The sequence below is a fragment of the Sminthopsis crassicaudata genome, chromosome 3 (genome assembly GCF_048593235.1).
Source record: "Sminthopsis crassicaudata isolate SCR6 chromosome 3, ASM4859323v1, whole genome shotgun sequence".
Taxonomy (NCBI): Eukaryota; Metazoa; Chordata; class Mammalia; order Dasyuromorphia; family Dasyuridae; genus Sminthopsis; species Sminthopsis crassicaudata.
The window spans coordinates 427,343,847-427,840,406 of record NC_133619.1 but is presented as its reverse complement, the minus strand read 5'-3'; the positions used below and the strand labels follow the sequence as shown (position 1 = coordinate 427,840,406).

At 33.3% G+C, this 496,560-nt stretch overlaps 1 protein-coding gene and 1 pseudogene across 11 annotated transcripts; one reads left to right on the top strand and one right to left on the bottom strand.

Moving 5' to 3' along the window:
• Nucleotides 1-25,764: 25,764 nt before the first annotated feature.
• On the bottom strand, nucleotides 25,765-486,965 carry PDE1A (phosphodiesterase 1A). Of its 11 annotated transcripts, none has more exons than XR_012488251.1 (19): nucleotides 166,622-167,035; nucleotides 162,285-162,467; nucleotides 157,234-157,300; nucleotides 154,971-155,087; nucleotides 152,730-152,870; nucleotides 134,196-134,296; nucleotides 125,715-125,840; nucleotides 121,140-121,241; nucleotides 120,871-120,991; nucleotides 92,498-92,579; nucleotides 91,698-91,818; nucleotides 88,200-88,387; nucleotides 59,538-59,786; nucleotides 57,176-57,346; nucleotides 54,402-54,659; nucleotides 49,952-50,120; nucleotides 45,001-45,255; nucleotides 44,155-44,272; nucleotides 40,393-40,856 (listed from the first exon to the last, which is right to left on the bottom strand). XR_012488251.1 is itself a non-coding variant. In XM_074302943.1 (18 exons), the coding sequence occupies exons 2-18, from the start codon at nucleotides 486,525-486,527 to the stop codon at nucleotides 40,477-40,479; spliced, it is 2,622 nt and encodes an 873-aa protein (XP_074159044.1). In that variant the 5' UTR covers nucleotides 486,528-486,537; nucleotides 486,942-486,965; the 3' UTR covers nucleotides 40,393-40,476. The 11 variants fall into 11 exon arrangements, 6 of the variants coding, with proteins under 6 accessions (XP_074159047.1, XP_074159048.1, XP_074159049.1 ...); XR_012488253.1 differs by having other exon boundaries at nucleotides 166,693-167,035; XR_012488250.1 differs by lacking the exon at nucleotides 44,155-44,272 and having other exon boundaries at nucleotides 45,001-45,252; nucleotides 166,622-167,036.
• LOC141562794 (solute carrier family 25 member 32 pseudogene) lies at nucleotides 69,821-71,911 on the top strand (annotated as a pseudogene).
• Nucleotides 486,966-496,560: the final 9,595 nt, after the last annotated feature.

The following is a 496,560-nucleotide window of genomic DNA, read 5'->3' as shown; positions in this document are numbered from 1 at the left end:
AAACTCAGAAAAGTTCTTTTTCTTAGTCTTTTCCCTTCCTGATCAAAACAAAACAGAATGTTTTTTGTTTTTTTATTTTTTTTTTGTTTGTTTTGTTTTTAAGCCTATGGATCTAAAAAAGAAATTTTTTATTTGTTTTACTGAAAATTTATCATCATTGTGCTTATTTATATTATTTCCATTTTCTGAGGAGCATCAATGTTGTTTAAATATTTCTTAATCTTAATATTTTAACAATGCTATTTCCTCCAAGAGACTACTATCCCCACAAACCTATTTATTTCTTTAAAATGGTGTCATCATCTGATAACTACTAATATGGTAAGTAAGCATCCTCCATCCAATTCTAAATGCAGTCTCCATATTATAAAATACTATAAAATCTGTTTTCGGGACCAGCATAGGTGAATCAATATGGTAGTAGTCTTAGTGAAGTTAAGAATTTTATGTATATATTAGGATAAGTAGTTTTCCCAGATAATATTTATTTTTTCTGATTTTCAAAAGTTGGAACTGCTACCATATAAAGAAAATTTGAATTGGAAGAAGAAAAGTATTTTCAATTAGAGCTAATTTAACTATGGAATGATCCATGTTTAAATCATATTTTAGCAATTGACTTGAGAGCACTGTAGTAAGGACTGTGCATATAGAAAGGTAAAAACATAAGATTCCTGTCCTCAAGGAGCTCATACCTTGGGAATGTGTGTGTGTGTGTGTGTGTGTGTGTGTGTGTGTGTGTGTGTGTGTGTGTGTGTATGTGTGTGTGTGTTTGTGAAAAATGGAGACAAATTGACTGAGACAGAGATAGAAACAGAGACACAGAAAGTGAATATGTGCACACTATGGTACATATGTATAACTCTAAGTATAATAAAACTAATTTATGGAGAGAGGAAGACTGATAACTAGGTGATGAGAAAAGGCTTCATATAGTAAATGACAACTAAGTGAACAGTCATTATTTTCACAGGCCATCAGAAACCTCAATATTTTCCTTCACTGCCTACCTTTAAATTAGTGTAAGGTAATGCCAAAGCAAATACCCACAAGCTACAGTGATTGAATCCACTTAATTGCAAAGATTTTCATTGCATAATTTTGAAAAAAAAAAAAAGCTACTCATCTTTTCCTTGATCCACAAGTACAAACAATTCAGGTTAATTGCATACTAGATAATAGAAAATCCAGCCTAATCACATCAAAGGTTTTTTAACCCTGATGCAATCTATTTTATTTTGCTTGCCCTAAGGAAAAACTTGATGTAGGCGTGGGTATGGGTGTGGATAGGGGTACAAAGAATAAGACAGAGAAATTACCAGAAAGAATCCTTATCTTGCTTTCTAAATTCTTGGTTCTAGGAACCCAAATCTCAAAGCTTGAGCTTTTTATAAGAGTAAAAATCCACCCCTGCCATCACAACAAAATTCTACACTTCTCAAACTTGAAAGTTGTCAAGGAACTGTCTCAAAATGCAGCTCATGATAGCAACTATCATAGTTAAAATTAGGATAATGTTACATGGTCTTTTCCATAGGTTATTACATTTTAGATATTACTGATAACACTTTCATAGCGTAAACAATTTTATTTTTCCAAATACATGCAAAGATAGTTTTCAACATTTACCTTTGTAAAATCTTGTATTCTAATTTTTTTTCTTCTCCTCCCTAATCCCCCTTCCCAAAATAGTTAGCAATCCAACATAGGTTAAACATGTGCAGTTCTTTTAACATATTTATTTCCATATTTGCCATGCTGCACAAGAAAAATCAAACCAAAAAAGAAAAAAAGAAAGAAAATAAGAAAGGGAAAAAAAGCAAACAACAGCAATAAAAAGGTGAATATGCTCTGATCCACATTCAGTCTCTGTAGTTTTTTCTTGATGCAAATGGAATTTACTATCCCAAGTCTATTGAAATTGTCCTGAGAATATCTTCAGTATTGAAAAGAGCCAAATCCCTTACCATTGATCATTACATAATCTTGTTGCTATGTACAATGTTCTCTTGGTTCTGCTCACTTCATTTATCAGCCTTTCTGAACCCAGCCTGCTGATCATTTCTTATAGAACAATAATATTCCACTTCATTCATATACCATAACTTATTCAGCTATTCCTCAATTGATGGGCATCCACTCAATTTCCAGTTCCTTGACACTAGAAAAAGGGTCGCCACAAACATTCTGCACATGTGGGTCCTTTTCCCTTTTTTTTTTTTTTTTTTTTTGGCTACATTAATTATTTTAATTTTTTTTTATTTTATTAAAAAAAAAAGAATAGAAAAAAAGAAAAACAAACAAAACATTATCAAGTACCCAGCAAATTATCAGAGGGGATTCAAGATACATAACAATTAATTGCTAGTTCACAAAAGAACATATTTGTAGAAGAAATTATATTCACGAATGTCCATCTTTTTTTTTGCTTCCTTATAGGTTATTCTTTTGTTATCTGCTATGCAATTTTTTTACTTGTTCTTTCCCACCCTCTTTCATCCTCCCCCCTCCCCCAAGCAGATTGTAATTAAGCACTGATATATGTTTATATATATATATATATATATATATATATATATATAAAATAGTTATATACATACATACACATACACCCACACCTAACTACCTTCATCTTGCCCCTACACACACCCACCCATCCTTACACCCACATACATATATCTAGAGGAACATGCATATATACACTCAGATACACATATGTACACACAAATCTACCCACATGCAAACACACATCAAAAACAGCATCAATATGGCTGACATATAATGTAGATTTCACTCTTAATTGAATATGTAAGTTTGATTTATTTCTTCTTTCCAATTTCTGCTAACTCTTCTGCTATAAATCTGCTCTTTAACTTACTTAGCTATTACTTAATCTCCCCTTCCTCATGGATCCCTCCCTTATCTTTTTCCCTCACTCTTTCCTTCCCCCTTCATTGATCCCTCCTCCCTTATTTTTTTTTACTTTTCCTCTTTGAGATCTCTTTGGGATACAGACCCAGTACTGGATCAAAGAGTATGTACATTTTTATAACCTTTTGGGCATAATTCCAAATTGTTCTCCAGAATGGATGGAACATTTTACAACTCCACCAACAATGCATTAATGACCCAGTTTTCTAATATTCCCCTTAGAACATTCATCATTATATTTTCCTGTCTTCTTAGCCAATCTGAGAGATGTGAAAGTGTTTCAGAGTTTCCTTAATTTGCATTTCTCTAATCAATAGCGATTTAGAGTATTTTTTCATATATCTAGTAATAGCTTTAATTTCTTCATCTGAAAATTATGACAACTTTTTAAACAGATTGAAACATCTTAAATTTCAGTTTTCTTCTATCTCTCTAAGACTATGAGGTTCATATCACTGAGACAAACTTAAATTCCACGCAGAGCTTTGCATTGGGGTCACCATCTGCAGAAAATTTCTCAACATTCCCACTGAGAGGTCTGCAAGGACTGCTTAGTTAGTAATTTACACTGAAATCATGAGGTTTCAAATTTCCTCTAAATATTCACTTTATACTCATTATAGAAACCTAGATTTTTTGAAGTAAGATGTGAAGAAAGAGAAAGGAGAAAGAAAGAGATTGGAAGACTCATGAAATTCAAGAGATTAGGAAGTTGGACTGCACAGATGGACTGTGTGTAGATTAAAGCAAAATCAGCAATTTATACAAAATGTTATACTGGAAAAACTGAGGTAAGATAGAGGTTAGAGAGGAAAGATTTACTGGGACCAAATGGATCCATGGTTTGGTCCCAGAGCTGAATGAGACTATTATCTCCAAGAATCCAGCAGCAAATGTCAGAGAGGAGATTATTTTATAGGGTAACAAGAACAATGGCATAATGGGGGGGAATATCTAGATGGGGATGACCTAATGGGAGGAGGTACTGGAGAGGCTTCTGATATTCTAATGATGTCTAAAATGGATAAAGACCTTTATCCTATCAAACATTAAGAAAGAACAATTATAGCCTGAGATAAGATATAAAACCTTTATTTTATCCAACATTTAGAGAGAATGGTTATAACCTGAAGCAGAGTAACTGAGGTAGGACAATTAGGGAAACTGGGTCAGGACATTAAAAGAGAACTGTGGCACAACAAAAAGACTCTTAGAAAATGACAACAATTATTGACTCTTTTCTAAAACCAGTTTCCATATTCACCTCTGTCCCTACTTTATATTATCATCTTCTTGAAAGCAGGGCCAATTTTGTTTTTCCCTAATACAGTGCTCTACACACTGGAGGTAGTTAATAATTGTTTATCTAATTGGATAATCGATTCTTATCCTTGAAATTCAGCTATGAGGCTTTCTCTTTCCCCAACCCTTTCTCTGGCTTGGGTAGTAGAAACAGAGCCTCGTTTCAGTTTGAGCATGCCTTCAAGATGATCTGTCCCAGGTCTATTATATCATGAAAGTATGTATATTTAGAGAGGGAAAGTCTAGTCTGACAATTTCTTTTAAAAAATGAGACCAAGAGAGAGAATAAGGGATTTGTCTGAGGTCTTACAGATGAAATACAACAGAACTCCCTTCACTAATGCAGATCAAAAATTCTCCTGATCATAGAATATTAAAGGGCCAGTAGAATAAAGTGGTTTGCCTAGCTGTTGTGTGTCAGAACTGAAGTTCAAACTCAGATTTCTTGACTCCAAGCCTTGCACTCCATGGATTACAATTGCCATTGAACAGCAGAGAGATAGGATACCTATAGATATGATACCTATATTTTAAGTTACAGGTAGACAAATAAAAAAAAAAATTTAAGTGAAAACACAAAATCCATCTTCTTACCTTTATATGTATCTAATTACATAATTAGGAGGTATTTTGTGATTTTCTGAAGTCTCCAATCTGCACCTGCCAAAGTCAGTACACCAATGGCATTAACCACTATAATAATATGTTGGAAGAGAGGGAAGGAAAAAAATGGGAAAGAAAAAATGAAGGAAGAAAGAAGCAAGAAGAATGCTAATAAAGTCATGTTTCTATAACATTTTAAAGTTTGCCAAGTTCTTTCTACATAAGAAGATATAGAAGAGAAAGAAAGAAATGGGGAGAAAAGGATTACAGAAAAGAATGAAGTAAGAGTTGGTCAGCAAGGGAGGAAGGACATTCTTAAACTTTTTTCTTTTACTATTATTGAAAGATAAAATAAAAAGTTATTGATCTGACAATAAAGCGTGTCATTTGTTTTGATCAATAAAATACTGTTATGGGTATGATATGGTGTACCTTCTAGGGAAATATAGCAGTGGTTTCGGGGACTTCTAACCTTGGAAGACTTCGGTTCTAACAATCATCTATTTGATTCCTCCGTCTTTGCCCCATCTCCCTCCTCCCCTCCACCCCCAGGAATGCTATTGTTCTAACAATTTGCCTGATTCTGGAGACCATTCCTCAATTCATTACTGACTGATAATCTCCTTTCTATCTGTAAGCTATAGAATTAGCATGTCTGCATAGAAAGCTGGATAAATGTGTTCCCTTGCTTTTGTTTTTCTGCTAATTTCTTCTGGAAGTTCTGCCAGCTTTGTAATGGTCTTACAATTATAATAAACTGCTCCTAGACTTGGAATGTGTTTAAGCCTGAGTTCACATCTTGCCTAATGGTGGGAAGGGCATTGTTAATTTTCTGGGAGCATGAATCCAGGTACTCCAGGATGGTAAAGCAATTAAGAGCAATATTTTGATTTATTATTTGTTATTTGTATACTCAGTGCCTAGCATAGAGCTTGGCTAATAACAAATGCTTAGTGAATATTTAATGACTGGACTTGCTGACCTGTAATAAATGTTTATTGACTGATTGACAAAATACTTATTGCCATCTATTATATCCTGATCTCTCTCTGAATCTATTAGAAATATCTAGGTAAAGCAAAGGGGAATTGGTGAGGGACAAGGAACAATCAGGAGTAGAGAAAGAAACTAGTGGGAATATTGAGGATGGGTATCTTATCTCTGGAAGGCTTTTCACTATGAATATGGAGGAAGAAAGAAAAAATTCCCAAAGGCTATCATTCAAAAAGATTAAAGTTCTTTATACAGGGAAGACACTTTCTTTAATTTATATGGCTTTTTTTTTCTTTTATACTTTATGGTTTTGTTTGTGTGTGACTTGTTTTTATTTTGTTTTGTTTTGCGTTTGCAAATTCCTTTTAGAAAAATGCTCCAGGGAATTTTTTTTTTTTTACATTTAAAAATCAATAGATCCTTCAACTTCCAGTAAAAGCTCCATTTTACAACCTTCTAATTGTATAATTTACTCTATTGTGGTTTATGGGCTTTGTAGCTAATTTGCTCAGTATTGCAGATTTTTTTCTTTAGAGAGATTTATTGTGACATGATCAGAAAATTTTTGGAAGTTTTCTACTTCATTATCTAGGTACGAGAATAAGTTACTAATGACTACAAATTGTCTTGTCAGTAGATGTTTTTATTTTGGGGGGAGTATGTTGGGAGGTAATTACAAAAGAAAATACCTACAGCAATACAAAAGGTGCTCAATTGACTTGGCTACTTTGTATACGTATAAAAGCCTATTTTCCAACAATTTTAACCCTGTACTAAATCTGTGTTAAAACGTTTGTACCGTTATTTACAAAATGCTTTTGTAATGCTGGAGAAACTGAGGCAAGAAAAAAATTGGAGAGTTTTTAATATTTTATTAGAGAGGGAGAGATTGTGCTGGGAGTAAAACAGAATCCATATCTATCTATCTATCTATCTATCTATCTATCTATCTATCTATCTATCTATCTATATATGTGTGTGTGTGTGTGTGTGTGTGTGTGTGTGTGTGTATGTGTGTATATATATATTTTTTTTTTTTTTCCCTTTTTCTGAGACTGGGGTTAAGTGACTTGCCCAGGGTCACACAGCTAGGAAGTGTTAAGTGTCTGAGACCAAATTTGAACTTGGGTCCTCCTGAATTCAGGGCTGGTGCTCTATCCACTGTGCCACCTAGCTGCCCCTAAAACAGGATCCATATTGGCCCCAGGGCTGGATTGGACTCATGTCTCATAACATCCAACAATGAGTAATGGATTCTAGGGCTTCTTATGGGGCTCTAGGGAATAAAGCAGGGTGGGGTTAGAGCTCTGGGGAGCAGGAACTTCCAGGAACAGACCACAATTTGGTTCTAGCTCGTTGGGGGAAAGGAAGGATCATAAATCCTGTTAAGTTGAAAGGCTAGGAGCCAGAAGGTTTGGTTCAGAGGTTGCCATCTAGGTATCTAAGATAAGTCATCTGCAATTTATGGCTCTATGGAATGCTAATGGTCAGGCTCCCAGCCCTAGTTTATATCAGTTCTAATGGTCAGGAAGAGGGGTTTCAACCAGGGGGATGGAGGCAGAATTGAGCAAGATAGAGATTAGAGAACAACTTAATAATTTATTAAATGGAGAGATTTACTGGGTCCATGGATCCATGGTTTGGTCCCAGGGCTGAACGAGCAATACAGCATCGAATGTCGGACACAAGATTCTTTTATAAGGTCTTTTATAGGGTTACAAGAACAATGACATAATGGGGGAGGTACCTGGATGGGGATGACCTAATGGGGGGGGGGAGACACCTAGGAGAAGAATGACATAATGGAGGCAGGCATAATGGAGGGAGGTACTGGAGAGGCTCCGGATATTCTAATGTTGTCTAAAATGGATAAAGACCTTTATCCTATCAAATATTAAGAGGGAATTGTTATAACCTGAGGCACAGTAATTGAATAGGATAATTGGGGAACCTGGGTCAAGACATTAAAAGAGAACTGTGGCACAACAGAACAATTCAAGAAACTGAGGTAGAACAATTCAGGGAAACTGAAGTAGAACAATTCAAGGAAACTGAGGCAGAATAATTAAAGGATACTGTGGCATAACACTTTCCCTCAATTTGTCTTTAATTTTTAATAAGCTTCATGGAAAAAGCCATTGTCTAAAATGTTTTCCCTAAAAACCTGTCTTCTACCTTTCCTTAAAACTCATCTCAAGTCCTACCTTTCTTCATAGAACCTTTCCTAATTTCTCTACCCCCTTGTAGTATCTTTTCCTTTACGTTGTTGTTCAGTAGTATCTGACTCTTTGTGACCCCATTTGGGATTTTCTTGACAATGATACTGGAATACTTTGCCATTTCTTTTTTCCAGCTCATTTTACACACAAAGTAAATAGGGTTAAGTCACTTGCCCAGGATCATATAGATTTGAACTCAGGAAGACAAGTTTTCCTAATTCCAGGCCTGGCACTCTATCCACTGCTCTATCTACTGGTCTTTCTGGTGAGATTATCTTCTATCTACCCCTTAGGTATCTTCTTACAAAGTTATTTGTATATTGTCTCCTCTATTAGAATATGAGCTTCTTGAGGTTAGGGACCTTTTTCCCCCCTTCAGAGGGCTTCAGAATCATAGATTCCAAAGCCAGAAGATTTAGAATCACTGACAGATTGTCAGAGCAGAAGCACCCTTTAGGTTCAGGGACCCTTAAAATTATTGCTATCTCCCCTAGAAGCTATATTGCAATTAATGCCATGGGCTTTGGATCAACCTACTATGGCATTCTACCTTTTGGTATCTTTCTCCTTACCTCTCTCTCCATCCCAAGCCACATGGTATCCACCTAACTCCACTATGTTCCCCAACTCCACTTCTCCTTCTTACAGCTAACTCTTTTAGGGTGCCAAGTCCCTCTCAAGATTTAGCCTGCCAGCTAAGAAAATACCCCAACCTCATGGGATGTTCCCTATGTACTGGGTAAGAATGAGTTCCACTGAAGAACTTGTCTTTCATATGCTCTTCCACTCTACTTCATATTCGCCATTCTCAGTATCTATTGTATCACTTCATTTTGTCTGTAACCTGTTCCCTAAATAAATTTATCTTTGGCCAAAGAGAATGGCCATTGTGAATTCTTTACATGAGCAAACCCCAACTTTTGGTGTCTGCCATCATTTGTGCCACATCATAGGCCACATCAAAAAGGATGCTTTTTCTTTCTTTTAAAAATATATATATATATATATATATATATATATATATTTTTATTCTTATTATAGCTTTTTATTTACAAGATATATGCATGGGTAATTTTTCAGTATTGATCCTTGGAAAACCTTCAGGTTCCAACTTTTCCCCTCCTTTCCCCCATACCCTCCCCCAGATAGCAGGTAGACCAATACATATTAAATATGTTAAAGTATATGTTAATTACAATATATCTGTACCTAAGGGATGCTTTTTCTTTTAGCTATCTTCAGCTCACAGATTCAAAGCTACAGACCTAGGATGCCACCTCACTCATCCCCCTTACCTGAGGCCATGTGGGTTAATGTAAAGAGACCTTATTTAGCTTCTGAGACAAATGACCTGGTATAAATTTAACTTTCTTATTTGTGAAAGTTTGGGCAAGTCACTAACTTCTGGACTCCTTTGAGACTTAACCAGGTTAAGTAATCTGTCCAAAATCTCACAGTTAGTGACAACCAGTATTCAAGAGGCCTTCTGACTCCAAAGCCAAGACTGCTGCCATGCTGTTTTCTTATTTCATCTACTGAACAGATTTTCTGAGCCTTGAGAGTCTAAGAAAATAGGAAGGAAAAGAAAGTGAATCTAGGCTTACTTTTCTCTTTGGTTTTTTTTTTTTTTTTTGAGCAATCAGCAATTCAGTGGAACATATAGAAGACTTGTTCAGACTTCAAAACTAGTTACATGAGCATAGACAACCACTGACCCTCAATTTCCTCATTTGTGAAATAGGAATAGTAATATCTCTACTTCCTAATTTGTATGCTGTTGTAACGAAAATTTTTTTAAAACTCTATAAATATGAATTATTGGTAGCATAAAAAAAAAATTTGGTGGGGAGAACGATATATTATTGCCTGCTTAGCCTCTTTAACCCCATTTCCCCACTCTCCATTCTACCTTCCTCACCAGCCAGGCCCTGAGTTTGGCCCTCAACTTCCCCTAGTTGGATTTTTATGTTTTGGCTTTGTCTGTTTCCATAATTATTTACATCTGGGTTCTTTTCTTTCTTCTCCTGTTAAGATGAGGCAGATCTCCACTCTTTTTTGGAAGGACCACCTGACAATCCTTAGATTTTCTGTTGTATTGTGCTGTTTTGAAACTGCTTAGTTCTATAAGGAAACATTTCTAATTTAAGTTGGGTAGAATGCTGCAATTTCCCATTAGATGAATTGAAGTCTTATGGGAAACTTTGGATAGTAGAGAAATTTTTCTCTAAAGTATTCAGTACAAACTTGTCTATATATTGTGTACAGAAGAATTCTTCCTCTAACAACAACAAAGCAACCATATTGTACATAGCCTGTGGGACTTTTTCTGCTCTTCTAATCAATCTTTTAATTCAAGGTTCTTTCCAGCTCTAAATCTATTCTCTATTCCTCTCATTCAAGTCTAGTAAATATATTTTTGTGGAAGTTTTTTCCCTTCATGGACTTAACTCTTAGTTATATTCCCCAAATATAAAGAATGCCTATCCCAAATAGATTTTCTAAAATAAATGATAACCTAAGAAGACTGAATGTAAATCAACACATGCTATGTTCACTCCTTTTTTCTGTTTTTTTTTTTTTTTCTCTCTCCATGGTTTTTCCCTTTTGCTCTGATTTTTCTTTCTAAACATGATTCATAAAGCAATGTGTATCAAAAATAAATAAACTTAGTACATTAAAAAAAAAGAAAGACAAGAAATGGCAATTTTAGTCCTTACCTCCAAACATTTTCTTATCCCCTGGAAGGAAGTTGTATGGCCCTATTGAAAGGAATTTTGCTTTCTCCTTCTGTTTGTAGGACAATTGGCATTTTTGTTTTTACTGTACTTCACTGGGCAATGATGGAATAATTTTTCTAAAGGTACAATGGATATAAATGAGTTACAAATCTAGGATCAAGTAACTAATTTCTTGAAGGCAGGAATTAGTTTTTCATTTTTGTATTTCCTATATCTGATACAATGTCTTGAATATAATAGATTCTTAATGTTTGTTAAGTTGAATAAGAACTCAGATATTCAATTCATTCCCTAAAGATTTGAACTTTGATTTTGTATTAACTATTATATGGAAATCATAAGAGGAAAAAAATAAACTTTGAGATTACTCTACAAAACAGTTGGCCTTATCTTTAATTATGTATGTGTATTTCTGTATGTATGTATATATGTATTATAGACTGTATGGACATGCTATATCTCCATGTATATTCATATACATATACATGTTATATAGTTAATATCCAATCTTTTCAGATAATTTTATTTCTGTATCCTAGAAGCTTTTGGAAAACAAATAGGTTTATTTATGTGAGTATATAAGTGTAGAAGGACAAAGTTTGAGAATAGAAAGTTAAAAAGTTGATAAAAATTCAGTAATGTCTTAATTGTGGTTTCCTTAAAGAAAAAAGGATCAAGTATCTGAATACTGTTATGTTTTTCCAAGTTGGGAGTGGATGAATGACATTTATCCCACACCTTTCTACTTCCTATTACTATCTTGTCAAAGGAAAAGAATGGTAATTTTTATATTACACCCCCAGAAAATAATAATGCAAATAAACATAATTATCTTAGATTTCAAGCGTATGATGTGGAAATATGTTATAAAAATTATGCCAATAAGAAAAACAATATAGTACAAAATGAGAAATAAAGGAGAATCTTGAATCTGGTACCACCAATACCTCAATTAACCTGAGGTAAAATTTTTAATTGGACTTCCAAACTGGTACTTTTCCTCAAAAGCAGCAGAAGTCTAATATGTCTCTTTATCAATCAAATCAATGGCACACTATGAACTTAGGGAAAAATGCAGGGCTTGCAGATGGCTGAACATCACTTTAATAATTAAAGGAGTATATATATATATATATATATATATATATATATATATATATATATATATATATATTTTTTTTTTTTTTTTTTTTTTCTGTTTCTACCCTCTCTTTCTTTCCCCTTTCATTTTCTTTTTAAATACTTTCTGTTTGGGGGACCTTGCAGCAGATTAGTTGGTTTGCTATTACATTTCCCCTGCAGCATGAATCCTGTGGATATGCTTCCCTAATCATGCTAATTATATTGCCATATGTTGCTCCCATCCTTCTTCTTCTTCTTTATTTTTTTTTTTTTTTTGCCCTAATGGGACATAATCTCCTATTTTGGATATGTCATTTGTTTATTACATTTGTCAATTTTTTTTTTTTCTACTTAATGTTCAATGTGTCTTTTAATTGCTTTTTAAAACACTTGAATTGTACTTCAAATTACATGTTCTGATTCAGGTTTTTCATGAAATTGGATATAACTTTAGAATATAGATAAGAAACTAGAAAAAATAAAAATATTTTCAATATAACCTTCCTGAAATAGTGTTCCCTTTTGTATGTATGTACAATAATTAGTATTTGGGGGAAATGATAATTTTATAAAAATTTACAATTACATATTTTATATTTACTTAATACACTTAAATGTGTAAAATACATAAGTACAAAATTTTGTTTGACTCTCGTGACAATCCTGTGAGGTAAGTAATATAGTCATTATTATTATTCTCATTTTAGAAAGGAGGAAACTGAATATGAGGGGGGGTGACTTTCCCGTGGTTAAATAATTAATACACATCAAAGGTAGAATCTGAACACAGATTTTCCTGACCACTCACTATGCCATGTTTTGGTTGGCAAAAGATTTTTCTTCACTGAATAGTGAGGAAGATAGCTCAAATGTGTGTTATTTCTATTTTGCACATATGAAAGCTGAGAATCAAAGAAATATAATGACTTACCTAGGGTCACTCAGCCAAGTCAATAAGCTACTCAGAATAGATTGCAATTCATATCCTTAGCCTACTGAATATCTTGCCTCCAAAAATTAAAATTAAAATGCTGGTTTGCTTTTATAGTCAATTAGGCTACAAGCTTCTCAAAAGTATTATTAAACTGTTTAACATTGGAAGGGGCTCTTGAAAGTAATCTCACCTGGCCCTTTTATTTTAGAGAAGACCCTGATAGATAAATAATTGTCCCAAAATACTAAATTGCAAAACCAGCATTTGAGCCAAGTGTTTCTACCTCCAAATAGTGAAGTATTTCCACTATACCACAAAGAAATTAATGGATTGCTTGTGTCATAAGTTTCTTTTTATTCCTAGCACCTTGCATCATGCCTTTCATTTTAGACCTTTAATAAAGATTTGCTGAGTTTAATTGGAATTTAATTGAATAATATGTCTTGGAAATAAAGAAATAACCTTTGGTTTAGCAAATGAGATTTTTTTTTTTGAGAGGGAAAAAATTTTGAAGACAAAAAACAAGACACAAAAATGAGACAATTCCTGCTTTCAAGTAACTTATATACTACAAGGAAAAAATTCACACATATTGAGATGATGCTGGTGCTAAGGGGTATCAAGGATTGGCATTTTGGTTTGAAGAGTTACTGGAACTGTGAATCTAATTATAAAGTGGTATTGTTATGCTCTTTTCTAGAATCATTGGTACTACTGATTTCACTACTGTTTCTAGAACAAGCGTTTAAAAATGGAGATTTTGTTGCATGGCTGGGCCAATGGCAAGATATCTGAAGTGGGTGACTGTGAATTGGACTCTGACTAGGACTGGTTAAATATAGTGGATTAGAGCATCTGTGCTTTTCTACTTTGTCAGCTTGGTATTACATTATACTTCTTTCCATTATTTAATGCTCCACCTATTAATTTGACTTTTGTATCTTTTTTCTTCTCTTTGATTTTGTTAGAATGCTACATTCACTCCCATTTAGTCTATTAAAATCCTTCAGGAACTACCTCAAATGCCATGATGGCTTCTTTGCTTTCTCTAAATGGGAATGGCTCTTTCCTTGATTTTTGTACTTCTTATGTCTTGCTCTATTTCTGGAGAGTAAGCTCCAAAAATCGTGTCTTTTTTCATCTTTGAATCCCTTAGAACCTAACACAATGATCAGGGTACACAGGGTAGTAGTGTTGCTGCCCTGATCAGTGATTTTGTTGATATAAGGAAACTCACTCAACTAATGTTTTGCACATTTTAAGTGTTTATGATTGCATTTAATTGAATTTCTTCTTCGGGGACTTCATCTCTTCAAGTATTTCCCTGACCCTTCCCCTTCTTTTCCAAATAATGTAGAAAGAACTATTAATCATCTGTAAGTGTTTCTGTTAGAATACTTGATTAACAAGTCTTTAATAATTATAGGCTTAGAAAGTTGCAGATTTTAAGCAAATTTGCTCCAGGTAACTGTCAATATATGTCAGAGGTAAAATTTGAACCAGGTTTTCTTGTTTCAAGCACCTGTCTAGTGTACCACACTGTCTCATATTAATATGTGGTATGTATTAATTGTTTATGATGATTCTATTATTGATCTACTCTTATAGTACCTACATCTGTTATTTTTTAAAAATTCAATCTACATTATTTTACATCATGGGTTTTTTTTTTTTGTTTGTTTTTTGTTTTTTGTGGTGGCCAATTAGATATTCAGAACTGACTGGGGAAAAGGCAGCTATTCATGGTTACAAAATAAATAGTGGTTGCTTATCCTTTTGGTACCACAAACTGTCTCATAATTAAATTTCCCTTAATCTCATTATATTGTAAGAATTATAAGGTGGGTTTGAAAATATCTTTAACTATGATACTTTTAACTAAAGGGCAGTGAGGTGGTGCAGTGGATAGAGTACAAGGCCTGGAGTCAGGAAGACACATCTTCATGAGTTCAAATCTGGCCTCAGTTGCTTATTAGTGGGCAAGTAACTTCATTCTTTTTGCCTCAGTTTCCTCATCTGTAAAATGAGCTGAAGAGGGAAATGGCAAATCACTCCAGTATCTCTGCCAAAATAATGTTAACAAATCTGGCCTCAGACACTTAACACCTCCTAGCTGTGTGACCCTGGCCAAGTCATTTGACCTTATGTTCCTCAACATAAACAAATAAATAAGTAAATTAATGAATGGATAAATAAATAAATGAATGGTGTTTAGGCTACAACTGAAAACACTTAAACATACTTTAACTAGAAGAAAACAAATCTCAATCAAATAATTAAATCAAAAAGCCTTAGACTAAATGTGAAAAGTTTTTAGAAGCCACTGAGTGAAGTGAAATGGGAATAGATAAGACATCTAATCCAAGAGTCTAGGAAATATGGTTAGATATAAGTCTTCAAGTACACACATTTCAAAAGGTGAGGATAGAACAAGGAAAAAAGAAGAAAGAAGGAAGAGAGGACAAAAAGTAGAGAAAGAGGAGAAGAAAAAAGAGGAAGGAGTTAAAGAAGGAGGAGGAAGAGGTAGAAGAGGAGGAAGAGAAAAAGGAGGAAGTATATGAGGAAAAAAAGGTGGAGGAAGAAGAGGAGGTGGTGGAAATGGAACAACAGTTTTGACCAGATTTACTTTCCTCCTTTTTGACCAGAGGAGGACTTTGAAAGTTTTGAAGGGTCCAGAGGATTTTGAAAATCCAGGCTTCCTGTTTAGGATAACAACAATTGTTGTTATCCTAAAACAGTTGTTCTCAGATCATTTGCCAGATGTGTCTATATAATTGGTAGCCAAGGACAGACTAGATTCCTAGATCAAAGAAGGACCTACTAAAGAGACCACATCATTCCCAAGGAACATTTCCTTAATACACTACACTTCTTTGCAATATGTGTTCTCTAACTTTGGGACCACTTTCCCCTTTGGGGGAAGATTTTTATTTTTTTTAACCAAAGACTTTTATTTTGCCATTTTAGTAAACCCTTTCAAAAGACTACTTACAGCTGGCTAACTAAATTCTCAATTGATAAGCTTGGAGGGAAGCATACTAATGGGAGCACAATCCAATGACTTTAGAGAATCATCTCTGATCCTTGGATACTTTAGAACCATGAGGAAGAGATGTAGCAAGTTTACCTCTGGAAATCTGACTGATCAGTGAAAGAAGTAGCTAAGAAAGAGTGCATCATTATAGTGCCACAGTGTAATTTCTTAAACTGTGGATTTAGATACAAATGCCAAATAATTTGCACTACATTTTTTAGTTGTTGAGTATTAAAAAAATGTCTTTATTTCTATATCCTTAGGTCTCCTTTATGACCTCTGAACCCATAAAATATAGATAGTGGAAGCATATGATGGTTAATTCACCTAATTCTGGTTATTTGTCTTCCATTAGGCTAGACAATTGATATCTCCAAAGTTAAACTAGGTTCAGATTATCTATTGCTCAATGACCCAGGAATGCAATAGCATTGAAACAGTAGACATTTAATTAGGATAGAAATTAATAACAAAGCAAGGGAAAATGTGAGTTATATTCCTGAGTACATTTTAGGGTATATATTCAAACATTTTCTTCCAGAGTCATTTGGGATTTATTATGTGTTATGAAGACATGGACCACATTTTTCTTTTGGGCAGCTAGAGGTAGTTTTGAATGTGAGCAACAGAATATAGATTTCCTACTTCTTCATTTCTCTTTTATAGGGCCTGGTCTATAACCTCTTTGTAACATTCTACTTTGTTTTGACTTAGGAACTGAGTCAGCAACACTGAGGTCCTAACAAAATATCCTTTATGCTTCTGCTTCTGCTTATATGGCCCCCCAAAAGTCTCTAGGTGGTTTTGCATCAACACTGCTCATCACTGCTGCTCTTGGTGCCCTTTCATACGTGATTGTGAATGTGGCAGTGACCTTCATTCCTCCTAAGCTGCTTACCAAGGGAAAAACAAATAAAACTTCTCTTCTTTCAGGCAAGAATAGCAAATCTCTCTGAAATAAGGTAGGAGTGAGTTGGAGGAGAAAGGAAAGGGAGGAACCTTAATGCTGGTCACTCCTACCTCTCTCTGTAAAGCTTCCAGTTCTTTCAAACATATTAACATCTGTCAGGATAAGTGTGAGAATAAATAAACCTTAGGTTCTAGTTTTGAAATAGTAATTTAGAAATAATAAACTGGCATATCAAGTAAAGAAAAAAAAAAGTCTTATCTTTCAAAAGTTATAGCCTGAGAAGAATTTACATAGTTCTCCATGCCATTTTCTAGAAAATATGTAAATTATTTTATAGGAAAAGAATTGAGAAAATTGGATTCATTTTGTTTGCATAAAATCTCATTTACTGAATTTTTTTTCAATCTCAGTCACAATTTCTATGCTTCTTTCCTGTTTATTGCTTTATGGAATTTTTTTCATTTGAGTTTGTGCCATCTAGTGGCTATAAGAATTTCTTTTCCTGAAGAGTTTATAGGATTTCTTAATTAATTTTTCTTTCTCATTTTGAAAAAACAAACAAACTTGCCATTATAAGATTTAAGTCTTCTACCCTGTATTTTTATTTGTCCCTTTGGAGTTGGCTCATTGAAGCAATTAGTTCTAAAGAGATGGGGCCATCCATCTGGCCTATACAACAAAAAGGGCAAGGGTGGCTTAATTGGGTCTAGCTCATCTCTAAGTTAGACCTAAGGGGAAAATCCTGTAGTTAGCATAATTCATTATTCAGAATAGGATTTTTGCATCTCCGCAGTGCTGAAAAAGCCTTTTTGAGGATAGAGGGAAGGAAAGGAGATATAACCATATTCTATAAAATAAGGATCTCTGACTAAAACAAAACAAAATAAACCCATAAATGTTTCATTCCGTTATTGCGAGCATTCTTTCAAGGACACTTGTTTCGAGTATATATACTTCACATAATAATTGCAGTTGATTTTCACAACTCTGCAACTTGTGATGATATTATACTTGTTTTACATTTAAGGAAACTGAGTCTCAGAGAATTAAGTAATTTTCAGTCAATAAATGCTAATTAAGCACTTATTACATGCCAGCCACTATACTAAATATTCAATTCTCAGGAGTCACATAGATAGAAATTGTTTGAGTGAGAACTAAACAGAGATCTTTATTACTCCAAATTCAGCATTCTAATGCCTCAAATCTTTCACAAAGATTGCAATGATGGGAGGAGGGATTGAACGAAATGTTTAAATGTCATTGTGGCTTTTTTTATTATGGTGATTTGGGGGTTATTATAAGTTTACATATTCTTTTTTAAAATCTCATTTCAAAAGTATTTTATGGTTTATGTCTGGAGATATCCCATAGTCTAATCTTATAGATCTCACTTAAAAAAAAAAAGAAGTGGGAAGTAGGGAATAATGGAAAAAAGCTAAATTCAAAGCTAGGAAAACTAGGTGCTTCTCATGGTGGTGGCAAGGAATTTAATTATGATTCTCTTATAATAGTCTAAGTAAGAGATTATTAGGACATAAATTAAATCAGAGTTTTCTAAACTGTGGAGAGGTTGTTCCTAATTGGGTGCTGAATTCTTTTGGAAGAATATGAAATAATGGCCAAAATAATTAGATCTGGTAAACTCAGAATTAAACAATCTCTTTGGAAATTGAAATCAACATAATATCTGTCATATTTCTAAATGTCATTCATTTTGCTAAATACAGAAGTTGTTTTCTTCCAGTATTATAACTTTAAAAAATAGAATTTAAAAATTAGAAATAAATAGTCATAATTATTTGAAATTTATAATTCAATTTAGATTTTACTCTTTCAAACTTTTTTTGTCTTCAATTAAAAAAAAAAAACCTGAAATATACCCCTTCATACTAGTTAAAATCACAATAAACTTCAAATGAAAATTCATTGGTTCAGCAACAACTAATACAAAGACAATAGAGAGAGTTTAAGTAATGAACATATAGAAACACAAAGTAAAAATCTCCTATAGGAAGATCCACTCTCATTCCTTGACTTATTTTCAAACTCTACTGGATCATTCCTAACTGCCTATAAACATGCTTGTGTCTGCCATCCTGAAAACAAACAAAAATCTTCCTTGATCCTTCCATACCTGCTAACTCTTGTCCTATTTCTCTTATACCCTTTGTAGCTAAACTTGGAAGTTTCTATCTAGAACAAGTGTCTCTCCTGTCACTGCTTTTACTCTCTTATTAAATCCTTACCAATCTAGCTCCTGATCTTATTGCATCTAAACTGCTCTCTCCAAAGTTAGTGGCCTCTTGGTGGCCATTTTTCCACTCTCTTTGAAGCCTTTGTCACTGTTGATCACTCTCAGAAGTCCTTGATATTCTTTTCTTTTTAGTTTTTTGGATCACTACTGTTTCTTGATTCTCTTCCTACTTATCTGAATCCTTTGCTGGATTCTCATCCAGATCACACCATTTAACTTTAGGTGTCCCTCAGGGTCCTGTCCTAGATCTCCTTTTCTCTTTTCCCTCCATACTACTTTATTTGGTTTCATTAACTCCCATGGATTTAATTACTATCTCTATGCAGATGATCCTCAAATCTCCCTTACCCTGTATTAATCTCTTGGCTGACTTCCAATTTCACATCTCCAACTGCCTTTCAGGCATCTTGAACTGAATATCTACTAGACATCTTGAACTCCATATGTCCCAAACAGATTTCATTATCATTTCCCCTAAAACCTGCAACACCATCTTCTCAGTCCTTCAGGCTCTCAATTTAGGAGTCTTCCTGGATTCCTCACTATCTCTCATCCCCCCCAGCCAGGCTGTTGACAAGATCTGTCACATGTGCAATGTCTCATGAATAGACTCCCTTCTCTCCTGACAGTCACTACTTTTAGTGGAGGCCCTTATCACCTCAGGCCTGTATTGCTACAATATCCTGTTAGTGGGGTAGCCTAACTAGCCTAACCCAAAACTTTCCCTACTCCAATCTATCCTATATTCTCCCATTAAAGTGATTTTCCTAAAGTGCAAGCATAAAAATGTCACCTCCCTACTCAATAAACAGCAGCCAATACAAAATACTCTAGCATTCAAAGACTTTCATAAGCTAGCCCCCTCCTACCTTTCCAGTCTTCTTATACCTTATTCCCCAATAGTTAACTTTTCCATATAGTATCACTGGTCTTCTGGCTGTTTCATGAACAAGACACCCCATCTCTCAGCATTTTCTCTGGTTGTGCTCCGAGAATCTCTTCTTCCTCTTCTGCTCTAACATTCTTGCCTTCCTTTAAATCTCAATTCAAATTTCACCTTTTTTGGAAGCCTTCCCTAATCCCTTTTAATTCCTGTGCTTTTTTTCTTTGAACTAATTTCTATTTATCCTGTATATAACTTGTTTTTATACATTTGTTTGCATATTCTCTCCCTCTTTAGACTGCAAGTTCCTTTGGGAGTTGTGATTGTCTTTTGCTTCTTTTTATCTACAGCATTTAGAACAAATTGCAGATAGCATGAAATCTAGTAAATTGAGAACTTTCAAGTATTTCTGATAAGAAGACCATAGCAGAACTTCAACTTTGACATTCAAACACAGGACTCAAGAGAAGCAAAGAAGATAAATAGGTATGAGAGATCATAAGGGATTTAATAAATATGCACTGGGAGAAGAAGGAAGGGAGAGAATAAATGGGAAAATTTATTTCACAATAAAGAAGCTTTTTATAATGGTGAGATTAATGTGGGGTTGGGAGTGGGCAATATTAAAATCTTATTCTTCTCTGAACTGGCTCAAGGAGGGAAGAATATATGCATATATCTGTGTAGATAAATAAATTTATTTGTCAATCAATAGACACACATACAGCTGTATACACACATAGACTCATTTCATTTTTCTTACTGGCAATTTTATTTTTTTTAATTAAATTAACCAATATCTTAACTATTTTGTTGTTATTTTTATACAAAGTTGCTCTTAATTTTTTTAGTTCATTTTTTTTTTTTTTTGCTTACAATTTGATTAATCTTTCCTTTGACTAATGTCTATTTTGGTGTTTCATTGGGGAATTTAAATGAGTTTTTAAAAAATTATTTTAATTGCATGCATAGTTCATTTATCTGGTCTTTCTGTTTTTTTTTTCTTTTTCTTTTTAGTGAGATAAACACAAATACATATTTTCTTCTAAGAACTACGTTGGCTGTATATCACAAATTTTGGAATGTTGTTTCATTATTGTCATTATTTTTAATGAAAGAAAAGGCATACACTTAGGTATATATTGATTGTAAATTATATTCCACAAAATCTGATTACATATTAGAGCATAAAATCCTCCCAAATATTAACAAAGCTTCACCATCTTTACCAGTCATATAAGTCCACTGGCAAGACAAAAGTCAAGATGAATGGTGATGACTTGGGATGCAATCTTTGGTGTTTTGAATGTTTGATCAAGCTCTAAAGATTCCACAATGCTTGTTCAGCATCTTTTCATGGTCACTGGGACAAATTATTCTTATTTGTCTGTTCCACAAGGGGAAATTTCTACATGCTTGGGGTAGACATCCTCTTAACTTAATGATAGATCTGAGATTTGTTAGTTACTCTCAACCTGGCTTAGCCTGTCTGCTGACTATTGGGCATATGTGCAGTGTGTGCTACAGCTTTTTGGATTCACAGCTGATAGCTGTGAGTGCCAGATAGGCACTAAAAATAAATGAACAGCTCTGAAAAGGCTTGTCAGGTCACTGGTCTGGAATCAGGAAGACATGAGTTCAAATCTGTCCTTAGACATTTACTAGCTGTGTGACCACAGTCAAGTCAATTAACACTTTAGCCTCAGTTTCCTTAACTGTAAAATGGACTAAAGAAGGAAATGGAAAACTTCCATATCTTTGCCAAGAAAATACTAAATGGAGTCAAATATAACTGAACAATAACAAACTCAAAACAAATAAGAAGAAACACTTATTAATTGTAAATTAAAATATTTTGAAGATGTATGTATTGGCAAAATAAGATCTATTTTACTGAAGAAAAATGGAAGCTTTTAATGAATGACATTTTTAATTTTACTACTGAGAGTGCCTAGGTTGCAGAGTGTCTAGGTCATGCCTGAAGTTAGGAATATTCACCTTCCTGAATTCAAATTTAGCCTATGAAATAGCAAAACACTTCACTACCTCTGCCAAGAAAACCCCAAATGACACAAAAAATTGGTTACAATTGAAAAACAGCTGAAGAACAATAACAAAAATTATACTCTGGTGTAATGGACATATACAAAAATGAAACACTCCTGTCATAAGGAATCTTAAACTTCAATATATGCTAAATGCATACAAATGCATTTATTAAGGGCCTTCATCATGAGAAGCACTGCGTATAAAAATAGAAAAAAAAGATAATCTCTTCTTTCAGGGAATTTATATTCTAATATTCTAATCAAAGGGAATAAGATAGAAAAACCTGATTGATAGTTGTTAGGAGTGCAGCAACAGGAGATATGATCACTCATTGTTTCTTGAGATATAGTAGTAGAGAATGTGGTGGTTCTTATTACTGGAAGGAATATGATGATGATGATAATGATAATATGTAGAATTTATATAACACTTTGGTTGCAAAGTGCTTTATAAATATTATCTCATTTGATGATTTCCTGCTAATCAAACAAGTGTAACTCAGTGTATTTCTCCCAACAAAAGGGGCAAAAAGGGATTTTGGGGGAAGTGAGGAGTGGATCTGAAATTTGGAATGGATCTGGTGCTATTTCCTTCCCCTAGAAGATGAAGAGTAAGCATCAGAATTTAGCTGAAAAGGGAAAAGAGGAAGTCAATGTTGACAGTAAAGTTGGTAGAAGAGTAGATTCCAGTGGAATCTGGGCCTCCTTGTAGCCTGTTCCTCTTTATTCTCTGGCATTCACTGGCATAAATAAAACAAATGCCAAGCAATTTGAGGGAGAAGGAAAGGGTGGGGAGTTAGAAATAGAAGGTAGTATTTCAGCTGGGTTTTGAAGGAAAGAAGGAATTCTAAGAGATAAAGAAGAGAAAGTACATTCTAGGTAGTGGGGATATATCACCTGTGTAAAGACAGAGATAAAAGATGAAGTATTGTGTGGAACAGATACCAAGAAGTCTACTCTACATTGCAGATTGCTGAAAGGGGAACAATGTATAACAAAGCTGAAAAGGTAGGTCAAGGGCAGAATGTAAAAGGCTTTAAAAAAAGAGTGCTCATGTTTGATAATAAAGCCAATAGGGAATTTAGAGGTTACTGGGTGATATAGATGGAAACTTTTGGAAAATAGCTCCTAGGAGAGATTTTTTAACAGTAAGCTATTTAGAAGGCTATCACAAGAGTCCAGGCAAGATGAGGACCTGAAATGGAATAGTGGCCAAATGAATGGAGAGGACAAAAGTGAAATAGGTCACAGAGATAAAAATGACCAGATACGGCACTTGATTAGATACATGGAATAAGGAACGGTGAGAAATTGAATATAATAGCAGGGTTGTGAACTTAGACGACCCCTAGTGGGGTCCTTGAAAGAAATAGAGAAATTTAGAAGAGAAATAGATATTTGATTATGATCTGGTAAGTATAAATATAAAATAAATTGAATTCCTTATGCCAAAGTACTTTCAAGGAAGTTGGATCTAAAAGAGGAAATTGCCACTTTTCTTAATAATGATAATGTGAAAGAAATTAATTTTGTAACAAAAAATTGCTATTCAAACTTTGTTCAATATTTTGAAAAAATATAATTAATATAATTAATCAATAAAGAAATAAAGATTTCAAAGTCATACTCTGATTCATAGAGATGAGTATATTTATGAAAAAAGAAATATGGGGAATAAACTTATAAAAACCACATTTTTATTTCTTTCCTAATTTAAAAAGTACCATCTTTGAAAATGATGTAAAAAAAAAATAAAAATGTTTGTGAATCAGTTCACTGGTCTGTGAAACCATCTGTTATTTTTACAGAACCAGATATTTCTAGATATGAATCAATCAGAAACTTATTTGTCTCTGAGAAATATAATACTTTTGCTCATAGTTGATCTAAATAAGAGTAGCTTAAAAAATTTGTCTTCTGAAAATCATTGAAATAAGAAATTGAACTTCAGGATTCTGTTTTGTTATTGTTGAGTAAAGAGCTCTTTGGTTCATCAAAAAAAGTGATATAAACTTTATTACCATTCATAACAGATCCAAAGATGATCCTTAAACTAATCAGCTAGTCAGTCAGCCAATTGATATTCATTAAATGCTTACTAAATGCCAGGACTTATTCTGATTTCTGGGGGAAAAAATAAAACACATTTTCCTAGATTTGCTTTGTCATGCAGTACTAAATATGTACTCTAACTAACTATTTGTCATATTCATTCATTCATTTTTTTTATTTGTTTGTTTAGGTAAGTAAAGAAAGGGAAGTGGCTAAATAGCATATCTTTTAGGACTTTTCTGACCACACATTTCATCTACAACAAAGAATGTTTTAGTGGCCCTGTTGTGCCTATCTCTTTCTTTGGGGGCCTATTGTACCTTGTTCTGTGGTAATAGAGATGCCTCCTGCTTTCCACATTGCCATTGTTTCAAGCTATACTTCCTGGGGGAAAGGCGGAATTGTTGGGATAGGGACAGTTAGATAGCACAAGTTAGATAGTACAGTAGTCCTGGGGAATTTGAAATCTTGTCCTCTGAATGATTTAGTAAAGAGACCTGAATACTGTAGCTTGATTATAAAGATGAAGACAAACTCTATCTTCTCTCAAAAAATGAGATCCTTAGGACTTCTAAACCTATAGCTGAGATCTTTCCACCCTCATAAATTGCTTTCCTATTTATCTCTTGATCTATCTGCTTGAAATCTCCCAGAAAGAGCCTAAAGTCTTTATCACCTACATCAGCCAGCTTTTGGATGTCTCCACCATTCCTGACTCACATGCTTTGGGTCTAAAGGAAGTCTCTGTCTGAGCAATCTCTCATATCTTTCCCCCTCATCCTCTCCTTATGATTTAGCCAACATAGAGATTCCATCTGTGTGATTAAATATTTATACATATATAAATACTTATGCATATGTTGTTGTTTGACCTTTGTTCTTGAAGAGGACCATGCTGTCAGGGAGGGCTGCGCAAGGTCACCTGCCTCACTTTCCTCTCCAGAGCCATCTGGGTTCTGTGTGGCCCAATATAGATCAAGCTGACTGGAGATAGATCTGGATGAAATAGGAAATCTTGACCTTTTTAAGCTAAGATCTTCAACCAGTCTCAGTTTGCCTGGGGTCACACCCATTCAGTGATTAAAGTTAGGTAGCAATTGAGGCAAAGAATCTCCTTTTTCACCTAAACCAAAACAAAATTAAATAAATAAATAATGACTCTGAAGGAGTTTCGACCAAATTGAAATAACTGCTATTTACATTCAATTTGAGTTGATCAGGACCTAAATAATGACCAAATGGGGTTTGGTCTAGGTCTATATATGCATGTACATGCATATAGATATGAAATACACATTATATATTATATAATCACTAGGTTTCACTATGAAGCAGGAGGGTGGCTGGCTGTCAACTAATATTTCACACATAAAAGTAGCAAAGGATGAGATTTTAATTCAAGTGCTTTTTTGTTTTGTTTTGTTTTAACTCCAAATATAGTTCTTTCCACTCCCACCCCCAGCTCTAAACTTGTATCCTCAATTATTTTAAATAACTATAAAATAAAGAGATTCGACTAGCTGACCTCTAATAATTTTCACAGATCCAATGCTTCTCTGAATCTGTGATTATGTGACTTAAGCCAAAATCTATGGGCATTTACTGATTTATATTCCTTACCTTTGCTGATAATAATTTTCTGGAAAACATATATATATGGACAGTTGATTTTTTTTTTTTTGCCAACTTTCCTTTCTAACTATGATCTACAAAAATTAAATTACATTGAACAACAAATGGGTTCACAATGCTTCTCCTCAAATATGATTTATTTAGCAATATCATAATAGGAAATATGGACAAATACAGATAGTAAAAACACAAGTATAGAAGGTTGCCATGATAAAAATTAAATTAAAGAGTTATTCTTTAGATCCCAAAGTACATTATTTTTACAGGAGAGTTCTGTTAAACAGCAAACATTTGAGTCCAAGGTGCAACAGTATGGTGCAGCCAGAATGATGTCTTCTCATAATAAGGTAAAGGGGAATGAGAATGGGGGCAGGTTTCTGCATGACCACTGAGGAGAGGTATAAGGAATAAGTAGTTCTGCTTAGAGGGTAGACTTGGTTGTACTCCCCATTCTTAACTAATGCATTTACAATCTTAGGAGAATCTGAATTGAATGGATCTTTTAAATTGTCTCAAGCAGAAATAGAATTTAAATAATATTTAAAAAAAATGTGTGAAATAGTCCAGAGATGACTCAAGTAAAAAATTTGGAATCACTTTTCTCTGGGGCACTATTTCATGACAGTCTCTTACAGTATTTAGATGGATAAAATGGAAGTAGGGGGTATTTATAATTTCATTTTTTTATGGGCAACTCTTAGGAAAGGAAAATCCTTCTACTAATGAAGGCTGACACTTTCTCTTCCACTGATGGCCTTAGAGAGTTGCTTAAAAAATTAAAAGGTTAAGTACTTAAGGTGACACAGCAAGAGAAGTGACTTGAATCAAAATTTCTAGTTCAGAGGCCAATTTTCTACCTGCTATGCCACACTGTCTCTCAGAAAGATAATATGTGGGTAATTTTGTTTAAAGGCAAGACAGAGGAATTGATGAATTCTGTATAGATGCTTTTATTTTGGTAATGAAATCCAGTAGTGCTTAAATTATTCATAGAGAAAAAAAGTGGTCAAACTCCCTATATTTCAAAATCTGTTTTCTTTTTTTTTTTCCACTCTTCTTATTTTGAGAGGATCTAAAGCTCTATTAAAAGGCCACCGAGAACAACATTGCACATTAGGCTTTACAAATAGTTAAATTCTAAGTTTTAAATGAGTTGATGTGGACATATTCTCTTTCTACCTGACAAATAGCTAGCTTAAAACTAATACCATGAAGTAATCATAATATTTTTTTCTCTTTCTGTACCAGAGAAGAAAAAGAAGGAAAGGAAAAGGGGAGGGGGAGAAGAAAAGGAATGACAAAAAATAGGAACAAATGAAAGGAAAGAAAGAAAAGAGAGACTTTTTTTTTTTAATGAAGCAAAGTGGCCATGATATACATATGGAATTATTCTCTTCAACACTATCAGTATAGATCAATCTTTAGTCTTAAAATAAAAATATTAAGTGCATTGTAACACCTATGATACAGTTTCCTTATATAGCCGTGTTGCGTAAGAGGCTGAGGCTAAATAAAAACGAAGAGCCTCATTCACAAGACATGGAAATGCACTTAGTACACTTCTTATGCAAACATATTTCATACATTAAAATTATGCATACCAAATATGCATATTAGATATGGCTTACACATTAAAAGTAATCTAAGTTGTAAAAGACACAATTCCTCTACCTTTATTTGCAAGCTTAGAGTTTTATCCATTTAAAAAAAATATTGCTTAAACATTGCACAAACCAGAAAGGAAGCAGGCCCAAAGAAAGACAGAGCTTCTTAGTTTTGATGTGACAATTGGCTCATTTCTTAATCTATGGTGATTCTGGTGATATTTTGAACAAATTTTTGTGCTCCAAAACACATGGACATATCAAACACATGAAATTCTTGTCTACCTCAAATTCTCAGTGAAAATTTACAAAATATGATCTAAGCTAATCATTCAGTTCTCAAAGGAAAAAAAAAAAAGGTTCTTCATTTTGGAGTAGCCTGGAAGTTCTTTTACATGCACACAGCATCATAGATTGAGGGAGATGAATAAGAGACGACAAGACTGGAAATTCTTCTCTGATTAGTGCAGTAAGGGAAATGTATATGTATGTGTGTATACATATTTGTCTATACATACATATCTAGATTTCACAAAAAACATTTCAACCAGCACTTGTTGAATATACATTTTCTTTTTATATACATACATCTTTCTTTTATTTTGACTATCAATGATATTCAATATATTTTTTTTCTTTCCTGCCAGGTCCAACACTCCAGCTGGTAAGTTCTCGATTTGGTTCCAAATTTTCCTTTTAGTAATGCCCAAAGACACTTTTTTTTTTTTTTTTTTTTTTTGTTTATTCCTTTTATCTCCTTTATTGCTCAGACACTTCTTTGAGATTGTAACCCTTTGGGAGGTCAGTTTTTATTTGACTCATATTGACATCACCACATCAATGGCACATGCTTTTAAGATTTTGATAAGATAATGTAGACAAAGAGGCTGATGAGCTACAAGTTGATCAGTTAGTTTCAAAGGTTCCACTGACTGTATCAGCAATTCTCAGTCATGGTGAGGTCCAGTATTTTGTAGCCACAATATAATTGTATATTCATTGTTTACTTAAGTGATTTTGTTCCCAAACATTGATAGAAATCTAACAAAGGTGATTTAAATGGTCTGCCATCCAAGATTGAAGAAACTTTTCCCCACAAGTTTTAAAAAAAGAAATTGCCAATTGCAGCAATTTTCATAAAACAGTACATCACAGAATAGTTGAATGAATGAATGAATGCATATTATATTTATAAACGTTTCACAGTCAGCTAAGTTAGGATAGCTTTCAATAATGCAGATTTCAAAAGTAATCCAACTTTTGACTGAAAAGGTTTTTGTGGGGTTTTTTGTTTGTTTGTTTGTTTTTTTCTGGCTTGATTGAAGAAGGCCAAACAGTTCAGGAAACACAATGATGATGATGACATGATGATAGTAACAATAATGAGAAAACTCTACTGAAACCTTGAGAATATCAAAATGGCCTGAGTTACCAGCTCAGGATTCCATGTTTTTAACATTATTTTCTTCCATTATCATCCATTAAAAAGGGCAGAGTGGAAAAATATGCTTAGAGTAGAGCCTCTGGCCATTTGAGGATTAGGAAATATATGTGCTGTTCTGATTTTTCTGAAACAAGATCCAAATAAAAATCAAAGATCATGATTTCATTATTCCAAAAATATCTTTCATTTCTAATTAAGCCAATATCAATTATCACAAAAAGATTTAAGTGTAAGACATCTGTGATTTAGCGTTACAAGTAACCATGAATTAAAACTTCAATAATTTCATTTAATAAAAGAACATTGCAATTGAGAGTGAAATTTTGAGTTTCAGTTTTGGCTCTGTTGTTTACTACCTTTGGAACCTGTGAAAGTTGGTTTGTTTTTCTCAACCTATTTTCTTCTTTTTTTTTTTTTTTAATTAAAGATTTTGTTTAGTATGGCTGGGTCAAAGGGTATGCACATTTTGATAACTTTTTGGGCATAATTCCAGACTGCTCTCCAGAATGATTGGATTCTTTCACAACTCCACCAACAATGCATCAGTGTCCCAGTTTTCCCACAGCCCCTCCAACATTCATCGTTATTTGTTCCTGTCATCTTAGCCAATCTGACAGGTGTGTAATGATATCTCAGAGTTGTCTTAATTTGAATTTCTCTGATCAGTACTGATTTGGAACACTCTTTCATATGAGCAAAAATAGTTTTAATTTCATCATCTGAAAATTATCTGTTCATATTCTTTGACCATTTATCAATTGGAGAATGGCTTGATTTCTTATAAATTAAAGTCAATTCTCTGTATATTTTGGAGATGAGGCCTTTATCAGAACCTTTAACTGTAAAAATGTTTTCCCAATTTGTTACTTCCCTTCTAATCTTGTTTGCATTAGTTTTGTTTGTGCAGAAACTTTTTTAATTTGGTGTAATCAAAATGTTCTATTTTGTGATCAATAATGGTCTCTAGTTCTCCCTTGGACACAAACTCCTTCCTCCTTCACAAGTCTGAGAGGTAAACCATCCCATGTTCCTCCAATTTATTTATGATTTTGTTCTTTATGCCTAAATCTTGGACCCATTTTGATCTAATCTTAGTATGTGGTGTTAAATGTGGGTCCATGCCTAGTCTCTGCCATACTAATTTCCAGTTTTCCCAGCAGTTTTTGTCAAATAATGAATTCTTATCCCAAAATTTGGAATCTTTGGGTTTGTCAAACACTAGATTGCTATTTTTATTCACTATCTTGCCCTGTGAACCTAACCTATGCCACTGATCAACTAGTCTATTTCTTAGCCAATACCAAATGGTTTTGGTGACTGTTGCTTTATAATACAGTTCTAGATCAGGTTCAGCTAGACCACCTTCACTTAATTTTTTTTTCATTACTTCCCTTGAAATTCTCAACCTTTTGTTGTTCCATATGAATTCTGTTGTTATTTTTTCTAGGTTATTAAAATAGTTTCTTGGGAGTCTGATTGGTATAGCACTAAATAAATAGATTAGTTTAGGGAGTATTGTCATCTTGATTATATTCTCTCGGCCTATCCAAGAGCACTGAATGTCTTTCCAATTATTTAAATCTGACTTTATTTTTGTGGCAAGTGTTTTGTAATTTTGCTCATATAATTCCTGACACTCCTTTGGTAGATATATTCCCAAATATTTTATACTATTGCTTGTTATTTTGAATGGAATTTCTCTTTGTATCTCTTGCTGTTGGATTGTGTTGGTAATGTATAAAAATGCTGAGGATTTATGTGGATTTATTTTGTATCCTGAAACTGTGCTAAAATTCTGAATTATTTCTAATAGCTTTTTAGCAGAGTCTTTGGGGTTCTCTAAGTATACCATTATGTCATCTGCAAAAAGTGATAATTTGATTTCCTCATTTCCTACTCTAATTCCTTGAATCTCTTTCTCGGCTCTTATTGCCAAGGCTAGAGTTTCTAGTACTATATTGAAAAGTAATGGTGATAGTGGGCAACCTTGTTTCACTCCTGATCTTACAGGGAAAGGTTCTAGTTTATCGCCATTACATATGATGTTTACTGAAGGTTTTAAACATATGCTCCTTATTATTTTAAGGAATAGTCCATTTATTCCTATACTCTCAAGCATTTTTAGTAGTACTACTGGGCTTATATCCCAAGGAAATACTAAAGAAGGGAAAGGGACCTGTATGTGCCAAAATATTTGTGGCAGCCCTTTTCATAGTGGCTAGAAACTGGAAGATGAATGGATGTCCATCAACTGGAGAATGGTTGGGTAAATTATGGTATATGAATGTTATGGAATACTATTGTTCTGTAAGAAATGACCAACAGGAGAAATACAGAGAGGCTTGGAGAGACTTAACATCAACTGATGCTAAGTGAAACGAGCAGAACCAGAAGATCATTATACACTTCAACAATGATACTGTATGAGGATGTATTCTGATGGAAGTGGATATCTTCAACATAGAGAAGAGCTAATCCAATTCCAGTTGATTAATGATGGACAGAATCAGCTACATCCAGAAAAGGAACACTGGGAAATGAGTGTAAACTGTTATTTTTACCTTCTGAATCCAATTCTTCCTGTGCAACAAGAAAGTCGGCTCTACACACATATATTGTATCTAGAATATATTGTAATATATTTAACATGTATAAGACTGCCTGCCATCTGGTGGAGGGGGTTGGGGGAGGAAGGGAAAAAATCTGAACAGAAGTTAAGTGCAAGGGAAAATGTTGTAAAAAATTACCCATGCATATGTACTGTCAAAAAAAAAAAGTTATAATTATAAAATAAAATTAAAATAAAAAAAAGGTTACAATAAATCAATTATATATTTTTTCAAAAAAAAATAAAGATTTTATTTACAAAACATATGCATAGGTAATTTTTATTGACCCTTGCAAAGCCTTCTGTTCTAAATTATCCCCTCCTTCCTCCCATCCCCCCCTTAGATGGCAGGTAGTCCAATATATGTTAAATATGTTAAAATATATGTTACATCCAATATATGTATACATTTTTATATAGTTATCTTGCTGCACAAGAAAAATCAAATTAAGAAGGAAAAAAATTGGTAAAGAAAACAAAATGCAAGCAAATAACAACAGAAAGAGTAAGAATGGTTAATTATAGTCCACACCCAGCTCCCTCGTCCTCTCTTTGGGTGTGGATGGCTCTCTTCATCACTGAATAATTGGAATTGGTTTGAATCATCTCATTGTTGAAGAGAGCCATGTCCGTCAGAATCGATCATCGTATAGTCTTGTTGTTGCCATGTATAATGTCAGTCTATTTTCTATTGGCAAAATTAGCGAGATGAAAATATATATATATAAGCAAAGGAGTACCTTCATGGCAGTTCTTAGAGTTATTATTGCCAGTTTTTCATGGAGGAAAAGAATAGCTTTTAGCTTTCTACTACTCTCAGGTGGATAGCTTGACAAGGACATGTCCATGTATACTTGAAATGATGGATATAACTATTCCTATAGCAACATTCTTTGAGAGGTTTTTAGTGAATCTAATAAAGTGCTTATGTTGCAATACTTTTATTCAGTGCTTAGAATAGTGCCTAAAACTAAGCAGGTACTTAATTAAAGCATGTGGTAAGTTATATCATTTATCTGTACAATAGTTTGCAAAACTTTTGTCCTCAAAGTCTTAGTCTGATATTTAATAATAATAATAATATAGTCTTCCAATATTTATTTTGCTTTTCATTTAGATTCTAAAATCTTGGCTATTGATTTCAGGTATGAATAAAATTGTTAGTGAGTCAGAGGAGGTATACAGTTATGAATGTTTTATCTTTTATAAAACTGCTAATAAAAGTTAAATAAGAACCTTTAAAGGAGAATACTGTAAAAGAATGTTCAAGTAAAGTAACTCATACAAATGTTATTATAAGCTATATATTCTTTGGGAATTATGTTTTAAGACTATTAAAATGGAATTACCTCTCATTTGTAATACATCAGAAGCCTTTAAGATGTCTCAAACCTACTGGTGGTGAATCATTTCACGTTTTTCTTCTGTGGTATTTATAACCTCTTCTGAGTTCTTGCAAAGCTCAGGCTCACCTGAAGGGAAAAAAAGACAAGTCATTGGGAAGACTAAGTAAGCTTATCAAATTATGCTTATGAGGCTTTGTAGCATAATTCTCCAAAATCATCAGGCATTTAACTTTCATTGAGTAAACTGAAGCTTGAAAAGTTATTGTAATTTTATAATACTTTAAAACCTACAAAAACTAGGAACACAAAGAGGAAAAAGGCAAGGCAAGTTTAAACAACAATTGAATATCACAGATTGTGTCTTGTGTCTTCAGTCCCCTTTCTTTAGGAAAAAAAAAAAAAAAGTTAAAACTGAAAAGACTTAAACAAATCCCAGGATTACTCCTCTTTCTCCATGCTCCATTGAAATTCCTACGGATTTAAGATAAATGAATTTAAGGGATTAGATTGTGTTTAAGGAATAGTGTATCTAGAATACAAAATTGAATGGAATTTATAATCATTCAACTCATGTAATTTTTCAAAGCCATAAAAATTGTTTAGAAGAAGATCTCTAACCTAAAAAAGATAATACAGATCCATGACATGAGATTTCCTCATCTAGTTTTATGAATAAAGGAAAAAGAAAAGAAACAGAATAATAAAGAACAAAATGTGACATTAAAAAAAAATCTCAGTACTATATTATCTCCCCCATAATGTTTTTTTTTAATTACAGAGTTTTTGCTTAGTTATAAACAATTAGTCAATGAAAATCCATTAGCTATGAAATAAGAGGTCTAAAGAATGGATCCTTGTTCTGCTCTTTAATATTAGAATAACCTTGGGTCAGATGCTTAACCTGTATGGGCCTTGGCTTTCTCAGCTATAAAATGAAAGGTATGAATTATATGGTTTATAAGTTTTCTTCTAGTCCCAAACCTATGATTTCATGAGTGATGTATATATTCTATGTCAATTTGTATATTGAGGAAATCAGAGATGCCAAGGATTTTTTCCATGGGAAAAGAAATTAAAATATAAATTATAAGATAAATATAAAATAAAAAAGTACCATCAAGAAGTAGAACATACCATTGGGCTTAGGACAGAAAGTAATCTATCAGAAACAAGGCTTGAGAATTTCTATTCTGTTCAAAAAAGACTTTCAGAGACAGGAGAGGGCATTTCAATGGACTATCCTTTGGCTCCCCTCACATCCCTATGACTTTCCAGATCCAAGATAATTCCTTGGCCATCATTCTCCTAAATATGTTCTCTTTTCTTATCAGAATGTAATCTCCTCGAGGGCAAAGATGCTTCTTCCTTTGTTTCTATTTGTTTCTCTTAGCCTCAGCATAGTACTTGGCACATAATAAGTGCTTATAAATATTTTCATTCAACAAAATTAATTTAAAAAGTGAACCCTTGAGGAAAAGTATTGAGTAATAGAACTGTCTATCTTTAAGGTCCTGCTACACAAATTTACCTTGAGATTTGTTTGGTACTATGAGGTTAGGATGATAAAAAGTAAACAGAAATTCATTTAAAATAATGTTTTAGGACCAATATCAAACAGAGGTCATTTTATGTCTACCTCTCTCTATTTTTGCATTTATATCTCTGTATTTATAAAGCAAAAGGAATATGTAAATTTAAGTATATGTCTATGCCTATGTATTTAACTTAATATCATGCCCAGCTTCCAGCTACATTGCTGGAAGATTTAAGATATGTCATATAATAGTAGTTTTGAGACTATGTGAACTTCCATCATTTTCATCTTCAAGTAAAAATTGCAAATTTAGTGAGATTTTGGAGCCTCCGTTTGGCCAAGAACAAACATCCTTACTTGGTAAACAAGATCTGCATTTGTGGGCCAAGCGCCTATCTTTTAGGTGCTATTGGCTATTGCTACTAAAAGTTGATATCTGTTTGTCTTAGGCACTGTACTATTACATGATAGACTTGTGTAAAAGGGAGGATAGTAGGGAAGAGGGGAAACATATTTCTCCTGCATTTATAAAATACTATTCTGCTCATGGCCTAATTATCTTTCTGGAAATTTGAAGCTGCCTCTGGGGCTAACTACCACTCCCACTCCCACTCTGATGGATGAGCCTTTCTGTCATATTGCCTGAGACCAAGTCACTAACCCTTGTACTTTAGCACAAACCTCTGCACATAGTCAATGCTCAATAAATGCTTATTTAAATCTATTGGTCATCTATTTCTTGGGGAATTTATCTCATTTCATGAGAATGGGAAGAGCAATGAGTTTGGAGTCAGAGGTTCTGGGTTCACATCCTGCCTATGTCACTTGCTAGCTGGATGTCACTAGTCAAATAATCTCTGCTATATAAAGTCATTTTTCTCTCTCTTTTTTTTTCTCTGAAGAACTTTGGAATTGATTGTGTGACATAGGACACACTGGTAAAGGACCATCCAGGATGATATTCCTCTGTCAAAAAAGTCATTTTGCTCCATGAGCAAGGCAGGATTGCAGTAACTCAAAAGAAAGACAAGATACCCAAATTTAGAGACATCTTCACTTCAAATATTTGTGCACCAGCTGTGATAGTGCCTGATTAGCCAAAGTGGAACATACTATATCTTAACCTCCAATATAGTGATGTCATTTTGGTCCTTTTTGACCCACCAACTAACCAACTAACAAAGCTATTATGAAGACCAAATGAGATAATGGATATAATGCCTCTTTAAAATTGCTATGTAAATATTAGCAATCAGTCTCTAATGGCATACAGATGGTCCAAAGCAATAATAGCAGAAGGCACTCTATCTAAAATACCATCAAATATTCATTATGGAAAAAAGAAGGATCATGATCCTTTAGGGATTATTTTAATGATAATAATGTATATATACATATATACATACACATAATTATATTTACATATGTGTTTCATACAGAAAAGCATATTAATACTTTCCAACCTATACCTATGTATCAATTTCTGCATATGTTTATGTATGTGTATATATGTACATATATTTTCATTTGTATATGATGATATATTTATGCATAATTCAATTCATATCATGTAGAATTATATTAGGGTATTTAGGTTGTTTTGTCATGTTTTTCAGAAGGGTACTGTTTTACTACTTCAAATTCATTGATGGGCCATTATAATTTACAAGTGTCTTTCTATAGGTCTTGTATCCGGCCAGACTCCCTATCAGTTCCCTCCCTTGTATTTTTAAACTCTTTTGTCTGAATTCACTCCTTCCCAGAGTTCATAAAAATCAAGCAGTTTAAACCATCACTTCTGTGCTGAATATTTCCATATTAATAGCTTAAATCTTGACTTCCAAACCCATGCTTCCAACTTCTTACCAGACATTTCTATCAGAATATACAGCTATAGACTAGAACTCAGTATATATAAAATCATAATTTCCCCTCCATTCCAAACTCAATCTTTTTCAAATGCAAATTTATTCTATTATCTAGAATTGAAAACTTGGAGTGATCTTGGACTCCCCTGAGTTCTTTACTGCCCATATTCAATCTGTCATCTTATTTTCAGTTTATCTCAGAAAGTCCTTGTATCTATGGTACATTAATCAATCAATAAGCATATACCAAAGACCTACTATGTGCCAAGTAGTGTGTAAATAGAGTGTCAGGCCTAGAGTCAGGAGGACTATTGAGTGAGAGAGATATACAAAGAAAAAGTTGGGAAAATTCTGTATGTATATAAGCAGGCACAAAATATGCCCAGAGTATAAGGTAATTTTACAGTAAAAGGGGGAGGCATTAGCAGCCAGAACAATTAGGGAAGGCTTTACATAGGAGATGGCCTTAGACCTGATCTTTTCTAAGAGTTATAGGTGAAAAAGTGATTTACTCCAGATCTAAGGGACAGTTTATGAAGAGGCACAGGGATGGAAAAAAATAGTTGATACAGCACCAAGCCTGGAGTTAGGAAGATGAGTTCAAAGATCCAGTTTCAGACACTTATTAGCCATGTAACCCTGAGCAAGATACTTAACTCTGTTTACTTCACTTCCTCATCTTTAAAATGAACTGGAAAAATAAAAGTTTTTTTGCCAAGACAACCCCAAATGAAGACATAAGTGGAAAAGCAATTGAGCAACAAAATAAATAACAAACAAGAGGTGATTAGGACCTAAACTAAAATAAGAGCCATGGGGTCATAGCTATGTGAGTAAAGGGGACAGATATGAAAAATGCCAACAAGAATTGACAGCTGAATGAATATTTAGGGTGAAAGAGGATGAGCTGTTGAGCATGACTATGAGGTTATGAAACTGGGTAAATGAAAAGATAGTGGTAGTTTTTATAAAGAAGTACTATTGATTATTATGGCATGATTATGTCACATAAAATTGATAAATAAGATATCTATGCATTTGTTTAAGTTATTTGTAAAAAAGTACAGAAGAAGAAACCAAATCAAGATAGATGCTTAAGGATCCTCATCAAGATCTTAGCTTTCTAAAATGACTTGCTGTTAAGGGCTTTGGGCCTCATAATACTATCAGTTTATAATCTACTTATTGTCCATTGTGTATCTTCAAGTTGTCCACAAGATAGTAAGAATGAGGACATCTAGGTGGTGCAGTGGATAGAGCACCAGCCCTGAAGTCAGGAGGACCTAAGTTCAAATTTGATCTCTGGGCAAGTGTGACCCTGGGCAAGTCATTTAACCCAATTGCCTGGGGGGGGGGGGGGGCGGAAATATATATAGAGAGAGAGTAAAAATGATGAAGTTCAGTGTTTGCTAGATCTTCTTGCTAAGATCTAGGTAAATAATGTCGACCCCATTCCCTCTGTTCCACCAAGTAAAAATTAAGCCAACCCTGCTCTTGAGGAATGCATACTGGCTCTCTGTGATCACTAATTCCTAGTCTAGAAGACCATAATTCGTTATTTATCAATATGTCCTGGAATTTTACCAAGAATTAAATTTTAATTCCTTGGTCTATACTTTTTAAGATAGTTCCTTTTTGCTTATTGACTAAGAGCAATCTTTTACAGGTTTGAAGGTGCCATACGACCTCCCTCCCTATTCCAGCAGAATTGCACAAATTATTCCCAGCTGTCTCCACATTAAATTTCTAAGAGTTGACAGTCTTATGCTTTCAGTGGAATTATTAAAAAAAAAAAACTTATGCACTTTACAAAGACTGGTGTATAAATCATCTTTTTTGTTAGCTAATTTTAAAGAAACCCTTTTCTACACTTATTTGACCAGAGATTATGACAACTTCCTCTAAACATTCTCCTCTGCTGGCTAAACATTGCCTGTTTTTTAAACTGATTTTAGATCTGTGCTCCCTTTCTTACCTTGCCCTAAAATTTGCATTTTCCTCAAAGTCAGTCCAGCTAGGGATAATGATCTTTGATCTTATTTTTGTTGCTATTTTACTTAGAGATTTATAAAAACACTTTCCTCAAATTGTCCCTTTGAAGGAGAGACTACAAATATAATGGTCTCTATTTTATAGAGGAGGTGTAAATGAGAAAGTGAGTCAGAATGGTGTAGGACATGAGGTTTTTAAATCAGGAAGTTTGGGATCATGTCGCTTTTCTGACAACTACTATGAGACTTTGAGTGTTCTAGGTGATTATAAGTTACAAAGAAGGTACTGACCTGCATCAATAGACTATGGTTTCTTCTCTTGTGCATTTCACTTAAAATATAGTTTAAAGGGAGAATTGAGTGATTTTCCAAACAGAATCATGATTTGGACTTAAATTCATTACTTTCTCCTTAAACCAGTTTTAGAATTATGATTAATCAGAATGCTTAAAGAATAAAATGCTGTTATCAACTGAACTTTCTAGTTCTTTCATGATGAAACTGAATATTTGTTCCCACACTTAAAAAATCTTTGTATTGATGTACTGATCCATGGAAACCCTATTGCACATAGAATTTTAATTATATGTTAAGATCTTATATGTCCTGGAGTTTATCATTATCAAAAGCATTCCAGTCCTATATCTATAGATAATAAACATATGAGAAATTAGTTTTGTAAGCTCATAGATTTAGAACTGGAAGGTACTTTATAGATGACCTTTATCTAACTTTCTTATTTGGAAGTGGCCATTGGTAAAATGATTGCCCATAGTCATACAAGAAGTTAATAATATAGTTGGGATCTGAACTCAGGTACTTTCCACGTATACTAATCCCAGGGATTCTGTTTTGAAAATAATAAATCTCTGGTGTCAGTCAGCTTATTTTATTGTTTTTCTTTTCAAAGTCAAGAAAATAATTTAAAGATTTATTATATAACTATTTAACTTAAAGTTCAGTTGTATCTGATTATGACCCCATTTAGAATTTTCTTGGCAGGGATACTATGCCATTTCTTTCTCCATGTCATTATGCAGATAAGAAAACTGAGACAGATAAGGAAACTGAGGCACACATGGCCAAGTGACTTGCCCAGGGTCACATAGCTTATAAGTATCTGAAGTTGGATTTGAACTTCTTCCTGATACCCAACTTTGTGCTCTATCCACTATGCCATTTTATTAATTCACTTACAATTTCTAAGCTTTGATCACATGTATTAAAAAATCTTTGAAGGTACCTTATTTGTTCATAAATTTTAGGACTTAGTCTTTTTTCTACTACCAGGTAGGGATGGGAGAAAGGATAGAATTTTAAAAGTTCAAGTTGGCTTGATTATCTTAAAATGACAGGGAAGAAGATGAAAAGAATGAGAAGGGCAGGGAAGATAGCCAAGAAGTTAAGCAAGGCTCTGGGCATTATCAGAACTTAATAAAGATTTCATTAGATAACTATGGGATGGAAAAATAGCAGGAGGACCCTTTTGATTGCTCAAAGACCTCTGGATGCCATCTCCTCCTCTTCTGCCTTAATAGTACAAAATTTATGAATACCAGGAGGCATTAGTCCTAATATTTAACTATACTAAAAGAACAGTAAGGAACATTTTCAGGAAAAGAAATCTTGTAATAAAATCCATATGATGTAAATAGTCAAATGGGGAGGAGAATGCTACAAAAAAATAAAAAATAAATAAAAAAAACTCCAACATGGCTTTTCTATGATTCAGTTTGGACTTGTGATTTTTAAAAAAAAAGAAATCCCAATGTGGAAATTCCTTCCACCAATTCAGATTGACAACTCATTGTAATTTGTAGTTTAAAATATATATATATATATATATAAAATCCTAGACAGTTAAGTGACTTGTTCATGAATCATATTACTATTAGGTGTCAGAAACATGAGCTCCACTCAGGCCTTCCTGGATTCCATACTGATCTTTTATCTACCAAACCATAATACCATTCTCTCAAGGGTATCATTTCCTGAGTTAAATTACTCTGGGAAAATCTGCCAGAAATAGAACATAGATATGTAGTCTTCATAATCTAAGGAGTCCTCTCTGACTTATTCACTTACATTTGATTATTTTTTGAGGGAATTTTATCTTTTGAACATAATTGTTAATCAAACTCAATGAAATATACATAAAATAAGAGCTCACTTAACTGTTGGAGACAGTTCCCTTACATCTTACTGTAGCATCTAGAAATGATGTGACAAAGGAATTCCGATTTGTATAGGGTATTAACAGAGTAATATACTTCAAAAGGACAGAACTTATTTAACATTGTTGGTGTCTCATATATTACTAATATCAAAAGAAAATATTATTTGAGTTTAATGGTTTTTTATTTGATGAAATTTTAATTTTGTGCAGGTTTCTGTTTCTTTTCTATTTGCTTTCTGTTTTCCTTTTAATTGCCTAGATTGTATAAACCCATTGCCAAAAGATATGAGAGAGCCATGAATAGAGATCCTCGCTTAGATAGTCGGTTACTCAGAAATAAGGATCCTTTTGAGATGTTAGATTTCAGTGGCATCCCAGGCTGCGTTTTTTTCCTTGTCCGAATGACTTTTTTTTGGTATACATCAGACTTAGTGCTTGACTTCCGAATGGACTCTCTACTAGAAGGTCTAGAAGAAATTTGTTTACGGGTAGATCCAGGAGTTGATGCTCTTGAGAAAGACTTGTGACTAATTTTCTGAGAATTTTCACGAGCTGTTTTGGCCCCAGGTGACAGGACCTTTACCTCTGGGTCAACAAATATTTGCCCTTGATGAATGCTCATAATTTCTGTGAAGAGGGAACAAAACATGAAATTTAAAAATTGCTGGAATATGAGATTTATGTCATATCTTTCTTGCTTTTGGGGGGGAAGGAGGGAAGCTAAAACAAACCATGGTTATTTTTTCACAATATTTTATTTATCCAATTATATGGAAAGATAGTTTTCAACATTCATTTTTGTAAGAATGTGAGTTTCTAATTTCTCCCTTCCTCTCTTACCTCCCACTTCTCAAGTTTTGAAATTTTTGTTTTGAAATATATAAATATAGATCAAGGCAATGGGGGTTAAGTGACTTGCCCAGGATTACAAAGCTAGCAAGTGTTAAAAGTCTGAGACTGGATTTGAATTCGGACCCTGACTTATGGGTCAATGCTCTATCCACTGTAACATGTAGTTGTTCCGACTTGCTTTGCTTACTGATAAGGGTACAAAATCATATGTAATTTTATTTCTTCCTTTGTGACTAATTCCTGGAAGATAAGTTACATATCCAGAACCCCCCCAAAAAAAACCAAAGGAACTAAGCAGCTATTACAAACATGTATATATGTGACCCAAACTTTCACTAAAATTCTACTTCATTGCTTCATCATGGTATAGAGGATTTTGTCAGATACTCCCTTTTCCTCTTATCTCATACAACTCAAATATCTTTCCCCATTATTTCTTCCTTTATTCCTATCACATAAAAAATTGGTTTTTCTCCCTTATCCAGGCAAATCCTTCTACCTTCATCCTGGAGCCCACAATCTATCACTCAATATACATATATTAAGAACTTGCTTTGCATCAGGTATTGTGTTAAGTTCTGGGGATACAAAGAATGGTAAAAGCGATTAATCGTTCCTTTCTAGGAGATCATATGGGCTGGAGGAGGTGAGACAACAACATAGTACTACAGAAGGTAGGTGGTAGATTTAAGGAAGAACAGGAAAGGATTCCTGTAGAAAGTGGAATTTTAGCTGGAACTAGAGGGAAGTTAAGGGAGCCAAGAGGCACTATGGGAGGCATAGTGGCCTGGAGATCAGCCAGAACAATGCCTATAGTTTGGAAATAAATTGTCTTGTTCCAGTAACAGCAAGGAAACCAAGGCCCTGTGTGAAGTGAATTGTGTGAGAAGACTTGAAAGGTGCAAAAGGACCAGGAAGGATAAAGAGTTTTGAAGGCCAAACAGAAGATTTTATATTTGCTCCTGGAGGTAATAGGGAGCCACTCACTTACAAGGTGTTCAGAAAAAGGGATACAAGGACACTTTCAATTTCTCTAAAGAACTCTGCAGGGTAATGAACTGAACCAGCTATACCCAGCAAAGGAACTCTGGGAGATGAACTACTACATAGAATTCCCAACCCCTCTATTTTTGTCCGCCTGCATTTTGGATTTCATTTCACAGGCTAATTGTACACTATTTCAAAGTCCGATTCTTTTTGTACAGCAAAACAACTGTTTGGACATGTATATATATATATTGTATTTAATTTATACTTTAACATATTTAACATGTATTGGTCAACCTGCCATCTGGGGGAGGGGGAAGGAGGGGAAAATTAGAACAAAAAGTTTGGCAATTGTCAATGCTGTAAAATTACTCATACATATATCTGGTAAATTAAAACTATTTTAAAAAATGCTTTGCCAAAAGAACCTGGAAAAAAAAAAAAAAAAAAAAAAAGAACTCTGCAGGCCTTCCTAACAGATTGGGTATGGGGGGTAGGAGGATTAAGTAAGTGAGAAGCTGAACATCACAACTTGGTTGCAAGAATGGGTGATTGGAGGGATGGTGGTTCCTTAAAAAGCAACAGGGAAGTTGTGAAGAAGGGTCAGTGTGATGAGAAAGAGTTCAGGCTTGGACATTATGCTTCCTGGTTTTGATACTTAATTGTCCCTTTTGTTCTATTCTCTTCTGTTTTCCCCCATAAACTAATTTGATTGATGTCTTATCAATTTTCAGGGATTCACTGATCATCTCTATGCAGCTGCCTAGACAGATAAGTGGTACAGTAGATGAAATGCTGAGCCTGGAGTGAGGGATATGTGTATTTAAGTCTAGCCTCAGAAATGTATGTGGGTAATTCTGGATGAGTCATTTAACCTCTGGCTACCTCAGTTTCTTCATTTGTAAAAGCAGGATAATAACAGAACTGTCTCCTAGGATTGTTTTGCAAGTCAAATTAAATAATATTCATAAAGCACTTTTTAGACCTTAAACCAGCCAGTCAAATAAGTGCTATTATAGTTATTATATTTACAGATAATTCTCAGATCTATCCAGCTTTAACGTTTTCTGACATCAGTCTCACATCACTGGCATCTTATTGTTCACGTCAAAATGGATGTCCTATAAAGATCTCAAACTCCATAAACCTAAAGCAGAATTCCTTATCTTTATCCTCAAATAAGTCATTTTTTTCTGAAATTCTTTGTTACTGCCCAGGGGAATCATATCTTCCCAGTCAAGTTGGCTCATAACCTCAATGTTACCATTGATTCCTTATCCTGATAGGTTGCAAAGTCCTATCTTCACTACATCTTTTATATATGCCCTCTTCTTGCTACCTACATAGCCCATTCTGGTGCAATTGATTATAACTTCATGCCTTGCCCACTGCAATAGCCTCATCTCTCTTTATTCTAGGTCATCCTCCAGACAGCTGTAAAAGTAATATTCCTAAAGCATAGTTCTGACTTTATCATCTCTATAATTAATAAACTCTAGTAGGTATTACTTACCTTCAAGTAACTAAAATGAAAATTCCATTTAATCTTTACATCTTCACAAATCATTCCTTCCTATTTTTGCACTTTTGCAGTCCTTCCTTACTTTGTTCCCTTCCCTTTATTCTACAGTCTAGCACCCTTGACCTTTTTGCTAATACTCATATATATTACATCTTCTGACTGTGCAGTTTCACTAATCTTTTCTTGTTAAAAATCTCATCTTTGCCTCCTAGCTTCTTTCAGGTCCTAGCTTAAATTCTACCTCACATATCTAAAAGAATGTTGAATTCTATAGTGATCTCATATTGTTGCTGTATTAGTGTGTATATATATATATACATATATATGTATATATATATAAATTATATATGAATATATGGACTATACTAACTTCTATAGATAATTTAACAATATATTTCATATAGTGTAATACATAAATATCTATTACATGTATTATATATTCATATGCATTCTAACTTTTATATAATCTCTACACTGAAGGGACTGTAAAATAAAGATCATAGTATATGGTCCATGGTTGCAGAGGAAAACTGCTTATATTTTGTTAGAAATATGATTCTTAACCTGGAATGTGTGGACTTGCTCTTAAAAAATCTCTTGATAGGTGTACTTTTAGAAGGCCATATATTTCCTTTTATGTATTATTTTTTTTCCATAGTAGGTACTAGACTGTCAAAGGAGTCTGTGACATAAGAAATAAAGAAGAGTTAAGAATTCTTATTCTAAAATATCAGTTTTCTATACTTTCCTTAATATCCAGAAAAGAAAAACAGAAAAATAATAATAAATAAACAATAAATAATGAATAATAAACTAATAACTAAAAAAGCTCCACAATCTCCACAGTCATTTAAGTAATGCTTATCATCTCATATCTATAAGTTGATGAAAAACCTAATGAATTCTACTTCCTAAATATAAAGCAGACTTTCCCCATTGAAATCTCTTCAATCTGCCAAAAACTATTTGAATACCATTTGTTTTACTGTAGTGGGAGTGGGGACTGAATGATCTACAATTTCTACTAGTAGCTGGTTAGTTGATTAAATACAAAGTAATCTCAGCTATACATCAAAGTATGTTAAAAGACAAAGGAAACTCACCTTTACTCCTAAAGTTATAGAAATCATTGAATTTTTAAAAGTAGATCTTTAGGGGAAGGAAGCTTTATTTCTAGACTTGCAAAAGTTGTCTTGAAAAAAGAAACTAGATCTATATATGGTTCCTATGTGTTCTGATCAGACTGTTAGTAGGGACAATGGTTTTTTGCCTTTCATTTTACTCCTAGCACTTAGAATAGTGCCGGGAATATAAGCTCAATAAATGTTTGAGCTGTAAGGTTTATTTGTTGGTTTTTGCAGAGCTAATTGTTGATTTACATGAAAACTAGTTTTAAAATCTAAAAATTACCCTTATACTCTGAAGTCTCCGTATTTTTAGTTTCTCCTGGTTGAGCAGAATCTAAGGAAGATGACTTATAAAAAAAACATCTCATGTCAGTTCCCCTATGTTGAAACAAAGATGAAATAGATGTATTTGACTGAGCAGTGATTCTTCTCATATTGCTTAACTTGGAGGTCAAATTTGTATTCTTCCTTGTAGTATGATCTTGTCTTTTTACAAGTGACTTTTTCTGAAGTTCCTTTTCATTCTTTAATACATCTTCTGAAAAGAAATGAAATGCATAAGTGCTATTTGAATAAAGTTGTTTTTGTAAGTATTGGCTAATATTGATAATTTTGTAGAAGGTACTTTTGCCAAACAAAAAACTCTTCTGTGGCAGGGGTCTTTAACCTTTTTTTGTGCCATGGATCTTGTAGGCAGTCTGGGGAAGGCCTGAATCCCTTTTTATATTAATAGCATTCAATACATAAATAATATAGAAAGGAAAACAACTACATTGAAAAAAAAAAAAGATATAATTCTTTTCCTATTCCAGTTCATTAACCCCCTGAAATTTACCCATGAAACTCAAGTTAAAAACTTTTATTCTGTATTTTCATATTGATATTTTTACATAAAACAACCACCCTAAAAAGTTGGTTATGTCAAAATAATGAATTTTATGTGACTATTTACAATATTATAATGATCTTTATAACAAGGCAACATGAAACAAATATTTTCCTCTTTAGTCTTTTTTAAAGGACTTCTTTTAGAGCTTCCACACATCCCCCCCCTCCTTCTCAGAGAGAAAAAGACTTGTTACCTTTAAAGTTTTACTGGCAATTCTGAAATGATATGATTATGATATAAGCTAATTCCAATGTAGCACAGGTTAAGAGTTTGTTTCCCCACCTCGTCTCCTCTGAACCCACAGCATTCTTCGATCTTTTAAGGATGCATGCTGCTTTAGTGTTCTCAACTCCAAATTATGGTTAAGTTACTCATCCCCTCTCCAGTTTCTTCTTCTCACTGCCTTCCTTTACCATCCCATCTTCTGTTCCTCTGCTGTCTGCTTATCTCTACTATATTGTTTGCCTCCATACCCACTATGGCTAATTAAAATGTCATTGCTGTCCATATGATGCTTCTAGTTGTTGACTATCATGGTGAGTCCCCAAGGAACCAGACATGCTTATCTCCATTTCATAATTTCATAAGATGATTGTCAAAGCAGCACAAAGTACATACTACACTTCCAAGTCAAGAGAGATAGGGAGATCCAATATTAAATTAAAAAAAAATGAACAGATGAATGAATGCACAAATAACAGAATGAATAAATGAATGATTAAAAAGTAAAGATCTTTTTAAAAAGAAAGTAAAAGATTGAATTAGATAGCCTTTAGGGTCCTTTCAAAGTCTTAATCCTATGATCTACATTATTATTAAATTTTAAAAAAGATTTTGGCAAAACCAATCAGCACATATGTGCAATATCTGACCCTTTTAGTGGCTTCATTAAGAAAGGAGAGAGTCTAAGAGAGTATGTTAAAAATGAAAGGACTTTCAGGATTCTGTAGTATTTTTTGCCATAACAATACTAATGTAAATATAATTTTACAGATCAGGTAAGCAAGACTCGTAAGAATTAGTAGCTTTGGTAATACTGCATAGCTAATGAGTATCAGAGCTGGATCACAAACACAAGCTTCTGATCCTTAAGCCTTGTTCACTCTTCTACATTATACATATGTATTCTCACAATGCCTTCCCATCTGTGTCATCCCCTGCAGCTCACTTATACCTCACTATTATGTGAAGCTTCTTCTAATGATCAAGGAAACAAGTTTCCTGCCTTTCTTTAGTCACAGGTAATTTGCTCAGAATCACAGAGCTAATAAGTGTCTTGAGACTACATTTGAACTCAGGTCTTCCTGATTCAGGCCCAGTGTTTTATCCACTGAGCCATATTACTCCTTCCAAAGTCATAGACTGGAATTCAAATCTGGCTTCACCAGCTGTAAAGAGCTGGAGAATTTACCTACACCTCTACTTCTATCTGCACCTGTGAAATTGGGATAATAATACTACCTTTCTCCCTGGGTTGTGAGGATCACATGGTTACGTGTTGAGATCCACAGATACTGAGGAAACTTCGGACAAAGGGAATTCTGCTAATCTACAAACCAGATTGGCTTTTCCATCACCCCTATGGATAGCAGTCTCTTGAGAAGTTGAGACATGAGAAGCTTTTGCTATCTCCTGGATTTACAAGCATCAATTAGAGCCTTGCAATAAAAGAAAGTGCCTTAGTATTAAGTCCTTAGTGTTAGATAACCTCTGCCTATTTCCTAAGGCCAGTATAGGTATATATATCGAAAGTTAGCACAAGGATGTCTGACCATCTGCAGTTTCAGGATGCCCTTGGAGTCATAAATATGACAGAATTCTGTCATATACTATTTGACATAAACCAGAGACTTAAGGTATAGATCCCCATGTGTCCCATTCCCTAGAACAAAGAAATTCATGAGTAACTGATGCATGATATATACTCTGTCTTATCTAACCCTATGGTTTATAAGTGCTTGGTATTGATCAATAAAGTGGACTCCTACCTTCACCTTTCCTCCTGAGTCCCTGCTTCCCTCAATTCTTGTCAGTGACAGAATTCCAGCTAGCTCTGGGGTTCTCCCAACAACCAGAAAGTAACTCAATAAATGGTGCCCAAACAGGGACTTAGAACCAAGAAGCTAACTTGGAACAATATGAGTTTGGTCAGGGAGTCTCTGGCATCCTTGCACCAGGGCAGCAGAATTTAGTGATGACGGATTCAGTCACTTTAGTTTTTAGCCAAATAATGTGGCAGAACTTAACTATAAAGCCTCCCTCTTGAAGGAAGTATGATAAGTGCTTGGTAAAACTTATAAAAAAACAGGGATTGATAGACTCAAATCACAGAATTTTTAGATATCATAGAGTGCATTTCTCCTTGGCTATCTAAAGAGGGAACTTTAGATCTAGAAAAATGGAAAGTGGTAGGAGAATATCATCACACCTATACCAGGTTTTGTTCTATCCCCATTCATTTCCTATGTATAATATAATTAAAATGGATCTTAGGGATTCAATATATTACTAAGAAAATAAAAGTGTTAGTGTGGGCTGCCAGGCTACAGAAGAGAGTAAAAATTAATCAAGAGCTATCCAGCTCCAGGAAAAAGGGATTTCTCTATTTAGCCTTTTACATCTTTCCATGCCACCTTTATTGTATCCGCCTTTACAAATTCAAACAGAATACTTTCCTCCTCCTCCTCCTCCTCCTCTCCCTCTTATGAATATGGAATCAGAAAAGGGAATAGGGAATAAAGCAGAAGAGAACAGGAGAAAAGCAGGCAGGGGAAACTTTACAGTTCTCCAGCTTAGAAGCAGCACTTTTAAAAGCAAAAGAGAGGGGAGAATCAACTCTTGGAATTTCTCTAGCTAGTTTTCCCTTAATTGAGGAGCCAGATCAAATTGGCTTGTCAGGTCAGATGAGGCAATGACATTCTCCTTTTGATTTTAACATAATAAAAGATTTTTTAAAATCGTGTTCTCAATATGGCGCTACATCAAAATACATTGGATAGTTTAGCCAATGAGATATTAACATCTAATGATTGGAAGGGCATAGCTAAAATATGTTTATAGAGCCAGGAAAATTCTTATTATGGCTATCTGAATTTAGCGAGTTATGGAGAGCCCAGGCACAAAGAAATAGGATGTCAGGTGCTCAAGTACAAGCTACATTTGAACAATTAAGTGGAACAGGAATTTTGTTGATACTTTGCAGCAAATTCAGTATCCAATAGGCACTTGCAAAAAAAATCAGTTGCTGCTATTAGAGCATGGAACAGCATGCCTGATCTTCAGAATTTACAGGAATCATGGGGATTCCTGGCACATAAGGTTAGAGATAACAGAATAGCATTGGGCCATCTGTTAGCTGCTGAAGGTGATGTGTGGGTGTGAATTCATCTTGTTTATAAATAAACAAATCACAACAAGTGATTATAAATGTTCATCATCTCCAAGATACATCACAATGGATGGAAGACACTAGATTACAATTGTTTCCCTCATTATCATTATGAGATAAGTGGACATTGTTTATTATTTCATGATTACTTTTTATACTTATATTGTTAGTACTTGCCTGTAGAATTCCTACCATCTTAAAAGTCATACTTTGGCTCTTTCTGGACTGGCACTGAAGTATATTTAGTCCAGTTGCAACAAAAGAAAGGCGTAGATGTTGAGATTTGTGTATAGTGGGAAGACTGCAGACAAAGGGTATAAAAGCCTTGTGGCTGTGGAAATTCTGCTAATCTACAAATGGGACTGGCTTTTCCATAATCCTATGGATGGCAGTCTCTTGAGAAGTTGAGACATAAGAAGTGTTGTTATCTCCTGGATTTACAAGCACCAATTAGAGGCTTGCAATAAAAAAAAAGTGCCTTAGTGTTTAGTCCTTAGTGTTAGATGACTTTTGCCTATTTCCTAAGGCCAGTATAAGCAGATATTATGACAGGATAAGTTTGAAAGTTATCACAAAGATGTCTGACCATCTGCAATTTCAGGATGCCCTTGGAGTCACAAAAATGACAGAATTCTGTCATATACTATTTGACATAAACCAGAGACTTAAGGTATAGATCCCCATGTGTCCCATTCCCTAGAACAAAGAAATTCATGAGTAACTGATGCATGAATGGTATATACTCTGTCTTATCTAACCCTATGGTATATAAGTGCTTGGTATTGATCAATAAAGTGGACTCCTACCTTCACCTTTCCTCCTGAGTCCCTGCTTCCCTCAATTCTTGCCTATGACAATAACAACCATAATAAAGTTATGATTGTAGAGTACCGAGTGCCACACTAGGTACATAATAGTAACTATGTATATGTTAGCTATTCAAAGTGGAATCACTACCCGAAGGTTTAGGAGAAATTTTTTTAAGGGTGGATCCAGGAGATGATGGTCTTGACAAAGGCTGGGCTTTAATTTCCTGAGAATTTTCACCAGTTGTTTCCTGCCTCACATGACAGGACCTTTACGTCTGGATCAACGCATATTTGTCCTTGATGAATGCTGAAAATTTCTGTGAAGAGGGAACAAAATATGGAATTTAAATATATACTGGAATATTAAGATTCATATCATATTTTTCTTGCTTTGAATTTTTTTGGGAGGGAGGATGCTAAAGCAAACCATGTTTATTTTTTTTAAACAACAATATTTTATTTTTCCAATTACATGGAAAGATAGTTTTTAACATTCATTTTTGTAAGAATTCAAGTTTGTAATTTTTTCTCCCTTTCATTCTTTCTTTCTCCTGCCCCAAGATCTTGCTTTGATATATATATATATATATATATATATATATATATATATATATATATATATCTGGCAAGGCAATTGGGCTTAGGTGAATTGTCCAGGATCACACAGTGTGCAAGTGTTAAATATCTGAGACTGGATTAAAACTCAGGTCCTGATTTCCAGGCCAGTGCTCTATCAACTGTATCATCTAGCTGCCCCAACTTGCTTTGCTTATTGATAAGGGTATAAAGTCATATGTAATTTTATTTCTTCTTTGTGACTAATTTCTGACTGATAATGTATCCAGAAAAACTAAAGAACTAAACAGTTATACACAAAAATGTATGTATGTGACCCAAAATTTTCACTAAAATTCTACTTCATTGCTTTATTATGACATGAAAGACATTTCTTCTTATTCATCTCATACAACTCAGATACCTTTCTCTACTATTTCTTCCTTTGTTCCTATATCATAAAGAAATAGTTTTCCTCCTTGTCCAGAAAATTCCTTCTTCCTTCATGCTAGAGCCCACGATCTGTCACTCAATATACATTTACTAAGAACTTGCTTTGTGTCAGGCACTGTGTTAAGTTCTGGGGATACAAAGAATGGTAAAAGCATTCCTCCCTTTCTAGGAGTTCATAGTCGTATGGGCTGGAGGAGGGGAGACAACATATAAAGTACTACAGAAGGTAGGTGCTAGATTTAAGGAAGAACAGGAAAAGATTCCTATAGAAGATGGAATTTTAACTGGAACTAGAGGAAAGTTAAGGGAGCCAGAAGGCCCAGAGGAGGCATGGAGGCATGGAGGCCAGCCAGAACAATGCCTATAGTTTGGAGATAAATTGTCTTGTTCCAGTAACAGCAAGGAGACCAGGGCCCTATGCGAAGTGAATTGTGTGAGAAGACTTGAAAGGTGCAAAAGGACCAGGAAGGATAAAGAGCTTTGAAGGCCAAACAGAAGATTTTATGAGTGGCTCCTGGAGGGAATAGGGAGCCACTCACTCACAAGGTGTTCAGAAAAAGGGATACAAGGACACTTTCAAGATCTATCTTAAGAATTTTAGAATTGACTGTTTGACATGGGAGACACTGGCACAGGACCACCCAGGATGGAGTGCCTTCATCAGAGAAGGTGCTGTGCTCTAGGAAAAGAGAAAAACTAAATTAGCTCAGAACTTGAGATACTCAAAAGTGAGAGAGTCCACCCCAAATACTCATAGAGGCTCTTTGGGTCTGCCCTGCTGCAGAGCATTTGGAATTCTTCCTGCTCTGCTCAGCCACAGTTGGAGTCACTGGAACCCGACACAGTGATATCAGGTTGCTGCTATTCCAGAAGGAAGGACCACCAACACCATTCAGTAAGGTGGGTGACATGGTCAGACCTGCCTTGGAGGAAGATCACTTTGACCACAGAATAGAGGAGGGAGTAGAGCAGGGAGCAATTTGTGGTAGGGACACCCCACAAAAGAGCTAGTGCAATGTTCTAGGAGTGAGGGGACAAGGGTCTGTAGGAGGGCTGTGGCTCTTCACAGGAAAGAAGGCACCTAATCTGAAAGATGTTTCAAAGGTTAACTCTGCAGGCCTTCCTAACAGATTGATTATGGGGGTAGGAGGATTAAGAGAGTGAGAAGCTGAACATCACAACTTGTTGCAAGAATGGGTGACTGGAGGGATGGTGGTACCTTAAAAAAGAACAGGGAAGTTATGAATAGGGGTCAGTGTGACGAGAAAGAGAGAATTCAGATTTGGACATTATTGCTTCTTGTTTTCTATAATAAATTGTCCCTTCTATCCTATCCTCTTCTATTTTCCCCCATACACTAATTTGATTGGTCTTATCAATTCTCAGGGATTCATTGATCATCTCTATGCAGATGCCTAGACAGCTAGATGGTACAGTAGATGAAATGCTGAGCCTGGAGTTAGGAATATGTGTGTTTAAGTCTAGCCTCAGAAATTTATGTGGGTGACTTTGGATGAGTCATTTAACCTCTGGCTACCCCAGTTTCTTCATTTGTAAAAGCAGGATAATAATAAAACTGCCTCTGGGGATTGTTTTGCAAGTCAAATTAAATAATATTCATAAAGCACTTTTCAGACCTTAAACCATCCAAATAAGTGCTATTATAGTTATTACTACAGATATAGATACAGATATAGTTATTACTACAGATAATTCTCAGATCTATCCAGTTTTAACCTCTTTTCTGACATCAGTCTCATATCACTGACATCCTATTGCTCACCTCAAAAATAGATGTCCTACAAAGATCTCAACCTCCACAAAATTAAGACAGAATTCCTTACCTTTATCCTCAAATTAGTCTCTTTTCTGAAATTCTTTGTTACTGCCTAGGGGATCATATCTTCCCCATCACTTTGGCTCATAATCTCAATGTTACCCTTGATTTCTTATCCTGATAGGTTGCAAAGTCCTATCTTCATTATGTCTTTTATATATGTCCTCTTCTTGCTACTCATCCAGTATATCCTGGTGCAAAAGCTTATAACCTTATGCCTTGCCTACTCCAGTAGCCTTGTGGTTAGCTTTCCTGTCTAATCTTTCTTTACTTTAGACCATCCCTTAAAAAGCTGCAGAAGTGGTCTTCCTAAAATCATAGGTCAGACTGTACCATCCCAATACTCAAACTCCAGTACTATCCATTACCTTCAGGCAACTAAAATGAAAATCCCATTCAACTTTTAAACCTTTGCAAACCCTTCCTTCCTATCTTTGCAGTACTCCTATACTTTGTTCCTCTCCCTATATTCTACAATCTAGCATCACTAACTTTATTACTGATTCTCATATATATTATTACATCTTCTGAATCTGTGCAGTTTCACTAGCTGTCTTTTCCTCCTAAAATTCTCTTTTTCCTCTTCTCTACCTCTTGGCTTCTTAACCTTAAAAATCTCTCCCTCATGTCTAAAAAAGAACTTGAATTATATGGTAACCCTAGATATTTTCTGTATTAGTGTGACTATCTAAATGATAATTGAATTTATAGACTATACATATTTTATAGTTTATTTCATACAGCATATCTGACATAATATAATACATAAATATCATCTACATGTATTATATATTCATATGCATTCTAATTTTTATATAGAGTCTCTATACTGGAAGGACTAGAAGATAAAGGTCATATTATATGGTCCATGATTACCGGGCAGAAAACTGATTGTATTTTTTTAGAAAAAGGATTTTTAACTTCGAATGTGTGTACTTGCTTTAAAAAACATCTCTTTATAGCTAGCTATATTCAATATAATTATTTTATAAACATTTGTATTTTATGTAACAATTTTTTTTTCTATGAAAGGTCCACAATATCCACTAGATTGTCAAAGGAATCTGTGACAGAAAATAATTAAGAATCCCTATTCTAAAAAGTCAACTTTCTATCTTTTCCTTAATCTCCAATAAAACAAAAAGAACAGAAAAAAAAAAAAAACAATCAGAAAATCGTCCACAATCTTTAAGTAATGCATTCTAACACCTCATAGCTGTAATTTGATGAAAAATCTAACCAACCCTACTTCTAATATAAAGCAGATCTTCCATTGAAATATCTTCAATCTGCCAAAAATTATTTGAATGCCATTTGTTTTACTGTAATAGAGGTGGGGATTGAATGATCTACATTCACTAGTAGCCAGTGATCTGATTAAGTAGAAAGTAATCTCAGTTACACATCAAAGTATACTCAATAGACAGGAAATTTGCCTTCAGTCCTAAAGTTATATAAAGTACTTGAATTTTTAAAAGTAGATCTTTAGGTGAAGGAAGCTTTATTTCTAGACATGCAAAAATTGTTTTCTGAAGAGAAACTAGCTCTATACATAGTTTCTCTATTGTATTTTCTCTTACAATATAAGTAAGGATCATGTTTTTTGCCTTTCTTTTTATCCCTAGCACTTAAGAATAGTCCCTGGTACATAATAAGGCTCAATAAGTGTTTTGAAGACTCAGGATTGTTAGTTTGTTTTTACTGAAGAAATAGTTGATTTACAATAAAACTAGTCTTAAAATCTAAAAATTACCCTTATTCTCTGAAGTATCCATATTTTTAGATTCTTCTGGCTGAGCAGAATCTAAGGAAGCCGACCTATAAATAAAACATTTAATGTCATCTTCTCTAGGCACAGACACAGAAGAAAAAGTTATGTCTGGAGCACTGATTCCTCCTCTCATATTGCTACACTTGGAAGTCAAATTTGTTTTCTTCCCTGCATTATGATCTTGTCTTCTTAAAAATGGTTTTCTTTTCTGACGTCTCTTTTCATGCTTTAATATATCTTCTGAAAAAAAAAAATGAAATGCATATGTGATATATGTGTCATACTTTATTTGTAGTTAATGGCTAATATTGATAGTTTTGTTGAAGGTATTTTTGTTAAAGAAAGAAATCTTCTCTGGCAGAAGCTCTTAACCTTTTTGTGTACTTTGGATCTCTTAGGCATTCTGGGGAAGCCCTTGAACACCTACTTAGAATAATGGCATTCAACAAATAAATAACATACAAAAGAATACAAAGGAAATCAATATACTATCCCAGATCAGTAATCCTCTGAAATCTACTCATGGACCTCAACTTAAAAACCTCAATTTTGTATTTAATATTAGTATTTTTATATTAAATAATAAGCTTACCAATTTGGTTTTATCAAAATAATGAATTTTATGTGTCTATTTAGATTTTACAATGATGATCGTAACAAGACAACATGAAAAGAACAAAGATATTTTCCTCTTTAGTCTTTTTCTCTCTTCTGGAAGTCTCTCTATAATAGCTAAGGGTATGGATCCTCTAAAAGAAATCCTTTACAAATCTTCAAGCAATGGCAATTTATTTTAATGGCTTTTCTTGTGACATAAATGATCAGGTGTTATACCCATCATAAGAACAATTTTAAATAAATTAATTAATCCACAAAAGTTTTAATCTTTGATATTGAGGAGGCTGAATTGGTGGATTGCTTGAATTTGGTAATTCTGAGCTGTGGTAAATTAAGGAACTGAGTATGCAATTGGTCTGGCAATAATACAATGAACTCCTGCGGGGAAGATACCATTAGTTTCTTTAAGACGGACTGTGCTGGTCCAAGTCAGAGCAATAGGTCAAAGCTTCAGTGCTGGCCCAGAGTAATGTTGGATCTATGTATTAAGATTTTTCTGGCCCTACAATACTCCCCACGCCCACTTCTCTTCATTATAGTAATTTTATAAGAAATTACATATAAACTGTCTTCAAAATAAAAAAAAAGCATAATTTACAATATCACATATTAACTAAAATTCATTTCCTGGCAATCTGTATTAAATCAATGGAAGCCATTCAGGCACTGCTATCAGGGTTTTTTAGTCCTATGATTTACAGTAAGGACTAGCCAGTCACCAAATGGTGCAGAGTGCTTTGAGATGATGTGGCCTGGCTATCTTTAAAGTTTTACAGAGAACTCTATGATGATATGGCTATGTCATGAGCTAACTCCAATGTGGCAAATATAAGAGTCAGTTTCTCTATCTCACTTCTTCCCACCCCTCCACCTTCCATCTTCTAAGGGAGCACATGTTCTAGTGCTCCCAAATCCACTCCTCAGTTTCTTCCTTTCACTGCCTTCCTTCACCATCTCCTGTTCCTATGCTATCTGTTTTTTATCTCTACTATATTGCTTGCTCCCATTCCCCTCTATGGCTGATTAAAATGTTATTGTTACCCATATCATGCTTCCAGTTGTGCTCTATTGTGATGAGTCCCCAAGGAGCCAGATATACCTGCCTCTATTTCCCATTGACTATCAATGCAGCACATGAATAAATGCTACACTTCCAATCCAGGAGAGATAAGGAGATCCAATAGTAAGCAAACACATGAACTAATGAATGGCTGGACCAATGAACAAATGCATAAATAAATAAATAGCTGAATGAACAAGTGAATGATTAAAAAAAAGATTTCTTTTTTTTAAAGTAAAAGATTGAATTAGATAGCCTTTAGCGTACTTTCAAAATCTTAATCCTGTGACCTATGATGCTATTAAACCTTAAAAAAACCATTTTTGGCAAAACTAATCAGCACAGCATGTACAATATCTGACCCTTTCAGTGGATTAATTAAAAAAGGAGAGAGTCTGAGATGGTATGCTAAAGATGAAGGGACTTTCAGGATTCTGCATTATTTTTTGTCGTAACAATACTAGTGTAAATATTATTTAATAGATCAGCTTAAGGAAGACTCTTAAGAGTTACTGGCTTTTGTACCATTGCATGCTGGAACATAAACAAGCTTTCTGATTGCAAAGCTTTGCTCATTCCTCTACAATATATATACATACATATATGCCTTTCCATCTGTGTCACCCTCTGCAGCTTCATTACTATTTGGAGCTTCTTCTAATGATCAGGGAGACTGAACTCCAATTAATGACCAGAGAGGTCTCAGGCCTTTTCTTTTTCAGAGGTAAATTGTACTAGCTGGACTTGAGCAGGGCCACACAGCTGATAAGTGTCTGAAACTATATTTGAACTTAGGTCTTTGTGATTCTAGACCCAATGTTTTATCCACTGAGGCATGTAGCTTCTTCCAGAGTCACAAAGACTGAATTTCAAATCTGGCCTTACCAAGTTATATAGGCCTGGGCAATTCATTTATACCTCTATTTGCCTCAGTTTCTATATCTGTGAAATGGGGATAATTATAATACCTTTCTCCCTGGGTTGTGAGGATTATATGGTTATGATTATAAAGTGCATAATCCAGCACTAGGCACATAATAATTACTATCTAAATGTTAGCTTTTCCAAGTAGACTCACTCCCAGAAGGCCTATGAGAAATTTGTTTAAGGGTGGATCCAGGAGATGATGATCTTGACAAAGGCTGGACATTAATTTCCTGAGAATTTTCACCAGCTCTTCCTGCCTCGCTTGGCAGGACCTTTAATTCTGGATCAATGAATATTTGCCCTTGATGAATGGTAAAAATTTCTGTGGAGAGGGAACAAAATATTGAATTTAAATATATGTTGGAACATTAAGCTTATGTCATATCTTTCTTAGATTGATTTCTTTTTTTGGGGAGAATGAGGGAAGGAAGGTAAAACAAACTATGATTATTTTAATTTTTTCATAATAGTATCTTTTTTTTTTCAATTACAATTACATGGAGTTTTCAACATTCATTTTGGTAAGAATTTGAGTTCCTAAATTTTTTTTCTCCCTACCTCCCTAAGACCTTGCTTTGATAAACACACACACACACACTATACATATATATATATATACATATATATATATATATATATACACACACACACACACACACACACATATACATATAAATATATATATATATATATGCATATATTTATTTAGGCAAGGCTATTGAGTTTAAATGACTTGCCTAGGGTCACACACCTAGCAACTGTTAAATGTCTGAGACTGGATTTGAATCCAGTCTTCAGGGCTAGTGCTCTATCTACTGTGCCAACATCTAGATGCCACAGCTTATTTTGATTGCTAATAAGGGTACAAAATCATACAAAATTTTTCCCCTCCTTTGTGATCAAGGCATGGAAAATAGACAAATTCAGACAACCAGAAAAACAAAGGAACTAAGCTGCTATTACAAACGTGTGTATGTGACCTAAAACTTTCACTAAAATTCTACTTCATTGCCTTACCATAGAATGAAGGACATTGTCAGGAACTTCTTTTTCTTTCTCTTCCTACAATTCAGATACCTTTCCTCACAATTTGTGGTAGGGACACCCCACAAGAAAGCTAGTGCAATGTTCTAGGAGTTAGGGGACAAGGGTCTGTAGGAGGGCTGTGGCTCTGTCACAGGAAAGAAGGCACCTAATCTGAAAGATGTTTCAAAGGTTAACTCTGCAGGCCTTCCTAACAGATTGACTATGGGGGTAGGAGGATTAAGAGAGTGAGAGGCTGAACATCACAACTTGGTTGCAAGAATGAGTGACTGGAGGGATGGTGGTACCTTAAAAAGAAACAAGGAAGCTGTGAATAGGGGTCATTGTAATGAGAAAGAGTTCAGGTTTGGACATTATGTTTCCTGTTTTTTATAATAAATTGTCCCTTCTGTCCTATCCTCTTCTGTTTTCTCCCTATACACTATTCTTGACTGATGGGCCCCATCAGTTTTCAGGGATTCATTGATCATCTCTATACAATTGTCTAGACAGCTAGGTGGTACAGTAAATGAAATGCTGAGTCTGCAGTTAGGAATATGTATATTTAATTCTAGCCTCAGACATTTATATGGGTGACTCTGGATGTGTCATTCAACCTCTGACTGCCTCAGTTTCTTCATTTGTAAAAGCAGGATAATAACAGAAGGGCTTATCTCCTGGGATTGTTTTACAAATCAAATTAAATATTTCATAAAACACTTTTCAGACTTTAAACCAGCCAGTCAAATAAGTGCTATTATGGTGATTGTTACATTTACAGATAATTCTCAGATCTATCCAGCTTTAACCTCTTTTCTGACATCAATCTCACATCATTGACATCCTATTGTTCACCTCAAAAGGGATGTCCTATAAAAACTCAAACTCCACAAACATGAAATAGAATTCATTATATTTATTTTCAAATTTCCTTTTTCTGAAATTTTAGTTACTGACCAGGGGATCACATCTTCCCAGTCACTTTGGCTCATACTCTCAATGTCAGCCTTGACTTCTTATCCTGATAGTTTTCAAAATCCTATCTTCATTTTATCTTTTATATATGTCCTCTTCTTGCTACTCACCTAGTTTACCCTGGTGCAAATGCTTATAACTTCATGCCTTGTCTACTGCTATAGTCTCATCTGTTTTTACGTTAGGCTATCCTCCTAACCACTACAAAAGTGATTTTCCTAAATCATAATTTCTGACTGTACCATCCCTATATTCGATAAACTGCATCCCTTACCTCCAAGCAACTAAATGAAAACCCTATTTAACTTTTAAAGCTTCTGGTTTCCTTCTTATCTTTGCAGTTCTTCCCTATTTAGTTCCTTTTCCTTTATTACATAGTCCTACTTCTAGACTTAAAAGAGTACCTGGCATATAATAAGGGTCAATCAGTGTTTGGGATCTGGGGATTGTTAGTTTATTTTTACTAAGGAAATGGTTGATTTATAATAAAACTAGTCTTGAGGTCTTAAAATTACCCTTATTCTCAGAAGTATCCATATTTTCTCCTGACTGAGTAGGATCTAAGGAGGCTGGCTTATAAACAAAGCATCTAACATCAGCTTCTCTAGGCACAGACACAGAAGCACAAGAGATATTCGGTGAAGCTTTGATTCCTTCCATATTGCTAAACTTGGAGGTCAAATTTGCATTCATTTCTGCATCATGCTCATGTCTTCTTAAAAATGATCTTCTTTTCTGAAGTTCTTTTTCACGCTGTAATAATTCTGCCAAAAGGAATGAAATGCATTAAGTGCTATATGTATAAAGTTGAATTTGTAGCTATTGGCTAATAATATTGGTCGTTTTGTAGAGGATACTTTTGTCAGAGAATGAACTCTTCTGTGGCAGAGGCCTTTAACCTTTTTTGTACCATGGATCTCTTAAACAGTCTGGGGAAACCCCTGAACTTCTTCTCAAAATAATGGCATTCAATGCATAAATAATATACAAAGGAATACAAAGGAAACCAAATATATTAAAAGAAAGATGTGATTCTTTTCCCATACTACTTCATTAAAGCTTTGAAATCTCATTATGGACTTCAAGTTAAAAACCTCTACTCTATTTCATTTTGGATTTTTACATAAAATAATCCTACGAAGTTAGTTGTATCAAAATAATGAATTTTATGTATCTAACATATATTGCCAGAATGAAAAATTTTGGTTACAATACTATCTACTAGTGCTAGGGTATAGGACTCTACCGAAAGGGGGTACAGAAGCCACCTTGACCTTTGGTGCACAATAAGTTTTCTGCCACATTGAAGAAATGCCCTTTTTGAGCAAGGAGCAGTGATTTGTGGCCATGGAAAAGGGTTCGGTCTAAGGGTTACATCGTAATTGCTGGTAAGCAGGGATACCTTGACAAGACTTCTCACTTGTGAGTGAGTTACTGAATTGCTGGATTGGCTCTCCTCCCATTAGCAGATACCATACATAAACAAAGCCCATGAGCTGCTTCTCTAAATGGTGACTGGGGATTGCCTACCGTTCATGTGCTGATCATGCTTGCAAAAATGTATAATAAAGCTGTATGGCATAATAAACTAGAGCTCTTTTCACATCCTATGAGTCTCCCACCTCATTCATGTTGCTTCTGAGATCAAAGGGCTCACATACTTTGAGCTCTTAAGATGGCCACAACATACCATCCTAAGCAGGACTGAGTTTGTCCAAGAATAGGTCAAAACTTTAGTGCTGATCAGTAATAGTGTTGGGTTCATGTGTTAACATTTTTCTGGCCCTTTCCATACTCCCCACCTCTCCTCAGTATAGTAATTTTATAAGAAATCACATATAAACTGTCCTCAAAATCAGAATAGCATTATTTACAAATTGTAACCAAAATTCACATACTGGTAATATGTGTTAAATAAAAAGAAGCCATTTAGGCCCTGCTGTCAGGGCTTTTTGGTCCTATGACATAAATATCAGACAAAATCCAGACCCTCATTGTAAAAACTAGACAATCATCACATGGTTCTGAGAGTTTTAAGATGATGTGGACTTGTTAAAGTTTTAATGGCAACTTTGAAGTGATATACTATGTCATAAGCCAACTCCAATACAGCACAGATAAGAATTATCCTCTGTGGCTAATTAAAATGCCATTGCTGCCCATATCATGCTTCCAATTGTGGTCTGTTCTGGTGAGTCCCCAAGGAGTCAGACATGTCTGCCTCCATTTCATAATTTCATACTTTGATTATCTATGCAGCACATGAGCAAATGCTACACTTTAAAGCCAGGGGAGATAGGGAGATCCAATATTAAATAAATGAATGAATGAAAGAATGGACAGATGAATGAATAAATAGCAGGATGAACAAATGATTAAAAAAAAAAAAGATCTCTTTAAAAAGAAAGTAAAAGTTAAAAAAAATAAAAAAAAAAAAAAGTTAAGAAGTAGCTAGTTGGTGAAGTCAGGAGGACCTGACTTCAAATCTGACCTCAGACACTTAACATTTTCTGGCTGTCACTTAAGCCCAAGTGCCTCAGCAAAGGGGGAAAAAAAAGGAAAAGAAAAGACTGAATTAGGTAGCCTTTAGGATCCTTTAAAAGTCTTAATCCTAAAATCTATGATTCTACTAAACCATTAAAAAAAGATTTTTCGGCATAATCAACCCAGTATCTGCAATATTTAATCCTTTTAGTGACTTTATTAAGAAAGAAAAGAATCAAAATTAGACATTAAAGATGAAGGTACTTTTAGGATTCTGTAGTACTTTTTGCCATAACAATACTGTGTGACACCTGGTGTAAATATTACTTTATATATCAGGTAAGCAAGACTCTTTGCAAATCTTTTTTTTTTTTTCCCCTGAGGCAACTGGGGTTAAGTGACTTGCCCAGGATCACAGGGAATGTTAAGTGTCTGAGATCAGTGTCCTCCTGACTTCAGGACTGGTGCTCTATCCACTGCACTACCTAGCTGCCTCCAGGTAAATAAGACTCTTAAGAGTTAGAGGCATAACTTGGGGAAAATAAGATGGTGAGAAATATATTAGAAATGCACAAGTTTAACATATATTGGTTTATGTGCTCTCTAAGGGAGGAGGGGGGAAATGGGAGGGAAAAATTTGGAATACAAAGTTTTTGCAAGGGTGAATTTTGAAAATTATCTATGCATATATTTTTAAAAGCTTTTTTTTTTTTAAAAAAAGAAAGAATTAGTAGTCGTATACTACTACTAGTAGTAGTAGTAGTATAATGGCACAGCTAATGAGTATCAAAGCTGGAATGCAAGCTTTCTGATCCCAAAACTTTGCTCACTCCTCTACATTATACATATATACCATCTCAATGCTGCAGCTCATTTATATCTCTCTACTATGTGGAACTTCTAGTGATCAAGGAGACAGAACCCCTTTGGCAGCCATGTCTGAAATTATGTATATTTAGCCAGAAGCATAGTGAGGACAAACTAAATGCATCTTCCCTATTCCCCCCACCACCCCCAAAAAAATTATACACTACTCAACAATAGCACTAATCCTTGGGCTTAGCAGAAGCTATACTTCAGGAGAACTTCATTCAAATTTCAAAGCATGAAAGGGCTTTCCAGTAACCAAAAGCTACAAGTTTATTCTTTGATCATATATTTTTTTCTAAGTTTGAGCCTACTCTTTGCAGGGACCTTGTATGTGTATATTCAAGGGAAATGTAACTCTTGGTTTGGAGAGAAATTTCTTCAACTCTGCTTACTATGTCCACTTATTAAAATATCCAAAATCGGGGGCAGCTAGGTGGTGCAATGGATAGGGCACCAGCCTTGAATTCAGGAGGACCCGAATTCAAATCTGATCTCAGACACTTAACACTTCCTAGCTGTGTCACTTAACCCCAGGCTCAGAAAAGAAAAAAAAAAAAAATATCCCAAATCAGTGGATAAAGCATTGGTTTCATAGCCAGGAAGACATAAGTTCAAATTTGAGTTCAAGATACTTATTAGTTGTGTAATCTTAGGCAAGTTCCTTAACCTATTTGACTCCATTTCTTCAACTATAAAATGGGGTTAATACTAACACTCACTTTGCAGGGGTTTTCTAAGAATGAAATGAGTTAATATTTGTAAAATTATGTAGTATACTTTCCATTATACTTTCATAGGAAGAACTATATATTTTTTATTTCCTTTCTCTTCTTTCCAAAAATTATGTCTGGCTAATAATAACAAACACACTGGGGATCATAAGTGACAATAGCAGAAAATTCTACAATTTCTCAAAGTTCCAGGAGAACCTTATACTAGTTACAATGGCAAAATGATTTATATTTGTTAAATGATTGAATCCTCACAAGAAATCTTTAAGGCAGGTGTAATTATTATCTTTAAGTTGTGTATGAAGAAACCACTAGTTTTGATACAGGTTGTGGTCACTTTAAGAAACTAGTCCTTTGGTATATAAATGTCATGGAATATTATTGCTCTGTAAGAAATGACCAGCAGGATGAATACAGAGAGGCTTGGAGAGACTTACATCAACTGATGCTGAGTGAAATGTGCAGAACCAGAAGATCACTAAACACTTCAACAATGATACTGTATGAAGATATATTCTGATTGAAGTGGATATCTTCAACATAAAGAAGATCTAATTCAGTTCCAGTTGATCATTGATGGACAGAAACAGCTACACCCAGAGAAGGAACACTGGGAATTGAGTGTAAAATGTTTGCACTATTGTCTTCCTACCCAGATTATTTATACCTTCGGAATCCAATTCTTACCGTGCAACAAGAAATTTGGTTTTACACACATATATTGTATCTAGGTTATACTTTAACACATTTAACATGTATGGGATTGCCTGTCAGCTAGGGGAGGGAGTAGAGGGAGGGAGGGGGAAATTTGGAAAAGTGAATACAAGGGATAATGTTGTAAAAAAAAAAAAAAATTACCCATGCATATGTACTGTCAAAAAAAATTATAATTATAAAATTTAAAAAAAAAGAAACTAGTCCTTTTAGATTGATTTATTCCTTTCTGATTCCCAATCCCAGCTAGTTGATGCATTATCAATTCAAGAAGCTAGGACTTTTCATTCACAAATCCAAGTCAAAAGCATCCTTTTGAATTCCAACAGGAGATATATCCAGGCTCTCACAACCCCTAAGGGATCTGAGCCAACTTGGGCTGTCCCAGCCCCTATTCTAAAGATCTGCTCAGGTTTCCCAAACCCCACCAAGCAAATTTGAGCCCTCACTGAAACCCAGTGAGGAGCAAACTTGGAATTCCACCCACGGGGCCCTTTAGCTAAATCTCTCATCTAGCCAAGCTAGAGTCCTCTCTTTGCAGAAGTTCCAATCATGCCAGATTTACGCCTGGCATGGCAAGGATCTCTGCCCACTGGAATACTGTTTCTGGTGCCCTCTTCTCTTTATCTACCTTGTACTAACCAGACTTTAACCTTACTTCCAAACTCCATAATAAACCTCTTATCAATCTAGGTTTTTGGGTCTGTAAATTTCTTTACAGTGGATTCTTGCACCACCACTAGACTTCATTTAACTCCATATCCTAGCGCTGAATCCAAAGGGGTTGCAGGGAAACTCCATTTGACTTCCTGTACCCTGAACCTGCCACTAGACCTCAATTAAACCCTAATTTCATTTGGATACCCCCAATTCTAGACCTCATCAGTTTCTTCAAAGAGAGTAAGTGACTTGCCCAGGACCATATAGCTAGAAAGTATTTAACACACAATTTGAATCCATCTTCTTAACTCCCAATCCTTGCTCTATCTGATGGGAATCTGACAAGGGAAACTGAGGCTGGAGACTCCCCCCAAAATAACTTTCCATGTTATAGTGACCTAGAAGCCAGCCCAACCCCACCTCTGTTAAGTACCACTAATTTACCTTTCTATAGAGTTCAGCTGACACCACCCAAGTTTTCTGTAGGGCTGAATTAAAGCTAAGTATCCCTACTTAACTTTCAATAGAACTGAATTCATGTTAAGTACCTCCACTTAAGCTCTATACAATTTGAACAATCACTAATCAAACTTTCTATAGCCTATTCAAACCCAATAGCTCAGTATTGTCTCAAATCATATATACAAGGGTGGGAAGAATGGGCGGGTGGGCAGAACTGACTGAACTCTAATTCCATCAAAGAGTTCTGCTCCATTTGAGATCTCTTGATGATTTATTATAAACTTTTACTTCTACTTTTACTTATAATTTAGTAAATTATTTTACTTTACCCACGCCTGCAATCCCCAACATATCTAAGTAATCTTATAGGGGGCACTACACAGGATTCACAAAACCCTGTTTGCCCCAGTTTTTTCATCTGAAAAATGTGCTGGAAAAGTAAATTGCAAACCATTCCAAAAAAAGATATAAACAACAACCTCCAAACCTAGGAACTGATGCTCACTTAGAGCCAAAGAATTAAGTCTGTGAGTCAAGTCCTCAGGACAGGAAATAATCAGTGCATGCAAGTAGCAGCACAGTATCTAAGTGCGACCAATTTTAACTCCCAAGACATTTGGGGCAGAGATACAGATTGGTGAACTGTGAATTGTCCAAAATGGGAAAAGGTTGGAATGCTTTGAAATCCAGTCCCCAAGAAAACTATAACCACAGAGAAGGGAGTCAGAAATGAGAAACATTGCTGGGGGTGGGGGGTGGGGAAGGAAGAAGAGAAAATGACTGAAAGTACTTTGAAAATAACCAGACAAATCAACAGGAAAACAATATTTTCTTGATAAAATATGCCTTTCAAATCTAATAAATTAGTTCAAACATTTATGAGTAAATACTGCAAAAGAAAGGAAAATGATCCAATATTTGATGAGATTGAAAACGTTTTGGAATTTGAGAAGAACACATAATCATATTTTATTCCTGTGTTGTTTAAAAGAGTAATCAGAATTAGAAGAATAGAATTTATGTTCTTCACAGCAAAACAATGAATAGAATAGAAAAATGAACCTGTAACGGCAAGCCCCACCCAAAAAAAAACCTTATATAAATCCATTTTTGAGATATCTACAATCCTAATATCAGAGAAAAAAAAACAACTATAGACCAATAACAATAAATATTGAATCAAAAGTTTTAACTAAAATATTATCAAATAGATTACAGTAATTTCTCCAAGAAATCATTTATTGTGATCAAATGGTACTTATCCCAAACAATTCTTATATACAAAGATGTTTCTACCTTAGAAAAACAAACAAACTCAGTATATTAAAAACCGTAACCTACAAAATCACATGATCATATTAACAGATACAAAAAATTCTTTTATTAAATGTTAAAAACCCTAAATCCTACAAAGGATATGGTATAGAAGGAGCTTTTCTTTAATATAATAAAAAAACTCTTCCCCCCCCCCCCCCAGGCTGGGATTAAATAACTTGCCCAAGGTCACACAGCTAGGAAGTGTTAAGTGTCTGAGACCAGATTTGAACTCAGGTCCTCCTGAATTCAAGGCTGGTGCTCTATCTACTGCGCCTAGCTGCCCCTATAATAAAAAAAATCTACCTAAAACTAAAAGCAAACTCACTAAAACCTTTTCCAAAAAATTACAGAAGTTAAAGTAAATGTTCTCCCCTGTTATTTCATATAGTTCTGGGTTTTCTAGCAATAGTTGTAAGATGAGGAAGGAATTAAAATAATAAAGATAAGTATAGAAGAGATAAAACTGTTCTTGTTTGCTGAAGCTGTGATGATTTACTTGAAAAAACCCAGGGAACCATTAAAGGTGGTGAAGTGAGACAAGCAATAGCTTCAGTAAAATAGCAGAAAACCCTAAAAATCAACAGCATTTTTACAAAATAATAAAACACAAGAAACTATAATACAAAGGGAAATTCCATTGAAAAGTACATAAAATATCTGCAGATCAATATTCCAAAAGCACACAGAATACTTGTATAGAATCAATTATAAAACTTAAATAAAGAACTGAAGTAGGTGGAAGAATGTTCCATGTTCATGATGAGGCTATATGAATATAATTTTTAAAATATAATTAAAACATAATACTATTCTAATTGATTTTTTACTTTGGTGCTATATCAATCAAATTACCAAGCAGATGCCAAACAGAGCTTGATAAAATAATAATAAAATTTACTTGGGAAAATTATCTAAAATATCAAGGGAAATGAATTTTAAAAGTAAGGACACAAAGAGGGAGTCCTCAAACTAAAGCTCAGAAGTCCAGTTTTCCACTTGTCCCATGAAAAGCGTGTTCAACATAAGAATATTAGAGATCTTAAAATGGCCTTCAGTGAGTTCTACCTCAGTCTTATCCTGCTGCAGAACTATCAGAATCTGAAGTTTACAGGGTTTTGTAAAATCCTTAAAAAGCACGACAAGATCCTGGACACATCTCTTGGAGCAAATTGGAGAGTAGCTCATGTCGAAGTGGCACCATTTTACACATGCAAGAAAATCAACCAGCTTATCTCTGAGACAGAGGCTGTAGTGACCAATGAACTGGAAGATGGAGATAAGACAGAAGGCCATGAAGCATAAACAGAAGCTATCAAAACCATTAATATTGGTTAAAGAATAGAGACAGATTAGTGGAACATACTAGAAAAAAAAAAGGATTCAGAAACAATAAAATTCAATAACCCTATGTTTCATAAAAAGGAAAGCATAAGTTACTGAAGGTCCATATTTGATAAAAAACTTGCTGGGAAAACTGAAGAAATCTGGCAAAAATTAGGCTTAGATCAACTCCACTCCTCACTCCATTCAACAATATATTCTAAATAGATATATGACCTTAATATGAAACAATATTATAAGAAAATTATACTATTAAAAAGAGAAAGAGATCATGTACCTCTCATAGTTTTGGGTAAGATGTATTCTTAACCAAATTAGAGGCAGAGGCAATTACAAAAGTTAGATAGATAACCAATTACCTGAAAGTAAAATGTTTCTAAAAAGACAATTATTAATAAATATAGAATAAGAAAGAAAGTGGTTGAATGGGAAAGGAGTAGAAGTTTTTGTATCTATTTTCCCTGATTAAGGTTTGATATCTAACATATATAAACCATAAATAAATGAGCAACCAAATAAATAAGCATCTATTTGTACACAGGGCATGTGTATGTATGTATGTATGTATACATATATACAAATACACAATATATAAATGGATAACTATTAATAACTAATAATAAATTAATAGTGAGCAACCAAATAAATAAATAAACATCTATTTGTACACAGGGCATGTGTATGGATGCACACATATATGCAAATACACAGTGTATAAATGGATAACTATTAATAACTAATAATAAATTAATAATGAGCAACCAAATAAATAAATAAACATCTATTTGTACACAGGGCATGTGTATGTATGTATGTATGTATACATATATACAAATACACAATATATAAATTGATAACTATTAATAACTAATAATAAATTGTGAGCAACCAAATAAATAAATAAACATCTATTTGTACACAGGGCATGTGTATGTATTTATACATATATGCAAATACACAATATATAAATGGATAACTATTAATAACTAATAATAAATTAATAATGAGCAACCAAATAAATAAACATCTATTTGTACACAGGGCATGTGTATGGATGTATACATACAAATAAATACACACATATATAAATTAATAACTATTTCTCAATTTCCCTGATAAAGGTTTGGTATCTAACATGTATAAACCATAAATAAGTGAGTAACCAAATAAATAAACAAACATCTATTTGTACACAGGGCATGTGTATGGATGTATACATCCATACAAATACACACATATATAAATTAATAACTATTTCTCAATAAGTAAATGTTGGGGATGATATGAACAGTTTTCAGAAGAAGACGGGCAAAGTACTGACAAAAAATCTTCCAAATCATTAATAATAAAAGTAATTTTTAAAATCCTTGTTTCATCTCATGCCTTGCAAATTGGCAAAAATGACACAAAATAACAATGTTGTAGGGATTGTGGAGACATAGTAACATTAATACCTTGTTGATGAAACTGTATCATGGTATCATCATTTTGGAATTAAGCAAATCAAATGATTAAAACGTTCACATCCTTTCAACCAGAGAATCCATTACTGATCTTATACTCCACGAAAGCCAAGGAATAAGGGGAAAAAACCCTCCTATGTACCAGAATCCTTTTAGTACTACTTTTTGTGATAGCTATGACCTGGAAACAAAGTCCATCAGCTGAGGAGTGGCTAAACAACTTGAAGTACATTAATGTAAAGGAATATTAAGACAAAGCCCCCTTAAAAACTTCAAACTATTTGTAGCACAATTTTTGTTGTTGTTGATGGCTATGAGCTGGAATCAAAATAGACGCCCATAAACCGTGGAATGGCTAAACATCTTTGGTAAATGAAAGTAATGGAATATGACTGAGTTGTAAGAAATGTGTGTAATGAACAGAAAAACATGATTCAGAGAAATAAGCAGAGCCAAGGAAACCATATACGAGGTAACTACAACAATTGAAGTAGAAACGGCACATCAAGAAATTAAAAGTAAATAAAGAAATACAGGACCCAGAAGAAGAAAGATGAGCAAATACATTTAAATACTCCTTTGTGGACACGGGAGCTTCACGGGAGTCACCCATCGCGCATGTTTTCGGCTCTCCACGATGTGTCCATCAGGGTCAGTTGTGCGGACTCTTTTTCCTTTATATATATATATTTAAAAAAAAAAAAAAAAAAAAGACCGTCTGCGGTCGCGCCCCCCGCCTCCTCGTGACCCGCGCAGTTCTGCGATCCGATCTTGGCGACGGTCGCTACAATGGCGGCGGAGACGGCGTCTCATCTCAGTCCGGCGGCGCCCAGGCCGCGGTGTCCGTGGTTCCCTACATCATGAAGGCGCAGGGCCAGTCGGGGTGGGGCTCGTCGCCTCTGACCTCCGTGTTCCGCCATGTGCGGTACGAGAACCTGGTGGCGGGCGTGAGCGGCGGCGTCCTCTCCAACCTGGTGCTGCACCCGCTGGACCTCGTGAAGATCCGCTTCGCTGTGAGTGACGGACTGGAGCTGAGACCCAAGTATAACGGGGTCTTGCACTGTTTGACCTCGATTTGGAAGATGGACGGGATACGAGGCCTGTATCAAGGAGTGACTCCCAACGTGTGGGGTGCGGGCTTATCTTGGGGACTCTATTTTTTCTTCTACAATGCCATCAAATCCTACAAGACCGAGGGGAGAACGGAACGGCTCAAGGCCACAGAATACCTGACTTCAGCTGCCCAGGCTGGGGCCATGACTCTGTGTATCACCAACCCATTGTGGGTCACAAAGACGCGACTGATGCTCCAGTATGATGACAGCCCTGCAGAGAGGCGCTACACGGGAATGATAGACACTCTGGTAAAGATATATAAATTTGAAGGGTTTCGTGGATTGTACAAGGGATTTGTGCCTGGCCTGTTGGGCACGTCACATGGGGCCCTTCAGTTCATGGCATATGAAGTGCTCAAAGTGAAGTATAATAAACATATGAATAGATTACCTGATGCACAGTTGAGCACGGTAGAGTATGTTTCTACTGCAGCATTGTCCAAAATATTTGCTGTGTCAGCAACGTACCCTTATCAAGTAGTGAGAGCCCGACTTCAAGATCAACACATTTATTACCAGGGTGTGTTTCATGTGATCAGGAGGACATGGAAAAAAGAAGGCATTCATGGATTTTACAAAGGAATTGTCCCTAATCTGATGACAGTGACACCAGCCTGTTGTATTACTTTTGTAGTTTATGAAAATGTCTCTCAGTTTTTATTTGACCTTGGAGAAAGAAGAAAGTAAATTTAAAGAAGATAATACAAAAATATCCCACTACCCCAGCAACAACATACCCCTTAGCGCTTGAAGTGCCACATGTGGAAGAAATAGTGTACAGCAACCTTACTCATGATTGCAATCAACTTTTAGTTGTTGGAAAAAGTCAAAGAACTGACGAGTCCTCACAAGTTTTCTGCTTTTGCGGTCTCGTTTATCCATGTGACTTGGCTGCCTGTGCCTAGAATAGCTGCCATCAAAATAATATTAAAATTGACATGAAGTGTATAGCTCAGTGAATTTGTCCATTTCATTATTCAAATAGAAGCAGATTTTGCAACATTTTTCTGGTAGATTAGATGGCTTTGCCTCTCTTGCTAAAGTGAATTGTGTAGATTGTTTTTAAAAATCCTTTTTTGTTGTAGCAGTGAGAAATTTGTCTCCTTGTAAGGACACATGATAGCACAGATGTAATAGTTCATTCTAAAAGAACTATTTTAAATTTTAAAAGGTTTGTTGAAGAAAGTGCCCAAACTCAAAGTACAGTATATCAGAATCAGTGGGCAGTGAAACAGGCATTCACTGGTGATATACTTTAATCTTCGGTGGAGAGATTCCATGTATTTCTCAAGATTAGGGAGTTGGTGGAGTGGATATCTCTTGTAATAGAAATTTCCTCCCTTATTTTAAAATTTAATTTCAGATCCAAGTTTTCTTGAGTACTGGCACTTAATAGATCTTTGATTTTGCATACTTCTTTGTTCTCCAGGATTAAGAATGTCTTCAGTCTTCATTTAACTGGATATACCATTTAATAGAAAGGTTTACAAAGTCACTGTGCAGATTCACAAGTATTTGGGTTATTTGGCAGATTGATTTTATATAAACTGGTAAACAGTCTTCCCATTTATGCCTGAAACTGTGGGATATCTGGGTCTGGATCCTATTGATTAAATAGGATTTTTAAATTTGTGTTTAACAAGTTGTATTTATACCCACTATTGTTGATTTTATTTTTATAAGACATTGCAGGAGTTGCTGAAATAAAAGTATCTTTCTCTTTCCCCTAAAATGTTGAAAGAGTAATTATATTCTTATTTATCATAAATACCTATGACTGCTGTTGCATTCCCATCTGTCTCTTGTAAATAAAACATTGCAATTTTCAAAGCTATATTTAGATGGTCCTTTGAAAATGGATCTATTTTTATATTTTGAATAGTACTGTTTTTTTCAAATAAAGATGAAATCATAAATAAAGAAATACTGTCATATGGGATGGTTCTCCCAGAGTAATATAGGGGAAGGGATATATAGGATTACTATGGTAATGTAAGAAACAGAAAACATAAAAATGTAATTGGGAAATATTTTTAAAAATAAAAATAAAACAAAAAATTTGCTTGATTGATCCAGTACTATCCTTATTTTCCAAATGGAAAAAAAAAATTTCTGTGTAGTTATAGTATCCTCAAGTTAAGTCAAAAGAAAGTGTTTTGTTCCAGGCATTGTGCTAAATTCTGGGAAAGCTTTTGACTTTAAGGTGCTTATATTCTAATGAGGAAAAAACATAAAGGGAATTAGAAAAGGAGCACTTGAAGGCAGAGAGTTCTGGGGCATGACAGAAAGGCTGAAGAATCAGTGGTACAGCCTGTAAATGAATATAAACTTGTTTCAAATCATACAGCTACTTAATGAATAAATGAGAGCTTCACAAAATCATATAATTGAGAAAATTAGGAAGATTCATATTCCTGAGTTCAAATTTGGCTATAGGCATTTAGTAGCTGGATGACCCCAGGCAAGTCACTTAACTCTATTTGCCTTAGTTCCTCATTCATAAAATTAGCTAGAAAAGGAAATGGCAAACCAGTACCTTTCCCAAGAAAACCCCAAAAACAATTATAAAAAATAGGACACTAGTAAAACAGCTGAAAAACAAAAAGCAAACATGGAGATCATCTAGTTCAAATCCCTTGATTTTATAGCTGGAGAGATTGAAGCTTTGAGACAGGGGATTAATTACTCAAGTCACAAGATCATTACATGGCTGAACTAGGATTCAAACCCAAGTTCTCTAATGCTAAATCAATGAATCTTACCATGACTATTAGATGTTTTTATGTAACTTAAATATGTAGAGAACATATATATATATACATATATATGTACATATATCTATATAATGCATGATTTTTAAATGATTCTATAATTTACATACATATATAATGATTTTTAAAAAATTTGTGCAAGTGATTCATTTTGGACTTGTTTAATAATAAATCCCATGCTTCTAGACAGTTTTTCACTTATGAATTAAAAGGTACTTTTAAAGTATTAAAAATTAATGAAGATGGGCAAAGGACAGGAGAAAAAAGTAATGATGACCATTTTAAAGACTGCTTTATTGTACAATATCTTTGGCTCAGCAATGTCACTAGTAGGTCCATATGCTATAAAACGGTAAGAGGAAAATAATCTACATGTACACAAATAATGATAGCAGCTCTTTTTGTAGTAGCAAAGGAATGAATTCTTAAGTGGGTGTCTAGTAAAAGAATACTCTTGTGTCATAAGAAATAATGAAAGGAATGATTTTTAGTGAAAACTGAGAAGACCTGTATGATATAATTATGTGAATAGAAGAAGGATTTATCCAATAAGAACAACACTGTTAAATGACTTTGAAAGACTTAGGAATGATGATCAATGACTAGAGAATTTCTGATTGAAGCATGTTACTTCCTGATAGATAGGTGATATTAACGCAGGGTGTAAAATGAGATACATTATTTTAGATGTGACCAATTTGGGAGGGGGTTATTTTGCATGACTATAAGTATATGTTACAAGGATTTTTTTTTTTTTTCAATAGCAAGGAAGGGTAGGAGGGAAAGAAAATTGACTTTTATGCATTTTATGCATTGAAAAAGCATTTTTTAAATATGGATAGGCCAAAGCCAGTTCACTTTTAGTTTTCCTTCTGTGAGGGAAGCAATTTTATTTATGACTTTTACACTGAGAGGAAAAAAAGAAGACAAAGTATGTAAAGATAATTCAGATAAGTGAAGAGAGATTTCACTAGATGGAGTCGCTATGGAAGGAAGATCTGGACTTCCTTGATCCTATGTTTGTTCGCTTTTTAAAATGCAAGGTTAGTAATAAAATGCAAAACTACAGGATGTTGTTTTTGTTTTTTTCCCCCAATGTCTCTAACTTCTCTAGGATTTGGGGCCCCAGGGTTGAAACAGCTATTTCACATGATATATTGCATTGGTATCATGATAAATAATTGATGAGCTTATTTGTGATCACTGTCTGGCGAATTGAACCATTTAAAAGCCCAAAGTAGTGTTAGCATTGATTTGTAAGCTCAGTAATTGTGTCTATTGATCAGATGAGAAAATATGCCATAAATCTTTCTACTGAATTATGCTTGCAGATATAGCCTCCTTATGGGCATAATATGATGATAGGGTGAGGGGGGAGGAACATACATTCAAAAACATGCATACACACACACAAATAACACTAGTTTTGAATATAAATAGCCAGCTTGGAGAATACCTTTTTGGAGGATTTTTTTCCCAAAAATTATTGCTTTAAGTAAAGAGATTTTCCAAGTATGATTGAAAGTTGAAAAGGGATTTTTGAGGTTATTTAGTTCAAGCCCTTCATTTTATTTTTAAAGAAAGTTAAGTCCCAGGAATGAATGATCTATCTGCCCAATATTACCTAGTGGTAGGATTGGGATTTGAACCCTGGTTTGGGGGCTCAATCTATTGGGCTCATCTAGTTTTCCTATTGTATGATCATAGAATTTATTTTTTTAAGTTTTCCAGAGTTTTTAAATTATTAAAGCATATTTTCCCACTAAATATAATTTATTATGCCATTTTATATAATAAAAATCCTGAGTTTCAGGATCAAGTCTATTGTGTATAGTACAGAACAGATTTGTCTATTGTGTTCTGGACTTAACCTGAATTAGTTGAACTTAATTGATTTGGTCATATTTTATTCTTCAGATAATTTTGTTTTGTTGAAGTCATTTACTTCGTTTATGTTTCATATAAAGTTCAATTTTAGTGATAGTCTTTTTTGATCTTTTTATAAAAAGGTCTTTGCTGTTTGATAAACAGTTAACCTGTGTTCCTTAATAAGTTTTTGAAAGGTAAAAATCAATCAAATCATAGAATCATAGAAATTCAGAGTTCAAGTAGGCTGTGGCTTTCAACTAGTCCACCTGTCTTGTTTTAGAAATCAGAAGACCACATACTAGAGAGGGAGAGTTATTTATATAAAGACACACAGCTGGTTAGTGGCAAAGTTGCCACTTTTGTTGCCATTCTAGTGCTACTGTTTCAAAGAAGGGAGTTAAAAAAAAAAACTTTTTAAAAATGAGGATTCTGGGAAAATGGAGGATGAGGTCAGTAATCAAGCTGTCCATTTTTCTCCCATGAATAGAATGAATTTGCACCTCAGGGTGAACACAAACTGATGAAAAATCAAGAAGATTTGGAGCAGAACAGGGGTCCTCCTGGTACTGTCCAAGAAGACCAAAAGAAAGACCCCAGACAGAGATTAATCATTGTGAAGGGCAAACACCTCCTGGTCAGCTCCATAGAAACACCCAGTGGGGATCCTTGGGGGTAGCTGGGTTTGGCTGGAGTCTCAGCAGGAACCACAGACATTTCCACCTCTTGGGGATAGCTTATGGAGTCCTGGTCTGAATCCAAGAAAAGCTGAGTGAATTTGGGCTGACAGGAACACCAGGCCCAGCTGTGCTGCTGAGACCCTGGGTAAGAAGGGAGCAGCACAACTGGTGAGTGCAGAAGCAGCAGGGCAGGCTGCCAGCACTTACAGGAAGCCTTTGGCTTGGGGTTCCAAATCAGAAGAGAGAGCTGAGGTGAAGCGAGAGGCACCATTCTCCCACCCCACAATTAGGGGGGCTTATAGTAATACTTCTCATTAAAAAAAAAAAAATGAACTGGGAAAGAAAAAAGAATCCAACCATAGAAACTTATAATGGGAACAAGGAAGACCAGGGCTCATCTTCCGAGGACACTGAAGTAAAAACAAAACAAAAACTAACAAAACAAAACAAATAAACAAACAAAAAGCTTCTTCTTTCTCAAAGAGTAATTAATGCTAAATGGCTCCCAGTTGGGAGAGAATTTATAGAAAGACTCAAAAAAGAATTTAAAAATCAAAAGAAAGATATTAAGGAAAAAATAAAAATAAATAAATAAAAAACATCCAAGAAAAACAAAAAGACTGTGAAAAAGAAGTTAACCAACTAGAAGAGGAGATATAGACTCTTAATATAATAGTCCTGAAAATTTGAACTGGACAAGAGGAAGCCAGTGAAAATATAAGATTCTAAGAAACAACAAAACAAAATATAAGGAATGAAAAATTAGAATAGAATATGAAATAAAAGAAAAACAACAGATTTGGAGAACACATGTCTCTTATAAGATATATTGTAAAAATAGACTTCTTTTTCAGATAAGAGTTAGTATTTATAGCAAATGAAAACCTTTCTAGTTCTTTATTTTGTTTGTTTTGTTTTTGTTTGCTTTTGACAGGCTTATGACAGGAATGCTGTAGTTTTAGCAAAACTTTCGAATAGGTATATATTCCTAGAGAAGATGGAGAAATTTGATCAGAGAGGTACATGAATATGTGAAAACCCTCATTTGGGGTTCATTTGGACCCCTATTTTATTCTAATCAGTATTCTAATAAATTAGATATTTTACAAAAATCATATAGGGATAATTTAATAAAATAGGTTCTTAGAGTAGGCCTTTAAAATATGTCTCAAAATTTAATTTTAATGTAATGTTCATTACTTGTTTATCAGTTATGAAGCTTACTTGTACAATCACAAGAATGCTGAAAAAGATATCTTCATACTGTTTTACTCAAATTCCATGTCCAAACCTAGCATGGCACAAGTGATTCAATTACTTGGGAAGTTCCCCAATTTATTTTTGTACCTTCAGACCATTTTCTCTTGTTCAACATGAGCAGGTGACTGTCTTATGACCACCTTATGACTACTTAAGTAAGTGTAGATGCCCTTTGCATGGCCCAAACAGAGACACACACCCTTTTCTCCCTGCTGATATACCATTTTTTAGTTGATTTTTCATTTTTGGCTCCTGGAGCAAGGTCTATCAACCAACAGGGTTCTGTATTCTGTTTTGCCTTTCTAGAGTATTCAAGTATTAAATCTGGTATCAAGCCTTATAAAAATAAGGACCTGGAAGAAGGGAATATCTCATATTGTGAAGATTTGATGTCTACTTCATTAGAAGGGATTATGGAGCCTTTAATAAAGTGTCCTTAGTTTAAAGTTCTGCCTTACAGATTGGGCAGTTATAATCCCCCAAATTGAGAACTTGCTTTTTGTACTCCAATAGTTAGCAATTATTCAGTGCCAACATACCAGAAGGTTTCTAGTGAAATATCCAGCAATCATTGATTCACCTTGTATTTGATTTTTTTTTCATCAATTGCTTTAATAAAGGCATAAATAACACACTGATCGAATTGTAAATGACATATTAGACCATATCATCACTATATAATATCTGCATCATATTTGGGCCCCTCAAAAGGTTCTAAAATAGATATGGAGAATTATTTCCACAGCAAAATAACTAATAAAACATGTTAACCATTTCAAGCATCACTACTGTCATTCTCCATTCATATCTGTCCCCTTTTGAAAGGTAGAATAATTTTCATTACAATTTCACTGAGGTAGCAGATTATCAGGATTTCAAGATATTAATTAAACACCAAATTAAAATCCCATAAGTTTGGTCATTATGATAACTGTAAAATGAATTCCTTAGAGTCCTAAAAATATGTCACTAATCCCAGAGTGGGGAAAAATTGGAGTCCCTTAAGTTACAGAATATTGAACTCCTGGGCCATCAATTATATATATAAGACTTGGCCTTTTTTTCTTAAGAGAAAGAATGATTTCATTCAATAAGTTTAATGTTAAGATACTACTGGAACAACTGCCTATGTGGTATGTAAACACATTTCTTAAGGATAAGGGGCCTTTTCAAGAAGGAAAAAAATGCTTCTTTTTTATGTTATTTGCTTTAAATCAACATTCTTTACCATGATCAGAAATGGAAATATCAATGATAGAGCCCTTATATTATCTGCTCATGATAAGTTCATTAACTCAAAACATTTATTGAATATCACCTCTATATAACATGGTCTCTATCTCTATGGGATTTATATCCTCATGGGGTTGTCATTATGTATATGGGTAACTATGAGACAGAATGGGAAAACTTTTTTTAAAAATCAAACCCCTCCCCCCTGCTATGAGAAAGAGAGACAGAGACAAAGACAGAGACAGAGATTCACTTTTGTTTTGGGGGAGAGACCTCTGAATTTCACTTCTACCAACATGGTAACTTTATTGTATATAGTCACTTATTATCTAATTTTCACTAGGTCAGTGTCATTCATTGGTCACTGAGATGATATTTAGTCCACCATCCCACTCTATAAGATTTGATAATAATGTGGGAAGATGGATTAAATCTACAGAGAAGGAAGGATAGTATACTTTTGTGTATCCAGGAAAATGTAGTAACCAAAGCATCAGAATGGGAAAAAAGATTTATACAGGAAACTCATCCAGCATTTCATATTTATGCTATGAGCATTTTGTATTTGTTACATTTGATCCTCTCAGTCCCAAGAGCCATCTAGTAATTTTGCTATTATTTCAAAGTGAACAATTGTTACAAAGTGAGCTAAAGGACTGAGAAGAGCCTGACATACTGAAAGAGTATGTCTCTATGGCATGCCTAAATTGACTACATGGATTCCAATTAGAGTCTGCCAAGAGACCTTAGTCTCAATCCTCACTGGAATTTATCATCCTCTATCTTTCTTCCCTTCCTCAGAGAAATGCCTTGAAAAAGATGCTTGAATTTTGGTTCTTCACCTATCTGTTTGATCACTCCTTTTTTGTCTTATTTGCTAGTATATCATGATCTGACATGGGATGTACCCAAGGCCCTCTTTTTTGCCTTGATGATCTCATTAATTATTGAGGGTTTAATCATCATCTCTTTGAAGATGTCTTCCAAATCTATATATTGATACTAACTTTTCTCCTGAGCTCCAATTCTATAATACTAACTACCTTGTTGGACATTTTGAATTAGGAGGCTCATAGGCATTTCAAACTCAACATGTTCAAGACAGAATTTTAAAAATTCCTCTTTTGAGCTCCCCCATTCTTCTCAAAATTGCAACTGTTTTTCTAATTACTCAGGTTTACAACTTCAGTGTTATCCTCATTTCTATAAACAAACTCACCTAACATATCCAAATGATGGTTAGAATTCTACTTTCATTACATTTCTTGCACTTGCTCTTGTCTTGTCATCCACAAATTCATCACCCCATTGAAGGACATATCACCTTTTACCTGGAGTATTATAGCTTCCTAATTGGTTTATCTGCCTCATTTTTCACTCTAATCCATCCTCAACTATTATGATTCTTACAAGGTACTAAGACAGTGGAATTGATAGAGACAATAATTATCTAATTTAGCATGGTTCAGTATGATTGATCTGATCCTATAAAGAGATGTTATGGGCCAGAACTTGAAATAAGGTACTAAGTGGAATTGAGGAGACAATGATTAAATCTAATTTAGCATTGATTTAATCCTACAACAAATAATGGTTTCCTAGTGATATAATGATTGGAGTATACTCAGTGCACAACATATAAGCAAGAAGCTCTCAGGGCCAGATTCAGAAGCCCACAAGCCCACTCTCAGAGGCACAGACAGATTCATTCCAACTTCCATCTTTGTGCTGTCTGGAAGCTGAAGCTGGCAGAGGCAAAGGACTAGCTGCAAGAGCTCTCTGGAACAAGGAGAGAGATAGGCCTCTAAGAAAGCTAACTGAGCCCCAGGAAGGAGATAAGACTTAAAAGGAAACAATAAAGGATTTGGAATTTAACTTCTGGCTGCATTTGAGGTGATTATTGAACTGAACTGGAAGGAAGGCTGCCTCCAGAAGCCCCCCAAGAAACCTACTCTCAGAGAACAATATATTTTAGAGAAGAGAATATTACACTCAACCAAGTTGCCAAAGTGATTTTTCTAAACAACAGGTCTGACTTTATCATCCCCCTCTAATAAAATCTGATAACTTCCCATCAAGTCTAAGATCAAAAATAAATCTTCTGATTAGCAATTAAAGACTTTTGAAGTCTACCCCCAAGTTACCTTCCCAGCTCACACAAGACTCCTCTTCATGTATTCTAAGATCCAGGCAAAAGAGCCTTCTTGATTTTGCTTATAGTCAACACTATCTTCTCATCCCTATGTTTTTGCTTTATCTATTCTGGATATCAAGAATGTACTACCCTCCTAAACCTCTGTCTTTAAAAATCCTTAGTTTTCTAAGCCTTAACTCAAGCATTACCTTATACATGAATCCTTTTCTAATCCCTTCCCTTTTATTTATTACATACAGACATATTTAATATATACATGTGTATATATATACGTGATTGGGTCCAATTCAGGAAATCCCATATTTTTGAAGTCCATAAGCTTATTAATAAAGCTCTCTGGGAGATAGCATTACATTTACAGAATAGGCACACCAAATCTATGAAGCTGTCTTAAAGTCATTTTGCAGTCATATTAATACAGTATAAACAATGAAGCACCAATTAGAAATTTTAACACTCTATGTAAAGGAGAACAGAGGCTCTCACATCCTAAAGTCAAGATTATTCACTAACAAATCAACTAACAATATATTGCTCACTCTGGCATGAATCCTCAATCAGGTGACATATTTATAGATCACTCTGGTTGGGTGAGATACTATTAGTGCCACATTAGAAGAAATCTCTCTCCACGAGGAGTATGGGAAACTTCATCATGAAATGGTTGTATCCCAGGACAAGAGGGGATGAACTTCTCTCAGATTTCCAAGGAAATTATGTGTGCTTTGTGGCCTTTTTCTAGCCTTAAGCAATATTCATTCTCTTGAAGGGAGGAAGGCCAATTTATTCCCCACTCCATGTAGGTATCCCTGGCCTAGTTGAGTTCATTATGATTCTAATAACTATACCCCATCCTAATGCTGCAAAATTCTGTTGTAATTTTTTTTTTTTTTTGCTAGTTGACCACTTTTGACATAGTTTGTGTGAAAATAATGACCTCTATAATAATAACACTATCCCTTGTAAAAGTGATTCATAGAACCAATTAATAATGTTTAATGGGGGTGGGAGATGACAATGTAGGTCAGCAAATTTCAAACTTTACAGATTTCCCCCACAAACAGAAAAAAATTTCACTTTAATGTGAACAGACTGGTTAAAAACCAAGAAGACTTGGGGCAGAGCAGTGGTCCTCCTGCGACACCCCAAGAAGATTTAAAGAAAGTCCCAAGCCAGAGATTAAGCAGTGGGAAGTGCAAACATCTCCAGGTTAGCTCTGTATGGCTAACTGGGTTTGAAGTGAGCTTCAGCCTGAACTCAGGAACTTAGACCTCCCAGGCAGCTGGAGAAGTCCGTGGTCTTAATCCTGGAAGACTGCATGAACCTTGGCTGATTAGGAATGACAAGCCCAGCTGTGCTGATGAGACTCAGTGCTGGGTGAGAAGGAGCAAGCACACATATGGAATTAAAAGCAGTGGGTATTTGCAGGAGGGGAGAGGTTTTGGTTTGGGGTTCCAGGTCAGAGCAGAGAGCTGAAGTGAAGCTAGTGGCACCAATCCTCCACCCCGGCATTGCTTATACTAGTATATTTCTAATTTTAAAAAAATGAACCAGCAAAGAAGAATGAACTCAATCTATAGAAACTTACTATTGGAATAGGACAGATAACGGTTCATCTTCAGAGGAGGACACTGAAGTAAAAAAAGCTTCTTTTAATCCAAAGAGTAATGTTAAATGGCTCCCTGCCCAGAGAGAATTTACAGAACTCAAAAAAATACTTTAAAAATCAAATGAGAAAGACTGAGGAAAAAACAAACAAACAAACAAAAAAAATCCAAAAAACCCAAGAAGATTATGAAAAAAAAAAAAAAAAAAAAAGCTAACCAGCTGGAAAAGGAGATAGAATTTTAAAGAAGAAAATAATTCTTTGAAAATTCAAACTGGACAAGGGGATTCCAGTGATGCAATAAGAGTCTGAGAAATAACAAAACAAAATATAAAGAATAGAAAAATAGAACAGAATGTGAAATATCTTATTTAAAAAATGGATCCAGAAGAGAAAATATAAAAATAATTGGAAAATTAAAAACTGTTAGCAAAAAAAGAACCTTGACACAATGATGCAAGAAATAATCCAAGAAAATTCAATGATAGAATAGGAGGGGAAAGTAGAAATAGAAAAAAAAATTAATCACCACCTCAAAGAGATACTTTGTGGAAAAGAGATAGGAACATTATTGCAAAATTTCAAAAAACCCAGATCAAAGAGAAAGTTTTGCAAGAAACAAGGGGAAAAAGCAATTCAAATATACTATAGCTTCAATTACAATTGTACAGGACTTAGCAGTCACAGTAAAAGATCAGTGGTCCTAGAATCATATACACTAGCTATCAAAAGAATTGGGTCTGTGGCCAAAATATCATATCCAGCAAAATTATTCATAATATTGAATGAAAAAATGGACATTCAATAAATTTTCAGATTTTCAAGAAATTGCCTCAATCAAGTCTGAACTTAATAGAAAATTTAACATATATGAGCCAATATCAAAGTTTAATTTCAAGGAACTTCACATGGACATATTGCTTATGTTTTTTAACATGGAAATGTATACCACATTTTTAAGATTAACATCAGTTATTGGGCAGTTCAAAAGAAAGATCCAGGCAAAGGTGAATATGATCTGACTCTAAAAAGCAAAATTATTTAAGAAAAGGTAAAAATAGGATTTATAAAAGCAAGTTATAGAGGAAGAACAGACACAGAGGTATTAGAGGGAAGAGGAGGACTCATAGTTCTGAAAACCTATTCATATCAGGAATGTGAGTTAATTAGGCTTAGGCAACACTACATAAATACCATGGAGGGCATAGCACCCTCCACAATCTATAAAGAAATAAGAGGAGAGAAAAGAAGGAGGAGAATAGGATAATGTGAAATATACAAGGATGTAGAAATTTGTGACAGTGGGACAAGGTGTATAGATTAATAGGCATGGGATAAGGGATAAGGTGGGCATTCTTCACAATCCATAAAGAAATAATAGGATAATGTGAAGTATAGAAGAATGTGTAGAGAGAATGGTTGTGGATTCTAGTTATGTATATTAATGGGAAAGGGATAAAGGGTGGGAGGAAAAGATAGCATATGATTATGTGGTCTCCAGAAGGATATTTATATTAATTGGAGTGGGATAAAGGTATATAGATTAATGGGAATGAGATAAAGAGGAAAGAAAAAGGTAGGGGAAGAAGATAAAGGAGGGATACAATCCATAAAGAAATAATAGGATAATGTGAAGTATAGAAGAATGTGTAGAGAGAATGGTTGTGGATTCTAGTTATGTATATTAATGGGAAAGGGATAAAGGGTGGGAGGAAAAGATAGCATATGATTATGTGGTCTCCAGAAGGATATTTATATTAATTGGAGTGGGATAAAGGTATATAGATTAATGGGAATGAGATAAAGAGGAAAGAAAAAGGTAGGGGAAGAAGATAAAGGAGGGATCCATGTGTAGGAGGAGATTAAGTAATAGCAAGGCAAATTAAGAAGCAGAATTAAAGTAGAAGAGTTAAGAGGGATAGGAAATAAAGAGATTTATAGAAAGATTACAACAAGAATCTGAAGTAGAATTTATTAGAAAAAAAGGGTTATTAATCATTAATCTCAGACAAAGTAAAAGTCAACAATTTAATTATAGGACAGTCATACATATTAATATTGTTTTAGCTACATGTTACTTATAGGTAAATGCATACATATATGTGTATATCATAGTATCTGTGGGTATTTATACATGTAAGTCCGTATGCATATGTGTATGGGGCTGTGTATGGCTGTGAATTATATATGTGTGATTTCATATGTATGTATGTATGAATATGTGTATATGTGTATGCATATGTAAATGTTTGTGCTTAACTGTTGCCTGCCTGGAAAGAGGGGAGGGGGAAATAAAGGGGAGAAAAACAATAAAGTAAAAATGCACAGCAGAGAACAAAATAATAACCTACAAGATAGCAAAGAAGAGATGGATATTCATGAATATAATTTTTTTATTATTATTTATGCTTCCTTGAAATAGAAATTTAATGTTATATATTTTGAATCCTCCCTAGTGTTCTGCTGGGCACATGACAATGTTTTCTTTTTAAATTTTCCTTTTCTGTCTTTCTTTTTTCTATTCTGTTTTTCTTATTTTGTATTTAGTTCAATAAATACATTTTAAAAACCAAACAAATAATATTTATTGGAGCATGTTTGTCAATAATCATCACAATATTTAGAAATGTTTAGTCCTTTTTAACAAATTAAGTTCTCATCATTCCTTTACAAATTTAGTTCTTTGGTGCTTCTTGGTAAAGAACATTATAATTTAATATTAAGCAGAATAAAATCATCATTGTATCAGAAAATTTCTCCCTACCCTTGGAAAGCAATTAAGTATTTTCTTATAGCTACCTCCAAATAATGAATTGATAAACAGGTTTCTCTATTATTCACTTTTCAACCTGGTGATGGTTCCTGAAATGCCACCCTTCTCATTGCTGTATGCTCCTAGCAGAATCCCAAAGATCAATCCTTTGAGGAGCTAAAACACTCAGTAAGGTCTCTCTCAATTGGTATTCTTTCCCACTCAAGAGTCTTAATGTCCTGAGGATGGGAGCACACTACATTCGGCCAAATTCAGACCCTTGCCATGCTTCACTCTTCCATCTTCTTGCCTGGCTTTCACTTATGTACCTTGGCAACTTTTCCAGTTTGTCTCCCTTCTCCTTTTTCACTTCTTACTTGAGAATTGTAATCAAATCAATAGTATCATTGTTTCTGATGAGAATTTGTCAATCTGCATTGTCCTATAGTTCTGTCTCTGTGACTTTTCTGACCAAATTATATTTCCCAGCCACAACTTTATTATCTGTGTTTTCTCTTTTAGAATGCAAGCTCTTTAAGGTCAGAGACTATTATCTATATCTATACATACATACATACATACATGCACATGTTTATATATGTGTATCTTTATATATGTATGTGTGTGTAGATGGATATGTGAGAGAAAGAGAGAGAAAGAGACAGAGACAGAGATAAAGAGAGATTTATCCCCAATGATTAGCACAATATTGGCACATAGTAAGCATTTTTTTTTTTTTAAATTCATGAATCTTCATGAGAATGCTCTGAGAGTGCTATAAAAAGATACAACTTAACTTTCTTCCAAGTTATTTTGAATTAGATTCTCTGACTAATCAATGAGAACCTATATTGTTTTGGTTGATACTACAAAAATTTCTAAATAGTGTTTGTTTACTTTCTTGACATATAAGTCAAGTATATTTAAGAGGATTAAATCTTTGGTGCCTTAGAACTGGTAATCTGTGAATTATTATTGAATAAGGAAGTATTTGAGGAGGGATATAATTATCTAGTTATTCTAAAATGAGTAATTAGTTTGTTTCTTTTGGCTTCAACTTTTGATTTCATTTGATCTAAGAAGCTTCTTATATCAATGCTGATAGGTATCTCCTCAGAAACTTGTCTTTTTTTTTTTTTTCCTGAGGCAATTGGGGTTAAGTGACTTGGCCAGGGTTACAAAGCTAGGAAGTGTTAAGTGTCTGAGATCAAATTTGAACTCAGATCCTCCTGACTTCAGGGCTGGTGCTCTATCCACTGTACCACCTAGCTGACCCTGAAACTTGTCTTCTTAAAGCATTACTTGACAGAGAAGTCAAGTCTTGGGACTTGTCCAGTGTCACACAGCCAGTCTGTACTAGGTGTTTTACTGTAGTCATATTAGGATACCTTTTAGCACTTTGTATCCGAGAAAGAACAAAACAAAATTAAATTTATTTCCCTTTTACCAATCTTCAAATTGTGTGTAAAATACTATGCTAGGCCATGGGGCTACAAGGCAAAAAAGGAATACCTGTAGACAAGAAGCTTTCAATCTTCTGGGGGTGGCAGTGGGAAAGAAAATATGAAATAAAAGATGGAAATAGACAAATGCAAATCAATTAGATAAAGGAGAGGACACTAGTGATTAGAAAATGTTTAACGTCAGAACTTTACTAGTGTATTAACTTCTAAATTCTTTATTTTTTAAAAAAAATATGTTTTTAAAATTTTTTATATACTTTTTTTCCCTTTGGAAAAAGAATAAAGCATCATAAATTTTTTGATCATATAAACTTTGTTATTGTCCAGCATTAACTACAATAATAGCTATCAATAGTAATCATTCTTGGTGAAAATATTTCTATTAGAATTAACTGGACCCATGCAAATATCTGGTAAATAAAAACTATTAAAAAAAAATTAACTGGGAAACTGTTCTCCCTCATAGAATACTATGATCTCCTAAGAGTTAAAAAAGTATTGACCCAAAGATCATGGAGAGTTGCATAATTAGTATCACTAAACTATGGCACTGGCTAATCAGGGCTTGAATACAAGTTTCCCATTAGTTCTAGCATCCTCTTGGCTAGTCCTACATAATTTGTCTTAACTACAGTCATATCCATGACATAAATATAAAGAGGTAAAGAACAGCACTTAGGAAGTGTTTGACTGGAGAAACAGATGAGCCATTCCTGTAAAAAGGGGTCAAGGACTAATAAATGGCTACCCTGAGTGAAGCACCTTTTCTAGCAAAAAATTCAGTGAAAGTGAGGAAAGGATTTGGTATATTCAATATTAATAGTTACACTGTGGATCATTTAGGGACCATGCAGGGTAGGAAGAGGAAATGTACTGCTATACTGCTGGAGGGACTAGCCCATCAATGAGATTACACTGCAAACTTGAAGTATAAATGCATGAAAATAGTTTGAGAAAAATTTGTATAAGACATCATGACTTCATTAACCCTATCCCATACATTAAAGTTTCTTAAGCGACAAGTCACAACCCCATATGAAGTCATGAAAAATTTGTCAGTGGTAAAAGAGTTTCTGAATGTAACAACCAAAAATTAAATCAAAATGAAACACATAATGAATCTGAGGTGTTTCTGGCAGCACTTGTGCATCATGAGACTTCACTATAGTTTTGGTTCTGAACACATAGCATGCATACTTCACACTATGAATACAAGAACATTGCCAGAAACACTTGTATTCAACTCAGATTTTAAATGAGGTCACAAAAAAATCTCTCTGGTGAAAAAGGAGTCATGAGTGGAAAAAGTTTAAGAAACCTCCCTTTAGAGCAATTTGGAATAGTAATATGTAACGTGCTGTTGTCTCCAGAAGCTGCCGATTGCTCTCTGGGAGGAGATCTGCTGTCAACTCAAATCTCTTGGACAGATTCTTCTTCCTGTAGAGAGCCGACTTCCCTTCCTGCAGAGAGCTACCTCAAGTCTCGTCCAGACAAAACTCCTCCCAGAGAGCGATCGGCAGCTTCTGGAGACAACAGCACATTACAATAATAAATGCATTACAACAAATATATCACACAACATAGAAGCTAGATTTGTTGCACTATAATTCCCAGAGATGTATTCCCAAACTTAGGAGACAAGTAATTAGCCAAATAGATGATCTGGTTAAAGCAATTAGAAATGCAGCAAACTCTTATGAAATGATACAAGAAATTCTTTTTTCAATGCAAGGAGCAAGCAAATCATAGAAACTGAAAGGAGCCCTTAAATACTTGAATTATATGTAGATAAAGAAATTGAAGGAGATTAAGTGAAATGACAAAAACAAGGCCATTTAGCACATCCTTGCTAGAACCACAACTAAACCCAAGTCTTGACCCATTCTTCTTTCTTCAAGTCATAGTTTTTATTCATGTTGAAAGACTGTTAGAAATGCCTTAAAAGAAGTACAGGTATTATTTGTTCTGTATCAAGAATACTCTTCCTTACACAATCTAGATCTATACAGAGCAACTACTAAACAGAACAATTTTTCACTCATAGAACAGTCAAACTATCCAAATGAGAAAAGGGAGGTGAGAGAGAGACAGGGAGAGAGAAAAAGAGATACAGTGCATTATTTTATACTAAAGAGTATAAACATGCTATAACAGAGATAGTAAAATAGTAGATAATTCAATGTATTGAGGCGAAGCATTGCTATTGGAAAAAATGCAAATGTATTCATGAATACCTTGTGCTGCTAACTCTTTCCACCTTTCTTTGTTCTGTTGAATGATGTCCACCAAGTTATTCTTAAAGCCCTTCAGGTCCACTGTTGCAAGAGAATAGTCTGAGGAATTAGACTTATCAGATATGTTGCTTTTAATAGTCAGTCTTTTTAAAGCATCCCCAATATTTACAGATCCAATGTTAGGTGAGCTACAAAAGAAAAGAAATTTTGTTCAAAAATTTATTTAAATATCTGACAAGACCTTCCTTCCCTTATCTCTCTCCCGCCCATTCCATGTGAAACAAGGGATGTTATATGAAGAAAAAACAGAAATCAAACCCTGAAATTATTATTTGCTGGCAACTAAGTGATGCAGTAGATAGAGTGCCTGGAATCCTTAAGCCTGGAATTATTAAGATTCAGTTTCCTGAGTTTAATTCTACCCCTAGATACTTACCAGCTATGTGACCCCAGGTAAGTCATTGAAAGAAATGTCAAGCTACTCCAATATCATTGCCAAGAAAATCCCCAAAGTGAACAATTATGTGTGTGTGGGTATATGTGTGTATATCTCTATATATTTATATCTATATCTATATCTATCTATATCTAAATCTCTATATACATATACATACATACATACATATATATACACATATACATATGTATGTGTGTGTGTATATATATATATATATATATATATATATATATATATATATATATATAATTTCCTCCAGTAAAAAGTAAGCTCCTTGGGGCAGACTCTCTTTTGTCTATCTCTCTCCTGTACTTAACACAAATGCCTGGTACACAATAAATAATTATTATACTTGTAGATTGAATCAATGAAATTTCCTCAACACAAGGCAGTTTACAGGAAAAATAGGGCCACTATTGTTAGATTCTCCTGCCTTCCTCAAAAGTCAGCTACATATTCCAGGGCTCTCAGGGTCTAACCCTAAGAAGGTAATGACTTTTTAGATGAAATGAAATTTGCCCAGAGCTGAACTCAGTGATGAAAGTCACCAAGGAGATCAGTATCAGTCATATTTGGAAAAAGGAGAGGCCATTATTAAATCCAAATGATGGCCCCATTCATGATCATTGGTTCTCTTATGAAGTTCTATGATTTTGCAAAGCCCACAATTCCATTCAGTAAGCATAATACTATGTGCCAATCCTTATCTGAGATGCTAATGAATACAAAGACAATAAGTAAATCATTGCGAGCTCTCAATGAGCTTGCATTCCACTGGGACTTTATAATAGAAGACAAAATTTCTGAATTAAAAGCTAATATTAAAGTCAACCCAATACCTGAACTGGAAATTTTATTCTATTAAAAGATTGTTAGTTGTTGGGATCTTACATCTCCTTGAATCAATTGATTTCACTTTTGGAGACCTCTAAATATTTTGAATTTTTTCTATAGATTGACTCTAGACAATTTTCACTTACTGTTCCCATTTCTATTTCTTGGTGACAAGGAGTTCAAGTCTATATTTCCACATGACAATATTTGAACAAAGTGATTCATGAGGAATTATGATCACCTGCCATCTCTTCTCTAGGCTAAATGTCTCTGATTTTCCTCAGCTATCTTTCTCTGGACTCATAACAGTTTGTAAATAACCTCTTAAAAATGTGGTTTCCACAAATTGAACATGGATCCCAGATATGATCTGGTCAAAGTAGAAAATTGCAGGATTTGTATGAATAAAGCATTAACCTATTTATGCCATTTAGGGGAATATTGAATGAGTCTGTATGTGAATATTCAAACATTTTAAATGGTTACAATGTACATCAGTGGTCATTTAAGTGATATCCCATTAAAATGAAGTGGGCAGCCAGAAGGTACAGTGAATAAAGTGTCAGACCTGGAGTCAGAAAAACTCTTCTTCCTGAGTTCAAATTTTACCTCAGACAGTAACTAGAATTGTGACACTGGACAAAAATCACTTAACCATGTTTGATTCTTTATAAAGTGATTGGGGAAATAAATGTAAAGTCACTCCAAAAAAACCCAAAATGAAACTCAAAAGGTTCAGAAAAAGATGGACAGGATGAACAACACCATTAAAAATAAGTATGCCAATGGACCATCCATTTGGAATTCTGGAGGAATTCCTAAATGAATTGAACTCATACAACATCTCTACTCCTTACCCATTAGATATAAAACAATGGATAGAAAGCAGGATAACTCAAAACCCTGATGTTACCTTCTATTTGCTTATCTTCACATATCTTATCTTCCTCAGTAGAATGTAGTCATATGTTATCCATCTCTTCCAAAAGTTATCTGACCCAAACAGGTCAGGACTAGATAGTCACCAAACTCCCTGTCAACTTTAAACTTTAGGGGCTATCTTTTCAGAAGAAGTAGGAGAAAATGTGTGTGTGTTTGTGTGTATAAAACTTGTTTTTCAAAAGGCCAGAGTTTTAAGAGCCAGCTAGTATAGTTGATAGAATTTTGAATTTAGTTTGGAAGACCTGAATTTGAATTTTGCCTTAGACATTAACAAGTGGGATAATTCTGATCTAGAACAAATCCTTCATTTTACAAATGAGGAAACTGAGATTTATTGTCTCACTTTTGTCATCTATCCAATGATAATAATAATAACAAAAACAATAATAGTAATCACCATAATAGCACTTTCTTCAGTAGGTTAAATAAGATAACATGTAAACTACTTTGCAAGTTTTAAAATACTAATGCCAGTCATTTTTAAAATACTCTGGATCTTTTTTGGATTTTCAAGAAAAATATATAGACTTATGTTATATCCATTTGTTATTTTTGTTCATGGAAATTCCCTTAGAACAGGTACTTTCTTATATTAGATTATATAGAGAGATCACAGAATACTGAAGATAATGGAAAGTATTTAGTTTTTTAGTATTTATTTATTATATTATTATTAATTGTATATTATATAGTATTATATAATATATAGTATTGTATATATATTGTATAATTATATAGTAATCTAATAAATACTACCAATTATATTTCAGGCTGTATATTTCATGCATTTGGGAAAAACACATTATACTTTTGATATTTAGGAATAACTACCAGATATGTGTTACTAGTATTCTGCACAAAATATATACTTAATCCAAACATTTAAAAAATTCACCAGAGATTATTTCTTTTTTTGTTCATTCCTTATAGAAAAAAAATATGATATAGATGGCATCAGTTTTTATTCATTAACTCTTCAAAAGGCAAAGTCACCTTTCATGTAGGCTTAAATTTCCCCATCTATAAAATGATGGGGTTGTACTATATGACCTTTAAAGTAGTTTTCAAGTCTACAAGCCTGTAACCCTGTTGATTTATGTATGCTAATGGTTTTTGATTAGATGCAGTTGCTGCTTTACTGTGTAGCCACCAGATGGCAATATCACATAACAAGTGACATAAAAGTTTCCTTGTCTTGAAGCAAATTGTCACAAATAATATGCTATGAAAATTTACAACGAAAAGAAAGGGGAAAAAAATCAAACCTGTTTGATGCAAAGGGGGAATTTTCAGTTTTTATGGCTTCCTCTATAAGAGGAGTAACAATTTTCTCTGTTGAGTCCATCAGAAGAGAAAACGTTGGCTCTACTATGAAATCAATGAAACCTAAGAAAAAGAAAAAAAAAAAAAAACTTTTGAGCTTTATGTTTTCCTGGTTGTCAAAGCCAATTTTATCAAAATTTATTCTCTGACTCCTATGATATTGTAAATATTGTTTTAGAAATTCAGGTTACTGTATATAATAACTCTGGGAAGTTAGATTAACTGGCCTTTTATTGTGCTTTTCCTGTTCATTGCACATTGCAAGCAAAGAAATCAAGGATATCATCAGGATCATACACCAAAAGAAGAAAGTGAAGTAAGGGAAAAGTCTTCCCATCAAATATCATCAGCATTTTACTACCTTGTATATAAAGACTCAGCTACCTTTTGGAATAAATATACCTTTCAAAGAATTTTGTTTATAGAGAATTGTTATAGGAAACATATGATAAAAAATCAGGTTCAGCTGACATAAATTAGAAAAAATATTAAGGGCATTCAATATAGCATAAATGTATTGCTAATTACACGCAATATAGATCATAATTCACATTTATGTAGCATTTTAAAAGGTTTAAAATTCCAAAACACACAAGAGAGGAGTGTATTAGAATTTTCTTCAAACTATTTTATCTAGAGTTTTAAAGATTTCTTTATGTAGTTAACTACATTTTACAGAATTGATTTTAAAGGTGAAAATATATCCCCTGCCACTGTCACCCACCACAGTTGTCAACATTACCTATTTGTGACTGGGCCACCAGAGTTGACTTGCGGTCACAAAGTGGAGAAAAGGGAAGGCCTAACTCAGCTTCCTTGTCTCCCTGTGGAAAAGAAATCTCATTAGTACAGAAATATTCAGAAGAAATACTGATATTAAGGATTAAAAGAGAAAGGATGGCCAAAATGCCTGGTTCTGGCTGGTTCTTCCTAATGATTAAACTATATCTGAACGACATACCATTCATTATGATGTTTTAGATAATCAGAACCAAGTGCAGAGCAAAAAGATCAAGCTGGTGCTTTTTTTCATGTTCTTTTAGGGGAAGAAAAAAAAGAAGAAAGACACCTCAATATCTTTAGAATCTTGGCTAATAATGTTACTTTCTGAGATCTTAAGATCTTAACTATCTGGGATTCTTTCAAGTTACCATAAAATATTTCTCTTCACACTACTGAATTTGATGTTCATTTAGTAGTACTGCCCATGAATACTACACTGTGGTTTCTTCTTCCTGTCTACAGTGAATCAATATGCATTTATTAAGCATGCATTATGTGCCATGAGATATAATTACAAAAAATGAAATAATTACTGTTCTCAAAGTACATAAATTGTAAAGAGTAAGAAATGAGGCTGTACACATATACATAAATGCAGACATATATACATACATATACATATATACATCTTATATTTATTCGTAGGCATGTATAATTATATATAAATATATAATAGATATACAATATATAATAGATATTAAGAGAATAACTATAATGTCGTAAGTCTAATAACAAAATGTAAAAACATCCCCTTTTTAATATATTTAACAGACTTCTAGGTAGCAGTTTCACTATGGGATATGATTCAAATATGAATGCCAATAGGATAGAATGAATAGTCAGAAAAAGCTGGGTTCAAGTCCTACTTCCATATTAATTTTGTGGCTATATGCAAATTAATTAATCTCTTAGTCACTCAGACAATCCCCTGAAATGATGAAATATAAATAACATGTTATGGAATCACAGATAGAGGACCCTTTCCAAAAACTGAGTCTTTACTTGACATAAAAATATAGAATAGGCTGATGCCTATATGATTTCCTCAGTACTGGAAGTGTTTCAGTCTTCCCTAATTAAACCAGATAAATATGTCTTCTGCATTAATACAAACATTTACTTATACTTCTTCACAAATATTAAAACCTAAAGTTTCATTGGAAAATCTTTGTTTATTTTACCACTATGATGATTCTGTAAAATGGAAATACTCCTAAGAAGAATAATATTTTCATCTACTTTGCTCTGGGAGTGAATCATTGGAAGGGGTCAAGAAGAATGATGGACACTGGAGAATGGGGCATATGGAAAAGAAAAAAGAATATGTTTAGGAAACAAGAAATGCTAAGGTCCCTGATGTTTTCCAGTAGGCCCAGCTTTAGTATATATTAATATGAAATAAGAGTTCCAAGTCATGGGTTGAATTTTTCTTGCTGCTCATCAAACTGTGTGATTAAGAATTAACTTGAGGCCAAAATGACTTCTCAAAAATGAATTATATGATGTCTCAGTGAAAAAAATTAGAAATATTTTCAGCTCTTCCATCTTTAGAATAAATATGGTTCCATCCAGGTAGTTGCCTAACTACAATTCATTGACCAATTCTTACCTACATTATTCATTCATTATATTAATACTATCCAATAGCATGTGAACCACAATACTATTTTGTATCTGTAAGAGCTGCAATTCTCCAAGAGCTGCTTTGAAGCTCTTTCTAGAGTCTGTATTTTTCTCATTTTTATGACTTTTCAAAGAAGTGCCCTGAGAACAGTGAATGAATGTTAAACTATCTTAACAGAATTTAATATTTGTGTGTGTGTGTGCGCGCGCGAGCGCATGTCTGTGTATGCTTAAAATCTGACACCTGAACAGCAAAACAACAGCTTTGTATAAATGGCAAATAATGAGATGTTGAAGGGAAAAATATTCCTTTAAGAAATTATGACACTTCGACTATCCAGGTCTTAATTTCATCATTAATAAAATGAGAGGGGTAAATTTCTAAAGTTCCTTCCAAATCTAACTATTTTATCACAGCATATTAGCATTTAAAAATTAATAGAGTGAAGGCTTATTTATATGCTTTTTAATGCACTGAGGCAGTATTGGCTTTTCTATCTTACTATACTTTCTCCCTGATCACTCTCTTTCTGTTGAAATTTCACTTTTATTTCATGACTATGAATTACTTTTACCATGAAACCATCTCCAACTATCCATATACTAATACTTTTCATCCTTAAAACAATTTGTCCCAATTCCTTTAATCTGATCATATTTTTTCTTCTAACATATTTATTTGTTTACATATCACATTTCCTATGAATTTATAAGCTCCTAGAGGGACTGTCATTTTCCTTTTTGAACATTTTTTTTTAAACTACATGTCTTGCACACAGTAGGCATTTAATAAACTGTGAAAAAATATGTATGTGTGTGAATAGATATATAAATTCATATAGATAAAGATATACATATGTATGCATATGTACATATTTATGTGTACATTAGTGTATCTACAATTCAACAAACAGATTGCTACCTGGGAATATAAAGATAAAAAACAACATAGTCCCTTTCCTCAAGAAATTTATGATAATAATAATTTGTGTTTATAAAGAACTTTTAGGTTTATGTTATCATTATAAGGACTCTTTGAATTTGGCAATACAAGGATTATTCTATGTATTGCCAATAAAGAAAAGCCCCTAAATAATTTCCTCAGAATTGTGTTAACTAGTAAGCATTAGAGACAAGATTAAATTAAAATCTTTTTAATTCAATAATTTATGCTTTTTTATAAAGCATATAGCATAAAAAGAACTTAAATAATATATACATACATACATATATATATATATATATATATATATATATATATACACACACACACAATTATAGCATTGTTTCAATGGGAAAAGAGAGGCCCATTTAGAATCACTCTGAGATGTAAGTTGTAATCATTTATTATAGATAAAAACAGGGCCTGTAGTTGGATATGTTTAGGTTAAAACAGTTTTTCTTCTGCCTTGTTTTTCCAATTGAGTTAAACTTTAATTTATTAGTGTCAAGCCTGCTTCTAAACAAATCTTTTTGAAGCTTTTCTCTACAGGACACAAAACAGCTGATAGAAAATTGCAAAATATACCCTCTCCATTTGGTCTAAATAGTGCCAAAGAGAATGATATGATAGAAAATTGTTAATAAATTGAAGTTTTTCCCTACTGCATTAACTGAACTGCCTGGTTGTTTCAGAATCTTGTTTGTGTAGTGTGCCCTATCAAGAAGATAAATAGAGACAAATATCTCCTAGCTTTCTTTTCTAGACCATTCTTAGCTTTACTAATGTATTTACTTCGGTATTCTTTGAACTAAACGAAGTCACTGGAATAAGCTACTAGGCCAGAGACAAATGAAATAATCTGGAAGGATCTTTTGACTTTGATACTTTGTACCTAACAGTTAATTTCTTAGTATAGTCAAATGGTGAAGTGAGACCCTCTTAGTTTCTCCATCATCCATTCAAAGTCAGATTCCAAAATGACTGAAATTTTGAATTTTGGAACAAATTTGGAATATCTACAAATCTCCTATTGACTTCAAAGGATGCCTATCAACTATCTGGAGAAAAAGGAAGGCATAAAACTGAAAGTGGTTAATTTAACTGCTAGAAATTCAGTGCTAGTTTCCCCTCTGAAGGGCATTCTTTTATTATGAATTGCAAAACAAAGCCCATCTGATACATAAACTACTCAACAGACTGGATATTGGTTAAAAAAATTAATTGATTTATGAGGATTGGGATTCTCTTCAACTTTGCCCCAATTCTTGCTGGAGGTTATGTTGCTTTGCTCCCAATGAAACTAAATGATATAAAGGCACAGAATAGATTTGTAGCTGTTAGAACTTGCTGCTAAGCTGTCTCTGCCTTGATTTCAGATGCTACCTGCCATATAAGGTCCTTTTTTATTTCAACATACAATGTTCCTCATCTCTTTCTCTTGAAATTATTCTCTCTCTATTTTGTGTTTTCTTATATGAGCACATATTGTAGATTCCATAAGGATCTTGAGTAAGGAACTATTTCTCTATGGCCTTTTGTATCCCTAGAAGGCAGCACAGTTCCTTTTATTTAATTAGTAGGCACTTACATGCTCATTGTCTGGGGCATCTTTAATTTAAACAATAAGCTAATTAAACAAACACCAAGTATAGAATAGCAAGGAAAAGTTGGTGTACAATGTTTTTTGAAAAGGACATTGTGACTGTAAAATGACCACTCTTTCCCTTTAAGTACCGTATAAAGATACTACCCTTAAAGTTTTCATTTTCGCTTATCATTAATCATCAAAACATCAAACAGACATGACATATTTCTTTGTAAGTATTGGCCTATGGTGCTTTTTCCATTAGCTCTTTGTGTCAGGTTTAAAATAGATATGGAGAATTTAAAACATTTAGCCTTTCAAAGTATGCCAAGTATCCAGAAATTAGCCTTCTTTTACCAAGAAGTACAGTTTAGAGACTTGTTTTTATTATGTTAGTTTTTTTTTTTTAATGATTTGGCAGCTGGATGATAAGCACACATAGCATAGAAGATGACAGAACAGTCTTCTTCCAAATTATTTTTATGAACAAATTTTGAGCATTATAAATTATACGCATTAAAGTTCCATGTGAAATACCAAGAGAATGGTTGATCACAAAAATAGTTGACCTTTGAACATCCTATATATTATCTGTCAATTTCCACAATATGCTTGAAGGACATAATTTAAGTATTAAGTATAATTATCTATATTTTTTTATAAATAAGGAAAATGAGGCTCAAGAGATAAAACACTTGCCAAAGTCCCACAGCTTGCAAATATTAGAACCCAAATGAAACCATGCCATCTTGGGGAAGATTCTGGGAAGATGTCTGAGTAGGTCAGAAAATTTCAGATTTCTGTCACAAACAAAACAAAATTCCGGCGCAGGGCAAACATAGACTGGTGTACCACAAATAAGACTTGGGAAAGAACTGGAGTCTCTAATGTTCTGGTTGGTTTTCTGGAGGTCTCTGGACCAGCCTTTGTTTCAGCAGAGTAATCACCAGGAGAACAGTCAGGTATTAAGGCCAAATTCCTTATTGTCTCCTTGCCTTGGGCTCAGCTAGCTTTCTGGAGGCCCTTCAGGCCTGGCCTTGGTCTCAGTGGGGTTAGCAGGAGGACAGGCTAGGCACAATGGTGATGTGAGATTGAGTGAATTTCTCTTCTTGGCTCCAAAAGCTTGAGCTCCCATCTCCAGTCCTCTGTCTTCTCTGAGTCTGACTCTGACTGAGTTTGTCTCAGCTTTATATGCTCTATTTTAATAGGTGTGAATCTTATAGAACTATATTAAGTACTAATACATGTACTGAACTAGAGAACTATTAATCACCATGCCAAACTATCAATTCCACTGACTTAACACCTTGTAAGAATTCTTGTTTCAAGTATAGAATTCTGGCCCATAACAGGAGACCACCCAAGAAGAAAGATCCCAGGCAGGGATTAGCCAATATGAAGTACAAACACCTCCAGGCTAGATCCACAGAAAGACCAAGTGGGACCTCTGGGGTGAGCCACAGCGGGAACCACAGGAACTTTCACCTCCCAGATTGACTGTGGGAGAATTGAAAGGTCTGAGCCCAGGAAGATTGAAGGAGCCTAATGAGGAAGGCCAGGCCCAACTCTGCGGCTGAAACACAGTCCTGGGCAAAAAGGAACCAGTAGTGATGAGTGCAGAGACAGCAATAGATGCACTGGCTGGCTGTGGGCATTTGCAGAAAGGGGCAGTCTTGGTTTGGGGGTCCGGATTAGAGGGGAAAGCTAAGTGGAAGACAGGGCACCATCCTCCACGCCACCATTAGAGGTGTATACACTAATAGTTTTCTTTTTTTTTTTAATAACTTTTTATTGACAGTATATATGCATGGGTAATTTTTTTACATTATCCCTTGCACTCGCTCCTGTTCCTATTTTTCCCTTCCCTCCCTCCGCCTCCACCCCTAGATGGCAAGCAGTCTTCTACATGTTAAATATGTTATAACCTATCCTAGATACAATATATGTGTGTAGAACTGAACAGTTCTTTTGTTGCACAGGAAGAATTGGATTCAGAAGGTAAAAATAACCTGGGAAGAAAAACAAAAATGCAAAGACTTTACACTCATTTCCCAGTGTTCCTTTTCTGGGTGTAGCTGATTCTGTCCATCATTGATCAATTGGAACTGAATTAGCTCTTCTTTATGTTGAAGATATCCACTTCCATCAGAATACATCCTCATACAGTATTGTTGTTGAAATGCATAATGATCTCCTGGTTGTGCTCATTTCACTCAGCATCAGTTCATGTAAGTCTCTTGAAGCCTCTCTGCATTTATCCTGCTGGTCACTTCTTACAGAACAATAATATTCCATAACATTCATATACCATAATTTACCCGACCATTCTCCAATTGATGGACATCCATTCATTTTCCAGTTTCTAGCCACTACAAAAAGGGCTGCCACAAACATTTTGGCACATGCAGGTCCCTTTCCCTTCTTTGGTATCTCTTTGGGATATAAATCTAGTAGTAGCACTGCTGGATCAAAGAGTATGCACAGTTTGATAACTTTTGGGACACAATTCCAGATTGCTCTCCAGAATGGTTGGATTCGTTCACAACTCCAGTAACAATGCATCAGTGTCCCAATTTTCCCTCATCCCCTCCAACATTCATCATTATTTTTTCCTGTCATCTTAGCCAATCTTAGGTTACACCAATAGTTTAGTGTAGCAAAGAAGAAAAAAAAAAAGCAAAGAAGAAAGAACTGAGGAGTGTGTAAGCCAAGATGGCAGAAAGAAGCCAGGATATTGCCTGAGGTCTCCCCAGATTCCCTCAGAATTAATGCTAGATCAAGCCTCTAAATAGATTTTAGTAACAGAACTCACAAACATTCCGAAATTTTCTAGCTTAAAATATCTTGGAAGGACTTCAGGAGAAGCATGTGTTGATTGTGCAGAGAGGAATATGGCCCAGCCCAGGCTCAGTGCAGGATAGACTGGGAGGCCTCTGGGTGCAGGGCAGATTGGCACTGGGAGGCATTAGCTGATGAATCAGCAGGTCTTCTGTGAGAACTCCAATGCAGCCACAGAAGGCAAATTGTAAGCCCCCAAACCCAGCATAATAAGTGGGACTTGGCCTGTTCAATCTAGTGCAGTGAGAAAGCTTAAGTATCTAGGGTCAATTCCCCCTGTATGCTAGGAGCAGAGCTCAGCTTTTAAAAATGAGCAAAAAAAGCAAAAAGGAGCCCTGACCACAGAAAACTAGTATGGAGACAGGGAAGATCAGAACACAAACCCAGAAAAGGACAGCAGTAGCAAAATTCTTATAGGTAAAACCTCAAAGGGGGATGTGAATTGATCTCAAGCTCTTAAGGCTCTCTTGGAAGAGCTCAAAAAGGATCTTAAAAGATAGAAGAAAAATTGGGGAAAAAATGAGAACTATATAGGTAAATCACAAAGTTTTTTGGGGGGAAGAGCCATTAGCTTGGAAAAAGAAGTACAGAAATTGAAGATAACAACTCCTTAAAAATAAATTTGGAAAAATAGGGAAAAAATGTACTGAAGAAAACAACTCCTTAAAAATAGAACTGGTGAAATGGAAAAAGAAAATAACTCCTTAAAAAATACAATTGGCCAAATGCAAAAGGAGGCAAAAAAGCTAACCAAAGAAAGTAATTCATTAAACATTAGCATTGGACAAATGGAAGTAAATTATTCAATAAGATACAAAGAATCAAAGAAAATTTTAAAAAATTTAAAACAAAAGAAAATGTAAAATACCTCACTGAAAAACAACTGACCTGGAAAATAAATTCAGGAGAGAAAACCTAAGAATTATTGGATTACCTGAAAGCCAAGATGAAAAAAAAAAAGGAGCTTGGACAACATCTTTCAAGAAATTGTCAAGGAAAACTGTAATATCCCAGAATTAGAAGATAAAATAGTCATTGAGAGAATTCACTGATCATTTCCTGATAGAGAACCCAAAATGAAAACTTCAAGGAATAATGAAACTAAATTCCAGAATGATCACATCAAGGAGAAAATACTATAAGCAATGAGAAAGAAACAATTCAGATATTGAGGACTCATACATAATCAGAATTACCCAGGACCTAACAGCTCCCATAGTAAAGGAATGGAGAGTCTGGAATATGATATTTCAGAAGGCAAAGCAGCTTGGATTACAACCAAGAATCAATTATCCAGAAAATTTGAGCATTATCTTTTAGGGGAAAGATATTGATATTCAATGGCATTCAATGAAATAAAGGATTTTCAATAACTTCCAATGAGAACACAGGAACTAAAAATTTGAAATTTGATCTTTAGATACAAGAATCAAGAGAATCATAAAAAGGTAAAAAGAAAAGGGAAATAAAACTCTGTTTTTTAAAAGTTAAAATGTTTATATACCTATATAGAGGGATACATGTAATTATTAAGAACTGTATTTTTTTCAGGGTGGTTAGAAGGTGTATACATAGAGAAAAGGTGTGGGTTTAAGGTGACTTTAATATGATGACAAAAAAAAAACAAATTAAGAGATGGAAAAAGCATTATACTGGAAGACAGAAAAAGAGAAGTTAAAATGGAAAAAATTAAATCACAAGAGACACAGAAGACCTATTGAAGTAGAGGGAAAAAGGGAGGGGGATAAGCATTTATAGAACGTTAGTCTCTCTGAATTTGATTCATAGAGAGAATAACATACATATTTAGTTTGGTCTAGAAATGTGCCTCACCCTACAGAGAAGTTGGAGGGGAAAGGGGAAAGGAAAGTGGGAGGCTAATAGAAGGGAGGGAAGTAGTAGAAGGAAAAGCAATAAGAAAGGGGGGTTCTGTTAAAAGGGAGGGAAGACTGAGGGATATGGGGGAGCAGAAGCAAAATAGTCATGAGGAGGAAAAAGATGAAAGGAAAGAGAAAAGTGTAAGTGGGAAAAATAGTCTGGCAGGAAACAAAGAGTTAATCATTTTAAGTGTGAATGTGACTGAGGTGAACTCTCTCATATAACAAAAATAGATAGCAGAGTGGATTAGAAGCCAGAATCCTACAATGTTGACAAGAAACACATTTGAAGCAGAGAGCTATATACAGAGTAAAGATAAAGATATTATGCTTCATCTGAAGTTAAAAAAGAAAAGGCAGGGAAAGCAATCTTAATCTCAGATCAAACAAAAGCAAAAATGAATCTAATTAAAAGAAATAAAGAAACTACATCTTGCTAAATGATGCCATAATGAAGAATTATCAATACCAAACACATATTCAGTAAATAGTACAGTATCCAAATTCTTCGAAGAGAAGTTAAGTGAGTTGCAAGAATAAATAGACAGCAAAACTATACTGGTAGGGGATCTCAACCTCTCTCTCTCAGAATTAGATAAATCTACACACACACACACACACACAAAGAAAGACTTTAAGGAGGTAAATAGAATTTTAGAAAAGGTATTTGGAGAAAAGTGAATGGAGAGAAAAAGGAATTTATCTTTTCAATGGTATATAGCATCTACACAGACACACTCACACACACACACACACACACACACACAAAAGATCACATATTGGGGCATAAACAAACCTACAATCAAATGCAAAAAGGCAGAAATTGCATCCTTTTCAGATCATGATGCAATAAAAATTTATGTGTAATAAAGGAGCATGGATGAGTAGACCAAAAATTCATTGCAAACTAAATAATCTAATCTTAAAATTGAATGGGTCAAACAAGAAATTATAGAAACAATCATTTCATCTAAAAGAATGACAATAATGAAACAATATAGCCAAATTTATGGAATGCAGCCAAAGCAGTTCTTAGGGGAAATTTATATCTCTAGATGCTTACATGAATAAAATGAAGAAAGAGGAGATCAATGAATTGAGCAAGCAAAAACAACAACAAAAATATCTAGAAAAGAACCCCAATTAAAGGCCAAATTAGAAATTCTGAAAATCAAAGTAGAGGTTAATAAAATTGCAAGTAGAAAAACTATTAAATCAATAAGTAAAACTAAGAATTAGTTTTATGAGAAAAACACCCCAACAAAATAAATAATCCATTGGTTAATTTGATTAGAAAAAGTCAAGGAAAAAAAAATTACCAATAACAAAAATAAAAAAGGTGAATTTACCACCAATGAAGAGGAAATTAAGGCAATAATTAGGAGCAATTTTGCCCAACTGTATGCCAATAAATCTGACAATAAAGTGAAATGGATGAATATGTACAAAAATATAAATTATATAGATTAACTGAAGAGGAAATAAAATATTTAAATAGTCCCATGTTAGAAAATGAAATTGAATAAAACATCAATGAATTCCCTAAGAAAAAAATCTCCAAGGCCAGATGAATTTACTAATGAATTCTATCAAACATTTAAAGAAAAATTAATTCCAATACAATATACATGATCTGGAAAAATAGGTGAAGAAGAAATCCTACCAAATTCCTTTCTGACACAGTGCTGATACCTAAACCAAAAAGGGCCAAAACAGAGAAAAAAAATTGTAATTTCCCTTATGAATATTGATGCAAAAATCCCAAATAATTTAAATAATAGCAAAAAGACTAAAGTTAACATTGCTAGGATAATATGATGACCAAGTGGGATTTGTGCCAGGAATGCAGGGTTGGCTCAACAACAGGAAAATTATCAGGATAATTGATTATATCAATAACAAAACTATCAAAAAGCATATGATTATCTCTATATATGTAGAAAAAGCATTTGACAAAATACAACACCCACTTCTAAAAAAAACACTAAAGAACACAGGAATAGCTGGAATTTTTCTTAAAATGATAAGTAGCATCTTTCTAAAAACCATCAGCAAACATTATATGCAATGGGGAAAAACTAGAAGAATTCTGAATATGATCAGGGTGCAATGAGGTTTGTCCTTATCACTACTATTATTCAATATTGTACTAGAAATGGTAGCTTTAACAATAAGAGAAGAAAAACAAACTGAAAAAATTAGAGGAGCTAGGAAAAAAACAAAAATATTCTTTGTAAATTATATGATTTAAAGAATTCTAGATAATCAACTGAAAAACTACTAAAAACAATTAGCAACTTTAGCAAAGTCGCAGGATATAAATAATACCATATAAATCATGATAGAAAAATATTTCTATATGTTATCAATAAAGTGCAGCAGCAAGAGACAGAAAGATAAATCCCATTTAAAATAACTTTAGAGACAGCTAGTTGGTATAGTGGATAGAGCACCAGCCTTAAAGTCAGGAGTACCTACCTGAGTTAAAATCTGGCCTCAGTCATTTAACACTTCCTGGCTATGTGACCCTGGGCAAGTCACTTAATCCCAATTGCCTCAGCAAAACAAATAAATAAATAACTGTAGACAATATGAACTATTTGGGAGTCTACCTACCAGACAAAGCCAGAAACTATATAAACACAATTACAAAATATTTTCCACACAAATAAAGTTAGATCTAAACAATTAAAAAATATCAAATGCTCATAAGTAGGTTGAGCTAATATAATTCAAATGACAATTCTGCCTAAACTAATCTACTCATTCAGAAACAGAAAAACTTATATCCAAGGGTTCTGATAAAGGCGTCATTATCATTTATTTCACATAATTAGAAATAGCTTTAATTTAATTTAATTATGTGGAAAATGCTCTAAATTATTATTGATTATTGATTAGAGAAATGCAAATCAAGACAACTCTAAGGTATTATTTCACATCTCTCAGATTGTCTAAGAAGACAGGAACAGTAATGATAAATGATGAAGGCAATGTGGGAAAACTGGGACATTAATGCATCATTGAAGGAATTGTGAAATGTTTAACCATTCTGAAGAACAGTTTGGAACTCTGGCCAAAGAGCTACAGAATTGTGCAAACTCTTTGATACAATAGTGTCCCTATTGTGTCTAAATCCTAAAGAGATAATAAAAAACTGAAAGGACCCATATATGCCAAAATGTTTGTAACTGCTCTTTTTGTAGTGGAGAGAAGCAGAAATTTAGTGGAATGCCTATCAGTTGGGGAACAGGAGAATAAATTATGGCATATGAAGATAATGGAATTTTATTGTCCTATAAGAAATGAAGAGCAGGTTGATTTTAGACAAGCTTAGAAAGACCTTCATGAACTGATACTATGTAAAGTGAGCAGAACTAATACTGTATATAGTAACAACAAGATTATCTGATGAGTAACTGTGATGAACTTGGCTCTTCTAAACAATGTGATGATTCAAAATAATTCTGACAGACTTGGGAGGGAAAATGCTAATCACATCCAAAGAGAGAATGATGGAGACTGAATGTGGACCAAATTTTCATTTTTTTATTTGTTTTTTGTTTTGTTTTTCCTTTTGGTCTAATTTTTTCTTGCACAAAATGACAAATGTGTAAATATGTTTAAAAGGATATCAAATATTTAACCCATATCAGATTGTTTACTGCCTTGGGGAAAATATAAATGAAGGATTGAGGGAGAGAAAAATTTGAAACACAAAATTTTACAGAACTGAATATTGAAAACTATCTTTATATGTTTTTGGAAAAATAAAATGCTATTGTGAAAAAAGAAAGAAAAAAACAAGCAAGCAAGAAAGAAAGAAAGCATGCAAGTAAGAAAAGAAAGCATGCAAGCAAGAAAGAAAGCAAAAAAGAAAAGGAAGGAAGGAAGGAAGGAAGAAAGGAAGGAAGGAAGGAAGGAAGGAAGGAAGGAAGGAAGGAAGGAAGGAAGGAAGGAGGAAGAAAGAAAGAACTAAGTTATAGAACCTTATTATAGGTATAGGGAAGGCTGGAGTTTATGTTTAGAGAAAGACAGTGAAATAAAAAAAGTCTTTTCTGCCTCCAAAAAGTAATGCCAAATGGCTATCTATGGAGAACACAAAACCTTCAAAAATCAAATGATAGGGAGATTGAGAAAAAACAAACAAACAAAAAGAAGCATCCAGAATTCCCCCCAAAAAAAATTGGGGGGGAGGGAGGGAAGTTAAATAGCTAGAAAAAGATATGTCTTAAAGAAGAAAAATAATTCTTTGAAAATTAGAATTGGGAAAGAGGAAACCCACTGAAGGTATAGGAGACCAAGAAATAATAAAACAAAATGTAAAGAATTAAAAAAAAAATAGAAAAGAATGTGAAACATCATATATATATATAAAACAACCAAAAAAACCTGATCTGGAGAACAGATCAAGAAGAGAAAATATAAGAATAATTGGACTGTTTGAGGGTTTTGGCAAAAGAAAGAACTTTGCAAGAATGCAAAAAATAATCTAAAAAAAATTGTCCTGGAGAGATATAATACAAGAGGAAAGTAGAAATAGAAAAAAAGTCTATCAGTCATGACCTCAAAGAGATCCTACGTGGAAAACACATAGGAATACTATTGTTAAATTTCAAAAATGCAAGATCAAAGAGAAAATTCTACAAGAAACAAATAAAACAAAAAGCAATTCATATTTGTTGGAGCTTTAATTAGAATTATACAACATTTATCAGCAGCTACAATAAAAGACTACAGGTCCTAGAATAATATTTATCAACAATCAAAAGAACTAGACCTGTGGCAAAAATATCATATACAGCAAAATTAACCATAATAATGAATGAAAAAAATGGACATTTACTGAATTTGCAGATTTTCAGGACTTTATATCAACTAAACCTGAACTCAATGGAAAATTTAATATTTGATAATTAACAACAAAAATTAATTTCAAGGGACTCAAGAACAATAAATTGTTTATTTTTTTATATGGAAATGTATACCATATGTTTAAGTCTGACATTAGTAATTAAGTAGCTCAAAAGAAAGATTGGGGCAGAGCTGAGTATAATCTGACTGTAAAAAAGCAAAACTGTCCAGGAAAAGGTAAAAATAGTAATTATGCTATATGAATGAGGAAGAAGACTAGTAATTCTGAAAATCTATTCAGATTGGGAATCAGTTAAATAGGGTATAATACATACATACACACACATATATATGTATGCATACATATATATATATGTGTATATACACATATACATATACTATGAAAAAGAAAAAAAAATGAAGTAAAATGGGCACAGCAGAGAACAAAAGAATAATCTACAAGGAAGCAAAGAAAAGATGTTCTTCATGAATATATCATGCCTATTATTATATATGCTTTCTTGAAATGAAAATTTATTATTCTATATTTTGAATCCTCCGTGATGTTCTGCTGGGTACATGACAATGCTTTGTTTTATTTTCCTTCTCTCTTTTGTTGTTTTCTTATTTTGCATTTAGCTTTAAATAAAGAAAAAAAAAAGAAACCATATCTTCTGTCTCCAAGTCCAAAGAGTATTTCTTTTCCCATCTCATCTGCCATATTTAAATTGCTTCATAAAAGTGTTATCTCAGCTTTCTTGAATCAATAAACAAGCTACCTGTGTTCAGATTATAATAACTACATTTTGTTCTGTGGTTAACAGCCCTGTAGATTTTTTGAACTGATTGGAACAAAGCATAAGAAACTACTTATAGTGATGGGGAAAAAAAGTCCTTCTAATGTGTTATCTCCATGGAAACCTGACAAGTCAACCAAGCTAAGAGTAATAGCAACTTAAATTTGCCATAGTGCACTAGCATTATAGGTTATAAGGAACTTTTATGACTGAAGTTTGTGAAGTGCATTTTTCAGGCATTATTATTCCTATTTTACAGATAAAGAAATTGATGCCCAAAGATTAAGAAATTTGAGTATGTACACCACAGTAAATGACAGAAATATGGTTTTGAGCCAGATATTCTAACCCATAGAACTGTCTACTATACCATGCCACATGACATATGCCATAGTCCTAGAAATCTATAACTAGACACATGACCAATAAGACAATGACCTTTGCTGATATGTAAACAAGTTTTTGTTTCTCAAAGAAACTGGCTGGTTGATTTTCTTCAGAAACTTTCTGGCCAAAGGTATGACACAATTAATTCACCATGATTCTTGAATCTCTGATTCTTTTTTGACAAAAGAGGTTATACTTCGTGAAATTATTAAAGGAAGAAATTTGTTTTTATGTGATTAATGTAGCAATTGAAAATAATATAATTTTAAAAATCTCTAATCTTAGATTATCCTATCTTAATTACATTTATTTTCCTGAAGGTGCTATATAAGCCATTCACTTTTTAAAATTTGTGTTCCTGCTGAACTGTATTATGACATTAGGTTATTATTCTTTTTTTTAAATATTAAGGTCATAGAGCAATTTGTTTATGATCCAATTAAATCTCATAGCTGAAAGGATGAGACAATATCAGTAAAGAATCTATTTCTAGTGTGTTTATTAATAGACTTTATTTGGATATCTTAAAGTTGGCTCTATATTCCTTTATGCTTCTGAGGTTATCCATTTCTGACCTTTTTTGGGCTATACTATTGCTTTCCATTGTTCCTAGAGTTCTTTAAAATTATAATTTCTTTTTATTCTATGTGGTATCATCTTATGAATGCAGAGGACCTGACCTTTCAAGGTCTCATGATGGCAAACCTATTCAAGAATATAACTTTCTATTTTTGGTAAAAGTTTCAGATCTATTATTTGGCATTCTTTAAGGACACAAAAGGTTCTGAGTATACTGTTGAATAGTTACTTCTCTAATTTGTAAATCAAATTTCAGTCTCTGTGTTGTCTGAAGCTGCATGATCATCTCTTTAGAAAATTGGGGACTCAAGTGAAGAACTTTAGAAATACATGGCCTCATTTTATTTAACCAATTGTTTAACAAATTTCCTAATATTTTCTCAAATGTCTTAAGAAGTAATTTTACTTAAAAATTTTAAGTCAGTAAGAATAAAGGATAGCCTAAGCCAGAACAACACAATTAATTATGTAACCTCTTTCCTAATGATCTACTGGCATTTTGGGGGCAGTTAGGTGGTGAAATGTAAAATATTGGACTTAAGAGTAAAAAAGACTTGAGTTCAAACCCTGCCTTAAATGATTACTAACTATGACTCTGGACCAGTCACTTAACTGCTGCTTGTCTCAATTTTCTCATTTGTAAAATAGGGATCATAATTGTACCTATCTCCCAGGATCAAACAAGATAATATTTGTGAATCATTTAGTTGGTCCCTTCTGTATAGTAGCCACTTAATACTTGTTTCCTTCTTCCCTCCCTCCCTCCCTTTCTTCCTCCTACCTTCCTTACTTTTCTCCCTCCTTCTTTTTTCTTCCTTTCTCCCTCCCTTTATTTACTTAGCCCTCAATTTTCTCATATTTGTTTTAATTAGATTTATTTTAGCTTTAACTTTATATGAGTTGTTTGCTATCCTTTTTTTGCATTAGTTGAAACATAACAAATTCTTTTTCAGCTTCCCAAGGTGATTAGAGAAAAAAAGGAAAATAACATTTATATAGCAGCTCCTCTTTGTGGTGGCAAAGGACTGAAAATTGAGAGGTTGCCTATCAATAGGGGAATGGCTTAAATAAATTGTGGTATATTATTGTTATGGAATACTACTGTGTTTGTTAAGAAATGTTGAGCTGGTTGATTTTAGGAACAAAACAAGATTTGCATGAAACAATGAACATAGAAATTATCAAAATGAAGAGAATGTTCTCAATAGTGATTGCAATATTGTTTGAAGAACAACTATGAACGACCAAGTTATTTTCAGTATTATAATTACTCAACTCAACTAGAAAGGACCCAGGAAAGAAGATGTTACCCATCTCCAGAGAAAGAAATATACATAGTATTTTTTATAGATATTTATAAATCTATGTCAACTAGTGGCTTTCTTTAGTAGGGGGATGGGAAAAGAACCTGGAAAACTGTTCAGAACTTATGTAACAAAAATTAATTTTAAAAATGTCTCACATTTAAAATTATGGGTTTAGACTAACTTTTAAGTTCCAAAACTCCACAAAACTGTTATTTTTGGATAAAGACACTGAGAGAATATCTGGCCTAGATGATAAAGAGAGAGAACCTGAGCAGAAGATGTATGATGTAATCCTGCCTGTGACACTGATTAACTGACATACCCACCACACGTATTTGAGCTTCATCTGTAAAATGGAGAAATTAGACTAGATGGTTGCTGAGGTCCTTCCCAGCTCTAGTATTACTTGATTTTCAAACTGTGGATTGAGTATATTCTGGGGATTACCTTTTCCTTTGGACATAAAATGATTTTTCACTTGTGTGATTTTTAGGTTTTACGCACCTACAACAAACTTTTCTGAATGTGGCCTAAATGAATGGTTTCTAGGTAATAACAAATTCACTACATTGATAGAGAAATGCTGTCATTGTAAATTTCCTTGTCAAATTCCCAAGTGACTAGAAAGCTACCAAAAGAGAAAACATTCATTTAACATTGAGAAACAGTAATTGTCAGTGTCCTAAATGCTCAGCAAGGGTGCAACTATTTTTGAACTTCTTTTGAATTTTTAGTGGTTTTATTTGTATTTTGGGTAATGATGGTGGTGGTGGTGGCATGTGTGTGTGTGTGTGTGTGTGTGTGTGTGTGTGTGTGTGTGTATGGAGAGTCAGACAGAGACAGAGGGAGGGAGGGAGAAAGAGACAGAGAGGGGAAAGGGAGAAGGGAGAGGGAGAGAGAGAGAAGGAGGGGGGGGAATTGGAGAGAGGCAGGGAGAAAGGAAGGAAGAGAGAGAGAGTGAGCCTTGCCACTGACACATACTAACTTTGTAGCAGTGAGTATTTTCTCAATACCTCCAGGAAATGTTCTAAAGCTATGCGTTATATTAAGAGTTGCCAATGTGCATTGGCATAGAGGATTTAGACCCTTGGAAATTTCCCAAATATTTGAAATCAGAAATCTGAAATCTCTCTTTTTCCCTAAAAATCAGGCACCCTGATATCTGTAGCTTCTCCAGTTTAAGGTAAGCTGATTCTCTCTTTTTTTTTCATTGTAGTAAGTTTATTTTTAATACACATTGCTTTCTGAATCATATTGGGAAAGAAAAAATCAGAGCAAAAGGGAGAGATAAAAAACAGAAAAAAGAAGCGAACATAGCATGTGTTGAATTACACACTGACTCTTACTATCAATGCTTGGGAGAGTTTGGGGCCCCTGTGTGAGCTCTCTCTGATTCTGGGACCTTAGAGCCTTTATGATTTTGGACTCCAGTATCCAAGTCCTCCTGTTTTGATCCCTAAACTCCTTATTAAGGGGCAAGTTCTCTCTAGATGTGAGACTTTATCCTATCTACATGTGGTGATAGGTGTGGCTTAGGAGAGATCCAAATAGCAGCAAACCCCGTGGCAGGGTCCCCATCCCCCATTTTGAGCCCCAGCCCCCATCTTATTAAGGGTCCCATTGCCCCATCCAGCAAGTTCTTTAGATGGGGTATGCTCTGTTTGAGTACCTTGTGTCTTCTCTGTTGGTCTGAAGACCAATGTGGCTTAAGGAAGATACAGGAACCAGCCATATCAGTCCTCAGCGGGTTCCCTTAAGTCACTGCCTGGTAAAGTCAGGATGTCCCTCTCACCCATTAGTATAGCAGGGTGAGGTAGGGGAATCAGTCAGTTTGTTTTTAGTAGGCCTCCTTCTATGCTTTTTGTTGAAAAATGTATTATGTAGTTAGCCAAGTCTTTTATGAGACAGGCTAGACCCCCATTCCTGCATTTCAACCAGTGCTTTCTACAATAAATTGAATTTATTGAATTTAACTGAATTTAACCCCTTGAATTTAACTGAAACCCACCTCTCAGGGTTGTTCTGGAGGATCATTATAAAAGTGTTTTGCCATGGGGCAAATGCTAGCTTCATACTTGATGACTTTATGGGTTTTTAGATATGATCAACATATATGTTCCCATTATTGAGATAAAATGCTTTTCTGTGTGAAATAATTTTGATTTTTCTAGGTAAGGAAACTTGAAAATTAGATCACCTGTAGTTTGTTGTCATTTTAAAAATTTATGGGATCCAGGAGACTGGTTTTAAGAGTAAGTAAAATTTCAGAATAATGGATTATACTTGGAAATAAAATTGGCATCAAACTCTTTTCCTGGTTCAAAAAAGAGAAAAGGTTCATGTGTATCAGGGAACAACAAATACACATACACTCTTATATTTGAGTGATTGGAATAGCTTATTAAATTTATATTTAATTATTGGGTGTTAAAATTGGAAGTTAAGGTATAGGTAAAAAATCCTAGCTCTGTCAGAAAAAGTTTAAATGGAGAGTTAGCAATTGTCACTGTGTAAGTTTAAAAATATGTATATATTAACTAATGAAAATTCTTTACAAATGCTGAGCATTGGAGTATTACTATTAACAATTATAAATCTTTTCATATTATAATATATTATGTTATAGGCCTGGAGCAAAGTTTTCTCTTTATTAGTACTTTGCTAAATTATACAATCTCACAAGAAAATACAATTTGTTATTTGGCATTAAGAAATGAGCTATTTGTTATTTACCAATAAAAATTTTATTAGTTATGTAGCCCCAAGGAAGTATTTGCTTCAGTTCTATCAATTTTGCTGACTATGTGCTATGTAATCTGAAGCATTGTAATTAAGGATTTAGAAAGTTTTGTAAAATTTCATCCAGAATTATTAACTATCCCTTATGAAAATTATGAGATTAACGATTTTTATGATATATTATCTGCATTTGGGCAGGAGCTGAGAGGGCAACCTTATGCTTTTTTTTAAAAGATGCAATCCTCACTCACTTTGCAAATTATATTCCTTTGAACAGGAATGTTCTTCACCTAATTATTCTTGAGTTTGGCTATGGGGTGGAATTATTACTGCATATGTGATTATCAACTATATTTCTTACTTGAAGTCAAGAAAGTATGCTTTCTATTGCTATAATTGTGCTCCTGCTTTTTCCTCTTATAGCAAATTCCTATATTCAGGCCAAGTAGTCAGTAGAAGCCATGAAAACACATGAGTAAATATGTAAGATCTTGCTGTTTTTGATCTGAGAATGTGAAGTCATTAAGTAAATGACTATTTTCAACCTGAAAATGTATAGTCGTTAGTTAAATGAGTATTTGACTTAGTCATCTATCAGTTATTAAGATATATATCTGAATGAAATAAGGTATTTTAAAGTTTCAAAATGATTGGCCATTGATATTCTTTGTGGGACTAGGTATCATTCTATTTGATTATTTAACCCTAAACCTGAAAATTTTTCAAAGTGATTTGGAGAAGATTTTTCCTAGAGGAGGTAATTTATAGAATACTTTGTTTTACATCACCTTATTTGCTATGTACAGATAAAGCCATGGGAGTTGGGCTTGCTGATGACCCACAAAAGAAGGCTGTTGACTAATCTATTACATCGACCTCCTTACTCCCCCAGCTCCCCAATTCTTATATTCCATCCTATAACAAACCCTTGCAAAAGAGAGGGATATGTTCTTTTCCCTGCTTGATGGTTTTAAACCAGCTTCTAATCTAAGAAGCAAGGCATTGAAAACATCTTAGACCTACACCAAGTTATAAAGAATACACTTGCAAAACCTATTTTCATAGATCACAAACAAGGAGAAATAGATGCTTGCTTCTCTAGGAAAAGACTGGCAGATAGATTTTACTCATATATCTCCTGTAGGGATTTCAAATAGCTTCTGTGTTTTGTTGTCACCTTGACCAATTGTGTAGAGGCCTTTCTTTGCAAGACTGAGAAAGCACAGGAGGTATCAAGATATTTAGTAAAAGAGATTATAATGCCTACCTCTTTACAAAGTGACAATTGTCCGTGCTTCATGCCATAAATACCTCAAACTGTGGTTGAGGCATTTAAAATTAATTATTATTTCCACTCTGCCTGACATCCTCAATCTTCAGGGAAAATAGAGAAGATTGATCATACCTCTCCAGGTCAGTTGCCAAGATGAGCCTTCCCTAAACATTTCTAAAGGTCTTATCAAGAGAAATGTCTCTAAGTGGGGACCTCCCTCCCCCCCTCCTCCGCCAATCAGTCATCCTTTCTACCCAGTCACTGGCATGACACCTTTTCAATGATATGGTCCCTAGCCCCCTGCTTCCTAGATGTTTGTTCTAGGTTTTGGTCAGTTCACTTTCAAATGAAGATCAGCACTAGATATTTTATCAATCAGCTTCAGGGATTTTGATCCTGAGACTTAAAACCGATTGGATTTGTTGTGCCATAGTTCTCTTTTATTATCCTGACCCAGTTTCCCTTATTATCCTGACTCAGTTTCCCAGAATTATTCTGCTTCAGGTCTTAATTGTTCTGGTTAATCCTGCAACAGCACCCCTTCCCTCCTAATTATCAGAATATTTAAGATAAAAGACCTTCTATTTTATACATCCTGACCTCAGCCCTTCCCTACTTATCAGAATATCCGGTGCCTCCCTCTCACCCTGCCAGAGTCCGGTTCCCCTCTCTCAGTACCCTGACTCCACCCCTGTCTCGATCTACCCCCTATGTCTGAGCCATGTGTATATATGTCATTGAGAACTCACATTGTTGGCTGGATTTTTGGAGATGACAGTCTCATCTGGCCCTGGGACCAAACCAAGGATCCATTTGGTCCCAGTAAATCTCTCCCTTTTAAATAAATCATTAAATACTCTTTAATCTCTACCTTGCCTCAGTTTCTCTGGCATTACATTTTGGAGGCTCCCTAGTGAGATGTTAGAAAATGAAAGCAGGATTAGAGATAAAAGACCTTTGGGTCTTCATCTTAGACCTTGGGGCCCCTGGAGATCTGAGTTCTTGGCCGGGAGAGGCTGGCCCTCTGGATTTTTTCCCAGTCTCCAGGGAAGAGAGCAGTTTTCAGTTGCAGCCACGCCCAGCAGTGGACACCTCCATTTCGGCCATGGGAGACATAATCTGATCTATTTTAGGACAAAATCTGATCTGTCTGTCTGTGCTAGCATCTGGATTCTCAGAATTACGGGGCATCGATGGGTGTTAAATTCTGAGTAGTGTCCACTGGACACATTGTGGCACTACATGGGTGTCTCCTAAGACACAACTGACCTGATCTGACTCTGAGCGCCTTTTTTGGGCACTCTCTGGTTATGTGTGTTAAATGTTTTGTTTCATGTTTTAATTGTGCAGTCTATATGATCTGTGTTCTGTGTGACTTATCTGTCTGTTAAGAACTCTATTAAGTTTTAAGAACAATGATTAAGAAATTTGGAAAATGGTTATTTCAATGTTGCAACTGTACTTAGTACAAAAATTGCTTGTGATTTCTAACTCAACCTGTTGCACTGATCTGTAAGAACAGAAAAATTTTGGCTATTTTTAACTGGCTGAGGAGCAGGTTTTCAGAGCCTGCTAGAGTAAAGAGCAATAAAACCTTATCTGATTGAAACTCAGGCAGGAGAAAACATTTGATTAGGAATTCTAAGATGCTTTTAAAATTGTGGGAAATAATTTTATTCTTACTTATGCAGGTTAGATTTGGTTATCTTTGAGTATAAGATCTTAAGAACTTGTTAAAGTGAAGTTCTGTTAACTTGCCTGAAAGGGGTCACGTGCTTCTTATTAGCTAAAGTATGTTACCTTCACTTTGGGTAATTTATTATATAACATTATAACATTATAAGTTATGGTTTAAATCCAGCTGTGCTGGACATATGGGTTTTATGGAATCATTTAGCTATCCACTGTATTGTCAAATTTAATAGTTTTGAAGGCTATTTAGGAGAGACTAGAAGGAAAATTTGCATGTGGAAAAGAAGTTAGGTGGGGTGGGGAGAAACAGGCTTCCCTTCCCTTCTCCCTGGCTCTTTGGAGGTGGAGTAGGGGGAAAGGTGACCATGTGGAATCTCCCCCCACCCCACCCTCCCTCACTAAGTGTGTTCCATCCACTTTCTGCAGAAGCTTGGCTTTGGCAAATAATTTCAAGAGATAGGCCCGCTTTTAAGTTAATTGACTGAATATTTGTCTTTTGATACATAATGATTTCCTTGGTTAAAGAATATGGTCATAAATGTGATCTGTAATTTGGTAGGGTAATTTTAAAAGCTTAATATTTTAAAGAACTTCTTGGATTCTTTTCTGTGGAATTAGGATATTTTGTACAAGTTTTACCTGATTGTATTGATTGTATCCTGAGATTATGCCCATCATTTAAAGGGCTTCTGGAAATAATAGTTTTTCTTTGTCCTTTTGAAAATGTTTCTGTTATGGACAATATGCAATTTGAAATATTTGTCTATGTATTGAGTATTTTTAAAATAAACTGGTTTGTATGTATAATGTTCACTTATGAAGCATCTACTTAGATATGAAAGATAACTTGTGAACTTACTGAGACAAATTTATTTATGTTAAAGAGTCACTGAAAAATAAGTTTTTTTTTTCTTTTTTGTACTTTTGAAAATGTTTCTGTTATGGTCAATATGCAATTTGAAATATTTGTCTATTTATTGGGTATTTTAAAGCAAAATGATTTGTATGTATAATGTTCATTTATGAAACTGTCTACTTAGATATGAAAAAAGTGAACTTACTAAGACATTCTTACTGTTATAAGTATAAGGTTATGGTAAATATCTGTTTAGGATTTATCTGGAACATTGGTTAGTGGTATTTGTTATTGGAAGTAAAATTTCTTGGGCTTATAGTTAATGCTATTTGGGAGTTTTAAAGCTCCATCCTCTGACAATTAGTGGGACAATTAACTGGATTAAAAATGAATTAAAGCTATTTTATCCTGTATGTGCTGAAAGTTGAGTTTTAACTGCTTATATTATGTTATAGTTGTGTTAACTGCTTATATTATGTTATAGTTGTGTCCCTGCATTTTTTCCTCCTCTGAGTGATTTCTATGATCAAAGGAATGGTCAATAGAAACTGTTAATGCAATTCAATTATGTCATACCTTGCTATTTCCAATCTGGTTATATGTCATACCTTGCCATTTCCAACCTGGTGATATGTAATCATTATATCCTAAATACTTGGCAAATAAGTATTTACCCTGGTCATCTCTCTGTTACTGAATATTTGTATCTGTGGATATTCAGGTTTTAAAGGTTTCTAAATAATGAGAGGACAATTAGCACAGTGAGACCTAACTGCTATTTATTTGGAATTATAACTTACAGCCTTTTGCCTATGAGACAAGCATCTCTTCACATAGGAAACTGTTAGCCAATCTATTTTGGCCTCTCCACATCTTGTAGCAGTCCTTGTGGATCAGTCTTTCTATCTCAGACTGTTCTAACCTTTATTTGTTAGATTTGTTTTTTTTTTTTTTTTGTTCTAGATTTTGATGAAATTACAGATATTGACTTGCTTTTGGGACCTAGATCAGCTTTGCCAGCACTCCACACCACACATATCCTCTGCATGGACTGAGAGTCTCTGCCAGTGCCTAGCCTGAAGCAGTTTTGAATGAGGCTTTGTCCCTTACCCCTGATGGACTGATATGGGGAATTTGGGAACCCTGATTGGGTCATCTATTATTGTGTGTTTAAGATTTGGGATGGATTTGTGTAACTGTTGCTGTATGTTTGAGGGATTTTTAGGAAACTTACTGTACTAATCTGTTGTGTATAGGAATTTTGATTCACTCTCGGGATTTATATGTGGTATGGTTATTTGATAATTCCTTTCCATGAAAAAAAAAAGGGGGGGGAGGAAGAGAGGAAATTGGGGAAACTGGTGTGTTTTTCTCAAAATAACTGAAAGAATGGGAACAATCTTATTCACTTTGCCTTAGGCACTTCTGCCCTCCCCCCCCCCCCCCATCTCATTAGTTCAGATTGAATTGGAAATCCTTTAAATAGCCTTTTTCACTTTTACTCCTTGATTAAATTTACTGGACTATGATTTTCTGGTTATGCTTTAACTCTGAAATCCCTTATCCTATTGGAATTGCCCTGACAGATGCAGTTTTGGGGATTATTTTTTAGAAACAACCAGAACTCAGAAACCTCTCTTGGGATGGCATTCTCTCTGATCTGTTTCTCCACTCCTGTAACCCCAGTTCCTTAATTAGTATTTCAGCATTCTCAAAGGACCTTGCAGTTTGATATCAGACCTCTAAAAGTTTGGGGTTTGCCTGCCTTGGTCTAATTGTGCATAATCTGCTCAGAAATCTGGATGCTAGTAGCAGCTTCTTTTCTATCGAGAGAGGAGAGGTGGAGCTCCTCCAGGCCACACTTTTTACCCCTTTTGGAGTCACTTTTGTAGAGACTGGGGATGTCCCTCTTAGAATGGGCAGCAGAACTGTCTTGAGTACTGCTACTCCTTATATAAGCAGAGGCTGGGTTAAGTGCATAAATGACTGCAGACTACCTAACTCACTGTCCATCTCAAACTGGATTCTGGGGCTGAGATGCCCCAGGACTGCAGAGGACCTGACAGCCTAACAACAGGGAGCCTTTGTATTGCTGATTAACTCTGGGATTATCAGGGAAAGACTTGCCCTTGCCATAAGTCCTTGCATTTTTCTAGTTTTATTTTGGTTTATTTGCTTTATGTAGGGTTTGTCGAAATTATGGTGCTAAGACCTATCTAGAGGAGGGTAATCCAATGATTTGAATATTCAGAAGATAGAGAGTGTGGAATGTGTCTCAGTTCTCTTTTATTATCCTGACTCAGTTTTCCTAAATTGTTTTGCCTCGGTTTCCCTGAATTGTTCTGTCTCAGTTCCTAATTGTTCTAGTCAATTCTGCAACACCACCCCTCCCTCCTAATCATGAGAATATTTGATAAGGATAAAAGACCTTCCACCTTACACAATGCCCCAACTCTTCCCTACTTAACAGAATGCCTCTCCCAATCCCAGAATGTCTGGTGCCTCCTCCCCACCCTGTCAAAGTCTCTTTCCTGCTCTCAGCACTCTGACTTCTCCCCTGCCTCTGTCTACCCCTTGTATCTGAGCCATGTATATATATGTTATTGAGAACTCTCATTGTTTGCTGGATTCTTGGAGACCATAGTCTCATTCAGCTCTGTGACCAAACCATGGATCGATCCATTTGGTCCCAGTAAATCTCTCCCTTTCAAATAAATATTAAAAACTCTCTAATCTCTATCTTGCCTTAGTTTCTCTGGCATTACAGATTGAGCTTCAACTAGCCTCTGGCCCCTCAAGCTCAAGAACTCACTGAATGGGACCCTGTTAGACATCCCACAGGAGGTAGCTTTAGCATAAGACCTTATCAACCCATACCCCACAAAAATTATGGGCCCCATTTGTTTGAGGGGGGGAATTGATGGGGTAAATGGACTTAGCAAAATTCTACCCAGTATCTGAGAGGGCCCCATTGAGGAGCAAGCTGACTGTAGAATTATTTTGTACTCAGCCCTGAAGTCAGGAGGACCCGAGTTCAAATCTGGTCTCAGACATTTAATACCTCCTATCTGTGTGACCCTGGGCAAGTCACTTAACCTCAATGCAAAAAAAAAAAAAAAGACAAGATTATTTTGTACTGACATTATCATATATACACAAGAGATAACACTGTTGTACCCAGATGATTAATACCACCTAGTACCCCTACTGTGTCTGTAATACTTCTTCTCCACAGGTACGGCATTTCACTTCTAGCTTCTGGGCACTTTCTTGTTATAATTTTGGATTTAGCCTCTAAAGAATTTCAGAGTGGGACAACCTCCCCCACCTACTTTTTGAAACATTTCTTTAACAATTTAAAGAAATAATTCTTTAATAAAAGAAAGAGAATGGTATGGAACTGAGCTTTTAATTAGTCCCTGGTCAGAACTTTAATCCACCCATTCTGTTTTCATCTCACAAACAGAATTAGGTTAACTTCTGAAACTGTCTTGATTAGCATATTTTAAGACAGATTAATATCTATTCTAGATTACCTACACATGTCTACATGCATTCAAATTTGTTCTCCCCCAGACTCCAACTTGATTCTTCCTCAACTTCTTAATTCTTCCTCACTCCCTAGACCCTCCCCTTACTTCCCTCAGACTTTAAAAGCCCACATCACTCAGTACACGTTTCTTAATCATATATGATTGTCATATTTGGTTTAGCCTGTGAGCCATTTCATATAGTAAATGACATCCTCTTATGGCTGTGATAAATGGCCCTCATGTGAGTTAATCACAGCACTCTTCCAAAATTACTTCTTCAATACCTCCTCAGTACTCTCTGGTCCTGTGTCCCTTCTTCAATCTAATTAGAGAAAGAGGGCAGTGGACATTCAAGAGTTCTTCCAAGATCCTCGTTTTCTAAAGTGCAGCCACTTTATCATTGCCCCTCTAGCTGTAGACTTCATCATCCCCTTAACTGTGCTAAGTAGCTTTCCTCCCTCTGATCCCTTTCTCACTACCACGCTTTTCAGTTTCGTTTTATGTGTTGTCTTCCTCATTAGACTATGAACTAACACATAATAACTGCTCATTAAATATTTATTGACTGATTGGCTAAGATGACAGGAACAAATAATGATGAATGTTGGAGGGGATGTGGGAAAACTGGGACACTGATACATTGTTGGTGGAGTTGTGAAAGAATCCGGCCATTCTGGAGAGCAATCTGGAACTATGCCCAAAAAGTTATCAAACTGTGCATACCCTTTGACCCAGCATTGCTGTTATTGGGCTTATATCCCAAAGAAATACTAAAGAGTGGAAAGGGACCTATATGTGCCAAAATGTTTGTGGCAGCTGTTTTCATAGTGGCTAAAAACTGGAAGATGAATGGATGTCCATCAATTGGAGAATGTTTGAGTAAATTATGGAATATTACTGCTCTGTAAGAAATGACCAACAGGAGGAATACAGAGAGGCTTGGAGAGACTTACATCAACTGATGCTGAGTGAAATGAATAGAACCAGAAGAGCGCTGTACACTTCAATGCTGTATGAGGATGTATTATGATGGAAGTGGAAATCTTCAACATAAAGAAGATCCAACTCACTTCCAGCTGATCAATGATGGACAGAAACAACTACACCCAGAGAAGGAACACTGGGAAGTGAATGTAAATTGTTAGCACTACTGTGTATCTACCCAGGTTACTTATACCTTCAGAATCTAATACTTAATGTGCAACAAGAAAATGGCATTTACACATATATATTGTATCTAGGTTATATTGTAACACATGTAAAATGTATGGGATTGCCTGTCATCGGGAGGAGGGAGTGGAGGGAGCGGGGGATAATTTGGAAAAATGAATACAAGGGATAATGTTATAAAAAATTACTCATGCATATATACATTAAAAAATTCTAAATAAATTTAAAAATATATTTATTGACTGACTGAGATGTTTTCAAATTATTTGAAATAGTTACCTGTCGAAAAAATTCTTCCATCAAAGCCATGGTCCATCGATGATGTAGTTCCCAGGTTTTTGCTGGATGGCTAATGTCTGCGGCATGGAGAATCAAGGACATGGCTTTCGCTTTGTCTATCCTGTGAAATCAAGAACATGGCTTGATTATCAGAACAAAGACACCTTTCAAAAAAAGTGTCTGTCACTCCCAGGACCCCACTTAAAACTGCTTTAAAGAATTTCAGTGTTATCAAGAGGATAAAGATAAGAAGGGAAAAAGAAACTTACCCCTCTGGCTGCTGCAAAGTGCTCCTAATAGTTTTAATTTGCTGGAAATGACCTGACATATCAGTAGATAAAACCATCTCAATAACCAGATTTCGAAGATCCCTGTAAGAAATTCAGAGGTTGATTCATTTGGCATTTTACTCACATGTCATGGAACATTTGTTTCACTAATGTTAATCACATTTTTTTTTTCTTTCTGAAGATAGATGGGCATATAATTGCTATTAATTGTAATTAAAAGGGATATCATCATTGTACTCTTTATAGTTTTGATGGATTTAGGCAATAAAACTATTACTTGGAGAATTAGGTTATTTGACATCAGTCCTAAGAGGAAGGAAATTCTTCACAAGTATCATGATATTTCAAATGAAAACATTTTAAGTCATACTTAAGACAAAAAATTACTATGGGTTCACAAAATCCTTTGAACAAGAAAAGAAGCAATTTATTGGATTTCACATTGTTTTGTAGCGTCCTGGAGAGTATAACCTAAGGATTGACATTCAGAACATAGACGATGGGTTAAAAACTTAAAATTTTGAAATGGTGCCTTCTCAGAAGATGATACACACAAGTAACAAGATAAGGAAGTAGATCAAAAAAGTGCTGGGGTATCATACATAAAGGAGTTATGATTATTTTCAGAGTGGGAAATTTTTCAGCCAAAGAAGATACTTATCTATGACTAAGTAGGTAAGTCCTAGATGATTGTTTTAAGTAAATAATGGTTAAGTGAATTGCCTAGGATCTAACAAAATATCAAAAGCATTATTTTAACCTGGAAATTCTTTAAGCCAAGCATTTTTTCTGCATTTTTATGCTGCATTTATGCCCAAGGTCAAGTAACTAATTAATGCAACTCTAATTATAATTAATAAAATGATTAATTACCCAAAATTATCTCTCAAACTTTTTACTTTCATTAGGAAATTTATTAGAACATTTTCCTCAAGATTTTCATAAAGGGAAGTCATTAAAGAATATTTAATGAAAGAATTTTTAAAAATTATTTTCCAACTTTCACTAGAATTAGTAGCAGATTATATTGCAATAGCAGTTAATAAAAAATCTGTTAAACAAAAAAGTATTATTAAAAATATAAACCATTTTATAAAAAAAGTGTTTCCTTTCAAAGAGAGAGAAAGAGAGAGGGAGGTAGTATGAGAAAGAGAGAGAGAAAGTGTATATGTTTCCATCCCTCCAAAGCAGTGTGATGTAGTAGAAGTAACATTAGAATCTGACACAAGAGGACCATGATACGAATCCCTCATCTGCTACTTGTGAGATATATGACCCTTGATAAGCACTCTTTATGACCTTTGGTTTCCACTACTGTATGATTATGCAAAGAGTACTGTTGTGAAGAAAGTACTTTGTAAATTATGAACCTAAATAAATAATACTATAATGAGAGAAAAGCATGTAAGGAAATATGGCAACAAATTGTCAAATTCTGCTTGCATTAATGGTACAGTGGAAAGAACACTGAATATTGACATAGGTTCATGCTTTAGCACTGCTCTGTATATGATCTAAGAAAGTGATGGAGATTAAATGTAAAAATATGCTAAACATTTTCAAAGAACTTGTTGTCAAACATCTATTAGCATACCATTGATGCAGAGATCCAGTGAGAATATATGGGGGGGGGATCATAGACATGATTAAAGAAGAGGTAAAATCTGACTTCAGAGATTTCAGGAATGCCATAATGAAGAGATATTAGGCATTCTCTCTGGCCTTAGAGGATAGAATAATAGGATTTGAGTGAAAGTTGCAAAGAGGCTAATGTCAGAAATTGATGTCAGGAAAAACAATTAGCAAAAGCAGAAATCCAAAAGCAGAAAGGGATTGGTCAGGAGGTGATGATGATGATGATGAAGATGAAGATGATGATGATGAGAGAAACATTTACTAAGTTCCAGGTATTGCGCTAAGCACTTTATAAATATTAACTCATTTGATCCTTACAATGATCTTATAAGGTAGGTACTATTATCCTCATTTTACAGTTGAGGAAGCTGACGCAAACAGAGGTTAAGGGATTTGCCCAGGGTCATATAGCAAGTAAGTTTCAGAGGCCAGATATGAACTCAGCTCTTCTTGACCCCAGGCTGAGTCACTTGAGTCACCTTATAGTAAAATTTCCCCCTCAATGAAGGTCTTCAAGTAAAGACTAGATAGTCACTTATCTAATATGTTATAGGGGAAATTTTTGTTCAGATACATGTTGGAGTAGATGAACTTTTGAGGGTTCTTTACTTTTGAGATTTTGTGAAACAAAGGTTGAATGATTATGATGGAATCTTTAAAAAAAAATTTACCTCAAAGAAGCCATATCTCATATCTGGTAAAGGCATTATTTGCCTTTATCAGCTAAGACCCAATATACATTGCTTCCATTTACAAGTGAATAGTAAATTAGATCTTCAAATGGTTATTTTGTGCTTAATCCTACAACATCAAAAGTTATAGATTTAGAGCTGAAAGAGAATTTAGAGGCCATATTTTCTAGGTATTCCTTCTCCCCAATTAGATAGATGAGAAAATGGAGATACATGATTAATTTTTTAAAGGTCACATTGATAGTAAGTGTCTAAGGTGGATTTAAGCCCAATTGTTTCTGATACTTAAGCTAACACTCTATGAACTGTGCCATATAAAAATAAACAAATTGATTTGAGGAGTAACTTTTTCAATTGACCACCTTGCCACTCTTACATTGCACAAATCATTAAGATCCCTATAGTCAATGGGAATCACTATTTCAAGCGAAGAAGTTGCTCAAGAGCATCAGTCAATCAACTAAGAAGAGGAGAATGGGAGATTAGGGATAGTCAAAGTATGAGTAACCTTGTCTAGGAAACCACATTAGTTTTAGAGGATCTTTAGTGTTTTCATCTGAAGCACTGTGGTGTCGCTGCTTAGAAGTAAACTTTTATTAGAGAATGAGCCTAGGATCCTGGAAAAGAAAGGATCAGATACTGGGGCATTTCTGGTTTTGGACAAAAATAAGTTCTTGGGGTATTTTAGTCCGCCATGTTTGATATTTTTGAATGGGAAGTAAATATAGAAACAAAGGATAGAATTTTGGTGAACTTTTCTGGACCTAAAGCATGGACCTGGCAACTTTATTATCTTTTCCAACAAATTCCAATGGTTCTTATTGCCTCTAGGTTATAATGTAAATATGTTGCTTTGACATTTAAAACTTTCATCACCTTGTTTCTAGCTTGCATTTACAATGCCATTATTTATTCTTTTTCTTCATGTATTATCTGTCAAGTGAAACTAGTTTCCTTACTGTTCTTCAGATTTCATCTTCTACTCCTGGGCCCACAACTTGAAGATGCTTCCTTGTCACCTTTGCTTCTTGGAATCCCTTCTTTCATTCAAAGCATAGCTCAAACACCATCTCCTACATGAAGCATTTTTGCAGTTTCTGTTGCCTATCTCTAACCTCTTCCCCATCAGGTTTTATTTATTTGTATATATATATTTAAATACACAATATTGTTTTCCATAATTCCTTGAGGGCAAGGACTGTTTTGTTTTTGTCTCTATTCCCCCAAAACAGTATAATGCCTGTAACTTTTTATATACTTAATACATTCTTATTGACTGACAGACATATTAATTTGCTGATATGACCATAATGGTGACAGCAGCGCAATCACTAGCCAGGGTTAAGGGAATAAAAAAGATGGAACTTGGAGCAGTAAATAATGCTGAGTTTTCCAAGAATTCATGATTAGGATTCTTCACATGCTCCTTTGAAGCCTATAACTCTTCCTATAGTTAGAATTTCTTTTCTAAACAGTAAATGAATTTTCCAATAAATCACTATCAATATGCACTGGGAAATTGTTATAATCATGTCTAAGACAGATTTATTTTGTGCTAGTTTAGTCTATGCCTATAGAATGATGAAATGGCAAATTTGTGAGAAAAAAATCAATTAACCACTTATTTTTTATGTCACCAGTTAACTGATCTTTCTTCCAACTGACTAAAGTGACCAGTTATTCTGCCATCATTCAGGAATGGCCTTGATATAATGGATTTTTTTAGTTTTTTGAACATAGTATTGCACATGACTTACATAACTTATGAATATCATTCAGAACATCGAAAACTGATAGAGTGAAGGTAGTTATACTACTATATAACCACCACTACTCTTGCTCATAAATATTTTTTTCTAGAAATAGACTACACTATTTTAAGGGTACTATAGCATAAGAGAATTTCATTTTCAATAATATTCTAGTGATATTATCTATCTATCTATATCTATCTATAAGATTACATTTTTAGTGCCAAACTCTTAAAGAGAAATGTTAAAAACCCCAAAGTAGTGAGAAGATGCTTTCTAGCAAGGTTTTACAGCTTCTAGAATTTGTCAGTTTCTTGAAGTTCTGTGACCTATAGCTTTTAAAATGTGTGAATTCTCTTGACATGCAAAAATATATATTTTTTTCAAACTAGCAAATGTCGTAAGCTCTGCTTAGTGAAGAAGATAGAGAAGCTTGCTTGACTAACTGAACTTCCTTGTTATCCTTTAGGACTTACCTCCAATCATCTTTGGATAAATTTGCCAAAATATTCATTTCATCTTCTTGCATAAGCCTATACACTGCACTCACATGATGATTTTCCAGAACAGAACGATCATTATATAAAATAGCCACATCTGACCTAGGTATAAAAACAAAAAGAGATATTGGAAACTATTTAAAGAATTCAGCATTACAGGTGTCTTTTAATATGACTTTCCCTTTGTAATGAATATATCATTTAATCCTCCAAATGGGGTAGCATTTGAGCTTTTTGCCTATATTCTAGTTAAAAATAAATGTTAAAATGTGTTATTGAATCCCATTTTCAAGCTATAATCAAAAGACTTTTTTGTTTACTACATCTATGATTTCATTGCACAGTGTCTTGAATGGAGAGCTGACCTTTAAGTAGAGAGGCCTGAGTTCAAATCCTATTTCCTATATATGTTAGTTATATGAGAAGGTTGGAGAATTCATTCTCCATGCCTCAGGTGATTCTCCAGGAGTATGTGTTACTTGGAAACTGCCAATCTCCATAAGCAAAAATTATTCATAAGTAGGTCTCTATACCAAAGAAATATTAGGTAGATAAATGTGCTAAAGAAACAAAATATGCTATAAAATTTCTTCATTGTTAATAATTACATGGGCATTCTTCTTGGTATTTCCATCTAGGTTGGACAGATTAGTATCTAGATTTCCTTCCATGGACCAAGGCTTTCAGATGATACTGTAAAAGCATCATATAACATTTGCAATCTAATTTTATTTTTTTCCTGTGAATATGGACATGTTTCAATCTGCAATATATACAACAGGTGACAGCTATATAGCTGTTAAATAAATAAAAACTGTAACATTAAAGTTAATATAAATCCCCAACATCAATTCACATTAAAATTCAGCAACTCAACAACATAAGACTCATATGTGTCTTCATGTCACTTGAGCCACAAGATTAAATCATATAGTATTAAAATCATAAAACCTTAGAATTGGAAGTTGTCTTAGTGATCAGCCAGCATGAACCCTTCATTTTAAAAATGACAGAACTAAAGCCCAGAGATTTCAGCTTAATTTAGGTAATTTTTTTTCCATTCAAGGAAAGGTCATGGAAATCAGTAACATGAGTTTCTAGTAGGTAAGAGGGTAGTTGAGCAATCTTTAGAATATGATGTTATTGCAAATCCTAAAAATGTTGGTTTCACTTATATTTAAGGAAACGTATAAAATCATATTCTTGAGTTAATCTTAAATTATTTTTAGATAACCTAAATCATTATTTATCACTATTCAAATAGATGGTAGAGAAGTGACAGTAGTTCCATTTTTATCCAGAGGTACTTGTCCAATTCTAGGCTATGAAATTAATCCTATTTGGCACATGCTATAGTTTAAACATATTATTTTATGTTATATTATGAAAAGAATATAATATTAGGAATCAGTAGACTTGGGTTCAAATTTCAAGTTTTCTACTGAGATTTTGGGAAAGTTTTAAAAATTCTTTAGACCTAGGTTTCTTCATCTTTAATATGAAAGAGTTTAACTAGAAAACTTCTAACTTCTCTTCTAGACCTACACATACAATGTTTAGCCCCATTATAAAGTACCATTTCAAATCTAATCTTGTGGAAGAAATAATATAATAATCAACATAGGTCCTCCACTTGAGCTTCATGCTAACAGAAATCTATTTTAGGAAAAATCATCACCGAAGGTCAAGCCAATAGTTCCAAAGTAGAGTTCAGGTTTTTCATCTGCATGTGTCTGTTATAGAAATACAGGTACATCACACATAGAAGCACACACATCCTTCACACACATCCTCTTTCCCACAAATAATTTTTCTAAGACAAGCAATTCACAACATATCTGCCAATTCTAAAGAGAAAAGTAGAAATGTGATATCTCCCAGTTAAATGTAGGTATTTTTGGCAATGTAAAATTTTTGTCACATATTTATGATTGATAATTAAAGTTTTCAATAGGAAATGCATGTTCAAAATGAGAAAGTGTTTTATATCTGGGCTCAGGCATTTCCTCTCATGCTTGGAACATTCTTGCTTCAACATTTCTATCTTGGGGAATCTCCTAGCTTCCTCCAAGTACCAGCTTAAATACCACCTTCTACAGGAAGTCTTTCTCAGTTCCTCTTAATTCAAATAATAATAATAGCTAATATTTACATAGTGCTTACTAAATGCTAAGCATGTGCTAAGTACTTTGGAAATATCATCTCATTTGAACCTCACAATAACCTTGGAAAGTAAGTGCTATTATTATCTCCATTTTATAGATGACAAAATGGAAGCATTTAGAGGCTATTAGAGTTAGTATTTGAAGTCAAATTTGAATTCAGGTTTCCTTAACTCTATGGTTAGTGCTCTCTATACACTATGTCACCTAGTCACATTTAGTGCCTTCTTTTGTTAATTATTTCCTATTTATTCTGTATATGGCTTGTTTGTACAAAGCTGTGTATGCGTTATCTTCCCAACTAAATTGTGAGTTCCTCAAAGGAAGCTCAAAGAAACTCTTTTGCCTCTTTTTGTGTCCCCAGGACTTAGCACAAGGCCTATATAGATGTGCTTAATAAATATTTATTGAGTGACATATTAAGTATATCTTCATGATGAGAAAGAGGTTTTATTGTAGAATCTCAAAAAATACTAAAATAATATTTTAAAAATATCTGAATTAAAATCATCTCTACAACTCCCCTAAAAAGTAGTCATGCACCCTTTGCTGGAATACCTCCCAGTGATAATGGCCCCACATTTCCTCAAGTAGCCCATTTTATTTTTGTGATTGTGAGGAAGTTTTTCCTTATCCCAAACCTAAAGTTTCCTCTTTGTAACTTCTACCCATTGCCCTCCTTTGGAGCAAGACAGAACAGGTCCTATGCTCTTTTTATTTCTCTATATCAATTTAGAAATGTAATGTTATAACTAAATACATATTTTGTCACATATCAAAGATTGCTACTTGTCATTAATTACTAATAATAAACCATTTTCCTTCTATATTGTTCAACTGGTTTCAAACTGTACTCACATATTGCCTTCTTTCTGTTAGAATGTAAGCTTCTTGAGGGCAAGGGTTTTCCTTCTTTGTGCTAGTATTCCAAGAAATTAGCACAGTATGTGAAATGCAGGAAGCATTTAATGAACACTTGCTGACTTGACTAAAAAATAAAATCTACCACAAGTTATAAAACCCTTTCTATTAAAACATATAATACAGTCCTTGATATCCGAGTATGTGTGGAGACGAGATAATCTTTTTGCAGAAGACATCCATGCAGAGAGATAAGTCGTAATCCCAGAAGTTTTGGTGCTAAAAGTGATCTTAATGAATATTTAATGCAATTTATCTTGTTACCTTATTATATGTATTAAAAAATGGAAGTTCAGAGAAGTCAGATTAATTTGTTCAAGATCACCCAGATAACTCTTGGCAAAGCTGAGAAGTGAATTAAGTGCCTACACTGATTTCTATTCCAGTATTTTCCTACTACATATCACTGTTTCTCTTGTGGAATGGGATGCATTTAGTCCCATATACCCAAATATCTCTGGGGAGGACTTCCACTCCTCCTCTATGTGAGTACAACAAAGAAATAAAAACCCTTCTTTGGGGTTGGATTTAATGATGGCTTTAAATTTCCAACAGACCATTATGTTTTATTAGCTTTGTAAAAGAGCAATAGCTCCCCCTTACTCCTGATATTTTACCTTAAGAGATCATTTTGTAAGAACAAACAAGGAGGCAAATATTATAGATTAACAGCTAGACTAGAGCTGATAAGAAACAAAAGCCTTGCTGCAGCACAGATTAGTGACAGCTGATTCAAACCATCAAATATTTATTATTATGTGCCAGGGAATATTCTAGGCATTGCAAATACAAAGAAAAGCAAAAAAAAAAAAACAAAAAACAAACAGCTTCTATCTTCAAGGATCTAATGGGGAGATACAACATGCAAACAATTATGTATACACAAGATATAAACAGGATAAATTGAAGAGAATCTCAGAGGGAAGACATTGACATTAAGTGGCAGGAAATAGAGGGACAGAAAAAACTTTGTTGAAGATAGGATAGATTATGTATTTGCTACACTCTTATTTCATCAGATCCTGTTTTTCTTCCACAGAATTACCTCATAATTTTATTATTCTTCTCTTCCTTCTGACCCCTCTCCTCCACATTTCCCAAGGCCTTGCATAGTGGGCAGACTCTTTTCATGGGGTTAGTTGTCCTAATGCCACACTTGATTGAATATACACCAAAAATAAATGAAAAGAAGGCTAAGATCCATCTCCCCCCCCCATTAAAAAAGAAGTGCTTAAAATCTTTTATCTAAACCATAACTGGATTCTCTAGACTTAGTTTCAAGTCTAAAATGAGCTACTTAGACTAAATGTCCTCCTGAGGCCCCGTTTCAGATCTTTCATTTTAAGATTATGTGAGTATTATTGTCAAAAGGATGAATATTTACATTCAGTGCATACCTCTAATATATATTTTCTTTTTGCTCCTTACTATAAGGTTAAAAAAATACTTATTGAAAACCAGAACTGAAAGCTACTATCAAGAAAACTACAAAAGAAAAGCAGATATACAGTGTTTGTTTAAGACAGAATGAAAAAGAGCTGGCTCAAGTAATATATTCCTGTTTATTTCTAGTCTCTCACTGACATCATGGGAAAATCCAAGATTTCCCACACACAAACAATATGCATATAAAATTTCTTTAAATGCAGGCCCTGTTGACCCACATAACTAATCATAGCAGTTTTTGTCAGTGTTATGATGTGACATGACTCTAAATGCCACTATATCTTGCTTTCAGAAAAAAATAGAAAATATTTTAAGTGGCTAGATTTAGTTATGGAGAAGAACTGGGCATTATTGCATCTCATAAATCTAATAGAATCCTGAGAATAAAGTGCCTTTGGTGGTGGTTGGGACTTTAGAGTGTTCTTAACATGCTAAGAAAAGAGCAGGACTCCAAGCAAGACCCAATATGCATAGTGATATATGACTCTCCAGTCTCATCCTGAAAAGAGAATATTACTGCTTCTGCCTTCTTTATATTGCTATAATTTTGCTGTAATTTAAGGACTTCATGATTCATATCCACATTTGATTTCAAAGTCAATTTTTCAATTGGGTTTTCAAGCACTTGACCTTTCATTCATTTATTCTTAATCATGATGGAACTGTGAAGCCTTGAATTGACAATCACAGTTTCATGACATTTCCACACAGGAAATAGTCTAACTCCAAATGTGTAGGCTGAAAACAAAGTACAATTCACTCAACTTTGATTTATCAATGTCAAGAAGGCTGCTTTTTAGGTGGATAGAGGATAGAAACAGAACCTGAAATTTCACTATTATTGGGAATTCATGGATGAAAAGAAAACTCCTACCAACATAGGTTACCATCTTTTCTTCAACTTTGAATGTTAGTCACCTAAAAGACTGTTAAGTGATTGCCCATGGTCAGAGGTATGTTACAGAGGCAGCAGTCAAATCCAGGTCCTCCGGACTCTGAGATGGATATTCTATCTACTACTTTATAGTGTCTCTCAGATTTAACTTCATATTTAGATAGCAATGCATGTGTGTATGTGTGTGTATGTGCTTACGTGTGTGTGTGTGTGTGTGTGTGTGTGTGTGTGTGTGTGTGTGTGTGTGAAGAGTAAGGCAAAAGGAAGGGAAAATAATGCTCTACCCTTGAATTAGTGACAGACATGGGCTCAGGCTTCACGTGATTGTCGGTCTCATATGTGAGGATTAAATGAAGTGTCTAATCTTTCTTGCTAGAAAACTAAGTGATAAGCAATTAAAGATAGTTGAAAACAAAACAAAATACTGTTTTATTTCTCCTCTGATACAGAGTATCTTACCAAAATAATACTAGGGAAAATAACTACTTTATTTTCATTTAAATTGAGCAGGATTTCAATTTAAAACCTTTATCCGATTTTGCATTGGCTATGCTTATTATTTTGTCTCTTTTTCTTTTTAGTTTTTGCACCTCTAGTTTAAATACAACATCCATTTGTCCATTAAATCAATCAACAAACATTTGCTGATTGGCTACAATTCACAAGTTGTTTTGCTAGCTGCTGAGAAGAGACACAAAAAACATATAGGAAAAACTCTGGGAGATTCTTTACTAGGTTCTTAATTCATGCAAGAGAAATAAAAAACCACCAGTATTTTTGTCAAGAAAACCCCAAATGGGGTCATGAAGAGGCACACATATTAAACAACAACAGAAAGGAAGAGAATACATGCTCTCCTATATATAACCCTACATAAAGTGTGACATGAGAGATAGGAAAAGCTATCAGAATGCAGAGAAGTTGGTCATTTTCATCTGGAGAAACTAGATAAAACTTGGAGGAGAGGAGGATATTTGAGTTGAGATAATAGATTTAAAGCTAGAAGGAATCTTAATGATCATTTCGTCCAATCCCCTCATTTTGCAGATGAGGAAACTGAGATCTGGAGAAATCTGCATCCATTGTACAATAGGCTTTGAAGGGGTAGGGATTCAATAGAGTAGGAATTCAACAGCAGAATGTGGCACACAGACCTTAAGCTCAATATTATGAGCTTAAGTAGCTAGGTAAAAGGAGAGCTAGGTGGATCAGGGGATGTCAGGAGGACTTGAGTTCAAATCCAATCTCAGATACCTACTAGTTGTGTGACCCCAGACAAATTACTTAACCTTGGTTGTCTCAAAAACAAAAATAGTTTTGGCCACTCTGATCTCCCTCCCAAAAAAATTAGGTAAGAAAGTATGGAATGTACTTGATAAACAATCAAATATAATGGAACATAGGAGTATATAGCTAAGTAGTGGTTCCTTTTAATATATTTTACTTAATAATATAAAGTGGGCAATACAACAAAAATCACATCTGTTTCTTGCAAGGTTATTATAACAAAAATTCTATTCTAGTTCAGCTTTAGCCACTGGTTGAATTGAAATATAAAGGTAAGACAAGGTAACCTAGGAAAGGAGAAGTGATTTTTTTCAAATTTTACAAAAATGATATTTCATTTTAATCATAACTGGCAAATGAGTGCTTTATATTTTTAAGTGTATTTTAAACATGCATTATCTCATTCGAGGCTCAGAACAATCCTGTGAGACTGTCAAAAGAAGGAATTATTATATTTACTTTATAATTGGGGAAACTGAGGTACAAAGAAACTTGCCCATGATTATATAGCTGTATCGGAGATGAGAATTTGAACTGAAGCTTATCTGATTCCAATTTCAAAGTTTATATGTAATGCCTTATTGTTTCAATAAAGAATGGACTAGGCAGTCACTGAATAAGCATTTATTGAGCACCTTACTATGTGCCAAATACTATCTTAGGCAAGGCAAAAAATATCTCTCATAGATCTCACTAAACATAATGGTATTCATCAACCAAAAAAGATTAGGTTCTGTAATATCAATTTTCAAATGTTTCAAAATCACTCTACTATTCTACTGGCCAGAAAGAGAAGATGGAAATGATCCTTGTCTTAAATTTGTTAAAAAAGGATTTGTATTTTGCTGTTTGACCCCAGAAGAGAAAAAATGAATGTAGAAAGTTAAATAGAAGCAGATGTCAGTTCAATGAAAGAAATAATTTCCTAGTAAATATAACTGTCCAAAAATGAAACATTTATTTTTTGAAGGAGTATATTCTCTGACACAGGAGGTTTTCAAGTGGATACTTGGCAATTACTTATCAAGAATATTAAAAAGGAAAGGAGTTGGTAGGGAAGATAAGAAACTGGAATAGATCACCTCTGAAATCACTTCCACCTCTATAATACTGTGATTCTCTGAAATATAGAATTCAAGAAAAGGAACACTTTAGTGGAACAGGTTTAGCTTTTAGTTTGTGGAATTTTAAGTGATAGCAGGAAAATGGAGTGAAAAGTCTCAGTACATGGCTAGAAATGTGAAATGCAAGCTCAAAAGAAGAACAGGAATAAGCAATCATCCATACAGAGTAGGTGGCTTTCCCTGAGCCTTTGTTTCACCCTTGTTTAGTTCAGCCATTGGTCTATTCTACACCCAAGTGTTAGCATAATTGGAGAAAGCAGAGCTAAAAATCAATTCATGTGCAGCAACCTGAAAGTCTACATAGACAAGAACATAGGTCTGATGAATTAACCTGAGAGAATACCCACATTCAAAGAAGAATAGAAATTAATGAAAAAAAAAAGATTTAAACTAAGTAATAAAAGTGCCATTCAGTTTGACTAAATATACATCTATGACCAGAGAAGTAGTAGCATGGCATGGCTGATAAGAGTTTTATATCTGCCAGAGGCTGGTTGTATGACCCAGAATCAAATTCTGTTGTGAATACAAAGACAAAAATTTAACATTCTCTACTCTTGAGTAGCTTCCACTTTTGTGACTATGAAAAGTGGGGGCACAATTATTACTGTAATAGACTTACCTGGTCTGAATATGAAAGTTGTTGGTAGTCCCCGTATGCTCATAATCATGGATGGCAGCTGCAAAGACCATTGCTAAAATTTCCAGTTCATTGAGCCAGTGCTTGTAAATAAAAGTAACATTCAGTTATCTCTTAGGCAATGAAATAGGCATCAATAACACATGCAAGAACGTATTTTCTTGTAGTATAGAGCACATAGTTATCTATTGATTTTTGTGAACTTTTCTCTCTTCCTATTCTTGGTCAATATTAAAATATTAGATTCTCCAAGTTATCAGATATCACTGAGACAAATGACTAATATTTAACTTGGAAGTCTAAAATTCAGTAACCGTAATTGCACAGCTTTTCTGAAGTGGACCCTGTGTTGCAGCTAAAATATTAAATCTTTTCTGCTTTCTTAATTCAATCATTAGCCACATTTTGAGTTTTTATCAACTACATTTCACTTCATTGACTTCCACACATAAATCAAACTTCAAGATGATAATCACATTTTACTGCAAAATTAACTGAACATTTTACAACAAGGTGGTACAGTTTCTTTGTTCTTTATTTTTTTTTTTAAATCTACTTGGCTCTACCACTAAAATACATTGGGAAGTTTCTCTGGCTTTCAGATAATACTAAAATATGGAAATATATTTTTCTAATTTTTCCAAATAATAGAATAAACAGAAATACAATGTAATGTACAGTCTGACAGTCAATACTAAGACAATTAATAAATATTTTTTAAATGCCCACTATGTGCTAGACCAGGGGTCCTCAAACTATGGCCCGTGGGACGGATGCCGCCTGATGAGGACATTTATGCGGCCTGCTGGGTTATGGCAAAATCAGACCAGAAGTGACGTTTGACCGAAACTCGTGTTAGCAACGTACACTTCCGGCACTGGGCTGAGGCGGCATAGACAGAATGTGAGGCGATACCGAGGTGAGGTGAGTTCCCAGGCCGGGGTGGATGGTGTGGGGAAGGGAGAGAGATGCAGAAGACGGAAAATTGACGGCCCTTGGCCTTGTAAAATAACGGAAGCCACCACAACAGACAGGCGCGAGGGATGTACAGTACATGCTGCGCATGTCACGGCCGCTGCAGGGGGAATATATGGGCTGTGTCTGGTGCGCGGGTATAGTAACAGTTAGTACTACAAGTCCCAGCTTGACTCTATCATTGCCATTATGCTGTAATGACAATGTAATAGATTCCTCTCTAGCACATGTTGCGGTACTGACTGCTATTGTCCCCCAGAGTGAGGCTCCTGGTACCAGGCCGTGGCCCTGTATCCATGGTGACCTCATGTCTGGCTGTTGTGGTCATCAGTTTTATCATTGTGTGTATGTTCTGTAGTTTCATAAAGAGATGGAATATTGCTAACATATGTCATCACCTTATAATCACTGGGGGTCTGACCTTAGTGCCCCCCACTTATCCTGAGTATGAGGGAGTGCAGAGCTGGTGTACTGCTTCATCCCCCTCCAGATTCTTAAGGTCCCCATACACTTGTGCAGCTTCAAGTCACATGATGACCTCCCCCGGAAGCCCCAATGTACGATTTGTCACTGAAGCTCATTCTGCACATACAATATATCGCACAGTTATATAGATATATGCACAGTCTTGCCCGTGATTATGATAAATTACAAATGTAGCACATATGATGATGCAGTGCTGGATCATAAGAACTGATCCGGATTCAGAGGAAGTCAGGGCATTTGGGAGGGCCGCCTGAGCGGTGACTTGTGTGCAGTGAAGGTCTGAAGCAGGAAAGAGAGTGCGGGAAACGGAGGCATCACAGCATAGAGGCAGCTTGGAGGAAGTTGGGCATTGCAGTCTGTATGTCTCTGTGTGGGCAAAGTTATTGCTGGTATAATGTTTTTGTAGCGCTCTGTGTATATATATATATATATATATATATATATATATATATATATATATATATATATATATATGTATGTATTTTACTAATAGCAATTTGGAATCCCTTAGAAAAATGATGTCAAGAAAAAGAAAAATTGACTTGGAGTGTAGATATTCAAAGAATAGTGGACTTATGATTACTTTTTCATGCAGTACAAGGAAAGAGCTGTATGTCTGATATGCCAGAATATAGTGTCTGTGTTCAAAGAATATAATTTGCATCAACTCTATGAAACTCATTATAAAGATAAATATGATTGTTTGGTTGGAGAAGTGAGAAAAGATAAAATATTAAAACTGAAAAGTACATTGACAACTCAGCAAAATATTTTGTGAAGCAGAAGCAGAAGCAGCTAAATATTTCATCACTGCAAGCAAGTTTTCAAGTTGCCAACCTAACAGCACAAACTGGCAGACCATTCGTGGAGGGAGAATTTGTTAAAGAATGCTTTCTTTCTGTGGCCAAAGAGATGTGTCCAGAGAAGACTGATTTATTTAGTACAGTAAGTCTTTCAGGACATACAATTACACGGAGGATTGAAGAAATGGGAGACAATCTGCATCAGCATTTGCAAAACTCCACAAAAAAATTTTATATTTTTCTTTGGCACTTGATGAAAGCAATGATGTTCTTGATTCTGCACAACTGCTGCACTGCAAAGCATCAAAGGAACAACTACAGGAGAGGATATATATGAAAAGGTTTGCTAAACTATGAATGGTTTGGAGCTGGACTGGGCTAAACTAGCCAGCGTGACAACTGATGGTACCCCTAGCATGGTGGGGTCAAAGAAAGGAGTAATTGCTCGCATTAACTAAGAGATGGACAAACATAATCATTCTCATGGACTTCCTCATCCACTAACAAGCCCTGTGTAGTAAATCGCTGATGTGGGACTTTGTCATGAAAATTGTGGTATTTTGTGTTAACTTCATTAGAGCTAATGCAATAAATCACAGACAATTTCAGGAATTTCTGTCTGAGCTAAATGTTGAGTATGAAGATGTTCTATATCACACAGAAGTCCATTGGCTGAATCGAGGGAGAGTTTTGAAACATTTCTATGACTTACTTCCACAGATTACAACTTTCTGCTTTTAAAAAACAAAGAAGTACCAGAGCTCGATGCAGAATGGGAATGGCACCTTGCCTTTCTGACAGATGTAACAGAGCTACTCAACATGCAACTTCAAGGAAAGGGGAAGCTCATCTGTGATATGCAATCACATGTCAAAGCATTTGAAGTAAAACTAGGCCTCCTCATCAAACAAGTGAAGGAGGAAAACTTCTGCCATCTCCCCACAACTCAAAATCTGTTAGCAGAAAAACCGCTGATTGTATTCCCAAACAAAACATGTGTGGATTCATTGGAAAAGTTGCAAAAGGAGTTCCAATTTAGATTTAAAGAGCTTCATCTCCATGAACAGGACATACAGCTTTTCTGTAACCCATTTTCTATTGACAATGAAAATGTGGATACAATTTACCAAATGGAACTGGATGAACTGCAGAACTGTGACTCTCTAAAAGACGCATTCAAGTCAAGCAGCCTTCATAATTTCTATGCATCTCTCCCCTCTGAGACATATCCTTATCTCAGGAACCATGCACTCAAAATGGCAACCATCTTTGGCAGCACTTATGTCTATGAACAGACTTTTTTTAGAATGAAACATTTGAAATCTCCAACCAGATCAAGACTAATGGATGCACACTTGCATCACTTGTTATGACTAGCAGTGACAAATATGGAACCAGACATTGACCGTCTGTCTCATTAGCCAAAAGCCATAGTTCCCATTGAAATACTGGTTAAGTTTGTTGATTTAACTTTTCTTCATTTTAAATATTGTATTTGTTCCTGTTTTGTTTCTTTACTTCAAAATAAGATATATGCAGCGTGCATAGGAATTTATTCATAGTTTTTGTTTTTACTATAGTTTGGCTCTCCAACAGTCTGAGAGACAGTGAACTGGCCCCCTATTTAAAAAGTTTGAGGATCACTGTGCTAAGGTAATAAAAGGAGGTGAAGATAGGTACTGCCTTTAAGGAGTTCACAAATTAATGGGGAAGATAATTAGCATATAGATATAGATATAGATATCTATATATGATGTATACAGAATAAATAGGGAATAATTAAAAGAGGAAAGACACTAGGAAATGTACTTAAGAAAACCTATTTTCATAGAAATGGCCAAAATGAAAATTTGTATTGCTTGATTATGAATATCATAATATGTTAAAGCATATTAACATATGCATAACGTGTATATATTAAAAGAATTTCATTTGTTTTGTTTTTTTTCAGTAGAAAAGAAAAATGATATAAGAAATCAAACCATTTTCCAATTGATAAATGGTCAAAGGATATGAACAGACAATTCTCAGATGAAGAAATTGAAACTATTTCTAGCCATATAAAAAGATGCTCCAAGTCATTATTAATCAGAGAAAAGCAAATTAAGACAACTCTGAGATACCACTACACACCTGTCAGATTGTCTAGGATGACAGGAAAAGATAATGCTGAATGTTGGAGGGGATGTGGGAAAACAGGGACACTGATACATTGTTGGTGGAATTGTGAATACATCCAGCCATTCTGGAGAATGATTTGGAACTATGCTCAAAAAGTTATCAAACTGTGCATACCCTTTGACCCAGCAGTGTTAATACTGGACTTATATCCCAAAGAAATACTAAAGAAGGGCAAGGGAGCTGTATGTGCAAGAATGTTTGTGGCAACCCTCTTTGTAGTGGTCAGAATCTTGAAACTGAATGGATGCCCATCAATTGGAGATTGGCTAAATAAATTGTGGTATATGAATATTATGGAATATTATTGTTCTGTAAGAAATAACAAACAGGATGATTTCAGAAAGGCCTGGAGAGACTTACATGAACTGATGCTGAGTGAAATGAGCAGGACCAAGAGATCATTATATACTTCATCAACAATACTATATAATGATCAATTCTGATAGATGTGGCCCTCTTTAACAATGAGATGATCCAAATCAGTTCCAATAGAATAGTAATGAATTGAACCAGCTACACCCAGCAAAAGAACTCTGGGAGATGACTATGAACCACTACATAGAATTTCCAATCCCTCTATTTTTGTCAGTCTGCATTTTGAATTTCCTTCACAGGCTAATTGTACACTATTTCAAAGTCTGATTCTTTTTGTACAGCAAAATAACTGTTTGGACATGTATACATACATTGTATTTAATTTATACTTTAACATATGTAACATGTATTGGTTAACCTGCCATCTGGGGGAGGGGGTAAAGGAAGGAGGAGAAAAATTGGAACAAAAGGCTTGGCAATTGTCAGTGTTGTAAAATTACCCATGCATGTATCTGGTAAATAAAAAGCTATAATAATAAAAAAAAATGAGGAAACTCAGGAAGATAGGTTAGCTTCTTAAACTTTAGGACCTTATATGGGATCTTATACGTGAATGTAAGGTGTCATTAAATTATGATTAATCATCAATAAATTTTGGATTAGCATACCTATTTATTTGCTATATAAAAAAAAAGGAAAATGAACACAATAAAAAGTAAATTCTATTGAATTGAAAACTGTGTTTCATTTATATATGTATATGCAAATATACACATATATACATATATTTAAAAGAAAGAGTTCTGATGGATAGGTAGAAGGATTTACCATTTATAGCTGTTTTACATAGGAAAAATAATTTCTTTTCGCTGGATTTCAGTTTTTTTATCTGCAAAATGTAAATAGTGATACTTGCTCTCACTATCTCATAGCATTATTGGGAACAGCAAATGAAATTATCTATATGAAAGTTCCCTATGAATTCTAAATCATTATATACATTAAGATCAATATCATGATACATATTACATTTCATATGATTATTAAAAAGAAAAAATTCACATTATTGAAGAAGTACAAGTGCTTTAACTCTAAAACCAAGACATTTATTTGTATATGTGTATATATACAAGAATACATGTATATCTATATATATGTATATTTTGATATGTATAGTGATACTGGACAAACTTATTAGAAAAGTTCCAAGAATGTCTGTATAGAAAGAATATCTCAAAATGACTGAGCAAAGCAAACCTTTGTGTAATATTGGAATACAGAATCAAAGGATGGGAAGATTACATCAAATAATAGGTACTGTTGGTAAATTGATACAAACATAGAACTATGCCTTAAATTGTCATATTTGTGAAATTGAAAATGGAATTTTAATTCTAATTTTTTGTTAAGACTTAATCAAACTCTATTTAATATTGCTCCTCAATGTTCCTTACTCTTGCAGGTTTAGTTGGGCAACCTCATATCAGGATAATATTCTTACATCTTCATTGTTCTTTAAAGTAGAAACAGCTTTCCCAAAGACATTCAGAATTATAGTATTTAACCTATCCAGAGCCTTTGCACTAAGGTTTTGGAAGGACCTAGAATTTAGTGGGTTTTTAGTCTTGATTCTCTAATTTATTATTTGTATGCTTCTAGAACACATCATTAGGCAAGATGCCAGAAATGTTTTCATTGTCTAAGAACATAGATTTTGCTGCAGTACCACTTCTCTGTCTATAGAAAATTTTCATCTTAATGTCCACTTGGTATCTCAAACACAATGACTACAAAAAAGTATATTTTTCCCAGTCTGTCCATCCTATTATCTTCCCTATTTATGACATAACTTTTTGTGTTTGATTTCTCGTTCTTCTAGTATATATAATTTGATATCTTTCAAATGAATATAGATTTCAATGAAAATATTTTGTAGTCAACTGGGAATTGGGTACAACTAGGTACAAAATGTCATGTAAAATAGGAGTATTTGAGAAACTTTTTATTGATGTAATATTTTTCTATTTGAATTTAGGACTTCCTCCATAATATTGCCAAATGCTTCACAGGAACATGCTTCCTTGTTTCATGTCATGGTTGGCATTTATATTAAATAGTTGACTGAACAAAGTTCTTTCTGTGATAATTTAGGTTCAGTCTAAAGCATCTGAGGATGATGTGTTTCTATTAGCTTAGGTACTTTTTGAAAGTAAATAAATAATAATAGCCACAGAGGGATTTCATATTCTATACACCTAACAATAAAAACCCAGTTTTGCTACCTACAAACTGAGTAACCTTAGGAAGTCATATAACATCTCTGAGGTTAAATTTCCTTATCTATAAAATTAGAGTTGAATTGGATATTATATGGCACTTTTCAGTCATAAATATATGATTTATAATGCTAATTATGTAATTTAATTTTTTTGCTTCTCTAACACATAGTATAGTGCCTTATATATTGTACATAATCAATATGAAAACACATTAAAATGAATTCCATGATACTTTACTTGTATCCATATTTGGTGTTGCTTATCACATCTGTCCACAAGACTAGGGAATTAAATATCTACTGAATAAAAAAGTTTCTGGCTTCTCTCAGTCTCCTTACTGTGGTTATTCTTTTGTGTTGATTATATTTTTCTATGAAATGGTGATAGAGAGATCTTTATTTTGTCCATTTACTATTTTTTTAGAGTCAAAATATTGTTTCATCAAATTAGGTTGGAATAGTTATAATTGGAAAAAAATCTCTTTTCTCTTTTCTCTCTTCTAATTTGGCATTAATTTTGATTTTTGTCCTAGCTAGGCAATATTTGATGGAATAGCAGATTGATTCTGTTTCTTCCTGTGATATAATTAATTTTTGCTTTGCAAAATAAGGAAAGCTTTAAAAATATACAATAGCTAATTCTATATAAAAATAGGAAAAATAAGCATAAAAATGATACAGAATTACAAAGAACTATCAGGACCTCAAAGAAAAATTGTAATGAGTAGGGGAAAGGAAATAATTTGGAACTGAAAATGTATTTTTTAAAGAAATAAATAATTAAATAAACAGAAAAAAAGAGAAGAGCCGTGAGAAGATAACTCCTTCTCCATACTCTTATAAAGAAGGAGGGTCACAGGCATAGAGCATTGTATATATTTTCAAATTATTTTTGTACTTATTGATTATGCTGATTTTTTCCCCTCCCTTTAACTTTTTTTTTTAAACAAAATTATTACTTTCAAGGGATGATTATTTGGGATGTGGAGATATGTAAAAGGAAATGTAGGTAAAATAAAATAATATATATCAATAACACATTTTTAAAGGATACTATCATTTTCATTTTTGTGACTTAGTTTAATGTTTGTCACAGTCCTTTCTGACCCTCTTTTTTATTAAAAATAAATGTTCAGGATAATAAAGTATGAAATGCTTAAGTTGAATTTATTTGTTTTGTTCTTTCATTTCTTCCTCATGAACCTTTTTTTTTTCAATATAGTCTTTGTTGACCTCTTTGGTACCCATATACTTATTGAAGTGTTAAAACATAAAGGTAGATGATGATTTAGTTTGACAACCATATTGGAAGATTTGCTTATTTCTTTGTATTTGATGGCAGATGTTCAAAATAAACTGCAATTACCCTCATAGTAGTCTTTCTTCTTATGCTTAGCTTGAGTACCACAGTCTAGATGATTGTCCTTGTGTACATGATAAAATAATCTTCACTATTTCCTTTATTTGTTTACAAAAGGAAAAACTGGGGCCCTTTATAACTTTGTAACTTTTACCTTTTGGTTTCATTTATTGTAAGAATTTCAATCTTAAAGAAATTTCAATTTTTCTTCAATTCACTGATCACTAGACAAAATTTCACATTAAGAGTACAAATAGTTAAAGTAATTTGGGATACTTAAGATACTTGAAATTTTTCTGTCTCCTTTCACATGCCAGCTTTATTCTACAGGATAAAGGCCATTTTATATGTTTATTAATTTTCTACATTAAAAAAAATCCTGAAACGGCCAACGTTTGAGAGATAATCCTTTTTCTATAGGCTCTGAAGCTACAATAACTTGTTTATGCCACGATGAAGCATTGGAGTAGAAAATGGAGAAGAAATTTAATGGAGAATCAATCATCTACTTAGGAGAGTCAGAGTTAGAGTAGAAATTTCCTTTGCCTAAATAATTTTTCATAAAGACAATTGATATAAATCACCAAACATATAAAATGAATGACGGTAATTTTTACCATGAATTTGTTGTTGGTTTTAGAGCAAGCAATGTGTTTCAGAATTCCTTAAAGATTTTCAAGGCTGCCATTGCCTAAATAATTTTATATAAAGAAGATTGACATAAATTGTCAAAAATATAGAATGAATGATTATATGAATATTACTGAGTTTATTTTTGGGTTTAGAGCAAACAATATGCCTTAGAATTCCTTAAAGAATTTCAGGGCTGTCTGTCTGAGATTCCTAATTAGGAACATAGATTTTAGCAATGGAAGGGACCAATATATGGTATGGGAGAAAATGATGGCTTTAGTGGGAAGTGTTTGGTTTCAAATTCTACTTTTAGTTCTTCTATTCAACTCACTTAACCTTATTACATCTCAGAAGTTAAAGTACTTTCTAGTCATAGATCTATGCTCCTATCTATCATTTTACTGATGAGGAAACCAAGATCCAGAGAGGGTAAATACCTTGCTTGGAGCATATGACCATTAAATAGCTAGAGCAAAACTTTAACTCAGAACTAGAATTCCTGAATCTGAGTCCAATGCTCTATCATGCTATTTTTCATCAATAGGGTGGGACAAAAGTGTCAAACTGATGGGTCTCAGAGGATAAAAGGTTAGTGGTCTGTGGAGGTAATTTGTGTTTATCTTCATAATATAATTGTATTTATAATTTATAATATATTAACATACTGTGTATAATGTGGTCATATAAGAGCAATAAATTATATAGCATATACTTTATTGTTTATTTGTATTTATCTTTCTGGTAAGAGCCAAGGAATTGGGGATAATGTTATCTGCTATACTTGGAAATTACCTAGATATTTGGACTTTGTCTAGTAGATCTTAAAAGAGATAGCCAGATCATGAAAGTATGGATTCCTTTAGTTTCTGTATACCTACTCATTAGTTTCTGTATACCTACTCATTATACTTGGTAGCTTATTGAGTTTGCTGCTCTAAAATTTCTCCTTTTTTAAAAATAATTTTTGACTGGGCCTAGATAAATACAATGCTATCAACAGTGTGATATAAAAAGATAGATCTAGAACACATATCAATTTTCGGCAGGTATATCCTGACCAATATCATATTCAGATTTATGATAATTCAGTGGGTAAAAACAAAAACAAAACAAAGTGGTAAATTTGAAATTACAGGACCTCAGTGTAAAGGGCTGAAACTCTGAGTAAGTGCACTGGAATCAGACAACTGAGCACTTAAGGCTACTTACCCATTGGACAATACTCTATTAGTATATGCTTGGGAAATGGCCCTTCTCACTGTTCTGTGCTGGCTCAATCTTTTGGTGTATACAGATAATTGTAGGAGGGATTAGGGGGTGGAGTAAGACAAGCCAGGGCCACTTTTGTGGTGGATTAGGAGAAGGGAGGTAGTAGAGAGCTTGTGTCCATTCCCTTCACTTCTCCCCCTAAAGACTAAGGACTTTTGCTTATCCTGACTCCAGCTGATTCTAAGGCATCCAGGGTGCTAACCCAGACTTCACACCTCAGCTCACATTTTTGTTATTCTATTTCCTATCTGTATGATCTTGGAAAAGTTTATCTGCTCTGGTCCTCAGTTCCTCAGCTATAAAAGATTAGATGGACTCTGAGACTGCTTCCAGCTCTAAATGAACTTATGAAGGTAGTAATTAAAAGAAATGGGCACAACTGATTTTTTTTTCTTATAATAGATTTTTTTTTCTGAGGCAATTGGGGTTAAGTAACTTTCCCAAGGTCACACAAGTTAGGAATTGTTAAGTGTCTGGGGCCAGATTTGAACTCCGGTCCTCCTGATTTCAGGGCTGGTCCTCTATCCATTGCATTATGTAGCTGCCCCTTACAACAAATATTTTCTAAGAAAGCATCTTAGGTTTTCTCTTCACTACCTATAAAATCTTGGCCCACTCTCTTCACCTTTTTGGACCTCAGTTCCCTCACTTGAAATGAAGAAATTACATTAGGTCATCTCTGAGGTACCTTTTCAGCTCTAAATCCTTTGAACCTATATGTGTTTTATAAACATTGAAATTTGAAGAGATAAAGATATTGAAAAGCATTTGCAGGAAAACAGTTAACAAACTGCTCTGTATAGCTAGTCAGCAATATTGTCTGTAAATCAAAATTAAAAAGAGTAAAAAAAGGATGCCTACTGGGAAGTGAAAAACATGGTCCTCTGTATTCCTGGAACTCACCCTGGGACTGAACTTCAAAAGTTTCAAAGCCTTCCTTTTTCCCATTGATTTTAGTATTCAATATATAATGCCTGAAAATAATGCAGTACCAGAAATCCACAGGTCGTTGTTTTATGTCAATCATATTGAGACAATAGAGAGCTGAACTGCATAAAACAAGCCATTTCATGGACCAGTGGTTGTGAACATGATTAGCTAGGCATCTGACTTGCACATCACTGTCACCTGTGCAGAGTCCACAAGTTAATAAAGTAGCAAAAGAAATGAGTGCTAGTGAAAACCATCCATCTGTCTGGGTATTGTGCTACCAACTCCTGATATTGAAGATGTCATTTGTGACACTAACAAATGGAAGAACAATGACTGCATTAAAGGCTGTTTCAGTCAATGGGACTACAAGCTTCTTTGACATGACAAGCTGTATTAGTCATCGAAGGGAGAAGTGAAATGCTCCATAAATGTCACACCGACAGTTACCTTGAAACTGCAAGTCATTAATTCTGGCAGTCAGGCAAATGACCTAAATCTTTTCATTGTCAAAAACCAGAGTCCCTTCTGAATAGAAGAGTCTCTTCCAAATTAGTAATATTTGTACAGCATCTTCCTTCATCTCAACCCAGTTTGTCTTCAAGGATTCTTTGAAAGATTACAGATAGCATTATGTGCATTTAATAGAAATGGAAATTGCATAGCACAAAGCTGAAGGGCAATTATACATATAATTTATATATATATATATATATATATATATATATATATATATATATATATATATATATATATATATATATATATATATATATATATATATATATATATACAGAGAGAGAGAGAGAGAGAGAGAGAGAGAGAGAGAGAGAGATTATATAGACAAATAAATATCAATAGATATAGATATAGATAGACAGATATTGATATAGTCTTGGGATTGTTAAAATGTAATATGATAATGTAATGGGAATTTATAATTTGATTAGAACAAATATAAGGATGCAAAGTAATTTGAAAAAGCCTCTATGAAACGATGGAAAACAAAATAAAAAGCACAATAAGAATAATCTAGTACATGTTGTGTTAAATAAATAAATTGGTTAACAAGTGTTGATTTATCACCATGTGTGCTCTGAACACATTATTTTAAGCATGAAAGATGAAAATGAAATGATCTCTTGACCTTAAGGAGCTCATATTCTGTCAGGGAAGATATTATAACTCAAGGACATAAAACAAGTGGATTTTACCAAGTATGGGAAGTGATCAAGTCAGATATGGGTTTTAAGAAAATAATTTTGGTAACTGGACAGAGAATAAACAGGAGTAGAGAAGGAGTTGGACCATGGTGGCCAATTAGAAGTTATTGCAATAGTGTAAAGGTTTGAGGCTAGGGAAGCCTGAATTTAAGTGATGTCTCTATGTAAGTGGGAAGAAGAGTATGGATAGTAGAGCTAGAAATAACAAGATTTTGCAGCTCATTAGATAAATAGGATAAAGGAGAGTAGGATTCAGTTGTAATATAAAGGTTGCAAACTTGGGTGATTAGAAAGATATTAATTAGTACTCTTCTGCCCCCCTTTTTTCTTATTCATCCTTTGCAGGATTTTTTTTTAAATTTTCAATAGTATTTTATTTTTTTCAAATACATGAAACTAGTATTCATGACAAAAAAAGTTCAAAAGTAGAAGGGTTTGGGCAGGAGAAGAGGCAATAAATTCTGCCCTTAATATTTTGAGTTTTAGATGATTACAGTGTGTATCCAGTTCAAAACATATAGTGTTAATTCTGTTGTTGGTACCACCTTTCTTCCAATCACTCAGGTTCACGACATAAACATCATCTTTGATCTTTCACTCTTGTGTCCCAAGAGTCATACCATTAATTAACCCTTACTTCTATATATCTAATCTGTTGTCATTCCTATCTAAACAATATCTCCCTCATCTATTTCTTTCTCTCCTCTCATTTAACTAGCACTCACAAACTTTTACCTATAATATTATAAAAGACTATTAATGAAATCTCCTTAACTTGTATCTTTATATTCTAATCCATCCTCTATGAAAATATATGTTATTTGATGCTGAACTAAATCCAGTGGTTTACTAATATCTAGGCTAAAATATGTTGTTGTTCAATGATGTCCAATTTTTCCTGATGCCATTTGGGTTTTCTTTGCAAAGATACTGGAGTAGTTTGCTATTTTCTTCTTTAGCTTATTTTACAGATGAGGAAACTGAGGCAAATAGGGTTAAGCGACTTGTCCAAAAATCACACAAGGTCTGAGACAAGATTTGAATTGAGGAAAATCAGTTTTCCTGACTCCAGATCTGACACTCCATCTGTTGCACCATTTAGTTGCTCAATGCAAAATATAAATATTTATTTTTGGCATTTAAAGAAATCCACCACTTTTTTCAAATTTACTTTTCTAGTCTTAATATAGATTACCACAATAGCCAGAGCCCTATTTCAAGTCCTTATCAAACATACTGAGTTTTCCAGCCTCATCAATTTATCCTTTACACAGCTGCTGTTACCTAGCCTTAATCATTGGATGAGTGTTGTCTCAGTGTAACTGAGACTTATTAAAGACTTTAGCTTAAAAAGACCAAGGTTTCCCACTTCACCTAGGGCTTTCTCCATTTGTTTTGATCTATATTATTTGGTCACTAAACCCAGTTGACTCTGGAGGAGAAAGTGAGGTTGGTGACTTTGCCCAGTTTACCTTCACTTAAATCTAATTCACTTGCATGCCGTGATATCATCTCTAGTATCATGGTTTTCTTTCAGAATAAAAGACAACATAGTTGCCAAATTGATTTTTACTTAAGTTCCAATCTTAAAATGTCACTGCAATATTCAATAAACTGCATTGATTCTCTATTACCTCCTGGAGCAAATATTGCTCTATTTGGTAGCATGACTAAGACACAGTATTACAGAAAGGAATCAAGTGTCTATGAATATGTGAATGATCCATATGCTCATATGAGGAAAAGTGAATAGGAATGAATGGACAAAAATTTCTGATAGAGTTAACACAATTAAAAAGAATTGTCACGCTTTAAGCTTTAAAAATAATTTAAATATAAGTTTTTACTAAAGATTTTTAGTTCTTTGTATTGATGTTTTTGGTAAAGTTTCTAATGAAATATTTAACTGTAAAATATAAAGATATAGAACTGGGACAGAATCCTGGCCCCTGGGACACCCCTAATTAACATTTCTAATAATTGTTCTTTCTTTCCATTCTCTTCTACTATAATTTTCATTTTGCAACTCTTCATTGTGTACAATTCCCCACATCCCTCTCTCCTCTTGCTTCTGCAGAGGTACTAAAATCTTCCCATGGAGTTAATTTCTGCAATTGTTGAATTGATACAGTAAGGCACTGATAATTTTGCCATTGCAACTTCAGACTTAAATTTGCAACAAATGTGCACTTTTGACTTGTAAAAATCAAAGAGGAATTATATCTCGTGTGTTCACTCTTCAATAAGTCATGGTGTTCACATCAAAACCTGAGTAACTATTTCAGTCCTTAGTAAGTCACCTTTGAATTTGGGGATTGATTCCTTAGGCAATACTGCATAGTAATCATATCCACAGTAGATTTTTATTGCAGCTTCAGGTGTGTGTGTGTGTGTGTGTGTGTGTGTGTGTGTGTGTGTGTGTATAGTTATATTCATTATCATCATTCTTTTTAGGATTCAAGGTCACTTTGTAATATGGCGTGAGTTTCTGTATCACTGAAATTTCTTAAACTTTCTCATTTCCCTCTCTTGCTAATATCTCTTGCTAATAACCTTGTTATTTATTTTAAATGTTTCCTGGGAATATTCAAGCTATATAGTTTTGTTCAGAGTTCTAACTTCTTTTCTTCTTTTAGATCATCTGCCCATATCATGAGGAAAAAAGAGAGAATATGCTGGAGGAAGCTCAAATTTTCTTCTGAAAGGCCTTTTAAAAAGTAATTATATGTTAAGAACTATCTTTGCATGTATTTTGAGAATAAAAACCTCTTATTAAAAGTAAAATTTTATGTATTGTGAAAAATTAAAGTAATTTTGAGCGCTTTTACCTTAGTAATTGGCAAATATTACAAGTCAGGGCTTGATTTATTGTTTTTAATGATTGTATAGATTTAATAAAGGGAAGAGATATATACATTAATAGTATATATTAAAAAGTGTGTCTTGGCAACTGCCTTATTAAAACTCATCAGCATTCTTTTGCATATGTAGATAAGAGATGGAAAGGTAAAAGAAAGAGAGGGAAGGAGATACAGAGAAACAGAGGTCAAAGAGAAGCTGAAAGAGAAAGAGACAGACCTAGAGATAGAGTCACAAGCAGAGAGTATAAAGTAAATGACAAAAATTGGTTTGGTTTTGTTGACAAATTAGTTATCAAAACAGGAAACAGGGTGAAAATCTGGGTCATCTCTTGGGCTGTAATAACATCTTGTCGAATGGTCTGTTTATTATAATTAGAAAATTGTAAAAAGGATGTTTTATTTTTATGATTTAAGTTCTAGGTCAGCATTACTCTTTTCAAGAAAGCCTTTTTGAATTCTTTTGTTTTTATATGCCAGTCATTTCCTGCTACCCTCAACCCACTCTCACATCCCCCAGGGAGCCTTCCTTTATAAAAAAGGGAAAAACAGCTTAGCCATTACCAAAGGACAAAATAACTCCACTTAACAGCATTATTCTTACAATCATAAGATCCTAGAATTTAGAGCCAAAAGGGTCCTTGAAAATCATCTAATCCAATTCTCTCATTTTACTGGTAAAGAAACTTGGCCTGGAGAAATGTCCTAAGGTTACACCAGTTAGTCTGTAGCAGAGATGGGACTGAAATGAAAGTCAGATGTCTTTTATGCTGCGCCACACAATTTCTCTGATTTGTCCTGTTTGTGCTTCACAATAAATTTTTTTTGAACTGTCACACATAGCTATTTTATTTTAGTCTTTTTTTCAAAGCCATAGAAACTAGAAAGAAAAAGTATTACACAACTCTTCAAAGGAACCACTTAAAACAAAAACTATAAGCACTGTGATATTCAAGAAGGGGACTTTTGGAAGAGGTAAACATGGCACCTTTAGCCAAAATCTAAAGTAGTTTTATCTAGTGCAAATAACAGTATTTGTAGCTGTCAGAAAGTAATTTATTTCCTCACATTAATATGCTATGCATATCAAATCCAAGAAAAGTGAATTACCAAACACATAATTTTGACATTGAAGTCTTACTAAGTTTAAATGTATCTTATCACTTCTAAAAGATGTTCTTGGGAAATATAGAAAGAAAGGTTTTAGTGCACTGCATAAAAATAGTTTATTGAAATTGTTAACTTCTGAAGGTTTGAGCTATTCCTCAAACCTGAGTTAACTAAGCTAGCTCTCTATCAGAAAGAGAATAAAGAGAGGAAGAGGAAGAAACAACAAAGAGAGGGAGAAAGAGCGCAGAGACAGAGACAGGGACATAGACACAGACATAGAGATGGAGAAACATACAGAGACAGAGAGGCAAGGAGAGAAAGACAGAGAGAAATAGGAAATCAGGCTTCTTGCCTCTCTAAATGTCAATGTGACACTGAACTGGTGTTCCTAGTTGCTCCTTTAATCCATAGAATGGCATTGTGATTGTTCCAGGCCTCTTTTGTTTCTTTAGGACTTGCTGACTTACTTCTTCTTTGATAATATTAACTAGAGAAGGAGTCTAGCCTTTTATGACCCATGTGGAATGCCCAACATGACAATCAGGCCACTGCGGAGATGTGAGATAAGCCATACATGACAAATCCAAAGGAATAAACAAGAACAGGGAAAAAAGACAAGGCAAGCTGAAGATGGAAGAACAGAATAACCAAAGGAAAGTTGGAAATCAAGAACCATGAGGAAGAGAGAAATAAATGAAGCTTGATCATAGTGGAGACAATTTGTCACATGACAGAAAATGCTGTTCTCCTCTTTTAGAAAATGTCCTAAAGGATTTTGGGTCTCATATCTAAACTTATATATATGAAAAAGAAATAGCATATGGGAACCCAGAAAACTGTAAACAAAAACAGGACTTGGGCAGCTCCAAATAAACTAAAAAAGGCTTCAGAAATTGGCCTGGTGACTGTTATAGGAAAATTGACTTTCTTCCAATTAGGATCTCCTATGCATCAAAATTTTTTAAAAATCTCAATATTCCTTGAGAAGTATAATAAATATTAGTTAATTTGAAGACCTTTTGTTATGGCTATGAACTGAGTCTTAAAACAAGGAGATGCACAATCACCAAAGGAATTTTGCCACTATAAGGGAAAATGCTCAGTGAAGATTTTAAATGGAAAGTCCTGCCTAGATAATGAGGTCTGTTATATCTTCTTAGCTTAGGATGACTTTATATTCATTGCATCAAGGTTCAAAACAGTTCAGGTCCTCTTAAGTTCAGATCCATTAGAACTCAAAGAAATTCAATCTAAACTATTCAAATGGGAACAAGTCACACAGTAGGGCAGGACTTCTAAAATGGAATTCTTCACCACTAGATAATTTTCTGTCAGATAACAATTGTCAATGGTGAAATGGAATTAATGAAAACAATTAAGCCCATCAAAACTGTAAATTGTGCATATTATGACATATATTATATAAGCAACACCTAGAATTTGTTCATCAGTATATTTTTTCTTGGAGAGGAGAAACAGAGAGCAGGATTCAGAACTGGATAGGAGGAAAGTGGGCTGGCCTGAGTTTGTAAATCATACAGTATTCTTAATGACCTCTAGCTTCTCCTTGAAACAAATACCCATATTTTAAGCATTAATATTCTTCTGGCAAATACTTTATGAGTCATAGAATAGCAGTTCACCCAAAGGATGATAGAGAGGTGTGTGGTAGGTATGAGTAGGCTGTACCATATTGCCAATGAAGAATTGTGCAGAAGAAATAAATGAATGTCATCTGATAAATGTGGGTAATGATATTTTTGTTTTGTTTTGTTTTGTTTTGCTTTTGGTGAATATCTTTGAAAAACATACTAGAAGACATAAGTTGTTCACTACCCTCCATTTTTCAAAATACGTGATGAATGTTCTCTAATTTTCCTTTGGCTATATTTTTTTATAAAGTTAAAATAAAAAATAGCAACAGAAAATCTAAAATAATGGTTATGTCATATTCATAAAGAGATACTGGCCTTCTATTAAGATTCTGTCTTTCAATAAAGGAACAGATGAAGCTTAGATATTGGGGGGAAAAGGGGAGGAAGTATACCAATATACCTAAATTGGTTCTTTAAGACACAAAGATAAGTTTCCTTACCATGAGACCTGTATGAAGCAATATGTAATGCACAGTTTGAGTGACATCTGCTGCATGAATCAAATTATGATACGGATTTTTGTGTTTGCTGTAACCAACTTCTAAGGCTTCCGCGAAGGAAATTAGACAAGGAACGGGAATCTGTGGAAAGCAATGGTTATTCATTATATGTCTAATAAAATTGCTGCACAAAATTAATGTGAGTAAAAGAGTGTTTAAAGTGAAATAAACTAGTATATTTGGTTATGTTGAATTTGTGCTTTAAAATATAGCTTCAACGAACTTCTAAAGTCAAACTCTGGTCCCCAACTTTGTTATATATTTTAGCACTGACAAGGGGAGCCCCGAAACTCACTCTCACTCTCTTGGACTTTGGAAGAAAGCTTGAGAAACTCCCTCAGAGAAGCTTTCCCCTGAGAGACCCAAGCCAGGGAACCAAGATAAAGTGGTTTCATTCTGTTATCTGGGTGGGACTAGTTGAGTCCAGGACCACACCTGACTTTAGCCCTAGCTGGAGATGGAGATTTCTATCCAACTCTATTGAGCTGGAGATTAGTCCAGGGACACTCATTCATTTAGAAGATTCTCTATTCTGATTTCAGCTCAAACTGCTCCCAGCCTCCACATAACAAACTTCCTTCAGCTCATTCTTTGCAGAGGGCCAAAAGCAGGAATCATGCCACGGAATCTCTCTCTCTCTCTCTCTCTCCTTGGCATAGCTGTGACTTTCTGCCCACTGAAAAGACATTTTTTCCTCAGTATTACTCCCTCTTTATGTCTATCACCTATATCTCTAACGGGACCTTATTTACCTCTCTGTCAGGATTTCTCTATTAGATCTTTACTTCTCTATTGGGACCTTGCCACTAAGGACGTCAGCCTGCAAAAGCTGACTTCTCAGTTCCAATAATAAACTTCTTTTACCAGTTTAACTTTTCAGGTTTGTAAATTCATTTATGAAGGACCTGTGCTGACCAGAAGGGAGTTCTCACAACTCCCTGCCCTGCGCCAATTCTCATCAATGCTATTAAAAAGTATTATATAACAGAGAATTATCAGCTCTAAAAATCATGTCTTAGTTGAGACATCTGTAAATTGAAAGGAGTTAGTTAAGCAATATCTGATAGCTCTTCCAGATTTAAAATTCTATGACTTTTTACATGCTAATAATTAAAATTTTAGACTGCAGTCCATTCAGAACTATGGATTAACTCTAGAGTTGTAATGAGAATTGGGATGATTGGGGTTTTGCCTCAAGGCACCAAAATGCAAAGAATAAAAAATAATAACTTATGTATTCCTTCAGCAATTAATAAGCCAATTTACTAACTAATTCATTCTGCTGCTCAATTGTTTATCATAATTATTTTGGAGGTTATTTTCATACCACAAAAACTTAAAGTTATTTGAAGTTATTCTTTATCTACTTGTTTGGGGCATATTTTGTGCTGATTGCCCTGCATGCCAAAATCGCTAATTATGGTTTTGATCAATTTAGTATCTAAAAGGCATGGATTATGCCTTTGATTGTAAATCTCCCCAGTGTAATTTTGAGATGAGATATAACAAAACTAATATATCTGCCTTGAATGCCCCCAATATTGTATCCTTATGAAATGGTCTCAGATTTCCTCTAGAAAAGATCTATAACTGGTCTATTGGGACCAATGGATGGAATAATAGACTTCCATCCAGGAAAACCTATGTTCAAATCTTTCCTTAGTTATTTACCAGATATATAATTCTGGTCAAATCAGCTAACTCAGCTTCAGTTTTCTCATCTTTAAAATGGGGATAATAATATGTATATATATATATGTATGTATATGTATTCACATATACACATGAATATACATACCTATATGTCTATGTGTATATTCACCCATAGGTGTATTAATATATATATATATATATATATATATATATATATATATATATATATATATATATATATATATACATATATCACCTTAAAACATTAAATCATTTATAAATGTTAGTTATTATTGTAGAAAGTGAATAGATATATTGATATAATAAATTCTAAGGGAGCATGGAAGCATGTAGGTCAGTGACATATGTGAATTATGCAGCTATTCACAGATATCATGCATATATTATTTCATTCTCTCCTATTAAGTATTATACTAATAATCCCTTAAAAAGGCTGACGTAACGACATTCTGTTATTTTTATTCATATCTAATGCATTAATTTTTCTTAATATTAAATATTTCTGACCTTGAAGCGGTTGATAAGATCATATCTGGTGAACAGTTCATACATCATAAATTTCAGACTGTGCTCTCCACTTGCATCATTTAGGGCAAATACATCAAATGACCATTTATCTACATCCTGAAGGGGGAAAAAAGGATATATTTTAGTTTGTGCTATCTTTTAATTCTCTTTCTGACAGCGATTTTAGGTAAGAAATAGGCAACAGATGGACTGAAGGCAAGATTCCTTTAAGCAACAAGGTGATACAGTGGATAGAATGTTGGATGTGGATGTGATATTTAGAGGACCTGAACTCAAATTCTACCTTAGATTCTGATTTAATCCTAGATAAATCAATTAGTCTCTATCTGTCTCATAGATAATAATAGACCTACTTAAAAGGATTGTTTTAAGGATAAAAATGAACTTATTTTTTAATTTGTTAATTCCAATTTTATTTTATTTTAAATAGTATCTTATTTTTTCCAAATACATGGAAATATAGTTTCAACATTCACCTTTGAAAAATCGTGTATTCCAAATTTTTCTTCCTCTCCTCCCCTCTCCCTCTTCTTCAAGACAGCAAGTAATCTGATATATGTTAAACATGTGCAATTCTTCTAAACATATTTCCATATTTCTCATGCTATGCACAAAAATCAAATCATAAAGGAAAAACACAAGAAAGAAAAAAAACAAGCAAATAAATAATAAAAAGATGAAAATACTATGCTTTGATTGACATTCAATTTCCATAGTTCTCTCTCTGGATGTATATGGCTCTCTCCATCACAAGTCTATTTGAATTACCATGAATCATCTTATTGTTGAAAAGAGCCAATTCCATCATAGTTTATCATAAGATATCTTTAAAAGCACTTTGTGAACTTTAAAGTACCACATAAGTGCCAGCCAATTTGTAAGGGATTTGATTAGAGAAAGCTATTTAACATATACAAGGATAAATTTTGATGAATTAAGGGAAGAGGACAACATAAATATTTTGAGGTCTTTCCCTATTTCAGGGTATCCTTCTATCTTTTCTCCAACTTATTTGATTAACTTGAAGACCTCACCATCAAAATGGATTTGTTTTTCCATTTTGATTTTATTCAATATAGCCTTCATCACTGTATCTTTGGAGATCATACATCTCCCTATTTAATGCCTTACTTGATATCAGTAAGCAAAGAATCAACAACCAAAAAATCATCTCTGATTTGTTGACAGTCCCCCCACCAACTTCTCACAATAATATTTGCCCTTGGGGAAGGGTCTGATAAGTTGCCATTCCACAGGATCACAGATGTAGAAATGGAAAGGACATTTGATATCTTGTAATGCAATATGCTCACTTTATAATTTAATAAAATTAGATCTAGGACAGTTAAATAGCTTCTACATAATCAAAAAGTAAGTATTCCTGGAAAAAAGTGGAATTTGGCTCAAATAGAGAACTATTTCTCCATGCTGTCTCCACTTTAAAATTCATGTGTTTCAGTTTTAAGATTACTCTCTACCTTTAAGATAAAATTCTTTATATTGTTAAAAGAACACTAAGTAACAAAACCAGTAATAGAAGTATTTTGGGTGGTATAGTACCTTCTAGTTATTCCTGGGATTACAAATTTCCCCCCAAGAAACTAATTCAATTAGCTGGCTTATGTGAGAGAAGAAGTCTCACATTTTCTCCTAAAGACATGGCATTGGGTATCAGTGCCTGGCTAAAAAGCAAGTTGTCTCAGCAAGATCCTGGGAAAATCATGAAAGATGTAGTTAGTGAGGAAAAATAAACCAATGAGTCCCCTTTGCCAACTTTCATTCAGAAAATCCAGCTGTAGGAATGAATCCAACTTTATTTCACTATAAAATCATAACAAAGATGATTTTTCTCTATAATCACTTTATTCTTACTCTCTATTCTTTTTTAAAATAGTATTTTCTAAACAAAAAGAAAACAACAATCTAATCTTAAAGCAAAGCTAAATTTATTTATTCTTTACATATATCAAATGATACATTTGGCTGAATTTGATCTCACTTTTAGATATTTTATGCAAATTCTTAAATAAAAAAAAGAAAATTATCACTTTGTAGGCTCTGATGATCAATTTTTCAGTCTACTAGGTTCTGATTTGGAATGGGTCTTTTAAAATTTTGTGCAGTTTTAAAACTGATATGCATGCTAACATGTCCATATCACATTAACTCTTATTTCTGATGTTAATTTAATGAACAATTCAGAACTATGATTTGAGAAAAGTATCAAAACTTAAATTCTTACCTTTAATGTTACAATGACTGCTGCTGGATAAACTAAACCAGATATGCTGGAACTCCGTCTGTACATCCTAAAAAGATAAACAATTATTCAGTGAAAGTCTCCACATAGTTCCTTAACTCTTGAGGAAAATTTCTTTTTGTTAAATTTACCTTTTATCATTCATTATGTTCTTTCCTCCTGTGCCAAAGTCCTACTTCAATGTCTTATCATGGTTTGCCAGAGACCCCAGGTTCTTGAATACTTTACCTGCAGCTGTCAAGTTCTAAGCCATGCTATCATTTTCATTTTCAATTGTTTAAAAAAATAGATCAAGTTTGAATAACCAAAATTGCCAATACCATCTTTTTTTTCCATCTAAGCTTTTTCATTCAATTTAGTATTAATTTCTTGTTTTTGTTAATAATTAAGGTATATGACTACATAACTAGCCAATTCAGAATTTTTTTCATTTAATTAACCAGCATTCTTTTTGATATTATTCAGTGTTTGTCATGCCTAAAGCTTTCTGACTGATTCTAAGCTTGAGGAAGCTACTCATGGTATGTGGACATAAAATTTCTAAATAGTCTACAAATCTTCATTTTTTTAATTTTGAATCCTATCTAATATACATCCCACCCAATTTTTTCTTATCATTGAAAAATCACCAACTATTAATATCATGCTGAGGTATTTATTCTTCTCTACTTCTTCATTACCAATAATGAATACTGATGCAAACATTAAATTATTTTTCACCCTTTTTGAGCTCTTCAACATGAATACTGAAAGTAGAAATGACCAAGTATAGCATAACCTCATATTTTTTTTGTGCTACTTTATATTTCTTTATTCTATATGATAGAAACAATTCTACCAACTTCTTTATTTGCCTAAGGAAAACTTTTAAGGTGTATCCTCATTGAGCTGAAATTTTTATATATTTTAGTTTATAGTGAGAATATTGGTATTGACGAGGTTCAGTTCCTTTAGCTGTTTATTAATGAATTGATAATCAGATAAAAATACAGAATAGTAGCAATTAAATTACAAATTACAGATGTCTATGTCAATATGGAATACAAACTCTGATCATTGTAAAGATATTCCTGAGGTCTTTTTTTTTAAAGCCAGAGGAAATTCTCCAGAACACTAACTGGATGGATCTTCTATGAAATATATGGCTTAACTGTGGTAGAAGATGAGAAACTCCCAACTTTCAATGGTAAAAGAAATGCCAATTACTTAGATCCATCAAGGTGTAGAGGCAAATTCTCTGCCTATATCTATAGATGTCACATAGTATTAATATGGCTTTTAAATGAGCAAGTTGCTTGGAATTCTTGACATTTTATAAGAATAATGAGTTGCTTGGAATTCATGACATTCACATCCTGATTTTCAACCACTAAATGATGGAAAGCTTTGTATGATAGCCCATGTCTTCTGATATCATTTTTTATGCCCTTTGGGCTCATCATTCAAAGTTTTTGTTCTGTGAGATGAATGTTTTTTTTTCTTATTTATGAGTAACATATATTTGTTGTAGAAGGTAAACATATTAGGAGATAGCTATAGAGTGAATGTCTTATTAAATGGAGATATTAAACTAGAATAAACATTTCTCTGGTTGGCTCCTTTTAATATTACTAAAATTATCTTAGAAAACTTATAAAGAGCACAAAATCATACCTGTTTCTTTAGTAAGATAAATTAATGTCATCAAGATTAATAACACTGTGTATATGTGTATGTATTTATTAGTGTATGTGGAAATTGAAAGATTTTCTCCATTATTTATCTCAAAACAACATGCTCTACTAAAGAGCTAAAGTATATATATATATAATATATAAAACTTATTATTTCCTTTAGCTTATCATCTCTCTGAGAATTAGCTGATAGATATAGAGAATATGGTTCCATTAATCATAAAAAAGTATTTTGTTTTGAGTAAAACTACTACCCTATAGGCTCTATATCAAAATCATTTGGGATTCATTACAACAGGAAAAATAACAATCCTTTTCAATTACTCTTTAATTACTGAAATCAGATTATTTTATCTTAATGCTTGCCACAGTGAGGAACAATATAAAGCAAAACATTTCTATAAAGATTGTGAAATCCTATTGTACTTTTATTTGTAATATGACATTGTGTCATTGTGTCCAGGAGAAAAATAAAAACTAACAACAAAAAGTATTTCACGAATGCAAATTTGCATCTGAAATATTGCTTTAATTCTTATAATTTCCTAGGATACTAAGAGGTTAAGTGACTTTCCAAGGGACACACAACTCATATATGACTGAGAAGACACTTGGACCCAAGACTACCTAACTATGAGGCCAGCTGGCAATCCAATTAATCCCATTATGATTTGTGAAATGAACAGATTAGGCTAAAAATCCACTTGAAAGAAATATACCAGGAAGTCATTGCATCTGTAAATTTACTGAGAATTATATTGCAGCACTTTGAATGCCCTGATTAATATAGATTCCTCAAATTAAAAAAAAATTAAGTCTTAATGTACTAGTCTATTTATCTTTGATAGCTTTTTCCTTGATACTTTTTAGCCAATAATTTGACTACCAAAAATATCTATAATTGGCAGCATATATCACAATTTGCAGAAACACATGTATACCAATTATATACAACATATTCTTCATAAGTCTTTTTAATCTCTTTTCTCTTGATGAAATATATGTTGCAGTGCTTTCCAACATATCTTTGTACATGTTTCTAAGTTCTACAATGTTTTCTGAACACATAAAAAAGAATAAAAGGATATTGTCCTTCAGGGAAAAACAAGATAGTGATAATATTCTCATGGCCTTTTCTCAGTGTTATTTAAGGCTCACATCTATTTCAATAAAAGAGAAAAAGATAGTTGGCACAGTTTGGCTAGTTTTAGGAATATTTTGAAAGAAAATTCTAATAGGAATAATCAATTTCTTTATCATTTCAACCCCCTTCCCCAAACACTATACCTTTCCCCTTTCAAATTTATACTAGTTTAGCCTACAATTATTAAAGAAGATACCATTACCCTTTTAGCATGTGCCTTTCAGGGTTCATATAGGGACAAAATTAGACAATATTTACAAAGTCTTTTGCAAACCTTGAAGTGCTATAAAAAAGCTATAAATTGCTATCATTATTTCAGTGTCAAAAAAGAGTCAGTCTCAAATCAGGAAGACTAGTGTTCAAGTCCTTTATCTGACAATGGTAAACTATGTGTTTTTAATCAAGTTACTTTACCTCTCAATGTTTGTCTAGACAATTCTAAGACTCTAAGTTATAGAAACTATGCTTAATTGCATTGATAAAAGCAATTTTCTTCCTGGGAGTTACTTTTGTTGATTAAATTAGAGATCAAAGCAAGATGAAGTCCAGGGTTATAAAACAAAATAGGATGAGACTCACTGCTCATTGGTAATTTAGCCACTATAATCAATTTTGAAAAAGACCAAGGAAATAGGAAAAATGTAAACCTGTTAATATGATGACTAGATGTAAGTACAAGGAGACACCAAAGGATGTTGGAGAAAACCAGGATTTTAAAGCAAAAATAATGTCTCCTATGCATCAGAGAGAACAATTTTAATTATAGAGCATTCTTCTCATAACAAACACTCTCATTTTGGAAACAAATAGAAGCCAGGTAGCCTTACCTACATAAGGAAAATACAATTTAAGTTTTCAATAAAAGTAATAGCAGACTATGCCAGAACCAGAAAACATTAATTAATAGGGGTCATCAGTCCCCATAAAATACTAACCCTATGTTGGAAGGGAAAGCTCATGCTGTGCATCTATCAGTTTCATTTTCCTATCTAAATTTCATCTAAGGTGGGAATTGTGTAAATGTAAGACATTACTGATCTTATTCAGAAAGGAGAATCTTAATTATTTTATAATATAAGTAATTGACAAAAATTACTCCAGATCCCAACTTCTTAAACTATGATTTGCTATCCATATGGAGTCTCGTAACTGAATGTGGGGATTGTAAAATCATGACTTATTATCAGCAAATGTTTGATTTCTGTACCTATATATACACCAGGGGTTACACAAAAATTTCTCAGGTTAAAAGAGGTGATGAGTGGAAAAAGTTTAAGAAGTCATGTTCTAGACCATTTTATTTATACTTAGCTATAATTGCCTCTAGTAGTCTTGGTCCAAAAAAGTTGGATTTAGATAGAGATTTTCTGTGCTATTAAGGAGCAAAGTGGCTGGCATTCATTCTAGGATCAGAAATGCTGTGTTTTTCACACCTCAGGATTAACCGTTCTGCCTTTGTGTTTCAGGAATTTCTCAGATCTGGCCTGCTTCACGGACATAAATAAAACATCTTCAATTTCAGATTTCTCTTCTTCCTTCTCTTTTTTCCTGCCCACTCCAGACAATTGAAAGCAGCAAACACCACAAGGTCAAAAAAGATTTTCTTTGGTGGTCAAATAGACAATAGATCTTTAGTTTTTCCACAATCATAGTCATTTTAGGGTGTAGGAATCACAAGTCATTCAGGGGATCAACTATCTCATCAAAACTACATTTTCACCTAGGATGTGTTAATAACAACAACAAAAAATTTAAGCATCATTAAGTTTTGTCATCCTACTCATAACCAATGGAATTTCATACTTATTTGTGGAAAGGGAAATGGTTCTTTAAACTTTTTCTTAGCAGAAAAAAGCCAAAATAAAAATTAGCAAGATGCATTTTTATAATGTATGTAGTACAAGTACCACAAAGCTTAATGAAGCTGAAAATATGCTCACTAAATCACAGAATCATAGAATCTTGTAGTTGGAAAGCATCTCAGAAATCATATTGCCAACCTATGTTTAAAGAAAAAATCTCCTGTATTATATGACTTAAACCATTTAGCTCTTTTTTAAGCCTTCTAGTGAGGAAGACACAGACAGTTCCACATTTTACATTTATAACCACTATGTATATTTACAATCCATTTTGTCAGTTGTGTTCACTTTGAACAATCTTTCTTTGGTATTTGTTACTAGTCACTCTTTTGTAATGATAAAATTTACACTTACCTATCCACAAAAATTCCAGCCTGGACAGCATGAACAATGCTACGGAATTTTGGTTTTTCTTCAGGTTTCCTCTTTGTCATCCCCATTTTCCGTGTGAAAGTAGAAGCCAACCAATCCCGTACTTCTGATGGGACTGAATCAATGTGGATGTCAGAGAGTTCATCTTCAGTGTCCAACAGTTTCCTGCAAACATTTAGACAGGTTAATTAGATTTTCTAAACATAGATTTTTGCCTTTGTTTTTTATTAAAATATGCAAGTAGAATATTTTAAGATGTGGTGAAAGTGCATTTGATGATTTTAGATGCTATAAAAAATTTTAAAACTAAAATTCCATTAAAGATTTTAAGAGCATATAGGAACTTTGAGGTATTTTAATAATAAATCACTTCACTATTTTAATCTTTATCCTGAGAATAGATAGGGGGAAAGTAGTTTTTGATTAACCATACTAATAGAGTAGCTAGACATAATGAGACATAAATAATTTTTGAGTGGTTTAGAAAACAAAATAAACATAAAACTGATTTATTTTATTTGAATTGATGATGAATTTAAGCAAACTAATTTTCAAGATATTATAATAATAAACACCAAAATAAAACCTTACTATGAAGACATAAATGGGAGAAAACTGGGAAGCTGACAAGTTTCTTAATTTTGGCAACTCTTACTTTAATAAACCTTTAGCTCCTGAACTATACAGAAATGTCTTCTGTCTTCCTAAACACATTCAGTAAATGGGTTCTTCTTCTGGTGCAATGAACCACTTGGAGTTTGATGATTTATTCAGATAAATACTTTACTAAAAATTTATTTGATGACTTCCAGGTGAAAATACTCCACAAGAAGGTAAACAAGCCACAAAGAGAGGGGAAGAGTTGGCTAAAGGAAAGAGTGGAGATGAAGAGACTTTGTGAGGTTTTAGAAAAATGCTGTTCAATCCATAGAGAAATCTTCATATACTCCAGGTCAATTGACCTTAGAAACAAACTTAATTTGAATTGACTTGGCTCTGTTACACAATGTTCTGTCTCATTAGGCTTAATCTATATACATTTAGGTGGTGCAGTGGAAAGAGTGTCAGACCTGGAGTCAGGAAGGCTCATTTTCCTGAGTTCAAATCTAGCTTCAGACCTTTACAAGTTGTATAACTCTAGGTAAGCCATTTAACCTTGTTTGCTTCAGTTTCCTCATATATAAAATATGCTGGAGAAAGAAATGGCAAATCAGTCAAGTATCTTTGCCAAGAAAACCCCAAATAGGATCATGAAGAGTTAGAAATGACCAAAATGACTAAATAACAACAAAACAATGTATCCTCTCTTTTAAGTCAATACCTTACTCCATGGGTATCTATAATTTGGGCAAGCTGGTGACCTTGGTTTGGAAAAAATGGAGGTGATATAAGGAGTCAACTCAAGCTTTCATAAGGCCCATGACATTCATCCAATAACAGGAATAAGTGCAACAATAATAAACATTTATATAATACTTAACTGTTTGCATAAACCTCATAAATATTAACTCATTTTATGCTCACAACTCTGGGAGATAAATATGACTATTATCTCTATTTTGCAAATGAGAAAATTGAAGCACAAAAAGAGTTTAAGTAAATTATCCAATAGTCACAGAGTTAGTAAGTGTCTCAAGCAATATTGGAACTCAAATCTTTCTGAATCCATGGAGCTTCAGAGCTTGGTTCACTGCACCATACAGCTGCCTATGCATACATATACATGATTTGCAATTTCTTTGGGCAGTATATTTATATTTATATAACCACAAAAATCACAAAATAAAACTAAGACCTTTATCTACTCTAATCAGTTCATTTTATAGCTGGACAAAGACGAGGTCATTCCACCTCAAAATCTATGATTCAAGTGTTCTGTGCCCTGAGGCTCAGCAGCAAGACAAACCAATATGCCTAAAATTACATAGTAACAAGTGGTATATATATATATTGTAATATTCTTCTCTAAAATGTAATATTCTCTTGTTGGGGTTTCCTTGGGGTCTCTGGAGGGAGCCTTAGTTTCAGTTCAGTAATTATCCCAAATGCAGCCAAGTGTTAAAGTGCAGATCCTTTATTGTCTCTTTCCAAGTCTTGTCTCCTTTCCTGTGTCCCAGTTAGCTTTCTTAGAGGCCTTCTGTAATCTCGGTTCTGAGAGCTTGAGCTCTGTCTTTTGAATCTCCCTGACTGAATCCTGGCTGAGACTCCTAATTTATATATGCTCTCTTAAAGGTGTGAATCTTGTGGAAATACTAAATACATGTACTGAGCTAGAGAACTATTAAGCACCCTGCTAAACAACCATTGTCTCTATCAATTCCACTGACTTAGCACCTTGTTTTAAATTCTGGCCCATAACAATATATAGTAGAAGAAACTACACCTTCCCTTTTTCTTCCTCCCCAATTATCTTTTCCATGTAAGTATGTTTGTGTTATTGACAATGGGCATAAGGGTGCATTGCCTGGAAGTCATTAAGTTGTCCTGCATTTGGAAATCTTTCTAGGTTAATGGGTTCAATTAAAGAGAAAAGAAATGATTGCAACAAAGAAATTAATACTTGGTGTCCTCTTTGCTGAACTTTGTCAATGGGAATGGGGACTTTGAACAAGTAAGGAAAAGATGAAGCAGTTTCTTATCTATCAGTTGTCTACTCATGGATAAAGTTGAGTTTACAGGACTAAAAATCAGTTGTGATGATTTTCGTATATTTGTTTTTAAAGAACATTTTTAAAAGAGGAATTATGATGAACCATGCAAAGAGCTGAACTTGGCTTTAGAATGATATGGTTTCAAAATGTGACTTCTATCACTGAGACAATGAACAGATCATTTAATGTCTCAGAGCCTCAAATTATTCTTAAAACCTCACATTATCCATGGGCTACCCCCTGCAACAGCGGGGATAATTTCTAGAGCAAATGAATGACAGATCCTCAATGTATGAAAGTGAACAAAATAGCTTTATAGCAAGGAAAATCATGGATTAGAAAATATAAGTGGGCTAGCAATTTTTAGCACCCAAGTTTTCATAAATGCTTCAAGTGGGTGTAATTGTTTCTATGTAATAATTTTTTTCTATTATATAAATCATTTATACATATGTATTTATGTGTGTACGTATATATTTATATATAACATAAAATGTTTTGCAAACATTAAATCTTTTTATAAAAGATTTATTTAGCATTTATTATTTAGCATTTATCCATTTCATAGGTCAAATTGTAAATCCCTTCATTAAAAAACTATTAAGTGCCTACCTATTACCATAGGTACAAATTAATGCACAGTCCATGACAGTATAATGGAAATAACAGTGTCAGCCTAATAGTAGGATAAGATATAAACATAGCTAATTCTCCAGAATTCTATAAACTATGAAAATTCAATATAACATATTAAGTAAAATATTTAATACATTTTAAAAATGATGTGATTTGGGATCTAAAGAAAAAGGAGCTGGAAAAACTCTTGGGCTTAAAAGTTCTTACCACTGCGTGGACAATTCCCATGTTTATTCCATAGGATAGCAATTAGGTGGTTCAGTGGATAGAATACCAGGAAGATTCATCTTTCTCAGTTCAAATTTGAATGTAGAAACTAGTATGACTCTAGGAATGTGACTTGATTCTATTTGCCTTAGTTTCTTCATTTGCAAAATGAATTGAAGGAAGAAATGGCAAATCACTCTAGTATCTTTGCCAAGAAAACCCCCAAAAGTGACAAAGAATCCGACACAATTGAACATTACCGCAAAATATTTCAAACACAGATTAACACAACTATTTCAGAGATATGTTAGCCTTTGACCTTTAGGGGCCATTCTTTAAACAATGCGGGGCTGAGGATTGAGAACAAAAAAGGAGGGAATCTATTCAAAGACATCAACAAAGTGCATTTAAAATATCCTGGGCAACAAACCAACCCATCATTAGAAGAAGGGCTGAAATCCTACATGATAATAAAGATCAGATTCCAGGATAAGAAATATGGGGGGGGGGAAATGTTAATCAGATAAAAGATCTATATCAATTAATTTTAACTATCTTATATTTTACTGAGTAGCAATTTTTCTACTTATGTGTAGGAGGCACTCAAAAAGCCAATATGTGTACCTTCCATTTTTACTATATAAACATGATTGCATTCATAAAGCCTTTTCTTTCTTTAAAAACATCTGAAATACTTAAATCACAATGATGCAGTGGCAATGAATAGTCATAGTATATTATTAAAAATATACTTATGGAGTTAAAATTAGAAAAAATTATAAAATGCTGTAGAAGTATTAACAAATGAGAAATGTTAATACTTACTTTAAAGACTCTCTAATTTCCCTTTTTCTCACAAGACTGAATAATTTTGATTTTGGAAAATCAAATGATACCTTATGGCTATTTTTCTTTTTCTTTCCCATGGTCCTTTAGAATTAGATTTCATAGCACTTTGGAGCTTGGCATTAAATTACTTAAGAGGAATAATTTCACTACTTTTAAGTGTATCCTATTTTTACTATTCCTTATGCAGATCTGAGCACAGAAAAAAAATACAAGAACACAAGACATAGTTCATTGTGGTGTAATATTTGTGAGGTCATTGTGTTCTAAAGACTCATTCATCCTTATAGTCTGAGCTTTATCCAAGTAATAGTGGAAATGTAATTGATTACCAAAAACTTTTGTGATTTTGGCACTTTTAAGTATGAGACCATATAAAGTTATCTATAATCTAATCAGATTTTACATGTAATCAGACAGACAAAAAAATAAACGGACACATCACTTAGCATGAAAGAAGCATCTAGGTGACTTAGAAGAAGAGAAGAGTGTCAGGCCTGGAATCAGGATGACCCATGTTCAAATCCAGCCTTAAATAATAGCTTATGACCCTAAGCAAGTCAATTAAACCTATTTGCCTCAATTTCCTCATCTGCAAAATGAACTGGAGAAGAAAGCAGCAAGAGTTATCTTTGCAAAACAAAAACAAAAACAAACAAACAAAAAAACAAATGAGGTCACAAAGAATCAGACAAGACTGAAATGACTGAACAATAATAAAAAAAGGAAAGAACAGGCATCATAGCAATAAAAAGCTGTTTCTTTCAGACAAATTACAATCCTGTTATTGGGAAAGAACTTTTAGGGCTAAAGAAGGGAAAGTCAAGGAGGTAGTGTGCTGGAGAGGAAACAAAGGGCTGACCTTGAGTTATGGGACCTTCAGTACTTGAATCCTAGATCTGACATTTAGCAACTGCACAATGTTAAGTAAATCACTAACTTCCCATGGCCTCAGTTTTTTCTCATGTAAAATAAAGGAGATAAAGAGTATCCTAAAGTTCCTTCCACATTGAAGTTTATTGTCCTCAATCATATGGATGCAGGAATATGTATATGTATAATATGTATAATATATGTATAATAAAGATAGCAAGACATGTTTATAGTACAACTAAGATAATGATGCCTAAGACAGGAAGAAATCAAAGAAAAAGTCCAGGCAAAAAGTGAGTCTAATTTAAAAATCAATTATCAATATTGGTTGCAAAATATATGCAATAAAGTCAGATAGGAGCTAAAGATCTTCCTCTCCTCTAAAGAGATTTAGAATCCAGTTAATACATTAGAGTGATCATTTTTTTTTTCCTTTGTGAGGAAGTTTTGACTAGTTGCTATTGATTAAAATTCCTTTCCTTCTTGAGGTTAAAACTTTTTGGTGGGTGAGAGACAGTTTATATCTGTGATTTCATCAGTGCAGGGAAAACCCCTTTAACTTAACTTTAATACTCAGATCCTCATTATCCATGGTGATTAACTTAGTCTAGTTAGAAGCAGTGATTGAGCCCAGGTATTCCTTGCCTCAAAACCAATCTTCTATTCTATTAAGCCATGCTGCCTCTCAAAACTGTTTAAAAATAGTGTTAGAAGTTATTGACTTGTAATCTGAATTATTTTGATTTTGTGAAGCTATATGGTACCTTTAGCCTTATAACACTTTTTTTCTTTTATACAATTTAACCAATGCAATCTATTTCTTTCAGAGATATCAAATATTAAGCCTCTTCTAGGCTTTTGTTTTCCCATCTGCTTTACTTTTATTACTCTTCTTTTTTCATTCTGGCTTTTGTGGAATCCAGAAAACAAAATTATTTCCTTGGTTAAAAATAACAGGGAAGCTTGGATTCTAGGAAAATTTTCTTTTTCACAAAGAGGAAAAATTGTTCAGTCATTTCAATCATGTCCAATTCTTTGTGATTCCATTTGAGGTTTTCATAGCAAAAATACTGAAGTGGTTTGCGCTATTTCCTTTTCTAACTTATTTTATAGCTGAGGAACTGAGCCAAACAGGATTAAATAAGTTGTTCGGGGTCACATAGTTTATAGAGTCTAAGGCTAGATTAGAACTCATGAAGATGAATTTTCCTAATTCTGGGCCTAGTGCTCTATCTGTTGTGCTATCTTCCATAAATACACTTATCCCAATTGTGATATCACAGACCTTTCGAGTTTGACTTTTCCTGCATTTGTCCTAGGGTCTTCTCTAATAGATCATCCTTTGGAACCAGACCAGATAGATTACTTTATTCACTTCTATATTCTCCAAGTTTTCTGGAGTAATCAGGGACCAAGTCAGGGCAATCAGTCTTTATGCTTCAGACTCAATCCTAGTGCCTTCTCCAGAGATAGAGTAGCCCTAGGACTACTGCTTCTTGCTTCGATCCTCATCCCTAGGAACTTCTTTTGGTGGGCTTCCTTACACTGCCTTCTCTTACCCTCTACCAGATTTCCTTGGGCCAGAACTTCTAAATTCTTGGGTCAGCTTCCTAAATCCTGCCAACACTACCTGCCATGAGATTGGATTTTAAGAGGACCATGAACAGTCTAAATATTTATAGCCTCCAATGATATTTTTCCTGGATTCCCTCTCAATAGTAAGCATACTCTATTTTTCTTTTATACTCTTTCATTCCTATTAATTCTGAACTTCTAGCCACTAATTTACAAACCCATTCCGTAATCTTCCAATAGTACTTTTTCTTTACCCTATTTGCATGCAATCCTTATATGTCCCACCATGTCCCAGTTTAGATCTGCCCACTCTGTCCTCCAGAAGCACTCCTCCATTAACAAACTTTCTTTCATCTCAAAACTTTTTTCTTTCTCATTTCTTCTACTTTCCACTACTTAATGAGAACCTGGCTCACTCCTGATAATAATTTAACACCTCCTTGGCCATCCTTTGCACTTTGATTCATACTCACGTAATCACTGGCCATGATGGGGAAGTCAGAATATTCCTTGATATCCCAATTCTACTTCCCAGAATCTCCCACTCCCACTATCACTAAGCAATTTCTCTTTCTTTAAGGTTCATTCAATCCATGATTATCACTCATTCAGGATTCTGGTATCTTCTATCTATTGTGCCTTCTGAATTCAATGAGTTCTGTGCCTAGCTCATATTTTTCTTCACTTTAACTTTTTACCTCATGCTTCAACATACATTTTGATTTCTCACATACACTTTATCTCTCCAGTTTTTCATTCTACTAAATTTCTATAACTTAGTTAAATAGTAATATGCTTGAGCTTGCTCGTCATATTATTTTTTTATTTTTATCTTTCCCTATGCCTTATAATGCACAGTTCTATTTTTCATCCTTATTGTAATTGCTAGTCCTTCGATAGAATTTTTTTCATATGAATCAAAATGATTTTCATTTCATCTGATAATTTGAACAAAAATTTTCAATTTAATATAATCAAAATGATCCACTTTGCATTCAAAATGTTTTCCAGTTGTTTTTTGATCATAAATTCCTTCCTTCTCCACAGATCTGAGAAGTTAAAAGAACTTTGTTTTCTTAACTTGCTTATACTATCAACCTTTAATTCTAAACCATGAACTCATTCTGATCTTATCTTGGTATAGGATGTTAGGTATTAGTCAATGTCTAGTTTCTGCCATAACATTTTCTAATTTTCCCAGCAATTTTTGTCAAAAAAGTGAATTCTTACCCCACCTGGAGTCCTTGGATTTATCAAATGTAAGATGATTATAGTCATTTATTTTTGTGTCTTGTGAACCTAACCTATTCCACTGATCACTACTCTCTTAAGCAGTATCAGATGGTCTTGATGACTGCTACTTTATAATATAGTTCTAAATCTGGTATAGTTATACCACCTTCATTTGTATTTTTTTCCCCCACTAATTTTTTTAAAATTCTTGACCTTTTGTTCTTCCAGATGAGTTTCATTATTTTTTTCCCTAGCTCTATAAAGTAATTTCTTGGCAGTTTGATTGGTATGATGCTGAATAAGGAGATTAATTTATGTAGAATAGTCATTTTTATTATAGTAGCTTGCCCTACCATGAGTACTCGACATTCTTCCAATTGTTTAGATCTAACTTTTATTTGTATCGAAAGTGTTTTGTGATTGTGTTAATATAGTTCATGGCTTTATTTAGGCAGGTAGACTTCCAAATGTTTTATATTATCAAGAGATATTTTAAATTGATTTTCTCTTTGAATTTCTTACTCCTGGACTTTATTGGTAATATATAGAAATGCCAATGATTTATGTGGATTTATTTTGTATCCTGCAACTTTACTAAGCTTGTTAATTGGGGCAGCTAGGTGGCACAGTGGATAGAGAACCAGCCCTGAATTCAGGAGGACCTGAGTTCAAATGTGGTCTCAGACACTTAACACTTCCTAGCTGTGTGACCCTAGGCAAGTCACTTAACCCCAGCCTCAGGGGAAAAAAATAAGCTTGTTAATTGTTTCTAGTAGTTTTTAGTTGATTTCCTAGGATTCTTTAAGTATACCATCAAAACACCTACAGACTGATAATTTTGTTTCCTCATTATCTACTCTAATTCCTTCATTTTTTTTCTTCTCATTGCTAAAGCTAACATTTTTAATACAATATTTAATAGGAATCGTAATAATAGGCAACTTTGTTTTATCCCTGATCTTATTGAGAATGCTTCTAATTCCATTACTGTTATGCTTGCTGATCATTTTAGATAGATGTTACTTATCATTTTAAGTAAAACTACATTTATTTCTATGTTCTTTAGTAATTTTAGTAGGAATGGGTGTTAAGATTTTATCAAATGTTTTCTCTGCATCTATTGATATAATAATAGAATTTCTGTTAGTTTATTTATTGATATAGTCAATAATGCTAACAGTTTTCCTAATAGTGAACCAGCCCTCATGCTTGTTACTTTCTGATATATCTCTTCTCCTATTCAGTTAGGTATCTTCATTGAGAATGCAAGGAATCTTCATTTCTTCTCTTGTCATTGAGTTCTAATACCTCTACCAAATTATCAATGATCTCTAAATTGTCAAATCTTTCTCTATCAAAATCTTTCTTGACCTCTCTGCCAGCCTTAATCCTGTTGATCTCCATTTCTTTCTAGATGTTCTCTCCTGAATTTTATGTTCATATATTTCCGTCTTGGTTCTCCTCTGATGTGTCTGACAATTCCTCAGTTTGTTAAACATTCCTAAGACACTCCAGGAATCTCTTCTTTTTTTAATCTACATTTTGCTTGGTAATCTCATTAGCTAGAATATCATACAGGTTCAATTTTTGGTTTGTTGCAAATGTTTGCCAGATTTATAGATCCAGCCCTCTTGTTTCTCTTAAGCTCTTGCTTCATATCATCAATTGACATTTGGATATCTCAAACTTAATGTGTTCAAAATAAAATCCATTATATTTATCTTACAAACTTTCTAAACATTTATATTGCTATCGAGGGCCTTTCCATCCTCTTGGCCAGGTCAATTTACAATTTGTTGTCTTCTTTAGCTTTTCCCTCTCCTTATTCACAGTATATCCCATCTTGTCATTTCTGTCTTTAAAATACTTTTCATAGTTGTCCTGTTCTCTTCATTAATGCATCCATGAGCCTATTATAGCTTTTCATTGACTCTTATTTGTACTATTTCAATACCTCTCTAATTAATTTCCCTGAGGTCTTCTCACTAAAATCCACTTTCCACTTAATTGACAAATTGACTTTCTAAAAGCATCGACTTTTTCCCCCCACTTAATAAACTTTAATGGCTCATTTTCTATCCAAGATCAAATAAAAGATCTTTTGCTTATCATTTAAAGGCCTTCTCTCTCTTTTTCTCTTTTTTTTCTTCTCTCTCCCTCAAATCCTTCATTAAGTTTTGTAATTTTTTTCTATTTTTGTTGTTGTAGAAATTGTCATTCTGGTAATAGATATTAGTCTTTAATGTTGATTTTTCAGAAAAAACAAAAACAAAAATAAAGCAAATCCCCCCAAAACAAAACAAAACACTTTATAAGGTTTTCCTTTTATGAAATTTAATTCAGAATTATTATATCTCCATACATATATAACTTTGAAAACATGTATTTATGTGTATAGACATTTTCACAAAAATTTTTTAAAAGCATAATATAATGTTCAAGTTTCAAACTTTTCTAATGCTTCCTTTTATGAATTTAACTTTATCTGATACCATTGCCTCTCAGACTTTTCATGATTTGATGGTAACAGAGTAAATTTTAGACCACATTTTAATTTTCAAATTACTTACAGCCTTCTGGACTGTATTTCTTATAAGCAACACGTAATTTGATTTGCGTTTTTTAAAAACTTATTATATGGCTTGTTTTCATTTTATTAGCATTTATCTTATTTACATTTCAGAATCTAATTTTTAAAGTTGTTTTTTCCTTTAGTAGGTCTATTAGAGATAAGTATTTACATTCTTATCTCTGTTGTTTTGTCATTAACTCATACTTAACAAAACCACTTTATACCTACCATGGAAATTTAGGGTAGATCCTACGTTCACTTTCTCCACCTTTTGGATTGGCAGCTCTGTTTCCAGAGCAAGGTTAACTACTACAGTTCTCAGAATTCAAAGCAAAACATGAGGTGTTGAGGGTATCACTCTAAAGATAATACTCATTAGTTCCAATTGGTATATTTCCTCTTTTGATTACCAGTTGATATTAATTAGGCAGATAATTAGAAATGGGTATTTATGGAAGTGTATAGTAAAAACCAGTGATAATGTAATGGATTTTTTTTTTTCTACTTTTTATTTCCTTTTTGTAGGATTTCAGACTCAGGAATATTATTCGTGAAATTTTGAGTTAACTTAAAGCCTGTTTTCTATTAATAGTAACTCTCTAACAAAAATCTGACAATGTTAAGGGAACATTCCTGAGAAGAAATCAAATGAGAGAATGAAGAGAATATAGCATCCTTAAAATGTTCCAAAAATATTTTATTATTGAAAAAACTTTCATAATAAAAAGTCTTTAACATATAAATTCTTTGTAATTTTCTGAGTGTAGAGTTTAAAAACACAGTTTCATCTGTTACTTGATTTTGTTTACCTGTAGAGTCTTCTAAAGTTTGTTTCCTTACAGAATAAATGAAAGCATGACTCTGAATGAATAAGTTTAATTTGTATGTCATTGAAGGAAGCACAGGATCATAAATCTGCCTTTTCTTTAACTTTTAATCACCTAACAGTATTATACAAGATTGCAATATGTAAAAAAAAAATTCACTGTTGCTCTGATGTAATTTGTTAAAGTCCTAATCTTCATTGAAGTTTTTTTTTCCTTCTAAATTCTGAACTTGTACATAGTAAAACCAAGGTTTTTAATCTCTATATTTTCTATCTTGTGATAGATCAATTTTGGCAGCAGCAACCTGACAGATGAAGTTAAAAAAAAAAGAGGTATTTCTCTCATATTAATACAAAACAATCAATTTTCCCCACCTCCTGGGGGTACCTTCTCTTACAAGAACATACTGAGTCAAGGGGAAGATGAATTCAAGCTGAGACAGGACAGCAACTGATTATTTGTGGGAATTGGGTAAGTCACAATGACTCTACCTTGTGACTCAATTTGGAGCCATTTCAGTTCCATTTCTATTCAATTATACATTTAGTACAGCTTCTGTCTTATGAGAAAACTATTTAATTATAAGTGTGAGGCCAGATTTGAACTTAGTTCTTCTTGATTCTGGGTGCATTTGTGCCACCTAAACTGCCTTGGGAATAAGTCCTATATTACAGAGTTGCCCAGGAACAGAGTTGTGAATGGATTGGAAGATCAGGCTGCCAGCTGAATTAAGTAAACCAGCAGAGCCAGAGCTGCTGCCAAGATTTTCAAGTGATGAGGAAAAGCTGTAAAAGTATGCAGCTGTTGGGGTGAAGTAAAGACCCCCAAGAACTATGAATAGCAAGTACTTTGTGCTTCCAAGACTTTGCTCAGTCTTCCTTACTTTGTAGGCAGGAATTTGGGAGTGAAATAGGAGTGAAAATTCATTGCTAGACTGTGCTAGGAAGGAAGAGAATAGGAATTGACTCATTCAGGAAATTTTTTTGTTGAGAATACTTTTAGTGTTTTATTTCTTCTTATGTTCAATTCAGCTGAACAAGGAGAAAGTTGAACAAGGGAACAAACATTCAGTAATCATCTACTCTGTGCCCCCGCACTATGCTAAGAGCTTTATAGATATTATCTCACAATAACACCAGGAATTGAGTGCTATTATGATCCCTATTTTATAGTTGAGGAAACTGAGGCAGACAGAGGTTATACAATTGGCCTTAATTACCAACACAACTCTTTATCCACAGCATCACCAAACTTTAAAAAGCCTGTATAAAGCATTTGTCATGTGCCAATAACTTTGGTAGATACTTTCAATACAAAAACTAATGTGAAACAATTCTCACCTCAAGACTCACATTCCATTGAATACAAACTAAATGCATTTGCTGATTCTAGTTTTAGGATATGGGAGATATTTTTGCCAACTTGACCTGCCATTCCTCAACTTATGCTATGTAGGTGGCAGTCCATTAATTGTGAACATTTTTAGTACTTTTTATGCATCAGTGATCAAGAAGAGGAATAAGACAGATATCTTGAATTAGAGGTGGATTGACACAGACTCTTGGAGAATATCAGTCAAAGGCTTCATTCACAATTAAACCCACGCCTCCTTACTTGTTCTAGACTATTTTAATTATAGATAATTACTTTTAAACTTAAAAAAATAACTCAAGGAAGCACATTAGGTTGAAAAAAAGTTTTCCACCAATATAATTTTTGAAACCTCTGAGAAAATTGCTAAAGTAATTTGAAAGTTTATCAGTGGAACTCAGTGCTTTCTGACAAATATGTATGCTAGGTTAAGTTTCTAAAGAGGGGTGGACCCTTATTCCAGTATAGGCATATTTAATTTAATAGGGACACAGATTCTGGTTCAAATAAGGAAAAAATCCTCACCAATTGAAACTATCCCCAAAAGGAACAAATTGCATTGGTTTGGGGCAATGTAGCAGTGAGTTCCCTTTCAGAAGTTCAAGTAGTCTTTCTGTGGACATGATTTGGTCAGGGAAGAAAAAATATGACTTCTTAATGTCTCTGATAGCTTTAATATTCTAAGATTATATAGTTGATGAGGACAATGAACCAAAAAAAGAAAATTATCCTTTTGCGAATCAAATCTCTTCTAAGAAAGTTCCACAAGTTGCCCACAACAGTTCTATTGAGTAAAGGAGGTAGTGTGATTCTCATTTTGCAGTTAGGAAAGCCAAGGCTGAAAGTTTAAGCGATTTGTCTAAGATCAAATAGCAACAGAATTTTTAAAATTTTAGATTCAAATCCTGGAAATGCCCCAAATCCAACACAATATCTTTACTAGTTGAGATATTGATAACATTGAAAAACTATAACATTAAAATATCACAGTACTATAGTACTTAACTCTTTTTTTCTTCCTCTCCTCTTTTATTACTGTTGTTATTCTCTTATAACAGAGATACTAGTGTTCCCTAAACACTCTCTACTTTCCTAGATACCAGTGGGTTGAAAAAAGGCTGTGTGCTTGCTCCCATGCTTTTTCGCATAATGTTTTCAGACATTTTCTTAAACATCTTTAATGAGCATGAACACAGCATCAAGGTCAGTTATATCACTGATGGTAAATTCTTCAACTTGAAAAGGCTACAATCCTAGACTATAACGAAAGGAGCGTTGATGAATGAATTTTTTGTTTGTAGATGACTGTGCATTGAATTCAGGCTCTGAAGCTGAGATGCACCAAAGAATGGATCGATTCTATGCTGGTTGTACTAATTTTTATCTCACAAATAACAAGAAAACACATGCCCTCCATTAGCCAACACTACATCACCATCCATATGTGAGACTATCAATTACAGCAACTAGAGAAGTTTTGAATGCTGTAGATAAATTCATTTACCTTGGCAGTATATTTTGCAGGGATGTACACATTGAAAATGAGATTGACATATGCATTTCCAGAGCTAACTCAGTATTTGAGAGGCTCTGAAGGAAAGTGTGGGAGAGAAGAGGCATTAGACTGGCTACTAAACTGTAGGTCTACAGAGCCATTGTACTGACCTCATTGTTGTACGCCTCTTAAAATTGGCCAGCATACTAGCACCATGCCAGAAGATGGAATCACTTCTATTCAAATTGTCTTGGGAAGATTCTGAAGATCACCCAGCAAGATAAGATTCCAGACACCGAGTCCTTTCTTGAACTAAACTGCCAAGTATTCAAATTCTACTGCATAGTGCGTGACTCCAATGGTCTGATCACATTATTTAAATACCAAATGTACACTTGCCAAAAAGACTATTTTAACAAGAATTCACACAGGGCTCACATAGTGTATAGACAAAGTGATACTGACACTATCAAGGTTTCTCTTAAGAACGTTGACATTGATTATATGACATGGGAAATAGATACTATGCTCTGAGTAAAGTAGAATTGAAGTAGCTAAAAAAAAAAGATGCACAAAATTAAAGAATCCACTCCAAGTGTTCATATGGACTATCTGTGCCTGCTCTATGGAAAAGCATTCTGACTTCTGGTTAGTTTGATCAGCAATAGCTGAACATATTCACATGACTAACACAGTGATGTCATTTTGGTCTTCTACAAGGACAAAGGACAACAATCAACTGTTGCTATTATAGTTATTGCTTTTGTTAACCCAGATAGTTAATGTCTAATCACAAGCCAGGTATCCTAAAAGTAATCATCACAATATTCTGTAGAATATTTAAATAGACTAAGAAATGTTTAGCAGTAATAGAACAATAGATGCAAGGCCAGCCTTGTAATCTGAAAGACCCGGGTTCAATCTTGCCTCTTGAATGGTCACATACTCATTATTATGGCTGTTCTAGCTTGAACAGTCACTTGATACTTAGTGGAAAAAAAAACTATCAAAATATATTTTTTAATTACATACACACTTTGAAGTTAATTTTTTTTATTTTTACAAATAAGATTTCCTTGAACTTTATTTCAAAAAACACATGAAGATAAAAAATTCAAATCCAGTTATTATTTTTGCATTTAAATTATTTATAACCTCAATAATCATTTTTCATCTTAGAACAGGTAGCTAAGTTGAAAGAAATTATTCAAACTTCTGTACTATTAAGTAGTAGCACATTTTAACCTTTGTTTAAGAAACCAAGGTAAATGGGAAAAAATCAGCAGGACATTTTTCTTTCTTAGAACATATAAATACCAGATATAAAACTAAGAAGGAGTAAAACATTGCAAAACACTGGTGGAGATCCGTTCATATGCTTCTCACTTCCAATTCCTGGCAAAGATATTACTGTGATGGGCTAATAAGGCCTCTGTGACATAAATGACTGTGTCAGGGGTTAAAGAGAAATTGTGAAGCCTGATCACAAAACAATAATCTCATTCAAATAGCCAAGGATCAGCTGACCCCCAGAAACTATGCATATGGACAATTTTTTTATTGAAGTAAAATGATTATACTCTCAAGTGGATCCTATTGGGACTGATAGGTTTGTGGAAGCAGGGAGGTGGAGAAGATCTGGATTAGGGAAAAAGAGGTCATGGGCATTTTGTTTTTAACAAATATATGTTGTAGAAAACATTTCTGCTTGTATGAACATCAACTTATTCCCATGCAGCCAGAGCCTACAATTTGTTATACTATCTTCTTAGTGGTCACCTACCAAGATACTACATAAGAGAAAAAAAAGCTAGCTTTCCTCTTTTTCACAACTTCCATTCAATGTCTCATGATTGAGTCCGCTGGTGGTTTAGTGGATAGTTCACCAGGCCTCGAATCAGGGAGTTTTAAGTTCAAATTTGGCCTCAGGAGCATGTGACTCTAGGCAAATTACTTGGTCCCTTTTTGCCTGGCTTTCCTCAACTATAAAATGGAGAAAACAGTGACATACACCTCTCAGGATTGTTGCAAGGAAAAAAATAGATTTATTTAAACAATTATCAGAATTGTCCTACTGGGAAAGAAATATCATCAAAAAATGACTATTTTTAAGCTGGATTGGGGAAGGGAGAGAAATTGGCCTTTCAGTGATCTGGCCATTCTTTTTCTGTCCCTCAATGTTCCTTTCTTCATACATGTATGTTTTGGGATGTTCTTTCTTCAGCTAATGTTCATTCTTATCCACTTGTTTATGTGGCCTTCTCAGGATGGCCCTTTAAGGTATCCTTTTGGGTCCATGTCTATAGAAATCCACAGTTCCCCATTACCATGCAATGTCTCTTTCATCAGGTCAAACCGTATCTTAATTCAACATAGTTAGTTTTGCTATAATATGACATGTATTTCCTCAAAGTATTAAGTTATATAAAATATGCAAAAAAATCAAAGAACTCAATCAGATCTTATGGCGGAAATGGGGTTGTGTTAAAAAATGTGGTCAGTGCCACATAAATAAAAATAGAGGAACCTAAGAAAGGCAGTAACACAATTTTATATATATTGAATGCTTAAGAAATGCTTAATACTTCAATATATAGTTTATATATCCTCAGAATCTGGCTTCTGCTTGGGCTGCACTTGGAAATTTACTAGCAAGTTGGGAAGGCTACAACTCTTAGGCCTTGACAGAAGAAGGTGGGACTGGTAAATGGTAGCTCTTTTCCATTCAGAGTGTCAGAAGATATGTAACAAGTATGGCTTTATTCAGTGAAATTGGGCAGAGTTGTAGCATATAATATTGTGAAATGATGTCATTTTCTTCATTCTCCCTGTTCTCAAAGAAGAAATCTCCCAGGAATAAATTCAAAATTCACATTATGCTCAAAATATTCCTTAACACAATAATATCATTGGAATAAAATTACATTGCCAAAGCCTGCATTATAACAGAACTGATGGCAATTGAATATCAAGGTAATGATAGAAGAGTCTCCCTCCCCATCATCATCCCCCAGATACTCCTAAATATAAAGACATATTCCCTCTTCAACTCTCATGCCACAAACTGGAGAGCTGGAATACTTCTCTCTCAATAATTCCTGCTCTTAAATAATATCCTAGCTAGATCTTCTCTCTGACTCTGCAATGGTACTTTAGTGTTTTTCCCTAATATCACTGTCCTTTTTAAAAATAATTTTATTGGCATCTTTTTGTTTTTATATCCCTTGCATTTTCCATTCTCTTTTCTGCTGTAGTGGAGAATCATCTCTTATCCTTAAGAATAAAAAAAAGGGGGAAGATCTTAGCAAAACAACCAATATCTCAAAGGAATCTGATTTTATATGCGGTGTTCCATGGTTTTCCATTTCTGTCAAGAAGAATAGGACTATCTTCTCATATCTCTTTTTTTGGAAGCAAACTAGGCTATTATAATTTCATAACATTCTGTTTAGACTTTTTTACATTTACATATATATATATTTCCCTGGTTCTGCTTATTATATTAATTCATAGGCCTTTCCATTCTCCTGTGTATTATTTTTTTTTTACATTCCATAATACTCCATTACCACATCTTATTTAACCATTCCTTGTTGGGCCTCTTCTTTGTTTCCAATTCTTTGAAATCACAAAAAGCACTGCTATAAATATTTTGTTGCAAATAGGGTATTTTTTATCATTTACCTAGATGGCATATATATATATATATATTAGTGATATGTGAATAAAAAGGTATGGACATTTCAGTCATTTTATTTGTACAATTCCAAATTGTTTTCCAGCAATATCTTTGGTCTCTGTCATTTTGCTAGGTGTGAGGTGAAATCTTCAGCTTCTTTTGATTAGCATTTCTCATGTAATGAATTATTTAAATCCATTTTTCATATGACTATCCTACAGTAGAGTCAGAAAGATAGTTTTCTATCAGAAACCTTACTTGTTACAACTCCACTGACTTTTAAGAGGATTCCTTCTCCAAGTTCATTTTATAGGAGAGAATTTTTGTTTTATTTTTTAATTAAAATTCTTAGATGATATTGATTTTTGGTCTATTGGTTTTATCTGTTTTTATATGGATTTGGAGTAATTACTATTTCTTTCTATCTTTCTAATCTTTTTAGTTTAAAAATAGAAATGCTTCTTAAGAGTAATTTCTGAAAAAAAAGCATAAGAATAAAATTTTCTATTTAAAATACTGAAAAAGTGAGCAATTTTTAAGTTTGATTTAAATAAAAATAAATCCCTTCTCTTTCTTCCTTGACATATTCACTATCTTATTCATGAGGCAAATAATATAATTTTTATAGATCAATTTTGAATAATGCATTGAAACAATGCTAATAACTCCATAGTAAAAGTATTTTGAATTGCTTCCTATTTTAATTAAAATAATGTTATAAGGGGGAAAATTCAAATTCAGATTCAATACTGAACCAGTATGGCATGGTGGATAGGGAATGAGAATTGAAATCAGGAGAAGCTACTTTCAAATCTCTTCCAAAAACTTAATTACACGACCTTGAAAGGTTGTTTAATCTCTGTATCTCAATTTCCTCATTTGCAAAATTGTTTGCCCCCAAACAAGGCCAGGGAGTAGGGGAATAGGGGAATAGAAAGAGGAGTGGTAGGGGAAGGATAACCAATTTCCTTTTTTAGCTATAAATTTCTATTAATTCTAAGACATAGCATTTGACTTTTGTATTTATATATTTCATCCCTATGGATCTGATTACATAATCATAGAATCACCTTTTTTAAATCTCTGGAGCTCTTGAAACCTTTTGTTACTTCTGAATCGTGTCAGTTTAACGATCAATATATTAGTCCTAATGCAAAAGAAGGAAGGGAAGAAGGGAGGAAGGGAGAAAAGGAAGAAAGGAGAAGGAGAAAGGGAGGGAGGGAGGAAGGTAGGAAGGAAGAACTATTTTAAAGTGATTTGCATATGCCAAACACTGTATAAAGTACTGGGGGTAAATATAAACAAAAAGAAAGTAAAATATAGATGGTCTATGCTGTAAAGAAGATTACATATTATTGGGAGAAAACTACATGCAACAAAGTTGAAAAGCAGTGAGAGGGATTGAAAATAAAGTACAGAAGTCAGGAATAAAGCCAGGAGGATAATAGCCCATGAAGGCTAAGTATGGCAGCCCCTGCAGGAACTCATCAATGGGAGAAGTAAATTATATAGCTATTTATAACATTATTTACTTTTCCATCCTTGGCATCAGAGGTCAAAGTATCTGACACAGACATACCCCCCATGATAAAAGCGAAAGCCTCAATCAGACATGCAACTGATATCTGAGTTTGGCTCCCAAACTGTTATTTCTTTATCCTGTTCTCCGTGTTAATTACATAAGCAACTTCTGATAGGTAATAAATAGATACCTGTAGAGATATTCTTCACAAGATTATACAACCAATACTATACACATCCCCTCAGGATCCTCTTTGTAGGAGGGGATCCTGCAGAAAAGCACAAAGCATTTAATATAAGAATAGAATTAAGGCTTCCTACTCCCAGAAGGTGCTAAGTTCCCTGTGGTTTTCTGTAAGCTGCACATTCTGATTTAGTGTAGGGACATCCTCAACCTTAAACTACCATAACCCTGAATTCTGCCATTGCAGAATGACTGGAATCAGTCAATAAGCAGCTTATATGAATAACTTACTATTGTTAAAATGTATTTTTAAAGAGTCCTAGTTAAAGCATGCATACAATTTATACTATAAAAATGATCTAAAAGACAAGCAATTTTGAAAGCCTTAAGGATTCTAAACAATACAATTACCAATAATGATCCTGGAGGCCAGACCTACTCACCTTCTGACAGAAGAGTTGAGGAATTTAGGGTACAGAATGAGATATGTATTTTAGGGACATGACTTATTTAAGAATTTGTTTTGTTTAATAGTCTGTTACAAAGATTTTTTTTAAAGAAATAGATTTTTATTAGTTGGAAAAATTTAATGTTAAGTTAATAAACTGATAATCTTAGTTAATTAGCATTCCTGCAAGAATGGAGTTTTCTAGAGTTAATGTACATTCAGGATTGGGTTTGCGTCAGTTCTTTTCCCTGATGATACAGTATTTTTGTTGTTCAGTTGTGCTTGATTCTTTGTTACCCTATTTGGGGTTTTCTTGGCAAAGATACTGGAGTGGTTTTCCATTTTCTTCTCCAGCTCATTTTACAGATGAAGAAACTGAGGCAAATAGGATTAAGCGAGTTGCTTAGAGTTACATAGTTACTAAGTGTCTGAGGCCAGATTTCAATTTAGGAACATGAGCCTGTATGACCCTAGACCTGGTACTCTATCTACTGTGTCATCTACCTGTATATAACCTGCTCATTCTTCTAAGTTATAGCTTTTCAAATACTTGAGGATAGCTATCAGATCTGGGAGGAGGTATGATACAGTAAGAAGTGATGGTTCTGGAATCCAAGAAACTAGATTTGAGACCCAGATCTAATACTCGCTCTGTAACATTGGCTTATTTTACTTGACATCTACCTCTGAGCTTCAGTTCCTCATCCAAAAATGAGGGGGTTTTGCTAAAGGGTCTCTAAATATTTTCTGGCTTTTTAATTCATAACTCTAATTTGTGATGGCATGATTTTTAAAAAAATGATGAAGGATAATTAATTGTGCATATTTGCTGCATGCTACATTCAAAATCCATTAGGATAAAAAATTTAAAGTTGAACTTTTTCTTGTTTAAAGCTCCTCAAGTTGCCATTGAAACTTGTAAGAGTTTGGAACGTGTGTGTGTGTGTGTGTGTGTGTGTGTGTGTGCACATGTGATGCTAAAAGAGAGGGAGAAAGGAAAGGAGACATATATTATGAAAGCAAATGGAGATTAAGGGAAGAAGAGGATAATGGAAGAAAAAATTTAGAGTTATGCAGGAGGAAAAGAATTACAGTGCTTTGGTTTTATCATTACACAATATTTTCAATATGGTTATCATCACAATATATTTGAATACTGTATTTACATCCCCCCTTGCTAAAGAGTAATTTTGAATATATAAGAAAAGTGTACTTTAAAAAATGTATCTGAGATTTTTAGCCTCTGTGATTGGCTATTCAAATTGTTCAGAGAGATAAATATCTATAAAGAAGAGAAAAAACACACAAAATACTTATGAATACAGTCTAGCATGATTTTTTGACTGAAAAATGTGGAGAGGGGAGGGAGGAGGAAAAGTAAGATGTATAAACGTACACAGGTTTACATTGGTTGATGTTACATAGTACTAAGGCAAATGATTCATCCTCAAAATAATTTTCAGTAGTCAAACACTGTTAAACTTAATAAAGGACCTTGATTGTTCATTCAAAGCAAGCTAGGAAAAATTTGGCCATCATCCCAAGCCATTTCAGGAAAAAAAGTGGAAAAAGTCAGAGGATAGATGTGCCATTTCTTTTTGTATTCACTCATCTCAATTTGCTTTCAATGTATTTATTTGCTCAATTCATTTAAAGAAGTATTGTAAGATGAAGGGGAAAGAGGTAACAAATTCTTAAGCCATTTTAGAACTAGTTCAAGAAAGCATATAAAATAAAAAATAAAATAATGCAGCATATATTAAATAAAAAATAAAATAATGTAGCACATAATTCATTATCTATAAACTCTGATGTATTTTCACAAGTTGCTTCTCTAACTCAAATGGCCAATCAGACATTCCCTGGGGATCACAAATGTGTCAAATGAGGGCGACAATAGCTCCTTCCTCACAGGATTGTTATGAGAATAAAATGATGAATAATTGTAAACCTTAAAAGCACTATATAAAGTTCAGTCATTATTGTTGTTGTTTCAAAAAAGGCAATAGTGAGCTTGAGGCACTAATGAATTCTAATTTTATGGTTTAACATATTTACATTCTAAGTGACTTTTGAATATTATATCCTACTTGAACAGACAATTTTCAGATGAAAAAAAATTAAAACTATTTCTAGTCACATGAAAAATGCTCTAAATCACTATTGATCAGAGAAATGCAAACTAGATATCACTATACACCTCTCAGATAGTTGAAAAAGACAGAAAAATATAATAATGAATGTTGAAGGAGATGTGGGAAAACTGGGACACTAACACATTGTTGGTGGAGTTGTGAACTAATCCAATAATTCTGGAGAGCAATTTGGAACTATGCTCATAGAGCTATTAAACTGTGTATACCCTTTGATTCAGCTATGTCTCTCCTGGACTTGTATCCCAAAAAAGATCATAAATAAGGGGAAAAGATCCACACGTGCAAAAATGTTTGTAGCAGTCCTTCTTGTAGTGGCAAAGAATTGGAAGCTAAGTGGATGCCCATAAGTTGGAGAATGGCTGAATAAGTTATGGAATAGAAATGTTATGGAATATTATTGTTTTATAAGAAACTATCAGCAGGCTGATTTCAGAAAAACCTGCAGAGACTTACATGAACTGATGCTAAGTGAAGTGAGCAGAATCAAGAGAACCTTGTATACAGTAACAGGATTATGTGACAATCAATTCAAATGGACATGGCTGTTTTCAGCAGAGAGGTGATTTAGGCTAGTTCCAATAGCTTTGTGATAGAGCAAGCCATCTGCATCCAGAGAGAGGACTGTGGGGACTGAATGTGGATCATAACATAGTATTTTCAACTTTTTGTTATTTCTTTGCATTTTGTTTTCTTATTTTTTCCTTTTTGATTTGATTTTTCTTGCACAGAATGATAATTGTGGAAATATGTATAGAATAATTGCACATACTTAACATATATTGGATTACTTGCTATGTAGGGGAGGTATGAGGGGAAAGGAAGGAGGAAAAAATTGGAACACAAGGTTTTGCAAGGATGAATATTGAAAATCATCTATTTTATGTTGTGATAATAAAAAGCTGAAAAAAAAAAAGAAAAAAGGAAGAGGATATTCCAGAAAAAGAAACGGTCCATTGACAATATAATGAAAAGTTCACAGCTCAAAACAAAGGGTTTTTTATATTTACTAAAATAATTAGAATTGTTCAAAGATTTACAAAATGTCTTCTTGTATTTGTCATGAGACTAAGATGGAGGTCTAGATGTTTTACTCTCATCCTTATGACATTTCAGAACTTTCCAAAAAAAAAATATGAGTAGCAGATAAAGTAACTAAAACTATCTCCATGGGTTGAGGCACCAAGAATTCTAATTAAGTAACAATCTCACAAATCAGCAGAGAACATTATTATATAATCTCTAACGCACTCATTGAGCCTCTCTTCTCCCTCCAATAGCCATGCTCAATCAATCTTTGTAGGATCCACAAGTACCCTGGGCTCTACTCTGTGGCAATTAAAGTCTCTTCCATTACCAATACTATCCACTAGCCTTCAGCCTATATCTTCTGATATTTTATGACAATAAGCCATAGAATTCAAGAATGCTCTTTGGGGAGGCACCATATGTATTGTGGTACATAAATGCTCAGTGAGAGAAGAATGTGTATAAGAGTTTGTGTGTGTGTGTGTGTGTGTGTGTGTGTGTGTGTGTGTGTGTGTGTGTAGAGGAATCTTCACTATATCTAAAGGAAGAGACTACCATTTATTGTCCACCTAGAAGTCACTTAGGTACAGGAAACTGAGATAATTAGTCCCCTAACATGGGGGAAGGGCTGAGATAATTTTGAAGTCCAACTCTTGTGGAATCTATCACACTAAAGAAAACGTTAGAAAGTGAATGATAGAAGAATATAAAGGGGAAAGAATGAAATTATCAAAGATCACAGGAGGAAGAAACCTAAAAGATCTTGAACACAAGCAAATAAATCACAGAAAAGATATAGAAGGGATGTCTAATGAAGTTTCGATATCTCTGAATAAATATTTCAAGAGAAATATTGCAATGGATGAGGGAAAAGCCCTGTGGAGCTTCAAGAGAACATAAAGTTAGAGCAGAATGTTCCAAATGATTTGAGAAATAAGAATTGTGGTTAGCTTTAGCAATAAGAGAAGAAAATGATCACTCTTTGTAGATGATATGACAGTATATTTAGAAAATCCTAGAGAATCAACTAAAAACCTTAGAAACAATAAACAACTTTAGCAATTTGCAGGATACAAAATAAGTCAAGATAAATCACCAGCATTTCTATGTTACCAACAAAGTCCAGCAGCAAAAGAGACAAAGAGAAATTCTATTTAATAATTATAGCTAATATAAAATATTTTGGAATCTGACTGCCAAGACAAAGTCAGGAACTATATGAACATAATTATAAAACATTTCCATTCTAGATGTAAAAAATTAGAAAAATATAAAGTGTTCATGGGTAGACCAACCTAATAGAATAAAAATGATAATTCTATCTAAATTAATCTATATATTCAGTATCATACCAATCAGACTGCCAAGAAATTACTTTACAGAGCTAGAAAAAATAATAGCAAAATTCATTTGGAAGAACAAGAGGTCAAGAATTTCAAGGGAATGAAAATGAAAATGAAAATGAAGGTGGCCTAGCTATACTAGAGCTAAAACTATATTATAAAAGTGATCATTGAAACCATTTGGTGTTGGCTAAAAAATAAAGTAATTAATCAATGGAATAGCTTAGGTTCACCAGACAAAATAGTAAATGACTATAGTAATCTAGTATTTGATAAATCCCCAAACTGCAGATTCTAGAATAAGGACTCACTATTTGACAAAAAGTTTCTGGGAAAATTAGAGAATAGTATGGCAGAAACTAGACACTCATCAACCCTAACATGTTATACCAAGATAAGGTCAAAATGGATTCATATATGTATACATATTATACAGATATCTTGTTGCACAAGAAAAACCAGATTAAGAAGGAAAAAAAATCTGAGAAAGAATAATATTGCCGTGTATAATGATCTCCTGGTTCTGCTCATTTCACTCAGCATCAGTTCATGTAAGTCTCTCCAGGCCTCTTATATGCTGGGTCAAAGGGTATGCACGGTTTGATAACTCTTTGAGCATAGTTCCAAATTGCTCTCCAGAATGGTTGGATCCATTTATAGTACAAACAACAATGTATCAGTGTCCCAATTTTCCTACATCCTCTCCAACATTCATCACTATCTTTTCTTGTCATTTTAGCTAATCTGAGAGGTGTGTAGTGGTATCTTAGAGTTGCCTTAATTTTCATTTCTCAGATCAATAATGATTTGCAGGACCTTTTAATATAATTAGAAATAGTTTCAATTTCTTTATCTGAAAATTGTCTATTCATATCCTTTTACCACTTATCAATTAGAGAATGGCTTGATGTGTTATAAATTTGAGTTAATTCTCTATATATTTTAGAAATGAAGCCTTTATCAAAACCTTTGAATGTAAAAATGTTTTCCCAGTTTGTTGCTTCCCTTCTAATCTTGTCTGTATTAGTTTTGTTTGTACAATTTTTTAACTTAATATAATCAAAATTATCTATTTTGTAATCAATAATGATCTATAGTTCTTTGATTACAAATTTCTTCTTCCACAGGTGTGAGTGGTAAACTATCCTATGTTCTTCTAATTTGTTTATCATATCATTCTTTATGTTTACATCATGAACCCATTTTGACTTTATCTTGGTATGCAGTGTTAGGTTTGGGTCAATGCTTAGTTTCTGCCATACTAGTTTCCAATTTTCCAGCACTTTTTGTCAAATTGTGAATTCTTATCCCAAAAGCTGGGGTCTTTGGGTTTGTCAAACATTAGATTGCTATAGTTATTATCTATTTTGTCTTATGAACCTAACCTATTCCACTGATCAATTAGTCGATTTCTTAGCCAGTACCTAATTATTTTGATTATTGCTGCTTTATGATATAATTTTAGATCTGGTATAGCTAGGTCACCTTCATTTGCCTTTTTTCATTAATTTCTTTGAAATTCTTGACCTTTTATTCTTCCAGATAAATTTTGTTGTTATTTTTTCTAGGTCAGTAAAATAGTTTCTTGAGAGTTTGATTGGTATAGCACTAAATTAATAGATTAGTTTCAGGAGTATTGTCATCTTTATTATATTTGTTTTATCTATCCAAGAGCACTTGATATTTTTCCAGTTGTTTAGATCTGACTGTATTTGTATGGAAAGTTTTTTGTAGTTTTGCTCATATAGTTCCTGACCTTCCCTTAGCAGATAGATTTCAAAATATTTTATCCTATCGACAATTATTTTAAATGGAATTTCTCTTTGTATCTTTTGCTATTGAATTTTGCTAGTGATATATAAAAATGCTGATGATTTGTGTGGATTCATTTTGTATCTTGCAATTTTGTTAAAGTTGTGAATTATTTCTAATAGTTTTTTAGTTGATTCTCTAGGGTTCTCTAAATATACCATCATATCATCTGCAAAGAGTGATAATTTGGTTTTCTCATTACCTACTCTAATTCCTTTAATTTCTCTTTCTTCTCTTATTGCCAAAGCTAGCATTTCTCACACAATATTGAATAGTAATGGTAATAGTGGGCAACGTTATTTCACCCCTGATCTTATTGGGAATGGTTCCAGTTTATCCCCCTTACATGGGATGCTTGCTGATGGTTTTAAATAGATGCTACTGACTATTTTAAGAAAAGTCCATTTATTCCTATATTCTCTAGTGTTTTTAATAGGAATAGGTATTGGATTTTATCAAATGGTTTTTCTGCATCTATTGAGATAATCATATGGTTTTTGTTAATTTGGTTATTGATATACTCACTTATGCTAATAGTTTACCTAATAGTGAACCAGTCCTGCATTCCGTGTATAAATTCTTACTTGGTCATGGCATATTATCCTGGGGATGATTTTCTGTAATCTCTTTGTTAATATTTTATTTAAGAGTTTTGCATCAATATTCATTAGGGAGATTGATCTATAATTTTCTTTCTCTGTTTTTGCCCTGTCTGGTTTAGGTATCAATACCACATCTGTGTCATAAAGGGAATTTAATAGGAGTCTTTTGTTACTATTTTTTCAAATAGTTTATATCACATTGGAGTTAATTGTTCTTTAAATTTTTGGTAAAATTCACATGTAAATCCATCTGGTCCTGGGGATTTTTTCTTTAGGAGTTGATTAATAGCTTGCTTTTTCTTTTTTCTAAAATGGGACTATTTAAGTAATTTACTCTCTCTTCTGTTAATCTGGGCAATTTATATTTTTGTAGGTGTTCCTCTATTTCACTTAAATTATCATATTTAATGGCATTAAGCTGGGAAAAGTAATTCCTAAATATTGCTCTAATTTTCTCTTCATTGGTGGAATTTGATTTTCCTCTTTCCTTTTTCTAATCAAAGTAACTAAAAGTTTATCTATTGTGTTGGGTTTTTTCATAAAACCAACTCTTAGTTTTGTATCAATTCATTAGTTTTTTTAACTTTCAATTTTATTAATCTCTACTTTTATTTTTAGAATTTCAAGTTTGGTATTTAATTGTGGGTTTTTAATTTGCTCTTTTTTCTAGCTTTTTTAGTTGCAAGCCCAATTCATTGATCCTCTCTTTTTTATTTTATGCAAGTAAGCATCTAGAGATATAAAATTTTACCTTATTACTGCTTTGGCTCCAATCAATTTGAAGATTTTCAAATTAACCTATCCTGCCCTAAATTCTCCTGTAACATCCGATCTTGCCTTTCCAAATACTTTTCAGACTTCTCCACTTGTGTGTCTAGTAAACATCATAAAGTAAACCCATCCAAAACAAAACTCCTTCTTTCCCCCTAAACTCTCCTTGCACTCCTAACTTCCCTAAGATAATAGCTTCTTAATTTTTTCCAATTTCAGCCTCTTTTTTGCCCAAGAAATTTTTACATATTTCTAGGTATATAGGTATTTAAAATAGGCATATAAATCAAACATTTACTGATAATAAATCATAACTTCACAGTCCCTATATTCACTTATAATATCCCATGTAAGGCTACAAATTGTAGTTTAAAAAGCTATGGTTTACAACATCTGTTCAGTCACTCAGGTTCACAACCCAAGAATCATACTTTATTCCTTACCATCTCTTACCTCCTCTGTATCTAACTTGTTGCCATGGTTTGTAGATTTCATCTTTGCAAAATGTATCAAATATACCCCTTTTTGTTCTCTGATACTGCCACTTCTCTGGTACATACCCTCATCAGCTCACACCTGAATATTGCAATAGCTGCTGAGGGATCTGCTTGCCTCAAGTCTCTCCCCCACTCCAATTTAACCTCCATTCAGCTACTACATGATTTTCCTGAAGAACAGATATGACCATGTCACTGCCTTCTACTCAGCAAACTCCAGTAACTCCTGCTGCCTCTAAGATCAAATAAAAAAAGTTTTATTAGACATTCAAAGCCCTTCATAAACTAGCCCCTTTACACCTTTCCAATATTCTTATATATTATTCCCCATCACATAATTTTTACCCAGTAAAGCTGGTTTTATTGGTATTATGAGAAAAAACACTCCATTTCTTAGTTTGGAGCATTTGCTTTGGCTGTTCCCCTTGTTTGGAATGTTCTCATTTCTCTGTTACATTTTATTACTGACTTTCCTGGCTTCCTTTAATTCCCAACTGAATTCCCATTTTCTATAGGAAACCTTTCCCAACTCCTTTTAATTCTAGTGCTTTCTCTCTGTTAATTATTTCCTATTTTTCTTGTTGTACAGCTTACTTTGTATATCTTTGTATATTGTCTCACCCATTAGACAGTGAACTTTTTGAGAGCAGAGATTGTATTTTTCCTTATTTATACTAGCAAATTGCCTGGAATATAGTAGCTCCTTAGTAAATATCGATTAAATGGATAAAAAATTAGAATGCATAATGCTGAGTCACTCCAATGAAACAAAAGAGAAAATAACTGATTGGAAATACAAATACACAAAAGTGAAGGACAACCTGGATGAATAAAATCAAATAAAGACTATTTCTATACAAACAGAATGTAGTGTCTCAAAGATTCATAAAGTTCTATGTTCTAAAGTTCTTCTATAAAGTTCTAAAATAGCTCTATGATATTAATTGTATTAGGAATGTTATTTTCAGTTGACAGGAAAAAAAATGAGATTCAGCTTAAGTAACTTGCTCATGGTCACACAGAAACTAAATTGAAAAGCCAGGACCCAAAGTATCATTTTCTCATTCTAAATCTAATGCTCTTTTTACTGTAACATACTTCCTATTTTTTTACGTCTCTTTCCCAGTTGAAATTATGTAATATAAATTTGTAGTGGATCTAGGTATCATGGTTACATAAGCTCAATTGAGCCATTACTGCTACAAAAATCCTTTTATACTTCCCTAATTATTTAATTTACTATCCCATTCACCACAGGACTCTTCCAGATCTTTTCATCCCTCTCCAAACTTCCCATGTTTCTCTTTCCCTTCCACCTTCTCAGATGAGAATTTTGATTTTACTGAAAAAATTGAAGACCTTCATCGAAAGCTCTTTCTTCTCCCTCTTTCTTATCTCTCATCACACAGATACTTTCTGCCACTTTCTTCTCCTTTATCCCAGTCTCACAGAATGCTTCCTTATGAAAGAAAATGCTTCTACATACACAAGTAATCCCATTCCATTCTATGTTATCTAGATTACCCCCCCACTCTTTCACTTATCTTTAATTTCTTCTTGTCTATTGGATACTTCCCTACTGACTACAAACATATCAATATTTCTTCCATATTCAAAAAACCTTTACTTGATCCATGCATCCTTGATAGATATCATCCTATATTTCTCCTCCCTTTTGTGGCTAAACTTCTTGAAAAGGCCATCTAAAATAGGTGTCTCTAATTCCTTCCCTTTGACTCTCTTCTTAACTCACTACAGTCTGGCATCTGACCAAATCATTCAACTAAAATTGAATTGCTCTCTCCAAAATTCCCAATGTTCTTTTCATATCTAATGTTATTTTCTCTTAATTCTTCTTGTGATCTCTGTGCAGCATTTGACACTATTGGTCAACTTTTCCTTGATGTTCTCTTTAGGATTTCAGGACACCAATCTCTCCTAGTTCTCCTCCTATCTGACTACTCTTTCCCAGACTTACTTCCTAGATCTTCATCTAAATTATGTCTGCTAACCACAGGGTTATAATACCATAGAGCCTAATATTGAGCCCTTTCCTTTTCTCCTCCTAAACCATTTCACTTGATCTCATTATCCCATGGTTTTAAATATTTCTATGTTAACAATTCTTGAGTCTGCTTATCCATTTTTCCACTCTTTTGATGTCTAATCTCAAATTTCCATCTACTTATTACATATCTCAAACTATATTTCCTTAAACTCAAAATGTCCAAAATTGAACTTATTGGCTTTTCTACAAATCCCTCTTCTCTTCCAAACTTCTCACCACCATTTTCCTAGTTGTCCAGACTCATAACTTAATTGTCATCTCTGACTCCTTACTCACTTCCTATAGCCAATTTCTCATCAAGGCCTATTGATTTTTCCTCCATAATCTCTTTAATAATCCCCTTCTTTCCTCTTATATACCCATAACTCTGATCCAAGCTTTCATTACTTTATACTTGGATTATTTTAATAGCATGACAGTAGGACTGCCTATCTCAAGTTTTTCCCCACTGCAGTTCATCTTCCATTCAAATGTCAAAATGATTTTTCTATAGTTTAGTTCTGATTAATGTCATCTCCTCTTCCTCTTGCATTCAAGATCTAGCAAGTTTCATGTTTTTCAAGAACTCTTTCTTTTTCCCCATCACTGCTACTTCCTTCTCTCTAATATTTCCATGTTGTCCTGGATATTGTTTAATTGTACATAGCTATTTATATTTTATTTCCACTTTAGATTATGAGCTTCTTGAGAACAAGAACTGATGGTCATAAGCCTTTCTTTGTATTCTCAGTTTTTAGCACAGTTCCTGACACCTAGTAGGTACTTAATAAATGTTACTGACTGAATCTTAGTTTCTTCCACTAAAAATGAGGAGGTTAAATTAAACAATCTAAGATACCTTTTGATATTAACACAGTATGATTATGAATGAAAACAAGTACTATTTTTTATTTTACCTCTTTTTATAATAAGCTTTATATCATATATCCCTAAGTGAATAATGGAAAGTACAAAACTATTATATTTGTTAAAAATTGCAACTATGATGGGCCAAGAAGTGGTTTCCCTCTTTGAATATCATTGAAATTAAAGGGCTTTCAACAAAAGATATGAAGAAAGTAGCTATGGTTCCACTGATGCAAATGTGATGCCAAGAAAGGCAGGTTAACCAGTATCCTTGGCTCCTATGGTGAACAATATCTATAGAATCAAGCTTTGTTGTATTTCACAATCTCCTCTCACAAAAGGTTCTGGGTAAGGTGGTGCTGAATATCTCCTTTTTTCTACAATTCTGATATTTCCTAATATTTGAATTGCCTCTTATTTCAAACCAAATCATGAGATATCCTGGTGAATGGAATTGTGGGTCCCCTTCTTAAACTATATGTGATAAGTTGAATCCTCAGCTTCACTTTAGTTTGGTGATGTTTTAAACTTGTCCCTGAAATTATAAATTATAGGAAAGAGAAGCTGGAAAAAATGCCATGGGGAGAGCCACACAGAAACACATAATGATTAAGGAGTTTGAGAAATGCATCCAGTGTTAAAATCATACCTTGTTCTGATTCTTATGATCACCGTCTCTTTTACTCAATATAGCAAGTTCATAAGTAGCCAGTATAAACAATTTTCCTGCAATAGCAGGAAATAAGGGAAACCTGGAAATCATGTCCTAAAAATCAAAGGTGCATAATTTACAAACTGTTTCATTCCCAAAATTCACATTCTGGTAATATGTGATGAATCAGAAGAATCCTTCTAGACACTGCTGCCAGGGTTCTGTTCCTAGGATATGTAAATCCCAAGTAAAATCCAGACTTCCCCTAGCTTCAAGCCAGCAGAATATAAAAAAGGTGTTAAAGACATTTAGATGACAACTTTGAAGTTTTATTGATAACTTCGAGATAATATGGATATGTTAATGAACTAACCATAAGGTGGCACAGACAAGAGTTGGTCAATTTCCAGGAAAAAACAAAAACAGCTATAAAAATGAGACTTCAAACTCTTTCCCTGTGAGTGTTCTTCCATCTCCTAAAAGTCCATAGTGCTCAAGTGCTCCCAACTCTAACCTACTGTTATATAAGTGACTCATTTTTTTCTCATCCTCTTTCTCACGCTGCCTGCCTCCTTTCACCATCTCATCACCATCTCATTTCTGCACTGTCTGCCTCTGAATTCTCACTTTTTGTAACTTGTCTCTGTATTTTTTGTGCTATTCACCCTCACACCCTTTGCAGTTATTTTAAAAAATGTTTATTTCAAATGTGTTATTTATTTTTAACTTTGTCTTTTTACAAAACTTTGAGTACTAAATTTTCTCCATCTCCCCAACCCACTGAGAAAGCAAGAAACATGGTATCAATTCGACATGTGAAATCATGCCAAACATATTTCCATATAGCCATAACACAAAAAAACCAAGAAAACTAAAGTGAGAAAATTATACTTCAATTTGCACTAAATGTATCAATTCCTTCTCTGGAGGTGGATAGCATTTTTTATCATGGGTTTTTTGGAAATGTTTTGAATCATTGTATTGATTATTAAAATATTGCTTTTACTAAGTACAGTGATTCCCTGGTTTTATCCACTTCATTTTTCATCAGTTCACAGAGGTCTTTCAAGATTTTTCTTAAACCATCTTCTTATCATTTCTTATAGTACAGTTGTACGTCATTATATTTATTTATATACTATAACTTGTTCAGCCATTGTCCAGTTAATGAGTGTCTCCTCAATTTCCAATTCTTTGCTACCAGAAAAAATGTTTAAATATAGGTCTCTTTTCCTTTCCTTTGAGCCTTTTGTGGTTAATAAGGTGTGATTGCCACATCATATCCCACTGCCAATTGTTGTCTTTCCCAATGAGTATACAAAGAACTGGGTATGCCTGCTGATATTTAATAATTTCACAAATTAATTGTCAGTCCATATTTTCTGTCATATTCTTCTGTCTAGCCTGTATATTCTGAGATTCTTGCAAGCCATTGTTATAGAATAGTAGTCATTAGAAATCAGAATAGATAGAAAAGTCAAAAATTAACAAGAGCTGACCAGCATTTTGGCAATTTTTAAACTTCCTGGCCTGATTAAACATTATATATTTTCCCTTGGTAGCTACTAAGAGAGTTATCTCCAAGAATCCAAATTTTTCAGTTGAACTATGGGATACTCATTTCCAAATCTTTCCTTTATACTCATTTGATGGAAGAAAAGACAAAAGAATACACAAAAATCTATCCTTTCTGGCCGCTGACCCAAAGCAATCAATGCTATTTTTTTTTCTTCCTGACTATACTTAAAAATGTAAAATCTGGTTGCTACTTATATCCTTTTTATGAGATTAATTTCACCTGTAATAGTTATTTTGGAAGAATTTTTGTTACTTTAAAAAGTAGGGGAACATTTAAAACATTTAGAGGCATTATCCTTTTTTGAACTTAAGTTGGGGTGCTCTGAGGATGTTGGGGTAGGACATGAATTCCAACGGGCTTTCCCTGAGATTAATATAGCTTTTTCATAAATAGAGTATAAACATGTAATTTCTGTAGATTAGGATAATGGTATCAATCTCAAATTGAACCATATCCCTACAGACTGCATATTGACTTAGAAAATTAGAAATTAACATTATCTATGTTATATTGTATTTTTATTTATTTATTTTTTAACATTTTCAATTTCCATTTTAATCTGGTTTGGACTATTCTTGGGAGTTCTGGCACTCTTGTACAGAGAGTTTGACCCTTCTCTTTACTTAACTCTGAAGTTAAGAGACTCTTTCTACCAATGCACATTTGGTTAGTATCAACTAAGACTGAGTGATTGCTCAGGGTTACACAATATGTGTCAAGAATGCAGTTTGAGCCTATATTTTCCAGAATGTGAAACCAGCTCTCAACTCACTAATCCACTTGCTTTGGTCAGGAATATATAAGTAGTTTGTTTTTTTTTCTCCTGCTAGAACAATGTCCATTTTCCCTAAATAGAAAATGGCATAAATTTAAACCATAATTTATATACTTAGAAGAGTCTAGGCTTAGACCTAACAGATAAATGCTTGAGTGAAATGAAAGGGTAAGTCTTAATGATTTTGAGGTTATATTGAGGAATCTGGGAGGGTACTTAACTTACATAAAGATTTATGGTAATGCTAACCATTCAGAGATCTCAACAAAACAAGCCGGGGCAGGTGTAGGAAACCCTTATCTATTAAAATTCCACTATGTTACTGAGGAAGAGAAGAGGAAAAAAAATGGAGCTGTTCCATCACCAAAGGGCAAGCCTGTTTGAGATCTTAGGTTTTCTACTACTTTCCCTATCCAAGCCCTACAACATCCTAGGACTTCCCTGCTATAGCAGAAAGAAGGTTCGGGAAGGTTTGTTTAGAGGAGCAGCTAGAGAACCAGTAAACATCCTGGTGTCTTGACATCAGAAATAGGATGGGACAGGGCACAGAGCATACGGCCATTGGCTTCTGCTTCCCCCAGACACTATGCTTCCTGGTCCTTCTGAAGTGTGGGAAGAGGAGAAAGCAAGCCTGTTAAACCATAATAGGGACAAAGAAGAGGAAGTCATTGTCCATACCCTCCTCCCCACTACTGTATGTGTATTGGATGATGTATTATCTTCCGAGGTGTAAGGCTAGACATATACACATCTACTTGGATCTATCTTTGTCTTTGAACCTAGGCAGAAGGTAGCAGCCCCGTTATACCTATGTCTGGGGACAAGACCTCATTCACTAAACACAAAGTGAAAGAACCGTATGGTAGACATTTGGGGTTTATAATGCAGATGTAGTTATGGAGAAAAGCTTGGTTAGTAGAGAAGGGAGACCAATCTGCTTCCTATCCCAGATCTTTGAATCTACCTATCTATAGCATCCTTGGTTTTCATGCCTCTAAAAGAAAACACTTTTGTTTCTCTTCTTTGAGGTGTTAAAAAATGAATTGGCTGAAACAACTCTTATTTAAGCTGTTTTTTTCATTTTGATGTAAACAGAGGAAACATGTTTTAAAGTCTTATGTGACAGATGCATAAAATTATAGAATCTATGCTCTCTCCATATGTATATATAGATTATATATATAATACATAATCTATCTGACCATAATCTATAACATCAAAGAATGAATGCCAAAGTTGAAAGATACTTCAGACATTCTTCAGCCTAAAATTCTTCTAAAAAGAATCTTCTACTTCATCTCAGCTTAAATGTCTATGGTAAAAAGAAACTCTATACTTTACAAGATATCCCAATTTTACTTTAAGGAAACTTTAATTATTGCAAAATATTTTCTCTTTACATTAAAGAACAAACTCTTTAACATTAGGCATAGATTCATAGGAATACTTTTAAAATTAAGAAATGTCTGACTTGAAAAAAATTTACAATTTTGAAAAAAATAAGTTCAGGAGTTGGGGTTTATAATCAAAATAACAATCATTATATAAGGCTTTAAAGGTTGAGAAGACTTTATATACATTTTCTCATGTAAGCTTCTCAAGAACTCTGTGAAAAAATTATTACAGATATCATCTTCATTTTATAGGTGATGAAATAGGCTCAGCAAGATTAGTGATGAGTTATCCATTTTCATATACATGAGTAGGAGAAATGATCTTTGTATCATTTATTAGCTGCAGAAACTTTATATCTCTAAAAGGTATTCTGGCCAGGATATACTATATCCAAGGTGTTTTTATGTGAATGGGCAGAGAAATGAAGATTTACCTCGTTTCATCAATATAAACAGCTTCCAACACCGATGCTGCATATTCGATATTCTTCTTTAAGTCCACAACATTGATATCACCTTTTTCCAACTGTTTTACTAAGCATCTTAGTCTAAAAAACAAAAAGAGAAAGTTTCATTTTATAAATGCCTTGGAATTACTTCAAATGTTCATGTTTTGTTTTTTTTTATAAAGAGTGCAAAGTAGCAATTTATTACTGTTTCTAAGATTACAAAGAACATTAATAAGAGTATGCACTTACATACCTACAAAGCATCATTTATTTATTGGTTCAAATTTTATTATTGCTGGCATAATTACTATTATTGTATGAATAGAATCTGAAACTATGATTTCATTGATAATATAGAACTCTCAGATGAACTCCATCTACCAGCACAAATCACCATCTACTCCGCAGTGTAGTCTTAGAAAATTGGCTACAACACATAGCAGTTGAAACCAATCTCCAGCAGAATTTAGGCATGTTTTGTGACATTGAAGCTGATTTATATATAAACATATTCACACTTGTACATGTGTACACATCTATATATTTTATATGATCAAATGTTGATATATCAAACACATTCAATCACATATATACATTTGCTATGATATTTTTGAGATATACATCTCAATATAAAGATAAATATGTATATTCCTTGAAATCATTTTTTCAATGGATTTGTTCAATAGATTTAAGCAGCTTTTTTGGGGGAAAGATTCAAGCCCTCCTTGACCACTCCCCTTGCCACATGTCATTGGTCAAAAACATGTGTAAAGGAAAGGTCATGAGAAGCAAGAAGTGAAGCAGGAAGGCACGAAGTTTTCAAAATTTGAAGAGCTTTTTTTTTTTTTTTTTTCCCCAGATCAAAACCATGAGGATCTTCCCCAAATTACCTCAATCCTTCTCTTTATATACATAAACACGCAATCATTTTGTTTGATCCTAGACTTTTCTCTCTTCCAAAAATCTCTCCCTTTCTGTCAAAACTACCACTATTCTCCCAGTCTCTGGAGTTTCCAGCTTTGGCTCATTCCAGGGTGATTGATTGACAATTGTCATTTTTACTCTCTTCTTTGACAATGTCTCTCAAGTGTAACTTCTCTTTACTCACCTTCCCTGTCTTTCACCATTCTGGATCATCCAATAAACTGCTATTTATTTTCCTTAACCTCAGATCTGATCATATTACTTCTTCCCCTATCTACCAATTAACACTAATGACGCCTTACTGTCTTTTAAGTAAAATAAAAATTCCCTTGTATAGTTTGGTAAGTCCTTCACAGTTCTGCTATCCATCCATTTTTCTTTAAAGGCTATTAGACATTATTTTCCTTCTGCACTCTATGACCAGCAAGATTGGCCTTCTTTTCATCTCTTGTGATATTCCATCTTTCATCATGGCATTGGCTGTTCCCTATGAGTGGGGTAATGTTGTCTGACAGTCAATAAGCTTTTCTGTCTTAAAAATCTTAAACATTTAGTTTTTGCTGGGTTTCTAATTTTTATTGTATTGTGATTAAGTTCCAGGATGGATTTAGGCTAAAAAATATGAATAACACAAGACCTTTCACATATTTATTGTTAACTGTTATTGCAAAACATGAGAAAATAATAATAATTATAACTAGCCCTAAAATATAATTAATGAAACATATTATTTAAGGTAAAATTTCTCAAGAATGTAATTTGATATTATTCTCAGTTCTGATTTCAGGTATGCTTATCTGAATTGTCATTAAGTCAATAGTCCACCATTCAAGGGAAATGCCATGTCCTATTCAAAGAAAATGTAATCTGAGAACTGTTATAGATGGCTGACTGTGACAAGAACATTGAGAGCAGGACATTGCAAATGCTTTGGTAGGATCCTTTTAACCCACTTTTCCCATTGTGCTATTTCTTTTCTGAACAGGAAAGTTCCCACTTGATTAAGTCTGAGTTTGACTCTGATAGCTTTTGAATAACATAAAATTTTGCTGAATAATTGTTTGTTCCAAAATAAATGTTAACCATGGCTATTACCTGGAATCAAACAGAGCTAAGGAAACTTTTCCTGGTTCCTTTTCCTGATATCAGGTCAGACTGTGCCTTTGAAGGCACAGTTTTGATATTGTTATAATCATGTCCCTTGTTTCTTTCATTGCAAATTAGGTCAGATAAATAGTAAAAGATTATATATATGTAAATATATATATATGTATATATATATAGAGAGAGAGAGAGAAAGAGAGAGAGAGAAGAGAGAGAAAAAGAGAGAGAGAAGAGAGAGAAGAGAGAAAGAGAGAGAGAAGAGAGAAAGAGAGAGAGAAGAGAGAGAGAGAGAGAGAGAGAGAGAGAGAGAGAGAGAGAGAGAGAGAGAGAGAGAGAGGAGTTGCTGCAATACTCAACATCTCTGAATTATTATTATGGTTTTAATTTTTTCTATTTTGAATTTATATTCATTAATAGTTATATGTTCAAGTTTATGACTAAGTTCTTAAAGTATATCATTATAATAGCCTTTTATTTTTCAAAATACATGCAAAAATTTTCAACATTCCCTCTTGCGAAACCTTGTGTTCTATATTTTTCTCTCTTCTTCCCTACCTCCCACTTCCCTAGACAGTAAGTAATCTAATGTAGGTTAAATATGTGCAAGTTCTTTCCTTGATAAATTATATGGATTGTATTCATGTATATGTATGTATACATGTATATATATATATATATATATATATATATATTCTCAATAAGGAAGATAGAACAAAGATGTGATGTGACAAAGATATAAAAGTTTTACTTTTTTAATTTTATAGAAAATTTTATATTTTAACAGTATAGAAGTTTTTAATTCTAGAAAGCAATAAAAATTAGATTGTTTTCTCTAACAATTAGGATATAAATAGAGAGCTAGATGAATGAATTGTTATTGTTCAGTCATTCATCATACTCAACCCTTTGAAAACCCATATGGGGTCTACAGACTATCAGCAAAGCTCCCTTTGTTCTAACTCAGTTGGGCAGTAATTTAGCAGGCCAGCTATGAGATCTCCAAATCATGTAGAGAAGGCAAATTATGAGCCCCCAAACCCTGGCACAATAGGCTGGCCTAGGCCAGGACAGCCCAGCACAGTAGGAAAACTGTTGGCACTTCCAGCCTCAGCACAGAATCCCAGTGAGAGACCTCTGTCCTCCTACAAAAGAACCTTGGGACAATCTCCCCTGTGTCCTAGAAGCAGAATTCAACTTTAAAAACAAGCAAAAAAGCAGAGAGGGCCATGACCATAGAAGCTACTACAGTGACAGGGAAGATCAGAACACTAATCCAGAAGAGGACAGCAATGGCAAAATATGTCCGTGTTAGTCCTCAAACGGAGAAATATGAATTGATCTCAAGTTCAAAATGTTCTCTTGGAAGATCTCAAAAAGGATTTGGAAAAGAAATGAGACCAGTAGAATTATAGAAAAAAAAAGGTCAACATCTTGGAGGAAAAAAAAGTCAACAGCTTGGAAAAGGAAGCACAAAAGTTGATTGAAGAAAACAATTCCATGAAAATTAGATTTGGTGATATGAAAAAAAATCCATTGAATCAAATAACTCATTTCAAAGTAGAATTGGCCAAATGAAAAAGGAAGTAAAAAAAAGGTAACCAAAGAAAATAATTCATTAAAAATTAGATTTGGACAAATGAAGCAGATAACTCAAAGATCTCAAGAATAAGTCAAATAAATTGCAAATGAAAGAAAAGAAGAGAATGTAAACTACCTCATTGAATAAACAATTAACCTAGAAAATAAGTCCAGAAGAGATCATTTAAAATTACTGGTCTATCTGAAAGCCATGCTCAAAAAAAAAATCAGCCTGGACAACTCTTTCAAGAAATCATCAAGGAAAATTACCCTGATATCCTAAAACAAGAAAGTAAAATCCATCAATCACCTCCTGAAAGAGATCCCAAAAAGAAAAGTTTATCAAAAACAATGAAAAAAGGATAAGAATAGGATTATCTCTATAAGGTTTGAACTGGTTTTTACCACATAAACTAGTACCCAGAAAACCAAATTTAATAGAAGCAGTCCTTTAGAATTGTCATGGGAATGAGGTCTATTCCAGAATTTCCAAGGGTCAGATAATTACCTGGAACATCTAAGATTCAAGATGATTAAATGTAGTTGAATCTGTAACCTGACTTATAGAATCTGTTTAAATGGATTTGTTTCCTTACAGGACACATGAAATTATGGTTTGGCTTAACTAAATTTGTTCAACTTTTATGACACCAAAGAAAACATGAGACTGAATTTTTTTAAACTTTTTTTTGTTATACTTGTGTCACATATACTTGTGTGTTCTTTCAATGACTAGGAATCTTCCTGTCTTGTGATTTTGGTCTTATCTGTTGTGCTTTTGCATTTGTTTGCATTTATCTAATTTTCCTGACTTACAGCCCCTGATGCTTACCCAATTTGATCTCTCTGACTATGAACTGCCACCAGAATGGGTCCCTATCATTCCTTGAAGAAATTCTTTTTTTTTTTTTTTTTTTTTTTTACTTAGGCAATTGAAATTAAGTGACTTGCCTTGGGTCACCCAGTGAAGAAGTGTTAAGTGCCTGAACTTAGGTTCTCCTGACTTCAGGGCTGGTGCTCTAATCACTGCGCACCTAGCTGCCCTCTATCAAGTTTTTGATAAAATAAACAGTGAAATTTGTGCATTATCTGATTTGGGAAGTAATGAACTTCCTTTGAAATTTTAACTTAATTCTCTGCTTCTGTAACTATGTTTTCACTGATAACAGCAGTGTTGGGTTTTTAAAAGCTCCAAATGAGGAAATTATAGGAAAACTTTGTTTGAAACATTGTTTGAATCTAGCCCTGCTTGGCTGAGAAATCAGATTTGTTGCTTAGAGAACAAATTCATTTAATGTTTAACTCAGAATGTCCAGGTTATGCTGACCCCAAAAACTTCCCAGGGGAGCCAAATATTGGTTTTAGTAAGACATAAGAAACTGTTTCATGTGCTATTGTCAACTGGTTCAATACTAGAAACTGATGTGATTTTAGCAGTGGAAATCTTTACAAGTAATGTAAGGAGTTTCTTCCCATTATACATTTCAAGTAACTTATGTGTCTTATATGGACAATGCCTTTGTATTGGTCAATTAGATGACTGTTTGCTTGCTCCTTTGTTTGAGCCTAATATAATTTTCAACTCGTAGAGGTTTGGTGGAACAGGCCACCTATAATGGTCATCCTCTCTGCCTGATAAACTTCTTTCTAAAACTTTTTTTTTTTTTTTCAGCTTCAGGTATGTTCTCAAGTGACATAACTTAGGAAATATCTTCCATATAAAACTTGTCCTGATTTCCCCAAATGCTTACATTTATCCTCTTTATATTTGTTTTATATGTTTGTATAGATACAAATTATCTTTCCCAATAGGATGTAAATTCCTTGAGGTTAGGAACTATTTAATTTATCAAATGGTTCAGCTTCATAAACTGATATGATTTCAGTAGTGGAAATGGCATTTAAGAAGAAGCATTATTGCTGTTGTACCCTAAAAATCATGGGACCTTTCCATTTGAAAGTGAAAACATGAGGACCAAACACAAATCTGTGAAGAAACTATGAAATGTCTGTTGTTTTTTGTTTGTTTGTTCATCTGAATTTCCAGGGTTAAGATATTTTAAGCTGATAAGGGTGCTGTGTTTCATAAAATAACTCAGAGTGAGGAGGATTCCTGGGCAGATGGTAAGGTAGAAAGGTATCCAGGGTTCACTGACCTTGCTTCTAACCAAATTAAGTAATATAAGAAGCCTCCAGATGCAGAAAATGTAGCCATAGCAAAGGAAGAAAAATAAGCAAGTTCTCCTGAGGGGAGGGGAAGTACAGGGAAACAAATAAGTCATAAGCTTATTGCTTAGGGAAATTGCTTTCAATATGAAACTCATCACTTGAAAACTAACTCATCATCCTGGGTGGAGACTGCATTTAGCACTCACGTTTCCTCAATACCCTGAATGGTCTCTGACTCTTTGATTGGAGGGCTGGCAGATGGAACAAAGTACTTCTCCTACAGCTTCCATTTAAAAAGAGTTCACCGGCCTCATAGCCCAAGCATTTCTCATCAGCTTCTCTCTTATATTCCCCTCCACCATCATCATGCCTGGGATGAAACATTCTTCCCAACATTTTAAGCTTTCTTTTGTATATTTGATGTGGGGTCTTTCCCCATTAAATTGTAAGCTCTTTGAGGTCAGGGAGACTTTCTTTTTCTTATTTATATCTCTAATGCTTAGCAAAGTGCTTGATATATGGTAGGTAGTTAATAAATGTTTACTAAACTGAATTGAATTGACTCCAAGCCTAAGCATCTATCTATTATACTGTACTGTATGTTTTTGAAAGACCTGACACAATTCTTTTCTGCATTTCTCAGTCATTTCTTGTTCAATTAGCAACATTTTATAATAGCCAAATTTATGTAAGCACATTCCCTTAGATTAAGCATACAAGAAAAAGAAACGCTGAGGTATTTGTGGGCAAAGAAAAAAAAATCAGAGGATCAAAGGGTTTGATCTGGAATGGATACCAGAGATCATCTAGTTGAACTCCTTAATTTTATACTATAGGAAATTGAGATTCAATGAGTTTAGGGGAATGACTTAAAGTCTCTAAAGTCATAAGCATCAGAGGTCAGAATTGAATCTAGGTCTTCCAATTCAAGAATTGGTCTGTTTTTCACTGTCATATTGCTATGTCCCAAATGCACATATAATCAGTAGTATGCCTGCAATAAAAGATTGAGAAGAGATTAAGAATAAATTAAAGCCTTTAGCTTTAGTTTCAAAACAGAATAATTCACTTAGAATGAAAAATGTAGCCAGAAGAGAATATGTTTTACAGATACACCATGTTATATTCATTCACATTCTTTATAGGAGCAGGCTGGCCTTCAAGTATTGATTACTCCCCACAGAGTCCAGGTTTTTCTATAAAAACAATGAAAATCTTGAAATTCAAGAATAATGGCCAGTGACTAAAGGTTTTCATACTGTTTAAATAATATTCCTAGAAATTATGTACATATTTTATAAGGTAACATTTTAATAGACTATAAGCAAATAATTTTTCTTTATAATGACCCACACATGTCAGAAACAAAGATTATGGGTTCCCTACTCTACCACTCTACAGAGATACAATATTCAGGAGGATTTGTTGCTTATCTATATTGCCTGTTAGGATTTAATCCCTTTCCTGGAAAATGCACTTGCAAAACAAATTGTGGCTTATAAAAACACTGAAGTACCATTTTAAAGTACTTTGGCTGAATTTCTTAGAAATTACTTTGGATGATTTCCAGCACCAAGACAAAAGGATTTTAGAGGCTGGAGCATAGCTAGTAATTAAATATAGCTCCATGAGATAGCCATTTAATATTTTAGTCTAACACCATTTCCATTTTTTCCTTAGTGGAAAAAAAAGATACTTCTAGATTAAAATATCATCAATAAATTAACAAGTAATTTCCTGAAACATAGATCTGATCATATCACTTCCCTATACAATAAACACTTGTGGCTCCTTATTGGCTCTAAGATAAAATATTCACTCTTCTTTTCTCCATTTAAAGTTCCTAACAATCTGGTTACTTCCAATCTTTTCATATTTTTATCATTTATTTCTCTTCATGTACCTGATGGTCCAATCAAAGTAGCTTTTATATTTACTGTTCCTCACAAATAGCTCTCTATCTTTCACTGGTCATATCCTATTCAGTCTTTTCCAATCTTCCTTCGAGATTCAATTCAAGTACTATTTGTTATGTGAACCTCTTCCTGATCTTCATAAAGCATGATCTCTTCTTCCCCAAATGATCTTTATAACAATAGTGGTAAACACAAAGGGGCAGAAAGTTCAGAGGAAAGAAGATATGGAGGCAGAGAGTAGGACTATGAGGACTACAGAGGGAGAAGTTGAGCAGAGTGCAATTTATAGAGGAAGAGTACAGCAGTGAGCCAAAATTTCCCAGCTTAAGCAGATGCAATTTTAGGGTGAAATGACACAGAAATAAAATTCTGGGGACTCACAAAGCATCTTCAGGAGATAGAAATGAGAACCAGCAAGCAATAATCTTCTGGAAGATGAAGCAATAAGAATTTAGGCAGGAATTCTTCTATCCATGATATAAGGTAGATGGTTGAAGCTTAACCCTTCCCTAAGTCATCATATACATATTTAACTTTAGGATGAGTCTATAGAATACTTGGCTGAGTGGTACAAAGTGAAAATTATTCTTTTGCTAGAAATTTCCACCTAATAAATTCTATTTTTCAGTTCCAATAAACTAGTTTGTCATTTGATTTAGGGATCCTGCCTATTAAAGACTGATATGTGCTTCAATTTATATGTTACCCTTACATTGAATACAGGTAATTATGGTAATCCCAAACAAGAGGAACATGGGCATGAAGTACCCTACACATAGTAGCTATTTTATAAGTTCATGTTGGTTGATTATAAGTACAGAAAAAAAAACTTAGTAGAACCTGTCTACATTTTTGAAAATTCTAAATTGAATAAATGTAGGTGTATATTACGTAACTTTTAAAAACCTTTGTCTATTCAGAAAATCAATAAATATACAAGAGAAATGCAAAGCCATCCTCCAATTGATAAATGTTCAAAGGATATGAACAGGTAGTGTTCAGAAGAAATAAAAACTCTCTATACTCATGAAAAATGCCTTAAATACTGTTTAGAGAAGCGCAAATTAAAACATCACTGAATTACCACCGCATACCAATTAGAAATTACAAATTATAGAGGAGATTAGGGAAAATAGGTACACTAATATATTGTTGGTGGAATTGTAAGTTGGCCCAATCATTCTGAAGCCCAAAGGACTATAAAATTATATGTACCTTTTGACTTAGGAATACTACCACTAGGTCTATACTTTAAAGAGATCAAAGAAAAAGGAAAGAACATGTCCAAAAATATTTATAACACCTCTTTTTGAGGCGATAAAGAATTGGAGAATGATTGAACAAGTTGCCACATATTATTGTCTCAGATTGTGCTATAAGAAATGACAAGGTGGGATGTAGTTTCAGAGAAACTATGGCAAGGTCTATATGATTTGATGCAAAGTAAAATGAGAAGGACCAGGAGAACATTGAGCACAATAACAGTAAGATTGTAATGATGATCAATTGTGAAAAACTTGTCTCCTCTTAGCAATACAATGATTCGAGATTACAAAAGATTCATGTTTTAAAAAAATATTCTGTTCACTCTAAGTGAACTCTAGAAACTGAAGTATATTTATTTCCTTCTTCCTTCCTTTTTTCCCTCTTTCCTTCATTTTTTCCTTCTTTCCTTTCTTTCTCCCTTCCTTCTTTTTTTTTCTTTTTTGTGATATGGCTATATGGAAATGTTTTACATGTTTTCACATGTTTTACTATTGTCATTTTGCTTGCCTTCTCAGTACATGGAGGAAGGAAGAGGTAAGAGGGAAGGAGAAAACTTGGAACTCAATGTTTAAAACAAGAAGACATTTTAATAAGTAAAAATAATAAGTTTATTTTTATGGAAAAGAATGACAATAAAGATTAAATGGACAATGGAGATTAAAATATGTAAACTATTTTAATTGGAGAAATGCAAATGTAAATTGTGATATTTTTTATAGTCACCTTCATATAATTCATAGATAGCCTCTCCCCAACTCCCCTAAAATACCAGTCTAGTGGTTTCTAAATGAATAAGATTTTAACAAATATTTATGTAGCTAAATCTCTCTAACTTGTCAAAGAATCAAAAATACATAAAGATGCTATAAATCAGCCAAAATAAGTGAAAACTACCTTAAATTATCAGTTTCATCCACTATTAGAGACTTGGTAAGCTAACACATGAACATCATTTAGTAAATGACCTGTAACCACATTATATAAGCCTTAGAAAAGCCTTCCTTCTTCACACATACACTTTCCTCTATTAAAACAGTTTGATCGAGGTAATAATAATATTCACAATTCTCACCCTTAACTTTATTGTTAATAAGCAACTTTGCAAGCTGCCTTTAAATTCTGAGCTAGTAGTTGTCTGCCTAGTGATCATTCTGCTCACAAAATTGGTACCCTAATTTCAACTTTTATTTCCTGCAGTCACATACAGAGAGCATCTCTAGCACTTCACAATTCCTTGTCTTCATGATCATTATTTTTCCCCTTGAATGCATATTAGGCACTTAATATTATCATTGTTTTACCAGTTTGTTAGAGAGGAGGAACGCTAGTTGGAAAAAACCAATGTAGCATAATAAGGGGGTAAGGTGGGATGGGAAGCATTGATTTATCTCAGAATTGGGAAAACTGGTTTTGAATTCCATCCCTATCATTTATAATTTCACTCATTTCCAATTTTTGAGCTTGAATTTATTATTTGCACAATTAAAAATAAATCACTCATTGTCTATTATGAGGAAAGTACTATATGAACTTACAGGTGTTATGTAAATTTGAGATCTTACTATTAAAATATGCTCCCCAATGGTAGAAAAGTAATGTCACATACACATAGTGACTTGGAATTGAAAGGGATCATAGAGATCACTGAGTTCAAACCTCTCATTTTATAGATGAGAAAATAAAGACAAGAAAACAAAATTATACACTGAGTTAAGGGTAGAGCTGAAAGTGTAAACATGACATCCTCTAGTACAAATCTCTATATGTTCTTTCCTATTTTACCATAGTTTTGCCACCCTTAAGTACATTACAATTAATTCCTGAAATTTATCACAAAAGAACAGCTGTAATTTCAGATATAATGATGCTCAGCTGTACATTTGATAGTGTATTTATTAAATAACTCAGTCCATTTTCTTATAAGCACAACACATTTTCCTATTCTTGAAGTATATTCTATTCCTTAATTACCCATCATTGAATAACATATAATTGTCAGAGAGAATAAATGAATGCTTTATTCACAAAAGTAATTTTTAAAACCTCTAAATGACATTCAATTCTTTTTAACAAATATTTTTGAACACTTGCTAAATGCCTACTAAGTTCAATGAGAACTTTAAGAGACAAAAAAGGATGCTTAACAAAAAAAGAAAGGCATAGCTTCAGCTATACCTATTAAAGAAGAATATAAGATATAAAATAAAATCCAAAAATATATGATATAATAGTAAGTATCATTAGAAGTTTGAAAGTGAAGCAATAATATAGATTGGAGTTAATGGTTAAAAGTAATTGAAATATAAAACAAATTTTATAAATTCCTTTTGACTATACTAATATGTAGAATACATAACCTACAAACAAAAGCAAAGTTTTCTTTTTAGTTTTGGTATCTTTTATAAGAGAAACATTTGTAACCTGCTGGAACTATGTTGGTCTCCATGTTACTAGCTAGAGTGTATGTGATAAAATCAAATTTGTAAGAAACTAATAATTATGAAGTTGCACTGGTTAGATTGCAAGACTGAGTAATAACCAAATGACAGCTTGATTTGTATTCATGCATTGTCCCTCAGATGAACACCTGCTATGGAAGATTTTAGGAAGACAGGGACATAAGTTGAAGAGGAAAAAGAGAACATTATTGGGAAAAGTCCATCATTGAGACCAAAGACTTATTAAAATATTATATGAAATTGTAAATGTTTAGTATTAAAATAATATCAATTAAGCTTTAACTTTATAATCAACAATTAGAAATAGAAACATATTTTTAAAAAATTTATATAGATTATCACTTTATATCATAATTACATACACAATCTAATTGAAATCTAATCAGATTTAAAATTATATTAGTAAAGCCATGAAAAAAAGTTTAAAGCAATATTGGACCTCTCTTTCTGTAACGTGCTCTCCTGGCAGTTACAATTACTAGTCTGTCCTAGACCCACCAGAGTACCTTTGACCACTGTCCTTTGCAGTGTGAGCTCTACCTGGCTCGCCTCCTCTGAGGCCTTCTAAGGTCTCTGGCCACAATCTCTTGAATCTATAGCTTAGTAACCGGTAGCGCACTCAAGAACAACCACATGTAATCTTAAAAGCCTTTATTATACCTACTCACATAATGCCCTAACTGATGCCCTGACTTGTTGGTTCCCTGGTGAACACCTGGTCAGAAGACCCATGTGTTCACTACCAAAATCCTTACCTCTTTCGGCTACCCATCTTGGCTTGGCCACCCAGGCTAGGAGCCAGGGTGAACAGCAGGAGGTTAAAGAGGGCGGTTGCTGCCTGCAGTGGGCTTATATAGGGCCTGTGAGGTCACACACACAGCCAATCAGCGAGAGAGTCACCCATTACAAAACTATTTCAATATGGCCAGGATCCCGCCCAAGGGCAGTCCTAATATCCACAGAAATTACTTCTGGGCCTCAATCCCGATGCACTGTGTCCGCCCATTTAAAGGGCCCTTACATCTTTCCAAAAAGAAAGACATTACTCTCCTATGTTACCTTAAAGTCAAAAGAGAATAATGTGAACTAAGCCAACTTTGATCTGTTTAGCTTTTTGAAGGAACTTCTGTCAGTTCTAATGATCAGGGCATATACTCAAAGAAAAGAAAGATTTCAAAATAGCAATGCTATCTTTGAATATAAATAATTGGTTATCTGATTCATTCAAGCAAGTAGAGTTACAGAAAAGAAACAACTCATTCTTTTGAAGTAAAATAATTGATCTATAAAAATGACTGCATATTTCCTTGTTCAAATACAATATAATTTCCCAAAGAGAAAAATGTTTAATACTTTATAATTTCCTAAAGACTCCAGTATCAGAAAAGTATTCAATATAATTTGTACATTCTCTCACAAAACAAGATTATAAAATCATATCTAGCAACATCACCACCCATCAAGCTAATAACATTCTAGTGTCAACAACTCTTGCTATATAGGGACAATTAAAAATTATGAAATCAAAGCATTTTGAAGACATCTAATCCCACAAACAGAAACTATTTAAATACACAATCAATATAAATGATAAACTCCTGTTAAAATTTAATACGGTAATTCATGATCTACTATGTTAATGATAACTGAATGATGAAAACAGCAACAACTATAATAAAACTACTAACAATCTTGTCAAAAAGGAGAAATTAGCTGATAGGAATTTTTAGAATATATGAGCTTACAGATATACTTTTAGAACAAGTACACATTTCTTTGTTGAACAGTAAAGCTGACAACGCTGTGTATACATGTCCTAAATCTGTAGAAATAAGCAAATGGTGATTTCCTTTGGACAGAGACTATTAAATTATTCAGACCCAAAAGGGAAACCAAAAATTCCTGTAAAGGACATGACACTTACATGACTGTACTGATAATGAAATATACAAAAAAGGCTGATTCATATAGATTTGTGTCTGAAATCTTTATGATGCTGATTCAGGAATAACACATCACCCCTAGAAATTACAAACTGTTTTTCCTTATTCGGGACTTATTGTCCAAAGCCAAGTGTGCCAGAACTCTGCAATAACTCCAGGATGTCCTAAAATAGTACTTAAATTTGAGGTAGCTAGATGACATGGTGGATAAAATGCTAGGACTGGAGTCATAAAGTTGTTTGCTTGTTTTTAAGTTGTGTCTTATTTGGGGGTTTTCTTAGCAAAAATACCAGAGAGGTTTATCATTTCCTACTCCAATTTATTTTATAGAGAGGAAAAACAGACTAACATGCTTAAGTGACTTATCCAGAGTCATACATCTAGTTAAGTGTCTGAGGATAACTTTGAATTCAGGAATCTTTCTGAATTCATGGTCAGTACTCTATATCCTGCACCATCTAGCTGCCTAGGACCAAGCTACAGTTTGCATTTCTTTCAGGTGAAGGACCAATTTATTTTTTATTTATTTATTTTTTCCCTGAGGCTGGGGTTAAGTGATTTGCCCAGGGTCACACAGCTAGAAGTGTTAAGTGTCTGAGACTAGATTTGAACTCGGATCCTCCTGAATTCAGGGCTGGTGCTCTATCCACTGCGCCACCTAGCTGCCCTGAAGGACCAATTTCTAAAAATATCAAAGTCAAATCCAGGGGATAAAACAGGAATGTGAAATCAAGAGCCAAAATGATGTTTCAATTTTTAGATGTCATTTTGATGATCAGAAGGCATGCAATAAAAGAATTAGAGGAACAACAGTTTGTTTAAAGCAATCTGCCTCCTTGAAATCATTTTTATTAAAAGTCACACATGAGTCCAATACACATACTAGGGCAACTCCTTGCCCCTTTGCAATAGAAAAGATATGAAAAAGATATGAAAAATGGACACCATCTATCTTATATGATGCCTTCTTAGATCTCATGAGGTTTACTTGATTCCATAGGAGAGCAACTACCATCTGGCTTCCATATCTATGTAGGAGGCCAATAATTCTGCTATTCCTTGGAGATTGTGTGAAAGTGTCTTCTCCTATAGCTTGAACCCCTAGCTGAATATTGATTAATAAAAGTGCTCTGAGAGCCTTCTTGAAAAAAAAATTCTTCCCAATTTTTTTGATTTTCTTCTGATCTTGTCTACATTTATTTTATTTGTATAAAACCTTTTTTAATTTTACATAATTGAAATGATCTATTTTACATCTAACTTTGCTCTCTATCTGTTGTTTGTTCATAAATTGTCCATTTATCTATATATCTGATAGGTAAAATATTCCATGTTATTCTACTTTTCTTTTAATAGCTCTCTATATGTATGTCATATCCATTTTGACCTTATTTGGGTAAATAGTATAAGACATTGATCTATGCCCAGTTTCTGCCATACTGCTTTCCAATTTTCTGAACAATTTTTTATCAAATCTTAGAAAAACATGGAAAGACTTGCATGACATAATAAAGAGCAAAATAGAAAGAACCAAGAGAACATTATATACATTAAACAGTTATAACAATATTATTTTAAGAATGACTGAGGAAATACATTATTTTGACTATTATAAATACTCAAATTAAATAGAAATTATATGAAGAAAGATGTTATTTGCGTTAGAGAAAGAACTGATAAATAAAAAATATATGTAGAATAATTTTACACACACACACACTTATTTGTGTGTAATGTAGCTATCTCTGAGGGGAAAGGAAGAAACAAAGGGGGAATATCTTTAAAAAGAGTAATAAGTTGCATATAAAAGATTTACAATTTCATGTGTAATCATCTTTTCCATATTATTGAAATGACTGTTTTATCTTATTTATATTTATATGTTATATACACATCAGGGTTGAGGTAAACTTATAGCAAGGATTGATGAAATACTGGATGGATCTGGAAGAGAAAATTTAATCCTATCTAGTAGACCATTTGGCTCTGTTCAAGTAATGGGGCAATTTTTCATCAGATTCCAAATGAGTTGACTAATATGGATATTGTAGATTAATAGTGAAACCTGATTCCCTATGCCTTAGGGCTCTCTAGGAGTGTGATGGTTACTAGCTTCTTGAATACTCCCTTCAGTAGCTCATAGGGTACATAAAACAGTTTCACTGCTACTTCCCCCCAAGAAGTTCTATCATGATAATAATGCCCAATAAAGAACAAGGTAACATTGAGGATGAAACTATAATTCTTCTAAAAGAATATGGCCTGAATAGATGAGTGGACTGAACAAATCTAGGCAGCACATGCTCAATGCCTTCAGGTTCCTGGTTTAGAGCTCTAACACCAAGTTATGCTTCCTACCTAACATATTTCATTGTTTTTCAAAAAGCAGAGCATTTGAATTTATTGAAATGTTTCACTTTTACTTAATGCATCCCCTCCTCTTAAAAAAATACCAGAAAGGGACCATTGACCTCTAATCTACCTACATCTAAAGAATTACTTAATTTTTCATGAGACAGACAGTGAAAGTACTTATTAGGCTTCTGGTTTGTAATTTTATCCTGCCCACGGAGATGTCTCCATAAAACTCTGTTTAGCTTCAGAAAATATCAGAGCTAGGAGGAGAAAGAGAAATTATCTAGCACAAATCATACCTGAAAAAGAATCTTTTCTCCCATATATCCCAAGAGGGGTCATTCAACTTCTCCTTGACAACTCACCAGAGAGGGCAAATGTACTGTTTCCTGAGGCTGTCCATTCTACCTTTAGAAAACTTTAGGAAAATAGCATCAGGACTCTTTTTGCTGCTCTGAAATTACTAATAAATTCTCCTAGTCCTGATCTTTAGGACCAAATTGAACAAATCTAATCCCTCCTTTACATAATAGACATTCAAATACTTGAAGACAGTTGTTGTAACCTTTATAAGCTTTCCCTTTCCAAGTCAACCATTCTCAGTTCCTTTGATCCTCACATTGTAAGAACTCAAGGCTCTTTACCACTATATTGCCATCCTATGAACACTGTCCATTTATCTTAGTAATGCCCTTCCTAATGGAAAATAATTAGACCAGAGCAGAATAAACAAGGCTAGTACCAATTCCCCTCCCTTCCTCTCTCTCTCCTTCCCTTTCTATCACTCTCCCTCCCTCTTCCTCTCTTCTTGTCCTTCACCCCCTTCTCTCTTTCACTCTCCCCTTCCTTCCCTCTCTCTGTCTGTCTCTCTCTCTCTCTGAAGTTGCAATTTAAAATCATATTTGTTTTGTTATTTTTATTTTTTTCCAGACCACTATTTTACCCCAGGGGCATTTGAATCAGGAATTCTAACCAACAAAGTGGTAAAGAAATGATCCAAAACAAATCGTATTTTAAAAAGCTTCCTTAAGAGAAGATAGTGAATAAAGAATGATATTTCTCTAACCCAAGCTCATTGCTATGGAACTCCTTCCTTTTGGGTGGAGATCAATGGCTGCATCTGCATGGAGTTGGCAAGAGTAAGAGAAAGGGAAATCTGTTCTTTGGTCTCTGGGTTTTCCAGTCTCTTTCGGTTTATTTTCTAGCTTACAGTATCAAGACAGAAGACACAAAAGATTTTTAACCTCTCTTTAGAGCCACAAAAAGAAAAAATCTGTGGAAAGAAGTTGGTATGTAGAATTTCAATCATGTCCTCATTTTCAGTGTGCTAGAGACACTAAGGAATTTCCCTTTTGGTAAATCTAGTATGCTCTATCTTTAGATAGAACTGAGTTATTCCACTCCCAATGATAGCTCCTTAATCTGTATTGTATACTATATATTCTCATAAGTGAAATTTTTCTAAGTTCTATTTTTTATCAACTTAAATTATACTTACTACATGTCTTCATTGTGGCACTAGTGGGAAGGAAGTCAAGCCTTGAATTTAAGACTTGGGCACCCTCTTTTTCTATTAAGAGATAGTAATCAGTTTAGCTTGAACCTTAACAATTACATCTTCTAGATAAATAATATTTGAGGGAACAGATATAATTCTAGCCAAGTATTCTCTCACTCTGAGAAGGATGGTATCCAGCCTCAAGTCCCAACCTTATTTTTTCTCCTCCAGGCAAGAATTAAAGTTTCCTTTGGAGAAACAGAGTAGTGGGAAAATGCTATGGATGTATCTATATTGAGTCCCTCAAAGCCTCACATATAACATTTCCCATGTTACTTGTGGGGAGATAGTCTCACTACATCACTAACTACATTGTTATATAAACAGTGCTAAAATGCAAAGGCAAGTTCCCCTTATTCTTATGGGTAAGGAGCCAGTTGGACAGTATTTAGCGATAAAATGCATAGAATGCCAGATTTATATTCAAAAAGCCTTCTCTTTGTGAATTCACATCTGACCTCAGACACTTACTAGCTGCATGGCTCTGTGCAATCACTTAATCCTGTTTGCCTCCATTTTATCTGTAAAATAAATAGGAAAATAATCCACTCCAATATCTTTGCCAAGAAAAATATCATGACTGCAAAACTGAACAACAGAATAATTTACAAAACAGGTGCTAATCTCTATGTGTGTGTGTGTGTGTGTGTGTGTGTGTGTGTGTGAGAGAGAGAGAGAGAGAGAGAGAGAGAGAGAGAGAGAGAGAAGAGAGAGAGAGAGAGAGAGAGAGAGAGAGAGAGAGAGAGAGAGAGAGAGAGAGAGAGAGAGAGAGAGAAAGAGAGAGAGAGAGAGAGAGAGAGAGAGAGAGAGAGAGAGAGAGAGAGAGAGAGAGAGAGAGAGAGAGAGGGAGGGAGGGAGGGAGGGAAGGAGGGAGGGAGAGACAGAGACAGAGACAGACAGAGAGAGCATTATTTAAAGACTTTTCCTCATAAACTTTCCTCATAAACTTTTCAAAGCTCTTTTCAAAGTCTCTATTAATATTCTACTTCTGCATAAAGATCCAGACTAATGGCAAAATTTTTATATTGCTCACATATTTTATATTGCTTTCACATATGTGAAAACTCCTTTAGAGAAGGGACAATCCCATTTTGATCACTGTATTCTTAGTCTTCTCTGAGGCCTTGCATATATTAGAATCTTGTGTTACTTGAATCAAATACAGTTTTATTCTCTGTGGTCCAACATATTGTTTAGTAAAGCACTGGAGTATCTACATTAAAAGTAGTAGTCTGAGACTAAATTGTTGACTTGACCTTTGAGAGCAGAGCCAGCTGGAACATTGGAAGAGCATTGTTTTAATGAAGGAGTGAGTACAAATATGGAGGAATGCTAGGTGTGGTTGATTAAGCCCAAGCGTAACTTTTATTAGGCTGAGCTGGCTGGATGTGGAAAAAGCTACGATCTTTTGATGTCATTTTGTGTAATGGCACAAATGGTGGTGAATAGGGTTGTATTTAGACAAGTATTATCAGAACAGAATTGTTTTGCCACAGTTCTCCTTTATTGTCCTGACTCAGTTTCCCTAATTGTTCTGCTCAACCACCTCTCCCTCCTAATCATGATGATCCAGATAAGGAGAAAGACCTTCTATTTTAGACATCTTCAAAATGTTGGGTGCCTCTTCCCACTCTGTAATCCCAATTATCAGATATCCCCCATGCCTTCCCTCACCCTATCAGAACTGAATTGTCAGAGTCCCATTCCCACTCTCAGCACCTTGACTCTGCCCCTGCCTCAGTCTACCTCCTGTGTCTGAGCCACGTCTATAGATGTCATTGAGAACTCACATTGTTTGCTGTATTCTTGGAGATGATAGTCTCATTCAACCCTGAGATCAAACCACGGATCCATTTGGTCCCAGTAAATCTTTCCCTTTTAAATAAATTATTAAATACTTTCTAATCTCTATCTTGCCTCAGTTTCTCTGGCATTACAGAATGATTTCTGGTAAAGTTTAACAATTTATGAACAGAACAATAATTAAGCTATTTCAATCATGCTTAGAGATTATCTGTGAAAGCTTAACTTTCATCAAGATGGATTGAATATTGATATTCTATAATTTCTATATGTTCTTTCTACTCATCACTGACACTTTTTCCCATATACTTAATAAATAAAAAAATATGATTTAAGAGGATACAGGAAAGATCTGTAGAGGAAAACTAACCAAGGACTACTGTAGTACAAACTATAGTTAGAAAATATATCATATATAGGTAAATAAAACCAAAGTAATATCAAGAGGGAAAGAAAGCTGACAATAAGGAAGGTTGGGAAAAGCCTCATGCAGGAGTATTTAGCACCTGAGATAGGACTTGAAAAAAAATTAGGAATCCTTGGAGGTAAAAATGTGGAGAGAATAAATTAATTTTGAGATTCCATCAAAATCTTGATGAGGAAATCCCTGTACCAATTTATCTAGCAAAACTTTCTTCAATTTATAGTTTTAAAAGTTGTGTGGGGTCCTAAGAGATCAAATTATTTTGCCATAATCAAGCACGCACATACACATATATCCATACATACATACAATTCACAACTGATACCTCATCCTAATAATAGGTTTGACAAAAAATTTTTCATGTGCAAAATGGACATAAATATTAAAATTTTGAAGAGAAATGTGTTTATTTCAAAGACTACTAACTATTATCTCTGTGCAATGAAAAAGTTTTTCTATTTAGTTGTTTCAGACTGTCAACTCATTTGTGTGTGCTTATTTTTATTGAAGAGAATAAAGGATATGGGATAGCTTTTGATTCAATTTAATTAACCAAATAATCGTACTATTTTACTATCAACCTTTGAGATTTGTGATAAAACCAAAGGATTCTCCATAGCAGTCATTCTATTATACTAACATTAAAAATTTTAAAAATAATCCTGAACACAATAGCACAAAATGATCCATAACGAAACTGTCAGCATCAGAACTGGGTTTTTCTATTATCAAGAAAATCTGCCTTCCACTAATCTTAAAATTGTAAGAACAGTAATAAGAATTCATTAAAAAGAAAAACTGTCCTGTCTGTTCTAAAATGAAGTATTTAGCATATTAAATACTAACCTGGATCTGAGAAACAAAGTTTTGGAGCAGAAAACTACATTATGGCTGTACTTACAATTGAAAGTTCCATAATATTCTTGTCCTTTTGGATAAGGAATATTGAAACATTGTTATTGAAAGGAGATAGATAAATGATAGATATAGACAGAGCTAGAGATATATATTTATAAATAGATGTTAATCCATAAATATCTACCTATATATGAAATGTCCCACATCCATGAATCTCCCAACTTTACAAAAAGTTGAGGGAAGACAGGATGTGTGTTTTCATATCTTTTCTCAAGGTCATTACTTTGAAATTTTACAATATCTGTTTATGATTATTTTTATGGTATTTGTTTCCATCCATGTATATTGTTGTTATCATTATGTACATTGTTTTCTCGGCTCTGCTTACTTCAGTTTGTATCAGTTTCCATGCTTCTTTTTCATGCTCCCTCTTTAATTATCATATCCATTATTTCTTACTTATAGTTATATTGCATTATATTTATGTATTACAAATTGTTTATCTGTTCCCCAACTAATAGGCATCACTACATTTCCAGATCTCTGATTCCTCTAAAAGTATCAGTATTATATATTTGTAATGCATATAGAGATATCTTCTTATCATTGAACTTCTTGGATGCATGCCTAATTATAAAATCCCTGAGATGAAGAACATGACCTTTTAATCATTTGTTTGCATTTTTCACATTTGCTTTGTAAAATGGTTGTAATAGTTCAAAGTTTCACCAATAATGCATTTCACTGCCTATCTTTCCATAACCTCTTTAGCATTGACTTCCTATCTTTGTAATCTGTTCTCATTTACTAGGTTTGAGATGAAACCACAGGATTGTTTAGATTTATATTTCTCTTATTTTTAGTGATTTGGAGTATTCTTTCATATTTTGTTAAAGTTTGTAATTATTTTGATAATTGCCTGTTCCTATCATTTGACCACTTAATTTTGGGGAATGACATGTGTATATGTATATGCACAAATATACATATACATATATATTCATGTGTCTATTATTTAGTCATTTACACATATTTGTTAGTTATCCATTTATCTCCAATACCAAATCCTTATCTGATAAATTTTATAGAAATCTTTTCCTTCTGACCATCTCCCTTATTATTCTGGATGCATTAATTTTCTTAGTGGTTCCATGTTGAAATGAAAAGAGATCTTTAGTTAGATATCTCAGGGATTTGTAGTTGATTATTCATTATTTAAGATTTTGATTAACAAATTGGATAAAGTTGCAGTTGACATCCTTCTCAAATTTGCTGATAGCACAGATAAGAAGGATCACTAATCCACTACATATCTAAGGAAATAATACCCAAAATACTACCCCAAAACATCTTCACAAACTAGAACATTGGGCTTAATCTAATTAGATAGAATTTTTAAAAGACAAATATAAAGTTTTTTTTTGTTTGGATAAAGCAATTGAGGTTAGGTGACTTGCCCAGGGCCACACAGCCAGCATGTGTTAAGAGTCTGAGATCAGATTTGAACTCAGGTCCTCCTGACTTTAGGGCTACTCACAAATATAAAGTTGTACATTTACTTTCAAAGAATCTTTTTTCTTAACAATGTAAGTTAGGTCAAGGTCTCATTAAAAACTAATTTGACCAAATCATAAATGCAAAAGTATTGGAAAAAAGAAGATACAAATTAAAGAATGACTAAACCAATTATGGTACATTAAAATAATAGACTTTTACTGGCTTGCAAGGAATAATAAAAATGATGAGTACAAAAAAGCATGGAAATAATATACACAGTGACTGACAATTTAAATGCGTGAAAAAGGGAAATTTTGCAAAGGTAGGAAGAACAAGCTTGACATTGAAGAAAGGTACTTACTCCTCTACAATGAAGATATGAAAGTCCATAGAACAGTTCATATTTACAGATTTTTTTCATTGTATTGTTTAGTTTTGATGATTTTTTTCTTTCCTTCCTCTTTTTAAATTTTCTTTTATTAATTAATTGATTAATTTTTGGGCAGGGCTATCTCTCCTAAAAAGGGAGATGAAAGGATTCAGGAGAAAATTTTGGCAATGAAAAAACAAAATATATCACTATAAGTTTCAAAAGAGCTAAGATTTCTAATGAACCAAAAACTCATTAGTAGTCAACAATATGACATGACAGTCAAAAAATTAATGTGATCTTGGGTTACAAAGAAAAGGCATAATTTCAAGATTTATAATGTGATGGTTCCATTGTTCACTGCTTTAGGCAGATCACACATTGAGTATGATGTTCATTTCTCTGAGACATATTTTCAGAAGGACAAATAATAAGCTGGAAAATTTCCAGAAGAGATTCACCATGATGATGAAGACCCTCAAATTCATATCATGAAAAAAATATTGTACAAACTGAGATTATCTATTCTGCAAAAGAGTACTTGAAATGCTTTCTAGAAAGCTGAATAGGATCTCATCCTGTTTTGTTCTAGAAGGCAGAATGGAAAGCAATCAGTGAAAGTTGTATGGAAACAAATTTAAGCTAGATGTAAGGAAACTTTTTCTTAACAATTTGGGGTATTCAAAAGTAGATGGGCTTCTCATGGTAGGTAGAAGATTTGACCTCATTAGAGAATTCCAAGAATGCTGAAATGTTCATATCTAAACTATATTGCAGAGAGGAATTTGTTCAAAGGAAAATTTGCATATATGTCTTGTGAAACCCCTTCTAATTTTAGGATGCTGTGATTCTATTAATTCATTCTGCTATTGGCCAAGGTCCAAATAAAATTTAAGATCTGAATCTTTATGCAAATGAGTATTCAATAAGCAGAACCATGAGAAAATGAAACATATGACAGATGACAAGAAGTAGAAACATAATAAAAGGGGTTCACAATTTTTCCTAGGGCCATCCCCACCCACACATTATCTATCTGATACAAATTGCTGAGAATGTCTTATCAGTTCAAAGTCAATTTATCTTATATTAGTAAGACTATATACACATATGTGGACAAAGTAGAATTATTCAGAATTATACTTATAAGAAAAATCAAATCAAAGTTGAAAAGAGAGCTATGATATACTTGTATTTAGCAGTTTGTAAATCAGTGAACATGATTCATTAAGAATATTGAAAAAACTGCAACTTTTCAAAAACCCATCAAGGAAAGGACACAAAAATTATCTGAAAGGGGCAAGAACAGTCCAAGGTAAGCATTTCTCCAGTTGTGAAGGCTTTTGTTAAATACACCAATGAGCAAATGGAGAGAAGCAAGTTGTTTATATAGAACTGACTCTTCCTACACTTGCAAATCAAAACTGTGTGCCATATTTGGTGACAGGGTTTGTTTATGATATGTTTAAAGTACATGCTAAGATGCACAAAAATAGATATGGAGTGTTTAGAATGAAGTCAAATAAAATTTGTGATATGATAACTGAAGAACATTAGGAGAATTATTACATCAAATAACTAATAAATTTTTTATTAAGTAGCACCATGCTACGCACAAAGGATACAAAATATTCCCTTGTCTGCCAGTCAGTCAATAAGTATTTATTAAGCATCTTCGACATCCCAAGCACTGAGTTAAGTGTTGGGGATACAAAGAGAGCCCAAAAGATAGTCACTACTCTCAAGGAGGTCACAGTTTAATGGGAAAAACAATTAGACAAATATATACAAACAAGTCAATAGAGGATAACTGAAAATAATTAAGAGCTTCCCATAGAGACCGGGATTTTAACGGGGAATTGAAGGAAGTCATGGAAGCCTGTAGGCAGAGATGAGGAGAAAAAGCATTGGGTACAATCAGAAATAATATCTTGAGGTATAATATTGCTCAAAGAACAGCAAGGAATTGCAAAGTACATAATAGAAGGTAAAAAGGTAAGACAATTGGAAATGGAGAGGATGGTATTATAAAATACTTTGAACACCAGGTATAATTTGATCCTGGAGGTGATACAAGACCCCTGCACTTTGGCAGCTGAACAGAGGATGAACTGGAGTGAGGAAAGTCTTGAGGCAAGAATACATAAAAACATGCTATTCTAACAGTCTAATTATGAAGTGATGAGGGCCTGCTCCAGTGATGGACTTTCAGAGGACAGAAGGGAGAATATTTGAGAAACATTACAAAGTTAAAATCCAAAGAACTTGGTGAGAATTCAATATGTGTGTAGGGAATGAGGGACAGTGAGGATTTGAGGATAATATCCAAATTGTTAGTCAGGATTTAGGAGGGGGGAATAATGATTTCCATTTTGCACATGTTTAGTTTAAGATGTATGCTGGACATGCAGGTCAAAATATCTGAAAGATAATTGGAGTGGGAGATGGGAGGGCAGCAGAGAGCTTAGGACAAGAAAGGTAGATTTGAGAATCTTCATCCATAGAAATAATCACTAAATCTATGAAGTAACCAAGTGAGGGAGCATAAAGGAAGAAAAGGCTTACACTGAGTTCTCTGGGTAACATCAGATTAGAAGACATGACCTGGATGAAGGTCCATCAAAGAAGACTGAAAAGAATAAAATAGGAGGAAAATTTGGAGTGGTATCCCAAAGAACTAGAGAGGGCAGAGTATAGAAAAGGGGTGACTGCAAAGTGGTCAAGAAGAAGGAAAGTTGGAAAAAGGCTATTGGATGTAGTATGTATTTACTCAAGCATTGGTAATTTTGGAGAGAGCAGCTTTGGTGCAGTGAAGCTGGAAGCTAGATTATTAGAGGTTAAAAAGAGAGTGAGAGGAGAGAATATGTAGGCACCAGTTGTAGATGGTCTTTTTTTTCTCTTTATTTTATTAATTTTATAATTATACATTTTTTGACAGTATATATGCATGAGTAATTTTTTTATAACCTTATCCCTTGTATTCATTTTTCCAGATTTTCCCCTCCCTCCCTCAACTCCCTCCCCTAGATGACAGGCAATCTCATACATTTTACATGTGTTACAGTATAACTTAGATATAATATATATGTGTAAATCCAATTTTCTTGTTGCACATTAAGTATTGGATTCCGAAGGTATAAGTAACCTGGGTAGATAGACAGTAGTGCTAATAATTTACATTCACTTCCCAGTGTTCCTTCTCTGGGTGTAGTTGTTTCTGTCCATCATTGATCAACTGGAAGTGAGTTGGATCTTCTTTATGTTGAAGATATCCACTTCCATCAGAATACATCTTCATACAACATTGTTGTTGAAGTGTATAGTGATCTTCTGGTTCTGCTCATTTCACTCAGCATCAGTTCATGCAAGTCTCTCCAAACCTTTCTGAATTCATCCTGCTGGTCATTTCTTACAGAGCAATAATATTCCATAGCCTTCATATACAATAATTTACCCAACCATTCTCCAATTGATGGACATCCATTCATCTTCCAGTTTCTAGCCACTACGAAAAGAGCTGCCACAAACATTTTGGCACATACAGGTCCCTTTCTCCTCCTCAGTATTTCTTTGGGATATAAGCCCAGTAGTAGTACGGCTGGATCAAAGGGTATGCACAGTTTGATAACTTTTTGGGCATAATTCCAAATTGCTCTCCAGAATGGCTGGATTCTTTCACAACTACACCAACAATGTATTAATGTCCAGTTTTCCCACATCCTCTCCAACATTCATCATTATTTGTTCTTAGCCAATCGGACAGCTGTGTAGTGGTATCTCAGAGTTGTCTTAATTTGCATTTCTCTGAGTAGATGGTCTTTTCAAGGAGTTTAGTTACAAAAGGCAGAAGAGACAGAGGAACACAGAAACAAGCAAAGAGATTGAAGATATATGAACTAAAAGTTATGTAAGTAAAAAGTATATTCCAGATATTATCCAAAGGGGCAGGTTGACAGGTGGAGGACACCAGCACTAGGGAGGTCAAGAAGAGACTCATGTAGGAGGAGGAATTTAAGATAGTACTCTAAGAGGCAGCAAAGAGAAGGGAGTTTCCAGTCATGAAAAATAACCTGCCAAAGGCACAGAGACAGGGGATATGATGTCAAAGATGAGGAATAACAAATATACCAGTTTATCTAAAATGTAGAACTAATGAAAGGACTAAATGTCAAAAGCCTGGAAAAGTAGGTTTAAGTCAGATTATTAAAATCTTTTAATGACAAAAAGAAATTGAATTTTATCCTAGAAGTAGTAGGGAGTCATTGGAGGTCCTAATAAGACATGTAAGGAATATGAAAGAATAAATCAATTGCCAAAGAAGCTGACTTCAGGTGATATGACAGTTTAATTGGCAAAGAGAGAAAAAGGTTCATGAGTGACTTTTTCAGATAAATCTGAGAAATAGTTGCCAAATGAGAAATGTAACTAAGCAGCAAATGAAGACAAGAGAAGGATCCTGAAGATGAAAAATGGCTATGCTATTTGCCTTGTTTTACTGACAAAAAGCAAGATCTTTTTTTTTTTACCCAAATTTGCTGTAGAGCCTTGAAAAGCTAGATTCAGATATTTATCCTGTGTCATTTCATTGACATCAGGATAATAGGCTAATAGGCATCATCAATACTCAAAAAGAGAATGAAAATCATATAAAATACTTTGAATAGTAAGTAATAGTAAAACAGCATACCCCTGCAAAAATGTGGGCAGAAAAGCCAATTATGGAATTATTCCAAATACAGCAGATTTTTGAAATATAAGCAAGCCTAATAAACAGAAATGTTTCTTGAGAGAGTCATCTTGGTGAAATTGAAAGTGACTCAAAAATCAGGGAACCTGGCTTCAAGTCCTAATTTTGGTAATTACTATATGTGTGATCTTAAGCAAGTGACTTAGCCCATGTCAGGTCTCAATTGCCTTAAATGCAAAATGAGGGGATAGAATTACATGGCTTCTGAGTTCTCTCCCAGCTTTAGATCTATGATCTTTAATAGTGGATGCTACCCAAATTTTGTCAAAAAAGCAAACATGGCATCCTGTTAACTCTCATTATCTAGAGATTAAAAGAATGGCATCATTAAAACAGAACAGCATGTTGAAAGGACAAACCTTCAGCTAGAAGGCAATTTGTAGCATTCACCATGATCAGAAAAATGCAGCATAGAATTTGTTGAAAAGATGTCCTTTATAATGAGAAAAATAGATTATTTTAGTTCCCATATAGAATACTTTGGTCTTTTTTTTTCAGTCCTTGATTTTGTTAATGATGGAGAGCAGGGTGAATGTATCATGAAAAAAAATGAGTACAAAGGGATAACACGTCATTTCATGGATTGTTTTCCCCTGTTTCAGCTTAGACTCAACTTTCAGACCTAAGCTAGAGTAATTCTGTAAACACCCAAAACATTACTGCCCACTTCCTTCTCTCTCTCTCTTTCCGTGTTTTCTGACATTTTCAGTTTCACATTATAACCTCAGTTCATATCTTTGACAAGGTTCCCTGTCCTCAGGACTGGCTCCCACCAGAGCCATCCATCATATTCAGAGGTAAAGATTTTATATATATATATATATATATATGATAAACTGCACGGATCACAAAGTTATGTTCTGGCTGTTCACCTCACTTCACAAAAGGCCAGAGAATCAGTTGCAAACTCAGATAGAGGAAGTGCCCTAAAACTCTTATTTTGTTTGTTTTATTTTCATCCAGACCTGCATTCACCAGAATAAAGAACTTCAAAATTTGTAGCACTATAATTACATGAATTTAGAGCTGGAAGGGATCTTGAAAGCTAACATGCCTAACTTTCTCATTTTCTAGAATAGAAAACTGAGTGGCCCAGAGAACTTAAATTATTTGCTCAAGTTCACCTAGCTGATAAGTCAAGTTAGCATTCTATCTAGTATGCCATGTTGCATCTTCAATTCCTGGTATTCAAACTCTCTTTACTAATATAGATAAGCATCAGCAAACTATTTTACGACTAATGGTCTTAGGAAGGTACCTTGAACAGGAAGAGATTAAATGTTTCCAGGGACCTGAGTCTATGTATCTATGGGTCATAGAAATGGGTCTATGTCAGAAATAGAAGTACAAGTAATGTCTTCCTTTCTCCTGGTGATAAAGTAGATAAAAGTCCTCTTTTTTGATATCAGCAAATTTCTTGGATTAGTATTATTTGCTGCCTCCTACCTCTACACCTAACAAACAATAATCTAGAAAAGTTAGGAAGTTTTTCTTTGTCCTCCTGCTTTCTCCCTCCCTCTTTATAAAATCATCCCTGTATAATCAAGAGGTAGTTTGAAAACTAATGAATATTAAATGCAGATTGAAGCATATTTGTTTTTATTTTATTTTTATTGTTTTATGTCATTTTCTTTTGCTACCTGGCTAATGAGGAAATATGTTTTATAATTGATATCAAATCACTTGCCTTCTCAAGGAATGGGGAGATGAGGGAGGGAGAGCATTTGAAGCTCAAAATAAAAAAATTGAAATATTTTTACTATGAGTGGGTTATATCTAATGAAATAAATAAAAAGAAAATTTCAAAAAGAAATAATTTTGCATCACATTTTGTACCCAAATTTTGGGTAATAATATTTTCCTTAATTCCTTGGTCAAAGTGAGTACAATAGTAAATTTTTTCTTTAAGTGAGTTTCAATTTAATTTAGCAAGAGCTTATTAATTTATTTAAATGGGCAGGTGCTATGCTAGCTAGAAATATAAAACAAAGGACAGAGTTCCTGTCCTCAAAAGAACACAAACATCTAGAATGTGTCTAATTTCCTACAAAGTTCTTGGGCATTCTGGAAAAGAAAAATAAGACTACAATTCATCATTGAAAGAAGAGAATATTGGGTATAGTTAGACATCTAGCTAAGTAACAAAGAGAAAATGTTATACTCCACATATTTTTCCATCTCCTTTTGCCATGAAAAGTAACCTTTAGACCATAAATTCATTTATCCTAATTCAGTGCAATTTGATTTGAAAAGTCACTTTTTATTCTGACCACACACAAGTCAGGTATTGGAGATATAAAGATGAAAAATCACACAATCTTTTATTTCAAACAGCTTATAATTTAATAAAGTCCTAAAATTATGGGAGATTATTATAGTAAAAGCAAAGGAAAGCTCTAGGTAAAGTGAACTAAAATAATTTAAGGAGGGAGACATATATATAAGGGAATCATAGAAAAGTCAGTGCTAATGATGGTAATTTACAATGGAATGACTCAAGTATTGCATGTTTTTCCCTGTAAACCATCTGCAAGAAGCTCTAGTCAATTCTGATACAAAGATATTAAGAAAATTAGTAGAGACAAAAGCATGTTTATGAAAAAACCAATCATTTCTGGTCTGTCCAAGACAACTTCTCAGTGACTGTTAGCATCTCAGTAGACAGAAAATCTTTTAAAATTTTCTTGGGTTCCCTAGTGTTTGGTGTTGTCCCTGATACATAGTAAGAATTTAATAACTATGGGCTGATTGGCTAATTCAACATATATTTATATTCATATACATATATATATATGTGTGTGTGCGTATGTGTGTATGCATATATAAGTTGTTCTCCACCCCTCCTTCGAAAGAGAATATACACATATTAAGAGCAACAATTATTTCATTTGTAAATCTTCCTTTCTTCAGGTCTTAGAACAGTACCTAGAATATAGCAGACACTAGGTAATTATTGACTGACTGATTGAAAAGGAACAGAATAACATTAAAATATAATCAGCATCATAAGCGAATTAAAATATTAAAAGACTTTTCCATGTGGGCGAGTCTGTAAGTGAGTGAGTAACTATGTATGTGTATGTGTTAAAGCTATCAAACAATGCCATAGACAAGTAAAAAGATTTGAGATTAACATCCACTCAATGCGAGTCAATAATGTGGAATGGTAACCATAAAACTAATATAATGTTTTACTATATTTAAAGAGGTGATTAATACTGAGGTTGTTTAATGACCTTGAACTCTCTCCTGCTCAAACCATATCTGGAGAATTAAATTTAATTTGGAAATCAAATTTTAGAAAGTACATTAATAAGTTGGAGATAGTATAGAATGGGGAAGCCAAGTTGGTGATTATTTTGGGATCCTAAGCAACCTTTATAATAACTTTTTTAGAGGGTTAGAGGATGTTTAACCTGGGGAAAAGGAGATATTTCTTATATACATGAACATCAAGTCATAAACATCATATGATTTTATGAGTATGTCACAATTAGTAGATGACAGTGACCAATAGATTTGTGTACATGCAGAAAAATATGTTCATGCATACACATGCATACATACATGTGTGTTTGCATGTATATAGGGACAGAGATGGGGGAATAGGGAAGAGAGAGACAGCTAGGTGGTTCAGTAGATAAAATGCCTGGCTTGGAGTCAGGAAGACTTACCTTCCTGAGTTCATGTGACCTCAATGACCCTGAGCAAATCACCTAACCTATTTGCCTCAATTTCCTCTCTGTAGAATGAGATAGAGAAGGAAACGGCAAACCACTCCAATATCTTTGCTAAGAAAACCCTAAATGGAGTCACAAACAATCAGACGTGACTGAGAAACAACATACAGACAGATAGATACGTACACACACAAAATGGGAAACATTACATTATCATGTATAGGAACTAAATATAAATTTAAATAATCCTTAATAACGTCCCTGATAAGTGACATCCCAATTCCTCCTTTAAGAACTTTCAATAGCTGTCAGCTACCATGTATTATATATATTTCAAATTCATTGGTCACCATCAACTACTAATTTTAGTTTTGAACCTTTTGTCTTTTTTTTTCTCCACTACTCTCTTAAAGATTTTAATATGAGTTTGTGACAATTCCTCAAATTCTTGTCTATAGACATCAATATTTTTTCATGACTTTTTAAGTCAAGCAAGAATGATGTTTAAAAACTTAAACATAGTGGTCTGTTTGTTTTTGTTTTTGTTTTTCTTTATTTTATCTCAGCAGCATCTAGAATATTTCTTCAAGTAAACATCTCTAACAGGTCCATCCAAAAAGTGCATATGGGACTACAAAATTATCCCATTAAAATTGCTAAGTATTTCCAAGTAACGTGAGTGAATGTTAACCACATGGCAAAGCAGGAAAAACTTAAATGTTACTCATAAATGACTTTGCCAAAGAACCAGATGTTGGGCAAATGCTTTTACTGCTAAGGAAGGAAAGATAACTGTGTATTTATCAGCTGTTGCATCTAGCATGTGCTAGAAAAGAAACAGATGAAATAAATAGGAGAATAGTATTAAAGATAACCAGTATAATTAGTGGTCAAGATCATTCTGGTTATTTTTCCTTTTGTAAAAGAACTAATTGCTCTTCCTAGCTCAGCTTCTGCCTTTCCAGATGTTGCCATCTTACCTCAGTTGCCTCTCATCCTAGAACTTTCTCAACACCTGAGCGCCTCATTTTGTAATATCCAACCTTCATGTGGTCCCGTTCTCTCATTAAATGAGTTATTCCAGAGTCTTTGTTTAGGGAAGGGGATTTAGGTAGACTAACCTTTGTACACTCCCAACTTTTGACTTTCAGCTTTTGACTACCAAGCCGTTATCATTTACATTTCCAAAATGTGCTTCTTGTGGTCTTCAGGAAGACATAAAACTCCTTTGTTTGAACATCATTGCTCAGTATATCCAAGAACACAGGAGTATAATTAGAACTCTAGTTTGGCTAAGATGATCCTCATGGGGTCTTTTTCAAAGGCTAAGAACATGTTATTCTGACAATGTCTTGTTGAAATCAGGTGGCAATCTCTAAACTAATGATAGCCTGTATCCAGATAAGAAGTCACATCCTTACATAAATTTTTGGTACTATCTAAATATCTGCTTCAAAAGCACTCAGAGGTACTTTTAACTTGTTTGCAGTTTTTAAGGCCTGACATTTAAAGGCTTTGTGGCTGCCTAACATTCTATCATGTCTGTCATTTTACAAAAAAAGTACACACTGTTATCAAGTCTCTGATGTTGCTCATTCTTAGGCCTTTGAAGTTTTGAGTTTTTTTTTTAATAGAATTCTGATTTTTTCCCCTCTGATCTCCAATAGTACATTATTGATTTTTTGGTTTGTTTTTTTGCCAATATTCTATTTTTCTTTGCTTCTGTCTTGTTTATAGTTTCAGAGAAATTAATAACTACTATTTCAGAATGTCAATTTTAACTTATTCCCCAACTAATTTTTTCCCCAACATTGTCACTCAAATTTTTAAAATTAAAAAAATATTATACATGAAAATTCTAGAACAACTTCACACTAAATAACTCATAGGGAACCTCATGCTATATCACATGAATGATGCTTTTATCAAAACTACTATGTTGACTAACATTCATGTAGTTATAGCTCATAAAAACAATATTGATTGTAAAAGGTCAAACCTTTACTTCAGAAATAAATTTAAAATCATTATTAGGATTTTCCAAAGACTATTATCCCCCTATTAAATTCTGTAGCCATTTTGTAACAATTCATAGTTATCTATCTATAAAATAGGAGCACCAGGTGGTAGAATAAATAGAGTAATAGGCTTAGAGTCAGGAAGACTTGTCTTCATGAATTCAAATCTAGCCTCAGATACTTAATTGCTGTATGATCTGAGGTAAGTCATTGAAATCTGTTTGTCTAAGTTTCCTCATCTGTAAAATGAGCTGGAGAAGGAAATAACATATTATTCCAGTATATTTATCAAGAAAACCCCATATGGGGTCACAAAGTCATAGATGATAGAAAATGACTGAATAACAGTAACAACAAAACACAATATATGTGTTGATATACCAACCCTATAGGTTGGTTATACAAGTGTACATACTATTTTGAACAACAGGTATTCTTCATGCACTTGTTTTTACTTGTGTGAATAGATTGAAATCTTTTGAATGATTATGGATCTTACAACTGTATAGTTGATATAATCAGTACATTTCCAAACAGAATCATGAGGAGAGGAGAGAGTGCTTCTTTGTATTCTGTGTTGGAATACCTCTATGCCATTAGCAAACATCTTTGTTGTATTGCAGCCTTTGGTTTTGTGTCTCAGTTAACATTAATAAGTTAACAAATAATAATTAATAAGGTTTCTCTCATTACTTACATCTTTGAAATAATTCTGTATGATTTTTATAACTGCATGGGTGGCATCCTTTAGAAGAAGGTGGCATTTTGTTTTACTTAGTTAATTAAAAAAACAACTAAAATAAGATAGTGATGTCACATTTTTAAAATCTATGGCAAGCTAGGTGACATAATGTCTAGGGTGTTAAACCTAGAATTAGGAAAATCTGAATTCAAATCTCATGTCAGGAATTTACAAACTCTGTGATCTCTCTGTCTTATTTACCTTACTTTTAAAATAGGGATTATAATACCTATATCAGAATTGCTGTGAGAATAAAATAATATATAAATGAAACATTTTATAAAACTTAAGAATTATATCAAATAATAATTAAAATGATGATGATAACGATATATCTTCTAGATCTAGAGAAAACCTTTCTGTTTCCTTTTTAACATTATCAAGGATGCTTTCTAAGTGTGAAAGTTACCAAAAGGATTTTGTAGAGATGAAAATATCTTTTTCACTTTAGAGACAACTTGGTGATTCTCTAGTCACAAATACAAAATATTCATTATAGATAAATTATTTCAACAGTAAAAAAAGCATTCATCATTAAAATTTTATAATGTAGACATTCCTTTTATTTAGGTAAAAAGAGCAAAGTTTCCAGGTTTTAAAGTTTTATGCTTTTTGTTACCCCAAATCTGATCTCAACATGTTAGACTATATCGGGAGATACATGCATAGGTCTAAAAAGATAACATAGTTCTGTGACCTTCAAGCCTTCTTGGGAGTAGATATTTGTTAGTGGGGAAGTCAGAGAATTAAGCATGATAAGAAAAAAGTCAAATTTTTTTGTGTGATTGGGGTCTTGAACTCATGCTACCAAAACATAGGAGAGAAAAAGGAACATTACTGTTAACTTGACAATTTTTTGAACAAAAATATAAAGATGACATAATGAGAGTGTTGAAGTAATTTAGACCAAGAAGATGGTTGTTGACTAAATTAGCAGTTAGCCAGAACACCATGGCAACACACCTACTCTTGTGAAAAAAATCACAGTTTTTAAAGGACTGTAAATTATCAAACCTCAATTTAACATCTTTTTCAAAAGACAAACAGAAACTAACAGTGGTATCCTGATAGATAACATCATGCAACACTAGTGGGTAATAATGACCCCAGGGTTTATCCAAGAACAGGTGACCCAATTTTGAACTTTAAGAAACTTAAAGTTTAATTCTGACCATATCACTGTAACCCTATATAGAAGTAAATAACTTGATCAGTAAGTTTTGGGCTAAACCTTTGATTTCATTATTTTAAGAAGTTAAGGTGAGAAAATCCATTCCCAAAACAGATAAACAATTGCACTGCAATCTATGATATGTCTGTCTGTCATCTATCTATCTATCTATCTATATATCATTTATCTGTCTATCTATCTGTCTGTCTATCTATCTGTCATCTATCTAGCTACCTATCCATCCATATGTTTATATGTTAATGATATTCATATATAAAGAAGACTTTAATTAGATGAATATTAGCCAACAAAAACTACAAGTTAAAATAAAATCTTGTAAATTAATAAATTGGCAAAATCATTAGATAATTTGTTATTATTTAATATTACAAGTGATAACTTAAGTCTGACATAAAACTATTTGTTATTGCTACAGTAGTGATTAGAAATCATAACTTTTTTTGCTGAGACAATTGGGCTTAAGTGACTTGCCTAGGGTTATTTAGCTAGGAAGTGTTAAGTGTTTGAGGTCAAATTTGAACTCAGATCCTCCTGGCTTCACTACGCCACCTAGTTACCCTGAAATCATAACTTTCTAAAGAAAATAAAAAAGAAACAATCTCTTCACTGTAAGAACTTGTAAGATTGAACCTGAACAGTAACTTAGGTATCTCAGCAAAGAATTTTTTTCCTCCAATGAATAGGAATTATGAAAACACTGATAACATATCAATACTTTGGTAATCAAGGAACAATTGAATTTAATGCCTGATGTATATTTAGTTAAATATTTAGTACACAGCAAGCTCCCATATAGATACATTTTCTTCTAGGTGCTAGAAGTAGTTCAGTCCTAGAGCACTGTTCCTGAATTCAGAAATGCCTTAATTCAAATCTATATGACCCTAGACAAGTAACTTAATCTCCGTTTCAGTTTCCTTGTCTGTAATATGGGACTAGTAAGTAATACTATCTATCTTCCAGGATGAATATAAAGATCAAATGAGATATTTGGAAAGTGTTTTTATAAACCTTAAAGTACAGTATAAATGTTATATAGTGTTATTGTTATTCATGTTATTATTGCTTCCCAACCTGGCCCTATGTTGTCGCCTATTCCACTCCCTTAGTGTCTATATCTGTCCATAATGGAGGAATTTATGCAAGTTAAAAGGTGGATTTGTAGGAAAATTTATGCCATTTTCCGCAGGTACAAAATTTTTCTAGTTCAAGTTCTATCTTTACCTCAAGGAACTGAAATCTATTGAAAAAAAGATAATACATTCTTGACTTTTCATTCCACTGAAATTCCTATCTTATTTTACATTTAATTGCATTTTTTCTACTTTCTTTAGTTCTAATAATAATTTAAGGGTATATCTATCTTTTTTTTCCATCTGCAATTGAAGATATTTTGAATCCTGACCAAAGTATTTTTGTAAATGAATTTAAGTGTATTTATTCTTTCACAAATTTAATTATTTTAAATCTAACTTTTTACAGTTCAGAAATGAGACACAAAATTATTTTGTGTACAACACAGCATGAAAACAAAATATCTATTGAGAGAAGATATTTAAAAAAGAAAACTAGTGAAAACTAGTTTTTTAAACTAGAGAAGCTTACAGTTTCAAGAAGAGAAGCAAATCAACCTTAAACCATCAAATAAATGACCAGCCATAAACAAAAATAAGATAGACACACATAAACATAATTAAGTTATCTCTAATACTAGATTAGATCAGATCGGTAGGTTTGTATAACAGGAATTCTTCACAGAGGAGCTGAAATAAAGTTTTATTACAGGAAAAAATGTCTAACATTGTCGGTGTGTAACTTCCCTGAACATAAAAGGAATCATTCCATTAAGTTAAATTAATCAATCAAGTCTTCTGTCTTCATTCAAGTAACTCAGCATACCTGAAAATTGTAACCACAAGTATATTTTTCACACCACCATTAATAAAGCCTAATTGGTCTCTAGGATTGAATGGCAAATTTGAGTAGCAATAATATGATAAAACTTACCAAGCTGTGTCTAATGTCAGCCAATTTTATTTTCTGCCTTTCATTTCTACTGAACCTAAAAATTCTAATGGAACCTCTGGGAGAGAGAATAACATACTCATTTCTCTGCCCAGACAGGAAGAGATAATTTTGTTGTTACTATTGTTGTTTTAACTTTAAAGAAATAAGATTTTTAATGCTATGAAAATACTTTTTATTTATATTGGCAAATTTTTAACAACCAGGCTCATTAAAAGCTTATTTACACACATTTTAAAATTTAATCATCTCTGTTAACTGTTTCTTAATTCCAGATTAGGGGTCAGCTTTTTTCTGTAAAAATTCAGATAGTAAATATTTTAGGTTTCTGAATAAGAAGCAAAATTTAGGATTTTATGCACTTATATAACAATAGAGAAAACAAATTTCACAAAAATTTAGCTGACAAATTTCAAATATAGTAATAATAATTGAGAGTATATTTTGTAATACAAAGGAGATGAATAGAATTCTTTGGGAGGGTTGAACTTTTCCTTAATTGGGGGGATTCAAATTTAAGTTTTCCTATCATCAAAATAGTTCATAAATATCCATCTCTTAATGCTGATTTATAATGAAATTTTATATATTTCATTTTTTAAAAAATGTCTTTTAATGAAAATAGGTAATGCTAAATATAGATATCAATCTATGAGCATATATTTTAATTAAACTATTCATTACTTGGGAGGGACATTATTCTTTTTAATTCTTTTCTTGCTATTTGCTTTTTAATATGTCATTACATTGTAGATTAATCACTTCCAATTGATTATTAGGTGGAAGTTCCTCAAAGGAAATAAAATAGATTTTGAAATTTTGAAATTTCTTTTTATACTTACATTGAGATCCAAACACTATTGGAACTGTAGTTTGAGCTCAGAAAATATATCCTCTGCAAATTTGTGGGGGAATAGAAATCTCATTTCTTCTTTTAATGATTAATAGCAGAGTAAATATATACAGCAGTTGATATGTAAATTAAATAATACTAATTGTCATGAAATTGGCACATGATAAATTCACATATAAACACAATTTGCTTTTTAATTTAGGTTGAATTCATTAAGAAACACTATCAAGTTTGCAGCAAAAGCAGATTTCCAAAGCCATTTAATGTTTGATAATAGTGGTTGAAGATGATACTTTTCAGTCAGAAAAATTTCAGTCTCATTACTGGGCTCAGGAAAAATCAAAATAAAACAATTTTTCCTTTTCTTTTCTTGTTTTTGCATAAGTATGCAACGATAATAAGAAATTAGTGCCACATATGATTTCTTTCCAGAACTACTCATTTCTGCTGTTATATCATGAAAGCAGTGATAGACAATATGTAATTGAATGATCTTGGCTATATTTTGAATTCTAATAAATATTTTTGAAATTTGAATTTCATGTAATTTTACATGTCATGAAATGTTATTCTTTTTATTTTTTCCAATTATGTAGGAATATAAAAACTTTTCTTAGTTCATGGGTCAAATAAAACCAGGCACTATCTTAGATTTGATCTATTGAGCCATAGTTTATCTACCTTTAAACTAGAAAACAGGAAACAATAAATCAAGATCTGACGTATAGTGATTGCCAATTCCTAGGGTTTAATTGTTCACACTCAAAATTTAACAATGGTCTCTCTTAAACTGGTGAGAGCTAGCTCCAGTTTTATCCCTTGTCTAAGATCTCTAGGTTCTAACACACTGAATCAGATGCAATACAGAAACAAGGTTAGGTTTGACTATTATTGTAAAGTTGTCTAACTCTTCTCTTGGCATCTATCTCAACAGATCTACTTTCATTATTTCCTCTCCTTCTTGTTTCATCTTCCCTTTTCCAAAGATACTTTTGATGACACTGTAGTACCTCACTTAAGCCTGTCTTAATGTCAGGCTTCTACCTCATAATCAATCTCCTCTCCCCCGCCACTTTTTTTTCTTATCTTCTCAGGACCTTGTCTTCCAAGATGACAGAAAAAATCATTTTGTGTGCAAATATGTGTTATTACATGGCTTCATTTCTGCTTGTGCAACTACCTAATTTGTTCACACCTTCTTCTTTCTTATTTTTTGAGATGGGGCAGAGAGATGGGAGGCAATTCGGGTTAAGTGACTTGCCAAGGATTACACAATTAATGTCTGAATCTATATTTGGATTTTTTAAATTCTAAGATAGGGGCACTATCCACTGCCCTATCTAGCTGCCCACCATGGCCTTTTTAAAATAATTCATTCATCCCAGTGGGATGTTGGAGCCAATTCAAACTGGTTTACTGATTGGTAAATTTTTGATGAGAGCATTTATACTTTATATATACTGTATACCAGGGTTGATTTATTATTTTGTCAATTATCTAGACTTAAGAAAATGCTGGAGAAAATGTAAGTAATGCATATTAATTTAAAAGTGTTTTGTGCATACATTTTGAGAGGTCATTAAGCATTTACCAGCCCAAATGAAATATTACATTGACAGAAAGTTCAATACCCATAGTAGGCCCATGAGGAAAATATTTCATTAAATATGCCATTGAAGGTATTTGGCAAAGTCTCTCATAGTCTTTATGTGGGAAATATTAAAAGATGTATCCAAAGACATTACAAATATATGAATTAAAAAAACTGATTCAGTAGTTGTAACCAAAGAGGAGCTATGACAAGTTGATGTTAACTTGGAAGGAAGCCTCCCATGGAGCAACAAGGCATCTCTGCTTGACATTTTTGCTATTTAGACTTTTTTTTTAAAGTGACTTGAACATCCTTGTAAAAATTTCAGATATCTCAATACTTGGACAAACGGATAGCACATTATTGTCAAAATCTGGTTTCAAAATGATGCCATTAAACTAGAACTTCACGATAAGACTAAAAATGAAATATAATTGGAAAGAAATAGTCATATACTTTGGTTAAAATGAACATCACAAGTAAAATGGCTAAATATTAGTTTCCATGAAAAAGATCCAAGAACTTAAAGAATATTAGAGTCAAAATGAGTTAACAGGGGGAATAGCCTTCCTCTTTTTTATTGGTCTCAAGATGTCAAGTGGTAACAAAAAGATGGTATTGGAAAAGCAATTAAGATTTGATCTAAACAAAAGCTTCCTTAAAATCTGAGGTATTTGAATGTTAAATATTTCCAAAGATTGTGGGTTACTTATCAGTGGAAGTCTTTGAGCAAAAGCTAGATTAGTTTTCAAGAGACACAAATCAGAAATAGATGGGATGCTTATTTAGGTATGGTTTGGACTAGGTGGCATCTAAGCTCATTCCAACTTGGAAATGCTTACTTTTTCATCACAAATTCTATTTTCTTGATTTACTTAGTCTATTTGAAGAAAAGCATATTGTAAGAAGAAAAAAATGTTGTGGTTTTTTTTGTTTGTTTGTTTTTTTACCTTTCGCCTTGCAAAGTTAACTACTGTGTAAAAATTTGCCAATTCTGTGGTAGCTTAGAAAAAAAGAAAAAAAATTTTAATTCATCTTTTTTAAACCTCATTTTCCCTGTTAACTTAGCCTTTTTCTAGATACCATTACAAAAAAACTGTTCATCTTTTCTTTTTATCTCTTTTGCTATTCTCTTTAAACTTCAAATAATGCTCTGATGTGTTAGAGCAAAACAAATGAAATACATATTATTTATAGTACTTATATAAAGACTATGTTCTCACAAATTAGATACAGCATGAAACAGTCCAAAGAGACCTCAAATTTATCTTCCAATCACTATTATTTAGAGCAGGATTAAGTATTAGATATAGTACTAATCTCAAAGTCAGAAAGATCTGAAATTAAACACTGCTGGTAAAACTTATTAGATATATTAGAAGTGGAATCCAACAGAATTCTGTTAAGTCTTCATACTATTAATCTATCTTGAGCTTGACATCCTTTAAAATATCCAGATCATTTTCAGAAAAACTGATATAGTCAGTTTCTTTATATATATAAATTAAGGATAACAAAACTTATGATATCTTTCTCATAGGATTGTTGTGGAGCCCAAATAAAATAATCTATAAAACACATTTTGCAAACTTTATAACATGAAGTAAAGATCTTTGATTGTTTTAAAAATCCAAATTAAAAATACCCACTCAATCAGAGCAAAAATGATCCTATGACAATTTTATTATTGCAAATCCAGTGTTTCCAATACTAATTAAATATCATAGAAATACTTATTCTATTCATCTAAAATATTATTTTCATAATTAAATCATGAGAGCACTAAATCTAAGAACTGAAACAGAAAAATATTTTGTCATCAAGTTTTTCATTTCTTAATTTTGTTCAATAATTGGACTTATCAGTGTCAAAATAAGGAAATTGCAGTAAGTCATGATTATAATTACAATGAGAGCTAACATATACATGCATGTATGTAAAATATGTACACTGTAGTCCTATACATGATATATCTATATATTAGTTTCATTCACATTCATATGTGTATATTGTTTTGTTTCATAAAAAAACCCTAGGAGATTGCAGTTGAAATGGCATATGAGTGGTGTGCTTTAGATAATGTTTATTGGCTAACACATTTCAAATTTTGATCTATAATCTCCTTGTCATAGGAACTCCCCATACTGTTGTGTACAGTTCATAACAGACACATTTCTTTTTTATTTTTTTGTGATTCATGTCCAAGTTGTCCTATTTAGAATTCCCAAGGGATGTATCCAGAATTACATAGATCATTCAAATTTTCATGGATACCAGAGTAGCAATCAGAACACATTATTGTCACATACCTTGCCTCATTCAAGATGCAAGTATCTTTTCAATAACACATTTCTTGCTTCATATAAAGAATATGACAAAAATAATATAGCATGGGACATCTAGGTAATGCAGGGGATAGAGTACCAGCCCTAGAATCAGGAAGACCTGAGTTCAAATCCAGTCTCAGATATTTATTAGCTGTGACCTATGGCAAACTGGTGAATCCTGATTGTCCCCCGAAAAAAGAATACAGTGTGAAAATATTTAGAGGTGTTATCATCTATATTTGTACAGGGTTCTATGACCAACTGTATTGGAAATAATTCCTTTTTTTCTTACATAATTTTTTAAAAAAGAAAAACATATTTGCCTATTCCTAGAACTTAATTTCTGACACTAAAGAGGCTGTTTCTCAAACTGCTTTTTAAAAATCACACTTTTACAGTAGGTGAAGTTTAAGTACAATAAATGTTTTTCTGATATTCTTTGAGACACTGTTGGGAGTGACAGATGCTTAGGAATTATGGCTGTGTTGCTAGGGTTTCCAGAATCACATAATTTCTTGACTATTTTAGGCAATACTAATGGTACACTGTGATCTATGTGAATGATTTAGTCATTAAAGAATAAATATTGATGGCTGTGAATGTATGGGTTGCTCTAATATATCAAGATGTCCAGCTTTTGCACACATTCTAGATGTGTGGATGGTTTCTACAAACACCAACTGTATTCTGTTTTAATAGACATAGGCATTTATTAAAATGAGAAAAGCTCTAAGATATCAGGAAGAAGTGATAAAAGGGTCAAAGATATTGTATCAACAAATGAAGGTGGCTTAGCTGCATCAGTGACAGTCATCAAAACTATTTACTACTGGCTAAGAAATAGTGTAGTAGATCAATGGCTCTATTACAATTACATCATTACAGTATACTGAGTATAAACCAATCATTATATCACTAGGGCACCATTATTTGTTGTAAGATTAAATCAATCATACTGAACTAGAGACCTCACATGCTAAACTAGATAACCACTGTATTATCAATTCCACTGAGTTAACACCTTGTAAGAATCTTTGTTTCAAATACATTTCTCCAGAATACTGGCCCATTACAGTTGATAAACCCAAAGACTTCAGCTTCAGGGATAAGAACTAACTGACATAAATTTCCAGAAAAACTGTAAAACACTATAGCAGAAACTAGAAATTAAATTGGGTTCATGCTTTAGATATAAAAAGTGATACTACAAGCAAATTAGAAGAACAAGGGGTAATCTATTTGTCAGATCTGTGGACAAGGAAGGAATTTGTGGCTAAAGAAGAATTAGAGAATATTATGAAAAGCAAAGTGGATAATTATGATTACATTAAATTAAAATTTTTTTACACAAACAAAATCATTGACACCAAATTAGAAGGGAAGCAAAAAGCTAGAGAAAGCATTTTATAGGCTCATTTCTAATAAAGGCCTTATTTTTAAAATTTAGAGAGAATTGATTCAAATTTATAAGAATACAAGCCATCTCCCAATTGATGCATGGTAAAAGGATATGTATAGACAATTTTTAGAAAAAGAAATTAATGCATTTTAGTCATACAAAAAATACACTAAATCACTATTGATTAGAAAAATGCAAATTAAGACAACTCTAAGGTACCACTTTACATAGGAAAATTTAAATACAAAACATGAAAGAGAAAAAAGAAAAAGAAAAGAATTGTCTTCTGCACAGCAAAAGAGAAGGTTCAAAATATGTAACAATAAATTTCCATTTCAAGAAAAAAATATATTTCCTGAACAGTCTTTAGGGAAGCCATTAATTCTCTATGTAATCACAAAGGTGCTTTATAATTTTGAAGTGGAATATGCCAAACACTGTTGCTGGTCAGTATATCTGAGGACAGGATAAATTGACACCTTGTACAAATAGCTAAAAATAAATCAAGTCTCAAAATATAACCCTCAACATAAGAGTGGGTGTGCACTGGAAGCCTATATTCACAGAGGTTTCTCATAAATAACTCAGCATTTCAGAGTACTGTTTGTACAATAACCCTCATAAAGAGCAAAGTTATATGGGAGAAAGGGGGATAAACATGGGGCCATGAAGACCCAGATTCAAATTTTGTCTCTGACTTTTACTGATTATATGGATTAGGACAATCTATATTACCTGGGTAAACTTCTTAAATTATTCTTCAAGTTATAGCTGAGTTGCTGTCTTCATTAGTATTACATTCCTAATATATTGTATAAATGTTCTATTATGTTATTTTGATTTATTTTCACTTTTTAAACATTTCCCTCTAAATACAATGAAATCAAAGATGAAAACAATCATAGGGTAAAGTCTATTTGGTGTATATTACTAAAATTTCTCTTTTTTGACTGTTAAAGAGAAGAATAGTTTATTTCACAGACTATTACCAAAAAAACCATAGGTTTAAAGAGTCATGGTCAATGGTTATTCTTATGGATATTTCTTCATTTCTCATCCAGCTACATTTCTGAGAACTTCACCATCATGCTCAATGAATCACTTCATGTAAGACAACTTTAGTTCTGGAATTTACACCTCATTAGTACCCATCAAGTAAGCTTAAGGTAGTGAGTGGAGTAGGTACCAAAAAAAAACACATGACTAAGGGTAGGGTGGAAAGAGAGAACAAAAGTGTATATAGGGGAGAAAATAGTATGAAGGGAAATAGAGTTGGTAATGATGACTATTAATGTAAATGGAATGAACTCTCCCATAAAATGAAAGCAAATAGCAGAGTGGATTAAAAAACAGAATCCTATAACATGTTGTTTAAAAGAAACACATTTGAAACATACACAGTAAAAGTAAAAGCCTGGAACAGAATTTATTATACTTCAGCTGAAATAAAAAAGCAAGAGAAGCAATTATGATAAAGCAAAAATAAAAGTAGATCTTATTAAAGAGATAAAGAAGGAAAGTATATCTCAATAAAGAGTACCATAACTAATAAAGTAATAATAATATAAATGTGCATGCACCAAGTGGTAGAACAGGCAAAATCCTAGAGAAGATTTTAAGTAAGTTACAGAAATAGATAGCAAAACTATTCTAGTGGCAGACTTCAACTTTATGCTCTTAGATCAGACAAGTCTAATCACAAAATAAACAAGAAAGAAACTAAGGAAATTAATACTATTCTAGAAAACTTAGATATGATAGATCTCTGTAGAAAATTGAATATGGATAGAAGAGAATACACCTTTTTCTTGACAGTACATATTACCTACACAAATTTGATTATGTATTAGATCATGAAAAATCTCACAATCAAATACCAAAAGGCAGAAATAGTAAATGCTTTCTTTTCAGACCAGAGTGCAATTAAAAATACATTCAATAAAGGATCAGGAAAAGATAGACTAATACCTCATTGGAAATTAAACAATCAATTGTAAAGAATGAGTGGGTCAAACAACAAATCACAAAACCCATAATTTCATCCAAGAAAATAACAATAATGAGACAACATAGCAATACCTATGGGACACAGCCACAGCCAAAGCACTTCTTAGGGGACATTTTATATCTCTAAATAGCTACATAAATAAAATAGAGAAAGATGAGATCAATAATTTAGACATGCAACTAAAAAAGTTAGAGAAAGAACAAATTGAAAACCCCCAATTAAATACCACATTAGAAATTTTGAAACCCAAAGGAGATATTAATAAAAAAGAAATGAAGAAAACTATTGAACTAATGAACAAAACTAAGAGTTGGTTTTATGAAAAAACTAACAAAATAGATAAACCTTTGGTTAATTTAATCAGAAAAAGGAAAGAAAAAACCTTAATCACCAGCATTAAAAATGAAATGGGTAAACGTACCACCAATGACAAAGAAGTTAAAACAATAATTATGACTTATTTTGCCCAATTCTATGGCAGTAAGTCTGACAATCTAACCAGAATGGATAAACATTTACAAAATATAAATTGTCCAGGTCACCATAAGAAGAAATAAAATAATTATATAGTCCCATTTTAAAAAAGAAATTGAACAAATCAATAATGAACTCCCTAAGAAAAAATCTTTAGAACCAAATGGATTCACAAGTGAATTCTACCAAACATTTAAAGAACAATTCATTCCAATGCCATGTAAACTATTTGCAAAAATAGGTAAAGAAGCAATACTGCCATATTTCTTCTATGACACAAATATGGCACTGATACCTAAACCAGAAAGGGCCAAAACACCAACAGAAAATAACAGATCAATCTCCCTAATGAAAATTAATGCAAAAATTTAAAATAAAATATTAGCAAAAAGATTACAGCAAGTTGTCAGCAAAATAAAATACATTGTCTAAGTGCGATTAATACCAGAAATGCAGGGCTGGTTCAATATCAGGAAAGTCCTTACCATAATCGACCATATCAACAACAAAACCAACATTAATCATATGACAATATCAATAGATGCAGACAAAACTTTTGACAAAATACAGCACCCATTCCTATTAAAAACACTAGAGCACACAGGGATAAAGGATGATTTTATTGAAATAATAAGCATTATCTAAGATTTAATGGCTTCCTTAAAGACTGGGGAAGCCTGCTGACATGGTAGATAGAATACCTAAGCCAAAGTCAGGAAGATCTGAATTCAAATCGTCTCTTCCTTAGATTAGTACCACATACAAAGCATGTGCTTGATAAATATTTGTTGACGGAAAGATTGAGTATTATAAGGCAATTTTAATAACCAGAAGGGTCTCAGGAAATAATTTAACAATATATAATATAATAATATAATAATTTAATAAAATTTGGGCAAATGGAATGGTTAAACAACTTTTAAAAAGGAGAAATAGGGGCAGCTAGATGGCTCAGTGGAAAGAGTTCTGGTCCTGAAGTCATGCATGAGTACCTGAGTTCAAAGCTCATGTCAGACACTTAACATTTACTAAATCACTTAACATTTACTAGATGTGTGATGCTGGGCAAGTCACTTAATCCTAATTTTCTCTCCAAAAAGTAAGAGAAAAAAAGAAAGAAGAAATGACAGTTTTTGAGAAGTATCTTTTGAGTTCCCCAAGTATATAGATAGATCAATGGGGAATAACAAAATTACAAAGAAAATTAAAGGTGCAGTTTTATATGTGTAAAGCTTACAGTTTATTTTAGAGAAAGACAGAAAATTCCTTTTACCAAGTGTCAGTGCTCCCAGGAGATTTCCATACTGAAGATGAATGTCATAGAATATAATACATATTTATTTACATATGTAATAATTTTGATTAGAGTATAGATATATAGGCTCACATAATTTGTCCCAACCAATAATACTTTGCACAACTATCAGTGATCCAGCTTACTTTCATGTTTTGTTGACATTGTTACATTTATCATATTGTTTCTGTAAATTGTAAATTCTGTAAATTACTATCCTATTTAATTTAATATCATTTTAATGGAAGCAATTAATATTAGAGATTGCCTATATCAGTTTTAGATCCCCAAATCCACTAAAGAACCATGACTGTATTCTTCCCTTTTTGAATTTATCTTTCATTACTAATATGTATAAGCAAAAGCCTGTCCACTAGAAGGTTGATAGTTTTTAATATTAAGCAGGGTGTTTAAATGAGAGATTAATGTTTTTCTCCATTGTTACATGCATGATTTGAAATTGGATATTTAATAAAATGATATTCAATTTGCAAACCTAATCCTTGAGGTATTAAAATTATCTTTAGAATATGGAAATTTGTTGAAAAGAATTGCACATATTTAACCTATATTGGATTGTTTAATCTCTTGGGGAAGAGAGGAAGGGACAGGAGGACAAATTTAGAACATATGATTTTGCAAAGGTATATGTTAAAAACTATCTTTGCACGTTTTTGAAAAAATAAAACATGACTAAAATTATCTTTTTTAACTCTTCAATGTAATGAAAAGAAGAAAGGACATTCATAAATATAATAATGTTAAGATAATTAAACAGTAATATAATATAGATTTGAAAAAGAAAATAATGCAAAGTTTGTATTCAATCACTAACAGCAGTACACAGAAACCAGCACTCCATCCCTCAAATAATTTCAATCCTTCTTATTTGTAAAATGGAAACAATTATGGTGGTAATTGAAAACAATACCATAATACCTCAAGGCCCAAAGTAGAGCACGACACTTTTTAGAGGCTTCAAATGGAGATTGAACTAAAACAAGAATGACTCACTATAGATATTCTTTTACATCCCAAAAAAGTCAGGGGAAAAGATTATAGTTGCTCATTTGCCATAGTACTGTGGATCCTAAATCTTCCAATTAGAATTTTGAAATTTAAAATTGTTCACTTCTTATTGCATACCAAAAAAAGTAAAAAACAAAACAAAAAAAACCTATACATGGCCATTTAAACACAAAAGATTTGCATGTGAAATGGGAAAATCAGAAAAGTAGGACTAAATATTTGTAAATGTCAAGATAATATTTCTTTTACCATTCAATCAATCAAATAAAATATTATTTTAGGCTCTGTAGATGACAAAAGGTGTATTAAATAAAGTTTAAAATCTTAAGAAACTTAGTCTAGTTGAGAAGATCAGGCACATGCAAATGAAAAATGTTAAATGTCAATATTTAGTTTAAATTTAAAATAAATAACAAGAACTATACAAGTATCACAAGAATTCAGTATTGAATTCAGAAAATATTGATGAGGACTAGAATAGTCAAAGAATGCTTCAAAAAATAAATGAGACAATACTGGTTTTGAAATATGAGTAGGATTTGAATAGGCATTGTTTGGGTTAGAGGCCACCGTGGGTCTCTTCCACCATTGAATTTCTATGTTTTTGAAAAGTTCATTTTTAGACATGTTAAGTTTGAAGTAATTGTGTGAGGAGAGAAAACACAATATTGAAAGCTGATTCTTGGATTAAATAAGGAAAAAAATTATAAATATATGTACATCTTTGTAAAACTTAAAGTACTATACATTATGAGCTATTATGCTGTTAATTATTATGGTGATTATTAGAAGAGAATTATAAGTGGAAAAAGGAATACAGCTAAATTAATAAAAAAAGTTAGCTAATTTTTCTCCATTACTAACAATCTCTGTGGCTTTGAGCAAATCCATTCAGTTCCCAGACTTCTACTTCCTTATTTGTAATAGGAGGTGAGTTGAACCAGATGATATCAAGGATTATCTAGAAAGCCTAAAGAAATGAAGCTGAAAATAGTATTTATTTGATCATTGATTATAAATATCATCTCATTTTCTAATAATCTGGTTATTCTAATAGGGTAACAGTTTCTAGAGGAAATTTAGCAATAATTCTAAGGTCCTCAGGCCTTAGAGTACTATTATTCTAATAATCTGTCTTTCAATGATTCTGTAGTCTTCTGATCTCAGGATAGGCCTACAAACATTGCTGACAGATAGATAATCTATTTATTGGTCAGTAATTATCAAGTTTTAAGACAATAGTGAATATTAGCAAATAAGTAGCACGAAGCTCTGTTATCTTTATCTTTGTCCTATAAATTTATCTTCTCTCTCTCAATTCTTTGCTAAATTATTTTGAAATTTAGCCTAATTTTAATGGCATTACAATTACAATAAATTTTACCCCTTGACTGTGGGATAGGTTTAATCCTACAAATTCTTTTGAGACATCTTATTTCACCAGTCTACAGCCCCATCCTTTTATGTCCTTTTTTGAACCTCAGCAATTTCAGAAAGACTGGAAAGGTGAAAGAGATTAGGTTGTAAAGAGTTTTTTGTTTTTTTGCTTTTTAACATACTTTCAGATTACTGATAGAACTGGAAACTAATTTCGGGAATTCGATAAGTAAATATGAAGAGAGGAAGTGGACATATTAAGTTTAAATTACATATTCCAATATCTAACAGTAAAGGGAAGATGAAAATTAAATAGGCATGTGCTTAATAAGGGATGCAGGGTCAAATAAAGGTATTTCTTAATGGGGCAGCCTGTGCATGTTTGAAAGCATAAAGGAAAGAGCTTATCAAGAAGATGGTGATAATTGGAACATTAATTAATGCCTTTTTTATTATTAAAGTTTTTTATTTACAAAACATATGCATGGGTAATTTTTCAACATTGACCTTTGCAAAACTTTCTGTTCCATATTTTTCGCTTCTTTCCCTACCCCCTCCTCTAGATGGGAGGTAGTCCAATGCATGTTAAATATGTTAAAATATATGTTAAATCCTATATATATATATATATATATTTATTTATACAGTTATCTTGCTGCACAAGAAACATCAGATCTAGAAATTAAAAAAAACCTGAGAAGGAAAACAAAATGCAAGCAAATAACAACAGAGTGAAAATGCTATATTATGGTCCACGCTCAGTTCCCATAGTACTCTCTCTGTAGGTGTAGATGGCTTTCTTCATCACTGAACAACTGGAATTGATCTGAATCACCTCATTGTTGAAGACAGCCACATCCATCAGAATTGATCATCTTATATTCTTATTGTTGCCATGTATGATGACCTCCTGGTTCTGCTCATTTCACTCAGAATCAGTTCATATAAGTCTCTCCAAGCCTCTCTGAAATCATCTTGTTGGTCATTTCTTATACAACAATAGTATTTCATAGCATTCATATACCGTAACTTATTCAGCCATTCTCCAATTGATGGGCATTCACTCAGTTTCCAGTTTCTAGCCATGGCAAAGAGGGCTGCCACAAACACTTTTGCACATTTGTGTCCCTTTCCCTCCTTTAAGATGTCTTTGGGATACAAGCCCAGCAGAAACACTGCTGGGTCAAAGGGTATGCACAGTTTGATAACTTTTTGAGCATAGTTCCAAATTGCTCTCCAGAAAGGTTGGATCCGTTCCCAGTTCCACCAACAATATATTAGTGTCCCAGTTTTACCACATCCCTTTTTGTGTCTCCCATATGTATATGTCTCCCATATACATAAATCAGCATTTTGCATCTAAAATAGATATTTAGCAGAAATAAAATTTGCCAATCTGACAACTGTGTAGTGGTATCTCAGAGTTGCCTTAATTTTCATAAGGTATAAATGATCATAAGATTATTTTCCTTAGGCACTTAGCTTATGGTTTACAGCTACCATATCTATCTAAATGTTACAAAGTAGCACTAAGCCTGAAGATATAAAATTCAAATGTGACTTCAGACACTTATTAACTATGTGATCCTTGGTAAGTCAGGCCTTTGTCAGGCATGGTTTCCTTAAAAGTTAAATGGTTATAATATCAACACCTACTTTGCAGGGTTTTTTGTGAGGATCAAATGAGATATATCAGTAAAACTTAACTCAATTCAACATGTTCAAAACTGGTCATTATTTTTCTCTCCAATCTGTCCCATCTACCTAAATTCCCTGTTATGTCCAGAGTCCCACCATCCTCCCAGATTGAGAGCCTAGTCTCATCTTTCACTGTTTTGCATATTTCCCCTTCTCTCCTCCTATATTTCACATCCTGGTGGTACCTTTTCTGGCTTCATTTAAATCCCCGCTAAAATACTATTTTCTACAGGAAGCCTTTCCCAACACTTCTTAATTCTAGTCCCCACACTCTCTTAATTACCTTACTTATTCTATGCATAACTTACTCATATATTTGTTTTTATCCTGTGTCCCCCATTAGAATGTAAGTTTCTTGGGGGCATGGACTGTAGGCACTTAAAATGTTTTTTGATTGACTTCTATAAATCAGCAACTATTTTCTAACTTAACAGTCAGAGAAAAACGCAAGGGGAATTAAAAAGCCCAGAGGTTTGCCCAGTGTGACACATCTAGAATGTGTCAGATGTAGGACTTAAGTTTAGGTCTTCTTGAATTCAAGACTAGTTCTCAAAATTATGCTCTCTTGACTTTGTGGTTTGCTTATCTTTTTTGTGTGAAATATTTCTGTATAATTAATGAAATAATAATATTTTAATTTTAAAGCCATTTATGTCTTTAAAATGCTTTCATATATATGTATATATAATGCAATTATAATGTAATAATGTAATTATCTTTGATCATCACCATTGTATGGAATAGGATTTATATTATCCTTATTTTATAAACAAATAAATGAAGAGCAGAAATGAAGTGATTTATCAGTGTTCAATAATGGAAAGTTAATACTAAAATCCCAATTTCTACTTTTAGTGAAACTTTCTTTCCAATTCAAACTCCTAATGTCTCCCATATACATAAATCAGCATTTTGCATCTAAAAGGGATATTTAGAAGAAATGAAAGTAGGCTGTTTAGGATGTAAACAATGATAATTAAATATTAGAAGGTATTCTGAAAAAATTAAGTCAGTTGTGGCTATTGACTACAAAGCATGGGACAATAGGCAATAGATTTAAATTACAGAAGCAGCAATTGCAGCCAAGATCCTAAAAACCCTTTTACCTACATTAGTAATGACACACTGGAATTGACTGCTGGGAAAATCTTATTAAGTCACTTTCCTCAGAAATGTTAAAGAATAAAAACTTTTACAATTTACACATAGAATCATCAGATCGGATAAAAATGAGAAGTTGTTACCTCTATCCTATTGAATTATAAAGCTTAATTTGGATTTTTATTTACGTTGGTATAGATTACAAAGTAAAAAAAAAATCAAGAAAAGAGGCTTTTGTAACAGCATTAATACCTGATAAATAACAACTCAGTAACAAGCAACATTGTCAATCACAACAGTTTCAATGAGTGACATATTTTCTCTTCCTGTTATTGAAGTGTATAGATATATATAGATATAACTAAAAAGTTTATAAAATGTTTATACATTATATATATATATGTATAATGTATATGTATGTATAATGTATAACCATTCAACCACAAACTTCAAAGGATTAATCACAACCTAAAAAAAGATATTATTTGCTTTCATTATGAAAGGCAGATCATCAGATCACAGATTGAGTAATAGAATCTCTGGAAACCTTGAGGTTTTCTCATCAGACACAAGCTGGCAAGGTAATACAGCTAAGAGAGAAACAAGTCCTAACCCCTAGGATAGCCAGCATCATCATGAAACAGTACAGAATGGCACCCCAGGAACCAAAGAGCAGTAACAAGGTATGTAATAAACTTACATATTCTATCCCATCTCCAGTTGTGAAACCCAGCAGAAGGTATATTTTTTAGGTAGTCCTAAACTTTCAATTTGATTGTTAATTATGGGTGGAGCTCATTATGAGAAGAGACAGTATGCCCCTAGGTCTAAACCATCTACAATGTCCCTGATAGTGAAGAAAAGTAAAGTGATAAAAGGGAGATGTGAGTAGTGGTCTGCAGGGAAAGTCTACTCCTCAGAGTTGGAGAACTCTAGTTTCTACCTTTTCCACTGAAAAAGGTTAGGTGAGTACAGTTACAGCTTGTGAGAATAATGAATTCTATGAAGTAGCCACATATATTTGAGTTTGTATTACGTAGAGTTATAATTATGTAATATATTAAAATTATTTTTATTGGGAACCCCAATGGAAATATGCAATGCAACTGAAATAATTTAATCATGTCAGAAGATTCATTAATTGCATTAAAAAGAACCTAGTTGCTCCAAAGTAATATCTAATGGGTACATAAGCAAATTATCAAATACACTTTGCAAACTGATGGAAACCATTATTGAAACTTCACAAACAAATATATAAAAGTACTCCAAAAATCTTAAATATAAAAAAAATCTATAAACCTATGATAGCAGCAATCAGAGAGGAAAATACATGATTTGTTGGCCTTTTTTGTGGCCTACCACACTACTTTGTAACATCAGAGCTATAGTAAAATGTAACTGGGAAATATTTATCAAAAGAAATATAATTATAATAGAACATAGAACATACATACACATATATATTTATCAGAGTCAATAAACATTTTTTTTCAAGGAATTAAATGTGTTTTTTTGTTTTTTTTTAAATTAAAGCCTTTTATTTTCAAAACATATGCACAGGTAATTTTCAGCAATCACCCCTATAAAACCTTGTCTTCCAAATTTTTTTCTCCATTCTTTCCCCCCCAATCCCTCCCTTTAGGGGAAAGTAATCCAATATATGTTAAATGTGAAATTCTTTATATTTTCCACAATTATCATGCTACACAAGTAAAATCAGATCAAAAAGGAAAACAATGAGAAAGAAAACCAAACAGAAGCAAACAACAACAAAAAAGAGTGAAAATACTATGCTGTAATTCACATTCAATTCCCACAGTCCTCTCTCTAGATGCAGATGGCTCTTTCTATCACATGACCATTGGAGCTGGTTTAAATCATTTGAGGTTGAAAAGAGTCATGCCCATCCGAACTGATCATTGTATAATCTTGGTGTTGCCCTGTATAATGATCTCCTGGTTCTACTTACTTCACTTAACATCAGTTCATATAAGTCTCTCCAGGCCTCTCTGAAATCATGCTGCTGATTGTTTCTTACAGAACAATAATAAGGGAATTAAATGTTTAAGAGGAATTCTTTTTATTATAACTTTTTGGTCAATAAACATTTACAAAGTACTTACTATTTGCCAAAGACTATGACAAATGCTGAGGATATAAAAAAGCAGAAATAAGATATTTCTTGCTCTCAAGAAGCTCAGAATCTACTGTAGAAAGACAACACAAAAAGAAGATAAAAGGGAGAAGGGAATATTATAACACTGAGAGCATAATGAAGTCCTATAGCCAAGGTGGGAAATGGCCCGAGTAAGAATTTCTGAATTTATTTCATCTTGCAGAATAATAAATTTATGGAAATGATGGAAATCCAGAAAAATATCTGGGTGGAAAATGCGAAGGAGAATTCACTAGATACCCTCCTAAAATGGAGGAAGATCAGGGAGGAGCTCCTAAATATCCATATCCTCTCATCTCTGATCCCTAGAATAGGGGTTCCTGAGGAGGTGTAAGTTTCTGGATTGAAACTGAAATTTCTGGAAGGCTATTTTCCTGGAGGAGATGAAATCTGAGAAAGAATTTTTCAAGGTAAGAAATTACAAGGGGGCATGATGAAGAAAATTCTGTGGGTGCCATTTGTAAATGAAGAGCTCTTCAATGTTTATCCTCCTTTCTCTCCAATGTGAGAGTAGAAAGGGCTCCAAGGGTAGGATATGCTGAGGAAATGTGACTTTCTGAGTTAATTTTCTAAGTCAATATGTGGTCTGCATAAATCCTGTCTGTTTAGTGACCGTTTGTTGTTGTTGTGGTTTGTTTTTTGTTTTGTTTTGTTTTTTGAGACCATTGATCTAAATAAATCATCATATTGATAAAATTATGGGTATGGTTGGCAGAAAAAGAATGAAATATTGATGGAATTGCTCCCTGGAACTGGGCACTAATAGGAATCAGTTTAGCCTCATGGTCCCACTCTCTATGGAGTTGTTCAGTCAGAAATTAAAGTTATGTCAAACCTTTGAGGCTCACCTTCTGTGGAAGTCATGTGTAGTCCCACTTTACAGTATTTAGCCAAAAAATCTCAGTCATGTCTTTGAGATTTAATTTCTCCTATACATCAAATTATGATCCCCACCATGATTTATGGTGATTTTCTTCTTATAGCTAATTCTTTTAGGGTACTGCCAGCTACAGGCATGCTCCAACCTCAGAGAATGCTTCCTTTCACCTGGGTAATTGTGAGTTTCACTAGGGAATTTGTCTTTTTATCATTGATTATTAAAACTTCCTTTCCTTGCTCTCCCAAATAGATTTCATATTTACCACTCCTGGTAAGTATTGCATCTTTTCATTTTCTCTGCAATATCTTCTCCTAAATAAACCTACCTATCTTTTGCCAAAAGACAATGGCCATTGTGAATTCTTCACATGACTGAACCCAACATTTGTTGCTCTTCTAAATCACATCATTTGGTGCCTGAGCCTATCATTTATTACGTTAGCCACATCAATATCATTTACAAAAAGTAATATTTTATTTCCTTCTTACTTAGCCTTATTCCCTCAATTTCAAATTTTTCTTGTCTTTTTGCTTTAAAGCTAGCATTCCAGCACAATATTGAATAGTAATTATAATGATTGGCAATATTAATTCACTTCTAATAATATTGGAAAAGCTCCTTGGGGTTATTCTCATTGAAGATATGCTTGCTTTTGTCTTCTGATAAATAATATTTATCATTTTAAGAAAAGTTTCATTTGCTTTTATTATTTCTAATGTTTTAATAGGATTTGGTGTTCTTTGTCAAAAGCTTTTTCTACAATTATTGATATAATCAAAGTTTTTATTGGTTTTGTTATTAATATGGTCAACTATGCTAATAAGTTCCTTATCATGAGTTAACTCTGAATTCCTATGATAAATCCTGCCTGGTTTTGATGTATGCTCTTTATGACATTTACTGTAATTTTCTTGCAAATATTCTATATAATTTTGATCTATAATTTTTATTCTCTGCTTTGATTCTCTCTGGTTTAAATAGCAAGCCCACATTTATGTCAAGAAGGGGTTCCATAAGGCCTAGTTTTTACCTATTTTTTCAAACAGGTTATAAAGTATTGAAAGTAAATGTTCGTTAAATGTTTTGCAAAATTTTTATTTTGTCCTGTTTTTCTCCCTCTTTGGATCTTTGAATTCTTTATCTAAATGTCCTATTAACTTTTTTTGTTTATTTATATTTTGCAGATAGTCATCATTTCATTTATAGTATCAGCTTTATTGGCATATAGCTGAATGAAATAACTCTTAGTAACTGCTTTTAATTTCTTCTTCATTGGTTCTAAATTAGCTTGTTTTCATTTTTGATAATGGTGATTCAGTTTTCTTTTTTATTAATCAGATTGATGAAGTGTAATTGTTTCTGCTCTAGCACCTTATTTATTTCTCTTTGTATCATTTGGTTTCCAATATATTTCTTGTGAACAATATATTGTTAGATTCTAGTTTCTAATCAATTCCTGTTATGTTATATTCTTTTGTTTTATAAGTGAGTTCATTCTATCTATATTCACATTTATATTTACTAGCTGTGTATATTTCCTTCTATTCTATTCTATTATACTTATCCTCCTACTTTTCTCTTATGCCCTCTATAAAAATCTGTTTTGCTTCTAATACCTTCTTTAGTCTTTCTTCTCTTTTATTCCCCTCTTTCTCTTAATCCATTTCCTTCTTATTTGCTTGTTATCTAAGATGTATTTCCATACTTGATTTTTATGTGTGTCTTTCCTATTTTAATAATTTGATGATCATGAGGTTCAGGGTCTTTCATTGCCTCTCACTGCACCCTCATTGGTGTATAAATTTTTTTCTTGTATACTCCTTTATGTGAAATGATTTTCCTCATTCTTCATTTTCTTTTCCCCATCTCCATTCAGTCCTTTCTCCTTTTGAGATGATCCAAACACAATACAATCAAATTAAATTTTAAAAATCATTTGTTTCTCATGGTCTTAAACTTTCCTGTCACCATAATAGTTCATTAGGTTTGGGTTCTTTATTTTGTTTGCTTATTCTTCAAACTTACTTTCTGGATTTTGGACTTTATACTAGAATGGACCTCTGCACACTGTGTTTTTGGAGGTGGGGAGAAGTAATGGGGATATATGTGGCCTTCTGTTTTCTTAGATACTTATGTTATTTTCACTGCTCAGGCTAGAGCCCTGCAAGTGTCCCATGTTCTCAATAAGGTGAAATTTTGAGGTCAGTTCACTGTTTTTCTGGTCACTAGTCAGAGTTCAGCAAGTTCCTGATAGAGCTTAGCATCTATTTTCTTTCTGGTTTTGAGTTTTAGTAGAGTACTACTTGTCTCAGCTATTATTGGTCTGCTGGGAACAATTGAACTGCCAGCTTTTTTGCTCTATGATGTTGCACTCTGCTCCTGGAATAAGAGCCATGCAGCTACCATTTGCTTCCCAGTTCTGTTCACAGTTACAGCAAGGGTCAACATTCATATCCGATCTTCATTATCTTATGTTTGTGCCCTAGAACTAAATAGTAGGCAACAGAGCTAACAGATGGAATCCATCCTTGTACCCAGAGTTTGCTCAGCAAACCTCGTGCACTTTGTCCATCCTCTTTTACCCCAGTGCCACTCTAAGCACAACTGACAAACTCCTTTGCCATTTTGATCCTCTTTGAGAATGAAGGATATCATCCACACATTAGGAACTTAAACAGTCCTTGTCTTTTCCTCTGATTAAACAGATGATTCTTTCTAGAACTTGCATTTAAATAGGGATCCTAGGTCAGTCAAGCTCCATTCCTCTGGAGTCTACATTTCAAGCCACCTCTACATGCCCCCCAGAATACTTTTTCCTCTTTAAGTTTCCTTTTGTGTTTTCTCTTCACCCACTTAGAATATGAATCCTTGAGGGAAGAGACTTTCTGCTTAGATCTGTAAGTACTCACATTGCTTCTCACTGGTACATATTAAGTACATAATAAATACTTGTTGACTTAATAAGATGACTTTAATTTTCATTCTTGAGGTATGTGGGAGAAAATAGGAATGAAATATGTTTAAAAGTTTAATTAAAATTATAACAAACATTGTCCCCAGAGCTACCAAAACATTGACCAGTCCACTAAAAATCTATCACAATAATATTCAAGTGTCTCAAAAACACTTTGTACCTATTTTGAGGGAAAAATAATTAATAAAAGTATGCTACATCTAATGGTTTTACTGGTTTATATTTTTCCAAAATTCCTTCACATATATCATCTTTCTTTTTTCTTTCAAAAAGTAAGTTAGAAAACAGAGAATCAGTTGCTTATTATTTACTATAACAGAAATACCAATTGAAATAAATGTGGCTCTTAGTGCTAGGACATTAGAGATTAGAGAGCATTTTTTCCTACATCAGTGACAGACTCTAATTCAATACATACAGTGGGAGAGAATTCATTATCTTACCAGGAAACATATTTTTTATTAAATCTAATTGTTAAAAAAAACAAAAACATCTCTTTCAAATCCATCTCTTTAATTTTATTTTGATACTTGTTTTCATATAATATTGTACAGAGAACACTGACCCAATCAGTATATTTGTCTTGTGTAATTTCGTGGTGACAGAAGTTAGACCAAAAGTTAACATAACTCCATATGATAGGACTATAATTTATTACTCTTAACATCACAGAAAGCTTGAAACATTTGCCTCTCCTAATAATGAAACACTTGGAATTGCTCAAAACAACTATTTATGTAAACAGATAATAGAGACTGGAATGAGTTGCAATTTAATGTTGGAGTTCCCAAATGGGGGAAAAGGGGGAAACTTTTATATTTTATCATTATCTAACATTAAGTAAAATAGTTTAACTAAGTTTGTTACATACAAATATGCATGCATCCATGCATCTGTGCAAAATCAGACATATATGATAAACTAATATTAGTTGTTTTGAGATGTCTTTGAAGGAGAGAGTAAGGCTAATAACCTTGCACAGCTCTCCCTCACTCAAATCCAATTCATTTGCAAGTCATGGCATCACTTTCCTGATGTCATGGTTTTCTTTTATAACAAAGAATAAACAACATTAATTTAAATTGATTCCCAGAGATTGTTAGGAGCCTGCCAGGTTTGTAATAATGGACAATACCACAATCATAATTTAATCCTTACCTCCTGTCTGCTTTTTAATGTAGTACAATAATTTGTCCCTCTACAAATCACTTGTACATAATATTCTATCTCACACCTCCAGGTCTTTGAATAGGCTTACCCTCCACCTTTCTTCTCCCCTTCCCCCCTCAGAGAATCTATACTTTTGTTCAAAGCTTAAGTTAAATGCTATCTTTTATGATATCCTTCTTGACTGCCATAGTTGTTAGTATTTCCAACTCCAAATTTCCTTTTATTGATCTTCAATTAATTTTTCCTCTATTTAAGTGCACAGGTTAATTTCCCCAGCAGAAAGTAAGCCCCTTGAAGGCAGGAACTGTTTTATTTTTGTTTGTTTCATCACCAACTAGTTGCTTAATATGTAGTAGTTGCTTAATATATGTGTATTGTTTGATTATTGATATTCTTGAAGTAATGAAACAGGAAGAATAATTGAACATTACTTATTTGAACAGGGAGTGAAAATCTGAATTGGACTGTTTTCCAATAGAACACAAAATTGAATTTGTAGACTTGAAAGGTATCTAGGTGTTATCTCCAATCTGAATGAATGGATATATGAATGGATGGATGAAAGATACTTATTAAACACTAAAAAAATTAGGGAATATTAAGGAAAAAAACAAATATTTCTACCACTTAGAACTGAGTTATTCTAGAATCAAAGGCCAAAAATGACCTGAGTACATGAATGAAGCAAACAGAAAATTTGAAGGCAGAATAAACAGAGCAAGGTTTAATTTTGCTCAATTACCTTCTCCACCCATTGCAAATGTTACTATTTAGTGGTCCTAGTGATTACTAAGAACATTGTTATCATTTTTATTAGCACAGATGGTCAGTATTAAAACCTTTTTGCAGCTACCCAGCATGACAACAGTGAAGAGCAAGACAATTCCAAGAAGCCCTGTGGTTTCCCTTTCCTTTGAATTAATAAGTTATTAATATCATGAGCAGAGGGAAGAACTAGATAAGCAAAAATATTTCCATTGAGGCTATGTAGGAAAAACCAGGAATGAAATAAAAAAAAAACTGTTAAATAATCATGTATTTTCTCTCAGAGCTACCAAAACTTTGACCAGTCCACCAAAAATGAAATAACATTTTCTTCTACAGTGAATACTTTTATTGAAGTGGTTCAAAAATACTTTATTCATATTGGTAGGAAAAATAATAATTTTATATTTATCATTAATAAAAATTATGTGATATCTTATGGTCTTCACTTATGTATATGTTTTCAAAATACTTTCTCATATAACGTTTCTGGGGTGTCTAGTTGGCTCACTGGATAGAATGGCAAGAATTGAAATTAGGAAGAATCATTTTCATGAATTCAATCATCATGAATTCAAATGTGGCCTCAGGCATTTACAAGCTATGTGACTTTGGAAAAGTCAATTTACCTTGTTTGCTTCTCTAAAATGAGGTGGAGAAGAACATGGCAATGTTCCCTACAGTATCTTTGCTAAGATGGGGTCACCTAGAATTGGATAAAATTGAACAACACAAAACAAAAAACATCATTTCTCTTTATAGCCCCAGTTCACCTGTGTGAAATAGGTAAGGCAAGTATTAACTTCCCAACAATATTACAAGGAGGTTTGGCTTTTGCTATTATATTAATATATGCTTCCTGATAGAAAACAGGTATATATGTTTGTACATGTATGGGTGAAAAATGTGCTTTGAAAAAGACAAATTTAATATAAATGGTCACATGGGTATACATTATATTTATGTCAAGCTATTTATGAAGCTTATTTCCCTCATGCCACCTTGTAAATTACGTTTTCTTATTGGCCCCATTTCCTTTGTTTTCAATGGATTTCTTTCATGTGTGTTGTTAGCCTTTTTCCTAACTGGCAAGTACTTTTGAAATCTACTTTCAATGAAGGACTCTATTATTCTTTACTCTCAGAAATATACTTTTGTTCTTGTCTTTCCAATGCCTGTGGTTTGGATATTCCTTTTCCCCAGTTTCCTTAATTTTCTTTTACATGCCCCTTCCCTAATGGTTTCCCTTGTAGGAACCTAAATGTACTAAAGAAAGTCCTATTTCTTTTAGCATCACTGAGCAATCCAGTTGTATCCATGGAAATCTTTTAAGTCACCAAAAAACTGCAATCAATGAGTGCAATCAACTAATATAAGAGACACATCCATGCACATAGGCTTATCGTCTAATCAAAAAACAAGGTATTAAATAAAGTTAACTGCCTATTTAAAAAAAATTAAGTAATCAGATTGAATATTCTCTAATGTCTGTCAGTGCTATTTAAAGAGAATAGAAATTTCAAATAACAGCTGTGTTATAGAACTCATAAACAAAGTGAAAAATGGTCTACATCATCTTGTTAGACATTAAGCATAGACATGTTTTCATTTAACTTCCTCTAATCAGAAACTATTTATTTTTTCAAAAGCCTGTTTTAGTTTCACCTTCCTCCAAAATAAGTAACTTTTGGTTTGATTTTTCTTGACACATTCATTAGTATAGCACAGACATATGATCTAGATATTCATGCTAATTAAATGTTCATTCTCATGAATTCTTTATAACAGTTGCAATGATTTGTATTTCCAGAATTAAAATGTCAAGTATTGATAGATACTTGGTTTTTTTTACATAAAAGTAAGAGATTCTCCAAGAAAAATTTTCTACAACTTTTATAAATGAACAATTAAAATATACAACTACTCAATATGCTGATGAAAAATCTTTTAGCTGTATCACCTCAATTTTCCAGTTTACTATATTTCTATCCCTCCTTAAAATTCACATGCATCTATAATGATGTTTTCTATTGCAGGGAAATCTATGAAGGCTTACCAGTCCCCAGGTCATCACTCACTGGTTCTCCATACTTGCTACTTCTAGCAATCTAGAATTATCTCTTTTCATCATCAGGGATCCATAACCACACATGTATTGAACACTAAGGAAAACAACCTTGTTGAGAAAGGTCTATCATCCTTTCCAACAGCTAAGCAATAGTAGGTAAGCCCCAAATCACTAAGAACAACACTGTTCCCTGAAAAGGTCAGCCCTTTTTAAACTATCCTTCCTCAAATATCATCCAAAGACACAGTCCTTAAAGGGACACAATCTAAGCAACTTCTACCACAGTACTTCAGTCCCACCCTCTTTAACAATAATAAGTACAGAAGATTCAGAAAATAAATTTGTTACAGTTCCTGATAACTATTAAATGCAAGTTGAACAATAGAAATTGATATGGTTTTAATGTAAGTGAGATTTGAGATATTTGAGAGGCAGAAACATCATGTTTTGCAGCTGATTGGATATATAAGATAAGGAACAGCAATGAGTTGAAAATAATACAAAATTGCAATCCTGAAAGGCTGGTAGTGGGTTTTTTTTTTTTTTTTGAAGATTTGGAAATATTTGGAAGGGTAATGGATTTGGGGGAAAGATGAGGAAGGCAGTTGTTAGACATAGTGGGTTTATATATTTATTTCTAAGACATCTAGGTAATTGGGGATAAGGTTCTTAAGCTAAAAAGAGGGAGAATGAGATTAGATAGATAGATAGATACACAGATACATAGATATATAGATAGCTACATAGATTCTAGATTCATTGATAGATACATAGCTAGCTATCAATACTTTATCTATATATCTGTGGGAAATATGTATATAAAGACAATAAGATAATAATCTACCTATGGATTCTGAAGAAGAGAGAGGGAGGAAGAGAGGGGAGGAAGTTGGAAAGAAAGGAGGGAAAGAGAAATACAAGAGAGACCGATAGACAGAGAAAAAGAAAGAGAGAGAGAGAAAGGGAGGGAAGGAGTGGTGACTATCAATCATTATGTGCTAATTCTATCCTATGCTTTTCTGTATTAATTGTATATGAAGAATAAAAAAACAATTGTATATAAGTATATATATATTACATTTTCAGGTTTATTAAATAGCTAGTACTGTTATTTCTGATTCTCTTTTATCTAGTCTAATCCATTTATTTACATCACGATTTAAATATTTACATTTCACTAATTTTAAATAAATACCAAATAGTTTTTGATAATTGCAGCTTCATAGTATATTTTGAAGTCTGGAGGTGCTATGCTCTTTTCTTTCTGTTCTCCTCCCCATGTCATATCCCTTGATATTGTGTGTGTATGTGTATGCATATATGTATATACAATATGCAATTTGGTTTGTATAACATTACATCTATAAATTATACTTTACAGTATTATAATTTTTTGCTAGATTGGCACATTTTAGTCCATCCTGTTGAACATTCCTCCAATGATTTAACTTGCTCTTTTTCATGCAGAACTTATAAAGAGGAAAATGATGAAGTTAAATAGTGATGATTATGGGAAAGTCTGGAAGTAGTAGTTGGAAAAAGTATTGCCTTCCTAAGGTAACAAAGGGTGTCACTTTTTATCTCTCCTCCTGTCTCTGATTTAACACATAATCCATATTTGCTTTTTAAAAATGATTATTTTTATTATTTACTGTTATTCACATCAGGGAATTATACTGAGATATGAAATTACAATAATAAAAAAGGAAGAAATGTTAAAATCTACATATAGTTACATAGAGAGAGAGAGAAGAAGAGAGAAAGCAAAAGAAAGACAGAGACAGAGAGGCAGGGAGAGACTGACAAAGACAGAGACTGACCGATAAAGACAGACACAGAGAGGCAGGGAGAGAAAGACAGCAGAGACAGAGACAGAGACATAGACACATGAGAAAGACAGAAAAGAACAAGATTGATTCTTAAAGACTAATTCTGGGGGCTGCTAGGGGACGCAGTTGATATAACACAAACCCTGAAGTCAGGAGGACTTGAGTTCAAATGTGACTTGGACACTTAACACTGCCTAGCTGTGTGACCCTAGGGAAGTCACTTAACCCCAATTGCTTCAGAAAAAACAACAAACAAACAAACAAAAAACCCCAACTAATTCTGTCTTCCATGCTATAGTAATACTTTGGACAGTTATGGGGAAGTTAGGAAGAGGGGATATTTTGGGAAAACCTGAGTTCAAATCCAACTTCAGTAACTTACTAGCCATGTAACCCTGGGCAAGGAACTTAACTCTATTTGCCTGGAGCTGAGCTGGAGAAGGAAATGGCAGGCCACTCCAACATCTTTCCCAAGGAAATCCAAAATGATATAGCAAAAATATTGGACATATCTGAATTGGCTTGACAACAAAGTTTAAAGTGTCTGAGCTTCTGATTACATTAACAAGAAAAAAGAAATAAAGATTCTAGAGCACCTACAATATGCCTGGGATTTACAAATATTATCTTGTTAAATCCTTAAAAACCTTTAAAAGATAGATGCTATGATTATTGCTATTTAACTATTTAGGAAACTAAGACAAAGGTTAAATGACTTGCCCAGAGTGAAACAGCTAATAAGTGGCCAAGAGGTCTTCATGACTTCAGGCCCAGTGTTTTAGCTACATGAAATTCCCCATCTACTTGGTGGCCTCTTTGTTCCCTTATAATTCTTAAAAGATGATTGCCTTTCTTTCACTAAAAGTTATTAAGATAGACCTTAGGCACAATTTGCATTACAATGTTCTCTTTGGAAACAAAATGACAGCTAATATAAGTTTTAAAATCAGCACATCTTCTCTAGTAGAACCATGGTTCAAAGTGACTAAAAGTATAAGCTAGACCAGGGGGGAAACTCATTATTTCCCATTCTCCTGTACCAGCCTGATTCCTACTTTCATTGGCACAGAAATGAAGTGAAGGAAATGCGTGTTTAGGTATGGGAAATAGTACAAACAAATGCAAAGAAACAGGACATCAATATTAATACTAATAATAATATCTAGCTACAAATATATCTCATTTCCCCCTTATAACAATGCTGGGAGGTAAATTATATTAATATCACCAGGTAAACAGGTAAGAATAATTAATCAGAAGACTAAATACATAAGGATTCAAGTTAAGTATCTGAGTCTAATTTCAAACTTGGGTCTCAGAGTTCCAATTCTTCATGTATTTCTCTCTGAAGAATACATGATGAGATCAAAGAATAATGAGTAACCAGTTTGGCTAGACCCTCTTAAACTTTTTCTACTTGTGAACCCTTTGACCTAGAGAAAATTTAACATGTCCCTGAGTACACAGATATATAAAACAGGAATATAAATCAAACATTTACTGATAATAAGTCATAATTTCATCACTCCCACATTCAGTTTCATGATTCCATCTGGGGACACAATCCACAATTTATAAAGAATGTGTATGAAGGATAATACTATTGAATTAAATTGAAAAGAAGAATTAGATCTAGATGATGGTATACCTTAGATCTCAAATTAAGGAGTTTATATTATGTTTTAGCTCATGTGCAATAGAAATCCAATAAATTTATTTTTTCCCACAGAAAAGTAGCATGATAATAAACATACATTTAGCAACAACAGTAGAAGCATGGTTTGAAAGAAGGAAACAGTGCAAAGAGGGAAACTCACTAGGAAATCCAGTAAGAAAGTTACAGCAATAGTTTAGTAGAAAGATAATAGGAAGGCACTTAGAATCAAATGGTTATGATTATAAGATATTTGAGAGAGGTTAAAATATCAGAAATTGACAACTGATTGAATGTGGGAAGAATGATGAAAGAAATGAATGATGATACTAAGATATTTAGCCTAGGTGACTGGGAGAATGATAACACCATCAAAAATTATGAGGAAATTAGAAAGAGGTACAAGTTTTAGAGGGAAGATGATAATTTTTTTTTGCAATGAATTTGAAATGTCAAAAGGACATTTAAATTCGAGTGATAGATGCATAGTTTTTTTCAACATAGTAAGTTCTTAATTATTTTTAATTGATTGGCTGATTTGGGCATACCCAGTAGATGAATTGCTGGAGGAAATTATGCTATACTACCAAAAACATTTTTAGTCATCTACCATTTGGTAAACTGTATTTATTATTTATGTAAATTTGTGCACTCACAAGACAAATTTTCATATAATGGATTTATAAAGGGAAATAAATAGCTTTGAATGATAATTAAATACAAGGGAAAACACTAATATGATTTACTCTGTGGAGTTCTTCATTCTCATATAACTATCTGAGTGAGTGAAAAGAACTTTATCCACAGGATGGAGGCAGTTGTCAAAATCTCACTTGAACATTAAAAACTCCAACATGCATATTCTCCACAGCATTATGAGATTCTTCTTTGGTTTCAAAGCTTTTAAAATCTGGAAATGATGACATTCATTTCATCTGTAGTGGTCCTCAATTCAATTCTTTGCCATAAGGACTTTTCATTTTTCTCTTCATTTGCATCAAGTTTCAAAAAACTTTTTACGTTCAGCCCACCGTAATTTAGATATACCCTAGCATTTCCAGCATGAATTACTCATTATCCTATTTTCTTAGTCATACTCCCCATGTTTATATAAAAGCCTTTTGAACTGCCTGTGAGAATGACTGTTTTCTTTTCACTTCATCGCCCCCTCTGTCAATTTTCTCCTCTAGGATGACACCTCCTTTTTAATGGTTTTATCAGGCAAGGTTCTTTCTCATTGCTCACCAGCTTTTCAGGCTAAGTTGTTTCTATTTTATGAAAAAAGCTCGCTTCATTTAATCATCTCTTTTTTCAGTTATCAAATGTCTTTGTTAGATTTGTATTACCCCCAAGTCTCCAGAGAATTTTGGCTACCATGATCCAAAGCAATGCCTTTAAAATGCTAAATTATAGAAATGAAACCAATGCTTATGTTGTAAACAGGCTAAACATACTCTCTAAGGATTTTTCTTGACTGTCATGGTTATATACTTCTAAGCATAAAATGATTTGAACTGTCAAATACCAATATCCTTGGAACTGTCAAGAAGCTATGATATACATAGATAAAAGATAGTTCTGAAAGAATAGTTTCAGGAATACTCAAATTCAGAAGCTAAGAACAACCAAAGAACTGTTTTGTTTTTCTTTTTGTTTATTAATGCATTGAGTAAAGAGAATGGTCAAGTAATAATAAAATTCATTATTACCTGAAGTGTCTGGGACAATCATAACTGAAAACAAAGAGAAGACAAAACTGTTTTTCAGAAGCAGATTTTTGTATAATTTTTATCTTATTTTACTAAGAAAAAAATGTCCATTGGATTAGAAATACAAAACCCAAATGAATAATAGGGAGTTGATAAATAAAATAAGCAAAGAATGAGATAACTTGGGTTATCTAGTATACCTACTTGATCTTTATGAACTATATTCCTGGGTATTGAAAGAACTGGTAGTTGTGAATACTAAATCATTATCATTGACAGTTAAAAGATGGAGAGATATTGTAGTATTAGAGAAAGATAAATGTTATCCTGGTCTTCAGAAAAGAAAATAATATATCAAATGAAATCTACAAATAATAAGCTAATAAGATTTACTTAATTCCCAGAAAAAAATTAGGATTATTAAAGAGTTGGAGAGTGAACATCTGGAAACAGAGGCAGCAATCACAAAAAGCCAGTAAAGCTTTATAATATTTGCCTGAATTTTCTTAGTGTTACTATCATAGAAATGCTGGAGCTCTGTGGGTTGAACAATGGTTAAGGAAATGGATTAAAAACTATAGACTGGAATAAGCAGGCAACAGAACATAACACAAAATGAAGCATGAAATAATAGGAAAAATAGTTCATCAAAGACATCAGATAGAAAAGGAAAGTGGTCTAGTAATAGTGAGAGTGAGAATATAAAATGGATAGTTTATTTACTTCATTTGAATATCCTGACATTAAAAAAAATATAAGAAAGGTTCCTAACATGTTGAGTGGATTACCTTTGAAAAACTTGGAAGGATGTTGACAAGAGTCACATAGGATAGACAGGCATGGACAAGTTGTGATCATTGTTATGGGAAGGAACATCTATGTTGATGTATCCACTGATTTTTAAAAATTATTTTAAGGAAAAAATGTTACATATTTTCCCACAGAATAGGTTTGCTTTGTCAAAAAGGATTATTGTATGCGATGAGAAGAGCATTTCTCCTTTTTACGGCTGACTGACCCATCCATTCACTTGCTCTTTTATGGAATTCCAAATTTCATAAGTATTGTAAAGTTCTAACCAGTGACTCTATATAGAGACTAATTTTTCAACATTTTTCATTTTTAAAAAGTTAGCCATAGCTTTTCAACTGTTCTTATTAATCTGTGAAAATGTCTTCAATTTCTTACAGCAAACATCATAGCCAATGAAGAGAAAAAATTATCCAGAGAGGGGGAAGTGGTCTCATATTTCCTATTGAAAACTGGCAGTGAATACATATAGTTGATATGACATTCAATTGGCATTCACTTTAGACTCTGATCACTTCAATACCAGGTCAGAATATTATTGAATAATAACATTTATATCAACTAGTCTTCAAGAAATATTGAGCATGTCATATCATAATGTAAGAGGTTTAAATCCTATTCTCAAATTATTTTTAAAGTATAGAAAAGAAGAAAATAAGCACTCACTTGGAAGATGACAGCAGTGGAGGCTAAGAACATGCTTATTATGACTACGTTTTTTGCTCAGACCTACAGTGATAAGCAAATATCTCTGATAAGTATCACCAAAGGATAATCTTAATATTTTAAGATTAATATATTTCATAAAGCTATGTTAAATGCATTGAAAATAGGTCTGTTTGTGCATTGAATAATCTATTTACAAACAGGCAGAAGGAAAACCAAGTGTAGATAAAAATGATATAGAGACTAAGAAACAAATTAACTTTTACTGCATGCTTGTAAAGATTAATAAAACAAACTTACTTTTAATGAATGATTTTAATACAATTTTGATGTTTTTAACATGCATTGGCAAAGAAATTATTTAATATCATTGGCTTTGATAAACCTGGTTTTTTTTTCAGTTCAATAAAGATAATTTTGATAGGTTTTATAAAACCTCAAAGCAATTTCCTGAGAGACTTGGACAGATCCTTTTTGACAGTTTACAGGTGGTATAGATATAAAATATTTATATTTTATATCTATATACATCATTTGAAAATACATTCTAACTGACTATAATTGCAAAGTATCTATTCTTTATTCTCAAACTCCCCATTGCTCAGTAATTTCACTGCCTGTTGTGCCATTATTTCCCATAAGATATGCTCTATAAGATACTACACACTTTATCTCTCTCATCCATTCAATGAGATTCTACAAACATAAAATTTCCTTTATGTAGATTGACATGCATCTGGATATTTACAGCAGCATTTCAATAACATTTAAGCATTTGTTTTCAAATTAAAATGATCTTTGAAAAATTCTTCTTGACATTTACACATTCATTTCTTCCCTCTGTGTTCTAATAAAGGACCTTGAAAAAAAATGAATCTAGATTCAATAGCAGCAAAAATCATTATTTAGCCAAACCATTATTGATCATTTTTATGTTAATCATTAATCTAAGTCAAATACATGCTTTGCTTCTTCATTAAGACATAAAACCAAGATATTCATCAAGAGCAATGTTATAGAATTTTCTTCTAACATTCAAATGGTTCCTTACATTAGACTGCAGTATATAATACCACAGGTCAAATTTGCTCACTTCTCTACAATTTCAATTGGCATTATTTTTCCTTCCCACTTCTAACCTCCATTCAGGGACATTATTTTCTATGTTTACTTATCCGTAAATTTTCCCCAAGTCAACATATTCTCATGCTAGTAAGATTTTATTTTTTTAGATTTAATTACATATCTGTGTGTATCATGTTTACAAATATTTGATTTTAGAAATTTTCATAGAAAACATATAACAGATAGTCACCTAGAAGGGCTAGGCTCAAATATTACATAGAAGAAGAATCTCTCTATTAGAAATGACTTTACTTCATAGTTAGCAAAGGTTCAGAATCATAAAAATGTATAAGGAAGGAAGACTTCCAGGACTATCTTATCCAGACTCAATGTCCTTGAAAAGGAATCTCATCTTAATAGTTTCTCTGACAAGTGACCTTTTATTTTTAGTCTGAAGAATTCTGAGAGGTGGAAATCCACTTCTTCCTGAAACAACCAATTATATTTTTGAATGGTCTTAATTGTTAGAAAATTTTCTCTTATCTCAAGTTTAAATTTGCCTCTAAAACTTTGACCAATTGTGCCAATTATGATAAAAGTTCCATCTTCTAGACCAAAGAAGAACAAATTTTAAGCCCTCTTTCTCATGATGACCCTTTAAATATATGAATACCATTATCATCACCCCACTGATAGTCTTTTCATCTGTTCTTATCCATCTTGTTTACAACTCCTCACTCCCCACCAACAGAGACTTTACTGCAGTGAGGCCAGTTCTGCTTTTCTGGATCTCACCTCCTTCTGTCTCTTCTATCTCCTTGGCCCTTCCAACATTCCTTCTATTCCATATTCTTGGCAACTTCCTATGTGCTAATTTGTTTTTTTTTTTGGGGGGGGGTTGTTTTGTTTTATTGTTGCCTAAAAATAAACATCCATCTCCCCTTGTCGTAAACCAGGGATTATTAAACTTTTTCCACTTGTGACTTTTTTTTCACCCAATAAATTTTTACATGACCCCAGGTTTATAAGTACATAAGATAGGCAAATCAAACATTTACTGATAATAAATATCATAATTTTGTGATACCCACATTTAAACACCTCCATATGAGGTTGCAATTCACAGTTTAAGAAGCTTTGCCTTAAACATTTTCATTTGACTGTGTCATTTCTCTAAGGTATTTTTATCCCATACTTTTCTCTTTAATATTTAAATTCCTGGAAGAAGTTATCCATGCTCATTGCCTCTATGTCCTTAATATCATTAATTTCTCAGTCTATTATAACCTAGTTTTTACCACTGTCATTAAGCTGAAACTGTTCTCCCAATTCCTCCATATTACTTTTGGGATATAAAATAAACTTCTTAGAACTTAAATATCTTTTCAATCTACTTCTAGTTTATCTTTCCAGGCTTCTAGTATTTTATTTTCTCCAACAAAGTGTTTATTACAATGAAATAGTCCCTTTTGTTATTCCCAAATCATGGTATTCCATTATCACCTCCATGCTTTTGCCCAAGCTGACCCTTGTATCTAGCATGTACTATCTCCCCACATTTACATTGGGTATCCCTAATCTCCTTTAAGTCCCCCGATTTATGTACCACTAATTGCTACTACTTTCTCTGTTCTTCTGAAATTATCATCTATATATACCCAATTGTTTACATGTTGCAGTTCACCACTGAGTACAAGTTCTTTGTGTCTGTTCAGCCCAGTGCCTTGACTAGACCTTATATAGAGTATGAAGTTAATAAATAATTACATTGACATTGAACTTTTTTCAGTTCTATAGAATTTAGATAATCAACTAGTAGCATCTACAGCATGACTCAAGTCCCTGAACAAATTTTGACTATAACTTCTGGTCCCAAGTAATGTGGTTTCTTCTGCATTCTTCAAATGACCCCAGCTAATATTTCAGAGGTAACTAGATTCCATCTTATGAGCTGTTTGAAAATTTTGATCTTGTTTTTATTATGTTATTACTATAAAATGCCTTTCTAAGAATGGTTCACTTCAATTAAAAAATAAAACAATAGGACAGTATGCAACGGAGTTTTTGTGGTGGTTGTTGTTTTATAGAAGAGCTCAAGACATGAAATTCATCTTGTCTGGGAAAGAGTGACATTTTTCCTCTGATGCTATGGCATCAAGGAACACTAACAACTATGTCTATGATTTAACAGGATCAAATAAGATAATACAGTAGAATATTTTGCAAATCTTAAAATACTATATAAAATATAGCTAATAATTTATTATTATCATTATTATTATTAGCTTCATTAGTATAATCAAATGGTCCCAATTGACAGGCTCTATTAGCTTAAGCTTCAGAATCCTTTAACTTCATATATTGAATACATTCAATGTTCATCTTTTACAAAAATAAATCTGTATATAAAGTTGTTGTTCAAGTTTTACAAGCATGTACTCAATCCTTTTGTATGTGAAGGAAAATTCTATTTTATAACAGAAAATAAGATATCTAATAAGCATTAGTCTAATCAGTTTGACTCTGTCTATACTTAGCAGTTAAGTCCTAGAGTTTCCTAAGTAAGACAATTTAAAATACTTAACTAGAGGCACAAAGTTAGTATGACTAGCTTTCTCTTCCCTATTCCATGTATATTCTATTCATTATACCATGAAGCACTTCCTCTTTAATTATAGGAAGTTTTTTTTTGGAAAAAGATTAAAAATAAAATATTGTTTTAAATTTTTAATAAATGGGTATGAAATGCATAACAAATTTATATATTTTTGAAAAATACAGAATGTAGTAAGTATTCTTTTATCACATATATTCTATCTACTTATTTGGGTAATGCTGAAGATCATCTGAGATTGTTCATGAATTAAAAAAAAAACACCAATATGAAGATCTAGAAACTATTCAGAAGTGATTAGGTCATGAAATGTCCTGCAGCTTGAGAAGACTATAACAGTGCCATCCACAAATAAAATCATCTGAAGGAGCCTACTATTAATTAAAATCTCTTTCATTTGGAGCTGGTACAGGATATGCTACATGAATAGAACAAAAACCTTTGGCAAGCATGCCTCATGTTTCCATTATTTAAAGTCAAATTCAAGGTCAAGGAATTAATAGAACAATGAGGTGTAGAATCAAATTTCTCAGCTCACCATTTTAACCTAGGTAATGTTATTTAGACTGTTTAAATGTCTATTTGAAAGAGAAAATTTAAATGGTTCTGATTAAAGTGAAAAGCACTAGGAATTAAACCTAATGGAAGCTTTTGAGGTTTTATGTTTTTGCTTTTTCTTTAAATTTTTTAGATAAACATCAGAGATAATGATAATGTTATAAATTTACTAAGAAGTTTCCCAATATGGTGAATTGCAGAACTAATCAACATCTTCAAAAGGATTAAAATATGTAGATTATTGAAGGAAAATATTATTATTAGCTTCTAATAGTGATAGGAAGGTGACAGTATATAGAACTACATTAGGGTATTTTTAAAAACTGCTAATTAAGACAATTTTATAAGAGGGGCATATTAGAGAAGTACTAATTTAAAAGGGCTGGAATATAATAAATATTTGTTAGCTCTTTGATTAAGGATAATCTATTAGAGGACACCTCTGTCCTTTAACCTTTCATTTATTCATCTCCTCATTCCACTTTTCCATTAATATCATCACTATAGACTTTCTCTAAAAGAGTATGAAGTTGAATAATAAGAGTTTCACTCACCAGACACAATCAACAAACAAGTAATTAAATTTCTTTGAAGTTTTTATTTTTTTTTTCTTTTGAACTAACTTGGTAAAGATCCAGGCATTGGTTAGATAAAAAATCCATTTGATTTCATTGCCATTAGTTCCCCAAATGATATTATCTTTGAACTCTGGTGTAACAATATAAATAAAAATTATACATTGTAATTAGGAAGAAACAAGAATAAATCAAAAGTGAGCCAAACAGACATTTAGAGAGAAAAAAAACTAGGGCATATTGCTATAGGTTTGAACTTATATTTCAATTCACAGTGAAACAAATTATTTCATGCTATTCAAATTTTAAATTAATTACTCTAGATGTGACTCTTATCTTGGGAATTATGGTATCTAGCCCTCGTTTATCTACTTTTCTGCTCCTCTACTAATCCCCAGGGAGCTACTATGATTAAGTTACTTACCAAATAAAAACATTAGTGCCACCACTATGTAGAATACAACATTAATATTTTGTTTTAAATAATGATCATAAAAAGTGAGTTATAAGAGACTTTGACAGATGGAATCAAGATGGCAGAGTGTAAAAGCATTCAGCTGAGATTTTCCAGTATTCCCCTCCAAACATCTTTAAAACAATACAAGTCAAATTCTGTCAACAAAAGGTAAGAGTGACATTTTTCTAGCCTAAGCAGCTTAACAGGTTTTAAGGACAGATTTTTGATATGAAAATGGAGGCTGACTCTAAGTCTATGTGGATGAAATGTTGTGTGACTAGTAGTGAGAAAAGAAGCAGCAACATCAGGAGCTTTCAAGCCAGAAATGATAAGGAGATCAGACAAGTAGTCAGTAAGAGATTATAAAAAAAAAAAAACACCCTGTTTTAACCCTGGATGCAGGATCAGATGATATTTGGCAACTCTTGTCTATACCTTTTTCTGGGTTATACTTCAAGGACAGAAAGAAGCACTTATGGTCAAGAAGGAGTGGAAACTTTTGTTCCTAGAATGGGGAAGAGGAAGGGTATTGCTTTTGATCATAAGGGCCCTTGGGAACAGTATCATTTTCAGTCCCAAGGAATCTGGGACCCTAAGGAGCAATATCAATTGCAAATCCAAGGGATTAGGCTCTTTCTGGATAAGGACCAGACTGCAGACCAAGAGAGCAATCATTACACCCACCCTTCCCAAATGGCACTGCCTTGGAAGTACCAAAAGCTTCCATATCCTAGGAACTAAGTCTAAAAATAACAGTGCGAAAAAGCCTGAAATTTGAGACAATACCCTTCCTCTCCCATGTGCTGAGAAAAAAGGCTAACTTTTAATACAGTTTGACATCAGGAAACAGGAGCAAACAACCAAAAAATTAGTAAAGGAATGAAGGCAAAGGAAGAAAATTATAAAAAGACAATTAACAGATTGTTACAAAGGCATAAAAATAATGAAAAATAATAAGAGAAATTTTTAAGTCTAACATCAGAAAACAACTGACCTAGAAAATAGTTTGGGGAGAACTGTTTGACTACTTGAAAGTCATGTCCAAAGAAAGAATGTAGACATCATATTTCAATAAAATATTAATGTTTTAAAATGTTTTAAAATCAGAGGGTAAAATAGGAATCAAAAGAGTCTGCCAATCACTGCCTGAAATAGATAGCAAAATGAAATCTCCCAGGAAGACTGTGGCAAAATTTCAGAGATCTCAGGTCACTGAAAAGCATTCATAAAAATCACCAAAATATAGTAGAACTATAGTCTGAATGACAAGATTTAGCATCTATCATGTTAAAGAAAGGTATGGAATATGGTATTATAGAAGGAAAAATATTGGGATTACAACCAGGAATAACAAAACCAGAAATCCTTCAAGTAAAAATATATGTTCTAAAATAGAGAATTTTCAAGCATTCTTCATGAAAAGAATAGAGAGGAATAGAAATTTGACTTTCAGATACAAGATTCAAGAGAAGTATTAAAAAGCAAACATGAAAGAGAAATCATAAGGGACTCAATAATATTAAACTCTTTACCTTTATATAGGTAAATAGGTATATATAGGGAAATGATGCATGTAACTTACAAGAATTCTCTCATTATTAGGGCAGTTAGAAAGTTTCTAAATTGAAAGAGGTCATAAGAGTAAGTTGATTATTTTGGGATGATAGCTATGTGAGAAAGAGAAATGTCCTGGAAGAAAAGAGAAAGGAGAGGAAGAACATGAAAACTAATCTCACATAAAAGAGGAATAAAGGATGTTTGTACAGTTGAGAGGGAAATGATAGAGGCAACACTTAAATTTCATTCATATCAAAATTGCTTCAAAGAGGGAATAATACACACACACACACATATATATATACGTACATTTATATGTACATATATACATACATACATGTACACATACTCAATTAGTAATCAAAATGTATCTTACCTAATAGGGAACTAGAATAGGAAAGGGTAAAGGAAAATGAAGGTGAAAAAATAAGGTCAGATAAAAGAAGGTAGCAGTCAGAAGCAAAACAGACTTTAGAGAAGGGACAGGATAAGAAAGAGAGAGAAAAATAAAAAACAGAAGAAAATAGAATAGAAGAAAATGCAGTTAGTAACCATAACTATGAATAGGAATGGAATGAACTTAACCATAAAAAACAAGTTGATAGAAGGATGGGTTATAAACGGTCTTTTCTTTATAAGAAACACTATTAAAACAGAGAGAAACACACAGTGTTAAAAATAAGGGATTGGGGCAGAATTCATTTTGTTTCTGCTGAAATAAGTGCAGAAGTAACACTTATAATATCAGACAAATCAAAAGCAGAAACAGACTTAAAAGAAATAAGCAGGGAAACTATATCTTGCTAAAAGGAACCATCAGTACTAAACATAAGTGCACAAAATAGCATAGTATCAAAATTCTTAGAGGAAAAGTTAAATGAAATATGGGATGAAAAATATATTAAAATTATTCTAGTGAGAGATCTCAACTTTACCTTCTCAGAGAATCTAACCATAAAATAAATAAGAAAGAAACAAAATAAATTGAATCTTAGAAAAGTGAGATATGATAAAACTCTGAAGAAAACTGAATGGGAACAAAAAGTAGTAAATCTTTTTCTTGACAGTATCTGGGAATAGGAATATATTTTTTCTCAGTTACACAGAGAACCTTCACAAAAACTGACATTGTTTTGGGGTATAAAAAGCTTACAAAAATTAAAAAAGCAGAAATGTTGAATAGATTCTTCTCATATCCTAATGCAATAAAAATGTTTCATTTAATAAAAGGCTATGGAATTATGGATTAAAAATTAATTGGAATCTAATCTAAATCTAAAGAATGAGTGTAAATTCATCAAGACATAATAAAGCAATCAATAATTGTATTACAGTGACAACAATGAGAACACATTCCAAAATTTGTGTGATGCAACCAGAGCAGTACATAGAGAAAACTTTATATCTCTAAATGTGTACATCAATAAAAGAGAGAAAGAGCAAATCAAGAAATTGGTCATGCAATTAAAAAGAACTAGAAAAAGAACAACCCCCAGTGAAACACCAAAATAGAAATACTGAAAATCAAAGGAGAGATTAACAAGAGCTAGAAAAAATAATAACAAAATTTATCTGGAAGAAAAAAACCAATAATATGAAGGGAATAAATTATATTTTTAATGTGAAGGAAGACTACTTAGCAATTCCATATTTCAAACTGTATAATTATCCAAATAAACTGGTACCGGCTAAAAAGTAAAGTAGTGGATAAGTGGAATAGATTAGGTTCCACAATATACAGTAGTAAATGACCACAGTAATCTAATTTTTGATAGTTTTTGATAAACCCCTAACATTACTTAGCTGCCTCTGATGAATTCATATACCTCCTGGCCCAGGTGAATTATGTCTCTAAGCAGTGAAAAGACAATATCAGAAATATGTGAAAGTCCTTGGACCATCTATGCCCTAACCATGCCAATGAATAGTGATATTTGCCCACAAATGAATATAAGAAAATAAAGTCAAATAATATTTGGGAAATTTTGCAGTGTTTTCGAAGACTCTTAGCTGCTTTCTAACATAAAATTTATATTTATCTTGCAACAATAATTTCCAAATTGAAAGTATATGATTATGGATCATGAAATCTGACTATCACTGAAGAATCAAAGCTACATTTAACTCAAAGGCAATCAAAACATTACTGGTGGATATTAGAAGGCTGCATCATGTTACCAATAAGATGCTAATGAGAATGGCACAAAACACATCCAGGAAATATGTAAGAGTAAGTGGACAGCCCAAATGCTATACTGTTATTCATAAGACAAAAGAAAGGTTCCATCACATTGAATGGATATTATATGTATATTATATTGAAAGATATGACCACAAATTATACAGGGGATGAAAAGTGGAAAGGTTGTAATCTGAAATTATCCAAGAACTACGTACACTAATAAGACCCCAGATGCAACATAGAAGTGTTTTTACTAATAGCTTGTTTTCTTGTCATGTGTAACTTTTCCTAAAAATCCTAATGCTAAAATTTATAGCTAATTTGGGATTTTAACTAGTCAGACTCTAATTTATTAAATTTTATTATGTTTTCAATTCTTAAATCAGGTATGAAAGAAATGTCAAGATTTAACAGAATCACTGCGCAAAACATGATACTTATTAAAATACTTCTTTATTTGTAAAATAGACTGAGGCCCATGAAACCATTACCATTTAACATTGCTACGAAAATTTAAGACTGCCAAATGAATGTACCAATATTAAGCTAACAATTCCTACCTGACCTACTTCAAAGTGTTGTGAAGATCAAGTAAGATGAAAGATTCTGTAAACTCTGAGTTATCTTTAGCCATTTGAATGACAGAATGGAATAGTACATAGAGAGCTGTCTTATGAATCAGGAAGACTTGATCCCAAGTCTTTTTTTCTCACACTTTCTGGCTGTGTGTTCCTGGATAAATCATTTAATATCTCAGGGTTCCAGGCAATTGTAGAAACAGCTACAGAGAAACCGGAAACTTGAGTGGATGCCATTCAATTGGAGAATGGCGGAACAAATTATTGCTATGATTGTTATGGATTATTATTGTTCTATAAGAAATTATGAGCAGGATGATTTCAGAGAGGCCTGGAGAGACTTATATGAACTGATGCTAAGTGAAATGAACAGAAGCAGGAGATCATTATACATAGTAACATCAAGGTTATGCAATGATCAATTCTAGTAGATGTGGCTCTCGTCAACAATGAGATGATTCAGACCTATTCCAATAGTCTTGTGATGAAGAAAGCCATCTGCACCCAGAAAGAGGAATATGGGAACTGAATGTGGATCACAGCATAGCATTTTCACTCTTTTTGTTGTTTGCTTAAATTTTGTTTTCTTTCTCATTGTTTTCCCTTTTTAATCTGATTTTTCTTGTGTAGCATGATATTTGTAGAACTATGTATAGAGGAATTACATGTTTAACATATATTGGATCACTTGCCAACTAGGAGAGGGGGTGGGGAGAAGGAAGGGAATAAAACAAAACATAGGGTTTTGTAGCGGTGAATGTTGAAAAGAATGTTGAAACAAGTAGAATCAATGTTGAAACAATGTAGAATCAAGAAAACATTGTACACAGCAACAAGAAGGTCATGTGATGATCAACTATGATAATGTAGCGTGCTGTCGTCTCCAGAAGCTGCTGGATCGCTCTCTGGGAAGAGATCTGCTGTGTCTACTCAAATCTCTCAGACAGATTCTTCTTCCTGTAGTGAACCGTTGTCTCCAGGTAGTTGCTGTTAACTCTTGCCCAGAGAAGTGACTTCCCTTCCTGCAGAGAGCCCCGTCAGGCCTGATGTAATTCAGAGACCTCTCCTTGAATCCTGGCTCTGAATCTCCTCCAGCTCTTATCCTTCTCCAGGCAGACTGCTTTCCAGGCCCACTGTTGTCTTTTTTATCCTCCCAGAGAATGGGCGTGGGATAATGCAAGGGCTTCTGGGAAGAACCACTTCAGCCAATGAGCTTGCTCCTTCTATCAAGTCAACCTGAGTTCTCACCTTGTAATTGTCCAGACAACCTGAATTCTCACCTTGTCACTGTCCAGACAACCTGAGTTCTCACCTAGTAATCCTAACATCGTTCTTTTTAACAATGAAGTAATTCAGGCTAATTCCAATAGATTTGTGATGGAGAGAATCAGCTGCACCCAGAGAGAAGTTTAAGGGGACTGATTGTGGATCACAACATAGTATTTTCACCTTTTTTGTTGTTCTTTGCTTGTTTTTTTTTTTCTTTTTCTTTTCTTTCTTTCTTTTTCTTTTTTTTTTTGCTTTTTGCTCCAATTTTTCTTGTGTAGCATGATAAATGTGGAAATATGTAAAAAAGAATTGCACATGTTTGATCTATTTGGATTACTTGCTATGTAGGCAAAGATTGGAGGGAGAAAAATTGAAACACAAGATTTTGCAACAGTGAATGTTGAAAATTATCTTTGCATATATTTTGAAAATAAAAGACTTTTTTAAAAGAAAGATTAAATTATGTTCAGGCTAATTAAACAGAATAATCCAATTCCTCAGAAATTAGTAATTTATGCAGCCTTTGTAGACCAATTGGGATTGAATCTATATCAATAACCATTGGCATAGGGAACTCTCTATGCCAGATATGGAAACCCTGTATCTTAAATTTCTCTGAAACTTTCTGCAATGTTAAGTGACTGGTCAAGGGTTACAAATCCAGGACATATTAAAAAAATTGCCATGACAAGTGAGTGCTGATTTTATTTTCATGCTATGTTGCCTTTTATGTAAATTATTCAAATATGGCAGGTAATTGTACTTCATTTTGGGAATATGATCAGGTTAAAGAATAATAACCACTATTACCCAATTTGAAAGTCCTCTTGAAAGTCCTGAAAAGTCTTGTAAGTGAAATCTATGGGAGAATAATAAAAAGATTAGTAACTATCTACTGTAAAAATGAAGTGAAAAAGCATATTGCCAAGTTGATGGTACAAATGACCTTTAGGGTCTCTTCTGTGTCTCACTCTATGATTATATGAGATACTGAAATATGTATGTCTTCCTGGAGTTCTAGTTTATTAAGGAAGGAACAAGGATAAGTGAGGATTAATGAATGAATTATATGCATCATAAGAGACTAGAATAACTAGAAGTTGAAAGTGAAGAGGAAAAGAAAGAGGAATAAGGAAGGAGCAATATTATCCTGAATATAGGGAGGGTAGGGTAACCATAAAGCAATGCTTTCAGATGCATTTTACGAGTGGCCAATGAGCTGGGCTAAAATTAAATGGCAAAAAAAATTGGGTTGGTTTTCTTTTTAAAAACCAAACAGAGCATTTAGGGCTCCTAGATTGCTTGTCCATCTCATTCACTAGGCCTAGTAACTTCATGCAGAACTATTGGAATTAGTATTGATAAAGACACAATTGCATGTACCTGCCATCACTTCAATGTTCAAAAATAAATCAATGCAGCAAAAGAAAGCCCTATAAAACTTAACCTACCAGGAAGAAGTAAATTTCATGGGCAAGGCAGAGATAAAAAAGTAGTTAGCAGCTTTGAAGTAGTAGAAACACTGGACCACCAGAAGTAGAATACATGAAAATGTATTTGTTTAATTGCCTTCTATGTGCTAAGCATTGTATTTATTCTGAATATTCAAAAGTAGAGAAATTAAACCATCTCTACCTTCTAGGATGGAAAGGGGAAACAACACATATAGGGAATTAATGACCAAGAATGAGAGATTAGGTCTGGGGAATTATGCAGATGGTGAGTGGAGCAATCAGTCATTATGTCCTTTATAAAAGGATTACAGTATTAACCTCAGTCAGTAGGAAATAGTTCCTGGAGATCTAGTCTTAAAGGCATTATTCCAGAAAGGGAGAAAGTAAAAGTAGCAATATGTCAATATATCCTGGAGGCTGGGCAGAAATTATAAAAACACCAAACCACTGAATGAGTCAAATAGTATTAAAAAGTGTGGATGCAATTGCATTCTTGTTCTGCTAGCTAAGGGAAAAGCCCAGGAAAGAATTAAGTTTCCCAAAGACCATATTTATAAATTCTAAATTGTCTGTTCCCTGGCTCCTGCTATCTTTTCTTCTTTTATTACAAGCATCAAAAAATTCAAACAACAAGAATGTCTGCAGAGGATGCAAAAGCTCTTATACTTTCTAAGTAATCCTTCTTAACAAAGAATTAAAAAGGATTATGGCAGTAAACAAAATTAATATCAATATGATGTGTTATTATTGTTAAGAATATTCACCAAACCTTTCCTACTTTTCTTCTCTCATTCTTTTCCTTTCTTTTATCATATTTATAAAAGCTTTGATCACAGAATAGATGAAAAACAAATGTCTTATTGAAAAGTACATTCCCCTTATTCTTACACACTGTGAAGAAAGGCCAAGTAACAGTTTTCAGTTTTACAGTTTTCAGTTTTCTACCTGAAGTTCTCAAGGCAAAATACCCATATAACTAGAGATCAGTAACACTAATAGCAATGCAATCAGCTCCATTAAATGGCACAGATAGAGAACACTCCTGTGTATATCGTAAGCATGAATCATTTGGCTTTTGCCAAGTAATATATAACATTTTGAGGGAGAAAAATTTAAAAGTATTGCTAAATTAGCACAATAACATAGTGAAATACACATAAATATGAAATATTTAATATTTAGATGGCTTTCCAAAAAGAAAAAAAAAACCTTCTCAGGCAAAATGGCAGTTTTCATGGTCTAACAAAGTTCACCAAGAAGGCAATATAGATAACATCAGCTTTCAGCTTTGACCAGAGTTCTAAAAACCTTGAGAATTCCTCCAGCCATCTTTTGGAATAAATAATGGAGCAAAAGTCTTGCTAGTCCTTTTTTTCAGTTTCCCATTCCCCCTTTCTCTTTTGGCAATGATCCTAATGTAAAAGTACCCTGTCACATAAAACTCACTTCACAAAACACAGCTTAAAAGAAAAAAAAGAAAAAAATATATATATATAGACCTACATCAGCTAGCAAAAATAGAAACTTTTTCCAGTTAGCAATAGAATACACAAATGTTAACTATAAAATTCAGCCCAGAATTTTTAGAATTTCCAGGAGTCTTACACAGGAAGATTAGAGATGAAAGGGAGAGGGAAGCCTAATCATATGGCATTTAATTAAAGACAGCTACTAGGGGGTGATGACCAAATTTTCTGTTTTCTCTGTAGACCAAACAAGAGAAAATAAACTGAAATTTAATCATTAGGATGAGTTTCTTCTCTTTGAAAGTATGAAAAAAGTGCTAATATTGGGAGTAACAAAGTGATTTCCTACTCTATTTGTCAGATGACTAAGATGCCAGGTAAGGTATTTTAAAAGAAAAATTTAAATAAAATCAAAGCATGGGAGATTGAATACAATTCTCAAAGATTATTCAATTCCCAGTGGTAAGATTAAACTCATTTTATAGTCTACTACATAAATTACTTGATATAGAAAAAGTGTATCAAAATACATATTTATTCCTATTAGTAAAATCACAAGAAGTCTATCTCTTATACTAATGATACATCTCTGGATATTTTTTTGTAGCGTGCTGTCGTCTCCAGAAGCTGCTGGATCTCTCTCTGGGAAGAGATCTGCTGTGTCTTCTACTCAAATCTCTCCGACAGATTCTTCTTCCTGTAATGAACCGTTGTCTCCAGGCAGTTGCTGTTAACTCTTGTCCAAAGAAGTGACTTCCCTTCCTGCAGAGAGCCCCGTCAGGCCTGATGCAATTCAGAGTCTTCCTTCTTGAATCCTGGCTCTGAATCTCCTCCAGCTCTTATCCTTCTCCAGGCCGATCTGCCCTTTGCGCCCAATGCTGTCTCTTTTTATCCTCCCAGAGAATGGGCGTGGGATAATGCAAGGGCTTCTGGGAAGAACCACCCCAGCCAATGAGCTTGCCCCCTCTTATCAAGTCAACCTGAGTTCTCACCTTGTAATTGTCCAGAAAACCTGAATTCTCACCTTGTCACCCTCCAGACAACCTGAGTTCTCACTTAGTAATCCTAACATCTCCCCCTTTCTTTTGATTTAGAACATAGGACAGTCATGACCTTGAAACATAAATCCATCAATATGGGAAGTATTACAGATAATTACATAAATGACCTTGAAACATAAATCCATCAATATGGGAAGTATTACAGATAATTACATGAATTACATAAGCACATAGTAACATAGTAACATAACACATGCTAGAAGTATATAACATAATCATAAATTGAAAATTTATAAATGTCCATAAGTCCATTGTCCATTAGTCTCATCTTGTGTGAGGAAGTCCAATGGCTCTTTCAGTGTCAGATGTTTCTTAGATCTTCTCCTTTATTTTGAGATCTTTCTCTTTTTCTGTCTCTCTCTGATGGACAAGGCGAATATGACTCGTTGGCACCCATCTGATTCCTTCTCCTGCTGAAGAAATACAAGCAAACCCTCTCCCCCAGGCAGTTAACCTATCTGGTCCCTTCCATTCACCACTTTCTGGATCTCTCCACATCACCTGGCGATTATCTAAGGACAGTGGAGATGCTCTCACTGGACACTGCCCTTCTGGTGGGTTATAAAACCTGTCTGCTGGAGCCAGTGCATCTTTGTCAAAAATTAGAAAATTAATGGTATAGAGAACTAAATTTAGAAGTTCCCTAGGGCTACCTGTGGCTCCCCCTTTCTTTTGTTTTTGGAGGAGTGTCTTAATATCTCTGTTTCTTCTCTCTACTATTGCCTGTCCTTGAGGATTAAAGGGTATGCCCGTGGTATGTAAAATCTTATACTGTGCACAAAAGTGTGTAAAATGTTTGGACGTATATGCAGGTCCATTGTCTGTTTTTATTGCTTGTGGCACACCCATAATTGCAAAAGCCTGTATAAGGAATTCAGTGACAACTCGGGCTGTCTCTTTTGCTGCTGGCATTGCAAATGTGAATCCTGAAAAGGTGTCTACCACAACATGAATAAAAGATAGACGACCAAAAGATTTATAATGGGTCACATCCATTTGCCAGATTTCATTGGGTCTCAAACCACGAGGATTCTTCCCTGGAGGGAGTGTAGGAGCATGGAAAGGAAGACAAGCTGTACAGCTTTTTACTATGCTCCTAGCTTCCTCTCTTGTGATTCCAAATTGTAAACGTAAAGCTCGAGCAGCCTGATGATATTTAGAGTCTTCCTTCTTGAATCCTGGCTCTGAATCTCCTCCAGCTCTTATCCTTCTCCAGGCCGATCTGCCCTTTGCGCCCAATGCTGTCTCTTTTTATCCTCCCAGAGAATGGGCGTGGGATAATGCAAGGGCTTCTGGGAAGAACCACCCCAGCCAATGAGCTTGCCCCCTCTTATCAAGTCAACCTGAGTTCTCACCTTGTAATTGTCCAGAAAACCTGAATTCTCACCTTGTCACCCTCCAGACAACCTGAGTTCTCACTTAGTAATCCTAACATCTCGCGCCCGAACAGGGGCCAATTGTAGCGTGCTGTCGTCTCCAGAAGCTGCTGGATCTCTCTCTGGGAAGAGATCTGCTGTGTCTTCTACTCAAATCTCTCCGACAGATTCTTCTTCCTGTAATGAACCGTTGTCTCCAGGCAGTTGCTGTTAACTCTTGTCCAAAGAAGTGACTTCCCTTCCTGCAGAGAGCCCCGTCAGGCCTGATGCAATTCAGAGTCTTCCTTCTTGAATCCTGGCTCTGAATCTCCTCCAGCTCTTATCCTTCTCCAGGCCGATCTGCCCTTTGCGCCCAATGCTGTCTCTTTTTATCCTCCCAGAGAATGGGCGTGGGATAATGCAAGGGCTTCTGGGAAGAACCACCCCAGCCAATGAGCTTGCCCCCTCTTATCAAGTCAACCTGAGTTCTCACCTTGTAATTGTCCAGAAAACCTGAATTCTCACCTTGTCACCCTCCAGACAACCTGAGTTCTCACTTAGTAATCCTAACATTTTTTATCCCACTTTTCTTGTGTACATTATTGTTAGTAATTAATATGTTTTGGATTTACTATACTTATGCTTCTTTCCATTAACATTTGGGTCATAAACTGTTTGGATTCTTTGAAAACTCTGGTGGCTCAAGATTTGCAAGCATAAAGAATCATCAGATGAATGTTGGTGTAAAAAGCATGTGATTTTTCTGCCAAGGAAATATATAGGATCATTAAGATCATTAACACAACTTTCCATACAAAATCTAGTCCATTTATTTCCCTCCTGAGACCAGATCATTGTCTATATTGTAGCATCTAAGATGCATGTTCTTCTATTGGACCAGTTCCATGGACTGCCTAACCATCTGTGTGTCATTCAACACAATAAATGCTTTTCATATATTTGGTATTTTCCCCCTATATCCCTTAATAGAGCCAAAGACAGCAGATGGAAAATATGAGCGTTGCATTAGTATTTATTCTATAGAACATTAAAAGGAAAGTTTCCAGCATGTGTGATAAGCTTTTTATAGGGAGTTAATGGAATTACAAGAACAAGAATTGTGTAACAATTGTGCTATGAGATGGGTAGTGATTGGCACTATTGGAAGGGAGTACCAGCATCAGAGAGATTAGTATGTGAATTAATTTCCCACAAGATTCCTTGTCTCTAAAAGACTGAAAAATTATATTTGCAAATATAACCTCTCCTGATTTCCCCATTTAAAAAAATGGTTTTACTATCTTTCCAGTCAGCCAGATTGAAAAGCTGTGTCATCTTGGAGTTTTTATTCTCCCTCACAACCTATATCCAACAAGAATTTGGTAGTTCTGTGAGTGATAATGATACTACTACTATTACTACTGATAATGATGATGGTGATGAATTTGGTAGTTCTGTGAGTGATAATGATCTACTCTTATTGATAATGATGATGATGATGATGATGATGATGATGATTTATATAGAAAAAATTTTTAAAGTTTGCAAATTGATTTAGAAATATTTTCTCATTTGATCATCATAATAGGTTTGGGAGATGCTATTATCCTTATTTTACATATGGGAAACTGAGGCAGACAGAAGTTAAATGGTTTGTCCAGAGTCAAACAGATAGTAAGTGTCTGAGATTAAATTTGCATTTATATCTTCCTGATTCCAAGCCTTGTGCTCTATCCACTGTGCCGCCTTGCTGCTTTTACCTTCTCAATATTTCTTCAAATATGTTCTGCTTTTTCTCTCGTGTAAGTTCCAATTTAATTGAGGCCTCCATTATCTCTTTGTTAGATTATATTTATATTTCCATAGCTTCTTAATTGGTATCTCTGAATTCAGTATCTTTCCCCTCCAATTCATCATTCACAAAAATGGCAAAATAATCCTTCTAATGTGCAATATGATCAATTCCTCCTTTGTGCAAAACTTATAGTGTCTTCTTATCAAATACCTATAGAATTTTTTAAAAAGTCTTCTTAGCCTGATAATTAGATTTAAATCTATGCTCACTCCACAAGCAATCTGAATTCAATCAATGTTCATCCTTATTTCAATAATGTTAGCTCATGGTGGTCCTGGGACAAGTGAAGAGCTATAGAAACACAAAGCAGTTGTGGTGAAGCCCCATGGGCATATGTAAGGGAAAAACAGAGGAGTGAGCCCCAAGTGAAAGAATTACTGGGCCAAAATCTCCTGAATCCAGAGCAGTGATTATTATAGGATTTTTTGATAATTTCATTCTGAGATATAGGAAATAAGGGTTGACTCACACCCTCAAATGCTTCCCCAGTGAGGTCTTCAATTCTAGATAAATATTTTAAATCTAGAAAAATATAAAAGTCCCTAAAGTAGGTGGGATTCATAAGACAGGGAAATAAAATTATTTTTGATTTTTCATAGGCCTAAGTACAAATGTTTGTGTTTGTTTTTATTGTTGACTTAAACTTTACCCAATATTTTTTGAAATTTAACTTTGTTTTGTTTTGGTTTGAATGCTTATATGGTAGAAGGTTGTTTCTTCTTTCTATATCAATATTCTGACAAGAATCAAATTTGGATATTCCTAAGAGTATCCCAAGAAGATATGACTATTGAGAAGTCCTCAATAATTAACATATCAGCTTTGTTCTTTGATTCTTATCCATGAATTACATATATTTTATGACCAAAAGTTTATCTTCTTTTGATTGAATATGATTACTAATTTCTTCTACCCCTCCTAGGGCTTGTTGGTTATCAATAGCTAACATTAGGGGAGATTCTAAGAGGAGACTGGAAGCAATAGTGCTTTCTATGATGCATAGAATCGTTTTCTGAAATTTTGTGACTAATCAGTCAATCAATCAATTATTCAGCAATTTATGTAATAGATACCTTCTACTCCTTTCCCCCCAATTCATTTTATTTTTATTTTATGGAATAAAAAATCATTTTCATATCATAGTACAATAAAAAGATGACTTTATATGAAACTCCAAATCTACTATGCACAATTTTCTATTAATTTCAAAGATACAACAAAATTTTGTAAATTTCTTTTCCCCCCCTTTTTTTTCCTTCTTACAAAAAAGCTTTGAATAAAAGTAAGTTAATAAGTTAATTCAACAAGCATTTATTAAATACTTATGATGTGTCAGGATTGATGGAGATAAATTACAAGGAAAAGGAAGATTCTCTCCTCTTAAGGAGCTTACATTCTAATGGGAGAAAACACATAAAAGGAAGTTAAATAGGAGTAATATAAAGAAGTAGAAAGAAGCTCAAGAATCAGAAGTATATAAGTAGAATTCGGAAGATATGAAAGTATGAAAATAGCTGATCTAAGCCTTTTCTTAAAATATAAGTTCTGGGAGAATGGACGATCAGAGAAAGAAGCCAGAGAGTAAAGGCATCTTTTAGGGAGAGAAGGCCACAGGTTAATTTGTTGAATAATTTTATAGTTGTGAAAAGTAGGCCAGAAGGGTGTCATGTTATAAAGGAGAAGCCATTTGGGATTCAAAATTCCATTGCATGCAATACATATAAAGATTTTATGAAAATCCTCCTTTTTATCTGGTGAATAAACAAGTGAACAGATAAGAAATATTAGGTAATTTCTCATCTGTCCCTAAGCCATCATCTCCACCTCTTCACAAGCAGATACTTAAAGTCTGCTTTTGGAACCATACAGATCTTCAATAAGCCATTCTGAGCCCTATCTTGCCCAGATCCAGCTTTTCACAGTATTTCCCAGTCATCTGTATGCTATGCTACTGAGTCTATACTCCTTTGCCACTCTCCAGGTTCCTTTTATGTGTCATCTCCCTTTTTTGGAATATAAATTACTTGAGAGTATATCATTTTCTATATAATATGCCTTATATAGGTTATTATGTATAGTAGATAGATAGATAGATATTAGCACAGTATTTGGCACATGGAAAGTATTTAACAATCACCTTATCTATCTATTCATTTATCTTAAGGATGAAGATAGCTGAAATGATTGTAATAATCAGAAAAGACTTCCAAGAAGAGATAATATTGGAATAAAACAGAGATTCTCTGTATAATTTATAAAGGAAGGATTTTAAAGAGTATTTCTCTAAGTTGGAGATTTCACAGGACAATAAGACTTACAACTAGTGGATAGTGTGTTAGACTTGGAATCAGAAATATGTGAATTCAAAGCTCATCTGTTACTTAGAGATTATGTGACTAAGAATCTTTCAGGCTTAAGGTAGATAACAATTCCTAAGGAAGCTAGGTTAAAAAAAAAAGTGGGTAGAGCACTGAACATGAAGCCAGAAAGTACAGAGTTCAAATTTGATCTCAGATGCTGAGCTAATCATTTAACTTCTGTCTGTTTCAGTTTCCTTATCTATAAAATGGGGGAAATAATATCACTTACCTCTTAGAGCTTCAGAGCTATAGAAATTATATGGGATCAAATGAAATAATACATATAAAGTGTTTTAAGGTATAGAGGTATATGTAAGGTATAGAGAAAAGCATATTATATTGGGATCAAATAAAGCATTTTGCAAACATAAAAGCACTATGGAAATGCTAGCTATTATTATCTAAATCCCAAGGCTGTTATTCCAAAGATAAGCATAGTACCGTAATATTATTATAACATTTGGCATTGGGGTTTATTTTTCTCCAAACATCAAATGAGTTTGTTGTTATAGTTTTTCCATGGAGATGATTAGATAAATTACACAAGAACAACAAATAAAAACTCATATATATATATATATATATATATTTATATAAGTCTAACATGAAATTCCAGGAGTTCTTAAATTTGGGTGGGAAAAATACAATGATATTTCACTCAACCCCAACTAAAATTTAATATTTCCTTCAGTTATGATTTAAAATAAATATTCTTAGAAGGTCCATAGACTTCATCAGACTAAGAAAGAAGGACATGATGTGTGTGTGTGCATGTATACACAATTATACACATACACACATAGTTAAGAACAGTCTTGAAGGGCTCTAGAGTTTCACTTAAGATAAGTATTCTAACACTATGGTAAGGAATGTGACTCCTTCTTGCTATTACTGGATTGAGAGAAATCGTAAGGAATGTGACTCCTTCTTGCTATTACTGGATTAAGAGAAATCGTATGGCTCTGGCAATTTATCACCTTGAAGACAATTAAGCAAGAACATGTTCTCTCTGTAGTAAAACCTCTTCAGGGACTCTCTCTGGATTTTTTTTTCATATTATACCACAATTTGGCATTGCTATGTATCAGTAGTCCCTTAGTAGATCTTATTAAGATTCTACTTTGTTGAGAGTTAAATATCAATAAATAAATAACTTTCTTTTTTGAAGTTGGGAAGAGCAATTAGCTTCAAATTTTGTTCTGCAATGCTGATACTGTGCCACAATAATAGAAAAAAGGTGGATTTGGATTTTACAAAATTTCCCATCAGCCCAATTATTTACTGGCAGTTTTTTACATTCTACAAGTTCTTTGCAACTAAATAATTTTAGTCATGTTCACCTTAAAGAACAGGTAAAGGTCATTTGGTTATAATTAACCTTGAGCCTTCATTTACCAGATGGTTACATATAAATGAAACAACAAAACCAAATGCCAATCTCACTGTGATATAAAGGCCGACTGAACCCAGACAGACCTGGGAAAGGAAGATTTTGAGTTCCCACAGAGTGACAGGGTTAAATACTGCTTGAATTCTAGGGGAGGTAGAGACTTTCCACCAATAGGATTAGCATTCCACCTAGATTGGAAAAGGTATTTGACTAGAATGGTAATATCATTGCCTGCCTTAATTTAGGTAGGCAAGCAGGCAATAAATGTAATTTTAAATCTGTGTTTCTCTCTTAGCATAGGACTTAAAGGACACAAATCTGAGTGGGGTTGGGGGAAGGGAGATAATTCTAAATGCAATTATGGCTGTTTAAAAGTCATTCTCAAAACAAGGACAAAAAAAATTAGGCATTAGTGAATCACAATTTCTCATTTCTTACCAGTGTTACTGTAAATGGTATTGAGACAGAGGAAATTCAATTTAAAACTAAAAAAGGGAACTTTAAAAAATTTAGATTTTGTACAAAGTCTTAAGTTTGTCCTTAATAAATTTCTGGCTTTCTCTAATACTATTAACACTGGAGAAAATATGCTTGAGAATGAGTCATTTGTTGATAATTGAAGAAAGTTAATAGTTCAGTTTTTATCTGAAATGAAAGTTCTAATTTCAGAAGGCTATACTAAGATCCCAGAGCTCTTCTAACTAACTGCTAAGGATAATTCTGATTTTTTTTTGCCACTAAAGTATTCAGTCTAAAAGTTAGAACTCTCTTAGACTTCTGTCTTCTAAGAGTATTTTCCCCTTATATGTAATTTCCATTAATCATAGGGATCTTAAAAGTCATTTAGTTTAATATTTCCTTCTCTATTCCACATATTAAAAAAACATATTGTTTTTACATATTGAGAAAAGGAAGCTCAGAAATAATTGAGTGACTTTCCAAAGGTAAAAGTAAATAGCAAATAGACATTCTAGATATAAAAATGAGATACTCTGACTTCAAATTCTGTGCTTTTCATTGTCATGGTCTTTCCAATCATCTGATGCTTCATTTCCTTTTCTTATATTTAGGGACCATGACATGTTTTTAATTTCAATATGAATTAGAACTCTTAAAATTACCTTTGTATTCATAATACAGCACAACTTACCAAAGTAGAACCAAACTCCATACAATAAGTCTGTTATAAGCCTCAAATAAAAATGCCTTTTTGTTGTTTCCATAAGAATAAAATTTGAGTATGATGAGAGCTTAGTCTTAGCTTATCATTTCACTACTGTAAAATGGAATGGAATGGAATCTTCTTCCTTTGATTTTTGTTTTGTCCTTCGTTCTTAAAGAGGACCATAACATCATGGAGGTAATACCATGACATACAAGTGAATTGGATTTAAGTAAGGGGGGCTGAATTTGGTTTAAGGCATGGTCCGTAAGAAATCCAGCCAGTAAACTCCAAGATATCTTGGGATGCAGGTCAGCAACTTGTCTATTAACTTAATATCTTAGAAACTGCTCTGTGATATTATTAGGTTAAGACATTACCATCACAGCCACAAAGATCTAGCATGTATCAAAAGCAAGACTCAAGTATCCTATTTCCTCTTAAAGACAGGCAAAAGATACTGACACCCTAGCATCACAGGATTATAGATTTAGGGTTAGAAAAACTCTTTAGAGATCATTCATTCCATTTCCCTGATTTCATGGGTGAGAAGCCTGAGCCCCAGAGAGTTTAAGTGACTATTCAAGGTTAAACAATTAGTAAATGTCTTGGGCAGGATTCAAATTCTTTCTAGCTTTAAAATATAGTAACAGAATACTGCCATTTGAACTGCCAATGGCTTAAAAAGTAATAATGTGATGGAAATGTTGTTTTATTCTATTATGTACTTCAAAGATATAACTTTCAAGATCTCAATTTATTTTCATACTCTTATGAAATATTAGAGTAGGGTTTTTGTGACTGGAGTATCCAACATATTATGTGAGTATTTTCTAAGTGTTTTTTTTTTTTTTTTTTGGCATAACACCAGTTAAGGTAGGTAAAGAAAGCATTATCTCCTACTGATTAAGAAATTAGGCTTCAGAATGGTAATGTGCTGTGTCTGAGTCCAGTAGCCTTCCTTTACAGTCTTGTTATCTTTTAGAGACTAAAATAAGCCTAATTGTCCCTTTCACCTCTAGCATGCTCTATTTCTGTGAGGTCACATTCCTTTCCTAGTTATAGATTCTGAAAAGTAATTCAGTGAGTTCAACAGTCATTTTAATTGTAGTTCCCCAACTTTATTCAGAGATTTCAAACACCTTTGGATATCATAAACACACCTTTAAAAATTCCACTCCACTGGCCCAGGGCTAACCAAAACCAACAAACAACCTGTCAGCAAATCCAAAAACAAATGCCTGTCACTGGACAGCTTTTCCATCCCATTTATTATTGTAGTTTAGCAAGATGAGGACTCAATGCTTGTATTACCCGAATGTACTGGACTGGCTTAGTCTGAGGTCAGTAAGTTATTTTGGCCAAAAGAAATGGAAAGTGTGTCTTTTTTGGGAATATTCTATGTTTATCCCATTTATTTATGGTACTTTTAAAAATTTCGTTGTTCATCCACAGTGGCTTCCCTTTTTCTCCATGAACCCCATCTTATAGGCTGCTATTCAAAAAACTTAAATACCAGGCATCCCCACAGAGGAACCATCTAGCTAAATAAACTTAGTGGACCAACGGTCAAGTCTCTCCACTGTTGCTCAGGTTATTTTCCATTCTCCTGAAACCCAAATCACCATAGCAATGACATTTTACTTTTCGTTGCTCCTTATTTGAGACTCCTATTAGTATAACACTTATCAGAGCAACTATAATTTATAACACTTTTTACAAAATTCAAAATAACTCATAAGCTCCAGTACATGTCTTTACCAAACACAATTTTTCACTACCCACATATTAGCTCGTTTGACCTTTGATCTGTTATCATGCTGGTAACTGGGTAACTTAAAATATGTGAATGCCAGGAATATAGCTGTGCTGTAAGAAATTCTGAAAGTGATAAATACAGAGAAACATAGAACAATCTACATAAACTGATGCAGAATCAGGTGAACAAAGCCAAAAAATAAACAAACAAACAAAAACCAACAACAATGCACCCTACAATGAACAGGAAAAATAATTGCAAAAATAAAAACAAATTTTAAAAAATTACAAAGAACAAACACGGCTTATTCTTGATTACTTTTTGAACAAAATATAAATTTCTCTATTGGCACTTAAAAGTTTTGACAACTAAAATCTATCTCACTTTTCACTCTGTACCTCTCTATATATATGCTGTGGTCCAACAAAACTGGTCACCTTATTGTTTTTCTCACAAGATGCTTCATTTCTATGTCTTTGTACTAGTTGTCCCCCATTCTTTGATTGTTCTCCCTCCTCACGTCCACCTCTTGGAAAAAAATACACATACACATATACAGAGAGAGAGAGAGAGAAACAGAGAGAGAGAGAGAGAGAGAGAGAGAGAGAGAGAGAGAGAGAGAGAGAGAGAGAGAGAGAAAGAGAGAGAGAGAGAGAGATTTTTCCTTGGATACACAGCACAAGTTTGACCTTCTGCTTCAGACCATTCATCTAGTGGCTACTATTTTAAATTTTAAATGAAAGGAAATATAGTCATTTTTCTAGTAACTTAAGAATTATTCAATATGTTCAAATCACATTTTGATATTTATTTTAAAAAATTATTACATTAAAACATTTATGGAATAAAGCAAACATTTTCAGAACAGTACAATAAAAATGACAATTGTACAGAAAACTGCTCATTTACTATGCACAACTTATTTATTTCAATTATATTGGGGAGAAGGTAGAAAAAAAGGAGAAAAAGAAAAAAGGAATTTACATTATGTATGTAATTTTAAAATTTTTTGAATGTTCCTACAAGGAATTATTCACAAGGAATAAAAGAATTAGTGCCAGAGGAATGGGGAAGCCACCATCAACAACACTTAGAATATAATGTCATAGTTTCATTAAATCATTCCTGCAGCTCATTTATAAAACTTGAATCTAAATGGATAAATAGAATATACTAGAGTTTTCCAATATGTCCATATATTTTATCTTGCTAGATTTAATCCCCTGTCCTTCTTCTCAAATTTTTATAACCACCATACACTACAAGATTAGAGGTGAAATTTTATTTGGTCTTATACATAAGAACTCTTTTCTTTTTTTCTTTTTTTTTAAACATGTAATTCAACACCAGAATGTACTAAATCAAATCTTGATTATTTTTTTTCCCAGTGGACTATAAGTGTCACACACTCCAACAAGGCACATTGCCAGATACTTCAATTGATTAATTTCAGATGAGTATAATTCACATCTTGTCTTATCTCAAGTATTTTCTCTAGATGAGTATTAATAGTCAACAAAGAGAAGAAAAATGATAGCATGGATGATCAAATCTTTGGAAATGCTTCCCTCTTATGTATCCAATCATGCTATCCGTAGACTTTAAAAATGTATTCTCATAGATGGGTTGTGTTGCATAGTACTTGAAGAACTGGATTTGAGTCAAGAAGACTTAGATTCACATAGCACCTCCAACTCTTCCTAGTTTGGTAAAAAGTCATAGAAGCAAAAAATGAAAGAGTTGAAAGGTGCCTCTGTAGCTAACAAGTAATATTTCCTTATATATAAAATGAGGATATCTATATATGTAAATACTACATATATAGGAGTATATACTAGTATATATACATATGTAGTACCTATTTCACAGAAAATGGAATAATAACCCTGTGAAACATTCATATACTTACCGTATCAAGATCAAGAAAAAGAAGGCTTTCAGCACATGGAGTGATAAGCTAATGAGAGAAAATGCAGAAGAATTGCATAGGCTGTGCAGCATGAATAGGTTGTGATTTGAATGATTGCATATGGTAGATGGGAGGGAATACCCACAATTATAAGATCACAAATATATTTGAGCATACCTATACCACATGGAGATAGAAGTGAGTTATAAATGAACTAATGCTTTAATGTAAAGTACTTTATAAACTTTGAAATCTTACATAGATTTAGCTATCACAAGCCTCTTGTTGGTGCCATGTTGTACCCTGAACTAGTTCTTTCAGTAGAAGTTGGACATTTAACTACATAGAAAGGGGACATTACTTAGTTTTCTCCAGAAGGATCATTCAGAATAGCAGAAAACTCATTGAACAATAACAAATGTCTTTTATTTGAATAATCTGAAGAAAACATGAATTTGAAACTGATAAGTAACGTTTTCAATGGTTTCAAAAATGTCCTATGGAGCATTTTGTCCCTATAGCTTTGGGTGGCCCTATGATGTCCCTTTAGAGCTTACTATGCAATAGTTTAACCTAATGTTTTCCAAAATGATCAAAAAATTATGATGGTTTCCCCCTATCATTATAGTCAATGAGTTTAAATATTCTTTTGTAAACAAAAAGATGGGGCATATTTAAAGCTCAATGCCAAATTATGATCATATTGCTAAAAAATCTTTAAAAGCTCTTTACCCAATACAAAAATCAAAATCCCCTTGAAAGTTATAAGGGATCTATACATATTTAGTTTTCTTTTTGCTAGTTTTCACAAGAAGTTATGAAAATAATGGAGTGGCTATTCTCTGATGCTAAGAAAACAACAAAAAATAAGGCATAGTTACCAAAGAGAAAAGTAAGCAGGAAGTGACAGAATCAACTTCATAGACCGATAGGATATATAGCTAGAAAGTAACTTGGAGATTATCTTGTCCAAGTCCCTTTATAGATGAAGGAACTGAGATCAAGAGATGTAGTATTCTCTCTAAATGTAATGTTTTCTTGTTGGGGTTCTCATGGGGTCTCTGAAGTCAGTCTTCCTTTCATTTCATTAATCACCCCAAATGCAGCCAGGTGTTATAGTCCAAATCCTTTATTGTCTCCTTCAAAATCTTGTCTCCTTCACTTGGGGTTCAGCTAGTTTTTCTGGAGGCCTATCTCTCTCCTTGGTTCCAAGAGTTTCTCCTCCCGCTTGCTTTCTCTTGCTTCTGAATCACTCCGACTAAAACCTGGCTGAGACTGAGAGCTTCTAGTGTGCTTGTCTTTCTGGTCCTGAGAGCTTCTTGCTTATATGCCCCACATTGAGTATATACCAATCATTATATCACTAGGAAACCATTATTTGTTGTTGGATTAAATAAATTCTAAACTAGTTAATCATTGCTTCCTCAATTCCACTTAGTATCTTGTTTCAAGTTCTAGCCCATAACATCTCCTTTTAGGATTAAATCAATCATACTGAACCATGTTAAATTAGATAACTATTGTCTCTATCAATTCCACTGACTTAGCACCTTGTTTCAAGTTCTGGCCCATAACAAAGAGACATAAAGGCATTTGGTAATTGAAGCAAGGTCAATCCCAGTTCCAGTGTTTTTGGCCATATGTCACTGAGCATGAGTATGGGTTTCCTATATTCTTTCCCCACAATTTTAGAATTCATTTTAATATCATAGGTATTGAGATGTTTCAGGCATGTCACATTTACAATTTATGATCAATCACAGTATTTTGCTCTTAATTCTTAAATATAAAAGCCTTTATAGACACTAATTCAGGCAATTATCCTGTCATGTAGATATTTTACTGAGATATATGATTATTATTTTAATATTATAAATCTGAGTCTCTTTTGTTTCAGTTATGCTATTATCACAGAAGCAAATCTGGATAAGAAAATAATACTATACTTTATTCAGTAGTTATCCACAAATTAAATGTTCTTGGTGTTATGCCAATTCTTTTAAAAAACATTAAATGTGCAGAACCACTTATTATATTCCAGCATCCTTTTTTTCCTCTTTAAATGTATATATTTACTTGTTTAATTTAGTGATTAAGACTGAGTATATGGTAGGTTACCCTTACCTGCAGATGGATGCTCTTAAAAACAGAATAAACCAGATCCTCTTATTACAAATCGAACACTTGTTACCATATCACACTTCCTTTCTTCTTCAGTAGAATTCAAACTCCTGGGATATGGATTATTTCTCTCCATTTTTTTTCTTTTGAGTTTTGTTTTAATTTTGCTTTGGGACTCTCTAAAGTCTATTTGGTTTCTAATATGTGACTGTTCTGCCCAATTGCCAGGAAAACTAAAGGCAGTGACAGATAGCATTTATTTTAGGTAAGATTTTGTCAACACAACACAGCTGCTCCATTTCAGACAGCATTTAATGGACCATTTTAACTTCAAGTGAGGAGAAGCTCCTAAATTGATATCTGCAAACTCAGATAATGGTAAATAGTTTAGTCCAGTACACCTCAAAACCTCTGATCTATCAAAGTTTTAAAAGATTACAAGATGTACACATCTTCATGCCTTAGGCTGATGAACACATGTTATTTTATTTTGGTGAGAGAAGCAAAGAGAGGCTCATTAGAAAGTTGGAAAAGTACTACATTATGGTGACAAATTTTTGGTTAACAGAAACCTAGACAACTTTAATAAGCAATAGTTCCCTCTATAACATTATCTATAGAAAAAAAACCATTTGTGAAATATGTTAGGATCTTAAAATAAAACAAAATGCTTATTAATGTCCATAACTGCAAAAAATAATAAATCCATTTTATAATTACATTTCGATTGTACTTCAAGAGAGTCAATATAGTAGTCAGCACTAGATTTAAATGATGGGACCCCTAACTTCTCTGAACTTCAGTTTTCTCACCTGTTTAAATGGGGATAATTATGACTATAGCTACTTCATAGAGTTGTGATATAGTATGTGATATACATAAAGATGTTTGAAAATTCTATATAAATTCTAGTTAGTATTATTATGAACTTGGTTGTTTTGTTTGTTTGTTTGTTTTGCTTTTTTGATCTGTTCTGATGATTTAATGTATAGGAAACACCAGTAAGGAAATCCCTTCTCTCAAAACATATCAGAATATATTTTGCACTGTATCTTTGAGAATTTCTTGTGGCACTAAAACGTTGAGGGACTTGAAGGGCATGCAGTCAATAGGTATCAGATGGTCTACAAGGGAAACTAGAAGAGCTTGTGCAACTTCCTGCCTTTACTCCACCATCTTCAGCCAATAGGTATCAAATACAGGATTTAAATCAAGAGGTCTTGACAACATAAGGGATAGGGACAGCTTTTACACCACAATGCCTCCCAAGGTATTATTATGGAAGTTAATAATGTTCTGAAGTTTTGTTTTAGCACATAAAAGCATTTGCTAACACTAATATTTGCTATAAAATGTCAACTTTGTGAAATATTTTTGAAAATGAAAATATACTAGATTGACTTTCCTTGTGGTCAGTGATTGTATTATTAATCTTTAAATAAAGCATAAGGCCTAGAACATATAAAGGACCTGGTATCTAGTAGGATTTATTTATAAATGTTGGATTTATTGCTATTAGTTAATATTATAAAATACAAGTCCTCATTTGAATAATTAAATGTGTAAATAAAAGTATAGCAGAAAGTGTCCATTTATTTATTAATTCATCAATTTAACAAGCATATATTAAGTTTCTACCATGTGTCAAGTCCTGTCCTGTACAATGGTAATAATACAAAGGGAAAAAATGAAATAGTCTCTGCCCTATAGGATGTTATATTCTATTAATATATACCATCTTCTAAATTTTCTAATTATTATGCTTTGTTTTCTATGTTTACACATGAATGTATGAATATTTTTTTAGTTAAGAAAACAGAAAACATCCAATACAACCACCAGATTTTTTCAGCTTTTTAGGGTTAACTACTGATTTTCTGCTCCTATATATGAAAGTGTAGTAACTAGAAAGCCTCTCATTAGCTAGAGTAGGATGAAAGTTTTTCTTCCAAAGCTGTTTTTGTGCTATCACATCTAACTAAAGATAGTCATCAAGAGCCATCATAATGTCCCTGGTTAAAACTATCAGGTTTTTGTTCTGCTTTGATATTTTACCAATTTGAAAATGGTCATCCTATACAATTTATTTAGGATGGAAAAATTTGTTCTAACTTCTGCTTAATCTCTACTATGCAACCTGTGCTCCCCAAACTAATTCTGGTGACTCTGACATGAAAACATTGACAGGGACCATGTGGAAGCTAAAATTACAAAATCCATTTTGCTCCTTGCTCCCAACATTGTTCCTGAATGGCAAGCAAATGAAGTTAAGAAAAGAAGAGATAAGTCCTTATTCTCAATCTTCCTGATAGATTCTGCCTTTATTATGCATATCAATTAGTATCAAAAGCAAAGTAAAAAAAATATACAAAAATAAACAAACAAAGAAACAAACAGCTCTGGCTTTTGCCCTGTTTTGCTAAGCCAAAAGACTTAATTTAGATACTTAATTTTAGATACATTTAGATAATTTAGTTTTCTGAAACTTCCTATGGTAAGGATCCCTCTATATAGGATGTGGAAATCTATATCATGGAAATGGTCTTCAAATTGGATATGTTTTCCTCTGTTGATCTTGCTACTGTTTATTTATAGTACTTTACAACTACACAACTTCAACATAATGGTCAAAATCATTATCAATGTATTTTGTAAAAGGCATCATAAAGATACAAAGCGATAGTTGTCTTTATGTTCTTAATTAGAAAGAGTCTAGAAGGAAAGAACACATCTTTCTCTCACATTTTAAAAAAGTAAGAAAGCATAAAACTTCTGCAGTCCATGAGAAATGATCACTTTTAAAATAAAATTTAATTTTAGGGGAAAAAAGGTTAACATTTTACAAAATGTATTCAAATAATTCACTTAAAGAGTACAGTGATAGGAACATAATTCTGAAGTTGGGCCCAGTTTTCTTAGCTAAAACAGAAACAAAAATGAAACAGATTCAAACGAGGCTACATCAATATTTTCTTACATAAAAATGAAATTTCTATATTTTAAAAATAATTGTGTTTAGCAGAAACTTTTCAAAGTTTTGGGAAAACTAAGAACAGTATTAAATATAAATTCTTACCTGAGAACCACAGATAATAATTTTATTATTTTTACCATGACTGCCAACTAGAGCTCACCAAAGTTTTGATAATTAAAATTAATATAAAAATTTCCAATATAACTTTTAAAACTGCTCTTTCATTTTTCAAACAAGAAGTTGTTCAACTATATCGTGCTTCCATCTTTTCTACAATAGTCTATGTTTGTCGCTGCTTAGAAAGCAGTACAAACAATGTCGAAGTGATAAGTTTGACATCAAAATGATTCCCTGAACTTTCTCAATTCTCAGACTATGTGATATTGAGTCCTACCAGACATTTGAGGAATATAGTCCTTAAGAAAATTTCCAGACTGTCAAAATAAAGTTATTGTTACTTCTGAAAAAATAACATTTGTTGTCATTGTTCTTCCTGGCAGACACTCTCCCTGATTTCCAGTTATGATCTATGAGCTCATCTAAGCATTTAAATTCTAGTTATATTTTAATAGACAGGAAATAACTAGTTACTTAATCCTGGAATTATTTCTAAATCAATTCTCTGTACAATTATTATCTTGCTACAATAAAAATGAGAAGAGACCCTGAAAAAGGAATAGAAATGATAAATAAGATAGTTCAAACAACAATAATAATAGCTAGTACTGATAGAGCACTTTAAGATATGTAAGACATTATAGAAACATTATCTCATTTTGTCCTCATAATATGGAAAGGTAGGTGCTATTATTAAACCCATTTTGTAAATGGGGAAACTGAGGCAGAGAAAGATCAATGGACTTGCACAGGGTACAGAGCTAGAAAGCATATGAGAGAGAATTTAAACTCAAGCCTGCCATAACAAGGGGATTGAAAGAATCTAACAAGAAACTTTGTTAGCAAATACTTAATATGCTTTTAAGTGGAGAGAGAGGTAGTCAAAGGCAGTGCTAATTTAGAATAAAAATTCATTTGTAAAATAATAGAGAGAATAGTGAAACATTTATCATTTAAAAAATAAACAACAAAAGAAACAGGAGATGGGGATAAATCAAATTTCAGGAAAGTTTAGAGAAAGACATCCAAATAAGATAAATCATTCCAAAGGAATTAAGTGACAAATCTGGAAAGAGTACAATAAAACAAAAGATGGAAAGGATATGTATTTTTACAAAAATATGTTTTTGAGTCCCAGATCATAATAGTACAGATGTATTTATTATATAAGTGATCTGAATGGCAACTAACATGAACAACAACCAGATTATAGCAAGTGTATACATAATATTAGTGTTGGAGATGAAAAAATTTTGAGTTCATTAGGTGATTTACAAATTATATAAAGGAGGGGATGACACCAAAGGTATAGGAGAGAATTCTTGGGTTTTTTAATGCCTCCCAAAATAACAAAGGGAACATCAATAACTAATAACCCATATGCCTACTTTCCAATCTATATAATATTTTATCAGAATTTTTTGAAATAATATTTTTATTGTAATAATATCTTGAAAATAAAAGAAATAATATCCATATTCATTCAGGACATACTTTATGAGGACATAAGGTAAAGAAAACTAACAGAATTCAAATTAGATTTCTTTCACTTTCTATTGTACCTGTCTTAAACAATCTTATACGATTATAGAATTTAGAGCTAGAAGATCATCCAATTGAGTGATATCAAAGTTAAAAAGAAACAGAGGGCATTAAACCATTTATAATGATCCCTTTATAGGGTATATTTATAAAGCTATGTAGTTTTAAAATGTTACCTAAATTTTATTGAACTTTTTTTATTTTGTCAGTTATTTTAATCTTTTTTGGCTGCATTCCAAAAAGTTTTGGACTCTGTGCTTGATACCTCTGAAGCCAAGATATTTTAATATTTTTGCATATCATGTATCCTTTTGGAAGCCTGAAAGTCTATAGGCCCCTTGTCAGAAAATATTTTCAATGCATAAAACAAAATTCACAAGATTACAAAGAAAACAAATTTTATTGAATTCAATTATATTGAAATATAGTCACCAAAATATTATTGAAAACAAATCTACAGAAACCAAGAGCTAATCTAACCTCTTCCATTTATAGATAAAGTAACTAAGTCCTAAAAAGTGGAGTTTCATACAATAAATCAACTACCACTGATTAAACAGCTACAACCTAACATGTCAATCCCTGTGCTGAAAGTCAAGAAGACAAAAAAAGTGCCTAGTCTTCATAAGTTCAAATGCAGTCTCAGACACTACCTGTGTAAGCCTAAACTTTTAAAAACCCTTTTGCCTCAGTTTCCTCATCTGTAAAATGATCTAGAGATGGAAATGGCAAATCATTCCAGTATCTTTGCCAAAAAACCCCCCGAAAAAAACTAAATTGAGTTACAAAGAATCAGACACAACTAAAAAATGACTAAACAGCAACAACAACAACAAATTTGGGCAAGTCATTTACTCTATGAATAAATCACTCTATGATGATTTATCTTCAAAATGAGGGTAACAATATTTGCTTCTTGTGAACTGACTTTTGAGCCATTTATATATTCAGTCTGTGATAATCTAGTCTTTGAGAAGTGTAACCTGTGACATAATCTATCAGACTTTCATTCAGCAAACCCTGATTTTTGCACCAATCTCTGCCTTAGTAACAAATCCAGCCTTCGATACTAGCAGACTATGGGCAAAAAACATAACTCTTTTTGACTCAATTTCCTCACCTGTAAAATGGGTTGGAGAAGGAAATAGTATATCACTCCAAGAAAACCCCCAAATGGAATCATGGAAAGTTGAACACAGCTAAAAATGATTGAACAAATAGATCTACAATTTAGACTAGGGTGTTATGAAAAGAACTTTCAGTCTTAGGATAGAAGCATTACCTTCATTTTTTCTGAACATTAGTCCTACTCTATCTAGGTTTCTCACTCTAACTATCTAGTCTCTGTCACAGCAGAATAACTCTTATTTCTTATATAACTCATGTCTTATATTTCTTTACATGTTTTCAATGAATGATATACAACACAAAAATAATCAGTCATGGAGGCATGACAAATTTAATTCATACTCTACCTCTCAAAAAAGTACTTTAGAATCACCATGAGGAACACATATAATAATATATAATATAATATATACATATATATTAATAATATATAACATAATAAGTTAATTTCCTGAAGGAAGGCTTAATTTTTCCTATATTACATTACATTAATACTGTGTAATCAAATAATAATTCTAGTGCTTTTGCTGTTAATTATTTACTATTTATCCTCTAAATAGCTTGTTTGTTTATACATTCCTTTGAAAGTTGGCTCTCACTAGATTATGAGTTCCTTAAGAGCAGGGCTTTTCTTTTGCCTTTGTATCCCCAGCATTTAGCACAGTACCTTACCACTGTAGTGCTTAATACATTTTTAACAAATGCTTATTGATGAGTTGACTATTAATGAGTTACGAGAGAGGTTGACTCTGGAATTAGCAATTATTCTTGCTGTTGCTCAGTTATTTTGATCATGGATGACTTTTTGTCAGTTCATTTAGAATTTTCTTGGCAAAGAAACAGAAGTGTTTGCCATTTCCTTCTCCAGCTCATTTTGCAGATGAGGAAATTGAGGCAAACAGGATTAAGTAATTTGCCCAAGGTCACACAGCTAATTAGTAAGTCTAACCTCATCTGAGGTTGAGGACTAGCAAAGGAAAAGGTTGGACGTTAGCTGAGGCGTAAAGGAAGCCAAGGAAGCCAGGGAAGCCAGGGAAGCCAGGAAGTGGAGATGAAGAAGAGGAGAGTGATCAATGCAAATATCCAGAGTTGGTGGATTGAATATCTTATGTGAGGAAGACCAGGCTTACTGGATCCCAGAAGTGAGTATGGTGTATGAAAACAGGAAAGGTCATGAAGAGCTTTGGAAGTTGAATAGAGGATTAAAACCATACTTGAATTTGGGAAGATGAATCTTTCTGATTTCAAGCCCAGTGTGCTAATATTAGGCATCACTAGCTAAAAAGAACCCAAATCTAACTCTCTCTTACTAATTACTTGTGTAATGCAAAAAGTTACAAACTCCCTGGTTGTTAAGTTCTTCATTTTAAAAAAGGAGAGGATTGTACTATATGACTTCAAAGCTCCAGATCTGTGCAACTATCAACACAACATAGTATAGAAGAAAGAACACTATGCTGTGAGTTGAGGTCTGAGTTCTATCCTAAGTCCTATAACTATAATTAGTCCTATAAACTTAGTTATGGGACTTGACTTTTCTTTCTTCCTTCGTTATATCTTCCCTTTTTGCCTTTTTTTCTTTTCTTTCTTTCCTTTTTCTTTTCTTTCTTTAAATTTTCAATGTTAGATTTGGAAATTGGCAAAATAATACAAATCAGGGCTTGATTTATTGTTTACTTGATTGTTCAGAGCAGAAAGTAATAAAGAAAATGTTAATCATGCATATTAAATTCAAAAGTTTGTAGTGCACACTTTTTTGGAGACAATTATTAAACACTAACTAAAACACAGAAGTTTTGAGCAACTACATTTCCTATGTAGACCAATTTACTGCTCCCCTTATGTAGCCTAGCAACCCCAAGCTCCTCAGGGTTCATTATCTTGATGCTAGACTTAGTAGGGACACCCAATTGGCTTTCGACCAATTGTAGCACAGAACTCCTAAACCCAGGAGTGGTATTAGTCTCAGACTCCCAGTATCAAGGATAATAGGCATGTGCCAACATGTCAACTTTAGTTATGTGACTTTAAACATGTTTCTTAACTTTTTCATCCTCAGTTGCTTTTTTTTTTTTTTTTTTGGTAAATTAAGTAGTAGGACTAGATCATCTTGAAAATGTCTTTAAGACTTAAAAATCCTTGTATTTCAAAAATGGAAGTATTGGGAATGTAAATTTTCTTATTCTTTTTAATAGTCTCCATCACAAAATTTTTTAAAGGATATGAGAAGTTTTGGCAGATAAATGTGACAAGTATAATAAAAGGATTGCATTTTCTTATCATTTGAGGATTTTTTTTTCAAGAGAGAAAGAGAAAATGCTTCCCTAATTTCTGCCTCCTCTCATGAAATCATTTCACAGCCACTTCCTGGTACTTTTTGTACTAGGCACAATGCCACACTGATGACTGCCTGCATAGATACCACTACTATGGGATCTATCCATTTAAAGCATTTATTGAGAAGAACAAGGTCACCTTTTTCCCAGCATGTAGTTTTGTCTTACTCAAGTTCCTAATAAATCCTATTTAATCACTACAAAACCACCTTTTTTTCCCCCTGAAAGGTCACACATTGCAAATCAGAATCCAGTTTCAGTCACATGGACAGTCCAAACCAGACATCAAAATTTGATTACAGTTTATTCAGGTTATTCAGAAGAAACAAAAAAGAAAAATAAACTAGTTGGCAGCTAACACTACCTCTCCATTTTAGGAGAAAACCTAGAGTGAACAACATCAGTCAGAGTAGACACTTAAGAAAGGATTAGCAAAGGATTGGCCCTGAGTGGAATGGAGTAGGCAGAAATAAGGGAGACCATTATGGAAAATGACCTAAGAATGAAATTTTAAGGGAGTAGATACAAGAATAGAAACATATGTTACAGGTTATGTTCAACTAAGAACACTAACTCCCACCTTACTCTATGGGTAAACCAAAATGCAAGGCAATATCTAGTTGAAATATAAATATACTTTCAACTTCATAACTTTACATTTTATAATTGATTTTCCTCCTTCTCTACAACCATGACTCAAGTAGAACTATTAAGAATTCTAGAATTATCAAACTGAACAGTTTCAGGGTTCATTAAATCTAATTTTCACTTTAAAGGCTAAAAAATTAAGGACCAGAAATTGCCATTACTGGCAATTGGATAAAACAAGACTGGAATCCTGCACTCTACTTCTATTCTAATGGCTATTTAGGAAATTATGTATTATCTCTGAAAACATGTATGTAAACACAAATACATTTCAGGAAAAATACATTCATAGGAACATCTTTTCCAATACTCAATGTCAATCACTGAAACCTAATGAAGCATACATAGATACTTCAATATTTTTTTTAAAAAAATTATTTTCCTACAATAAGTTGTTTTGTCCACATGCAACAATGTACACATACACACATACATGTATGTATGCATGCATATATGCATATATATATATATATCATCATCCAATGGGAATCACTTTGATAGCCAGAGTTCCTAGCTAGAACTCATAGCCCATCACAAAGGCTCTATCTGAAGCTTGTGGTCAATTGACATAGCTTTTGAAAACTCAAGGTCACTAGCTTGTCACTATATGTGGCACTGGAATAAGACCATAATATGGGAATCATGGATACTCATTAAAAATAGGAACATATTAACCAATTAGACAAAGAATTTAGTTATGTATAGTTAAGAATTTTTAATATAAAGATACTATCTTTTTATTTTTATTTCATAGACTTCTCCTGGGTAGAAAATATATCAACACAGCTGAAGAACTAAACTCTGATATGATTATGTACCCAACTGTCTTTGGGATTTAAGGAAAGTTTGTGAGATACAAAGAGAACAAGGAAGTCCATAAGATTCCCTACAAATTGCCTAAATGAGTAAAACTGTATTTTTGAAAAAAAATAGTTCAATATTTTTTTCAAAAATATTTGGTGAAATTTTTCTAATTTTTAGCAAAATAAAATTTAATGCTACTTTGAAAATCAGAATACAAAGCTAAAGACATCTTTCCAAATAACTCATATAGATTCAATTCTAGAATCCTAGAAATTCAATGCAATCCACTGAGCATTATTAAGTGCATAATAAGTATGATATTAGACACTGAGTATAGAAAGATAAAAACAACAACAAAGTGTTTCTGCTTTGATGAAGCTTTTTATCATACTTAGTGATATAAAATGTTGCCAAATAATTAAATATAATATATATTGAGGAGAAAGACAATATCAATAAATAAAAAAGACCAAGAAAAGCTTCCTATAAAGACAGTTCATTGTATTTTATATCATTATTATTGACAAAATGTAATTTATATTATATTTAATTCACCATGGATCAGAAATTTTCATAAATTTATAAATAGTAAAATTACCTTTTATCTCAAAAATTCAAATCCATATTCTTAAAATTCTACATCATTTTTTACCTTCATAAAACCTTTTCACAGCAGTACAGACTTCAAAATTGCTTTTAATTGAAACAGGATTTTGGCAACGATGTTGTTTCTATGACAACTTGTAACTTTTGTATTGTTCCTTTAAGGCAACATTCAAAGCTAATATTACTAATAAATCTACTCAGGAACACATTGCATGAAATTTTCAGTTGTGAATTTCAAACATGTTTCCGCCAAAAACGTGCTTTGCTTGAAAAATGTTCTGGTTGCAATGAGGGAGGTAGAATTTGGCACATCCCAACCACAATTTTCTAACAGTTTTATAACAGTTGTTTATACTTAGTGCTGAGAAAGTCCCAGTCGAGATGTTTATTCATATAATAACAATATCTAACATGGAACAGCTGCACCACTTGAAGATAAAGTCAAAGGTCATAGAGTGATTATAAAAACAACTTTCAAACTACCCTGCTGAGTCTTGAGATACAGAAACAGTTTAGCTATGGAAGAGGAGAAAAAGGAAAGGATTTGAAATGTTTTTAAAACGCCATGGAGACTGCAAGGTTAAATAGTAATAAAAACTGACATTTACAATTCCTCTTTAACATTTTCAAGATAATGTACATTCGTTATATAATTTGAGAATCACACTATATAATAAGTAATATGTGGATCACATCCTCATGTCCTAAGTAAGGAAATGAATGCAGAAATGATAATTGATGTTTTTCTCTTCACATAGCTAAAAAGAATTAGAACCTAGATTTGAACTGAGCAATCCTTTCATTATTCTAGACCTTATACCAGATTATCTCTCCAATTTTAATGAATAGAATCTTTGGAAGCACACAACTAAATAAGAGGGTAAAGAAGACCACCAAGACAAAAGCTACACTGTGTTAGAAAATTGTTGTTTCTGTTATTGTTTGTCCTTTGTGCTCATAGAAAATTAAAATGACATCACAATGTTAGGGAGAATGTACAGTTTTCCTGGTTGTGGTTGATCAAACCAATACAAGTAGTAAGGTGTGGATAGTCCATTTGGTAGGGAGATATTTCTAAATTTGTGTATGATGTCATATACCTTATTGTTTAATACTGAAATGAACTAATGTCTTTCAGATTTTCTCCTTGTTTGTAGCCCACAATATTGTCTCAATTTAAGACTAGAAAATTTCATTTTACCTGGTAATTATCGAAGGAGATAAATTTTACAAAGTAATGTTGTAGAGAGATAACAAGAATGAATCAAACACACAGATTAAATTTTTCATATATATATATATATATACACACATACACACATACACACACACACACACACACACACACACATATATATATATATATGAATTAAAAACTTAAAATAATAGGTAGAGTAGCACAATTTTAAAGTTTAGATGTTAATCTGAAATATAAATCTAGCCAATTGAGTTGTTCCTAAAAATAAGTGTATTTTATCAACTTATAAATGCAAAACAAAAAGTAAGGATATGAATAAGTGATACTCTGCCTCACAAACCAATATAACATTTTTATTTCATAGACTTCTTTTCTCCTGGGTAGAAAATACATCAACACAGCTGAAGAACTAAACTCTGATATAATTATGCACCCAACTGTCTTTGAGATTTAAGGAAAATTGATTTATTTCTCTTGCTGTATGACTATCCATTTATTAAATAAAGACAACACTACTTCCTTTCCTTTATCTAAATCATATTAGCAAATATTTAATATTAAGAACAACTCCTTGACCCAATTCTTATTATCTTGAATATATTAAAAGTTGATTATGATAAACCATTAAACAGATTCTAATAGAAAGAACTATAATTTTGGTCAAGGCAAGTTGGACTGAACTTACCTTTTTATTTAGGAAGTCTGTGTATAAAGTGAACATTAATCATTTTTAAAGTATCTCAAAGGGAACATTTAAATATGGAAGAGAATAATGTTTTCAAGTACTTTAGAAGAACCTGTTAATATACAAGGGAAATGTTCATCATTAATCATATGCAAATTAAATATAACAAATTATTATTATTCATTAAAGTAGTTCCTAAGGATCTATACTAGTTGGCATCCTATTATCTGAGTTTGAATTATTTCTGGAAATCAAGAAAACTTTTTAGTATCATAGTTTTTAGAGTTGAAAGAGGCTTATCTAATGCAACCTTTTGTTTTTATAGATGAGGAACTGAAGTTCAGAAAGAAGGACTGAATTTGCCCAAAGTTATGGGTTGAAAGTAATAAAATATGGTTCTGAATACAAATCTTATGAGTTGAAATTCAGAGTCCTTTTGAATGCATCCTGATGCATTTGTTTGAAAATACTTCATAATTCAGATAAGTCTATCATTATTTTTTCTGATTTAATTTGGTTTTAATCTTATATTTTTAGTTTCATTTAAATTATTTGCTTAATTAGTTTATTTTATTAAGGTAAATTTGGAATATCCTTGTTTTTAACACTGTTGTGAGTTCAGAAGTTATCTACCTTTTGTGATTTTCCTTTGATAAATATCCTTAAGAAACTGACATGTGCCATCTGACTCAACATATTAAAACCTCAATTAAATGAAATCTGTTTAATTCCCAACTGAACAAATAATACAAAATAAATGGTTATTAAGTTTAAATAATTGGTGTTCCCCAAAAGGCAGACCAACATTTGAAGGTGTCAAGACTTATCTTCCCAAAACTTTGGAACAAAGAGGGAATTAAATAAGAAGGGGTATAGAAAGAAGCTTAACCAGGTAATTGAGCATGTAGTCCTACTTTTCTATATGAGAATTGTGAAAAAAGTTATAAGATGGAAGAGAAAAGTTCAGATGGCATTAGAAAAATAATGTCAGTGGTTATGCTCTCATAGAAGACATATGTTGTCCCTCCTAGGAAGGAGATATGTAGCATTTCTCATCCATTCTTGCAACATTAACATAACAACGTAAGGTAAGGTCCCAAATAGTCCAATAAAAAGTAGATTTAAGGATATGGTATGATTATGAAATACCCATGACCTTAACTATTGATATAGAGAACACACCAGCTATGAAGCTAATGAGCACTTCAGTTGAAAAGTAATGGCCATTTCATTTTATTTAAAAAGAAACCGAAGCCCAGGGAAGATTTGTCCAAGGTCATTCATTTCCTCTCTTACTCATCTTCATTCTCCCTTCTCTGATTGTTCATTACTTTCTACCTTCAAGCATGTTCAAGTCTTCCCTTCTCTCAAAAAAAAGTCTTTCTTTTACTCTTTTTTTGTTTTGTACTCTTTCTTTCTCTCCAAAGTCAGATTTCTAGAAGGAATATTGATTATTCCCTGTAATCTAACTATCATTCCCTTTTTGTCCTAAGAGAGAGACAGCAGATGATTGGTAAGTCACCCCTACCATTTGAAGAACATCTTCTCTCAGATTTATGTGCAAATATTCCTAGATCCCATAGTCAAAAAATTTAGGAATAACAATACTCCCTCTATTCCTGGACTAGTCATCCTTTTATCCAGTCCTCATGAAGCCATTATTGAGGGAGTCAATCTCTTCCACCACCATTATTACCAACTACTGATCAATATTACCACTGACAGGTAGTCAGAATGTAAGCTTATTAAGCCAACTGGAGATATGCATATTATATGACATTTCGTGTCAGTGAAGACAAGGATTACAAGAATTAGAACTACAGACGCAAGTGTCAATAAAATCCAAGTAAAGCCATGTATTCTAATGAATAGACTACTAATTTTAGAATCAGAAGGAGACTGCCTTTCTGACTGATAAGATATTTAACCTTTCTGTTCCTCAGTTTCTTTATTTATAAGTTGAGGGTAGTAACTTTTCTGCTGCCAAGTTGCAAGGTTTTTGTGAGAGAAAAGCTCTGGGAACTAAAAGTACCATATTCGTGTAAATAAAGCAGAGATATAATCAATTTTTAAATAGAAAAGAAAAGAAATTGCCAAGAGTGATATATATGGCCATTTTTACCCTGGCTTTATCTGTTCTGCCTAGTTAATCAGGTAATTGCCAGGTAATTGAGCATGTCATCAAGCTGGTCACTCAATTGGGACACACTAAAAACCTCAGTCATCAATTTCTAGGAGTGAGAAAATGGCCATAGGATATGTGAGTGATTACTGTAATTTTGGACTGCTTATGGTTGATATCATTTATTTTACCAACTGTTACTTGACATTATTATTAATTAATCTGAATATTATTAAGCTTTTAATTTTGATTATGTCACAAGGTTTAATTATTTTTAATTGTTTTATTTTGTATTTTAGGACTATTTTAGAAGCAAAGTAGCCAACAGATTAGGGCAAAATTAACTAATAAGAGTGTCATGAAGCCAAACCCTTAGTTATAATCTTGGGGGCATTAATAGGGCTAAGATCTAGAGAGCTCATGCATAATATATATATATATTATATACTAATATATAAATATATATTTAATCAGGACTAAAAAAAAAGGTTCCCATATACTTATAAATTATTACTCTTATTAATGAATTATTTTAAAAAAACAAAGTTTTTTGAGGGCAAAACCCATATTATATTTATTATTGGGAAGCCTTTCATAGTTGGTCACTGCTATTACTGTGTACAATGCATTCCTGGTTCTGCTAATCAGTTCATGTATATCTTTTCAGGCCTTACTATAATCAGCTTGTTCATCATTTCTTGTACAACAATAATATTTCATTACTTTCATGCACCACAGCTTGTTCAGTCCTAGTTGATGGGCATCTACCCCTTTTCCAATTCTTTGCTACCACAAAAATAGCTGCTACCATGTATTTGCACATGTGGGTCCTTTTTCTTCATTTGTAATTTCCTTGAGATACAAACCCAATAATGGCTCTGTTGGGTCAAAGGGTATGTACAATTTTATTTCCCTTTGGGCATAGTTCCAGAGTGCTCTTCAGAATGATTGGATCGTTTTACAACTCTACCAGCAATGCATCAGTGTCCCAGTTTTTCCATGTCCCTTCTAATATTTATCATTATTTTCCTGTCATGTTAGCCAGTCTGAGAGGTGTGAAGTGGTAAACTCAGTTTTCTTAATTTGCATTTCTCTAAACAATAGTAATTTATAGCATTTTTTTCTTATGATTAAAAATGACTAACTTTTTCATCTGAGAATTGTCCCTTGTTCTTCTAATTTGTATATGGTATCATCCTTTAAGTCCAAATCTTTTACCTCTTTTGACCTGTATTGGTATGAAATGTGAGAAATAGTTCTATGCTCAGTTTCTGACATATTATTTTCCAATTTTCCCAGAAAATTTTGTCAAATAGTGAGTTCTTATTCCAAAAGCTGGAGTTTGGGGGTTTATGAAATACTAGATTGCTTTAGGCTTTGACGTGTCATATATATCTAATCTATTCCACTGATCCACCACTATTTTTTAGCCAGTGCCAAATGGTTTTGATTACTGTTGCTTTATAATATAGTTTTAGATTTGGTACTGCTAAGCCACCATCCTTGGTATTTTTTTATTAATTCCTTTGATATTCTTGACCTTTTGTTCTTCCAGACGAATTTTACTATTACATTTTCTAGTCCTAAAAATAATTTATGGCAGTTTTATTGTTATATCACTGAATAAGTAAACCAATTAAGGCAGAATTGTCATTTTTATTATATTAGCTTGGTCTATCCATGAACAATAGGTATTTTTCCAATTGCTTAGATTTTATTTTATTTGTGTGAAAATTTTTTGTATTATGTTCATATAGTTCCTGGATTTATCTTAGCAGATAGACCCAAAAGTATTTTATTTGTCTATAGTAACTCTAAATGGAATTTCTCTATCTCTTTGCTGATGAGCTTTGTCAGTAATATATAGAAATGCTGATGATTTGTGTGGATTTATTTTATATCCTGCAATTTTGATTAGGCTGTGAATTGTTGTTATCAGTAGGTTTTTTGGATGATTTTCTAGGATTCTCTAAGTATATTATCATATCATCTGCAAAGAGTGATAGTTTCATTCCTTCATAAACTATTCTAATTCCTTTAATTTATTTTTATTTTTTTTATTCCTAAAGCCAACATTTCTAGTAAAATGTTGAATGATAGTGGTGATAACGGGCATCCTTGTTTCATCCCTCATCTTACTGGGAATGAATCCAGCTTCTCTCTGTTACAATAATGCTTGGTATAGTTTTTACATAGATACTGCTTACTATTTTAAGGAGAGCTCTCTTTATCTCCATACTCTCTAATGCTTTTTAATAGGAATGAGTACTGTATTTTGTCATATGATTTCTGTTGGTTTTGTTTTTGATATGGCCAATTATGGTAATAGTTTTCCTGATATTGAACCAATCTTGCATTCCTCGTACAAACCCTACTTGTCATTGTGTATTATCCTGCTGATTCATTGCTGCAATCACTTTACTAATATTTTATTTAAAATTTTTGCCTCAATATTCATTAGAGAGATTGGTCTGTAATTTTTTTTTCTGTTTTTGTCCTTCCTGGTTTAGATACCAGCACCATATTTATATCATAAAAGATATTCAGCAGTACTTCATCTTTACCTATTTTTCCAAATAGTTTTCAAAGTATTAGAATTAATTGTTCTTTAAATTTTTGATAAAATTCACTTCTGAATCCATCTGGCCCTGGAGATTTTTTCTTAGGGAGTTCATTAATGACTTGTAATTTCTTTTTCTAAAATGGGACTTTTTTTTTTTTTTTTTTTTTTTTTTTTTGCTTTTCGCTGAGGCAGTTGGGATTAATGACTTGCACAGAGTCATACAGCTAGGAAGTGTTAAGTTTCTGAGACCATATTTGAACTCAGGTCTTCCTGACTTCACGGCTAGTGCTCTGTCCACTACAATAACTAGCTGCCCCTTAAACGGGGTTCTTAAAGTATTTTATTTCCTCTTCTGTTAACCTAGGCAATTTATATTTTGGTAAATATTCTTGCATTTTGTTTAGATTGTCAGATTTGCTGCCACAGAATTGGGCAAAGTAGCTCCTAATTATTGTGTTAATTTCTTTTTCATTGGTGATAAGTTCACCCCTTTCATTTTTTGATGCTGGTGATTTGGCTTTTTTTTTTTTTTCCTTTCCTTTTTTTCTGATCGAATTAACCAAAGGTTTATCTATTTTGTTAGTTTTGTTTCCATAAACCAACTCTTAGTTTTCTTTATTAGTTCAATAGTTTTCTTATTCACTATTATATTAACCTCTTCTTTGAGCTTCAAAATTTCTAATTTGGTATTTAATTGGGAGTTTTTTAATTTGTTTTTTTTCTAGCTTTTTAGTTGCATGCGTAATTAATTGATCTCCTCTTTCTTTATTTTATTTATGTAGCTATTTAAAGATATAAAATTTCCCCTCAGTATTTCTTTGACTGCATCCCAAAGGTTTAAAAAGCAAAGGTCTAATTCTGAATGTTCAAGGCCCTCTCTTATCCAGAAGGGAACCTGTTACATGAAAGAGCCTGTTATATTGGATGAGGCATATTACTTTAAACAAAAGTAGAGTCAAATACCCACATGCACTTGCATGCACGTGCGCGTGCACACACACCCCCACATCCCCACACACAAACTTTGTCATATATCCTAATAATAACAAAGAATGTTCAAAAATATGACCCTGAAATACTGAATGAGCCCCAATCATCAAAGAAATATTTAATTGTTTCAAATAGGTACACTTACTAAGACCAATATATTGCTAAACTAAAAGAGATTAATTTTTGTTGTACATTATTTAAATATCAAAGTAAATTTGTCATAAAAGCCCACCATTTTCTGAGAAAACTAGAAACTCTTAATGGCAAAATTTTAGTATAATTGTCCTTAAAGTCTAAGAAATAACCCCTCTCTAAAATATCATTTTTTGTCTTTAAATACTTCAATACTCCCATTCACTTTTCATGGCTAATCAGACCTGAGTGTTACAAAGCTTGATCAGTGTCTAAAGAATTACCAGTGTAGCAAAAGTGATCTTTTAGCTCTATCTAAAATGCACACATTCAAATATCTCATTATATGCTGTTATAGACAGGGAAGATCATGTTGAACTATACAGTAATAGAGAAGGGAAGAGAAAGTTGAAAAGAATGAATTTTGTTTTGAATATGTTGCATTTCAGATGTCTACTAGATATCAAACTCAAAATATTTGCAAAGTAGATAGAAATTTGAGACTAGGCATCAGCAGAGAGACTGAGACAGAATAGGTAGATTTGAGAATTTTCATCATAGTGATGGTAATCAAATCTATGGAAACCGATGAGATCATTAAAAGGGTTTCTTTGTAGAATACGGATTCTACAGCCTGCAGTTAAGGGCATGATCTGGATGAGCAGGCAACAGGGGAGAATGAGAAGGAGCCATCAGGAAGTAAGAAAGCCAGGAGAAAAGAGGTGTCCCAAAAATCTAGAAAGAAAAGGTTGTAGATACTATCTGTAATACATAACTCCACAGTCATTATGATCAGTCTATAGAAAGATAAGTATTATATATTCAAAGGACCAGGCTATGAGGATGCCAGAGCCACTGCTATCTTCCTTTTATATTTGTAGCTTAATGTTCTAATCTAATATTTATTATCATTTTAGGTAGCTATTGCTTCTCATCTACCTTTTTAGTACTAACTCTGACACTTTATTTCTAGATGCTAATATCATGCCCCCTTTTTCCCTTTCCCCCATAACCTTAAGAAAGGATCTAGTGCTTTCTTTATTTCTTCTTCCCCCTTTTTAAATGTTACAGACCTCTTCTTTCTATTTTAAAGGGGAGTATAATTGATTTATTATGAAGGTTTTATAAGCTAATCTTGGTCCTCCAAACCAAATTTTTTTTTATATCCCTCTTTTTTCATGACCTACCTCCACCCATCAACTCCTGTTTTAGCTACTAAAAGTTATAACTCTATGGATGATGGATTTGATTGTCAAGATCTTTAGTGTCTCAGTGTTCTATAACCTACTTCCCCAACCTGCAGCCCTGGAGGTGGGAGCCCAGAGTCTCTGGAAGTTAATTCCTTACTGCACCCCACAAAAGACAAGCTATTTCTTCGTGGTTTTTGACATGCTTCTTTCACCTCATTTATCTTAAGCCTGAGCTTAGGAATACTTTGTCCCTCATTCCTGGTTCCCTCAGTAGGAAAAAAGTTCTTTTCTCTCTGATTTCCCAAACTCTCTTCCCTTTGATTTCAAGAAAGGATTATTTTTATATCCTAAAGCCTCTTTGGCATGTTTCTTTGGTTATCCCAAACCATCCAATTCTGAGGCATGAATCTATTCCCTGTTGGATGGCTATTTTATAAATTTAAGTATCATAAGAATTAAAATCAATGTTTATGATGTCGTATATGATGCCAATGGTTTCCTTTTCCTTCACACATCTAACCCCAATTAACATATATGGTTATATTACCACAAAATATAAATTAACCACTATGCTGGAGCAACTAGAAGTTTTAACCACTGCTCTACATCTGGCTATAATGTAATTGGCTATGATTTTTTAAATATTGAACAGCTGTCTTGAGGCTAAACGCCTGATTATCTCCATTCATATTCAGAGATGTCAACACATATCCAAGAATTTCGAAGCCCACCATACAGTTAGCACAGAACAAAACTGAGGAACTCTCAGAAACCTAGAGACAATCAGGTGGCACAATGGACACAATGGAGTCATAAAGAGCTAAGGGTAAACCTAATCTCAGACACTTACTATGTGATTCTGGGAAAATCATTTATCTCCTCTTATTAGCCTTCCTTCCCTCATTAATAGAATGGGTTTAATAATAGGGATTATTTCACAGAGTTGTGAGGATTAAATGAGATGAATTTTAAAAGTGCTTTGTAAATCTTAAAATATTATATAAATACTAGCTACTGCCATTCTAGTTATTATTTTGGATATTTGAAACCTTCTTTGACTTTTCAAATCAGTGACAAATGGTGGAGCAGATCTACTGAGACCATCAATTAACAGTCAATTCATAGTTAAATTAGGAAAGGGGATTTTCTATTCATTCTCCACATTTCTGCAGTCATTTTGTAAATGAGGATGAGATGACTTCTCATGTTATTATTTTCAGTCTATTAGTGGGAAATACTACAGTGAAATGCAACTGACATTCATAGAGACAGAAAGGTTTCCCAGTGAGGAAGCTCTCCCATTCTCATGTCAGAAGCATGTACTAAAATTCTGCTCCTCCCAAGTATCTGTGATTCTGATCAAGAGCTTTATATGTTGGGTTCTGAATCTGATACTAGGCTTATGCCATGGGACCATCTCAAAGATGACACAACCTTATAACAAGTCTCTCTAAGTTTTGTAACAATTAATATCCTTTTTATCTAGATTTGATACAATTTTACATTTAATTCTGTTCCACATTGTATATATGTTACAAAGTAGCTCTAGCTAATAGGAAAACTATGGCTTGAAAAGCTTCTTAATGCTAAAGGGAGAATACCAGATTAGAAAGGGAGTTAAGGGAGGGGCTCCACAAATCTGAGATTGGGATCTACTGGAATCTTTCCAAATTTACTAGCAAAACAACAATCTCTTCCTTTAGCTTGCTAGGATTCAAGCTAGGAAGAAGAGCATTATCTTCATCCTTTCTAGATAAAGGACTTTCTCACTCCTTCCCAACATTCTTGATGACTTCATTGTCTACACAGGAGAGAGAGAGAGAAAGAGAGAGAGAGAGAGAGAGAGAGAGAGACGTCACAATCAACTAATGACTATTTGTGGGGGCAGCTAAGTGGCACAGTGGATAGAGAAGCCCTGAAATTAGAAGAGCCTGAATCCAAATCTGGCCTCAAATACTTAATACTTCCTAGCTGTGTGACCCTGGACAAGTCACTTTACCCCAATTCCCTCAGGGAAAAATTAAAAAAAAAACTCAAATATTATTATTTGCAGTTGAGCTAATTTCTGGGAATTTACATAAAGGAATAGAAGGCATATCTCTTGGGGACAAAGTTTTTAATGGAAAGGAGTTTAATATTATCTCACTTAATGTTCTCATAATATACTAACAAGTCTTAATGATAACCATAATTATGTTTTGCTGAAACTCACTACTACTTAGATAACATTCAGTTTATACAATCAGTAAAATTCAGAAAAAATGTAAATCAAAATATTTCATTAACAACAACAAAATTAGCCCTATCTCTAAATTGTTTCAAAGGAGTCCTTTATAAGGTAAAAACTCATTTGAGAAGACAAAGTTATAAACTTTTACCTGACTCTTCAGTGATTTATATAAATGACCTGGAGTTAAAAATCAGTTCTTGAGATCCAGGGATCGAATGTTGAAGGTCATTTATTAATATAACTTTCTAATTTTGGAATTTCTTTTTTTGGTGTATTACAGAAATGGCTGATGTCATTTTACCAAATTTTTTTTGTTTAACTCATATATTAAAATGGTAATTGAATAGCTAAAAACCTACATTGTATGTTATAGACATGCTTTTATGTTTCTGAGAATAAAGCTCTAAACAAGTCAAGAAAAGTAACAGAGAAAAGGTTACAAAAGGCATTTTCCCATGGGCTTCTTGTTCTCTGAATTCTATAAACCACTCCATCTGAGAAAGCTCAGATGGTCATGCCAAATCCAAAATTACCCAGCATGTGGGGGGGGTAGGGCTGTCAGTTGATTCCCTAGTAATAATATTTTTATGTAGTTTTATTTCTTGAAGATGGACCTATCTTTGTACAGGATGTGAACATCAAACTTCCAAGGGCTAATGAGTCATAATAAAAAAAAATCTAAATAACTGGGTAAAAAAAGAAGTGGTCACATTAAATCTAGTTTTCTTGTTTCTGATTAGGATTCTCATAAAGATGAGCTGAAAAATTTCAAGTCATGACCCACTAAGTATAAATGAATCCAAGTTATTACCATTCCTGAATTTCCTATCAATGTGATTGTCACTTTTTTTTTTTTCTTAGAAACACTCCAAATAGAATACTGTTTTGAGGCCAATATGATTTATTATTAGAGAAATCTTTCCTTGTACAGAACTTGTCTGTGGTAATCATGGCTTGCATTTATTTCAGATAGAAGAGCAATTATATTTTTTTCTTTTTAAAACATCATAAGCTTTTGAATCATAAGTGGCCTTGGACTTTTAAAGTGTTTTAAAATTTTTTGGTGTATCACAGAAATGACTGATGTCATTTTAGTGAAATATAAAAAGAGTAAGTAAATATTTTTTGAACTAATATCCAAGTGATATCTAATTTGGAATATTAGCCAACTAGAGAAGATATTGGATTGACTAGGAAGGGAAGAAACAAGATTAGGCAACTGAGTGGATGCTGTTTTGAAATTATGAGGGTAATTATAGAAAAGAATATAACTTAATTTTTCTGTGAAATGTTAAAAGTCTCTCGATGGCATAGTCTTTTAACTAAGTTGAACTCTGTATGGATACTTTCTTGACAAGCTTTTAAATACTATTTAATCAGTTCATTTCAAGGCAGAGATTAAACATTTACTAAGCACTATGCTCAAAGGAGTCTGCAAGGTTCTAAGGATATACAAAGATAAATGAGACAAGATCACTACCTATGAGGAGTTTTTCAGTCTAGTTGTTGAGATAATGAAAATAAAAATGATTAGTATATAAAACAGGGACAAAGTTCTTTGAGGCTTCAGAGAATAGAGCATGGAAATAGATATGAGGGAAATCTACATGGAGAAGATGATTGAGTTGTTCTTGAAGAATATCCAAAAGATCAGAAATGCAGGATGGAAGCAAAGAATGTAGGCTCGATTGAAGAAATGACATAGAAAAAGGCAAGAAGTAAAGTATAAATATATATATATATATATATATATATATATATATATATATATATATATATATATATATATACTTCAGGATTTCTGAGTAGTTTGGTTTAACTATAGCACAGAATACTTGAAAGAATGTTTTGTTGGAAAACAGATTAGTATAGCTTATGAAGATCCTTGCAAGGTAACACAAGAAGAACAAATTTAATTCAGTGAGTAATATTATTGTTGTGTCATTTCAGTTGTATACAACTCTTCATGACCCTCTTTGGGGTTTTCTTGGCAAAGATTCTGGAGTAGTTTGACATTTCCTTTTCCAGTTGATTTTATAAATGAGGAAACTGAGACACAGGGTTAAATGCCCAGGGTCCCACAACTACTAAATGCATGAGGCCCAGATTTGAACTCAGAAAGATGAACATTCCTGATTTCAGTCCCTGAAATCTTATCTACTGTACCATTTAGCTTTTCCCAGTGTGCAACAGGGAGTCATCAAAAAGGTTTTGAGTTATGAAATGACAAGATAATGAATTTTGAAATAGATGCAGATGAGTAGCATCCAGTTGGGTAGATTTGACAAAACAGAGTAGAGAGACTAGTTGGGAGATAATAGTATGATTAAATAATAGTTTAGGGACTAAAATAAGAGATGACAGAGCAAATGGAAAGAACAAGATAGATATGAGCAAATTTAATGGCAGAGTTTTTAAAATTTAGTATATATGTGGAGTGACATAGGCCCAAAAATCAAATATGATGATAGTGTCAAGAATAGAAATAGGAATATTGAGAGAAGAGATAGGTATTTAGGAAAGAGCAATGAACCTAAAATCGAAGGACCTGAAGAAAGAGGATCATGACAAGGTTGTTGATAGAGTGATAATAAAATGATAATGTGTGTCACAGAAAAGATATAGCTGTTCAACTCTATTTTGCTTCTCTTTTACCTGCCTCAAAGAATGATATTTGGACTAGAAAGTTTAGAAATAAAATGGAAGAGAGCTCCTAACTGCCTTAACTGAGTTCAAGTGAGTAGACCCAGAAGACACATATTTTAGGGTGCTAAAAGAATGAGAAAAAATAATTAAGCCAATGATAGGAGTTGGGGAAGATCTTGGAGAATGTGAAAAAAGTCACAGAAATGAAGGAAAATGTTATGATACTCAAAAAAAGGGAAGAGAGAAATCTGACAAGAGTCCTATGAACTTGACTTTGATTCCTGGAAAAAAAATTTTTGAACATGTAAATGGGATGCTTAATAGTCACTGAGAAAAGGAAGTGACTACTCATAACTAGAATGATTTCATCAAGAACACATCATGCCAGTCCTTTTTGGACAGGATTACTAGACTGACAAGTCAGAGGAATGTGGCAGAAAACAGTAGGACTGGATTTTAGTACAATATTCATTAAGTTTCTCATATTATTTTTATGAATATAGTATGGAAACTAATGGCAAGATATGATAGATGAAGTTGAAAGTGGCTGAATGGCAACATCCAAAGAATAATAGGATTAACAATAATTATTTTGAAGAAGGTTATGATATCTAGTGATATAACATTTGCAAAGCATATAACATTCATTATTTTATTTCAATAAACACTGTTAATATTTTCAAAGCTTGATATATCCTTGGAAGGAGGACTCTAGTCTGAATTTTCAATGATTTCTGCTTACACCTAAGTTTTGTTAAAACAAACTTTTTGAAATCAATGACTTGAATTCCAGCCCTAATCATAATTATGAAAGCATGTTACTATATTAATCAAATTAACATAAGATAGCATCTTGAACTCTTTACTTCTTTCAAACTGCTTTTCTCTTTTTTGAGCATTCTTGTTTTCAATTAGTAGGAGTGATTCAAATAGCACTTTGTTCCCAAAATCATTTTCCTGACAGAATAGCATAGTTCTTGGTTATGTTTTCTACATTATTTTGGCAATATCTTTTGTTCCCAGCAATAGGATAAGGCTGTCAGGTGAGACAAGTCTCCAAATGCTTTCTCTTATGTTCTAGATAACTTGGCATGGGATAAAAGCAGACTTCACTAATTTTTTTTTAGCTCAAATCACCAAATAACCAACCACCTTTTTACTCCTTGACCAAGAGTCATCAGTCACCTTTATTTACCTTTTCTTCTGCTGACTATTACTAAACAAGCTCTCTCTTTTTACTGGTGCCAGTTTTTAGAAATATTGTTAATTAATCAATTGCTGGGATGGTTAGCCAAAGAAAAAGAGATTTTGGGGGTATACATAGTAGTAGTGTTCACATTTTGAATGTCAACTGGAAGACATAAGGTTTCTTCTAATTTTTTCCAAGGACAAAATTAAAACTAATGGGTAGAAGTTATGATAGATTTCAATTTAATATAAGCTAGAATTTTATTTTTAAAAAATTAGAGGTGCTCAATAATGGAATGATACATTTTAAAATGTACCTTCAGTTCTGAATGATGTTCCAGAAGTTGAGAAAGATAAGAAAGTTTGATTAAGAAAAGGCCCATATGCCTTCAAGGAGCTTAGGCTAGTAGAAGATGTGAATTAAATATAAGTAACCATGATACTCTGTGTATGTGTATAATTATTATTATTCAGTCATAACCAAATATAAGTGACCCCATGAACCATAACACATCAAACCCTTTTATCTATATACCTACCTACTTTCTCTATTTCTCTATCACTGTTTCCTGAAGTCTGTCCAAATTCATGTTCGTTGCTTCCATGACACTAACTACCCATCTTATTCTCTGCCCTCTCCTTTTGTCTTCAAACTTTCCCAACATCAGCATCTTTTCAAATGGGTTCTTTCTTCTCATTATGTAACCATAATCTTTAAGCTTCAGCTTCAGCATTTGTCCTTCTGATAAAGTCTGCATTGATTTTTATAAGTATTCACTGATTTGATTTCCTTACTGTCAAAATCAGTGAATACTGAGACTCTCAAAAGTCTTCTCCAATACCACAATTTGAAAGCCTTAATTCTGTGGTGCTCAGTTTTCCTTAGAAATGGTTCAACTCTCATAGTCATATATTACCACTGGAAAAACCAAGGCTTTGTCAGCTAGGTGATATCTTTGCTCTCTAGCATAGTATGCAGCTTTGCCATAGTTTTACTTCTAAGGAGCAAGCACCACTTCATTTCCTGGTTGTAGTTGACATTTGTGATGATCTTTGAACTCAAGAATATAAAATATGACACTGCTTCCATCTCTTCTCCCTATTTTCTAGGTATTGGGACCTGTTACCATATTCTTAGTTTTGCTTGTTTTTTAATATGAAGTTGTAAACCAATTTTTATACTCTCCTCAATACCTACATAAAGAGGCCTTTTCATTCTTTACTTTCTTACATCAGAGTGGTATCATTTGCATATTTGACATTGTTACTATTTCTCCAAGCAATTCTGACTTAAGATTCAACCATCCACATATTTTACATGATATGCTATGCGTATAACTTAAGTAAATAACTTTATTTACAGTATATAGCCTTGTAGTAATGATAAGTGTGTTAAATGAGTTGAAAAATAAGTGCCTATTCTTGAGTGGGGGATCAGAAAAGATTTATGGAGGTGGTGTCATTTGTGTTTAGTTTTAAAATATGGAATGTAAATCAGCAAAAGAAAAGGGGAATGGGGTGTTTTCCAGGAACTCAGAAAGGAAAGAACAAACATACACACATGTTGAAATAAGGTTGGATAAAAGCACCTGTCAGAGAAGTTGTGGAGGAGACTTCATAATGAATAAAATAGCTGGAGTACGTTGAACATCTTAAATTTTTAAGATACTTTGGATATATTCAGGGACAATGAGAAACTTAACATCTACAGTAGTCTATGCTGGGAGACAATAATAATAAAGATCTAATATGCCTATCTCCCCATCTTTAAGAATGAAACTCTTGAATCCCCAACATTGAGCAAGTACTAATTAGTAGTAACATCAGGGATACAGCAGTAACAGTTGCAGCTTTTCTTAGGAAAAATATTGATGAAAAATTTCAAATTAGCATAGTGTTCTTGGGCAACAAAAACAAAATTCATTCTCTCCTAAAGTGCAAATGTGTGTATTGTATATGATGCAAAATGCTACTTAGGAAAATTTAAAAAGCAATTAGACAAAAATTAGTTTTATGATAGATCTTATAACTTATGCTACAATAATTTTCAATTTTTTAAAGTGCCACCTAAATTTTAAAAAAAAATTTAAATTAGAAAAGAATTGAAAAAAGAAGATAAAATATGTCAATTCTCTCTAGATTTTGTATATCAGGCATACATTAGTCAAGATATTTGATGTTACAGTTTCCTTTTACTTTCTTTTCTTAATCTATCTGCAGTAGTTTTGTTCTTTCAACAATTTTTTAAAGTGTGCATAATAATAATTCTCTACTTTATTTTTTATCCTCACCTCTATCCCTTATTTGGTTAAAAAATTTCCCCCTAGCCATAGTGGTAAAAAGTTCTCTTTCTTTTTCTAATTTTTAAAGTATTTTTTTTAAATTTAGGAAAGAAAGAACAAAATTAATGCAAATATATTTAAAAAGTAAAGGGAAATCTTAACATCAAATATCTTGACACACATATATATATATACAAAATGTATCATAATCAGAAAACTCAAATCCTACTTATTTTTATAAAGTTAGGACCAGAGAAGTAAAGTGATTAGACCAAAATCACACAAAGAATATTAAGTAAAAAAGTCAACATTTAAAGGAAAATTTTCTGCCTTAGATCTAAAACTATATTTAAGGCCAAGAGGTTTTTTTTTCCATGATAAGTAATCAAAAGATAAGAACAAATAGCTTTCAAAAGGAGAATTTCAAATTATCATTGATCATATGAAAGAAAGACAATAAAAAAAGCAAGCCAATAAAAAGAGAATTGCACAATGAAATTCTGAAGTTTCATTTCATACTGGGAAATTGACAAAGATGTCTCAGAATAAAAGCTATTAATGATGGTGAAGCTGTGGGAAAACAGAAATAGTAATATACTATTGGTAAAGGTATAAATTACTCCAACCATTGTGTATATCAGTTTTGAATTACACAGGAAAATTAATTGTCTATAATCTTTTGTTAAAAACATATTCACCAAGGAGGTCAGAAAAAAAAACTTTTTTGGCATAGCAAAGAACTGTAGAATTAACATGATTATACGTTAATTATGAAATGGATGAACAAATTTTGAAATATGAATATCAAACTATTAATAAGTAAGAAATTATGAAAATTAATGATTCAGAGAAAAAGGAAAGATTTGAATGAGATGTTGTAAAATAAAATCAGAAGAAATAATGTGTTCAATAATTAAAACATGTCAATTTAAAGATCACTTTAAAAAATGTCAAAATCTGAGAAAAGAAAAATCAGTGACTAGTAATGATGCTGGAGAACTGATAATAAAATATACCTGACTTTTCTGAGCAAAGAGGTAGGGTAGCAAAAGGCAGAATTTGCATATCTTGTACAAATATGGTTAGTGTATTGGTTGTCTTTGCTTTAATCTACATATGAATATGATGTCAACACAAAAGTCATCATCATAATAATCAGTTATCATCATCATCACTATTTTAAGCTAGCATTGTTTTAAGACATGCAAAGAATTTTTACACATATAATTTTATTTTATACTCAACAATCTTGTTATCTCTATTTTATTATGTATGTGTGTGTGTGTGTGTGTGTGTGTGTGAGTGTGTGTGTGGATGTGTTACTATTTTATTTATGAGACAGAGAGAAGCTAAATGACTTGCCCAGATTCATATAGTTACAATGTATGATGCTAAATTTGAGTAATTGTATTTCTCATTTCAGGTCCATCACTCTGTCTACTGTACTACCTGTCTGACTTAGTAAAACTTTTTTTTTTAATATACTGATTATATTTTTGGCTCATCCCATATACTTAATAACTAAGCCTATCACTTTTAAACCCTGACTTTATGAAGTCAATGTTTCAGATTAGAGATATCTCCTAAAATGAGATTAAATATAAATAATAAAGGAAAGAGATCTTTGTTTAATTAATGTTGACATTTGATCCTGGTCCTGGTATAATTTCTAATAAAAGGAACAAATGTGTATTTTCTTATGGAAGTCTGGAGATGGGAATATGGGAGAAAATCTGGAACTCAAAAGTTTTAAAAACAAATGTTAAAATTGTTTTAAATATAATGGGGGAAAATATTAAATATATATATTTAAAACTAAATGTAAAAAATAATTAACAATATGAAAGAGCAGCTGGATGGTATTTCAACTTAATGCTTCTAGGATCAGAACAAATGATTTTATAACATCAGTACTAAACAGGATTATGGAAAAAGTAGTGGTGAACTATATAATAGAAACATTTCTTAAATATAGACTCCTCCCATATTAAATTATTCTTTTTAATATCTACAGGCACCAGTTCCCAGTTAGCATCAAGATCCTGCCAAATTATATTTTGCTAAGAGAAAAAAAAAGGAAATAACTTCTCAAAACAGTGTTTTTGGTCTGCTCCAACAAAGCCTCTCTTCTGGGTTTTTGAAATGTTACTTTAAAAATAGAAATCAATTCTCCTGGGATGAAAATGTATTCAAAGAAGAGTTTAATGCAGAGGGGAATATTTGAGGCTGCCAAAAGCCAGGGAGGATCATACAAAGATAAAATGCCAAAAGTTGTTAATACAAGTGCTAATGATCTCTATACACAGAGTTGTGAGTACAGCTTTGTATTAATTGAAAGTGATGATGGGAATGAACTCTTAGTAAGATTCCTGTTAAATGACCTGCATAGTCAAGAGCTTGGAGGTCCTTGGATCTCATTTAGCTCACATTTAAACCACTCATGGAATCCTTTTGTGCTGGGCTGATTTTCCATTAGCTCTTTCCTTCTTAAAACATGTTTAGTAGCCAACTTGTGCTCTTGCAAGACTGATCTATTCATTGTTCCCTAAACCTACTTGGTACATTTTTACATTTATGTCTTTACTTACGTCATTCCCTCTACCTAGAATTCCCTACCACTTCCCCTTCCCTCTCTCCCTCTCTTTATTATCTGCCTATATAAAGCAAATTCATTCTTTAACACTTAGCTCAAGTTCTCTTTCTCAAGGAAGTCTTCCCTGACCATTCCAATCCACAGTTGTTATGACATCACTATTTTCCACTATCACCCCCACCCTTTTCTAAGTAGGTGGTTCCATTTATTTCCTCCTGAAAACATTCAAACTCAGGAATTGATTCCTGCTTTACAGAAAACCTACATAAGATTTGACTGAACATTAAGCTTTTATTTTATTTTTTGATAGTACTGAAGATTTGTTGGCTAAACTATATACCTGGGTTCCTCATCTTCTGTTTATTTGTTCCTGACTTCCTACTCCCTTATATTAATTTTTCCCACTATTTGTTCTTAGATTATCTCATCCATACCTACAGATTTTCAGAATCACAATTCTCTTTCTAACTGCGGAATTCTGCAACTCATGTGACCTCATGACATGAATTTACTAGTGCCTAGTATATTGCCTGAGTTTTGTCCCATGCATTATTAATATTCTGTTTCCCTTGCCCTGGCTTTCCTGAATCTGATCACATTTAAAATGAGTACTAAATAGCCTTCTGACAAGTTTGATTATAGTGAGATCAGTGAGAGCTGATATCTCTGGAATGAAAAATCCTTCATTGTAAAGAGTCCAACCCTCAGACAACATTAATTCCCATTTATATAGTACTTTAAAACTAACATAGCATTTTCCTCATAACCTTATGAGTAATTATTGAAAATATTACCTCCACTTTTTTGGATGAGAAAACTTGGGCTCAGTGAAATGAAGTATTTATCCTAGGATCATACAATTATTATGTATCAGACTTATAAATTTCTGGAACTTAAAGAGTTTGCAATTAATGTCCCCACAGCCAGATAGTGGGTCTCTTTCAAACTTACTTAGTCTAGTTGTCAGGTGAAAAATGCATAATACATCTTGCAATGCATTCCATGATGAATATTTTTTGGGGTGGTAACTGTTGGATTTTGCATTTTACTGTTGTATTATTTTTAAATTTTTTTATTACAATTTTTTTATTTACAAAATATATGCATGGGTAATTTCTCAACATTGACCCTTGCAAAACTTTCTGTTCCAAACATTTCCCTTCTCCCCACCCCTTACCCTAGATGGCAGGTAATCCAATACATGTCAGATATGTTAAAATATATTTTAAATCCAATATATATGTAAATATGTATATAGTTATCTTCCTACAGAAGAAAAATAAGATCTAGAAAGAAAAAACCCTGAGAAGAAAAACAAAATGCAAGCAAATATCAACAGTAAGTGTGAAATTTCTGTGTTGTAGTCTACACTCAGTTGCCACAGTCCTCTCTCTGGATGTATATAGATTTCTATATCACTGAACAATTGGAACTGGTTTGAATCATCTCATTATTGAAGAGAGCCATGTCCATCAGACATATAGTCTTGTTGTTGCTCTGTAAAATAATGATCTCCTCGTTTTGCTCATTTCACTTAGCATCAGTTCAATTAAGTCTCTCTAGGCCTGTCTGAAATCATCTTGTTGGTCATTTCTTACAGAACAATAATATTCCATAACATTTATATGCCATAATTTATTCAGCCATTCTTCAATTGACATCCATTCATTTTCTAGTTTCTAGACACTACAAAAAGGACTGCCCCAAAGATTTTTGCACGTGTGGGTCCCTTTCTCTTCTTTAAGATCTCTATGGGATATAAGCCCAGAAGAAACATGCTGGATCAAAGGATATATTCAGTTTGATAACTTTTTGAGCATAGTTCTCATTGTTCTGAAAATTGCTTATTTGATTATTTATCAATTGGAGAATGGCTAAAATTCTTATTAATTTGAGTTAATTCTCTATATATTTTAGAAATGAAGTTTTATTAGAACCTTTGAATGTAAAAATGTTTTCCCAGTTTATTGCTTCCTTTTTAATCTTGTCTGCATTACTTTTGTTTGTTCAAAAGTTTTTAATTTAATATAATCAAAATTATCTATTTTGTGATCAATAATGATCTCTAGTTCTTCTGTGGTCACAAATTCCTTCCTGCTCCACAGATCTGAGAGGTAAAACAGACTGTTTTTCTAATTTGTTTATAATATCATTCTTTATGTCTAGATTATGAACCCATTTCAACCTTATATTGATATACAGTGTTAGATGTGGGTCAGTGCCTAGTTTCAGTCATACTAGTTCCAAATTTCCCAGCAGTTTTTGTCAAATAGTGAATTCTTATCCCAAAAGCTGGGGTCTTTGGGTTTGTCAAAGACTAGATGACTATAGTCATGACTATTTTGTCCTATGAACCTAACCTATTCCACTGATCAACTACTCTGTTTCTTAGCCTACTACCACATGGTTTTGATGATCTCTGCTTTATAATATAACTAGGCCACTTTTATTTTGTTTTGTTTTTTCATTAATTCTCTTGAAATTGTTGACCTTTGTTCTTTCCAGATGCATTTTGTTGTTATTTTTTTCTAGGTCAGTAGAACAGTTTCTTGGGAGTTTGATTGGTATAGCACTAAATAAATAGATTAGGTAATATTTTCATCCTCATTATATTCACTCGACCTATCCAAGAGCACTTGATATTTTCCCAATTGTTTAGATTTGACTTTATTTGTGTGGAAAGTGTTTTGTAGTTTTGCTTATTATAGTTCCTGACTTTCCCTTGGCTGATAAATTCCCAAAATATTTTATACTATCAACACTTATTTTAAATGGAATTTCTCTTTGTATCTCTTGCTGTTGGATTTTGTCAGCAATGTATAAAATGTTGATGTTTTATGTGGATTTATTTTGTATCCTGCAACTTTGCTAAAGTTGTGGATTATTTCTAATAGCTTTTTAGAAAAATCTCTGGGGTTCTCTAAGTATACCATCATATCATCTGTAAAGAGTGATAATTTAGTTCCCTCATTACCTACTCTTAATTCCTTTCATCTCTTTTTTTTTCTTCTCTTATTGCCAAATCTAGAATTTCTACAATATTGAATAGTAATGGTGATAGTGGGCAACCTTGTTTCACCCCTGATCTTATTGGGAATGGTTCCAGTTTATCACCATTACATATGATGCTTGCTGATGATTTTAAATAGATGCTACTGATTATTTTAAGGAAAAAATACATTTATTCCTATACTCTCTAGTGTTTTTAATAGGAACTGATATTGAATTTTTCTGCATCTATTGAGATAATCATATTTTTATTAATTTGGTTATTTATATAGTCAATTATGCTAATAGTTTTCCTAATATTGAACCAGCCCTGCATTCCTGGTATAAACCCTACTTGGTCATGGTGTGTTATCCTGGGGATAATTTTCTGTAATGTCTTTGCTAGTACTTTATTTAAGATTTTTGCATCAATATTCATTAGGGAGATTGGTCTATAATTTTCTTTCTTTTTTTTTGTCCTACTTGGTTTAGGTATAAGTACCATGTCTGTGTCAATAAGGAATTTGGTAGGAGTCCTTCATTCCCTATTTTTTGCAAATAATTTATATAACATTGGAGTTAATTGTTCTTTAAATGTTTGGTAGAATTCACATGTAAATTCATCTGGTCCTGGGGATTTTTCTTAGGAAGTTGATTAATAGCTTGTTATATTTATTTTTCTAAAATGGGACTATTTAAGTATTTTATTTTCTCTTCTGCTAGTCTGGGAAATCTATATTTTTGTAGGTATTACTCCATTTAACTTAGGTTATCAAATTTATTGGCATACAGTTCTAATTTTTCTAATTTCTTATTGAACTAATTTCCTCTTCATTGGTGGAAAGTTCTCCCTTTTCATTTTTGAGACTAACAATTTGATTTTCTTTGTTCTTTTTTCTAATCAACTAAATGTTTATCTATTTTGTTTTTTTTTCATTTTGTTGGTTTAGTTTTATTTATTAATTTAATAGTTTTTAAAATTTTATTAATCTCTTCTTTTATTTTTAGAATTTCAAGTTTGGTATTTGATTGATTTGATTTGTTCTTTTTCTAGCTTTTTTAGTTGTAGGCCCATTTCATTGATTTTCTCTTTCTCTATTTTGTTCAAGTATCTAGAGATATAAAATTTCCCCTTATTACTGCTTTGGTTCCATTCCACAGATTTTTGTAAGTTTTCTCATTATTGTCATTCTCTTGGATGAAAGTATTAATTGTGTCTGTGATTTGCTCTTACACCCATGCATTCTTTAGGATGAGATTATTACTTTTTGGTCTATTTTCTCCTGGCCTTATATAGCACATGATTTTTATTGCATCATGACCTGAAAAAATGTGTTTACTATTTCTGCCTTTCTGCATTTGATTTTGAGGTTTTTAATCCTCTAATACATGGTCAGTTTTTGTAAAAGTTCCATGAACTGCTGAGAAAAAAGTATACTCCTTTGCGTCTCCATTCAATTTTCTCCAAAGATCTATCATACCTATTTTTTAAAACATTTTGTTTACCTCCTTAACTTCTTTCTTATTTATTTTTTTGGTTGATTTATCTAGTTGTGCCCACTAGTATAGTTTTGCTGTCTATTTCTTCTTGCATCTCTCTTAATTTATCCTCTAAGAATTTCCATGTTATACTACTTGGTGCATATATGTTTAGTATTGATATTGCTTCATTATCTATGGTACCCTTTAGTAAAATATTGTTTCCTTATTATTTCTTTTAATTAGATCTATCTTTGCTTTTACTTTATCTGAGATCAGGATTACTATCTGTGTTTTATTTTTTCTTCACCTGAAGCATAATATATTCTGCTCCAGCCCTTTACCTTCACTCTGTATCACTATATTTACATATGTTTCTTGTAAACAATATATTGTAGGATTGTTGCTTTTAATCCAGTCTGTTCTCTGCTTCCATTTTATGGGGGGAAATTCATCCCATTTACACTCATAGTTAAAATAACTAATTCTGTATTTCCTTCCATCTTCTATACCGTAGGTTGTGCTTTTCTCTTTCCTATCCCTCTTCTCTCCTTCCCAGTATTTTGCTTTTGATGACCACCTCCCTCAAACAGTCCTCCCCTTCTAAAGCCCCTCCCCCTTTTACATCTTTCCCCAATTCTTCTGTTTTCCTTTCTATTAGTCTTTCACTTTTTCTCCTCTTTCCCTCCTACTTCCCTGTAAGGTGAGATAAGTTTCTTTGCAACACCAAATATGTCTGATATTCTTTCTTAGAACCAATATGATAAGAGTGAGAATCACATAGTGCTCAGCCTCTTCCCTTCTTTCCCTCAATTATAATAGGTATTGTTTGCCTCTTCTTGAGATGTAATTTCCCTTATTTTATCTCCTTTTCACTCTTCTTCCAGTATGATCCCTTTTCTATCTCTAGTTTCTTTTATCACAATAAAATCAAATTATACCTACATTCTCTAAATATACCCATAACAGAAATGTAGTTCTCAAGAGTTCTTTCCTTTTTAGCATTTTATGTTTCTCTTGAGTTCTGTGTTTGGAGATCAAATTTTTTGTTCAGTTCTGGTCTTTTCATTAGAAATAGGTAAAATTTACCTATATCATTGAATATCCATCTTCTTCCCTGAAAGATAATGCTCATTTTAGCTTAACTTATTCTTGGCTACAATCCCATGTCCTTTGCCTTTCAGAATAAAAGATTCCAGGCTCTTTGAGCCTTTAAAGTGGAAGCTGCTAGGTTCTGGGTAATCCTAATTGTGGCTCCTCTGTATTTAAATTATTTCTTTCTAGCTGCTTGCAATATCTTTTCCTTGGTATGATAGTTCTGAAATTTAGCCATGATATTCCTTGGGGATTTAATTTTGGGGTCTCTTTCAAGAGGTAATTGGTGGATTGTTTTGATGGCTATTTTATCTTCTGATTCTAAAATATCAGGGCAGTTTTTTTTTATTTTATGATTTCCTGTAAGATAATATCTAGGTTCCTTTTTTCATCATGGCTTTCAGGAAGCCTAATAATCCTTAGATTGTCTCTCCTAGATCTATTTTCCAGGAAAGTTGTTTTTCCTAGTATATATTTCATATTTTCTCCTATTTTTCCATTTTTATTTTTGTTTGACTGATTCTTGAAGCCTTATTAAGTCATTCACTTCCATTTGTTTAATTCTAATTTTTAGTGTATTGTTTTCTTCAGTTACCTTTTTTTTAGCTCCTTTTGCAATTGGCCAATTAAATTTTTTTGTTCATTGCATTCTCTTTTTTTCCATTTCTTCTTGCAATGATTTCATTTCATCTCCCAACTTTTCTTCTCTCTTTTAAGATCTTTTATGAAATCTTCAAAGAAGGCCTTGTGAGATTGGCTAAGATGACAGGAACAAATAATGATGAATGTTGGAGGGGATGTGGGAAAACTGGGACACTGATACATTGTTGGTGGAGTTGTGAAAGAATCCAGCCATTCTGGAGAGCAATTTGGAACTATGCCCCAAAAGTTGTCAAACTGTGCATACCCTTTGACCCAGCATTGCTGTTATTGGGATTATATCCCAAAGAAATACTAAAGGGCGGAAAGGGACCTGTATGTGCCAAAATGTTTGTGGCAGCTCTTTTTGTTGTAGCTAGAAACTAGAAGTTGAATGGATGTCCATCAATTGGAGAATGGTTGGGTAAATTGTGGTATATGAAGGTTATGGAATATTATTGCTCTGTAAGAAATGACCAGCAGGAGGAATACAGTGAGGCTTGGAGAGACTTAAATCAACTGTTGCTGAGTGAAATGAGCAGAACCAGAAGATCACTATACACTTCAACAACAATACTGTATGAGGATGTATTCTGATGGAAGTGGAAATCTTCAACATAAAGAAGATCCAAATCACTTCCAGTTGATCAATGATGGACAGAAATAACTATGCCCAGAGAAGGAACACTGGGAATTGAATGTAAATTGTTAGCACTACTGTCTATCTACCCAGGTTACTTATACCTTTGGAAGCTAATAATTAATGTGCAACAAGAAAATGGTATTTATACACATATATTGTATCTAGGTTATATTGTAACACATGTAAAATGTATGGGATTACCTGCCATCGGGGGGAGGGAGTGGAGGGAGGGAGGGGATAATTTGGAAAAATGAATAAAAAAAATAAAAAATAAAATAAAATTTTAAAAAAAGAAGAAGAAAGCCTTGTGAAATGGGGACCAGCTCATGTCTTTCTTGGTTTTTTTTTTTTTTTTTTTTTTTTTTTTTTTTTTCTGGAGTTGCTTTGCCTTTAGGAACCTCAGGTTTTGAGACCTGTTCTCTCTCTCCATAAAATCTGTCTATGGTGAGAGTTCTTTTGTTTGTTTGTTTTTTATTCATTTTTTAAGGTTTGAGGTCAATTAACAGCTGCTTTAATTTTCCCTGGGGCAGTTCTGCTGATTGATTTCCAATGCTGGGTAATGGCAGCTGTGTCTGGTGTTCTTCTGGGACTCAGTGGTTTACAATTTGTCTTTTACAAGAGGCATATCTGCCAAACTACTTGCTTGTAACCGGGACAGAGTGGCCTAAAAGGCTCACAGAAGATTCCCATGTGCATGGACGCTACAGCATTCTGACTCTCCATTCCAGTTTCTTGCCCTGGTCTCCTTATGCTACAGTCTGGGCTCAGCAGACTATCCCCCTCCCTGATTGAAAGAGACCTGTTCTAAAGTCTTCCATGGTATCTTCTAGAAATGTGTTGTGCTCCAAATATTTGTGGATTCTTTGACTTCAAAAACAGTTTAGAGGCTTAATCTGCTGTTGGTCTGAAAGAAGGTTATTACAGAAAATCATGTTTGCTCTCCACCATCTTGGCTCTGCCTCCAGAAATCCATGATATATTTTTTAATATCATTCTTATTCCAAGACACATAGCATCTGTGATGCTAATTGATTGAATCCAATTTTATTATTTTGCAGGTGAGGGAACTGAGGCAAAGAGTGATTAAGTGACTTTCCCAGGAGCACAAGTAATATGGATATTATAGGGATTTTGACTCAAGTGTTCTTAACTCCAATTCTTAGCTCCATCCACAAACCATCCTGCCACATTAAGTGAATCATGGGATAATACTTTCATAGAGAATGTTTATTGTTATTAATAACAATATTGGACTTTGAGTTTTGTTTCATTCTTCCAACAAGATTATGAACTTGTACAGAACTATGATTACATGGCATTTTCCTTTTATTTCCCAGAGTACCTAGTATGGTGTTGCTATAAATGTTTGTTGAATGACACCATCCACTTCTTTTATTGTGGCTGATGCTAGTTTTAAAATAATTACCAGGAAAGGATGTAACCAAGAATTTTTAAGAGCCAGGAGGGAGGGAAGGGAAGTGGGAAAGGAAAAATTATAAATGAAGCCTTGTATATTAACTATAACCTGTATGCAAAACTATTTTTAAAATGGAATTAATGGGTAAACATTGTGGATTTGATCTTTAAATAACTCAGTTAACTTTACTCCATTACATGACCACCAACTATACTTTTAATATCAGTCCTTCATTCATTCATTTATTCAGTCATTCATTGACTCATTCGAACAACAAATATTTATTGAGTGCTTGCTATGTGCAAGAAACCATAGGAGATATTGTGAAGGATACCAAAAAATTTTAAAAATGAAAGATATGGCTCCCATTTTCAAGGAGTTTCCAATTTAGCAAGTATAGGAATGGCATAAATAACTCCAGTACATATCAGAATGTTGATAGATATAGGAATATTAAAAAGTGCCACAGGATATAGAGGAGAGGAAAGTTATATGGAGAAGATAATCTTTAAGTCTCAAAGTATGCATAGGATTTTGACAAAGATGACATGAAAGAAGGAATTCCGGGTGGAAGGAATGGTATCAGATGTGAGGCAGAAGCAGCAAAGATGAATATTGGAGCAAAAAGTTAAATTGCTCTGCAGCATAAAGAAAAGGTCTTGTGGAGAGATAAAAGTGAGAAGTTGATGATGTAGAAATAATTTTTAAGAAGCAGCTAATTGTATACAACTATACTTAATAAGTTTAAAGGCAAAAGGAAGCAGCTGATATAGAGATACCAAAGCAATGACTGTTGATGTTAGGAGGTCTCTGAGAGGGTGGAAGATGAAGTTGAGATTCCAAATGGTGAGATGTTATTGTTGAGAAGAATCGTCTTATAGGAGACTAAAGGTAAGGAAGAAAATAAGTATGGAGATGCCCTCTAAATGGGATAAAAGAACCAGAAAATTAAGTACGATGGAGACACATGGTAGTGACAGGGAAAGGAAAATGCTGAATAGAATATTAAGGGAGCTGGAAAGGTTAACCAGCTATAATTTTCCCATTGGAATGTTGGCAAGCCAGCTTCACTAGGTATGAATGGGATCTTCAGAATTGCCAATGGTCAGAGCAGCAGGCCCTAGGAAGGGTCTTGTTGAATTTCATCTCTCATTTGATTAATTTTGGTATTTATTGGCTGTTAAGCTTTTGTGCAAAAGGGTGGACAGGCCAGTAGTATAGATGAGTTTCACTGGTCTCAAGTAAGAAATTAGACATAGGTTTGAATAAATCAGCATGTAGAAACTTTTCAAAGCAAGGTAGTCATAAGCAACATCAAGCCACAGCAAGAATGGCTTATCATTCATATGGAACAGGAAAGGGAAGAAGAATTTCCTATTTTGTTGATATTCTATTATTATAGAAACTCAATGGGAATATTTTCAACCTTAAAAGCAGACCACAATGGGAACAAATTCTATATAACTTTTAGAAACTATGGCTCATTTAAATATCCAATTTTTAAAATGTTATCTGTCTCCTTTTCTTTGTTAGCAAGATAAGTAGACAGTCTAAGAGGATGAGTTGTTGATTTGTACATATATGCTCCTTTATAATATGTGCTTGTGTTTATCCTCCTATTAAATAAAAATGGGAGTAACTTTGAGTCATTCCCATAATCTAGTTATATCCTCAATGGCATTCTACTGTCAAGGATTTCTGAAGAATTTCTATTTTTATTTTTGAATATGTAGTTCCTTTTTAGTACAGAGCAAAACTCTGGACTAAAGTCTTTCTCCTTCCTCTTTTCCACTCCCCTAAAGTTGAAAAAGGAAGAGAAGTCTCTAGTCCATGTCTGAGTGACAGAAATGGAAATTTATAAAGGATTAACTGTAGAAGTCTTACACAAGGATATCTCTCTTTCCGAGGCCAAAAAATAGAGGAAGATGAGGAAAAGATCGAGGCACAATTTACTCCTTACTCAAAGAATCTATTGACTAGCTTGTGTTTTCACAGGACTCAAATGATCACATTTATATTGGTCTGAAAACACTGCAAGATCCAACTGCATTTTATAGTCAATTCTAAAGCCGGAAAAAAAATGTAAACACACATTCAGTGGGGAAGGAGAAAAAAAAACCCATGAAGGGATTTGCAATAATTCAAAAAAATGAAAGCTACAAAAGCATCAACTCTCTTCTATTCATGGTTTCAATTCTTTAACCAACTAATTAATCAATTTTAAGTACCTAGTTGTTATGGCCCAGAACTTGAAACAAGGTGCTAAATCACTGGAATTGATGGAGACAATGATTATGTACTTAGTACTTATTAGAGTTCACACCTTTAAGAGAACATATATAAGGAGGAGCTCCCACAAGCCCACAGAAGCCCACAAGCCCACTCTCAGAGTCGAGTCAGATTCATTCTATTTTCCATCTTTGTGCTGGCTGGAGGCTTTGGATTCAGAGGGAGCTAGAGGCAGAAGCTGGAAGAGACAAAGGACTTAGTGGCAAGAGCTCTTGGAACCAAGGAGAGAGATAGGCCTCTCTTAAAGCTAACCCGGCCCCAGGAAAAGATTCAAGACTTTAAAGGAAACAATAAAGGATTTGGACTTTAGCCCTGCTGAATTTGAGGTGATTATTACACTGAATTGAAACTAAGGTTGCCTCCAGAAGCCCCACAAGAAACCTGCTCCCAGAGAACATTACAATTTAGAGAAGGAAATTATACCTAGTGACCCATATAGGGATTGAACCTGCCATCTAGCCCAGAAGCTGCACAGTATCACAGTGGGTCCTACAGAAGAGAGCATTAAGCTGTAAGTCTCTGTCCCAGAAAAGTTTGCAATATAATTAAAGACAAGACAAAAGCATATTGAATTTGTCAAACATTTTTTAAGTAAGCTAAGTGCAGGGCTTACCAATTAGCTCCTAGGGAGAGATAACCTAAGGTAAGGTGGGGCAGGAGGCTCAATAGAATATATACATACATATGGTATCTTTGAAGAAGAAATGGAACAGATTGAAAGTAGTATTTGAGCTAAGCAAATACAAAGATTCTGAAATGAGGAGGATATATAAGGATTCTGAAATGAAAAGGAAATGTGGAGAGTATGCCTTTGCTGTGGGGAGATGGATAGTAAGACTGATAGGCAATATTTGTAATTTTGAGTTCTGAAAACAAGCAGAACTCCGATTGGGCTAGGATACAAAAATGTGTAAAGGGAAATAATGTAGAATCATAAAGCACAATATTACCTGATAACAAGAGCACAGCTCATTCAATAATGATGATCTGTGTGACCTTAAGCAAGTTATTTTTACATTTCTAGATGTCATTTTCCTCACCTCTAAACAATTGTTTTCAGTCACTTCAGTCATATTCAACTCTTTGTGATCTCATTCAGGGTTTTCTTTCAAAGATAATAGAATAGTTGCCATTTTCTTCTCCAGCTCATTTTACAGATGACGAAACTGAGGCAAACATGATAAAGTGACTTGACCAGGGTCACACAATTAGTAAGTCTCTGAGGCCATATTTGAATTCGCAATGCTGAATCTTATTGATTCCAGGCCAGGTACTCTATTCTCTGTGCCACCTAGCTGCCTCCTCTAAAGAAATTAATCTGAGAAATAATCTCTAAAAATAGTCCATAGATGTAGCAGCATGGTGTGGAAAGATTTTTTTTTTTTTTTTTTTTTTTTTTTTTTTTTTTTTTTTTTTGTGCTGAGGCAATTGGAGTTAAGTGACTTGCCCAGGATCACACAGCCAGGATGTGTTAAGTATCTGAGACCAGATTTGAACTCAGGTTCTCCTGACTTCCAAGCTGGTGTTCTATCCACTGGACCACCTAGCTCCCCCTCAATTGTTCTTTTTATTGTTTTGGTTTTTTTTTTTAACAAAATAATAATGATAACAGTTGGACTCATGATTCACTGCAGTAGACAATTCCCAAGGGAAGAAACTCCCTTGAATAGTGCAGGAAGGAATTATCTCAAAACTTATGTTCTTTCTTCCTTGTCATTTTATTTTAAAAATATTTTTTCTTATTCAATGTAAAAATAATTAACATTCTTTTTTAAATTCTGAGTTCCAAATTATTTATCCTTTCTCTTCCCCCTCACCGAGAGGGCATGCAACTTGATGCAGGTAATACGTGTGCCATCATTCAAAATCTCTTTTCATATCTTTTAAGTTGAAAGCAATTTAAACAATTCCCTAGAGTACTAAGAGACTAGCAAAGGCTCATACATCAATGGTTCACAGAAATAGGCCTTCAATTAAACTTTTACTCAGTGCCGGATTGCTTCTCCATCCAGTGCTAAAGTTATTATTATTAATAATAATAATAATAATAATAATAATGTAATATAATGATTCAACAGTTCTATATCCTATGGTATCATGACTTTCAATGCTAAAATAGCTTGGAAGAGAGGGAAAGAAAGATATCTATGGTCAATATTGAAGCCTTTAATGAAGTAATGGAACTTGATGTGGCACTTGGAAGAGTAGGAAGCATTTAGATGGATAGAAGATAAAAGAAAAGAGGTAGATGACTTTAGGAAAGGGACAATATAGGCAAAGATAAAAATGATTATATCTTCATCTATAGTAAGGAGATTAATGAGATAACAGATGACTAGATGCCAGAGAATGGTGAGAAATAAAGTTACAAGGCAAAATGTCAACCTGAGATAGTCTATGGACCCAATAGATAAGTTGAGTTATTCCATTCAACAAAGTTGTTCTGAAATTTAATTTTTATTTTATTAGGTTATACATGTGCATTCATCATTTACATGTTTCTATATGAGTCATGTTGAAAGAAAAAAATCAGAACAAAAGAACAAAAAGGGGAAATCAGTAGAAAAAAAAGAAGGAAAAAAGGTCTCCATAGTTCTTTCTCTGAATGTAGATGGCATTTTTTCATCCAAAGTTTATTGGAATTGCTGAGAAGAGGTAAATCTGTTGTAGTTGATCTTCACAAACTCTTGTTTCTGTGTACAATGTTTTCTTAGTTCTGCTTATTTCCATCGGCATCAGTTCATATAAATCTTTTCAGACTTTTCTAAAATAAGCCTGTTTGGTGTTTTTTTAATAGAACAATAATATTACATTATTTTCATATATCATAACTTATTCAACCGTTCCCCAATTGATGGGAGTCTTCTCACTTTCCAGTTATTTGCCACTACAAAAAAAAGGCTGCTAATAAACATTTTTGCATATGTGGGACATTTTTCCCTTTTTATTATCTCTTTGGGATACAGACACAGTAGTGAAACGTCATTTGGCTGTAATACAAACCTTGTATAGTTTGCTAAGACCACTAACATCTGTAACTAGAACTATGCTGAGAAACTGTGTTTTTATGGTTGGATCCATGATTTAAAGAATCATAGATTTATTATTACCAGATATGATACTTTAGATATAATCTAGCCTTCAAGTTCTTAAACTGTGGTTCCCAATTCATATGCCATCTTATAACTGAATATGGGGTTCTTAAAATAATGATTTATTATTAGTAAATGTTTGATTTGTATACTTGTTTTATAGACCTGAGGTCACATAAAATTCTTTAAGGCAAAAATAAGTTTAATGTGGAAAAAAATTAAGGCTGTCCTGTTCTAGCCCTAATCTCTCATTTTACAACTCAGCAAAATGGGGTCCAGAACAGAAGAGGAACTAGTAAATATGCATTTATTAGCACTTATTATACTGCAAGTACTGCATTCTGGCCACTCATACCTTCTGGACTAGAACAAGTCCAGTCATAAGTTCTCTGATTCCAAAAGTTGGGCTCTTGCCACTGTACCATATTATACATAAATTTGTTAATAGAACAAGTTATAGAAAAATCTAGAGCCATTTTTATCTTTCTATTTTAAAATCTTACCATAAAACATACAATATCATGGTAATGCATTTTGCAGCTGATAATTTCCCTGATTAAAATGAGATTGGGTGTAAATAACTGGCTATGTTGTTAAATGTATTATTCAATATAATAAAGATGACAATACTCCCCAAAATAATCTATTTATTTAGTGCTATACCAATCAGACTCCCAAGAAACTATTTCAATGACCTAGAAAAAATAACAACAAAATTCATATGGAAGAATAAAAGGTCGAGAATTGCAAGGGAACTAATGAAAAAAAAGTCAGAGGAAGGTGGTCTAAGTGTACCTGATCTAAAGCTATATTATATAGCAGCAGTCACCAAAACCATTTGGTATTGGCTAAGAAATAGACCGGTAGATCAGTGGAACAGATTAGATACAAAGGACAAAAAAGGATACATATATAGCAACCTAATCTTTGACAAACCCAAATATACCAACATTAGGGACAAAAATTCAGTATTCAGAAAAAACTGTTGGGAAAACTGGAAATTAGTATGGCAGAAATTAGATATGGATCCACACTTAACACCATATACCAAGATAAGATCAAAATGGGTCCATGATTTAGGCATAAAGAGGGAGATAATAAATAGATTAGAGGAACAGAGAATAGTCTACCTCTCAGACTTGTGGAGGAGGAAGGAATTTATGACCAGAGGAGAACTAGAGATCATTATTGATCACAAAATAGAAGATTTTGATTACATCAAACTAAAAAGTTTCTGTACAAATAATACTAATGCAAACAAGATTAGAAGGGAAGTAACAAATTGGGAAAATATTTTTAAAAACAAAGGTTCTGACAAAGGTCTCATTTCCAAAATATATAGAGAACTGACCCTAATTTATAAGAAACCGAACCATTCTCCAATTGATAAATGGTCAAAGGATATGAACAGACAATTCTCAGAGGAAGAAATTGAAACTATATCCACTCACATGAAAGAGTGTTCCAAATCACTACTGATCAGAGAAATGCAAATTAAGACCACTCTGAGATACCACTACACACCTGTTAGATTGGCTAAGATGACAGGAACAAATAACGATGAATGTTGGGGGGGCTGTGGGAAAACTGGGACACTAATACATTGCTGGTGGAGTTGCGAAAGAATCCAGCCATTCTGGAGAGCAATCTGGAATTATGCCCAAAAAGTTATCAAACTGTGCATACCCTTTGACCCAGCAGCGCTACTACTGGGATTATATCCCAAAGAAATACTAAAGAGCAGAAAGAGACATATATGTGCCAAAATGTTTGTGGCAGCTCTTTTTGTTGTAGCTAGAAACTGGAAGATGAATGGATGTCCATCAGTTGGAGAATGGTTGGGTAAATTGTGGTATATGAAGGTTATGGAATATTATTGCTCTGTAAGAAATGACCAGCAGGAGGAATACAGAGAGGCCTGGAGAGACTTAAATCAACTGATGCTGAGTGAAATGAGCAGAACCAGAAGATCACTGTACACTTCAACAACAATACTGTATGAGGATGTATTCTGATGGAAGTGGAAATCTTCAACATAAAGAAAAACCAACTCACTTCCAGTTGATCAATGATGGACAGAAATAACTACACCCAGAGAAGTAACACTGGGAAGTGAAAGTAAACTGTTAGCACTAATATCTGTCTGCCCAGGTTGCATGTACCTTCGGATTCTAATATTTATTGTGCAACAAGAAAATGATATTCACACACATGTATTGTACCTAGACTATATTGTAACACATGTAAAATGTATGGGATTGCCTGTCATCGGGGGGAGGGAATAGAGGGAGGGGGGCATAATTTGGAAAAATGAATACAAGGGATAATATTATAAAAAAAATATATATATATATAATAAAAAATTTTTAAAAATGTATTATTCAAAATACCTTCAGTTTGCCTCCCTCCTGCTCATGACTCACCTTCCCAAGACGAATATTAATAAGATAGCTTTGTATATTCATTATTACATTCTCCAATATGAGATTCTATCAAGTTTTACAGTAGATTTTTCAGATAAAATGTGATTTTCTGTTTAGTTTGGTTTATCTGCTTTGAAACTTAACAGTCTCTCTAATATGAACAAAGCATGGCATTTGCTTAAGCTTTCAACTTATGCCAGAAAGGTAGCACATAGCAATTTTTAAAAAAATATTATTCCATGAAATCTCATGCATTATATCTCCTAAATGGCATCCATGATAGGACCAGCTATTTCTTGGCCATTTTCCCCAACGTTGACACAACTTCTTCCTCCCATCTACCTTGACTGGTCCTAATTTCCCTGATCCAGATTTCTTTTCTGTGACCCCAAACTCTATAGTTGGGGTCCTTTCAGAATTGGTGAATATCTGAGTCTTTCCTTGTCAGTTATTGGCATGTTTCCAGATTGAGAGAAATGGCAAATTGGGACAGGGAGGGAACATTCAGAGAGCTAAGGACTGCACTAAACTTGTTTCATATCCTTCCCATGTTAGGGTAAAGTAAACTATTTTATTTTTTTAGGTAATACAGATACATTCATTTTTTACATATTTCTATATGTCATGTTGAAAGAGAAAAACCAGAACAAAAAAGAAAGATCGGTAGAAAAAAGCAGAAGGAAAAAATAAAAATGAAAATAGTATGTTTCAGCAAATTCTCTATGACTTATAAGCATTTCCTTTCTTCCCCCAATGAACATAAACTAAAAAGTTGCTTGTTTTGTATTTGAACCTCCAATAACAATCCAAGCAGCAGAACAGTTTATAGGATAGGAAAGGACAATTTACATTGAAATTTTTTATTTTCAGAATTTAAAATAGTGAGACAAGTCCCCAAAACATCCTTTCTTTATTCAAAATTCACTAAATGACTAAAAATACTAAAACATATTTTGGCCATTAAGTAAACCTTGAAGGCAATATCAACTTTGTCTTGTTCTCAGTAACCTTACACTTAGCTGGCTTTATCTGCCGTTATTTATCTCCCAAGAAGGAAATGTTTCATTTTAAAACTACTTAAATCAGTACCATGCCAAATATTCCTACCACATGAAATAAAGATGTAAGAGGGCTTTACTTGAGTAGATTTAATAAAGCAATCGCCAACTTGTCCTGAAATGTTAACAACTAAATATTTGCAATTTCTTTTCTCTCCTTCTCCCATCCTGGAACAAATTTCACATGTGAGTATTTCTAAGAATATCATCTCAATAATATTATCACATATTTTTAACAGAGAATAAGGAACCAGTTAGATAGACCATGAAAATTGTCAGCCTTTCAGGCCACAAGATGCCTAGATCCTTTGCTTCAAACCCAGAAACAGCAGCATGCTAGTAGACTAAATGCCTTATAGAAAGATGACTTTGGATGAGATCGATTTGGCTGAATATCCATGATACGAATGAGACAAGTGTTTATAAGCAAGGTTTTTGAAGTAGTAAGAATACCACAAATGGAGAAAATAAAGATGCATCATCCCAGTGGATAATGGTAGGAGGAAAGCTATAATGACTGAAAAATACATATGGGTACAAAATTTAAATGCTCGTGGATACCTTTTTATAATAATAAATGAAAGGTTGAAATACATTTTGTTTACAACAATTTTTCATATCTTTATCTCTAAAAGTGGATATTTGTCAAATATCTTGCTTAAGTTAAAAGTCATGAATTGCCAGGAAAAGATTTTTTTCAATTATAATTGGCTCATTCATCTCTTGAAAATTAAATTTCAACCATGTGATCTTTGAGGACTTCACAATGAACAAATAATTGAATGAACAAAAGCATGCATGCATGCTATTACTTGTACAAAAATGAGACTGCTGACATCCCATCAGTAAGATCCATCCTTTAAGTTATTTTTTTTCCAAAAGGGGTGATCAATTTCCACTCTTGCTCTTCCTAACTAAAAGCATGAATCCCTAATGCAACTGGCAAAGGCTGTGAAGATAACTGACCAATATAGGAATCAAATCTAAAATGTTAGAATAATGAGCATCATACAAAAACCTAAGGGAAACAACCCAGAATCCTGAATATATGATATGCACTCTGAGAATAAAAGTTTCCTTTAAAATAATAGACCTGCTTCTAACTCACCTCCAAGCCATAAATAATGGGAGAAATAACTGTGGGAAAGGGGGTCCTCCATTCCTTTCACCTGTAACAACTGATGCTACTAACAAATTTAGATAAGGATAAAAGCCCTGAAAGCAATATTCCTCCAATCCCAAACTACTGCTGCTGATTCTAGCCCAGCCCTTGTAGGCATCATTAAGAGAAGGAATTTCTGTGGAGAATAGGCTAATTATTCCCACCAATGGCCAACGAATTTCTGATTCTTTATCTTTTCACAATTCCATGCAAAGAAAATTTTAACATTCATTTAAAATATTTTGAGCTTCAAATTTTATCTCTCCCTTTCTCTATCCCCCACCCTAAAACAGTAAGCAATTTGATATACTTTATACATATGCAATAATATAAAACATTTCCACATTACTTATGTTGTGAATATATATATATATATGTATTTCCTTAAATTTTATACATGAATTACTATATATCTAATACAAATGCCACATATAGACATGTAACAGTGTAATGTTTTCAATATCTCTACTAATTGCAATAAGAAAAATCTCTGTATATATAAAATCATTTTCATATACGTGAAAGGAAAAGTGCACGTGGCAGACTTTAATATAATTTTTTACATCCCTCTACACATACACATATCTACTCCCAATCATATAAATGGACCTACTTCCCCCCAAAAAACTGAATAGATCTCTTTCTAGGAATAACCCTGAGAGGTTGGGGACTTCTGGTAGTGTCAATGATGCATGTCTCGCTGTCCCCCCACCCACTGCCAATGTGCTCCACATTGTCAGTCAAAATTACTCACATGTTGCTTCAATATCTCATTACTTAACACAAAGTACTTTTAATTTTTAATTATATATTTTAAAAAATATTTTGTTATCATGGAGATAATTTTTTTCTTGGAAAAGAACTTATACAAAGAATAGTTTCAAATTATGTATATATTAAAGATTTATCTTATAGAAAGGCAGACTACTGTTGTAAGTCTGATTTTGAGTCCTCCCATTGCTACTTATTAAGTTCTATGACATTGTTCTTTAAACTTTCTGAGTTTTAGTTTCTTCATCTATAAAATGGGAACAATGATTTTTTTATGATCTACTTCTGAGTTTTTGTGAGAAAACTGATTCATGGATCTTAAAATTATATATAAATGTGGGTTACCATCTTTAAAAGCATAGGAATATAGTGCATAATTGGAGTAAGAATGATCAGTGTCTAAATCCCATGTTGAACCACATTAATTGAGTGATCTAACCATAGAAAAATCACTAAATCTTTCATATCTTATTTAATCCTTTAAAGGTTGTTGTACAATTATTTTCAGTAATTTCCTACTCTTCAAAATTCCATTTGGGTTTTTTAATCAAAGACATGCAAATCACTTACCATTTCCTTCTCCAGCTCATTTTACAGATAAAGAAACTTAACTCTGAGGGCATTAAGTGGCTTGTCCAAAGTCATAGATAGTAAGTATTGGAGACTGGATTTGAACTCAAGGTCATACAACTAATAAGTGTCTCAAGTTTCTAGATTTCCAGGTCAAATGTTCTATCCACCTAGCACTGAAAAATGTCACAGAAAAATATGCGATTTCACAGTAAGTTGGGAGGAGAGAAATACTACCTTTGAGTGCAGAAATGAGATTCAGCTTTAAAATGATGCTTTTAATATACTCTAAGCCAGATTTTTTTAAAACATTTTTGAAATAACTACTCTTTTTCATTTCGATTCTACTTATCATCATTCTCTCTGTATCCTTCATTATGGTGAAAAATTTATGCTCTGTACATTTTTCTTCCCTTTTTAAGAAAATGAGAGACGGAATTTGCCTGCCTTTCCTATTTCCGGAAATTTTTTAAAAAAGCAATCTGTGGTCTACAATGAAAGATAACACAGTTTAAGCAGACATGATGGACAGAAAATAGAGAGTTTTGAGCATCTGTGAATAAATCAGTAAAGGAGCATATGTAGCTAAAAGAATAGTTTTCTTCTTCAAAGAGTTTCCCTAGACAATTTGAACATTGCTGCCATAGTTATTCTTGGGTTGTTCTCTTTGCAGAGAAGTAATAATGATTCTTTTCTCCTTCTTCTTCTTCTTCTTCTTCTTCTTCTTCTTCTTCTTCTTCTTCTTCTTCTTCTTCTTCTTCTTCTTCTTCTTCTTCTTCTTCTTCTTCTTCTTCTTCTTCTTCTTCTTCTTCTTGTTCCTTCTTCTTCTTCTTGTTCCTTCTTCTTCTTCTTGTTCCTTCTTCTTCTTCTTCTTGTTCCTTCTTCTTCTTCTTGTTCCTTCTTCTTCTTCTTCTTGTTCCTTCTTCTTCTTCTTGTTCCTTCTTCTTCTTCTTGTTCCTTCTTCTTCTTGTTCCTTCTTCTTCTTCTTCTTCTTCTTCTTCTTCTTCTTCTTCTTCTTCTTCTTCTTCTTGTTCCTTCTTCTTCTTCTTCTTCTTCTTCTTCTTCTTCTTCTTCTTCTTCTTCTTCTTCTTCTTCTTCTTCTTCTTCTTCTTCTTCTTCTTCTTCTTCTTCTTCTTCTTCTTCTCTCTCTCTCGCTCTCTCGCTCTCTCGCTCTCTCCCCCCCCCCCATCCCATCTGCTTATGTATGTGTGCTTGCATGCATGTCTGTGGGAGGGGAATACAAATTCTTTACCATACCATGTTGGAAACAAAATTCTGAACCCTTTTTGATGCACAAGGTGGTTAGTTGAAGATATTTTAACAGGATGTTTCACCCTTCCTCCTTGTCCTTCTTTGTAATGTTTGTAGAAATCTAACTATCAACATTTCTTACAATTGATACCATTTACATAGTGCTTCCTAGGTTCCTAGTTCATCTTAAATTTGACAACAATCAAATGCACAGACAAAATCATAAGAAAACATCTCTCATTTGTAGTTTAAGAAAAAATAGTGGATGTTGTGTAATTTTTCTTAGCTTTTGGGGAGTATTTCAAAATATTAGCATTAATTATTCAAGAACTACTATTTTACCTTTAGTTCTATCATACTAAAAATCCTATCAGAATAAAACAAATAATATGGAAATTATGATACAATAATATTTTCATATGTAAAATGCAAAAAGAAAATACTTTTAAAGATTTGTGTAGTTGTCACTTCTGTGTATATGTATATAAGTAAGTATGATAATCACTCTGGGTGTCTATTTCTTCATCTACAAAATACAATTGAACTATATGCTCTCTAAGTTCTCAGTTCACATCCCTGTCTCAGAGAATTACTATCTGTATAACCTCTATCTGACTTAGTTTCCTCAGCTATAAAATGGATATCATGAAAGCACTTAGACACCAGAGTTGTTATAAGAATCAAATGAGATAATATTTGCTCTACTTAGCAAAGTGCCTGGCATATGGTACGTGGTTAATAAATGCTAACTCCTATGATCTTATCTATAACAGAGACCTCCAAAGAAGGGAAAGGGGAGTTATTGGTATTCCCCCAAGAAATGAATGCTTAACCATTTAGAGGATAAGAAGTGGGTTGCAGCCTATGCTCCCTGTCACAATCAGTGAATTAGAGCCCTCAACTCCTTTTTCGGTTTTGGTAGAACAGTATGAGACACAAAGAATGAGTACACAGGATTAAGTTGTGAACTATATTGTATATCTCCTTACATCATCTTTTGCAAAAGAAACCCACCTCTTCAAAACTTCCATAATTCTCTTAAGACTACTACCTCTTTCCAATAACTTATAAAGCTCACAATCTTATTGTTATCTTTGAGTCATTATTCTTTTCAGTTAATTCTTTTCATTTCTTCCTCTAAGACATTAGATTCACGTAAGGTTCTTTTTCTTTTTGCTCTCTGCTCTCACATAGTCCCTATTCTCATTGTTTACATACTTTGTGGCCCTATAACTATACTTCCAACCATTTTCTCATTTCTTTTTATATGCTGTCCTCCCCATTACAATGTAAGCTCCTTGGGTGTCTAGGATAGTGAACTAATCATGGTGAGTTAACTACCCATAGTAACTAACTATAGTAAGCCACTAACCATAGTAAGCCCTTAAAGCATTTTGTGTGTATGTCTCTGTGCGTATGTGTTTGTGCCTATGTCTGTCTCTTATCTCTATCTCTCATTATCTGTCTCTGTTTCTCTCTTGTCTGTATCTGTTTCTGTCTCTCCCTCTCTGTCTCTAGTTTTGTCTCTGTCTCTAGCGCTGTATCTGTCTCTGTGTCCCTGTGTCTATGTCTCTGTGTCTTTCTCTTTCTGTCTCTTCCCTCTGTCTCTCCCACTCTTGTCTATCTCTACCTGTCTGTCTTTACCTCTCTGTCTCTCTGTCTCTGTCTCCCACTCTCTCTCTCTCTCTCTCTCTCTCTCTCTCTCTCTCTCTCTCTCTCTCTCTCTCTCTCTCTCTCTCTCTCTCTCTCTGTATCTGTTACTCCCTATCTCTATCTCTGTCTCCTAATTGGTCAACCTGTTTCAGGTATCTCCCCTCTCTAACCCATCCTCCATCCACAAAGCTAACAAACTGATATTGCTAAAGCATGAGCCTGATCATGTTATTCCCTACTCCATTCCAGTGGTTCCATTTTTAACTCTGGCATCAAACTTTACTTCATTTTTCTCATATTCTTTTTAATTTCTATTTTTGTATAAGTGTATAAAATTATTATGTCTATAATATTATATAATGCATAAATATATAAATATACCTATGTTCAGGGTAAATACTAATTCTTTTTTTCCCCCTGAGGCTGGGGTTAAGTGACTTGCCCAGGGTCACACAGCTAGGAAGTGTTAAGTGTCTGAGAGCAGATTTGAACTCAGGTCCTCCTGAATTCAAGGCTGGTGCTCTATCCACTGAACCACCTAGCTGCCCCTTAAGTGCTAATTCTTTAACTGACAGTTGTACACATTGAAAGAAATGTGGAGTCTACTGATCTATGCTACTTTAAATTCCCTCTTAGAAAAAATGAAAATTATTATTCTTTTATAATAACAAGCTTGTCTCAATAATTTTTTGGTCTAGCTCTGAAATAAGTTTAACAGCAATTAAAATTAGTTTTTTTAATGGAATAATGTTACTAAGTTTCAAATAACTCCTTATTTCCTAGAGAACAAATTCAGCATTATGAGCCCAGCATTCTAGATCCTTCAAATTCTGATCAAATCTTCCTTTCTAGCTTTCTGGATTGTGACTTCTGGAAATTTCTCCTTTACTCTGATTGGCTACTTTCTGTCCCATGTACATTTTCCTCTTTACACATACTTGAAGAACTAAAATATCCACCAAGCTAAAATACCTGCACATTTCCCACTGCTTTTACAAATTCTACAATTACTTTGAGATACAGCTCAAAGTATACTTTATCATGATTTCTTTCCTTATCAACTTGAAGTGCTTTTACCTTCCTCTGAGATGCAGTTATCTGTTCCATTAATTGTGAATATAAATCACCTACAATTTGTGACTAATTTAATTTTTGCATTTGCTTTTGTCCTATCTTGCCAACTACCATATATTAAAGCTCACACTTTTTTTTTGTATTTCCCAAAATTCCTAGCACAGAATTCTACTGTAATAAAAAATCATGGCATCACATCTAGGGCAAGAAACACAAACTATCTTCGAATCAGAAAATTCAACTAAATGCAGTGGAAATTGGGAACAAAAGTCCTAAGACTATTTGTAGAGAAGAGATTAGACAGGGCAGAAAACAAGTTAATGCGCAGAAAGAAATATCTTAGATCTGGCAGAAAAGTGCAATAAGTTAGATATTCATTTTAATTAATTCATTGTCCTTGTTAACTAGATAGTAAACTGAAATTTTCTATGTCCCTGTGTGCAAGAACTACCAGCGTCCTTTAAATGTGAACACCTTGAAGAGCATAGCACCACCCCCATCTTAGTTATAATAGAGGCAGAACAACTTACACATAAAAATCCACTCAATAAACATTTGCTTATTTCCTTTTTTAAAAAAATAAGAAAGGTTTGAGGGTAAATCAAGGAAAACTACATTCTATCCTAGAATGATATAAGGAAAAATGTGTTTTCTGATAGACTTCCCCAAAGATTTAGAGAAAAATGAGGAGCCAGTGTTTATAATATAAATTTAATGCTTCAGGAACTTTGGAATTAAATTATTTTCAATAGATTCTGTCAAATTTTCATCTTAAGCAATTTATCAAGGAAGAATAGCTGTAGAAAATCATAAAAATATCAGAACGAAAAACAAAAAAAATCCAGAAAATGTTCTGGGATGGGAAACTAGAGAAGGATTCTTGTTCCATCAGAGAAAGAGAAAGAAATAGGCAGACAAATAACAACCAACTGTGAAAGCATAGTACAGGGCTCCAATTGAAAAATCAAAAAAAAAATCTCCTCTTCCAAGCAATAGTTCTTTGTTCACTAGTAGGCAGTCATCACATAGAATTTTTTATATTTCCTATTTTCTTTCCTTTTCATATTTATACTGTTCAGCTAGAAATTCACATTAGAAGAAGGACTGGGAGGAAGAACTGCTCTCTAGGAATTGTTCTGAGCCAAACAAAAGCAAGACAGCTTTCTAAAGTACAGGTATACCCCAAAATTACTTGATTGTTCCTTCTTTTGTATGGATAAATATAATATGCCTTATCAGGCCATTTACCTGATAATTTTAGTAATGCTGATTAAAGTAACATCTAGATTCCATGATATCTATTGTTGTTGTAGCAAGCAGAAGAAAATGTAATAGAAGTAATAGAAAGCTTTGAGTTTTCCTCTAATTAGTGTTTGATTATTTCAAATTAATATTGTCTTCAATACTCTGATTCCATTAAAATCCATGGGAACTTAAATGTTCTAGATGTTTCTTCATATACCTTGTTGATTTGTAAAAGATACATTACAAGTAGTGTTGAAATTGGAGTCACAGTACCTAAGTTTGCATCCCCACTCTGACCTATGTTTCTTCAAAAGTCTTTTAACTTTTGAAGCTGCAATTTTTCCAAGTATAAATTAAGAGGGTCAGGGGGAAGCTAGATGGCACAGTGGATAGAGCACCAGCCCTGAAGTCAGGAGGACCAGAGTTCAAATCTGGTCTCAGACACTTAACACTTCCTAGCTGTGTGACCCTGGGCAAGTCACTTGACCCCAATTGCCTCAGCAAATAAACAAAATTTAAAAATAAAAAAACAGAGGGTCTAAATCTCCTTTCACTTCTAGGTCTATGAACAGTTTTGTGTACATTGTCATGCTTTCCTGAAATTAGTATTATGATCAACCAATTCTAGATTCTAGGTACAGGATTGAATAAAATTGCACTCAAATCCTTATTCTTGTATGATTGTTGCCTACTGTAATATATTGGGAAAAGATGCTATGAGCACTGGCAGGACTAATCCTATCGTGCTAACACACTTCTCTGTGGGTGGCCAAAACTTCTCAGGTTCTGCAAGTGTGCAAATCTGTGATGGAGTCAAGACTTCTAGACTAAGAAAAATAGCATAGGCATTTTGAATGTTATTCCCTACATTTTAATTTCTGCTGTATAGCAACAAAGATATGTTTGTGCCATTGTTTTATGACCTAAATACAAACTATGGTTGATTTTACTGATTTTCTTTAGAAGGCAACTTAAAAAAACTATGATACACAAAATGAGAGGGAGAAAAAGAGAGAGAGGCATAAACAGAGACAGAGAGAGGAGAAATGGAAGAGGAAAGAGACAGAGAAAGAAGGAGTTAGGGAGACAAAAGTTGGACGGGAGGGAGGTAAAGTGAAAAAGAAAGAGGAAAAAGAGAAGAGAAGAAAGGAGACAGACAGACAGAGATAGAGACATTATATTACTATTCCAGCACCTCTTGACTTCTAATCAAAGTAGAAGGCAACACTTATATATATATATGTGTGTATATATATATATATATATATTAATAACTAAAAAAAGATCTTGTAAATAATGAACAGCATTCTGTCTGTGTGATTATACAATATAGTACATAAAAGATATGTAGGGAGATACAGTCAAATGCATTATGATTTTTTTCAACCAATGTATTATGATTTTTTCCTGTGTAAAATAATTTGTCATTGGCTCAATTTATACCCTATTCATTTGACATACCCTTTAACATGGGTATAGGACAATGTCTTTTGAAGGGTTTTTTCAAAGGGATAGTCTAACTTTTATTACGTCTTGCTATATTGGAACTCTCTTCAATAGCACTTTCCATAGCTTATTGTCACTTTCTTCCACTAACATATTATCCTGATACTTCATTATATTCTCTACAGATGATCCTGAACTTTTGAAAGCTGTACTTCCTGAGCAAACATTCTAAGCCTCAAGTCAATGCCATCTGAGAGTCAGCTGAAAAGATTCATGGGAATCTTTTTACTGAAGAAGAGAAAAATTATGTAGATATGATGGAGCTTTTCAAATATTTAATGAACTCTCACCTAGTAGAGGAATTATGTTAATTCTGCTTGACCCCAGAGAAAGACTAGGAGCAATATTGTAGAAATTGTGAGGAATTAAATTTAAGCTTGATATAAGGAAAATCTTCCAAATGATATTATCCACTGAAAAGTGGAATATATTGCTTTGGAGGATTAATGGCCTTCTTCTCTCCAAAAGTGTCCAAATAAAGACTGGATGGCCATTTGTCAGGCATATTTTATTTTATTTTATTTTTTAATTTTATTTAGAATTTTTTTCCCACAGTATATATGCATGAGTAATTTTTAAAATAATATTATCCCTTGTATTCATTTTTCCATATTATCCCCCCCTCCCTCCACTCCCTCCTCCCGATGACAGGCAATCCCATACATTTTACATATGTTACAATATAACCTAGATACAATATATGTGTGTAAATACCATTTTCTTGTTGCACATTAAGTATTAGATTCCGAAGGTATAAGTAACCTGGGTAGATAGACAGTAGCGCTAACAATTTACATTCACTTCCCAGTGTTCCTTCTCTGGGTGTAGTTGTTTCTGTCCATCATTGATCAACTGGAAGTGAGGTGGATCTTCTTTATGTTGAAGATTTCCACTTCCATCAGAATACATCTTCATACAGCATTGAAGTGTACAGAGATCTTCTGGTTCTATTCATTTCACTCAGCATCAGTTGATGTAAGTCTCTCCAAGCCTCTCTGCATTCCTCCTGCTGGTCATTTCTTACAGAGCAATAATATTTCAAGCATATTTTAGAGAACTCCAATTCAGATTCAGTTGGGATTAAATGATTTCTGGAATCCCTTCCAACTCTGAGGCCCTGTTGTTCTATGAAACTAAATTTCACAGGAAAGGTACCTGTATGTGCAAAAATGTTTGTGGCAGCTCTCTTTGTAGTGGCCAGAAAGTGGAAATTGAGTGGATGCCCATCAATTGGAGAATGGCTGAATAAATTGTGGCATATGAATGTTATGGAATATTATTGTTTTATAAGAAGTGACCAGCAGGAGGATTTCAGTAAACTGATATTGTGTGAAATGAGCAGGACCAGGAGATCATTAAATACTTCAACAACAACATTATATGATGATCAACTCTGATGGATGTGGCCCTCTTCAACAATGAGATGAAACAAATTAGCTACAAGAGAACAGTAATGAATTGAACTAGCTATATCCAGCAAAAGAATTTAGGGAAATGAGTATGAACCACCACATAGAATCCCCAATCCCTCTATTTTTGTCCACCTGCATTTTTTATTTCCTTCACAGGTTAATTATACACTATTTCAAAGTCCGATTGTTTTTGTGCAGCAAAATAACTATATGGACATATATACATATATGTTATTTAATATATACTTTAACATATTTAACATGTATTGGTCTACCTGCCATCTGGGGGAGGGGTTGGGTGGAAGGAGGGGAAAAATTAGAACAAAAGTTTTGCAACTGTCAATGCTGAAAAATTATCCATTCATATATCTTGTAAATAAAAAGCTATAATAATAAAAAAATAAACTAAATTTCACTAGAGATTATCTAAGAAATTTGAAGTTTGGAAAAATATCCTAACTACCCCTGACCCACACACCTATTATACCCTACCTCACATCGGTGGCATAGACTATCTGAAGATTTTATTGATCCAGTGATTCTCCAGTGACATGGTACAAACTTACTCAAAATCACAGGATGGCAACAAAATAGTCCTTGAAATTTTAGTGTCCCTGATACTAAAGAGAAGGAAAGAAAATTATATTTGTGGTCTTTGGCTATTGTCACTAAGTATAAAATAGAGGAGAAAAAATGAATTCCAAAACTTAAAAAATAAGGAAAGATGCTTGGAAAATGTCCTGAGGAAATCTAGAAATTGGAGACATCATATTACTGATACATTAAAAATGAATCCCTTGTTTAGCCCTGGGAAATTAATTTTCCTCCAATTTGATTGATAACTGGGTACAGAAAAACAGACACATGAAGCCTAAAATAAGTACACACATCACCATTGCACAGATCAAAATCCTAAGCTCTTTGTCCAAAAAGGAGATAGGAAAACAGAATACCCATATTAATATGTGGCTCACAATTGATTCCTAAGGCATTTTTTCTGAAAGGGAAAGCTTACATTTTCCCCTACTCATTAACTTACTCTTATTTTGATTTGGTTGACAAATTTTCATGTTTCTCTCTTACAAAGAGCTAACATATGAAGTAAAAAATCTATTCCATCTTAGATTTGACTTCATTGAATTTTATTAACTATGTGGCACTCATAGGTCCCTCTCAGACATGCACATCCCCTAAATAGTCATTTTTCAGTGTGTTATGTCTACATCGTGCAAGTACCATGACCTTTCTAGGTCATAGAAATATAATTAGAATGAAATATGGGTTATTACTTTATTTTCTGAACCATATACCAAGACATATGACCTAACCACTCATTTTGAAAAAGTTTACTTTCTTTTCTTGATTGGAAAGACTTAAATTGATACCCAGTTGAAGTCTGGGCTTTGAGATTAGAGAACATTTTCATGTGCTAATCCCTCTCAACATATCTTTTGCTCTGACCAGATTGGTGTGAGCATTATCTGTTAAATCAGTAATCTGGAATTTATTAAATATTTATTATATGCCAGCTTCTGTGGTGTTAGAAAGACAAAGAAAGGTAAAAAAATAAAATAAAACAAACAAACAAACAAATAACAGATCACATTCTGAAGGACCTCACAATATAATGGTGGAAAGAAAATGAAAGCAATTATATATGAACAGTATATGTATTATGTGTGGATATGTAAAAAAAAAAGATTAGACAACTGTGAAACTGGAAACAGCTCAATTGGGAGCCTGTTTTTTAGAAGTCCAGGAAAGGATCCACAGAGACCTGAAAATAAGGAAATGTGGGAACAGAGGAGACAATGATGAGAGATGATGTAGAGCAAAGTCTAACATTCTATATACACTGTATCCTATAGCTAAATTTCCTATACATTTCAAAATCAGAAACATTAAATATAGACAGGAGGACTCCCATCAGATGGCATTTGAAATATAAGGCTACATAATAAGATATGCTATCATTCTTTTCAAATCCATTTTAACATGTATGTTCTTGTAAAAAATAAACCCATATGCATTTACCTAAGACAACTATGATTAAGAGCCTAAGTACTAATGTTTGGACATCTTTTTAATATGTTAAAATGCTTTCAAAATATGAAAGATCATAAAATGATTTTATAATACAATTTTAAATAGCATTAAAATACTTTAATATTTATTTTTATTTTTAAACAGAGGAAATTAATCATTCATATTTTCTCCCTCACATTTAAAAAATAATAATTTGTATACATATTTATAAAGCTACTCTCCAAATAGCTATCCAATTAATAGCTTTATCTTTTAATTCCCATCACCACAATACACATATAAACACACACACATATATTATAAAAACATATTACAAAAATTACAAAATTACAAAAAAACCAAAATCCTGGTTATCTTGAAAGTAAAATGTCAAACGTTTGATATGGAATATAATACCCTCCACAACTTACCATTTCAGTCTTATTTCATTTTATTCCCTTTCAAGCATTTTTCTTTCTAATCACATGGGCCTGCTAGTTTTTTCTCCTATGTGATATCTCCTACTTTCATGTCTACCCAAGTTGTCCCTTCTAATCACATAGACCTGCTAGTTTTTTCTCCTATGTGATATCTCCTACTTTCATGCCTACCCAAATTGTATCTTCTTGAACGTGGTCTCTTCTTGCTTACACATGATAAAATCTCCAGTTTTCTACAAAGTACATCTTGGCTATCATCTCCTGCATGACGTTTTTCCTGATTCCCACAGTTATTAGTACCTTCTGCTTCTTAAAGTGACTTGGTATTGCTATATATTTGTTTCTTGTTTATTTATTGACATACAAAGAATCAGAAAACCTTAGTTCAAGTTCAGACCTTACTGTTTGCTACCTCTGATTTTAGACAAGTCATTTGACCACTTTAAGTTTCAGTTTCCTCATCTGTAAAATGAGGGAAGTGAATTACATGATCATGACTATGGAGAATCTTAATACAGTGGAATGAGATTTTACTGAATTGAATATATATAAAAATGACAAAGATTAGGTCTTATAAGACATTTTCTTTAGAACTTTAAGTATAGACAAAAATGAAAGATTTAATAAAGCCATCAAGGTGGGAACCATTTATGGGTAATAGAAGAAATGTTAGCCAATTGTTTAGTATAATAGAGAGGCCTTTCACAGTATATCCCAGTTGCTAGTGTTTTTTCCTCTCTGTTGGCAGTCTAAATGAGTAAGCAGTTGACCTAAAGGGAGTCTTCATATAATGGAATACAGTGGATGTTCTAAAAGGTGAATATATGGCATTATGTTAATTGGTCTGATAATAGCAAAGGAATTAATTATATTTATGAAACGCCTATCCTGTGCCACATACTGTACTAGTACTAGGGACACAAAGAAAAGTCAAAAAAGGCTCTGGTATTAAGGAGCACATAATCTAATAGAATCCAAATATCCAGTGGTTCAAGCAAATAGGCTATTGATATAAGGGAGATAGTGCACCAAACATGGGAAGCCCACCATAGAGGCAAAAGTTAGTAATGACAGGACTCTTAGTACCAGTGATATGTGGCAATGATAAAATAGGAGTCCAGCCTAACACAAAAGCATATATATATATATATATATATATATATATATATATATATATATATATATATATATATATATATATATACACACGTATGTATGTATAGGCAACAAAATAAAAACTCTGCTATTGGAACTAGAGTATAAGATTAGGTCTCATTTGTAAGAAACAAGGAAATAGTTCATATATTAGGGCTAAGATCTTAGATAAGAAAAGTTAACTTGATGTTTACACACAATCCAAGGATCTATGAATATTGATACATTATCTACCCATTGCTAATTTATAGACCTTGGAGTTGAGTCTTAAGCCTGCATTGTGGGGTATAGTAGACTCAGTTGTGCTGATTAGAAGGACAGAAGAGAAAGAAACTTGCATAGATAGTCATTATGACAATTGCAAAAGATCAGTTTTTAATCTGCATTCTCTTCCAAGATAGTAAAATATGTACTCATCACTAACTTTTATTATTTGCTTTCCCCATCTTTATTATTTGGGAATTTCTTCCATGAAAATAGCTATTAGGTAATTACTATTTGGAAGCATTATTCTAATAGGTTATTCAGATGTACTTTTAATAAATGGTAGCCACACAGCTCTTTTTGTTGTAGCTAGAAACTGGTTGAATGGATGTCCATCAGTTGGAGAATGGTTGGGTAAATTATGGTATATGAAGGTTATGGAATATTATTGCTCTGTAAGAAATGACCAGCAGGAGGAATACAGAGAGGCTTGGAGAGACTTGCATGAACTGACGCTGAGTGAAATGAATAGAACCAGAAGATCACTATACACTTCAATGCTGTATGAAGATGTATTCTGATGGAAGTGGATTTCTTCAACATAAAGAAGATCCAACTCACTTCCAGCTGATCAATGATGGACAGAAATAACTATACCCAGAGAAGGAACACTGGGAAGTGAATGTATAATTGTTAGCACTACTGTCCTACCCAGGTTACTTATACCTTCGGAAGCTAATACTTAATGTGCAACAAGAAAATGGTATTTACACACATATATTGTATCTAGGTTATATTGTAACACATGTAAAATGTATGGGATTGCCTGTCATCAAGGGGAGGGAGTGGAGGGAGGGAGGGGATAATTTGGAAAAATGAAAATAAATAAATAAATAAATAAACAAATAAACAAACAAATAAACAAATAAATAAATAAACAAACAAACAAACAAACAAATAAACAAATAAATAAATAAATGAATAAATAAATAAATGGTAGCCACAGAGGAAAAGTATTTGCCTACCAATCTTTGTCTCTTGACCTAAAAATTTGTACTCGGGCAACAGTTATTCCTTTCTTTACAGCATGGAGTAGTAGAAAGAATAGTGAGCTTAGAATCAGAAGATCTTTTCACTAGTCTTGTCTCTAAACTGTCCTAATTACAATCAATCAATGAGCATTTATTAAGCACCTACTATATGTCATTTAGTCAACTTTAAACTCTAAGTATTGAGCATACTTTCAGGGGAGGAGACATGCAAGGTACACATTGAATAAAAGGAAGATAATTTCAAAAAGAAAGGTACTAGCTCCTGGAGATACTCAGACACCTTTTTTTTTTTTTATAAAATGTGACATTTGAGGTAAGACTTTAAGGAAGCTTTGATTTCTAAGAGGCCAAAGTAAGGAAGGAATGATGGAGGAATGAGCATTCCAGGAATGATGTATAGTTGTGTAATATCAGATAAATCACTAAAATATTCTTATTCACCTTCCTTATGTGTAAAATGGAGATTTATCCTGCCCACAAATAGAGCGTTTGTAAGGCCAAATGAAATACAACTCTCTAGAAATGCGAGTTTCTTTCTAAGTAGAAAGCAATGAAATGTGACACAATCATAATTTAGTAAATATAATGGGCAGACATGCTCTTCAGTGCCAAAGAGTACCAAATGGCCACAGACAGAATGGCAGAAAAGCAGATGTAAGTAGCCATCGTGATTAGAGTCCATTAGTAGCAACACAGTCAGAATATTAGCAGGTTCGGGAGATTTAAACAAGACAAGGTTTCAAACATGATTCTGATCTATGCTAACACCCTAGAATGTGGTCAAAAGGACCCAAGCAAAGAAAGAGTTTTTAAATAGCATCTTTCTTCTATTCTCTTCAGCCTGATTTGTATTATGGTTTGTATTTGAAATGAGGACCTATTTGATATAAAGTGCCAAACATTGGAATAAATGATTCATTTTTATGTAAACCATCCTATTTTTCACCAATGTCATTAAACACTAAAGTTATCATGTAACTAAGTTCTGGTCAAGTGAAATGAAGTCAAAATGCCTTAAGTGGTTTGCCAATGTCAGCTTTTACACATGACTTTATCTTAGATTCTGTCCCTCCCTTCTATTCTTCCATCTCAATTCTTTTTGCTAGTTGTTTTCCTTGTTTTGTTTTGTTTTGTTTTTAAAGTTTGTGATATCTCTATGAAGAGCAATTAGGTGACATTACAGAGAGAGCACACGGGCCTGGAGTCAGGAAAAGTAATCTTTCATAGTTCAAAAGCAGAAGATACTCACAAGTTGTATTGCTGGAAAAGTCTCTTAACCCTATTTGTCTACGTTTCTTCCTCTGTAAAATAAGGTAGAGAAGGAAATGGCAAAGCACTACAATACTTTTGCCAAGAAAGCTCCAAATGAAGTCATGAAGAGTCAGACAAGGCTGAACAATCTCTAGCAAGGAGGTTCATTTAGTAATCTGAAGCAAAATTTAAACTTCCCTGCAAATTAGAGAGCAAAGTCAAATAGATCCAATTTATATTTAAATCATTCGGCAACAGCAACCACACAGACTTTTTTCCCCCCTAAGCAACTGCTCAGGTTTTATACTGGCATTACCAGGAGCTTCTTCTGCTTACTGATTATATTTGAATTTCCCTCTTTAGTGAATGGGACCATATCAAGTTTATAATTTCCTTGGCATAGAAACCTTCTCAATGAAGACTGAGATCTTCTTTGAAACCATCCTCTTAGACAGCTATCCAGGATACTGTGAGAGCTATCCAGAGTTCTGAGAGATAAAGTGACTTACCCAAGGTCACATATCCAGTATGTGTCAGAAGCAAGCTTTGTACCTAGGTCTTTCTTGGTACTTTCCTAGATTCCTAGATACTTCCTTGTCATATTACCTCTATTCTTTATTAATAGGAACTAAAAGTCTAAGTTCTTTATTACCTGGCAGAAATTATTTGGGATCTTAAAATTTTGGACACCCAGCAAAAGCACAATTAATACCACCAAAAATAGTATGTTTCAGGCATTTAATAAGCTAATGTTCTTTTATTCAATTAGCAAATACTGCAGAATTAAATGAAGGGGTTTATATTAACTCAGGGAGTTGGGTAGCACAAAATGGTTATGGGTGCTACATTTGGAATTCAAATTACACCTTAGAAAAATATCTGTATGACCCTGGACACATCATTTAATCTTCCCCCCCCATGCAAAAATGTTTGTGGCACATGAAATGGTGCTCCAAATCAATATTAATCCGACACATGCAAATTAAGACAACTATGAGAGACCACTACACACGTCAGATTGGCTAAAATGACAGGAAAAGATGATGATGAATATTGGAGGGGATGTGGGAAAACTGGGACACAAATACATAGCTGGTGGAATTGTTAACTGATCTAATCATTCTGGAGAGGAATATGGAACTATGCCCAAAGGGCTATCAAACTGTGCATTCCTTTTAATCCAGCAGAGTCTCCACTGTATCTGTATCCCAAAATGATTATAAAAAAGGACCCACATGGGCAAAATGTGTGTAGCATTCCTTTTTTTAGTGGCAAGGACCTGGAAACAAAGGGGATGTCCATCATTTGGGTAATGGCTTAAAAAGTTATATCATATGAATGTTACAAAATATTAATTTTCTATAAGAAACAATCAGCAAGATGATTTCAGAAAGCTCTGGAGAGACTTAAAAGAATTGATGCTAAGTGAAGTGAGTATAATCGAGAAAACACTTTACACAAAAATAAGATTATATGATGACCAGTTCTGATGGATGTAGCTTTTTCAATAGCTAGGTGATTCAGGCCAGTTCCAATGGTTTTGTGATGAAGAAAGCAATCTACACCCATCTATGGAAACTAATGGGATCACAACATAGTATTTTTACTTTTTTGTTGTTTGCTTGAATTTTGTTTTCTTTCTTATTTTTTTCTTTTTGATCTGATTTTTCTTGTGCAGCATAATAATTGTAAAAATACATATAGAAGAATTACAAAAGAAAAAAAATGGTGATTTCAGATGACTTCAGAAAGGTCTGGAGAGATTTACATGAACTAATGTAAAGTGAAGTGAATAGAACCAAGAGAACTTTGTAAACTGTAACAACAAGATTATATGATGATCAATTCTGATTATCAGAGCTCTTTTCATCAGTTAAGTAATTCATGCCAGTTACAATGGTCTTGTGATAAAGAGAGCCATATGCACCTAGAGAGAGAACTATGGGATTGTGAATCACAATATAATATTTTCATTTTTTGTTGTTATTTGCTTTCATTTTATTTTCTTTCTTTTTTGTTGGCTTTTTTTAAATCTGATTTTGCTTGTGCAAAGGTGGAAATATACAAAGATGAATTGTATATGTTTAATATATGTTGGATTACAATTTTTCTTGTACAGCAAGATAACTATAAATATGTATACATATATTGTATTTAACATATACTTTAACATATTTAACATGTATTGATCTACCTGTCATCTAAGGGAGGGGGTGGTGGAAGGAGGGGAAAAGTTGGAACAGAAGGTTTTGCAAGGATCAGTGCTGAAAAATTACCCATGAATATGTCTTGTAAATAAAAATCTATAATAAAAATAAAAACTATATATTGGATTACTTGCTATCTAGGGGAGAGGATGGGGGAAAGGGAGGGAGAAACATTTTGGAACACAAGGTTTTGCAAGGGTGAATGTTGAAAACTATCCATGCATGTTTTGAAAATAAAAAAGCTTTTAAAAATACTTGCCTCATGCGGAGGCAAAACACAGACTGAAAGGTCAAAATATTCATAGCAGCATTCTTTATGGAAACAAAAACTGGGAATCAGTGAATGTCCCTTACTAATGAATGGTTAAACATAAAGTTGTATATGAACATAAGAAAAAAAAAGAAACAACAATGAATAATCCAGAGAAGTATAAAAAGGCTTTTGAATTATAAAGTGGAAAGTGATAAAAAGAAAAAAAAATTAAAACTGAATTTTGTACAATTATAATGACGAAATATGGCCATGGAGAAAATATAAGAAAATACACTTTTTTCCTTTCCTTACATAGTTGTGAGACTATGAATGATACATTGAAATATACTGAATATATATTTCAAATTTGAGATCACTTTTGAATTATTATATATAGTTGGATTATCAATTATTTTCAGCTAAGATTTAAAAATGTAAATTTAGAAGAAAGAACAAGACTAAGAAAATATGGTTTATAAGAAGACAATTCCAACTCAACTAATTGAGCAAATTTTTGATACCAAAAAATAGTTAAAATTCCTAACACTGACAGATTTTATGCACAATCTATAAATGCTTAACTGACACAAATCAACTCTCAAAATAAAGAGACTTAAATAACCTACAAGTTGCCAGCAAACACCTGTTGCTTTTATCAAGTAGATACAGTAGCCAAAGGCAACAATTTAGAGTGTAAATTGGTTTATGAATACAAGGGAGGGAGATGACCAATATCATCTCAAGATATGATTGAGGAAAAACAAGTTTACAGTAATTTTGGCAAACATCTCAATTCTGCCAGGTTATTTCAAGAATTTAAGTATAAAAAATAAGAGAATTTCATATTAATTTTTAATTGTTTTAATTTTAAAAATATCTAAATATCTAATTTTCCCCTATTCATAATAAGCTATTTGAGCTGCCAGGAAGTATAGATCATTTTGATCAAGCTCTAAAAGAAGATTTTATAGCAATCTCCACAGACTGAAATCTAAATTCCAAATTGAATGTTCTGTGAACAAGTCTTGACATTATCAGTGTTTTCCCACATAGCATATTCTTGCCTGTAGTAAAGTCGTTTTGAATATTTTGATCCTCAAGAGAGAGAAAATCACCATGTAAGGGCATTAAATTGCTGGCGTAAGAGAGTACTCTGGCTTTCCCAGAAAATAAATTCTGGTATAATGTTTCAAGAAAAAAAATGGCAATAAAATATAATGTTTTGGAATAATAAAACATACAATTTTTATAGTGTATGCAGAGGACCTGAAGTAAATTAAAACAATATCTTCTTGAAATTTTATGAATTATTTGCATTTTACATATTACAGGATTTGTGTAAACATGAAAGTACATTCCACAAATGGGTGAATAGACTGGCCACCCATTTAGAGACTGATTCTCTTTTTTTTACTGATAGAATCAACACTTAAGAGAATTTACTAGTTCTAGTGGAGGACCTCTGAAAAGTTCATTCCCTTAACATCCTCTAAAGTCTTTTAGCTGCCTAGGAAAATTTAGACTCAAGAAAACATTGTTTATATAAATATTGTAAATACTTTTTGTTTAAAAATATTCTAAAACAACCAGTTAGAGTGTTAAGTATTTTTTTTCTTTTACTTTTCTTATTTGATACAGAAGTTGATATAATGGGATAGGCTTTGAGCATTCCATTCAGGAGCATCTCATTGCTCAGCATCAATGTTTTCATTTGCATCACAAGGAGACTGGGCCATTCAGAAAAAAGGGCTTTTCCTCAAGATACTTTTCTCTGAATCTTTAAAAAAGAAAGTGAGCATTCAGACAAATTATGTATTGCAAGAAATTTCTGATTGTCTTAAGAAAAAAAGAAGATATTTGACCTAAAGAACTTTCACTAATGAGAAAGATCTAAATTCACAAGAAAAATATCACTGGGTTAGCCTGACATCAGAGTTAATATCACATAAGGACTTCTTTTATGAAGTCTTCAGTGATAAGTATGGCTTGACTTCATCATCCTTCTTATTAAATGATATTTTTAAAAAATCTAAATTGTCTTGAGAATGAAGATTGTTAATCATCTCTAAATTATATTCATAATACAACAACATAAGACTAGAAATGAAGAGTCTAGCATTATTTCTGATGTTTGACTTCTGGAAAATAACATCATCCGTAAGCTTTAATTTTAACATCTTTGGGAAAACGATTTTAAATACCTATCTCATAACAGTATGTTAAATCTTAAATAAAGAAATTTGAAAGTATTTTGAAGAGTTTGATAGAATTATAAAAATGCAAGAGAATATGGTTACACTGCTAAACTATGTCATGTCTTTAGGGTGGTAAATGTGAACATTTTTGTATGACATATTGAAATTAATAAACAAAGTGAAACCCCCAAATGGCTTGTGCCAGGTATGTACTGCCAGATTTTTGTATACAGTGACACCTGGGTGGATTCATGCATACACAACCCTATCTGCCATTTCCTTCAACACCCTAAAGAGTTGTTTCAACAACCTGACGTTGTTCAGGGGTATTTTTAAAAAATTATCAAAATATTTCTGTTACTCTTCCAAACTCACAAAAATTGCATTTATATTATATTATATTTACACCTCATTTATTTGAACAGTTTTCTAAGTCAAAAACTTGAGTGGGGATGGCAAACTTCTTTAAAGAAATGATTTTTTAGTTAAGCTATGTTCAGAGTTAAGAAGTCTTTAGAGCAAAATAATAGAAGGGTTTGACATACAAAGAAAAAAAAACAGGCAGAAACAATCAAAGCAAACTTTAGATGAATCAAGACTCAAGAAGAGTCTAAAGTTGGGTGAATTTCTCAAAAATCAATAATACAGGAGGATAATTGAGTATGGCAAGGAGAATTCACAAAAGCCTACCAACCATTTTAGCAGAAGATCTTGCTTTAAATATTTCTGAGAAAATAGAGGTTATTTGTCATAAACTCCCTTTTCTTCCTGGCTACAACTTAAAATCCCTTGTCATAGCCTCCCATTTTTCTTCTCCCCTCCAATTTTTGATGAATAAATGGCCCTTCTTCTAAGTAAGGCCTTTCTCCTTTTATCTACCATTGGTTTCTTCTTAATTGGCTATAAACATTCTCAGTTCTCCATCATCCTTAAAAATACTCATTTGACCCTATTCTTCCCCCCCAAACTAGCTTCTTTCACTCTTCCTTTTTACAGACAACCTCCCTCACTGTACCCTAAGCCTCTGTCCTATATCCTTTTCTCCTCTTTCTTTCCTCTCTCTTCCTCCGTTTTCACAACTTTAATGATCATCTCTGTACAAATAAATCCCATAGTTAGCCCATGACTCTAGAGCTCCAGTTTCCTATTCAACGAATCCAAAATAGAATTCATTATCTTTACACTCACCTATCCTTCTTAACTCCCTTATTTCTGCCAAAGGGCACCAAAATTTTTAGTCAACTGTTTCCTATATCTTTATCATTCTCAACTTCTCACTTATCTTATCTCCTATACACAATTAATTGCCAAACCCTATCTATCTCCACTCTACAAATAATCAAAATAATATCTGACCTACTCCACACCCCAAGATTCATTGGTAGCTAGCTATTTATTTCTGAGCATCATGTTTTCTTGGCTTGATTACTCTTCTAGATGAAAAGTTAATAAAACAGGATTTAGGAGTGTTCTTTAATTGGCATCCTAAGTGCATTTTCTATTCTTAAATTTCATTGTTGAACACTACATGAATGACCACTATTAAACCCAAAAGCTACGTCTGAAAATAGGAATAGAAACCTCAACAAAAGAACTGCTTCCCAAATTATTTCTCTTCATCAAGAAGCCTGTCCCTGAAGAAAGTCTAGAACATCATATGCCCTCTCTTTAAGATGAAAACTAGAAGAATGTCTCCTCTGTAAAGATCTAAGGAACTCTGACTCTCATGCAGGTACAGAACACTGGAGATATATATATACATATACATATATATATATGTGTATATATATATATATATTTACCATAAATGAGGAGAACCTTTTGCAAATGCTTGGGCTTGAATCTTGGTTAAAATTCAATATGTATTGCCCAATGTAGACCTAGGCTGCTACATGATGCAGGGATAGAGTGTCAGGCCTGGAATAAGGAAGACATCTTTCTGAGCCTAAATCAATCTTCAGACACTAGTTGTGGAAACCTAGGAAGTTACTTAGCTCTATTTACCTCTATTTCCTCATCTATAAAATAAACTGTAAAAGAAAATGGCAAATTACTTCAGTATCTTTGCCAAAAAAAAATCCTAAATGAGGTTATAGTTGGACACAATTGAAACGACTTAACAACAACAACAATAAAGGCATAGACAAGGCCTATGTGTATTTAATAAGCTTTGGTCACACAATTATTCTCAAGAGTAGCTCACATTAGAAATTTCAGGCCTGGGATTTAAAAACAATTTCAACCAACACTGGCAATATGAAACTGCTTTAGAACAAGTGGCTCATCACCATCCTGGGTATTTGATTTCCCTAACTTCATTATCTTCTTCCCTAAATTTTTTCTTCATCCTGACTTAATAATTTTTATCAGTGTTACTAGTCTCCCACTTCTAAACAAAGGAATTATTTTTGACTCCCTTCTCCTTTACCTCTCAACTTTATTAAATTGTGTTGATTTTGCATCTGTATATGGCAGCTATTTCATTCTTCTTTCTTGCCCCTTTCATAATATGTAATTTAGTCACTTTGAATTATGAAAAGTGATATTCTAAAATACCACCTTTCATGATCCAAAGTGACTAATTAAGTATACATATGCATATATATATATATATTCTTACACACATATGGATACATTCACATATACATGTATATGTACATATGTATACATAATATATTGCACGCATGTAGTTATGTATTCTATGAATGAGTGTACAATCATTTATCATTTTATGTATATCTGTGTATAATATTACCTGTTGTTGTTTGTCCTTTGTTCTCAAAGAGAATCAAGACATCAAGAAGATAATTCCATGACATGTCAGTGAAATGGATTTCAGTGAGGGAGGGCTATACAAGGTCACCTGCCTCATTTTCTTCTCCAGGACCATGTGGGTCCAGTTGCCAGATATATATTAGGACAACTGGAAATAGTTCAGAATACCATGGGAGACCTTGGCTATTTTAAACTAGTCTTCAACACATCTCAGGCTGACTGAGGCCACATTCATTTAGTGATTAAGGTTAGATATAGGGTATCACACTCTCACCTACAGATGGATGCTCTTGAAGATTATTTTTTCTTCTGTATCACTGAGCCTTTCCCAGATTTCTTTCTTAAGTACCATTCCTTAAACTAAAACTACTCTATCTCTCATAGATTGGCCAACAATAGGTCCCAGACCAAGACACAAGCAGTCACTCTTTGGGTCCTAATTTAGTCAAAGTGAATGCAAACAGCAGTCATTTCTGTTTTGGCTAGAAACATGGAGGTCTTCCCCTCCCAGATTTATTAGCTTATTTATTTAGATTTTTTTGACTAAGTGAAAGAAATCACATCTACCTATACCCATCTCTATATCTATATCTAAATCTACCACCCAGTCCAACTTCAAAAGGTAGATAAAGTTTGCTTCTGTGATTATAGTTGTACCAAGTGTGTCAATAGTGTTTTCTTCAGGAAAGAAAATTAACATTTCCATGAGAAATTGTAGAGTACCCATTTCTGGGACTCTACTTTTCTCTTAAGCCACTTGCAAAAAAAAGGTAAAGTCTTGAATTGTAGATTCTTTTTCTTCTTGCCTAAAATTTAAATTAGGCCCTTTTTTGGCTTTGGCTACTAGGGCAGAGGGGGAGGAGTGGGCAGGGGATGTATTTGACTCAAAGGAATAAAGAGCAGATCTATCTCTTCCTTCTGTAATTTCCACTTACATAAAGCCTGGTCCTAAGCCCAAACTGCAATAAATGAATAAAGAGGCTAACACTGGACAATTTTCTTTTTAAATGAAGTCACAACCAATCTTATCTGTTGTGAGAGTTAAGTAGAAACTCACATGAAAAACTTGGAGAGATTTATTCTGTCTTCAAAAAGCAACCCCATGATATGGAATTCCATCCTAAGAGATTTATGGGTCTGAGATCTTTGGGTTTTAGTGGCATTTTTATCATTAGGATTTCTATTTTGAACTTTAACATGCTTAGCCTAGATAGTACTTTAGCAAGGATTATATTACATAGTTCTCAAGGAGAAGAAGCATGGAATAATGATTAGGATCTGATCTACAACTCAGGAAATTCTGGTTTCAAGTGCTGCCTTCAGACACATAGTGGCTATGTGACTTTGGATAGTTATTTAATCTCTCAGTGATCTAGTGAATTTCCTTATAAGTTCCAACGAAGTTGAAAAACTCAACTTGTAAAGGGAATTTTCATTTCTAGAAGTCTTTTATAATAATTACATCACAGATCATTCAGACAAAAAAAATTAGGCAACAGGTTGAGTTCTAGAGATGCAAAGAAAGGAAAAAAATAAAACCAGTTCCTGCCCTCAAGGAGCTTAATATCTAATGGGAAGATAACATGCAAACAACCATGTACAAAAATAAGATCAAAACAAGGATAACTCAGGGCCATTTACATAAAAATGACAATTGAATTCATGAGAGTTAATGAGATCACCAAGATAAAAACATATAGATGTAGAAGAGAAGATGTCCCACACCCTACCCATGGACACCCATGGATCGGGGCCATGAGCTGAATAAAAATCCGGCAAAAGAGACTGAAGAAGGTAGGAAGAGAGCCAAGATAAGAGTAGTGTCACAAAAACCTGGAGATAACAGAGTATCAAGAAGCAGAGAGGTCAAAAAGAATGAGAATTGAGAAAAAGTCACTTGATTTGTCAAATAAGATCTATCTGGTAACTTTGAAAAGTAATTTTTGTCGAATGAGGAAGTCTATAGAAAGTCAAGTATAGAGGAAGAAGGGATGAAACTGAGGCACTATTTATAGATGGCTTTTTAAAAGATTTCAGCCACAAAAAGAGAGGTGCAAGTTATGAGATTACAGCTACCTAAGATTAATCAAATGAGTTTTGTTTTTGTTTTGCAGATGGGAAGACAAATATGCTTTTAGGCAGTAGGGGAGAGGAGAGGATGATGGCCGAGAACACTGAAAGGGGAGCTGGGGGGAGGATAAAACTGTTTCATTATCTAGTCTAGAAAGGACCCTGAAGCCAGGGCTTCATACTCAAATGCCTCCTAAATGGACACTGAGAATTCATATACATGAAATATAACAGATTGTAAATAGAGTTCAGTACTTCATTTTCCATTTTTTGCATCCCAGTTTCTCCCTCAGATAAACAGTATTATTTCTAGTAAATAAGTTGAACAAAATTATCATTGAAGGCAGATATTGACATTACCTATTTCAAATTTTTATTCATCTGTTATAAATTTAATTCCAACAAAATTTCATCCAAATTAATAACCCAAGGATTTTTCTTTGACAAGCAAAGCCAAAATAGGTAAAGTCCAATGTCTTTTGAATAGAGCTTCAACATTATACTGCAAACAATTATTATATAAGCCAGAAGACTGTAAAATAATCTAATGACATTATCCACCACAGTGAGCTAACCAGGGACAATCAAAGATTGCCCATTGTTTAATTCTGTCATTTAATAGAAGCATATAATAATGAACTGACCAAACATCTTTCTATTTACTTGTAGATATACCATTTCTCTTTCTCAATAGAAATACTTAAATAAAACTCAAGAGTCAAGATCCATCTCAGAAACTATGTAACACAAACTTCTATCTGAGCATAAATTGTTTCAACGATGTGCAAATGGCCATTTGCTTATAGGTTTTGAGTGATAGAGAATTTAATAATTCCTAAGGAAGCCAAGAATTTTAGACAATTCCAGAAACATGGACAACAAAGGTCCTTTTGGTCATAACTATATTTTCTTGTTTGTTGGTTAGTTTGCTTTTTACTTTTCCAGTAGCAACATATGGCTGTGAGAATTGGCTAGAAGAATATTTGAGCACTGAAGAATTGTGAAGCTTTTTGAAACTTTTGAGAATCCCTTGGACAGTAAGGAAATCAAAGCAGTCAATATTTAAAGATATTAATTCAGGCTATTCACGGGAAACTCCAAAGCTAAAGTTTGAGCTTAGATGCTTTGGCCACATAGTAAGAAGATGGGATTCACTGAAAAAGACCCTGATGCTGAGAAAGATTGAAGTCAAAAGGAAAAGGGAATGGTAGAGGATGAAATGGATAGTGTCAAGAAAATAACATGAGCCTGGACAGGCTTCAAAAGATAGTGGAGGATAGAGGAACTTGGAGTACTATGGTCCATGGGGTCTCAATGAGTTGGGAGATAGATGGCTGAACTACTGAAGACTAATTATTAGGAATATCTTCCTTAAGTCTGCTTAGAATCTATGTTACTAAATCTACCAACCTTTACTCCATTTCTTCCTTTGGGGCACAAATCTAAGACAAATGTTGCTTATTACATAGAAAAACCTTCAAATATTTAAAGACATCTTATTGTCCCCTCCCTTCATTCTCTGCTTTGAGTACAGTCTTGAAAATAATTTTAAAACATCAATAGGCCAAAAATCAATTCTACTCAGTTCACAAAATGGTACTAATTCTTCTCATTTTTCCTTAATTAGGTTGAGAGTAAAATTCATTTTACATTTATTAGCTTATATGATCACATATTTTATAATCTCTATTTTACAGATAAAGAAGTCACAGCTCAGTCAAGGTCACAAAGTAAGTAGTAAAGTAATAACCAGAGCCCTAAGCTTTCTGATTCTCATTTCAGTTATTACACTATGCCATATCTCAGCAGACCGAGCAGCTACTAATGGCAAACTCAGAGTTCCTTATTCATCTAATACTCAGGAAAATCAAACCACAACGTTATAGAAGTCAAAAAATCTAGTATACTCAATCAATGACATTTAAGTGCACCACCTGCTTTTCATTTTGTCTGCTGTCTGGTGTGCATTTGATCCTCATCTTACATCACTATGCCTTTACAAAGACTTCCCTATTCTTGGAAAGCACTCTCCTTCCTCACTTATATCTCTTATAAACATTAGTTTTTGGTTGTTTGTGTGTTTTTTTATCTCAATTCAAGAACCATCTCTTACTTCTCCCTCCCTCCCTCCTTGTTAGTGTCTTCTCTCATCTTTTAAAATGATCAATTATTTGCTTTTTAGATATTTTGGATTCATTTAATGCATGTTACTCCCTTGATAGAAGATTCTGTGAGGGTTAGGCCTTTTTGCAATTTTACTTTTAAGTGCCAGAACCTAAGATGGTAAGATTTTATATGTATGTAGGTGTGTGTATGTTTATATGTATATATGTATGTATGTAATATATAAGATAATAAATAGCAGGAATTTTTAAAAAATGCTTATTGATTGATTAATTGATTGACCTGCTCTCAATTTCTTTCATGTTCTCTGCCAAAGGACCAAAGATTCATATGTTGCTTGAGTATTCCTGCCAATGGAAGTTAGGCCTTCCCCACACCCCAAAGTAGTTGGAAAGAACTATCTATGATACCATCAAAGACTGTAAATCTTGTAATTTAAGAATGGCAAGTAGGGCATGCTAAAATTGGGAGGGGAAGTGTCACAGGGTCTTCCAATCAGCCTCCCCTGCCTTTTTGGGGATAGACTGTTGTTTTTTTTTTTTTTTTTTTTGTTGTTGTTGTTGTTTTTATTTTAGCAACTACACCTGTATTTGAATTATTCTCTAAATCATTTCTGACTTCATTTAGTTCTGCCCAACTGAATTTTCCACAATCTAATAGTTACTATGAGAATCATGCCAATATTGCTCCTTTTCTACAAACAGATAACATTAATAATATAATTCTTTACACTTGGCAAGCACTTTCTTGACTGTCTCTCAGATTTCAAATCAGGCCTTAGATACTTACAAGCTGTGTGATCCCAGGCAAGTCACTTAATCCTATTTGCTTTAATTTGCTCATCTGTGAAATGAGTTGGAGAAGGAAATGGCAAATCACTCTAGTATCTTTGCCAAGAAAATCTCAATTTGGGGTCACAAAGAATCAGACATGATTGAAAACAACTAGACAAAAAACTGCCTCAGTTTCCTCAGCTATAAAATGGAGATGATAATAGTACCTAATTCCCAAGGTTATAAAGTCCAAAAATGAAAATATTTGTAAAGTGTTTAGTACAGTGCCTAACACATAATATAGGTACTTAACAAATGGTTATTTCTTTTTTTATCCTTTCCAATGTGACTTAGGGATTAAATATTGGATTCCTAATTTCTTGGAAGAAAGAGATGAAATCAGGGAAGTAGGTAAAATGATTTTCACATGGTTATACAACTAGTGGAATATCGGAATTCAAATCCAGGTCTTCTGTCCAAATACAGTACTGTCTCTAAAACATTATGTTTGATAAACATATATCTGGAATTTTTCTAATGTAGATAATATATCTTCTTTTGCAATCTTTTTCTCCATTTTAAAGATGAGGAAAATGAAACTTATCTGCAAAGCAAAAAAATGTTCAAACAACTAAAAAGTGCAGTGTTGGATTTAAACCTATTTTCTCTGATCTCCACTCCAGTATCTCTGCCAAGACAATTCAATGTGAACACGAGTGAAAATGACTGAATAACAAAAAAAATTTCTCTAGTTTCTTCCCATATTCAAGACTTTCATGGGGTTTTCAGCTATTAAGTCGCTTGCCCAGGGTCATATATTTAGTCTATATCAGAGGCGGGCTTTAAACTCAGGACTTCTTGCTTTCCCTGTCGTGTTCAAATCAGAGTTAAATCACAGAGAACTTATCCTGACACAAAAATAAAATCATTGATTAGCCAGTTCTTCTCTGGATATCTCAAGAAACAGAAAAATTTGACAAAATACTGGACTAAGCAAAGGTAATGGAGATAGTTTTCTGGTTTGATACATATAACAGAGATCAACAATGGATGCATTTGAATGTCACTTATTTAAGTACAAATATTTTTAATGTCATAGCATATAGACATGTTTTGTGATATCAAGTCATATGTTGTAGTCTCTGATTATTAGTAAATACACAAGGGATACAAATTCTCACCTCAATGGAGACAACTAGATGGCTTAGTAAGTAAGGCATTGGATTGGAGCTTCAGACAGGGTCAAGTGAACCTGGGCAAGTCACTTATTCTTTAATCCTTTAATCACTAGAGAAGGAAATGGCAAACTTCTCCAGTAATTTTGCCAAGAAAAACCCATGCACAGTATTGGCATGCTGTGGTCCACAGGGTAATGAAGACTCAGACCAATTGAACAATAACAATTTCCCAAGAAGGAGTGGCTGAAGATTATGTTAAGGCCTTCTTTTGGACAGACTACGCATGCCTCCTTCCCCAACAATAACAATTTACATTTCTACAATTTGCATTTTGGAAGCCACTTTTCATGTACATTATCTACAACTTTGAGACTTAATAGGCAAGACATTATTTTCTCCATTTTAAAGATGAGGAAAATGAAACTTATCTGCAAAGCAAAAAATGTGCAAACAGCTAAAAAGTGCAGTGTTGAATTTAAACCTATTTTCTCTGATCTCAATAATCTTTATGCAAATTATTCCTAGATAGTTATGTATCTCACATTGTTTCTTAGAATGTGAGATACATAACCATAGTTCAAGACAGTTCACAACAGAGTTCAAGATAAATTTATTTATTAGAAATTGAGCTGATGTCTTAGAGGAATATGGCACACATATATATAAATATATATACACACACAGACAAATACATACACATCCATATATAAATACATAGAGGCAGTTCCCCACTGGGAGCTTTCTACAACTGATGAAATCAGTTTTAGTTAAAATAAAAGATATATCATTTATCAGTTCCAAAATAGGCCTGATGAATGGGCATTATGGCACAGTGGATTGAGTGCCAGGCCTACATCAGGAAGACTCTTCTTTCTGAGTTTAAATCTGGCTTTTTCACTAGCTATTTAATTCTGGACAAGTTACTTAACCCTGTTTGCCTCAATTTCCTCATCTGTAAAATGAATTGGTAAAGGAAATGGCAAACTACTCCAGTCTCTCTGCCAAGACAATTCAATGTGAACATGAGTGAAAATGACTGAATAACAAAAAAAAAATTTCTCTAGTTTCTTCCCATATTCAAGAATTTAGGGTAACAATCCAATCTAATGCAGTCTAACAAGTATTTACTAAATGTTTACTACATGCAATGTACTGCACTAGACATGGGGTGTGGAATGACAAAATGGTGACCAGTCTTTGTTCTCAAGAAACTTATATTATACCAGAGGGATAAAACATGTAAAAAGATGTAAGCATCCAATAATTTGAAAAAAAGAAAATATTTACAATCTGAAGGATAAGAAAACTTCCCATATAATTGGTGAAACATGTCCCCTTACAACTGGGGGTGTTTGTAGGATGAGAGAATGAAAATTGGAAGATTCCTCAGAAAGCTATCAGTCTAACCTCACCCTCATTTTATTGATGAACAAAACAAGGCCTGCAGAAACTAAGCAAACCTAGCTAACAATAAAGCTAATTATTAGAAAAGCTGAGATTTACATCCAAGTTACCTAATTAAAATTCTAGTGCTTTCCTTCTCCCTCCCTACACTGAAACATACTTTCATCACCAAAATGGCAAACCAGATATTTCCTATCAGTTTTCCCAAATGTTCTTGGTTTGACATTGAACTGCTATCTGAGACTGGGATTTTTACTTGGCTGTCCACATTCAACCACAAAACCACATCTTTTAGGAGGTACATTCAATAATATGTGATTTGATGATCACCAAAAGTCTAAATTCTAATCTAGACAGTCACAGATTATTAAGAATTTGTCTTTTTGGAACCATTCCTTTGTCTAAGGAAGAAACTTAGCATAGAGAATTAAGTGCTTGTCCTGGAATCAGGAAAACACAGTTCAAACCCCACTATTAACATTTACTAGCTGTGTGTTCCTGGAAAAATTACTTAAACTCTCTGAACCACTATTTTCTCATCTAAAAAAAAAAGAGAAAGTTATTTCTTCAGGTCCTATCTCGGAAGTTTGCTGTTAGGCACAAGTAAAAAATATATAAATGTCATTATTTTCAAAATGCTTCGGCTGGAACAAAAATTGATTATGTGACATGGGTACCCCTATAGCCCATGTATAACTATTGAAGATATTAGATGAAAATTAAATGATTTACTCAGATACAGGGCCCAAATATTTAGGACTTAAGTTGCATCCAGGTTTCACAAAAATCCTCTCCCAATGATTGTTTAAATGTCTGCTCCCATCCTCAGCAGATTCCTGCCTCTTCCAAAAAAAACTTAGACTCATTTTGGCTCTTTTTGAAGCAATTTGACCTCTCTGTGTGCCCTGATTCACCATATCAAATATCCTAAGTATTTCCAGTCTTCTTTTGCCTTATTTTTTCTTCATACTCTGATCCATTAACACTGACATTCTTGCTAGTCCTCATACAGCACCCTCCATGTTCTAACTCTAGGCATTTTCATTGGCTGTCTCAGAACACCTGAAATCTCTCCCCTCTTCTCTTTACTTACTGATTTCCTTTATAGCCCAACTAAAAGCTCACTTTCTTCTTAAGCTTTTTCCAGTCCTCCTTAATCCCAATCTCTTCCTTCTGATCATTGCCCCCAATTTATCCTGCCTATCCTTTCTTTGTGCATAATTGTTTACTATTGGCTGCCCCAGAAGGCTATAAGTTTCTGGCAAGCATGAGATCTTTTGCCCTTCTCAGTATCACCAGTAACTGGTACATTGTCTGGCACCTAGAAGGTGCTTAATACATATTTTGACTAGACTTCATTGATCCTGTCTTTAGGTACAGAGCCTGGCTCTCTTAGTCTCTTTTGTAGTATAATTATAATAATAGTAATGCACATGGTTTGCAGCACTCTACTATTTACAAAGTGCTTTCCTACAACATCCCTGTGAAGTAGGTGAATCAGGCATTATTATTCCCATTTTACAGATATAGCAAGAGGAGCCCAGAGGGGATAAGGAACTTAACCAGGATCACTAAGTTGCTAAGTGTCAGAGCCAGGACTTGAAGCCATATCTCCTGATTCCAGGATTTGAGCTGTTTTCATGAAATAATATCTAATTCAGGCTTTGTCCATAGATTCCCAGACCTATGGCTATTTCAACACCAGTCTCCTTTCTTTTTTGAATAGTTTTCCCAATTCTCACCCCTTGTCCCATGAAATGAGCCATCTTAGTTGTTCTCCATCCTAAGAGATGGCTTTAGACCCTGCCCTCAACTGCCCTGTACATGTGAGAATCTCTTGGCTACCCTCCATGACTTTTCCAATATATATCATTGTACGGAAAGAGAAGGTTTTAGACTCAGTTCTGGAACATTAGTCTTGTGAGTTTAGGCAAATAATTCAACCTATCTAATCCTCACTTTCTTTTTCTGAAAAATGGCAATAAGAATAATTTGACTTCCTAATTCATGGGCTTGTTGTGGGGAAAAGTTGTAAAAGATAAAATTATACACACATAAGTATATACACAAGGGCATCTAAGTGACACAGTGAATAAAGTGCCAGTCTTGGAATCAGGAACACTTATTTCTGTGAGTTTAAATCTACCTCAGATACTTACTAGTGATTGTGATCCTGGGCAAGTCACTTAATGCTGTTTTCCTCAGTTTGCTCTTGTATAAAATCAATTGGAGAAAAAAAATGGCAAAAACACTCCAACATTTTTGCTTAGAAAACTCCAGATGAAATTGTGACGAGTCAGACATGACTAAAAAACACCTGAACAACAGTAACAATGCACACATACATATATGTATATAATACACGTGCATGGGAGATTCCCATCTAGATTTTAGGTTGATCTCTTCCTTACGTATTGAAAGCTGTTCCAAATTTGATACTAAAAGGCTCTGAAAAATGTCACAACTCTGGTAACTCAGGGCACTATAAGGGAAGAGGGAACCTGGTTAGGTCCAGTGCCAAAGTCAAATAGACTTTCCTCCCAGCTATGGCTTAACTCTGAATAACTTGTCCCTAAGGCCTCAAGGGAGCATACAGCAGCTATTTTAAGCCAATGAGTATCTGATGGGCATGCAGTACACCCTTGAGGGAACAAACAGGAAGTGAAAGTTGTTCTATTACCAAAGACTAGCTTTACACTTTCTCCAGGGAACCATAGCTGGATTCTCTTATGTTATAGGATACTTTCCTCTTACTTGACCTTCTCTTCCTCCTTTTCTTTCTCCTTCTCCATTTTTTCCTTCTCCTATTTCTCCTCAACTTCTATCTCCTCCTTTTCCTTCACTTCTTCCACCTCCTCCTTTTCCTCATCTTCCTTCTCTTTCACTTTCTCCTCCTCCACATCCTCCAGCTCCTCCTCCTCTTCCTTTTCTCCTCCTTGTCCCCCACTGCTCCCACCAACTGTTGTTAATAACTCGTCCACTTATATCCATGCTAAAGTTATTTTTCAGGCAAGAGTTTCTTTCTACAACAGGTTTAAAATATTTTCCTAGTGTTAATGTGGCATTTTTGAAATCTACAGTAATATTTCCAGGCCACAACAAATTTAACCTAGTAAGTAGCACACTAACAGTGTACCCATTTGTAATGTTAATTGTGGTACAGTAGAAAGAATATTGAACTATGAATCAGAGACATAGCTTATAATTCTTACATTTTTTTTTACATTTTCTGCGGGCAAATCACTTCTATTTTTCTTAGCCTCAGTTTTTATCTATAAAATAGAGATAATCTATATTATTATAATTTGGGGGTTGGGGTAGAAATGCTTTGTATGCCTCAAAATGGTTTATAAATTTTGGTTATTTGTGGGTGTGGGATGAGAGATTTTGTTTAAATCAGGCTTATTATTCCCAGAAGGCCAAGGGATGAATAAGTGCAGCCCCTAATTCTATGGATAGAGTGTTGGGCCTAGAGTTGGGAAGATTCATCTTCTAGAATTCAAATTTGGTCTCAGACACTAGCCATGTGATCTTAGGCAAGTCAATTAAACCTGTTTGTCTCAGTTTCCTCATCTGTAGAAAATTTGGAGAAGGAAATGGAAAAAATACTCCAAAATCTTTGCCAAGAAAACTCCAAATGGAAAATGACTGCATGACAAAAGAGGAATGAATCAAGCAATGTCAATCTCAACCACCTCTGGAACCTATATATCTAATAATATTCAGCAGGGCACATGGATAATTGAAAAGTAGATCAAGAACTTAGAGTCACAATTATACTTTTTTTTTTTTTTTTTAGGGAAACTGGGTTTATGTAACTAAAAGTCTAACTATAGTAGAGTTAGGTCCTTTACTGGGGGGGGCAGAGGGGAATAAAAGAAAATCAAAGAAGTCACCATACAATTTCTACTAAGAATAATTCCAGCCCATTTAAGAAAATGTCATGGGTGACGTCCTTTAAGAAAGAATATCTTCCTTACTCATTGCTTCTATACATGGGCTTCTAAGAAGGAATAGATTAACCAGGAGAAAGCTTTAGAAGTCTATTTTTTTTATTTGATGGCATAGCAAATAGATTAGCAAATTCCAAGTAATACAGATAAGAAGGGAAAGGGAACAAGTATTTATGAAGTACCTACTATGTGCTAGGCACTGGATATCTCATTTTTTCCTCATAACTATCCTGGGAGGTATGTCCTATTATGAGCTTTATTTTACTGATGAAAAAACTGAGTAGGCAGAGGCACTAAGTTCCTAAGGTTGGATTTGAATGGGATCTTCCTGACTCAAGGCAAATATGCCTTCCTACTACTCTAAGCTAGTGCTATTTAGCTGTTTCTCATTTGTATTCTGTTTCTTTGGTTGTATGAGATTTCCATATACACGAATATATACATATATACAATCTCCATTTACTTTTAGTTTATTGATTATAAGTGATATGTGGCTAAAAACAGTATATTTCCAATATATTATCACTGAAACAAGCATTTAAATGGCAATGTACCACTCCCATCCATTTTTCAGTTATTGCACTTTTATTGTTACTGATAATGCTACATGACATATAATCTATAAAGGCAGACATGGTTATTTGTGATACACTAATCAACTTTACATGGCCCAGTTTCTAATAATCTGAGTCCTTTGAAATTCCCTCTGGGGAAATATATTATCCCATAATTAATTCTACATCAATCACCTATAGCTGCAGTTCAGATTTGACTATCTCCACTAAACTCATAATCCTGTTTAGGATATTATTGCTTAGAAAGTAAAGTAGTGAAATATCTCAGCTTGTTCTAATTTCTAGCTGTTTGAACTCATGTTTTAAAGTGTCAGAAATATCTCCTATCAGAAATGCAGGTCCATGAGTACACTATATCATTCAATATTCAGGTATTAAAGATGAGACAGGTCTGGCTTTTAAAATGCATAAGAAACCAAGACAAGACACATCAATGAAATTACTATCATTACTTAAAACAAACAGCTAAGAAAGCTTAGCTCCAACCGATTGGCCACAGCTTCACCCAAGACAGAAATTGTCTTCTGATATCCAGAAATCAATGTTTTCCTGGATGCTTGTCCCATCCATCAACACAGGATGTGAAATCTACACAGCAGTTAAGCAGCTAAGGACGTCAAGAATGTATACCCACGCGCAAAGTGAGTGCCTCAGGAAGGTGCAGCATTCCAGACATTGAAATCCTGTCTCCTGAATGTAATCAGTTCAATGAACCAGGAACAATGTTTTTCATTTTAGAGCACTGTGAAACCTTAGAAAATGGAAAGGGATTGCATAACATTTCAAAAGTTTCTTAAGCATTTTACCATTTCTGCTAATCCACAGCTAAGATTAAGGGGAGAAAAAAAACTTCACTGGTAAAGGTGATAGCAAAAAACATGTGCATAATTTTTGTCTATGAGTTCTGAATTAATGTAGTTACCAGCTACATTTCAAGCCCATCTAATGCAGGGCATTATAACAGAATGTTAAACTTCAGACACATTCTGTTACTTTGCTTTTGCTTAAGGATCCAAAAAGCCCTGAATTAACACAGAGAGAGAAGCTATTGCATTTGGCAGCATCACTTACCGAAAGATCGGTCTTTGGAGATGTTTTTTCTTGATGGTAACATGGTCATCCATTTAAAGGGGGAAAGTTAACTTCTTTCTGGAAACCACCCCAAAAAATCCAAGGAGGAGATTATTCTTTGCTACTGTACTGCTGGGAGTACAGGGAAAAGTGGGATTTTTCTCCTTTTTTTTGATAGTTGGGGAAAACTTCCTCTCTCTCTGGCAGCTGAGCAATGTGGCCATAGAGGCCACATAAGACAGGCACGTTGCTGCACTCCCCCACAGAGTAGGGTGTGCAAAACAGTACTGGAGAGTCAAGTTGATCTGGGCAAGAGAAAAGTGCCAGCCCCTCAGAAATAGAACAAAGAAAGTGGGAAAGTTTGCCAAGTGTTGCCCAGGTAGAAACACCCTAGGTTATTCCAGCCATGAGCCCACTTCTTCCACACGCTGGTCAAGAGTTCTGAAATACTAAGTCCCTCCCCGTCTTTAAAACATGCTGCTCTGAGGCTCAACTTTTTTTTTTCTTCAAAATAAAAGTTGTGCAGCTGGTTCAGCATTCCCATGTGAGTACCTTCTGAAAGTTTGTTCTGTGAAAATAAGAACTATATACAAATTAATGAAGATGGATGGATCAAGGCTGTGTAGCTGGCTCCACTTCAAGAAATTGTAATTATTTTACAATCTGGCTTTTATTCACTCTGGAAGAAGTGTAGAGACGACTCATCATTTTTGGCACCCATAACCTAATAACCTACACTTGGCTGAGGTCGAAAATGCCATTTTCAACTGGTGGAAGTCTATGTAAATAGTCCAGAGCTGGAAAAGTTTTAAAAATAAAACTACTCAATACAATGGGTGACACTGCCCCCCCCAAATGTCTGTCCCCAAATGTGATTTCAAATCAAAAGAAAAGGCATTGTAAAGAGAGAAAGATAAACAAATACCAGCTGTGAAAAAGTTTTGTGAAATTGACTTGGGGTTTAGGATTTCTTATGTTATGTGATGAAACTTGTATTTTGGGGTAAAGAAAAAAAACTTAAATAAAAGAGAAAGATTGTGTGTGTGGGTGAGTGGGTGTGGATGTGTTTGTGTGTGTGTAGGAAAGGCTGTGCTCAGATCAAAAGTAGTTATGCTAGTTGGGTGAATTAAGCCTAATTGATGGAATCATTTTCTGCCCATATTGTAATCAGAATGATCTTTGTAGGTTTAAATATAAATTATCTGTGATAGTCTCCTTTAGATCTGATACCTTCAACATATTCCTATTAAATCAATATGGATGCATTTCAAAATAATCCATTTTAAGATGGTGTGAGTTCACACATGGTACCTTAAAAGATTTAAAGTTAAGGAATTCACAAAAGAAAATGTCCTGAGTATCATATATCAATATATCCAAGTGATCCATAAAAATAAGAAAAATAATATGAAGTTTATCTAGACTGATCCTCATTTTACAGATGAGATAAATGAGACCCATAGAGCTTAAGGTCACACAAGTTAAGAGAATAAGAGAAAGAACTGGGAACCCACATTTTTAAAGTCCAAATTCAGCAGTGTGCCCGCTGAAGTATGCTGGCACTCATTGAATCATTTGTGTTATTGTAACTTCTGGGGTGGAAATCTGAACACTAAGTACTTTGGCAATTGCCAAATATTTCTACACACACACACACACACACACACACACACACACACACACACACACACAGGTGTTTTGGGCCCCTTTCAAGGGAAGAGAATGACAACTGAGGAAAAGAAGTTTAGGATTTAAAATCAGGTGTCCCAGATTTTATTTCCATTTCTGGTTCTTATTATTTCCCTCGTTTGTCAAGCAATTTCACCTTTCTACATCTCTTTCTCTTCATTTGTAAACACTTCTATAGTCTTTTCTAGTCCTAAATCTATATTCCTAATGGAATTACCAAGTAAAGTGTCTTGCTATTTTGCACTAGAGAAAGTAAGGAGTCTCTGTAATACAATAGAAAAGGAATTAGATGGGGAAGCGAGAAATTGAAGCTTCAAATAAATTAAAGAGATAGTAAGAGAGTAGCTAGCTGCCTCTCATTCCTCCTGAGTCAGGCAAACTATGCCCAGGAACAGTTACTCTTAGGGGCCCTAAGTGGCACAATGGATAGAACATAGGGCCTGGAATAAGGACGATCTGAGTTCAAATGCAACCTCAGATAATTATTGTTTGACTTTGGGCAAGTAATTTTATCTCTTTTTGCCTCAGTTTCCTCAACTATAAAATGGAGATAATATAGTATCTACCTCAAAAGATTGTTGTATCAAATGAAGTATTTGTAAAACCCCTGTGCCTGGCACACAGTAGATTATATATTCCTTCTAATATATATATATTATATAGGAATATATATATATATATATATTCCTTCTAAGATATTGGATATGGGATTGCTGAACCAGTCATCTTTCAGGAATTATGGAGAACTAAAAAGATGGGCAAATATGCAAATTTTTCATATGAAAACATGAATTCTGGAAACTACATGCTGTTAAACTTGACATCGATCTCCTACATATAAAAGTAATATCCCTTCATGACCATTTCCTGCAACTTTCACTCTTGCTCACAGATTTGGACCCTAACAGATGGCTCTCAGATTCTAAATTCAAATCTGCCTTCAGATACTTACTACCTACCTGTGTGATCCTGGGCAAGTCACTTAATCTCTGCTTGCCTCAGTTTCCTCATCTGTAAAATGGGGATAATAATAGCATCCATCCCCCAGGGTTATTGTGAGGATCAAATGAGATAATGGTAAATTGCTTGGCACAAGTGCCTAGCATGAAGTAACTGCTAGCTATTTAAATGTTAGCTATCATCATCATTGGTATAGCATTGTAGGAGAGATTTCTTCCTATGGTAGTTTGCAAGCCCCCACTGGTTTCCTTCTACTTAATAGTCAGTGAGTAGACTTAAAATAGTATTTAGCCAAGGTATGTACTGATATGGTATCATAAAAAAGTGTTGATACAAAACAATTTCCCCACAGCCCAGTACATACTTTCCCATAGTTATATATAGTATTCATCAGAGATGGATACGAGGACAAGATATGGCAAAACTCCTGCACCTTCAAAGCCCAAAAGGGTCACTACCCTCTCAATTTTGATACCCTCAGGCAAAGCCTAGTCACCCCACTGAAATCATCTCTCCTTTATGTTTTTACTGAAAGCCAGGGTTCTCCCCTCCTATAAATAAGATGTATCCCTACCCCCATCCTTACCTTAAAACTCAGAATGTTTTTCTGTATTCCCTACCAATAAATGTCTGAGCAAACCTAAGGAAAAGTAAATGTACTGACTGATTTCAGAGGCAAGAGGGCAATGGAGAAGTTGGAAACCTGTGCCACCTTCTGGACAGAGCTGGGTGAGAAGACTACGAGTAAGCCTTGGATTCTTGCTACCTACACTCAGCTTTGAAGTATCTATAGGATCTGACCTTAAGCAGCATTGCTCATTCTACTTATCCTACAACTAGGGAATCTCTTCTTAGAAGTGACAACATGAGCTTCCTCAATATCACTATGTTAACCACCCACCAACAGACATTGGTTTTCAGTTCAGATATACAATTCATTTCTGAAGTGCAGCAGTAGTATTTGGCAATTATACCTACCCAATCTCACGTGCTGCCTTCTTTAGACAAATACTATTAATTCTGTTATGAGCAATGGATCTCTGCATACTACCAATCAGCAAGAATTTATTAAGCACATACTATGTGCTAGGCACATTGTCATATGCTAGGGATACAAATAAAAAGAAATAATCCATACATTCAATAATTTATATTCTAATGAGTAAAATAAAAACTAATAAAAATAAGCTACATTTGGTTAGCACACTAAATTTGTATGTTATCTCACAAGATCCTATGTTTTATTATTGTTCTTGTTATTTTTATTCCCATTTTAAAAAGAAGAAACCGATTATGAAATATTAAGTGACTTATCCAGATTCATATAGTTAATAAGTATCTGAGGCTGGATTTGAACTCACAAAGATGAGTCTTTCTAACTATTCTATGCACTGCACTAGTTAGATACTCCAAATGAACTTTAAGGTATCATTAAACTCTAAACCTATTACCATTTAATATAATTAATCATAATGGAATATACGTAATTCCATAATCTAATAAAGTCTAATGAAACTCCCTCTTATCATGAAAGACCTCATTTTATTTCCTACTTTCTATCCATTTTCTCAATAGCCTTGCCAACTGCTTACTTGAGCTAACATAAGAGATCATGCCCTGGATGTTAACTTTGATATTTTGAGCATCTGCTCTGGGCCCTCACTATATTGATTGGTGGCTGTCCTTATTGGCTCAGTATTTCTGCCTCCTTTCCATATAATTTTATGGTTTATAAAGTGGATGTATCTTATGTTATAGCTCATTTGATCCTCATACTAACCCTGATGAATAAGCAGGGAAGATATTATTCCCATCATACAGATAAGAAAATGAAGTACAGAGAAATTAAATAACTTTTTCCAAGGTTAGACAATTTGGTAAGTGGTAGATTAAGGACATGAAGGGCAGATTCCAAATCTAGTGTTTTTTCCTTCCATAATATGGCTACTTGTTATAGAATGGAGAGAGTATAAATTGTAAAGTAAAACTCTCACATCCATATTTAATTTTTAAAAGATTGAATTTAAACATAATACTGAAATATAAAGAACTCAAAGCTAAGTTCAACTATGTAATTAATTACCTAGAAAACTATTTGCTGAATATGTTAATAATTTTTTTTACTATTTAGAATTTAAACAAAATACCTTGACAGCATATATTAATATATGTGTCCTGAATTCATATAAAAATCTATTCCTTAAATTTATGAAAACATGTTTTAAAGTTAATATAGCTAAAAAGGATTCAAATTCATAGCATGGTGCATAAGACTAATTTTTATACACTATAGAACACAATCCTTTTGCCATTTGTTTTTTGTTTTGTTTTTTTTGGGGGGGAAAAGTCAGGAGATGCTGAACAACTTTCACTTTGAAGAACAAATTCTTTTATGTTCATTTGTTCTCTTTTTCGGTGCTTGTTTGTCTGCCAGTATACCTAAAGCTAGCTTCTCTGAGTGACCAAGGTCATCTCAACATAGAAATTCTGGTTCCCTCAGATTCATCTTTATCTTTTTTTTTTTTTTTTTTTTTTGTAAACAGGACCTACTGGCCTATATTCTAACTGGAGCCAAAGGGAATATTAATAAAAGGCAATACCTTGTTTTCTCTGTTTTAAATTACCTCTCAGAAAGCTTCCTAAAGTTTACCTTGCATTTTGCCCAGGCAAAGAATCTGTTAGGTCTTCCCCCCCACACACACAAAACCATAGAATGTCAAAACTAAAAAGTATGTTACAGATAATTTGCAGTAACTGCCTCATTTACTGGACAAATACATATGTGCACACATATAGACAAATGAATGAATACATAAATAAATGAATGAATGAATATGCAGTTGAATTAATAACTGATGTATCAGAACCCTTTTGTATTTTTGTAATTACCAGTATTTCACAGATACATTTTAAGAAATAGTTTTACACAATCATTATAAACAATGTGAATACCTCTGGGTTCTCAGAGGTTCTATTCTATGCTCTATATAAGGAGATAAAAAAAAAAATCTATCCTTAAGAAAAACAAAACAAAAGATAAGCTATTCCAAAGGAATGTGAACTTGATTTTTCTCAAGAATGTAAACAAAATCATGCTGTATAAGTACTCTACACTAAATGAGCAACAAACAATGAAGACAGAATAATATGTTATAATAAAATAAATGTTTCAGAGTAATCTGATTCATTCATTCTTTACTGGTATAACCTGTATTTAATTATATGCATTAGATGTTAAGAGGCAGCTACTTCAGAGTAAATAGAATACTGAGTCTAGAGTCAGGAAGTCATTTTCCTGTGTTCAAATCTAGCCTCAGACATTTACTAGCTGTGCGACCCTGGGCAAGTTACTTAATACTGTTTGCCAGAATTTTCTCCACTATAAAATGAACTGGAAAAAAATGGTAAACAAGTCTTTGCAAAAAAAAAAAATACCAAATGGAGTCACAAAAATTTACATGACTAAAATGACTGAACAACAGTAAATGCTGTGTTAAATCTCTTTGTGATCATAAAATTAAAAAATACTATCTACATCCAGAGGAAAAAATGATAGGCATACGAATAGAATGCTTTTACACACACACACACACACACACACACACACACACACACACACACACACACACACTTCAGCCTAATGGCAGCTATCTCCTGGGCAGAAGGGGGGGGGTAGAATGAAGGGAAAAAACAGGAAAAAAAAGTTATAGGATAACTTTATTAGTATTTTAAAGGAATAGCAAGTTGTACATAATAGATTTGCATTTTTATGTATAATCATCTTTTTTTTTCTATTTTATTGTGTTGTGGAAATGCTTATTTTATTTCTTTAAAAATAAAATAAACAACATTTAAAAATAACAAATAGCTTATGTAAAGTCTGACATGAGTATTTTACACAACCAAATTTTGTAATTTTGCTTTCCAGACCTTTTAATAATTATAATGAAAATTGGGTTCATTTTTTCCTATTTGTATCCTTAGTACCTCACACAACGTCTTGCTCATAATAAGCAGTTGGTATATTTTATTGAACCAGTATCAAAAAATTCCCCTGATGCCACATAACAGTTAAATCAACATTACACACACATGTATTATGTGTCACCTATGAACTGAGCATCATGGTTGTTTATAGAGTAGATGCAAGAGAAACACAATGAGGCTGTGGAAATAGAAAGATAGGCTGTGCTTATGCGCATGTGCATGTGTACGCGAGAGAGTGTGTGTGTGTGTGTGTGTGTGTGTGTGTGTGTGTGTGTGTGTGTGTCTGTCTGCCCATTTGACTGTCATCTGGTGCTTTTCAGAATGAGAAGTTACAACCTGATTACCATGTTACAGAGGAAAAGCAAAATCTTAGGTGAAAGTCCCACTGTCTTCCTCTTTGTCAAACTACATCTGGAACATCATATACAATTCTGAACACCATATTTTAAAAAGGACATTGATGTGTTAAAAACATGCTGAGGATGGCTATAGGAATGAATGGCTTTGGAACCATAGCATGTGAACATTGTTTGAAGGAAATAGGTATGATTAACAGCGAACAGAAGACTTAATGAGAACATGACATCTTTGCTCAAGATTTCAGTGGACAGTCATGTGGAAGAGGGATTAAATTGTTTTCTGCTTGACTTCAGAGGTCAAAATTAAGCAATGATTATGGAAAAAGAAATTCAGTCCTTATGAAAAGACTAAATCCTACCAATCAGAATTAGCCAAAAGTGGAATGGACCTAGAGGTCATTAAATAAAGGAGGGAAAATCAAATATTCTATATGTTGCAGAGAGAATTCTTGTTCAAGTATGAGTTAGATGGTCTTTGAGATCCCTTCCAATACTGAAATTTCATGATTTATAATGCAAATATGAAAAGTTAAAAACTATTATATGTCACAGGAGCAACCTGCTAGTGGCTGCTGGGTGTTAGGGGAGCCACCTGCCAGTGGCTCCTGAAGATCTAATTCTGACCAGCAGAATAGATCCCTTCATGTGAAAGGATAACTATACAAGGAGACTGAGAGGAAGTTGCATTCTCTGAGCTCTCTCCTCTTCCCTCTTGCCTCTGATTTATTTCATTCCCAATTCACAAGTAACATCTGCTTCAGTAAAGGCTGATTTGCAATTCCTTCAAGTGTGTTATGATTCATAGTGATGAGGGTTTTCTGAGAATGGTACAGTTAGTTCCCTTTAACCCTTTACAAACTTTCTGGGTTTCACACTTAGGCGTGATCCTCAACAAGTTCACATTATTTCTAAAAGAAAAAAATTTATTAATAATATTTGTTTTGGAAAAGTCTAAATTCATCCCCTCTGGCATCCTTCTCAGAGAGCTTACTCCACATAATATGTTTTAAGTAAAAGCATATCTAAATAATACATCAAAAAAAATCTGACCAATTGTCAGACGTAGAATTATACAGCTTTGCAAAGGAATTGAAGGATGGATTGGGGAAAGTTTCTTGTGTCTTTTCTTTGGGGCCAAGCTTATTCTTTGTGCTTTTTGAAATTGCTTTTTTATTGTGATTTTTTTACTTTACATTGTTGTAGTCTTGCTTTTTTGTCATGCATCTACTTCAATTTGTGTCACTGTATGTAAGATTTTTCATGCTTTATTCATTATTTATCATGTTAATCCATGCTTAAATTTATGAGTGGCCACTTTATTTCTAGTTCTTTGCTGTGATAAAAAGTACAGCTATAAATATTTTAGTGTATATGGGAACTTTCTTCTTAACAGTAACCTTTTTGAAGTAGATGCCTACTAATGGAATCTCTAGGTCAAAATAATATACATTTTAACTACTTGCATAATTCTAAATCATTTTCCAAAATAAACACACTGATTGACAGCTACACTAACACTTCATTAATGTGCCTATGTTTCCACAAGTATTTCAATACTATCTATTCCTGTTTATTGTCATTTTTTGTCAATTTGTTAATTGGGGTATAAGATGAAAAGATAAAACCTTGATTTGCATTTTTTATTATTAGTGATCCAGAACTTTTTAATATAATTTTTATAGTTTGCAATTCGGCTCTGATACTTGTTTATATCTTTAAACCATTTTTGTCTTAGTAGATGGCTTTCAGTTTTACATATTGATATAAGTTTTCTATATAACTTGGGTACAAAATCCGTATCCAAGAAATTTTATACTTTTTTTCATTCAAATACTTTTCTTTTTACCCTAGATGCATTAACTATTTTTTTTCATAAAAACTTTTTCAACTCGAAAATTTTTCTATTTTGTATACTAAGTATAAATTACTTGCAAAGTATAAATGATATCAGATAATTACTTCTTGATGAGAAAGGCACAAAAAAGCAAGAAGTCTGCTAATTTTATTAAACTAAGTAGAATATTTCATAATCTTATAGTTAGAAGGCTTCAGAGGTTATTTAAGCTTACTAGTATCTGAACAGGAAAACTATTCTATAACATTTGTTACAATTCTGTCATTGGGAAACTCATAATGAAGAAGGCCATGTCATTTAACTCTTATCAGTTCTAATGGTTTGGATTTTTTCCTCTTATGTCAATCTAAAAACTAATTCTTGAATGCAAACTCTGAGGTACCACTACACACCTCTCAGATTGGCTAAGATGACAGGAAAAGATAATGACAAAAGTTGAGGGGATGTAGGCAAACTGGGACACTGATACATTGTTGGTGGAGTTGTGAACTTATCCAACCATTCTGGAGAGCAATTTGGAACTGTGCTCAAAGGGCTATCAAACTGTGCATATTCTTTGATCCAACAGTATCTTTATCAGGTTAATATCCCAAAGAAATTGAAAAAAAGGGTAAAGGTCTCACATGTGCAAAAAATGTTCGTAGCAAGCAAGAACCTGGAAACTGAGTGGATACCTATCAGTTAAGAGAATGGTTGAATAAGTTATGGTATATGGAATATTATTGGAATATTATTATTCTATAAGAAATGATCAGCAGGGTGATTTCAGAGAGGCCTGGGGAGACTTACATGAACTGATGTGAAGTGAAGTGAGTAAAACCAAGAGAACATTGTACACAGCAACAAGAAGATTATGTGATGATCAACTATGATGGCTCTTTTCAACAATGAAGTGATTAAGGCCAGTTCCAATGAACTTTTAATGGAGAGAGCCATCTGCACCCAGAGAGAGTACTGTGGAGACTGAGTGTGGATCACAACATGGTATTTGCATTTTTTTGTTGTTATTTGCTTGTATTTTTTTATCATTTTTTTCCATTTTGATCTGATTTTTCTTGTGCAGCATGATAAATGTGGAAATATGTATAGAAGAGTTGCACATGTTTAACATATATTGGATTGCTTGCTGTCTTGGGGAGGGGATACGAAGAAGGGAGGGAGAAAAACTTGAACACAGGATTTACAAGGGTGTGTGTTGAAAACAATTTCTGCATGTATTTTGAAACTTAAAAGCTATTATTAAAAATTAAAAAGAAACTCCTTGATAATTTCAGTTCCATAATTATCCATTAACTGCGTGTTATGAGTCAAGATCTGAGAATATTAAAAAAAACTTCAAAAATCCTACTTCTGGCCTTTGAAACCAAGAAAAACAAATCTTTTCCTTGTGTCAACTCTTATTTTTATAGATTAGAAAACTAAGGTATTGAGCGATTTAGGTCCAGAGGTATGCTAAAGTTAGCACATACCAGATTATAAGAATCAATCATTAAATTCACTGTGATCATGTTTTCCTCAGAAATGATCTAACATTATAAATCAGGACTTGATTTATTATTTTGCTGATTTCTGGAATTTAGAAAGTAATGAACAGAATGTTAAAAAATGTAGATTAAACTTGCCAGTGTGGTGTACATTTTTGAAAAAGTCAGCACATGCCTGCCAAGCTCACCTTTCTAATGTCAAAACTAGAATTTAAACTTAGGTTTTCAATTACAAATCTAGTACAATTTTAATTGCATTATTCTGGGATTACTTGTGAGAAGTGAAAGGGGCTAGAAAGAAGTGACTTCATCCTTTGAAAATAAATTTTAAGAACCTTACAAGTTGGTTGTTGGAAGCTTTGTAAGATTTATAAAGAAGAAGGGTTCAGTGGATATACCTTTGGACTTCAAGAGACCTGCACTCAAATGGCCAAATGTGCTGTATAGCTATATAATCTTCAACATATCATTAAATCTTCTAATCTTCAATTTCCTTATCTATAAAATGGAGATAATAAGACTGCATTATTTATTTCAAAGGGTTATTATGGTATTCAAATGAAATCAAGCATGCAAAGTCCTATGCAAAATTTAAAGCACTATGAAAATATCGGTTTATTATTATCAGTTTATTAATATTAATGCTATTAGCATCATCTACATAAATACTAATAAAAGTACATGACTACTTCATGTCCTGTATCCCTCTATACCCTTACTCCATGTGAGAGTTGTGCTACAGAAAATATTAGGGTCTTTCAGAGGCCCATGGAATATACTGTAAATTCTGAAATAAAGAAAAAAATATAATAATAACTAGAGCTAAAAAAACATATTAACATAATAATGTATTTTTTTTAGTAAGCTGGGATATGCTAATTCTAGTATCACTATGGACCTTGGGAAAATTATTAAATCTCTCAATACATTAGTTTTCTAATACATCAAAGGTCTTTTCTGGCTCAGTTTTCTGGCTCAATATCTATGATTCTTTATAGTCTTATCAAATTCATGATTGATCTGACATTGTGAGCAATAGTTCAGTTATAATAGACATAATAGATGGTAGAATGAGGCTTTCCAAAACAACTAGCCAGACTAGAATGTCAAATTATTAATTAATTAATGATAACTAGGGTAATAAAAATTAGGGACTAAGGTTTATATATTGCCTAATCCTCACAATAATCCTATAAATTAAGTGTTATTATTATACCCATTTTATAGATGAGGAAACTGAGAGTGTAAGATTAAATAATTTCTCAGATTCGTAGAGCTAATAAGAATTAGGCAGTATTTGAATTCATGTTTTTCTGACTCCAGATATAACCCTCTATTGGTTATCTAATCTATCTACCTCACACAAAAAGAAACAGGTTTCTTGCTACTACATCAGTTCTGCGCTGAAATTTCCCCATCCTATCTTTTTTTAATGCATTCTGCTTAATAGCCATAAATCCTTTTTTGACATTACATAAGAAACATTCCCCAATACTCTAAACTATAGGATTTGGAAAGGCCTGATGAATAGAGATAATTTAAACTTGGATACATATTTCTTAAACATTACAAAATAGCTTACATAGGGGAAACGATAAAAAGGCACCTGATGATCTTGCCTCAGCAAGATAAAAATATCTCCTCTTAGTCACCTTAAGTTTTCTGAATGCTTCTAAGGAAATTGAGTATACTGGGAAGAGCAATGACCTTGTAGGCAGGAAATACATATTCTAGTCCTGATTCTGGCACTAAGTAGCCATCTGACCTTCCAGAAATCAATGCTTCGCTCTGGAACTCAGTTCCCTTATCTATAAAACAGAGTAAATTGATTAGATTCTTTCTAACATTCCTTTTTGTTGAATTTTCCTGGAGTCACATAAATTCATACTAACACTGAGCATATCAAAATAACTCTGTTTTCTAGTATATTGCTGAGCACCTAGTCACCTAGTTGCAATAGCAAGGAAAGAGTAAAATGTTTTGTTATTTTTATATGGAATAACATTTTCTAGGTCATCTTTTTAAAATGAGCTAAATTATACCATTTATATGTATATATAATTTTAATTTTACAGTATAGATATAATTTCAGATGCTTCCAAAAAGCTTTTGTAATCTGTTGAAATATTTATTAATGCCTATCTATAAGACTTACCCTGAAATATTTATTACTCTCCCCCAAAATCAATTAGATTTCTATATATCTATATCTATATCTATATCTATATCTATATCTATATCTATATCTATATCTATATAAAAGCTTTGCTTTTGTAATCATCTATATACTCAATCAATCATCAAGAAGCACTTATTAAATATTATATATGTCAGGTACTTGGCTGTCCTAATATTTTGGAGAAAAATAGTGCTTAGCCTCACATAAACTGAAGATAGAGTGCAGGAAGGAACATGTAGAAAAAAACAAGTACAATCATGCTATAGAGAAAGTGGATGGAAAGTAGCTTTAAAAGGAAAGTCATTAGCTGCTGAGAATATTGGGAAAGACTTCACTGAAGGTGTTTGTGAGCCATGTGTTGGAGGAAGACAAAGATTCAAAAACATAAAGATTAAAAGGTAAAGATTTAAAAAGGGAATGGGGGACATTCCAGTCATGAATCACTGAGAAGGGAGATAGAGCTTTACCTGTGAAGAACTGTGAGTAGACCAATAAGGCTGATCATAAAGTCAAGACTAGAACAGGGTTTGCCACCTGGCCATCTGAAAACCTTCCTATGTCTTTGGTAAAATTATAGTCAATCAAAAATTTTTTATTGCAAAGGCCCTCACTTTTTAAAACCTTCAAACTGGAATCTAAAGGAATGCTCATCAATTGGGAATGAGTAAATAAATTATACTATATGAATTCAAGTATTGTTATATCAACAAAAGAAATAACAAAATAGACAGTTTCAGAGTTAATTGGGAAGAACTCTATGATCTGAAACACAGTGAACAGTGAAAGACTAATCTACCCAATGATGATATTACAGAGAAAAATACCTCTGATAAGCATTAGAACTCTGATCATTAGAACAGTAAATGAAAAATAGGACCTCTAGGAGGGATGGTAGACTTAAAAGGCAGAACGAAATACATTTTTGAATGTGGAAATGGATGAGGGAACTTAAGTTTTCTGACCTATGCAAATTTATTATGTGAGTTTTATTTTCTTTTTTATTATTGGGAGGACACTGCAGAAGAGATAAAAATGCTTGCATAAATAAATAAACTGTTTTTAAAAGGGAAAATAAGTGAATCTATAGTTTAATATTTGGAATGCTATCTAAAAAGAAGAAAAGAATAAGCTTGTTTGGGTGGTACAATGTGGATTGCTTTAAGATTGTTCTTAATCAAGAACAAGTTTGGCAAGACCAAAATATATCACTTGTAGAGATGGTTTGTAGAGTGAAAGCACAGAAACAGCAAAGCTTCCTCACCATTGAAAGACAAAATATCCCAAATGAGAAAATTCAAAGAAATAGAAGTTAAACAAAAATATCTTAATATGAAATGTGTTCTAAAAGATCTGACTGCTTGTTGTCTTGAAGAGAACAGAGGGAAGGGAAGAAAGAATGAAAATTTGGAAGTCAAAATCTTACAAAAATGAATATTGAAAACCATCTTCATGTAATTGAAAAAAATACTATTAAGTGGGAAAAAAAGACCTGATCAGTTACAACCAAAAGTAGGCAGATGGCATGAAGTAGTAGATAATGAAGTAGTGGATAGTGGAGCCAGATCTCTTAGCTTCTATGCACTATAGGATTTCTCTTACTGTCACAGATGGGTTTCCTTATCTGTGAAAGTTACCATTCTTGTATTGGATTATGCATTTTGAAAAATCACTTGTGAAGATTTCATATTTATAATTATGTTTCAAATGGCTGTCAGAAAGAAACCATCTGTATAGCAATAAAAACAGAGAAGAGAAATCAGACAGTGTTTCTCTGACCCTGGGTTTACATCTTCCAGCATCACAGCTAAATTCAAGATGAGGATAATTATTATGTGAGAAAAAGTAATAACCACACTGATTACCTCTAAGTTCTAAAGTCTTTAAGCACTGCATATATTTTGTATCACATTTAGGGATCTATCTTTAAATAAGATTTTTTTTAATATGAGTTAGTATGTTATTTCAGTAATAAAAGAAATGAGATTTTAAAAGAATGGATAATAATTTATTGAAGAACTAAAGTTATATTTCATCTATTCTTCGACGACTAGAACCAATTATTATATTTTACATGATTATAACTTCAGATATTGCTAATTGGATTAGCAATGTAGAAACTTTGGGGGGGATTATTTGAGCTAATCAATACTTAAGCTTTTTTACAATTTCCCCCTCTAAAGTGTAAGATCCAGGTGACAGAGACAATTTCACTTTTGTTTGTACCCCAACAGTGTTCATATTGTAGTACCTAGCACAATGTAAACATTTAATAAGTTCTTTATTTTAATTAATTGGATAATATACATTTCAGGAGTCTCTGTGATATTTGAAATTACTGATAGAGAATTTAGATATTTTACTGGTCTAAATTGTTGTTTTGGGAAATGCTCTCCTAAAATCACTATATTTGAAATATTCTTATTACAATAGAACTAGTGGCATGTCAAGATTTGATTGGCTCCAATTAACACTCAAAATTCTAACAATCTTTTTTACTTTGCATCCCCCCAAAAAAATCTCTTTGAGAGGTGTGATGCCATGTGAAAATATCCAAACAACAAAGCAAATCAATTTAGAAGGATGCTCAGATCAAAATACCCACTGATTAGTGTGTAGTCAAGCAGCTTAGTAAATCATCACTAATAAGAATCAGCTTTTGCATAAAGAGCTTAGTGAATGGAGCATAAGGTAAAGGGCCTGGGGGCAGGGGAGGAATCAAATTCAGTTAGAATCAAAGAATCAAAAACTAGAAATTCTGCATTTAGTTAGGTCTCTTTGAATTCACAAATCAATACTTTCAATTTTGGCATTTCTCCAATTTCCTACAGGACATTTATTCACATTCCACCAGACATCTCCAGATCAATGCGTCCAAAACTAAGCTATGATTTATAAAAACAAACAAAAATCTGATTCTACTTCTGAGTTCACCATTAGTGCAGGAATTCTTTACCTGTGGATTTGGGGGGAGGGAGTTAAAAGAAATATTTTGATATAAATCATATTTAAATATAATTAGTTTCCTTCACAATGCTGTTTTATTTTATGCACTTAAAAATATTGGTCTGAGAAGAGAGACATACTTCCAAAAAACATCTGTGATGCAACAAAGGTTAAGAATCCCAGTGCTAATGGTATTGACATTCATGCTTAGAATATTCTCTCTCCTTACCTCACACTCATAAATTCCCTGGCTTCAAGACAGCTGAAAGACCACTTCCTAAAGGAGGTATTTTCTATTTGTTCAACTACTATTTTTCTTCCTATTCAATTCTAACTTGTGTCTGATTTCCATGTTTTTTATCTATGTTATTTATCTATACACATACATATATATGCACATATGTGTGTATCTAGATATATATATGTTATGGCATATCTACCTATATTTATATGTCTAAATCTATTTGTATATATATATACATATATAAGCATATGTATATATACACACATAATATAGAGCCACTAATTTTTCTTTTCTGTGGATCTAGTTAAATTTCAACTATGTTAAAATTCAAAGCTCTTTAGAATTTGTGGCCAATCTCTCTTTTACCTTGTCTCCTTTGATATGGTCTAGTACAAGGACATAGAGTCAGAGAACCTGATTTCACATCTTGTTTCTTAGGCTAACCTGACCGTGTAACTTTGGGCAAGTTAGTTAACCGCTCCGTGATTCTGTTTTCTCATCTGGAAAATTATAGGATTGCACAGTTTTGCTTTTTTCTTCCCTTCTAAATCTATAAGTCAAACTGAAACTTTCACCAAACAAGCTCTGGGTTTCCTTGCCTTCATGGTCCCTATTCCTACACCTGTTCAATCCTATCTATCCTTAATTGTGTAGTATAAATGTCATTCCAAAAGGAAACCTAATATGAACAAGAATTTGTCTCAAGGAAGTAAAATTTAGGAAGTTTTAACAGTTCTTAAACTTTAGCAATTCAGATGCAATTGAACTTTAGTACCTAGTTTTCATAAATAATTACTTAAGACAGGAAACTATGAGAGAGAATTTTTTTTCCTGGATTCCAGCTGAATGCCTCCCTGATTTTGCCACACTTTGCTCTAATCCTCATCCCATTTAACCGTCTCTGCAAAACTTCTGAGTTTTAATGTCTTGTTGTGGATGGTTTTCCACACCCTTGCTTTCCTGCCTGGGATTTATGTCCTGGGCTCTATTCCACCTCCTCCTAAATTAATATATCTTAGAAAGCTGATTGGAGGTACTACTTCATGGTATTTGCCGGGATTATTTTATACTGCTTCCCTGGCCCCAATAATGTTGGTCTAACCACAAGAGGTCACTGGAGAACAAGACAGACTGAGTTGTCAATCATCTGTAAGCCTGGGTCGGTGGAGGGTCCTTTCATTTCCCTTCTCCTTCCACCATGTGAGTAGGACTTCCATTTCTGAACTAAGACTTTCTCCTGAACTCCAATACACATGACTTCCAGGGGAAAGAAAATAGATACACCTTTGACTCACACACTCTTTGGTTCATAGACGCAAAGATAATAAATCTAGCTAATTTAGTTTAGATTTCACTGCCAGACTTTAAAGATCTAATAAAGCTCTATGATGACTTCAAACACCCATGCTAGTTTAGTTAGGCAAGATGTCTCTATAGAAATGGGAACCACCTGACCCTTAGTATCTCTATAAATAAGCATTCGGCAAAATGCAACATACAGTTCAATATTGCTGTTTTCATATGTTAAAAGTTATAAGGTTATAAAGTTATATAAAAGTTAAAAGGCATGAAAGTAAATATTTCAGAAGAAGGTTATTCCCAAATCTCTAGCTGCAATTTTTAAAGAGCCTGGGGCTAAAGAGAAGGAATAGCCAGTTAAAGTAACCTACTAGGACTTTGGATTCTCTCCTGATCAAAAGATTTCATCCCCTTCATAATTACTTCTTAGGTGTCTCAATTACTCCTAACTTAGGAATCATGACTCCTTTGACTCTTGTATGATCTCTATCAGCTCACTGAGGACTTCAAGCAGACTTCTCCCTTCCAGTCACTGCCTTCCTGGTTCTTCTTTCCCACTTATCTGCTAAGTTTAGGCTTATGATACTTGGGCCTGGAGGAAAAGTCCACCCAACCAGTGATGCAGGAAGGAGAGTACCAAGTCAGTCGTGTTGAATCTCTCACTCTGCAGCAGAGGCAAGGTTAGGTTATTTTCATTTTCTACCAGGCTCTATTTCTATGGTTTTCTCTATCATGTCCCACAGTCCAGGTACTTCTTTCTCCTTTCCCCTCACTCCCACCTTTGTAAACTTCCTTTTAGATGTTTGCTTCCTTGAGGGAGCTGGTATTGCTATATTTGTTCGCTCCATTGAAGAAGGAATTGTGTTGTACACCAATATTGTATCCCCCTAATTTCTTATATAGTACTCTGAATATAATAAATAATCAATTAAGATTTGTTGGATCAACTTTATTTAAATAAAAAAGAATTAAGTTATCAAGAGCAGCTGAGTGGTAAAGTGAATAGAACATAGGGCCTAGAATCAGAAGACTCATTTTCAGGAGTTCAAATTTGGCCTCAGTCACTTACTACCTGTGTGACCCTGATCAATATATATATGTATATGTATATATATATATATAAACAATTATAGGGGTCACTTTGAAAAAGGAGCTGAAATCCACACGGGGAGACCTCAGAATTTCATTCCATATTGAGTGCCAGTGTTATAATTAGCAGTCTCAAGCATCCCTGCCATGCATGGCATCCATAAAAATCTTGTCTTTCTGGATTGCTTTTCTCACAGAACAATTTCATGTCTTTACATTCTTTCACTTTAGGATTTCAAAATGTTACCCTTTGAAGCTAGTCATTACCAATTGCTGCTCAAGCATCATAATAAAGAGTCAAGGGAGAAAATGTAAGGTTGCCAAATTATGTACCTCCAAGGTGAAGAAGGAGAAAAGAAGGAAAAAAATTAAATTTATTTGAGAATTTTGTTGTATATTTGAAAAGAATAGCTAGTTGTGCAGGTTCTAATGCAATGATCTTTTTTATTGTGCTATGTTATAGAAATGGCTGTTTTAGTCCATAAATTAAAAATAAAATTTAAAAAAGTTAAAATAGGTCTTCTGAAATTAAAAAAAAAACTAGTTATAAAATTTCACTACATTCCTATCTACACTCCTACAAATATATACATATCTTGGCAAACTTGACTCTTGAGGTTTTCTGAGTAGCTGTGACATGGAAAAAGCCAAATATTCCAATGTGACTAATAAAGCATTGATCATACTAAGTTAATCAGGAAGGCCACAGAGGAACTACCAAATTCTCCATGTCAAAGGCTGCATATAGTAGAGTGCCATAAGAGAAAGGACACCAAAGGTGAGAAGCATGAATTACAAAAGCATTAACTTTCTTCTCCCATAATCCCAGACCTTGGTAATCAATGAATCATCTAGTGGTATAGAGAAAGTTATCGACAGTATTCCAGATTTCAATCTCCAGATTTCAAATCTATCATCAAAAACACCAATAGTATTAAAATCTAATCCCAATTACAAATTTCCTTTCATCATTTTAAGCTTTTAAATACAGAAGATTGAAACTTTACTATTAGTATTTCCATAAGACAAGTCTTCAACTTTTGGCAATGAATAATTCTATCAAATTATTTCAATGAAATGAGTTGAGATAATATTAGTAAATATGAATTTTCTTCATCAAAATCTATTGATTTTTCCAAGTTTTAAAAAATCATCTGCTTTGGAGATATTGTGACTCCTGGCTTTGCACAGAATTGGTAACTCAGGTTGCCAAGATATCAGTAGTAGGTGTAATGCTGTTTTGTCAACAACTAAAAGGAATAAAAAGACCTCATTACTACTGTCACCTTTCTTAAACAAAAATAATTTTCAGCTGCGAAAGTTATCACATTCCACATGTTTATTTCCCAAATACTATACGTCATTTATTTCTTTCAGAGTACTCTGATTTTACTAGGACAATGACCATACTCAAAAAAAGAAATAAATATAAAAAATTCTGAATCTATTTTTATTTCTTCTGTTTGATTTTCATAGCATCTCTTTTGCCTGCTCATCCTATATCACCACTTTTGTTATAACCTATTATTGGCAATTCCATGCCCAGGTATTTTGTGGCTCTTCTTTATATTGTTGTTTTCTTTCTGCCCACTGATCCCTGCCACTGTACCTCCCTTCTGCTCCTCTCTAGGAAGTACTAGAGCTCTTGATGTTTGATTAGGAATTAATTGTCTTCCAAAATAATTTCAATACCTTCTTTAAATGAAATGGCCTTTTCTCTGACCATTTCCTATAACTCATTATGCCATTAAAATTAGTTTTCTGCCAAAATGACAAAAGATAAAATACATGCAAAATAATAGATTATTGATAAAGCTGTAAATTGTTCCAACCAGTTTGGAAAGCAATCTAGATTTAGGCTTTTAAAAATGACTAAGATGCCTGTTCTTTTTGGCCTATACATCCTACTCCTAAGCATATATCCAAAGAAATCAAAAACAGAAAGAAAAGCTCTTATGTTCAGAGCCAAACTTTTTTGTGGAAGCAAAGTATTAGAACTAGGTTGCTACCAAGGAAACAAATTACAATCCATTTCACTGGTGAATTCTACTTATCTGTCAAAACATGGCCCAAATGCTACTTTCTCTTTGATCTCTAACCCTTCTCCCCAGTCAGAAATGATCACTCCCTAATCTCCTATATCCAATCAATTGCCAAATCTAATTAATTTTGACTCTAAACTATTTCTTGAATTGTTTCTCATTTCCATTTCCATTTTCTTTTGTCACCACAATGCAGGCCCTTGTAAGTTCTTGTCGGAATTTTATCAATGATGTGCTAATCACTGCAGACAAATTAGGCTTCCTAACACATGGATCTTATCACCTTTATATTAATGATCAAAAAATTACAATGAAATTCTATTTTAACTGAACAACATCGAAATTGTTTGGCCTTAAGACCTTCTATACTCTAGTTCTACCATACCTTCACAGTATTACTCTTATTTCTCCTTTTCTCATATTTCACATTCGAGCAAAATATATTTCATAGGATCAAAGTTCATGGACTTAGTGTGACAAAAAACTTAGATATGACAAAGAGCAACTCCTTCATTTTATAAATAAAGAAAATAAATCCCAGAAGATTGTGATATTACCAGAGTCATATATTTAGTAAGGATCTATACTGTGTGCTCTGAATATGGGTATATCTGATCCTAAGTGCAGTATTGTATCCACTAATATTTCCTTCCCCTGACTAAAGTTCAATTTAAATGTCACATCCTCCACAAAACATTCCCTGATACCCTCACCAAACCATAACCTGAAGTCATGCTTCCCTTCTTGAATTTTCATAGCATTTTGTATATTATTTACATATATGTATATATCTATATATATATATATATTTCTTAACTAGATTGTAAATTCCTTTGTGAAAAAAAATCTCATTCTCTCTATCCTCTCTGTAGCATAATACTTTTCCTATAATCAATATTACATAAATGTTTATTGCATCATTAAGAAGCAACACAGAATAAATCATGGAATAGTGTCTAAGATACCAGACAGTATCAGAAAGATCTAAGTACAAACCCAGTATCAGACATTTACTGTGTAACCCTTAACAAGTTACTTAATCTTTCTGTGCATCAGCTTCTTCATCAATAAAATAGGGAGTTGGATTTTTGAAGGCCTCTAAGGTTCCTTTCAAATCTAAATCTACAATCCTACTATGCATTGAAGATGAATAATACTTGAAAATGCTATCTATTCCTCTTATGCTACTACTAAACCTTCGTTTCTCTAAGATAATTATCATTGGTTCTTTTAATCACTACTCATAGGGTATGTTTTTTCATAGCCTTCTCCATCTTGATCCTTATCCCTATTTGTAAAACATTTAAGTTATCAAGATTGTCAGTTGTTTGGATTTTTTTTCATATGCATAAATTAAACCTTGAAATGTGCTATAATGGAAAGGAAATTTGCAGATTGGGGTCCTGAGTTTGAAATCTGCTACTTTCATCCCACATAATGTTGGACAAGTCACATAATCTTTCTGCATTGGTTTCTTTGCTTCCCCTTTCTGATGTCTACATAAAAAAGAGGTTTCTAGCTCTCCATCCTAAGACCAATAAATTTAAGAGTGAATAAACAAAGAAGGAAAGTGAATCCAGCATCACTTTGCAGATTCTGGAGAGATTTCTTAATCCAAACACTTAGAATTCTGTTGTTTTAATCCACTTTCATAAATTTTCAAAAATAAAATATACAAAATAAGATAACAGAAGAGGAACTTCAAAGTGGTTTAAAAAACAAATATATTTTGCTTTGATTCAACATCAAATATTATTTCTTTTTTTTCTTCTTCTTCTTCTTTTTCTGAGGCTGGGGTTAAGTGACTTGCCCAGGGTCACACAGCTAGGAAGTGTTAAGTGTCTGAGACCAGACTCAGGTCCTCCTGAATTCAGGGCTGGTGCTCTATCCACTGCGCCACCTAGCTGCCCCATCAAATATTATTTCAAATATATAAAGGATCATTCCAATTTTCTCACTCAAGAGTGGTAAACAAGATCTGACTGAAATGAAAAGATATCTTCCATTTGGCATTAAAGGCAAAATGCAGGTAATTAGTTTAAAATAATGTGCAATTTTTTAACTTTGTGAAATAGTTATAGTAAGGAACAAATCTATCATTCTTTACCATGAGCCTCAGAATTATATATATTTTGAGGTACCCTTACAGATAGGTTTTCTCCATCTATGTTTTCTCCATCTCTACTAGCAAATGACAAATACTTCACAGGGTTGTCATAAGGAAAAATGAGAAAACACATATACAGAAAATAATTTGTCAATCATAAAGTACTTGTAGCATATAAAATACTTAAAGTATATAAATTTTAGTTACTATTTTTATTACATACCATTTTGGTTACTAGTAAATATTTGGGGGGATAAATATATATACTTTCCAATTTACTAACTCTTTAATTTAATCATTAACTATATAGATAGGTAATTAATATTAAATGGAAATGTGGAATTATCTTGCAATTAATACAAATAACATGAATAATAATTTTAGAAAATGTGTGAATATTGTATAAAGTACACAATATAGATATCTATATAATATTAGTGATTAACATTTATATAGAATTGTAAAGCCTATAAAGAGTTTTGGAACTCTAACAATCTTATTTTATCGCCCGTTTCTCTATTAATACATGACTGGAGAAGAAGGTATGGCCAAGCTTAGATGCTGATGAGGGGTTGGAGATGGAGATGAGAGAGGTAGAATATATAGAAAATTTGGAGATTGGCTATTGAGTTCACTCATCTTGCTCCATGAAGGGTGATGAATAAGAAAGAGTTCAGAGATTCTTTCTAGAAATATCCCTCAGAGCCTTTGGAGAGCAAATTCATATTTCTGCCTGGTGGATGAACCAGAGTCTCAGACCCAAGATTCATGTTTCTTCATCTAAGTACTTACTTTGCTAGAAGCATGAGTTTTTTATTGAATGGGAAACTTATTCTAATTATTATCTGCACTTCTATGTCCATTTCTAAGGGAATTATTGTAAGGAACTAAAAAGACACTAGCTACAAATTTCTAATACTCCTGAATCAAGATTAAGCCTATTTACTAACTAACATAGAACTTGGATTAGGAGATGTTGGGGGCATTCCTGACAGCCAAGCTGTAAATGTTCACTATGCATTATTTTATTGCCTTTATTAATTCTATGTCAGGAATAAAATCAGGGTTAACAATTAATTAAATATATTTATCTGAAGTGTGGAGTCAGTTTCACTATAACAAGTTCATATGATTAGAAAAAACAGAGTAATATCTTGGTACAATAATAAACTTCTTTTAAACCTACAAGGCAATATGATGGCCCTTTAAGTCTACTTGGTTTCCTCTTCAGCTTTAAGGAGAAAGACATAGATTTAGTCACAATCTTCCTAAGTCCCTAGGTTAGGATATTAGGCTTTCTGCCTAACCTTGTATATGTGTTTCTCTCTAGTTAACCCCCGGCTTCTCTGCAGATAAGGACAATTCTGGTTTATGAGAAATATTTGGGTTCAAAATAAAAGATTATATTACAATGTTTATAGATAGACAGGCATCATGAAGGAAAATTGAGGAAAAGCTCACTTTTCTCCGGACTTCCCCAGCCTGCACACTCTGCTTTCTTTGATATCCCCCTTCACTATCACAGTGAGTCTTCCCTTTGTTTCTTAAGGATGTATTGGAACTGTTCTAACAGTTGTAATCCAAACTCTCAGAATTGCTCTTTTCCATGACCTAGTGTTTCCTCAGTTATGAATGTTTGATTCAATCAAGAAATGTTCTTACATGGTCAAGGTATCAAAGCTAAAAATGAGATGGTTTCAATATTACTATTAAAAAAGCAAGTTCATAGAAGAAATGAAGTCTTGAGAGCTCTGATTAAGTAATTCACATTATCTATAAACATTAGATGGCAAGTCAGTGCCACCTATTGATTTGTTATTTTAGTCAATAGATAGAGTAGAAGAAAAGGAATAAGTCTATCTGCCTCTGAAGACCACAGAGAATTCAGTATTTCCTTATTGCTTCTACCAAAGAAGAAACATAATCACCCTAAGTCTCTGACTATCTGACTTCAGATTCATTTTGTGGAATAGGATTGGGATAGGGACTATCAGTGCCACTTGCTGTTTTGACATACACTGTCACTTGGAATCTTTATCACAGTTTAACTTGTAAGTTAAGTCCATAGATAGTGCTGTCCAAGTTACAGATGAGAAAATAAAAGATTTGTCCAAGGTCACTCAAGTATCCCAGATATCTCTTGATATCAAGTCTGACACTATTCACAGGAACCCAAAATGTTGGGGTTCCAGATCAGTGTGTTGAAATACCTTAAAAGAATTTCCAGGCTTGGACAGTCTCCAAGTCAAGAGGCAAAGTTTCTTAAAATTGTAACATCAATTAGAGTGGGCTAAGTTCCAAAAGAAGTAAGTAAAGAACCAGAGCAAGAAGATAAATTTACAGGAAAAAGTTAGAAAGACCAGGTGCTTCTTGTCACTGATATGCTAATTTTATAGCTTAGAGATGGACTTGAGAAGTGGTCAGATTCTGCCTTTATGTTCACATCCAGTCCCCATTGTTCTCTGAGCAAAGCTCATAAGGAACCTTCTGGAGGTATGTTTTTAGGCCTGATATTTCATTAGATCAAGTGGTGGGCACACAATTTTGTTCTGTGACTGCTTCAACTTTAAGCACTTCATTACTGTTCCTCATTAGTATCAGAAACTCTCTTAGCCCCTGAGTAACAGGCTGTTATCTGCCAGCCAGCAACATTTGTGGGCTTAGCATCCTGGTCATATAAAAAGGGGCAGTACTAAGGGATGAAATACATCATTTCTAACTACATCACTCCCAAAACAAGGTGACCTTATGGATATTGCTACTTCTTCCCTAGAAGCTGCACCACATCACCACCATATCACTCATCCACTCATGCCTATGAATTAAGCATTTTGCCTATGGGAAAAAAAAGTCATAATAGTAAAATGTAAAAGGATTAGATGGATATTTTAGAGCAAGGAAAGGAGAAATATATCTTTCTCTTTAAAATAAAATTTTATGCTTCAAAGAAATAAAAAGCAAACATTTTATTCATTGATCTGATTAAACATTTTCCTTAAGTCATTGAAACCCAATTGCCTCAGCAACATAAATAAATAAATAAATAAAAATCCTAGAAATGTTTTCTCTTTGAAAAATATGTAAAGGAACTCAAAAGGATAATGCGGAGTCCAGATTAAAATTATTTAAATCATAATTTCAGTTACACAGTTTTTTTGGCATAATCTTTTAATTGCTAATTAGGCTACCCAATACGTAAAGCAGGAGAAGTCAAGAAATGCTATTTTAAGACAAAATATTAATTGAGGCAGAATGTATCTTTGGTATTTTCTTATTTTCTTTCTGTAGCCTCCTTCCAAGGCTCTTATGCTGACCTGGATGCCCTTACTATGATGCCCTATCTAGTGACTCCCTAAGGAGTTTGTCATGTTTCATGTCCCTTCTTTCCTCCTTAATCCCATCAAAAGTCACCAGTACTGTGTTCATTTCCTTAAGAGCTTAATCTATTAATATATTACTGGGTATTAATAATTTATTTCCTCCCAGATAACATACTGGCATTTTAAAAGTGTCTTAATACAGTCAGGACTTTAAGTAGACTGCGATGAGACCTCAATATGAGACATTTTGATTTCACCAATACCCCATCATGTATGGAGACCACAGGACAGAGAATGGTCCCCTATGGTTGACATTAGCTTTAGAATGGAGAGGAGAGCTGTGAAGTGGTTAACAGTTCCAGGAATGAAGGCAAGTACTAATTAGTACATGGGATGAAGAGTCAGATACATGTCAATGTATCTGAACAAAACAAAAGGACTTTCCATCAAAAATAACAATTAGTTCCATTTTGAGTCAGCAGTTTTCTAAAATTGAGTCAAAAAGAACCTTTTTGTAGTGTAGAAAAAAGCTAATCATTCTGAGCACAACCATGTCAAAAAGAAAAACCCAACTTGAATCTTAGAATAAATTAGAATTGTCAACACAGGTATATAAAGGTGTTGATCCAAACTCAGGGATTACCAAGGGTCCAGTAGCCAAAGAGCACCAGGTCACAAAAATTCAGTCACTTTTTTGAATTGGAGATAGTAGCATTGTCCATGATTTCTCTTTGTGGCCCATAAGCCACAGACAGATTTTTTAAAATAATGGAAGACAAACTTCTGGCCAAGATGGTGGAGAGGACACACACATCTGCTTAAACTTCGCGTTTTCTCTCAGAATAACTTAAATCATGACAAGGCTCAGAATTAGTGCGTGACTGAAAAAAAAACACAAATAATTACCAAGAGAAGAGATCCTCTAAAGTCGCCAGAAAAGGTCTGTTTTTGCTAGCACTGGGGATGGTTTTAGACCAGGCACAGACTGAAGGCAGGCACCTCACAGCTGAACAGACTTGAGGGGGGAGGGGTGTGATCTCAGCCATTTCTGTGGAGAGAGCTTTAACACCTTGTTGGCTACTTTGCCCTGGCAGCAAGCCAGTAGACAAGCAGAGAAGCTAAAAACACAGGGGGTGAAGACGATAAGCCCTAAAAGCTAGAGTCTGTCAGGACCTGGCCACAACCACTCCAGAGTGTCTTAGCAGTTCTCAGAGTCTCAGAGTACAGACTCAGCGCAGCCATTGCTGCCCTGCTAGTGCCTCACTGCTGCCCCCTACAGTCTGTAGAGAAAGTTCGGTAATACTATTTAGCCCCCTTCCCTTCCCCCCCCCCCAAAAAGGAGACCATTTCTTTTTTTTTGGTTTGATTTCTTTGACAAAATGAGCAAAAAATTAAAGCACACTCTAACCATTGATAGCTTCTATATGGATAGAGAGCAGATTTTAAACCTTGAGGAGTCTAAAAACACACTCTTCCTAGATGAATTCCCCAAAGGGGGATTTCATCTGGTCCTCAGCACACAAGACTCTCATAGAAGAAATTAAAAAGGCATCATATAATAAGTATAATAAATCTAAAATTGTATATGATATATTGAAATAAATCTCCAAGGTAAATTCATAAAGATTTAATTAAATTTCATAGTTACGTATTCATATCATTCATGCCTACAATTTTAAATATTTTAATTACTTTTGATTCTAAATGTCAATTTTTAATATATTTATATGAGATTTAACTGAAAACTTGAAGCTGAGTTAATGGTAGTTTATCACTACATTCATTTATAACAACAAAAAGACAATGAAAATTCCATGTTACCATCATATGTTTAACTATGAAGATAAAATATGGAATGTGGTAAAGAGAGAATTAAATGAAGTGGGAGGGGAAAAGTGAAAAGGGAAGGAGTAAGCTAAATGGAAGAGAATACAGAAATTGTGAGGAAAAGAGGTAAAATAGGGGAGGAACTCTAAGATGGGGGAAAGGATACTAAAAAGGGAGGGCTGGGAGAAGCAAGTGGTGCTCACAAGTTTAATATTGGGGAGGAGGATAAGGGGAAAGGAAAGGAGAAAAGCATAAGCAAGGTTAAGAAGATAGGAAGTAATACAGAATTGGTCATTTTAACCATAAATGTGCATGGGGTAAACTTCCCCATAAAGAGGAAGCAGTTAGCAGACTGGATTAAAAGCCAGAATCCTACTATATGTTGTTTGCAGGAAACACACCTGAAGCAGGGTGATACATACAGAGTAAAGGTAAAAGACTGGAGCAGAATCTATAATGCCTCAGGTGAAGTAAAAAAAAAAAAAAAGCAGGGGTAGCCATCCTGATCTCAGGTTAAGCAAAAGCAAAAATTGATCTAATTAAAAGAGATAAGGAAGGGCACTATATCTTGCTAACGGGTACCATAGATGATGAAGCAATATCAATATTAAACATATATGCACCAAGTGGTATAGCATCTAAATTCTTAAAAGAGAAATTGAGAGAACTACAAAAAGAAATAGATAGCAAAACTATAATAATGGGAGATCTCAACTTTGCACTCTCAGAATTAGATAAATCAAACCACAAAATGAATAAGAAAGAAGTTAAAGAGGTAAATAGAATACTAGAAAAGTTAGATATGATAAATCTTTGGAGAAAACTAAATGGAGACAGAAAGAAATACACTTTCTTCTCAGCAGTTCATGGAACCTATACAAAAACTGACCATATATTAGGACATAAAAACCTCAAACTCAAATGCAATAAGGCAGAAATAGTAAATGCATCCTTTTCAGACCACAATGCAGTGAAAATTACATTCAATAAAAAGCCAGAGGAAAATAGACCAAAAAATAATTGGAAACTAAATTATCTCATACTAAAGAATGATTGGGTGAAAAAGCAAATCATAGACATAATAACTTCACCCAAGAAAATTACAATAATGAGATGTCATACCAAAATATGTGGGATGTAGCCAAAGCAGTAATAATGGGAAATTTCATATCTCTAGAGGCCTACTTGCATAAAATATAGAAAGAGTAGGTTAATCAATTGCAACTAAAAAATGGTAGAAAAAGAACAAATTAAAAACCCCCAGTCAAACTCTAAGCTTGAAATTCTAAAAATAAAAGGAGAGATCAATAAAATTGAAAGTAAAAAAACTATTGAATTAATTAATAAAATTAGGAGTTGGTTCTATGTTAGGTTCTTACTAAGTGCTAATGAGATAATGAGATATTAGGTTTTTACTAAGTGCTAAGTCAGTACTTAACAATTCTCTAGTTCCGGCCTTTACTGAGAGTTTTACTTGTGAACTCCTGGGGAGGAGCAAGTTCATTGGTTGAAGTAATTTTTCCCAGAAGCCTTGTGTTATCCCACACCCATTCTCTGGGAGGATAAAAGAGGGCGGCACTCCAGAGATAGAGAGTCTCTGTTTTGGGTCAGAGTTAGAGTGGCTCTCTGGAGGAGAGAGAGTCTTGTTTGGACCAGACTTGAGGCGGCTCTCTGGAGGAAGAAGTCTCTTCTCTAGTCCAAAGAGCGATCGGCAGTTTCTGGAGACAACAGCACGTTACATATTGGTGTCCACAATGTGGGGCAAGGACTTTTGCTTATCCTGACAAGGACTTATTCTGAGCCCTTCAGAGGAGCTAGACTGCACCATCGAAGGATACATATGTGTATACATACATACCCATAAACATATGTTTATGTTGTTTATGGCAGCCCTTTTTGTAGTGGCTAGAAACTGGAAAATGAATGGATGCCCATCAATTGGAGAACGGTTGGGTAAACTGTGGTATATGAATGTTATGGAATATTATTGCTCTGTAAGAAATGACCAGCAGGATGAATACAGAGAGGATTGGAGAGACTTACATGAACTGATGCTGAGTGAAATGAGCAGAATCAAGAGATCATTATACACTTCAACAACAATACTGTATGAGGATGTATTCTGATGGAAGTGGATATTTTCAACAAAGAGAAGATCTAATTCAGTTCCAATTGATCAATGATGGACAGAATCAGCTACATCCAGAAAAGGAACAATGGGAAATGAGTGTAAACTGTTTGCATTTTTATTTTTCTTCCCAGGTTATTTTTATCTTCTAAATCCAATTCTCCCTGTGTAACAAGAAAACTGTTCTGTTCTATACACATATATTGTATCTAGGATGTACTATAACATGTTTAACATGTATAAGACTGCTTGCCATCTAGGGGAAGGGGTGGAGGGAGGGAAGGGAAAAGTCAGAACAGAAGTGAGTACAAGGAATAATGTTGTAAAAAATTACCCAGGTATATGTTCTGTCAATAAAAAGTTATAATTTAAAAAAAAAAGAAAGTATAGGTTAAAGGTCTGGTTTTATCAGTAAATATCTGGAAAAGTCACCTAATTAGCTATGAGCTTACAGTTTCTTCATCATTTGCATAACAAAAATAATAGGACTATTACAGTGCCTATTATATAGGGCTATTGTGAGATTACTTTCTTTGTAAACATTAAAATACTATATAAATATATTATTACTATTGTTAATGAACAATAAATAAAGCAGTATTAACATTTCTCTTAATTTAAAAAATAAAGAATATTTAGCCTCATCTAATGCAAAAAAAATAAAAGAAATAAAAGAAAATAATGGAAGACATTATTCCACAAATCACATCATATGTTTACCCACATCATATGGCGGCTGGCCTGGTATGTGTGTGTGTATGTGTGTGTGTGTGTGTGTGTGTGTGCATGCGTGTGCTTACACTTACATATTTCTGACAATAATCAATACCATTTTGTTTAAAAATATATAACAAAAATAATAAACATTGATATATTTTTCATTTCTAAAATGTTATTTCCAAGAAAAGCAAATTCCTCAAAGAAAATACTCACTTTACTTAATTTGAAGAATACATTAAAATTAAAATTCATTGAAAGTGAAGAATACAATAAATACTTTTTGGATCACTTTTTAAAAAAGCAATAGTTTTGAATCAATGTTTTGAAATTTTCACATAACAAATACTTGGATACATTCAAGCTTCTACATAGTATTAATCATTTGCTACATAGAAACCTTGTTATGCTGATTTCCTTAGAAAATGAATATCAAAGTTGGCATGGTAGAAAGAGTGTTGGTTTTGGAGGAAAATGGCTTGACTTTGTGTCTCAGCAATGCTGTTTACTATCTTTGTGATCCTGGCTAAATCGTTCAGTTTATTTGATCTCATTTTTCTCATCTGTGAAATGCAGGGCTTGAAGTAGGTGATTTCTAAAGTACATCCCAGCTCTAAATCCCTGATTCTATGATGGGTCACCAATCATTTCTTAAATCTATTTTTTTATTCTCACACAAAAAAAGAAAGTCAAATATTAACCAATTAGGCTGAATAACATGCACCTAGATAACATTGCAGTATATTATTGTCTGGGTGTGTTGTTTTGGATGGGGTTCTGAGACATGCAAGTTAAAACTTGATGTGCTTTGGGTCTGTGCCAGAATGTTGTTATGTTTGGCTATGGAAAATGGAATTTCAGTCCATGTTGGGATATACTATAATAGCATTTAGGAATGCATACTATGGTTGAACATCAGTGGAATTAAATGGATTTGGGTCTCCTAGGAAGTGTTTGGTTAGAATTTCCTCCATAACAAAGTCTTTCTTTTCTTTGAATTTTGGTGATTCTCTCAAGAGAAGCTAAAATTCTGTGATCAATGTAGTTTTAGAGAGATAAGTTGAAAGTTTAAAAAAAATTTCACATAAAAATGAATTCCACAGTTTCAGCACAAATTTGATATAAACAAAGGAAAATGAGAGCATAAGAATGAGATTCACTTCTCATTGCAAAAGAAGCCCTCTAAAACCTGTCTCTTCTTAAAAACCATTGGAATCATTAGTTTTGGGCAGCTTGCTGGCAATGTGTTGAGTAAAACATTTCCTGTTTCATTCCAGCCCAAGGATGTTGTTTTTTTCCATTATTACCATTCAAAATGCCACAGCTGTTTTTATAATAAGAGTGTTGGCATAAGAATACTCATACTCGCAAGGTGTATTTTTTTAACTTTCAAAGTTATTCTAAATCTTAAAATTTGTACTCATTGCTCAACAAGGTCAAATGTATAAAATGAACTTCCCAGAATTTTGTAATCATATCATGAGATATGATGAAAATGGGCCAAGATGTTAGACTGGCTCTAACCTTTAACATTTTCCAGGCACTTTTTAGAGATTTTAGAGCCAGGTGTCTAAGAACTGAAAGGGATTTTGGAAAACATATAGTGCAACCCCTTATTTTACTGATAAAGAAATTGATGTCCAAAGAAATTCAGATTGCATAGCTAGTCAGTGGAAGTGTCAAGATTAGAACTCAAGTCTCTTAATTTTTGCCCTTCATTCTAGAAGAGGACCAAAATGATATTATGTTAGAGTCAAGTTACAGTGTGTCCAGCTAAGCTGATCAGACCAATAAGAGCCTAGAATGCTTGGGGTGGCTTCTCTAATTTTGTACATCCCATATTTCCTTTGGGCTAATTCAATTCTTCTTTGCTCATAGAGCACAGCACCTTCTCTGATGAGGGCACAGCTTTGGGTGCCCTTGTGGGTGGTTCTTTGCCAATGTCTCTCATGTCATACAATCAACTAAAAACTCCTTCTATTATTCTAATGCTATTATTTTAAAAGACAATAAACAAGGCAGGTTCAAGAACAGATGCATTTAAATTTTTTAGTATTTTGTCATTTTAATGAAATTTGCATTATTTTATCTGCTTCTATTATAGTCATCTTTTTAAAGATAACATCCACAACAAATTAGTTAGAAAGAAAAAAAGTGATAATTTCCCAGTGGTAGCCTATAAATGTTTATCAGCTGAAATGTTTGTTCCTTTGCCAATTTCCTGGTTTGAAGCATATTATAGAAAGCAGAATATATCTAAGCCTGTTAAATCATTTCATTAGCTTACCATGCTAATGAGGCTGCAAATATAGATTTGAGTCACACCAAGGTTAGTTCATTCAAAGGAAAATTACCCCAACTAAAGCTAATAGTCTCACAAAAAATGTGAGTAATTACACAAGAAAGTAGGTACAAATTTGGATAGTTTAAGGCAGCTACTTCACCACTAAAACTTTATTAACTGAATTAGGTATTGTATTTCAATATTACCTCTTATTACAATTCAGCTTAGCAGAATTTGACTTGCTTATGTAAAATATAAGACTTACAGAAATGCAAACACATTTCTTTATGAAGGAAATTGGATTCAAATTATATTGTCAATATGATGCTAGGCAAAAACTTAACTTCCCTCAGCCTTAATTTTCTCAAAATTATAAGGTTCAACTAGATGACTTCTGAGATCCTTCCAGTAATTTAGCTTTAATACTGTGAATCTGTAACTGTAGTATAAAGCTGGAAAGGCTTCAAACAACACCCTGTTTGCTTTCCCATAGAAGAGCATGATTAACTATACAGAGACTCAACACTGATTGACAGCCCCTTAGTAAGGAATTCTCTGGCTTTAGAAGCCCATAAAACAAAGAAAAAATGCACTGTTCCTTAGTCCCATGTGGCCCTTTTCTAACTTCTGCCGAGAAAAATAACAGACAGGAAGAAAAGAAGGCAGAAGATGCAATAATCAATTTTTTTAACCATCTACACAACAGTAATTTCATTGCTAATTCTAGGTATGAGATTTTGTCTTCTAACAACCAAATAAATATGAGCCCAAAGGGAACAAAATTTCATTGATTTTTACATTCTCACTATAAATGAAACCAGAAAACAAAAAGAAGATGGGAAGAAATGGAAAGATGGCTCACAGGTTCTCCTTGAAGAGACAAATTAAAAGTTAGTTGTTTGTTTTTTTTTAATCAGGTGTCCAAAGGCAAAAAAAAAAGAGATACCATTTTATGAAAATTTGATTTTCTATTAGTGCTCACAATCATTTTAAAAGGGACCAGATGCACATGCTGATAGCTTGATCATCAAATCTTTTGGATCTGATACCAAAAATCTATTGGATTCAATGAGATATAAAAATTATATGAAGTATTTGATAAGGCTCTCCACGTTAAATCAAGATATTCTTTAATATTCAGTTACCCCAATGTAAAGATACATCTACAGAAAGATAGTGAAAAACATATTCTAAAGATTGGTTATTTAAATCAAAAAGAAAAAAAGAAAAAGAAAAGAAAGTGACTGAAGGTTTGTAGAGCACATAGAGACTTTGTACCTATGATATAACAAAAAAAATTTTATTTAAAAAGATACAATTGATCGGTTTTGGTCATTTTATACCTTCTTATTGGATAGGGGAAAGGGAGGATTCAATGAGGGAAAAGGGAATAAACATTTATTAAGTGCCTTCTATGTGATAGGCATAGTGCTAAATACTTTACCAATATTATCAGATTTGATCCTCAGGACAGCCCTGGGATGATAGGTGTGATTACCATTCCCATTTAACAGTTGAAGAAACCAAACTCATAACTAGTAAGTGTCTAAGGTCAAGTTTGAATTCAGGTCTTCCTGAATTTATAGGCCCAGCACTGTATCTACTAAGCCACATAAGAAATAATTTGGAGCTAAAAGGAAGAGAGAGAGAGACAGAGAGAGAGAGACACACACACACACACACACACACACACACACACAGAGAGAGAGAGAGAGAGAGAGAGAGAGAGAGAGAGAGAGAGAGAGAGAGAGAGAGAGAGAATGAAACTGTCTTTTATGTTTTAAAGATAAATAAATAAATAACAAGATAAATAAATTAGTGAATAAATAGATAAATAAATAAATGAAAAGAGGTAGTAGAAGGTACTGAGTAAGAAGATCACCCAAAAAAAATTTCAGAGAATTAAACAGATTCTTGCTTTCATAAATGGAAAATGACTGATTACCAGAGTAGGTGGTCTTTTCCAAGTCAACTGTTTCTGTGCAGTAAGAACTTAAACTTGTTAGAACAAAAATCAAAATGAACAACATTTGAAGAATTAATAAAAACAAATATGGTAAACAAATATGGCAACCACAGCCTGATTTATTAAGCCATCAGTGCTGAAAAGTGGAAATGGAAATTAAAAAAACCCAACAAACATAAAAATACCCTCATTTTCCCTGAAAATTGGTTATATTTAACCATAAAAATCAATCACAATCAGAAAACCAGAAAAGTCTTAAAAACCTTTCTTTACCTAGGAACACTGGATTTTCTTGACAAGAAGTTAAAGTCTTGATTTTTCCTTCCTCCTTACTAAAATATCCCTTTTAAAAATATCCTTTCATCTAGCTTTTATGACATTTTTATTAGAAGGTATCTTATCTCTTCTCTTATCATGGCCAGAACAAATCTTCCCATCACTTCTGGCCATTTCAGTCTGTGCCTTCAAATACCTGTAATCCACCATCATTTCACTTCTTCACGTCCCCTTAAGTGTTGTCTTTCACCTCAAAGAATACAAACACCTAGAGACGAGGAGCTATCTTGCTGTTTGCATTTGTATTCCCACCACAGTGTTTGGCACATATTAAGTATGGCTATGTGGCCTGGAGTCAGGAAGACTCATCTTCCTAAATTCAAATCTGGCCTCAGACAGCAGTTGTGTGATTCCAGAAAAAGTCAACTTAATCCTATTTTTCCTCAGTTGCTTCATCTGGAAAATGAGTTGGAGAATGAAATGGTAGTCCACTTCATTATCTTTGCCAAGAAAAAAAATGGGGTCACAAAGAGTGAGAAAAGACTTAAACAACAACATTTTATCTTTCATCATTCTTTCAGAGATTAAGTGATTCAAACATGTAATGAGCAGAAGAGTCAACATCTGAATTCAGTTTTTTCTAATTCCCAGTAGAATGCATGATATAAAATCAAGAAGATGGATTCCAATCCTTTATTCTGACCCTCTAAGCTTCTGATCCACGTGCAAATTAGAGATAATATAGTTTGTACTAGATTTGTAAAAAAAAAAAAAGTCAAATAATTTGATATTTAAGACCCCTTAAGGGAAACATTTTGTTAAATATTTTAAAAGTTAGAAAAACATGAACTATCATTATGTATTGTTTTTAATATCATGCTGACTTGGCTGATCAGTTCAATTAAATAAATATGAATTGAAATATATGAGCACAAAGTTTTTACTTAAGTTCTCAGAGTCTCAGATTCTCAATCTTTAAAATAGGATCAATAACACTTGCACTATTTTCTTAACAGAATCATTGCAAGAGAAGATTTTTTATCTCTAAAAATGTCTGCAAAAATGAGGTTATTTATTGTCATATGTTAGACATTTTGATATTACACAATACTTAAATGGCAAAAATTTACATGGCTTTCTTGCTGCTGAAAAACAAATTGAAATCTCTGTTACTGTTGCCTCCCAGACTTTAAGTCACTTAAGTTTTATGTCACTTTGCTCGAAATTTTATTTCAGCATGGATTGGAGCTGAATATGACACCCAGCAAAAATTGTCCTTTTGCTAAAATTCTGTTTTTATGGTGAATTATACTCTCTTGTTTTTGCTTATTTAATTAAAACTATGATCTTACAGGAGGACCTGCGTTCAAAGCTGTCTTCAGACATTTGTGAATTGACATTCACTAGCTGTATGACCCAGAGCAAGTCACTTAATCTTACTTGCCTCACAAAAGCAAAAAATATGACCTTTCATCTGAGCATTTTTGCACAGTGCTAAAATATGCCCAAACCACATATAAACCCATAAAGCTCATCATCTAACTTGAACCATTACATAAATATCATTTGCTTCTAAGGGTATCAACAAGACCTATGAAAGATTTAAAGACAGGCAATTTAGAGAACAGCCCTAGAAGATAACTGCTAAAATGAAAGTTTCATTATTAAAATCTCATTTTCTGCATCTCTAAGACTTTTATTTTGCAGCATATATTCATTTCTTAGGATGATGCAAAAAGGCTCTACTGATATACACTGAAATTATCTAAGAACTGAAGCATTTCAAAGGAACTCCAAATTTCTTCTATATCATAGCAATGTGCTATCACTATGACATGGGATACTCTTGACCACCAGAAAAGAAATTTGCATGTGGTTGCCATGATGCCTAATTTATGGAAATTCAATGTATTTTGGCTTTAAAGGAATATAAGATAATGGAGTTTTTGCGATCCATATTAGTTGTATACAATGTTGCACCTAAGTTAATAAAAATACATTGGACATCAAAGGGATATTAGTGATCATGTATTATAAATGAGGATACTAGGGACCAGAAAAGGAAAGTCATTCATACAGAGTAGCTACTGATGAGTCAGGGTTCTTCCCAATAAACCCTGTAACATCTCAATTAGTTTTTACCTAGAATTTTGAATGTAATTTTAAATTTAAAAAATAAATTTAAGTAGATGAGGCCAAAAGAAGTCTTAAAAGTTGGGTTTTTTGGGGGGTGGGAATTTGTAAGTGGAGGTAGGAATATACTTTGCAGAATGGGAAGTACAACATATCAAGAAGCAATTATAAAAACATGTATACACAAACATATATAAATATGCACACAAATATAAATACAAACGTACATACTAAGCAAACTTTCTAGTTTATTAGTCTTGTCAGGCTTGGTAATGGGCCTGTAAATTTTGGGCAACATAAAATGACAACATTCCCCAAAGACGGAAGTGTTACTGCCAAATATGTAGGCTGAGCCAGGAAAAATAAACCAAAAAAAATTTTTAAGAAAATAAACTTGAACAGAAAGTCACAAACCTCAAGGAAGAAACCATCTGTGTCATTAGCAGTTTAAAGAAAAAAACAAACAGCATTTGTCCCATCATTCCAGCTCTTCAACACACCTTCCTTCCATCTATCCTTGGATGTTTTAAGGTTCTCAAATTTGCCCATATTTGCATATGCAATTAGGATGAAAACACATCTTCCTCCAGCATTATTTGGAGCACATTGGTAAAAAGGAAATGGCTGTCAGACTTTACATATCATGCATGTTTGTTTTTCTACATTCATTTGGAACTGCTTCACTCTATCCATCGCCTTTCACCTTTATTTCCACTACCACCAACTGCCCACTCCCTGCCTCCTGTGTCGACAGAGGAAACGAAAACTTCACCACTTCATCAAGCTGGGGGGAGAAAGATCGTTCATCTTCATCCAAAGGACACAGCATAGCCTTCATTGAAATGAACTGAATGGAGACTATGAAAGGTTGTCAAAGGAAGAGAGAAGAGAAGGGAATTTGAATGTGTTCATGATGTAAAAATAATCTAGAAAACTGCTATCAGGAAGAGTAAGAGACAAAATATTGCATGGGTGCAGGTTCATTTCATGAGTTTATAATTCTGTCATATCCAACTTCTGCTAATCAGTGAAGACCATACATTAAGATTTACCTATGAGTGCAAATTTATTGGATCAGAATTTTTTTTAGAATAAAACAAACAGCATTTTTAGGGTAAATTTAAATCCCCTATAGTTTGACTAAATTAAGGACTGGTTAAGCTCAAATCAAGTTCATTCTTTTTAATGGCCTCCATCTTTTAAAAAAAATTTCCCCAGAAAGTATATTTGTTTAGCCAGAAAAATAATTAATTTAATATTACAGTGTGGGAGCTTCTTGTTTTTTCCCATTTATATATGAAAGAGATTCATTGCATTATGAACTAAGAAAATGGCACTTCTGATAAAGAGAAGAAGACATGACAGCAAAATATTTACATGGCTGACACCTGTTTGATTTGATTTGGTTGCTTCTCCTGTATATTTCTAAAAATAGTTGAGAAGACTAATGAAGTATCTTTCCTCTGACAGATTTAATTTTCATGTGAATTCAGCCCATATTTCCATTGAATCTAATAGACTCTTACTGGTAGAGTTTATGTAAATGAGCAGGATTTTGTAATATGTTCTTAGAAATCTTCATCCAAAAAGAATTAATTCTGTAGTACTTAACTATGGGCACACACACACACACACACACACACATACACATTCTGAAGAATTTCAAAGAATCAACTACTACTTCATATAACTGAAGTTTTAACTTTCATAATTGAAGCTTTTAAAATAATTTTCAATAGCAATATTTTAAATCTAAAGAAATAACTGATGAATCAAAATATGCTATAGCCACACCTTTTGAAGACCAAATGTTGAAGAATAATTGATTCTTGTCACCAAAGACACTGGCTTTGCCTAATGGTTCATCATCCAAAACTGATAAGATTTTATCAATGTAATTGACAGTTAAGAAGATATAACAATATTGGCTTTGCTTTTGTACCCAGAAGACCATGAAGTTTTTCTATCTGCCTTGCATCTAAAGCCTGTCTTCATTAGCATTATGAAAACAGGGATGGTCGCATTTCTAAGTAAATCCTCCGTGTTTTGCACATACTAAGTGCTTTATAGATCCTTAATAAATACTTTCTTATTTATTCTCTGCCTTTGTAACATTGTTAAATGAAGGAGTTGGACTCAATGTTCTCTAAGGTCCATTCCAAAACTAATCATTCAATAAACATTTGTTAGCAAGCGCCTAATGCTATGACCTTAAGATCCTGTGAATAAATTACTCTGAACATAATTTAAACATATCTTGATGACTCTTGGTCATCATAAGAACATCACTTTTGCTTCCTGATTTCCAGTCTGGTATTTCTTTAACTACAACATATTGGGTCTGTGTTGCAAATAAATGAATAAAATATGCTGTTCTTCAAAACTATTGAGGTGAGTAAAGCTGTGTGCTTTTACACATTAAAACTGTTTCATGGATGATCTGTCTTTGGTGTTGTGACACCTTAAAGGATGTCTGAAATATGTTAAACTACTGACTTTTTATACTAGAAAATAATTCAAGGCAATGGCTATTTGCTGTTCATTTTGCTATTTCTAATCTACAATCTTCTCATTACTGCTTCACTATCTTCTGACTTCTTCCTTACACCTGGGAGTTTCTTCTGCCTTTTTTTTATTTTCTCCATTGTCACTGTATTTCTTAGTTGTCACTCCAAGTAGCCTGGCTTCAATATCATTATTATCCAATGAGAAGATATCATTTTTATGCCTGATGAATATAATCATATTGCATTAATTCAATTCTCTCCATTTCTGGCTCTCTATCAATGCAGTTTTATAATCCTACTTAATAGAAAGTCTTTGAGAGTTTCTGCTGCCAAAAACTCTAGCACCCTGTAGCCAACTTAGTGATTAGAATCTAAATTTATTTAGTCTGGTCCTTGGGCAACATATCTAGCATCCATTATTGGACCTATGCTCAAAGCCCTTCCAAATGCCAAAATGTACCTTCTGTTTTAAAAAACAGTGTAACTTCCACACCTGGAAAAGCATTTTAGAAGAAAATTAACTGCCATTTAACCTAAAAATCCAATGACAATTTAAATGAAAAAATGATTGCTGGAGAACCTTTACTCTTTATCTACATTAAATCAAATCATAATATATTTTGGCATTTTTATTCAAAGATATCACTGCTGCCCACATTATAGCTATATATGTGAATGTAGTTTAAAATATCAGTGCATAATAAATATTTTTCATATTGCATTTTCGTCAAGCCCATTCTTGGCCTTAAAACTGAGACCATATTTTAAAGAAATAGGTCTATATTTTTATCACGCAAAATGCTAAATGCTTTATTACTCAAAAAGCTATACAGTAATTTTGTGAATTTAAACAATCTTTCCTAGGCACTATATCTGTACTTTTGATAGCTGTCACCAGGGCAATGGTAACATCTCTTTTAGATATCTCATAGTAAAATTTTTGAAATCTTCCTGTCTTTTGAGAATTCCTCCAAAAAAGTAATTTAATTTCCAACTAAATTAAGCACCAAAAGTATCATAATGACAAATTTTGTCACATATCATAGTGGCCTTATGCAGCAAGTGCTCAAGGTTTTTACCCCTATGAGCCATTTAATTTCAGCACAGAGACAGTAGTGGTACAGCAAAAGGGACCTGGAACCCAATTTTCAAAGTTTCAATGTGACCTGTAGGTGACACATATAAGAATACTGAAGTAGATAGATCACTATTCCACAGCTGTACCAATTGAATACAATCATTTATATGGCTATAACATATAGTTAGAAGTCTGATATTTGCCAATGGACTTATCATACTTGATCCATTTTGAAAGCTTTTATTTTGTTTTACTTTTAAATATTATTAGGCAATGGACTGTTTCAACAGCAGACTTTAGTGACATTTGTTTGTATGAAGATTTTTATTTACACAGAGGCAATATTATATAGGAAATAGAGAATCAACTTTGGAGTTATGAAGACTTGGACTCAAGTTTTTCTTGTAATATCTATTAGTACCATGGCTATCACCAAGCTTTAAATTAAAACTAAGACTTTAAGGTATAGACAAATTGATGATCTGTGTTGGGAGGAGAAAATTGTACACCAGGAGTTCCTTATGCTGATAGAATAATAAATCTTGAAGACAGTAGGGTAACAGGATAAAGTACAGCCAAACACACACACACACACACACACACACACACACACACACACACACACACACACACATACCACTTGACTAAAAACATCTAGAAAATGCGCCAAACCAAATTTTGATTAGAATAATCCAAGAAAATAATCAGTGAGTTATTAAAGATCTCAGGTTGGCAAAGGGAAATAGATGGAAAAGCTCACTGACGTTAGGGACAGGATCTAGTCAGGAATTCTACAAGAATCAAATAATAAAAAGATAAGGCTAGATTGTAGACAAAAGGAGATTTCATTCAGCATAATAAGCTTTGGTATAGTTCAGGATATAAAAGTAGTTACCATTTGTCATTTCTATTACTCACTATCCAGGTCAGAGAGTGAGGATAGGCACTAGTGTGTATACTGAACAAAGAAAAATTCAGAAGCAATAGCAACTCTGTGCAGAATCCAGGAGGGCAACAGGATCTCAGTTCTACCCCCCAGGATAGTCTTAAGTCTACAGCAAAATAAGCAGGTCAAAAATCCCAGAAAAAGGTAAGCCCACACTTTTATAAATCTGAAGCAAGTCTTCAAATGCCTGTTAGTAGCTGAATTCAGCAAAAATCCACTGTAATTCTAACCAAGGAAAGTCCACACATGTATAACTTAGATCAAAACCAAGAATGTTTTTTCTTTTAAATCAGATTTTTCCCTTAAGACTGCTTTGGGTATACTGAAATTTCTTAGTTCACCAGCCTGAATCGTCCCTGAAATCCTTAAATAATATAATATGTAATGCCCCCAGCAGCATGACTCAAGAAGATACAAGTTCACAGACAACTCCTCCAGAAATAGAGACTATCCTTAATATGAAGTCCAAAGTCAGAAAGTAGGCAGGAAGAATGAGCAAAAAAGAGAGAAATATACCATAATGAGGTATTATATTTACACTAAAGAAACAAATTCAGAGGAGAATAATTTAATAACTTCTACAAACAGACTAAAAAATACTGTGTTGGCATAAATTCAGTTAGAATTCCTGAAAATAATGGAGCAAAACATTTTTGAGTTTAAAAAAATTTTAATAAATGAAATGAGAACACTAAGAGGAAAAACATTGGAAAAAAACCTTTTATACACACATATACATGCACACATACACACACACATGAATTGGAAAGAAAATTAACAGTCTGTCATAAAATGTAAAAAAAACCTTACTCAAAGCAACAAACATTAAAAAATGGATCTAAGAAATGCTACTGACTTCATGAAACAATAAGAAACATTAGAATAAAGTTAAAATGAAAATGTAAGGTATCCCATAGCAAAAACTAATCAGAAAAGTAGGTTAAGAGGAACAATAAGAATCATTATACTAACTGAAAACCATGACCAATAAAAGCAAAACACCTACATATCCTATCTCAAGAACTCTCTAAAGAAAACTATCCAACAAAAATAGAAAGAAAAGAATCCATTGCTTAACTTCTGATTATTTTCGGAAAAGTTCAAAACGAATCTATTAGGAACATTAAAATCAAAATCCAGATCCTCTAGGTAGAAGAAAAAATTCTGTAATTTGGTAGAAAGGGCAGAAAGCTTGGATAGGATAATCTAGAAACTAAAGGATAAAATCTTATAACCAACAATAATTTATCTAGGAAATCTGGATATAATTCTACACAGCAAAAATAAAGAAACAAACAAAGAACTTCTAAGCATTCATGATAAACATCATCACAATTTCCCAGAAACTTTGAAGTAAAAATATGAGAGTAGTGAGCAATATAAAAAGGTAAACATGAGTAAACAATCATAAGGGATGAAACAAGGACAAATTGCTTACATTTTAATGTAGGAAGATGATCATAAATATTATCATCAGAATCTCAACAGCAGCAGCTGTAATAAACGAATTGAACACAACCATTTCCAAATGTTATTAATTACATATTTCTTGTGAAATTTGAGACTTCATTTTTACTTTGCTTTGCAGAATTTTTTTCTCAGTCTATATGCATCCTTTGTCTATTTCAATGTGTTATCAAGAAATATCTTCTTTAGTAATCCTATTAAAAATAACTTACATTTATATAGTACTTAAGCTCTATCAAATATTTTCCTCCTGAGGAAGGCAGTGCAAACATTGAATGACTAACAGTCACTGTTTATACTTCTGTTTGGCATAAATATATTTATTTAATGATGGAGGACACTTTTTTACTCTATTATTACCAGCAAAGTTCATCATAATGAGATTGATTAAGTAGTGATTAAAAATTAGTGTTATTTTAGGGACCATTAGCTGATATTTAGAAATATTTACAGAACAGTGAATTTTCGTTACAAAATTATTAGTTATATTGAGATGGAATCTGAATTATCTCAGAATATTAAGATAAAGAATATTGTTATATCTTTGAGAAAGGAGCTAAAGTAATTGTCCTTGAACATTAATATTATAATGGTGTGCATATATAATATATATATATATACATATATGTACACATAATCAAAATAAGTCTGTCAGCTTAATTTTTGAGAATTAATAAAATTGAAAATCTTTAATTTATTTATATTTCTCAAAGCACATCTATACATTATTTGATCCTCACAGGTATCAATAAACATTATTATATATCTCCTGAGCACTACACTACAGCTCTTAACTTCTTGAATTTTCATTGGCTATCCAATATGTCTTCACCTCCTGGCATCCCTGAAATCCAGCTTTTAGCTAAGATTCCGTCTTTTGCAAAAAAGTCTTTCTTTGTCCCCCTATTCTAATGATTTCTCTCTGAGATTACCTCTAATTTATACTACATATTTTTCATTAGTACATAGTTGTTTTCATATTGTTTCCATCAGACTGTGATTTCTTGCTTTTTTTGTATCTCCAATATTTAGAACAATGTCTACCACATAATAGATGCTCAACAAAAAAAAATAGTATTTTGACTTAAAAAAGGCATTATTGTAAGCATCAGGAATACAAATTTTAAAAATGAAACTACTGCCCCTCAAAGAGTTGCCATTCTAAAGGGTCAAAGTGAACCTGGCTATACCAATGAAACTTAAGTTCCAGTTGATGCTATTAATATGGAAAAACTTTAAAATTTAGCTGGAGGAGGCACTGTATGCTTACTAGGATCAGTTCGTACTGCTCTGGAGAAGCTTCAATTTTTATTTTTCCATACTCTCACTGGAATACAGCCTTAAAATATTTAGTCATTGTAGCATGCATTTGCAAACTGAGGAAATCAAATATGGAGAGAAGAAGAGAAGAAAACAAAATAGAATATAATAACTGGAAGAAATTAGATAGTTGATCCAAACTTCTCACCTTAATTAAAAAAGACTCAGATAAATAAAATGATTATCCCATGGCTTGGACATGAGTGCTCAGCTATGTGCTAGTTTTGGGAATTCAAGATTTGCCTTTTACACATACTGACTATGACTATGACCAAGTTAGATAACTTCATGTTATCTCCACTCAATTATCTGATTTGCAGAAGTTATCTGATCTAAGTATAAAAAGGAAGGCTCCTAACTAGGAAATTCATAGACCTATAAAATCACAGGTGTTTTTTAAAAAGTAATCCAAATTTATAGATTTTTGCAAGTATTATATTGTTGAAATTCCATAAATTGGGATAAACTTAGGAAACATAGCAAAATATCCTAAATTTAGAAAGTTCTTCCTGGTTGATATTCAATCGAAGCTGCATAAAGAAGGAATAATGTCTCTATGTTAGCTGAAATGAAGAATCCGTCTTATGGATAAAGTAGCCTGCAAATGTTCTGAGCAATTTTATAATAATAGTAATAAACAGTAACTGAGAGTGAAAAACTACTAGAATATATTTAGCACTTTATGGCTTATAAAGTACTTTACAATTTCTCTTTTTATCCTCTTTTTAATCCTCTTTTTAATCCAATGTAATCAAAATTATCCATGTTGCATTTCATAATGTTCTCTGTCTCTTGTTTGGTCATAGCTTCTTTCCTTCTTCATGGACCTAATGGGCAATGAATTTAAAAATTAATAAGTGGTATTAACCCACTTAGTGGGTTAAAGAAACAGATGATGATAGCTAACATTTAAATGGCATTTACTATATGGCCATTTATAAAAATGTAAGTGTTTTATAATTATTATCTCATGCTAACATAATTCTTACATGACAGTATCATCATTATCACTATCTTACAGATAAGGAAACTGAAGCAGACAGCAGATGAATGACTTGTCCAGTGCCACACAGCTAATAAGCATCTGTGGTCAGATTTGAACTTGGGTCTTTCTGACTTCAGACGTAGCACTCTATCCACTGCTCCAATAGCTGCCTTATAACATTGCCTTTCTAAAATTTAAGATGTAAAGTACGTATCAAACCAAGGAGTTTTTCCTTACCCAGGACTACTTGTACTAATGAAATCACAAGCCAAGAACCTATTCTTCTTCTCAGAATCTATTATGACTATGGAAAAAAAACAATAACAAACAATTTACATAAATTACTCAATATTATTCTATATTTCATCCCTGTTTGTATGATGTCCACCAATACTCAAACAACTATAAAGGAAAAGCTTCATTAAATATTATGTTTTAAAAACTCCTACATGAAACTGTGGATTTTAGGTCTCTTTTCTTAAAATCCAAGTATCCAGCAGAAGTCCTTAAGGACCCGTTTTGTGACAATGATAAAAAACTGTTCCAGAGACTAATGCATAATGCCCACCTCTTTTATTGACAGTTGACATGAAGGGTTCTAGTAGCAAAATGCATCATAAATTGCCCTAAGCCTGTTTCCCTTTACTTGTTGCCCCTTTCTTCTTTATCAAGCTGCAATCTTTTATCTTCCTTATTTTCCTGAAGCATAGTATTCTCACAAAATGAATCCTCTTTCAAATAATTAAGTTGGTTTTCTCTTCATGACTTGAATTTTAATGTATTTTGCTTCTTACTTTTTTTGTTCATGAACACTATCAACCTATCAACCTGCCATTTTCCAAGTGTATTCTTCAGTAGAAACTGATTAAGCAAATAGTGTGTTGCGCCAAAAAGAGCTGCTACAAGCATTTTTGTCATATGGATCCTTTTCCTTCTTTATGATTTCCTTGGAATACAGGCCCAGTAGTACCATTGCTGGATCATAGGGTATGCATAGTTTTATAGCCCTTTGGGCAATTCCAAATTGCTATCCAAAATGGTTGGATGTGTTTAGAACTCTACCAACAATGCATTAATGTTCCTACTTTCTGTCATATTAGACAGCCTGCAAGGTGTGAAATGTTACATCAGAGTTGTTTTAATTTGCCTTTCTCTAATCAATAGTGATTTTAAAGCATTATTAAAGATATCTTTAATTTATTCATATGAAAACTCCTGTTCATTTCCTTTGAACTTGTATTGGGGCTTGTACTCTTATAAATTTGAATTAGTTCCTTTTGTATTTAAGAAATGAGAACTTTATCAGAAACACTGGATAAAAAATATTTCCCATTTTGTTTTGTTTTCCTTCTAATCTTAGTTGCTTTGGTTTTGTTTGTGCAAATCTTTTTTTTTTTTAAACTTCTTAATAGTATTTTATTTTTCCAAATACATACAAAAATAGTTTTCAACAATCACCTTTGCAAAAGCTTATATTCCAAAATTTTTTCTCCCTTTCTCCTTTGGTTAGTACCTACTTTCTGTTATACTGTTTTCCAAGTTTCCCAGCAATTTTTGTCAAACAGCAGATTCTTATCTCAGAAGCTGGAGTCCTTGGGCTTATCAAACAGCAGATTACTATAGTCATTGATTATTTTGTCATGTAAATCTACTTATTTCACTGATCCACCACTCTATTTCTTCTCCAGGATCAAATGGTTTTGATGACCACTAGTTTATGATATAATTTTAGGTCTGCTACAGCTAGGTCTTCTTCCTTACATTTTTTTTTCATTCATTCCCTAGAAATTTTTTAACTTTGGTTCTCCCAGATGAATTTTGTTATTATTTTTTGTGGATATACAAAGTAAATTTTGGAATTTTTGATTGGTATGGCACTAAATACACATATTTATTTAGGTAGAATTATCATTTTTTATCATATCATTTTAGCCTACCCATGAGCACTTCATATTTTCCCAGTTTAGAATTAACAAAGTATTTTGTAATTGTGTTCATATGGTTCCTGGCTTTGTTTTGACAGGTAGACTCCCAAATATTTTATATTATTTACAGTTATTTTAAATAGGATTTCTCTTGGTACCTCTTGTTGCTAGACTTTGTTGGTAAAACATAGAAATGCCAATGTTTCATATGGGCTTGTTTTGTATTTTGCAACTTTGTGCAAAAACTCATTGCTATCTGAATTTAAAAGACTTTTGGAGACCCCAACTCTAAACCTCATCAAGTCCTCATTTTCTTTTTTTCTTTATCCTCTCCCTCCTACTTCTCTATAGGGTAAGATGAATTTCTTTACACAATTGAGTGTTTATGTTAATCCCTCTTTGAGCCAAGTCCAATGAAAGTAAGATTCAAACAATGTATACACTTCCTTTCTTTCCTCTACTGTGATATGCTTCTTTTTTATATATATATATATATATATATATATATATATATATATATATATATATATATATATATATATATATATATATATAAAATGTAATTTACCCTATTCTTCCCCCTTTTCTCTTCTCTTAGTGCAATCCTTCTTTTTACCTGTTATGATTTTTTTTAAAAAAATATCATCACATCAATATCAACTTTAGACCCACCCCCTCTCTTTCTATGTATACTCCCTTCTAACTGCACAGTTTTCAAGAATTACAATTATCATCTTCCCATGTAGGAATATAAACAATTTAATTATTGAATAATATGCTCTTTTTTCCTTCCCTGTTTTCCTTTTTATGCTTCCCTTAAGTCTTGTATTTGAAGATCACTTTTTTTGTTCAGTTCTACTCTTTTCATCAGGAACTTTTAAACTTTTCCCCTGAAAGATTATGCTCATTTTTGCTGAGTAATTAACTCTTGGTTGTAATCTAAGCTTCTTTGCTTCTAGTTTTTGAAATACTATTTTGACTTTTCCAAGAGGCCTTTTTGAGTTTGAAACCAACTGATATTCCCCTCTGAGATTTCACATTTAGGCATTTCAATATTCATAGGTTGTCCTTTTTCTGAGTTTATGTTTAGATCTTATTTGTTGCCATAGTGGCTTTCTCTCCATCATATTTAGAACTCTTTTTGGTTTTGGTTCATTTTTTAAATTTATGTTTTGCTCCTGTGGCACAGAGGACACTCTCCAAACTTTTTGTTCTGGGAGCTAGAGACCTGGTCACTGACATATTACACTGAGGCCTCAGGTACTTGTGGCTTGCCTACTGCATAGGAGTGGCCTAGTCCATTTGCACCTGCTGTGCCCAGAGTTCTAGAGCTGATAATTTGCCTTCTGGTGCTGGAACCCTCATATTTGGCCTGTTGCACCACCAGCATGCTAAATTTGTAGTAAGGGATTTCAGATGCTGAGCTGTGCTATGCTGTGTTGTGCTAAGAGTTTCCTGCTGGCATTCCCAGATTCTATCTGTACTGGATTGTACTCCCCTTTTACCTAACAAAACAGACCTTTCCTGAAGTCCTTCTAAATTATCTTATGCTTGAAAATTGTTTTGCTCAATTTTTTGTGGGTTCTGTCAATACAGGATTTGGTTAGAGACTTGATCTGACATTGTTTCCAAGGGAAACTGGGGAGAGCTCAAACAACTTCTCTCTGCCATCTTTGGAAAAGCTTCTTTAAGAAGGAATTGAGTCACATCAGTAAATCTGTGTCTCAGACTTTCATGAGACCCAAACACCTAAACTTTAAGAAATGGCTGAAGATTATTGAGGGTGCTCTCTGAGGAAGCATTTTCTGTGGGAGGCAGAGTTTAATCCAGACAATTCTCTTTTAAGTTAAAAATATCCATTTTAAAGTTAGGAAAATTTACCCTTATTTATACCTTTGCAAAGCCTACAAGCTTCAGGAAAGAATAGGATTGTATTATTTTTTCATCTCTGTCATTCCACCTCCATTCCAGCATCTCTTATCATGTGTTCTTTTATATATTTAACATTTGTTAAAGTACCTATGCTAATGTGCCACCACATACTGTGACTAGGAAAAAAAATTCTCATTACAGGAATGATAGATCATGTCTGAATCAACTGTCCTCAATGTCTAAATCATAAACAATATTTCCAAATGTAAAGTTTTATTTCCAATGGTTGTTAAAACAGTTTAAAAACTTGAAATACTCATTTAATTGGCAGAGAGAACAAGGAAAAATAGTTTTCTTCTGAACTCCACAGATGAAAGCACCTTATTCTTGCTATTGGCCATATTCCAAATGGAAAATCATTGTGCATACTTCCCTTAGAGAGAAAAAAAGTTAATTTTCTTTTGTGGAATGTTAGTGAATCAATTCAGTAGAGTATATTTAGGAAGCAGCAGATTTATCTTGCATAACATCAGTAAAATACACAGACTAAAAGAAGCCCACCCTCATTTCCCACTCCTCTGTAAAATAATCTGAGTTTTTGAAGGCTAAGTTAATTAGGGCCAAAAATCAAAAAATCATAGAATCTGAAAGGTAGAAAAGACTTCTCAGACCATGTAGTCCAACATATACAGGAAAGGAATTACTAATGCCAAGTAGCCATCCACCATCTACCTGCAAACTTCCAAGATAGAGAATCCCCCCTTATCTCATGACAACCTGTTGCATTTTTAGAAAGCACTACTGCTAAGGAAGGGTTTTTTGGAGGGGTTAAGTTTTGTTGGCTCTTCTCCTTGTCTTTTTACTGGTATCAAACCTCCACTAACCTCATTTGAGCTTGTATTCCTTGCTCCTGCCTCTATCCTTTGAGGTCAAAAGAACAAATCAATTCCTTCCTTATCATGACAGCAGACCTTCAAGCACTTTAAAATAGCTATCATGACACCTCCTTCCTCCAAAAATAAGGGCTCTTTTTTCCAAGCTAAACATGTCCAGTTACTACAATTTCCAAGTCTCCTCATCCTCTCAGTTGTTCTTTTCTAAACACTAATTGGCTAACAATGTCCTTTTTAAACTGTGCTGCCCAGAAATGAACACAGTAGTCCGGTTAAAAATTTGACATGAGCTGAATACAATGGAAGTATCACTTTAATGTTCCTGGAATCATTTCCTTGCTTTCTGTAGCCCCCAGGATGGAATTAGCTTTAAAGAATGATATCTGACATTGTGGATACACACTGAACTTGTAACACACACACACACACACACACACACACACACACACAACAACAACAACAACAACAACAACAACAACCACCCAGATATTTTTGCAAAATAACCATCTATTGCCTATCTTCATTTTATGGAAAATAAGTGTAGATTTTACATTTATCCTTAATCAAATTTTCCACCTCTACATATTGTCAGAATTATTTTAATCAGTGTATTTTTATCCCCAGTGCCTCTCATAGTGCTTGGCACAAAGTAGGTGTTTGATAAAGTCTAGAGTTCTTTATTTTGAATCCTAACCTATCACTACTTATGGAAGATCTCCTTCCCAGTTCTGTGTCATCAGGCAATTTGTTGGGATTACCAAGTATGATTTTATGCAAGTTATTGGAAAAAATGTTAATAGGACCAAGCACAGAACCCTGGGATACTCTACTGGAGACCTCCTGCCAAGATGATACTAAAACATTAACAACTAATCTTTGAGTGTAGTCCTCCAATCTTCTGCATCCATCTGATTATATTATAATCCATACACCCTTGATCATTTCCAGAGCAATAAAATGAGATATTCTATCAAAAGCCTTGCTAAATACTAAGTACATTATATTTCCACAGATTCAGATTATCAACTAGTTTTATAATTCTATTAAAAAAAAAGAAAGAAGAGAAGGGAGGGAGGGAAATAAGGGAAAAGGAAAGTAAGAAACTTCTCCTTTATCTCTACTTATTGGGTAATTATCATAATTATTATAATATATTATTATAAATATTAGGACACTGCAAATGAAAAATCAACACAAAGCTTTTAAGGCTTTTTGGAGAGAACAAATTGACCTTAGTCTGTTTTGCCACTGACTAACTCATAGAAGAGCCTCTCATGTTGGCAAACTTTTCAAGGAAAATTACATTTGAACCAGGAAAAGCAAGGATATTATTTTCAGTTCTGAGCTAGAAAATAAGTGTTGCCTTTCCTTATAAGCTACAGAAAGAACAAATTCATTTGTTCCTTAAAAGTGATAGAATTATAAGCATGCTAACATTTCATTTGAATTTGAGATTAGGTCAAAGTTGTTTTAAATCATGTTCTAACGAATTGCCTCACTGAGAATTGTTTCAATCCATCTAAGAATTTAATTGACAATGAATTATTTAAGAAGCTTAAGTTAGTAAACACTTGAAGCAACTTCATTGGGGAACTCTTACTGTACAGAAATTTATGCTTTTGGGTCAAAACAAAAATTATTATTAATCAAAATATTGGAGATGCTGATTCCCTTTGGAGCTAAGGATTTCCAATAAATGACAAATAACAACAACAACAATAATAACAAAAAATATTAAACCAGATTCTGGTTATTCCCATGGTGTTCAGATAGAGGCACATGAAATAGGTCACATTTGCATTCCTAATTGACAAATTCAAAATACTAAAAAAGGAATTTGTATCTCCAATTTCTTCCTCCATTGAATAAACAATGCTAGGAGAGGATGATACTTCCTCTAGGAAAAAAGTAATATATATGTGTGTGTGGGGGGGGTGTGTGTGTGTATGTATGTGTGTGTGGGGGTGTGTATAGATATTCATATTTGTATTGTTTTCTGGCACCCATGCCATGATTCTTGGTCATGCCATTGGGATTCCAATTATGTATCCAGATTTGAATAGTTGGGCTAGATGTTATTAGATATTTTAAGGAAAGGTAATCACAGAAAATTAAGAAGCAACTAAGTAAAATCTGCGAAGCCAGGGTACTGTGTTTTCCTGTGATTACTTCCTAATGAAGTATGTCATTGACTTTTTATTTGTAAAGGACCTTGGAAATGCCCTTGATGAACCCCTTCATTTAATAGTTGAAAAAAAACTGGATTTCAGATACAAAAAATGACGACTGTAGTCAATATACTTAGTAATATCTTATAATTAATAACAGCACCCTAAAATAGATCCCCAGTCTCCTGATTCCCAGTGCAGTGCTGTTTCTATCGTGTCATTTCTGAGCATCTGATTTCTAGTCAAAGCAACAAAACTCGAATCTCAGATCTGTTACTTAGTACCTGTGTGACCTTGAATACCTCACTTGATCTCTTTGGACCTGTTTCCTCATCTGTAAAGTAAGAAGTTTGGACCAGATGACCAATGAGATCCATTCCCATTTTAAGTCAAGAATGCTATCATTCTTCTGTCACCACTTTAAATTCTATAATACAAATGCAAAGAAAATGAGAAATATTTTTTTCTTCTTTAACCTTAAAATGCAGATAATAAATATGCTCTTTGAGATTTATTTATACTGTCTTCAGGGAACATCCATATAGATCCTAGGACTTTTCTAAGAAAACAACAATAATAAAGCCTACAAAATCCTCAGACATCTCAATAGTTCCCGAAAAGTACTGGTTATCAGGAAGAAAAAAAAAAGATATCAAGGACACAGTCTTATTTTATTCTGGCACAAAGTGCATGAAGAACAATTCAAGAATCTTCCCACTCACATGATGAATAACAAGTACATTTTCACAATGCTGTTTTCTTCTGTTTTACTTATTGCATAAAGGAAAATAAATCCAAATGCTTATAGAGTTAAAATAATATGTAATATCTGTTTTGCTCCCTCTTTAAAAATACTCGAAACATTTGAAATTCTGAACAAGTTTAAAAATCAAAGTCAGATAAACATTAATATTAGCATTAAATTATCCTCTGTGTATGCTCAGAACTGACAATAGCTTAGATTAAAAAGATTAATACCTGGGGTTTCTAATGCAGCGATAGCTCATTGTAAGTCAACTCAGAATGTGGTGAATAAGAATGTGAGTGTGTGTGTGTGTGTATGTACATGTATTTATATAATGTTATTCTAATATTATCATATGTAAAACCAGGGAAATGATTGCCACTCCCCCTTGTCAAACCACACAGAATATTATGCTCTATTCTGGGCCCTTCATTTCATGAATGATATTGGCCAGGTAAAGGGGAAAAGAACAAGGGAATAGAAGACCTAAAGCTATATTTGCAATCACTAGCTGAAATAATGGGGAATATTTAGCATGAAGAAAATACTGGGACTATTGTTTGAAAGAAGAATTGAATTAGATTTGTTTTGTTTATCTCTGTGTGAAGAAAGGGTCAGAAGTCAATTCATTGGGTTAAAGTTGCAAAACAATTTTAGATCCTTGCAAAAAAAAAAAAAAGTTCCTAACAATTTGAGATGCCCAAAAGTCACATGTGTTATTTTAAGAGGTGACAGACAGAGCTCAATCACTAGCAGTTTCCAAGTTCAAGTTGGATGATTGGCAGTTTGTCAGAACTCTGATAAGTTTAATATAGGTAAGTGTTGGGACTGGGTGTGACTGCTCCAGTCCCTTTAGCTCTGAGACTTTAATTCCCCTATAACCCCAACATTCTGTGATTCTACTTTTAGAAATAGATGAAACACCTGTGGTACCTATGACAGAAAGAAAGCACAAAAGGAGGGATTTACAAAAGGTTGTCATTTATCCACAACAGAAAGAACTCCTAAACCCATCAACCTGGCAGGGAACAATAACCAATGTTGAACATGAAATTATTTTGGAACATGAACAGGCAGAGAGAAATGCAGCCTCTGTTCTTATTCTTCTGCCATCAGCATCATACATTTCAACTCCCCATCCCTCAAAATCCCAAGTTTTTACATGGGTTACTATGAAAATTTTGGCAGTCCTATAAAAATTAATAGTCTCCCTGAAGCACCTGAAAGAACCATCATTCTAGGAATTCTATGCATTGTAAAATGGGTAAACAGAGATGTCATTAAAGAATTCCCTTTACAAAATATTTTAATATACAATATCATTAACACTTTCTTATCTGTCTTGGGCCCTCCCTAGGAACTGTAGAGTTGACTCACTAAGAAACTGATAATCTATTTTCCAATTGTGATGACATAAAAACAAGTTGCCAGTAATTCTTTAGAGACATCTTTTGCTGGGAGACATTAAAATGTTGATTAAATTTAACTTGGTTCAATAAGAATTTATTAAATGTTTGCTGTGAGCAAGGCCCTAGGCTAGACACAAAAAATGTAAATAGTCCTATGCTCAGGAAATTAAATTCTACTGAGGAAAAGCTGTAGAGAAAGTGCTAGATTGGAATCCAAGGAACTAGGTTTTAATTTCTGGTTCTATCACTTTACTAGCTATGTGATCTTGAGCTGTAACATGTGAGCTTCAGATTCCTCATTTGTAAAACTCACAAATGGGGTACAACAAGATGACTTTTGAGTTCTCTTCCGTTTCTCATCCGGTCTATATTTGCAAGTAAAAAAATACAAAATAAATGCAAAGGAATTATGAAACATTAGGGACTGACAATTGACTGGATCAGGAAAGACCTTCAGTGAGATGTTGCATCTGGATTGAGCCTAAAAGTCAGATTCCAAGAAGAAGTAGAAGTAAGAAAGGGAAATATTTCTAGAATAAAAGATAGCTTGTGTGAAGTTACAGAGATAAAGAGAGGAAATATTCCTGAACAGGTAATATGAGATCACAGGTTCAAAGAAGATTGAATTAAGCATTAAAAGGTAACATATTTACTCTTTTTTCTTTGGAAAATCTTTCTGGGATTATAACTCACTATTTGGTTTAGACGGAATTTTTTTTTCAAGAAGAAAAATATTTGGTTAATTAAATGAGGGTAGAGCACTTTGGGGTAATATTGTCAAAGCCAATGAGAATATTGGGGAGAATTTAGAATTTTTGCAAGCCCAAGATTATAAACTCTTTGTTTTGCCATCCAAACAGTGTTGTTGAATTAAGACAAGAATAGAGCAGGCATTTACATCCATTCCTGAGAAAGAGAATGGCATGATCAGACCTGTTCCTCTAGTTTTATTTGTCCATTATACATTACAGGATGGCTTCAAAAGCATTTATCAAATTTTCAGATTTTTCAAAATCAGAAAGCACTTTAGATGAGAAACATTTGGCAGACAAATTTAACCAAATGTATATTCATATTGTCCACTTAAAACATTTCTAAATATTCATTTTCTTTATTGAAGAACTAAATACTCAGGTTAAAAGATATCCATTGCCCCCAAGAGTGGGGCATGGAACAAAGGGAGATAATTATTTTTTAAAGCTAGAAACAAACAAAAAAAGAGTTAATATACATAACTACTATATACTTTGCATATTGGACTATCAGTTGATAAAGTAAAATGACACCTAATGGGAAAAACAAAAAATAAATTTTAATTTTGTTTCTTGATATAGAAATATAATTCTAAAAAAAAAGTAGGGGGATCATGAGTCAGGAAAGGAGGGACAAGAGTCCACAGAATGAGAAAGCATGAATGGATTATAATCTGAAACAATGAAAGAAGTCACTGAAGGAAGTACTACATTGATGAATTCATGGATCCACAGAAGCATTGATTAAAGCAATAAGAGATTTAAGTATTTTGCCTCTTCTGTCTGCTTCATTTTATTTGGTAATTTTGGGTGGTAGCTCACCATTTGGCTAAGACATATGTTCTGCTAAAAAAAAAAATAATCAGGGATGGTAACATGAGAATGGAGTACTTTCCAGAAAAATTGTTAGTGTCAATGAAAATCTGGAGAAAAGTTTCAAATTTTGACAAAGCAAAGCATTTAGGCTATCTTTAAATCTGTTTTGATATTCAAACAGCCAACAATATAAAAGAGATGTTTATTACCTACACGTTCCCATACCTTCTTATCTATGTACTATTGGCTTTCAAAACAAGAATATATTTTAGTAAGTAATGAAATGGCTTGTCTTTTATAACTTTAAAAGACTTTTTTCATGCTTAAGAAGCTACAAGGAGGAGTCTTGTAATTCCTAATGAACCACAGGAATGACAAACACTTTATTTTTTTTCAAATAGGAAAAATAGATCCCCTTGTGTTTATAGTCTAGTTCATTTAGTCTATCCTTTAGAGAGTATGATGTTTGGAATTTGACTTCTTATAATACCCAATAAAAATCTTAGTCTCCAAGACTCAGTTCTAAGTAAGAATTTTTCACTGCCTCCTTGCTTAATGAGATTAAAAATATGCACATAATAAGAAAGGGTTTTCCATAGCCATTCTTACTAGTGGATCTCCATTTTAAATAATACATTAATTCAAGCTACTCAGTGGAAATACACTGTTAAATATATAGTCAAATACTGAAGCTGAAACAAATATTTTGGCCACATATGAGCATACAGAACTCGTTGGAAAAGACCCTGATGCTGGAAAAGGTTGAAGGCAAAAGAAGGCAATGGCAGAGGTTGAGGGTACTAGACTAACATGAAAGCCGTAAATGTAAGCTTGAATATCCTTTGGGACATAGTAGTGGATAGAAGGTCCTGGTGTGTTCTGTTTCATGAGGTCACGAAAAGTCAGATATTACTTCAGACAGACTGAATGACTAAACAACAACAACAAATTGAGTTTAGAGCAACACTTAATTTCCTTTACTCTCAAAAAAAAAAAAAAAAAACTCAGCACACAAAGGAGGTTCAGTAACAGAAAGGAAATATAAAACTTTTCAGTAACCTATCATAGTCATTCTACATCATGAGAAAGATGAAGACAAATTTATATAAACTCAGAGAAGATAATTCCCTTTTATCTAAGGTCTACAATGTCTAAAAGATTCACAAGGTCCACTACCTCTGGCCAGCCAAAGCCAGATACTTTTTAGTGCAGGAGTTTCAAGGAAGAGCCTTGTTATGACTTTGGCACAGTAGATAGAAATCCAGACCTAAAGTCAGGAAGACTCATCTTCCTTAGTTCAAATCTGACTTCAGGAACTTACTAGCTATATAACTTACTAAGCCTCATGTAATCTCACATGTTCTATAAAACCCTTTTTGTCTCAGTTTCCTCATCTGAAAATTGACCTCGAGAAGGAAATGGCAAACACTCCAATATTTTTGCCAACAATAATCCCAAAATGGAATCACTAAAAGGAAAGTATGACTGAAATGACTGAAAAATAGCAACAAATACTATTATACTTTGGTGAGTGCCTCAGTGAGTGTATGATCTCATTACAGTACTCTACCAATGAAGATGCTCACCCAAGCATGCCTTCTAAACTTGTATTATTCTTATTCTTATTCTCTCAAAATTCCTCCATAGCTGTTCTACCCAATACACTGGAAGTACCATTTTGTCATTTTCTGAATATTTTGTAAACACAAATGCAACATTAAAATTATTCATCTGGTTAATAGAACCAAGAGAACATTGTGTAAAGCAACAACAAGATTATGTGATGATCAACTGTGGCAGTTTTCAATGGTGAGATGATTCAGGCCAATTCCAATAGACTTGTGATGAAAAGAGCCATCTGCATATAAAGAGAGGACTATAGGAACTGAATGTAGGTCACAACATAGTATTTTCACCTATTTTGTTATTGTTTGGTTGTTTGTTTTTTTCTTTCTCACTTTTTTCCTCTTGACCTGATATTTCTTGTGCAACATAATAAATGTGGAAATATGATTAAAGAATTGCACATGTTTAACCTATACTTGATTGTCTAAAGGAGGGAGGAGATGGGGAGAAAGAAAGAAAAAATTGGAACACAAGACTTTGTAAGGGTGAATATTGAAAATTATTTTGCATATATTTTGAAAAATAAAATGCCATAATTATAAAAATATTTATCTATTAACTTCCTAACTACATGATAAGGCTACTTTCTTTTGCTGTTCATATATAATAACTTAAGAGTCTTTCATATCTCTTCTTTGAGTACTTCTAATTAATACTAGTTACTTATTAGTAATTAATAATTATTTACATATTAGTAATATGCTACAGTCTCTTATATCCACCATATATATTTATGTTGTACCTCAGCTCAGCCATTTTGATTTTCCTGAGAGGATGACTTTCCATGATCTTGCAGTCATATAATATCACTGTGAAAATCTGGATATTCAAAAGATGAATTTCAGTAGCAAGAAGCCACTTAGGATGTTTGAGAACACAGCATAATTTCTGAAATGTGATATAATTCAATATTTTTCTCCTATTTCATTCTAGTGTCAGTTCACTAAACATCTGCAGAGTCTTTTCCAATAATATATGTGTCCTGGTAGACTAGCTCATTGGATTACAGATTCATCTGCATGCCAAAATCAGCATCCTTCATTCATTTTAGGAAGTCCAGGCCCATCTCTTTTAAATGAATATGGATGGTATGGCCCTACAGTATTTCAGGAATCAATATTATGAGCACAATTTGAACTACAAACAGAAATATTTAGTGAAACTTCCCAGTGAAATGATATCCCTATTAGACCCAGACAGAAATCCTGATTATTTTTATAGGATTACTAATATGTTCATTTTTTGATTTTTGTTTATTGTATGTTCAATTTGTTATGCCTCACTTTTTCCCATTTTTAATGCACATAATGCAAGTTTTTTTTCTAAAGAAACACAGTTTCCTTTGAGAAACCAAGAAACATTCTATTTAAATTAATGATTCTTGCTAACTAGCTGTTAAGCTCAGTAAGACTACTAAATGAAGGAACCCTGGGTATGAAATCTTGCTTGCCTTTCCCTAAATATAACTGTTTCAGAATAATATTTTGATAAAAATTTTTATTCCAAGATTTATTTATTCAATAACATATAGAAGCTTTCTATTGTATATCAAAACAAATAATATTTTTTTTTGCCTGGAGAAAACCAGGAGATGCATGGAAACAGAGATATCCATGGTATATTAAGGAGAGGTCAGAAGAAGGAGATGATGATTTTGACTAGTAAGAAAGATTTTTTGTAGAGAACTAGTAAAAGAAAAGATTGGAGAAACATGTAATAAATGTCTTGGCTGAGGCCCAGGGAAAGCTTAACAGTGGGATAAATGTCAAATATAGTTATTCCTTGATTGCCCCACAAACAAGAGTTTGTTATCAAGGGAAGGGGCACAATGAAAGGAAAAGCATGGGATTAGAGAAGGACAAGTAGTTAAGAAAACCTGGCCTTCAAAGCCAGATGTGACCTAAATAGCTATCATCTGTAAAGAACCAGAAACAGGCCCATTTGTTACTGCTGAAACTTGGTGGTTTAAGGTACACATGTCATCAAATCTCCAAAATTAAGAAGTTATGGTATAATGTGGGGAGTTCATGATTTACCTGTGGTAGGAGGGAAACCATCTGAGAAAGTGAGAATGAACAAACAGGTGTCAAATTTCAAAACAGGCAAGAATTTGGGTAGTAGGAATAAGGGAGTCTATTAGACATTATAAAAACTGTGAGCCTAATCTTAGTACCACTTGGGTATTCACCTGCAAAAGTGAATGTAGCTGGATGGAATATAAGGACCTTTTAGCGTCATGGAGTGCTATGATTCTAGCTCTGACAAAGGGAAGAAAAATCAGATAACAAGAAGTTTCTTACATTTATTGAATGAAGATAATTCTTAATCTCCTTTTACCCATGTTCTGGATATCAAGAAACACATTCACATTTCTGTTGTCTTCTTTGATCTTCACTTTAATCTAAGACTTTCCAAATCAGTTTTGCCTTTAAAAATCACAAAGGTTATTCTTTGTCTTTATGAAACATTTTTATTATGTACCTATAAAGAGAAATATTTAAGAGCTTCCTTAGATATCTCTTTCAGTCTTTCAAGTCTAAAGCTTCTGGCTCTTCTCAGTCTTCCTTTGTGTTACAAATGGATATTTCTACTTCATATGACTTAAAGAAACATTATAGAGCCAATTAAAATATAAGTCCATAATCTGTCACTTTTTTCCTTTTGGATAACCCAAGGCTCACATTGTAGCCACTTGGGAAGCAGGAGCAACTCCTGTGGCAGACTGGAAAGGGTCTTCTACCTTCAGAAAGGGGAGAGAGAGTTCAAAATAGAATAGAGATAGTACCTTTCATATAGAAGCTTTGTCTCTCCGATAATACTCTAACATTTCCTGGGTTAGGAATCCTCTACAGCTGAACTCTCTGTTGTTGGGACAAGGAGAAGAAGCCAGTATTTAGCTTGTTAACTCTCTGTTAGAAGTTAATGTCCCCGAGATTAGAAGGGAAGCAATAAACTGGGAAAATTATATCTGAGGGTTCTGATAAAGACCTTATCTCTTTCTCTTTTTTTATTAAAGCTTTTTAATTTTCAAAAGATATGCATGGATAATTTTTCAACATTAACCCATGCAAAACTTTGGGTTCTGATTTTCCTCCTCTTTCCCATATTCCTCCCCTAGATAGCAAGTAATCCAATATATGTTAAACATGGTAAAAAAAAACCATATGTTAAATCCAATATATGTATACATATTTATACAATTATCATACTGCACAAAATCAAAAAGGAAAAAAATATAAAGAAAATAAAATGCAAGAAAACAACAACAAAAATAGTGAAAATGCTAAGTTGTGATCTATAGTCAGTCCCCACAGTCTTCTCTCTGAGTGTAGATGGTTCTCTTCATCAGGAGATCATTGGAACTGGTCTGAATGATCTCATTTCTGAAAAGAGCCACATCCATCAGAATTGATCATAGTATAATCTTCTTATTGCTGTGTACAATGATCTCCTGGCTCTGCTCATTTCACTTAGCATCAGTTCATGTAAGTCTCTCCAGGCCTCTCTGCAATCATCCTACTGATTATTTCTTACAGAACAATAATATAACATAACATCCATATACCATAACTTATTCAACCATTCTCTAGCTAATGAGCATCTATTCAGTGTCCAGTTTCTTACCACTACAAAAACATTTTTGCACATGCGGGGATATGCAGAGTTTGATAACTCTTTGGGCATAGTTCCAAGTTGCTCTCCAGAATGATTGGATCCATTTGCAACTCCACCAAAAATGTATAAGTGTTCAGTTTTCCCACATCCCCTTCAACATTCATCACTATCTTTTCCTGTCATCTTAGCCAATCTGACAGGTGTATAGTGGTACCTAAGAGTTGTCTTAATTTGCATTTTTCTGATCAATAATGATTTAGAGCACAATTTTATATGACTAGAAATGGTTTTAATTTCTTCACCTGAAAATTGTCTATTCATATCCTTTGACCATTTATCAATTGAAGAATTGCTTAAATTCTTATAAATTTGAGTTTATATATTTTAGAAAAAAAATGCTTTATTAGAATCTTTGAATGTAAAAATGTTTTCCCAGTTTATTGCTTCCCTTCTAATCTTATCTGCATTAATTTTGTTTGTACAAAAACTTTTAACTTAATATAATAAAATTATCTATTTTTTGTTCAATAATAATTTCCAGCTCTTTTTTGCCACAAATTCCTTACTTCTCTACAGATCTGAGAGGTAAACTATACTTTCTTCTTCTAATTTGCTTATGAATATCATTCTTTATACCTAAATCATGAACCCATTTCAACCTTATCTTAGTTTAAGATGTTAGGTACAGATCAATGCCTAGTTTCTGCTATATTCGTTTCCAATTTTCCCAGCAGTTTTTGTCAAATAGTGAGTTTTTATCCTAGAAGCTGGGGGATTGGGATTTTTCAGCATTAGGTTACAATGACTATAGAGTCATTGACTATTTTGTGCTATGAACCTAACCTCTTTCAATAATTGATTACTCTATTTCTTATCCTGTACTAAAATTTTAATGACCTCAGCTTTGTAATATAGAAATGACATGAAATCATTTCTAAAATATAGAGAAAATTGGCTCAAATTTACAAGATTACAAGCCATTCCCCAATTGATAAATCGTCAAAGAAGATGAACAGATGAAGAAATTAAAACCATTTCTAGTCAAAGGAAAAAATGCTCTAAATCACTATTGATTAGAGAAATGCAAATTAAGACATATCTTAGGTACTTCTATATACCTCTCAGATTATGAAGTGACCCAACCCTTCTGGAGAGCAGTATAGAACTATACCCAAAGGACTATCAAATTGTACATATTCTTTGATCCAGCAATGCCCCTATTGGGCTTGTATACCAAATTGAACCTAAAGGAGGGAAAAGGATCAACATGTGCAAAAATGTTTGTGAGAGTCCTTTTTGTAGTGGTTAGAAACTGGAAACTGAGTGGATGCCCATCTGTCGGAGAATGGCTGAATAAATTATGGTATATGAATGCTATGGAATACTACTGTTCTGTAAGAAATGACCAGCAGGATGATTTCAGAAAGGCCTGGAGAGACTTACATGAACTGATGCCAAGTGCAATGAGAAGAACCAGGAGAACATTGTACATAGCAACAAGAAGATTATGCAGTGATCAAATCTGACAGATGTGGCTCTTTTCAACAGTGAGGTGATTCAAGCTAGTTTCCATGGACTTTTGATGGAGAGAGCCATCTACAATGAGAGAAAGAACTGTGGGGACTAAGTGTAAATCCCAACATAGTATTTTCACTTTTTTGTTGTTATTTACTTGCATTTTGTTTTCTTTCTCATTTTTTCCTTTTTTGATCTGATTTTTCTTGTGCAGCATAATAATTGTATAGAATATGTATAGAAGAATTGCACATGTTTAACATATATTAGGTTGCTTGTCATCTAGGGCAAGGGTGGAAGGAAGAGAGAGAAAAAAAATTTGGAACACAAGGTTTTGCTAGGGTGAATGTTGAAAATTATCTATGCATATGTTTTTAAAATAAAAAGCCTTAATGAAAAAATTTAAATAAAAAAGGAGCTAATGTTCCTCCCTTTGCCATCTACTATTTTTTTCCTTACATATTTGCCCTTCTGAATTACTCCAATATTCCTAAGGAATGAAGGGATGCATTTTAGGTACCAGAATGTGCCTTGAAGGACCAAATAGTCCCCTTCTTTGCTTTACTAATTTTCTTAAGTTATGGCACCAAGAACTATGGCTTCATAAGAGAGACATTATCCCCATACCTCCAAATTTCAACAATATCATGGGAAAGATACCAGTCCGGGAGTCTAAAGAACAAGATTATATTTTGGTGGGGGGTTTTTTCTTTGTCTTTTTCCTTCTAATACTAAATGTGGACCTCTGTTTCCTCTATGATAAAACCATAGAATTGAAGAAGGAAGTATCTTAGGTAACTTCCAATTGTAACAGTTTTTTAACATTTCAGCTTTGTTTAGTTCTACCTTAATTCAACCTCCTGTTCAACAGGAATTAGATATGTTTTATCTTTAACATGCTACAATTTACTTCCCTTCCTTTAGTTTTGTTTCTTCTTTTGCAAAGCCATAGAGTTGAACTGGATAGTTCTTTGTAGCCTAGTATTACTTTGAGAATGATTTGGGGTAGTAGAGGAGGTAGCTTCAATCCCTCTTTCAACTCCACCTCCAAAAATTTCAGCCTGTTTGATGTATGACCTTGGTTCAAAGGCCAATCATATTTAGCTTTCTCTTAAATGGTAGAGATTAATTACTCAATGTTTTGTGCCTAGATGAAGAGTGGGCAGAGTTGGTGAGAGGAAAGGATTTTGAGGTTCTTCTAGCCTCCAACTTTGAGAGAGGGAAAAAGAGAGAAACAGAGAGAGAAGATAGCATTCTTATCTCTCTTCAGGTTGCAGAACAGAGAGAAAGACTTTAGGAAGAAGCTGACATGAGAGGAGCCTGCAATCTGTATCATATCCTTCTCTCTTACTTACTACACTAGAGACTTCAGAGATCTTGGACTCTCTCTTGGTTGAGAAGAATTATCTCATTCCCAATGTATTGAAATAACTCATTCAATCTGTATTGTTTGATGTATATCTCCAGTGCATACTTCTTTTCTAATTTTTGTTTTGCTACCAACTAGAGTAAATGGGTTTCTTTGCTATTAGCTATGGTGTTAATAGTTACTTTTTAACAATTAAGTTTTAAATCAAAAGCTATAAAACGACCCAATGGGGGAGAAGGAAAGTTTCCAAGAATGTGATTCATCATCTCCCCAGTTCTCTGTTTCCCTCCACATTGTCATATATGCCCCTAAAGTGGCAATCTTTCAAACCATTTTCCCCTAACATGGTTCATGATGTTAGCTCTAGGGGCAAAGACTCCTATTTAGAGTTAAGTTTTGGAAGACCAGGGTACCAAAATGCTTTCATTTTCTCCTTTTGTTTTTTCTTAGAGTAAAATTTCATATTTATATAAGATTTTATTTAAGGTTTAGAAAATGCTTCACATTCACCACCTATTTTGATCCTCACGATTCCTTAAAGTTAGTACTATTTTTACTCCATATTTTAGGTGGGAAGAGTGAGAGTCAGGGAGATTAACTGATTTATCCATGTTTGCCAAACTAGTAAGCCCCTAAAACATGATTGGAATTTGGGATGCTTATTCTAAGTATTACATTCTAACCATAACCATACACCACTTCTGCATTGGAAGGGATCAATAAAAAGAAAAAAATTGAAGTCACAAAAAAAGAGTGAATTTAAGAAGAAAGTCTTGGAAAAGAAGAAAGGAGAAGATGGAATAACAGTGTAAGTGATGAAGTTAGCTCTAGCTATGGCTCTTAAATGGATAAATATATAAGTGAAGGGATTAATTTTATCTTTAAAAAGCCCTTAAAAGACTTGCCTTTTGTTATTAAGAAAAAAAGATACCCAATTGAACAAAACAGAGCAATTTTCAACTAATGATACAGTTTTTTTTTCCTTATAGACCAACAATAAAATATTCTTCATGATGACACAGGCAGCTATATAGCTAAAGCTAAGGAGACAATCAAGTAACTTTTAAAATTGATCCAATTCCCATAATTCAACAATACTCTGAATAAGTAATTAAATCACTCTCCTTTGAATCCAGCAATCTAGTAAAAACATAATTTCTAATTACAAATTTTTTTCAAAGCAAAAGCAGCTTCTATCCTAGCAAATGTTTTTTTTTTTTTTCTTCCTATCTAATCTGAACACCTGAAAGATGTTTCTTTTTCATTAGTTCTTACTTCTTCTCCAACTTGCTCAATCTCTCCCAATGGCACAACTATATAGTAAAACAGAAATCAATGTTTCTTCAAATAAAAAAACTGCAAATTATAGAAATCTATTTTTATGAGTTTGACATAGATTAAAACTACAGAAAAGAATATATATCTTTTAATCTGGCGATCTTATTTTGCAGACTATAAAATACTAGTAAAGCAAATTGTCATTCTAGGTAGGCAAATGGGTACAAAAATATTTTCTTTTTTTAATTTCTACCAGAGTCTCTCAGGATAACATAAAGAATGATTTTTTAATCTTCTTTTTTAACATACAGTATTTTATTGGAGGGAAAGAGCATCATGGCTGTTTACAATCATTATTAGACAAAGAAGAGATTTGTTCTTGTTTTGTTATTTCTTAGTTGTGTTAGCCTCTTCATAATTCCTTTTGGGGGTTTCTTGGCAAAAATACTGAAGTGGTTTGCCATTTCCTTCTCCAGCTCATTTTACAAAAATGAAACTGAGGCAAACAGGGTTAGATAACTTCCCTAGGGTCACACAGCTAATATGTATCTGAGGCAAGATTTGAATTCATCATTTCCTAGCTCCTGGCCTGGCCCTCTAACCACTCTGCCATCTAGGAAATATATTTGAGTCAATTCAAAATAGACCCTTCATCTCAAGAAACTTTAGAAAATCAATGTTTGTGGTTTTTTGTTTTGTTTTGTTATGTTTTGGTTTGTTTTAGCTAGAACAGATTTGGAAAAGGATGATCTCTGAGAATCTGCCTCAGACTGATTTTGAAGGATCCTGCACATTCCAAGGTCATAGCCAATCCAAAAACCCTACAGAAAATGAAAAATGTCTTAAAAGAGCTTTACAACCTTTCCTGGTCCTGTCTTAAAGTGGACTTAATCTTTCAATGCATTATCTCTATTTCTAAAAGACTTCTAAAAGTTCCCTAGCCTGACCTAAAAACTACAACTTGCATAGCTCAATTGGAGCTTATTTAAATGAAAACAGAACCAATTATGGAAATGCTTGCTCTAGTATTTGCTGCTGGAGAGGCTGAGGATGGTATACCACTTGCATTCAAAAGTTCTCAATTCTATTAGGAATGAAGACAACTGAATGACAATATTATATCCAGTTCCAATATGGTGAGCCCCAAAAAGTGAGGACTACCAGTGTACCTAGTGGAGAACAAATCTGTCCAGGTCAGAAAAACTGATTAAATCTTTCAGGCTGATCATTATTGGCATCAAATCAATGAGTAGACACTATACTCTTTTCTTGAGTTAATTAAGAAGAGCCTATGGGTAGATGGAAACTAAAAACACCTCTTTATTCTTAAAGAATCAGTAAACTTCAGAACTAGAAAGAAACCCAGAAATCTATGTAAGAATGGACCTGGGTTCTATCAAAGTCAAGATTAGGAATATGGGATAGTGGATAGGAATCAAGTTACATGGTAGTTATTCATTGTAGGCTAATGTAGTTACACCTCAGAAAAGCATTTTTTTTTTCATTCAAGAGTTTATTTTTTGTTTGTTTGTTTTGCTTTGTTTTGTTTTTTTGTAGCTGGAAGAATTTTTCACAGGAAAGCAATTATCATACTTTTCAGTGTTCTGGGTTTTTCAAGAGTTTTGACATGAATGTAAATGGTTAATTGTTGTGACAACAAACACTCAACAGACAGATTTCTATTTATAGACTCATAAGATGTGCATGCTGTATTAATCTCAAAAATCATTGGTCTTCATACTTCTTCAAGCCAAACTGGTCCACAGAAGATAGAGGTAGAGGAAGTATAATTATACTAAATACTGTTATCAGATAAGATGAATATCACCTTGACTTAGTCACATAATTAAGAGGCTGACTAACTAGTTTGTTAATCAGTTTTGTGAATTTAGTCAGTATCAATTAGTTGCATGGAATTTGAGAATTTCTAATAGATGAAATCTAGTTCCTACAGTGTTCTACAGAATAAAGGACTGGAATCTGAGAAGAGCCAATTAGGTACCATCAGAATGACAAGTATGAGGAAGCCAACTGGCCTTGAGTTCAAATCCTCCCTTAAACATTTGCCAAGTGTGTGACCCTGGACCAGTTCCTTGAGCTCTGCTAGTTTTGGCTTATTCAACTATAAGGATAAGGTAATCATAGCACCTACCACTCAGACTTGTTGTGGGGATCAAATGAAATAACATTTATAAAGTGTTTTGTGTGCCTTAAAAATGAACCATAAATATTAGCTAATATTCCAGGCCTATATTGTATAAATTTATGTCTAGGTATTACTGGTTTTGCAAGTGGACCTCCCCTTGGTGGGGAGCCACAGGTACTCACCTCTCAGTATAGACTGACAAATGATATGCAACCTGCCATTGATTGTGGTACTGAGGAGTAAAGTGCCTTGTCCAGGGTGCTGCAATTACTCTATGTCAGAGGCAGGGCATTATGAACTCAGATCTGCTTAATTCTAAGAGCAACTCTTTCTATTTCCAGATTCAGCCTTTCATTTGTAGACTTAAAATTGCACAAAGCAATGAATAAAAGAAGTAATTTCAAAATGCTCAGTGGGTTTAATTCAATGATTCCCTTTATCACTTCACATTAGTCAGATACTTTTGAACAGAACAGCATTTCACATACAAGAATTTTTAGAGGGGCCCATCCCAACCAAGAACAATTGGGTGATGGGGTAGGATGAATCTGCTTTTTTTAGTCAGATCCATTTAGGCTGTTTTTGGAAGTCTCAATTTTGCCCCAGCTCTTCCTTTGCTAGAAGGAACCTGTGCCTTGTCTCTGAAGCAAAATACCTTTACACTAGTGGACTACACTGACAGCCTAAGAAGCAAAAACACACCTTCAAAAAGCTTGTCCCCAAAAGCCTAGCAGACCAGATGCTCACAAAAATGCAGAGACAAAAGGTAAAACACCAAGGATACACAGATCACCACCAGAATATTGTTTGATCTCATGAATCTTCTCTGATCTTAGTCTGTACTCTCACTCTGGATAGCATCCCTCTGTAAATAATCAGTCTCTGCCAATTTAAAGAGAATATCTCATATGGAAAAACAAAAGGTCAAGAATTTCAAGGGAATTAATGGAAAAAATGCAAAGATGGCCTAGCTGTACTGGACCTCAAACTGTACTAGAAAACAAAGGCCATTAAAACCATTTGGTACTATAGCAACAACAAGATTATACTATGATCAATTCTGATGAGCATGGCTCTTTTCAACAGCGAGGTGATTCAGGCTAATTCCAATGATCTTGTGATGAATAGAGCCACCTGTACCCAGAGAGAAGACTGTAGGACCTGAGTGAGAATCATAACACTCTTTTGTTGTTGTTTGTTTGCATTTTGTGTTCTTTCTTTTTTTTTTCCTTTTTGATCTGATTTTTCTTTTTTTTTATTAATTTTATAATTATATATATTTTTGACAGTACATATGCACGGGTAATTTTTTTTTTACAACATTATTCCTTGTACTCACTTCTTTTCCAAATTTTCCCCTCCCTCCCTCTACCCCTTCCCTTAGATGACAGGCAATCCCATACATATTGAATGTGTTACAGTATACAATATATGTGTGTAAAACCAACTTTCTTGTTTCATGATAAGAATTGGATTCCAAAGGTAAAAAGTAACCTGGGTAGAAAGATAATAGTGCAAACAGTTTACACTCAATTCCCAGTGTTCCTTCTCTGGGTGTAGCTGTTTCTGTCCATCATTGATCAACTAGAACTGAATTAGATCTATGTTGAAGATATCCACTTCAATTAGAATATATCTTCATACAGTATTGTTGTTGAAGTGTATAGTGATCTCCTGGTTCTGCTCATTTCACTCAGCATCAGTTCATGTAAGTCTCTCCAAGCCTCTCTGTATTCATCCTGCTGGTCATTTCTTACAGAACAATAATGTTCCATAACATTCATATACCATAATTTACTCGACCATTCTCCAATTGATGGGCATCTATTCATTTTCCAGTTTTTAGCCACTACAAAAAGGGCTGCCACAAACATTTTGGCACATACAGGTCCCTTTCCGCTCTTTAGTATTTCTTTGGGATATAAGCCCAATAGCAGCAATGCTGGATCAAAGGGTATGCACAGTTTGATAACTTTGGGGGCATAGTTACAAATTGCTCTCCAGAATGGTTGGATTCTTTCACAACTCCACCAACAATGCATCAGTGTCCCAGTTTTCCCATATCCCCTCCAAAATTCATCATTATTTTTTCCTGTCATCTTAGCCAATTTGATCTGACTTTTCTTGTGCAGCAAGATAATTGTGAAAAATATGCATAGAAGAACTGCACATGTTTAACATATATTGGATTATGTAATGTGCTGTTGTCTCCAGAAACTGGGGGATCGCTCTCTGGGAGGAGATCTGCTGTCATTAACTGCCACCAATTTTGACCTCATGTAGAGACTCCTTCTCTCCCTCCAGAGTGCAGCTCCAACTCTGACCTAGAGCAGAGACTCTTCTCTATCTCTAAAGTGCTGCCCTCTTTTATCCTCCCAGAGAATGAGTGTGGGATAACGCAAGGGCTTCTGGGAAAAATTACTTCAACCAATGAACTTGCTCCTCCTAAGCATGTAAGCTCCTCCCCAGGAGTTCACAGGCCGGAACTAGAGAATTGTTAAGTACCGACTTAGCACTTAGTAAGAACCTAATATCTCTTTATCTCATTAACACTTAGTAAGAACCTAACATCATTACTTGTGGAGTGGAGGTAAGGAAGAGAGAAAAAAATGTGGAATGCAAGTTTTCCAAGGATGAATGTTGAAAACTATCTATGCATGTGCTTTGAAAATAAAAAGCTTTTTTTTTTTTTAATAAAATACCATTTAGTATTATCTAAAAAATAGAATAGTGAATCAGTGCAATAGGTTAGGTTCACAAGACACATGACTACAGTAATCTAGTGTTTGATAAACCCAAAGATTACAGTTTCTGGGATAAAAATTCATTTTTTGATAGAAATTATTGGGAAAACTAAAAAATAGTATGGAAGAAACTAGGTTTTGACTAACACCTAATACCATATGCCAAGATAAGATAGAAATAAGGTTTATAATATAGACATAAAGGGTGATGCTACATGAAATTAGGAGCACAATGGATAGTCTACCTCTCAGATCTGTGGAGAAGGAAGGAATTTATGGCCAAATAAGAGAGAACATCATGAAATGCAAAGTAGATAATTTTGATTCTATTAAATTTAAAGTCTTTATATAAACAAAACCAATAAGCTAACATTAGAAGAGAAGCAAGAAATTGGGAAAAAATTTAAATCCAAAAAGGCCTAATTTCTAAAATATATAGAGAATTGACTCAAATTTATAAGAATACAAGCCATTACTGAATTGATAAATGATCAAAGGATATGAACAAATGAAGAAATCAAATTTCTAGTCAAAGAAAAAATTTTCTAAATCACTATCGATTAGAGAATTACAAATTAAGATAACTCTGAGGTACTACTTCATACCTCTCAGATTGGCTATGATAAGTAAATATAATTATAAATGTTGGAAGGGATATGGGATAGTACATTGTTGATGGAGTTGCAAACTGATCCAACCATCCAGAGTGTCTGTACTGGATCTGTATACCAAAGACATCATAAAAACAGAAAAGAACCCATATGTGCAAAATTGTTGTAGCAGCCCTTTTATTAGAGGCAAGGAACTGGAAAATGAATGGATGCCCATCTATTGGTTAATGGCTAAATAATTTATGGTATGTGAATGTAATGGAATATTGTTGTTCTATATAAAATGATGATCAGATTTATTTCATAAAAGCCTTGGAAGACTTACATAAACTGATGTTAAATGAAGTAAGTAGGAGCAAGAAAACACTGTACACAGTAACAAAAAGATCATGTGATGGACTTGGCTCTCTTCAATAATGCAATGATTGAAGGCTATTCCAATAGACTTTTCATGGAAAGAACCATCCACCTCCAGAGAGAACTATAGATACTGAATGTGGATCACATAACATTTCCATCTTCTTCTTATTGTTTGTTTGCTTGATTTTTTTCTTCCTCATTTTTCCCCTTTTGATCTGATTTTTCTTGCACAGCATGATAAATGTGGAAATGTGTTTATAAGAATTGCACATGCTTAATTAACCTATATTGGATTATTCACTATCTAGGAAAGGAGATGGGGGAGAATTAGGGAGAAAAATTTGGAACACAAGGTTTTGTAAGGTAGACATTGACAACTATAAAATATGCATTGTACATATTTTGAAAAATTAAAAGATATAATTGTTTTAAAAAATAAAGAGATATCAGTATTTCTCTGATGACTTTCCATGATTATATACAAGTACCAGCTAAAGATGCCAGAATTAGTTCAAGTTCTTGAATCTATCTCTGGTGCATGTCCTTACCTCTATCCTTTTTCTTTCCCTAATAAAATGAAATTTTGAAAGCTTTTTAAGAGACCAAAGCAAAGAAGTTTAGCAAATTAGAAGCAGAAATTATACCAGAAAGGTAAAAATCAAATAAATGATGGAGTTATAGAATAAAAATGCCTTAGTGAAATACAAGAAATCTATAAAGTGGGAGCTTCTTAATAATAACAATGATGATGATGATGATGATGATGATAGCTGAATTGTATACAGGCTTTAAAACTTGAGTGCTTTCTAAATCTTATTCCATCTGTTTCTCACAACCTGATAAGGTAAATACCACAGATATTTTTGTACTTATTTTCAGATACAGAAACTGAGATCAAGTTAAAATAGTCTGCCCGTGATCACAAAGCATCATGGAAATTTGAGTTTGGAAGGGATCATATTGGCTATCTAGTCCAATATGTAACTGAAAGGAATCTGTTTGAAGACCTCCAAGGTAATATCATAATTAAGCTATGAACTCAGAACTTCTGACTCCAAGACTAGAATCTGATCTACTTCATCAGGCAGTGATAAAATATAAATCCTGTGGGCACAAAGACTTCTTTTCACTTTCTCTCTGTTTTCCTATCATTCACCATAGTGTGTAGTGCATAGTAGATACTAAATAAATGCTTATCGACTAACAAGAGAAAGCATTAACTATAAAAAATACTTTTCATTCATTTAGTTATTTATATATATATATATATAAAACATATATATATATATATATATATATATATATATATATACATGGTGTACTAAAAAAGTCTTAGTGAGATTTTCAACTTTAAAAGCTTAAAACTTCATTAAGACTTTGGGGATAGTTTGTACTTAAAATATAATCTGCTGGATGGAATAGGATCAAGTTTAATTTAATCTTATTTTCCCAAGTGTCTAGCACAGGGCCTTGTACATTCAGACTCTTAAATGTTTATTGAATATATGTGGAATGAAAATGTTTTACCACTTTGAGCATCAGCATAGATGCCTCAAAACAAAATCCTAGAATTTCCCAAATACCCCTTAACCATTGCTACAGCCTTCTTTACTTCCTTTTCTTCAGCTATCTAATAAGTAAAAGAACAATTCAATTTCATTTTAGCTAGTAGCATCATTTTGGCTGTCTGGAGCTATATGATATTATAAAAATTGAGTACTTATAAAAACTGAATGCTAAATGCAAATCATACAGCTTTTTAATCAACAAGTGCTGAGCTCCCAAATCCTGCCATGTGCAAAGAACTCTCTGTACATTCTGCAAATAATTTAAATCTATCTTGCCATCAAGAAAATACTGTTGATAAAAAAGTTAATCCCTTCAAGACTGAAAAAGTAGGGAGAAAAACATCCTCTATTACTTTTGCCAAGATATCACAATGAAAATGCAAATTCTGCCTAGAAATTAAAAAATAAAACTGGATGAGAAACTTGTGAAATTTGACTTTAACTTTTCACAATGAAAAATCAAATATGAGAAAATAAATGATTCTATCCTCCATCTACTAAGCTGTTAGTATCAATATTCAATGTAAAATTTTTGCTGTCTACCAGAGATACAAAGTTTAAGATAATGGCATTCTCTATTGCTCTCTAACTTGGGACTGATGTCATCTTGTTCAACCCTTTCTCTCAGAGGAAACAAATATGTTGCAATCTATAACATAGAAGACCAGAGAAGAGAAATAGCTTTGGAAATTTTAATTTGCTATGTATAATTCTTATTTACTATTAGTAAACACTTTGATATAGTCTGACTTTTATCATGAACTCATTTACCTAATGTTACATCTGTTTGTGCATTTGACTTCAGGTTATCTGGATATGAGTACTGGCTCTAACACTTATTAGCTTTGCAATTCACTTGAGCTCCTTGAGGTTCTGTTTCTTCATCTGAAAAATGAGAATTATTTCATTTTTACTGCCTATCACAGGGTTATTGTAAGAAAAGTACTTTTCTGTAAACCTGAAAGTGATTTATAAATGAGTTAATATTGTCATTCAAAACAATGATAAGAAAACAGAATTTTGTAAATATAAAATATACTTATATTTCATCACATTTGGGAGGGAATAGGTGAAATGCCCAAATTATATGTAATTGGCATTTCTCACATTATTTGGAAATTTGGAAAAGCCTTTCATATGATTGTTGCAATTTGCAATTTGACTTCTGAAAACTATTCATATCAATTGCTTATCTAGTGAGAAGTAAATTTTAGTCATTTATTTGTGTCAATTCCCTGTATATTTTAAATAACAAGAATTTTGATGTAAAGATTTTTTCTCACTCTATTCCTTATCTTAATATAAATGTCTACACTTATTTCATTTGAATTAATTCTTACTGAATCCATTTAATTAACTAAAAAGAAAGGAAATGAAAGTTTATGTACTTAAAAATTGCTCCTGTTCTACCCTCAACAAAAATAAATATTGACACTAGCAAGGACATAAATCTTTCAAGATTTTAGTGATGTGATAAAACATGAAAAATTATTGAATGATGTTAACTCCACTTCAGAATATTAAAGAAAATTAATTGATTTGTCAATAAGGGTCAGCATCTAAGAATAACTAAAGATGCATGAAAACAAAAGCTTGTCATTACATTTACTCCTACTTGAATAATGTTGCTCTGATACATGGTTCTATTTACAACTTGTCACATGTAGTCATAACAGTTCACTGAGAACTTGATATAAAGTTTTATTAAAATGTGAAAACTTTGAGCGAAACCCCAAAGGGTCAGAAACAACGAAGTTAAAATGGAACCTTGGGTCTATTTTTACCAGTTCTCATTAAAAGAAAAGAAAAAAAAGAAAATTAAGCCATCTTCAATTCTCTCTCAGTAATGAAACAGTACTCATGTGAAGAGATGAAAAACTTGGAAGAGAAAGCTAAAAATGTAACTTAAGCAGGAAATTGCTGAGTTGTGACCCTTTTGGGGTTTTCTGGGAAAAGATATTGGAATGGTTTATCATCTCTTTCTCCAGCTTATTTTACAGATGGGGAACTGAAGCAAATAAAGTTAAGTGACTTGCCAGGGTTATAGCTAGTAAGTATCTGAAGTTGGACTTGAATTCATAAAGATGAGTCTTCCTGATTCTAGGTTAGCCACACAGCTGTTCTTAAGGAGGAAATAGCAAAGGCACATAACAGTCCTATCTTCATTGCTCAAATCACCGCCTGCGACTATTATTTAATAACCGCCTGCGACTATTATTTAATAAAGTGAATTTCATTAATCACTAATTTACCCTGTACACTAGAATTTATGACTTAAACATTTTAAAAGTCTTATAAAACTTATAAGTCTTATTGTCAATGAGAAAAAGGATTCTGGCATGACCATTTTAAGTGAGAGAGAGCTCCTGGTTCCAGGGTTAGAAGACGAAAGGTGAGTCCCATCTGACTTGGGCTAGGCCTATGATTTCAGCAGAGTGGTAAGTCACAGTTGGGAAATTTTTCTCACCAGATTAACAACACCTGATAAATTTCTATCTCAAAATTATTTACACAACTGAGAAGTTTCACATGATCAAATAATTAAGATATATCAAAAGAGAAATTTAAATTCAAATTTTCTTTACTATGACTGTACCTCTGGTATTAATAATGCCATATTATCTCTCTTTTCATCAATTATCTTTTCTTCAGTATAAAGAAAAAGTTAAGTTGACATTGTGTAGACCTTGAACATTGAAAGATGAATCTTGTCCTGTTATCATCATTGAAATAATTTTGCAATTTGAGCTGATATATTAATGTTTTCAGATTTCTTTGCAAAATGCTACCTTCTACAAGACTGAAATAATAAAATACTACTTAATTTTTCTATCAGTAAATTTTTTTATAAGGCCTATAATTTCAAGAGTGTACATTGTACCAACAATGAAATTGCCTATTCCAAGTTAATTATAAACCTGCTCTGCAACTTATAATATTAAAAAAGTCTCTGGGCCCTGACAGGTGATTCACTCAGAGTCATACAACCAACTTGTGTCAGATACAGGACTTGAACCTCTTCTACCTCCAACGATGGCTCTCTATCTACTGTTATACTATCTCTCATCTATAATTTATAGGACAATAAAAATAATGTGCATAAATCACCCTTATCCTTGGTAATACCTAAATTCCTTAATCTATAGTAATATTCATATAAGCACTTGTGCATTGTAACATGCTGCTTCTCACTTTCCATTTACAGAAGAAAAATACCCATATATCACTTTATTTTTAGTAATAAAAAGCTTTACAAATATGATTTTTAAAAATTATTTTCTAGATTAAAAATAACATTTGGGTTCTAAAGGTTTATGCCAGCTAAGTGCTAGATCTAAGACTTCAGTCTAAATACAGCTTCTGAAACTTGTTAGGTGTGTGATCCTAGATAAGCCATTTCACCTCTGTCCACGGATAGCCTCCCAGAGTTTCTATGAGAATAGGATGAAATAATATTTTTAAAGTATTTTCCAAACTTCAAAATATTATATCAATGCTAGTTATTAATTTAGAATCCTGAATTAGGGTTTTTCTCAATGTGTCTAGTTGGGTCTTAAAGTGTTTTTCAGCTCTCAGGGTTGATCTTGCCATCAGCCACCACTGCTAGCTTTGGTGGATACTGCTATTGATGTTGATGAGATTTTCAATCTTTCTGATCTTTTGAAGTTCCCAAGATCATAAACTGATCAGTTCTATCTCTGGACACTCACTTTGACTTTTTCTTAGGAAATCTTTTTTATATAGTCAACACATCTCTCTCTAGACCATGTTGAATAGATTATATGTACTAGTTCAATCTCTCAAATAACATGGTCAACTAGTAAAAGTGGAAGAAAAACAGGAGGTAGTCTCTTCTCCCCTCAAAAGTAACTAACTCTCAAGCACTTGGAATCTTCAGCTCCTAAATTCATCAGTACCCTCTCTCATATGACTGACTACCTCCAAACCAGGTGTTGTTTTTATATATAGCTCAAATTCATGATTTGATCTTCAACCAGTCACAAGATAGTTCATGTGTGTCATAAAGTCTTTATGACCTTATTATGCTTTCAAATTGATTAATGATTTATTCATACTTAATTAATTTGATTGGTTTTGATTTTGATCTTTGTGTCTGGGTCTCCTGTGATTAATTGCCGTGAGTTATGGATTTTCTCCCTAATACCTACATCTACATTTATTCTTTTCACTGACATAAATCCTTCCCCCCAAAAAATTCTGACATGATAATTCTGTACTTATCACCAATCTTATCACCTCTTCTACAACTTCGAATTAGTGAATAATTATTTCTTTTCATTAATTTAATTCAAATAAAAAATTTAATTCAAATCAATAAAAATAAGCATTTATTAAATGTCTTCAATATTCCAGGCACTGTGGATAGAAATACAAAATATTCTCCTTTCCTCAAGGTCTTTATAGACATCTAGATATTCACACATGAACATGAAATTAAAAAAAAAACACACACATCTATTCACAAATGAACAAAACATTTTAATTTTTTTTTAAAAATTAAAAATTATTTGTTACTCTTCTTTTTCAATATAGCAAAAATGTCTACTTATAACAGAAGTCAAGAATTTATATACAAATTTATACTTTCTACATAATACTCTATCTGGTCTTTTGACATGAAGGAAATTTTTGGAGTTTAAAAAAACATCCTTTCCAACTTGACAAAGTGAAAAAAAATAAGGTTATACTGCCAATAGCTTCAGAGAGACAAAGTTATAGATTTTTTAAAACTCTTAAATGTTTAAAGACATGTAATTCTGCTTTGGGGTCAAGCATTACATTGGCATTATGGAAAACTCTACTTTCTAAAAGTTTAAATGGCATCTTCTCAACTTTTTTATAGCCTAAGCAAAAGCTGAGAAGAGATTTATGCGGGTTAAAAACTAAAAGTTATCTTTTTTTCTCTCTCATTTTAAGATAAATGCATATTTTAACAAGAGTTAAATATTTTTAAATCATTAACTTTTACTCCTCAATAGTATTTGAACAGAAGTTCCAAGGATCTCCCAAATAGAAAATTTTCTATAATTAACAAGACATACAGAAACTTTAATTTCATAAATTATGTGAAAAGTTGTGAAGAAGCTTCAATATGTAATCATATGGAAATATCTATACTGATAAGGTGATTTATCCATTGAAGTAACAACATATTGAAATATCTAATGCAATATTTATTTAATGTGTTTAATAGGTGAGCCAAAACCTTAACATGAAGGTAATTGAAGTAGTTCTTTTTATTCCTTCCTTCCTTCCTTCAATGAATACAAACTACTCCTATATATTAGGAAGGCACTTTGCTTATTGCATTAGGTTAAACATTCTTAAATAGTGGGTTCTGACCTCACAGGAATCATGTAACTAAATATGTGAGCTATAAAAAATTTGCAACATGAAAAGGTTTATAAACCATTCAATAACCAGAGATTAATTCAAAATCATAATGAATCCGAGGTGTGCTTCTGACCACTATTGTAAAAATAGTAAGCACAACCATTACATTTATATGCAAATTTGTTTTCATCTTTAATAAACAGTTAAATTATATGTATACTAAAGAATTATTTTTTAAAATTTCTTTATGATTTATTGTCAGTGAATGTTTGATTTGTATACTTATTTTATAAACATTTATACCTGGAGTCACATAAAAATTTCTCAGGAGAAAAGTGAATGGAAAAAGGTTAAGAAGTCTTGCATTAGGAAATACTAAGAAGAATGAGACTTGATCCTTACCTCCATGAATTTACAATCTAATAATTTTTTAGTCAGTTATCTACTATTGATTAAGAACCTATTATGTGCCACCCACTTTGTTAAGTTTTAGAGATACAGAGAAAAGCAAAGAATAGTTCCTGTTCTCATGGAATTTACAATGTAAGGGAAAAGAAGGACTGATAACACAAACAGCTGTATAAAAGTAAGATTTATCCAGGATAAATTGGGGATGTTGTCAGAGGAAAAACACTAAAATGAAGAGGTGGGAAAGGCTTTCTACAAAAGATAGGATTTTAGTCATTCCCTGAAAGAAGCCAGGGAAACCAGGAGGCCAAAATGAGAAGAGAGGGAAATAATTTCAGACAAGAGGGACAATCAGAGAAAATGATCAGAACTGGGAGATGGATTATTAAGCTCTATAGTTACCTAATATATAATTGTTGATTGTTGTGATTCAGCAGACCCAAGGGACTAAAAGCCTATCAATAAACATTTATTAAGTATCTACTGTATACCAAGCATTGTGTTAACTGTTGGGGATATAAAAAAGAGGTTAAAGATTGGCTCCCATCCTGAAGGAGAAAGAAAATATGCAAATATATGCAAGGGAGGAATGTATAAAATAAACAGGAGAGAATTAACTAAGGGAAGGCACTAGAATTAAGAGACATTGTGAAAAGTATAGTATAAGAGACTAAAGACATAGGAATGTCTTATCTGAGAAATAACAAGCAAGGCAGTGTCACTAGCTAGCAAATCTTGGGAGTAGAGGGTTAGAGGAGACATAACATAGAAAAAGAAGAGATAAGATAAAAAAAGGCTAGTAAGATAGAAAGAGGTCATGGAGAGCTTGAAACACCAAACAGATAATTTTATATTTGAACCTGGAAACAATGATGAATCACTAGAGTAGATTAAATAAAATGTTAAGTTCAGATTTCTACTTTAGGAAAATTGATATGACTGCTGAGTGAAGAATGGCCTGAACTATGGAGAGAATTGAGGCAAAGAGACTTAGCACAGAGTCTGGTACATAAGAGGTGCTTAATAAATACCTGTTAACTTACTGACCAATTAGCAGGCTTACAGGTATTAAATTATATTAGCCTTATATAAATGAGAACAACATTATGAAGAGAATATGATGTAGAATATACAGTAGCTTTTGTTTCATAAATATCACCATTTTTTCTGTAAATTATCCCCAACAACAACTCCATGATTATCCATCTATTTTCTTTTAACAAATTCACAATTTGTTCTCAGGATTGCATTCACCATCTTTCAATCTGACAATGGTAATATAAATGAGCTTGGGTTTGCTTACTCAGTCATTAGGCTTCTACCACTCCTTCCATTTTACTATTCATTTTTCTCCCTAAACCAGAGCTTTAATTACTCAAAAATTCCAGGAAAAAATCAAACAAATGTCAGAATAAGAAGAGTCCTTAGTGACCATATAGTCGACCCACCTCATATCTGAGAATTCTCTCAATGACATACTTAATAAGTTGCCATTCAATTTTGTTGTTTTTTTTTTTCTTGAAGAACTTCACTGAGCTAGAACTCAGCACTCCCTGAGACAGCCTGATGAAGACGGACCCCGAAACTCTCTAAAACTCCTTGAAGGACAATATTCTCCTTGAATTCTGACCTCTGTAAAAGACCCTGCCCAAGGATCTTTTATCTCTCACAATAACAGCTTCATTCTGTTATCCTGAGAGATGGGCACTACCCCCATCTCTACTGATTAAGCTTCCCATTGAATTAAAGATGAAACCTAGAGAGACACTCATTCAATTCTATTCAAATTCAAGCTCAAGCTGAAACCAGCCCCCATCAAGAGCAAACCCCAGCTTGTAGCCAAGGCTTCTTTTATAAAAAGAGCCAACTTGGGGCTCAGTCGTTGCAGAGGATCTAACATGCCATGCCATGCATAACAGCAACCCGCTGCCCACTGAAATGATATTCTCTTTCAGCATTACTCTCTCTTTATCTTCCTCACCTATTTCCCTAACAAGACTTTAACCTCTCTGTCAGGATTTCTCTACTAGAAACTTTACTTCTCTGCTGGGACTTTGTCACTAAAGAATTCAGCCTTTATTCATGCATAGGAAAGGCTGGCCTTCCCAAAGGCCAATAATGAACTTCTTTTTACCAGTTTTTACCAGCTTTTCAGGTTTGTAAGGACCTCTACACCACCAAAGTTGGGGGGGGGTCCCACAAGTCCCTACCCTGTGTCAAATCCTAAGAGAAATTAGGGGAGCCAAACCTCTTCATTTGGTTCCCTGAACCCCAAATATGTCTCTAACCTTATCACTTAACTCCCTGACCACCAGGAACCCTAATCTCATCATTTGGTTCCCTAACAGGAACCCTGAAATCTAGACCTCATCAAGCCCACCTCAATTTTAAATGTATCTTATTGTTAGAAAAAAGAGTAACATAGTGGGGATCCCTCCGAGTCAGGGAGACTTGGATTCAAATCCAGATCTCTAATATATTTAGGTTATAAGGCCATAGTTACATGTTAAATTCCATTTGCTGAGATTCTCCAACTTGTTCTTTGGCAGAGGCTAAGGGTGTACTAATTTTAAGCACTGAATTTTAAACACTACAAATGTATTTGAATATCTATTAAAACAAAAGTATTCACATATTTTAGTCCTCTGAATAATCTATTTGCTGATACTATTTTGGGTGTTTCCCCAAGTGATAATTATTCTTTTTGTATCATGCATGTAGAAATCCACCAAATTGTGAAGGCAAATTTAAATTGGATTACTTCACAATGACTTCTGGAGATAAAAAAAAAAGGGGGGGGGGGAGTCCATACTGGTTCTTCAAAAAAATCTATTTCCTCATTTTAGATACTTGCCTGTGTCACACCATTCCAGAAACCACCACACAGAAATATAAAAAAAAATTTATTGCTAATCTAAGTGTGAGAAATTTAGAGTTGAAAAGAACCTCAGACTTCACTAATCCAATCTCTTCATTAAACAGATGAAGGTACTTACTGTTTAGTAACTGTTAGATAAATTTCAATCAATTCTGGACATTATTAATAATCAAGAAGGTGGTACATAAAATCAACACAATATTTTCAAAAATATCTTGTGTCTCTGTTCTTCCAATTAAATTTTCTTCTGTTTTTATCTGGGCATTTTAAATAGGTTTTGATGATCCTTTTGGGAAATCAGGGAGCATCATCAGCATCACTAAACAATTCTCTTTCTCCAACCTCCTTCGCCCAGTTAATAAAAAAAAAAAATCAAGAGAGCTACCTTCTGCCACTGACAATATGGTTAAAATTTATTTGGAAAGGGGACCAATTCTAGAACAAATATTTGCATGACAGAATCAAGCACAATAAGTCAAATAAAATACAAAGGAAATCAACTGTGATCAAATATAGTTATCAAGATAAAATAGCAACAACCCAAACCTCAGGTTGGAAATCCATAGTTTAAAATAATGAGGTAGAAAAGAAAGTCTGGGAAGGTATTTTGAGGTATTTAAAGAGCCTGTAAAAGAGAGATTAGACTTGGATTTGTTTGATCCTCAAGGAGAGCCCCAAGATGAATGAGTACAAGTTACTGACAGGCAAAAGTACCTTTAAGAGAAAACATCATAGCCATTAGAAAAATTCAAAAGTGAAATGGGTTGCTTTAGGTAGTAGTGGCCTTTCTTTTCTCCTGAAGGTCTTTTTAAATTTTTTTCCTGACCTTATAAATACCAAAAAGAGTATTTTCACAGCAGAACACAAAAGAGGATATATATGAAAATGTCCATTTCTATTTCATCTCATTTGAGGTTTTTTTATAGTAAATAATAAATTTCACACAGTGCTTTCAGAATTGTCCTTCAAACGAGAACATTGCACACACTAACAGCAACACGATACGATGATTAACTTTTTAGACATTGCTTTTCTCAGTAATACAAAGATCTAAGTTTTTCAAAAGACTAATGATGAAAAATGCTATCCAAACCCAAAAACTGAATGAGGTCTGAATGCAAATTTAAGCATATTATTTTCACTTTTCTTCCTTTTTCATAGTTTTTCATTTTTGTTCTGATTCTTCTTTCACAACATGACTAATATTGAAATATGTTTAATATTGTACATGTACAAACTTTTATCAGATTGCTTGCCATTTTGGGGAACAGGAGACAAGGAAAGGGAGAAGAAAAAATGGAAATCAAAATCTTATAAAAGTAAATATTGAAAACTAATTTTGTACATAATTTTAAAAATACTATTAAATGGAAAGGCAAATAAAAATTGTTCTGCTTCTCTATTTTCCCTACTGAATTTCCTTCTCTTCCCATCTGTGCATTTTTAAAACTTTTCAGGGACCTTCTCTTTTTGTGAAGAACAAAGAGGGAGCACCATTATTATTAACCTTTCCTCTTTCCCCAAGAGCCCTCCCCATTCAAAAATCAAGAGAAAGAAAAACAAATTTCTTATAACAATGAGTATGATTAACCAAAAGAGATCCACCTTGTGGACGTATTAAAATTTTTCTTTATCCACCTTAACTCTGTCACTTTTCTATCAGAAGGTGATGATGCTGTAACATAGACTTCTCTGGAGATATCCATTACTCATGGCATGGATCACATTTTTTTTCCTTTACAATATGTTGTTCTTATATAAATTTTTCTTCTGGTTCAGCTCCTGTGTCAGTTCATCCTGCTAAGGATTCTCTGAAACTGTCCCTTTTGTCATCTCTTGCAGAAAAATAATATTTCATGATATGCATTTGCCACAATTTGTTTACCCATTCTTCAACTAATGGCAATTTCCTAAGATTCTAAGTTTTTTTTTTCTTTTAAGCTATTCTTTAGAATCAGGAAGGTTGTTTTACCTCTCATTATTACCTTACCTGCTTTTCTATTGAATTTAATGTTTTTTCTACACCATACTCTATGTGTTTGTTCATTCCTGCTTTGTTCATTTAAAAAAATTAGTTTCTTCTGGTATCTGCTCACCTATCCTTTTCTCCATATTTATAAACTTTTCTTCTCATATACCCTAATTATGAAAATAGCTAGTTTTATCTCCATATCCCCATCTCTTTCTTTTCTAATATATATATATATATATATATATATATATATATACATATATGTATATGTATATGTATATATATATATATATATATATATATATATATATATATATATATATATATATATATATATATATATATATATATATATATATATATATATATATATATATATATATATATATCTCCTTCCCTTCTCTTTCATCTCATAAAATTCTCAGAAGGGAACCAACTGAACATCGGGAACTGTTTTTCTTATTTAGTTCCTTCGATCCCCTTTGGAAAAAGAAAGTTTTGAAAGGAAACTTGCTTTTTTCCCCCTCTCCTTTTAGAACATTAGTACCACATCATCATAAAACAGCTTTTAATTTCTTTTATTTTTTTATTTTTAAGACTTTTGTATCAAAGTGTTTTTTTTTTCAAAACATATGCAAGGATAATTTTTCACCACTGATCTTTGAAAAGTCTTGTGTTCCAATTTCCCCTCTTTCCCTCACCCCCTGTCCTAGATGGCATGTTATCTATGTTAAAATGGTAAAAATATATGTTAAATCTAGGCATACATATTTATATAATGATCTTGTTGCACAAGAAATATCAGATAAAAAGTAAAAAAATGAGAAAGAAAATAAAATTAAAGCAAATCACAAAAAAAGAGTGAAAATGCTGTGTTGTGGTCGACCCTCATTTCCCATAGTTCTCTCTTTGGGTATAGAAGACTCTCATCATCACAAGATTGTGATTGATTGAATCTGTCCTTAATCATTTCATTGTTGGAAAGACAGCTTCAAATTTCTAAGATAAACCAAAGCATCAATTTTTAAATTAGGGTTTTATGCTGTATTCTCTCTCCCGCACTGCCTCTAGTCAGGGAGTCAGGTATATTTGCCCTCATTTTGTATTGCTGAGAAATCCTCTGATTTCTATCTTCAACCATTAGGTCTCACTGGATCTTTGAGGTTCAGAATGTTAGATCATCAAGACCTGAGTGTGTCTCTCTCATCACTGTTGGGATTTCCAAGGTTCCTATTCTGGTTTTCCAATATCCTTTAAGGCTTTTTCATTATATAATTCTATTTTTGCTGCCTTTGCATACAGTCATATGCTACACCTTTCTCTGGCCCTTTTGTGTTTACAATGGGTGACTACAATTTTCTATACCCACATTAAGGCTATCTTTGCAAAGATACTTGCCCCATCTCCTATTGACTATGAGTTACTGGCTGACTCTTGAGTATACCTAGCATGGAAGTCTTTGAACCTACTCATTGGATTTCTTGATCATTACTCAATCTGATGCAAATGTCAGGTTTTTGCTGGGGAATTGGTCAGATCTTTCAATCATCTATATTGGCCACTGAATATTTTCAAGTTAAATGAGGATTTCTTGGGTCCTTGTAGTAGAAATCCTAATGAAAATATAAGAGGGATTCACTGACTTCTTGAGTTTTCCCAACTTTGATATTTGCTGATTCTATGAAAAAGACATCTTGGAATTTTGTACAAACCTGTGGAGTCACTGTGTGTGTGTGTGTGTGTGTGTGTGTGTGTGTGTGTGTGTGTGTGTAAGACCTTCAGTTTTTAACATATGAAGAAGCAAATAATTTGAAAGGACAAACATAACCATTCTTTGAGAAGTTATATGATACTTTGAAGTATTAGTTAGCAGAGTGAGAGTTTGAAAAGGAAAAAGAAAATTATCTGTGAGGGCTTTTAATGCTATGTTGCTATGAAGAGGCTTTTGAATTTAAGAAAAGCTTTTTATTGAGCTGAAGATTGCATTTTAATTAAATTTGGAAGATTAAACTTTCAAATCAACAACCATTTAAGTGCCTACTATGTGCAAAGGATTGTGTAAAGGATTGTGCTAAGTAGTGAGGACACAAAGAAAGGGGAAAAAATCTTCTCTCAGTGTTCACCTTCAAATACGGAGAGAAAACACACAAACGACTATATACAAATAAAGATAGAGGATAAATTAATGATAATCTCAAAAGAAATGAATATACATTAAAATAAGCTAGTAAAGTGTTCTTATAGAACAGGGTCCTGAAACTACGGACCGCGGGCCAGATGCGGTCCACTGAGGACGTTTATGAGGCCCACCGGGTTATGGCAAAATCAGACTGGAAGTGACATTCGACCTAAACTCGCATTATCTAGGTACACTTCCAACACTGGGTTGAGATGGTGGAGACAGAGTGTGAGACGTTCCAATAGTCTGAGGGACAGTGAACTGGCCCCCTATTTAAAAAGTTTGAGGACCACTGTTATAGAATGTCAGATTTTAGTAGGATTTTAAATTGTGGTTAAATTAAGTAGTGATTGTGTGATATTTTAGAAAGTTTCTAGAAATTTGTATTTCTTTAAATCTTGTTCCAAATTGTATAGTGTTCTGTTTATAATTTGTTCAAAAATAATGTTATGTATTGCTATTTTTAGTATGTTTTTATAGGAAACATATAATTAACTGGAAAAACATACTCTCATAATTCTGCCTCTAATGGAAAATCTTTTCTTTGGCATATATACAGAGCCAGTGATAGTTACCAGAATTGCAGCATTAGGATCTAGAAAAAAATTTAAAAATTAACTTCTTAACCCAAATTAACAAACTGAGGCAAAAATCACATCCACCAAAGTCATGGAAATAATTAAATAGAGGAGAACTGAATGCAGTCTAGAGAGTCTACTCACAGTTCCATTTCTTTTCTAAGAAAAAAAAAAAAAAAAGAAAAGAAAAAAGAAAAGAAACCTAATAGCTAAGAAAGTAATTCAATTAACTGGTCCATAAAACTTCTAGCATTTCCCATGAGAATCTAAGCTAATAGACCAATTAATACTAATTGCAAGGATTTTTTTTTTTTTTTTTTTTTTGCTACAATCAGCTTTGGACTGCATAATAAGAGGAAATTTGTCCTGCCAAATATGAAACTAGCAAAAATACATAATGTGAATTAAAACTATTCACAAAATTCCCAAATCATTACTGCCTAACTAGCTTCATGTGCCAAAATAGAAAACTTCAGTTCCCTGATAATGTCAAGAAATGTGAAGAAAAAAAATTCATATTGAAGAATTAGAGTTCCTCAATGGCAGGCACCAAATGCCATTAAACTTATTAGTAATATTGATTATTTACATAATAAAATCAAAAGAAATAAAATGGCTTTGACTTATTTTCTTTTTCGTATCTCAGCAATTCATTGTTTAAGTTATTAAGAGACACAAGAGTTTAACCAAATAGCAAAAGTTATATCATTTCCGCTAGAGTATCTCCTTGTATGTTGTTTCGAAATCTGCCTAAAAGAATATCAGTTCCTTGAAGGCAGGGATTATTTCTCTTATCCCTCCAGTTTTGGATACTGTCTTGTATATAATGCTTAATAAACACTTATAGAATGGATTGGTATAAATTATTAGAAGCAATAGGTTCTGGGTAACCAAATGAGTGGAAGCATAGTCCCATTACTTGTTTTATTTTCACAAAATTTTCACAATTTTCCTTAGGGGGGAAAGGGGCAATATTGAAATATTTTGGTTCATTAAAATTTCATTGTTAAATAGTGGGTCAAGACTATGTATGTAAATAGTTCCTCAGAACTCAGAAGCTTATGATTAAAGCAGCCTCATATAATAGAATTTGTGTGTAATGTTTGGTTGATTACTAGTGATCTAAAACTGAAATAACAAGTTTCATAAATAATATCATTATCAAAAACCACAGACTTCAATTGCTCAATAGGTGAAAGGGAATCACTGCTAAGTATTCCAATGACTCTATGGAAAGCCCAGTTGTAAAATTTATGGTGCAATAAAATAGAAAGGGCCCCTTATCAACACAAATAACATTGACAGATTTTTTTGTTGTTGTTATTGTAATGTATAACCATCTGTGGCATCCTGTGGTTTCTAAGATAAAATTCAAAGCCTTCAACTTGGTATTTAAAGTGTTTCACAAAGTCTTAAGTTAACTTTCTAGGTTTATTCACATTATTCCCCTTCAAGTACTTTCCATTCCATTCCAGCCAAAGTAGCCTACTTACTATTCCCTGAAGTCAGCAGTCTATCTCCTGACCCTAGGCATTTGTTGATACTCTATGTTCCCGTATTTCTGTACCCCAAAGAGGACACTCTTTCTTACATTCTGTCTCTTAGAATCCCTGACTTACTTTTCAGCTCATGTGCTATATCCTATAGGAATAGGATCCTATAGTTATTAAATCTCCTTCCCTCTTCCAAAAATAATGTAAATATTTTTTATACTTTTCTATTTGATGTTAAATTCATTATTTGAATGCAACCTCTTTGATGTCTGGGGCTTTTTTTTTCATTTTCTTTTTGATCTGTAATGTTTAACATAAACTATGAACCTAATTTCTAAATCAAATTTGTAATACTATTATCAAAAATAAGGATCCTAATTTTACTACCAGATTTTTTTTGTTATTTATAAGAATAGTCATATATCTTTTCTTTCTCTTATAATAGAGGTCTATATTTTGATGAGAAAGTATAATAATAAAATATTAAGAAGCTCATGGTAGTCTTCAGAAAAGAAAACTGGAAAAAAACATTTGAATGAATTAGCTCTTCACTCTATAATTCTAAAGGCTTGGTTTGTTAAGGGCAGTCAAGAGCATAGAACTACAACATAAATTTATTCTTTAGTGGAAACCAGATTTATATTATAATCCTCTGATAACACATAACTATTCACAAGAAATTATTAGTTTCATGATATAAGTAGCATTTAGCAATATGCTAAATAAAGTACTGTTTAAAAGTACAATATTGCTAGATGAATAATATACAATTTGAAGGAAAAGTAATATATCTGTTCTGAAATAAGAGAAAAGAGTAATTGGTAGCCAATCAATTTAATTTTTATTATGTCATAAATTAATAATATTAACAATCATAATAATGTATATAAGTTCCTACTATGTGCCCAGAAACTGTCAATATTATGCAAATATTATTTCATATTATGATCCTCACAATCCTGAGAGGTAATTGCTATTATTATCAGCATTTTACAGATAAGAAAACTAAGGCAAACTGAGCTTAAGTGATGTACTCAGGTTCACAGAGTTAGTAAATGTTTGAGACTGGATTTGCACTCAGATCTTCTTGATTCCAGACTCGACATTTTATCTACTGCATTTACCTAGCTTCCCTTATGTAAAGAGAACATTAGAACAGGACATGCATATGCATTCTACAACTGAAGCAGATCACATTTTTAATAAAGACAGATTTCAGTTTTAGAGTTTTGATGTATTTATACTGTAAGGACCCCTTTCAGCAGTTCCTAATCTGGATACTGAGTTATATTTGTTTGAAGTTTAGATGATCATTTCCTAAAATTTCTAAATGTTCCTTAAAAGACCTCAAAATTGTGATGATTGGTTCCATGGAACCTTTTTTATTTTCCTTGAAGAACCTCTTTCTGGAGACAATTCTAATTAGTGATTAAAATTGCCACAGTTTGACTCATACTGTGTAAATTAGTGTTTACTGATCATATTCAAAGTACATATACTTAGGGAAAAAATAGCGGTTTTAAGTGAGGATTTCTTTAAAACACTTCCCTGTACTACATTTAATATTCTTTTTTTTAGAAGAAGTTTGAAGATTTTATACACACACACACACATATGTATACATATATGAAAGAATAATCCTTGGAATGGCTTTCTCTAAATTGGGCATTTTGAAATTTGTTTCTCACTGATATAACTATTTATAAATAAACAACTTTACTTAAGGATTCTTAATCTAAAACAAGTAAAAAATATAACATTAAATAGAAATTTTGAAAATTAAGAATTCATAGAAAATTCTAACAGAATCAAGGAAAATAAAGGATAATTATTGATGTACTATTTGATCTTTTCTGATTAGAAAGCTCTAATTATCAGAAATAAAGGAACCAGAAAATACTCACTAGCAAAAACAATAAAAATTGGGTAAATGAATTAGAAATAAGATGTTTACCTATTCTATTTTGCTTATATCTGTTATTTTTAAATCCCTTGAAATGGAAATTTATCTTTTGGTTTTGAGTTTCTTTTGGAGCATCTTTAGATGCTAAACAATTACTTTATCCTTAATTTTTCTTTTCCTTGGGATCCATACATGTGTTTTTATAGAACACTTGAAAAGTCAATATAAATCTACTATTTCCAGAAGTGCCTGAGTAGGTTTGAGTTATATTACCAAGTTAAAAAGTAGGATATCAACATTTTAAATGGTGTTATAAAATTGGCTGTTATAGTTCATGCTTTATTTACCCACCTGGAGAATTTTACTAAAGTTAAAAGTAAAAGTAATGTTCTTTTTAAATGATATGATAACATAGTACTACAAATAAATAGCATTCAAATGTCAAATTAGAAAGTAGAGAAATAAACTATGCAACAATAGACATCCCTACCTGCTTTTTCTCAATTCTGAATTGATACAGACAAAAGATATTATTTGAGAGCATTTCTGCTTTCAGTAGCTATGGAGGGGACCTTATATGAAAAGAGAGTCACTCTCTTGATCAGAGCACATGATTGCTAAGACTACATAGCCTTGGAACATGGAAAGATCATTATCCATTATCCACAACCACTCAAGGAACAGGAAAAAAAACACCCATTTGAGTACGTGAAAAGAACTTTGCCAAAAATCTAGAGCCACAAAATTTCCCACTGGATATGAAGTCTTACCCTGTGATAGTTGATGACTAAGTATGAAATCCTGCCCACATGAGTTGATTTCAGCCATCCTAAAGATGCCAAATATGAAAAATCTTCAAGCAATTGACTTTCAATAACCTTCCCAAGGAGATAGCTGTCTCTTGGCTACAGAAAATTATTTTCATGCTTCCTCCTCAATCTCTTCCCTGAGTTTGAGAAAGTCAGAAGGGGCTAATTGTGACTCATAGGCCTGACTCTAACCACCTTGAATTTGTACAAAAAAGAAACTGAGGGGTCAGAAGAGCCAAGAAGGTTGTAAATTATGAGAGATGGACCAGAAAAAGGGGTGGTATAAAGTAAACGATGCGCTATTCTAGATCCAATAAGAAATGAGCTAATAATTCATTGTATATGACAGGGAAGATTATGGATCACTATAACCAGACTGAAGACTGGAGGTATGGTCCTTTATTTCCTCCTTTCTTTTCTCTCCCTCTGTTTTATTATGAAGGTAGTGTTTCTTGAGTTGGTATGAACCTTATATTCTACCTAAGTCTTGGAGACATTCATCTCTTTTTTTGTAGTAGTTCTTCAGAATTTGAACTTTGACAAACTTCAAAAGTTTGCCTGCCCTTTTGTGTTTAAATTATTTTCCCCTTTTAAACTGATAAATGTAATAATGAGACTATCACATTGATAGCCAATATATTGTACTGAAAACAGGTGATTGAGAAGGCCCTAGATGAGATTTAAACCTGTTACATTTTACCAGAAAATAATGTCTGACTGGAGATTTATAGCTAAACAATAGAATTTTTTATTAAACTTACAATTTCATGGAACAGAAAATACTTGAATTGTAATTTATTTAGGCAGATAAGTTGGCAACCATCCCTACCTCCCATGAAAAAGGGAGTGACACTAAGAGTGATTGTTACCTGTGTGCCTACTGACTAGATCTGGATACAAGCACTTTTATTACTTGTGAGGCTGCTGACACAGTGTTTCTCAACTGTTTTATTGTTAATGAGTAATAAAATAAAATGTTTCTATTTAACTTACCATGAGTGTAGGTCTTTTTTTTCTCCAACTAGATTGTAAAGTCTTTGAAAGAGGACCTTATCTGGATCCCCAGAACTTGGGTGCTTTGTATTTATTCATGTTTTGGAAATGTGATGAGTCACATCAAAATGGAAATAAACCTATTCACTAGTATGACACATGCAGAACTTATTTATTAAATATTCAGAACATATTCTAAAGGAAGTTCACACCTTGTTAATTCAAATACAAATAATCCCTATAAATATTATAATTATTTTCCAGAGATACCAATGGAAACCATTGGACATCAACTATAAACTATGAAGATTATACATATATAAACAGACTTTAAAGTTGTTAACAGATAAAACTTAAAATCAAATTATACATGAAAAACTTTTGTATTTTGTAGTAGGCATAAAAGATAAGCTGCTCATATAATGAATGTAATTACCATTACTTTTATACAGCCAGATAAATCATTTCTGAAGTAAACTGGAAAAAAAGAGAAGCATAGGGAAGCAAAGAGAAAAGAAAAGTTTGTAGTCCCCTTCTCTTTCCTCTACCAAATGGATGATTCCAGAGGAATCAAATAATCAGTTTCCTTTCTAGAACCTGCATTTTGCATGTCTAAAATTTGATCATAGAGAAGCAGACCACCCTACCTTAGGTCAGGCCAGACCCAGGACTTTATAGTTAATTATATTCTAGCTACAAGGATAATATTGGGTGTGTTATGTAATATTCAAAATAAGACATACAGATATGTAAGGCAACTTTTATTCCTTTCTTATTAAATGCTAAAAAAATTTTAAAAAGCTAATTGAAGATATTCAAAGCAGGACAATCCTTCATCTGAGTCACCAAGTGAAACTTAAATTAGTCACAGTCTTCAAGATTAATTTACTTTGGGGCAGCTAGATGACACCGTGGATAGAGCACCAGCCCTGAAGTCAGGAGGACCTGAGTTCAAATCTGAGCTCAGACATTTACCCAATGCTTCTTATCTGTATGACCCTCGGCAACTCACTTAACCCCGATTACCTCAGCAAAATAAATATATATATATATACACATATACATATACATATATATTTATTATTTACTTTCAGGTTCCTTCACCAGAAGGCTCATCACTTTTTTCATAAATTAAATACTCAAAAATTATGGGAAGTTCACAACCTGTCCAGTTTAATTTGTCCTGAGTAATTTAAAAGACTGGGGAGATTTCTATTTATTTAGAATGATTTACTCATTCAACAAACATTTATTAAATAATTATTGGATGCATATTATCTCCTTAGATACTCAATTAGATAATAAGGTCCCTTTCCCAGTGGAATGTAAAATATTCACATGATTCATTAAAATGTCATATTCTTTGGAAGCCTTTCTTAGAATCCAAAAAAAATGTCATAGTCATAATATAACAATTTTACATATGAGAACTTATAGGGACATATAAAATGAATTGAAACTATCTTCAAAATTAGATGGCAAGATATAGGGATATGAGGAGAGGTGCATGTGCTGGGGTTAAGAAACAAGAGTGTAACAATTCATTCCCCTATTGATAAATGGTCAAAAGTTATGAACAGACAATTTTCAGATGAAGAAATTAAGGCCATTTCTAGTCATATGAAAAAATTATCTAAATCGTTATTGATTAGAGAAATGCAAATTAAAACAACTCTAAGGTACCACTTCATTCCTCTCAGGTTCACTAAGATGACAGGAAAAGATAATGATAAATGTTGGAGGGGATGTGGAAAAATTGGGACACTAATACATTGTTGGTGGAGTTGTGAACTGATACAACCATTCTGGAGAGCAATCTGGAACTAAGTCTGAAGGCCCATAAAATTATGCATATCTTTTGATCCAGCAGTGTCTCTACTGGAGCTTTAACTCAAAGAGATCATCAAAAAAAGGAAAAGAACCCACATGTACAAAAATTTTTGTAGCAGCACTTTTCGTGGTAGGAAGGAACTAGAGGCTGACTGGATGCCCTTCAGTTGGGGAGTGGCTGAATAAGTTATGAATGTAATAGGATATTATTGTTCTATTAGAAATAATGAACAGGCTAATATCAGAAAAGTCTGAAAAGACTCACATGAACTGATACTAAGTGCATAGAACCAAGAGAACATTATTCACAGCAACAAGATCATGAGATGATCAACAGGGATAGATTTGGCTCTTTTCAAGACAATTCCAGAAAGAGAACTATGGAGACTTGAGTGTGAATCACAACATAATATTTTCATCTTTTTGTAGTTTTTGTTTGCTTGCTTTTTTCTCATTTTTCCCCTTTTGATTTGATTTTTCTTTTGCAGCATAAAACATATGGAAATATATTTCAAAGAATTGTGCATATTTAACTTATATTGGATTACACACTGTCCAGGGAAGGGGGAATTCGGGAGCAAGGAAGAAAAATTTGGAACACAAGATTTTGCAGATGTTGATATTGAAAACTATATTTGCATTGCATGTGTTTTGAAAAATAAAAACTATTATTAAAAAAAGAAATAGAGTATGAGAATGAAATTAAAGTGTATCTTAATTAGGAACAATGCAGTGGTGTGGTAGATAGAGTGTCAGGGATTATAAAGAGTCAAACATAATTGGAACAATTGAGTAATTACAACAACATATCTTAACCAAAACTGGAAAGCAGCAGAATTATTGAAATATTATGGTTCTGACAATTTATTAACTGTGTCATCTTGGAAAAATCCCTTAATCTCTCTAAGTCTCAGGTTTTTTCAACTATGAAATTAGGATAACAATACCTGTAGCATCTATCATCCAGAGATGTGAGAATCAAGTATGATAACATGAAATGCACTGAAAACTTAAAATTCCATGTAAATATCATTGTAATTATGATTGATTTCCTGATCCTCCCCAATGTTAATACCTTCTCTCTTAAGACTATTTTCAATTCATCTTGTATGTATCTTATTTGTATATAATTGTTCACATATTTTTTCTGCTTAGATTGTGAGTTCTGGTCTGTTTCTACTTTTATATCTGTCAACACTTGACTATTAACTTTATTGTTGTTGTTGTTATACTGCTTTCCCAATAGATCTAGTATAAATAAGAATTTTAGACCCAAATTCAGCTATCTCTACCTTTCATAAATCCCTTTCTACATAACTATGGTTATTTTATGAGAAATATTTCTATTCACTGAATTTATATTCTGAAGCTTCCTCAAGCTCTCACCTATGTTACTCTTTCTTTCAAATCAAACTCAATCTCCAAATCCTCTTGCCATTTCTTCCCTCCTTCTATTGCTATTCCCAAATCTTTGAACTTATTTCCCTTTTGCTACCTTATACATTGTCCTTTCTGATATCCTAACTGCCTTTTTATCCTTTTTTGCTCTGATTCAAAAACTAATTCTTAAAATCAATTAGTTGAACAATATTTATGAGGTCTCTATGCCTATATAATATTCAATCTCTGACTTCAAAGATCTTATCTCTATCACCTCCCCCAAATCACTCCTCCATATATCCCAGCATGGGCAAGTCACAGGAATATATTCTGAAGATGGATGCTCTACATGATTTTCTCTTCCTTGATGGACCCTCTATTAGGTTTGCAATCCATTTAAATATATGTGGTTCCAGTATGAGTGGTCAGTTATAGTCTCCCACCAACCAGAAGTGAACTTGGCAGTGACTAAGGAAATTTTGTTATAGCACAAGTTGGAGACAGTTCATATACTGTTACCCTAGCAACAGGACATTGGAAAGGCCATGGTCAACATCCTGTTGTCCTGGCAACAGGTTACATAAGGGCATGGGAAGCCCTTGCTCTCTGCCTTCTGGACCTCGGTGTTTTCAGCACATGAGAATGGTAATTCGTTCTTATTGTAAAAAAGCACCTTATACCTGAACTTTCAGATAGAATCTGATTTTGTGAGAAAGTACAGGATATGGGACAGATATAAGCAGTTTTGTGTCTTGGGGTTTCTGTGGCTGTATCAATGAGACTTCAAATATTTCTCCTACAGAGACCATAGCTAAAGTATCAATATTTTTTAACATATGGCCTTATATTTTTAGCTCCAACTCAAATATTAAAAATTTACTTCTTTGTTCCCTTAATTATCGTAGGCCCACATTTATTTTCTCCTAAAACTCTGAAAAAATCTTTTCTTCCCTTATTAACTTTTCCCTCAGATTAAATACTGTAGTTCACTAATTATCTTCTTGAAACTCCAAATTCTTTCATCTTTTGGCATCCCACCCCTGCCAGGTCCTCAAATTGCCTCTTTGCTAAGGCTTCTCTTTATTGTCTCCTTAAATTTGATTTTCTGTAGCTTCAAAACGAGTATTTGGAGTTAATATTATGATCTCAGTTTTGTTGCTTGTATAACTGGATATACATAACAAGGCAATTTTTCTGCTAGGACAACTGCAGCCCAGTAGGCCAAGTAAATATCCATGGAGACAGATGGCTGGAGTGAGACTGTTAGTGATAAGACGAAGATATCTAGAAACCAATAATGTATGTGTGGAATCACATGAGACATAAGGCACTGATGAAAGTACAATTAGATCCAATCTTCCCCTGCTACAAAAGCTTATTTAAATATCTACAGAGGTAGTCTAAGGAAATTATTGTCCTATATGTCTTTACTTAAACATTATAAAATTCTGTTTGTTATATTTTAAAAGCTTAAAAAATTAAAAAAGAAACTAATCCCATTATAGTACTTTCAATCAAGAACATTACTAGTGTACTAATTAAACATTGTTAGAAGGGAACCAGAAATAAAATTGCTTGCACTGATTTTAGCTGATAATTATGGATCTTGGATTGAGGGAAGAAGACTATAATTTACTTAAGTTACTCAGTGACATCACACTAAGTTTTGCTTCTCTTCCAGTTTGCAAACAAAAAGAGAGCAAGCTCCCAAATTCTGCAGAAACCAGAAGATATTGATAAGGTTTATCAATGTCAATCAAGTACCTACTATGAACCCAGCTTTGTGATAGATGGTAAGGATACAAAGACCAAAAGAGAAAAAGATCGTGTCCTCAAGAAGTTTATATTCTATCTGGGGAAACAACATTGACATAGATGAGTATATGCAAAATACATACAATGCAGAATTGAGGTCATTTCAGAGAGTGGCTGGGGAAGGATAAGGAAAAACTTTATATTGGGGATGGCACTGAAGCTGATCTTTTCAAGAAGCCAGACATTCTAAGAGACAAAAATGTCCCAACTCTTTTTGATAAGTACTGATGAGAAAATCAAGGCATAGAAAGATTACAGAATCAGTAGGTGTCTGAAATAGAATTTGAACTCAAGGTTTCCTTACTTTAACTTCATTTGTCTTTGCACTATAAGACCCTGCCTTTACAACAGTAGAGTAAATGAAAATTCAGCAAAGGACCCTAAGAAGGAGCAATCACATAGGAAGGAAGAGAACGAAGAATGGGTAGTTTCATAGAAACTTAAAGAAAAGAGGCTATCTAAGAGAAGAGAGTGATTGTCAAGAAGATTAAATATTGAGAAAAGGCCACTAGTTTGGCCATTGAGAGATCACTGATTACTTTAGAGAGAACAGTTCAATGAGATGATGAGGCTGGAAGCCAAATTGTGAAAGTTAAGAAGAGAATGAGAGCAAATAGTTTGATCATATCTCCTCTCATATTTAAGTTTTATATAATAGAAATTCCCAACATTTTAATCCATCTTCCTGTAGCAATCACTTCAATTACATTCTATTTTAGTTGTTTCTCCAGACTTTCTCCAGTTTTCATTCCCATCTTACTGTATGTAAACTGAAATTAAAGAATATTCTGGGTGTATTAATTAAATTATTTTCTATAAAAGTAAATTTATATTTTCCTTTTGTTTTCTAAAACTTACTAATGATATCCAACATTTCATTGCTGGAAGAGTCTAAATGACTTCATTTAATGAGAGAAATTGATTGTCAAGGAGATATTCTCATTAAAAGGTATCCTTAGCTCTAATTTTTGGCTGTCATCATTAATAGATATCTATATTATATTTGAGAGCTAATATCTTTGACCTTTATGAATGAACATTGGGTGGTAGAAGAGTCTATCCCTCTCCATAAGAATCTTCATCTAGTTGAAATGGGTTCCAAATGGGCCACATTTGAGAAAGTAGCTTCTCAAATGGACTCTCTTGATTTAATACTGTTTCTCAAATGCAGTATGGTGCTCTGGAAAAAAAAACATTGGATTTGAAGTCAGAGGATTTATTTCTTCTGCTTATGAGTTGAGCTAATTGGGTGATAACAGGGGAAAGAATAGTGGACTTGGAGTCAAGAAGACCCAGCTGCCTGATTTCAAATATGACCTCAGTACTTACTAGTTTGCCTCAATTCCTCATCTGTACAATGAGCTGGAAGAAGAAATTGCAAATCACTCCAATGCCTTTATGAAGAAAACCCCAAAATGGGATCATGAAGAATCAAAGGTGACTGACAAAATGACTGAACAACAACAACCTTGCAGAAGTCCTGTTATAAGTAAAATAACAAATGTGCCTGAGATGACCTCCAAGATCTCAACCAATTCTAAAAATCTATATTCCTAAACAATAATGTAGAGACCTTCTGATTCATAATTGATTCTGTCCTGACTGAGTTTTCAATAGAAGAACATAAGCTAAGACCTTTAATCCTAAATTGATAGGTATCTAACAACCCATTTTGGCCAAAAGCAAGTGGTTTTTAGAGACTGTATCTCAGCCTTTCTTTTTCTTTCTTCATCTCAGGTAGCTATGAGAGAAATCACCTCCTATTTCTATCCTTTCCTTTCCCTCTCTGGTGACCTGAAAATAAAAATCTTTTGTCACTTTTGTTCCTGCCCTCCTATTTGGCTATGAGTAGGACCACATTGACCTTTCTTAAATTAAGTAAGTGAAAGAAGGAAGGATTTGGCATTATAAGCATCCCCCCTTCCCCTCTGGTCTATTTCTCTCACTAGTTAAAATTAGAAAGTCCATCTGACTTTGTTTTGAGGCAGAAAGACCCTATTGTGCCCCAAAAAGACATTGATATCTAATTTATATGCACAAAATTAAATTCAATTTTACTACAAATAGCATCACTATTACTAATTTTTACTATTACTCATATGTTGATTATCCCCATTAAATATTTATCTTGGCAGACAACCACCTTTTACTTATGGTATGAGTTCAGCTTTGAAGATGCTATGACCAAAGAACTCAAAAGCACTGGTCCCCCACAAAATAACATCTCATAAAAGTTAAGACATAATTTAAGTCTGTGTTAATGTTCAAAAAGTAGCTATTTGACCTACTGATTTTTTTACTGACTGTCAATCAGAGACAAATCAATGCTTTTTATATCAAGAGATTAAAAAATCCTATATAACACAATTCAAAGAGTCTTTGCTGGTCATGTGCTTCTCTGTTCCTGTCTTATAAACCTGAAAACTAGTTTCTCATTAAATTCTTCTTCTTCATGTCCCTTTCACTGCTACATTTGCCTTGGCAATCAGATGGAGAACTTTCTTAATCCTAACCTTGAACAAGCAACTAGAATCCATCCAGCTTTGGCTTCCTGTGTTTCATTCCAGATTCTGAACACTATGTTTCTAACCACAGACTTGTAACTTTGGTCCAATTGCTTAATAGTTTGGTTTGGGGAATTTTTGACCCAGAGATGAATTCCCAACTTCAATTAGCCCAATTTTAGTGACTCAGTAAATGGACCTTAGTTTCTCTCCATCCTACATTCTGCAATTTCTTTAATGCCTAGAGGCACTGTTTCTCAGTAATTAAATTATTTCTAATTTTACACTGTTCTTTTCTGTAATAGAGCTAACTTCAATTATATCATAGGTTATTACACAATTTCAGAGTATTCAGCACCTTCCCCCTTTTTATCTCCTCAATCCTTCCATTTTGTTCAGCTACTACTAATGATCCTGTCAAAAAGAAAGTAAAGCAACGAAAAAGAACAAAAACTGAACTTAAGAACCTAGCTTTAGAGTTAGAAGTGATCTTTGAAGTCATCTTGCTTAAATCCTTCATTTTAGAGACAAAGAAAGTGAAATCTAAAAAACGTGAGGAACCCATACCTGACACCAAATACGGTATCTTATATAGTACTCTTTCCACTGTACAGTATGTTTGATGGCTTTTATGTACTGAGTTCTTTGTCTTCATATATCCTTTATCAAGTTCCCTTGCAGGCTAACCCTCCTCTCCCCTTTTCAGCTTCTTTTTCTGTGCTGTTTTCCCCCATGGGAATGTAAGCTTTTTGAGGACAGGGACTGTCTTTCTTTATATTTATATTTATGTCTTTAGTACAATGCTTAATACATAAATGCTTAATAATTTTGAACTGATTAACATACTCATTTATTTTTTTTCCTCTTCCATACCTATCTGGACCATCTGGACACAAAAGAAATGACAAAAAAAATGCCCTTCTGTCTTTCTTCATGTAGAAAAATCTTCACACTTTCTATTAGTTGTACTATTTGTGAAATAATTCTCACAAGTTCTTTTTCCACATTTACAGCAAGTGTTAGAAAATTTAAAGTCTTACAAACCAGTGGCTCTCTTGAATCTCCTCCCAATTATTTAAAATCTGAACAATCAAATCTAAAAATGTATCATGTTCCTGTAAGATCTGATGAGATTATTAGAATTTTTTTCTCTTATTTTCCTTCTTATTTTCCAAATTATAATTGCATCTTGTTTTCAGCACAACTCTTATAAAATTATTGTTTGATACAAATGTTTGCATATTGTAAAATTAAGATCTAAAAATTGCCATTTTTAGAAACCACATCTAGATTTTTGCTTGCCTTTTTTTTTCCTGAGGTGCTTGGGATTAAGTGACTTGCCCAGTGTCACACAGCCAGGAAATGTTAAATGTCTGAGGACACATTTGAACTCAGGTCCTCCTAATGAGGGCTGATGCTCTATCCAATACACCAACTAGCTGCCCCTTTATGTGTCTTCTTAAAGGTGTTTTTTTTTCATTCTTTGAAGTACAAATAATAGCCACAAACTAAAATTTAGATATTTTAGTATGCAAAAATTAAGACAAAATCACTAACAACATAGAATGTAAAAACTTTATAAACTATTAACTTGAATTTGGTAAACTTTATAGAGTCTCCAAAGAAGAAACATTGGCAAAAGTTGACATTCTTTATTAAATATCAGCACAATTTGATCCCTAAAGAAATTTCAGAAGTAGGTTTGTTTTTTTTTTTTTTTAAATGCTTAGTCATCTTGGCACAATAAGCTAAATACTACATTTTTTCTTTCAAAGAGGATTTGTATTTTGTACTGATATCTTGTTTTTATATCATCTTCATCTCTGAATGTATCTCTTCTACATTCTTCTACATCCAGAGTGTCATTTCTTATAACAAAAATAAAAGAGGAAGAAAAATGCAATTCAGCAAAACTGGCCAATAAATCTACTTAGTCTGATGTTTTATACAGTGCTCCATTTCTATGGTTCCCCACTTCTTCAAGGGAGGGTAGGAAGGAAGGGGACTTTAAGAAACATATTCTATTCAGAATAAATGATTTCAAATTTAGACCCAAAGACCACACCCTATTTCTGTGGTGAAATTGACAAAGAAGATGAACCATCTTTTAAAAATGAGGGATAAAAAAAGGACTTGAGTGAAACCAAAAATACCAAAAATTGGAATAGAATGAATGAACTGAATATAATCAAGAGTAGAAGATTATATATAAATGGAATGATAGTGTGAGTTAAAGAGACTAAATTCATTCTCAAAAGGGACTACCAGAAGATTATTTATAAAACTAGAATATTCATTTTCTCATATATCTACTTATTACTTTTAAACTCTTGCCCCTACAAGTACACACACATATTTTTTTATTTCTTATTCCATTTTTCTACTTTACACTTTAGATTTGTGAAATCTTGAACTCATTGATTTTTATTTCAAGGAGCTATTTATAATTGAATACATTTTTAAAAGTCAGATAAAATGTACAGCATCTCAGCAGGGAAAGGCTTCTAAGTCTGGGATCACACAACATTAAAAGTCTAGTTCTGTCTCTTCTTAGTTGTATGGTCTTGAATCTGATTCTCTGATTTTGAAAAGTGATTCCCAATTTTCTTATCTATAAACTAGATATAATAATATTTTAAAGGTGTGATATGGGATCAAATGAAGTAATGGTATAAAGTGTTCCAAAGAATCATAAAAAAAACACAGAACTCATATAGTGCAGACCCTGCATTTTATTTATAAGAAATCTGACTGGAAAAAATAAAACAGTTTTATCCTAGGTAACACAACTAATAAGTAGCAGAAACAACCACACCTTCTAATTTCAGAATCACTCTACCGTCTTTAAGCCCTGCTTCTTTAAGTCCGATCTAAATATATATTTATGTTCAATAAGGAAAACCATCCATTGAGGATCATGACTCTTCATTTTGGCCAAAAGAAAAAAAAGTGTTCCAAAGTGTTCCATTAAAAAAAAATGTGCACATAGCTCAAAGTCTCTAATAAATTTCATTAAAAGATAATACTAAAGTTAAGATCCTTTCTAAAAGTTGCGTTCATGGTTCTAAGATAAGAGTTCACTTCAATTTGCCAAATCAAATGAACTTCAAAATGATGTTTCTTGATCAGGAATAAGGGAATCCAGGTACTGTGCTAAGTGCTTTGCAAATATTATCTCATTTGATCTTTATATTTTGGCAAGTAGGTGCTTTATTATCACCATTTTATATATAAAGAAACTGAAGTAGACAGAAATTAAGTGACTTTTAATTTAGTAAGTATCTCTGTTGCAATTTGAATTCAGGTGTAGCATACTATCCCACCTAGGTGCCTCTAGGCAGGATTGCTTAGGGAAAGTTTGATAAAAATCGATCACTCTAAAAATTTGGATAGCTTTAAGAAATAGCTTTTCAAAATTCTAGTGGATTCTTTTTGAGGTGATGAATTCTTCTCTCCTACCCTAGCCCACACCCCCCAATAGTGATGGTTTTTAACATAATACTAGAAAACCACTTGTTAACATCTATATATTATTATAGAAGGAAGCGTTTTATAACTATGATTTAAACTGGATGGCCAATTCTGAAATTCTGTCAATAAAGGATTTGTTGTTCAGTTCCTTTCAGTGCTATCCCAGTTTTCATAACCCCTTTTGGGATTTTATTGGCAAAAACACTGGAGTAGTTTGCCATCTTCTTCTTCAGCTCATTTTATTGATGAGGAAACTGAGGCAAACTGGGTTAAGTGACTTGCCTAGGATCCACACAGCAAAAAAATGTCTAAGGCTGGATTGGAATTTAGGAAGATGAATCCAGGTCTGATACCTTGCTGCCCAATCAGCACAGATTAACCTAAATAAATTAATATGTTTATGAAATGACATGAAAAGGGAGAGAAAAGTTTACTAAGAGGCAGCTAAGAAATTCAGCAGATAGTGTTAGTCTTGGTGTCAAGAAGATCTGACCAGCCTCAAACATATTAATTTTACTTGCCTCAGTTTCCTCAATTGTAAAGTAAGAATGACAAAGCACCTACCTCCTTAAGGTGGTTGTGAAGATCAAATGAGGCAATAATTATAAAAATATTTAGCACAGTATCTGACATATAATTAGTGCTATATAAATGTTAGCTATTATTATCAGCTAATATTATTTTCCAGGAAAATATTTAAAAGTTCATTATGCTTTCCATGTTGTCCTTACATGTTTCATATAATATAAGGAAGGCAATGCAAAACTTTTTGAAACACTTTAGTCAGATATAAAATGTTAATTTCTAATGCTTATATCAGAAGTGGCAAGAAGAAGCATTGGCAATTTTGAGAGACTCAAATTATTTCAGACAACATGACATTTTAAACAGGCAGGATGATTTTGTTAATAGAGAAAGACTTCCTATTATATCATAACTTATTAACACCAACTGCACAAGGACCATAATTAACCAATTTAGTTGTCATTAGCCATGCAGAATTTTAGACTCATAACCTCTATTTTGACAGTTCCAAATAGTAATTGTTAAAAAAAAAAGTCCTAAGTCAAAGCATAAGTTAAAAGGAAAGTGCATAGTTTCAAAAGCCTTCTCAACATGTCAGCACAAATAGTCAATTCAGTTAATTTAACCAAATAAATCAGTTGTTTGAGTGGAGGATGGAAGTGAAAAAAAAAATGATGCTGGTTGCTTGACTGAATTGCCTTCACATTTTATTGAAATGACTAGTTGTGACTACATTTACCAAAATGATTGACTATTTTAGTATCATGCAAGGGACATGAAAGAACATTGAACTGAGATACTGAAAATTAGGGTTCTTGACTCATTATTCCAATAATTTGATGTGCAACCTTGGACAAATTGATTCAACTCTCTGGAGCTCAGTTTTCTTATCTAAGAAATGAGCAAAATGAATTAGGTGACCTCTAATGTTCATATCATCTATAACATTCTATGATTCCTTTAAAAAATGAATCTAGTTTACTTTAAGACATTTTTAATAGTAATGCTAGTCACTGTCAAATAATTCTTTAGCATTTCAGACAAAATAATCAGTCGCTTGTATACATTAGAATTAATGGAAAGATACAAATGATTTAGGACTTTTATTAACAAATTATTTATTAGTTTTCAAGATATAAATAAAAATAAAGAACACTAGCTATTGAATATTTCCCAACTCCTAATCCCTGGCATTAGCACTATAACAACCTGAATAATGAATAAAGACATGGGCAAGTAACTTTGTATTTTAGAGTTACTAAACATTTTTTACTATCACTATCAGGATTTATATTTTTAAGATAGTTTTTCTTTGGCCTGTCCAATGATCAAGGAAGAATAAGGATGAGCTAGAAAGGTGACATAAAATTGTGTTGAAGTAGAAAGAGTACAAACAAGGTTAAAACATGTATTTAAATTTCCTACTTTAAAATGCCACAAACCAATTAGGATGTTTCTGGACTTTTACTAAGTGATAGTGCTTGTTTCACTGTGTAAATTAATTAATTGTAACTATTATCTATATTTAAAAGATAATTTTTTAAAAATTTATTCTCCTTAAACACCAAGACTTCCATTCCCTTCAGTTTCATTTTATAACTTTTTATTAGTATCTTAGTAGCAGCTAATTCTCTCTGATTCAATAATCTGAGAGAAATATGGGTAGCTTTCCCTATCATTCCTTTTTGAATAAATATTTATACTATAGAATATTTTCTTGAAATAGAAAGTTTCAGAGTTGCTTGTGAAAAAAAGCTTCTAGCCTAATATCCATAATTTTCTTTCTTTTGAACTAGACCTACAATATCATTGGTTTACATATCTTCCAGTGAGGACTTGCTTTACTAATTCAGATCAGCACCTTCTCTACAAGAGCAAAATCTTATATTCACTACAAAGCAATATGTAAAGAGATGATCAATATTTACTTTACCTCTATCAATATGATATGTCCAAAGTAGACACATGTGGAATGTGTGTCATTAAATGTAATAATTAAGTGAATTTTCTGGGAGTTATCTATTAATAAATGAAAATGAAAGTCTCAGATGCAATAAGATTTGCATGTTTTAACATATTGGTTGTAAATATTGAAATGCTCATCTTTAAATATTTTTTAAAATATTGTAAAGTAAAATAAATATTCTAAGTAATGCACAGAACTATCTGATATTTTCCATTTCAGTGAGGAACTTGCTATCTTCTAGGAAACTTTGTCACTTTAAAAAAAATGCGTTGAGTCACAGATGGAGAAACAATGTGGTTTTATTGACAGAGAGAACCACAAAGCCAGAAAGATCTGATTTCAAGTCCCTTTCTTTTCTCGTCCCACCCCATACACACACTGGTAACTGATAACTGGCCTTAAGACCCTGGGCAAGCTATTTAAACAGCCAGTACTCTTCTAGGCAACTCTCTAAGATATTAGGTTGTAGAGAAGGTACTGACCTATATCAGTAGAGTGAATTTTCTTCCCCAGATGTTCTCTATCCCATTGAAAACATAAATCCAACCTTCTTCCCAAGTCACAGATATTGCTAAATAAGAGTCAGTTCACAAATTTGTCCTTTTCTTGGAAGAAAATATTTCTTTAAAAGCAAAAAAACATAGTGTCTTGGATGTGACTACTAACAATGTCTCAATTCTAAAAGATAATAGGATTTCTTAAATATGAATTTATGAGAAAGCAAACATGTTCTCCTTTGTGTAGAGAAAAAGTATGCAGATCTGTTACATGACCTTTAAATCCTGATGTTTCAAATCTCTATCCAAATGGTAATCTCTAACTCTTAAATCATTGTGCAGCTAAAGGGATGCTTGTGAACATGGTGTGCTAATCTAAGAAATAATAGCCAAAGACCCTTACAGGCAAAATGAAAAAATGTGTGTGTGTGTGTGTGTGTGTGTGTGTGTGTGTGTGTTTTAACCAAACCAACTAATTAAGTTTGATTCAGGCATTTAAATGATCTATTCTGGGAAAAGAGCTCCAAAGTCAGGCTTTAAGTGCTATTTGAATGGAGTTACACACTGGGAGGAATGCAGACTCTCTCTGAGCAGAAATGGTACCCTGGCTAATTTAAAACAGAAACTCTCTAGCAAGTCCATCATGTTGCTGGAATACTTACCATTGAAACACCTGTTTCACAGGAACAGTTTAAAGACTAATTAAAATCATGATAAGATCAACAATTATTCATTATTAATTTCATCTTGCATGTAGAATCCACTAATTCATAAGGATTAGTTACAGTTAAATTTCTGACAGAATAAAATTTTATATTCACCTCAAAGTAATATGTAAAAAGCTGGTCAATAAATACCTTACCTATCTCGACATGCTATGGTTAAAGAAGGCACATATGTAACAGGTATCATGCAATGTAGCAGTTAAATGAATTTTCTGGGATTTAGCTATAAGTAAATGAAAGCAAAAGCAGCAGGTGCAATAACATTTGCATTTTTCTAAGAAGTTGGTTACTAATACTGAAACATTCATATTAAAAAAATCATTTAGAGATTGTTTTCTAACAAAAACATTATCCCTGGGAGATAAATAATAAAAATGGCTCTCAAATAACTCTTAGCTACTAATGTCATCTTAATATTCAGTACATCTTCCACCCCACCACCTCAAAGAAAAACAACCCAGAAGCAGTCTACTTACATTCCCTTCAGCTGTTGCCACATTTTTTCAGTCTGTTCTCCTATAAGGTATTTAAAAGAAGTGTTTTCCAGCTCCTCGATTTCCGTAGCAGTAGACCCCATGATAACTGTCCTATGGCAATACAGTTATAGTCAGGTTCAGCAGCAAGTAAAAGCATCCCTTAGTCCACTACCAAGCCTAATACCACGCACATTATATGCCAGCATTGCTCATCTATCCAAGCCTATCAGATTTACAAAGCTGAGAAAAGCTCCTGTTAGAATTGCCATTCACTTTAAGGGACAGATCCTCTGCTTTTGTCCCCTCACAAGCAAACAGCAGTATAAACAGCTCCTCTGACTTCACAAGTAAAATCCATACATGTGAGCCAGCTACTGTTCTACTGACTGCCCGGATGCCCAGGATTTTCCCAAATGCATTTTACTTGTTATTAGGACATGCATGGAAGCACAGAAGCATTCCTACAGTTTACTCAAATTTATGATCATGCAGAGAAAATGTGAATGGCTCAGTACTCTGAAAAGCTGGAGCTGTCTCTAAGCTGAAGAAGCAGGATGCAAAAAGAAAACAGATGGTAGGAACCAGTATCAGCAGCACCACCCTGAGAAAAAAGTACCTACTTAAATGCCAAGGCTTTTGTCTTTTAAATGATCTATAGCAAATCCTTAAAAATATGCCATGTTTTCTCCAACTGGCAAATAAGTATTCATGTCAGGAGGTTGAAAGCAATGTATAAATCCCTGCAGAAAAGAGATCATGGAGCTCCACAGGTTGTTACCGAAAGAATATGTACATCAACTGATGCTGTAATTCTGACTATTCACCTTCTCCTAGCAACTCCACACAGTAGGTAACTGCCAATTGAACCAGTGGAAAATACAGCAGCTGTAGCACAGCCTGCTCTCTGAATCCTCTGGGATTAAAAAAGAAGAAAGGAGTATCTAATGTGTGTGAGAGTTGGGAGGAGGGAAGGGGGGAGCATGAGGAAGAGAAAAAGGAGAAGACAGGACAAAAATGAGTAAGAAAAGAGAGATAAAAGCCAAGAAAGGAAAGAGAAAAAGAGATACATAGAAGACAGAAGAGAAGAGAGAGAATTAATAAAAGGGGAGTCAAAGGAGAGAGAACACAGGAAAGATGAGAAAAGGAAAGACAAATAAAAAGAGAAATACAGAGAAATAGAGAAAATTATTGCTATAATGTGCTTATTTTAAAAAGAAATATGAAAGAAAGTTAATGTGAAATGAAAGCATATGCCAACTTCCCAAGCTCATGGAAAGCTTTCTTTCAGAGATAAACCTAAACTACTAGATGTACAAGAGACAGACGCTATAGTTTGCACACTACTGAAGACAAACTTAGAAAATAGTCTCATTGGTCAGGTAGCCAAGGTATTTGTTTTATTCCTATTTCCAAGACCATATGTCCATCATTCATCTCTAAGTGTCAGTAGCAATCTAATGACATTTGCCACAACATAGACAATTATAAACATCTTTGAACATATATGTAGAAATGGTTGGCGAGGAAAATAATATGATGAGGTAACTTTCACCATAATTACAGAGATAGCTAGATAGTATAATGAATAGTATGGTCAACTGGGATTCAGGCCAGCATTCAAATTCTGCCTTAGATACTTACTAGTTATATGATCACTGGTAAGTCATATTCATCTTTCACTCAGTTAACTCATCTGTCAAATAAGGATAATGATACCAATTATCTAAGGGGGTTGTTGTAATAAGCAATTAAATACTACGTCAAGTGCTTTACAAACCTTAAAGTTATTAAATATATTTATGTATATGTATGTATTTGTTTTCTATGATTGTTGTTGTAGACTAGAGGATTTAGAATCAAGTTGTAGGCTCAGAATATCATTCTCAAAGGGAAGCATCTGTCAAATTGATTCTAATGTCTGGTTAGCAAACAACAGGGGACTGCCAGATCTTTGCTCAAAATTTGGATGAAGGAGCAGTAAGGATGCCTTAAGAAACAGATGGCAGACGCTGCATCAGCAGCACTATCCTAAACCATAAAAACCTTTACCAGAGTTACCAAACATAGCAGATTTTTTTTTCCTTTGGTCAAAAAACTAGCCAGTCTAGCTACTTCATGTTTTAATCTGGATGGATTTACTTTCAGAAATTCTTAACAAAAAAAGACATCCTTAAAAACAAGCTCTAGTATCATGAAGTCCCTTCCTAGCATCTGAGCTCTGCCTTTAGGGGCTGGTCAAAGCTGATAACCTGAAATGAAAGGTAGGGATTATATCACTTTTCCTTTATGAATGAAAGGATAAAAGTATAGCTTCAGTCTCCTTTTTCCTCCATCTTCCATTTACAGAAATATATACTATGATTTGTTCCAATCATCCTACAAAATCAGAAGCTCCCTTATTAGATTTTGTTATAGCTAGCATAATTTTAACAAAGCAAATCAAAGAATATGAACTGTTCACTTAGGCATTAATTTAGATCTGGAAAGTATTATAGCCTTCTCTTTGCCATTTGGTAAACTCTATGAAGTTATCTCTGTCATCAGACATTCAAATCCTCGGAATATATCACAATGGAACAAGTGCTTAACTTTCTCCCTATCTTAGGATAAGCATAGAGATCTACCATAACTATGTAATTAAATAACAATTTTTGGCCAAAACCAAGGTAAATAATAAGATGGCCAAATGGAGCTATTTTCTCTTTCACATTCTTAAACCTCTGCTCTAAGCAATTTTAAATTTTAATTCAAACTTCAAATTAAAAAAAAATAGTTAATTGTATCCCTTCTGGGGAATCAAAGATTGTCTCCTCCCAGTTGCTACAAGCGTCTGCCAGAAATGATGCCTTTGATACCTGACTATTGAAACCTAATGTGTTGTCTAGCATTAAGATATGTTCATTATTTATAATTCAGTGCATCTTCAAATTTTAATCAATGCAAACACTGCCTCCATTAGTACAGATTGCATCCAGTTTCTCTAGTCCATACCTCTCCTCAGTCTTTCACAGGGCAATCTATTCAAAGTGCTAGGAACCTTTGTTCACATCTCTTTCATATAAATCCATCTGAAATTCCTCACTATCGATCTATGACTGATTTACCACTGTTTCTGATCATACGCCACTTTCATAACACCTCTCCAACAATTCTTCATGTACAATTCTTTATTTGTAGTACACCACAACATATTTCCGTAAACCATACTTTTTTCCATTGTCCTAACCCTAACCTGTTATTTTGATTTTTTTAAGATTGTAATAGTTTATGATAAATAGACTTATACCATAGAGTGAAGATTGTTTTTTCTAGACTAGGATTTCATTAGTATAGGAAATTCTTAGTGAAAAAAAAATCCTTCCACCAAATATCCAGGAATTTATACTCGATGAGTAACTTGCTCAAAATTCCATTACTACTATATGATAGAAGAAAGACAAACCCAGGTATTCCCGATTCTGAAGCCAGTTTTGTAGCCATCATATCTGGATTCTTAACTTCTTTTGCATGATAAAACTCTTTAGCAAAGTGATGAGACTTATAGACTCCTCAGAATTATATTTTTAAATTCATAAAACAAAATACATAAGAATATAAAGGAAATATATTGAAATATAGTCAGCAAATCTATGTGTGTATATGTTATATACACCCAGATACATATAGGTATACATACTCATATACACATATACATTCAGTCAAACAAAAATTACACACATATATGTATATATATATATATATTCAAAAATAATTTTGTGGACTCATAAATTAAGAATCCTTTCACTATACTAGGGAGTCTCTCACATTGAGGATACTTATATAAAGTATTTTAAAAATGCATATTTTGTTTGTTTTAGGGAGAAGTTTGGGGCCTTTGCATTGGTGCAAAGGCACTGATGTCCAAATTCTCAGCCTATTTAGTTCTGGTTCCAGCTGATTGTCTATTTGGCTCATTATCATCTAAAATAAACATAGTCATGGACCAACTCAACTCACTATCCATCCAATTCCATAGTCTGAACCCTGTTATTGTTGTTTAGTCATGTCCAATTCTTTTGACCCCATTTGGAGTTTTTTGAGCAAAGATGATAGAATTGATGAGTGTTCCTGATTCCAGGCTCAAATCTCTATCCTCTATACTACCTAGCTATCTAGTCTGGAAATCAGGGAACCTTTCATCCATTTCATTTTCCTGCTTAGATTGTTAGACCCAACTATATTGGATGGCTATGAATCTATCTCATTCAGGAATCTCAGAAATGTTCCAGATAATAAGGCACATTCATTACTATCTAATGAATCTATTATCCAAAAGGAATTCCTTTTTCATTTGTCTTCTATATTGGGTATCATGGTAGATGCCTTAACTTCTCTTTTGTTACCTTTTACATGGATTATTACAATACCCTGTAAATTGAGGTCTTTGCTTCTAAACCATCTTTTATTTCATCTATCCTCCACATATAGAAAAATGATTTACTTAAACCACACTGAGTCACTCTCCTACTCAAAAGCTTCAGCAGTTACCTATTGCCTCTAGGCTAAAATACAAACTTTGACTCAGCATTTAATGCCCTTTACAATCTGGCTGCAAATTACCTTTTCAGACTAAGTATACATTTTATCTTCTAGCCAATGTCCTCTACTAACTGTTCTGAGATTTAAAACAATCCATAAGTTACCTCTTTGGCTTTTCACACAGACAATATATCCCTCAGGCTTGGAATGTACTCTGTACATTTCCATTTGTTAGAATTCTCACTCTCCAGGTCATGGGTCTACCTCCTGTGGTAGGGCTTTCTTTTATCTCCTTCATTACTAGTATTCTCTCCCTATTCAAATTTTATTATAGTTACTTATTGAAAATAACATTTCATGTGTCAAAGACTTGTAATCAGAAGGAATCTTGTAGGTTACCCATTCCATCTCTCTTATTTGACAAATGAGTTGAGACAGAAATAAGTGGCTTTATGGAGATTTTAACCTCATTATCTGATTTCAAAATGTTTTTTTTTTCCACCTATCACACTATATGTCTCCCTATTTTATATTGATATTAAGAGACAGAGGATTATCTAACAGAATTATCTCTATTGTGATATTTAGGAAGGAATTTTATTTCATCATAATGTGTATCATAATTAGAGACATCTTGTTTCATAGTTTTACTGAATCAAATAATTGTTTTTATAATCACTAAACATATAATAGGATCTTATATTTTCTGTACCTTTAAATCAAGTGAATAAAAAATATGTGATCTGTAAAAGTCTGCCAGGTTCCTTATATTTTCATCAAGGATAGCCTTAAAATGTTATAAATGTATTATAAATGTGAGAAAGTAAACCTATAAATGAGTAGTCATTGATTTCAACTTTATTTTAGTAGTAATATACAAATTTTCATTTTCAAGGCTATCTTTATAAATCATCATTTTATTATTAAAAACATTTTACAATATTAATCTTAGGAAAAGTAGTAGACTACAACAAAAATAATAGACTGTAATACATAACTAATGAAGATTTATGCAATTCATAAATAGTCTAAGAATATTAATAAGTAGTTCTCAAAGAAAGAAAACTAGGCTAGCTATAGGAATGTGAAAAATGCTATCAATTACAAATAAATAGAGAAATGCAAGTTAATTCAAATCTGTGTCGATTATTTTTTAAAAAATATTTTAAATTAATCCATCAATGCCTTCCAGATTTTATTACCACCAGTAATGATTAAATTAATAAAGATTTATTAAGCACTTAATATATACCATACAGTGCTAAGCATTAGAGATACAAATATAGCAAATATATATACATATATACATAATTATAGTTATATATATACATATTTCTGTATGTGAGTATATATTTTATATATGCATATATTATATTAATATATTAGATAATATATGTTTAAAAGGAACTGAAAAATTGGAAAGAGCTCATTAGGGAAGAAAATATCCATTTAAGGACATGGTGACTAAGTCTGGAAAATCATGGATATCTGATCTGGGACCTTCCCCAAAATCACCATTTTGGGAAAAACACACTGGTTGGCAAAAGGTTCAGAGTGGACCTCCACTGTAGTCTAGTCTAGTCGTTCTCTCCATTGCTTTTTTCATTAGTGTCTTTTATATATTCTCATGTACCAAAATAAGGATGGAGCTATTAAGAATCCCCATGTGATGATTCCATTATCTCAAAGAAGAAAATAGCTTTTAATTAAACATGTTGACAGATCTTTTTCCCCATTTTCATCAATCTTCCTTGTATTCTTCTCCTTTCAGTTTAATCTTCAGATGTCTTAGAGTTTAAATGTTCTCATAGTAAATGTTTTGCAAAATACCAAATGAACTATTGAAAGGCCAATCACAAAAAGAAATAATTGTAAGAATCATCTTTATAAACATCTCAATTCTTTATCCATCTTTTCAATACATAATTTGGCACCAGGTTTTTTGATAAATGTTATATAATTAGATATTAATTTGTACAGTTCTTAGTCACTAGACAGTGCTTAATTAGGTTCTTGATCCTTTTCTACTTCCACCTTCTCCTAAGTCTTGCTCCGTCAGTTATCCTTTTTCTCACTTGAATCTTCAGTCTTTCCCTTTTCATTAGTCCTTTTCTTTTCTGTTCACAGATATGTTTAGTTCTCTACCATCCAAAAAGATAAAATGCTGCTTCAAAAGCTACTATCCTTAAAGCTATTAATTTTTATTTTCCTATTCAGAGTCAAAATTCTTAAAATTTAGTCAGAATTGAATTCCTCTTTTTCTTCACCATCATCTTGTTCCTTTTACAATCTGGCTTACCACTCTGCTGAATGAAATTGCTCCCCAAAAGGTCAATCATTACTTAATTACCAAATCCAATGACCTCTTTTTAACTCTCACCTTTACTCTGCCTGAAACATTTAAAACATTCATTTTCTTGAAATTTCCTCTCCTTTTCTCCCACCTACTAGTGTAGAGTTTAGATTTTCCTCCCTACACCTCTCTGCCTTCTTTTTCCTCATCTTTTTTATTTTACTTTTTTTCCTCTCCCCTTACCCCCTAAATATGGACATTCTCCAAAAATTAATCCTTTTGGTTTTCCTGTGCTACACTTTTCTCCTGGGTAATCTCAAATACTTCTGAGTATTGCTTCTGTGCAAATCTAGATTTACATTTGTAGACCCAATATCTCCTCTAAGTTTTTAAAATGGAATTTTCTAGCTGACTGCTACACATCTTACTCTGAATGTCTGAATGACAATTTGTTCTAGGATGGGACTTATTCAGACCAGTTTGTCAGTGGCTTAAGTTCAATACTGGAATAAAATAAGACACTGGAAAAGGAAATTTACTTAGCCATAGTAGAAGAAGGCTATTCAACAAGAATTGACATTGAGAACAGCTTGAGTTGATTTAGCTGAGTGAATCTTCCTTATTTGAATTGCCATTAGGAGTTGATAAGAGTCAGAGAGAGCTACTGGAATTACTCCATAAACATTTAGTACTCAAGTGACTAGAAGGGGATATCAAGAGGATGAGCCTTTAATCCTCTGAGCCAACCAAGTCTTCAGGTTGGTCACACCTTTTAGAGAAAAACAAACTAATAAGATACATTAGAGAAGCAATTAGGATGTTGCTCCTGCCTCAAATAAAAATTCAATATTGTCCTAAATCAAGGTCATTATTTTCTCATAAAATGTGCTTTTTCTTTAACATCCCTACTTTTATTAATGTCATCATCCTTCCACAAGTCATCACATTTAGGAAACCGCCAAATTTTTTTGACTCTTCCTAATTCCCACCCCCCATCCTTAGCCTAGCCAGAGAGATAATCCTGTATCAGTAATATCTCTACAATATATTTATTTTTGCACCAGCATCCAAATTCAAGTTTATACTGCCTCTTTACTAGTACTACACACTTATTCTACTCCTATTCAAATTTTCTTTCTGTTAACATACTCTTCATATTAACAACATGCTAAATTAACTATTGTCTCTATCAATTCACACTGACTTAGTACCTTGTAAGAATCCTTTGTTTCAAGTTGAGAGTTCTGGCCCATAGCACACAGGTAGTAAACATCAGAGGCTAGATTTATATATTTATCTTCTTATTCTAGAATCAACACTTTTTCCTGGCAAAGGTGAGGCACAACTTTTCAAGCATGCTGTATATAGTATTCCTATTCAGATATTAGTTTTCCTGCATACTCTTTGAGGTTTTTTCCAACTCAAATCCAACAACAAGAACCTGTCATTCTAATCCCATGTTCAGCTCAGAGCCCTCAGGCAGGGCAAGTTTGCTGATGTCGATATAAATGTAAGCTAATTTATAGTAGTTTGAGAAGTAGGAGTGTACTAGATTTTGAGTCAGAAGAATTGGATTGAAACACTAGTTTTGTTGCATATTCTGCCTATCTAATTTTCTCTGGCTTTCCCTTTCTTCATCTGTTAAATGCTGCAAGAGGCTCTTTTTAGTGCCTCTAAATATTTTACTGTATGCTCTGCTATTGGCTATATTCCAGGGCATGCTTATTTCTGATCTTTATTCTTTGGGATTAAGATATAGATACTTATGAGATTTACAATCTATTCTCAATCAATGTATAAATAATTTTATTCAAAAAATATGATGTGATTCTCACGTCTTTAAATATCTTCTCTTCCCCCATCTCCCACAAAGAAATTGTGACCAGACCCATTAAGTTCCCACATCAGCTTGGCATTGGGCCTGATAGTGGGCAAAGGAAGTAATAGACAGAGATGAACATATCTTCATAATTCCAAAGAAAAAAATTAGTGGAATTTTTTTTTCTTTCATGTATCACCATTCTTTATGCTATATGAAACAAGAGAAACTTTAACGTAATTTTTAAAAATGAACTTTGAAAAATATAGAAATATATGTTGTCTAAGGAGTATAGACACACATACATAATCTGCTCTTCATTTTCTAGACTGATAAAACTTGTTGTTTATGATCTGTGTATACAGTTTTGGCTGAAAAGATTAAAATGCAATGTACCTATCTTCATTGTGTGTATGAACAAAGAGTCCCCTACTGTAAAATTAAACAGACTATTAAATCTATGCCTACTTTGTACTTGTACCTTGTAACGACTCAATAACTTTGCTGCTATTAAAATAAAGGATTTTTCAAATATAATGTTCATTTTTGTTTTATAAAACCAAAACTAATTAAAAGCAATCTGACACATAAAAAAAGAATTTGAGATCTAGTTAACAATTTCAAATTTATTGCTTTGCTAGTTAAGTTATCTCAGACAAATCATTAAACATTTCTGGCTTCAGTTTTGTTATCTGTAAAACAGAGATACCAACATTGGCCTTGCTTCTAGCTTCAATTAATAAACAAAAATCCTCTCAATCTTGATCATTTTTATATTAGTATTTTCTAGTTGCAGATGTAGTTTATTGTAGAGCAGTCATTTTAGTCTTGTCCAATTCTTCAGACCTCAGTTGGGGTTTTCTTGACAAAGACATATGGATGGTTTACCATTTCCTTCTCCAACTCATTTTACAGATGAGAAAACTGAGGTAAACAGGATTAAGTGACTTGACCAGGGACACACAGTTAATAAATATCTGAAGACAGATTTGAACTAAAGATGAGTCTTCCTGACTCTAATCCCAATACTCTGAGATCTATTGTACCATGTAGCTTTCTATCCAAAGGTGATTAGAACTGGCATATTCTTTACCAGTTTATCACTTTTAATGACATTCCAGGCTAATTTGATTCATGTTTTGGTGACTTTTCAAATTCCACATTCCTACTCTTTTCATCTTTTCAAATGCTCAGCTTTTTAATCTATTATTTGATTATATATTTCTTTTACTAAAAATAACACTCCAAGACTAAAGGATGAACTTTGACAGTTGTACTGGCAAGCCTTAAAACATAAGAATTCTTTCCAAATCATTCTGAGCTGGTTCTTTTCTTCAAAATCTTCAAGGTTTGATGAAAACAATTCCAGCAGATTGAGATATATAGTTAGGAAAAACAAACAAACAAACTTAAAATGTTTCTCTTTCAAATTAAGCAATTAAAAGTACAAGTCCAGTAAGTTCTAACATAAATGGTATATATGTTTAAAAAAAATGTGTTATTG

Bases quoted from the DNA above. Each gene is read 5' to 3' on its own strand.
- PDE1A (XM_074302943.1), bottom strand. From the start codon at position 486,527: ATGGGGTCTACTGCTACGGAAATCGAGGAGCTGGAAAACACTTCTTTT. The intron at 198,490-486,426 runs GTAAGTAGACTG...TTTGTTTTTTAG, and splicing joins TGGCAACAGCTGAAGGGAAT to ACTAAGATGCTTAGTAAAAC. The intron at 54,660-57,175 runs GTGAGTCTACTT...TTTTTTTTTCAG, and splicing joins TTCTCATAGGCCTTCTGGGA to AAGATATATTAAAGCATGAA.